The 512481-nt window shown below is 38.8% G+C and overlaps 19 protein-coding genes and 1 pseudogene across 34 annotated transcripts; 11 read left to right on the top strand and 9 right to left on the bottom strand.

Annotated features, from left to right (window-relative positions):
* The first annotated feature begins 4667 nt into the window (after positions 1-4667).
* LOC112044524 (uncharacterized) lies at positions 4668-19210 on the top strand (annotated as a pseudogene).
* Positions 19211-22484: 3274 nt separating this feature from the next.
* On the top strand, positions 22485-31000 carry LOC112044504 (lysosomal aspartic protease). 2 transcript variants are annotated; one of them, XM_052885114.1, is made up of 8 exons: positions 22485-22530; positions 22788-22886; positions 22993-23122; positions 26687-26810; positions 27287-27515; positions 28216-28305; positions 29567-30112; positions 30319-31000. In XM_052885114.1, exons 2-7 carry the CDS (start codon positions 22828-22830, stop codon positions 30090-30092), a joined length of 1158 nt encoding a protein of 385 aa, XP_052741074.1. In that variant the 5' UTR covers positions 22485-22530; positions 22788-22827; the 3' UTR covers positions 30093-30112; positions 30319-31000. The 2 variants fall into 2 exon arrangements, with proteins under 2 accessions (XP_052741074.1, XP_052741073.1); XM_052885113.1 differs by lacking the exon at positions 22485-22530 and adding an exon at positions 22537-22702.
* A 747-nt stretch (positions 31001-31747) lies between these two features.
* On the bottom strand, positions 31748-53525 carry LOC128198680 (PHD and RING finger domain-containing protein 1). Its single transcript, XM_052885112.1, has 6 exons — positions 53100-53525; positions 52581-53027; positions 50431-50892; positions 50113-50367; positions 36633-40208; positions 31748-32020 (listed from the first exon to the last, which is right to left on the bottom strand). The coding sequence occupies exons 1-6, from the start codon at positions 53235-53237 to the stop codon at positions 31916-31918; spliced, it is 4983 nt and encodes a 1660-aa protein (XP_052741072.1). The 5' UTR covers positions 53238-53525; the 3' UTR covers positions 31748-31915.
* On the bottom strand, positions 40215-46787 carry LOC112044503 (craniofacial development protein 2-like). Its single transcript, XM_024080381.2, has one exon. It carries the CDS (start codon positions 43972-43974, stop codon positions 42862-42864), a length of 1113 nt encoding a protein of 370 aa, XP_023936149.2. The 5' UTR covers positions 43975-46787; the 3' UTR covers positions 40215-42861.
* A 186-nt stretch (positions 53526-53711) lies between the features above and the next one.
* Positions 53712-65795, top strand: LOC112044502 (zinc finger C4H2 domain-containing protein). 3 transcript variants are annotated; one of them, XM_052885160.1, is made up of 5 exons: positions 53712-53936; positions 54560-54731; positions 57467-57645; positions 57712-57795; positions 61433-65795. In XM_052885160.1, the coding sequence occupies exons 1-5, from the start codon at positions 53878-53880 to the stop codon at positions 61557-61559; spliced, it is 621 nt and encodes a 206-aa protein (XP_052741120.1). In that variant the 5' UTR covers positions 53712-53877; the 3' UTR covers positions 61560-65795. The 3 variants fall into 3 exon arrangements, with proteins under 3 accessions (XP_052741120.1, XP_023936146.1, XP_023936147.1); XM_024080378.2 differs by having other exon boundaries at positions 53713-53936; positions 57712-57834; XM_024080379.2 differs by lacking the exon at positions 57712-57795 and having other exon boundaries at positions 53713-53936.
* A 968-nt stretch (positions 65796-66763) lies between these two features.
* LOC112044506 (procathepsin L) lies at positions 66764-76583 on the bottom strand. Of its 2 annotated transcripts, none has more exons than XM_052885157.1 (7): positions 76425-76583; positions 74944-75046; positions 73958-74187; positions 72714-72834; positions 70697-70902; positions 67941-68133; positions 66764-67131 (listed from the first exon to the last, which is right to left on the bottom strand). In XM_052885157.1, the coding sequence occupies exons 2-7, from the start codon at positions 75031-75033 to the stop codon at positions 66925-66927; spliced, it is 1047 nt and encodes a 348-aa protein (XP_052741117.1). In that variant the 5' UTR covers positions 75034-75046; positions 76425-76583; the 3' UTR covers positions 66764-66924. The 2 variants fall into 2 exon arrangements, with proteins under 2 accessions (XP_052741117.1, XP_052741118.1); XM_052885158.1 differs by having other exon boundaries at positions 74944-75070; positions 76425-76571.
* Positions 76584-77318: 735 nt separating this feature from the next.
* On the bottom strand, positions 77319-89031 carry LOC112044501 (cathepsin L). 2 transcript variants are annotated; one of them, XM_024080377.2, is made up of 7 exons: positions 88816-89031; positions 88187-88290; positions 87360-87562; positions 83212-83374; positions 81144-81349; positions 80207-80405; positions 77319-77666 (listed from the first exon to the last, which is right to left on the bottom strand). In XM_024080377.2, the coding sequence occupies exons 2-7, from the start codon at positions 88277-88279 to the stop codon at positions 77505-77507; spliced, it is 1026 nt and encodes a 341-aa protein (XP_023936145.2). In that variant the 5' UTR covers positions 88280-88290; positions 88816-89031; the 3' UTR covers positions 77319-77504. The 2 variants fall into 2 exon arrangements, with proteins under 2 accessions (XP_023936145.2, XP_052741119.1); XM_052885159.1 differs by lacking the exon at positions 88816-89031 and adding an exon at positions 88502-88525.
* A 17039-nt stretch (positions 89032-106070) lies between these two features.
* On the top strand, positions 106071-109483 carry LOC112044499 (probable ATP-dependent RNA helicase DDX10). The gene is made up of 3 exons (XM_052885154.1): positions 106071-106283; positions 107060-109200; positions 109295-109483. Exons 1-3 carry the CDS (start codon positions 106155-106157, stop codon positions 109446-109448), a joined length of 2424 nt encoding a protein of 807 aa, XP_052741114.1. The 5' UTR covers positions 106071-106154; the 3' UTR covers positions 109449-109483.
* Positions 109484-110701: 1218 nt separating this feature from the next.
* On the top strand, positions 110702-131880 carry LOC112044505 (serine/threonine-protein phosphatase 6 regulatory subunit 3). Of its 2 annotated transcripts, XM_024080383.2 has the most exons (14): positions 110702-110906; positions 111103-111182; positions 111671-111944; positions 113846-114010; positions 114500-114707; positions 114997-115592; positions 115661-115888; positions 116039-116074; positions 116826-116888; positions 117357-117479; positions 117957-118033; positions 119332-119381; positions 120340-120474; positions 121848-131880. In XM_024080383.2, the coding sequence occupies exons 1-14, from the start codon at positions 110847-110849 to the stop codon at positions 122492-122494; spliced, it is 2742 nt and encodes a 913-aa protein (XP_023936151.2). In that variant the 5' UTR covers positions 110702-110846; the 3' UTR covers positions 122495-131880. The 2 variants fall into 2 exon arrangements, with proteins under 2 accessions (XP_023936151.2, XP_052741113.1); XM_052885153.1 differs by lacking the exon at positions 116826-116888.
* A 72-nt stretch (positions 131881-131952) lies between these two features.
* LOC112044497 (syntaxin-binding protein 5) lies at positions 131953-381074 on the bottom strand. 6 transcript variants are annotated; one of them, XM_052885148.1, is made up of 26 exons: positions 380940-381074; positions 199356-199453; positions 188855-189037; positions 177340-177474; positions 159782-159845; positions 159372-159588; positions 159044-159119; positions 158368-158522; positions 157234-157397; positions 156793-156923; positions 156311-156390; positions 155631-155794; positions 154749-154868; positions 154489-154643; positions 150918-151071; positions 149567-150209; positions 148854-148943; positions 145645-145761; positions 144344-144466; positions 143897-144006; positions 141801-142020; positions 141125-141233; positions 140004-140093; positions 138420-138515; positions 137933-138057; positions 131953-137857 (listed from the first exon to the last, which is right to left on the bottom strand). In XM_052885148.1, exons 1-26 carry the CDS (start codon positions 381060-381062, stop codon positions 137601-137603), a joined length of 3999 nt encoding a protein of 1332 aa, XP_052741108.1. In that variant the 5' UTR covers positions 381063-381074; the 3' UTR covers positions 131953-137600. The 6 variants fall into 6 exon arrangements, 4 of the variants coding, with proteins under 4 accessions (XP_052741108.1, XP_052741110.1, XP_052741109.1 ...); XM_052885150.1 differs by lacking the exon at positions 140004-140093; XM_052885149.1 differs by lacking the exon at positions 148854-148943 and having other exon boundaries at positions 145645-145770.
* LOC112044498 (basic juvenile hormone-suppressible protein 1-like) lies at positions 200668-204690 on the top strand. The gene is made up of 5 exons (XM_052885155.1): positions 200668-200824; positions 201732-201865; positions 202359-203192; positions 203273-203433; positions 203603-204690. The coding sequence occupies exons 1-5, from the start codon at positions 200734-200736 to the stop codon at positions 204627-204629; spliced, it is 2247 nt and encodes a 748-aa protein (XP_052741115.1). The 5' UTR covers positions 200668-200733; the 3' UTR covers positions 204630-204690.
* Positions 381075-381630: 556 nt separating the features above from the next.
* Positions 381631-385976, top strand: LOC112044496 (oxygen-dependent coproporphyrinogen-III oxidase). 2 transcript variants are annotated; one of them, XM_024080372.2, is made up of 9 exons: positions 381631-381772; positions 382373-382607; positions 383607-383672; positions 383760-383917; positions 384050-384180; positions 384798-384924; positions 385014-385177; positions 385365-385534; positions 385610-385976. In XM_024080372.2, exons 1-9 carry the CDS (start codon positions 381690-381692, stop codon positions 385724-385726), a joined length of 1251 nt encoding a protein of 416 aa, XP_023936140.2. In that variant the 5' UTR covers positions 381631-381689; the 3' UTR covers positions 385727-385976. The 2 variants fall into 2 exon arrangements, with proteins under 2 accessions (XP_023936140.2, XP_023936141.2); XM_024080373.2 differs by lacking the exon at positions 383607-383672.
* Positions 385977-386789: 813 nt separating this feature from the next.
* On the top strand, positions 386790-409266 carry LOC112044495 (tyrosine-protein phosphatase non-receptor type 21). The gene is made up of 11 exons (XM_052885152.1): positions 386790-388759; positions 390366-390532; positions 391001-391205; positions 394587-394720; positions 395285-396362; positions 397714-398121; positions 399852-400073; positions 400691-400861; positions 401358-401514; positions 402324-402481; positions 403226-409266. Exons 1-11 carry the CDS (start codon positions 388127-388129, stop codon positions 403352-403354), a joined length of 3462 nt encoding a protein of 1153 aa, XP_052741112.1. The 5' UTR covers positions 386790-388126; the 3' UTR covers positions 403355-409266.
* Positions 409267-409342: 76 nt separating this feature from the next.
* LOC112044522 (cyclin-K) lies at positions 409343-415166 on the bottom strand. The gene is made up of 3 exons (XM_024080402.2): positions 414565-415166; positions 411074-411260; positions 409343-409910 (listed from the first exon to the last, which is right to left on the bottom strand). Exons 1-3 carry the CDS (start codon positions 415077-415079, stop codon positions 409416-409418), a joined length of 1197 nt encoding a protein of 398 aa, XP_023936170.2. The 5' UTR covers positions 415080-415166; the 3' UTR covers positions 409343-409415.
* Positions 415167-417186: 2020 nt separating this feature from the next.
* Positions 417187-422657, top strand: LOC112044518 (2-oxoisovalerate dehydrogenase subunit alpha, mitochondrial). Of its 2 annotated transcripts, none has more exons than XM_052885021.1 (8): positions 417187-417345; positions 417712-417980; positions 418237-418493; positions 418957-419122; positions 420225-420425; positions 420960-421078; positions 421214-421361; positions 422528-422657. In XM_052885021.1, the coding sequence occupies exons 1-8, from the start codon at positions 417286-417288 to the stop codon at positions 422604-422606; spliced, it is 1299 nt and encodes a 432-aa protein (XP_052740981.1). In that variant the 5' UTR covers positions 417187-417285; the 3' UTR covers positions 422607-422657. The 2 variants fall into 2 exon arrangements, with proteins under 2 accessions (XP_052740981.1, XP_052740982.1); XM_052885022.1 differs by having other exon boundaries at positions 417313-417420.
* A 3234-nt stretch (positions 422658-425891) lies between these two features.
* LOC112044517 (2-oxoisovalerate dehydrogenase subunit alpha, mitochondrial-like) lies at positions 425892-430552 on the top strand. The gene is made up of 7 exons (XM_052885023.1): positions 425892-426544; positions 427236-427492; positions 427860-428025; positions 428598-428798; positions 429383-429504; positions 429918-430065; positions 430356-430552. Exons 1-7 carry the CDS (start codon positions 426366-426368, stop codon positions 430432-430434), a joined length of 1152 nt encoding a protein of 383 aa, XP_052740983.1. The 5' UTR covers positions 425892-426365; the 3' UTR covers positions 430435-430552.
* Positions 430553-432151: 1599 nt separating this feature from the next.
* Positions 432152-448191, top strand: LOC112044516 (regucalcin). Of its 2 annotated transcripts, none has more exons than XR_002886748.2 (6): positions 432152-432323; positions 432421-432719; positions 433509-433694; positions 434338-436700; positions 437494-437635; positions 445525-445664. XR_002886748.2 is itself a non-coding variant. In XM_024080393.2 (6 exons), exons 2-6 carry the CDS (start codon positions 445525-445527, stop codon positions 448174-448176), a joined length of 915 nt encoding a protein of 304 aa, XP_023936161.2. In that variant the 5' UTR covers positions 437495-437635; the 3' UTR covers positions 448177-448191. The 2 variants fall into 2 exon arrangements, 1 of the variants encoding a protein (XP_023936161.2); XM_024080393.2 differs by lacking the exons at positions 432152-432323; positions 432421-432719; positions 433509-433694; positions 434338-436700 and adding exons at positions 445820-446020; positions 446688-446903; positions 447393-447505; positions 447949-448191 and having other exon boundaries at positions 437495-437635; positions 445525-445681.
* Positions 448192-448811: 620 nt separating this feature from the next.
* Positions 448812-453463, bottom strand: LOC112044492 (regucalcin). Its single transcript, XM_024080367.2, has 5 exons — positions 453229-453463; positions 452550-452706; positions 451393-451602; positions 450464-450676; positions 448812-449609 (listed from the first exon to the last, which is right to left on the bottom strand). The coding sequence occupies exons 1-5, from the start codon at positions 453265-453267 to the stop codon at positions 449191-449193; spliced, it is 1038 nt and encodes a 345-aa protein (XP_023936135.2). The 5' UTR covers positions 453268-453463; the 3' UTR covers positions 448812-449190.
* A 1800-nt stretch (positions 453464-455263) lies between these two features.
* LOC112044493 (regucalcin) lies at positions 455264-461963 on the bottom strand. Its single transcript, XM_024080368.2, has 5 exons — positions 461754-461963; positions 459766-459922; positions 458392-458601; positions 457749-457961; positions 455264-456626 (listed from the first exon to the last, which is right to left on the bottom strand). Exons 2-5 carry the CDS (start codon positions 459920-459922, stop codon positions 456286-456288), a joined length of 921 nt encoding a protein of 306 aa, XP_023936136.2. The 5' UTR covers positions 461754-461963; the 3' UTR covers positions 455264-456285.
* A 1566-nt stretch (positions 461964-463529) lies between these two features.
* Positions 463530-510837, bottom strand: LOC112044494 (protein ovarian tumor locus). Of its 2 annotated transcripts, none has more exons than XM_052885093.1 (15): positions 510652-510837; positions 510163-510413; positions 509990-510087; positions 508443-508597; positions 506647-507108; positions 506168-506461; positions 505558-505739; positions 504014-504124; positions 502707-502812; positions 501736-501951; positions 500630-500769; positions 484757-484890; positions 480868-480966; positions 479887-480083; positions 463530-475034 (listed from the first exon to the last, which is right to left on the bottom strand). In XM_052885093.1, the coding sequence occupies exons 2-15, from the start codon at positions 510391-510393 to the stop codon at positions 474913-474915; spliced, it is 2547 nt and encodes an 848-aa protein (XP_052741053.1). In that variant the 5' UTR covers positions 510394-510413; positions 510652-510837; the 3' UTR covers positions 463530-474912. The 2 variants fall into 2 exon arrangements, with proteins under 2 accessions (XP_052741053.1, XP_023936138.2); XM_024080370.2 differs by having other exon boundaries at positions 510163-510402.
* Positions 510838-512481: the final 1644 nt, after the last annotated feature.

Raw genomic sequence — 512481 nt, 5'->3', positions numbered from 1 at the left:
TACCTATTTCTTTAAACTTTTGACGAAGGGACTCGCGTGATTTTAATTGATATATTGCTCGAATTGCTCTTTTTTGAAGTACAAATATAGATTGTATATCGGCAGCCTTGCCCCACAATAAAATACGGAAGACATTACGCTGTGAAAGTACGCAAAATAAACGAGCCTAGCTGTATCAACATCAGTAAACTGTCTTATTTTTCTCACGGCAAATGCCGCTGAGCTAAGTTAAGATCTAATCTGATCTAATCCTGATACATACTCACATTCATCTTGAGAAAATGATCTCTGAGATTGCACACCTCACTATTATGGAGGTTCCTGGCGTTTAAGAAGCCACGTCCTCCACACTTGCGTGGGAGGTACAATCTCATTACAGATGAACGGGGGTGATGCATCCGGTATGACGTCAGCAGTTTGCGAACTTTACAGTCCAGGGAATCCAGTTCGGTTTGAGTCCACTTTAGGATGCCAAAAGTGTTTATGAGTAAGGGCATAACCCAGCTATTCGAGGCACGCACCTTGTTACCGCCTGATAAAAAACTTTTTAGGACTTTTTTCAGGCGGCCAAAGAAGCGTTCCTTCACTACCTGTTTCATATTCCCTGCCTCAATACAAAGTGCTTCTGTCATTCCAAGGTATTTATAGGTCTCGCCTTCAAGGAGTGATCTGACAATGACAGTTTCTGAAATAACTATATTCTCGGATCTCACTATCCTTCCTCGCTCTACATTGATGACCGCACACTTGTTTACACCAAATTCCATCCTTATGTCATTGCTAAAGGTTTGAGTAATCTTTAGCAATGACACTAGGTCTGTACGCTTTGATGCATACAGTTTGAGGTCATCCATGTAAAGCAAGTGGGATATGAGCTCACCACCCCTGCGAAGGCGAAAGCCTAGCCCTGAATCCCGCAGTAAAGTACTGAGAGGATTAAGAGCTAGACAAAACCATAGAGGGCTCAAACTATCGCCCTGGAAAATACCTCGCCTAATCCCTATCAGTTCATTCGATTCAGAACACTCAGAAGCGCCTGGGTGACGAAGAACTGTCATCCACTGTCTCATACATGACTCAAGAAAAGAACATAGTGTTGTATCGACCTTGTACAACCGCATGACCTCCATGAGCCATGAATGAGGCACTGAATCATAGGCCTTCTTGTAGTCTATCCAAGCAGCCGTGAGATTTTTTCTGTTTCGCCGAACCTGTTGGCAAATAGCAGTGTCTATGAGGAGAAGTTCCTTTGTACCACGAGACCGGGCCTTACATCCATTCTGTGTTGGGGCCAAAATATGATTTGCATTTATATGCATCGTTAATTTTGATGACAGAATGGATGTAAGGAGCTTATAGATGGTGGGTAAGCATGTTATCGGTCGGTAGTTTTTGGGGTCTGTGGTACTTCCAGATTTGTGTAGCAGGAACGTGACACCAGTTGTTAAAAATGCCGGTAGCGATCCAGTGTCAATGGCATTTTGAAATTGCACTGCCAAGATAGAATGGGCGCTACGAAACCATTTTAACCAGAAGTTGTGCAATCCGTCCGGTCCTGGGCATTTCCAGTTTGACGCCGGACGAATTGCACAACTTACATTTTCTGTAGTAATCGATATCGGAATCATTTTTTCCACCATTGCACACACTTCCTTGACAGTACTCATCCAATCGCCTTCAGTGTGGCCTACGGGGGCCGACCAGATGCTACGCCAGAAATCTGACATAGCATCAGAAGTCGGAGGTTCCCCATCTGTCACACAGACACTGGATCGTTCCCAGTTCCTGTACACTTTCCGTTGGTCACTTTGGAAGATCCTATTCTGATTATACCGGTCAATACGCTCTTTATAACGCCTAATGCGTTGTGCCCATGCATAGACTTTCTGCTTCAAGAAGTCAATGCGTTCGGTGACACAAGCCAAGTACTGGAACGGACGTGTGTCAGTCCCAGCAAAAGCCTGAGTCACAAATCGCATAACTCTAGGGCGATTGTTGCCCTCCTTGAAGCAGATTAGCTTAGCTATGAGAGTTCTAGTCAGTGTGATAATAATGATTTATTATTATTAATATATTACTTGTATAGAAAAAATATTGTTTAATCAAATAACTACCTAATGGAAGTCTATATTTTTTAGCTTTATTGGAGTTTATTGGAGTTTACTCCTTAAGAATCGATTTTTTATATATAAGGCGCCCGGTATGAGAAAAATCCGAGGGGTAAAACCAACTGAACTAACGAAAAAGTGTCACGTTATTGGTGCGCACCTTTAGTGCGCAACTTTCTAATTTAGCTGTGAGTGTATTGAGACGTACATAGGGTATGTTGTATAGGCGACTATACCTATATACTATATGTTATTGGGCTTGTTTGTTTAATGATTATATCATTGTAAGAGTAAAATATATAATGTGAAGTATATTATAAAGTCTATTAGTTATTTTACAATTCTATATATTTAGTCTTCTTTAACATAAGTATTACTAAAGCCCTACTCGATGTGCACTGTTTACCAACAAAAAAAAGTGTGTATGTTAAAAAAAACAAAAAGTTAGCTCGAAGCACGTCTCAATAAAGGTGCGCAACCGAGGCGCAGCAGGCCGCGGCGTGCACACCCGCCTACAGCGTGCACATGGGTGCGATGTGCAAGTTGTTGGCGGCACAGCGCACGGTGAAAGGTGCGCAGAATAGGTTGCGCACAAAAAACGTAACGCATGTCATTTCATAACTTATTGGAGTTTACTCCTTAACAATCAACAATTTTCATTTATACCCCTCGGTACGTTTTTTGTGCGCAACCTATTCTGCGCACCTTTCACCGTACGTAGCCGCCATAGCGTGCACATGCCTAGCGCGTCCGCACGCACGTGCACGCTGTTGGCGGGCGCGCACGCAGCGCTGCACCTCGGTTGCGCACCTTTCACTTTTCAGGCGTTGCTATTGAAAAGAGTAAACTCCATTCGTGCGTCGGAGCTGACACACTTTTTTTTTTTAGGGTTCCGTAGTCCACAAGGAACCCTTATAGTTTCGTCATGTCCGTCTGTCCGTCCGTCCGCAGTTTAGCGCAGTGGCTATTAATACTAGAAAGCTGTAAATTAGCATGAATATGTAATATATAAATGTAAACAAAGTCGTACAATAAAATCTTGAAAAATATTTGTTTAGGGTCTCCCCCTACATGTAAAGTGGGGATGAATTTTTTTTTGTTTTTTTATTTCACAGTGTGGGGTATCTTTGGATAGGTCTTTGAAAGTTGTAAAGGGCCATTAACATATTTTGATTTAGGGATCCGTTTGTAAAATATTAAGCTTTTAAGAGCTAATTTTTGTTAGAGTCAAGTGTCCCCAGCCTCTACCGGCTAAATAAGCTAATAAATAAAAATAAATTCATAGGCTATTAAGCATATTAGTTAACGGCTAATAAGCAATTGCTATTTATCGAAAAATAGTCGACCAACTTAAAAAACGTAATTGGAAATCGAAAATTGCATACTAATTCCGTTGTTAGTTAAAAAGATAAAGTTGTCAGTACGATTACTCAGAGTCTGTTAAAACTAGAAAGATGACAATTAGCAAGAGTATGTATTTAATATACGTCTATAAAGTGGTAAAAAGATAATTAAAAAAAAATTTTTGGGGTTCCTTCCCTACATGCCAAGTCAGGATGAATTTTTTATCGTCTATTCTATAGTGTGGGGTATCGTTATCGTTATTTTTGTGCATTTTTAATTGATGATTGATGAATGACCCGACACGCACTTGACCGGTTTTTTATTATTTGGTCAAGTAGTGTGGAGGTAATACTTAGATGGCATCACCAAAATAAACATATGAATACGACCTATCCTTCAAGGTCATTGATTAGTATCAGCCTTGTTTAAATCTACCAATCAAAAAACAACACGCATTTTATTGTACACTTCCTATTTTACTACAATTTTCAAAGTATTTTATTTGTTTACATAAAAAAAGTATATTTACAATCACAAAACTAAATGGAAATACAAAGTTGGCAAATGTAATTAAAATGCCGGAGGCGGGCAGTGCTATCGCATGTTTACGTACCGCGTGGCTGTAGGTATTTATTTCAAAAATACGGCCGTGTTACAATACTGCTTGTATATATTTTTACTGTGGCAATGTGTTTGTTAGGCTGTGTAAAAATTACGCGTGTGTGTATTGCGAGTCAAATTTATAGTTGTGTGTAGTGTATGGACACAGAATATACTTAATGGTGTTAAATGTTTTCGATGTGTGAGTTTACCTCGTCCCCCTCAAAAAATGACAGACTATTTTGTTGGTGAATTTGGGTGCGAACCACGTCCAGTTATTAATGGTCTAAGTCCCGTTACTTTATGAGTATCTATGGAAATTACGAATCAAAAACATTATCTATGTATCAAAGCATCAATTAATTTCTGCATTTCTTTTTTTTTAAATAGTTAATGAAATTTTAGTAAACGAATCAAAGTTTTGAAGCTACTAACATATTATGTTATAGTAAAATTCGTCTGAGTGTAACATTTCTTTAATGAAGTGTCTATGGTTAATCATAGACAACCCACATCGAAGCAGACGTGAGTGCGCACAGATAACAAATAATTAGAAAGGCGCGAACGCGAACATGAACCGAATGAACTTTTGACAGCGAACATGAATGTCTCCGATAAAAACATAAATAAATGGCCACCGTTGTTATTACGTTTTCCTAATCACACAATTTTATGTTTTTAAGATGGACGACGACTCCACGGGGAGACCAAGGTATACTTAGCTGGCGTCAGAATGGAAAAACTAAGTTTTAATTTCGTAAACTATTCTCGTAAATCAAAACGGCGTCAATGACATAAAGTTTCGCGCCACTAGTCCAGTACTCTACTGTGCGCAAGAGCTAGCTGCTACATGTTTGTGGCGGTGTTGTGCACACAGGCCGCGACCGTGACGCCTCTCAGTGATGTTATCAATGGGAACGGATTGTTTACAGAAATATATCCCGACGAGACTCACAGTGGAGCATGAATTCTCAAAGGCTAGAGGAAATAGTGGCGGAGCTGATGCGGCCCATCAGCGACGTCCGCCGCAGCTTCGACACGGACCTCAGCGCGGTGAGTGCTCAGAGCGGCGCTCGCGGTGCCCGGACAGACCTACAGAGTGCAACGTTACATACTGAGTTGACCAACAAACAAACAAAATCTTGTAAACTGTCCATGAACCTCACTGATACAAAGTCTATTGTCTAAACTGTCTTTAGACATAATATATGAAAGTGTAATCATCATTTTAATTGCCACAGAGATGCCTGGCAAGGTATAGATAGCTTTATATTGATAATTATACTGAGTATAGTGCAGACTGTTCAAAACCATTAATGTGAAGTATACATAATTTACAACAGCAACATAAACTGTTTTTCAACCTTGTGGCCAAAGATTTTATACTATATATATATTGAATATAAATATATGACTTACGCGCCAACAAAATCACTGCTAAAAGTGATCCAAATTTAGTTAGTTAGTCCACTCGGCACACACAATTTTGTGTTTAGTTACTTTATATATTTATGGGTAAATAGTTTTAAACTTCCTGAATACACAACTCAACATTATAGACAATATTTAGGTATGATTTGTTTAAATAACTTTCATTATTTACAGAGCGACTAAATGAAATTAAGACTATTAGCCACTTTTGCTGCCTCAGTTCGAACATGCTAGTGCCATATCTCTAGTATAAAATACCTTTGCTTGTCCCACCAAAAGGCATAATGCATTTGCATTGCAAAAAAACATTAGCATATGTAATGCTAGTGGATATTGCTAGCAATGGTAAAGCCATCAGATCTCCTGGACAGCCAACTCTACACCCTTCACCCTGCAGACTCTTTCCAACTCTATTATGGTGTGTAGTGTTTTGCATGAATCCTAGGTTTTAGTTTTCTATAAGCTTTACTGTAGCCACAATGTGTAACTTTGTCATTTCATTACAATTTCTTTTTCTTTACCAGTTAGCCCTTGACTACATTCTCATCTGATATCAGTGAGTGAGAATGGAAGCGGGCTAACTTGTTAGGAGTTGGATGAAAATCCACACCCTTTCAGATTCTATGCAACATCACACCAGAATGCTAACAATTGTCTTTGCTGGTAGGGTGGTAACTGGCCACAGCCCAAGCCTCAAAAGCCACTCAAGAAGCTACTTGTATGGGAAAGCTCACCACAGTAGGTGCAAGTATGCAGTACATTGATGGGGTGTAATGCTGCTGCAAATAACAGTAACAAGCCAAGCATACATACATAGTGACTGAAATGTAAGATTTGTAGAGAGCTTGGTGTTGGGGTTCACACAGGACACATTGGAGAGTTGGCAGAAGGTTCTAGAGCTTTCTCTGATTGTTTATTTCAATTATATCAAGCAACTTTCATTTACATTTGCATTACTTTACATGAAAATGTTTTTGGTAGAATATAAAATACATACTATTATTGTGTTCATTTCAAGATCTATATTAGAATGGGTATCCAAATCTGCTCTAGTAGGATTATACAGATATATTAGTTGGCAAGCGCAATTCACCATAGGCTGCATCATTGCTTACCATCAGGCATGAAAAAAGCTGGTTTTAAAGGAATTCCTTACCCCTACACATGTTGGTCACAAGTCTCAGGTTCTTCTCCGAGTTTATCTGTCGCCACACAAAGCACCTGACACCAGTATGATGAATCTTTCGAATGATAAAATATTTGTGTCTCTGTCTTAGGCTGTATTTGTCTGTTTCTTGTGAGCTTATTGACCTACCTTATACCTATTTGTATTATTAATTATTATTATTTTATATCACTATGTGATGTGTATACTGGGTGCTTTTACCTTTAATAAAAAACATTATTATTATTATTATTGGTGATTTGATCTGTGGCTGAATACACACTTGAAACTTTTGTACGGTGTAATAGTTGATGAGTAATTTGAAAATATGCTAAAATATAATATTTAAATTTGTAAGTAACATTTTAACTTTTGTGGTATCCAAAAGTCTGGTGACAGGCTCAAACGTTGAGGAGTTCAAGCTTGAAGATTAGATTAATGAAAGTTACCTACAAACTTTATCTTACAACAACATAATTATGATGTAGGGCAACATGTCCAGGTGTAAATATCAAATGACAAAAGGCCTTTAAAAGAATTTTCAAAATCAGTTTAGTAGATCCAGAGATTACCCCTACAATACCACAAACTTTACCTCTTTATAATATTAGCATAATCCAATTCAATATAACATAACAAATTCCAAATTTGTCTAGGAAAGAGAACAACACAAGTGGACAAGGGGAGTGTTAAGCGATGGTCAAGGAATTTTAACCCTTTGTCCATTGTTCACAAGTATAGGGCTCTGCTCGGAGTTTTCTCTACCACACGATGGACCCGTCACCCACAAAGCAAAATCTATGTAATGCTAAGATATTCAGCTCTGTCTCTATATGGCCCTGTAAGTTAGTACAGAGGTTTGAACAGTGAATGAGCAGACAGACATACACAATGTCAACAAGTTACTTAACTAGCGACGTCCCCCAGTTGTTGGAGGAGTACCTGACGGAGGCGGGCCTGCACGCGCTGGACGCGGCGGAAGAGGGCGCGGCGCCCGTCGTGCCCAACTTCGCGGAGCTGGCACTGCTGCTGCAGCAGTCCGCCAGCATCTACAGCCGCAAGGTGGACTGCCTCTACCAGCACGTGCTCAGCGTCAGCGAGTCGCTGCACCACAGCTCACAGTGAGTACTCCTCGGTCTAGTGCCAGCAGTCCGCCAGCATCTGCAGCCGCAAGGTGGACTGCCTCTACCAGCACGTGCTCAGCGTCAGCGAGTCGCTGCACCACAGTTCACAGTGAGTACTCCTCGGTCTAGTGCCAGCAGCCGCTGCAGCAGTCCGCCAGCATCTGCAGCCGCAAGGTGGACTGCCTCTACCAGCACGTGCTCAGCGTCAGCGAGTCGCTGCACCACAGTTCACAGTGAGTACTCCTCGGTCTAGTGCCAGCAGCCGCTGCAGCAGTCCGCCAGCATCTGCAGCCGCAAGGTAGACTGCCTCTACCGGCACGTCCTCAGCGTCAACATGCCAAGGATGTAGAGCTCCACCGTTGCTCTTCAACAATTTTGCTAAGAAGCCTTAATACCAGCCAATATGCATATGATATCATACTTATTGCTTCTACAATCTGTAGCTCAAGTTAGCTCCTGCAAGTCCTCAGCTGTTAGGTAAATGATCAGGGTTATCACAGCAGGGAATGTAATTGTAAGTACATAATATACTGCAAGGGTCATATGCCTTTCTTCTGAGTTGTGCACTCTTAGCAGAGTGGTTGTGGTTGCATCGATGTGAGACACTTCTGCTTCTCCATTTTTGGCGATTGGCTGCATTATGAGAACATGGACTATGGATGATTGTGTCACTGCCTTGGCTAAATTGGTCCAACAGTTTGGATATTTCCCTCTGTATGTTTTTCCATTGATCTGACCTTGCATCACCTCTCAATTGAAATGTTGGTTTGGAACACTGTCCATAGAATATTTAACAAACATGTCTAGGGCATCTATTTTGCTACAGTTCTGTAAATGCAAAGAGCAGGTTCCTGCACTGTAGAGAGAGATTGGGAAGACGAGACTTGAACCGTAGTGGTTTTGGTGATCCTCTTTAAAGCGCATCGGGAACCATATCATTCCTGGTCAGATGAAGCGTTACCTCACTTAATCTTTAGTACTGTGATAAAGAAGAAGAGAAATTAAATAATTTCATTTTTGTTCTTTCCTTGCACATCTATCATCATCATTGTTGGTGTCATACAATAAATTAAAGCTACTATTATGACCTATTTGACCGAAATGACAAATTTCACAACTGTATGCAGCCGTGGGATGAAACCATTCTCCATTGCTCGTACAATATTCGTATTCTTCATGAAGTTCCTTCGCAAGATGATAACAAACGAGTCAGTCGCGCTGACGTGTCGGCGTCAGCGACCGCGTACATGAGCCGACGGTTCGCAGGGAGATCCGCGCGGCGGAGGGCGGCGGCGCGGCGGACGGCGGCGCCACGCCGGCGGGCGCGCGGCGCCGGCGCAAGGCGTCGGCCGCGCTGCAGGGCTTCGGCCCGATCGAGCCGGAGCGCTGCCCGGCGGCGCGGCGGGAGGCGACGCTGCGGCCGCCGCCCACGCTGCCGCGCATGTACGTGGAGCTGGAGCCGCGCGCGCCGAGCGACGCCGACGCGCCGCTGTGCGACTACGCGGGCGAGCCCGTGGGGATGCTGGCCGACTTCCACGCGGCGTGGCGCCTGCGCGACGGCTTCCTCGCGGAGGAGCTGCGCGACGCGCGCCCCGGCGAGCCCGCGCTGCGGCCCGTGCCGCTGCCGGAGCTGTCGGCGGCCATCGCCGCGTGCGCGCCGCCATCGCCGCCGCCCGCCCCGCGCAGCCCGACGCCGGCCCGCTCGCCGCCGCCGCCGACGCCGCCGCCGCCGCCGCCGCCGACACCGCCGCCGTCGCCGCCGACGCCGCCGCTGGCGCCGCCCGTCGCCGCGTCCACGCCGCTGCCGGACGAGCGCAGGCGGGAGCGCAAGCGGCGTCGGGACACCAGCCCGGCGGGACGGCTCGTGCTCGAGCTCAGTGACGGTACGTCGGAACTGTTCCGTGCGGTGGACGGTCGAACAGAATTCGTTTTATAATTATAAAATGATGATTTACAGAAGTACGGAAGATGCAGTGCGAGTTCAGCGTGCCGGCCACGTGGCTGCGGCGCGTGGTGCAGGCGCGGCGCCGCGCCGTGCTGGACCGGCGGCGCGCGCTGCGGGCGCAGGACGACGGCGCAGGTGCGTGCACACACACAGGCAGATTTCTTTTTTCTTTAATTCTAGATGTTTTTTGTTAATTTAGCGAATACGTATTGTGCGTCTCAAATTAATTTTTAACCGACTTCAAAAAAAGGAGGAGGTTTTTAACCGACTTCAAAAAAAGGAGGAGGTTTCTCAATTCGACCGTATATATATATATTTTTTTTTATGTGTGTTCGCGCATAACTTCGTCATTTATAGACCAATTTGGATAATTCTTTTTTGGTTGGAAAGGAGATGTTCCGAGGGTGGTACCATGATAAGGAAACCAGGATCTGATGATGAAATCCTGGAGAAATCGAGAGAAACTATTGAAAATTGTAGGGGCGGCCAGTGCGTTTCCTTAATTTTTCATAAAGTATTTAAATGCACTGCAACTTACTGAAGGTCTGGAGTCGATCTGATGATGGAGCCGAATTACTGACAAGGGAACACATCAACGGTTTACAGAAGTTACCTTGTGTTTAGGCTTGATAAATTTGTATTGATGGGAACTTTCCACCTAGATATGTTGTGACTGTTATTAAGGGTCTGATGATGAAGATGAAGGACTGTTAAGGGAACTCCTTAACGGTTTAATAATAATAATAATAATAATAATAAAATGTTTTATTTAGCTGATTACAACACAAACATACAATATGAAATAAATAAAAAAAAACAATGAAAAAAATTAACACATGATTAAAGTAAGACAAAAGTTTACAAAATAGTGACTGCACACCTTGGGTAGTGGCTCTGCAGAGCTTTGCTCCCTGGCGTGCGGTCTCTTCTTATATCTAGATTACACTTATGTTACAATTATTAAATCTACATTACTTACATTCATGTTAATCTATACAGATAATCATTAAGTTTCATCAGCTAAAAAGGTTACTGCCTCAGCATAATGCTGCAGTGTTTGCAACTGCAGCGCTGATTTTCAGGCGCAACCTTTGGTGGCGTCACGACACGATAGGATAACGGTTGGATACCAATTTGACTAAATTAAATAATATAATACAGTAACTTAAAATATATAACTGGATAGGAAATATAACAAAAATAAATGAAAAGAAAGAAAATCAAAAGGAATAAATTGTAAACAACCAAATCCTAATTTCCATAAAAAACATATACCTACTCTTTAACTTGCAGTAAATGAATTTTTTAGGTACATTTCATTAAAATTTGAAAGCTAAGCATAGCAGTAAGGATAACGAAACAGTCTCATTATTATGACATACATCCCCATTTTTTTATTACAATTTTACAATAGCTACCTTGTGATTGGTCTTGACTAATTTGTATTGATGAGATCTTTCCACCTAGATATGTTGTGACTGTCATTAAGGGTCTGATGATGAAACTAAGGACAGTTAAGGAAACTCCTCAACGGTGGCTTTGGCTGGTCCTTTTATCCAAGTAAATATATCACGCGGCCAATAAACGCGCCAAGTAAATATAATACGCGAACAAAAACGCGCGGCCTTCGGCCGCGCTTTACCATACACCGGCCTTCGGCCGGGGGTTCTTATATAGAGCCTCTGGCCGTGGATTCATCTGGTCATTTTATCCAAGTAAATATAATGCGCAAACAGAAAACGCGCGGCCTACGGCCGCGCTTTACTGTACACCGGCCTTCGGCCGGGGGGTTCATATATATAGAGCCTCTGACCGTGGCTTCAGCTGGTCATTTTATCCAAGTAAATATAATAACAAAAAAAAACGCGCGGCCTACGGCCGCGCTTCATCATACACCGGCCTTCGGCCGGGGGGTTCATGTACAGAGCCTCTGACCGTGGCTTCGGCTAGTCATTTACCCAAGTAAATATAATGCGCATACGAGTATAACTAAAAATGGAAAAAAAAAAATTTAAAAAAAAAAGCAAAAAATAATATTGTATGTGCTACCTTCTGATCAATTTGAAGGCGGTGCCAAGACAGTGATGCATTTACTTAAGCCGTTATAGTCATAAAGATTTAGTATTTTCAGACAGTCCTTTCACGTGGTTCTTTTGAGAACAGCTTTAATTAAAATGCTTATTTTAAGGCTTGGCACCGCCTTCAAATTGATCAGAAGGTAGCACATACAATATTATTTTTTGCTTTTTAGTGTAGTGGATACATTTATGTGATTTTGAAGTCGGTTTTTATTTTATTAAAATTTTTTATCGAGGAATGAGATTTGCTTCTGCTAAGTGCAATAAAAGTTTTCTTCGTTTAATATTTGAACGTAGTTACGAGCTTATACATCACTTTGGTTATTTTGCTAAATTGTTCCAGGTAGACTTTAAACATTTTTAAACGAAAAAATATTCATGAATTAATTTGTTTTAGTCTAACAAATTATTGTAAAATACTGTCAAATTTTTTACGCTGATTTAATCAGTAGATTGTGTTGAATTTTTTTCTATATTGTAAGAACCATTGTAACCCACAATTTAGCAAATTAATTATTCGTAATAATATTATTAATTATGTTTCAGATTTTTTCAGATGCAGGGTGTAAAAAAGGAAGAATAGTCATAATATTATTACAATTTCGCCGAAATTTTGGGTCGGAACGTTTTCGCGTGTATATTCTAACGTGTTAATAACTAGTAATTAGTTATTTTCATATTATTCATAAAGAGTAGCGCTGCTTGACTGAGCCTAATTTTTGAGAAAGAGTCAAAACTTAAGTACTTATTTTTTATCAATAGTGAACAATGCTTTAGTAGGAACAATATTGTTCCTACTAAAGCATGTTTTATTTATAAAATGTAGTTTTGTCGTGAACGATGTCCTTGTTCTGAAACAAAATACTGTAAAATAGTAGTTAACACCAAAATGATCTTAGAACACATTTAATTAATTTTCCTTGAACATTTTTTATTGATTTTCTTTGAGGAATATAACCCCATAGTTATGGAAAATACTCAACAGCAACTTGTATAAGACGTGTGTTCTATGGATAATCGGAATTATTTGAATAACTTTGTGTGAAAACATAAAAAAACATTTCTTTTAGTTAATAAAATACTAGTTATGATATTGAATTCCTGTAAGTGGTCTCGTCAACACCTTGATGTTATAAGAAATACTCCCCAACTACCTGTATATTATAATTACCAACCAAACAATTGCGCTTTTTTTAAATTGGCTTATGTTTTGACTCTTTTCCAAAAATTAGGCTCAGTCAAATAGCGTTACTCGTTATGAATAATATAATATTGACTAATTACTAACACTTTTGAATATATCGAAATCATAATAGGTACAATACGCAGTTACATGAAAATGTCCAACCCAAAACTTAAACGAAATTGTGATAATATTATGATTATTGTTCTTTTTACATCTTGTTTTGGTTCTGATTTAGATAACAGTACTCAATTTATACTTCGTTACGTCTGCTCTCACTTTTGGTTCACAATGTTCCAACTAGGCTTTTAGAGAAAAGTATGAGGTATGACTATTTATAAATATATTTTCGTTTAAATAATGTTTCACGTGTATCTGGAACAATTTAGCAAAATAACCAAAGTGATGCATAAACGCGTAACTTCGTTGAAACTAAACGATGAAATTTATTTTTGCATTCAGTACTATAAGCAAATACTATGAAACAATCTGATCTACTGTACTGATAAGAAAATTCTTTTGCTCGAACCGAAGGAAAACCACGTTTTTTGTATGGGCTTATGTGGAGTATATTTTGTGTCCTCACATTCCTACGGAAACGGGAACTAACTTGCTCCTTGTTGTAGAGTTCCGCGGGTTCGACGCCGCCGCGGAGCAGGGAGGTGAGGCCACGCCTCACAGGCGTGTAGTGTAGTGTAGTGTAGTGTAGTAGCGTGTAGTGTTGTAGAGTTCCGCGGGTTCGACGCCGCCGCGGAGCAGGGAGGTGAGGCCACGCCTCACAGGCGTGTTGTGTAGTGTAGTGTAGTAGCGTGTAGTGTTGTAGAGTTCCGCGGGTTCGACGCCGCCGCGGAGCAGGGAGGTGAGGCCACGCCTCACAGGCGTGTAGTGTAGTGTAGTGTAGTAGCGTGTAGTGTTGTAGAGTTCCGCGGGTTCGACGCCGCCGCGGAGCAGGGAGGTGAGGCCACGCCTCACAGGCGTGTAGTGTAGTGTAGTGTAGTAGCGTGTAGTGTTGTAGAGTTCCGCGGGTTCGACGCCGCCGCGGAGCAGGGAGGTGAGGCCACGCCTCACAGGCGTGTTGTGTAGTGTAGTGTAGTAGCGTGTAGTGTTGTAGAGTTCCGCGGGTTCGACGCCGCCGCGGAGCAGGGAGGTGAGGCCACGCCTCACAGGCGTGTAGTGTAGTGTAGTGTAGTGTAGTAGCGTGTAGTGTTGTAGAGTTCCGCGGGTTCGACGCCGCCGCGGAGCAGGGAGGTGAGGCCACGCCTCACAGGCGTGTAGTGTAGTGTAGTGTAGTAGCGTGTAGTGTTGTAGAGTTCCGCGGGTTCGACGCCGCCGCGGAGCAGGGAGGTGAGGCCACGCCTCACAGGCGTGTAGTGTAGTGTAGTGTAGTAGCGTGTAGTGTTGTAGAGTTCCGCGGGTTCGACGCCGCCGCGGAGCAGGGAGGTGAGGCCACGCCTCACAGGCGTGTAGTGTAGTGTAGTGTAGTGTAGTAGCGTGTAGTGTTGTAGAGTTCCGCGGGTTCGACGCCGCCGCGGAGCAGGGAGGTGAGGCCACGCCTCACAGGCGTGTAGTGTAGTGTAGTGTAGTAGCGTGTAGTGTTGTAGAGTTCCGCGGGTTCGACGCCGCCGCGGAGCAGGGAGGTGAGGCCACGCCTCACAGGCGTGTAGTGTAGTGTAGTGTAGTAGCGTGTAGTGTTGTAGAGTTCCGCGGGTTCGACGCCGCCGCGGAGCAGGGAGGTGAGGCCACGCCTCACAGGCGTGTAGTGTAGTGTAGTGTAGTGTAGTGTAGTGTAGTGTAGTGTAGTAGCGTGTAGTGTAGTAGCGTGCTTTTATTACGATTTCAATCAATTAGTATATTTTTTTAGTATCTTTACATTTTATGATATAACATTATACATATATGTGAATGTGCGAGCATCACTGTGACACGTGACCGCAACTGGCGGCACTCGAGCGGTCCACCTACTGTACACAGTGAGCGAGTGTGGTGGACATTTTTTGAATTAAAAAAATAAAATTTTAAAAGACTACAAAAAAGTAAACCTAGAAATAAAACTTCCTCAGTATTTAAATATTTCTTTGTTGGCATGTTCAATGTAATTCAAACTTGGGTTTATTGATACATTAACTGTTTAATAAAACATATTTATCTATGTTATTTTACATAAAGAGCACATTACACGTCAGAGAGCAGATGTATTTATTTGGTTTTAAATACAATTAATATCGCATTGCTATATCTTAATTAGTTCTATACTTAGTTAATATTCACACTTAAACACACAAGCATTGTTCTGTTACCCTGTGCTAGTGCAGGGTCATCGAGTGTACACATACACATACATCTGAATCTCCCGGATATTTCAAAACTTAACAATCAGAGCAATTTTGCAAACGAATACGCTACTGTGCGTCGCTCCAAGAATTTGTATGACATTTAACTCTTCCTCTGTAGGAGTTTTGGTCAAAATGATCAATTGTTAGTGTTCAGGGTGAGGGGGCAAATATTGTTATTGGTTAGGTGCTGACAATGAATTAAGGGCGGCGTTAGAGTGAGTCGCGTCAGCTCCTAAAGGACGGTAATTCACATCGCGCTGGAGCCAGGAGTTCTAGCAAACCAGTTGCTTAATAATTAGAAAACCGTTGAGGCGACCGGCGCCGGTCGCACACAGAATGTCTTCACTTGGAAATAAATTCCCGCGGTCGTACGAACGCACGCGGGCGCAGTCGGCGGCTGACGGCAGCACAGCTCCTGAGTGCGATTCCCTGCGCGTGTGAACTTCGGATGTTGTATTTCCTAAATGGACTGTAGTCCGTTCGTGTGGCGGCTAGTAACCACCCTACCGACGACGACGTACCGCCAAACGATTTAGCGTTCCGGTACGACGGCGGTAGAACTGTCCCTTGACATCGAGTGCGTGTCGCAGGGTTCCTGGGCTGGAGCAGCTCGGAGAGCGCGGAGGCGAGCACGCTGCTGCGCACGAACTCGGCGCGGCGCCCCGACGACAGCGACGACGACGGCTTCTTCGAGCAGAGCTCGCTCGGCGACTCGGACGCGTCGCGCGCCGACGCCGGCAGCCCCCCGGCGGCCGCGGCGGCGCCCGAGTGGGCGTCGTGGCGCGCGCGCGTGGTGCGGCGCGCGGCGGCGGGCGAGGCGCGCGGGCGCGACGTGCGCGCCGCCGCGGCCGCCGTGCTGCGCGCGTGCGAGCGCCTGCCGCCCGCGCCGCCCTTCCGCGCGCTGCTGGCGGCGGCGGCGCGCGAGCGCGGCGACGTGTCCGAGCTGTTCCTGGCCACGCTGTTCCTGGCCAACGCCGGCAACGTGCGGCTGGAGCCCGCCGCGCCGCGCGCGCTCGGCGCCTTCCGCGTGCGCCTGCGCAGCGCCGACCCGCGCCTCTACTGCGCCGCGCTCGCGCCCGCCGACCGCTAGTGCGGACCGGCGCAGCCGCACCGCAGCCGCACCGCAGCCGCACCGCAGCGTGCGCAAGTGTGCGGTTATTTTACGAAACAAACATTCGACAAAGTCCGTCTAAATATATATTTTGAATATAATGAATAATAATTATAAATGGATTTGACATGTTTATAAATAATGATAATAATTGTATTGTTGTACTTTCAAATGTTTAAAATGTCATACAAATAGTTGTGCCTTCGATACTTCTAATGATTGACGTCCCTCCGGCCGCACGCCGAGCCGCGCACAATGGCTCGGCATGCGGCCGGAGGGACGGCAGCTGCGCAGGTGCGTCGCAGGGGTTTTTGGAACGCGAGTGAGATAGACGAAAGTTTTAAAACCAAGTTATGTATTGTTTCTTACTTTATTTAATCTCATATACCTAATAGTTAAAACAAAAACAATTAAGTATAAGAAAACAATTAATAACAATTTATTTTTAATTTTAAATCAATTTCTACTATCTTATCTTTATAAATAGATATATTTTGCAATAAATAAATAATTTCATTCAATTGAATAATATGCTGATATACTATATTTCAAATAAAATAAATAAATTTTAATAATTCAAACCAGGAAAGCAGGGTGCTCTGTATTATGTAACATGTAGGTATAATCTGTATTATGATAGTAAAAACAATTGACACCTGTCCTGTAAAGATAAATAATACTATAATTTACTTTTTACAAAAATTAAATTGAATAAGTTCACCCGTTTTTAGCGTCGGTCCGTGCAAGAGCATAAAATTTTGTTTACGTGTTTATTTTATTAAAGCAAAATTATTTCTGCCGTAAATTGACACGTCCAAGGTATTCTCCAAAAGGTTTTTTGTCAAATATTTGAATACATTTAAATAATTTATATTTTCTATCTTATTTAACTTTACAACATATTATGCTCCTGAAGGCCGAAGACGCGCGCCGGCATATCTCCTGCTGCTATTGGTCGGCAATATGTCGACATTTGTCTTTTGCTCTTGCACGCTGCACGAGATGTCGTCGCCGCATGCGTTGCGCGGCGTGCGGCGTGCGGCGTGCGGCGTGCGGACCAATCTGTCATGAGTTATGATAATATGAGAGTATATAAAAGTCGTTATGTAACTGACACATTGGTAATATGTAGGTAACTTACAAAACATGGTGTGGAATATTGTTGTACATATAGCATAAGGCCGGGAGCACGCGACGCGCGGCGCCGAGCTGTGTGTCGGCAGCTGGCTCAACGTGGCCAAATAAATGTTTAAGTGTAAAAATATTATAAATATTGTAAAGAGTTACGTTCAGAAAAAACATTGTTTACAAAAATGTTGTAAAATTTGATATTTGATTGAATACCTTACCCATACACTGAAGATTGTATAAAACAAAAACCTTAAGTTGAAAATCATATCATAATTGTTTTATCACAATCAGTGTTTGACGTTTGTCAAATATGTAACCTCAATTGTTTTTCAATGTTACCAAATATTAAATCGACTTTTACATTCGAGTAAATAAGGTCAATTTATTTTTTAATTAATTTTAATAAAAAACAAAGATTATTAAATTTCAGAATCAATTGAAAATCTCATACCGTAGTTAGATTAAAATTCATACATTTTTAGCTTTCTTGCATTATATGTGAGGATGGATCATTATAAATTGTTTATAATTTTTTTATAATTATAAAGATATTATTATTAATTTTTTAATAAAGATTAATTAATTAATTAATAAGATAATATAGAGATACATAAAATACTTTTTTTGAACGCCGCAAATATGACGTTTTAAATCCTTGTAGCTGCGAAAGTAATGATTACTTTACTATTAGCAAACTATTTTTTTTTACTTCACCACCATTGAATTTGAGTAAACAGACAGAACAAATGCTTTGTAACAATTTCATTGCTTGTTTTATTGAGAATATCCAATTGTTTCTTATGATTAAAGATCCTTATACTTTGTAATAATTAAAAAAAATATATGTTGAAAGTTAAATCAAGAATTGTGCGATTGTGCAGTGTACAGTACAGGCGCGGTGCGGCGTCAGGCACGAGAAGCCTCACGCGTCTAAGGACAAAGTACACTAGTGAAACGGGAACATTTTATTACACTGATGAAAGAAATATGTTCATTATACAGTCGTCATTATCATTAAAATTATACAACGCGTTGTTTAGCCAACAACTTGTACGGCAGTGTTGCCAGTTGGATCTTATGAGAAGTTACCCGAAATATTAAAAAAAGTAACCTTTTGACTACTACTACTCTTGCTTTTTGCGTTCCACAGCATGGCTAAATGTACGGTTCTTAAAGCTAGGATCACACTTGTTGCGTTTCATACATAGCTAATACAATTAGGGTTGCCAACATTTTTTCAGAAAAATGTAGTATTTTTGCTGACCATATATTTCTTCAACAGTATGTAGTACGCAGACCCGAAATATAGTACAATAAGTACCTACTATATATTATAGTACGATTGGCAACCCTAAATACAAGGTGATAAAATTAGCCATTTGTGCATGTGTGCACTCAGTGAAGTAGTTGAGTTTGGAACACTTTTTGCGGTGATTGTGTAGGCACGAAACATATCTAATAGTATAAAACATTGGTCTCCACTCTCCACGACCTTGCGGTGCGGCGTCTCCACACGAAGTCTCGACTATTTTGGGAGTCGAAGCTTAATCTGATAAGCAAAAGAAATATGTATATAGGTACTATAGGTAATTAATATTATGGTCCCTTACTAAATAAGTATATTGTATCTATATAATATATTTACAAAGTTAACGAACTTTTCGGTGTTTTATTATGACTGCCTGTCGCAGCTCAGGGCGGACAGTCGTCCTGCCCCCGGCGGTTCATTTTCCTTATCAGTATAATCAGTTTCAGTATTAGTATATTCATCTATGATCAATGTATAGTTGATTTATCTAATACTATATTCATCATGTCGGAAAAATGCGCTTAGAAATGCAAATGAACCGCAAAAGCCGAATTTCGGTTAAGACTAGAAAATCTTGACTTTCTTGATTCTCGACCTATGTGCAAATTCCGTCATCTTGAAATAAAAGTTGAATTCAGTTTTTATTTTACAATTACGCTTAATGCAAATTATTGTACTATAACACAGAATAAAGAATTTCCAGAATGAGTCTTTACAAGCAGCGTGGTGAAACCCATAAAAAATTATATTCGCACAAACCTTTTTCATATTTTTGTATTTCAAAATTTAATACTAACAACAATGAAGAATGTTACCAGGTCGTCGTCATCAACCAATATTCGGCTCATTGCTGAGCTTGAGTCTCCTCTCATAATGAGAGGGGTAAGGCCAATAGTCCACCACGCTGGCCCTTAGCGGATTGGCAAACTTCACACACGCAGAGAATTAAGATAATTGTCTGGTATGCATGTTTCCTCACAATGTTTTCCTTCACCATTTGAGACACGTGATATTTAATATTTTAAAATGCACACAACTGAAAAGTTGGAGGTGCATGTCACGGATCGGATTCGAACCCACACGGCACACCTTCTGGAATCGGTGGCAGAGGTCATATCCACTGGGCTATCACGGCACGGCTAGTTTTATTTAAAAATACCAAATAGTTATGATTTAACATGCATTCAAAGGCTTGGCACCGATCAAAAAATGTGGCAAAAAGGGGGAAAATAATGTTCGGTCGTCGCCTTTCAGAAGACTTTCTTCTTTAAACTTAAAATAAAAACGGGTCGATTTCGATACATTTATTCGCAATTTGATATTTTACATAAACTATTTGTAACACAAAACGTTACCGTGGCATAACAGACGCCAGCGCCATCTAGAATAATTTTATACGAATTCTGTACCTACATTGAAAATATTTTGAACATTTTTGTTGGGGAGCATTATATAATCGATACTAAAGTTAAAAATATATTTTTTTTTTATTTTTTGTCTGTCTGTCCGTGTTTTTCTGTTATTCGGACATCACGCTGAAACAACTGAATGAATTCAATTGAAACTTGGCACGGTTTAAAACCATAATACGGAGAAGGTTATAGGATACTTTTTATTGCGAAATTAAAATAAAAAAGGGGGTGAAATAGGAGTTGAAAGTTTGTATGGACAGTTCTTCACTTTAGAGTTAATAAATAATAAAAAAGTACGAAATATAAATGCATTCAAAAATTTTTAAAATTTAAAGTTTACATTGACTTCCACGCGGACGAAGTAGTACATAAATGCGAAAGGTCATTCTCACGAAATCTCGTAAATCGCTTGACGTACAAAGATGAAATTTAGCAGGGAGGTAGTCTACAGTTACTAGGTATCTGCTAAGAACGGATTTTGCGATAGGGCCGGATAAAAGAGGTCTAGAGGCTCTCGCAAATTTGTATTAAAGTCCTTAATTTATTATGCTACAAAATTGAAAATTGGCAGGGAGGTGGCTTAAAGTTGGTAGACGTCTGTTACATGGATGCAAAAGAAACAGCTAGCTCTGGCACCCGAGAAAACGGAGCCAGTCGTATTTAGCGGAAGCCGAAAACTGCAACTGCTCAATGCAAGGTACAGCAGTGACACCTAAAGACCACATTAAGTATCTGGGAGTGTGGCTTGACAAAAACATAAGCTGCAAGACTCACATTGAGGAGGTAGCTCAGAAGGCGCAAAGATTGACAGAGGCACTCTGCAGGCTGATTAAACGACAAGGGGCAGTCCCCGAGCCCTTTATTTTTTATGCTACAAACTTGAAATTTGGCAGGGAGGAGTTTTATTGTTTGTAGACGTTAGTTACTTACGTAAGGTATAAAGGCTCTCCCAAGTTATTACATAATTTTTGTGCTACGAACTTGTTTGGCAAGCAGATAGTTATCACTTAGTAAACGTTTGTTGTAAATAAATTTTGCGATAGGGCCGGATTAAAGGCTCTCGCAAAGAATAAAATTATTTAATTTTTAAACAAAGGAGATCATTCACGCTCCATACATTTTTTAGCTCTTTTTGAAAGTGCCGGCCAACAAAAAAAATGGCACGACTCGTCAGAACTAGCCATTCGGAGCAATAGCTAATATGGCATAAGTTGTCGGGTGGCTCTGAACCAAATTATAGAGGTTCGACGATTCGTTATTTCCATACATTTTGTCAATTTTTAAAAGTGCCCGCCAAGAAAGCGCATTTGCGCAATACTATTGCATAATTGAAGCAATAGTATTGCGCAAATGTTGTAGGATTAGTCTGAACCAAGTTTTAAAAGGTCCGATGACTCGTCACTTCTATACATTTTATTGACTTTTGTAAGTGCCCACCAACATATTAAATTATACGTATCACTTTATATAGCCATTTGCAGTAATAGTTGCTATGGCAAACGTTGTAGTATAACTCTGAGTTAAGTTATACAGTTTCGATGATTCGTCAAATCCATATATTTTATTGATTTTTTAGGAACCGTTCAACAAAAATAAGATGTATCGTTAGAACTACCCATTTGGAGAAATACTTAGTATAATCCAAATGTTGTTGATTTTGTTTGAATTAACCTTTTATAATAAAAGGACGCACAATCGTGTAAAAAATTTCACTTGAAAACTGGCCAATTTTACTTTGACAGTTTTAGAATTATTGAAAAAAAATTATACCTAAAGGCCTTTAAATATAGTTCAATATTCAATAAAATCCCAAATTCAGAGCAAATTCAACCTTAACTATTTGAGTTTAATGTTGAATTTGCGAATGCGATTACTTATTGTGTGCCAAGAATTGTGATTGGTACTCATTGAGTGAGGACGTTTTTTGGTCGCTGATTGTGCATATGACAGACCGTTGAAAATGCTCTGAGCCAAGTAACACAGGTGTGACTGGATAATACGTATCCTCAGACTAATTTCTATTTGGTCTGAGATTCTACCGATTTTCGCACAATGTCCATAGAGAAGGAAGAATGCTGTGACTGTGAGTTGAGAACAACGATTAAAATAATCATTGGTTGAAAACCGGAAATCGGAATGACAATGACGTTCAAGATTCGACCAACAATTTCAATTTGTCATTGTCAATCTCAATTGTCATCTGTCATTATCTTTGTCTTTGATATCATTTGTTATTTTCATTATTTATACCTACCGGTAATTCGATTAAATAATTAAAACTACTTGTTCATTCTCATTGCTGATTGCTCTCATTCTTTGATTGTCGTTGCGCTGCCATCGAATCAAATCGAAGACGATAAAAGACGCACGGTAGTAGGAGGCGGCGGTAATAGTCGCATCGACACGGACATCGCCAGTCCGTTCGACTGTAATATTCGCTTGTCATTCATTGTAGTACAAAAACAATAATTATACAACGTAATCGACAGTACCGTGCACGCAATCTTTCGCAGGCGCAGAGTCCGGCCGTGACTTGCGAATTGGTCGTGCGAGATGACGAAAATACTCCCTTGGCTCCTGGCGCTAGTCGCCTGCGCCGCCGGCTTCTCGAGGTGAGCACCTGGCGAGTTTAGTGATTTTCTGCGGAGCTGACGAGGTCGCTCGTCGTTGGAGCGACACGCAGTGAAGGAGAGTAACGGAGCCGTTGTCTGTCCGCAGGGTGCCGCTGTTCCGCATGCAGACGGTGCGCAAGCACCTGCACTCGGTGGGCACGGAGCTGCAGATGGTGCGCATCAAGTACGCCGCCGCGCCGGCGCCCGCGCCCGAGCCGCTCTCCAACTACCTCGATGTGAGTCAATACTGCCAGTATATTCTGTCTTCTTTACCTAACTTGTGATAGAAAGTCTGTAATTGTTTCATAATTACTTTCTATCTGTGTATTGGGTTACAAAAACCTAAGCTGAAATTTTGCTGTTGAATTTAGGACACACATGAAATTATAATTTAATTAAGAGTGTTTACTTTTTGAATAATTTCTCTTCTGTCTTGGAATTATAATTTTAGTTGTAGACTAGTGGGATAAAATATACAACGTGTCCCAAAATTCAACGATAAGCGGGCGCCAAAAGATTGACCTGCTCATGAGCACTTAAGGAAAAATAATAAAAAAAATATACCTAAATTTTTTTTTTAGTTACAAAATAAATTTTAAAATTCTTTGAAAATTTACACCTTGTATGATATTTTGAACTACCGCAGCTACAATTTCTTAAATATGCTTAAGATTTTTTTTGTATCGGAACCTAAGTAGTACTACTATTCACCACAACTCTTAAAAACACCACAATGCCCGCAGTTTTTACACAAAAAAATATCAAAATATTTTTTTTCCCTCAAATTTTTAAAGATTTTTACTTTCAGTCTACTTTGACTCATGGTCTTGCAAAAAAAAGTATGAACACCGCTATGGCAAGTTATTTTCAAAGTTGACGCAACTAATCAAGATTTCAAAATAGTATAATACCCTAGGATAACTAGTCGCAAAAAAAAAATATGCGTACCATTTGTAAACAAGAACTAAATTTCTAAAATGTTTTTGCTCCTAGAAATCACTTTTACTTTATGCACAAAATGATGTGAGTCATACGTTGCAATTTCCTAGAATTTTAATGGAACGAACGATAACATTTAAAAATAAGAGAGAGAGAGAGAGAGAAAGATAGCGATAAGTATACGTTAGAGAGGGATAGACAGATGTTCTTTGTTGAATGACAATGATGCAGGTAAAGAAAATCCTGTTCCCAGCAAGTCAGTACGCTCTGCTCCTTTGTTTACTGCGCAACTTTCCGTATTCAATTGACGTGGCTCTCGTACTAACGACTTTTGGCTTTGCATTTTGGACTGGACTTAAGTGATCTGCAAACTGAACTGACCTGGCATTATTTTGGACTGTGCCTGTGTTTTGTGAATTGGACTTTTGGTGTATTTTGGACTGTTTAGCGTTATCATGCCGCAACCATACACGCCGATGGAATACGCTAACATGCATCTCATTTATGGAGAATGTCGGTGCAATGCTAACGCTGCTAGCAGATTGTATCGAGAAAGGTACCCAAACGCTCAAAGATATCCAGATTATCGGGTATTTATGAATGTGCATCAAGCGTTTTCGGAGGGTCGTTTGCCGTCAGCTAGAAGAAACGCTGGAAGACCTAGATCGGAATGCGATGAAGAAGTTCTCAATGAAATAAACATTGATTCAACTACCTCAGTGCGTGCCATAGAAGCAGCTACGGGAATCCCAAAAAGTTCAGCACATCGAATACTAAAACGTCATCGGCTACACCCATATCATTACAGACGTGTACAAACGTTACTATCACGGGACTATCCACTGCGGATCGCATTTTGCCGAGTGATGCTTCAAAAGCATCGGGAAGATCCTCAGTTCTTGGATAAAGTACTATGGTCGGATGAAACAACCTGCAAGAAAGATGGCTATTTAAATCTTCACAACCTACACAGCTGGAGCAATGAGAATCCGCACCTGATGAGAGAAGACAAATCCCAATATCAATTTAAGGTCAACTTATGGACGGGCATTTTAAATGGAAAAGTGATTGGGCCTTTTGAATTACAAGGAAACTTAGATGGGGACAGTTATTTGAACTTTTTACAAAATGATTTGCAAGAATTACTAGAAGACGTCCCCCTAAGCGACCTTCAAAATATGTGGTATCAAAATGATGGTTGCCCAGCTCACTACGCTCGTCCTGTGAGACAATACCTAGACCACGAGTATCCGGGGCGTTGGATCGGGCGACTTGGTCCTATCCTATGGCCACCCCGATCACCCGACCTAAACCCCCTGGATTTCTTTTATTGGGGTTGTCTCAAAGACAGGATCTACGCAAAACCGATTACGACATTGGACGAGCTTCGGCAAAAAATCACTCAGGCTGCGGCACATATCAATGCTAGAAGATATGCGCGAAAAATAAAACGGTCGTTTTTAAGGCGATGTCGTGCCTGTATTAATGCCGGTGGAAAACAATTCGAACATTTACTTTAATGTTGTGTAATTAAAATAACAAACACATTTTTGGAACATAGTAAAATTTATTACTAACAACAAGAACAATTAAGAAATTTGGTTCTTGTTTACAAATGGTACGCATATTTTTTTTTGTGACTAGTTATCCTAGGGTATTATACTATTTTGAAATCTTGATTAGTTGCGTCAACTTTGAAAATAACTTGCCATAGCGGTGTTCATACTTTTTTTTGCAAGACCATGAGTCAAAGTAGACTGAAAGTAAAAATCTTTAAAAATTTGAGGGAAAAAAAATATTTTGATTTTTTTTTGTGTAAAAACTGCGGGCATTGTGGTGTTTTTAAGAGTTGTGGTGAATAGTAGTACTACTTAGGTTCCGATACAAAAAAAATCTTAAGCATATTTAAGAAATTGTAGCTGCGGTAGTTCAAAATATCATACAAGGTGTAAATTTTCAAAGAATTTTAAAATTTATTTTGTAACTAAAAAAAAAATTTAGGTATATTTTTTTTATTATTTTTCCTTAAGTGCTCATGAGCAGGTCAATCTTTTGGCGCCCGCTTATCGTTGAATTTTGGGACACGTTGTATACTATGTTAATCGCTGATAATGTTGCTTTTCATTAGTGAAATCAATCCAGTAGTAGAAAGAATCAAATGTTTCCTCTTTCAATTATTAAAAAAAAATTATCAAATATTGGTTTGGACAACAAGAGAGACGAATATCTTAGCATTCCATGGATTCACCGTGCAGGTGCCGGGTCATAATACAAATTAACTAACTAAAAATTACTGTAGTAACTGTAGGACGTAGATCATTCAGCACTATACTTTGTGCCCAAATGCTCATTCTTGAATATTGAGCAGATTACAGTTAAGCAATGTGTAGTAGGTACATAAGGAATGTTAGAGAATGTTATCAGTGCGCCGCACTGTCGCGCGCTGTTATCTGCGGAGTGGTGCCCCGCAGGCCACAGTTGTTATTGTGTGGCTGCTGATTATAGTAGATATCATTGTTTACTATAAACAAAACAAGCTGTGGGATATCTATCTATACTAATATTATAAAAAGGCGTCTAAATCAAGGGATAGAATTTTGTAGATTGTCAGGTTGTTTATGATTATAATCAATGTATATTTAATCTCTTTATTTATTAAAGAATACATGTTTTATTTTCTACACACATTACACAATATAATACAGTAGGTATAATAATACACAGATGTGTATGATCATGAACAACAAAGATATCCACAGTTCACGGTGGCATCGCCACATGCCAGTGAACTGTGGTAGGGTAGTTGGAACTACAACATATTGAACTGAGCGATGTGGGTAATGCTTGTCCTATGTGTGCAGGCACAGTACTACGGGCCCATCTCCATCGGCAACCCGCCGCAGTCCTTCAAGGTGGTGTTTGATACCGGCTCCTCCAACCTGTGGGTGCCGTCCAAGAAGTGTCACTACACTAACATTGCCTGCCGTTAGTACTTCCTGTTAATGAATAAATGTTAAGCAATGCTGCACAGATCTGACAGACATTTGTGCTAGTCATATTAGGCATGAATTATTTCAATAGTTTAATTAAAGATGTAGCTCCTGCATTCTGTAAAGGTTCAGCATATAAAGATAAAGTTCATATTGAGATGTGTTCAGAGGCAAAAAATTCATGGACGACTGTAAAATAGCAGAATTACACACCTGACTACATTACTATAGTCTGGCAAGTTTGTTGATGACACTCCCATGATATGCGGGCGACGGGGGGAAAGACGTTGCGCAGGTGTGAAAACGTGCGTGCGGGGAAGTGAGATGCATCAGTTGTTTTCATTAATCGCTACACGACCCCGCCCCGCGTGGCCCATCGGGAGTGTTACGAACGAAGTTGGCAATTTATAGTGTGTGCAGACACTGCAGTGTGTGTAACTGCACATGTACAGTGTGTGTGTGTGTGCGCAGTGCTGCACAACAAGTACGACAGCAGCAAGTCGTCGTCGTACCGGCGCAACGACACCGCCTTCGCCATCCACTACGGCTCGGGCAGCCTGTCGGGCTTCCTGTCGGCCGACGACGTGTCGGTGGGCGGGCTCACGGTGCGCGCGCAGACCTTCGCCGAGGCCATGTCGGAGCCCGGCCTGGCCTTCGTGGCCGCCAAGTTCGACGGCATCCTCGGCATGGCCTTCTCCAGGTACATACTCCTATGAATGGAATTCCAATTCAGTTTGCAGTTGGAAAACATTAAAAATTCGGCATCTCACATGTTATCTACTGGTGCTTTCTGGACTCACAGAACACATTGTCGACCAATAGCTCTAACTGGAAAAATCTCTTTCTCTTTTGTTGCGATCGGATGAAGCGATATTGGCGGTTCTGGCACTATTGGTCGGCTAGTCTCTTCCTCTTGACGAGTTACACCATGGTCCAACACCATTACAAATAGTTGGTTTCCAATAATAGACAGCTGTGGGTTGGAACTCATAGCTAAGGTTTATTGACGTTTAAATGATTACAACAACGTAATGGTTAAATGAAACGGAAGTATGAAATTATATTTGAGTCAGTAGCCAGCATGTGTTGTGTACATACGGCAGCGACATCCTCCACTGGAGACAGTTGCCCGAGCGCCCTTCGCCGGACGATGTCAAGCTGTTATATGTAAACATCAGAGCAGACTCCAGTTTTTGTCAATGGAATTCAAATTATTGGCTATTATACATTTACTGCGACCGACTCATTGCCAACACAAACTCATACAATCCTTGCATCACAATAGTAATTACAACAATTATTATAATTACTTATGCAATCACAACAATTATTACTATTGTCTCAAATTAAAGGTATACAGTAATTATTCATAATAACAATTGTTGTTTGCGTGTGTGCAGCATATCGGTGGACGGCGTGATGCCGGTGTTTGACAACATGGTGGCGCAGGGCCTGGTGCAGCAACCCGTCTTCTCCTTCTACCTCAACAGGTGCGTTTGTGCAGCGTATCGGTGGACGGCGTGATGCCGGTGTTTGACGACATGGTGGCGCAGGGCCTGGTGCAGCAACCCGTCTTCTCCTTCTACCTCAACAGGTGCGTTTGTGCAGCGTATCAGTGGACGGCGTGATGCTGGTGTTTGACGACATGGTGGCGCAGGGCCTGGTGCAGCAACCCGTCTTCTCCTTCTACCTCAACAGGTGCGCTTGTGCAGCGTATCGGTGGACGGCGTGATGCCGGTGTTTGACGACATGGTGGCGCAGGGCCTGGTGCAGCAACCCGTCTTCTCCTTCTACCTCAACAGGTGCGTTTGTGCAGCGTATCGGTGGACGGCGTGATGCCGGTGTTTGACGACATGGTGGCGCAGGGCCTGGTGCAGCAACCCGTCTTCTCCTTCTACCTCAACAGGTGCGTTTGTGCAGCGTGCGGTGGACGCAGTAGCAGTAAGACATATAATTACCAAGGACAGGGCGACCACAAACTCATGTTTCTACTAAAGCAGCTGATTTTCAGTATATGCTACTTGGTTATTACTGTGATTACCTTGGCTCTTTGTACTTTGGTTACTTTACGTACTCCAACGCTTTTTAAAATATGACCTACGCATTTGTAAATAAGATGAATTTAGAGAAATTTCTTTTCCATTGTAAAAAATAGCCTTTGCCTGTAAAAGATCTTTTTAGAAACTTGATACCTATAATATAAGGGTGACTACAATGAAGGCTATATTGTAGTTTCTGATGTAGTGGCTATTCTCCTGTACTATTCTATCTTCTTTTGTACCATATTTAGAAGTTGAGAATGTGCTCTTTGTGCATGTATTGGTGTAAGTAGTTTTATATTGTTATACTTGTGGGCGCTCGCAACTTTCTTCGTGTGAAATTCAGTGTTTCATAAATACCGCAAGAACCATGGGTATTCTGCCGATAAAAGTAGCCTAAATGTTGCTCAATAACTTGAATTTTCCAATAGTCTTATTAAAATGGGTTCAGCCGTTCCCGAGATTATCCAGAGATCAGGGATAAACAGAAAGTTGTTATCAAATGACAGACACTTTTAATATAACGTATTCTATTGGTATAGACTTTAACCTGCTACTAAACTGCCAATTTAATATATCATGTATTGATATAGATTTCAACCTGCTATTAAACTGACAATCTTTGATCGTAAGGTGATTATCTGATTTTCCAATATGATAAAATGATCCACAGCGATCAGTTCGGTCTATAGAGAGAGCTCGGTGTGCGCAGGGACCCGGCGGCGGCGCAGGGCGGCGAGATCATCCTGGGCGGCTCGGACCCGGCGCACTACCGCGGCAACTTCACGCGCGTGCCGCTGTCGCGCGCCACCTACTGGCAGTTCGCCATGGACGGCGTGCGCGTGCGGGGCCAGGCCTTCTGCGGCGGCGGCTGCCAGGCCATCGCCGACACCGGCACGTCGCTCATCGGCGGCCCGGCGGCGGAGGTGGCGCGCCTCAACGCCGCGCTGGGCGCCACGCCGCTGGCGTTCGGCCAGTTCGCCGTGGACTGCTCGCTGGTGCCCGCGCTGCCCGCCGTCACCTTCACGGTGGCCGGCGCCGACTTCACGCTGCAGGGCGCCGACTACGTGCTGCGCGTGGCGCAGTTCGGCAAGACCGTGTGCCTGTCGGGCTTCATGGGGCTGGACGTGCCGCCGCCCAACGGCCCGCTGTGGATCCTGGGCGACGTGTTCATCGGCAAGTACTACACCGAGTTCGACGTGGGCGGCCGCAGCATCGGCTTCGCGCCCGCCGCCTAGGCCGGCCTGCGCGCCACGCGGTGAGTGGACATTCGTCTAGAGCGTTTTACACATTTGTGGTACAGTCGACTGACGGTCCTCCACTCTACAGTTCCCAAGCAGGAAGAAACTTTAGTTGACTGTCGAGGTCCAGGTCTGCTGGAGTGGAGTGTCACTGTGATCGCCTCTTCGTTGATTGTAGTGAAGCTAACGCGACACGACAGTATCGAGCCGCTGTTTGTTTCAGATGCGGCTTCGAGCTGACTGGTACTAGATGACGTCATCATGTTATCTGAGCAGCAGCAGCAGCAGCAGCCGCCGCCAACTGACGCTGCTCTGCTTGTCCTACAATAGTGATCGATTACATACCAATAAATAATAATAAAATACTTTTAAACTATGACTGCGTTGTTAAGTTTTATGTATTTCCAGTTACATTACAGCATACTTTAAGTAGATTTTAGATCTTGTGTTTTGTTTTATTTATTTTATAGATCAGCTGTTGTCACTTGCAACTTTGCCCTTGTGAAATTTACGTTTTTATTTTTCTGTAAATAATTGTCTTAAATGACATATTTAGCTTTTGAGAAATCCTAATTTGCCCTTGAATTATTTTGTTCTTTCTAGAAAAATCCATGTTCTCGTGTACCACGGAGACCGTTTGCTGTTTTATGTGTTAATGTAGAGCAATTAAAAAAAAAAATGTTTGCAGAATTCTCTTGAAAATTTGAGCAATGATTACTAGTCTTCATGATATATATCCATTACTATTAATTAAAATAATACTGAGATAATAATAAATAAAAGTAGCAGTTTTAAATGAATTTTGAAATGATTACCTTTTAACTAGAACTCATGACAATATTGTTATACATAACTTAGCGTTTTTTTAAATGTATTTATTTCTAATAAATTTCTTTCAAAGTGAATGGAGATGTTTTAATCAAATCCGCCTTCCATGTGTGCTGCGTGCATTGTCGACACTTCCATTGCGTCGCGTCGCGCTGCCACGTCCGCCGACGTGCTGCAACGCAACGCAGGAGTGGCGCAAACTACACATGCGGCGATCTGTTGCGGCGCCGCAACACAACGCATCCATGAGGTCTCGTGCGCCCTCACTGACTCGCAGGCATACACGAGTCCGCGGTTGTGCTGAGCCAAATAAATAACCATCACAATTTTGATCGAGGAGGAAGTTCGGGAGGTGCCGAGGACCGACTTCAGTGCCAGGCACAAGTGGTTCACATGTACACTCTGTCCCATAAATAATGGATAAACCTTAATGAAAAATAAAAACAATTATAATTATCATTTAAAACATTTTTTTCAAAACATTAATTTACAAAATTGTGTCATAATACATTGGTAATGTAATACTTAATATTTAACAATATTCAGATCTCGAGTCTTAATTACTTACAGCAACTGCAACATTGACAAAAACTGATTAGGATAAAAAAAAATTAAAATTATGACAAAATAATATTTGGTCACCACTCAACACTTTAATAGTACATAATCAAATTAGTTTTAGATAATAAATGGTATCTCGTCAGAGAAGTTTTATTCATTATTTATTGGACACGAGCGCTGGGCGGCGCTGGGCGGCGCTGGGCGGCTCCCGTCAGCGCGAGAGGAACGGGCTCGGGGTTCTTTGTACAATAAACTACTGACTATTAAAATCTATAATATTATTTATTTAAATAAATCATTTAAGTAAAATACATCGTCCGTACATAAATTATAATTACAATAATCTGATAGTCCGCTACGTCACTCGTGGCTACGCTGATAGTCCGCTACGTCACTCGTGGCTACGCTACGCGCACTTACGCTAACTTACTCTACGCCGCTGCCATTTTGTGTTTTTTTCTAAACTTCTTCACGTACGCCTCCACGAGCGCCTGGATCTTGGTGGGGTTGATCTCGCCCGACTTGTTGTGACATATCTGTAACGAACGCGCGCTCTGTTACTGCTGCCGGTGGGGGGTCGCCAGCCCAGCTCCTTGGGATGCATCCCCTGTTTAACCCCATTATATTTAGCATTTTGAAGATAGTCAATGTACCGACCAGAAAGAAAAACGGAAAGACTAGTCCATGTTCATCTCTGAGGTCCCATTTAGGTGTGTATGTAAGCATCTATGACAATTTGAAAACATGCTGAAGAAACACAAGAAAGATCTTTATAATAATACTAACGGACGCCTGCGACTTCGTCCGCGTCCCTTTAAGAGCCTACATTACATTTTACATGAGCAGTAGAGCTTTTTGTGACTGAGCTTGTTTGGGGAAGTGCTATACCACAATGATTATTGTTGTTTTCTTTAAATTCCTCCATAGTTCGAGTTATTTCCATAAATCTGTAGGGGTCTCTACAAATATCGAGTACTACGCCTAGTCTCATACGTGCAGTGTCCTGATACGTCCAGTCACAAGATCCACTTTCCAAATTGTCAAGTCCCACATCATCCACTTTACCTCGGTCTACAAAATTGATACATAGTGAATTGGTTTACAACATCAGTTCAAGAAAATGGGTATGGAACCCTAAAAACATCTTTTGAACCAATCTAGCAATTATTTTTATATGACGCCGCGCGGTTTCACTCGCGTGGTTCCCGTTCCCGTAGGAATATGGGGATAATATGTATAGCCTTCCTCGATAAACGGGCTATCTAAAACTGAAAGACTTTTTCAAATCGGACCAGTAGTTGACAGACTTTTTCAAACCTGAGCGTTAGCGCGTTCACACAAACGAACTCTTCAGCTTTATAATATCAGTATAGATGTGAAAGTAAGTTTGTCTGTCTGTATCTCGGTTTGTTGACTTTTTTAGTTGCCTAAGGCGTTAAGGCGCTGAACCAATCAAGATGAATTTATTTTAACGACAAATAAGACATTAGAGCAGAACATAAGGTACTTTTTTAACCGAGTTAAAAAGGGGAAGGTTTTAAATTCGACTATTTGTTTCATTTTCTATTTATTTATATATATTAAGCGATTATCAATTTGAATATTTTGTTTGGTTTGATACGGTATACTCCTGAGTCGGTCACATTGTCATCATGTCAGGACCTGTTGATGGGATCCTGGAAAATCGAGGGTAACTTTCGAAAATTATGAGGGCGGCTAGTGCTTTTGATAACTTTTTCACAGCACTTTAAAGCACTACAATTTCATAAAGGTTTGAAGTCGATCTGATGATGGAGTCGGAACACAGACGAAGGTACTCTTCAACAATTTACAGCAGTTTCTTAATCTTAAAAACATTAATCTTGATTAGGTACAATTTTTTTTACATACTGATCATTTAGGCATATTGAACCATATGAAAATGTATGAAATGGGGCTATTCGGTTTGAAATTATTAATAAGTATACTGAGTCCATCTTATCTTTTGCTGACGATCTTGCTATATAACGTAGAACGTGACGTACGTGAAGTAGTTATTGATAACTTCATAATTTACCTCAACTCAGTAGACCATCAACCATTAAGCAACATCAAAAAAGCTTGGATTTAAGACAAACTATATCACGTCTGATTTGGCCTTTCCTTGTCTATGGTATTGGTAAAACCCTTCCAGCAAAATTAGATGCAAATGTCGTAAAGACATTGAACCATCAGAACTCTACAAACACCTTAGAGTTACCAAAACGCATGTCCGGCAAAGTCTCAGGACGAGTTAGTTGCGTCACTTCCAAAAGATGAGTATGTCAGAGAACTGAATTCAAGGCTTCTATTCCATAAACAATTTATGGCAGGTGCACAGACAAATAGAGCTGGGTTGGGTGTAAGTAAAAATAAGGGAGACCGAGACAATAAAATCATTTTACAACAAGATGAAAATTACAGCTACAGTGTCTGACTTCAGAAATCCAAAATGAGTGGTTATCCTTAGTCGAGTTCTGCATCCTAGTGCACTGCACCAAAGTGGCCTTGACTGGTCTCCCGCCTCAATAACATATCTTAATGGCTTTCAATGATTCTCTCAGATCAGAGTAACTCGGTACGATTGGTGAAAGCTACTGAAAAATCTTGCTATACTTGTGGAGAGGCAATAGGAAAAGCAGCAAGTCATTTTTTGGTTGGGAGCAAGGTGCTTCTAGATAGGGGTCTTTAGATACGTCGTCATGATAGAGTACTTCAAATTATACGTGAAGCTTTAAGCCTTTAAGTAGCTAGAGTTCAAAAAGGATTGACTACAAATAAAAGACAAATTAACTTTGTCAAAGCAGGTTCAATAACAAAATCATCTAGTAAACATTACGTCCAATCCAATAAAAATTAATCAACCGACAAAAAATGATTCAACCGACTAAAACAATTATTCCAGTTGGTCTTCGAGTAATCAGGGACAATCTTCCATTTTATAAAGTCGGTTATAATTGTAATGCGTCGAATTGCGACACTAGACTCTTTGGCTCACTTGACGATATGTTACACTGGACATTTCAAGATTCTCGTCTTATGATACACTGGACATGGACACTATGGGACTGGCCGCAGCCTCACTATATAGTATAATCATTAATCGTGCGAATTTTCTGACAGATGCTAATGTCACTTTGTAAAATAATGATACCATATTTATTGTCATAGTGATGTCCTGTTCTGTATAGGTAAAAAATAGTGCCTCAGATCATTCACTCTAGGAAACCCGACTTTCTTAATTATATAGATACTAATATTATGTAGGGGAAAGATTTGATTGTTTGTTTGTTTGCATTGAATAATCAATGACTATTCAAATGTTCGACTCTGTGATGGTCGAAAAACTACAATTTCAAACAAATATCTAGCACCTAAGCCAACGCAAACACTAAGTTTAGAACCGTCTGATGATGAAAATAAAGATGAAGAAAAAGTAGAGACAGAAAAAAGTAACGATAAATTTATAACTCTAATATCGGGGCCCCGAAGATCAACGAGAGTGCATACGGTTCTATACAGAGCAGGGACCAATGTGTTGATATCGGAACTCCTTTAATATTTCTTAATAATAAATTATAAATTTTACATTTAAATATTGACCAGGGCTTCTCTTTTAGACTATGAGGTTTATTATATATTTTTTTGCCATACAAAAAGGACTCTTGGCATATATTGTCAATCTGTGGGGGGTCTAACCAATTTATTTTTGCGGCATGTTCTCAGCTTTGCGTTGTTGGTGTGAACAGAGAACAGACTAGGTTTTTTTTACAGAAAGAAGCATTTGATAATGTACTGACTAAGTAGTGGGAGAATTTCAAGTTTTTTTTAATAAGGCGATGTTATTTTCAACTATAGTTCGCGCGCCGAATGATGATCCGTATGACGTTTCAACTGACAGTTGTATTAGTGATGCGAAACAATTTCATAACAGTCATCTACATAAAGTCGATAACAGCTTGACGACGTAAATGCTGACATCTAAATTAACTCTTGTTTTTTTAAATTTGGTATTGTTTCGCATCACTAATACAGCTGTCAGTTGAAACGTCACAGGCATCATCATTCGGCGTGCGAAGAATACAAAAAAAATCATTTCAATTGAATTTAAAGCCAAATGCAATTTCCATAGTTTTATAAACACCAATAATAATTGTCTTTATCCTGTAGAGGCACTGACAAATGGAACCGGAAATAGAAATGTCAGAATTGTACCGAATACACAGACTGTAATAATTTAAATCTACATTGATTATTATTGTATAAGATTTTTTAGAAATAAGGTTAAATTGTGCCCATTGTGGTGATGCAAAAGACTCGAGCCTTTTAGCACTTTTATTAAGACTGTTTTTAGGACACTTGAAGGCTAAAATATCATATTGCACTTTAGCTTTGAGTCTCATTCTATTAACGAGTCTTCGTTTCCATTCGTGCAATACCTAGATATCGATTTTGAAAGAAATCCTTGCAGGATTAAAAAACTTCAAAATGGCAGCCTTTTTTAAATTTTTTCTTCAGAATCTGTTTTCGATATTCATGCAATGCTCAATATCAATTTTGAACGAAATCGGTGCAAGAATATGAAATTTCTAAATGGCGGTTTTTTTAATTTCTAATTCAGAAACAGTTTTCGCCATTCTTGTTATGGCCAAATATCAATTTTGAACTAAATCGGTGCGGGAATAAGAAATTTTAAAATGGCGGCCTTCTTTTAAATTTTTTCTTCCGAATTTGTTTTCGCCATTCATGTAATATCAATTTTGAGTCTAAACTACAACTTCAAAACATTAAGCCCTAAAATAGGACTCGATTCTAAAACAGGGCTCGAACCTTTTTTACTACTCGAGTCTTTTTTAGAATTTAAACTATCGTGAGTGTTATTCATATTAATTGATTATGAAACACGGCTAAAACAGTTTGGATCGTGCCGCGATGCAAGAACCAGCTCATGACTAAGGGCCCCGTATGGGTTCGAAACTAGTCGGGCATACTCCGACGTAATATCACGTGAGTTTTAGCCTTGTTTCATAATCAATTAATACTCGAGTCTTTTTATCTTTTCAAAAGCCTTTCCATTAGCGGAGCTCTAAAAAGACTCCGAGTGCTAACCATCAGAGCTGAAGCACTCACCTTGGGCACGGCGCGGCGCAGGATGTCCTTGTACTCCTCCTTGCTGACGCGCTTCTTGTTGTAGTGCGGCTTCAGCACCAGCTTCACCTCCTCCACCACGCGCTCCTGCCGGTTCAGCTTCTTCAGCAGCTTGCTCTTCACCTGCAGCTCCACGGCCGAGCCGGGCAGCTCGTCCAGCAGCTTGTCGTCGGGCGGGCGGCGCTGGCGCGGCGCGCGGCGCGGCGGCGGCTCGAACAGCTCGCCGAAGTCGCTGGAGCCCGGCGAGTAGGGCGAGGCGCCCGCGTCGCGCGCCAGCCGCGTCGCCTGCATGGGCTTCACGGGGTTGGACTTGATGGGCGACGGCTTGCCCGGGAACAGCTTGGGCGGCGCGCGCGTCGGCGACGGCAGCACGATGCGCGGCGCGGGCGGCGCCTCGGCCTCCGCCTCCGCCTCGGCCACGGCCTGCGCCTCGCGCGTGCTGGCCAGCAGCGCCATCACCTTCTCCACGGGCGTGAGCGGGCGGCGCGCCAGTACGTCGTCGGCCGACAGGTTGCTGCGCTGCGCCGCCTCCAGCGTCATGTGCTCGGGCGGCGGCGGCGTGGGCGAGCGCGTGGGCTCGAACGGGTCGTAGGCGTCGGGCGCGGGCGCGGGCGCGGGCGGCGGCGCGGGCGCGGGCGCGGCGGGCGACGGCGGCGTCTTCGGGCCCGCGGGCGGCTCGGGCGGCGGCGCGGGCGCGGCGGGCTCGGGCGCGGCCGGCGCGTCGCTGTCGCTTAGCACGATCACGTTCTCGGGCGACGGCGTCAGCTCGCGGAAGGGCGAGCGCTCCAGGTCGATGATGGCCACGGGCTTGGCGGCCGCGTCCTCGGGCGCGGCGCGGCGGCGGCGGCGGCGGCGCTCGCGGCGCGCGTCGCGGCGGCGCCGGCGCTCGCCCTCCGCGCCGCGCTCCTGCTCCTTGAAGCTGACGCTCACGAGGATGTTGTCGCCCGACGTGAACACCTCCTTGGACGGGCCGGCCGGCTCGCGCGCGCGGCGCCCGGCGCGGCGGCGCGGCTCGGGCGCGGGCTCGGGCGGCGGCGTGCGCGGCGAGGGCGGGCGCGACGCGGGCGAGGGCGGCGCCGGCGGGCTGGCGCTGCGCCGCCGCTTGCGCGCGGGCGAGGGCGGCGGGCGGCGCGCGGCGCGCGCTCGCTTCTTCTTCTTGGGCGCTCGGCGCGGCGGGCTGCGCTCGGCAGACGCGGAGCGACGCCGCTTGCGACGCCGCGGCGACGGCGGCGGCGTGGCCGACCGGCGGCGCGCGGGCGAGCGACGCGCGCGCTGCGGCGAAAGCGAGCGACGCACGCGCTGCGGCGAAGGCGAGCGACGCGCGCGCTGCGGCGAAGGCGAGCGACGAGCGCGCAACGGCGAAGGCGAGCGCCGGAGACGCAGCGGCGAAGGCGAGCGGCGGACGCGCGACGGCGGCGAAGGGGAGCGCCGGCCGCGCGACGCAGAAGGCGACCGGCGGACGCGCGCCGGCTCGGGCGGCTCGGGCGAGCGGAAGGCGGAGGGCGAGCGGCGCGGCGGCGAGGGCGAGGGCGAGGGCGAGCGCTGCGGCGACACGTCGCGCCCGAAGGCGTCCTTCTGGCGGCGGCGCTTCTCCGACACCACGGTGCGCACGTCGTAGCGCTCCAGGTCCTTGCGCTTGTCCTTGCGGCGGCGGCGCGCGGCGGGCGAGGCGCGCCGCTCGTCGAGCCGCTCGTCGCGCGAGCGCTCGCGGTAGTTGCGCTCCTTGCCGCTCTTGCTGAGCTTCTTGAAGGCCACGTCGCCCTTCTTCTTGCCCTTGGCCTTGTCCTTGCCCTCGCGCTTCGACTCCTTCTTCTTCTTCTTCTTGACGGCGTCGGGTCGCTTGCCGTCTTTGGCGCGCGCGGGCGGCGCGGGCGAGGCGGCGCGCGAGAACAGCTCGTGGCCCTCGTCCTCGGAGATGAGCTCGGTGTCGAGGCCGGCGAGCGCGCCGTCGTCGGCGGCGTCGGCGGGCCCGTCGGCGGCCGAGCGGTTCTCGTCGAGGCACGGCGTGTAGCTGCGCTCGTCCTCCGTCTCGCTGATGGACTCGGTCATCTTCTCGACGTCGTCGGGGCGCTCGGCGGCGGGCGGCTCGCGCGGCGTAGCGTCGCCGCCGAGAGACGCGTCCGACTTCTCGTCCGAGTCCTCCTCCTCGTCGTGATGACTGAGGTCGTCGTCTCCGTTCTCCCGCGGCTCGAGCTGCGCGGCGGCGGGCGCGGCGGGCTCCTGCTCCTGCGAGAGCGGAGACGGCGGCTCGGCGGGCTCCGGCGCGGGCGGGGTCGGCGGCGCGGCGGGCTCCTGCGCGGGCGGAGACGGCGGCGCGGCGGGGTCGCCGTTCCTTTTCTCAACGAGCACGTCGAGGGCTGGCCCGTCGACTGAAGCGTGCAATGTTTCGTCGCTCCCGCCGCCGTCTAGCGGCTCCGCGCAGCCGCCGGCGGTCGCGGCGGCGGGGCTCGCGCTCCCCGCGGCCGCGTCGTCGGCGGGCGCCGCGTCGTCGCGCGCCTCGACGGCGTCGGCGTCGGCGGCGTCGGGGCTCGCGTCCCCGTCGTCGTACAGCGAGACGCGCCTCTTGATCAAGGTGGGCGTGTTGAGTTTGATCTTGATGGGGGTGCGCTTGTCGGCGGTGATGGGGCACCGCTTGGACACCTTCTCCATGTACTCGTCCTCGGAGCGCCGGCGCTCGGCGGCGGGCGCGGCGGGCGCGGCGGGGGCGGGCGCGGGCGCGGGCGCGGGCGCCGGCTCGGCGAGCGGCTCGTGGTCCATGAGCGCGCTGCTGCTGTTGGCGATGTGCACGCTGGCGGCCGAGTAGATGGAGAAGTTGGGGCAGTCGCCGTCCGACTCGTCGTCGCTGGCGGCGCGCGCGCCCGGCGCCAGCGCGCTGCGGTGCTCGCGCAGCACCTGGCGCACGGCCGTGTCCAGCAGCCCGCCGGCCAGCGCCACGCGCACGGCGGGCGGCGGCGGCGGCGGCGTCGGCGGCGGCGGCGGCACGGGCGGGGGCGCGGCGGGCGTGTCGTCGTCGCCGCTGTCGTCGTCGCGCGTGGGCTCGGTGGGGTCGTACTTGTCGGTGTCGATGACGAGGCCGGGGTCGCTCTTCTCGTCCTCCGACTTGTCCACGTCGGCCAGCTTGGGGAAGCCGAAGACGGGCGGCTCGGCGAGCGGGCGGTGGGCGGGGCCGGCGCGCGCGGGCGGCGGGCGGCGCGCGGGCGGCTCGTCGGGCGGGCGCGGGCGGCGCGGGAAGGCGTCGAAGGGCGGCGGCTCGTCGCGCTCGGCGGCGCGCGCGAAGCCGGCGGGAGGGCCGCGGTCGGCGCGCGGCGGGCCGGCGCCGTGGCCGCCCGCGCGGCTGAAGTCGGCGGTCTGGTCGCGGCGATAGGGGCCGCGGTAGCCGCCGCCCCAGCCGCCGGCGCGCTGGCCGTGCGCCGGCGCCTGGCGCACGGCGGCGCGCGCGGCGTCGAGCGGGCGCGGGCGCGCGTGCAGCAGCGTCTGACTGCGCAGGATGTCGGCCAGCAGGTCGGGCGCGGCGCTGGCGTGCGGCGGCGAGGGCGCGCCCAGCAGCTTGCGGCGCGCCTGCGACACGAGAGCGTCACTAGTACTGACGTACTGTTCCTGATGTTCGTAAAGCTCGGACTCGGAGTCACTTTTTAGAGCTCGACGAATGGATCGCCTTTAAAAAGACGCAAGCTCTTTTTTCAAACCCGAGTCCTATTTTTAACCGACTTCAAAAAAAGGAGGAGGTTCTCAATTCGAGTCTTTATATGTTTTTTTTATGTATTTTACGCGACTACTCGAAGACGTCTGGACCGATTTAAACCGATTTTATAATGGGATCCTGGAGAAACCGTGGGGAACTGTCGTGTCAATGTAAGCCGTTTCTGAAAGAGCTACATGAGAGAACACTGAAAACCCTAAATCTTTTTGATATTCTCACATGGCTTGAATTAAAACAACACCGGTTTAGTGCTGCCTTCAAAGTAATCATTAGGTAGCATGCATGCAGCAGAAAGTAATATAATCTTATATTTGGATTTTTAGTTTAGTCAGTATGTTTTATGTTTTGAAATCTGTTGAATATTGTTTAAAAAATTGTTTTAGGGCTCAAAATTTTGTATTTTTAGTTTAGACTCTGAACTTCTGGATAAAGTCTAGCCTTTTTAATGGAATGAAGTTCTTTTAAAAGTTTATAGTGAATTAGCAGTTATCGCCATTTAATATTTTATGTACCCATTTATATTATTATTATTAGTTAATATTTTCGGGGCACCCAGTAATACAGTTTACACCTAGTGCAGGGGCCCTTGCAACTTGTATGTAAAACTTTAAAATAAATGAAATAAATAAAAATAAAAATAAAAAAAAAATAAAAAAAAAATAAAAAAATAAAAAAAAATAAAAAAAATAAAAATAAAAAAGCCTTTATTGCTGAGTTTTGTTTACAGTGTACATTTTAAAAATTAATTTACTATTTGCCAAATTACTTATTAATATACAAATCTTTAAATAAAACAACATTTTTTTTTTTTTTAGTAAATAATAATAACAATTATTATCGGCATTCTGTTTCTTGCTAAACGAGACCATGTTGGCCCCGCTATGCTCCTAATATCATCTTCCCACCTTTTAGTCTGTCTGCCTCTGTTTCTCTTGCTGTCTCTCGGGTACCATTCCGTTATTGTCCTGGTCCATTTATCTTTCTTTTCTCTTATCATATGCCCTGTCCATCTCCACTTTAGTTGTTTGTAAGTTGTGTATGCATTTTTAAATTTAGTTTTGCTTTTTATGTCTTTTAATTTTACTCGGTCCTTTCTCTTGACTCCTATAGTGCTTCTCTCTATTCCGTTCTGGCAAATTTTTATTTTATTTTCCAGTTGTTCTGTCAATGCCCAAGTTTGACACCCGTATAACAAACATGGTAAAATACACATGTTGAAAATTTTTCTTTTTTCTTTCATAGGCATGTCTTTATTTTTCATGACTTCACTGAATGACCAATATCGTTTCCAAGTATTAGCCGTTCTTCTTTCTATTTCTTTTTGCATACATTCTTTGGTTGATATTAGCTGTCCTAAGTATATGTATTCATTTACGTATTCTATTTCCTCATTATTTATTTTTATTATTTTCGTTTGTGTAGAATTTGACATAACTTTTGTTTTTGTTAAATTCATTTTTAAACCTGCCTTATTACTTTCGTTCGCTAGCTGTTGCAACATTATTTCTAGGCTTTCCGAATTGTCTGAAAACAAAACTAAATCGTCTGCGAAACGTAGGTGACTCAGGTGTTCGCCGTTTATATTTATTCCTCTGTCGGCCCATTCCAGGTGCCTGAATATAACTTCAAGGACGGATGTAAATAATTTTGGCGAGATAGGATCTCCTTGACGTACACCTCGTTTAATAAAAAATTCGTCGCCTGTAGATTCTAGCTTTACTTGCGCTGTAGCCTCTGCGTACACGTTTTTTAGAATACGTATGTATTTTGGTGCTACGCCTTGCATTTCTAGGGCATTCCAAATAAATGCGTGCTCTAGCGTATCGAAGGCTTTATTAAAATCCACAAACCCTAGGTAGTAAGTTTTATTGTATTCTTTAAATTTTTGTATGATTTGTCTGACAGCATGAATGTGATCTATAGTTGAGAAATTTCTTCGGAATCCAGCTTGTTCTTTAGGCTGACTTTCTTCAAGGATATTGCTAATTCTCGATAATATTATTTTTGAAAATACTTTGTAAACATTGGACATTAAGCTTATAGGTCTGTAATTTGTTATATCTTCCTTGTCACCTTTTTTATGTAACAGAATGATGGTCGATTTAGTCCAGTCCTCTGGAATCTCTTCTGTACTTATAATTTCATTAAATATATCTGTAAGTTTTGGTGCAATAACTGGTAGCGTAGTTTTTAGTATTTCGTTAGTGATAAGGTCTGGTCCAGGTGCTTTATCATATTTTTGTGTTTTAATAGCGTTTATAGTTTCTTCTTTTAGTATTTCAGGTATTTGCTCTTCCTCTATTGGAGGATGTGTTTTTACGACTTGTGAGTCACATTGACTTTGGTATAGATTTCGGTAGAAATCAGTAGCAGTTTTTAGTATTTCAGTTCTTTTCCCAGAGATTTTACCATCATTCTTTTTTAAACTTGGTATCCAATCTTTCTTTTGGTTTAATACTTTTATCGCCTTTTTTATTCCTCCTGTTTTTTCTATATAGTTTTTCATAGTATTTAGTCGTTTTGTTTTCCTTTCTTTTCTTGTCGTATAAGGTTTTTCCTTTCTCCAAGTAATTCTTTGATTTTAAGTGAGATTCCTTTTTTGTCATTCGTGTTTGTTTTCCTAGTTACAATTTTTATTTGGTTTAACAATTTGTTGTATTTTTCTTGTAATGATTCTTGGTTCTTAAACTCGTTATCTAGTGATGTTTTTAGATTATTGAGCAATAATTCTGTGTTGCCTGTATATTGAATGGTTGAGTATTTATTATGAAATGGTCTCTTTTCTTTGGAACGTGTTCCTGCCAGTGTAGCCCGAACCATCCTGTGGTCTGTATTAAAATTTAAATTATTTATGACTGATACGTCCTTAAAAGCTTTTGTATTGTTAGACATTATAAAGTCTATTTCGTTCTTGTAAAGTCCATTAGGTGAGATCCATGTCCATTTTTTTGAAGGTTTCTTTTTATAAAAGCTGTTTAGAATGCTTAATCTGGTTTCCAGTGCAAAGTTTACTAGTCTTGTGCCATTCTTGCTTCTGTTACCAATTCCATAGCGTCCTAAAGTGAATTCTTCTCCGTTTTTTTGTTTTCCAATTTGGCCATTAAAATCTCCCATTACAATTATGTTTTTATATGCGTTTTCTATAGTACTTTGGAGATCGTTATAGAATTTTTCAATTTTTGTTATGTCTTCGTTTTTATCCGATTCTGTGGGCGAATACGCCTGAATAATAGTCCATTTTTCTTCTTTTTCTCCGTTAATAGGAAGTTTTATATTAAGAATTGCAATACGTTCTGATATTCCTCTAAGTTCTTCTATGTTGTTTAAAAGATTTCTTTTAACCATGAATCCGACTCCATATAGTCCGGGCGTCTCTCCTTTATAGTGCAATATATATTTTCCATGGTCTTCGATTCCTTCTCCGAATTTTCTCATTTCACTAATTCCAATTATATCCCATTTTAATTCTTCTATTGACAGTTCTAGTTCTTGAAGTTTTTCGGGAGTTCTAAGAGATCGACAGTTTATAGTTGCTATATAATAATCTGTTGTTTTATTTTCCTTGTGGGAATGGGGTTTATTTACCTTTAGAGGGTCTTGGTCATTTTCCCCCACGAGGACCATTCGGCTTGGGGGAGTTTTATGTTTTGTTGTTTCTTTATGTTTTTTGCTACAAGAGTGTTGTGTTTTCCGTTTACCGATAGTTAATTGTTATTGCTTATTATCTGTTGTATTGGTAAAAACTTTAGTTAATTAATAAACGTTTTACAATTTAGTTAAATTAATAAACAGTCTTGCTTTAAAGAAAAAATAATTGCTTTTAAGAAAACTGTAAAAAAATATTTACTAGAACGACAAAAAAGCTTAAAATAATGGTCGAAATCTAAAATAAGATATTTTACAAGAATTTGAAACAGGTGAAACTGTTTGGTTTTATTTCTTTAAACTCCTTCTTTCATATTTGAATGAATTACCTTTCATTTTATTTAATTTCTTTTTAGGTTGTCGTTTTATTTTATTTTATATGGTTTTATTTTATAAATTGCATTTGTATGTAGTATTATTAGATATTTTATATAATGTTTATGCTTTTAATCATCTCGGTATCCAACCGTTGCCCCATCGAGTCGTGACGCCACCTGAGGTTGCGCCAGAATACCAGCGCTGCAGCAAACACTGTAGCATTATGCCAAGGCAGCCACCTTTTTAGCTGATGTAATATTGTATCTAGTAGTATATAAGTTAGATTAATAACAATTACAAGAGACCGCACACCAGGGAACCAAGGTTTGCAAAGCCACCATTCAAGGTGTGTGGTCTCTTTCTAAAACTTTTGTTTAATTTTAATCTAGTCTTATGTTTTTGTGTGTTTTTTTCCCTTTTTTATATTTAGGTAAATTGTTTGTGTACTCAGCTAAATAAATCATTTATTATTATTATTATTTTTTCATTCTTTCATACTGTGTTTAACAATTTGTTTGTATTACTGGTTGTAATTAACAAAAAAGCTGCCATTTTAAAATTGTTTATTTCCTGCACCTACTTCGTTCAAAATTTATATATGGTCATTGCACGAATGGCGAAAACAGATCCTGAAGTAAAAATTAATAAGGCTCCCATTTTTCAAGTCTCTAAATACCTTGTAAGTAATAACTTGTTACCTGAAATGCAATCAGGTTTTAGGGCTGGTAGGAGCACAGTATCTGCTCTTCTTGATGTAACGGACAATATATTGTTGGACCAAGACAAAAAAATGTGTACGCTATTAGTATTGTTAGTTTTGTCACGCGCATTTGACAGTATAAACATCCCACTGTTACTTTCTAAGTTATCATATTATGGTTTTGATATCGGTACAGTGAATTGGATTGACAGTTATTTGATGAATAGAACCCAGTACATTGCGGTAACGCAAGATGATGGAAAGAAGTGTCGTTCCTCCACTAAATATGTTAGTAGGGGTGTTCCTCAAGGATCTATTTTAGGTCCACTTTTATTTATCTTATATTACTGATAACATTAAGAATTGTAAATACCATTTATATGCCGATGATTTGCAGGTCTATTATTCTTTTAAGCCACATGAATACAATTTGGCGGTTCAGAGAGTAAAGGAGGATTTGCTGCTTATTTCAATTTAATTTAGTTAATGTCAATTTATTTGTACAATTATAAGCTGTGGCGTCACACGGGTCTCAGCTGAAAATCAGCGCCGTGTATTATACTTGTACGTAGTGCACGGCATATGCTGAGCTGTACACCCTTTCTTTTTAAGGGTTACAGACAGACATGCTGTCATAAGGATATGGTACTGACTGTCTATAACTTTTAGATTTGAATAAATTTATTTTCTTTCTTTCTTTCTTCTTCTTCTTTTGAAATTCCTTATTCCTGCATGGATTTCGTTCAAAACTTATATGTGGACATTGCATGAATGGCAAAAACAGATTCTGAAGTAAAATTCAAAATTAAATTTAATGTTCGCGATTTTAGATTTAGAGTGACGTAGTTACTTATCGAGCTATTCTCAGCAAGCATAAGTCCACCATATTAAATTTAAAGTAATGTCACATTATTTTTCGAGTTTGTATACTCAGCAAGCCCTTTTATTTGATACCCATAATGTAGGAATGCATTAATGATAGTCGTAATGTTCGCTATCTTGGTTATTCGCCATATTTTGATTTAGAGTGACATCACACAGCTAACAATAGATTCTCATTCATACTAAATGTGTGTACAAAATTTCTTCACCATAAAAAAACCTAAACTCTTAAATAAGCTTTGCGCGAGGGTTCTTTCGGCTTTTAGCCTTTATGAAAAGGCGCGAGCCATTTCGAGAAGCCTTATATTAGGGCTCGAAGTTCTGAAAACGAAGACGCTTAAACATATTTAGACTCGAGGCTAAAGAGCTATTTGGTCTTTAAACCTTCAAGTGGGCTAAAAATAATAAGAGCTAGAAGACTCGAGTCTTTTGAACATAAGTAGTACATGTGTGTGTCAAATGTCAGCAAATCAAAAACTTTCCTCCCTTACTATAGGCAGGCTATAGCAGGCTTATTCACTATGTTTGATGTATGCTAGTTCACATATACGAACTTGAGATAATGTAAAATGTTATGTGGTGCGTACTTGTGGATATCACACAGTAGGTTAATGACATTTTGTCAATCGATTTGATGTTTATTTTAGTAGCTTGATAATAATGACCAAAATAGCGAATAGGCCAGTTGGTTGCTAAATTTGCAGTTCTTTAATAACTGAGGGCCAATTAGATTAGATAATAGGAAGAATAGGTATATGTTACCGTTAAATTGTAAAATACGTTAGTTTATAATCTCAAACATGATATTATAATCTACCAACATATTGTAAACTGAAAATACTGATTATAATTTAACGTGTTATTTTACAATCTAATGGTGACATATTATACATTTTAAAATTTTTCTTTATTCCAAAAAACCACCAAAAAGCACCTCAGAAATTAACGAGACTTTTACAATCAAAGAAAAAAAGATATTTCGAGAACAACGTGATGAAGTCCATCTTTACCTAGAGGAAGGACTTCACTCATTTTATCAGAAGTAGTATAAAGAAATGGATATTAGATGGGGACAAAGTTAAACCGACTGGTGTAATCTATCTACAATTCTTAAGTACGAAAAAGCTTTCGCCAGGGTACCAATCCTACATACATAATAGTATCCTTGGCATACGTGGAATATTGCTTCTTTGGATAACAGACTTTCTGAGTGATAGGAAATTGCGCGTAAGGGTTGGCGATGAAGTGTCCACCCTGTACACAGCGGGGTACCTCAAGGTCCTGTAGTGGCAGCAATATTATTCATTCTGTACCCATATAATGTATGATTTACAGAATGTTTTGAATGTGCAATTCTTACTATTTGCTAATGACACAAAATTCTTTGGAGATCACATACAACAGTGATGTATTTGGCAAGATTTAGAATATTTATTTTAGCACATTTTTTTTGTTCTGTGGCATCAAGAAAATACTAAAAAAATTAATCACTAAAGTTTTTGCCAATAGGGACCAAGACTTATATGAAAGAAACACAAGGCTACCCTTAAAATGGCAACAGATTTAGAAACAAAATGGTCTATATTTTGACCTCAATCGGACAATCCTTTTTTTTTGTTCCGTGAAATAATAGGGCAATCATTCAAAAAGACTATGAGCAGATGGGTTTTAGGTTTGATGTTGGTATGTGACATGAGTATCCCCCACTAGAGACATTCATATTGTTGCTAAAACTGGAACATTACTTCCAGCTCCAAGACTTTTTTCTTTTCAGGCGTTTAAGATAGGGGGTATGGTGAGCTGAGCTGTGATTTAAACATTTAATAAAATATATTATAAATGAGATAAGTTTCACAAGTTAATAGTTTTATTAGAAAATTTCCTGTACTTTATGAAACTTATTGTAAAAATTCTGTAACACCAATAGTTTGGGAGTAATTTCAATGAATGTGGACCGCTATTACAAATCTTCAATTGTTTATAAGTTTTGGAATGTATAATGTTACTAGCTACGCAAAATCATTTGAAACTTCGTTACATTAGAGCTTTTACATACACAGATACACTAGTTTTTATTTTATTTAATATACCAAATAGTTATGATTTTACACACATTCAAAGTTCGCATAAATATCGACTCCCGCTAACGGTCGCGATATTGTACGTGACGTCATCACACAACATTTGCTCACCTGTTGTAGGGAATTTCGTACTTCTACCTTACCCACTGACGAACTAATGGTTAAAATTGAAATTTTGTTTTTTGTTTTGAAAAGCCCATTTATCGAGGAAGGCTATAAGCTACATAACATTAAGCTACGACCAATAGGAGCAACGCACCGATCAAAAAAGTGGCCAAAACGGGGAAAATAATGTTCGGTCGTCGGCTAATCTTCCTAATATACAAATGCGATAGGTCATTCTCACGAAATTTCCAAAACCGCTTGACGTACAAAGATGAAATTTGGCAGGGAGGTAGTCCATAGTTAGTAGGTATCTGTTTGTAATGGATTTTGCGATAGTACTATAAACCACCTCCTTGCTAAATTTCAATTAGTAGCATAATAAATGAATAATAATAATAATAATTTATTTGCTGAAACTGTGGGTTACAATGGTTCTTACACTATAGATAAAAATTCCATCACAATTTACTGATATATCAGCGTGCAAATATTTACAGAATTTTACAATAATTTATTATACCTACAATTATAAAACGTCAATATTTATACATTACAAAATTTCATGTCATTCATGTACTCGTCAACACTATAATAATTCTTATTATTTAAAATGGAGAAGATTATTCGCTTAAACTTCATTAGGGGCATAGTTTTATATGATTCTGGAAGCTTATTGTACAAAGAAACAGCCATACAGAAGCAATTATTTGAGAGAAGAACCAGCCGTCTCGGTGGCACACAGATTTTATTTGGTTGCCTGCCCCGCCAGTTTGGGCACATTAGTTTTTTGGTAGGGAACAGATTTGGATTCTTTTTTACGAACAGCAACGTTTCAAATATATAAAGGCATGGCAGCGGTAAGATTTGATTGTTTTTGAACAGAGGTTTACAGCTATCTAAAGGATTGGCTTGAAACACTGACCTTATACAAGCCTTTTGTTTAATAAAGGCTTTTTGTTTAATAAAGACTTTCATACAAACTTGAGCATCTAGACCTCTTTAATCCGGCCCTATCAAAAATCCATTATTAGCAGATAGGTACCTACTAACTATAAACTACCCTGCCAAATTTCATCTTTGTACGTCAAACGGTTTTCGTGAGAATGACCTTTCGCATTTATTTATATATTAAGAAGACTAGCCGACGGACGACCAAACATTATTTTTCCCGGTCTGGCCACATTTTGGATCGGAGCTTTGCTCCTATTGGTCGTAGCGTGATGATATGTAACTTATAGCCTTCCTCGTTTAAATGGCTTTTCAACACAAAAAGAATTTGCAATTCTAACCATTAGTTCGTCAGTAGGTAAGGCAGAAGAACGAAATTGCCTATAACGGGCGAGCAAGTGTTGTTTGATGACGTCACGGCGTTAAACGCGAGCTGATCACCGCGCGCTCACTTTAAAATTCCATATCTCAGGAATTAATTAACGTATTGAAATAATTCTTTTACGAGTATTTTTTGTTTTCAACAGAGAATACAGAAAGCTAATATTTAAAAATAGTCAACATTATTCATTGTTTGTGTGAGTCTCTAATTTTTGCACATTTTTCTACAGGTCATGACGAATCGAATCGAATATTGAGCATACGTATTTTTATTCGCGGTATCAGTATTTAATAGTTTAATTTTTGTTCAATGGACTATCGCGTTGGGGGACCACTCCAAAGTTAACAATTTAATTACTTATACTTTATTACCTAATATTGGTATTTTTTTTTCTTTTAAAACTATAAATATTTATTATTAATAAATATTTATAGTTTTAATAAAATGCCTATTAAAAAGTACAATTTATTATTATTTACGTTAACATTCGGAGTCATAGATCAGCTTTCACCTCATCAAATATTACCTAATTAAACAACATAGATGAATTTAACAACTATAACTATGAATAGAACAATACTATGAATAGAAAATTTTTAAAAAATTACTTCAAAATATTGCTGACTTCACAACCCACCGTCACACCACCACCACACCGCTGTACCATTTGTAAGAGCTAACAAGACGAAGGTGTCACTCACCTGTCTGTGCGCGCTGAGGGCGCTGGCGGCGGGGCGCAGCGCCACGGCGGTGGCCGCCTGCTCCGACGGCGCGTCCGGCTCGTCCGAGAAGTAGTCCAGCTCGTTGGGGTTCCCGAACAGGCTCAGCGGCCGCGCCAGCGCCGCGGCGGGCAGCGCGGGCGCGGCGGGGCGGGCGCCGTGGGCGGCCAGGCGCGCGCGCACGCTGGCGCGCACGTGCTCGCGGCGCGCGGCCGTGCGCGGGCGGCGCCGCTTCACCTGCGGAGCACGCGAACGTTAGCGCCGACCCGAAACGCGCGATCGACGAGCAGCGGGACGTACCTTTCGTTTCACTTTTCTCGTGACCGTTCGCGTGATTGGAAACTTTCCGTCCGACTGAACTTCGTACTCGATGACGACGGTCTTGGTCCTTCTCCTCTTGTACTTCCTCCTGGGGGCGGTGCGGCGGCGGGCGGCGGGCGCGGCGGCGGGCCGCGCGCGGCCGGACGTGGACGGCTGGTCGAGCGCTGCGGGGCGGCGCGCGGAGCGGCGCGCGGCGCGCGGCAGGCGCAGCGGCGAGGGCCGCGGGCCGGAGGGCGCGCCGCCGGAGCCGAACACCTCGTCCAGCAGGTCCTCCACCTCGGACAGGTGGATGGCGTCCGCCGGCAGCTCGCGGCAGGCGGGGCACAGCCACTCGTCGGGCGGCACGCGCGCCAGCGGCGGCGACAGGCAGTGCAGGTGGAAGCCGAGGTCGCAGCGGTCGCACAGCAGCATGCTCTCCTCCTGCTCCGCGCTGCCGCACACCTGCGACGGTCCAGCTTGTGGTACAGAACTGACTGATCGCACTGGTACATATAAACTGACGTACCATACCATTCAGAATGAGACATAGCTGTAAACTCATATACACCTTCAGTTTGGTGTTCTAAAAGGTATCTGAAGTTTTGAAAGTTTCATAAAATCTCATGTCTGCATAAGTAATTTCATTTAATTTTGTCATGACGTCATTTCAGTGTTTAATGATATCCAATATATTAGCATGGATATTATGTGACAGCGTTTGTTACATAATTAAAATATGTTTCTTGAAGAAAAATATTTTTTTTTTATCACTCTTATAGGGCAAAATGTTCACCGGTGTACCAACGCAGAGAAGTCAGTTTACTAACAAGCTTAAGAAACAAGAAAACGAACAAACAAAGCAATCAAAAGCCTTCAAAAGTATCGTAAAACTCTGGTGTAGGCTGCATGGTCAATGATCTTAGCTTATCCTCGTTGGGGACAAATTAAAGATGAATGATGTATTCAAAATGTCGTAAAACAAATAAAAATGTAGCAAACTTTTTTTGATAAAGTAATGATTTCATTACTTATGTAGAATTATTAAGATTTTGTTAGATAATATAAGTAAGTAATTTGCCACCCAATGGGCATTCCCAATTGTGTGCACATTGGTCAGAAAATTGGCCAACATCTATTTTTCTACCTACCTTTATAAGGTACAACAATGTTTGGGTAGATAGGGGTAGGGTAGTTTAGTCAAAGGGTAGTCAAAGGGAACCTTGACTGGGTCTGCTGGTTTATTATCAAAATTGCATTAGGTAGGTACTAAGGCGGTTCAAATATGATGCAAGACAATTGCTGTAGTGATATGAGTATACAACAAACAAATTAGAAATGAACCAACTTGGAGCCTGGTACTTAAGCTTTAGAATAGTCTAAATGAGCCCAACTCTGAACCTGATACTTGAGCTTTAGTATAGAGTCTAGACGAGTCCAACTTAGAGCCTGGTACTTGCGTTTTAGTAAAGTCTAGATGTGTCTAACACTGAGCTTGGTACTTGAGCTTTACTATAGTCTAGATGAGTCCAACTCTGAGCTTGGTACTTGAGCTTTAGTATAGAGTCTAGACGAGTCCAACTCTGAGCCTAATACTTGAGCTTTACTATAGAGTTTAGATGAGTCCAACTCTGAACCTGTTACTTGAAAATCAGTAGAGTCTAGACGAGTCAAACTCTGAGCCTGGTACTTGAGTTTTAGTATAGTCTAGATGAGTCCAACTCTAAACCTAGTACTTAAGCTTTAGTATAGAGTCTAGACGAGTCCAACACTGAACCTAGCTTTCTAGTTACAAACAGGCTAGTAAGGCCTGCTCTGGTTGAATCAGTTTATATTGTTCTATTATATTAAACATAGTTGTGTTATTTGTAGAGCATATAATTATGTATCACTATTAAAATCTCTTATTAAAAAAGTTACTAACAAATATATTAAAATCTTGCACATTGTATTTTGAATAAACATATTTAGTTTTTAAAAACAAAAACAGAAGCAATATTCCTCTTGCCTCCAACTTGACTCAAATCAAACAATTTAATTACTACTCTTGACTGTGGGAACTAAATAACTTAAAAAAGGAAACCAATGTCATGAATTGTAAGTAGATTGTATCACTACACACAACGGTTCCACAGTAACAGGCCAAAGCTCACCTCGCACAGTGTGAGATCCTCCACCACCAGCATGTCCACGGACGGCCTGCGCTCCACCACTGTGACAGGCTGTGTGCGCAGGACCCTGCCTCCTGCACACGCTCTCACTACTATAGAGTTGAACACTAATCTGTCTACTGGACATGTGTTGACATTTTTGGACCATTCTGTAATGCAGTCCAAGCAAAAGATGTGTTCACAGTTCTCGGGCGTCCCCACTTCTTGGTCGGTGAAGCGCAGCAGACAGATGGAGCACTTGTCCGAGTTGCCCTCCGAGCTGTCGGACGAGAAGCCCGAGGCGGCCGGGCGCCGCGCGCGCTCCGACTCCCAGCCGGAGCCGTCGCTCTCCGCCTCCGAGTCCTTGAGCTGCGGCAGCGCGCGGCGGCGGCGGGCCCCCACGCGCACCACCGAGCTGCCGCTGCTGTCGCCCTCGTCCTCGCTCAGCACCTGCGGAGCACGGCACCCGTGAGCGACTGCACGCACGCTGTGCTTATTGTCACAACAACGTTCACTAGCTACCCGCAACTTCTTCCTGCGGGCGCCCGCCACGCCGACGGAGCCGTCGCTGTCCGACTCCGACGATGACGACATCACCACCACTCGCTTGATCCTCCGCTTCGGCCGCGGCGGCGAGTCGTCACCTCCTTCGTCACTCATTCTAGAAAACAAACACTAGACGGGGGAAAGATTAGGAGCCCCAGTTTAAGTGAGCTGCGACACGAAGCGATCTGCAAAGGTGTAAATGACCTTTGCTTATCGACTTTTAAGACATCCGAGAAGAATCTTTTAGAACTCATTCAGCTTTTTATAATAAATACTGTTTGAAATCTGTTACAACACATAACTATGGCAAATGCGTTATTTTAGAGTATTTTTCTATTTTGACAGCAAGCCGCTATCAATGGTCAGTCGGCCATTTTCTATCACTTTTCAATTTAGTGTTTCAACAGATAAAATAACTTGTCTATGCTTTTGGCACAGATTACGTACTTAAGAAATATGAAATTTTTGTGGCCTTGCCGTTGCTTGCGGCCTTGCGGGTTGCCGGCGTTAAGCTTACGGGCCATAGAGTAGAATGTATTTAAGATTTGCGGGCTGAGGGGAGGTAGTGCTAGTGAGCAAGGAACATATGCTACTGAGTGATTTTATCAAAGACAATTTTTTTTAAATAAATATTCCTCTTTGTCTTTGGCCAGTCTAAAAAAATTCCTAAATGTGTGTTGTAAAATTTTGTTGCTTTGTTTTTCCGTATAATTTTCTCTTTGAGAAAATATTATTGTTTTCTTCGTATTAGAAAATGACAGCAGAGAACGAAAGGGAAATATATCACAAATTAGAAGCTATGAAAGAAATCAGGTAAAGTCGCATAGCATTTGCAGTTTGCACCTGTAGACTCGATCAATAAACACTTGGCACAATATTAATTCCTAGCTTAGAAATGATTTGCTATTCAGCAATAGATTGCATACTATTTTATATCCTGTTTGCCTAAAAGTTGGGAAGGTTCCACTAAATAAAACGTACCAAATTTAAGTAGGTACGTTGGAGAAGTGAGAAGGCGCACCACTGATGATGAACACGAGTCATCGGTTCGAATTCCGTTACTTGCTAATATTTCTTTCTTTGCGCACTGCGATTCCGCGGTCAGCCCATATCATCTACGGATGATCGCTTACGTTCATCTGGATTATAGTACCTAAATCACGTTTGCCAAATCGGTGTCGAGATTCTGAAGCTAAACGATAGTAACTCTAAGATGCGTTTCTAATACCAATTGTTTCGTAATCATGCACTTCCATTAGATTAGAAATGCACCTTACCTATTCAGGTAATATTTAAATGACAATTCTGTAATTTAAATAGCTTAGTGTTGCTCTTGCATGTGTGCTGTGTCCAAGTGTGAAACTTTTAGATCTGCTACACTGTCGCACTTTCGATTTTGTTTTGATGATGGATTTGGTGTTGCGGGAATGCTGTAGGAACAAAACCATCACTCTGGAGCGACTGAAGCGCAGCATCCTGAACGAGGTGCGCAGCGGGGACCAGGAGGGGCGCTGCCTGGCACAGTACAAGCGCGAGATGGAGCTGCTGCAGCAGGAGAAGATGAGCCACGTGGAGGAGCTTCGCCAGATACATGCTGACATCAACGCGGTGAGAACATTTGCTGCTACCCTTGCGCCTTTACTTGTAGACACCAAGGGTATTACTTTTTAAGCAATTACAAATTTATATTTTTAGGATTTTTGAAGTGATGATTTCATTAATTTCATCAGGGAGGATAAACCGTTTTGTACCATAATGCATACGACTCTATAAATTAGAGTGGGCAACAGTTTTATTGCATGTGTTAAAAGATAGTGATATTTTGAAAGGGTAAACTCACATTAATACTAAAAAGGCAAATGTTTGTGAAAGTTTTTTTTTTCTCTTGTTTCTTTGTCTATCGGCGATCAGTCTCTGGACCAAATCCAATCAAATGACTTTTTAGTTTGTGTGTAAGTGTTATTTATTTATTTATTATTCTACAAAATACATATTTAAATTAAGCACAAACTGTGTGAAAGTGTGTATGTTTGTTCCTTCTTTACACTTAGGCTACTGAAGCAATTTGGCTGAAAAATTATATTTTACTCTGGAATCTGGATTAACAAATGTTGTAATCTACTTATCTAGCTTAGCTGAAGTGTGCAAGTTGAAAAAAAGTTAGATTTGAAAACAATACTTTGCTTAGATTATCTACTATTTGCATAGTTTATGAAACTATTTTTTAGAAACTGACAGGAACATCTTCATTGTAAGTGTAAAAGGGTTTTGTAGTGCAAGCAACATTAGTTAATACGGAATAGTATTTCCAAGTAAAATATTATACATTAAGTCATTTTTGACCGTATTGAGACATATCTTAGCAATCCATGGTTTCACCATGTCGGTGCTGGGTCCATAGCGTGGTAGAGAGAAAAACTCTGAGCAAAGTCCAGGACTTGTGGCCACTGGATGTAGGGCTAAGGAATTCCTTGACAATCGATTAACACTCCCCTCCTCCGCTTATGTTGTTCTCCCTGCCTAACCAAATTTGGTAAGATATTATTAGAGCAGCTTTGGTTACCCATTCTAATATAGAACTAGCTACTAGCTACTAGCAAGTTTTAGAGAGATTTTGCTGGTAATCCTCTCACACCTACTTCGACAGGGTACCGACTAACAACTATCCATTCATAAAGTCCAATCAGGTGCAGAACCTAAGATTGAGTAAGGCTTACTAGATGAATTTGTTATTGAACCTGCTTTGACAATGTTAATGAGTCTTTTATTTGTAGTCAATGCTTTTTGGGCTGTAGCTACTGAAAGGCTTATAGCTTCACATATAATTTGAAGTACTCTATCATGATGATGCGAGTAAAGACCCCTATCTAGAAGCACCTTGCATCCAACCAACACATGTCTTGCTGTTCCTATTGCCTCACCTTGCTCACTGAAAAATCTTGCTATGCTATGCATACTAAGTTACTTTGATCTGGGAGAGTCATTGGAAAGGCAAGAATTTTAATAAGGCAGGAGACCTGTTTTAGCAAGGTTACTTTAATGCGACTGGGATGCAGAACTCGCTTAATAATAATCACTCATTTCTAAATTAATTGTGTGCACTTTGTAGCTGTCATTTTAGTTTTGTTGTAAAAAAGAAAATTAAGTAATTTTTTATCTAAGCAAAATCACGAATGCCTGAAGGTAAAAAAAGTCCTTGAATAAAGACAGTAAAATTGTTGTCATAAAATAATTTAATCTATACTAATATTATAAAGAGGAAAACTTTGTTTGTATGTTTGTTTGTTTGATTGTAATGAATAGGCTCAAAAACTACTGGACCGATTTTAAAAATTCTTTCACCATTCGAAAGCTATATTATCCACAAGTAACATAGGCTAAAATCATAAGTTTAAAATCATTAACATAGGCTAAATTTTATTTTGGACAAAAATAGTGTTCAGTAAGATATTTGGGTTTTTCGGACACAAGGTGTAAAAAATCAACCAGAGAAGTGGGGTAGGGGTAGGATAGGGGTAGTTGAAAGTTGACATCGAGTTTCACGCGGACGAAGTCGCGGGCGTCGGCTAGTTCCTAATAATTATTTATGTCAAGTGTCAATATAATAGCACATCAAGAATCTTCTCCTGTAAAATATTATTATTATATACGGTCATTTGTAGCAAACAAGTTGAAAGTATGTTGAGGTAAAATATATTGTATATAATATAGACATCAACAGAGGTCGGCGCATAGGGGAAGTACAGGAATAGTGTAAACAACAGGTGTGCTGTGTAGCAGTGTTTGTTGTGTCTGCAGCTGTGTGTGGCGGAGCACTAGTGAGCTTTGTTTGTGTTCTTTACAGCCACAGCCACATGGTAAACTTGATTTACAGTGAAATGTAATGGGTTGCTCTATTTATTTAGCACTACAAATCCAATGATATTAAAAACTTTTATCTTAAAGTAGACACACATTTAAAAGAGTGACTTTATGTTTATTATTTGATGCCCTGCCTTATTCAACTATCCACTCTCCAGTTGCACAGGACAGAGATGGTTTCATAGCTATGGGTAAAACTGGCAGGTTGATGCACAGTAAAGTTGGTAAAGTATGATGCTGTGCAACTTCGCGTTTGAAATTCATGTTCGTGGACGTTCGTTCGTTCACCTACTGTAACTTCACTGGTTCTGGACTTTGAAGTCAATTTATTGTTAAGCTGGGTAACTAATTAATAAATGGTTGTAATCTGACAAAATTGAACTATATAATAAAAAAATTCAAAGTCAATTTAACTCGTAACTGGTTTAGTTTTAAAATCCTGAGACGATCTGTGTTGATCGCAGCAACGCTCCACATTACAGATGGAGACGGTGATCAAGCAGACAGAGGAGAGCATGTCGCGCAAGTTGTCCAACGCGTCGCGCCTGCACGAGGACTACCGCCCGCTCAAGACGGAGGTGGACCTGCTGCGGCGCCAGTGCCTGGGCCTGGAGCGCCTGCCCGACCTGCACGAGGAGGAGGGCAGCCCCATCACCCCCGAGTGAGTGGACGCCGAGAGGGATGGCCCTCGGATGAGTCAGTCCCTGACGGTCCGCTTGTGTTGCAGCCGCTTCCCGGCGGCGGCGCCCGCGCGCGGCGCGTTCCTGGCGCCGGCGCCGCGCAAGCCGCCGCCGCCGCCGCCCGCGTTCAGGTCTGCTCTCGAACAAGATTTCCTTACCGTCTCGCTGAGGTTCGGTTCCTTCTTGTGTTGCTCTCCCGCGCCCTCCCGCGCCCCCCCGCCCGGCCGCGCGCCGCAGCCTCAGACAACGCTGTCCACACGAGCAGCTCAAGTTATACAGCTTGTTTGGAAACAGGATACATTCCTTGCAGGGGGATTCCAATTTAGTCATGTATAATGCCATGTCTGAAACCATAATTTTTGAGATAATCGAGATTTAAGAGTTTTTATAAAACAACCCTTGTAGTGAACTATTCTGCATTTTGTTTATTATCATGTTGTTTATTGATAAACAATTAACATTTATTATATGCAGGATGTCTCATTATTAATGTATAAAACGCAAATGGTAGATACACCACCTAATTAACCAAATATTAATTTGATTAGTTTTGAACAAATACCTACTGTGAAAAAGTTATATTTTTTTTTTTGTATTTTTAAAAAAAATTCTGTTTTGAATCAATTTATTCAATTCTGTAGCTGCTGAAATTAAGATTTTAAAGATCTGATTTTTGTTGAACATTACTGAATAAATTACCAATATGGTATTGAATATGATACTATTTTCACAAATACCGTTTTATTTGTTTTGTTGAAGAAGTTTTGAATGCAATTATTATTTCTCTTTCATCAAGATTAAAAAAAATATAAAACTGAAGTGTACCGTCTGTTTAAAAACTTGTACTTTACTCATCAAGGTATATAAATCGGTATAAAACTACTCTTTGTAGTTACGAAGTTGCTGGTAAAAATTATGGGACCCGAATGTTCAAATGAAAAAATATTAAACTTCGCACATTCCAACTTTTTTTTCATTTATGTTAATGAAATACAAAATAGAATACAAAACCCTATTATTATTAATCTTAATATTTAATGACCTAGAACATGATTATTTTTGTCAAATAATACTTGTTTTTTTACTTTAACTCATAATATGTTCGGAATCCGGAAAAAAAATAAAATAAAAAAAGCAGTGTTTTCTTGCTAATGATATTTTTTTATAATTATTTGTTTATCAGAAAACATAAAATAATAATTGACTTGAATTGAATAATTGAAATGCAGCATAATTGACTTCGTTGAAATTCGGGTTGTTTTATAAAAACTCTTATATCTTGATTGATTATATCAGAAATGACCAGGCTCGACGTGACTACATTACAAACGAACTTTTCTTTAACCCCCTGCGTGTATCTTGCTTCTGGACATCTGTACATGGTATGCGCCAAACTCGTGGCCCGCTGTGTAGTTCCGTCACAGCCTCAGACTAATTACATGAGAACCTGACTCGCTTTAGTTCGCTTCATGTAGGATGGTGCGGGTGACAGTTCGTTTCATTCTTGAGAGTTCGCAGCGAGACACGTTAATAGTACGTATTATGAACGTCATACGGGCGACTCGCCCTATAGATGCTATCTGAATAACACTTTAGACGTTACTTTTCTGGCAAAGATCAACGATCTAATGCGATTATAAAAACTGTGTAATTGTTGTAATCGTATTTGTCGGTTTATGAACTCCGAGATACCTCTTTGTGTAGTTGAATGGTGTAAAAAATGGTCAACGACGTCTAATTTAGTATTATTAGATTAGGTATACAGACATATACCTGATCTAAGCTTGTTGTGCTCAAAAGTTACGGACAATTTTGTTTGTGTATTTGAATGCGATACTGATCCTTATGTATTTAGTCTGAGGCACAGACTAATCAATAATATACAATGGAGCGCACGGCACACGACGGTGTCGTAGCCGCTCCAAATACAAAATTCGAAAAGTAATACATTCTCGAGTTAGTCGACACGACACGAACCGTCGCATTAGTAATTTTCTATATTATTCAAGAAAAAGTGTCTTATGTTTTTAAATATTTTAAAAATTGTTCACAAAAACTAAAGAAATATGATGGAGTATGTTTTTATTGGTAATTATTGTTTTGACAATCTTAATTTACGTAATTGTTGTTAGTGTTAAATTTTGAAATACAAATTATGAAAAAAGTTATTATATTCGGTTGTCTTAATGGGTTTCACCGGCTTCAGTACTTTGGTTATGCAAAGACTCAGTCTGGTTGCTGTGTGGTCTGAGGTCGCAGCAGGCTCACGGCGCACGCGCACGCGGAGCCGACGTTTGGCGCACGGTGGCGCGCGGCCGGCGCACGCTTGTGTTGTACGTTATGTTGTATTGTTTTACGCTTGTTTGTAATGCGCTTCGTTTTGTTTGGTGCTCTTGGTTTGCTCAGTCGACCGACAGTCGTGCTCGGCTGCTCCCACATCGCACTGCGTTACGTCTGGCCTCAAATATATTTTTTTATTCATTTATAAAAGGTACTATACGTTTTGGCAAAGTTGCCCATCATAAAATAAGACTGCTAGTATTTGTAATTAAATTAAAATTAATCGACTTTTTGGAAAGAATCTGACTTACCATAACATAAGAATGAACTGCATTCTATTTCATAGATGGATCTGTAGAGAAGTTATAAGTGATAGTAGCAGTGTGAGCGAGTAATATTTTGTTGCAATTTGTCCTCAATGACGTATATATTCATTAATTATACTTACGTACTTGTATCAAATTGAATGCTTATTTATTTCAATTTGTAAACGATAACTACCTCTGTCCATGTAAAAGTCTTTTTTTTTATGAAGTATAGGCTTACGCTTGACCACAATCAAGCCTGATGGATGGTAATGATGAGGTCTAAGATGAAGCGCGCTTGCCTAGAAGATGCCTATTCACTGTTGCCTTGAAGATGCACAAATTATACGTGTCAGACGCCGGAAGGGCATTCTACATTTTCACCGCAAATGAGGGTTGCCAGCTGTTTATGAAAAACTTAAATAATATCCAACATTTTCTTATATATTACTTCTAATATATTTATATTGTAATGACGATGACTCTTTGGAAAGTGCTGCGTCACCGACCACTGACAGATGTTAAACATTTTACGGAAATAGGCCTCCACTTGTAAATAACTATTTTTTACTTTTTAATTTAATTAAAAATACTAGAGGACATATTTTGATAGAGATCTATAGCGTCTGTTTACACAAAAATATATTTTGATTATAATACTCCATGACTGTTTGAAACCTGCAGTGGGATGTCGGACCAGTGCGCCTGACGTGCGCTGATGCGAGCGACATTGTGTCGACAAGAAGTGTTTTTCAGATAGCATGGGTACGGTGACTGTTCGTTTTACTCTTGACAGTTTGCCGAGATTGACGATAGTAGCACGTATTATGAACGTCATAAGGAAACTGTCACTGTACCCATGCTATCTGAAAAACACTTTAATCAACCGACAGCCACATCGCTCTCTTGCGTTTCGTTGCGCGACAGAGCGGTACATTTGTCTTCCTGAGAGATGTCGTGGCGCGCAACTTGGGCCACAGGACAGACACGATCTTTTGTAAGATGACGCGCTCGCGGGCCTCCGGTGACTCCCGCTCTTGATCGGTTCAGCTCTGACTTGAGAGCCGACACTGTTGTCCACCGATCGCAATCGGGAGTCGAGCCTGGGGCGCGTCGGACGTGAGAGTCGGGCCCGCGTCGCCGCCCCGTGGCGCGTCGCTCGCCTCACCCCCCGCTTGTGCAGGCAGCAGCCGCCGCCCATGAAGTCCTGCCTGTCGTGCCACCAGCAGATCCACCGCAACGCGCCCATCTGCCCGCTGTGCAAGGCCAAGAGCCGCTCGCGGAACCCCAAGAAGCCCAAGAAAAAATAAAATTCCCCTCGCCGGGCGACGCCGCACCGCACGCGTCCGCCGAGCGTTCGCTGCGTCCGCCGGACGCGTCACGCGACGCCGCGAACTGTCAAACTGTGCGACGGACGCGCGCGACTCATCGGTCGCTCCCGAGCGCTCCGCTTCGGCGCCAGTGCGACGGCCGTTCATTTGAAAACCGTTCCGCGATCGTCGCGCGCCGCGCCCACAGCTTTGTTACAATTTATACATTTGCGGGTCAGTCGAACCGCGCGCCGCGCTCGGGCTCCTCCCCTTTCAAGGTCACAAAAGTCGCATCGGCGTCATTAAACTTAAGAGAGCGTCTCGATTTAGTTGAAGATGGTCCATCACGTCGAACGAACGGTTCGGCGTGAACGGCCGTCCCGAACGTTTCTGTTGTACTCGCGTACTGCACTGTTTGCGTACGCACACGCGTCGTGACGTAATGTGTAGGTATAGAGAGGTAAAGTTTGTGGTGTTTCAGAGGTAATGTTTGCATGTGCTCACACCGCGGAGCGGCGACTAGTTGTTCACATCGTAACTAGCCGACGCCCGCGGTCTCATCCTTGTAGTTCCCGTTCACGTGAGAATACGTGTATAAAATAGCATCGCACACACAAATAACGTGGATTTTTAGTGTTAAAAGATTTTTTTTTAAATTCAGTAGATCCAAAGATTACCACTATTGACCTCTTATAAAAAAAGGACGCACGATCATGTAGAAAATTGCACTCAAAAACCCATTTTTTTGACAGTTTTAAAATTATTGGTAAAGAAAATTATACCTAAAGGCCTTTCTTTAAATACAGCCCAATATCAATAAAATCCCAAATTCAGAGCAAATTCAACATTATGATTTGAGTTTAAGGTTCAATTTGCAAATGCGACTACTTGAATGGAGTGCCAAGAAGTTGTGTTTGGCGCTCATTGAGTGAGGACGTTGTTATCGCAATACCACAAACTTTACCTCTTCATAATATGAGAGACAAGTCAGGACTTGACAGTGATCTCACATCGTATATCAGAGTAGCATTGCATGATATATGCATGCCGGCGCCGCGGACGTCACTTGCCATCGCGTGAGTGGGTGCAGCGCCGGCGCCGCCGGAGCCGTCGATGTTGTACATACTTGTGTAGCTGTTAGTAGTAATGAGTACCTGCGGGTACCATGTTGCAGTCACTAGTCTTTAACTAATTATAGTACTATAATTATTATTCATAACTCAGCGAAGGTGCCGCCGCGCCTCGCAGCTTCTGTTTCTTTTACACCGAATATGATGAAGCATTATCTCAATTAACTATTTATATTCCTACGTATAATCATCACATAAAAGCATAATATTTGTATTATTTTTAATGTCGTAAATCGCAGAAAACACTAACAGGTACAGCGATATATGATAGCTCCGACTAAGTCGCCCAACTAATAAATTGGACACCGGTCATATCAGAGTCGTGATTCACTTTCGGTTGACATATTAAAAAGTTGTCCAACTAAATTGTAAGTGAGCGAGCACCCTCAGAAGGGTCCCAGACTTGTTCGCGCCCCGGGATGTACGTACGTACGAGGAGGCAGATTTTTGCTATTAAGACGACTTATGAAAATGCCTCGTAAATAAAGTGTTGTTAGCTCCCAAAGATTGTTTACTATTAGATATGTCATTTGTCTACAAAATCACCGCAAAAGGTGATCCGAGTTTAAACTCCAAGAGGCCTGGCGCACTCCGTGTTTTAGCAAAAACGTACAGGTACATGATCGCGGTACCCTAGGGGGGCTTGAACAGGCGAGTGTCGCCGCTCGGATCGGACGCTTTTGCATACGCTGCGCGACGTGCCTCGACCGTTCGTTATCGTTCGTAATATTATTAACCAAAAAAATAATGAGAAAAAGATATTGTGCATTTGGTTGCAAAAATAATTATAAGGATCGCAGATTCGCGTTTTTCAAACTTCCAAAGGATGTAGTATGGTAAAAAAAATATTTTAAGTAGGTACATAATTAATAATATCTACCGAATACTTATATTATGATACCATGTACCTGTGCGTTTTTGCTAAAACACGGAGTGCGCCAGGCCTGGTGGAGTCTAAATTCGGATCACCTTTTGCGGTGATTTAGCAGGCAAGTGGCATGTCTAATAGTATAAAATGTTAGTTGGTGCAACACGCCGAGCCGGCACCGCCGCCGCTGGTGACGCAGCGCAGTGGTTGCATGCTGTGACTTGAACTTTACTGATTTTCTGCGTCTTACGAAAATTTTTTAACTAGCGAACGTCCACATTAAATGTTTTTCACAAATCTACCAATGAAAGTTCCATTGAATTCGTTACAGATATTAGCTCAGATAGACAGACATGACCAAAATTTTTTAAAAAAAGCTTGATTATGTTTTATTAGTATCGTGTAAATAATTATAAACATTTGAGTTATTTTGGAATAGTGGATAGAAGCAGGCGTTACTTTGCGGAAGTTCATCATGAATAGATAAAAAAATATTTATTTTGCTATCATCCGCAAAAAAACTGTTGATGCACGTTGTAGTCAACATCTCCTGAGGATGCTCCGGTCTCGGGTGAAACGTACGTAGAGAGTTTTTTGTTGCATGGGTTCGTCGGCTTTTCGCGGATGATAGCAAAATAAATATTTTTTTATCTATTTTGGAATAATAAACAGACACTTCAATTGAATTTATACTTATGTATTAATAAATTAACTAATTCACTCGATTGTATTGTAAATTATTTATTTATATTGATAAAGTTGATGAACGGTGGAATAGTCCACCGTTGTGTGAGCGGCCCGCGCAGCTCGGGCAGCGGTCGCCAGCCACTAGATGACTCGATCGTACAAGTATCGTCTGGCTGGTGGGAGGCTTCGGCCGTGGCTAGTTACCACCCTACCGGCAAAGACGGCCAAGCGATTTAGCGTTCCGTATGATGCCGTGTAGAAACCGAAAGGGGTGTGGATTGTATTTTATGCTCTTCACGTTTTTCAGTGCAACTACTGGATCACAGTGCCTAGTGGCAGTCTTCATACTGTGACGATCGCGTAACCGTAAACGCGAATTTCTAAGGAATTAAAACAGCGCCATCTAGTGGCACTGCACTACTGCACAACTATTTCAATTCCTCACAAATTCGCGTTTACGGTAACGCGATAGTCACAGTATGAAAATATTGGAAACCGCCACTGGGCACAGTGTTGCAAGACGGGGACACGATCAACTCGACTGCAACATTGCGGCGGTACCCGTCAAATAAGGATTTAACCTCGGAATGAGAGCTAATAAGACATAAAAAAATAATAAAAACTCGCTGTAGGTCAAGTTACTCAAAAGGTAATTAATTGGTCATAAAAATCAGTATTTCGTGATTATCTCGTATAGCTCCAATGATGTTAACATTTATTATTGACATTATAGAGCGTTAACGTACCTACCCGGTCACGCTTCACTTTGACTAATGTGCGCTACTTCCACCCTACCCTACCCTACTGCTATCCTACTGCTATCCTACCGCTGCCCTAACCCTACCCTACCGTACACTTTTCTATTTTTAGCTTCCTACCTTGAAAACTGCGAGAAGTCCCATGTAAAATTTCACCCCCCTCTTTAAGGGGTTGGGGGCGGATTAAAAAAAAAAAATGATTCATGCATGGTTTTTTTTTTTCACTAGTCACATTTAGTCTCCACACCATTTTTTATCTTTCTACCTTGGAAATTGCGGAATGCTCCATACAAACTCCCCCCCCCCCATTATAGGAAAACGGGGGGTCAGAAAGAGACAAAAAGTAGCCTATGTCATTCTCCATTCTTTCAACTATCTCCACTTACAAAAACACGTGAAACCGTCGCTCCGTTTTGACGTTACAGACGGACAAACAGACACACACACTTCCACATTTATAATATTAAAAATATATTAAAATAGAGCATAAAATTGGTGACAAATTCTGCAGAGGTAGACTGGTACTAATATTTTTTAAATTTAAACTATTTACAATAAATACGACATGTCTCATGATAGCTTATGAAAAGTTCGAGACGACTTTTAGAACACTGAAATGAAGGTACCTACTTGCACGAGCTCATTATCTTTCAATCCGAGGTTGAGCTCGTAAGTAGCTTTGACTGGCGTTGTGTTGTGTTGTGGAAATGTAACGTCGCGTGTAAATACTTCTCAGTGTAATAAATGAATGTGTGAATAATATTTGTTTTTATAATATACAATTTTCATGTCATACGGTGTTTTCTTTTTTACCTTCAGTAGGTAGCTGAATCAAAATTGATTTTGTACCCGAGTGTTATCCCTACTCTGACCAGTGATGCAGATTGCTGGTGAGCTACATGCCTGTTTCACAAGTGCTCTTTTCATCAATTTACAGGTCTAGGATTAGAAACTGATGCAAAGAACTCAGATGCACCAATGTTGTAGACTTGTAGAGTCATTTGGTTTGATGGAAAAGTGGATGTTGGGGTCTCTTGTGCTGGAAATAGCGACCCCACCGTAAAGTGGACCTTCGGGGAGCCGCTGGGTGCAGGCGGGTCAAAACCGTGTTTGGAAGTCGTTAGAACAGGCCTAAGTTGAGCAAAAAACAACGCTTAGCATTCAAAACAAATAATACTAAAAATACAATGTAAGTAAACACAAAATTGTGCATGTGTGCGCTGTGTGGACTATAATTCGGATCATTTTTTGCTGTGATTTTGTAAGGGGAACGCTACGGCGTGTACGGAATGAACCGTGAGGTAGAGGGTTTTTTTGTCGGATTTGGGTGACGTCGTATGGATTCGTAGGTTTTTTGGTTACGTCCCTACAAAATCACCGCAAAAAGTGAACCGATCCCTTAGATACATAGATAATAGGTGTCAAAGACCGATCCGAATTTAGCTCTACCACTGAGCACACATCACAGAGTTTTAGGATTTTCAGACAATTCTTTCCGCGGTTTAATAGAAACGGCTTTAATTAAAACGCCACTGGCTTGGCACGCCTTCAAAGGATCAGAAGCTAGCACAGTAGCACATACGGTGGCATTTTTCGCTTTTAGTTTATTTTTGTGATTTTGAAGTCGGTAGAATTTTTTTGTTAAAAAGATTTTTTCATTTACAAAATGTCAGTGTCGAGATGCGATATTACCTTCTCAGACTTGCAGGCGAATGGACAAAAACAGAACATGAAGATATCATTGGAAAGAAAAACCATGGATCCGAATGGATATATTACGACAGTTTTTATTATATAAAGAAAATGTAAAACGATGGTCTCATTAGGTATGTGTATGTATTTTTGGTATCTGCGCGGCACACGCCAGTCATCAAATGTAGGTAAATAATAATTATAAGCAATCAGTAAGTCATTGCTCTGTTTTAATTATTATTTATCATCGTTTGATGCCTAGTCATCATTCGATCGTAGAGGTAGGGGTAGGACGCGAAGCTGGCGATGCCGCAGTTGTTGTCTCTGTTGCGCGCCATCTTGCCGTAGCCCGCCTCGCCCCACGTCGTCCCCCACGAGTTCTTGATGAGCCAGTAGTCGCCTTCGCGCTCGTCCGTGCCGTAGCCCACCACCAGCACCTGCCGCACCACAACATTACGTCACGACACGTTCATACCCTGCTGACACCTACCTACACCTGAGCACCGCAGATAGGCGAGTGAATGTTTCCACGCCCGGTCCGAAATGCAGTCCATGGAATCCGGAACATTTTCCTCCAACATCACGTCTCCAGTCTGCAGACCGCAAACGGATTGACGCATTGTCAATCCGTTTGCGGTCTGCAGATTCTACCACGTCTCAGCTCCTTAGAGAAAAATGAAGAAGACGAGTGTACGCACAAGCTTCATCTTTGTTTTCAGCGAGATGTTAGGGTATAGATATGGCAATAATAGAGCCTGTTTATTATTATGAGTGACGGTGGATCCGAGGTAGGTAAACGAATTCTCCAAATGTGCACATTTCTGCATCATCGACGGCCAGGAGCGTCGTGTCATCTGCATATCGAAGGTTGTTTAATTGTACTCCACCAATGGGTACGCCTCCTTCCCACGCAGGGATGCATAAACCGCCCCTTAATTTTAAATAGGCCTTTTGATTGAAATTAATTTCCAATTATTCTAGGTATATCATTTTGTATTTACGGGTCAGACCAGGAACTCAATTTGGTTCAGTTCCTGGCCGGCCCTGACCAGGAAGTATTAGAAGATAGTCATTAAGTTGAAATAAAAGAAGTTCTCCATCCCAAGTTTTTTCTTCAAGCGACCCCTTCAGCGTCGAGACAGACATCTGGTCCACACCAGACATAGCAAGTGTGCTGGCGTGTACAATTATTATTCGAGACGTTCGTGCTGAAGGGGCAGGGTCGGCAGGGAGCGGGGGCACTCACCGAGTGTGTGACGGTAGTAGTGCACGTCGCGTTGTAGTACACGCCGCTCTTGTAGTCCTTGAAGTTGCCGTTGGCGTCGATGGCGGCGGCCACGGGCCCCACCTCCGCGACCGTTATCTGCAGCGCCGTCTCGTTGTCGGCGTTGACGTCAATGAATCCGTCGTCCCAGCCGTAAGTGCCATTTATGTCGTATCTGTCCATTATGATACTACAGTGCATACAAGGGATAAGCAAGTGGCGGCCACCGACCACGAGAGACTGTCAATGGGCTCTGCTTCAGGTGGCGGCGTTTATGGTCGGGGCGCTGCCAGTGCCAGCGGCTATCGTGGGCGATGACACTTGTAGTGTAGGGAGTGACCACTTATTTTTTTTTTCAAATTATCTTTTTACTATTTTACAGACTTGACTCGTACAGTGGCAGATAACTATCTAATTATAAAAAATTTAGAAACACCAATGTACAAACAAGCCTAATAAATAATGTTGTACACCTACGTACGAGGGCTGACAGTTATTGATTTATAACCACAGAATATATAAAACACTATATTTATAACGTAGGTACGACTTTATTACATTTTATTAAGTGACATTTTTAAATAAAAAATTAAGAAAATAATACACAACGGATGTCAAAAACATAAAAATAAAGGTAAGTAGGTACTTGCTAAATTAAAAAGCGAAAAATATTAAAATAACATCATTAAGTTCTACCTGCTGATCAGTTTGAACGCAGTGCTAACCCTATCAATAAATTAATTCAAGCCATTGAATATCATAAAGATTTACTTACTACGTTTTCAGGATGTTTTTTTTAGAAACGGTTTAAATAAACACGACACCGGCTTACTAGTACTGCCTTCAAACTGATCAGCAGGTAGAACATAAATATGTTATTTATCGCTTTTTAATTTAGTAAGTAGGTACGTCTTTATTTATTTATTTTTTTAATTTTTCAATTTGAAGTGTAATACATAAACGAGTAGGTACCAGCACCAGTGTAAAGTAGGTACTTTTATACAACCGATTTTACCCTACAATTTTTCCCCCAGTCTTTTTCGTAAATCCTTCTTTCCTGTTTAGACCTAGGTAAACGGATGAAGAGTTTCCATAACTGCGCTTCGTCTTTGCCGCCAGACCCTTAATGACAGTCACACCCATCTAGAGAAAAATCTCATCAATACAAATTAGTCAAGCTAAATCACAATGTAGCTGTAAACCGTTAAGGAGTTCCCCTTAACTGTTCTTCGTCTTTATCACCAGACCCCAACCCTCACCCAACAGTCACAGCCCATATTGATGGAAAGTTCTCATCGATGAAAGTTAATCAAGCCCAAACACAAGGTAACTGCTCAAAGCTTCAAGGAGTTCCCGCATCTGTATTTTGGCTCCATCTCCAGAGTTTCATTAGAAGTTTTAAGTTCCCTTCGATTTTTCCAGGACCCCATCATCTGATCCTGACATGATGACAATGGGATCACCTCAGGAGTGATACAAAAGCATAACCCTTGAAAAAATAAATGCAAATCGGTCCAGACGTCTCCGAGTAATCGCGTAACATGCATACAAAAAAAACCAGAAAGTGCGAGTGGAACTCGCATGACGAGGGTTCCGAACGTTGTCTTACTATCATGTGTACCTATTGGAATTGGAATCTGGCCTAAATTTCACTATCATATAGTAAGGAGTGAGCCACCAGCGGATCTCAGACTTGTAACCGATTCCAGTAGAGTTAAAGACGTCTTTTACGGTTAACCAATACTTCCCATTCTTCGCTCGTGTTGGCTCCCGGCTAATTAACTAACAATGCAATGGTCGGACTATACAAATAACTCACCCACTGAACTTCTGAATCACTTTCACTATTACACTTTACACTATCACTATATTATAACAAATGGAAGACAAGTATCCATTCCGAGATCGCGATTACAACTGAGCTACTCAACTCAACTAGCAGGCTACAGTGGGAGTAGGGCATCAGCGTGCCGGTCACCATACTGGACGCGATGCTATTGGACGAGAGTCACATTAACAACCTTTACCAGTCTTATTTATTTAAACAGTAAATAATTAAATCCCAATTACATGAAAACCTGACTCTAATATTATCACAATAATTAACGTAGATTTTGCTAACCGATCAAACAACTCACTCGCCGACATATATTTGAGATTCTCACGATGTGTCACAAGTGGTGCACTTTGAAAATTTATTATTTTTTGTGTTTTTCTTCTTGCTCCCCAAAAATGATCTTCATATTAAAAATAATCAGAGTTTCAAAGTTTTCTGGAAATCTTCAAATATAACACTAATTTGTGTATTTTTTTCAAAATTTTAGATAGGTATGTACAGAAGCAAAATACTCGTACAGTTTCGGAGAAAAAGGGAATGTCAATTTTCGTCTGTTTTGTTTAGATAACTTGAAAGCTATATAATTTAAAATTAATTATATCACACGTTGTAGTTTGCAAAAGGTTTTTTTTCAACTTTCCATCTTACCCCCATCGTCACAATAATTATTGATATGTTCCAGTACCTTCGGAAAAAACAGACGGACATTAAAAGATTTCCGTTTTTGTACTACGTACGTTCGAAACCCTAAAAATATACAGACGAATTGAGAACCCCCTACATTTTTGTTTCGAGATCGTGTATAGGTCTTATCATCGTACAGTTCATGAGAGCGAAGTGTCACCGGTGCACCAGTGCACTACGGGCCAGTGCACCAGTGTGCGAGACTCGCGGTCGTTACCTGCAGGGGCCATCTCTGGCCTCGTAGGGGTAGGTATCTTCGCTGTCGAGGCCCGCGTTTACGTACACGTACATGAACGCGCGGTTCGTGTCGCCGCACTTGCAGCCTTCGTTGCCGAACTTGGTCGAGCAGTCGACCAGATTCTGCGCCGACAGAGGCTCGATTTTATAGCCTTTCCGACGCACCTGGCCTTCCAACGCGCCCGCCTGCAACACGAATACATAGGGATTATTGCTCCGGTTTTAGTATTCCATACAAAATCAGGGCGGCATTGCATTGTTGCAAATGAATGCCCACCTGTGAGTCCACCGGGCATTCTACGAGCATTAGCTCTTATAGTCGCAATAAAGTGATGAGTTATTATATAGGCTATCAATTATCATTTATTTATTTACATTCAGAAATCAGACGCCCGCCCTTACAGTCCTTGTGTGAAACTAAAACCCGGTAGCAGGCACGTAATATTAAATAATTAAATAATAATAAATAAGATTACGGTCCTGGGCCAGGTTATGAAATACCGAGTAGGTATTTCTTTCTTTATAAATACCTAGGCAAAATACTAAATATTACCTACATATAGTAGATGGTCTGTGACCTACCTAATAAAATATTGCTTCTTGAATCTTCGAGTTACTTAAGCGATCATGCTCACAAGAGCCTTACAAAAAGCATATCCTTAAAGTCATGCCAAATCGACAAGAAAGCCAAAAGATTTCATGCTGGCAGTTGGAATATCAGTAGTAGTTAGTAACTTCTTATATTTCTCAATAGTTCTAGGTGTTTCTGTAGAAAGCTCCGGAAGGCGTGCATATCACCTAGCATTACGAGCTGTACTCAGTGGTAAGTGTGACATTGTATAGAATCTGATGATTTTGTTATACATATAGTTAGATATTATGTTATTAAAACGATAGACGTATTTAAAAGGAATGTGGTTGAAAATATCTGTAAATAAAATAAATATGACTAAATGCAGCAAGAACTAATATTAATTTCTTTGCAATAAGTTTTTATAAACCACCTCACATAGCGGGTTGATTATACTTAGACGTTGACGTCGTGTAAGATGTTGGCATAACTGCTACATCTGTAAGCAGTGAACTTCCTAAATTTAGTGAGATCATATATAATATGATGAAGTATTAGTTCGTGGAAGATGTCATCTTCGTCAACAGCTAATTCTCTAAATAGTCTCGTCGAATAAGACATACTATTGTGTTATAAAAAGTTTCATTTTAATTATCACATTGGCGGAATATTACAACTTGGTATAATACTATAATGTGACGTCACCAGGCGAAAACAGGTTCTCGATATAAAGCTTCGAGTGATGGTCAAGTACTTAAATAGCAGCGGTTTACCTAAAATAATACTTACCTCACTGGAAGCTTTAAGTAATTCCTGCCTGGTGATATATTGAGCCAATGAAGTATGGCCGCTCTCGGTGACTTAGGAAACTTCCCGAGCGCGACACCGCCAGGTGGCGCCACATAGCCAGACGTGACGTCAATAAAAGTACGAAAACTGGTATGAAATCGACGGAAACGGAAATGCTTCTCTCGATATAAAGCTTCCAGTGAGGTAAGTATTTTAATATGCGTTTTATTTCAGGTAAAACGCTGCTATTATTACGTTTGAGAACCTACACCTAGGCACCCTACGCCCTACGATTTTATTATTGTTTTGTGTAGCTGGTACTCCAGACTGACTTTCATCGATCACCCCCTCTCCCAAAAGAACCGTAGGTACCTACTGTTTAAGTTTATTACAAGTTTGGTTGAATGAATTCAGTAGTTTCGGTGTAATGCGCAACCAACAAAAAGACAGACAAAAAAACAAATAGGTACCTACATTATAATTAAAACAAGAAAAAAAATATCTATTATACCTACTGTACAGTAGGTACCTACCTATCGAACCTGTTCCAGTTTTATTATAAGTAGGTACAGATAATGATGTTATCGTTAGCAGTTGTCTACTGCCTACTCGTACACAGTAATCAGTGGGCACTCACAGCGGCGAAGGCCCAGCAGGACGCGCAGTCGCTCGTCTGGTCCTTGACGCTCGTGACGTAGCCCTCCGCCGCCCAGTCCTTGTGTCCCGGCAGGTCGCCCGCCGCCGGCGCCGCGCCGCGCCTGCCAGCAGGACAGAATGTTATTGGACCCCATTGTACCTACCTACTGTGTAATCATAGATTGTAGGTATGTTGTGACTGTCTGCTGTAAAAAATAGCAGTCTTAATCGCCAGGACCTTTCTGTACACCGCACCGAGTCAGCCGCATTCACTCTGTGAGTGAATCTGTCGACATTGCTACAGTCGCGTTTCTACAAATGTTTGTCGCTTTTTCATTTTTTTTCATGTTGAGTAAGTGTCGGTGATTCAGTTAGCGTTAAGGTTGGGAGTGTAGTTGCTAGAGCTGGAGTAGTGTGTGGTTGGGATGGGTGGCAGCTCTATCGAAACAGTTTCGAGAGAGCTGTTCCATGTAATTTGCTAATGACGGTAGATCTGTCTCTGTGGAGTCGTTATTGCGTACAAACTACGGTGCGCCCGTGATTTGTCGCAGAAACCGGTTTTGTAAAGTTTTTAACGGCCTAAGGGTCACTTTGGGACGGTGGGCAAACACTACACTAGCGTACCGCCTTCAGAGTGATCATAAAGAAGGTAGCACATACGATGTTATTTATCGCTTTTTAGTTTTTTTTTTTGTAATTTTGAGGTCGGTTCATTTTTTTGTTAAAAAGATTTTATTCTTCTGTTTTAAGTGTGTCCTAGCATTTAATTTTCATAAAAATCAGTTCAGTAATTTTGTGTTTAAATGAAAATAACGAAATTGCCCGTACAGTACGTAAGTAAGGGTTATGTTTAAACGTAAGTAAGGAGTATCTTGTGAGTTAGGATATCGTTATAATATAATAGGTGACATTAAAAAAGAACAACACGACGACTATGACACGCTATAAACTCGAGTTGAAAAAAAAAATATTTTTCGAATATTGGATTGGGTATCAAATTCATCAAGAGGATTTTAAAATGGTATATATATCATGGCAATTTAAAAAAAAGAACGTACAATTAGAAAAACGTTATTTATTAATCGCTATACAAAATTTAAGTGCGAGCAGGTCAGGCAGCCCACCTATTGCAAATTATTTACACCCAGAAACATTTAATTGAACATTTTTCCTTCGCTAGTTTTATAAGACAACAATAATAAAGACAGAGAGCCGCATCGAGCCGCAGCTAGTCACTGCGTATACCTCAAGGGGCGGGCGGGCCGCTGGCGCCGCGCGTGCGGCTGGAACCCGTTCATGCGGCTCGCGAAGTCCGCGGGCGCGAGGTCGGAGTACTTGTTGAGGCCCGTGCGGTAGGACTCGAGGCCCAGCGCGTACCGCTGGTTGTGGCGCGCCACGGCGAGCCGATTGTTCTCGAAGGCCTCGCGCGCGCGGGCCTCCTCCGCCACGCTACCGTATCGCGCGTCGTGCTGCAGCTGCGGACAGTCAAATAGACAGTGGCAGAGTTACCAACTCTCCAAAATATTTATCCCTAAATTTTGTGTCCCCCTAAAAATATAAATTTATAATAATTTAGAAATAATATGCTGTAATATGTTTCAAAAGTCTATATTTAATACAGACCAAATATTACGTCTTTATCTGAAGATTCAGATTTTTTTGAAATCATACATGTTGACAATGAATAAATTTAACAATTTTTTTTATTCGATGAAAATTGCCGCCAGTCGCCTCAGAGTGGTTATAGAATAACGTAATAAGTAGCTAGGTCAAGAAAGAAATATTAAAATTATCATCAATTTAAAAATATTAATAAAATAAATCCCTGAAAATAGCCCTAAAAATTTCAGACCCCTAAAAAATCCCATTTCACTTATTTTCCCCCTAAATCTGGGGGGGGTTTTCCCCTAAGTTGGGAACCCTGGACAGTGGTAAGCCAGCCCCGTACCGCTCAGTAGTGTTCAGACGAGCTCTGAGTGACAGCACTGCCGCCAGTGTTTCTACACCGAGCAGAGCGCTGTGTGCCACCGCAGTTGGGTACTGGCCCAAAGATGACGACACCGTACTAACAACCATACATTGGCGTCCCATCCTTGACTGTAAAGGTAAGTACACTGCTGATCCATAGGTAGGTACCAGTATACACAAAAGCTGATGTACGATGGATAATTTCTAATGTGAAATGACGAGAATCGTCTGACGTCTAGTATACAAGTATTTATGACAGAGACCTTAAAGGCGGTCCACTCTTCGTTCAGCAGTTGTAGCGGCGAGGCGCGCGCGCCCGCCAGCAGGCACAGCAACACGACACTCCACATCATGACTTTCTGGTGCCTGGTGAAAAGAACCGGTCTGTTTCTGAAATGTGGAAGGACCAAGGAAAGCTTCTAATTTATAAACACATACCTAGTTTTTAACGATCGCCTCCCTAGCATGGACGTACCTATGTTGTACTTCTGGGCAATATCACTTTATTGTCAACGAGACAACACAACCTACTTACTGAAATCCTACGTAAGGTTTATACTACGAGTAGGTACCTATCTCTAAAAGTATTTTTAGTTTAAAACAAAAATGGAACAGGGCTGGACACTTGTCAAGATATAAAGATAAGAGATGGACTTACCAAACAACTAAATGGCAAGGCCTAATTGGCAAAAGAAATGTAGGAAGACAGAAAAAGAGATGGGTCGATGACATAATAAAAACAGCAGGAAAAAACTGGATGCATATGACCAAAGATAGGGAAAAATGGAAAAAGATGGAGGAGGCTTTTACCCATAGGGGGCCACATAACAAAATAACAGAATTACTTTAAAATTTATTGTTAACATATTATGTATTGTAAAACTGTTAAGTGGAAATAAAGCTATAATAATAATACATCTATCTATTATGTAAAATTCTCGTGTCGCGGTGTTCGAACTTGAACTCCTCCGAAACGGCTCGACCGATTTTTGTGATCCTTAGCGTGATTGTCGGCCAACTAAACTAAAAAGCGAAAAATAACATCATAATATGTTCTACCTGCTGATCAGTATGAAGTCGGTGCTTAGCCGGTGTTGTCTTAATTTAAGCCATTTCTGACAGGACCACATGAAACAACATTGTCTGCAAAATAAAGATATGCTCACATGGCTTGAATTAATACATCACCGGCTTAGCACCGCCTTCATACTGATCAGCAGGTAGAACATATTATGATGTTATTTTTCGCTTTTTAGTTTAGTGGGTACGTTTTTAGGTTTTGAAGTCGGTTGTATTTTTTTTTATTAAAATTTTTTAAAAATTGGTATACGTCGGTAGGTACAAAAAAAAATACTGAAAATAATGTCATTCAAGATTTTTCAAAATTCTACTCCTAAATGATTAAAAAAGGGGTTCAAGTTTTTTAAAATATATAAATCGTTGATGTTTTGAGTAAGTACCTAACACTTTTGTAAAATGATTAGTGGACTATTTATTAAACATGGGAATGAAATAGGGGTTGAAAGTTTACATCCATTTCCATGCGGACGAAGTCGCGGGCGCTTGCTAGTCAAAACATAATTATTGTAAAAATAGGATGCATTCCAAAATTTAAGTGCCCTTCGACGGCGGCATCAAAATATATTCCTGCAAATTTTTATGTCAAAGATTTATATCTTTGACATAAAACGTCTCTGATTCTTGGAACTTAAACACAAAATCATAACAGAATATGAGCCCCTACCTTACGTCTTTGTCTCACCCAAGTCGCTATTTGGTGAACTGAAAATTATAGTACCAAATAAATGCTTCGACCTCCGACCAGCGCTCGACACCAGAGTTCAATAATGTTAATGTGATCGATTTTGAACAAGGAAGTCACATAAAAATGAGGAAAGCTGAATCGGATTTCATTATCCTCTAACCGAATTAAAATTAGCGCGTCGAACAAAAATATTGTGACTGTGGCGAGTTGGCAACCCACCTGTATGTTATCCTCATACGAGACTCGACAGGCACTGGTACTTCCTCATAGCCTCGGACTCGACTCTGGCTAAATAATTTGGTTTAATTAAAATATATGTTTCTTGAAGAAAGAAACATTTATTTATTGCACAAAAGAATAATATATTTTATGGATGTTTTATTTTATTTTAGAGAATTTGTTTAATTTCAGTAATCAAAATGTCAGACCCTTATGAGGGAAGAACAGAACACATACAATTAGTGAAACAAAACTAATTATATCACTAAAAAAATAAAATACAGTTGAAATACAGTAGTGTAATCTCAAAAGCAAGCTAAGTAAGCAGTCACAAAAATATTAAGATTATTATTTATGAATATTTCGGTATACGCAGAGTACACGAAGACATAGCTGTGCGTCCGGTCATCATCATCTACATATTCTGATACTCATAATCGACATAATATACTGATTTCTTTCTTTCTATACTGATCCTAAAAGTATGTAAATTTTTTATCCCAAGCCCGCTGACTCACATTGTAAAAGCGCGGTGGGCCTAAGCTTCATAATTTCATAGCTCCTATACGAAGAGTGGCCTTTATTAACCATGCTTTAAAATAGCTTGCTAAATGCTAATAACTGTGGTCTGGATAAACAAAATAAAACAGTTCATTTTAAATACAATAAACGTCTTTATTTATTATTTAGCTTACATCAAATTCATTAACCCTACCAAGTATCACACGAATTGAGAAGTTAAAAATGTATTTTATAATAAAATTCTCTTTACTTATATGTAGTCATAAGAGCTAAAAGTATAATGCGCCGAGTGCAGTAGGCTCCACGCGAGTGCTCCGCCTACACCAGCGGGTAGGAGGCGGAGGAGGCGATGCCGCAGCTGTTGTTGCGGTTGCGCGCCATCTTGATGTAGCCCAGCTCGCCCCACGTGCGCCCCCACGAGTTCTTCACCAGCCAGTAGTCGCCGCCCTGCTCGTCCGAGCCGTAGCCCACCACCAGCACCTGCGGGGGACGTGGTCAATGTCGTGACTAACGTGCCGTACTCTAAACGGGTCAGCGTCGCCGACGGACACTTGGATCTAGAGAATGTGCAGAATATACCGGCAGACACTTCTATTACTTTGTATCATAGTGGACCGGTATAAAATTAGTTGGATCCAAATGAAGGATAAATATTTCTTAGAAAAGTAACAAAAATTATCACTTAAAATAAATATGATCGTGACTTTTGAGCGCACGGTTAATTAGGGGGAAAAAAAAGATTGTGGATTAAGGGGCCCCTTTAGTCCGGGGCTCCCGTATCGTTGGTACGGCTGACAGCGGTAGCTACGCCCCCCGGCGCCCACAGATCGTACGCATCGCATCAAACGAATTGTAGTATTTTTTGTATAGAAATGGGGGCTGAAAGTTGCATTTGTTTAAATCGGTATGTGTACTGCCAGGGAAATACGAAAAATAATGTAATTTTAGAATTTTCAAAATACTATCTCTAAAAAGGGTTAAAAAGGGTTTGAAGAATTTTCAATATAAATCGTTCATGCTTTGAGTTATATTTTTGTGAAATAATTAACGGACTAATTATTACACTAATATTATAAAGGCGAAAGTTTGTGCGTTTAAGTATGTTTGTTCCTCCTTTACGCTGTGGCTGCTGAAACGATTTGACTAAAATTTGAAATAGATATAGATTTTATTCTGCGATAACATATATGCTACTATTATCCCGTGGGATTTGTGATAAACAGAATTTGACGCGAACGGAGTCGCGGGCGTCCGTTAATGTAAAATAAAACATGCGAAAATACAAAGTAAAGGGGGTGAATTAGGGGTTGAAAACTTACATCAAGTTTGACGCGGACAAGTCGCGGGCGTCCATTAGTAAATAAATAGAATCGTTGCGATCGTGTGGATGGCAATGCCTGGACTTGCCGACCAGTGGCACAACTGCACCGACTGAGCCCTAGCGAAATCTTTGAATGGGCCCCGAAAAATCGGCCTATACTTATTTTCTAGAGTCATTTTGAGCCTACGAGCCCATGTGGGGCCGCGCCATATCATTGCCAATTCTGCCCAGCAACAATTACACCATTGCTATCATAATCCAAATAATGTGGTTTTGTATTATGTACAATAGCGTTTGGAATAACCGCACGGCAACTGTATCTCGGGGAAAATAAATTTATAATTACAATTTCAAATATGTTATCCTTTGCATTAAATTGTAAATGACGTGCGCTCACTTGGAAAACATTATACTTTATTTGTCATACCTACTACAGATATATTCATAACATTTGCCCGCTTTGAAAATTAAAAAATATATTAATTTTTAAATATTATGTAGGTACCTACCTAAATTCTATCATATTATAATGATATTAACTGTTTTTACTATTGTTATCAGTAAAAAGTAAATTTTATAGAGATAGTAAAAAATCTTTGCTGTAGTGTATTTTTTTTCAATCGTTCTTTAATAATTCCGGAGTACAATAATACTGAAGTAGGTAACTTACTTCCTACTTAATAAATAAAAGATGTATCTGTTATTTATTAAAATTATTTACTAATTTGGTTCAGAACATATTGAGTGAGTCATGTTCGTTCACTTTGTCACATCACTATTTTTGATTCAATAAAAAATGGTATCAGTGGAGATCGCAGAATTCATTATTCGGCTATAGTACAAAGTAATATCAACAATATCATTAGTCAATCAAAAGCGACTTCAAAAATGCGACAAGCGAAAAATGTATAAGCGACTCTTTATCCCGAAAAAAATGTATGGTTATGGCGGTATTTGTGAATAATCGCACAACAGTGTGCGTCATGTCACAGTGCGTCATTGGTTCAGCTCGAGGATAATGCCGACCGATAATTATCATTATAACATATCCCTGAACTGTTCGCTGCTGCAGCTATAGCTGGTGCGCCGCGCGGGCTCCTGGGGCGCAAGTTTCGGCTCGAGCTATCAAATATCAAAAATCTTTCAACATTTTTTTTTGTTAATTATATTATGGTTTGTTTTTTTAACTTCAACTGACATTTATTTTAAATTATAACTATCATATATTTTATTACTTATTGACATAATTTCAATCCCTTTCTTAAACTTAATTTATGATAAACTTGATTTTGACATTTCAATTATTATTGTAACTTTTTGGTAAATGTTCTTGATTTTGACATTTTAATCAATATTGTAAATTCAACATATGCTTAGATTTAAGTATACTTTTTACTTATTAATTTTTTATTTAATTGATTATTTAGCTTATATTATACTTTAAGTTTGTAACGGGAGTCAGCAGTTCTGTGAATGCCCGTAAAAGATGGTCTAAGAATTTGTAATGGGAAGTCTAAGAATTTTGTAACTGATTTGTGTTAAATGTTTCTCTACTGTAATTTTTGGCATTTCCAATAAATAAATAGAAATCGTCAGTAACAGTCCGGAGGTGGGAAGTTACTCTCGTGCCTCAGAGAACACGGCCGGCTGTCACTGTGGGGACGAGACACAGACTGACGGTGACGTCAGCGGCACTCACGCCGTGGTCGAGGTTGGAGGAGGAGCAGCCGTCGTCGTAGTAGACGCCGGCGGAGTAGAGCTGGAAGGACTCCTGGCTGGCGTCGATGGCCACGGCCACGGGCCCCACGGTGGCCACCGCCTTCTGCAGCGCCTCCTCGTCGCCCTCGGGGATGTCCACGAAGCCGGCGTCGTCAGCGCCGCTGTTCTTGGGGTTGTATCTGCATCGAAAACCAAAAACTCTAATATTTCCAATAGGCTTATAGTTCATAAGAACTTTTGAAATATCTGACTATTTGTGACTTTACACGGTTCGGAAGGCAGTTACAGGCGTCTGTGAGCCTAGTATGCCATCCAACGACGCATCCTCCTGAAGACAAATATCGCTATTTTCATGTGTTAGGACGAAAGCGACGGGACTGGAACTACGCCGCCGCCATAGGTTGACATTTTGTCTATTTCTCTACAAGAAATAATATATCGTTGGTCGCATGCTAGACACACAGGGAGAGACATACGAGTAGGTAATCGAAACTGCACAGCTTACGGCATCGACGTACCGTCGCCTGTCTGTGGTGGCGAAGTTATATATGTACTCTTATGTGGCACCGTAGAATTGTCAATACCGTTCGTTTATAATCTAGCTCGCGAGATTGTGAACTGTCGATAGATTGTATATTACATACATACGAGTAGGTACTCCTAAGAGAACTTACGTGGCTCAGAAACCAATGGTTAGGTAAAGCTGGGTACCGAATAAAAACACGTTAAATTGTAAGCAGTATGTTGCGATGAATAATCTATCGACAATTTACAATCTCGCGAGATAGATTATAAACTAACGATATTTTATTTTAAATTTATAAATTGTTGAAAATTCAATATCAAAGGTACAGTAAAACATCCTGTCAAGGAAGTCGTCACTGACGTATTCGGCGTCGGGTTATCTGGGTGGTCACCTGCACTTGTCGTCGGTCGCCTCGTAGGGGTAGGACTTCTCGGTGTCGATGCCGTGGTTGTCGCGGATGTACTTGAAGGCGTTGTCCATGAGGCCGCCGTTGCAGCCGTTGTTGCCGTAGGCGCTGGAGCAGTCCACCAGGTTCTGCTCCGACAGCGACACCAGCGCGCCGCTCTTGCGGAAGTGCTGCCCCTCCAGCGCGCCCGTCTGCACACGACACGCGCCTCGCTCTATGTCTGATGCTCAACCGTTGGACGTGTCGAGACCAATGTCAACTACTAGCTCCGCGGTCCCGGCGGATCTCCCGATTGCGTAACAATACAATGATAAAATAAAGCCATGACACTAACAAATTTTAAGAAATTAAATATCACGTCTCTCAAACGATGGAGGAAAAACATCGCGAAGAAACGCGTGTGAAGTCTGCCAATAATCCGCATAATAAGCCAGCGTGGTGGACTATTGGCCTATCCCTCTTATTTTGAGAAGAGACTCGAGCTCAGCAGCACTTAGCATACTTAAATATTGTCTACAATGATGAAATGTGTAGTGTAAAAACTATATATAATGTTGTGTGTAAAACTATATAAATGTGGAGTAGCTAAATTCGGATCACTTTTTGCGGTTATTTTGTAGGCAAGTATAAAATCTTTGCCTTATTATCATAATTAATGATCATCTGCTGGTACACTCAGTAGTCTAAATGATTGTTACAATATTTATAAGATCGTATTGCAGACGGAAGTGGGTGACAGCTGCCTCGCGACGTGCTGTCGGCGGTCCCCGTCAAGGCGAGTACGTGAACAAATAGCTTGCAAAGCAAAACGTTCAGTTCCGCGCCGAATATTGAATACGAACAACGCAAATGCGTCTAATTAACTTTGCGGCGGTTTACTACTGAGTCATCGCACGCGTCAGCATCCGATTAAGTAGGTACATTCGATCTGCTAACAGTGAAAAATGATCATCTGGAATTTGCCTATAATACTCGTGTTACTGCATTTATGATACGCATGACTGTCCGCGCAGAATGAGATGTTTTAGAAGTACAAACATTAAAACATTAAGTATGCTGCGAGCATAGGCGACTAATTCAAAGAAGGGCACAAAACATTCTAAAGTGATTGTACAACCATGCATCCGTCGTTGACATGTGCCTCTATAGTTTAGTTTGGATGACAAACCAATGCCTTATCTATACTAATATTATAAATCTGAAGAGTTTGTTTGCTTAAACCCGCTAATCTCAGGAACTACTGGTCCGATTTGAATTCTTTCAGTGTTAGATAGCCCATTTATCGAGGAAGGCTATATAATTGTTATCCCCGCATTCCTACGGGACGGGAACCACGCGGGCGAGACCGCGCGGCGTTATCAATATACCTTGTTAACAAGAAGAGTGTGGTATTGCTGAGTAATGTCTGTCGGTACGTACTCGCATCGGGTGACCGCAGCCGCAGTAGATGTATGCCGCAGCTGCGCAAACAGATGCGTATCCGATACGCCGGCACCCGACATCGCTGTATGTCTATGATGACTTACCTCGTACATGCACGACTTAGGTACGTAGCCCGCATGTTTGTCTCTACATTAATCATCGATTCCACAGAAGTGGGTTAATATGAGTAATTGTATCGCTTTTGTTTTTGATGGGTACATTGTTTGGCAATTTATTTATATTTGATAATGAGTATCTACGGTCACGAGGTCGCCGTGAGCTCATTACATATGAATGCAAGACGAACTTTAGGCTTGGGTTTGTCCAAATAAGTCTATATTAATAAGTTTGTCTTTGTATTAATTACTAGCTAACTCCGCGCGATTTCACCTCGTTCCTGTTTTAGTACTCTAGTAATAACTTCGAACACACCACTGGATGGAAGGTCTACTCTAGTGGTAACTTTGTGCACATCACTGAATGGGAGGTCTAATCTAGTAATAACTTTAGAAACACCAATCGATGGGAGGTCTAGTGTAGTAATAACTGTGTACACACCACTCGATGAGAGGTCTACTGTAGCAATAAGTTTGTGCACACGACTGGACGGGAGGTCTCCTGTAGTACTCACCGTGCTGAAGGCCCAGCAGGAGCCGCACTTGCCCTGGTCCTTGACGTCGGTGACGGCGCCCTGCGGCCGCCAGTCCACGTGCTCCGGCATCTCCACGTTGGCGGGGGCGATGAAGGTCACGCCGCGCTCGGACGACGCCCTGCCGTACAGGCCCTTGTTGTGTCTGGTGAAGGTCACGTTGTAACTAATTATTATTGACTTTGTTACACATTTCACCATAAATGTGACTTTTTTAACAATAGTAAATAGAGCTGTGGGACTTGTTTTTTTATTTAGAACCGTAGGCATCTTTATCTGCTCCCATCAAATCCTCAGGTCTTCGTCCTTACATGGCGAAGGGTTTAGGGCCCCTTAGCTGCTCCAAATGGCCCAGAGTGATCATGTTTGACTCGTCACTCGTTACACGATCACTATCAGATCAGATGTCAATGATACCATAAACGGCTTAACTAGCTCTCCGAGACACGGGGAGCACCACCAATGCCCCAACTTTAGGCTGCTACTACTGAGAATTTTTCGAGAAATAAGAAGAGCCCAATATTTCATAGTCCGATTCGGTGCACGAACTCTAGATCCAATGACGCATAAGTAAGCAGTGCACAAACAAGACAGTCCATCGTTTTTCTCGCCACATCGCAAGTAAATATTTACATATTATTATCAGCTATTGTAAACAAAATATATGGCAGATACAAAATATTTTTTTTGGGTTTATCTCTAAAAGAGACGCAAGTTTGGCGTAGAGATAGGAAGGTTTGTAAACAGTTCGACGAATCCGCTGTCCGCGTCCAGTATTCCGCTTATCTCCGTATGACCGGTTCGACAAACAAGAACAATTCGCCAGATACCAGATACGAGTCCAAAATATTATGTTAGTAGTAATAGGTATTGTTTGTTTATTTTCCTTTAGCGATGGTTTGCCCGCTTCGCGTATTGCAAGTCATTATTAATACTCGTAATGTAGATAAAAAACCGGTTAAGTGCGAGTCAGTCTCACGCACGAAAGGTTCTGTGACTTCCGTACGGCCAAAAAAATATGTATGGAGACCCATTAGTTTCATTTTATAATTATTTACTTTTAAAGTGACAACAACAATAACAATATTCTGTGAATATTTCAAGCGTCTTTCACCGTTTCCGTTATCAATATCGAGCAAAAACGAACAAAACATTCACGGTCGATGTATGGGAGCCCATTGATTATTTATTTTATTCTATTTACTAGTATTTGTTGTTCAAGCGGCAACGATGGCATCATCTATGAACATTTCAACCGTTTAAGTGTCACGGTTCATGAGATATAGCCTGGTGACAGACGGGCGGACGGACAGCGGAATCTTAGTAATAGGGTCCCGTTTAACCCTTTCGGCACGGAACCCTAAAAATACGAAGCGTGGCGTGAGTCAAGTTCAAGGCTCACGTCACCGCCCGGCACAGCGCTTGCATATCCCACGATAAACCATACTTTAAGGGAATAAAGTAACATGAAATATTGAAGTATCTTTGACTATTCAAATATTACTTCGTAGTTTTTCATTTCAGTGAAAAAAACGCATCATTATTATGGGTAATAATGATGGATTCCTTTTAAGCATGGATATAGATATAGAATGAGCATAATCATAATCACGTCGGGGTCACCAATATCGCCATGGAGGTTTTATAAGGTTTTGCTATACTTGAATGAGGCGGTGTTGTTGATTTGTATATTTATTATTTCACTGAATTATATATAGTAAAGGAATATAAAATAAAAGGACTATGAAAGTGATGATGCGGTGTGGAATGGAGAACTGGTAAAGATGTAATGTGTGGGCGAAACAATATCTCCATGCATGCGCGGTCGAGGGAATTCTAAATATGAAATGAATCTGGAATGTGAATGTAGATGTAGATGTAGATGGCCTAACCTAAAGTGGGCGAACGAAAGAGTCCGTTCGCCACACGTTAATATCTAATGTGCTTTTTTGTTTGCTAGAGGTAACCACTGAAAGCTGTGATGTGAATGAAAAGCCTCTCTTTGGGATATTAAATGAAATATTAAAAATCTTGGTATTTCATTTCTATGGTTAACGAGTTATATTTTATAGCGTGAATAAAGTCCTTGTTTTTATTTAAATTTTAAAATTGACCATCTTCCTTCCACGATAATTCAGTAGAACCACAGTAGAAGTGGGTATAGTGTGATGTGTTATTGTTAGTGAAGACTAAGCAGTATCTATTCACAGGGACATTAATAGTTTTATCAGAAATAGTTGTCATTAAACGTGGCTATTAAAGGGCCACAAGTCAAGATAATGACAAGGAAGGAATAGAAATCGGGGTCGCAGTCTCGCTGCGGCCGAGCGGGGGCCTCTGACCCGGGGGCCTATTTGCGGAGCGACGCGCCTTATCACTGTATGCTACGTCTTTACTATTCGATTATATTGTTGTTATTGGGTTATAGCCTACTAGCAGGCACCTCGTGGATTTACTCGCGTAGTTTCCGTTTACGTGGGAACAACATACAATTTAGCCTAACTTGTCTCACAAAGTCGTAAGGAAACTTGCAACTTGAGAATTTTCTTAATTCTCTACGTGTGTTGTAGTCTGCCAATCCACATTGGGCCAGCGTAGACTACCACGCTGGCCCAATGCGGATTAAGAAAATTCTCAGGTATGCAGGTTTCCTCACGATGAAAACTTTACCGTTTTGAGACACGTGAATAAAATGCACATAACTGAAAAGTTGAAGGTGCATGCCCCGGACCGGATTTGACCGGCCTCCGGAATCGGAGACAGAGGTCATATCCACTGGGCTATCACGGCTTATGGTTTGTTATTAAGTAACATCAAAATCAATCAACGGTTTTTATATTTTCACCAAGTAAAAAATTAAATATGGTATATTTTATCTCCGTGTTCCCATGGGTACGAAATACGCTGGTGCAACCACGGGTGTGTGCTAATTAGTCTCGCGACTCGTGGCCTTAGCCAATTAATTATTGTGTGGAACGTAGGCAAAGATAACAGCAGAACGTGTACACAGTAAAAATATGTTATTATTTGGTCAAACGCGCGGTAAATGACGCTCAACGGTTCCCATAATCGATAACAGTAACGACGCGATTAACTTCAACAAACAGAACTAATCACAACACTGCAATCTCTATTTTATAAACATGCCAGTTAAAGGACAATTAGTGGCAGTTATTTTATTTTTAATTACAGTATCAGCAATAAAAATATTATTATTGATATTTATATATCGATAGGTAACAAGTTAATGACTGTCTTTAACACGAAGAAAAGATGCAATCTTAAAATATAGAAGTGCAGTAACCTGGGTAAGGTTCAATAGTACTAAACTGTATAGGTTATTATTAATCACCAGTGCTCTCTACTGCTACAAAGCTAAAAATAATAATCTATGCAAAACATCTGGTTCTCCTATTGATCTTGAGAGCCCAAGGATTGATAGTAAGCTCCAGAGTGAGATACATTCTCACAATATATGCTGACTACTTTCTGGTTTCTTTATGTGAGAATGTGAGTTTCTTAATCAAACAGTCAAGGTAAAACTTTTAAAGGTATCGGTTGAAGCTTCAACCTTCACTATAAATCTGTAGTTTAACATGATTATGGGAGCAATACCTCATCAGACAGACATCGTCTCTGTTGGTTCAGGTGCTGCCAACTGTTGTTGTTTGAGGTAAAACCAGTGATTCACTGGAAATACACAAATACCTATTGTCCGCCCCCGCCGTCAGATTTCAGAATAAACGCCCCCTATTTACTTACAAATTGTGGCCATCTGTTGTTCTAGGGAAATATAGAATTCTTTCTGACAAATCTTTTTATGTATGTATAATTGTGATGAAACAAAGCCTATATGTTGTAGCAAATTTAGCTTAATTTTTAGACTATAGAGATAAATGTGATCAGGCTGACAAACAAAACTTAAAAAAATATTTTTTTGTGTCCTGCTATTTTCTTTTTGCTGCCATTCTATGTGGTAGTAATTTTATTTGCTGGCTAGACACTCTTTTATCCTCTCCCCATAATAAAGGAGAAGAAACTCAATGTATCTCAATAAGCATACAAATACAACCAATTTTTTTCAAGAATCGTCTATCTCTTGTTTGATTTGTCTTAATGATAGCACTCACTTGGCAGTCCGGTTGAAGCCGTTCATGGTGTGGATGAACTCGTGGTGCAGCATGTCGGCGTACTTGTTGGGCGCCAGGCGGTACGTCACCAGCCCCTGCGCGTACCGCTGGTTGTGGCGCGCCACCTTGTGCCGGTTCTCCGCGAAGATCTTCATGCGGAAGCGCTCCTCCGTCTCGCTCTCATATGTCTTGCGGTGCTCCAGCTGTGCACATACTCATGAATTATAATCTGGCAAGTTTGTTGATAACACTCCCATGATATGCGAGCGACAGGGGGAAAGACTGTGCGGGAGTGAACTCGTACGTGCGGGGAAGTGACGTGCATGAGTCGTGGGTTTTTCATCCATCGCTACACGTCCAATACAAGATTCTAATTGATGTGCTACAATCAGGGCAATTTTTTAAGCTTTCTTGAAATACCAAACAAGTCATTTGTTAAAATAAAACTCTTTCAAGTTAGTGGATAAAATATAATGAGCATAACATAATAAGAATAGTATCTATAAAAAAAAATCTCACTTAAAATTACTTTGAGTGAAGAATAATAAAGAACTTAAGAAATAATGGCTGATAGACTATATTTTGATTTGTTTAATTTACAATTTTGTAATAAACAGTAATAGCACCAAAGTGTAATTTGTAAATGTCATTTTTGTGAGATCATTAGCATTTATAGTATTGATTGTATGCTGTTCTTTAATTACAAAAAGCCAATACTTACTATTTTGCTCATTGTTTGATGTGCTATAGTTTGACAACTTGCATATTTTATGCTTTTTATGTTGCAGAATATGTCTCCAATAAATAATTTAGTTATATAGGCTTACCTTGAAGGTATTCCATTCTTCACGAATGAGATCAAAGAAGTTGACTGCACTCACTGCAGCCACCATCAGCGCCAGAACCAGGAGACTCCTCATGTTGTGGCTTCCTTGAATGAAAATGTATAAATATTACTTTTATGATTTGTTGATTTACCTATTTAACTACTTGTTAGCTATTTTACCAGACCAGTTTTTTAATATAATATTTAATACACTTATTTTATATAATATATAATATACATATAAACTGATTATAGAGGTAAAGTTTGTTTTGTGGGTTCGTCAAAACAAAAACATTCAAAACTTTGAAGTACTTACCTACCTGTAGTTTTGATTAATTATGTAAATTCAAGCCTTTTATTTTCTTAACAAGTTCATTAATTAATCTCCGCAATAAAAAAATCAAGGCAATCCGAACAAAGGAATCAGATGTTACCCTCTATGTCTATACTCGAACGACTGTGCTCATGCAATCATAATAAAACAAATACAAAGATGAACTTTGATTTATTTGAATCGTAAAGTCGTAAGTAGGTATGATAATATTTTGTACTTAACTTTAACATAATGCTTGAAAGCAACTAAGTACGCAATAATTGATGAGTTTACAATTAAAAGGAAATCTAACTTACCTTTCTATGTTCGTTCAAATAATTTTAATATAGCTATTTTATTTTTAGCAATAACTTGAGTTTATTAATTATTTGTTAATATTTCAACTCTCGGGCGGGTGCTCGTAACTCAATTATTGCACAAAAACACTATGAGTTATTCTTTGACTATGTAGCACAAAATATCTAACAAACTGAGTGAAAATTCGCCCACAACCAATTTTTATAATCCTTTCCTGTTTCTCTGTCTACGACCACTTCCACAGACCACAAATGAAGCAGACCTCTGACTCAGAACAAAGCTTTGTGCTGGTTAGAAATTTTGTATGTGTGTATAAAAATGTCATTCATAAATTTCTCGGACCTCTCTTTTACACTTGGGAAAAAATTAAATGTGGGGGGAAAGTCCTATCTCTTTCTAATTCAACACATGCATATAAATCGTAGTAAAATTAGGGATGTGCAAAAATCGTAATTAGAGAAATTAGTGCTGAACACACACACTTGTTGAAGATTTTTTAATGTACCGATTTTAGAAATTTCCGGTTTTCTCTTACACTACTAGTGCACCTAAATTTATATTTACTTGTTAGATTTTAAGGAAAAGAAAAGCCTTTAATATATTTAAATCTATTTATTTTGTTATTGTCTCTTAATTGTGTAGTGACTATACTACCGGTTCGGAAGGCAGATTCTACTAAGAGCCGGCAAAGAAACTCAGTGGTTGCTCTTTAAAAAAAAACATTATTTACAATTGTAATTATCATTCACAATCCCCAAAATTACAAATATTGTGTACATACAAATTTTAGGCTGGTGGAAAATCACTTACATATTGTTTTTCTATAACATTATGAGGATTCAATAAACAAATAAATTTGAGACAGAACAGTGTAACAGAATCAACATAATATTCTTAGTTCTTTACTATTTTTTTTTTTACTTGACCTTGTAAATTATTAATTATAAAACAATCATTTTAACTTAAGTATAATAGGCAAACTCTTTATAATGTGTCTCTGTAAATTTTATTTTTATTTATTATTTATTTTATTAGGATAACCAACAGCTATTACAATTTCACATGTTAAAGATTTACATTGAAATAAATATATGAGTAGTTATTGCACAGCTAATTATAGGTTAACACAGCGTACACAAATTAATATTATGTCAATACTACAGTTGTCAGAAATGAATGAATGTCAAATTACACAATACAAATTAATATGCAACAAATGTCAGACTACAATAAACTAAAAGCAATAAAATTCAAAAACAAGTCACATAAAATTAAATATAAAAAACAAAAAAAAATGATATCTAAAAAATTACAAAAAAAAACAATTACAAAAAAAAACAAATTACATTTACACATTACACTAAAGATTACAATACAATTACAATTAAAATATTATGTTATTACTATTATTACATGTCATTATTATAAGTCAATTATAATATTATGTCAATACCAGTTGTCAGAAATGAATGAATGTCAAATTAATCAATGCAAATTAGTATTCTAAAAATGTCAGACTACAATAAACTAAAAGCAATAAAATTAAAAAACAAGTCACATAAAAATGAATAAAAAAACAAAAAAAAAATTACAAAAAAAAATCAATTACATTATTAAAGATTACAATACAATTACAATTAAAATATTATGTTATTACTATTATTACATGTCATTATTAGTCAATTATTAATTAAAAGTCAATTATTACTGGATGTCAAATAATATTAAGTATTGGCATTTAATACATTCGTTACTAAGCGCTTATAATTGTTGAGATTATTGTGGAATAAATCTATATCCTTTTGATGTTTCACACACTCATTGAATAAGTCCGATACCCGAGGAATGGGAGAAAATTTGCCTAATTTTGTTCTGTAGGTCTTATGATACAACAAATTACAAGGGTATCGAGGCCTACTTGAGCGCGGTGCTCTAATCGAAAATCTTTGAATCATATCAGAACAGTCAACTTGATGGTTAAATAACTTAAATAAGAATGTCATAGCCATTAACCCTCTTCTAACTAAAAGACTCTCTTTCTTAAAGTAAGAGAGTCTGTCTTTATAATTATGCAGATTGATTTTAAATTTATAAGATATCTGTCTCAAAAAGCGTTGTTGTACTCTTTCAATCCTTTGTATATGAATTTTAGTATATGGCGACCACACGGTGCAGCAATATTCGAGTTTACTCCGAACATAGCAATCAAACAATCTAATTATAGTGGACTTGTGCTTGAAGTTTTTTGAACTTCTCATTACAAATCCTAATGATTTATTAGTCAATTCTAAAGTTTTGTCTATATGGGGTACAAAAGTCAATTTGCTATCAAAAATTACACCTAAATCACGAACTGTCTCAACTTCAGCTAGTTGCTTGCCATTAATATCATATAATGATAATATTTTGTGTTTTTTCCGTGTAAATTTTATGTGGTAACATTTTTCGACATTTAAAAACATTTTATTGTTCTTACACCAATAATTCAATCTCCCCAAATCTTCCTGTAACAATTTTATATCTGAGTCACACCGAACAACTCTCGTCAATTTTAGGTCATCTGCAAATAGGCTCACATTACTGTTGTAAAATATTTTGGTTATATCGTTAATAAAAATGTTGAAGAAGAGAGGTCCTAAGTTGGATCCCTGTGGTACCCCTGATAGAGCTATAAACATTCCTGATTTAAATCCGTCGACCACCACAACTGACTTTCTGTTAGCAAGATATGATTTACTCCACATCAACAAAGTGCCTGAGATACCATGAGCACGGAGCTTGGACAGTAACAGACGGTGATTTACCTTGTCAAAAGCCTTTGAGAAATCAGCATATATAGCATCCATTTGGTGACCATTATCAATGCATTCTGCAATATTTGTTACATGCAGCAGTAAATTAGTGTTAGTAGATCGTTTGCACATAAAACCGTGCTGCTTGTCACTGATGTATTTTTCTAAGTGATTATATATGTGCTGGTAAACTAATGCTTCAAAGGCTTTTGCAACGGTCGATATAATAGATATAGGGCGATAATTCTTAACATCGTTCTGTTTTCCAGACTTGTAAATAGGAACTACTCTAGTTTCTTTCCAAACATCAGGAAACTGTCCATCTCTTAAAGATCTGTTAAATATAATGCAAAGTGGCAAGGATAGTGGCCACGCGCATTTAATTAAAAATATTGGGGGTATGTTGTCAGGGCCAGCTCCTTTATACTGGTCAAGCCTTTTTAATTTTTTAAAAACAGTCGAACGGGAAAGATAAAGATTATCTATTTCATCACACTCATTTAAATTTACTAAACTTAATTCATTTTCATCTTCTGCATCATGTTCATATACTGAGGAAAAGTGACTCGCAAATAGTTCACTTACAGACTTAGGGTCACTTGCTTTTTTATCATTCAAGGTCATAATTGGAGGGTAAGCACTATTTTTATTCCGAATGTTTTTTAAATGAGTCCAGAAATACCTCGGATTTTTTCCTATTGCCATTTCTATTTTTTTTATATAATCATTATAACAAATTGTTATTAATCTATCACAATCTTTACGTAAGTATTGGAATTCTAACAAATCTAACGGGTTTTTATATTTTTTTACCTTCTCGTGATATTTATGTTTTAATTTAATAAGTTTTATTAAATTTGAAGAAAACCAGACAGGATAAGTATTACGTTTGTGTTTGCTTATGGGAACGTGTGAACATATAATATTACGTAGAATTTGATAGAATTTTGTCACCATTGCATTTATATCATTACACATAGCAAATGCATCTATCCACGATATGATATTTAATTCGTTAATAATTTTTAAATAGTCTGCTTTATAGAAGTTCAGAGAATTCCTAGACTCATTCACCTGCTTAGAGTCAGCAATATTTTGAGATATTATGATTTCTAAAGGGGGGTGATATTTATCCACCTTTCTAATTGGATGTTCACATTTGCTAACCGTTATCTCTTCGTTTGTTAATATTAAATCAAGAATTTTATTTTTATGGTTATACGTTAAATTAAATTGTTTTAAACCATTCAATGACATAAAATCTATAAGGGAGCTTTTTAATATGCAGTTACCGTAGTGAGATGGTTGTGCCTCAGAAGTATGATCAGATGATGCAGACCATATTATACCACTAAGGTTAAAGTCACCAGTAATTATTGTGGTGTTACTGATGTTATTTAGGACTTTATTAGTGTTATCAAGAAAATTTTCAAGTAATACTTTATTAACGGGTGGGGCTAAATAAACAGCACATACATGTAAAGATTTTTTACCATGTTTAGTCATAAGATCAATAGTGACCCATATATCTTCACAGTCACTTTCCCACTCAGTTTCCCGCCGAGAAACCAGTTGATTTGAGACGGCTATGAGTACACCACCCCCAGTATTTTTATGTCCAAATAATAAGGACGTGTCCCTATCACGTCTGTATACTGTATATCTATTATCGAAAACTTCTCTATCAAAAATGCTTTTGTTAAGCCATGTTTCCGTTAATATTATAATATGATAATCGTGATTAAGTATTTCATGGTATATTTCGTTAGTGGACGAACGAAGTCCCCTAACATTTTGATAGTAACAGTTAATTGAATTGAATTTTGAAAAATAAAAATAAATTGTCATGCATTACAATACATATAACTTACTAACTATTATCTAAGACTATTTTAAATTAGCTAAAGTGTCCATATTTCTAATGAATTTATATTCCGTTGAATCGCTCTGGCGCATATATATTATAAATATTATTTATCATCACTAAAAACATATGAGGGTATATATTTCTAATGCCGGATCAGAGACCATTATAATAGAAATAAGTAAGTGTAAGTAAGGTTACCTAAAAACCTAATTAAAATTATGTAATTTATTGTCATACAAAACAAAGATTGTGAGTTTTGCAAAATTATAGTTTTAAAAACACACAAAGCACGTACAATACTGTGAAATCCCACATTGTTTCAGTATTAAACATTTTTTTTACAAATTTAGCAATTTTTTTACAATATACATTAGAATGTAATACAAAGAGCAAGATTTCTAATTAAAAGTACAAAAAGGACAGGATATCACAGGAGGCACAGATTTGTTAGGACTTATACTTAATTATATGTATATTACTAGCAGACTTGACCATGGTTTTACTGGAATAGTAGTTTTGATTATAATGGGTGCTTGGCAGTATTTCCTATAACTCTGGGGTTACTCTTTAACGAAAATTAATACATAATAATAAATTTATATAATGACGTACATAATACATTAATACATATTTATAATTATGACGTAGCCAAGTTTTACGTATTTTAATGTTTGAAGACATAAAAAGATTTTATTTATTAGTTAAAAAAAATATTAGTTATGCAGTTCGGTTCCTTTATGTGGACTCATCGACACCTTGAAGTTATGGGAAATACTCCCGAGCACCCTGTATATGTTACAGATGTAGCTTTCTAGTAAAGAGTGGATTTCTAAAATCAGTAGTGTAAGTTTTTGAGTTAACTCTTAACAAACAAAAATCTATAATAATAGTCTAACAAAAAATAAATATAATAATAGAATACAAATACCCAATAACTTACTCTTACAAAAGTAATAAAATAGTTTGAAAGAATTCAAAATGGAAATTTGAAAGACTGATAAACAGCATGAAAAATAATCTTTAATTTAAATTCCAAGTTAAGAAAATATGAATATAAACATACGGTATGAAAAAATTACTGACTTTGGTGGTGTGTAGATCTATAGCTAGCACCTTAACTTACTTTATTTTTAAGCATATCTTCCATTTCCTTTCCTTTCTTTCTAGTATCTACCATTGTCTGACTTGCATTCTAATGACAAACAACCAAAAAGCGTTAAAAAAATCCAATTTATGCTTGTCACAAGATAAGAAAGAAGTATCGAGCCGATTTTTAAATACGTTAATTAAATCTGTGTAAATGTAAATGTTACAAATTTTTGGCAATATTTCTTCAATTAAATAAATACATTGTCATACAAGACTCAAAAGATTTCGAGACGGATGATAAAAAATTCTGGTACTTGCATTATATTCTCTGGATTCAATTAAAGAGCGAAATGGTTCATTTACATCAGACAATAGTGCATTTTTACAACTTTGGCAGTCTGCACTATCTAGTTTTGAAAATAAATATCTGCAAATTGCATCTGCCAAAACACAGCTTGAGTTTGAAAAACGTTTTCGGAAGGAATACAAGTATCTATGAAATCTAAATTTTGATGTTGAGATGTGTAATCAATACATTGAATATCTATTTTTGGTCTATTAATTAAACTCCTGAGAGAACCGAGCATTTTATCTTTATCGCGAGAACAATTTGCATATATAGAACTATCAGATGTCATATCATTAATTAACAATGTCTTAAATGACGAAATAAAATTGTGACAATCTGGGTGTGTATTAGAGCCACCATGACCTCTGATTTGTGAAAAAATTCCAGGGGATCCTGGTTTAATTGCTGAAGACTCAAGAAGTTAACGCCTGAAATGTTTTTAAAATCTTTACGGTTTTTATATCGTGACAAAAGTTACATAATGAAATTGGCCTCATTTTTCTTGAGCCTGTAGCATCAAATTTCATTGATTGTAGTTTTTTCACTGCTTCATTCCAAAACTGAAAGTGATCTGATTCTAAAGATAAAGCATTACGTAAACTGGTACTTTTATGACCACCACCATTAAGGCTATCAAACAAATTGTTCATGAATAATATTATTTCAGCAGTGAAAAAGCCATTATCAATGTTAATAGGTGGGACACTATAATTATGGTCCATTCTAAATCGTTCGCATGTCTTCAAATGCATCGATAGAGAGATGTAGACTGTGTTGCTGAATACTTCTGGATGGTTGACCTGTAATGTAAAATGAAATTTGGTTAAAAATTGAACATTTAACACTGTACAATAGTATGAATAAAATAATAGTTATTGTCTCGTTGGTCCAGTGCTTAGCCCGTGCGGATCACGAGGTACTAGGTTCAAGTTCTGCCTCAAAAAAACCAAACCAAAATCTTGGAATTACCTAAATGGCCAACATTAATAAAATCTTTTTAACAAAACGACTTGAAAATAACAAAAAAAAACTTAAAAGCGAAAAATAACATAGTATGTGCTACCTTCAGATTACTTTGAAGGCGGTGGCAAGTGAGTGACATAATAATCAAAGCCGTTTCTTTTAAATTCTAAAACTTGATTGATATGATTTAATCGGCTTAAGTTACTGAATTACTGTGTTGGTACTGCCTTCAAAATGATAACGTAAATGCTAATTTATATGGAATTGAAACTTGCAGTAGTACCTATAGATGGCGCTGCTTCAATTCCTCATAAATTCGCATTTACGCTAACGCGACCGTCACAGTATCAAACTGCCACTAGTCCCTCTGAAGGTAGCACATACGATGTTATTTTTCCCTTTTTATTTTTAGTCGGTTAAAGTTTTTGTTACAAAGATTTTATTTTTCTGTCTTTAGTGTGTCCTAGCATAGTGAACGAAAGCGCCACAGTACGGGAAAATTCGTTATTTTCATTTCAACACAAAATTACTGAACCGATTGTCATAAAAATTTAATGGAACCAATCTGGAACTATAATCTTTTAACAAAAAAAGAATTTTTAAAATTGGTTAAGAAAAAACAAGTGTCGAATTGATAGCCTCCTCCTTTTTTTTTTAAGTTGCTTAAAAAGCCGTTAATTTGCATTTTTTTGTTCTAATAATACTTTTATATTGAATCTTCGGTAAAATAATACATAAGGTTATACATTTTTAAATATATATTCATCACGCGAAGACGCGTGATTCGTGTTTTTAACGTATTGCCACATTACTATTAGTAAAAAATAAACTTTAATAAAGTATTTTTCACTACTCTTGCTCAAAAACACTGTCATATTACCACTCTACAGCGGGGCTAAACAAGCATTTTAGCCTCTAGGGGCTAAAGTAATTTTGTTTTTTAAATTCTTGTCTGTTACGAGTGCTAGCCAAGTACTAGCCTACTATAAAACAGAGGAGGTTTTATTCGAAAATGAAATCATTATAGGTAAGGCCCCGATTGTTTTGAAAAATAAATAAAAAACTTAAAATTGGAATGAAATGCAGCGTTCTTGTCTGTGGAATGCGTTTATTTTTTTATTTAATTTTTATTGAGTTGCGAATAGAGCGAGATTTGAAGACATGGGACATCCTTTACCTTTGCCTTTTTCACATGTGAAAAAAATAAAATTAAAAAGCGAGAATTTAAAAAAACAATTGGCGTGAATAATATACACTTGATTTTTTACAGAAATTCATTGTAAATTTGTGACCGTAACTTACATATTTTTCAACAATAATTGTTATTGTTGTTTTCATCTAGTGAGAATGGTGATCTTAATTTGGAGATGGATGAAATCTTCAATCTGTTACCATCAAAGTCGAAACGCATTTACTTAAATACTTTCCTACGATACCTACGAATACCTACGAAAAATTTAATAAGTGGAGAAAACAACAACGATTGGATTCACTTACGAAAGGAATTTTTTAAACTATTATCTCCCACGTTTACCTCACATACTTATTATTCATCTTCACAGTAGTCGGAAATTATGTTACCGGGTAAAAGCATTGTCCTTAATATCCAAAATTGTAGACTTTGTACATTTAATTTTCAATTAAAATAAATCATTGAACATGTACTAAACTATTTTATTTTCTCGCAATCATAGTGAAAAACAGAGTGTAACACATGGGGCTAAACCCATTATAAACTTGGTTTCTATTTAGGCGGCCCTCGCCTTACGTCTCGGGCCCTAAAAATACCTCGTATATAATGGGTCTTTTTAGCCCCTTGTATAACAATCTACTATTTTAGAAGACTAGCGGATGACCGCGACTTCGTCCGCCCTTAAACCTCTTCTTACGAAAACGGGAGTAACTTCTCCCGTTTTCCCTACATACGTTTACCCTTCACTACTCTGCTCCTATTGATCGTAGTGTGATGTAAAGTATACTAGGAGTATGAAGAATAATTGTACCAAGTTTCGTTAAAATCCGTTGAGCAGTTTTTGTTCCTATAACGAACATACACACAAGACAGATAGACCGACATTTGATGTTTTATTGTGACCAGAACGCGTTGTGAGCTATTTTTCCGCTCCGGTCCCGCTTTTGCTTTGAGCTATTCGGTGCGCGGCCGGATTTTGCGCTGTTTATGTGCTTGGGTATAATGCGGCGGCCACGGTTGGAGGCCCTACCACAAACCCCCGGCCGAAGGCCGGGGTATAATTAGGCGCGTGGGCCAAGGCAGCGCGTTTTATGTGCTTGGGTAAAATGCCTAGCCAAATCAAAAATCAAAATCTACTTCACTAGAAGAAAGTTCTGCTTAGTTTTACTTTACAATTAATGGGTATACACTCAATCATCCCCTGTTTTCCTAACCATAGAGTTGGATTTTTTTCCAAATTTATCATCATCGTCATCATCATATCAGCCGATGGACGTCCACTGTAGGACATAGGCCTTTTGTAGGGACTTCCAAACATCACAATCCTGAGCAGTCCGTTTTGATAATTTTGTTTTGTTAGAAAGGAAATATAATGAAAAAAAATATATTTCGAATTAGGTCCCATATAAATTTCAAATACGAAAAAAAACTAACAAATAATGGAACTTTCTAGTATGTTAAAATAATTTTCATAATCGGTGTAGTAGATCAAGCGATTACCCCCTACAATACCCAAAACTTTACTTTTTTATAGTATTTTAGTAGAGGCCCCGCGGTTTCAGTCATGTAATGCCCGTTTCCTTAAAAGTATGAGGATAATATATAGTTTAAGGCACTCACAGATAACGTGGCTTTCTAGTGGTATAAAAATTTTTCAAAATCGGTGCTGTACATCCAGAGATTACCCCTACAATACCTTTACCTCATTATAATATTTTAAAAGACGCCCCGCGGTTTTACTCGCGTAGTTCCCGTTTCCGAGAGAATATGTGGATAGAATAGCCTACGACACTCGCAAATAACGTAGCTTTTTATTGGTAAAAAAATATTCAAAATCGGCTTAGTAGATCCAGAGATAACCCCTTACAATTCCTCAAACTTTTTTTAGCAGACGCTCTGCGGTTTTCTCCTCGGAGTATGGGGATAAAATATAGCTTATAATACTAATAAATAATGTAGTTTTCTATTATTAACAGAATATTTAAATTCAGTTCAGTAGATCCAGAGTCTACCCTCTAAAACCTCACAAATTTTACCTTTTTACAATATTAGTATAGACTAGCCCCGCGGTTTCACCCGCGTAATTCCCGTTCCCGTGAGAATACGGAGATAAATTATAGCATTTAACACTCACAAATAACGAGGCTTTATAGTGTTAAAAGAATTTTGAATATCGGTTAAGTAGATCCAGAGATTAACCCTTACAATCCCACAAACTTTACCTGTATAATATTAGTATGTTTAGAAAGTAAAGATTCACAGAGTATTTATTGATAACTCGTAGATTTTAATTCTAATGCTGAGTAGATTCGACTTCAAAACTTTAACGTTCCCACGAAACTGAAAAATAACATTATAATATTTTCTACCTATGAATCACTTTGTTCGTTTCGTTTCGTTTATGAAAAAACCACATGAATGACAAAAAGAATGTCTGAGACAAAAATCTTTACGATACGCCTTGAATTAATAGATCACAGGCTTGACACCGACTTCAAAGTGATCAATAGGTAGAAATTATTATAATGTTATTTTTCCCTTTTTAGTTGCGTTAAAGTTTTAAAGTCGGTTGTATTTAAAAACAAATTATGTGTAGGTATCAAGGAGGGATAGTACATTAAGGCAAAAATAGGAATAGCGCAATAGATTATTTTCCTTTACATCCAATGCAGTATATCACATAAACGCTAAATACAATAGTTTGATTGTGAATTATATAACCATCTGATTAGATTGCAATAATGTACCAATGTAACCAAAATATGAAAAAATTATAGAAGACAATATTATTATAATAATATGGTGGTGTTCTTTATGAAATTTTGAACTAAACTGCATTCAAAGTTCAATTTCGCACATTTTGTGGCTTGATACATAACAGCTTAACATCGTCCAAATAAAATGACGTACTTCAACATGTTTTCTGGTGAACTGACAATTTTAGTAGGTATAGAAACACGAATATCAAGTTTGACAGCGTTTCATACTCTATTACCTAATGACATACAAAAAATTTTAATTTACTATAACTATAAAATTCATTATTATTTACACAAGTAAACTTAAATCCTTATCAAAATTAATTACCTAATAATCAAGAGGATATTATAGAGATAAGATTTGCCTTTTACAGTATGTTAATTAGTCATATAGTTTCGAAGATAATACAAAATTTCAGCAAAGACGCAAAAATGCCGCTAAAAGACGCCCCGCTGTTTCCCCCTCATATGTGTCCTAAAGCAAATCTTACCAATAAAAAGGTAATGGTAACTGTTTGGTGGTCTCAGCATGGTGTTATTCACTATAGTTTTCTCCGATCTGGTCAAACAATAACAGCAGATGTCTATTGTGCCGAACTCCGAACCATGTTGACAAAACTAGCAGTTAAACAGCCCCGACTCATGAATCGATCTTCACCATTATTGCTCCACGACAACGCGAGACCTCACACAGCACGAGAAATCATTTTAACCCTTCAGGAACTGCAGTTAGAAACTATTCGTCATCCTCCGTATTCACCAGACCTTGCTCCAACGGACTACCATTTTTTTCGTGATTTGGACAATTATCTACGTGACAAGAAGTTTTCTTCCCAGGAGGCAGTACAAAATGCTTTCACACAGTTTTTGCAGTCTAGATCGTCGGAGTTCTATCGCAAAGGCATTAATGACCTTCCCATTAGATGGCAGCAATGTATAGATAATAATGGCAACTATTTTGATTAAATAAATTTGTTAAAAATTAAAAAATAAACAATTTAGATTTTCAGTACAGATCGGCAATTTCATACTTTAACCCCTAATATGATCGATACTGAGGCCCAAAACACTTTTTTGTTATTTTTTGTCTGTCTGTCTGTCTACCGCGCACCACGCAAAAACTACTGAATGAATTCAAATGAAACTTAAGTAAAATTAGTGGACTATTTATTATACTTTAAAAAACTTGCAAAAATATATATAGAAGGTTGTGAAATAGGGATTGAAAGTTTACATCGCTTTTCACGCGGAAAGAAGTCGCGGGGGTCCGTTAGTTATTTATAAAAATCATAATATATTGGTAACTTGAATTATAAAATTTCATTGGTAAATTAAAAATTTACCTTGACCTCGCGGCTGCTCAATGCAGAACTAGCAAAAGCAAACAAAAGAAAAACAAGATCAGCAAGCCACGCCTACTAGTCAAAAGTTCATTTCTTCCTTTAGTGGCCGAATAAATACTAAAAGCCAATATGATACAGCTGATGTTCTATAGCTCGTACAAGATTGTTAGTCATCACCACGCGACGTCGCGTTACCGGCCTCAGCGTAAAAGGCCGTTTCACGCGACGTCGTGTGATGTGGCACTGAACTTGTTAAGAGAAATTTTAGTAGCAGGAGACACTTGGTGGTGTCAGACTCAGACCTGCGTGCCCCATAGAGAAATCCTGGTCATTACCTAATGGTGATGTTATTATATCTAATATAAATATTGTTATAAAATAAATAAATAAAAATATTACATGACATGATTACACAACTTAAATTCCTAACAAAAGGTAGCTACTGTAAATCGTTGAAGAGTTCCGTTAAGTGTCTTTCGTATTCCTAACCAGACCCCTAATGACAGTCACAACCCGGTGAAAACTCCTCATCAATACAAATTAATCAAACCCAATCACAAAGTAGCTACTTAAAACTGTTGAGGAATTCCATTAACTGTCCTTAATCTTCATCATCATACAACAACATACTTACACACAAAATCTTCGTGAAGTGTGATGGTGTGATATAAAACATATGAAAATATACATAGAAGTGGCGAAAGGGTTGAAAGTGTGTTTCGATTTTCACACGGACGAAGTTGCGGGTGTCCGCTAGTAATAATTATAATTAACTTGCTCTTAAATTAATGAAAATAAATTTGATTAATTACCATAGAACAATCAGATATGGTAAATATATTTTATATAACATTTTATAAACAAACCATACATAATTTAAAATAAATAAGTTATAAAAAGACATGTGTTATCTACCTTCATTTCTAATTTATTTGTTGGTAAACAGTACTCATTAAGAAAGGCTGTAGTATAACAAATGAATTGACTAAAAATGGCTATGTAGTTAGTCTGTATCTGTACACCATAGAAGGTGCGAGAGGATCACCATGAATCCATGGAATGCTAAAATATTTGTCTCATACTTGTGCATTATATGAATATCTCTGTGAGCTTTGTTCAAATTTTTTTTGGCGCACCTACTAACAGTAAACCTCCGAAACCCCTGCATATTAAATTTCATTTAAATTGTTGGAACTTTTTCAGAGATTCAGCTTGTATATACATAAGGAATGCTTGTTTAAAGGTATTAAAAAGGGATTAAAACAACTTGCCTTCATCTTGTCATAAGAAGTTGGTCTAATGTGTTTATCCGTCAGGGTTGTGGTTCTTGCATGTCCGGCTTCACCATCTGTAGCATAGAGCTCCTCAATGATGGACCACTGTGCACGTTGATTACCAATAAGTAGGTCTTTTTTCTGAAAATTGTTTCGATAACATTTTAATAAATGTGGTACTTTCTTTTTCTTTCTTTTCTTCCTGGGTCTTATCCGCACTTGGCCACTAAGGTTTGGCCGTTGTACGTACGGTGGTACATCATACATGTGATATATTTTATTATTATAATAAAAGACATTATCAGGATCATTACTATTATTACGGTTAATAAGTAAATCTCAGATATTAATGAATTTATTGCTGCAACATTAGCAGACCCTTGATCTGAGACAGTACATCTCACTCCATATCCTGATTTAAATATGGCATCAAGAAGTTCTTTAAGAATATTTTTTAAATTTAAAGTTTTAATTCCATCTCGGACAAAATAAAAAGCTAAAGGTAGTTTCCAAGAAGAAAATATGCCACACAGCATAAAAACTAAAACTTAATCAGCAACATTATTTGTTCTGACACCACCTCCTATATCCTCAAAACCTTGAATAACACCTGTATGAAAGTATAACATTTTGGACTAATTTTAGATAAGGGAAGTGCAAAAATTTTTTCATCATTGGTAGATATATCTAGCACCTCTGAATTTAACACCAGATAATTTTAATTGTGAGTCTACTAATACCTTTTCAAAATGACTTAACAGGGGATACTTTGATTTGCTTGACGTGAATTTTTCTTACGAAGAGTTTCAAACTTATCTTCCGGAACTCTATGAACAAAATCTAGCTTTCTACATGACTTGAGTCTGTTATATGACCTAACGTGCACTGGTATGTTTTCTAAAGCAGACTCACAATTAGCAGGTATGGAATCAGCTTGACTCGCAGTTGAAGTCTGTAAAGTAGACTCAACATCAGTTTGTAAATTGGAATTTTCAATAACATTGACCGGAGACAATATTGAAAACTGTTCTTTACCACTGTCAGACTGACTCTCTGAAATTTAATGGGTTTGAAGATGTCTGTCTGTATGTAATGTAAAAGTAGATGGAATATGGTCAACTATTGTACAGGAATTCATTACAATGAATGGAAAAAAATCTAGAAATTTTGAAATTACAGATGGTGGTGAAATAGTATTTGGATCACATTGAAGGGGTTGATTAGGAGTAGATAGTGTAATTTCTAAATTTAAAGTAGGAATAGCATCCTTTGTCAATCTATGATAATTACATACCTGGGTAGAAAGTGGTTTTCACAAATTTTAACGTTTTCTAACTGCCTACGAGTATATTTCCGTAATATTGGACAATTGATGAACCATGCCTCCCATCTAGTGTTATCACTATCAGTAAAAGGTACAGCACGTAATTTGATCGCGTTTTACACTTGGGAATAACACATTTAAAACAAAATTACTTTTATCAATAACCAAGCACGAATCGAACTACATTGTATATCTTTTTATTAATCAAAATTTATTTAAATAGTGAAGATAATTAATTAACAAGAAAGATTTATCCTTATTATTAGTAATTCCAGCGGCGCTCATGCGAATTTCAATGATTTCAATTATTGAAAAGTCAAAACCAATCTTTCGCAGTAAAATTACAATGGCGGCGCAGGCACGAGGCTGAACAAATTCAAAACAATCTTACACACGTGGTATAAACATATTTCTCTTTCATTCATAAAAGCTATTATTTTTCTTTGTGTAAATTTGACCAATCACATCAGTTTTTCGATACTTAGAATTGTAACAGTGTGCAAGTTTATTTAAGTGTACAGGTGAAAGAGATAGGCATGGCCACCACCTACTACAGCCCATAACAAGGAGAAGGATGGAGATATCTCTCTCTTTTGTTAGTAAAGGATGGAGGATTCTCATTTTTTATTCTACGGTTGGGAGGGCCTGACCACTTCATAACATGACAATGACAACCGACAAGTGACCACAAAAGCCACAGATCACTATCAAGTGACAACACAAATGAGTAGTGACAAAAAGAAAAAATGTCGATAGATAAAAATATCGATAGTTCGTAATTCATCATTATCAACCCATACTCAGCTTACTGCTGAGCTCGAGCCTCCTCTCAGAATGAGAGGAGTTAGGCCAATAGTCCACCACGCTGGCCCAATGCGGATTGACAGACTTCACATACGCAGAGAATCAAGAAAATTCTCTGATAAGCAGTTTTCCTCACGATGTTTTTAGACACGTGATATTTAATTTCTTAAAATGCACACAACTGAAAAGCCCACGTCTGAGTGACGTCAGATATCGAGGACTTCGTCTTCGCCGGCGAATATAGCTTCTGCTTCGAAAGCGTTGTCGGTAGTTACGTCATCGTCAGGATCGTAAAAGACGTTTTTCGGACGTCTAAATGAGGTCTACATCTACAGTCGGCGGTATAATTGCGAGCCTTAACCGTTAATTGGTTGGGGTGGGTGCCGGGTGGCAACTGCCAGCTCTCTCAAAATAAGTTTCCGAGAGCTGTTTCATATGTTGGGTTGCCGCATGAATCGGTTTTGAAGGACCAGGGAGAGATTTCAGAGTCACCTTTGCGTAGTGGGCAAACAAGAAAGAAAGAAAATAAATTCATTTATTTTAAGTGTTACAAACAGTACATCCTATCTTAGATATTTTAAGACTGACAGACGCCTGACATTAAACGACAAACACTACACTAGCGTAGGTCATCATTGGTCAATAAGGCTTGTTCGGACTACTTTAGCATTTTAGTCGAGTAGTCCGAACTGGGATTTAGAAGGAATGGAGCTTGGAGCGTAGGTGTAATTTGCTTTTAGCCCAAATAGAGGCGACCCACCACATAGGTAAGTATCTCTTTTTCTGGCTTTCTCTAAGTGAGTTCCCGCGGAATTCGTGAAAAACTGAAATCCACGCGGACAAAATCGCGGGCGTCCGCTAGTTGTTTAATAAATCGATAAATATATCATTACATTTCAACTATACATGTTCTTTTACTCTTGGAGTTTAGTTTTATAAAACCCTTGCAGAGTTTATAATTAGCAGAACATATTCTTTGTCTTTGTGCAAGTCGCTCGTTTACGTCACTTCAAAAAAGCGACATTGCTTTAAAGTCCTTTTCATAAAAAAAGTCCCCAAGACGCGGCGCTAATGTTTTAATGGCGCTCTTTGTCATTTGGTAATGGTGGTCTTATTGTCATTTGTGTAAAGGCTTGTTCGGACTACTTTAGCAGTTTATTTGAGTAGCGTAAAATTTAGCTGAACACCAAAAATTTAGTAGGTTAGAACTCGACAAAATTTTTGGTGTCCAGACACGTTTAGCAGCAAAATTTTATGCTACTAGATTAAAATATTAAAGTAGTCTGAACTTAAGGCGATGTAAATTTTAGTTCTGGTTTTAGCCGCCAGACTTCTTTCATAAAAAGGGCTCTACTTATTCTGAACGTTCCATATCTTTTATCGACTTAGTTTCACGAGTATAATCTTTGTTCACGTCAATTTTCATTTGTTAGTGTCAGTTTTCATTTGTCATCTGTGGTTGATTGTCAATGTCTAATGGTCTAATCACTAATGTCAATGTCAATTGTCAATTGTCATCGTAAAAATAAATAAAACGCACGGCGCACATGTTTTTTAATTTTTTAATATTTCAGAAAATATCATGACGAAAGACGGACAAATACTCAAGAGAAATGAAAACAAAAAGAAACACAGACTTTTTAAACCGAAAAAGAAAAAGAGTGCCGAGGAAGATGCAGCGATTCAATATCTAAAAGCTCAGTATGATAAGGTAAATGCAATAAAATGCATTTCATCTGTTCCCGCTATGCATTTTGTCTATTTGTGTTCTTTATTTTATTCTGGCGTTTCTAAATTAACCTTTGGAGTCTATAGCAAGTGTTAGCAAAGTTATAGTACATATCGTATTACAGAAAATGTATGAGTGTGCCACTACAAACATTTTAAAGTAAATTTAATGCGAAGAAATATTGCTTGTACTGTAAAAAAGTTATCAGATCTCACGTAAAGCCAATTCTATACATGCCCTTATATAATAATCTGTAAACTCATAGCTTACAGTATTCTGTGTCTATCCTAGTGTTAAGTTCTATAAAAATCCTACAAATTAACCTCAATCAAAACTTAAGTCTATGATTCACACAGAACACTATGTAATGCACTATGCAATGCAAGCTATGATAGAGTTTTATGAATAAATAAATAAATATATCTTAATTTGCAATAATGATTAGAGAACTAGAATAAAAAAGAAATAAACTAAAATAGATTTCCTGTGAATTGTTGAGAAAATACAGTTCTCGGTTTCTAGCATCCAGGCCAAAACTATAATACAACAAATAGCTTGGAGATGAAGTAATGTCATGTGCTGCTTTCACATTAGCAAGGCTACTTACTGTGCCCCCAGATATACACTTCTATTTCTTAAACTTATTCAGTTACCCCTAATTTTGGTTAGTTTACTCATATTTCTTTACCTATGTATGTATTATGTGTATTTAAGTGTGTGCTATTTGCATGTTTCATAATTTTTCCTTGTTGTTCTAGATTGTACCAGATGAAATAAAAACTTTCAAAGACTTTCCACTATCACAGAAAACATTAAAAGGCTTAAAAGAAAACAATTATATTGTTCCAACAGATATTCAGAAGCAGGCGATTGGCTATGCACTGCAGGGGAAAGATATTCTAGGGGCTGCCAAGACAGGCTCAGGTAAAACATTGGCATTTCTTATACCAATATTGGAAATATTATTCTGTAAGAAATGGACAAGATTGGATGGTGTTGGTGCTCTTGTGATATCACCTACTAGAGAACTGGCTTATCAAATTTATGAAACTCTTAGAAAAGTAGGCCACCTGCATGACTTCTCGGCTGGTTTAATTATTGGTGGCCAGAATCTCAAGTTCGAAAGAAAGAGAATGGATCAAATCAACATCCTAATCAGCACCCCCGGACGTCTGTTGCAGCACATGGATGAGAATCCTCTGTTTGACTGTAGCCAGCTTCAAATTCTTATCCTCGATGAAGCTGATCGTTGTTTAGACTTGGGTTTTGAAACAACTATGAATGCTATTATTGAAAATCTACCTCCAAATCGTCAAACCTTATTATTTTCAGCCACACAGACTAAATCAGTAAGGGATTTAGCCAGACTCAGTTTGTCGTTCCCTACATATGTAGCTCCACATGAACAGGCAGCCACTGTAACTCCGGAGGCTCTGCAGCAAAGCTATATAGTCTCTGACATAGAGGACAAGTTGGGCACCCTGTGGTCCTTCATAAGAAACCACCTCAAGCAGAAGGTACTGGTTTTCATGGCTACATGTAAACAAGTAAAATACATGTATGAGCTATTCTGCAAGCTGAGACCTGGTGTCAGTCTATTGGCTTTATATGGCACACTGCACCAGGAAAAAAGAGAAAGGATTTACCAAGAGTTTTGTAGAAAATCCAATGTAATTCTTTTTGCTACTGATCTAGCTTCTAGAGGACTTGATTTTCCTAAAGTTAATTGGGTGATTCAGTATGACTGCCCTGAAAATGTTGATACTTACATACATAGAGCCGGTCGCACTGCTCGTGGAGTCCTTGGCAAAGGAGAAGGTTTACTGATTTTGCTGCCACAAGAAGAAAGCTTTATTGAGGATCTCAAAAATAATAAAATTCCTATAAATAAAATATCTGTTGATCCATCAAAGATAATGTCGCCTCAAAGAAAAATAGAGAGTCTTCTTTCAGACAATTCTGATCTGAAACAATCAGCACAAAGAGCTTTTGTTAGTTATGTGAAGTCAGTTTCATTAATGAAAAATAAACAAATCTTTAATATTCAACTTTTGGATACAGATGCCTATGCCAGATCTCTAGGACTCATTGTTCCACCAAGAATCAAGTTTATGTTCAAGAAAATGAATTTAAAAAATAACACGGAAAAAGTAACCACTGAAAATGTTATTCAAAAACTTAAATCTAATGATGCCGAACATGAAGAATCTGAATCGTGCGAGTCTGAAAGTGGCATAGCACCTGTCATACAGCAAATGAAAAAAATTAAAGAAAAACAAAAAATCCCTAAATTTGATTTTCATAATGTAAATGGAGATAGTGATGAGGAAGAGGATGGCTTTATTAAAGTAAAAAAGAAAAATGTTGAAGTGGATATGACTGCACTTGAGGAAGAGAACACGCGAACTAAAAAAAATGCGAAACCATTAACTAAAGCAGCAGTTGCAAAAAAGATACTTAAGAAGAAAATTAAAGTTAATACGACTGTTAAGTTTACTGAAGATGGTGAAGCAATTGAAGACGATAAAAAAGATGTAAAATCTGAACTGGCCAAACAGTTTGTCACAGAAAATGTAGGTGGTATTGACATCGAAAAAGCTAAAGAAGTGCTGCGCGAAGAAGACAAATTTGATAAAATAAGATTTAGAGAAAAAGTAAAGGCTAAGCACAAAGAACAAAAACGTAAACTGAAAAATAAGAAAAAAGATGAAGAAGGGGAGAAAGACGACTTTGGCTCACAGTCTGAGTCAGATAGTGTGGATTTGTCTTGGCTGCCAGACCCTGATAAAATATATGGTAAAAAGAGTGTTTCTGATCCAAAAGAACCTGCTTCAGACAGTGATAATAATCAGGCAAATTCTGGCAGTGACGATTCTGAAATAGATGAAAAATATCACAGGTATATTATTTTCATTTGATTTGGAGACTTGGCATACATTTCTGTTAATTCATTCTATTTTTTTTAATAAAACCTATTTGTACCTTTTTTACAGACCTACAAAACGGAAGCTCTTGGAAAGTAAAGTTATACCTCAAGAGAGTGTCACGCCACGTAAAGTGAAGAAAATTGAAGATGTATCTGCATCGCTATCAGTCCAGGAAGCAGAGGCGCTCGCTATGCAATTACTTAAGTCTAAAAGGAAATGACCATATTTGTAAAATAAATTATTTTTCATGAGGAATCAACTTTTTATTTAATTTTTTTCACACTTAAGCAGATGCACTTTTATTTTTTTTTATTGTGTTTAGGGCTGGTTGGTGGAAATCCATTCAATCCATCAGTAGGACTACTTCACGAGGATTGAAAGTGTTCACAGACAGCAGTGTGTTACAGCTCACATACCATCAGGTGTGATTGTAGTTAAGGGCTAACTTGTAATGTAAAGAAAAAAAAACTAATCACATAATATTCTGAGTCTAGCAAGATGTGACTTTACTAGAGTGAATAATTAAATTAATAATAAACTCTGAGCGCGAATTCCTGAACTTGAACCATAGAGTAGAAACTTGAACTCTGAACTAGCGCTTGCGTAAATTTTCAACAGCAAAATAAATATAAAATAATAATATAATAATAATAATTAATAATATGCTCCCGACCGACTACTTTTTTTTTTTTTTCGGTCACGGCGGCTAATCTCACCGACACGACCGGTGAGAGATCAGGCGCAGGACCGACGGCTTTACGTGCTCTCCGAGGCACGGGGGTGTACTAACACCGCCAACTTCCCAACTCCAGGCTGCTATTAAAATTTTCCTTGTAAGAAAAATCCCAATTTGTTTTAGTTGGCCTGACCCAGGATTCGAACCCTGGACCTCATTGTCCGTAGCTAACCACGGGACCAATGAGGCAGTTAAAATATAAAATATGACAACACTAGCGGACGCCCACGACTCTTTGACTATTTTAATGGTTGAAGCCACTACTTCATCCATTCATCATGGACATCAATGTAAACTTAATTCTTGATTCACATTGAATTTCGTAATTTTTTCTAAATATAAATCAAACTTTTAAAAACTGTAACTCTAAAAATGAAGGACTTTTAGAGTAACAATTTTCAACCCCTATTTCACTCCCTTCTATTTTTATTTTAGGATCCTACCTAAAAAGGTCTCATTTACCATCATACAAAAATTCATTTTGATCGGTTCAGCCGTTTAGCCGTGAAAAGGTAACAGACAGCCAGACTTACTTTCGCATTTATAATATTAGTTTAGATTATATTATAATTTCTTGATAACAGAAAGAACAAAAGCAAAAGTAATAAGAACTTTACGACTACACTTATGCTTTAGTCGAATAATAAAGGTGTATCATCTGTAAAATTCATTCACTGTTATTGGCAACACATTAGACGACTGTCTAATGATGTGCGTTCACAGACAGAAAAATAATTGTCATCAGTTCAATTGTCATTTCAGATCAGAAAAGAAAAGTGTCGTTGCATTTCTAGATTTTTACCTTTCGTTAAATTATATAAAATTTAATGCTTTTCTATGGATTTAGTATAATTAAAAACGTCGTACTTATTAATTTTAATTATGTTCTGGAGCGGCAATTATATAGTAGTTAGGGAGTTGAAATGTCTCTTAAAAGAGGAGGTGCGTATTTTGTTGTCTTGATTCGTGGTTAGGAGGGCTTCACCATCAGCTTCGGCCTCTCGGCGACCGACATTCACAGAATTTAAGCGAAATTGTAAATGTTTGGAGTGTTGCTGTTTGAACTTTGAAGTTATCAATCGCAAAGTGTGCACGCGAGTTTGTGCTCAAGTATCAATTAGTGGAATATTATTTTCAGAACGTTACGTTGACTCAAGTTCTCGAGGCGGACGACATTCTCCAAGAATGCAAGGCAGACAACAAAGCGTTAATACAGTTGTAAGTTCAGCACTGTACCTGTTCATATATTTTTCTAGGCTAATAGATAAAATATAGTAACAATATCCCTCTAATCCATGATTAGTCATCACCTACAAGTTATGGTTATGCTTTGTTCAAAGTGCCTCTGTTACATGATTGTGTTTAATCATTAATTGATCAAGATTAGACCATAATTCTGTATCAACTTGGGCTATAGGTTTGTTTTATAGATAAGAGTCATCTGTAGTCAAGTGTAGGCAATCAACAACACAAAGAACAGAGATTCAATTGAAATTATTTATATGCAAAATACTCTTTTTGAACTATATGCAACAGTGATAAACAGTTTAGATCCAGAAAAGTCTTCACAAAATCATCATAAAGATTCTTGCACCTATTTAATTAATAGTTTGATGACTATTTTACAAAATTATATAATTTTGGGATTGTATTCCACTCTCACTCATTCTCGCCCTAGTATATTATAGTTATTATCTTATTTCCAGCCTCACAAGACCAGATATACTGGCTGAACTCATAACTCTTATCATAGAAGAACCACCAAAAAATGTAGAACTGTCATCACAGTACAGACATGCCAACATAGCCAGTGAAGTACTCACCAGCAACCTGTCCATGCTGCGCGACCGGCTGTCCATGGAGGCCACGCAGATGAACAGGCTCTGCGACTTTGTGAACAGGGACCCTCCCCTGAACCCTCTGCTGGCGTCCTACTTCAGCAAGACTGTTGAAATGTTGCTGGAGAGGAGTCCAAAGCAGGTTTGTGGCAGACAACTATTTCTATATACCAATATAAAAACCAATTTTTCACTAATGGAAAGTTACATTAACACAGAATAACATTGGTTATATTTTATTAATGGGAATGGGAACAACTCGGGTAAAACTGCAGGTCTACTGGTAGGAAATGTAAATGTTAAGGCAATCTTAATATTTAGCTAAATTTTCTTAATTTGCTTCACAATGTGCCATTTTAGCTAATAAACTTATATTCAAACCTTTAGTGTGGGTATTAATTACTCAATATTTTTTTTTCTAAATACAGTATTGAATGCCTGAATTGATCAATTCAAAAGTAGTTAGAGATTATATATCTCTGTTGTGAATCATCTGCTGGCTGAATTGTGTTGTAATAAGAGAGTTTGGTGTACAGTTTCATCACTGCAAATGCCAATGTATTGTGTTTAAATCTCAGTAACCTTCAATCACAGATTAAAGTAGATAGAGCACACGGAACACAAATGTGTTGTATTCCAAATACAAAATCTAAAAAAAATGCATACTTTTTTTAAATTCTCTAGTCAGTATGGCGAGTATGAGTTATTATTAAAAAAAAATGGCATCTTGTTTTAAATATTTTAAAAATTGTTCACAATAACTAAAGAAATAAGATGGAGTATTTTTTTTTTTTGTTTTTTATATTTATTTACGTAATTGTTGTTAGTTTGTTTTTTTTCGTGGTTATTATATTAATTAACGTAATTGTTGTTAGTTTGTTAATTTACATAATTTTGAAATACTAACTGTGAAAAAAGTTTGTTTATGCAGATGTCAAGGAGACGTGTGACATTTTTTTTATCTGTTTCACTGGCTTCATCATGCTGCTTGTATAGACTCATTCTGGATCATTATTCTACGCCTACAGTATACACAGATTACAGCAAAGTGCACATTTGACTCATTTAGTGGGCATCTGATTGCTACAACATTACAGCTACAATTTGTTTGAGTGAGCTAGGAACATACACACACAAGTCACACTAAATACTTTGACAGGATTATTGAATAGCTTGATATACTAATATTATGAAGAGGAAAGATTTGATTAGTTGTTTCTATGTTTACATTGAATAGACTTTATAACTACTGATTTTCCCAAAAATACAAAATGTATTATCTAAATCCATTATCATGTAACAATACATACAAATATTATGGGTCTCAAACAGTGAAGGAAAACATCATGAGAAAAGCTGCATACCTACGGTACGGTGACAATTTGTTTCACTCTTTAAAGTTTTCCACGATTCACGATAATAGTTTGTATTATGAACGTCATAAGGCAACTGTCAACATACCCATGCTATCTGAAAAACACTTTAATGATGATGATGATGACATATAAATATATTTATAGTTATATAATAGGCTCAGGAGAAAGACACTTCACTAGTATATATGATATTTATGTGATGTATTCCAATATCTTATCAAACATCCTACTAATATTATAAACATAAAAGTTTGTATGGATGGATGTTTGGATGTTTGTTATTCTTTAAAGAGGCAAGTACTGAACTGATTTGGCTGACATTTAAAATGTAGACAGATATTACCCTGCATTAACACAGGCAAAAAATTCATAGTTTTTGCGAGATTTTCGAAAAACTGATGGTTATGATGATATGAATATTTGATAGTTGTAGATTGTCAGAATGTAGAAATGTCACCTGTCAACTGTCTTCCACCGCCTCTCAGGCTGCTTTCGTAGTCCCTTGATTGTCAGTGCAAGAGTCAGAGTTGACAAGAGGCGTGGGCTATGGGCTTCTAGTTCCTTATTACTGATGCTTGCTCCTGATTATGATGCTTACGAGATGGTTAGCGGGTAGCAGTGATCCTCAACACAAACATCTTGAGACAAGGCAGTGGCGTGCCCGCAGGACTGGTACCTGCACAACATAGTGTGCCTGCACGTGCTGGACACGTTCAAGGCGCGGCGCGACTTCCTGCCCAACCTGCTGCGCCACATGGCCACCTCCGCCGTGTGCGACACCTTCACCTGCTTCCTGCAGCTGGCGGCGCCCTTCGACAACATTATACTGGAGGTTTGGTCACTTGGCTTTACTCAAACAAACTATATAAACGTGTTCCTTGCTATGGTTTGTTTACTAATCATCGTGTTGTGATAATTGACTGTACATGTCCATTGGATGGTTATTGTCCCTTATCAGAATTGTACTATATAAGATTTGTATATCTGAAAATGCACTTGTAACTAAATACTTTTAACTAACTACCAATAAAAATGAGGTAACTTTTTATGTACAACACTTGACCAAGATCACACTTGATGTCAAGTGTGTATCTCTAAGATATTCTTGCATCTTGCATCTTGCTTTTGTTCTAAGGACACTTTTTTTTGTAAGGACACTTTTATCCAGTAATTATTTTTATCATGATTTGCCATATTAGTAAGGCGAAAGTGGTTAAAAAAATAGTTGAAGAATATTTAAATTGGTAATAAGAAATCCTAATGGAATATGAATAGTCATATGTATATAATATTGTCAAAGAGTTCCTTGTACACTTTCCAGTGGTTAGACAAGCACCAGTTCCTTGAGAGCCTCATCCAGATAATCTGCGGCACGTTTGACCCTGAGGAAGCATTGGCCGCCGCGCTGGCGTCCGCCGCGCCGCCGCCCGACGAGCAGGCGGGCGACACGCCGCACAACCAGCACAGCGAGCGGCTCGACGCCAACCACAACGCGGAGGGAGACGACAGCGCGCCCACTGACGCCGAAGGTGGGGGCTGTGCCACTCGCTCGCCAGTGCTCACTTGATGCTTATACTATATTTTATGTATATCTGATAAGTTTTCAAGGTATATTTTATTAGTATAGTCTTATTAGTACTCATCCAGCTGGTTTTATATTCGCGGCAAAAAGTTCTCTATATGTCCGCCTCGCACTTGCCTGGTTTTATTTTTTTATTTAACATAATTCATAAAAATGTTTTAGTATTTTGGCGTGGAACGCAATAGATAGATAGACACTTTCGCCAACGCACTTTACCATGTGGTCTTCCTTCGTAGTGAACAACAGCGCTTCGGCGGCCACGAACGGCGAGACGGCGGACGACGCGGCGCTGCGCTCGGAGCGCGCGCGCGCCGTGGCCGCCGCCAACGCCGCCGCGCTGCTGTGCGACATCGCCACGGTGGCCGACCCGTACAAGAGCGGCTGGAACGCCGGCCGCGCGCTCGCCAAGCGCCTGCGCGGCGAGGACGCGGTGCGGCGCCTGCTGCAGGCCGTGTTCACCAGCCCCGCGCGCGCGCGCCGCGCCGCGCTGGTGCACGCCTGCCGCCTGCTGCTGGCGCTGCTGGCCGACGGCGAGGACGCGGGCGGCGTGGAGCGCGCGCTGGCGCCGCACCTGCCGCTGCTGCACCACGCGCTGCTGCAGGGCGAGGCGCGCGTGGGCGCGGCGCGGCTGGCCGTGGCGGCGCTGCTGGCGCGCCTGGCGCTGTCGGAGGCGGAGGACGTGCCCACGGCGCTCATCAGCCTGGGCTCGGCGGCCGTGCTGCTGGAGCTGCTGTTCCGCTTCCCGCACAACAACTTCCTGCACGCGCAGGTGTGCGCGCTCGTGCTCAACGCGCGCGCCAACCGCCTGTTCTCGCACCGCTACACCGCGCACGTGAGTACCCGCCGTCGGAGCACTGCCCGCCCGCGCACGAGCGCGCTGACCGCCCGCCCTTGCCGCAGCTGATCGAGGAGTGCGACCTGCTGACGCGCTTCATGGACGCCTTCGAGCAGAACGAGGAGGCGGCCGGGCGCCGCGGCGTGCGCGCCGGCTACATGGGGCACGTGCTGGGCGTGCTGCGCTCGCTGGACGCCGCGCCGCCCGCGCTGCCGTCGGCGCTGCAGCAGCGCTGGGACGCCTTCCGCGAGGACAAGCTGCGCCCGCTGCTGCAGCGGCACGACACTCCGCTCGTGAGTACCCGCCGCACACTGGGCACCGCGGATATTACATCATATCATTATTTAAAAGTATATGCCTTGGGTAAGACAAACACTTGGCTTATCGTTTTAATGAAACTTTCCAGAGAAAAGTGATTTTCATGTAGTTTATTTATTTTTCAGGGTGGCATCTACCCGTGGGAGAACAACATGTATGAGGTAAGGAAACTTACACTTTTAATCTTATTCTTTTAATTATTTTATTTATTATCGGGCAGACAAATGTTTGTGGTACTCTTAAGAACACCCTGCATTAGCCAACCGAGACGCTCAGTAGCAGCATGTAGTGCGTGCATCGTCCGGCACGTTGCGTGTCGTGCACGTACCGTCCGGCACGCTGCGTGGTGCGTGTATCAACCGGCACGCTGCGTGTCGTGAGCGTACCGTCCGCCACACTGCGTGTCGTGCGTGTATCAACCGGCACGCTGCGTGTCGTGAGCGTACCGTCCGCCACACTGCGTGTCGTGCGTGTATCAACCGGCACGCTGCGTGTCGTGAGCGTACCGTCCGCCACACTGCGTGTCGTGCGTGTATCAACCGGCACGCTGCGTGTCGTGAGCGTACCGTCCGCCACACTGCGTGTCGTGCGTGTATCAACCGGCACGCTGCGTGTCGTGAGCGTACCGTCCGCCACACTGCGTGTCGTGAGCGTACCGTCCGCCACACTGCGTGTCGTGCGTGTATCAACCGGCACGCTGCGTGTCGTGCGTGTATCAACTGGTACGCTGCGTGTCGTGAGCGTACCGTCCGGCACCGCTGTGTGTCGCGCGTGTATAGTCCGGCACGCTGCGTGTCGTGCGTGTATCGTCCGGCACGCTACGTGTCGCGCGTCCGGCACTGCGTGGCAAGCGACATGCCGCTCTGAGCGACCGGCCGCGGCCGAGCTGTAGGTGTGGGTGTGCGTGTGCAGGTGGGCGCCAGCATGCAGGTGCACATGGACGGCATGGGCGACTCGCTGGAGGACGGCTACGATGTGAGTGCTAGTCTGTAGTCGTCCGCTAGCGTACTACACAGACCTTACGATGCGCTAACGATGCGCGCCACGTCATATATCGTCAAGATCAATGGTGGCCGAATATCGGAAATAATTCTGGCTCTTTACAGAGACAGTGACAGTTCTGATTCAATGCTGTTGGTTGACAATGTAATTTTTTCGTCACGAGATATATACGATATGTCACGTAGCGCGCATCTGACGGTTACTGGTGGTGACCTTAGCGATTGCAGGCTTCGAGCAGGAGAATGCTTCTTAGGAACATCCTTGTTCAAAAAGTTAAGTATGTAATTTGTTACACTTCATGTCCACTCACCTAATAAATTGGCTAAAAACAACTACATACATTAATAGTATAACGCTATTAGAAATAGTCGGTTTGTCCTCCCACACCATCGTGTTTGTCACTAAAACACAATTTAGTAACGTCTGTGACGTCGCCCACAGTTCAACGAGACAGCGGCGAGCTACGAGGAGGGTGCGGAGGTGTGGGAGCCGCTGGCCGAGCCGCTCGCCGAACCGCTCAGCGAGCCGCTCGCCGAGCCGCTCGACGGACCGCGCGAAGATCCAGTGAGTGTACATCTTTGTGGCTTTGAAATGAAATGCCCGACAAGTTATTAAAGCAAATCAATGATTGAATTACTTACAATAGAGAGGAGAAGAGAAAATTGCTCATTTGAGTGAGTGGAAAGATTTCTATAATAGACTGTACCCTTTAATTTTCAAAATAGATTGACTTTTATTCTATATTTGAAATTCAGGCCCCGTATGGGAAATTAAATTGCATTAACAAATATGCGATGTATATCAGGGATATTATGTAAAACACGAACATGTGTTTGCTACTCTCGGGTGTCCCCAGTGGTGCTGGTAGTTGGCACTTCATAGATGGAAAAACTCGCTGCATACCCTGAGAACTCACTGTTCAAAATTAATCATTAGAAGGAATTTTCCATTTTGAACGTCTAGTGTACGAACTTTGTGCACGTAAGTGGTGTCACGTGTCCTAACAAAATGGTGATTAGTTGTCATCGTGTGTGTTCTCAGATGAGCGCGCTGGACGAGAGCAAGCGGACCTACTTCCTGGAGCTGCTCAAGAGCAGACATTCCTTGTTCGATGATGAGTGAGTATAGGCATCACTTTGCGTCATTGCGTATATTCTTCATCATCATCATATCATTCGATGCCCGATGGACGTCCATCCTGCATCCAGCGAATTCCTGCGACTCGCTTGATGTCGTCAGTCCACCTGGTTGGGGGTCGGCCAACACTGCGCTTACTAGTGCGGGGTCGCCATTCCAGCACTTTGGGACCCCAACGTCCATCAGCTCTTCGAACTTTAGCCTAACTCAATGTCAAAGTCTTTATGACCTCTCTGACGCAGTTGCTAGTGCTGTGCTCCTCAACAGAGAGGTCCTGGTTGAGTCGCTTTAAAAGTTTACAATTTCTAAATTAGCTCAAGTCTGGTCTAGTCTTGGCTTCGAATTAAAGATACATGCCACGATATATCACATGAAGAGACTAAATGACATATTTTTTTATATAAGATGACGCAGTGTAAGATGGAAGTGTATTATATGTATAAATAGTATTATTTTATATTGTGGACCTTCGGCATTGGTACAAATATCGCCGTGTCGCTGCGATTGGACCAAAAACAGCGATATTTCCGTATCGGCCGCTTGTCTTATCTTAGGCCTACTAGTGACTTTTTTTAGTTTAGGAACAATGTCCATCTTACAATAGTTTTTTTGCCACTGTCATGTAATGAAGGCCATTGTAGCATAATATACAGCACGAGTGCTACAATCGCTAATTACGCACAGTGGCATATAATAGTTTTTCTACGACAATGATAAAAGAAATAAAAAAATTGACAAAACTTGATAAATAATATGTAATTGGCTCCTTAATTTAGTAGTCGTCAATGATTTAGTAGTCGTCACTGATAGTGTAAAGCCCTAAGCCTGCCAACCCACATTTTTTTTTAATGTTCTTTACATGTTAGCCCTTGACTACAATCTCACCTGATGGTAAGTGATGATGCAGTCTAAGATGGAAGCGGGCTTATTTGTTAGGAGGAGGATGAAAATCCACACCCCTTTCGGTTTCTACACGACATCGTACTGGAACACTGAATCGCTTGGCGGTACGCCTTTGCCGGTAGGGTGGTAACTAGCCACGGCCGAAGCCTCCCACCAGCCCGACTTGCACCAATTAAGAAAACCTTAATGGGCTCAGGGAATCGAACCCAGAACCTCCGTCTTGTAAATCCACCGCGCATACTACTGCGCTACATAGGTCGTCAAATTGTTTTGGCATTGAAGCAGAGTGGTCTAAGCTCCATATCCCCCTAAAGAGGCCTTGCACTGTAGCGGGCCGAGATGCTACAGTTGTCACTAACCGGCGCGTGTGTTGCAGCCAGTGGGACGACGCCGAGCCGGCGCCGAGCGCGCTGCAGCACGACTCGCGTACGTATTTGTATTGTACTACTTGACCTACCCCTACCTCTACCGGTGATAACCTACCCCTACCCAAAGGACCTTATGTCCGTCTCCTGGTCCTAAGATACCTCTCCACCATTTTTCAGCCAAATCGGTCCAGCCGTCTTGAGTTATGAATAGTGGAACTAAAACGACTTTCTTTTATAAAATTATATAGATATATTTTACTAGCAGAACCTCACAGTTTCACCCGCGTAGTTCCCTCTCCCGTAGCATTACGGGGATAAAATATAGCCTATGTTACCACCTGGTAGCTTTCGATTGTTAAAGAATTTTCAAAATCGGTCCAGTAGTTAGACATAGTTCTACTAGATTAAAAAAAAATATCATACTTTTTGAGACGTGATTATATGAAAATTTTAATCACATTATCACATATTATAAAGGCGAAAGTTTGTGTGAAACTGTATAAGTATGTTTGTTCCTCTTTTACGCTGCGGCTACTGAAGCGATTTCGCTGAAATTTGGAAAGGAAATAGATTTTACTCTGGATATATAACACATAAGTTACTTTTCCTCTCGGAAAAATCCATGGTTCCCGTGGGATTTGTGAAAAATTTAATTTCACGCGGACGTCGCGGGCGTCCGCTATTTACAAATATTTTTTTTACAATACGAGCTAAAACAGTGTCGGCCATGATGGTCTATATTGTTTTATGTAACTGTTTTATGACGTCACGTTAACAAATCATCTAACAAACGGAGCGTTTGACAAAAATATTAATTAAACATTTAATTTGACGTTTAGACTTTAGTACAGCAAGTAACATTGTGACTACGTTGGATGTTTGGAAAATTCGTAAAAATACATGTTTTATAAAGAATCCTTAACTTTTGTTGATTAATATATTTCGTACCCTTATTCCATGTACTACACGCAGTGAATATTGTTTATGTTTGATATATTCCAACTGCCGTGTTACAGCGTGGGAGGGGTCGGGAGGGGGCGGCGCGGGCGGCGAGGAGGGCTGGGCGCAGTTCGAGCCAGACGCGGCGCCGCCCGCCGACCCCTTCGCGTGCGCCGAGCGCGCGTTGCCCGCCGACGCCTTCTGGTCGCCCGGTACGTGCGAGCTGCGCTAGTGTGTGCACTTGACTATTGATACATTACTGAGCGTTTCTAAATAATATTTATGCCAATGAAAAGGTTACAGTATGAATATATCAGCGGATTGACTAAATACTATTTCTGATATCGGAGAAGCCGTAGTCTAAGATCAGGTTCTATGCTTTACGTGTCAAGGATGGCAGATACACAAAGTGACACTATCAATCATCACCGCATCGCTTAACTTACTAATACAGTTCTAACCTCTAACTACAATATTGATCAAGTACAGCTCTGATACCATCACATGTAAACCAGGGTTATCTATCATAGGGCAGGTCGTCAAGTACGAGCGAGATTACGGACTGGCAACCGTTAGTAGCTGGGTTAAAGGGCCCTTTTATTACATGTAGACGCTCCCCATCCCCGCTCGTGTTGGCTATCAGCAAGTAACCAACAATGCAATGGCCGGACTATACAGATAACTCACCCACTGAAGTTCCGAAACACTATCACTTTTTTAACATTTCACCATTACTATTTGACAAATGGAAGACGACTATTCATTCCGAGAACTTGATTACACTGAACTGCTCAACCAGCAGGCCACAGAGTGGCAGGGCGCCTCCACTCCGTAAAGCGTACCGCCTACGCACCATTTTAACGCAATACTATTGGACGAGAGTCACGTGATCAATCTTTCACAGTCTTATTTATTCACACTAAATAATTAAAACCCAATTACATGAAAACTTGATTCTAATATTATCAATTAATTAACGTAGATTTTGCTTATCTATCAAATAACTCACTCGCCGACAAATATATAAATTACTAGCTAGGCGGACTATATATTACAAACCTAGCGTCCGTGTTAAGCGATCAGGAGTGACTGCCGTTAATAATACATTGGCTGACGTGAGTCAGCAATACTGCTTAGTTGGCATGAGTATTAGGGCTGCTGCAGCTAGCGTCCGGAGAGATGCTATACCATCTTTGATCACAGATTCTCAATAATATACAGATGGAGCGTACGAAAGACGACGGTGTCGTAGCCGCTCCAAATACGAAATTCAAAACGTAATACATTCTCGAGTCAGTACGACACGAACCGTCGCACCAGTAACTTTCAATATAATTCAAAAAAAAAATTGCGTCTTGTGTTTTAAAATATTTTAATAATTGTTTGCAAAAACTAAAGAAATAATATTAATTTACGTAATTATTGTAAGTGTTAAATTTTAAAATACAAATCATGAAAAACAATGTATACATATGTGGCTGTCAAGCAGACGCGTGACATTAGTTTTTTTTTAACCGGCTTCAGTACGTCGTTTGTAAAGACTCATTCGTTATTCTGTTTTTAATGAATCTTTCAATATATGCAGAAGCACGCGAGCAACCGGAGGCGGCGGGCGGCGCGCCGGCGGCGGGCGCGTACGAGGACACGCTCACCGTGCTGCTGGCGCGCAAGATGCTCACCGCCTTCCGCCACATGCCGCCCGACGAAGCGCCCGCCGCCTTCCCGCTGGCTGACCCGGCCACGGAGGACGCTCCGCCGAGCTCCAGAGAGAGCCCACCTCCGGACGCCGAGAGTCCCCCACCAGACGTCGAGATCGCCCTGTCGAACGACGAGATCGCCCCGTCGAACGACGAGATCGCCCTTTCGGACGTCGAGATCACCTCTTCGAACGTCGAGATCGCCCCGTCAAACGTCGAGATCGCCCCGTCGAACGACGAGATCGTCCTGTCTAACGACGCGATCGTCCTGTCGAACGACAAGATCGTTCCTTCGAACGTCGAGATCGCCCCGTCGCATATCGAGATCGCGCCGTCGAAGGTCGAGATCGCGGAAAACGACAGTGTTCAGAACCTCCCTACGAGTACACCCAAACAAATCGTCGAAGAGACCTCGCCGGCGAAAAGCGACGCGACCGAAACCCGGCCACCCGAAGCGGGGCCCGACAGCCCTCCGGCCGCCGGTCTCCCCCGCCCCGCTGAGCTGGAGTCCCGCGCGCCCCCCGCCGACAGGTGATCGTTCCGGGCCGCGCCCGCAGCGCCGCCCCCCCGCCCCCCGCTGCAGCCCCGCGACGTCGACCGCCACCACTGAACTGTGCCAGTCGGCGGCGCTCGGTGCGACTGACGACGACGCCGACTCTGGTGACCGGTTCACCGAGAGATAGCCCCGTCGCGTCGGGTCGCCGCGCGAGCGTCACGTCAGAGGGCAGTCGGCGTGTCGGCGTCGAGCAATGTTTACCTCTGTATATGATCTGTGATGACGGGAACGTACATTTTATTTCAACAGTTTTATCACAATTTAGTTTTTACCGTAGGGACATTTATATTTACTTTTTTGTAGACGAGTATGTTTTTATACGTTTCCCGGTTGCGAGTGACGTTTTACAATGAAATACGAATAGAATAAATGATATAAAACGACGGTCCATTGAAAATATTCGTGCTTTTTGAACTTTGTAATCTGTAGGTGTATACTATAGGCTATCCGGGTGACTACGTTTTACTGTACTCTAGTACCGAAGATTGGGTCTTTTTGCTAAGGTCACATTTGAATCCTTAGGGCGGGGGTCGGGAGGGTCGTCGGTTCGGAATCTTGGGAACAATGGTGTTCCTACGGAGGTAGAAGTTTTGTGTAACTGAGAGAGCTTAACGTAGATGTACGATGTACTGTGATTTTGTAAGATACAGCACTAGAAATGTATACCCTCATCAGTTATTTATTAGTAAATGTAGGAAATGAATGATAGATAATATTCAGTGACACATTGTGAATAGGTTGCCTAGTTAAATTGTGGCCAAATACATTTTTCATACAAAATCTAGGAAACCATGAATTAAATCTAAGGAAACTTATTACACTAAAATAAAGCATACAATAAGCTTTCATTTGACATATTACCGGCTAAGACGTACCGCCAAGCGATTTAGCGTTCCGGTACGATGCCGTGTAGAAACCGAAAGGGGTGTGGATTTTCATCCTCCTCCTAACAAGTTAGCCCGCTTCCATCTTAGACTGCATCATCACTTACCATCAGGTGAGATTGTAGTCAAGGGCTAACTTGTGAAGAATAAAAAAAAATATATATTATACGACTAAATAACCAATAAGGGTATTTGTATAATTAATTAATTATTTATATCTGGCAACCCCAGAGTTGCAGTGTGAAAGCAAACAACCTTTACGTTTTCAATTCTGTTGGGTATATTCTTTTAACTAGTATACACTTTTTATTAATGAAGTAAAATTAATCATTTAATACTTATCGGGTGCAATGTTACTGGGCAATATATTTGCATATGTCAATGAGCATATTTCCTATCATTTATTTGCTACCCCAAACAACAGATGAGTGTGTATATCCTTCCGCCGGATCTCGTACTGTAGTGCGTGTACATACGCTTCGCTGTGTCCGCCGCTGTAGCCGCAGCTCCTGCTGTGAGGCGCTGTAGCCGCAGCTCCTGCTGTGAGGCGCTGTAGCCGCAGCTCTTGCTCTGAGGCGCTGTAGCCGCAGCTCCTGCTGTGAGGCGCTGTAGCCGCAGCTCCTGCTGTGAGGCGCTGTAGCCGCAGCTCCTGCTGTGAGGCGCTGTAGCCGCAGCTCCTGCTGTGAGGCGCTGTAGCCGCAGCTCTTGCTCTGAGGCGCTGTAGCCGCAGCTCCTGCTGTGAGGCGCTGTAGCCGCAGCTCTTGCTCTGAGGCGCTGTAGCCGCAGCTCCTGCTGTGAGGCGCTGTAGCCGCAGCTCCTGCTGTGAGGCGCTGTAGCCGCAGCTCCTGCTGTGAGGCGCTGTAGCCGCAGCTCCTGCTGTGAGGCGCTGTAGCCGCAGCTCCTGCTGTGAGGCGCTGTTTTATTTCCAGTGATTTTACTCGTAAGTAAATTTTATTGAATGTTATTCGGCAGCTCGCCTGCCGATCGACACGTGTTCAATATCCCCGTAGCAACGCAGATATGTAGCTAAAGGAGGAATTATATTTGTCTCACGTGTCGTGTCGTGACGTATCAGAACAGAATCGGTTACCAGGGCCGGCCCGTCCATACGGCGAACGGAGCAGTCGCTCCAGGCGCCAAATCCTAGAGGGCGCCGAAATGATAATCCTACTCAACCGTAGACAATACGGCGCCTGATTTTAAATTGGTCACCCCAGAGTATGGTCGAGATGCGTCTCATTCTTACTTCACACTCATAATTTGGTATAGGTATCTACATATTATTAGGAACAAACAGGAGAGGCGCCATAATTTAATCTCGCTCCATTTTAAAATTTACTTCGGGCCGACGCTATCGGTTACATACGTTTTGTATACGGCATATCAGAAGCCATCACGACATGTTACAACGCAAGTGTAAACGTAACCAAATAAAATGTATGATACCGATTCTGTTCTGATGCGTCACGACACGACACATCAGACAAATGTAAATCCGGCTTTGATACTCCGCCGCGTCTGAATGTTCGTACCGCATAGTGATTAACCTCGACGTGTTGTTAAATAGCAGATTCTTGACTAGATTAAATTCTAAACAGTATTCGGCTAAATATTAAAGCGATTAATTTATTTATGCAGGTTTATGCTGTAACAATTTTGGGGATTTATTTTTTGGTCGCAAGATATCCTCTCTAGGTTGATTTGAATAACGAATCAATAGAAATCCTGTGCACGCGTAACCTAAAGGTTGGTTCAGACGTGTGTAATGCGTAATGTAAGATTACGTGTAATTTAGTGTCAACAGTGTGGACGCCACATGAACTCAAAGCGAATTGTGTACGCAAATCTATTTCAAGCGTTTTCCAACAGTTGTGAGCACTGCGACCGAACCGACAGCCGATGGATCAGTGAGCGTAACAAGTAATGCTCGTAGTGCCGTCCCTATATAGAATTTGAATTACAACACACGGTGGATTACATTACGCGTTACACACGTCTGGACTCGGCTTTTTTGTCGTGTAGGTGCAAGTTTTAATGTTGTGTGTGTTGCTCGAAAATGTGAGTTTCGAATTTCTCTCTATCTATAATACCGTGTTATACAAAGAGCAAGATAGCAGTGAATTCGAAAATCATACTGTCGAGTTATAAAACATGGAAACAGAATATCGGGATCATTATCTGTCGACTCTGTAGCATATAATGTTTTCCTGCATAACATATGCTGAACAAAATATCAGTTTTTGTATCTCTCAATGAAGTGGCAGTATTAAAACTAAAACAAATATCAAACGGTCGGTTTGGTTGACTTTCTCCTCAACAAGACAACTTCGCGCAGTGACTCAGTCTGCCATTCGCGCGTCGCTGATTAACGCAACTGCTAAGTGAATTGACGAGAACGTTCCCGAATTGTACGCGCAAGCTCTTTGATGACACTCCCATGACATGCGGGCGACGGGGGGAAAGGCTGCGCGGGTATGAAATCGTACGTGCGGTGCATTAGTCGTGTGTTTTTCGTTCATCGCTACACGCCCCCGCCCCCCGCTCGCGCGGACCATCAGGAGTGTTACGAACGAACTTGGCAACTTTGTGTTAAAGGATCCATATCGAAAAATATATCAGTGAACATATCGGTATCGCATTATGTCGTTGCTTCCGCTCTGCCTCGCCGTGTGGAGGCGCAAACACGTTGGTCGGTAGTCGATTCATTACTACATATTGTTATTGTGAAGTATTATGTCGTGCATATTATGCGAATGTTATTTGTTGATGTAAACGTGAAAATGGAGATTTTGAGTGACTCGTTTCTTAATCTTTGTTATATTATATTATTAAGTTATGATATTGAAATGCAGAGTATAAAATTAACTGCGAACTTGGCACGATTTTAAAGCGATTAATTTATCGCTTTTTTGTTGTATTGATGTAGTTGTGTGTTGTATATATTACGTGTCTAAAGTGGTGCCTAGAATGCTGCCTGCGTTTCCTTTTTTATTTAGCAAGAAAATATGAAATTGTCGTGAAATTGCCGCACCAAAGTGATCACTGTCTCACTTAATCATTACACTTTACGTTGTGACTTCGTATGTGCAAACTTACAAATATATTCTTTTTACGAAAGATTCCATCGCTTTGGTGCAACATTCGTTTTAAAGAACAATCTGCAAAGTGTATTTATACCTTTTCTTGCAACATATGTATAAAGTATTTTTATAATTATGTTCCGCCTACAATCAAGCCGATATCAACCTCTACTGTATATCATGGTCGTGGCTACCGTACAAAATTCAACATGTGATTGTTAGATGCTACAGTTTTAACATCTGACTTCCAAAAGGGCACATAGAAATGTAAACGAAAAAAGAACAAAAATGTATTTTAATAATTCCAATTAATGTTATGTTGATAAGAAAAGATTTTCGACTCGTTAAAGACTCGATTTTTTAAAATATAGTATCTCAGGCATGGGCGTAGCCAGGATTGTATCTATGGCGCGGGGGGGGGCAGCTATACTAAAATTGAGTATCCCACCAATTGAAACTGTCCGACCAAACCAGTTTTTCCTGCCGAAACCGAAACCGAATTTCAGCGTCAGCCTCAGTTTCGGGTTCAGCCGGTTTTCAGCTCGAACGATTATTTCATAAGTAACCGTCCGCTCTGTCCGTACCTCGCTACGCCCATGATCTCAGGTACATTATAGTACAGCACGCGGCAAACTTAGAGTCTGCTCTGAACACGAGGCGCAGTATACAAACCATATCTCAGCGGGGTTGAATGCCGCCGTAGTTCGGCGTGTTGTGTCTTAGCTGACTACAAGTTTGGCGCGTATTATACGAGATTTTGTGTTCAGGAACCGGGGTCTTTCGTCGGTCGAAACGTGTGTATACACACTAATGTGTGTATAATATCATTGTGCAATAATGTACGCATTGCAAACGTCCTACACATATTGTTTCCTCGTATCGTCGTGGGCTGGGCTCGTAGCAGTGGCGTAGCGTGCCTTGGATTTTTTTATAGCCAAAATTAGTTGGGGGGGGCCAATACAAATGAGAGGTTTGAATTTTACTCACAAAAGAAACAAATACGCGCACGCATAACTCGGGAAAAAAAGTTATTTTACTTTTGTTATTACTAAAATTATTTGTTTTTTTTTAAAGCACCAGATTAAGTGAGATTGTGTATCACACGTAAGGGGTATCATTGATACAATTAACACGGCGGTAGCTACGACCCTGGCTCGTAGGCTCGCCTCGCTCAGCGCCACGAACATGTACTGTAGCGTGCGCCTGTGTGCGAGCCTGTGATTGTTGTGATGTGTGCGGGCGGCGCCGTGACGTCACCGGCGTACGCGCGACTACATCGTGGATACGATAATTCACTGCAATACCCGCTCTACATTCACAGCGTTCGCTGGCAAAGTGTCATGCCGGCTCCACATGAGTGCCGTGAAGCTCCGTGAACGAACGCTGTGAGTGTAGAGTCCTTAAATTAATATACCAGATTTTAATGGTGGTTTAAAAGCGAAACAGTATTGAATACGTATTTCACAGATGTAAATATCGATAAATCATTGTCGCGTGTTGGTGACGTCACGGCAGCGGCGTCGCTCTAAAGGTGCTAAATATAAGATTATGTCCGTTGTCCGTTGTATGTGTGAGTGCGCCGGCGACGCACCGGTGTCCGCGTCCTGGGGCGAGCAGATCCTGGGGCTGGGGTTGTAGACAAGTTACGTCAGTTATCGCTACAAACGCTAATACTAAAAAATGTATGGGAATGACGTATACGATTCGTAAGTTGATCACGTGATACATTGATTGAGAATGTCATCGCCCTACATTTATTTGTTTTCGAAGCGTTAGCGATAATCGCCTCTTTGCTTGAATAACGCGATATCTCGAAAACATACGAGTATAGGAGGCTACTTTTAACTTCAAAAAAACATTTCGTGTCGAAAATAATGTGTTTATGTAAATTTATGTTGAAAAAGACATTAGTTTTTTTAATTAAAAAGTAACCTGTAAAATTGTGTATTTTTAGAGATATCATATTATTAAAGCAAAGAGGCGGTTCGTAGAAAGAATTGATGTGTAACTTGGATATAGAGCCTGCAGTTTGCAAAAGAGTCGGTTCTCTTAGTGGAGTAGTAAAGAATTCACTGCGATTGCTGGTCCCTCATGCTTGTACTGAATGTCGTAGATTTTAATTTTGTGTAAACAGACTATAATTGTGTGACACTCTCAAAGTTTTAAAAACTTTCTCGTATTTGGGCGAAATTATTACACCGGCCCGGTTGATAGCGAAGTCGGAACTGTGCGTCGTTCGGCTTCAAGTATTTAATTTTAATATTTAGCAGTAATGCTGTGAAACGTAAACAATTATGTTTAGTGCAATTAGTTGCCTCTCGTTGTCGTTGTCACGTTTATTTGTACAATATTGTGCAAGTGTAGCGGCGGACTCGGCCGTCGCGTCGCTCGGTACTGCGCACGCTTCAGTGCACTCTCGCACGGTTCATGTATGACATGTGACATGACATCCAGTGACAAGTAATGGAAGATTAGATTCTAGAATTCTGCTACCTCCAAAGCTATCACTGAATAGTTGCCTGCCGTTTCCTATGGTAGCAACTTTTTAAGCTTTTATGAAATGTGGTAGGTGTGGCCATCGGAGGCTCTCAATCCAATAGTGTTTGTGTTACGGTGGAATAGAGCCACAAGCCGTGTTGTTGGTAATTGAAAGTTTCGAGTGACTTTGGAGGGATCGTGTCTAGTTCCTAGAGTCAGTCCAGTATCATGGCAGCGACCGCGTACTGTGATATATTGTATCTCCTCAGTACAGGGCCTTGGTATCGGCGGGTCGCATCGGCCCCAAGCGTCCCCACTAAACGGTCAATCATTAAGGTTTATCGCGACGCGACACTGGCCGCCCGGGGTGTAGGGTAACATGACTACCTTCCCAATTTACAGGCTGAGAATGTTTACTGTTAATTTCTCAGGATAAAGTTCAGTACCTACTTCGTAGGAGCTCGTTACTCGAAGCCGCAGACTAACCAGTCTGTGGCTCGGAGGATCTTGAGATACAGTTTTTTTCAAACTGAAATCAGGATCTTCAGCACCAATGTAAACAGTTAATGTGTTATATTAGCAATCAATTTCATTCAACGCAGCTGTTCGTTCTATATTAACTTAATACATTTCAATGGCTCACGTGGACATACTTGGGTCTGTGGGAGAACTTGGTAACAATAATATTGCATGTTTGCGGCTACCTAATGAAAATGCGCGAAAATACATCTCGTGCCCAGTCTTATTAAATGTAATGTGGTCCGGCTCACAAATCAGTGTGGCTAGACTGAGGCCCACGGAGATATGCTCTTACATGTATTTAGTCAAAAGTATGCGACCAAAATATAAACCTAATTAAGCTCTAGGTGAAAACTTGGTGTGGCACGACCTACAGAGGCTCACAACTGATCCATAGTTATAATTGAAATGAAATAAGCATTGTACCTTCGCGAAAATGTTTTAATTTATTCTTATATTTTGACCACACACCATGACCACACGAGATGACAACGAAGTAATCGTTTTTAATTTATTATGAGCAATTTAGAAGGACTGAAAATTAATTATTACTTAATGAAATTTAACTGTCAAAATTGGATACAGATTTTAACATATTTTATGGACATTGCTGTCCAGTGTCGCAGTTGAATGTCGCAGTGTACCAGGAGCAAGCTGATGTATTGTTGTGTTAGATTTAAATAAAATTTATATTATATTGACATGTCAAATTACGAGTCAATGCTTTAAATAAATGAAGTTACAAAAATGAATTCCGTATTGTATGATTGTATTGACGTTATCTTGTATGAACTGTGGTAGATCTTCACGTGAACGTTAAACGTATGTTATGTCGTCGTGTAGAGCAGTGCCTGTGTGTGCGGTCGACAACACATGTACACTTGGAAGCACAGAAATCGAACCGCCTGTTAATATGTTGAATGATTCGATCGAATAAACAAACACTGTTTATAGGTAATTTAATGCGCCTTAAAAAAACTTTGAGTCGGTACTCTTAACAGTAGAGTATGTATTCCCTAATTCCTGAACACAATGTTTTTTTGTTCTTTAGATATCGGGTGTGATTGACAGGAATATAATTTAAATACAATTAATATAGATCAAATGAAGCGACCAGCACGTCTACAAGATGAATAATTCTACGAAAAGTATGTTACGTTCTTAGAGTTTAATTTTATAGTTAAAATTACAAGGCACTGTCCACTTGTATTGGGTAGGTATGTCATTTTTCCAACGGTAGATATTTTCACATTTAAGTACAACTCGGAACCAAATACCGTAACAACGAAAAATAGAAATTGCAGATGGCTCACTTTCTTTGCTCCCAAGTGTAGTGGGCGTGTGGCGATAAACTTGATAGTTTTATATAGTTTCTACAGTAAAATGTATAGTTTCACCTAAACTATTGTCAACGTAACTATTTTAGAAACCACAAACGTTGTTATCAGTGGCGTGCTTAGGATTGCCGGTAGACATTGAGACAGAAGACCAAATGTGATGCATTATCCATAGGTCCCTGCTACTGAATAATATGACCAATAAACTAAGGTTGCCTAAAGTCGTTCCCCGTAAAAATATAATACTGAAATAATGCCGGGGTAAGACTTTATGCTACCTACACAATTTAATTGGTAATATTATTATTGCGTGTGTGCGGCTAGCCTTAGAGACTAATCTCTAACCGTGAAAATGTATGCGATGTATCGTTGGGCTATCTCTAAAGCTAAGGCCAATCCACGGCGTCCAGTCACGTCAGCGGTGGCGATCTCTGTGTACCATTCAAATATGGAGTCCTTGCATCGCATTAGGTAGATCATCCATGCTCTGCGGGGTCCACGCACGCCACCGCGCGGCTTGCCCGTAGCTCGACCAGTGCACGCCACTGGCAGAGGCAAGGGTGATGTGTTCTGTTTGCGATGATTGATGTTGGTGTAAAGTGCGTCGAGCCGAGTGTCGCGGACCCTCGGCTTGCGTCCGTCTGCTAACGAGAACTGTGCCTTCCGGGCGCCGGGCCCTCCCCCTCCCACCCCTCACACTCGCACTATACGAACCTACCGCTTCCACTGATGCTGGCACTAGGACTCTTCACATCTTGCGATCCTATTTGTTGTTTATACACTTTTAGAATCAATTACAGCAAACATGAAGCATTTCATGATGCACCACAGGTGAATAGTTATATTAGAATACCTACTCTTATAATGCAGTCGTAATTTTCGACGCAGCTTTTTGTTGCTACGAGTCAGGCACATGGATTGTTAGGTTTGTATAGTGTGCCGCAAGTGTAGTCCCCTCCCCCTCCCGCGCCGCGCCCGTCCGCCCGAGACATAATAAATGCTCGTAATGTATTCTATTGTATTTATTATATCATAGTTAAAAAGTTTTATTAAAAAAGTTGCTCAATTATTGTGGTTTCATTTTGTCGAGTGTGCGCCCTCCTCATACCTCGCAGCAGTCGTGCGAATGAAACGCTGGATTCGTTTTGATATAATTTTATTTGTATTTTGTATTTATATATAATGACTATAATCATCTACCAAACTAAATAATATAATTCAACAGCATCCATTATATACAATATGTATAGGTATAGTTTCATAACCTCGTCCTCGGTCCGAGCGTTACAACGGAAGTCTTAATACAAAACAATGTTTCAAATGAACTACGGTTATTCAAATTTAACAATCAATAATTTGCCACAAGTTTTGGTAATTATTTATTTATTTATTTACAAACCTTATTAATAATTTAGTCCCTTAATTTCCGAATAAACGCGTACAATGGGAACCTTTCGGACCTCGGCCGGAAAGAGCGAATTCATCCCGAGATTGCGAGCCCTTTCTCACTAGCGTCGTCGAAGGCATTGCAGCAGAGACACTGCGCCTGTGTGCGTGTGCACCAGCTACAGCAGCATGGTTGCAGCTTCAGGGATTGGGTCCCTACTGCGTTGCGTCAATCGCAGCGTCTGCGCTGCTAATGCGTTAACGCAACGTCAGTGTGACTTTCTGACAGTCTAATAAAAAACACATCGACCATAAGAATCCAATGCTTCTTTTAGATGTCATACATTTTCAAGTTGTTATAAGTTTCCGCAGGTTAGCGCAATCGTAGAAATTCGAACTCAAATGAAAGAGCATTGGGGTCATTTTACTTTGTCAATTTATATAAATGTAAATGTGAGTATACAGATACGTTCGGAGTGTTCAATATCACGTTGAATTCGTTCTTTCTGGACGAGTTCCTGGTTTTAGAATAGATGGCGCTAGCGAGGAGCCAGCGTCCTCCAGCGCTACAACATTCGTAGAATTATTAAACTTAACGCACTAAACGCAGCGCAGTCAGATTGTCGCGCTCATTTGCGACCACGACTGTTGCGTTCAGCGGAAACACTCCTATATAGCGTAGACCGCTTTCTTTCAATTGTAGTGGTGCCAATGTTTACACTGGTCTGTGTGTATAGATCGGACGAACGGTCGGCGCGATATAGAAACATTTTTGTAGGAAAACTAAACATTGTCACACAAAGTGTCTAAGGGATAGGTTGATATATTTAATAAGCGCATGTTTAAGTACCCACTATTTTAATACATATAATCGTATAACGAAATAAATATAATTCCGATTCTTAACAAGTAATACTCTCGACAACTACGTGAGCACCAAATATATAAAATAAAATAAGGTATGTCGGTACTTCACATTACTTTCTCTAGCTTTTTAAATATAGATATAATAATATTGCACATTTATTAATCTAGCTAGTTACAAACAAGGTTAATTAAAATGTATCAACACAGAGTTTTGGCGTTATCTACAGTAATTAAGTATCATAAAATTAATCTCGGAAGGCAGAGTATGAGCTACGTTACGTTACGTTACGTTACAGCACGCGGGAGCTGCGCATCGCACCTGGAGCCTCTACGTACATAACAATTAGGTATTTCTTCAAAATGCAAGCGTAGCGTATGCTTTGCCGCCTTCAGTGATGTCAGGTTGGGTCGTAGCCCTAGCCAGGCCCAACGCAAGTCGCACACTGTTTTTTTTACATAATTATTTACTTTGTAATATTATATAATTATTTATTTTGCTAATAAAATCTAGCACTATCTGTGCGAGCTTCGAATTCATCCATTTAACTCTCTATGTAGAGTATCGTGTTAGAGAGAGATAGAGACGAATTCGAAACTTATATTGTTGCGAAACCATAAACACAGAATAGTGCTATTGTTTATAGGAAGCAATGCGGTTGAGACGAGACGCATAGAAACTATTTGTTGTGACGTCATCGCACGCGGAAATGCTGAGCGAACGGTGTCTCGTCATCTCGCACGAACTTGAAGTTTGTTTGTTTGTTTACAACTCTCATTCAGTGTCGCCTCGCTCCCAGTTCGTGTAGGTACATCTCACCAGCGACCTAACATCACTGTAGCTCAATATAACCTGCAAGTGAATCTCTAAAATATCCATCTCCACTAAAACCTCTAATTAATATAGATAAGAAAATACATTGTTTCTCGAATCAATTCTGTAATCGCTTGTATACACGTCAACGTACCAAAAATAATCTGGTTAAAATATTTAAACTTTAGTGATATACCTACTCGTAATATCGGAACAGCGATAAGTTACAATCTTTACAATAATACAACCGATCCGTCCGTGCGGCGGACCGGCTCGCAACCCTCAATAAACTGTAACATGCCAACATAAATACAACATGAGCGCGTAACAAGGGCGCCTGCACACCGACGACGCGTTCACGCAACGCGACGAGCCGCCTGCAGCTCGTCCGATGGTGTGCGACGAGCCTACTAGTGTGATACGGTAGGTACTCGTAGGTTTCACAATTTACTCTAATAAAGCTGAGAGATGTGTAAACATTTTAACTGTGTCCGGTAAACCAATGTTTTTTTAACGATTTATTATTTTTCTCGAATAAATGAAAATATATCGATAATTTCTAGTTGTGTCATAATTTCATGATTGGCGAAAGTCAAATAATGTAAAATTAAAAATAATTCAAAATTAAATGAATACGTTAAAATAGAAGCGCGTTGATGTCTTTTATATAGCGATTCTTTGAATGTGAACAAAGAAATTAAAAAGTGCCAAACCTCGAAATTTTGGTTTAATAAAATAGGTACGTAAGATGGGTAGGTATATGTACCTACTATACCTACTATATAATTTAGATATTTCATATTTTCAGTGTATGATAGATACGTGAACATGTCGTCGAGTGCAGAGCTTTTAATTCTGATTAGACAATATTATGTACAAAATGGAGTATGAAAAACGTAATTTCCTTTGGCATCTAACATTTACAGCGCAACTCGCAACAAATTAAACTTAGATAATACAGATCCTCATCACGGACGCATAACGCTACGGACAGATTCCGTATGTGGCGTCTCGCTCGCGTTCGCGGGAAAGCTTGGAAAATTCGTTCGTAATCCTCCCGATGGTCCGCGGGGGCCGGGTGAGGGTAGCGATGCTCCGCGCAGTCCCCTCCCGTCGCCCTCATAGCATGGGAGTGTATCAACGAACTTGCAAGCCATAGCGTCGTGTTCATACGCGAGACAGTCACCGCGGGTTGCCCGCAGCTTTACACACGACGGTGACAATGCAGACTGACGTACAAGTATGCTGGAGGGGATTCCTTTGATAGCGGAATCAGCGTTAACCATTTTCTAGGTAGGTACCTACCTATAATAGTAGATATTGTGATCGTGTCAGAGGGTCAGTGCGCAGCCATTGTCTCTACTTAGTCATTTCATCTCAAGGTGCTACGAGTAGCAGATTCTATAGCACAAACTCATTTAGTCGCTTTTCTAGTCAGTTTTATACATTAGGAACGAACAATGTAGCCATGGTAGGGATATTAAAAGGATACAATTAAAATAACATTATTTATAGAAAGCAAAAAAGTGCGATTTAGATTCAAACGTAAAATATACTCAATCCCTTCACACATTCACTCATCATCAATTAACAACAGTAGCACACTCCCCACTCCGCTCACTCGATCATCACTCGATCAACACATAGAATCCTTTTAATGAAAGACGTCCCACGGCTAAAACCTGAACTACAATTAACAGCGCCTTACACAAATGACAATAAGACCGCCATTACCAAATTATAATGAGCGCCATTAAGACATTAGTCCCCCAGACGCGGCGTCTGGGGGACTTCTTTCATGATAACGACTTTAGGTACTAGGTAGGTATGTAGGTAGTAGGCGGCGTCGAACTATGCGCAGTAACAGACGTTCGGGTGTTGGGCATTTACGGCAACAGCTGCCGACTGCCGCGGCAACCGTAGCACATTGTCACCGTTGCCATCGCCTACAACATTTCAACTATTTGACATCTTTAATGTACCTACCGGCAACCACGCGTCTAACATATATGACTGTAATTGTACCTGCGCAGCCGCAGACAAATGACATTTTGTTTCGACGTATTTTAATTGGGGTCATAACCTTTTGGGGGTACCTACATACATTACTGATACGACGTCCGCCCAACTGTCGAATTTTAAAATTATTCGATTGTAATTATAATTACATTAGACAGTGTATAGACATTTTGTAAAGCATCTATCGCATTCCCTCACAAAGAGTACCACATGTGCGCTGAGTCTGCGTATGAGACTAAAAACCGTTAGCTCAAACATATAGGTGGAAAAATTGTTCACAGTAATGTTTTGGTATGCCGCACGTATGAGTGTCTATTGATTTACGGCAAAACCAATACGTATTAAACTGCACGCCAATTATTTATCTACTCACTTTTCTGTCTACCCTAAGTTAACGAGTAGGTATTAATGTGACGTCACCGAGCTTACGTCACCACGAGTATTAGTCAATGCCGCCACACGCCGCTGTACGCTACACTACGTCGCCCGGAGCCGACAGCTGCCGACAGCCGCCGACAGCTGCCGACAGCAGCTCAAGAAAAGCTAAAACTCGCGACACGCGCCGGCGCGTCGGCTCCACGCGGCGCCTTACCTATTCGTACAGTGCACTTAGTTACTCAGTTATTTTTACAATGTAATATTAGTTATCGTTTTATTTAGTATTAGTTAGTTATTTATCTAACAACATCGACACGACACCGATTGGTCTGGTCAGCGCCTAGCGCCTGGCTTACTGCCTACTGGCCTTCGTGACGTTCGCGTCGTTGCGACGCGAGCGGTCGCGCCTTCGCTGCGGAGCCGGCCGCTCCGCGGTCGCCCGACCCACTCCAATTTATAAAACGACACAAAACTATTCTACTACGAACGGGAATCAAAAAAAAAGCGCACAATGAAATCAGATAAAAAAACATTATATTAAAATTCAATGAAATATATTAACATTATCGAGAACCAAATGAAGAACATCACGCGCGGGAACTGATTCTCCGTCGAACGAGTAACTAAATTATTGTCATCCAATGCTTCTTCATTTTTCAACCTTTTTATAACATTTATTTATTTATTTATTTATTTATTCAATACTTTATACAGATCAACATCGTTCCTATTATTTAGTTAAGTTAGTTTGTCGCTCATCCGGACCTATAAAAAGTTTCGCCCACTGCAGCCACGCGGCGCCGGCGGCGCGGGACGTGTGGTGGGAAACAGGAGAAGACGCTAGACGGGAAGAGTGCGATATAGAGAAATCACTACTTTAGTCATATATAAGGTACACTGTATAAAAAGATTAAGTATATAGTAAGTAATAATATTTACAATATCACATCGCACGGAGGAATGTGAACGATACGTGCGCGCGGCGCCGCTCGGCCGCTTGCTGACGTCGTCGCGACTTCTTCTCTAACAACTATTGGACTCTGACAAATCAGTCGACGGCGCGACCGAGGCGCCGCCGGGTCGCGCGACTCGTCGAGGCACAGAAATAATTGATCGCCACGGCTCGCAGGCGGCGCCGCGACGTGCGTGCGACGGGAGGAGTTGTGCGTTTGTTGCTCGAGTCACGCCTACGAAGAGTTCTAACGTTCAGTAAAATCTCGAAGGTCGCTAAGCTCTACCGCGGGGCGCCGGCGCTGCCCGAATGCGAGATCCTCTGCGCCGCCGCTCGCGCCGTCACGGCGAGCGCTGCGCCGCCGGCGCCGCGGCTCACAGCTGGTACCACTTCTTGTCCTTGTACTTGAGCATGAGCTGGTGCGCCGAGGAGGAGAACTCGCCCGCCTGCATGTGCATGCGCTCCGTGCGCTCCTCCAGCTGCGACAGCTTGTCCCCGCGCTCCAGCACCAGCTGGTGCGCGCGCGACACCTCGCTGGCGGCCGAGCCGGCGCGCGCGCCCAGCGCCTCCAGCGACGGGCCGGGGATGTGCTTGGCCACGGCGCGGTTGGGCTTGCCGCTGCCCTCGCCGACTGCGGAGAGAGGAGAGCGGTCAGGCGCTGCACACACGACGGAACACATGAGGGCAGAGGGCGGCGACGACTCACACAGCTCCTCGCGGTCCAGCGGGCGCGCGCCGCCGCCGAACAGGCCGCGGAAGAAGCTCTCCTTGGGCGGCTCGGGCATGTCGCGCGGCAGGAACAGCTCGCCCACCATCTCGTTGAGCTGGGTGCTGCAACCACACACGAGACATCTCCAACACTCAGCGTACGACATCCTACATGCGATTCCCACACAGTTGACTATGTGGGATTGCACACAATCACATGATCTTCATGATCTTGATGATCTAATAATAAAGATCTGTCATTGTCAAAATGGCAAACAAAAATGACACAAAAACTTTTACATTAATTGTAGTATATTCGTATAATTATATGGGTAAACCGATGAAAGGACGGTAAGCCATTTTATCCTCATTAGGTATCCTGCACTTGATTTTGGTGTTGTATAAGTGAGTATTACAGGATAAGAGTTGCAGAAGTTATGAAGTAAAAGATTAAAATAAATAAATGATATCGGAGCTGTCCTCACCAGAACTCGGCGTCGATGGTGAACTTCTGTATCTCTGTGGGCGAGGCGAGGTATAGGCCGTGCCCGCGGTTACTGAAGCAGAAGGTCTTCGCTATCCTGCAATGTATGCACAGGTCACAGTCGGCTCTGCTCTGCCGGATTCATATATCTTTGAATCGTGCACTCGCTATATTATCAAAACATTTTTTTTTTATTATTATGATTGAAGGTTTGTCCACCCGATGGTACCTAAGTGGATGCACCGCATCATTTCGCAGAGCATGCAAGAAGCACGTCCTATAAAATCCTGTCCAGTGTGCATCGATCCGAAGCACATGTGAGCTCCACGGCCCCGTGTGCCTGTAATGAATCACTGGCAACCGCGGTCTTTAAACCGCAACACAGCAATGCTGCTTGGACGAGGTCTTTCAAAAAAGCCTTATTACCCACACCCACAAATTCAACTTACTTATTTTGTTTTATATTTCTATTATTCTCACTGACAAGTCGACAAACTGTAAGCCGCGGTGTAAGTTTCAACATAATTCCAAAGAAAACATCGCAAAAGTAGCGAATTTGATTTTGTTTTTCTTTAATTAAGACTGAGTAATTTAATTTTGATGTGATTCGAACGACTTTTAACACGAAAACGATTACCTAGTAATGAAATAAATATAAAATACATTGTACCGGGCATGTCCTCGTGCACTTCAATATTTGAACTGTCAGTTCGCCAGCGGCTCGGTGTCGTTGCGCAGACTGAGACAACTTTTTCTATAGCTTCAGTTTAGAGCTAACTTTTCATCATTTACTACCTATTCGATTTACCTGATAGATCAGATTCATCTACTCGTGTGTGTAAAAAAACATCAAAATCTAATTAAGTATAAAAATATCCTCACCTTTATTCATCGGGTTCCTCTGTTAAAAATTCTGTGATAGGTTTTAAATTCTATTATGTAATTTAAAAAGCAAATATGCGAAATGAAAATGCCAATGAGGGAAAATAGTAAAAGATCGAGAAAACGTTCAAAGCCAGCATGCGCGGAGAGAATATTCGCAGAAACAGGCAGGAGAGAGAGAGACGGTGAACAGCGGAAGATCGTGTCGACTGACATGTAGTAGTGGCAGGAGTGTGAGGCGTGTGAGGGTGTGAGGGTGTGAGGGTGTGAGGTGACGTGAGGTGACGTGAGGTGTACGACTGTGTGTGTGTGAGGCTCGTCGGGTACGGGGCGGAGCAAGCGACGGACGGACTGGACCGAATCATTGTGAGTACGTGCATCAGTCGAGTGTGTAATGTACGATAGACATTTACAGATATAATGAAAGTCTTGACAGAGTACATCGGGACAATCACAAACTCATTCAAATAGGTATCATAAACACGTTACATTCCGACAGTCAACTTAAAATATTTAGACAAAATCACAAACCAATCGAAAAACACGAGGGTAAGTATTCGTCCGAGTCCAGGAGCGGTCGGGGCGCGGAGGGGCGCGGAGGGGCGCGGGAGGGGCCAAGCTGTCGGGCGTGAGCTGAGTCTAGCGGGAGCGGGCCGCGGGTGATGGGTACATGACTAACGCAACTCCGCTACGATCGACTTACTGATCCGTGTCCTCGTTAACTATTAGTTGCTGGCCCCATATGGAGAGCATGGGGTCTACGATACCCCTCTGTTTGGACTGTGTCTGGAAGCTACCGGGAACACAGGCGCCGGTCAGTGTCGGCTCGCCGAGCGCTGCGGCGGCGCCGCCGGCTGCCGGCCCGCTGGCGCCGCCTCGACCCGCTCGCGAGAACGTTCGCTGTGGCGGCGTCGGCGCCAGCGGGCCGGAGCGGGGCGGCGCGGCCGCAGAGCTCGCGACGGTCTAGTGATGCTGGGTAGAGGTCAATGTCGCCATGGCGTGAGGGTCAAACACTGATGAAGTTCATTAGCACTAGGGACATCGATGCGACGTGTCGGGCGCATTCCGTGTGGGGCGTGTATGTACACCGCCAGCACCGGCGCGGCTCGCAGTGTGGTGTGTCGTGTCCGATGTCCGACGGAAGAGTAGATGAGAGGTGCCAAATATTCAAAGCACAGGAGGTGCTCGACGAGTTTGCAAAATTTTGTCTACTTCGTGATCGGAAAGAGCGCGGCTAGCTCTAGCGGCTCGGTGCTGCCGTGGGAGACGACGGCGCGCCCGTGCGGCGCGTGCGGCCGTGCGGCTCGTGCGGAGCACGTGCGGGCGCCGCACGGGCGCGCTCCGCGTCGATCGACACTCGGACCTCGTTCGGTCGGCCCCCAAATGATAAAGTAGCGGGTGTAAGACGTGGCTGAACTCGTGACGGGCGATGGAATGCAGAAATCGTAAAATGACAAATCTTAAAATCTCCGGTAGCGTAAAAATACAGCATTCTCATGCCGACGTTGCGAAGCTAGTTGTATCTAGGGAATATAAATAGAAAAAAGCCGTTTATCATTTAGTGCCTCGATCGGGTGCAGGGGAGTCCGGCGGGGGCGGTGCGCACCCCCGCACTTGACGGTTCGATTGAACCGATATTAATTAATAATATTAATAAGAATTTCCGAAAACGGAAGCTGGCCGGTTTATTTTTTCTGCACTGTATCTGATTTCACAAATAGAGAGAGCTACAAAGTTGATCTTATTCAGAGCAGTTTCAGTTTTCGTGTATTGAATAAAGAATTGGCAAAGAGTGTGATCGCGGCGGCTGCGGCGGCGGCGTACCTGAGCTCGGACAGCGGCAGGAAGTCGGCGAGCAGCAGCGGGCGCAGGCTGGGCAGGCTGTAGGCCGCCAGGTGGCCGCTCGACAGGTAGTTCACCAGGCACACGCTGTCTGCAACACACCGCGCGCTCACGCTCACCACCTGCCCCGGAGAGCGTCTCACCTCCGCCGGGACCAATCCGAGGTTCGATGATCGATCCAGTTAGATTAATCATTATTGTTGCCATGAGGCATTCGGATAATCGAAAATCTGTATATTGGCTGATTGAATAAGCGATATACTTCACTTCGTCGATTCGATCGGTTCGAGAATTGTTTTCAGAGTTTGAAAACCGATTTCACATTTCAATAAACCCATGATCATGATAATCCGACCCGATAATCGATGTCCAAACAATCGAGTTTTGACTTTACATGCGTTACAAGTTCAATTGTGATTCACACTGTTAAGTACTTGGGTAAATTATCTTCGATCAAAAAAAGCTATCGATTCTCTCATATTAACCGCTTCACATTGGCACACTCGCTAAACATTTGCAGAAATTATCACTGACATAATTCATAATAATCTTGGGGGAGGAAGAAGTTCTGGAATCGAATGTTACGAGAGAGATCGGTTCAAAACCTTGTAACGCAAAGTAAACGGGCGCGGCACAGAGAAGCAGAAGGGGCGTTAACCTTTTAAACTGACGATCTCGGACTTGACGACGAAGTCCGTGTCGACGATCTGCTGCCGGTACACGCAGTTCTGGCTGGGCAGCGCCACCACGCGCGCCTGCTTCTCGGACGCGATGACGACGAACTGGCGGTCGCCCGCCTCGCCCGGCGCCGGCCCGGGGCTCTGGTGGCTGCTGCCGGAGCCCTGCTTGGTGGGCGTGCGCTCGCGCCGGTCCCTGTACTGCACACAACGGTGACAGCGGGCTGTCATTACAAACGGCTCTCTTCGAGTGAGCGCAGCGCACGCCACACGGGCTTACCATACCATCTTCGTAAGTAAAACATTTACCATTACTGATGTAATGGTATTCAGCGTGTAGGCCACACCAGAATTGCATAAGAAAAGGGAGAGATTGTATGATTTATATGGTACAAACGTGTCAAATTATTTTCCAAGAATTTCAGGCAAGATTGCCGATTAGCAAAATTACTTCATATACTGACGAAAATAAAAAATAGTAATAATATAACAAAAACAACTTGGAAAATAACTAATGAAGAAAGAGTGAGTCTACGCACTGGCAATGTTAAACTTTATGTGAACAATAACTGCGTAACGGCAGATTTTGAGGTTGCAATAACTTTTGAATATTTTTTTATTAAATTTCCTGTTTCTACAACTCTTTACCGAAGACTGCAATCTTTTTACTGGAGAACAGTGTGCCTACATGTAATGAAAAAATTACATTTAGACATGTTAGCAGCACGGATGTTTTAAAAGCATTTAAATTGATTAATGATAAGAAAACTAACCTGTGGGGAATCTCAGTCAATGTTGTAAAATCGTTGATTGGTATTGTTGCGTCAGATCTAGCCGTAATATTTAATGATAATGGGGATGATGACTAGGTTTGAATATATTGATTTTAATGATACATTCGGGTAAATAAGGTCAATGTTAACTAATTTATACATAAAAAGCAAAGATTGACTGGATATTTGCAAAATAAATAAGATTATAAAATTTCAAAATCTATTAAAAATATTTTATCGTAATTAGATGAAAATTCATACAGTTTTAGCTTCCTTACATTAAATGTGACATTTTTAATATGTGAACTATAAACATAAACGCAGAAATAACAAAGATATTAGTAATTTTGTTTAAACGCCCATACAAATTTAACGATCATTAATTGCCTACGACGTCATAAGTTCGTGCCATTTTGTATGGCGCGTTTTTCAGGGGTCCGCGGCAGCGCCGCAAATCTGACCCTTTAAATCCCTGTAGCTCCGAAAGTAATGATCGCAGATACCCTGTTACTTTTACAAAATAGCTTTACTATTAGCATACTTTTAATTTATATACAATTTAAAAACTGTCATCATCCCTATTGTTTTGAATGTGGTGTATTTCCTTACTTGATGAAACTTATGTTAAATCAGTTGCTTGGTTATTTTAGTATTAATAATAATCTATTACACACTAAGCAGTTTAATTTTACTAGGGATCGCTCAACAACCGACGCAGGTATTGAGTCAATTCAACATGTCTTTGAGAAGAGTCACAGGATGCATTAGGAGTGTTTTGTGTTTGTCCAAGGTATTTGTGTGCATCGTGAAACATTGGTCAGAAAACTACATTTCTACGGAGTCACTGCTCAATAAGAAGAAAACAAAATGCATAAACATTACCTAACGTGCAGCAAGTCAATGTTAAGCTTAATAATTAGGAATTAGATCTGGTTGATAGCACTGTTTGCTGTTCGTGCGATATATATACAATGGGTCCTTAAGAGTCATTAAGGGAGAAATTTAAAGAAATAAAAATAATGAGTACATTGTCAGTACATATTTGACAATTTAGTGTACGTTCATAAACACGTAGACAATTTTAAAAGAAGGTGTGATTGTAGTGATGAACCCTCGTAACTTTAATTTTAAGTTTTCGACTTTACTTACCACCATTCAATGACAACATAACTAGACGTCTCAAAAGTGCTTGTAAAATAAGCTTAATTTAAATAAATGAATTTAGAATTTTATGTATTCTAAATTATATAAACAACTTGAGACATTTCAAATGGATGACGATTAGCTCAGGCATGTCTACTTACGTCTTTACCGTCGTCCTTCCAACTTTCGTACGAGTAGGGGATTAAAGCACCGTTGCAGTCCAAAAATGACATCGCCAATATTGAACCTTTTAATCTAAAAATAGGGCCACCTGGAAAAATTGAGAAACATGGTATTAACTCAGTATATCGTTGATTAAACTTGGGTCAATTCGCTGTACGGATATACATATTGCGTTGTTGTTTTTAGGCTAGGTATCTAGCCAACCACTGTGGTTAGCCTTTATGTCTACGGATCATGTGGTCTCGCGTTCGACTTCTGGATCAGGCTCGGAGTTGGGAAGTCGGCGTTGTAATATTTCTGTGCCTCGAAAAGTACGATAAGCCGTCGCTCCCGTTTATCATTGACATCTGATAGTGATCATTATAGAGTCATACCTACAAATTGAAGCAGCACCATTAATATTGGGCAATAAGCGATAATCTCACCGCTGGTGGAGACGACGACGGGCTGCGTGTGCCGCAGCTCGGTGTCGGGCAGGCTGATCATGACGGTCAGCACCGAGCCCAGCGTCGTGCCGATCCACAGCGTCGGCAGCAGCGTCGTGGGGTCTGCGGGCAGGGGCGCAACTGTCATAATGTCTACACGAGCATCTTTGGGAGCAGTAGCGGCCTTAGTGATTACGATGTCCCAGCGGGAGAAAAAGGCCTCTTAAATATTTAAGAGAAGTAAGACAGACTATTTCGCAGCAATAATAAAGGCGTTTGATCTTAAATCACCACAATCACCAAAGGTTATCAAGTGAGATCATTTTAAAAAAATAAGATTTTCAGTAACACTACAAAAGACCTTCAAAAAATTCTTGCAATTTTTGATCGACCGCTTGTTAGACTATTAAACATATTTGACACGCGAGTCTCTGGCGAGGCGAGGCCCCAGGGCGTTTGCCTTGCTCACTCACCACCCCCTAAGACCACCACTGCTCATAAGTAATGCCTTTCGGTCTGGTTGCAATAAAAAAAATCTTTTATACCCAAATGGCGGTAACTATATATTATGACCACTTGCCTGACAGCATAAAAAAATTAGCTCTGAATAAAAATAGAAGACATTTGATTTTTAATGGAAAAGTTATATTACAGTGTCAATGATTACATAGGTGAAAAAAATTAAAATAGTGCAGAATTAACCATATTATTGATATTTATTATAATATTCATTGTATTCTGACTTTGTTCTTATTTTTTTTACTTTTGAATTGTAATTTTTAAATTGAACAGGTTTATATTTTGCACGCCAACTATGGCAGAATATGTGTTAAAAATACAATTATTTATATGACCTATTATGAAATTTATCTACATGTACCATAGTCTGGCAAAATAATGAAAAAAAAAGAAAATAATTTTGTAAGTACATTTTCGAAACATATTTTTGGGAAGTGAAGTATTAAAACTTTCGCAATAATTCTAAATCATATCAATTTTCAGTAAAATTTGATAATTTTAATGTAAGAATTAGCTAATTATTAGTTTTAAAGTGACTATATAATAATTTTTTTAGAATATCTAAATAGAACTTTTTTGGGAGTTCATCAATAATCCTAGCTTGCGAACCACGGCATCTCGTGAAGACAAAATGACCATTTGCGAACATACCAGAAATATAGCTGTCTTTTTCGTCTCAACGCAACGAAAGGTCTGCTTCGGCGCTATCGGTCGATTTGTCTTCACGAGATGTCGTGGGTCGCATCCGAGGCCCACTGGATCGATAGTCAAAGTGCACTCACCAGACTTTTTCGTGTAGCTATCGGCGAAGGCGAGGCACTGGATGCCCTCCTGCGAGATGTTCTCCAGGCTCGACATGCTGCTGGAGCGCGAGCGCGAGAACGAGCTGTCCAGCTTGTCTACGCGGCCGGTTGGTGCAAAACACAGATTATCCCTCCGCCGGGCAAGGCCGGCGCCCGAGCGACGCGCCTCGCTCGGGCCTCCGCCTCGGGCCTGGCCGCGCGGTCCGTCGAGCATCGCTTCGCTTTCACATTGATGAATTCCGGAAATATTTCTTTGTGAAACCATTTCTAAATTCATGCTCATGAAATATTGAAAAGGTAGAGCGATATTTCCCAAGATAAAATGATCATGAATCGAGCGATGCCGAACTGAACGCGTGACCTCAGTGTGAGTCTCGTAGCACTCTTGCTACGGGACTCTAGGCGCGACTCTCGCCGCGGCTGTTGCTCTCCGAGGACGTGGAACTTAAAGTACGGACTTTTCATTTAGACGTAGCAGAAGTTTTTAACTTTAAAAATAAAACGTCAGCCGCCGCGAGCGTCGCCCCACAGTCACTACGAGTTGCGCTAGAACTAGCGGAGAATGTGTGCGGTTGTGAAATTAGCTGAAACCATTCCTCCAGCGGCAGCGGAACGACGTGCTCATTGCAAACAGACCACGAGGGCGTAAAGAGGATCATGCCGAATCTGTTGCATGCCCGTCCAATCTCAGCTTATTTACACAACGGTATTAGTAGCATTTCGTTAGTTTCACACGAGTATCGGGGCGGTCGGGACACGGGCTCTCAGAGACGACGACTTGTTATGAAGAATGAAAATGATGGCTTCACACGAAATGAAAATACAGCGTCGTGGATGACAGCAAGTTCGGGCCGCCGACGGCGACGGAAGCGACGGGTGAAGCGGAGATGGGGTGCACGTCGGACCATGGCGCGAGCGGTGGGGGTGCGGCCCTCGGCAGCGGAGGATGGCTAGCCGCTAGGGAGCTACGGGGTCTACGCGCTACTGGCGCTACTGGCGCTACTGGCGGGGCCGCTCGGTCAGTTACGTACAGTTCAGTTTCATCCATGTCACTAATACGAAGCGTTCATGTGGACGGACAAACAAGTTTAATGCAATAAAAATATAACAGCTACTTATAATATGTGATAAAACAAGGAGCGGTGTGCGTGTCGCGGAGCGCGCATGCGTCTAGTGAATCTTAATAAGAAAATTACTGTAAGCATACATAGACATAAGGACAGCCGTATATAGAGGCAGCCAAAAACGAGCCATATAAACTTTTTGCTTTGTGGTCGAGCTAGAAAAAAAAAGATAATGTCATGTACTCAACAGCGGTTAATAAACAGTAAGACTAACAGTACGGTTAGCGACAGAGTGCCGATCGCCTGCGCCGCTGCCGGCCGGCTGCGCGGCGGGTCGCCGGCGCGTGGCGGGAGCGGCAGCGCAGACCGGTGGCGCCGCACGCGCAACCGGCGCGCGCGGCGCCACCGGACCGCGACGCGTCCGAGCGAGTGATAGAGTAAGTGAGGGAGAGATAGTTTTCAGTAGTAAGTCACCTTTTCTTACGTCTAAGAGTCATGCCGAAGAGTAGCAAAGTGCGCCGAGGTGCAGTGGAGAGAACATCGTAAGAGACAGCCACAATTTCGACTCTAAGGACAACAAACCGTCTACTGCGTGACACATTCAGGACCGCAGCCCGTGACAAGCCACCGTACAAAAGAACAACAAAGGAGATAAAAATATAGTATCGATGCGTATGTCGCCGGGTACCATTGGGTTGCATGATCTGTGAGTACTCCAGAGAGGCGAGAGTCTGCGGAATAGGCGGCTCTGTACCGACAAACAAACCACAATGAGTCACAAGCGGGAGAGCGCGCCGCCCCCCCGCGCCCCCGCTGCCCCGCCGACGCAGCCGCAGCGGGAGCGCGGGGGGCGCGGCGCGGGCCGGGGGGGGGGCACTACTACGTGGCCACAAGAGATAGTCATACGAAGGCGTACACTGCAATGGTTACCTAGTAAATGATTCCGATCTGAAATTGGAAATTGATCAAATGAATATCTCGGTACGAAGTAGTGTGTGTGTGAGGTACCTACATGGTTTTTGTCAAGTATTCAATTTATTTTAAGAAATTTGGACGAGAGTGTATGAAATTAAAGAATATTTTTTTCAATTCACAGTAAAGTATCATTAAAATTTATATGGTAAAAGTAACATTTCATTTGGATCCTGAAATTGAAGATTTTTGAAAATACCAATGTAAAATGTAGTTTTGTTAGTTACTTTTGAATCTTCAATTTTGGATTAAAATGTACAAAGTTTTATAGTTATGGAAGTGAAGATGTAGGTAGTGTAAATAAAAATAAAAAAGTAAGTAAAATAAATGTCAAACGAGAAGAATAACGAAGAGGCAAGACTCGCCGTCAACAAAACGTAACGTGGCCCTCGGCCCGCTCGCGTCACGCACGGGGCGGGACAGCAGCCGGGCTCGTGACGTCACAGTTATGCACACGTGAACTATCTGGTACATTTGTCGTAACCAACACAACGATACGTCAGTATTCTACAACTAGACTGCGGGCGCGCACTGTCCCGCCACGCGAGCGCTCGCGATCCGCTCGTTCGCTTCGCGAGCCGCGGACGGAGCGGACGGGGCGTCGGGCCGAAACGAAACGAAATCATAACTAAAGGAGAAATTGCGACTGCTTCAGATCGGAAAGGTCCAAGAGGTCGTATAAAGGTGACTGTACTACCAAAACTGCAATACTGTCGCGTCGTGAGCAGAGAATGCGGGGCGGGGGGCGCGGCGAACACGTCGGACGCGGTGGAGAGGCACTTGTGCAGTTTGCGGGTACCTTGCGAGCGCGAGCGCCGCACCGCGCGGCCGCCGCCGCCGCCCGCCGCGCCGCTCGCCGCGCCGCCGGGCCCGCTCGCGCCCGCGCCCGGCCCGTTCATCTACAACACAGACGGTCTCCGCACGACGCACGACGCACAGACGCCCGCCGCCCGCGACACGTGTGTACGCACGTATAGGTTACATGAAGCTGTGTACCGAAGGAACGGAACAAACAAATACAAGGAACTAAACATAAATGAGTAAACCGCCACCCGATTACGTCACATACGAGGTGAGGGGAGGCCGGGGGGCGCGGGGCGCGGTTAGTCGACGTGTGGCCGGGGCCTGTTAGTGTGTGTGCCGGCGTCATACCTATCCTCGTGGGCACTTCTATGACTCGCTCTGTCGGCTCTTCTCCGACGGTACGGTCGGGTCTGGCGCAAAGTCTCGCTACAAACTCTCCTGAGGAAATGAGATCGGTCAGACGGTCGGGCGGTCGGCGCCCGCGCTACAAGCGGGTGCACTAGCACGCTACGAGCGCACCGAGACAACACACGCTCGTCACTAGCTAGCGATGCAGTCGCTCACTGTGGGGACAGTTACCGAAGAGGTCACCGAATAGCAACTTTAGGCAGCTCGACTCGTCATCGGAGGAGTCCTCGTCCTTCGGAAACAGAAACAGATCCATTACCGGGGGAGGGGGCGCGGGGCGCGCCGGCGGGTCGCTCTGATCGGTACATAAATATGATATAAAAATAAATAAAAAAGCCAAATATCACAAAAAGCGAAAAGCATGATTCACCGACTTCGTGATACCGTTCGCATACTGAACCCTGCGGTCGCACCGTCCGCCGGTGGCGACTCGCAGCTCGGCAAGGAGTGGGCTCGAATGTTCCCGAACGTCAAAAGTTCTAGCTACTCACCACCTACTAGTACAAAAATGTCTATTCGATAAAACTGGATCTACGGTATTAGTGAACGATACAAACTCGCCAAACCATTACCATTCCAAACCAACCCAACGGAACTACGCTACGGCACACGCTACGGTCGCCAGCCGAGCGGCGCGAGCGGCGGGTACTTACTGAAGCGCCGCATGAGCGTGCCCGCGAACGACGCCTGCGGGGCGCCCGCCTGCCGGCGCCGCAGGTCGCGCACCGCGTCCTTGGCCGGGCGGCCGGGCGCGCTCGGCGGGCGCGCGGGCTTGAGCTTGCCGCGCGGCGGCCGCAGCGGCTTGCCGTCCTCGTCGAACAGCGGCAGGCAGTCGGGCCGCGGCGCGCGCTCGGGCGCCTCGGGCGACGCGCGCTCCTGCTCCTGCCAGCGCTCCTGCAGCTCGCGGTGCATGCGGTCGAAGGCGTCGGGCGCGCGGCCCTCGTGCAGCTCGCGGTGCATGCGCTCGAACGCGTCGGCGCGCCGCGCGTCCTCGTCCGACGCGTCGGCCGCCTCCGAGCTGTCGGGCGACGACGCGCCGGCCTCGGCCGCCGGCTCGGGCGTCGGCTCGGGCGCCGCCTCCGCGGGGCCCGGCTCGCAGTAAAATTGCGAATTGCTCTTTTCGACATTCTCCTCGTTCTCGACGGGCGCGAAGGCGGCTTTGAACTTGAGGTCCACTTTGGAGAGCTGGCGTTTGAGGTTGAAGTTTTTCCAGGGGGTGGATTTCCGGCGCGAGTCGAGCTTGGGATCCGGCGCGGCTTCCTCGGCGGGCTCCGGGCTGGCCGGCGACTCCTCCAACTTCGGGGACAGGGAATACATCATTTTTGGGAGCACCGCTCGCTCGAGGCGGCGACGAGCGACCGGGGCGACCGCGCCGGGGCGGCCGCCGACCCGGCTCCGGAGCGAGCGTCCTCGGACGGCGAGGGGCGAGGACTCGAACGATTCGATCGGTCGAACCGTCGCACGCGCGCGCGGCTAGATCGGGAGGCGTCGAAGAATAGTGAAGACAGGCCGAGCGTAAGAATGTCTAAATGCCATGCCGGATGTCACTACGGGGAAGCGGGGCGCCGCTAGCGCTACTGACTGTGAACTCATCGAACAAAACGAAATAAAATATATCAGGACACGGCCAGCGAGGCTCGGCGGGCCGAGCGCCCCCTGGCTTAGCAACTAAAACTGTAACCAAACAAAACCGCAAATAAAACATAATGTGAAAAGATTGCCTTCACAACCGTTACCTTTGATTCTCGTGACATCTATCAGATCGCTACGGTTCCATCTACTCGTATGCTATTGTAAATATACTCGACAGTACTAATGGGGGGCTAGAGTGCTGCATCTGTGTTTCCCTCGATATATCCGTTCTCAGTCTTAAAGTCGCAGGCTGCGACTCGGACTTCACAATTATTGAATAGCAATCGATTGAACAGATGCACTCGCAATCGACAGACTTCGTCGAGTCGGTGCAGTCGTACGGTACGGCTACAGGCCGGCGCGCCGCGTTACCTGGTCGAGGTCGGGCGAGCGGCGCTCGTGGCGCGGCTGGTGCGGCTGCGGCTCGGCGTGCGGCAGGTACAGCGCGTGCGCCGGCAGCGCCGCCACCACGCAGCGCCGCCACACGTCCACCACCACCACGCCGCGCTCGCCGCCCCACGCCATCCTGCGACGAGTGCCTCTTGTGTTGTAAGCGAGTACTCCAATGCGATCGCACTGGACGATAAGCGACAGTGCAATCTACGGTGGAACACACTCTTAGAAGATGTCTATTCTAAAAGTGCAATCACCGAATAGGTTCTCATGCTGTATGTAGTAGACTGGAAGCAGATTGACCGGACAGTGCGGTCAATGAGGAACGAGAAGCAATTTCCGATTGAATTCCTCGATGTATAGTTTGTAGAATACCGACAGACATTCGACCTTTAGGCTGTAGCGTGCCTTATATTCAATCATAAATACCGTTTGCAGTGAACCCTAAGCAGGCAAACTGCTACGTAAACATTTTCTGTAAGAACGTACGCTACGATGTTAAGTTAAGGCAGTCGTTCCTAACTCGTCTATATCAACGCTCGTGTTCTAGTATTCATTAACCAGTCCGCTTAAGTAAGACATTTTATATACTTTAAATTTATATTATTCGTGTGTATCAATAAACGTTAATTAGTTCGTCTACTTGATTTATTATTTGGATTCCTGACAGAGGCACGCATCAACCTTCTGTAGCCCATTTATCAATCAATCAATTCCCACATATTCATCTCCCATAAATTGGTGACCCCGCTCTGTCAGGGAATCCTGAGCACGGGTTAACCCATAAATTGGTGACCCCGCTCTGTCAAGGAATTCCGAGCACGGATCATTCCACATATTGGTGATCCCGCTCTGTCAAGAATTCAGAACACAGGTCTTTCCACAAATTGGTGACCTTGTTCTATCAAAAAAACTCCATTTGGTAAAGCAATTTTACCACGTAAATCAAGTCGATGAACTCGCGGTAACTAGGGCAACAAACGAACACGCAGCAAATTCCTTGGTGTGGAGCAGTTACGAACGACTCGCGGACTACATTAAGTTAATTTTTAATATGTTTATCTTTCTTTTACATAACATGGTTTTTCTGTTACATTTTTTTTTTACATTTTGCCTCCGTAAAGACTCTAAGTGATTATATATATAGTGCTGTGCCGAATCATTTTATATACACTGTAAGTAACCGATATTTATTTTGTAAACAACGATAATGCGTCAAGCAAGCATTTCACTCAGCTACAGCCGCTATCGCCAGCGAAAAATGGCAGCGCAGCAGCTCGCAAGGTACCAATAAAGCCAGGCTCACTGCAACGATGACGAATTTAGCCGTAGCAAATATGAGGCACACGACACTGTGATTTAGCCTTGCATCATGGGTCCGCAGGCGCATCGCAGTCGTGATTATAGCTCATCAACGCTCGAAACTTAGTACAAAAGGAAACGCTCCTCGACTAAGGCGACCGCATCATAAGGTTACACCGGTGGATGTTAGCAACGCACTGCAAAACCACTCAGTTTGTGTAACGCAATTAACGGCAGCATTTTTTTTCTCAAGCGCATTTGGGAACATTTTGGTTATGCCACGAGACTGAAAGCGTGGGCACCGCAGCATCAAAGCAGAGCAGAAGACTAGGATACCATTATTGAGTCGATCAGATAAACACTCCGTACAACGCCAAGCATCTTCACTGGGACATGATACAACCCTACCTACGGGCAAACTCTACGCTTCCCAGACGTCAAGCATGTGGCGAGGAGGATATGACGCAATCATTTAATTATCGCAACACGGTAACAAGAATCATAAAGGCAAAGTACACGGGCCACCGAGAAACGCACTATCAGCATGTGAAACAATAACATGCCCGTCACTCGTAATTCTCGCAAGTAACACAAGCAAGCAAATTATTAACATACTCAAAGAGTCAACGGCAACACTCACTAACAACAATTTTTATGACACCTATAGGAACAACATTGTAAAATAGCTCTGGTCCATCGTTTTTCTATACCTATTTCTTCTACGCATAGTAACAGTTTTCAAAGTTTTAAATTTTCAAATAAATGCGTTATTTTTATTACGCAGTGGGACCAGGGTTATTCATTCTTCAATCGTTCATATATTTTTTTTTTTTGCAATTCAACAAGTGTAACTTAGACGTATTATTAATACTTCAATAATTTATTTAATTTTCGCAATTATTCAACATGTATTAGTATTCGAATGTAAATGTAAGTAGTATTATGGAACCGACTGTCAATATTTTTATACACTCGCTCTTACACTATAAGTTTTATTCAATGTTAACACGTGTCGAATTTCAGGTAGCCACTCGACGGCGAGCTGATAACGACGTAAGCATTTTACCGATACATTAGCTCGGTGTTATCCAACTTAACAAAAGATATTTAACTTCGACAATGTATGTTTGTAGTGTAACGTAATTTCGTATAAATTTTTACTAACTTAAAAATTTGGGGCGGTGTGATGTAGCGTGCCTTATATTCAATCATAAATACCGTTTGCAGTGAACCCTAAGCAGGCAAACTGCTACGTAAACATTTTCTGTAAGAACGTACGCTACGATGTTAAGTTAAGGCAGTCGTTCCTAACTCGTCTATATCAACGCTCGTGTTCTAGTATTCATTAACCAGTCCGCTTAAGTAAGACATTTTATATACTTTAAATTTATATTATTCGTGTGTATCAATAAACGTTAATTAGTTCGTCTACTTGATTTATTATTTGGATTCCTGACAGAGGCACGCATCAACCTTCTCAACCAAATCGACAACAATGTGCCAGTGATAAAACTTGACAGCATGTCGGCAATACAAAATGCAGGGAACACAAGTCAGGGCACATCAAAAGTAATATATTAAGTTAGGTAAATATATATTAGTGTGCAATGTTAAAGTAAAAACCATATTCTGTTTAAAGTAATTGTATTTGAAGGTGTTCTACAAAATTGTTTACATAATATTACACTTATACAAATTTTACATTGTCATATATATATTTTTTTTTGTTTTAATTTTTTTTTGTTGTAGCTTTACAGAGTTCATTAGTTTAAGTGTAACAAGTGTATGCTCCTCGTGAAAGTTGAAACGTTTTGTCAGCATTGTGCTTATAGTGTTAAGAATGAAACACCCCTATACTTCCTATACATTGTTTTCTGTAAAAAAAAAAAAAAAAAGGGGGTGGAATGATGTGGTGGTCACACACACATAGATTGTAAATGAAAATGCTACCTAAGCATTTTCGTAATTATGACGAAGTCGATACGGGCGGTTTGTCGCCAGTCGTTACCTAACCGTTGTAACTGATAGTCAATATAAGTGTTTTATCAGTGGAGCCTACTATTATTTATCACCCATAACCGCTACCCGGGACACGACATACCTTACTCAAACCCAAATATATAAGTATCCAAATAGTACTCCATAATTTTTAAGTTAAGAGTTTGTCAGCGCTTCGCTGCCTTCGAGTTTCTGAGGCCGGTCACCCGCTGAATCACTTCCACCCTCTCCGGCGGCGGTCGGTACTCACAGGCCGTAGGAGGAGTTGAAGGCGAGCGCGGTGACGGGGTGCGGCGGGCCGTGCTGCAGCGCCACCAGCGCCGCCTGGAAGCCGGGCGCGCGCCGCACGCCGCCCGTGCCCGCGCCGCCGCGCACGCGCAGCGCGCTGCCCGCCCACACGCCCGCCTGCAACACGCCACACGTCACGAGCTGCCTCTGCCTTCAATTAGTAACGTACGACTTGTCTAAAACGTCACGGTGCTCATATGCCAAAAAGTCAGAGGGTCTCACTCTCCGGTTGTCTCCCTCGACGCTGTCGCCCCCGCGGCAGAAGGAGGCGGAGCGGCCGCTCTCCACCTCGGGGGACGTCTCCTCCTCCACGGCGTCCGTGATCACAGGCACTTCGACTACCTGAAACGTACACGTCATTATTCTTTACCTGACAATATATGATGACTGACAACAATCTTCGCTTGCAATTGAGTCTCGTTTAGAACGGCGTGATGATCGAATCGGACTAGAACTGGAAAGCAAACTAGCAGCTGAAGTAATATTAAAACGCCTCACGAGTATTATATTCCAAGCGAACAAAGGTTTCAAGTGCGAGAACTTTTTTTTAAACGAGGAAGGAAATGATTTTCTACCGACGTTCATTTTTATGTTCAAAGGTAAACAGAACGAGAAATATAGGAAGTAGAATATTTCGTTAATAGAAAATCATCATATCCAAAAACTGAAAACTTTTGTGACCTAGTAAATGAACTAATCAAAAATTGTGTGGTAAATTGTGGTAGAAGTAGGTGCAATGAGCAAACTAGCAAAATCTCTATTATGCTATACGGCCTTGACTGGAAGTTCCATCGAACAGGTGCCCAAAGCTGTTTTAGTTGGATCGGCCCTAATCACGCTACGAAGAGTTGGCCTAGCGGTTTGATCACCGGCCCTAATCACGCTGGTCATTGAAACAATACGAGCAGCGAGTTGAATGTTGACGCGCATCTTGGAAGGATGCGTCGTATTTTAATTTGGAGAATTGAGGAACTCCTCCAATCTACACCCGTGTCACACTTCGGGCTCTGCTTGGAAGTTTTCCTTCTGCCACACGATGGGCCCGACACGTGCACGGCACATCCATGGAATGCTATGACAATATTTTAGAATAGAACTACTCACATGAGTTTCCGCTTGAACTTCTGTTTTCCTAAACTTAAAGAGCACGACGTGTCCGTGCGGCAGCGCCACGCACAGCCGCCGCGACTCCGCGCACAACGCCGCCTGCTGGATGGCGAGCGGCGCGTCCTCGTCGTAGCCGCCGCCGCCGCCGCGCCGCTCGAACACTGCGCACGACGAGCCGACGTTGTCGGATTAGAGTAACACCCCCAATATACTACTTGTGAAGATAATCGAATACGATAGTGTAAATACGGACATTGCTTCACTTCGTGCGACTCCACCTCGCCTCGCTTTTGCCAGAGTCAAAGGAATCGAAGCGTTTCGAGGTTCGAATAAGCACTTCGCTGTACTACTCAGCTAACTTCGGGGCTTTAGCGAAACATAGAAGCGAGTAGTCTATTTGAGGCTTTATGACATGGATCCAAGGAGTCACTTCTATTATCCTGTAATGTTCAACGTTCCAGCCGCAGAAGGGGGCGAGTGCAACATAGACAACGAGATGAGGAAATGAATCTTGTTTAGAACAAAAATTATTTTCAATTTGATTAAATATTAAATATTGCTCAAGGGTCATTGGGTAGCTTTGACCCGTTAGTGCCATGTAGGTACGTGACTACTAGCGTTTTTTATGATATAATTTTTAATTAATGTAAGCAAATGACAACAAAAGAAATACGTACCCTTAGAACATTTTAATTTATATAAAATTTGTAATGTCCCTGCACTTGCATCCCAAAATTTTACACTACCATCCGCGTGCCTGAAATGAAAAGAAAAGACTTTAACACCGATATACTGGGTAAATCCAAATTTATATACATCAACTTTTGAAATAGGGAAGTAACACGTATCTAATTTCTTCCCCTCACATCTAATTTTCAACACATATGTCAATGTGTGAGGAGGAGGGAGTGCAGGCGGCCGCCCACTCGCCGCCGTTGATGGGTCACAGCTTCTCGCTGAAGCCTGTCCTGTGTGTCAATGTGTGAGAGGGAGAGAGTGCAGGGAGAGTCGGACACGCACCCCGTGAGTATGATCTCGCTGTAGGAGCAGGAGGCGGCCGCCCACTCGCCGCCGTTGATGGGCCACAGCTTCTCGCTGAAGCCTGTCCTGTGTGTCAATGTGTGAGAGGGAGAGAGTGCAGGGAGAGTCGGACACGCACCCCGTGAGTATGATCTCGCTGTAGGAGCAGGAGGCGGCCGCCCACTCGCCGCCGTTGATGGGCCACAGCTTCTCGCTGAAGCCCGCCGCCTTCTTGTTAGCCTGCCGCCCCACCGAGTAGAATGCCGGGATCTGAAAAATGCAGTCACATAATGTTAGTATAGGAGGGGATAGGCTCTAGATAAAAGTGATCTCATATTTATTACCTAAGTTACGTAGTATTGTAATAAAATAATAACTGATTGAACCATAAGTAATTTGGTTTAACCAGAGGTGGCTTAACTGCCGATGTACCACAAGTAGTTTAAATTACTGGAAGGGGTGAAGTGACGCGCGTGCGATAGGTAAATGGTTCCTTAAGTCACTGTTTGTGTTTGAAAAAACAAAAATCAACGTAGATAAAAACAGGTTGAGAAAATGTCTCCTGAGATTAGAAACTTACCAAATCCGAGGGGCAGTCAGCGAAGTAGCAGCAACAGGTGACGGGCGACTCGTGTATGTCCATGGGGTAGGGGTTCTCGAAGCACGGATAGCCGGGGGATTGCAGGTCGATGACCACCAGGTCGTTCTGCAGCAGCACCACGATTGCGTACGGCTCCTGGTAATCTGGAGGGTGGAATATTCATATTTATATTACGAAATTGTTGAACAATTCCAAATTAGTGCTACCAGGAAAAAAGATTTATCTTTGCAATTAAATAGTTTCGAGTCCAAATCACTTTAGGGGACTTCGATTTCAGAGTGCAACGTACATATGGAGTATTTCCAGAGGATCAGAGGTTTCCAAACTTTTTTCTTCAACATTTGGTTGGTTCTGGTGGTGCCCAAAACTCGATTTAAAATGTGAGGATTAGATCTAACCATAGAATATCTTTGCGGCAGTGTTTTCATGAATTAAAACTTTCGAAAAAAAAGTGAGAATTGATTCATTAAATAATAATGTACTGTGGTTATCAAAAAATAAAATTGTCGAATTAGAAAGTGATTTCATCCAACACAGCACTAGCTACCATTCTTTCACTCTTTCTTATTTCATTTAGAAAACTCCCCAGTTCGTATAAAGCCAGTTAAATATTCGTGGACCACCGCTTACGAATTGTGAGACCCCATTTCTTGTCACGCTGACGCGACGACGGGGTCTGGGGCGCTAGGGCTCTTCTTGGATAACTTTGGGATTGATTCCCAAAGTTATCCAAGAAGAGCCAGCGTCAGCGTGACAAGAAATGGGGTCTCACAATTCGTAAGCGGTTCTTAATCGATCTAGATGGTTTTGCCGCACAGGTTTACTGCTTTTTGTAAAGATATATTTGGTTGAAATTTACGATAGATTATAGCCTGGATTAAAACATAGGCTTCTTTTATCCCGGAAAATCATAGTGTTGCTGCAGGATTTGTGAAAAAATTACGATGGGGGTTTGTTACTCTTTTACGCAAAAAACACTGAATGGAATAGGCTGAAACTTGGAATGGCGTTTGTTCCGTTAAATCCCGCGAAATTTGTAAAAAACTAAATTTAAACTGAACCCGCCGGAGACACAAGTTGTACGAGTAGTATGCAAGTGCGTTTACAACAAACCGGCGGCGTGCGGGCTCTCGCAGAGCGTGACGAAGTCCACCACCGCGTGCTCCATCTCCAGCACGGTGGTGCTCTTGCCGTTGAGCACCGTGACGCTGTGCGTGCGCCCCGCCTTGTCCGTCGGCAGCCCGCCGGAGAACATCACCAGGCTCTCGCTGAGGACACACTCACAGCTAGGACGACGTGCAGCTGCCTCAGGAGATGAGGAAGACCAGCGAAGTGTCTTGACGGACAAATAATGCTGGGTCTCCATAATATAATTTATAAATTATAATGGATGCCTTTTGGGTCACCTCATACTAGTTGTGCCTACAATTAATTATGGTTTTATGATATATTTTCTGCTTATTTCTTTATCTTTCTTGTGATGCATTTGAATGTTCGCCATCTCCTGAGGAAGTTCCTGAATTTTAGTGAAACGTGCGTTAAAATTGTTTTGTTGGATCAGTATGACGTTGACAAATCTATTTTTGCAACTTTTGTTAAAAAACTTTGTGATTCATTTTAGTTAATCAATCACAAATTCAGTTAATTTAAAAAATAATTATTGACCCTGTCAAATGGGCCTGGTGTGCAAGTTCCATTAGCTGACACTTGTTGCTCGTCAACAATTTGACCAATTTTCAGTTTCATATAGTAGGTAAGTATCAAGTCTGCTTAATGTAAGGATACTCACCCCGTTCTTGCAGTTTTCCATTCCAGTCTGAGTATAGGTTTACAGGGTTCTGGCTTCCCGTCTTTATTTGCTTTCGCTGAAATTGGAAAAATATATGCTTAATTGACATACAACCGATTTGACCCTTAGTAGGGTTATTTATTGTCTACTAAATTTCCTCTTTTTCATCAAAATCTTTTGGCTAAACAACCCTACAATAAATAAATCTTTCAAGTCTTAATCATCAGTGCTATCACGTATTACGACTAATTTGACGACGGGGTCAACTTCGGTCAATTCACTGTGGCCTGTCTCCTGTCCACGATTTTCCTCGGCAGCCGGCACGTACCGTGCGGATAGGACAGCGACAGGGGGCGCGGCGAGCGCATGCTCCAGGTGGCCAGCGCGCCGTCCACGTGCGCCGTCATGAGCTTGCCGTCGTGCTGCCAGGCCGCGGCGCGCACGGCGTCGCCCGGCGCGCCCGTGCCCAGGCAGCCGCGCCACTCCGCCGCGCGCGCGCGCAGGTCCCACACCACCACCAGCCCCGTCTCGAACGCGATCACTAACTGAGGACAACCATTGCATTGTACTCCTTGACTATCACTCATTGCGGACTGCGGCAGGCAAGGCAGTCGGCGATTTTAATCAGCACAATTCAAGAATTTTCATGATTATAAAAACTTTCATAAAAATTTATTTGTTTTTTGTCTGTGCCTCTATTGACAGGCAATAGACGCTCATTATCATTATGATTCATACCTTGCTAGAGTCCAGTGGATTGTCGCTGACTTCAACCACAGCCCCGGGGTGGTTCGGCCTCGTTCTGCAACAAATGAAACGTTGTTTTTATAAAATGGATAAAGTTTTATATATAGAACTATCAAACTATGTATAATATCGGCAGTCGGCACAAGTGATAAAGACTTTGTGTGCTGAGATCATCTTAATGCTACACAATGTTTAGACCATAAGTCATTAATATAGATATTATTGGATTTGGGTGAACTAAACTCTCCCTGTGTAACTCTACAGTTCGTCTACCAAAAATTATCTGCTTAGATATTTCGCAACGTATTTTCTTTTCCACTGTATCGTTTCGACTTTTTATAAATTATACGTTAAATCAGATAATCATGCTCAGTGGGCGGAAAATATGAGTTAATAAGGTTCCTCTCGCACGTCTTGGAGCAGAAAATTGCTTCAGTACTTTTTGCCGAAACACGATTTGATGACTTCGCTATTTTTTTTAATCTGAACATTGAAATATTAAGCGTACCTCGCGACTCGTAGCTGTCTATATGACTGTAAAGAATTCCTACTTTTCATGCTTTTCATTGTTGAACAAAATAAATATCAGGTTTATAGTAAGTATACTCGCAATCATTATAAATTTACATTTCCCACATGTTTGTATTTTGTGTTTGTACTACCTATCTGTATTCTGATGTCTGTATGCAATAGTGCATTTTTACTTCTTTTAGGTATATCTATATTGAATTTTATAGTATCCTCAGTATAAGATAAACCTACACTTTAGTTAATTAATACATCTTCAAGAGAAAGCAGATAAATAAAGGAATAGTGTATCCAAATGAGGCTCCGACTGATATAAGTGAGATTACTCTGCAGCTAATCCAAGCATAATACAAGTCAAGGCATGCATAATTTAGCTGCCATTAAGCACCGACCTTGGTGCTCAGGTAGTTAGCAGCTAAGTAATCTGTGGAGGGGCGCGGGTGTGAGGCGGCGGGGGCGGAAGCTGCCCGATGAAGTAATTCAATATCCTGGCTTTGTTCCGGCTTCCTCGCTCAGTTCATTTGCTTTGTAAATTTTTAGCGCGGAGTGATCCCACGGCTCTAATGCTGTGCTTTGTTCATTACATTTAACAGTCTTACTGCGAATACTTTAATAGGTTAAAGCTAAATATTTTTAATAGCCTTCCCATAGTCAATTAGTTAATTATTATAAGTCAATTCATAAGTGAATAAATAGGTATGTTCATTCAGATAGAATGACGACTTTTGTGTTTTTGTATGATTATGATGTCCTCCTTGACGTGTCTGTCAAAGCGATACTTTAGCTTTATCATCTGAAGTGTGACTGACTGCCTCCGGGCGGCAGATGTGACCGGCATAGCCGAAATTTGTTCTGTAAGTCCGCTTGCACGACCCGTGGCGTGCACAAGTTTTTGATTAGGGTAGGCAATACAATTTGTATAAAATGGAGAAACTGGTTCGTAATGTATCATCAGGGGTACATTTTCATCTAAGTGTGTGCACTAAACTGAGTATAATTGTCCACTACTGTTTGGGGTCGGCATAAGAAGGCTTCGGTTTTTAAATAGCGTTTCGCTTCGAAGTGTTAAGGCCTTTGGTCGAAGATCTTTGCACGTTATACATAAGACTGTTTACACCATAGAACAATTTGAACTGTATACAGCAGTAGAGAAGCGGGGCGCGCTGCCGGTGACGACGCACCGCAACAAGTGGCGGCGCCGGCAGGGTGTGGGTGTGGGTGTAGGGTGCAGGGTGTAGGGTGTCCACGACTATCCATTAGTGATACAGTACTCGTGCACTCGATTGACCGAACCTAGTGTCGTTGTAAGCCATTTACCATTTACCAAGGTTGGGTACAAAGTAAAATAATAATAATAATAATAATAATAAAAACATTTATTCAGCCAAAACAACATAACATAAATAAGAAAAAAATACATGAGAATTAATACTAACTAAAAAAAATAGTATTGTTTATGCAATTTTTCTTCAATCTAATTTTTCTTTTTGTGAGTTTGTAAGGTAGTAGGGTTGATCTCTGGATCTACTCAACCGATTTAAAAATGTTTTATCAATAGATAGTTACGTTATTTGCGCAATCACAAATAACGTGACTATGGGTGCCCATGAGATAATATAGCCTTTGTCAATTCAAACGCTATATTATCTCATGGGCACCCTGCTCCTATTTATTTATTGACGCTGCGGCGCCGGTGACGCGGCTGACGTCACTGACGCCGCTGACGTCACGGCCGTCGCGGGCGCTAGTGTCATGTTAGCGTCACTTACGTTCCACACTGAAGGGAAGTGAAGTGTGTTTTATTATTTATGACTAGCGGACGCCCATGCCACCATGCGCGTTAAATTCACAATGTTTTTTTCATAAAAGTATCTTCGCACTATTAATTTCAATAAAACTGGTTTAGCATGGGATTAAAATGTACTTTACAATCACATAGGTCGCCGAAGATCTTTCAGTGAGTGTCGATACCGAACATATATACGGTAGGTATCACGCACTCAACATTTATATGCGTTGTTATACATAAACTGAAGTAAACGGTAAAAGCAAAAAAATATACAATAACCTACCATACCAAATACGAAATGAGAAAAAAGATTCAATTAATATAAAGATTTAATTCAAAAGTAAATTAAGGGCCTTTCTAGTCGAAAAGTGCTACTACGCGGTAAATGATTAAATGAGTGATGAAGACAAAAAACAAAAAATTAAAATAAAATCGGTCTCTCTACCACTCACTCGACAACTAAGGCTAAGCCCAAACAGGGTATCCATAACTTGCAATATATACCTAATAAAGTGAAACCAGTATAATTGTTATATTGTATAATGTCAAATGTATGGTATTGCTTGAATGTTAAATAAATAAGTTTGAAAGTCCATGCAAGAGGCGTATGTCCAGCAGTGGACGTCCATCGGCTAATGATGAAGTCGATGAAACGGTCGGGTGAGGAGCCTCGTAGGCGTTACTCGATGACGCTAACATAGTATACACTGCATCGTCACATAACCTCTGGTGACATCGCAGTCAACCCCAGCCAGAACCTCGACACTAAACAAACAGAAATTGTACAAACGCAAAAAAAAAGAAACTAATAACCCTACGAGCATTGATCACAAGTGCGGCACTTTGCTCGGAGTTTTTCTCTCTGCCACGCGATGGACGCGGCACCCGCACGTTGAATCCATTGAATGCTAAGATATTCGTCTCTCCGTTCTAATAATACTCGTAAATATGTAAATGGTACCTTTATTTGTCACCTAATTTCGACTTAAACGCTGAACTATCTTCGAGAAATTAGCCGCAGTGATAGATTGCTTCCTGGAGATAGAGGTATAGATAGTACTCTATTCTCGATCACTTTACTACTACGAAGAGTTTTTCTGAAATAGAATGACTATTTTTATCCCATAAAGCAAATATTGTTCCCGTGATACCTTCAAATATCCTAAATCGACAAAGACGAAATTTATTCGACGCATTCCATTAATGAATATGTCTCCTGCTATTTCACGGAAAATCTAATATAAGAACTTCCTCAGAGCGACGATCGGGACTATTCAATATTCGATTTGCAATTGTTATTCAAACCTACGCTTCCTGCACAAAATTGTGAAAAAAATATCAACAGTTGACACAACGTGAGTCTCGCGCAAAAATGGTGGACTAGTTTTTTCGCAAAAGTCGTTAAAATGCAACACGGCCCTTTGTGGAGCGGAGCACGCATTTCCACCGCCGCGGGGCCTTCGTAACGACCTTCAGTAGCGCTTCACAATGTGGCGCCGGCGGCGGCGGCGGCTGGGGCACGCGCCGCTGCGGCCGACAGCTCCCTCTAGGTAAACGCTGTTGTCATTACCAGCAGCGTAACTAATGAGTTAAAATGTCAATAGTACCACAAGTAGGGTCCTCCTACTTGTGGTAGCGTCAGCGTTGTCACAAGCTTGCAGGGACGATGCTGTTCGTGGATATTGTTTTGTTCAATGACAAGTTAGTCGTTTAGTGAGATCTCACCGCATGTTAAGAGAGCTGATACAGTCAACAATAGTAGCGGATTACATGGAATGTAGTACAAGTATACTCTGCCCATACCTGTGATGGTTTATGAAAAGCGCGCCATATACAGAACGGTTAATCGCTTGGCGGTACGTCTTCGCCGGTAGGGTAGTAACGAGCCCGCGATACCTTCCACCACGCGACACCAGAGCCACTTGAAAAACTATATCCTACAAGTAGATTGACGCGAGCTGGTAATTGACACTTGAGAGGCCAACAATAAAGCGTTGGAGTTCGTAATTCATATATCTACTTAATTTATAAACTTACTTCCGAAATAATGTAGTAAGAAAGACATTAAAAATAATGCAGATGGTTTTCCATGCCTATGTAATATGTATGTACGAGTGCCTACTTAAGTATTATTTATTTCATTATTAAGTAAAAGACCTATAACCTCAGTCGTTTGTCGGATTTCGACTTATGAGGTGTCTTCAGATTCATCTCAGTTGTCATCTCGTTGAAAGATGCAAAACACATTGCGTGTATTTCCCGAATTTTCCATTAATTTTCACGCAGTCTAGATTCCTAAAGTTTTTTATTAATATAATAGTAGACGCCGCACGGTTTCATCCGCGTGCTTCCCGTTCCTGTAGGAATTCGAAGATAAAATATAACCTATAGCCTTCCTCGATAAATGCTATCTAACACTGAAAGAATTTTTCAAATAGTCCAGTAATTCTTGAGATTATCGCGTTTAAACAAACACTCTCTTCAGTATAGTAAATAATATCAGTATAGATTTCCATTTCATTTGTTGGATATTTTTTTTTTACGTAACGTAAATATTCTAACTCGCTATTATTCGGCGGCGTGATCAAATTGATCTGCAATTTGCTACGCAGTAGTCCATCGGCTGAAATCGCTTTATATTGATGGGCGGGCGGCGAGTGTCGGCAACGCATTGCAAATGGCCGCCGCCTCTCCGTACTTCAATGTATTCATTTGCTGATACAGGAGAATAAAATGCATTCAAAAGGTTTATCACATTTCCACGACTGCTGTTGCGGTCTGCCGGCGCTGAATTTATTGTGAGATTTTCTTAAACTGGCTCGGAACTCATAGACACAGTCGTAGCTTTCATTTTAAGTTCACTACTTCAATACCATTTACCATCATTAGTTAACAATCATCACTACAACCCACAGTCGGCACTGTTGAGCACGAGTCTCCTCTCAGGTGAGAGAAGTTAGGCCAATTGTCCACCACGCTGGCCCAATGCGGATTGGCAGACTTCACACACGTAGAGAATTAGGAAAACTCTCAGGTATGCAGGTTTCCTCACGATGTTTTCCCTCACCGTTTGTAAATAAATATTTTTTAACAGTATTAAAAAAGTTGCTTTTTTTGGTAGAACAGATAATTCTACGGTTCAAACCATTTAAACGATTACACAACCAACCAATCATTTTGATATCCCTTAATCGCACGGGTAAATCATCCATTAAAATATCTGAAACTGAACAAATAAATCTACAAATTAAACGACTATAATTTGCCCTTTTTCCCCTTTGTCAAAAGGTGCGTAGGTCGTTAGATAAATTTAGCGTTCATTTAAACTCCAATTAGCACAAAAAATTGGGTGTCGTTTGCTGAAAAATACAGACCCGTGTCTGTAATGCTGACCTTGGGGTCACCTGTAGTAGCGCTCGGGGGATGTTTCCTTTATTATGTTACATTAATTTATCAAAGATTTAGGAGAAACTCTGAATGACAGGTACAAAAAATAAAAAACAAAAAAATACACGATGATACAAATTGATGCCATCTTCAAAAGCATATTATAAAATATAAATAAGATGAATATTATAATATCTTCCAATATAATACTTGTTGTATACTAATTTACGAGTAGGTACGTTACCAAAATAAGAAACTCAATTTCTAGTCGTGTTCTGATTTATATGAATATGTACTTTTATCATGAAAAATCCTGGAATCTCAATTTTCTCTCTCACATTCGAACGAATATTTAATGCTATATGAATATACGCGAAACTTCAAAATGAATATCATTATGAATAATCACGAAATAATTACAGGAATACATAATATATTCCCGTTAATGAGTTTTCCGTTAATTGGAAGAGCTTTGTGCTGAAATATTTGTATTCAAATAATGAAAATAATAATTTCAAAGCTTCTCGCACGCTCTGGTTATTCATCCGTTAAATAATGCGATCAGTTCCTAACAAATTTTAGTTTATTACGAAATAATCTAGTTGCTCGCGCGACCGATCGACCAACCGGTTGTCGCGTGGTGTTTTTCGCAATTTAAACTTCGCGATTTATATAATTACTATGGGACGCGTGCAACTATGTCCGCGTGGAATTCAGTTTTTCACAAATCACACGGGAACCATGGATTTTTCCGGGATGAAAAGTAGTCTATTTTCGTATTTGTTAATCCAGAGTGAAATCTATTTCCATGCCAAATTTCAGTCAAATCGCTTCAGTAGTCGCAGCGTAAAGGAGGAACAAACATACACACACACACACACACACACACAGACTTTCGCCTTTATTATATTAGTGTGATACCCGCGCAAAGCCGGAGCGGGCCGCTTTGTTTTTGTATACAACGTTCAGTTTTTCTGTAATATATTTAGTATCAGCATTGCAGGGCGGGTCACTAGTTATACATATAAACTTTCCTCTTCAATCACTCTATCTATTAAAAAACCGGATCAAAATCCGTAGCGTAGTTTTAAAGATTTAAGCATACATAGCGATATAGGGACAGAGAAAGCGACTTTACTATGTAGTTATTAGTTATATTATAATTACTATACGTAGCATACGAACTTAGTCGCGAGTAACGCAACCTGCCGGTCACGCGACGAGCGACAAACAGGTGGTGAACTTTATTATTCGCCAGTGACTCTCAGTCGGTCGCGCGACCATCGTCACGTCGGTGGGCAGCCTTCGGCGTTAACAACAAACGGCCATTGGCACTCAGCTATTCGGGAACCGCAAAATAAGATAATTTAATGGACAACTTATATTCAGATTTCACATAAATGAAAATTTGATATCACTTCGGCGGAAATTACTGTCATTTTTTGGAGATTATTAGAGCGTCGTGGCCTATATAAAATAAAATGGTTTTCCCAGAAAACGTTATTCGTCTATTCTCGCGCTAACTAACTGCTATATAAATATACGTTCACTACGTGCTATATAAATATATGTTTCTTGAGCCGTGATAGGCCAGTGGATATGACCTCTGCCTCCGATTCCGGAGGGTGTGGGTTCGAATCCGGTCCGGGGCATGCACCTCCAACTTTTCAGTTGTGTGCATTTTAAAAAATTAAATATCACGTGTCTCAATTGGTGAAGGAAAACATCGTGAGGAAACATGCATACCAGAGAATTTTCTTAAAACTCTGAGTATGTGAAATCTGCCAATCCGCATTGGGCCAGCTTGGTGGACTATTGGCCTAACCCTTCTCATTCTGAGAAGAGACTCGTGCTCAGCAGTGAGCCGAATATGGGTTGATGATGACGAATCAGGTTTCTTATAAATATACTTGATGGATTTTAGTGATGACAAAGAATAAGTTAATACATTATTCCAGACAACTACCGAAGTAGTTTCGTTTCCATTTCTAGCACGTTATTGTTGTCACACCTGGTGGTGCCTCATTGACCATCAATTCGTCCAATTTGGAAGAAGAAGAAAGAAAAGAAAGAGAGAAAACGTTTATTTAGTGCCTGATACTTCGACCATTGAATACCAAAACTCAGTAGTATGTCAATCCCTTTAATTCTCTTATATCTATTGTACAACTTATCCTACTACTACGAGCACTACTTACACTTCACAAACTGCAAACTCTTTTTTTACTTTTCCCTTCTCTTTTTTTACTCTCTTATTTTGCCCTTCCAACCCTCCGCATCATGAGCCCATACTAAGCATTTTTTTTAAGTAAGAATAATATAATTCGACAGACCACTCAACGTTTACTGGAAAGTACAAATAACCTCCATTATTAGATGATATCTAAATGGTAGTAAGTTACAGTCGCAGAAAAATCAATTTATTTCAAGTAGGCTTAATTTTGGAAACGTCAGGTTATGTAGTTTTATGGTACCTACTAAGTGAACTCAACTACGGAACCCTACAAAGAGCACGGCGGGTCACGCACTTGTCCAGCTTTTAATCGAAAACTTGACTAAGTAGCTACGTGAGCCTGCATCTTCTAAGAATTCAAATGAAGTGGTAATTATACAATTTATATTCAACTTTTCACTTTAAATTATCATAATGGCTTTAAAACGCGGCCGGGCTTAGCTGAAATATTGAAATGCTCGCGCCGCGCCGGTCGGTTCATGAAATTCAATGTAATTCATAACTGTACACACACGGGCTGGTGTTTCATTACGTCGCGCAAAGTGAAATGTTTTGCTAATGTTAACACGCTGGCCACGGATACATTTGCATGTCAAAGTCCAATATATTTTATTGCAGAACACAGAACACCTATTAAATGTAGTTTTTTTTAAACTTTAATACATTCATCATCTACAACCGCTGTACAACATTATTAAGAGCCGATGGATGTCCAACGTAACTCGTAGGCCTTTGGTAGGAACTTCTAAATAGGTATTGTAAAGTGGTTTCATGTAAAACATTTAAAAAAAATAGATTATATAGCGGCAGTCGCTGGCACGACACAGTTCAAGGATCGGATGGAGGATCTCCCCCCTCCCCCGCCCGTGCCAATCACTTTCAGGCAGCTCTGTAAAGGCACGCCAAATTTCATATCACCTTCAACCACAAAATTCAGCTTAACAAAAAATATATGAAAACAAACTGTGTACTTACACAGCGTTATTTTTCGCTGAAAAGCTGGAAAAATGAATCGCGCGCGTGACCCCGCCCCGGGCGCCGTGTTTACAAGAAACGGTGGAACGTTCATAATAATAAAATACGTGACTCGAATCACAAACCGATGAGTTCACCCACAATGTCAATAAAGAGGGTACTTGGTTATAAAGCCCGACCACACCACCCGACTGCGAGTCTGCTCATACCCCGGTCTGTGGCGAGAGAAGGCGGAGGCGTTTAATGCATGTGATGATATTGTTGGCGTTAATATAAAGTCGATAATTGAATAACATGATAATTACTCAACACGCGAAGACGGAATGGATGTTAATTTAATATTGAGCTGATTGAAACACAGGTAATCACTGTCACTGTCCAATTTAGTTGCCACATTTACTCGAAGAGCGTCTTTACTTTATGCGAAAATGTCTACGTTACGTTCAAAAGATATCTCACTTATATCAATCAAAACTCGTTACACAAAGTACAGATTGTGGGCGAAACCAAACAACAGAAATAAAAAACACATAAAAATAAATAATAGCCCTCAATGGGTGGGCTATATAACATCATCTGGAAGTTCGGAAAGTAAAGTTTTCCAACTGCAGTCATTTTTCACCTTCAGGCGAAGTTTTGGGCACAACAAGCAGTGATAAAGGAACAAAGACACGCGATAACGCTCCAGTACACCACCCGACAGATGGACCGACGTGACGACGCGCTTGCTTTGTTTTGTACTTTAAATTATAAGGAAGGACCTTTAGCGCGACCGCTGATAAAATAAATTCTAATAATGTCCCACCTTGGCGCATAAATGAAGTAAAATGCTAAATGTTATTGTTTATGAATGAATTGAAGTTGTGATTTGTGTTCATTTCGTTGTTGTTTTGATTTTTTGTTTTGTACTGAAGGTTACCGATTCTAATAATACTACGGTCACATTGTTAATCTAAGGGATAATATTAATAAATTCGTATCTATATATTCGACTGAGTTCTGCGAATTTTACATTAATAGAGATATTAATAAAACGAAGTAAAATGATTTAGTATACTAAAAATAATTATGTTCCATTTTACTTTTTTTAAATGTTTTCGTATTCCGTAGAGACAGGTTACTATTTTTTAATTTTGAAGTTAAATCATTTAAAAAGGAAATCTCTCTTTTGCCCGAATATTGTCTAAGATGTCAATAAAATGCTTCATATAGAAACCCAATTATTATTTGAATATACGCTTTTGTTGTTGCCGACACCTTTTTAATTATCTGATACGTTAAACTTCGCTATCATCACCCTTAAATAAATTGTTCATTAAAGTACACATCCATCATTAAATTATTTTCTTGTAGACGACATAAATGTACTACAAATTTATTTATAACACGCCTAAATAACATCTCTGTTATGAAGTTAAATTTAAATTCAAACCAGCGTCTTTATAAGAACTTTTCCCGTCACTGTCTGTGACCTTATTATCGTATCTAAACAAACGAATTAATGTTGCAAAAGCCACCAACTCAATGCTGTAATGCTGTAATTAGCCAGTTAGTGTCTAAAAGGGCAATTCAGCGTTGCGTTTAGAATAGTTCATTAGCAGAGAGAGTTAGGAGAGTTAATCGCCACTCGACGAGAGGTTTACGCCGAGCCTGTGAGCTACGCTCTCGTCGATGTAGCCGGGTGATTACCTCGGCTTGTAGATCGTTAAGAGGAACTTTTTAAGCCTTTATCTAGGTATCGTGCTACTGGCGAGCTGGCGACTTGTTTATTTAAGTGTTTTAGATATTTACACATCTGTATTTGTCTTGTATCTAAAGAATCTTCGATGTTTTCTCATTAAAAAATGTGCTTTTTATTCAACTTTAAAATAACAAATTTAATTTGCCAGACATGTCAAAAATCCTAAATTGATCGAAGTTGAGTTGAAGTCAAAAGTGCAATTTAAATGAACACTTTTACCTCTTCTCCCTTCATCATCCGCCTATAATTCATATCAGCCTACTACAGCGCTAGGCTGCTCTACACTTTGCTAATGCGGGTTGACTATAGACACTAATATTATAAAGGCGGAAGTTTGTGTGTGTGCGTGTGTGTAAGTATGCGTGGGATTTGTGATAAATAGAATCGCTAGCGCTAGTATGTAATAGTAATCTTCTTTGTTTGTAAGGAGTAATGTAGAGTTATGATCTACCACGCCTCATACTGCGCTGTGTTAATGCAACATGACGGGTTTATAAAACGACCTTAAGTTTTATTGTTTTTATATGCCTAAGTATTGAAACATCACATCAGCCGATGGACGTCCATCACTACTTCGTAGGAATTAGAAACCACGTTCCAGCGCCGCCTATGACTAGCGGCGCCTTGCGACACATTTATGTTGTAAGTCCGTCAAGTGGGATCCACCAAAGTTACGATTAGCTCTGCGGGCTCGCCATTCGTATACCTCAACATCCATAGATTACGTGGCCCGCGCATTGTCACTTTTGTTTACTGACTTCAAAAAAGGAGGAGGTTTCTCAATTCGACCGTAGGTATATGTTTTTTTTGATGTCGTTACCATTGAGTGCAGTATGGAACTCTTTCTCTGTGATGCTATACAAATAATAATTACAATAATTTAAGTAATAAATGTAATTGTAAAACATGAAATGCTGTGTGGTTTGCGCTGAGGGCGGAATGCTTAATGCGGGGTCACGGTAATGTATGTAAATTATAGTTTTAATTGCGCGTCAGGTGGCCGTATTGTATCGGATGTTCAGTGACACACGCAATGGCGAGTGGTCAGCACGAGCAGGCGGCGGCAGGCTTGTCAACGTAACTTTGCTGATATTTATGTGGTTAATGTAGATTCTCTCGTACCGCTCCACACAGTTGTTGTTGAGGACTCTACACAGGAAATTGTAGATGAGTATATAAACCTAGGGCACACAGATCAAATAGGTAGATCCTATTTCGAGAAGAAGTTGAACCGCCAACTTAATTGGGCAGCGTTCAGGAAACTTTGCGACATCTTTTGGTTCAAAATTCCTCAGTACCTGAAGACGAAAGTCTTCGAACAGTGCGTATTGCCTGTGATGACCTACAGATTTGAGACTTGGTCACTAACTATGGCCCTCATAAGAAGACGTCCATCGGCTGATAATGACGAATGATGATGTATATAAATTAGATATATAATATTTACCTCAATAAATACAGTGACCGCTGGCTGTTATGTACCTAATTCTACATTAACAAAGGAATTAGTTAATGTAATTTTTTTTATTGGTTGTTGTTTCCTCAGTCGAGCAGCATCGCTTTAATCTGGGCAGTACAGTTGCTGGTTACAATTTATTACTAATTTACTTATAATCATAATGAAGTACTTAAAATTACGTAGTACGTAAAATGTAGTATCCAACCACAGACAACCTACTTTATCAAGTCGTAGACAGATAGTAGATAGCACGCAGACACTTTATTATCAAAAGCATTACACCATCGCGCAAATAATTACGGGCGTAAACAGAAACTATATCACAAAATACAAATTCTAATCAATGTTCTCAGGATAGCCATGGGTCATATGCCATGTTATTTATGTCATCCTAAGTAACGTAGGTCAAAAACGTAACATTATGTTGCAAACACACAGTTTTGACATGTTTTCTATTACAATCAATTAGTGCGGGCCACAAATTTCCCTGTCCGTCCGTAGTCGCGTACAATTCATCATCGCTACCCGCTACCCGCTACCCGGCGGACGGTAATCCGATAAATCCGTCAATAGTTCGCGCGTCACGTCGAGATGATTGCATGCATTGTTTATACATCCGCTATTGACCGCCGATATTGTTTCGCAACCATGCACCATCGAGGTAGAAACGCCGATATAATATGTATAGTGCTCGCGGACATCCTGTGAATTCATCCGCGTACTGCCCTTTCACGTGGGTATTAGGGGATAGAATATAGCCATGTTACTCGCTGTTTATATAGCTTGCCATTGGTAAAAGATTACATTTTAAATATTGGTTTATGCGTGAAAGCGTTACAAAAAAACACTCTTACTTCCGCTTTTGGGAGGGAAGGGAATGGACGCAACCTTCTGTCTGTATCCGTTAATAACAACCCATAATCGACTCATTGTTAAGCACGAATCTTTTCTCAGAATGAGAGGGGTTAGGCTAATATTCCCAATGAAAACATTCACATACATAGAGAATTATGAAATTTCTCAGGTTTCCTCACGATGTTTTTCCTTCACCGTTTGAAACACGTAATATTTAATTTTTTAAAATTGACATACTAATAAGTTGGAGGGACATGCTCCGGAGTCGGACTAGATTCGAACTACTACCCTCCGAATCGAAGGAAGAGGTTATATCCACTGGGATATCCACTATGAGGACATTATTAAAACGAACTCTACTATCGATTTAAGTAACAACACATACATGACGTCACATTGTAATCGTGTAACAGCGTCGAGCCGTAGTTGGACGGAGCGGCGCCCAACGCACGAGATCATGAATCTTTGCTGCAATGGCAGCGAATGGCACTTTCAGATTTAATAGCTTTCAAAGTGCAAGTTTGCAGTTAACCCATTACCCTGCGACCCCCCTCCCCCCTCCACCCTCCACTGCTACACACTCAACGTTGTTGACGAACACAAAGCTAATGTATTTTATAGCATGGGGAGTAATGTGGCGATAAAGAATCTTTACATTTAAACTGCTTTATTGCTTTTATAATTTTAAATGCAAGAATAAGGAGGACTTATAATTTTTTAGTGCTACATCAATTTGTTACATTTGGAAGTATATAAAATGTAACAAATTAATTCTCCAGACGAACGTAAGACCACATAAGTACCTACATGTTCAACACCACTCCAATTAGATCAAACTTACAGTATTTAAGCAACTAACATAGAAGTTTGCGGCACTTAAAAGTTACTCGTAACTTGGAAGATCGTAAACCACATTTTGGGGCGAGTATTAAGAAAGCGATTGTCGAGAAGTCACCAATTTACGAGATTTTCCGCGAAAGCGTTGTGGAAAAACACAATATATCCAGCGTATCATTTCATATCGCGGGATTAAGGATCGTGTGGAAACTATCACTTTCCGAAAGAAATCTAATGGCTACACGCGTCATGTAAAGTCAAATGCGAACATTATAATAGAGTCAAGATATCCTTCGGTTTTGGAAAAAAGACCTACACGTAAAGATTTTTGTCTGATCTAGGAAACGTTGCTTCATAGAATTATCGGCTTTTCTGGTAAATATAATAAGTGTCATAATAATCTATACGCTTGCTTATTTTCAGTGATCTAATAATAAATATGATTTGCTCTAAATTAAAGAAACTGAAACCCTTGAATGAAAAAGAAATAGACGTCGAGAAAATTCTGGGAATAAAATATAATTGGTAAAGTGAAATATTTCATTTAACCTCACCAATGCGGTAAGTAATTCATTTCGCTTTTAATAACTTCGTCAAACAAAGCGGTCGACTCGAAGCCCTCCATTGGCTTTGAGAAGTGAGTATAAAAATAAAATGGACGAGTTACTGAACCAATGCCTTACTTGCGTTCCTGAGCGTATTTCGATGAAAGCCCTTTGATCGGAGCTTACCGGCTAACTTCAATACAGGCGAAAAGTCGAAAATATTGAAGAAAACTTTTGGAATCGTAATATTTTCGTTCGGTTTTCACTTTGTGGGAAAATACAAGTCAATATTGACTGTTAGTAAGTATTAAATTGCTTTTAATATGATTTAAGAAGCATTCAAGATTTTGGTATTTAAAGAGCTTTCGAGGGTTGCTGCAGTAAATGTATTTTATTTTAAATTTAAGCAATAATTTGAAATATTGATAAATTTCCGTTGAGCGGTTTCTCAGGTTATAACTTCTGTGGTTATAAATTCTGTTCGATTCTCTTCAATCTAGTGTTCAATTAGTTGGTGCTTTTGATCCGAATACTCGTACCGCGAGCGACAGCAAATTGCTGTGAGATCGCAGTACAGTTAACTTATCAAAACTTATCTAACGAGATCGGCTATTGATTATATTAAATCACAAATATATCCACCCACTCATCCCCCAGCACGTCGAAGAACGCCGATAAATTTAGCGTAATAGCCCTCAAATTGCAAGTAAGAAGCTGAAAACATTTAATTCCTTTAAAAACACATCTCTTAATACTTTTCTTTAGCTCAGCAGTCAGCACGTGATAAATTGCCGACAAGGAATTCCTTGAAAAATAACGCGAGAGGAAGCTGGGAATTTAAAAGATAAAGAAAAGAGGGTAACCGTTCACCTCCCGACGCTGAGAGGAAAAGGAACTTATGTCACAATCGATCCCTTCCACAATATAAATGAACGGTGTTTCGTTGAGCGTTTTATTTTCGTTTTATAGCTCGTCCATTCGCCGGCATCATGTGCAGTTAACAGTTCGATCTAGCGAGTTCATCAATCAACCAGCTCATTACCGCTAAGCCGTTAAAGCTAGTTTGCACGTTTTGCTAAATTTGCCGTTCGACCTCTGCAGTCGTTTTCGATTGTGATTTCTGATTTTATGTGGTGGAACAGAGCTTATTTAACAATTTCTATTATAATACGTTAGTTCTTTATTCGTTTGAGTTACCTAATGTCTTCAGCATCGCACGGCATGAATTAGTTAAACACAACACAGACATACTGCAGCTGCAGAAGTCTGACATGTTCTGCGACGGCAACAGGAGCTTTAATTTAGTATATTCTGAATATATAACATATTCAGAAATCATGTAAAGCAAGCGGGTAAATATATTTCAATGACATTAATTACTACAGTAGTATCTAAACTAACCATATTAGAATAACTTGTACATTTTATTTAATGTTGTTTCTACAGTTTATTTTGCACAGTTTTCTGTGATCTTATTTATTGATTGAAAAAATTATAAAATAGCTCATGGTCTGCTCTGGTGATTAGATTCTGTCGTGAGTAAATATCACCTTGTTGACCGTAAATGTGATTTCAATCTTTCAGCGCCTATAGCATAACGGAAGACTGCCCATCGCACTCATAAACCAATAGTGAACATTTATTATATTCTAATTACATACTAGTTGTTAATGAATGTTGTAACGTAAAAGATTTTGCACATTTATAAATCGAATTTGGATTAGCCGAGATCGGACGAGTACAGCGGCATTTTATCAAGAGTTTTGTTACAAATCCTGAATGAGTTGAACTTTCAGCGCGGATCTCGTCTACCCGATCGTGTCGCGCCTTCGCGCCGGATTTAGCACTGTCGACGCGACTGTCGATAAGCGGGGCTTTAGCCGGCTGAAACAAATCACTGCTTATCCTGAATTTAAATCATTACATTTAAAAGTATCAAAAGCTAGCTATTTCTATTTATATAAAACACGGTCGCCTAAGTAAATATTGTTTGTAACTTTACAACGGTTGAACGTATCTGGATGAAATTTGACATATTTTCATCCAATAGATATTATAGGATTTAAGACAGGATTGGTCTGTTTTGTTAGTCCAGTGGTTAGTGAGTAGCAGGTTAGATTTCAGATCACTAAGACCTCGATTCGAGTCCTGGGTCGGGCTATGCAATACTGACCTTTTCTTTTAAAAAGTCTTCGGAAGAAAACCGCAGGGCATAGCAATAAATTAATTTTCACACTAATTGTGTTTTAATTTTCTTTGTTGTTAAGTTCTATCTTGATGGCGTTTTTATTGGAATTGGGTAAAAAACAATCTTTTTAAATTAGGAAGTTAAAAATAAAGCTTTTTTATCTTTCAATTAAACACTTAATGACTTACTTTGTTCAGAATTTTGCGTAGATAACAGTGTTCCAACCGGTCTATAGCAATGTCACCAGCGTCAGTAACTCGTCTGATACAATTGCAGTTATTTCAGCTATTTCAGTTGAAGCGCGCCGCCCGACAACGTCGAGTGTCCTCTGTTTTAAAACATCCTTCACACAAAGGCATTCCTAGATGGGTTCATTAGACCCTTGTTTGCTTTCGCAGGGCGAAGTGATGTTACGCCGGCTGATAAAAGGCCCGCCTCTAATGCCGGGCCGAGGCCGGTGTTAAATAATTAGGCTTATTCAGGGCCCGGGCCCGGCTTCGCAGTAAAATGGGACGTTCTCTACTTAACCTTTTTCATAAGTAGCGTGTATTTACGCAGGCAACTTGTTAGGTCTTGTGAAAGCTATTTACGAAATTGGGGGACTAACGTTGTAATGTAGGTCGGATTGGGTTTTCGGTTGCTCAATAAATCAGGCATTAATACTGTTTCGAGAGAAAGTTTTTTCAAGTCAACCGTTTCGTTGTGGAACATAGGCATTATTTTAAGCGTAATTTATGTATTGCTGAGTATTAATTAATAAGTTAATAATTACATTCCTTTGTTTAAAGCTTCAACAAGGATACTTGAGGCTGCATACCGAAAAAACCGTAAAGTACTCGTAAATGAAATCCAAATCGCTTAATTTTGCAGAAAGTAACAGTAACTCGCGTTGTCTCCTTTTAGTGTGGTAATGTAATATTCACTTTTACCTATTCCTATGACCTATTCTTTGGAGGACTACAAGGTGATCCTCTCCGACCGGAGTTGTTCATTACAGATAAAAGCTACTCACACTTCGATGGCCTTGTTCCAGTTGATGACGTAGCCGGACAGCGCGAAGGTCTCGATGTTGACGACGTGCACGTTGCCGCGCTCCGTGCCCACGTGGATCCATTTGGACTGCAGCGGCAGGTGCAGGCATGTGATCCTGAGAAACAAATGAAACATTATATTACTACGAGTATGATGTATCATCAGGCATCATCAAATACCTTTTTAAAACACACTCATCAACTATGCTTAATACAATTAAATAAGTACTTTTTGTGCTCTTGTTTTACTTCATTTTTTTAATGTGGTTTGTTTGGTGATCGCTTCTAGCGATTAAGTAAAATACGCAAAGGTAGGCTCTTTGCGTATTTTACTTAATCGCTAAAAGTGCTATTAAAACCTGATACTGAAATTAGTTAAATTTCGTTTATTCAGTAAGAACAATTTAGTTTTGAATCAACAATAAGGTTATTATTGATTTAAAGGGATGTGGCGAAAAATTTACCTGGGTAAAGTTCATTAATCTTTCGTTGGGAACCTAACCCAGACCATAACGTCGAGGCCGGACAGACGGCTTTACATGCTCTGCGAGGTAAGTAAAGAATAGCGAAACTATCGACTATTAGTAGCTAGCTATGGACGTTTTGCTGGTTCTAGTCTGTGAGTACGTCTGTCATTCGTATCTACTAGAAATAATTCACGTGCAACTTGCTAACTGGAGCAGGCAGTTTTCTATTAAGCGCAAATGTATTGTGCCAGCCGGAGCATTGAGAGAAGTTGTCCGCTGGCCTAGTTACTGCCACTCTGTGGAGCCCGGCAATCACTACTGTACTTCGTTGTACGATCACATACCAGCAAGTGAACCTTATTAACACAATGCGCACGACTGACGCCGACCAATTACCATAAGACCTGCCTCGCTAGATGTTAGAACGACTCTATCAAAAGCATATGTCAATGCAGGTGTACTTTTGACAGAGCCAAAAGTGTATAATCACGATCTAACGTGATTATACAAACTGCGTATGTAGAATCGATGGTTTATTGTGTTAAAATTACACGTATGTGTATTACGATTTAAATTTATAGTTATGTGTAGTATTTTGTATGTGTGAGTTTACCAAGTCCCCCTCAAAAAACGACAGACAATTTTGCTGGTGAATATGAGTGCGATACAAGTCCAAAGGTAAAGTCTGAGACTAGATAATTACCAGTAAACTGTGTAGTTTGAATAGTCTAAAATCCAAATCGTATTTCTATCCCTGGCACATCATGCTTTTCATGGATGTATCTTGCTTTCCTGTTGTACGTATGCAAAACTTCATGATCGTTGGATCAGTAATTATGGCGTGAAAGCGTTGTAAGCAAACACAATCACTCTTTCGCATTTATAATATATATATCGTGTAACTGTAAGCTAGTCTAGACCAAGAAACTGACCCCATTTTGAAAGAATCTGAAGAATCCAGTGTGTTTTCCCATCATATAAGAAATCTATTCTGCATGCAACACCGGCATACATGTAGTTGTCGGTTTGCATGCTGCTTCGAAAAAAGCAGATGTTTAATATTATGGATTTTAGTGGTGAGTAAAATTTAAAAGTAGAATTAATGATTTTTTTTGCAAGTAAAGAGCAAAGAATCAGGTTAATCATATTTTTTTATAGAAACATAAGCGTACGGAATAAAAAATAAGGCCAAGAAAATAAACTGTTCACATAGTCGCGAGGTGAAACAATACGCGGGCAATATGCTAAGAACTCCGTACCCTTTGCTATTATATTCTACAATGGATTAAGGGCTTGTAATGGCCAGATCTTCGTTATTTTACTTTAAGTTTGTCAGCTCATGCTCCTAACTAGGTAATTACGAAGGCAACAAAGTATGAACCGTTGTCTATGGTAGCAAGTTGAAGAGTTCAGGTCCTTAATTGTCAAAGTATACAACGTAATTATTAAATATTTTCTGATGAATATAATGAGACCTAATGTCCCCAGTCGCCAGATACTTAGCTCCGTGACAGTATTACGAATACGAACGTTTTTCATAGATTTCCCAATAAGCTCGTTGAATCGTTGATCAAATTTTTCGTATTATAAAATAAATAAATAACTAAATAAAATCTTTATTAACCATAAATATATACAAAAAACCATAACATTGCCTGTGGTCTCCACACTAGATTGATCTGTATCGTGGAGACCATTAGGTAGGATTTTCTAATGCTTTCCGTTGGACTAGGACTAATTACAAAAATTATGCCCAGTAAAATCATCATCAAGATCATTAGCAACCCATATTCGACTCACTGTTGAGCGCGAATCTCGTTTCAGAATGAGAGGGGTTAGGCCAATAGTCCACCACGCTGACCCAATGCGGATTGACAGACTTCACACACGCAGATAATTAAGAAAATTCTATGGTATGCAGGTTTTCTCACGATTTTTTTCCTTCACCGTTTGAGACACGTAATATTTAATTTCTTAAAATGCACATAACTGAAAAGTTGGAGGTACATGCCCAGGACCAGATTCGAATCTACGTCCTCCGAATCGAAGGCAGAGGTCATATCCACAGAGCTATCCCGACTCACCAGAAATTATGGTTTACTTGGACGGTTAAGAATCTGGAACCTTAAACCTTGCTACTTTCTAAAACCATCGCGGTTAAAATGACATACGTCTTCGTTTCGTAGATATCGTAGCTAGTTACCGTAGCATGAGCTGGCTAATTGTCAGTGTCTATAAAGTGACGAAAGTCTGGTCGTGACAGGCTCGCGATGTGTAAGCCAGTGCGCCACTTGCGTGCGCGGCAGCGATTTGTCGTTGCACATGAATTTGGATACTGTATACATATTTGTATTGTATGTTATATTTGTGAGTTTTGTTGGGGCTTATATCGTAAATTCCTGGCGAACTGGCAGATCGCCAGCGTTGAACTACATGTGTAGAAGTTTACTAGTTACACCCCCACTCCTGGGCTTTAATCACGGCTCTATGGACGAAAATCCTGTGTAATTTAAATACGTATGCAGCCTACTCTGAGTCTCTGAAAAAAGAGCAGTACGTAGACTATTTCTTGCACTACATCAACTCAAGGTTAACCTTTCTCCTTTTGTGTGAGTTTAATAAAAAGTAAATAAATAGCATTTGTACAAAAATACATGTAATCACAATAACTTAGGCTTTGTAAGTAAAATCGTCCCAGCGTTACCGCGTCCACGTCGGCACGCAAACGACTCGTTGCTCTAACGAAAAGTACATCATAAAACTTCAGTCGTTTTCTTGAATTACAGCCATAGGATATTATTTACTTTTATTAGATCGTATTACACATTATGACGATTCAATGATAATAGTTACAACACTCGTAGTGTGTCTTAGAACATTACATTTTGTGCTCTTCTGTCATGCCACTACTGGGTGGGGGGCGAGCGGAATTTGGGGACTTACGAGTGTTAGTTGTTAACGCATTAAATAGTAGAATGGTGATAGGCTCCAAACTCTCATCCCTTACAAGAGAGGGCTAACCTATACCTACTTCAGGTTAACGGATGAAGGTAGAGTTCTATTTTCAAATCAAATCAAATCAAAAATCATTTATTTCAAGTAGGCTCAGTTTACACTTTTGACTTTTGACACGTCAGTTGACTATTTGTAAAGACTCTACCAATGGTTCGGAAGGCAGGTTCTGCTGAGAAGATACCGGCAAGAAACTCAACAGTTGCTCTTTTGAAAAAGTCATACAGTATTATAATTTACAATTGATAACAATTACAATTTCTTATAGTTTTATTTCCTGTGTGAAGGGGGAAGCTGATCCAATGGGCTCCAAGCGCCTTTATCTTTAAGGAATTCATCAATGTTGTAGTAACCTCGACTAAGTAAATATTTTTAACACATAGCTTAAAGCTATGCATTGGCAGGTCCATCACAGTCTTGGGGATCTTGTTATAGAAGAGTACACCCAAACCTACAAAAGATTTTTTTACTCTTTGGAGACGATATGCAGAAATAACTAATTTATGCCCGTGTCTACTAAGACGTGGGTTTAAATCTCCTTTTCGTTTGTACAAATTAATATTTTGTCTTACATAGACTATACTGTTATATATATATTGACAGGCTACTGTTAGTATACCTATTTCTTTAAACTTTTGACGAAGGGACTCGCGTGATTTTAATTGATATATTGCTCGAATTGCTCTTTTTTGAAGTACAAAAAATAGCAATTCGATTTTTGTTTTTATTGTTTACAACAATTTTGTTGTAGTTGATGGTATTATACTTTTACGTGAACTTCTTAACAAATTTAAATTCAAAATTCAAATTCTATAGATATGGAATTCAAGAAAAAGGTTTACATATTAGGTATATTGTAATAAAAAATATTGGGTTTAAAAGTTTCCACGCGGCCGAAGTCGCGGCATCCGCTAGTTGGCTGTATCTCGTTATTTATTGAGCGCATCAAAACAACAGGACAGAGTTTTTTTGTGAAACAAGTGTAAAGTGCGCTGAAAATAGTAATTTATTGCGAAAGTTTACCGCGTAAGTGAGATATTGCGGGTAGCCTGCCTCCCCCCTGCCCCCCGCCTGCAGCCTCCGCGCTAACTTCTTAATGGATATGAGACTAACAGTGTGCCAATTTGATGTAAGGTACGAATACTATTACAAATTTTTATATTAAACTACCATTTTATAGTTGAAGCGAAATTATGCTCGTCATGGTAAACATTTTTTGTCTCCATGTTAAAATCCTTTTCATGATAGAAGTCCCCCAGACGCGGCGCTAATGTCTTAATGGCGCTCATTGTAATGTGGTAATGGCGGTCTTATTGTCATTTGTGTAAGGCTGTTAATTTTAGTTTAGGTTTTAACCGCGGAACTTCTTTCTTAAAAAGGATTCTACTTGCTACACTTCGTGGGCTTATATTTAATAATAATAATTTTATTCCGAATATTACAATCATTATAATAATAATATTTTTTACATTGATTTGATTTGATTTGATCCAAATACTTAGCTTTATTTTTACCACAAAAGGAATGTCTCACTTTTTTGTGAACACTCACAACATTCTCAAAACGTATTAAGTCAGAATTACTTAAGCATTTATAATATTAATTTAAATTCATAGCCATTTAATTTATGATTCTCCAGATTCACCCTATCTTTATCTACGAGTATATTTCATGAATTAAAAAAAAAACCTACTGTTATTGTTGCTCATTTCATTTAATTACGACAAATAATTATGTTATTAAATAAAGAAAAGGCCTACGAAAATACCAAGAAAAAACGTAAGAAAAGCAGAAGTGATGTCCTTCAGCAAATGGGGTGCCCCTCGTGTAATGGCGCCCTTGTCGCGACTGAGGGAAAACAGTTTTCTTTGCGTTTTCCTGCCGGTCCCTGCCTCAGTAGAACTAGAAGTGGGTTAAGAGTTGCTTTTTCCTCTAACAATATTTTAATGAATTATTTGAATTTTTAGTACCGAGGCATAAATGGTCGGTTTATTTTTAACGATTTAAAACTTAAATGGTCTTAGTCCACTGAATTAGATTTAAATTTAATTAAAATAATAATTAATTATTTGTTTTTAAATTAATTGTTTTTAAATAGTGTTTTAACTTTAATTTGATTACCACTTTATTCATTAAAATCTTCTAGATCATTACATCCGTTAGTTTAACACTTAGTTGTCTGTATTATGTTATGTTACGAGAGCAATATTTTTAAAATGAATACATACCTTTCTTTAACAAAAGATCATCAAGCCTATTTTATTAAATAAATACTTTTGTTTATATGGATTGTTACCAAAAGGGTGAGAATTGAACCTAATTTTTGACCTTTGACAGCCTCCGTGGCGTAGTGGTATGCATGGTGGATTTACAAGACGGAGGTCCTGGGTTCGATCCCCGACTGGGCCGTTTGAGATTTTCCTAATTGGTCCAGGTCATGCTGGTGGGAGGCTTCGGCCGTGGCTACTTATCACCCTACCGGCAAAGACCAAGCGATTTAGCGTTCCCGTACGATGTCGTGTAGAAACCAAAAGGGGTGTGGATTTTCATCCCCCTCCTAAGGGCTAACTTGTAAAGAATAAAAAAATCTCTTAAGGTTTCGTCCTTAAACCATAGAGCTATTGAGGTATTCAATTTCATAAAACACACTCTCGCATGGGACACCATTTGAACAATGAGGTCGTCATAAAGAAAAAAAATAAAGTAAATGACGAAGAAAATATAAAATAATTAACAGCTAAATAATAAAAGCTGTTGATGAATATTATGACAGTCGGAAAAGCTGGCTTTTTGGAGTTTCTTCGCGGATAATAAGTTAATTAGAGCGATGTTAATGTGATGGGATTCTTCTGTGCCAATTATACATAGAGTGAGACCGCGTTCTGCGGCGTCTTTAGTGATTACTGCAGTCAGAATACGACCAATTCGCGAGTTGCTATTGCTTAATCCAAAATCATTAACTTTATGTAGGTTTAAATAGTACAAGACGTCGGAAAAGCTTAGTATTTCCTGGGCGTTTCCCGTTCCAGTAATACTCTAAGTACTCTCACAACTGTGACGACTCATATGACAATTCATATAATAACTATATATTTTTATATTTCTTAAAAATAATATTTGCCGTAGCTTACCAGTATCCTCATTGTCATACAACAAGTCAGAAAAGATTGTGTTAGGAATGGGTACGACAATAGTCCACCAGGCGTTTATCTATACTATACTAATACTATAAAGATGGAGAGTTTGTTTGATTGAACGCGCTAATCTCAGGAACTACGGGTCCGATTTGAAAAATTCTTTCAGTGTTAGATAGCCCGTTTATTGAAGAAGGCTATAGGCTAAATATTATCCCCATTTTCCTACGGGAAAGGGAACCACGCGGGTGAAACCGCGCAGCGTCAGCTAGTAATTCATAAATTGAATTCAGTGTAATGGTTTTGAGTAAGATATACATATACATACAAATAATAACGCATCAACTACTCCGACTGAATAAACTAATTATATTCTCCTTTCGTTTATTCGTTTTAAAAATGGCAAAATAAAAAAGTAGATTAGTGTTAGTGGTTTACTAGTACGATCTTTTATTAGTGCCGTTGTAAAACAAAAGCTGCATCTTTTAATTAGAAAGCATTGGATCCAATGTTGTCAGCTTTGCCCTCCCCCCACCTCCTGCCCTTGTTACAGTAATGGGCCCATTGTGTTCCAGTAAAATAAAAATATCACTAAGTTTTCACAGCGTTACAATGTTATCACTAAAAGAGAACTGTTGAGCTTGCTTGTTGCTTTTGGGCAGTATTTTTATTATTGTCAATGATTAGCTATTATTTAATACAATAACTATTATTATTAAAATAATGTCTGTATTTTATTAAACCCGTGTGATATTATCACAATACCTTTACTGTAAGCCATAAAGGTTTGGAGCTAAAATAGTTTTTTTTTTAAATATTAGCTGCTTTTTTTTTAATTTCCTTTGCGCTATACGGGAACAACAATAATCTAACAGGCGGGGATCGTACACTGGACTTCTCAGATTCGATTGTTCAATTTTTATCACTAGATGCAACCTTAAGACCGCCCCTAGGTCCAGCAGTGGATGTCCAACCACTAACAATGATAATGATGCTGAATAATGTGTGTAACAGTCCCCTTTTTACCCTCTGGAATAAAAATAACAAAGAACTACGTTGTAAAACGCGTAAAACCACGAATAACTGCTCACGCTAACGTTCAGCCCGTCAGCAAACGGTTTGCATTCAAAACAAATATCATAAAAGGTAACGCCGACTATTACCGCGCCCGTCGCGGCAAAGCTCGTATCTCACTACGCCGCTACGGGCTACGCCCACTTCGGGCTAATTGCACCGCTTTTGATACGAATATTACGGAGGTGGGTTTACCGGAACCAAACTTGAAACCGAATATTTTTGATTAAACCAAATATTATAGGATTCGGATTAAGAACCGGAACCAAATTTGGACTCTGTGTGGAATACAATATGATCTTGATTAGCACGAGTAGCCGTACAAGACACATGTACTTACTGGTATACGATACTGTGAATGTATGCGCTAGGCCGTGTCCCCGCGATTCCAAAAATATTCTAAAGCGTCTGTCTGTTCGCGATAAACTCGATAACGGATTTCGTGCGACTTTCACCGATAGATAGAATGATTCATGCGGGTTTGGGTATACCTATACGAGTACATGTTATATACCTTAACCTCCCTCATTAATTACTTTGTACGGCATTACGTAAATTGGTTAAAATATGACCATAATTTTTGGTCGAATTAAGTGTCGAAAAATGTCAAACACCTTGGGGCTTTTATCAAATCCTTTTGAGATGTAACTCCTACCCCTACTCTACCTCTACCCTATCCATACCCTACCCCTACCCTAAAAAAACCTCTCCGTAAAAATCATCGGCGTACTTCAAGGAATATGTGACTGACTGCACCTGAAGAAAGAATTGCCTAAATCAGTACAGCGCGTTCTCGAGATTTGCGTTTCGCAACACATTTAGCGATTAATTTTTATATTAGGTATATGATATGAAGATATGAAATTTAGTGATAAATACAATAAACAAATGTATGATCTTCTGTACCATCATGCAATTCGTAGGTTTTAATAATACATTTAACATAGGTAGATTTTTTTTAAACGGTTGAAACTTGACACGGCCACTCGATACGAACACTGATTGCTGTCTGTACACGAAGTGCGCGCATTAACGGAGCATTGAGAGATTTCCAAAGAGCAATCACACGAGCGTGCGCTCCAAACATTTGTCTACATGAATAGTCCTCATCTCTCCTGTAATGGCGGACTATTCAACACAATATGCTATTTTTCAATACTAATTGCTCTATTCATGTCCCTCTGGATATTATTTTTCAATATTTCGATATGAGGCTTTCAAAAGTTCGTAACTGGAGCTTTTCACGTTGTGAATGTGAAAATTAAACTTCGGTAAATTTTTAATTTTCACTCTAGATATTAATTTTTGTGTACCGCTTTTATATGGACAAGCTAGTGTGCGCTGTGTCACACAAAGAGACTTGATTATTATTAATGGAGGCGTTAATTAAAATGGATTCTCGAATTGATCGAAATGAAAATGAATTTTTAAATTAGGTTAACTAATAAATAGAAGATTATTATAATGTAATTACTATGCAATTCGGATGGGGACAGAATAGTGCCGTAGATTAAGTTAGCACTTTCAACCGTTATATTTTAACGCACATAAATACCGAAAACCATACCCCACACCGTGGGATAAACGATACAAAAATCATCATCACTGGCCCTAAAAAGACTTTTTTCAGATTTTAATTGATTTTTCACATTTTTAATTTGCATACCTACTCATGCTGAATTACAGATTTCTAGTAGTAATAGTCTCTGCGTAAAACTGCGGACAGACAGACGGACGGACAGACAGACAGACGGCCATGGCAATACTATAAGCGTTCCTCGTAGACTAGAGAACCGTAATAAGAGCAACTGTTGTGTATTTTCAACTAAATAGTTTCTGTTTTTGAACAGGTACTAATAGATTTATTTTTCAAAAGTGCTCGTTAAACCAAATTGAATTCAACGAATTTGAATTCGAATAAGAATTGTCATTATCAGAACACACGTGAGTCGGGGTGGCGGTTGGCCCCGTGTGTGACCCTCATATTGTTCAGCGGGCGGACAATGGCGAGCACCACCATTTAGTGAAAGCTAAACAAAGAATCAATTGTGTCCGTGATCACTTCCAGTCCAGCGAATCCCGTTTAATTAAAGCGAGCACGCGCGAGGGCGCGCACGGGTCGGTACGCTCGTCGTACCTGTGCGTATTATACTGTAATGACCGCGGGCGAGCGTGTCGAATTACTTTCGAACCCAATACAAACCAATAAAGCCTTAATAGCACAGCCTTGCGTTCAGTTGTACTAGGACTAACAGTCGTATTTATTTAACGTTCATGTTAAAAAATAAATAAACGGTGTACGGTTTGTGGCGATTAGTGTTATCACACCCCGCTACTACTAACATATTGTTTTGATGTTTGTGGTCAAACAGATACACTACAAATTTAGCAATATTTTAAATTCAATAGATTTTTGTTTGATTGAAAACAAAGGTGTTGAACCAAATTTAATTTTCGGAATTCGGTACAGTGATAGATTGATTTTTTTTTTATAAATACAATATTACCATATCCATTAAAGTAAAACAAACGGATGGGGGTCGTACCCATGGCCAGCGTTCATTAACTTAAAACCGGGCTATTAAAGATTGGATATTAGAAAAAGACAAATTTGTATCGGCTTTTGTCGAAATAAAACAAGCTGGAATGGGGTTGAAGGTTTGTATAAAAATATAATTTGTAAATGTGCTAAAATTTGTAAATTTACTATTTGCATGAGAAAAGGAAAATAAATAAAATACTAATTGGCAAGGTTTACATGTTAGAGGACAATCAAGTCTGTCTATTGGCGTCGGTATTTGGATCATCTTGAGTGCGGAAGCGGATGGATTGCCATCGAGCGTTGCCAATGATCATCACCCTCTTGTTAGAGTGTCATCGGAATTCTTGGGCCGTTGTATGGTACTAGGCATAAGAGGTTGACTAATATTTCCAAAAACAACATAATGATATTTATTAGGCCTTTTATGGGTAATCATCTATACGGTTATATAGATCTGTTTCAACTTTTGTTAGTAAAATAAACTATACCATGACGATGGGATATTTTGATAGTATTAGGACATTTTTAATTCATCAAGTGGCTCTATTATCGGTGTGGAGAAACTCAAATGAATTTACAGGCACACAAGATTTAACTTTTAATTAATTATTAATTAAATTATAAATTGTTGATCGAGCTGTGTTCTTTTTATAGCGTATATTAAATGTGTTTTGAGAGAAAGCTCCTATTCCGACACATTAACACGCGCTCGCTTGTGACTTAAACATGGAAATCAATACAAGAACGATTAGTTGTGGCACTGTGGTCACGACACTAGGCTGACGAGGCATTGGGCGGCTGCTACACTGATTACATCTCCGATTAATTAATAATGTAATCACTGTATACGAGTATTAGTATTAGGTAGGTAGGAAGTTAAACATCACGTGCAACATCAAGCAGTCGATCCTGACTGCTTCGAGCTGCTCGCGTATGCCCGGCCTCCCCAAGTCGAGCGTGCGTACATGTGGTCATGTCTCTCCGACGACCGATGGTCTTTGGAGTCGTAAGGTCCTTGAGTGGAGACCGCGTCTCGGTAAGCGAAGTGTGGGGCGTCCCCCCACTAGGTGGAGCGACGACCTCCGGAAGGTGGCAGGCATCGATTGGATGCAAAAAGCCAAAGATAGAGCCGGCTGGCGCTACTTAAAAGAGGCCTATGTCCAGCAGTGGATACATAATGGCTGATGATGATGATGATGATGATTCGCACGAATGAATCAAACGGGCGTCCGCTAGTTATTACTGTAAAAAAAAGCTGGCAACTCACCGTTCTCTCTGGAACTTGAGCGACTGCACCCTCTGCGGCGACTTCTGGCGGAAGGTCCACAGGTTGAGCTGGTCGTCGGCGGTGGCGGTGACGAGCGCGCCCTCGTTGACCAGGAACTTGGCGTGCAGCACCGCCTCCCCGGAGTCGTGGCGCACGTGCGCGTCCACGCCCGGCCCGCCCAGACTGAGCACGGCTCAGGAAACTACTGGTGCAGTACACAGGGATACGACCACAGAACAGAACACGCTAAAACTAACGCTTTACAACGGATCCGTTCGAGAATTCACGTAGAAAATAAGAAAAAAAAATTATATGCAATAGCGCCTAGGCTAAATACTTAATATTTCGATTTCATTCCATAATAGTAAATTAATATAATATAATGTACGTAGTGTTAGTAGTAGGTACGACAATAGTCAAGATGAAACCACGACCTCTTGGTGATAAGTCCGGCCCTTCACCGTTGCGAAAGGTTTGGATATTAATGCGAAAGTGAGTATATTAGTTTGTCAAACTTATTCTAAACCACTACACGGATTTTAAAACTTCATTCACCTGTAGAAAGCTACATTGTCAGCGATTATCATAGGCTATGTTTCATCTCCATATTCAATCGGTAACGCAGACTATGCGAGCAAAACCGCGGGGCGTCCGCTAGTTTAATAATAATAAAGCGATGGAATTATCTATGTGCAGTGACCGTCTGCTGCGGTGTACAGAGGAGTATCACCGACGCGAGCTCTAACTGTATTTCAATGTAATTACAACGTTCTCTCAGACGTGAGTATTTACTTAGGAGCTTGCATACACTGTGTGTTTGTGCGTTGCCCGCTCGCTCGCTCTTACCTTTGATAGAAATTGCTTTTGGAAATGGAAATGCAAAGCGTGAAACCGCAAAGCAACGCAGGTCTGAAGAGGAGTTGGAATATTGTTGCTTTGTCAAAGAACTTGACCACGAGGTCTCAAAATAAATTGTCTATTTACTACTGCTATTGACTTTCAAATTATGCATAAAATGTATTTTTATGTAAGTAGAGCTTTATGCCACAGCGAGAACGTGATTCTTTTAAAAATTTTATTGGTAACGTTCCAAGATAAGAGGAAAATAAAACATGAAAAAATAATTTTTGTCGGTCTTTTTTTTTTACTAAATTTTTGGACCTTATGAATAGATTCACAGGTGTTTATCACAAATAGTTTAATTTAAATAAATATTGGATAGAATCAGGCGTTACTTTGCGGAAGTTCATCATGAATAGATAAAAAAAATATTTATTTTGCTTCCGAATAACCCATGCGAGAACGTCACCCAGATCCGACAAAATACTCTCTACGTACGTTTCACCCCGAAACCAGAGCATCCTCAGGAGATGTTGAGGATGCACCGGTTTCTTATTTAAATAAGTTTTATTTCATTATGATCATATGCAAACAATAAAAAATAAAAAATAGTAATAAATAAACAGAACGCACATGGAGAGAGTACTACTATCCTAAGAGCTATGAGTAAACTCAAAAGCTTTCCAATACATTTTTTTTTCTGTCTTCCTAATCGCGTAAGTTAACAGAGTGAAGAGTTTCTTGTGCCACTGCGTGCCGCTACGTGCTGCTCTGTGCCACTAAGCGGATCGCTCATTAGCCGGAGAGAGGTTTGGTTGTTTGTTTGTTCCGTTTATTGTTGTTGTTCAAACTCGGCCGCGGGGTAAACGATTTGCTAAAAATTAGTTTCGAGAGATTCTCGTGTAGTTATTAACATGTGCATTGGATTTATTGGTACGATTTTGGAAATTACTTTAATGTTTTGACCTATATTGGTCAACGAATTCCCACGTAATATTTTTACGCGTCCAACTAATAGACTTCTTAGAAGATTTACGTGTACTTGTGATAGACATATGTTACGATATTCGGGGATATCTACGTATTTTTATTTACGAACTTTTTAAACGTTCGGAAAAAGACAATATACTCTCATTGAAGAAAATAGGAGGAAGTTCCGATTCCGCGGGATAGAAAATATCTTCCAGAAGTTCCGATTGATTGACAAACTCTAAGTCCCAGCTGAAATATACCTAATTGAAACGTAAAATATATCTCAGTTGACTCACCGATCTAGTTTTATAAGAAAAAGCAATTTTCTCACCCTTAAACATTCTAAGAGGTGTTTAGGAATGAGAAATGACGTTGGGTCCTTTCCATTATTTTGTATGATTTATATCTTTTAACAAAATTAAAAAAGTTCATAAACATAAATATTCAAAGGTGTCATAAACAAGAAAGCTTGTATCTGTTTACTCTCTCTCACACCTAATTCCGTTTTTTCCAAGAAATGAAGATTTATTGGCTATTAAATCTACGCAAAGCCCGTTGAAAAAAGTTATTTGAAATTTAAATTAATGACTTCTTTCGACGACAATTGTAGTAAATAACAATGCAGTCTACTAAAAAGTATGAAATATGAATGGAGGAGCTTAATGCACGCTTACAGCTTTTGATAGTAAACTGGTATAAAGTTAACGTGGCTCATCAGATAAAAAATACAATTATTAAAAATGAATCAAGCATGCAACCTAACTCACCTCACAGGAATAAAGCAAGCCATACAAAACTGCGCGAGGTGGCATTATGAAAAGGGTCGTATAAATATTATACGGATTATATTACGATGGGGAGCATCTCGATAACCATTTACCTTTCTGTTTAATATTCATTAATAGTTAAAGGATCGTTAAAGGATTATGATGCTCCTAATGTCCATATAGTTTAACTACCGAATAATATTACTTCTTTTTCATGATCTGAAAATCTTTTTGTTTGCGTTTTACGATAAGGTCGAGTAATATTTATTTTAGCCCATTAATATATTTTGTTATAACATACTTTTGAGATAGCGTTATATATCTTACTAACTTATATATGTAGTGTGACATTTTTTGATAAGATACAGTTTGATTATTACACTTTTTTCTTAATGCAGTTCATTTTTTTTTTATTTATTTGTTTGTAATCATCCCCTTAACATTTTTTGGCATTTGTATTTAATTTTAACAGGAGACAGTGTATGTATCCTCCAATGCAATAAATTTCGTATTCTTAAAATTATGTATAGATTTGTAGAGAAAAGTAGCGAAATGGCATACATCTTAGTTTCGTCCTGATACTATGTTTAATTTTCGTTCATATTATTCACGTAGTTATTAGACAAAAACCCACCCGTAATAAGAGAATTTCATGCCCAAGGTTTATTGCGGTTAAACCGAACGAAAACAAGACTCCGGTGCATAGCGACGAGTGTTTGGTGAAGGCTTCATGTTCTGCTCATTTAGGTTGTTTTTTTCACTGTCTCTAGGGCTGCCGACTTTGTCAAAGTCCGTATGGTTCGTTTGTTCGTGTATATTTTAAAAAATTACGGTTTTCAAAATGCACCTTACGTTACACTTAGTTTTATAACACTGATATAAAGGCACAAGTTCCATTTAGTTTTAGTATTTAATGTCAACTCTGTACCTTCCATGAACCGTTGGACATTTAAAATTGCAGATTAAATAATGACTCAACATGGTCGTTAGGTTGATTTTACTAGCCATGGGTGTCCATGAGGATTTTCCCCCTACGAAAAAAAAAAGGTTGATTTTACTAGTAAAAACTAGAAACTCAGCAGTTGATCTTTTAAAGCATCTCTTTAGTATATTTAATTGAACAAGCTTTTATGGTAATGAAAATAATAACTGATAAGAACTAAGTTCCTTAGCCGGCCAAACAACTTCGGTACCTCCCGTAGAAACCGTCAGTATGGGGCATAAATTAATCGTACCTTTCCCAAGTAAGCCCGCTACCGTCTTAGACATCAGGTGAGATCGCCGTCAGGGGATAACGTCATTGAAAAAAAGAAAATTCCATCTCATCTCTCGCAATGGCGCCGCACAAATTGGTCTATGACTTGCGATTCTTCTTGATTCAGATTTTTTCTCGATATCTCTTTTTATTATATTTTGAAATAACCCACAAGTATCAAATGGATCGGAAATAATGTTCTATATTTAAGTATATCTATTTGTTTCCATGCGATGATAATATCAACGATGCAAGCAAAATTACTAGGTATTGTGTACCGAAATTGCACCAAGTTAATGTTTAGTATCCTACAGACATGAAAGTATCATCATTGTCAGCCCATTTTAATCGCCCATTACTGGGACAGGTCTCCCTTCTTACAGGAGACGGAATATGGAAAATTTCTTATAAGAAAGATAAGTTCAATATTTCCAACGAGCCAGGATTCGAACCCAGGACCTCACGATCCGCAGTCACAGGCTACTACCGATCCAACGAGGCAGTTACAAGAAGGTATACAAACATGATAAAAAATGAAAAATAGTTACAGAGTGTCGACCTGACCTGCCCTGACCCGCGCCGCTACATTGTCGCCGAGTTTAAACAATAAACAATAAGCTTATCTTTTTATTTTTCTCCAAACATTCCACTGCAGCAGATTGCACTGACTTGATAAGCAGCGAAACGTCATCGCTATTTCTGACTGGCCGAATTTAATTGAAATATTACATTTTGTTTATTTCAAATAGATTTATTTTCACCGTTTCAAAAAAAAAAGTTTACTTTTTAGATTTAATTTAAATAATCCTTGACTGCCTCACCTGATTGCAGTCTGCAGTCTATGATTGCTAAATTAGAGCGTGACGTGATAGCCCACTGGATATGACCTCTGCCTTCGAATCGGAGGGCTTAGGTTCGAACCCGGTCCGAGACATGCACCTCTAACTGTTTTAGTTATGTGCATTTTAAAAAATTCAAGCAACATGGCGAGAACTTTTTAATTATCTACGTGTGTGAAGTCTGCCAATCCGCATTTTGAGATATTACCTTAACGTGTATAATTTGTTAGTTGTCTTTATGATTCAAATTTTCTTTTCTTCTAACTAAAATTGAATTTGAGCTATCAATAGAAGAAAAGAAATTTCATTCGATTGTTTAACAATTTTCAAAGATTTCCTAAATCACTGGGAATTTTATTTCATTAAAAAAGGGAATATTTCAAAACCATCAAAAATATTAATTAAGGTAAATTGGAAAGTCGACTCCATTTAGCGACACCAAAACTTTTTACTCTGAAAGCTAATTTTTCTCCCGTCCTATTTACGAAGATTACCTTCGAAAGAAATATTTTTTCTAAAGTTGCCATCTTTTTAATAAATTCGTTCTTTCCAATCTCGGGTAATTAGTGTGACCGGCGGAGCGCGCCCGATCCATTTTACTCGTTTGAAATATTCCTATATTTTATATCAAGAGATTGTATCAAATTCAACGGAAAAGCCTTCTTCTATTTACGGTAAACAAAATATTTCAATCGAAAATTTAATAGAATTTATACGAACCAAGAGGAATAAATAGCCCATTATCCATAAAACTTTACAAGTGGTTACTATCAGGTTAATTTTCCATCAGTAGCTTTATCTTGATGAGACGCTCAACTTTTTTATTGGCGAAAATTCTCGATATTGGTAGCTAACCTGGTAATTTCATAACGTCGGAACGAGAAAATGTACCACGCAATTTATAGGACATTGTGGCTGTTAAGTTGTATAACTATTTATTAAGCAACAGTAAAAAAAACAGCTAGTTAGTAACAACTTTTAATAACCTCGTTAAAGATACAAGTTGGAAGGAGGGTAGTTTACCAAAAGTTGTTACTAACCAGATGTTTCTTTACTGTTACTTAATTATTTATTTATAATTAATATCCGCATCATGTTCATACCAAGCTAACCTATATTATAATTTATCTTTAAATTAGTATATCAGAAAAAATTATTGCCATATTTTATTCACGTTAAATTAATTACAATATCAAAAGGTGTATTTGAATAAAGAAGGAAGACGCTCTATGAATGGAAATATGACGACTGGACTACTGTCTGGAGCGGCTGCTTGGAGCGCAATACCTGCCCTTCAAAGGGCTCTCAGCCGCTCGACATCTCATTTAGACTTTGTGTCGAGAATATTGAAATTTTTCATCTTATATAACTTTAAAGTTTATTATTAAAATCAACTACTTTTACCTTTGCCTTTTACCAATAGAGCGACTAAATTAACTCACTTTGACAACCTTTCCAAGCGCAATATTCATGCGATATTATGAGGCAGCGATTCAAAGCTGAATTTGGCTCAATTAAGAATTAAGTGATTTTCTATTTTAGCCACCAAGAAAATCGTTAGCAGGGAATCTGAACAGTATTATTCTTCCGTTAACGAAATATTATATAAATTGACGGCCTCCGTGGCGCAGTGGTATGCGCGGTGGATTTACAAGATGGAGGTCCTGGGTTCGATCCCCGGCTGGGCAGATTAAGGTTTTCTTAATTGGTCCAGGTCTGGCTGGTGGGAGGCTTCGGCCGTGGTTAGTTACCACCCTACCGACAAAGGCGTACCGCCAAGCAATTTAGCGTTCCAGTACGATGTCGTGTAGAAACCGATAGAGGTGTGGATTTTCATCCTCCTCCTAACAAGTTAGCCCGCTTCCATCTTAGATTGCATCATCACTTACCATCAGGTGAGATTGTAATCAAGGGCTAACTTGTAAAGAATAAAAAAAAAAAAAAAAAAAATATCGCGATATATATTTCTGTATCGTAATGAAGTTACAACAAACGTCCATCAGGCTTCGTTGCATCTATCCACCAACTTGTCGAATAAACCAACTGGTTTCAAATATAAGTAAAATAAGTAAATATAATAAGTCTCGTACAGTGTGGGGCTTTTCATTATATTTGTCTGATTTGGCGTAATTTGGCGGAACAAAATGTCAAGGGATATTTTTTTATGTTTGCCCTAAAGTCTTCCGCCACTTACTCGTAGAGGGTGAAGTGGGATCGAGTATTAAGTGTAGTTTTTGTATTTCACTAGCGCCGGCCATTTTGGACCTGCGCCAGTTCAGCTCGTAATAGCTTACGCCACAGAAATGTCACTAAATTTACTTCTATATTTGGGTCTTTTGTTTTGGATTTAATTTGAAATTGGTCAGGAAACGGGAGCCAATTTAACCATTTTCGCTTTTACGTGTATTCTAAATTAATTAGAAGTTTGGTGAACTTTCGTGTCGACCGAATGCATAATATTTTCTTTTAGAAATGGGGAGACGTACAATTGGTGTTTTTGGAATAGGTTTCATTAAATTTCGTTTCTTTCTTTCTTTGAACTTTCAAGATAATGTTTAATTACGTTAAGGAATTATAATTTTAATTGGAATAGTAAAAACGAGCTGGTCATTTTGACCCACCCTCATGACCAAATTTGAAGCTAAATAATTCAAGCACATTTTTATGTAGTTTATATAATAGGTCTACGAAGTTAATTTAGTTAAATACTACTGTTTTAGTTAGAGTAAATAACTATTAATAAGCTGAATATATCAATAAGCATATACTTTTTAAAATATATTTTTTTTAGAAAATAAACAAACAGTATTCATATCCTAGTAATAAAAGTCGCCTAAAAGCAAATCTAAAATTAGACCTTTCAGAAAACCGATATTCGACGAGGAGGATATCGCAAGCGGATGTTAGCTAATTCTGTAAACGCCTCTAAACAAGTCCGCTGCGAACAAAGAGTTAAACTCCAAACAACGCCCGGAGCTAACTCCAAGTTAATTATCTCGCCGAGTCGGGAAGCTAATTACATATCCTAATTAGATGTTTGCCGCCCCTACTGTAAAAGGTTTTCGTTTACAAAAATCTCTGTATAAACATATTATTACTTTGAATTCATTATAGTCAGGGATCCGTAGAACATTGTGTACAACTGATTACTATCAAGTTAATTTTTCGTGAGTAGCTTCATCTCGATGGTTAGTAACAACTCTTAATAACCTCGTTATTGATACAGGTTGGGAGTAGCGTAGAATATCAAAGTTGTTACTAACCAGGTGTTTTTTTACTGTTAATTAATTAATAGTTATACAAAACTTAACAGCCACAATGTCTTACAAATTGCGTGGTACATTATTCCGACGCTCACAAATTTTTATTACCTGGTAACTCAGTTAGCTACCAGAATCAAGAATTTTCGTATATAATAAAAATGAAGCTACTCACAAAAAATTTACTTGGTAGTAATCAGTTTGATAAAATCATTTCTAAAGGAAGATGTGTAAGGTTAGCGAATTTTTTACTAAATGAAACAATTGCTTATGCCCGTTAGAACTGCGTCGTGGGTGTAAGGTCCAAACCCATTCAAATAGGGAAAGAGGCATTAAAAAAGGTTGATGATGGTATTATTTTTATTTACTAGCAAATACCCGCGACTTCGTCCGCGTCGAATTCTGTTTTTCATAAATCCCACGGGAACCATGGATTTTTCCGGAAAGAAAAGTAGCTTATGTATTAATCCAGAGTGAAATTTATTTCCATTCCAAATTTCAGCCAAATCGCCTCAGTAGCCGCAGCGTAAAGGAGGAACAAACGTACACACACAAAAACTTTCGCCTTTATAATATTAGTGTGATGTCAAGATTAGTACAGTATTTTACTTTCAAATCTACAAAAAATCTAAATACACTAATTATTATAGAAGGAGTCAAGAGATACAGATTAAGAAAATATAAAATGGTCCTGGTTTAAGAATTGAAATCAGAACTAGGTTTACAAAGTAAGCCATTTACAACTAAGCCAAAATGATGAGATTGTAAAAAAATAAATTTCTTGGAATAACTTAAAATGAACTTATAGTCACACAGTTCCCTCTATGTAGTTCTATGTAGTAGAGAAATAACTGTCCATATGATAAAGTAAGGGAATGTTAACGCTAACACTGCGTATACATACTCGCTGCGTGTGCAGCTCTGTCCGTGCATTGTGCCTCTCTCGTGTCGCGGCCACAAAGGGTTGAGAGCTATCTACCGCGTCACAAAGGGTGGAAAGGATCGATGGTACATTTCGCGGCACCCACACACACACACACGGTGGACCATTTTGGTACCACCTGGATTATAAATGAGAATGCGTCCTGTTTAAGGATTCCTCATCTACATTCTACATAATGTTTTTATATGCATAAACTTTCTTTGGTTTTGGTAATATGTCGAAGATTTCTCTGTTATTAAGCAAAAAGCTTGCGCTTTATGAAAGGTACCGCCATCAGGAGTGCTATGAACGAAGTTGCCAGCTCGGCCAGTTAGTTAAATAGTTCAGCAGTTTTGCACCAACTGGCGATGACTTCGTAAACACTAAGCATAATCTATTTTTAATTTTTATATTCGAGTAAAGATAATATAAAGCAAATTATAAACTTGGATGCTTAATGAACATCGTAGAATAGACAAAACAATGTATATTTTAGTAATTAAAATAAAGTCGATTTGCTAATTAAGATCCCCACTCAGCAATCATCAAGCAATAATTAATTTTCGACGTTCGAGGACTTTGCCCGACGTGGAGTTTTGTTCCGAGGATCCGGAGGACTCAGGGGGCGGATAATATTAAGATATTGATAATTAATACATTAGCTTCTTCATTTAATCATTATGAGCATTTTCCCTCAGCGTGAATCTTAGTCACACGGCTTACAAACGTCGTGGTATGAAGGTTTAATGTAACTTTCAATAAAGTTAAAAACTAAACACAGCTACGAACTCTAATATGAGAATCTCACATAAAAAAAGAAAGAAAAAGAAGTAGGAAAAAAATTGCCGAAGTTCCTAACCACAGCCGCAACAAAGTACCGCGTACCTACACATGTAGGTAAAAATATTATATGAATCGGATTACGGGAGGTCACATGTCAAGCGATATATTTGATATCAACAATTTACAACAATGTAACAGCCATCTTAATTATAATTTATTTGTTTATTTTTATCGTTGTTGTTAGCCTACAGTTAAAGCTTTTGAAATAAAAACAATAAGCCGAGTTTAAACTTAAGGTCATAACACATCTATCTCAGAAAGGCACCGCATCGCCTCAATCCGTCCAGTATAATTTGTATACATCTCCTAACTGAAACTCACATTAATCGGAAACGTAATGTGATCGCCTCTCTATACGAGCTCACAACTCGCCGTCGCTGCGCTAACGCCTCGCCGTTGTGCGTCATTTCACGAAAAATAGTTTTAATGGCAAATGTTTTAAAATAAAAACAATATATTTTAGTAATAATTACAAGGTGGTGTTAAACAGAAAATGTTCATACATTAACGATCTGTCTGAACCTGAATTCCTTTATGGAGGGTCTCTTTAAAATTAACTCTTTCTTCAGGATGAAGAGGAACTTCCACCACAGAGGAAATGGACTTAGATGAGCCTTGATGGTTTCACTAAAAATGAGATAGATTTCATCTTGCCTACCAGACGGCATATATTCAATGTCTCTGTGATTAACAGGGTCAAAACCTATTTGATTTGATTTCAAACATTGGAATCAATAAGTAAACTTCATACGTCTTCTCACTTACTAATTGAGATTGTATAAAAGTCCGTAATAAAAGGATACATCCGTAGGTTGCCGCTCTTGTCGCCGATGGCCAGGAGCTTCTGTATGGGGTCCCAGGCCAGCGCCGTCGGTGAGAAGGGGAACCCGTGCCGAAATGTCTGCAACAACCGAAAACACAACTGTTATTACAATAACAACTTTCCAAGAGAGCTTTGCCACGCGCTTAGTGTACCTAATTACGTTACAAATATTATAGTGTAAGATTTGTATGTAGTAATAGCGACGACTCCGCCAAGTTTTGGTTTCCTCCGTTGCGCAGTATTGTACTCGGTAGAGATACAAGACAGAGGTCCTGGGTTCGAACCCCGGCTGAAGTGTCCGGATTTGAAGTTTCTTGTCGTATCTCTATTGATGATAGATGAGGTTGTGTTTATTTATTTGGATAGCGGTTTAACAGTCTTGGGTAGCGGCGATGAATTAATCCTATGATAAATGTTCAAAAATAAAGTATAGATAAATTCAAAACAACTATTATTATCCAGTCTCAGTTTTAATTAGTAATAAAAATATGATTGTTACCGATCATTAAACATCGCAGTGAGTTCAGAAAACAATGCCCTTAGTACGAGATGCCGTACTATCGAGTTATTGGTTAAAATTGAAGTTTATTTTGAAGTCGGATTAAAAAAAATTGCTTAAAATATTCCATAGCACTAAAAAAATATTCGAAGTATGTAATCTCGCAACAGATAATAATAGATAAGTATGACAATATAAAGACCATCATTCAAAATAGTAACACCTAGTCAGATTGAAATAGAAAACCCTCAGGAATTGTTTTAGCTGCAGAAACATCCATTCACACAAACACCGACCTTAACTTCCAATCAGGAATTAAACCTTCATCATAGCATTTTTTTTACAAATTAGCCCTTGACTACGATCGCACCTGATGGTAAGTGATGATGCAATCTAAGATCGAAGCGGGCTAACTTGTTAGGAGGAGGATGAAATTCCACAGCCCTTTCGGTTTCTACACGGCATCGCACCAGAACGCTAAATCGCTTGGCGGTACGTCTTTGCCGGTATGGTGGTAAGTAGCCACGGTCCAAGCCTCCCACCAGCCAGACCTGAAGCAATTAAGAAAACCTCAATCGGCTCAGCCGGGGATCGAACCCGTCTTGTAAATCCACTGCGCCACGGATATATTTAAGTTTCTCTACGAAATAGGCCGTCAGCAAATCAAGTCAACCTTTCCCAATAACATTTCTTTCCAACCACCTACAGCAGCGATAACTCTCTCGGGGGAGGTTATCGGAGAGAGGTGTAGCAACAGTGAGATACCGCCGGTGGTGATAAGCAGCTGCAGGGTATATAACGGCGGGCCGACTCACAGGCGGCACATTCGAGGCAGCGCTCGTCTCCAGAGGGTGTCATCATGAAGTTCCTGGTGTTTGCGGCCTGTCTGGCCGTGGCGACTGCGACCGTCATCAAGGATGTCCACATACATATCGGGAAGGATCTGCTTGGTGAGTGACCACACATTCTATCTTTACACTACGCTACGCTAAAAGCAATTGGGGTTGGCCCTTATAGATTCTGCCCAAATAACCGAGAGGTTGCAAGGGCCATGGGAGGTGGTGCGTTGTCTACATTCACTACTTGAATCTAGAGGTTCTACAGTCTCGGTCTTTTGACGACCACTTCGGAGCAGTTGGGAATGTTCGAGTAAATAGGCGAGTGTCGCGACACTACTGGTTTCTATGCGTTTCTATGAAATACCTTCTAGACAACATGTTGTTAGCCACGGAAGGTATTGCATAGAAATATAGAAAAACCAGTAGTGTCGCCTGCAGTCGTAAGCTACGAACTCAGGAACGAGTTAGTATCAATTTAGGATGTTATAATTTCTCAATTTACTCAGATACTTTATCCACTGGTAGAGTCCCTGTTAACCTAAACCGTTAGTTTCCATCTTTCTAGTAAAGTAGTAGCGTTTTATCGTTAAATTACTTGAATTTAGCGTTCGTGTATAAAACTATAAACTTCAAATTTGAAGCCTAGTAACAAGGCGATAAATTGGAACACAGTAGGGCTATAGTCAACATGACATACGAGTAACATCTTCGCTTCTTTAATTGTTCTCACTTCGGTAGTCGTTGGAGATGAGTGCAGATCACAGAGAAAGTTACCGCAATAAAGCGGCAGAAGTTGCATATCAATAACACAGTTTCTTAAATAATGTAGTATTTACGTTATCAGATGTAATATTATAATAAATATGACACATGTCACTCTGAATTACCCTTTATATTAATTTACTCTTGGCTCTGAATACTCATCACAGATTAATGATATAGCATCTACTCGTATCACAGATACAAATACAGTAGGTATACATCTACACGTATTGTCAAAGCGTAATGTTGGTTGCAGTGAACTTGGACATCAAGAGCAAGGAGGTTCTGTGCATGAAGCTGCTGAACTTCATCCTGCAGCCGACCGTGTACGACGACATCCGGGATGTGGCGCGCGACTTTGACCTGGAAGTGAACATGGACAAGTACCTGGTAACTACTGACCACTACCAATACCATATACTGCAAAAGTCCCCCGAAACATCTGCCTTTGACGGAGGATTCGTTTATTTTCGAATAAAAAATCTTTATGTCCAATCTCAATAAAATGCTTATTTATGTTGCTCCATTCATATATGTGTAAAAAATCGATAATAATCCGTTTAGTACTTATGGTGATCAGCGTGATCAGTATGTATGAAGTAATACTAATAATTTAAGAATACTAGGTTAACAGACGTAAATTATACATAAGCCAAACTACATTGAACCTCGTTCGTCTACATCAGTAAGACTTTTAAAAAAATAACATCAAAAATGTTACAATTAACATGGATCGCGTATGTGAATTATCCTTCTTCTGACGCCAGCTGATTTCCCGATCTTGTCCATTTCTTACTCGTTTATGAAGCGATTTTAAGTAAGTTTCCAATATTTCATCAAGTCTCTAAGTAAATTTTTAACCTTTGAAATGTTTGAATTCCAGAAAGTCGACGTGGTGAAGAAGTTCATCGACTTCTACAAGATGGGCTTCCTGCCGCGCGGCGAGGTGTTCGTGCACAACAACGAGAAGCACATGGACGAAGCCATCGTCGTGTTCCGCATGCTGTACTTCGCCAAGGACTTCGACACCTTCATCCGCACCGCCTGCTTCCTGCGCGAGCGCATCAACGGCGGCATGTTCGTGTACGCCTTCACCACCGCCGTGTTCCACCGCGAGGACTGCCGCGGCGTCATCCTGCCGGCTCCTTACGAGATCTACCCCTACTTCTTTGTCGACAGCCACATCATCAACAAGGCGTTCATGCTCAAGATGACCAAGGCCGCCACCGACCCCGTCATCTTCGACTACTTCGGCATCAAGGTGACCGACAAGAACGTCGTCGTCATCGACTGGCGCAAGACATTGCGTCACACCCTGAGCGAGCACGACCGTCTCAACTACTTCACCGAAGACATCGACATGAACACCTTCTTCTACTACCTGCACATGAACTACCCCTACTGGATGACCGACGACGTCTACGGCTTGAACAAGGAGCGTCGCGGAGAGGTCATGATGTACGGCTACCAACAGCTGCTCGCGCGCTACCGTCTCGAGCGCCTGTCTCACAACATGTGCGACATCAAGATGATCACGTGGGACAAGACCATGTCGACCGGCTACTGGCCCAAGATCCGCCTGCACACCGGCGACGAGATGCCCGTCCGCCGCAACAACGTGTACCTGGTCAACAAGTACAACATGAAGTACAAGATGTACGTCGACGACGTCGAGAGGTACATCCGCGATGGAATCACCAATGGACGCATTACACGCGTAAGTACATACAACACACTAAATAATAGTTATTCCACTCATTTAGAAATACAACCGTTTATTCTTATTCTCCTTTGCAGCGCGATGGAACCGTCATCAATCTGAGGAAGGCTGAGGACTTCGAGCACCTCGCGAGGATGCTGCTCGGTGGATTGGGCATCATGAACGACGATGCCAAGGTTATCCACGTTGTCCACTTGTTCAGGAAATTGGTGTCTTACTCGAACTACAACTTTGACAAGTAAGTCTACGAAATTTATTTTAAGCTTTGCAAAAGTAGTGATTTAATTACAGTCAGCGTCTTAAAAATATGAGGCTAACTAATATAATATCTTGTAATTTTGTGTTTCTAATATATAGTAGAATTGCCGTGATGATTGATGATTCAACTGTTTATTGTATATTTCCAGGTACACATATATTCCAACTGCATTGGATATGTACTCGACATGCCTGCGCGACCCGCTCTTCTGGAGAATCATGAAACGCATCACTGAGAACGCTGTTCTGTTCAAGAAGTACCTGCCTAAATACACCAAAGACGAACTCGACTTCCCCGGAGTCAAGGTCGAACGCATCTTCACAGACAAACTGGTCACCTTCATGGACGACTACGACTTAGACATCACCAACGCCTTGTATCTCGACAGCACTGAAATGCAAAAGAAGAAATCCGACTACACATACGTCGCCAGAATGCGCCGTCTGAACAACCATCCGTTCAAAGTGACCATTGAAGTGATGTCTGACAAGGCGGTGGACGCCGTCGTCAGAGTGTTCTACGGACCCAAGTACGACTGCATGGGACGCCTGCTCAACTTCAACGACAAGAGATTGGACATGGTAGAAATCGACAGCTTCATCTACAAGCTCGACACCGGCAAGAACACCATCGTCCGCAAATCCATCGAAATGCACGACGTGATCGGCGACAGGCCATGGACCCGTCGCATCCTGGACAACACCATCGAAAACACCGGCAGCGTGGACCGCGTCGTCAACAGCTACTGGTACAAGACGCGCCTGGGACTCCCGCACAGGATGCTCCTGCCTCTGGGACATTACAACGGCCTTCCCATGCAGTTCTTCGTGATCGTCACCCCCGTGCGCACTGGCCTCCTGTTGCCTACGGTCGACATCAACATCATGAAGGACCGCCACACCTGCCGCTGGTCCAGCTGCTACGACACGATGGCGCTCGGCTTCCCATTCGACCGTGAGATCGATCACACCAAGTTCTTCACCAACAACATGAAGTGGGTCGACGTGCTCGTGTACAGGAAGGATCTGGCGACGTCCAACACCGTGAAGGACGTGGACATGTCCGACATGGTGATGAAGCGCGACGACATGACCTACCTGGACACCGACATGATGGTGCGATGGTCCTACAAAGACGTGATGATGATGAGCACCGACAAGATGCTGCGACTTTAAACACCTATTATTTATAAACATATTTATTACGTAATGTACAATAAATAGCATTGAATCCCAAGTTAATATTTTATTTTTAATCTATGGTTCTCTGTTCGACCTGTATAGAAAATAATGTTTTAACAACTTTTAGTTAAGTAATACTGTAAGTTTTCGCATATATTACTACAAGGAAATAGTGAAGAATCCTGAATAGAAAAGAACACAGTTCTCTGAAGTCATTCAACCTGAGATAAGTCTTAATAGTACAAGTTCCATGTTTAAGTTTATGTATCTAATTTGTTACAATGGATATATAGAATAGTTTTCGTGCCATATTATGCAAGTTATACAAGCGCATTATCAAAAATAAACATTAACAAATATTTCTGTATTCTGAAGATAGGTAAACGTAATACGAGAACATTGTCGATAATAACTGAATTAGTTAAATCACCGACTGCTCGCGTGGATCCCGCGACCCTCTCTGAACGAACATTTTGTGATTCACGTCACAGTTTGTTTAGGACGTATGCCGAATAGTCAACAATAACAAATTATTCACATCTTCACCTGACAATACTTCGTACTATTTATATACATATCATACTCCGTATTATACATTTAATTCCAATCACCTGCTTTAGTAGAAAGGTTTAAGTATATTAGAGCACAGATAAATTTCTTCTTAATTTGTTTAGACCCACCACGTTTCTACCATGCAGGATGGCGTGTTAAGGGTGATAATGTTTGGCTATTTAAGCTCCGGTGACCACAGAACATTAAACGCCAACGTCTTTACGTACTTTCCGAAGTAAGGGGTGTAACAACAAAATCTTCCCAATTTCGTTCTACTGATAAAATTTCTAAAAAGATAGAAAAATTATTATCTATATGCCCTTCCCAGGATTCGAACTATGGAATATTCCAACGAGGCAAAGAGGTATCTCAAGGGACTGCAAAAGAACAAAAAAGAAGGAGAAGAAGAAGAAGAAGAAATATACTTTATTGTACATTAAAAACAAAAATAAACAATAACTTATAATAACACTTAGAAACTAATGTACAAATGGCGGTCTTATCGCTAAAGAGCAAAATCAAAAAAGAGATTGTAATCTCGCAGGAATTAGAGATCGTTACAAATCGCAAACGGAGAAGTTTCAATCTTTGCAAGTATTGCGTATCGGATTTCAATTTCATAAAAAAAAAGAGGAAGCATTTCATATCGACAGCTATGGAATTTTTAATTATGTTTGCTACAGGGTGCTCCAGAATGGGAGGAAAAACAATTCAAAGTGAAAATATGAAACTAGCGAGTTATTTACAATAGGTAGAGCAATATGGAATTCCAGGAAGCTGAGTTTCAGAGAGCAATGTTTATTAAATTTTAAATTCCAATACGAGTCAGTTTTAGGGTCCCACAGCACAAAATAAAATCGAAATTTTTAACAACAATAATAATTGCTCAAACTGTGGACATGTAATGTAAATAGATGATTGTACAGTTAAATTGAGATGTATTTAACAAAATCAAGCATACCTTTTACCCCTAATTTTTTTACCGTCAAAGAGCATCTTGTTCACCAAACGAAACTTAAAATACCCTTCACCAGGTGGACTGATGACGTCAAGCAAATCGCCCGCGATTTACTGGATGCAGGCGGCACAGGATTGTGATGTTTAGAAGTCCCTAAAAAAGGCCTATGTCCTGCAGTGGACGTCTATCGGCTGATATGATAATGATGATGAGAAAAGAAAAAACTATAAAGGTACGGGACCCTCATAAACCGAATTCCGAACGCACTGTACGTTAGTTCTCGTGACGTCACTTTTCAGAAGCTTTGATCGTGGGTGGGTACAGGTGGGGGCGGAGCAAACTTACAAAAAGTATGAAACTACGTTAGTGGATGGAATTTTTAATCTAATTTGACTCTGACGGGCTTGTATCGAGAGCGAATCGATGATTGAAAGTATTGAACACAGTTTTGAAAATATTCAGCGCACTGGAGCACGTTCGTTACCCATTTTCGTTCGATTGCTTACAGCTTTGCATCTGTATTGTTCATTGTTCTACACATTCAAAATTATTTATGCGAACATGGGATAAATGCTGTGGATTTACTCGTAACAGTGCTTTCTCTGCTAAGTTCCCAAAGGCATGCAATTAAGACAATCAAAATTCATTACAAGATATTACAAAGCAGTTCATTATAATCATATAAACAATAAATAGAGTAGTATTTTCGGAGATTAGCGAAAAATTTAGTTGGTCGTGGCCTTCTTCTCAGGCATTCGCCTTAGCCATATTACAAAAATCTCATTTCATCTCATTTAAATACATCAAAGTTTCAACAACGAATTAAATTTTACTGATTAATTATTTTCTCTCAATGCAATCATCCGTAACACATATTACATCGAGCCGATATATTTAAGCACATTAAGCCTTAATATAGCCCGGTCGCGCAGGTTCTCGAGTCGGAAATTAATAATAACCCGTGCAGCCGACAGCTCCATCTCGGGCTCAAATTGATTCAGCAGATTGGATGTCAGTGTGTACAGCTCGGTACATGGGACCGTAATCTGCTCAAACACTTACGTGCACACTTCTAATACGCAGGGTTAAAGCTACAGGCCGTAGGTAAATGTTTTACTATCGAGATATACACGAGGACTGCCAACGATGTCAACAGGAAGATACCATGGACAGAATATTATAATGATGCCTAGGATTTATTTATTTTGCTACTAAAAGATGTCCTCCGGTTTCACCCGCGTAGTTTAGGTTCCCTTGGGAGTATGGGGAAAAAATAATACAGCCTATAACACTCACAAATATTTTGGTTCTTATAGGTAAATAACTACTTCAAGGTTAGTGATGGTGTACCTACACATAAACTTTACCTCTAAATAATATTTTATTGTATACTATAGATTAGTATAGATCTCCATAGGATGCTCGAGGAATGGATGGTTTTGGAGTGTAGGAATTTTTGTGTCGTTGAGATTTGTCAGGAAGAATAAAGTTTTAAATGGAGCCGGAGAAAGATTTCTCAATAGACGGAGATAGATACACAAAATTACCAAATAAGTTGTCAAATAACATGATCCATTCTTTATCAGCTGAGCCCGCCGAGCCGTAGAGATTCCTAATGAAAGCCATTCGTCACCGGCGCCCTGCCCGCGCCCCGCGCCGCTCACCCCGCACCCCCGCGCCCGACAAAGCCTTAACAGCTCGACAAGGGTGTGATGGATCCGTGCGGACTGACAAAGGAAAATGTGTAAAACATAGTCCGTCATGTGTTTCGTAGATCCATGTCTACCGACCTGGAAATGTAAATACCGTCCCTAATATTAACAATAGAGAATTTGAATCTAGAGTTCTAGAGACAACAGTGTATTATAAGGAGTATGCACAACATGTCATCAAATACACAGACACTCATAGCTACTTATGTTATTGTAGGAGAGGATTTATTAAATGTATTCTTTCTTCTATATTCTTCCAGTTATGTACCCGACAAGTTAGTAGGCACCACTAACGTTTCATACCTCCACGTACCACAAATTCTGACTGAATTTTGATTAACTGAATACGTTTTTAAAGATCGTTTGTGAACTGTACATACGAAAGAGTTTGCATTCGACCGGTTCGGAATATCTGCGACAACTTTGTTACCTAGTGCAGCGCCACTGAATGAAACAAAATTCTGCAGGGCAAATGTTTTACTTCAGAAAACTATTTGGGACTCGGATAATATGTTCTATGAAACCTTGTTAACATATAGGGGACGTCAGCGAAAGCAATAAAATGCGAATCTCAAAAACCTCAGCGACTTCGCAACAGTGAACAATTCGAATGAAGTTAGTAGCGAGTGCATTCACTCGCACCACTCCGCCCGATCTCTCAATCCGTCGTATGGCTCGCGCTCGAATGTCGCCGCATTGTCCCTGTCGTTCCCCCGGGAGCAACAATGGCGCTCCCCGGCCATTCAGGGTAATTGTTTAGAAGAAAACGACGTTTTTGTTAATTCTTTTATAAGACGCCTTAAGGCTCTCATTAGGGCACAATGGAAGTGGATGTTTTCAAAGTCTTTTAAAACATAATAAAATCTCTATCCAGGAAGTCATTATAAGATCGATCGAGGCCAGACTTTAATACCTGTATGGGCATGTAAATATTATTTAACTTTATAATCGTTAAAGAATAAAGTTACTTTGACTATCATATTATAAAGTCAACATTCATTTATTTCAATTATGCTTAATTTAATGCAAAGACCACAATAAGCATAAATGTCAAAAAACTAATTTATTATGGCAAAATAAATAAATTAATCATTGTTAATACAAAAGAAAAATAAACAAAATAAATGGATTATTGAAAAAATATTTACTTGCTAGATATTTCGATATTGATTGCTCAAATAGAGTAAATAACATATTAACAATCAATGCACGTCAAAGTGAAAGTTCTGAATTTTACAGTAAAACAAACCGCAGCTTTTCAATCTACCATAAAACCCAGTCCAAATATTAATGAGCTTACCTGCCGCAAAATTTCATTAAATTGTAATTATATTCAGGTCTCACAAAAGATCAAAGGCGCCCACCGGCGGAGGCGACTCGGCCGAGATCTTAAAAAGTCGCTTAACAATATAATTAGAGGAGAAAATTTCGACGAAGCGATTCAATTTGTTTGAATTGGTAATACGACGCGCGCGATACCTGACTACGGACTAGGGTCTCCACGGAGTGTGGTAGTACGGGACATTTTAGGCCCCAGCATATTAGTGCACTATTGACAATCGCTTCAATCGTTGAGCAATCTATGGGTGTACTTAAATCAAAATTCAAAAAAATTCAACTAAAATTTGATTTATTCCAAGTAGGCTCAGTTTACAATCACTTTTGTCAGTTGACTATTTGTACAGATTGTACCACCGGTTCGGAAGGCAGGTTCTGCTGAGAAGAGCGAGCAAGAACCTCAATTGCTCTTTTTAAAAAAAATCATACAGTATTATAATTTACAATTGATAAAACAACATTAGAATTTCTTATAGTTTTAGTTCCTGTGTGAAGGTGGAAGCTGATTCAATGGCCTCCAAGCACCTTTATCGATATATCCAATTTTTTTTTATTTGGAGAGAAAAAAGACATAATTATCAGTACCTCTAAGATCATGGATAATTATATAAGAACAATATTTTGTTTGTAATTAAAACCAAAAATAATACGATTTGCAACTCACGCTTTTAATTTGGTCACGACTTAGTGTTCATTTACACGAGTGGCAGCTACCGACGACTGCTGTCGACTGCGGTCGTCGGTAGCAGTTGCCGCTCGTGTAAATGAACCCTTAAATATAAAACCTTTTCTTAAACATGGATGCACAGTAAAGTAAATTTTCGCAATATCCTGCGGCAAAATTCATAGCCACCCTACACCAGTAGGCAAAGAGGCAAGGAACTTCTGCCCCATGAAAAGCTTTCAAAAGACTACGCTACTTGACCGCATAAATAACTTTAAAGGGAAAACTTATGAAGGTATTCACAAAGGAGGCCAAATTTAACGCAAGGTGAAAAATATAAGCCTCTTTGCCAAGAGTTACGACTCCTTTGTTACATTGTGGTATTTGTTTTGCTCTACAAAGTATTGAATTAATTCATTTACTGTGTATTATGAAATAAGAAGTTTGTTTCGAAACTTTTTTATTACTCAAAAATATTTGATCTAAAGTTTTCATACTGTCTTGAGTCTTAGTTAGTTGTAAGGGTATTTAAATACCTATTGATTGGATTTTGTAGTTCAATCCTAAGTTATTGATTTACAATTTAGCTAATCTAATGCAATTTGAATCGAATATTATTTTGTACTTATATTTGCTTTTTTAATTTTATGTTTATTTTAATCGAAAGCTGCGCAGGCTAGCACTATCACTGCAGTATGTTCATATTCCCTTGAATGGAACACAATGTAGCAATAATAACCGGGAGAAAGTTTGCCGTGTCTTTGAGACACGGGGACTTGTGAGCGCTGTGTCCAACGCTAGTACGTATTTATAGCGCACGATAATAATATGTCAAGCCGAGGTTGCTGTGTTGGGCGGAGTGGCATTACAGGCGCGCCTCACCTGAGCCTCAGATTTATGAGGCAGCCTCGAGTGGATATCGCGTATTATCTCTGGCAGGCCTTGAGCATTTGGCGCGTTATGGTGCGTTTACATGCTTGCGTTCAAAGCGACATACAACGAGCGCAAACACGTGCATGTAAGTAGACTGTTTGTACATAATATAGTGTAAGCCGCGAAAGCTCGCGAACTTCATGTCGGGCTGCATGCTGAGTTGCACAATGTGCATGTAAACGTACCACTGGGTACACTGGAAATAACATTCTTTAAACGCTTTTCTCAAGAGATTCATTTGACAATTCTTAGTACAATTGGATGAATGGCGGGTTCGGAAATGCGCCTATATACTCTTATGTCGTAGTGTTTAATGCTTACTCGTTTAGAGATCTACGTACTTTAAAAAATTTAGAAAATAGTAGTTACTGGACTAAAGTTAGACTTTATGACAAGTTCGTATTTCTGATCATTTATGTCACCAAGCCCACATTGTACTTAGTGATTCATTTTAAAGTCTTGACGGTATCATTATATTTTGGCCTGGAGTGGGCACTGGAGAGCGGCACCGGGCAGGGCTCTGGAGAGGCTGGTCTAAGCGTAAATCTGCAATTCGATGGTGTTCAGTTATAGGTGATAGTTATACCACTTTACTAGTAGGGTAGGGATAGGGTAGGGATAAGGTAGGGGTAGGGGTAGGGTAGGGGTCGTGTTGGGGTAGAGTAGGGGTAGGGCAGGGTAGGGTAGTAAGAGTTTAGGGGTAGGGTACAGGTATTTCAGGCGGACGAATTCGCGGGCGTCCGATAGTTACATATAAGATGCGTATTTTAATGAAATTTAATTAAACATTACCGAAGATTATGGTTAGTAAATTTCAGAAATAAAGGAAAAAGTATATTTGTAAAAGCGATAAAAGTTTGCAAAGATTACGAAGGACGAGAGATAGGCGGAGGGAAATTTGAGGAAAAACCCACCGCCGCTGACACGGGACAGTTTAGGGGCTTTGAAAGGGTTAAGTTCCGGCAAACTTTCTGTAAGTGGGCAAAAAAGAATGATTGAATAGACAAAGAACATAAGCGATCAGGAAATTGCCTTTTGTGCATAATATTTTATTTATGGAAAGGATACATAGTTTAATTAAGTTCTTAATACATTTTACTAAAGGTAAAAAATATTAAGTGCACGTCGTGCTGCACAATGCTGGGTTACAACAGAAGCAAGTAGTTTTGCCTCCCGTTCTCTCCCGTGAAAATATTGACAATAAAACAGGCTATTCCAGACAATCTATGCCTTCCTGATGTGTCTAGCTCGTCTTACGTGACTGAGTATAAACAAACATTCATCCAAACTATCGCATTCACAATATTAGTATAAATAAATAGGGTTAAGTATTCAATTACAGTTCACCCAAAACATTTCCAAGCCTAAATCCACAGGTAGTACATACGTAACGAAACTTAATATGTGGCTAGCGATGTTCTCCGCATAGTATTGTCCCCGGCCCCTCATTTCGGGCTTCATTTCCAGCGGCCCACAAGACAGCGGCGACAATTTCTCAAGCGGCCAACCGACCGAGAACAAAAGCCTCGTCAGCAGATTTATGTCCCCCGCCCCTGAGAGGTGTGTCGGCTGGTGAACGATGTGAACGAACGACGAGCGAATATGGATTTATAAGCTTCACCTCACTGGTTCACTAGGTATCAATGTATTCATAAATACTAATGTACGAATGTACAGTGCATGCGAACGACGGATTAATATTAATGGAGACTATATCGATAATAATACAGAACACTAACTATGTTGACGTCACACGCTGCAGTTATGATTGTTATACCGGATTATAGTCTTGTAAGTTCGTGTGTATTGTTATATGAGATCAAATTATTCGCACAAATTGAAGCCTGTGCTAACAAGCAAGTTTATAGAAAGCGAACTTAGTGGAACAACACTAAGATAAAGACAAGGATTGGTCGAATATTATTCATCAGGCGATATCAATTGCATATGTATAATCTGTATTATTCTAAATACTTAAACTGTGTCAACATTAATATCATTATAGTGAATGGACTCCATTTTAGCTAAGCCGTTATTACGGAACGTAAGGACTGACCGTGCAGTAATTCCAAGGAGCATGTATTCATGGAAATTCCATGAAACATACACGTTTCTGTTATAAATAGAAGCGAGCCCGTCCGAGATAATCGCATCACCCGATCCGTGGAGCGAGCAGGAGCCGCCGGTGCCGCGCGGCTCCAACGCGATTAGTTTGCGCATTTAAAGCCATCTGCGACGGTTACAGGTTGCCTTAGTTGTGTGTAATGATAGTCAAATGGAAAACCATTAGAGGAGCTGCTCCTTTGCTTAAATAATATTATTCCGAGTAAACTTCCATAGTAACTAAGCGTTAAACGATTTTTGGAACGAAATAACCGAGACTCAAACCAGAGAATATATTTTTTTTTTTTTTAAAAGAATATTTGCCATATATTTTATAATACGACCAATATTCCCATTGCCCTCCAACTAGTCGGAAAAGACTGTGCTAGGAGTGGGTACGACAATAGTCCAACGGGGTGAGGATTGAACCACCACCCCTCGGTGATGAATCCAACCGCTCTTACCGTTGAGCTATAATATTGATACAACATAATGTTATTGTAATATGCATCAGTGGCTTCAGTAAGGTAATTTAGATATATGAAAAGTAAACATTATTATAAAAAAAAGTATTCATGTGATTCAAAGGTTTTAAGTAAATGAGAAAATTTATCACAAAATGATTATGTCGCTCTGTAATCTTTATTTATATGTTATTTAACATACTATGACAATTTACTAATAAAAACTATAAACAACAAACTATAGATAACTAGCAATAAACCAAACACTAGCAGTAAAACTATATACTATATGGAGTAGTTAAAGGACGCTTGAGACTTTGACCGGTGAAATTCAGTTTTTAACAAAGCGTATGTATGTATTAATCCAGATTTTAATTAGGTTTATGCTTAAAACCATTTCTTCCACAAATAATAACATTCACTTATGTGAAACTTACATGCTAGTACAGCATTTTTCAAGTTTTTTAGTCTGAGCGAACAATAATAATAACAAAAGTGTAAATACAAATTCTTAAGTTTACATACAAGTCCATACATAATTTATACTAGGTAATATTATAAAGCTGAAGAGTTTTTTTGTTTGTTTGCTTGAACATATTCATCTCAGGAACTAGTCCGATTTGAAAAATTCGTTCAGTGTTAGATAGCCCATGTATCAAGGATAGCTATATATAATTCCTCGTATTCCTACGGGAACGGGAACCTAGAACCTAGGCTAGTATTTTAATAAAGTAATGCGGGTAATCATCGAACAAACTATGTGCAAGTGACTCGAGCTACTGCTGTATCACTCGTGTTTATAATATTAAGTTTGACAAAGCCAGCTTCACCTTGTATGATGATTTCTGTTCACTGAAGCATAGTCAATTACACTAATACTTACATATTAGGTATAAAGGCGAAAGTTTGTGTGTGAGTGTGAAAGTATGTGTGTGTGTATGTTTGTTCCTCCTTTGCGTTGCGGCTACGGATTTTACTCTGGATTAACACATAAGCTTTCCGCACATCACGGAAAAACCTTTGGTTCCTTAGGGATTTGTGAAAGACTGAATTCCACGTGGAAGAAGTCGCAGGCGTCCGCTAGTTAGATATAAGTGTTGAGCCCGGGCGGGCTGAAATAAATCCAGACAAAACCGTTCTCACAATAACTCCTCCGTGACACTGCGCCTTATTTCCCCGGTAATTTCCCGAACGTTAGGCAAATTTCCTCAACGGCGCGAGTACGTAAGCAAATAATTTAATTCCCGTAAGAATGTTTCTGACATTAATCGCAGCATAAAAGTCACGCTCCATTAATTTCTCTCGGCTCCTTCGCTCGGCCCGAATACATATTAATAACATAACTTGGGCTGGCTCTCCACCGGCCGAGTAGCGATGCGGAGCGAGAGATATACGTGGAACTGTGGAATACAGGATGGCATACTGTTTTACCATACCAGTGGCAAATATAGTGTAGAAAGAAAGGATGGAAAGCTATTACAATAGCTAGTTTTGTTGGTGCTTTTATGAACTTTCTTTCATCAGATAGTCTTAATTATAGATTTTGTATACTAAAAAAAATTATATTGTGATTGTTAATTAGGATACGATGGAGCTGACATTTTCATATCATATAAAAGAAACTGACTACTATATCATCTTTGAGTATTAAAAAACTGTACGCTATTTGAAAAGATTCTAAAACATGAAGTTGAAAAAAAATTCTAAGCAAGTTAATGACTGTTATTACTAAGTTATCACTCACTCGATCACATATTTTCTACTATTTCCTCGATACACGTCCACCATCTAATAAAACCTGGTGTCGAAAACACATACAACCTTGCAGCTACTGTCTAGATCTAGTAGCAATTTTAGTCAGCGCCACAATTGTTTAAGTTATACAGATGTGCTGAAAGCGTTAGCTGCAATGCATTACATAATACATTACACTGAATAAATAATATATTCAGGCGCTTACATTTAACCTCGCAGCAATTTTTCACAAACTGAAAAATCCAAGTGTAATATATGTTAAAGGTTGACGGTAAAAATTTCATCAATCTTCGCGATGTGTTCCTGAAGTCTGTCAGAAATTCATTCTTTCAGCATATCTTAAGTTAGCGCTTAAGCTCAGTGGCGCTAAAGCAAATAGTTAGCTTTTAGCGCTTAGCGTGTGTTAGCGCTAACAAAGTTAGTCGCCGAGTGCGGCGCTAATCCACACTCGAAGTGCACGCAAATAGAATGCTAACGTTGACTACGTGCCGATTTACGGTTTTAAGGAATTGTCGTTTCTCATACAGTTCCGTGTTGCTCCTGCTAATGGTTGTTAGGTGACTGCATGTACTTTTGATGTTTACTTATTTTAAATTATATTGAATGGCAGCAGGCGTTAGTTTGCTGAAGTTTATCATCATTATCAATCTATATTAACAGATTACAGTCACAGGCTTCCCCTTCTTATAGAAGTGGGGATAGGGAGCTTAGACCACGCTGAGCCAATGCGGGACTGGCGGTCTAAAAGTGATAAATGGTAACCTTAAATTAATTATGTTAGTCATAATAATTAATTAATTGTAATTATCCGCGAAAATTAGACGAATCCATGTGACAACATCACTCAGATCCAACAGAAAACTGACGACGAAACCGGCGCATCCTCTCGAGATGTTGACTTTACTTTATTTTGCATTTATCTCCTAAAGATGAAATTCCCTCTTATTTTGTTTTTTATCGTGGGTTAAAAGGGGTCGTTACTTCGGCCAACTCATATTTAAATAACTAAAGCTCCATGTTTTAATATATAAATACGGAGGTCATTTATCACGAAATCTTGAAAAGAGGTAGTTTACAGTTAGTAGACGTCCGCTAAGAACGGATTTTGCAAGAGAGTTGGATTAAGGAGATCTTAGGGCGGACGAAGTTGCGGGCGTCCGCTAGTCTCTTACATAAGGAGGAGGCCTGGCGCTGTAGTCGCCGTCAAAAATATCATACGAAAAATCGACGAATCCAAGCGGTAAAGTATTCCGGACCCGGCAAAGGTCCTCCTCCCCGAAACTGGAGCAATTGTTTAAAATGAAATATTATAAAGCCTGTTTAATGAACTTTGGCAATGTAACGTCTGCTTCTACCCAATATCTTACCACTTCCAACCTGAGAGGCTACAATGAAGCTACTGAAGCAGGCAATATCAGCTAGGCTGTGATATTGTTGGCATGTACGAGCGATGAAGTGGCAGGAGCTAATGTTCGTTTCCTCGAACGCGACGCGCTCGCTGTGTGAGAGCTCTACGAGGCGGCACTTACGTGTGTGATGTCACACTGTTACCTGCAATTAATGAAACGTATGGTATGAGAATGCTCAGCTTAACATTCATCACGAATACATGTACGTGGCTTTAAGTATCCTACTAATATTATAAACGCAAAAGTTTGTAAGGATGGTTGTTACTGTTGCACGCATCGACTATTTAGTAGATTTAGCAGAAATTTCTTATTAATTACATGGGCTTTTTCACGGAAAACACATAGTCCCTGAGGGATTCATAAAAACTAAATTTCTCGCTAATGAAATCGTGGGCGTCTGCTAATAATATTCGTTAAAATCCGTTACCAAATTGGTATATCTTATTTCTATTTAAAAGTTATATAAATTTAACCTAATTCATTGCCATGCTGCCTCTAACTACATTCGTTGAATTTTCGGATGTTTAAATAATTTTGAAACCAAATCGTACTCGTTCTGGCAAATATAAAATGATTTGATTTGAATTTCGTCACGTAAACAATGACATGAACAAGGAAAACATGCTCGAAAATAATAATTAGAGGATTAAAATACACGTAAAACGACGCTCGGTTAAAGAAATAATAAAATATCTACATCTGTTTTCTATTGCAACTTGAAGTTGATATAATTCTCCTGTTATAAGTTTTCTTCTAAATTCTAATAGAAAGGATATCAAAGACAACAAAATACAGTGAGCGAGGATAATCCTGCCCACAAGTAAGAGTCACATGCCGCTGTCTGAAGGAAATGAGACGGAACGAGCCGCAAAGCCTTGCGACTGTCGACGGAGGTACATTGAGCGGATATTTTTCTAACGGATAAAGAGCGAGCTCTCTCCCAGGAGGATGCTTGGCAAATCCTGGGATATGGACACTGAGGTTGTGTTAAAACACGGATAACAATTTGAAAAAATTTGAAATCTAAACCAATATTTTAGAAGTAATAAACTCTTTAAAAATATCACATTAAAGGCGAAAGTTTATGTGTATTACTCCCGACACAACTGAACCGAATTAGCTGAAATTTCAGCTAGACTACCACAAGCTTAAAGGCTTGCAAATTGTGTGTGGCACATACGAAAGCTTTAAGCTCAAGATGTAATATTACAAAGCTTTATAAAATAAACATTGTTTGCAGCACAATGGACGGAGATGTGAGCGAAACTACTTTATGATATTAAAGCGAAATATCTTATTAAAATAAAGAAAATATTTACATATATTATCTCGGAATGAAGCTTTCAAAGAAAATGAAAAAGTTTCCCCCGTCACAATCTTGGAAACCGCAAAAACCTTTTACGAGTCCAAACAGAAACGATATCGTCTTGTTACGGAGTCCGCTAACAAACGCTGAGTTCCACGGAGCGAAGTTCGCTGATGCTAATGTTGTAATAGGATTTAAAACGTGTACAAAACTTGTCGCACTGCGCTTTGTTTCTTTCTTGTTTTTGTCCTTTCAGTTATAACAAAACTAGCTGTGCTCTGCACTTCAAGCAAGAGAATTGTTGTGACATTCTTAACTAGACTATTCTAAACTAGAAACAAACAAATTATACGTTTAAAATGTATTCACAAGTATCAGGTTTAGATCTGTGTAAAGGACAGGATAGCGTATTTTAGCGAGGATACACTGCGAAGTAATGTTGCAATCTTTTTCGAAAAGCCACAGGGCCAGGCCTACCTCTTTATAGAAGAGGGGATCTGAAGCTTCGACCCAACACGTTGCTCCAATGTGAATTGGCTTAGGGTGGTAATGTTTGTGTCTTTAACGATCACTATCAGGTGACAATGATAACGACTGAGACTGGCGGTTTCAGCGCTTCCCAAAGCGTGGGCAAGTGACACCACCGACTTACTAAGTTGAGAATTCGCACTAAACATTCTTGGATTTTTTTTTTCTTAATCAGTTTGTCATAGCCCAACCCGAGACTCGTACCCAGGACTTCTTGATACGAACATAGGATAACCACTGGACCAACGAGGAGGGTGATAAGTAAAATATGATTTGATAAAAAAAATATTTAAATATAAAAATTTTAATAAAAAAAATTCAACCGACTTCCAACTCTAAAATTAACCTAAACTAAAAAGCAAAAAATAACATCTTACCTATGTGCTACCTTCTGATCAGTTTGAAGGCGGTGCCAAGCCAGTGATGTTTTATTTCAAGCCATTTAAATTACACAATTTCTGTGGTTCTTTTAGAAACGGCTTTAATTAAAACATGACACTGGATTGGCACCGCCTTCAAACTGATCAGAAGGTAGCACATAGGTAAGATGTTATTTTTTGCTTTTTAGTTTAGGGTAATTTTAGAGTTGGAAGTCGGTTGAATTTTTTTTATTAAAATTTTTATTTTTTAATTTTTAGTGTTAGCACACCTAACTGAGTGTGAACAAAAATTAATGAGCAATTAGTTGAAACGTTATTTTCTTATGATAAGTATCCTACAATCCCAATTTTAAAAATACAACCTTAACTCATATACAAAATTTCACTCCCCCTTTATCCACATGTAATATAAATATTCAGAAAAACGTGAAAGGTGACTGTCCTCCGTCTTCATCACCAGACCCCCTATGCAGTCACAATCCATATGGGTGGAAAGTTCTCATCAATATAAAATTTATCAAGTCCAAACACAAGGTAGCTACTGTGAACCGTCGAGGAGTTCCCTTAACTCTCCTTCAGCTTCATCACCAGACCTTTAATACAGTCACAACCTATCCAGGTAGAAAGTTCTCATCAATACAAAATTATCAAGTCAAAACACAAGGTAGCTACTGTGAACCGTCGAGGAGTTCCCTTAACTATTCTTCGTCTCATCACCAGACCCCTAATACAGTCATAACCCATCTAGGTGGAAAGTTCTCATCAATACAAATTTATCAAGTCCAAACACAAGGTAGCTACTGTGAACCGTCGAGGAGTTCTCTTCACTGTCCTTTGTCTTCATCATCAGACCCTTAATACAGTCACAACCCATCTAGGTGGAAAGTTCTCATCAATACAAATAAATCAAGCCCAAACAAAAGGTACCTGCTGTAAATCGTTGACGAGTTCCATCGTCTGTGTATCAGCTCCATCATCAGACCAACTCCAGACCTTCATAAAATTGTAGTGGTTTAAAATACCTTATAGAAACACTAACAAACGCACTAGCCGTCTCTATTTTCGAAAGTTCCTCTCGATTTCTCCAGGATGCCATCATCAGATCCTGACATGAAAAAAATGGGACCACCCTGGAATCAAACCCTTCAAAACAAAAAAAGAATTTTCAAAATCGGTCCACAAATGACGGAATTATCGCTGGACATACATAAAAAAAAAAAAAAAAAAAAAACATACATACAGTCGAACGTAGAACCTCCTCCTTTTTGGAAGTCAGTTAAAAATTAAACCGACTTATAATCACAAAAATAAACTATAAAAGGCGGTGCCAAGTTAGTGATGTATTATTTAAAGCCTTTCTTAAAAAATCTCGGGAAAGAACCGTCTTTAAATCCTAAAACTTTATGATTTAATCGGTTTTAGTTAATGCATCACTGTGTTGCCACCGCCCTCAAAGTGATCAGAAGGTAGCGCATATGATGTTATTTTTCGCTTTTTAATTTATTTTTGTGATTTTGAAGTCGGTTAATATTTTTTGTTTTTCAGAATTTTATTTTTTTGTCTGTGTATTTAGTGTCTTCTAGCATAGTGAACGAAAGCGCCACAAGGCAATCTTGGTTTTTTCATTTTAACACAAAATTACTGAAAATTTTTCATGAAAATTAAATGGGACCAATCTGGAAGTATACTCTTTCAAACCATAAAAAATATATTTAAAATAAGACTGACGAAGTTATGAAGTTACGAACATAATAAAACACGCGTCGAGTTAAGAACCTCCTCCTTTTTTTGAAGTCGGTTAAAAACATGTCGTGTCCTAGAGACAAAGTCGTCAAGGACAAATAATATCTCGCTTTCGCGTGAATTAAAGTGAACACAAGTTGCATAGCATTCATGAGCGTCATTTCCCCCGGGCCCCGGGCCCGGCGCCGCCACGACTAATTCTACACTTTATTACTGCTAGTTTATAACTGTGGAAATTGAGTCTGTGCTGAAAAATACTATTTTATCTGGTGAAGATAGCGCGGGATGAAACTCGAGAAAGAAACGGACCAACAGATAATATATGAAATTGCTATTGTGTGGCTGCGAGCGGTGTTATTGTCTAATATACAAAAATCTCATGTCATGATTTAATGTTCACCCATTCCTCATGATTCTTTTGTATATTTGGTAGGTATGAGAATAGGCCGTAAGTATGTGTTAAATATGACATATTATTCGCATAATACGTTTACCTTTAGTAAATGTAAATATTTTTTTAAGTCTCTTCTTTAATTATTTATCCTTTTTTTTCTAAATTTTTAACAATGTTAATAAAATACAAAATAAACTATAAAACACTAATAAATGTATATTATTAATATGAACGCACATTTATTTTTATTTGTTGATCTAATGGGAAAGGCTGGTTATCCTTAGCATTCCAGATTCAAACCCACACCCTCCGGAATCGGAGGCAGAGGTCGTTTCCACTGGGCTATCACGGCTCTAACTGATTAATTATGATTTCCAAATAGACGCGAACTGAGAATGGAACCTAGTTCCACAACTTAATTGTAAACATACAAAAGTACGCCAGAGAAGTTGCCAAAAGTTCCAAACAAACAGAAATGTTTGGCTAACTAGGTATTCTTCATCTAATTTAGTTTCAAGACAACTCTCGTGCTGAAACTAAAACTTGTAGCTAACACAAAACACAAACACACGGACAACATGCTCGCTAAATACAAATTCATTATGTAAATTTATTCATTATGTAGACTTCGAGATAAAAATAAGATCTTCAAACAAATATAAAAAGAAAATTATTATTCTGAAGTTAATATAAAGTGGAGTCTTCTTAAGTCTTGAATCGATATCGTCTGAGCACTTTGAAGTAATAACTTGAACGTAACTTCGTCTTTATTAAGTAGAAATGGGGTATTACTGTTTTTATTTATAGAGAAGACATTTTTATTCAGGTATCTACATCCTCATGTAATAAAAAAATGCAGGTTAGTGAACAGGGGTGGTAGAGTCACTACTCACCTTGCACCTTCCCGCTCTTTCTTCGCAAGTTCTCTCGTCAGGGGTTGCCTGGTAGAGATTACTTTTAGTAATAAGGCCGTCTTTGCATGCTAAGTTTAATTTGTCTTTTTATTGTTTTAATTTATAATTGTATTTTTGTGTGCAAGAAAGTATTTCTTCTTCTTCTTTTCTTTGACAGATTTTACATGTTCTTGTATAAAGTATAACTTACTTCAAAACAAACGTACTACTACCTACTTCAATTAAATCAATTTGAGTTTGAAAATATAACCAAGTTACATCATAATCCATCTATTTATACTTATCACCCACTACACAAGCTTACAGAGTACTTTAAATAAAACTTATTTAAATATTAAAACTCGCCACAGTTTAAAAGGTTTGTCCCATCGGGTGTACTCGTAGTAAATCTACTCACAAGCATCGTAAAACACTCGATAGAAACTTTACTCATTTATTTCTTAGGTCCAATAAGTTAGCAAGTTTGATCCTAATTAATTGCCTGTCTGAGAGCGCGCTCAATTACACCGCTAAATGTAACGTGGCGCTAAAGTGGACTCATTAAGGCAACTTTCATTGGAGCAACATTTTATCTTCTTACACTTTGTGGTAATCAAATGTGCGACTGTCTTTAACTTTAAAATTCTTTAAGATGGTGTGTGATCAGCATAAGCTAAAGCTAGTACTTTATGTCCGTGTTGTCTATATGTTTGTATCTATGCAGTACAAAACAGGAAAAAGAAAACAACACGTTTAGTACGTGTTAAAGAAATGTGACATACTACTACTACCCAGATAATTATTTACTCGTTAGTTACTACGACATCTGGCGATTCTATAAACATTGATACCTAATTTCTCTCTGCTCGACAAATCTCTCCTATTTCAATGAGAGTAAAGAAAGAACGAGTTCAAAAAAATATTGAACATACTCTCCAAAAATATAGATTTTGTAGAAAACTCTCAGATAGATGACGCTCAACAATGAAAAAGCATTGAGCTTTTTGGTTGACGACCACTTTCGTGAATGACACCGCGTTCCTTGAAATTCATTCAATTCATCACAAGTTTCATTCTATTGCATGAGCTTACACCAATAATCTATCTTTTGGCTAGCTAAAGACATTTCCTCTATTATACGGTTAACAAGTTATACTAGGTACGAATGTAAACGTTGTTACTGTGTGTAAGATTATAGCTCCTGGGAACTTAATTTCACGGGAAAATGGAAATTGAACGTGGGCGAAGTGCATAATATAGAGCGATGCAAATATTACCATTCGTGGCAGACAATGAGAGCTCGGGCGGGCCGTCGCCATGGCAACCGCCAATTAGTGGTGCAACTGTTGCGTGAATTTGATCCCGACGAGCCAGTAGCGCCGAAATTCGCTATTTTAATGATCAATAGCGATCACGTTCCACACACACACGAGTGGGTGTCGCCGACAGTATCGACTGGGACCTGTCCGAACACAAAGAGAACACGAATGCTTTGCTCGTGATTTGTATGCGAGTGAATCATAATTATTGTTCCGAATAAATAGACTTTCATTTGTCATTATTAAGATGAACTTTTTATGCTTTTTCCGTACTATAAGACGGATGTTCCGGTTAACGCGATGTGAGTGGCTAACCATTGGCAAACTGACACTTCGCTCAGACTTTGGGAGAATTGTCGAAAATATTATCTCGATGGATGCGGATGCAATGGGAATACGTGGCGAAGTTAGTGGCGATAATCCTGGGGCGAGGAAGAAACGCTACTACGTCACATTATTTTTAGGTAGAAAGACATTTTATTTAACAGTACCCGCAAGTGTAGTCTACACTGAGGTACGCTTGCCCAATGATACCGATTCACTCTTAAAAATACCCCTGAAACAAATGCACAAAGGCATTCCAGACCTTAGCTGTATTATGTATCTTCCACAAGAAATAATCTAATACATAAATGAAATAGTGAATTCTGGTTATTTTTCTAAAAAATAAACAACATAACGAAAAACATATTTTACTCTACTTTAAATCCTGCACGGTGGAAGCTAACGATCCTTAACTAAAAGCCAATCTAAACTGAGTTACAATAACAAACCTAAGTTAAATACCGAATAACGGTTACACAGTAAGGAAATTGAGTTAAAACTTGTCATTTCTGTTCCAGCCGGAGTGGTCCCCTAAGTTTGTCCTCGAGTCAAGCAGCGCCTTTGACCCTCAAATATAAAAGCGACTGAAGGGCCCTCAGTAATGGCATCGGGACTCGAGCCTGAGGAGCAAGGCTGCGACAGATGCTGCGATTATATTGTGGTTGTTTACTTTGATGCCTCCGTACTTACTGATCTTTTACGTTTTATTATTGGTTAACCAAATATAAAACCTTTAAACCAATCCTAGCTAACAATATAAATGCAAATGTTATTTTCATTGTTTGTTTATTAAGCTTTTACGCCTATACCACTAAACCGATTTGAAAAATTGTTTAATTTCCAGGAAAACTATACTTTTATTCCCACGGGTAAACGACGTCGGTGAAACTGCGCGGTGCTTGTATTCCTCTATAAATCAAATGTATTTTATTTTTTCAAGAAGGCGTAAAACAATTAAATTCACTTTTGAAAAGTTAAGTTTGCCTATATGTACTGACTTCACTACTTACCACTACACTACACACAGTGTGTGTGTGTATGGCAGTGACGTCGCTCGATTCTGTATTGGCTTGTGCCGATGCTAGGTGGCGCGGCTTGTTTCCGTAAAGAGTAGGGAGTTAAAGAGGGGTAGTCATCAGGCGGAAACGATTGGTGATTTTGGGATAGGTGGGGAGAATGAATTGAGTGGAAAGGGGGAGTGTTAGTTAACTGTCAAGGACGACCTTAACTCTACATACAATAGTCACAAGTCCGCGACTTCACTCAAGGTCATTCTCTTTCATTCTAGGGTTTATATGTTTTGGTTACAGTTTGATTTGTTAATTAAGTTGTCCTGACAAGTGTTGTGAATCATAACTATTGTTTTATATTGGTTTTCTGATTTTTGTAATCCACTTCTGAGTCTGCTAAAAATAGTGTAAACAAAAGCTAAAAAGCAATTTGTAAATGAAAGCGGCCGCAAAGCAATGCGCCGTAATGTATTTCCGCAAAGTTACTTTCACTAAGATAATTTTTTCTGAACCTTGAGCTTAATTGCTGTGAAATATTGCCCGAGCTCATGTTTCCACTCGCTGATAAATGATATTGCTCAAAACTGGATGAAAAAAATGGCTACAATATTTAATGTTAAAATTTTCTTCCGCCATTTCGTCAAGGATAAAAGCTTTTTAAAAATCCCGCAGAAATCTCAGATAAGACATATTAGAATTTCATGGATTGACAACACGATATAATGTCGTTGATCGACAACTATGGGCAAGTCAAAGGGATTAAACGACAAGTCTTAGAAAGAATTAATTCAGTTTTAGTTCGTGTTGAATTGTTATTATTTTGAATATGGTACTTGAACCGACCAAGCTGCCGGTACGGGTGATCATGTTTGCCTCTGAAACGATGACAATGACAGGTTGCGGCAACCACTAAAGTTCGTGCGCTGTAGCATGGTGCGGGTGACAGTTGCTTGTATGACGTTCATAATACGTGCTATTAGCGTGAATCGCAGCAAACTTTCAAAAGTTAAATGAACCGTCACGCGCACCATGCCTCGGACGCATCCGCATCGAACAGATATTATCTCCCGTAAAATTAAAAGTCCGTCCGATACGTACGATGCGGATCTGTGGACGCCTACCATAACAAACAATTTCCTTTAGGTTTTACGCAACAACTTTAAGGCTTTGTACTGTTACTGGGAATTTATTGGAAGAGAGATGAAGTCAATATTTCATAGGCGTCACAGAGAAGTACATTCAAGAGAACTCTCAAATAAAAAGCCACCTGCACCTGTTTTCAGGGGTTAGTTAGTGCCGTTAATAATAGGTAAGGCTTTTTCGTTAATAGTCAACGGCAGCAGTGTTCGGCCCGTGTTTGCTGATGCTGCCAGTCGCGCAGCGTCAGCGCTGTTTGCTCGCGACTTATCTGTGCTACACACGACAGCGTAAGCTACGCTTTTGTGTAAGCATTACCTTTACAATATAGCCGACATTAGCGGATCAGTTAAGTAGAATTTTTAACATGAACATTATTTAAGATGGTCATACATTTGTTAACGTCTTTTATTTATTTATTATCTGATTTAGTTGCAATACAATATCTGGTTTTTTATGGTTCCGTAGTCCACAAGGAACCCATATAGTTTTGCCATGTTTGTCTGTCCGTCCGTCCGCCTGTCCGCCGTTTAGCAATTAGGCTATATCTACTTGAAAGCAGTAACTTAGCATGAGTATGTACATTAAAAATGTGAATAAAGTTGTAAAACATAGTCTTCAGAAATGTTTTTTTTTCGGGGATGGGGATGAACGATTTTTACTCATTTATTTTATAGTGTAGTGTATCGTTGGATAGGTCTTTAAAAGTTATGAAGTTTCCAATACCAATATTTTTAATTTAAGGATCCGTCTTCTTGTAAGTAAACCAAGAAGTTTGGATGGTGCTGCGTTGTAAGAACCAGCTATTGACTAAGGACCCTCTCACGATAGTTTAAATTCTAAAATATTAGCGATGTTTATAATCCTTCGCGCTACGAAACAAAGTCGCGGGTGCTTGCTAGTCACCGATATATAGATATGTGTGATACGAGCACAAAGCTGTTTGCTATGGTATATAGAGCGGTTGGATCAGCCTAGCCGTGTGAACACATAGGTGTCCGCGCCCACTGTTTGGATTCAGGCCGCATCCGTCCGGCCCACTGCGCTGATGCAATTGCATTCACACTGTGCCCGGGGAGAGGGGGGCAGGAGGGAGGAGGGGACAGCACGGGGACACCGCTATGCTAATACGGGATGATACACAGGGAATCGACTCTGTGACACAATGTAACGTACCGACACTAAACCAAGTATTATTCCCGAGGGTCGAACATTGATACTACCGCCCGATATACATAGCACGTTGAGTTCAACGTACGTTTTGACCAAGTCGTACTTGTACTTAAAAATCATTATCTTTAACTGAGTAACAGTTCGTCGGTAACGCTATAATACATCCACTAATCTGAGATATAGCTGGAGTATGCCTCATATTGGTACGTGCTAAGCTTCCACCAGTAACATATCAGATTGAAACAGCAATGCTGCTTACGGAAAAAATAAAATTGCTCAGTGACAAAAAGATCTAATTCTTTACACCCTTCTATTATAACGGATTTAATTTCTTAAAATGCACACAACTGAAAAGTTTGAGGTGCATGCCCCGGACCGAATTCGAACCCACACCCTCCGGAATTGGTGGCAGAGGTCATATCCACTGGGCTATCACGTCCCTCTAGAAATTAAATATCACGTGTCTGTGTAACGGTGAAGGAAAACATCGTGTGGAAACCTGCACGTTCAGGCACGTATCAGGTGTTATGCGCTGGTTTATAATATAATACTACTACTAAAACTTTGCAACGTTGATCCTAATTTATTTTGTTTTTATTTCGTTAACCATTACTTCGGTCCTTATTCCGTATGCAACAATGAAACAGCCCAGCAAATTAGATTACTTGGCGCGCTCGTTAGTCAGAGGTTGCTGCCACTCGCCAGTGACTCCTACTAACCGAACTTCGACGGTATTTCGGTATTGGTTTTCAAATAACGGCACTTCACTTTCCACATCGCTTCGCCGATATAATAACTTGTCAGGATGACTTTCGAATCATAAATAACATCTTATTATGAATTCAAACTTATTACTTTCTATATATTCTTTTGTAGGAGAAATATCATGAAAACTCAACAAACAAATAACAAAATATTTTATTCGGTATGCTTTTGAAAGTAATGATTATTATGTACCAATTCAGAGTCACGGAACAGCGATTAAGACTTCATCTTCGTCAATTTATAAGTTTATTGGGATAACAGAACAGAAAAGGCTAGCGCTTATATTTAGGATTATTAGACTTACTTCATGAGACCGCATAAACATTATGTGGAATCGCAGTCAAATGCGAGGTTACAGGCGTTGCATTTTGTGAAGTTATAGCGCTGTGACATCGTTCAATTCTATGACAACTTCGTTGTTAGTGACATTTAAATTTTTACATCCTTTGAACATACGGTTTAAATTTGAAAAAGATGTATTATAGGCGAAAAGTTCGTCGACGAGTTTAATATAGCAGAATCGCACCCCTGATTCGTGCTTTTTTTTAGTATCAAATAACGTTGAGACGTTTCTGTCGAAAGCGTAATCGACTCAGCTGCGCCGTGCACTTCATAGACGCAAAATGCACTCCTAACTAGGACTAATTTTGTTCAGGTGATCATTTTACACTCAACATCAAGTAGTGTTACACATTTCTTCCTTCATCCATTACTAAACCAAGCCTACATAGTATTCTGTCATATCCATGATGTGCCAAAATCTTTACGGATTGTTGAAGGTTGTTAAGCTAAAGTTTTTAGAATTCCACTGAAGTATACATCGAACTATTCCAGCCAGTACATAGTACATAGTAATACCTACTCGTAGAGTAGTCAGTTCCTCTCGTTGTATTGAAATCACATAGAGCACGCGTACCTGCGCCGTACAATCAGAGGCTTGCGGTCGGAATAATAAAAGGAACGCATTGAGACAATATTCCGCGGACCCCCGCACCCCGCACCCCTGCCACCGCAGCCTCTTGCGGGGTTGTTTCAAAGGAAAAATGTACTTTTCATTTGCAAGAGATAGCTCTTTTATTATCACTCGTATAAAACTAGTAAGCTAAGCTATTGCTTGTTTTTCTTTATAGCGTCTTTGTATTTTTTAACCCCCGACGTAAAGAAATGGTTTGTTCTAAGTTTGTACTGCCTTTGTATCTGTGTGTAAAATGCGTTTTGTATGACTTTGACTATCTATACCCTCTAGAGAGATTAATTTAAGCAACGATGACGATAAACACATCGCCACAAATTACGAGTAGGTACCTAATTTATAACAAGCAAGTTTTCGAACAAGTTACACCAAAAAAGCCCAGCGGGCGTGTTCAACCCTCCTACACGTGATATCGGTAAACAAACACTGGCGTCGCTGGAGGCGCAGACTTCGCGTGTAATTACAACACTTTGCTACTTTGAGCCAAGTTCTGAGACACACACACACCTTCTTTAATGGCAATTTCTTATCTAGGAACTCGCGCCGTTACTATTCTGAAGTGGTTTGAAAAGAAAAAAAAGTTTCAGTTTTTTCTGAATTGTTAGGTACGACCCTTTTTTTAAAATCTCTTTCTCTCTTAAATTCAAAATTAAAATTAACAATTTATTTATTTCCAATTTACTTAGTTTAGAACTTTTGAAACAGGATTGTCTGTTTATTACAAACTAGTGACTCTATTCTGTTTGGAAGGCAGGATCTGCTACGAAGAGTCGTTAATAAACTCAAAAGTTACCTACTCATTTAAAAAATAATACAATATTGTTAATTAAGCCTGGCCTCCAAGCATATTTGGTTTTGTTATTAAGGAATTCATCAATTATGTAGTAACCTAGACTTCATAAACGTTTATAACACATTGCTTTTTAAGCATTGGTCGAGAACTGTTTTAGGCACTTTGTCTTGAAATAAAATTAAAATATACTTTATTGTAAGAAACATAGAATACAAGAAAAATAATAATAGAAAAAAAAATGCACAATAGGCGGCCTTATCGCTAAAAAGCGATCTCTTCCAGGCAACCTAACGAAGAAACTAATAATAAAAATTATAAAGATATAGGCTAGAATGTTCAGAAGTAATATATAAAAGGAAATAACATTCACGCATAAAATTATAAAATAGTTAAATATGTACAAAATACTATGAAATATCAACATATAAAATATAGAATACGATACATGTGCCATATTAATATGTATTGTATTATATTGTCTTGTACATATGTATTCTGTGAGCTTGTTATAAAAAAAGTACCTACGGAAGAATTTTAAATTTTTGAACGTCTTGCTGCCGTCGGTAATATAATTGTACTTTTTTACATATGAGACGCAGACGAAGTAGCGCGGGTCAGCTAGTAGTAAAGTTGATATAGTAACTGAATTACCGAACACAGCAAAGAGCAAGTCACAAAGCAATGCTTCCCCCGTTGTTTCAGTGACCAGCGCTGAGAAGCCTTTGTTCGAACCGACACAATTCGTCACTAGTGCATTATAAGTGTACTCGGTGCAAGCGGTGTTTGCGGCTCTCACAGCGGATTGTGTTATTTGTCTCCGAATAATAGTCCGCCAAATTGAGGCGGCCTTGTGCAACAAGCTTTATACCTACTCGTCGGAATACAGATATACAGAAGCTTTAATAGCTCCACGGTTAAAAAGCTAGACTCAAATTAAGGTTAATTAACGTTTATATTGTCATTTACATTTTTTTTTATAACTAGCGATTGCATCGTTGGAGGGAAAAGGAGAAAATCATGTTTACGATATTTTTACACCTCATTTCTAGTCTTCCAATCTATAATTGTCTAATCTTCCCAAAGGCATAATACTCGTAGAATACTAGTGTAATTCAATTTTATTTTGGGAATTTTACTTTGTCCTCATTTCTCATCACAATTTTAAATTAATTTTTTCGATATATTCAGAGTTTTTTTAATTTAGCCTAATATCTTTGTTTTCTAAACCTCCCTTATTGTATCAAAACAAATAAAACTAAAAAAAAATTAAATAATTTATGCCATTTTTGAAGACTAGTCATGATGGCCCAGTGGACACGACCTCTGCATCCGATTCCGGAAGGTGTGGGTTCGAATCCGGTCCGGGGCATGCACCTCCAACTCAACTCCTTTCAGTCCAATTTTAAAGTTATAAGTCACTTTAAGAAATTAAATATCACGTGTCTCAAACGTTAAAGGAAAAACATCGTGAGTAAACCTGCATGCCAGAGAATTTTCTTAATTCTCTGCGTGTGTGAAGTCTGCCAATCCGCATTGGCTAAGCGTGGTGGACTATGGGCCTAACCCCTCTCATTAAGAGAGAAAACTCGAGCTCAGCAGAAAGCCGAATATGGGTTGATAATAATGATGTCATTATTGAATTTTAACAAGTTTATTGAACTGCAATACATTTGTGTTCGTTAGATGTGCATGAAAGCGATTTGTTTCACGTCGAAACAAAAGGAATCTCCGATGGTAATACATGTAACGTCGCACCGTGCGCCGTAATCTGAACACGTATGTTATTGAGACATCGTCTGATGCCGTTTCGACTGATATTGCATTTTATGCTTTCATTTCCGTTCTCACGCGACGTTCCGCCACATTTGCCTGACGCGGACTTTAAAATGACATCTTGGATTTGAGTTCAATTGCAACGATCTGATACATTACTACATATCTGCATATGTACCTAATGTTAAATCTCTATATATAATAACATCACTATGTAGAACAATATGGTTGTATTGAGATATCTCTATCTACTCGTACTGATGGAGGTTGCAGATTTTGAGAGAACGTTTGTCAATCAAAATTAAAATTCAAAATTCATTTATTTCAAGTACTAATGCTCAGTTTACAAGCACTTTCGACACGTCTGTTGACTATTTGTAAAGATTCTACCACCGGTTCGGAAGGCAGGTTCTGCTGAGAAGAAACCGGCTAGAAACTCAACAGTTGCTCTTTTTAAAAAAATCATACAATATTGTAATTTACGATGACAACATTACAATTTTTTATAGTTTTACTACCTGTGTCAAGGTGGAAGCTAATTCAACGGCTTCCAAGCAAGCTTTATCCATGCAACTATGTGTTTTGGACCCTTGTGGCTTTGGGAGATAGCAGGTTACAAAATTAGCTCAATCATCGCTCTACAAGTCTTAAGGCTGCTTCTATACAAGCACTTTCAAAAAATCTAATGTGTTATTGAAAAGTGACTAGTATCGGATCAAAAAGCAGATTCAAACAGTAATAGATAGTACAGTGCAGTAGCAAGAATTAGCAAGAACTTTGAAAGCAAGTATGAAAGCATCAAGTAACCAAGACTTTATTTACAACCCATATTCGATTCACTGTTGAGCACTAGTCTCTCAGACTGAGACGGGTTAGGCTATAAGTCCACCACACTGGTCTAATGCTAATTGGCAGACTTCACACACGTAGAGAATTAAGAAAAATATTTAGGCAGGTTTCCTCACGAACATGAATAGGAATAACCGTACCTAAATCCCCGAACCGGATTTAAACCTAGGCAGAGGTATATGACCTCTGCGTTCGATTCCACTACAGCCACTGAGCTATCGCGGTCTTAACCAAAACTTGAAAAGTAAAATTTCATTAAAACCCTTAAACAATAACTTTTTTAATCTCAGAAATGCGTATGTTCCCTGTAATATTCTCCTGGGGGGAAATCCCCTTCTGAATAACAAATGGAGGGTAGTCGCAACACCTTGCTCCAATTTATCTCGCTGACAATTATTTTATTAAATTAAACGAAATCGTGACATAAAACGACGCTTTTCCACCGTTTCTCCGCGGTAAGTGATATCGTGGAATTAATTAATACAAACCCACCCCCCGAACCACCACCCCCTCCCACGCTCTACTTACCGCCTCACGTTTCGCCGACATCTGAGTAACATCCCGGTTTTTAATGCTTCAAATAAAAGAGATGGGGATGACAAAAAGGAACACTCACTCGTGGAATCTTTTATCAAACAAGTGTTTAGAGTTTTAGTAGCTGTAGTTTCAACCCACCAGTTGTAACTGCGCAGTTCGAATCGAAATTTCAATCAACATCATTACAAAGAATTGTACGTCACAGTAAAAACTGACGGACAATACACACGGACGATTTATTTGAACAGTTTGACTGTACAGACATTCAGTTTTAATGTGAATGAATGTCTGTAGCGCGGCTGAATATATAGCAAATTACCATTTTAAGCCTTTTGTATATCCCTACAGGGCATTTGGAGCTTCCACCTACCACGTTTCTCCAAAACGGTTAGGTGGGCTCACACTTATAATGCTTGACTCTCTAACGATACCACTCTCCATGCGACTTAAAATCTTGATGTCCTTGGTTCGAGTCCCTGGTTAGAAATACTTAGTTTTTCTTTCTTTAAAGAGATCCTCAATAGCACTCCGGAAGTAGAAAGTTAAATAATAATAAGAACTTTATTGCCATACTTATTACTAGGCATACACAATTTTTAATTCTATTAAAAACTACTACACTAAAAAACTATTTACTACTGGCCTAAAATAACACTAAATAATACCAAACCTAGCTACATAGCAACTGGCCTCAGCCTTATGCTGTTCATAGTTAGTTTTGTTCCCCGTGCCTCGCACAGCACGTTAAGCTGTTGGTCCCGTTCATCGTCATTAACATTAGGTCTGACCGCCCTCTGCCGGTTCAGTCGGACCTGCCTTTCGCCACTTCTACTCAATTCGGGCGTCGAGCCAGAACCGGGCATACCTATACCTGCTGGGGATTTAAATGAAACTGATGCTAAACACTGTTCTATATTCTTAACACTCACAATCGTACGCAATACCTTATCCCTAATTATCTAACGAATACAATCGTAGGCTAACACTATCCTAACCACGCGGTCGGACGGCGCGACCTCTTTCACGGCAAAGAGGCTTCGCACGCGCCGTGGACATCCGACCTAGACACAGGGTACACTAACGAGGAGGAGAGTCATTGTAGACTATATAAGCTGACGCCGTTCTTTCTCCGGGCTCAGCTTATATAGTCTGCGATGAATCATCAGCCCGACGTAGTCGTGCCGGGAGCTGGCTTGTCGAATGATCCCGGAATGCGGGAGTGTCCTCACTGAGCTATTTGGGTTCCGTTGCAGAGTCACCGCTAACCCGCATACGAGCAGTGCGGTGTATTTACGCACCAACCCCTTCTCTGAGACGGCTTACAGTGTGCTATGTATAATATGCTGATCATGCAAAAAACTAGGCCATATTTTCTTGTAGATTGTAACATTTTTATATCCAAAACCCTTGGCAGTTTGAAGTCATACAACATAATCAAAGTCGGCATGCCTCACGGCCCGCTCGCCACCGAACACACGCGAAAACGCGATTTGTAACTTGACACAATATTTCACTCCGTTTCCTGTATTTAGCATTCATTATTTTTGGAAACTTCATATTAAATAACATAGTTAGTAGGGATACGGCGACCTGTGACCGAAAGTTTCAAGCGAAGGAAGGCTTAAGCAAAGCCTCATGAATAATGCGGAGCTAGTTATAAGAACGACTTAAGTATATTAATTACAAACAGAGCTACTGTTGTTTGTCGGAGTGGACAGTTCCATCTCAGGAAACAATACCTCAGTCTAGGATTCAGAGCAGTTTAGGTATTCCTTGTTTCTATAACAAAACTTGACTTTAAATTGAGAAAAATATAATAAACTCTGAGAAGCTATACCAACTCATCGGTATGTGCTTTTGCGACGAGTTCATCAAATAAATTACATTAAGATTGTTTTTGTGAGGTTCCCAATCTTAAGTCTTTTCTTACTTAAAAGTCTATATTTTTTAACTCTATTTTTACTATAATTTAATAGTAACTTTATTTTATGACTTTTTCAAAAGAGCAACTGTTGAGTTTCTTGCCGGTATCTTCTCAGCAGAACCTGCCTTCCGAACCGGTGGTAGAATCTTTACAAATAGTCAACTGACGTGTCAAAAGTGCTTGTAAACTGAGCCTACTTGAAATAAATGATTTTTGATTTTGATTTTTTTCGATTTTGATTTTAATTCAATATTATATCTTTAGTTAGCTTAGGCTTAGCTTATAGTCAGAGGCACACACATTTGTCTGTTTGTCGTGATAATTGACTTTACCACTGGTTCGGAAGGCAGTATATGCCGAAAGGAGCGTAAATATTAAAATAAATAAATATAATAATTAATTATTCGTTTAAAAATAAACAAACACATAAAATATGTTATAATGCAATATTAAAGCTTGTATATTGATAATTAAAAGCTAGCTTCCACTTGCAAATAATGTGAAAGCTTCAACCCCTAACGCTACGGCTCGCGGCGGAGGGCGCAAAAGGCACAAATCCTCGACGCTATGCTCGCGGCGGCATAAGCAGCTCCACAGCAGGTATGGCGGCGGTATGCTAACAGCGCATTTGAATTTTCCTTGCATAATAATCTCACGGAACAAGCGCTCCAAATTGTATTCACGGAGCCAAATGAACAGAACAAATACAAGTACAACGTAAACTTGTATTACCATCATGGTTTATGATGAAAGGAATAAGTTTGGTCAAAAATTAAGTAAAAATCAAGAATATCTACTCTGCGTCATTTCCACAGATCTTAGATCATAGGTTTTCAACGTGGGTTTTGACGCAACGTTGTGGACGTTTATGACTTTCAGGGGGCAGTAGAGATCCCGGTGACTAATTGGAGTGGAATCGATGAGCCTTGGTCGTTAACTATGGGTCTCATAAGAAGGCTCAGAGTCAACTCAATGGAGTCAAAGCGACGGTCGATGGAGAATGCTCGGTTTATATCTGCGTGATTGAATTAGAAATTAACAAATTTGCAGAAGAACCAAACTTAACATCTTCCGATATAGCTACATAGACCGAGTCGCAAAGCTAAAGTGGCAATGGACGGGATATATTGTTCGAACCGTGGACGGACGTAGGTCGACGGTAAATTCCAAGGATGCTGGAATGGCGACATACGACCCCCTCAATCAGCAACCTAAAGACATTAAACGTGTCACAGAGTGTTCCAGGCCTCATGACAGTTGTGTTTGACAGCCTCTACTACAAAAGAAGTAAATCCAACAGTGGAAGTCCATCGGCATGTATTCAAATCCCGCTAGTGCAAAGATACAAGACAAAAAGTAAAAAGTCTAGTAATATAAAACTTGTTAATACCGAGTTATGTTCTATGGTAACTTTAATTTAGGAAGGTAATACATATTTTTTCGCCAGCGCTCTGACTTCTTGCAAATTAGTTCCAAATTAGTTGTGCGGCGAGCGGCGCTGTGCCGAGGTGAAAGGAAGCCCAGGCTGAAAACTGTTCATAATTTACTACCTCTCGCATACCTACAGCAACATTTTATGTATAAACAAATTAAAAATTTGCTGACCAGTCATTTTAAAATTTAATTTTTTTCTGTCATAAGAACCTTCTCCTGACAATAACAAACACATAAAAAAAAATAGTGAAATCAGTCCAATGTATTCTAAGTTATATAATCTATAGAATTTGGCACCCACTTAGATATCATTTCTTTTGTTGGCATAATCGATAACGATACACATCATAGAATTTGGCTCCCATTTTCACATTTATGTTTTCATTCAAAACATAACATTTACGAAATCTGCCAATGGCGGTGATACAATCAACTGACTACCAATTTTCCAATATCCTATTAACGAAAATGTTAACAATACACATTTCGAATTGAATTTCGGACGAATAATTGAATATGCGAGCCGCTAACGAAATACATGTACTTACAGTTGAAATATCAGTTTCCTAACTAACTGCCACCCACAGAACGTATTGTAATGAAAATTCTAATTTCAGGTTATTTACCCGCAGTTACTAACGTTACTTCTAATTAATATGGACAAAATAATATGAAGGTACGGTAAAGGCCGCTACACATCGCTCTAGCCCACTGGCTCTACTACGTTTAGTTCAACACTGGATAAAATGATGAATGATTGATTTATTTATTTATTTTACTCCAGAGAAGTATTTTTTATATACTACTGCCATGCTCATACCTTCTGCCAATGCAACAACGCTGTTAAAATAACAATAATTAAATAGTAATTAAAGGATTTGTAAGATTTAAAGCTTTTAAACTTTAGGTTCAACGGAGCACAATGCATTTTTAGAATTGACACAGTATTCATAAGGAAATCGAACGTAAGGGAGCCACTCACATCCACTGTTATTGATAGTTTTTTACTTAAGATTAAATGGTATGTTTAAGTCAAGTTCTTGATACGGTTTCTCTCTGAACCATTTATAAAACATTTAGATCACAACATACAAATGTATTGAATTTTCATTTACTGAACTACTAACGAATTGTTTAAAATTCAGTCAACTGTACTGAAAATAAAGCGTTGGATCAAATGGCTATTATACTGGAATCGTGTGTCCGCGGCTTAAGAACGAAACAGTTTGGCTATATATAATAAAGCAATTAGTTGGGAACACGATAGCGTGTTTCATCTTTACGAAACCTTCTCGTTACACTAAATTGATTTTCTCCGAACTTCCCCAAACTCACAGGAAATACTAATTTCAAACAACTCTCCTTTCAATTAGATTCTTCTTGTAATTAAGCAAGTACTTTATTAATCATGATTTTGTAAATAATTTAGGTAATTGTAAGGTGTTGAAATTAAGTAGCAGTAATAAACTTTACTCATAGCTTTGTTGAATATAGATTTCTTTTAGATTAGTTAGATAGTTAAAAACAAATCCCTTGTCGCTCGATTACAATGAAAAGCGTTGTCCTTTGTTGTGTAGAGCGAACAGCCGCAACTGCCCACGGGCACCATCATTGCATACATCCACCATACAGCGTAGCGAGATCAGTATGAACGTAAAATCTATAAATTATCCCCTCCAAGTCACTCTTGTTGGTCCAGTTGTTGACCTGTGGGTCACGTTTAGCCTGTGAATCACGCGAGGTCACGAGGTCCTGGTTTCGAGTCCCAGAAATTGTCAGTAAATATTCTCAATCCGGAGTTGGTAAGCTGGTGGTTTTACACTACCAACCTTGGACAGCATCTTAAGCCGTCAATGACATCGTAACATGATGATGATGATACGAGTACAATAAAACAGTGGAAACTGATTGTCTGTAAATAAAATAAATTCAATTGAATTCTTCTAAATGTCTTTCATTAATTGTGCCAACTGGGCACAAGTTATTTCGGCATTGATATGTATATGGAGAAATCACAACGATAATTTGGAAGTATACAATATTGGATAATGATAATTTTATAGTATAGATAAGTTACGTGCCTACAAAATTACCGCAAAAAATTATCCGAATTTAGCTTCACCACTGAGCGCACGCATGAATTTAATTCCATTATGCATATATTTATGTACATACTAACTGACCCGGTCAAGCTTACCTTTGACCCTACACCTATCCTACCCTACCTCTAACTACCCTAGCTATCCCTACCCTACACCTACCCTACCCCTGCCCTACCCTAACCCTACCATACCCCTCCCCTACCCCTACCCTACAGAAAGCAAATGAGCATAAAAATATTTATGTTATGTAAATCTCTAAAATAAAGAGTTTCATATGTAGCCTGTGCTTGGCACCGAAGGAAAAATTGTCGCCATTTTAGATAAATATTATACATTGTTATGTACATACCAAAATTGCTAGTCTATAACAATAGTTATATATAAATATACAAAGGTAACTTTCATACATTGGGTAAATTCAATATATTCTATTGTGAATAACAAATCTATTTTGTTAATTTACATCGCAATTCAATTTTCAAAAAAATATTCATTATACTTTACATTGGTCAAATTAAATTTATTAATTCTTCTCTTCTTTCTTCTCTTCTCTCGCGCAGGAGTGAGCGCGCAGGAAGAGCCGCGTGTGTCTTATGATAGATTGACTACTACACTACCTATAAGATCACACGCAAGGCTCCCCCTGCTAACTCTGTCTTCTACTCTTCTCTTCATACACTTGCTGATGAAAAAATAATTATAGGTTACTTATTTTAACAATTAATTAAAATACTTTATACATACACATAAACATATTTTCTAATCTTATTTCTAACTCATTATATTTTTTATCAAACCAATGTGTACACATATTTCAATTTTCTTTCTAAGCGGTACGTCTGGCTAGAAAAAAAATAAAATGTAAAAAGTACTAAAAACAACTAATGAAAATATGTTTTTCTTAATTTTTTAATAGTTCTATGGCATTGGCTACACAAATTTAGGCTCCCTTATAAGAGACAAAATTGAGAAGGCCAGGGTCAACGCCACTTTTATATTATTACTAACAAAATTTGGTTATCATGGTCTCAGAAAAAGTATTGTATGCCACTGCACGTAATTAGCCAGTGTAACACTCGTATTTATTGTGCAATCCGCCTTCGCCTCATTGCACAAAAATCACTCGTGGACTAAGGGACCTCATTAGCTGATGACGTAAATAACTATTATCGTTTATGTGTTTTTTCATTTGCCCAGAGCCCGGAGTCTGACCAGAGATTTATGATCTGAAGCTAAGCAACACATCACTAGATCAACAAGCGTGTACAAAAAGCGCGCATTCTCGAAAATATTCGTACACGGAACAAAGGCAAGTGAATTATTCATATGGCGTTTATCCGTGCCGTCACAGCGGGGCTTCCTGCTGCCAAATATCCGCCACGCGCAGAGAGGCGCATGTCCGGCCGAGTGGGAGCTTGCGTAGAGGAGGGTTTTTAACCTACTTTCTAAAAGGAGAAGTCGGGCGGGCATGAGTAAAAGGGAGAAACCCCATGAAGGACAATTGGTCCGTTATTGTAATCCTACGTGTAAAAACAAACAAGTATTTTTCAGGTACAGGCATGCGTTTGATTATTTTTATACGTGGTCAAACACTAAACCGTTTGGTTAAGGTTTAGTGTTTACATTACATAGTCGATAGCGTTTTGGCTAGTATTGTCAAAAAGATATTTAGAAATGTCTCAAAGAAGAAATGTCTAGTTTTCAATCTAGTAGAACGTAAATGAACAATTTAAGGCCCTTTTAAAAAAGTGTCAACTAGCCTATTACAAGGCATGTATCCGTTAATTATAATAACTTATTATTTCATGAATATTCAGATATACTAAGCTTTAATTACGATAGGTAGGAGTGCCTACAATACGTGAGAAGCACCAGTCGGCCTAACATGCGACCACATGACGTATTTCGTAAAGAGAAATAAACAAATGTCACCCAACAGCAGCACAACCAAAAATGTCGCCTTCACTTTTATTGCAATGGCACAGGGACTACTCCGTCGCCATTTATTGACGTTTTGTCTATAGCTCTTCACGAGATAATTATGCTATGGTCGCATGCTAGGCATAATAAGTCTATAGGTCAAAAAGGTAACTTACTAAGACAAAGGTTCAATATCAAGGCTTATACTGTATAACCATCTGAGATCGTAGCCACTGCTAAATGAACTTGTAACTAATTAACCCCATTCCGAAAGCAGATTACGCGTGGGGTCAGCAAAACCACTAGTTTAATCATCCACAATTTCAAGGGTATAATATAATTAATTAGAGATGAGATAAGACACAGTATTGCATATGGAAATAGGGGCAGATGTAATTTGCAACCATACAGTTAACGGTTTAACCTATATATACTAGATTTTAGTATATTGATTGAATCGCGATCGTTACTCCCTAATTTTCTAAAGTAAGATCAATTTTATTCGAGAAAATATGATGTCTTGACATTGAGAATCTAAAAAATATCGGCAGGTTTTATAAGGATTAAGGATTTTCAAACAAGAACTTTTTCCAAACAAGGCTTGAAATACTGTAACATTACACAGTAGGCTCATAACATGCTAGCTAATTCCATATCATTTCAGTCAAGTTTTAAGTTTAGAAACACCAGAAATCGAGGGAAAATTTTCAAATTTTTTTTTTAGAACCTTTAGTAAAAAATGAATCGTGTAAAAAGTGATGCTATCAGCATTATGAAATGCCTTTTTTTCGTAATTATTTATAAATTCAATATCAGTAATAGAAGCCAGATGTTCCACATAGATTAAAATATTGGGAGCATGAAAATGTAGGCTTTTCTACAATTCGACCGGCGGGCGTGACATTCACAGGCCGTAAAGCATATCGCTTTGCGGCGATAAGGCTCGCGCGGTGATTTACAGCCCGGCCGGTCAGAAGGCGCCCCTGATCGCACTTCTAGTACTAGGGTTCTTTGTGACATAGTCAATAGACAATATTCATTTATTTCAGTTAGCTTAGTTTACAAGCACTTTCGAAATGTCAGGTATTAATGTTATAAAATAATAGAGATAATAATTAGTCAAAAAATTAAAATTAACTTTACGAGGGTCCCAAACGCGACTTGGTACGAGAAGAGTCCACAAAAAACTCAGCCAGGTTTTTTCTTTTTTAGTTTATCACCATTTAACAATAGCTATATAAGTAGTCAGTAATGTAATACATTTAATTTCCAAGCTTTTTTGTCGTTTATATAGTCATTGATACTATAACATGACTTTTCTAAAAGCTTGAGTTTAATAAACATTTTGAACATATTGAGAGACACGCTCGTGATTTCTTGTGTCAGTTTACTATAAAAACGTATGCAATTGCCTTTAAAAAAATTACTATTTTTTTTAAATCTAGTATGGTGTGCAACAATTTTATTTTTACTACATAGATTCACTATTACTTAGTATAACTCGTGAGCATTAACTTAACACCTGGCTACCAAGTACAACCAAACAAACAAAGTACAAACATCATTCGAGACAGGCGTCAAGTTGATCCGCAGGAGCTGCAGTAGTTGTAAGTCCGGGGATTAATATGGCCATGCTCACTTCCGTCGCCAAGCCGCATGGCTGACTGCTGTATTCCGGTCTGAAGTCCATGGTTCACGGTGTGGTCAAAACTCACACGCGCATGTTTGATTTGACTTGGCCTCAGATCAAACATCCGCGCGTCAGATTGATTGGTAGAAACTGGAAAGCACAAAGAATACGTCCTACAACTTTTAAAGTGACATTTTAGTAGTTCATGGTTAGTTACACGACGTGATTATGATTATGTACAAAATCTATTTAACAAAAACATTGAACCGACTTCTAAATCACAAAACTAAACTATAAAGTGAAAAATAAATTTAAAGTGAGATTTTAAACATAAACGCACAAATAACGTCATTAATTCGTGCCATTTTGTATGAGGCGTTTTTCCCTTGCCGTAAATAAATCCCTGTAGCTCGGAAAGAAATGATCGCAGATATCCTGTTACTTTTACAAAATTACTTTACTATTACCTTACCTACTCCTAATTTATATACTACATATTTAAAAAATCTGTCATCATCCCTATTGTATATGTTGTATGTTTAACGTTTATATTTCATAATATCTAACACAATCATTTTTTAAAATAAAACGTACTTACTTTTTAATACATTAAAGAACTTAAGCTAACTTATAATAGCTATACAAATTATGGCCACGTGGCGTGGCAGCAAGAATACTAACTGCATTTATGTTAATTTCACATAGTATAATAAAATACTTACATCATGCACAGACATGAGCATAATATTGTAATAAAAATGTATAATATATAAGATGGGAACAACTCGCATCGCAGAAACGTGCTTGTTGGTATCGTTCTATTTTACTTTCGATCTCATTCGCATTCAGAGAATACAATTCTCGCTATATTTATACACCACCTACATTTTCGATATATCGAGATCGTTCCAAAACCAAAACACAAATACAACATAGACCATTTACACGAGCTAACGGTTATAACAGCTATTCGTTTTTTTCATCTGACCTTTACATTCAATAATTTTCATAAATTACCCTATCGCGATTTCGGAAGTTTAATAAGTTATAGGTGACCCGTTACTCGATCGACCGTGAAATTTACAGTCAGTAATAGGCATTAAAATGCGCCCATTCGAGGCTGCGACGTGATTTATAGTGGCCCCGGTCCCCAGACCGGTAGGTATTACATTTGGGCGTGCTCCAAGGCATAGGTCGCAAAAATATTGGTAGTTTAAGACCCTCAACCATTTCTAAACGTGTGTAAACGAACACTACAGAAATATATACTTAAGTACGATTATTAATCCCAGTCAGTAAGATGACAAGTGCAACTGTCACTGAAATGTCATTTTACTGACTGGAATTAATATCTTACTTTAATAGGTATACCGAAAATGGTTGCTCGATATAATGGATGTGTCCAAATTGCCCGAGTAATATAAGAATAAATACAAACAAATGTACAAACTCCATTGAAATTTTATTGGACGAAGTGTAGTAAATACTCAGACTAATTAGAAAAAAAAAGACCTGCCTCGCAAAACATTATTTTTCTGTCAACGTATATGATCAACGATCTTATGCGATTATAAACACTGTCTCTAAAGAATCGATGTTTCATAGTTTAAAATCGTGTCCGTCGGTTAAAAACTTCCGTAAAAATACCTTTTTATGTAGTTATATGGTGTAAAAAACGAACAAAAACTGCTATTTTAGTTTGAAATATGTATGAAATCTAAGCTAGTTTTCCTTAGAAAATGGCAGAAAATTTTGTTCGTGAATTTGGGTGCGATACTAGTCCTTATGTATTTAGTCTGAGAGTAAATAAGAAACTTAGCAAGCTTATCAGAATAAAAAGAAAATCTGTTACAAAAGAAACCGTTTAGTCTTTACCTATTTGTAACAGTTATCACCAACTAAAACAACAGTGCAGTTATCAAGTGAGCCGACAATAACGCGACATAACGTTTCCGGCGGCGGGGCCGTTACAGCGCTCATCTCGACATAATAAAATAACTATTGTGATAGATGGACTGCGAGATAAAAAGAAAATGTCTCTCAACCTTTTCTATATAAATGCGATAAAATCTGTGAAAGGATGTGTCCCAGTCATTATATGGGGCGATCTCAAAGGCTTTGATAACGACTTGAATGATAAGCGGTTGTTCATGATCTTTGATCAGATATTTTACTATTTATACCGAAGGATGGGATAACTTTATCGTTCCTCATCTTACCTAGGTGTAGGTTATTGTAGATTATTCGAATATATTTTGAGTTATCAGTAATAGTAGAGCTTTAGCTTTATAGAAGAGTTTTTGTAACTGAATTCATCTTTCGACCTATCAGGGAAGTACTTACTATCGCTGTTCATTTTAGTAGCCATGCTGTGCTACAAAAATGAAAAACTTGAATTTGAACTGTTTTGTTTCCGGTGTAATTACAGTTTACAAGCTTTACATTCATACCTCAGGTTCATTGTCGAAGAACGACATTTTGTAAATGAGAGTATACAAGAAACCTAAAGAGACACTGATTTACTGTAAACTGCCTGGTAGTCCAAGTGGATTACGATAATAAGGTATAGTGAGGTGCCCGGAGTTGGGAGTACTCTAAGTCGTCGATCTCGGTCATTAGTTTTAACATTTGATAGTGAGTCCAACATTATCATACTAAGCCCGCCAAACTCCATTGGAGAAGCGTGGTGGGTCTAAACTGACATCCATCTTGTGTATTGAGACATACCCGGCCCTACAGTGGTTAAAATATGCCGACAATGATTTTGCCGTAAATCAAACGACAAAGAGCCCAATTTACAAAATGACGACTAGAACAGGCCACTTATCTGTGGTTTTCATGAAATTAATTGCATTTGAGCGTCGCGGGGCGGCCATTGTCTAGTTGAGCGACTCCGAAGGCTGCGGTGCCGTGCTCAGTGTCGGTAAATGAGACTTTCGTCTTTCGAAGCCTTTGTGTTACCGATCTAAGGGAATTTTGACATACGACCTTTTGTACTCGTCTCCCATAATCTTCATTTGCATATTTATTATCCATTATAACAATTTATATAAGTATGCTATATATTTAATTGAATTTGTAAAGAGCTGTTGAAATTAATTCCGGCTTTTTTCGGTATAATCCCTTTTTCGAATCGGTGGTAGAACTGCGGCTCGGAATGCAGACTGAGGAGAGTTAGCAGGAATCTCAGGAGCCATTATTTTCCAAAAGTAAACTTTGACAAGCCATGTAATCTCATTCTTTGTAACATTATACCTTACACACGCTCAAGCGCCGCCCACGCCAGACAAGTTACTATACACTTAGTCGCTCATCCAACACCTGTTCCCATAGCTGGAAATAAATGAAAATATTCTTTGATTCTTTTCACTATTTTTCTGATTAAATTGACACCTGTAATGTAAGTTGAAAATATGCATCAGTATTTCCAGTTCAAGTATACTTGTGCAAGTCTAAATGTGCAAGTAGGTGTATTCTCAGACCATGACAGAAGCAACAACAGCAGAACTTAAAACAAAAGTATGAACCATATAGCAGATAACATCGACATCTGGAGCAAACAAAGCAAGCAAGTCGGAAGCTCGGAGACGGCGCGCTGATTTCCCGACAACGATGCGTGGTTCCGGTTCGACTCCCGGATGCGGCAAGCGCGCGAGCGAAGCGACTTTGCGAACTGACTGACATTTCCGATATGTCTTGCATAGATTCTAGATAACTGTTTCTTATCTATTGAATCTGAAGGCTCTGGCGGCCATCATTGTTATAGTATCTTTCATTTAATAGGTATGTGAAAAATAAATAATTAATACAATGACAAAAGAGTCACGAGACATACTGTAGCTATTTTAAAAGCTCTACTACAATATAAATAGGATGGGCGACAAAAACATTAGCAAATGTTTAAAGTACTCGCAAGATAAGTCTGCGCGTAACTGGTGGCGCGATTAAGTATGTTGCCAGCGTTAGTTATTTTTTTACCCGAAAAGAGATAGATAGATAGACGACAAGATGGCGGCTTATTCTTATTATTTTATTAGTTCTGATATTGGCCACGCGCAAACTTATCGTGCGCTAACTCTAGTAAGTACCTAATACCTTGTGTCACAGCCCCGACTTCGTCTGTACGGTGGTGGACGTGTGGACGAAGTCGGTGATGCTGAGGCGACTGGTGCCAAGCGCCGCAATCATACTCGTGAAGAGCGCACTGAGGTGGAAAATATAAACGACGCGAATCAATATTTATTACTCATAAATATTCATTATGTATCTGAGATTAAATAAAGGGAGAAACAGAGCGTGTGTGATGACAGTAAACGTCACTCATTGACAGCATATTTTAAAATGCAACGACTTTCACGCCAAGCGCCTAACCGTCGTCACTTATGTTTTGAAAAATAAACCGTTTTTACAAATTAAAGCTGTGTTTTATTGAGCCTGGTATTAACACCTTGTTCAATATAATATAGGTGTTTTACTACCATGCCTTAGGTATTTAATTTGAAGATAAAATTTACCTACAGCTATATCTTAGGTATTAGATTTTAAAGAGAAATTTTCCCTTTTAGCATAAACTTCTTATCTACTTATTAAAGTACCAGCACACGGTTTAAGGCAAGCTAATATCCTGTGTACAGATTGCCGGCTCTAGATTATGACTTACTTATCAGACTCACGGGAATAACCTGCTCACCTGCGCCGCGGTATGACAAGCATACAGTTCACTCTGTTAATAAGAAGTTAAAACTTTAACCTGGCACTTACACACTTTTGGACACTGTACTTTTGCAGTATACGTGCAAAACGTGATGTCGCACTCACCATCAAACATTGCGTATTGTGCTTATTTATACAAAGTAGTAGTATATTGAGTAAGGTATACAACCACAACACTATTAATTCGCTGCCTTTTGTAAGGAAAAGTTCTTTTAGCTTCGCGGCTCCCGATGACTCGTTTGATGTCGTCATTCCGACCCATAACAGATTATTTTAGTTACTTAAAACAAAAACGATATAGTTACTTGATCATTAATCTCTTGATCCATTAATAAGATACACGCAGACGAAGGTATGTGCTATCACTAATATATAAATGCTCCAGTTTGCGAATATTTACACATTAATTTAGTTATTAATTAAAATTTAACATTTTTTATAAAAGAGTAAGTAAAAGATTGGTCGTAAATTTAATAAAAATGCTATGAGGGTTCCAAACATTCTGCAGTTTTAGTAGAGCCCAATACGAATTCAATTAGGTATAAAAAGTAAATGGAAAACTGCGCCTAACGCGTCAATACGTGTACCGAGTCTGATATACAAGGTCTCAGTACTCGAAAGAGATGCTCCGCCGCGATTTGCCCGTATTTTCTAAAACGGCTTTTTGGCAGCAAAGTAATCTAGAGATAACTTTTTAACTTTCAACGTAAAACACGGTGGTGACCCTCTTGACGAACACGTTTGGGATCTTTTAGGCGTGTAATGAAAGTACCGGATTCAATATGGCGGTGTGCTGATATCTTTTGGGAGTTGAAAAGGGAGACTGCCTGTTGCATTGAGAAAAATAAGCTACTTCTTACTGTGGGTGCAGCATACGGAAAATAGATGGCATATACTTAATGGTGCAATTTACTGTGCCGTTTAGATCCAAACCTTACACCATGTTACGTAAGAAGCTTGTATACAATATGGTGCCGGCTTTAAGTGTCTGGTTTGCTTCGTATTGTAAGTATGGCGGTTCAGGATTGTTGTCAGTGATGGGACAGACAGCAGTGCAGTTTGCCTTTCGTCTGTTAATCACCGACGTAATACACTAACAATGTGTACTTGTGTGTCTGTGTTATATCTAAATAGAAGACAGATTTTATCAAAAGCAATCATAGGATCGGATAAGACACCCTTTCAAATAACTGCATTTGCAACAACCTGTTAACACATAGCAATTTTCCAACAACCAAGATCTTGAATGTGATTTGTTGCCTTGTAACTTTGTTTGAAAATTTCGACACCAAAGAACCTCAATAAGAAGAAAGTAAAGCAATAACCATATATTGTACTCAAACGATGTATGTATGTGGACCGTAGTGCCACTATCGCGATGTCCCTTCTCACGATTTTATCCATTTAACCCCACTTAAGCGCAAATGAAAGCGTATTTGGGTAAAATATTGCGAAAAATACAAAGTTATTCCACAATTTATAGCGAAAAATATTGTTTTATCTTTAACCGCTTACTATTGGACTGCGATGCTATAGGAAGATGTTCACATTGTTATATGAAGATAAAGAAGTTCAACTCAAAATAATTGTTTATGAAAATATAATAATCACAAGTTAATTTTCATAATATCCGTCATAAGTTCAGTGTAAGGGTAAGTAATGTGAAGGAATGTTCGTTTCAACAGGGATTTATAACAGAAAGTACTGCAGTACAAACCGAGCCAGCCACTATTCAAAAGTTCCGCACTTCAAACTTGCGCCACAACATGCACACGAGCTCGCACAGCTGCTCTCGACAATTCCATTACAACTTCGGCTCAGCAAAATAAAAATGATGCAGTGTAACTGCAAAACCAGTTATTAACAACTATGACCACTTCTTACATTAGCAATCTATAAAATATATTAGAAATATTTTTATGTATAAGTAAATAATATATTTAAATTGGTTATGTTTTTTTTCATTCAAACACGATGAAAATTTGAAGATGTTTTTTCCACCACTGTAAGCGGAAACATAATATGAATATCAATTTTATGATACTTAAATTTATATGAATAACACTGACGATAGTTTAAATCTATACTAATATTATAAAGCTGAAGAGTTTCTTTGTTTGTTTGTTTGATTAAACACACTAATCTCAGGAACTACTGGTCCGATTTGAAAAAAACTTTTAATGTTAGATAGCCCATTTATAAAGGAATGCTATATTTTATCCCCGTATTCCTATGGAACCACGCGGGTGAAACCGCGCTAGTTCTAAAATTTGAATATTATCTAATCTACCAAATCTAATAACACCCCACAAAGAATTACCCATTTATAAACACGGGCTGAAATTGTTATTTCTGTCTTTAAATCTCACCTTTTTTGGTGTGCTCAAAAAAGAGAACAAATACAGAAAACCTAACCTACGTATTGTTACACATATATAAAAAGTGGTACCCCTTAGCGGTTTACAATCCTGTGTAAGTACATAACGCGGGCCGACCGCTGTCTGTCGGGCGGAGGATGTGCGGCCATTTTGCATTTCTCATGTGCACCGCGTGTTGATCTGTTTGTTCGTTAATTATGAGTGCCCTGTACTGTAGCCTAATCCGTAAAGAAGTTTCTAAACAGTGAATAATATTAATGAGAGACGTGATAGCCTAGTGAATATGACCCCTGCCTTCTATTCGGAGGGCGTAGGTTCAAATCCGGACAGGGGCATGCACCTATAACTTTTCAGTGAAGGAAAAACGACGTGAGGAAAACCGGCATACTTGAGATTGTTCTTAATTCTCTACGTGTGTGAAGTCTTCCAAGCAGCATTGGGCCAGTTAGCGTGGTGAAAGGCTTAACCAATCTCAGACAGAACAATCCACTTTGGCAGTAATCTCGTGACCATGGTCCAAGTATTGTGATACATTTTCCCCTACACCTTTGTCACTGAGTACAAAAACAAAAAAAACACAACTTAAAACAGATACATCAAAATGTTTTGCGGTTCTAGTGGTAGGTACATTGCGGACAAAGGGCTTAGCGAGCGATCGCACCGGCCACGCCAGAGGTAAATAAAGTACGAGTATTTTGTATAGAATTTAGAATAAAACCGATGACGTCACACTGTCACCTCAATACCGTAGAATGAATGGATGGGGATAGTTTTTCTTTTCATGTATATGCGATCAAACGCTTTCTGGTTTGTATGGACTATAGAAAAATTTATTGGTAGCTATCGATAATTCTCAAAATCATTTCCGGTTATTATCATTACTACACGGCGGTATAGTATGCGCCAAACTTCTGAGTCCGCTCTGACATTCCAAGACGGCTTATCGCTGGAAATATGTTTTTGTACAAGGACTCGAAGATTGCCGCAAGCTATAACGTCGGTCAAAGCGAGGGATGTCTGCGGATGGAGCTCAACAATTACTGTGACTTTTTACAAACTGTCTAGAGGGCTTAATACAACATTGTATGGAACAGTTTATAACAAAATCTAACGAGTCACCACCATTATTATCATCATCAACCAATATTCGGCTCACTGAGCTCATGTCTCCTATCAGAGAGGTTAGGCCAAATAGTCCACTACGCTGGCCCAATGCGAATTGGCAAAATTCTAACGAGTATAAAATACAAAATGTGTATTAAACAAAACCAGGTATTAACCAGGTTTAAAAAGAATTAAATCTAACATTATAGAGTAAAGTAACATAATGTCTATCTATAGTATCTATGTATTTGTAATAATAGATAACAGAACAAATAAATGAACAACAAAATCATTATTAATTTAGTTGAATGGTACATGGGTTTCTGACTCCATGTACGAGTAAATCGTCGGTAAAGTGTGACGATGCAGAGCTCGAAGTTAAGTGAATTACAAACTTGCACAGAACTTGGCTCATCCGTGAACTCGGCACAAAGGCGAGGCAGTCGGAACTGGGAGATCTCACGGATGAAGGAGTGTGTGAACATGGCGTCTTCTCACGTGAGATTCGCTGCCGCACTAAGTTAATTTGTTCATACAAACTTTGTATGAAATGCAGTTTCTTTGAGACAAAAATCTCCTGTTGATATGAACTGTTGAACTTTTGACGTTAGCGCTTCCAGACAAATTTAAAATGGTTTCGGAGTATTTGCCTACCTAATGGAAAAATTTTCGCGCAGTAAATAGTTTTTTTTTTCTATACAAAATAGAATATTAGCTATAACTTTTTTTCGATTAAATACTTTTTAAACAGTGTTAGGTTAGGTGAAAGGGTGCGACTACCGTCCAGGCGGCAACAAAACCAGGGACCACTCGATGTTGAGTTTAATGTTAAATTACTCATTATACACATATTAAGCATGATTATATATATTTTATTTGTTTTTACATCATTCAAATTATTATCAGTTACAGTTGTTTTGTAAAAAAAACAAATTTTCATAGTATTGATTGTTAAAAAATTAAATTTTGTTGTCACTATTTTTAAAAAGAAAATATAAAAGATGACGATATTAAAAAATGTTTGGTACGTTGTCTCATTACCAGGGCGTTTTTACACTATTGAGTTTAAGGTTGATTAAACTTGTTTGCCACGTATCTCAAACGGTGAAGGAAAACATCGTGAGGAAACCTCCATACCAGAAAATTTTCATAATTCTCTGCGTGTGTGAAGACTGCCAATCCGCATTGGGCCAGCGTGGTGGACTATTGGCCTAACCCCTCTCATTCTAAGAGGAGGCTCGAGTTCAGCAGTGAGCCGAATATGGGTTGATAACGAACGAAACTTGTTTCACATTAGAGCTAAACACTACCATCGCATCGTCACTAACCTGAGATGTTATCTCTGAAATTATTTTTGTTGGATGAAAATAACTTTAAATGTAATCTCTGGTATAAGTTTTCAAGAGTTTCAAAGTCTTTGAATAGCTTAGATTAACCCTTTGAATATTCGAAATATATTTAACGCAGCCTCTGTAGCCGAGAGCGGAGTGACCTCTATACAAAATGGAGGCTACGTCTAAACTTAGATCTGAGAGGGTCCGCGCGGCGCCGGGACGCATTTATAATTAACGACACGTTCGCACACGTGCGCTGTTTTACTTGAAACTTGATAACAACTTGCCATTTTGTTATAGTAATAGTTGACATATGATCCAGTTAGGTAGGTCCAATTTCGAGAAAGAGGTGAACCGTCGAATACAACTCGGCTGGGCTGTATTCCCGAAACTTCGCGACATCTTTCGACCGAAATTCCTCAGTGCCTGAAGACAAAAGTCTTCGAACAGTGCGTGAAGCCAGTGATGACCTACGGTTCCGAGCCTTGGTCGCTAACTATGGGCCTCATAAGAAAGCTCAGAGTCACACAGCGGGCGATGGAACGAGCTATGTTAGGAGTTTCTCTGCGTGACCAAATCAGAAATGAGGAGATCCGCAGAAGAACCAAAATCACCGACATAGCTCAACGTGTCGCGAAGCTGAAGTGGCAATGGGCGGGGCTCATAGTTCGAAGAGCCGATGGACGTTGGGGTCCCAAAGTGCTGGAATGGCGACCCCGCACTAGTAAGAGCAGTGTTGGTCGACCCCCCACCAGGTGGACTGACGACATCAAGTGAGTCGCAGGGATTCGCTGGATGCAGGTGGCTCAGTATCGTGATGTTTGGAAGTCCCTACAAAAGATGATGATGATGATGATGATGATGATGAATAGTTGACAAGCAGATGGCTGACATAACGATTAGCAGACACTCATCGCTACCAATAACAGAGCAACGCAAATACCGGTTCACTCACACTTTTATTTAACCCTATAATGATTATTCTTGGTATTTATCCTCTTCTGTTTGTTAATAATGTTCTGTTTGTTCCTAAATATTGTATTATGCAATAATAACCAATGCACAGTAAAATCAACTGTGGTTTGTGTTGCACTATGGTTAGGCTTAATTTAAATGTGTTGTTTGTTGAATAATAAATAAATAAATAAATAAATAGCTGACCTAATGTTAGAAAACCCATCACCAACTCGTTTAACAGACCAACAAAATGCAGGCCAACCAATAACACATCCTACAATGACTACAATCACACGTGTAGATGTTATAACGTAGCGGGCAGCAGCGACAGTGATTGAATTGAATAATTTATGATCAATAATTAATTAACATTATCGCACAAAATCACTAACGCAACTAGCAGCGTGATGACGTTCATGCCTAGTCATCATATATCCTCTTATTTATACTATCACTCCATACAAATACCTCCTTTTTATAATAATCTAAATAATGAATATTAATACCACTTGTACTCTTAAGAATTCTTAACAAGAAGAATTCTTAAGAATTCTTAACAATATCTCGTGAAGAAAAAGATATACGTTGATAGAGTATATGAATGTTGATAGAGATTATGTTGATTAATAGCAACGGAATCGAATATTTGTCTTTTCTCTTCACTCGTTATTAGATCGTTGATGAATGCTCATCAGGTACATTAAAGCTGGAGTGCGCTTGTTTAGAAGACTAATTTACAACTAGTAACAAGGATACCGGAGTCATATAATTGCTGAATTGTTTTGAAGTCAAAAATTGATAAATTTCATCAAATTCCTATTTCCAGCATCTCTTAAAACATCAAATCTTCTTCATCTTGAATCAAAAATGTATAAACCATGTAGATTTTTCGGGTTTCATTTTAGGCTGTATTACCATAAGGCAAGCTGCTTATAATGTACTCCTAAAGGCTCCTTGTAAATTGAAAAATTGGAATTGGAAAAAATCAGGAAACTTTGAAATGAAAATCTAAATGTTAAGTGCGGTATAATATGCCAGTCCTGCAACGCTGCCAAGTGTGAGCCGCTGGCGCTGGCGCCGCGCCAGCATCACGACACCGGCACTTGCGCTTAATGGAGGAGGGAGCGGGGGGGGGACAGTAAGCTCTTATTAATATAATATAACGAATACTATAAACAAATACTGTCGCTATTACGATGTTTATCAAACATGTAAAACTCGCGAACAGCTGAAACATAGCTTCATTTTAATATTAAATATTACATGATTCTTAGTAGGAGAAAATATTGAAAATCGCTCGGAAATACCGCAGCAATGCAAATGGTTGAATAATTGAGAAGGAAAACCCCAGCTAAAATTTATGGTGCTGCATCAAGAGATCAACGTTCAGAATTTCATATCTTTGGTGATATTTTACGTCTACGGTAGGCAGTTATGAAGTTGGAAACATGGTGATTTTCGGCATGGTTGAGTGCTGGGATCCACGCATTTTTATTTAAGTGAAAATCCAAAATTAGGCTTAGTTTACAAACACCCAACGTCGAACCCAAGAAGCGACAGGTAAACATTACCAGACGTTTTGAGAGAAAATGGTGAATCTTCTTATTTCTTCTTATTTTCCTGGGCTACTTGGCCACTAATGGCTAGAGGTAATGATGCTAATAATTACTTAAAAAAAGTCCGAGGGTTCCAAATGCGCCTATAATATGTTTCAGCCAGAGGCTGAGACCAGACACTGAGTTCCGTGACAACTATTCCAAAACAGCTGTTAAAAAATTAATGATACAGATCTCTGCCAGTAAAAATCTGCATAAAATACATAATACAAGTTCATACACCGAATGTAGTACTAGCTTTCAAATTAATGTGAATGCAACTCGTTTTCGTAGATCACAAAAACTCGAAACCCAGATTCCATTGTTAGGTATTGTTAGGTACCGGCGAACGTTTGTTTTGGCAAATACGAGTTATTCGTAAAGATGCACCCGCGCTTTGTTCCGCATCTCGCTCTCAATGCAACACAAACCAAATATAATATTTATTGCAGTAGACATTGTCTTTTGAAACCATTTGCAATGTTTATATATATTTTGTTTTATTTTGTTTACTATCCAAAAAGTTATTGATTGACTGTCTTTCAGTCCTTTCCAACGAAATAAAGTTTTGGTTTATTCAATCATCTACAAATAAATATACAAAAAGTTTGGTAAGGAAAGAAGAGAAGTTCTCAATTCAGTGCGTATGTTTTTCTCCTGTATTTATACTGTTGTCTATTGATTGTCCGGAAAAGAAAAGTAATTACGCAAATACCACCTATATAATAAATAATAAATTTATATATAATATAATAATTAATATATATAATAAAAAAATAATAACAAATACCTATTATATAGAAGTTTAAGTCCTAAGCACTAAAAAACCATCTATCAAATAGACACGTTGTCCATTAAACCATTTTTACATTCATGTCATACGAATGGATAGCAGAAGCCGCGACGGGACATTGCAGTGGTTTTATCATCGAACTATTCCCGTTTTACGAGTATTTGAACACTAAATAACTTTGTTATACTGTTTGACATTGTAGAAAAATGGGATCACAGCAATAAATGGGGTCACAGCAATAAATAGGGGCACAGCAATAAATCTAGCCCGCCACATAAACAGATGCATTCCACGTTACACAACACTATGATCTCACTAGGGTTGTCACCCGCACTTTATATACATTTCGGCAATATTGAAAGGAAATATGCGATTAATATAAAGCATTAGAACGCTAAGTTGGGTGCAATATAGTTTATACAGTGTATTTTAAAGACTTTTACGCAGCATTGCACCAAAACGCTTAAACTTTAATTTGAACCGTTGGGCGGTAACTTACCACGCTTTAAGTGAAAATGAATCATAAATTATAAATAATATTGTAAATGATATAAATGATGTTTATTTTAAAAGAGAGACTGCTGAGGTGTTCTGGCTCTTTTTGAAAAATATGCCATCCGAGAGCCACTTTTGAGGCTCTCGGATGGCATATTTTTCAAAAAGAGCTTGTAAACTTTTCCTACTTAAAATAAACATTTGATTTGATTTATTTTTAAACAAACCAATGGTTAGTGTCAATCCTTCTTAATCTCCTAAAATTTTAATAATAATCCCGCATAATAAAGCACGCAAATAAGTAATGCGCCGTTTGGCAACCCTAACTCTGGCGAGCGCAGCGGTTTGTGGCCGATAAGGGAGGCTTGCCGTATCGCCACAGTTCGGAAGCGGCTTGGAAATTTAAATGAACTTTTCTTATTTTTGATACACGAGTTATAGCGAAACGGATTTATTGATACTAGATACTCATAAAGTGGTCTGAATTCGACCATTGTGCATGATGTATGAAAGTTTATATCAATCGAATAATTTGTGAAGAATTCTAGTGAAAATGTAGATGTCAGTATTATCTTTTCATAAAGGCTGATATGATTAGGAGTGAAGTTTGTTATATAAATCCTAACTAATAAAATAAATGAGAAGTGAGATGATGAAGATGTGAGTTTGATTGTTTCGCCTTTGAGCCTAAAATTCTGGAATGACTTTATAAATTCTTACACTAATAGAAAGCAACATTGTCAGCGATTATCATAGGCTATATATCTCCGTATTTTCACTGGATTACTGCGCTTATTTAACCGTGGTCCTCCACTTAGTTTAAAATTCTGTGATTTTATGTTAATCTCTGAAACTACTGACAGAAGTTGATTTTGATGCGATAATTGGCTCGTAAAATAGCAAACTATTTTTTTTCATACTGCTTTTATTCAGTTTAAGCTAAATGCAATCTGCTTGATGTAGAACTGACCATAGCGGTACCGGTTTCTTGGTCAAACATTGTCACTAAAAAAATACTAAATATTATAAGGTTAATTTCTGTTTCTCATGTGTTAGATAGAACAAATATTTGTGTAAGTTTACACGACCACTAACAGACAACCACATTGTCACAGATGAAGATGTGTGTAGTTTTAGGCTCGCACTCGAGCTCTGTCGCACGGTATATGCTAATGTATTGAATGAGTGTGTTTGTACAAGCCTATGTAAATACCGAAACATAGCAGTGTCATTTGTGTATTTACCTCGATACTGTTACCTTTAGTTACTGTCCGATAACAAGAACTTTATGATTAGGTAAATACATAATGCATGGTACATAGTGTAGTAAATTATTTCGAAATTGCGAAGAAAATATATGCCTTTATAGAAATACTTGTTTAAAATCATTTATAGAAACTTTTTATAATAAGACTAGCAGACACCGCGTAATTTTACCCGCATGGGTCATGTTCCCATAAGAATAGCCCACAATATAGCCTATAGTACTCTCCAAGATGGTGTAGCTTCCCAACAGAGAAATAATTTTTCATTTCGGTTCAGTAGTTTCAGAACCTATTCCATGCAAACAAACATACAGTCAAATCTTACCTCTTTAAAATATTAGTATAGAAGTATAGATAAAAATGTTTATATCATAAAAAACGGTGTTTCAATAAATTTTATTATATTAAATATATCATAAGTATTTGACTATTTTTACTTGTCTCGTAAAAGAAAATATGACGAGAAAATTAGCACGCCTGAGATTTTCCGATAATGTACTTAAAGTACGAAGGTTTCCACATCCGATCAGCGATGATGATGATGACAATGACCGGCAATATCACCAACTTCCGAACTCCAGGCTGAGAATTTTTACTGAGAATTTATTAGAAGAAATAAAAACTCAATGTTTCATAACTCGAACAGGACTCAAATCTAGGATCTTCTGGTCCGAAGCGGTATAGGCTAACCATTGCACCAACGAGGCAGACCAACATGATGCACTTTGACCTATATTCTTCAATTTGATAAAGTAGGACTAAGTAGGGAAATATCTTTACTTTCTCGTTTACATACTTTCAGCTAAATGAAAAACGTAAAAAGGGTTAGATTTGGAAAGGGGTCGCCATAAATACAGCACCTCTCCAGACCGAGCAGACCCCCCGGGGGTCATTCGCCAATTTGTACGATTACAGCATTACATCTGAGCCCGACGCAGACCGGGCTTTACGACGCAGATGCGTAATTTGTTACGCCATTTGAATTGTATCTGTTTTTCATTATTAGCCGGTTACAAAAAAAAATAATTTTAGATATATTTTCTAAATGGGATGTAGCTTTGAAATGCAGAAATGTCTCTGACACATAAAAGATGATGAAAATATTACTAAAGTGAGCAACTATGACTTCATATTATATATAAGTGGCTAAAAACCTCCGTCGCCAATTATTTTTATTGCTTAACTGTCAAAGCGAAGCTTAACTGGGTCCGCTGGTACTCATATAACAATAATATACTTGCAAGGTACATCAAAATTCTAAATTCATTCAATTTTAGTTTACAAGCACTTTTGAAACGTAAGTTATATCATGATTTAATAGTGGTAATTAAAGTTGAAAACTTAAAATTATAGTTACTAGGGTTCCAAAGGCGCCTTGGTCCGAGAAGAGTCCACAACAAACTCATCTTACAATGTAGTTTTTCTGCGTCCTTCAAGTTCAAGTTGAAAAATGTATGTAATAACGTGAATATAATTACATCAACGACCAGATTCTTCAAACCAAAATACAGTTTTATTAACATAATAAGTTGGTTAGGTACTAGAAGTGTTTGTAACAATAGTCCAGTGGTGGTGGTGAGGGAGCTATTGAGGAGGGTTTGAGGTAGGTAATTAGGCAGAAGAAATACGAACTGCTGCAATTCTGCCGCGCTCTATAACAAAGACGATTACCACAGCAAATGCTTTCCATAATTACTGCTTTCCAAAAGCAATAATTCAAGTTAGAAATAGCGACGAATTTTTTCCACAACTCGCTGGAGAGCACAATGGATATAGCGCCATAAACACCGACGTAAACTTTATGCTCCTGTTGTTTGGGGAAAGAGTGAGGATTAGAATTTTTCTGCACTAAAGATAACGTCACATTACTGTTTGCCCGGAAGAGGGTGAATCTGGCTAAGGTTGTGTATATTGTTCTTTTGTGTTTTGCTCAAGTTTTTTTACCTAATTTTACCAAATAAAATGCGTTAAAAATATATTTAAGTACAGTAGAAATGGGTTCCTATATATTTGAGACAAAGCGATAAAAAACCCTTGCAATTTTTAATTTATTGTCTCCGTCTTTCTTTCTCTGAAATTTCATGAGATTGCCATTCGAGTTTCACAAGTAGATAGAATAAGTCTTTGAGCAACATATTAATGGATATTGTTTTATTTACATCAGACATTTTATGTTAAGTTTTTTAAAGTCTACGAACCAGTTCTCGGATTCGGTTCTGGGTCGGAATGTGGTAGTCACTTTACCTTCATAAAGCGATGTCCATTAGTCGTGCGAAGATATATTTTATCAAAATATATAAATCGAAAAGCTACGATATGCGAAGCAATTTTTGTTTATCTTTCCCTGCCGATAATTGTGTTGTTAAACTAAATGTATAAAAGCGAAATGTTATTCATTACAAAATATCGAAAACAGCTTGACGTATGAAGGTAAAATTTGGCAGGGAGGTAGTTTATAGTTAGTAGACTACGGACGGATTTTGTGAAAAGTCGGATTAAGGAGGTCTAAGGACGGACGAAATTTCGGGCGTCCGCTAGTTTTATTATAATTATGATAAAACAAAACTGTATGTAAGACCGGAATCAGTTGAAATTCGCTATACAATACACAAGATTGTGTACATTTGTTTATCTGTTTGCTACTATACACATCCGTATACATACGTCCAACATATATACGGACCGTACTAACGTTCATTTCCGCAAATTTCAGTCTTTTGTTTGGTCGTCACATCTTTTAACATATTAAATCCGTTAGTTAAAATATACGAAGGTATTTGGAAACGGAACCGCGTAGGTATACCGTTACTACAGAGTTACGGCCACGACAGCACCTAGCTGGCTAAACAGAGCTACAACAATATGGCTCGTACGTTGGATCGCTGCCAAATATGTATGGTAAACAAAATTATACTGTTTGTGTGCATTTTATATGCATCTCTGTCCACACAGAGGCGCCGTCTATGGCATCTGCAGTACCAGCGTCTGAGGTGTTAGTAAACTCGGTGTTTGTTTCAATTTCAAAAAAAACCTATTCTACTAACTCAATCTATTTCAATGCACAAAATAGTAACGAAATCACGAGACACAAGAAATACGTATTTACGAAAGCAATCATCATTCTGTGGAGCTCCTACCCAGATATCAATTTTTGATCGTTACAAAATTAAGATTGTCGCCCTTACCCGGAATAGAAGCAGCATGTAGCTGATCTCTGTATTTCCTCTCCTGAGGAAACCTGGATTCTGAATTCTTACTTCTTACTTAACAAAACATTATTTACTAACTTCAAACAAAACTTTCAAAGTTGGGTGATTTATTCATTTAATTTATGAAGTACAGTTACAAAGGTTGTAAATCTCAAAATTATTGGCAATAAAAATAAGATGAAATCATGTCTACAAATCCGTAGATTACTATGTATAAAAATCTATAGCTACGCCGTAGAAGCTACGAGTGATGCTACACAGTTGAGAGTACATTGTGCTTTCGAAACACTAACGCTTGTCACAAGTTTCTCAAACGCTACGAACTGTTGTAGCACATCGTAGCATTGTTCTGTTTCGTAGCAGTGTAACATGTCTAACATGGCTACGACGTAGACGCTCTACGTTGTTCAATTGAAGATTGAAAGATATTGTCAGGCTTGAGAAATATAAAAAGATATAGATATTTTAGCAACGTCGTAAGACGTCTGTAGTGCTGCGTTTTGCTGCGTTTAACAGATGGTCTTCTACTTGAAATCAAGTCTAATTGCCCTGCATTCTGTAAAGTTACAGCGATGTGACATCGCTCATTTCCATGGCAACTTCGTTGTTAGTCATATTTTGTTTTTTGCATCCCATAAAAATAAAATTGAAATTCTTATATAACTTGTTACAGGCGAATATTAAATCGGCGAGTATAAAATAGCGGAATCACACTCCTGTTTAATCCTTCAAATATGTAATATTATTATAAATAGCATACAGTTTGGGACAACCTGTATAGAATCGCAGCAATAGTACACTTACACAAAAATGATTTAATTTGTTTAACTACCCGCTAATTACTTTTTTCCACTTTTTGTTTGTTTTTTAGTTTTTAGTACTGTATTTTAACTAGTGCACAGTCAAATCTACTGTGGTTTATATTGCATCATGATTAGGGTTAATTTTAATATGTATTTTGTAGATTACGCCAAATCAGTCATAAAAAATTCAAAAGGCAGCATAATAATAGCCGCTTTTAAGAGCTCTTTGAAGTGAAAACCACACAGGGGATTAAGGCTTCTTAGGATATGAATATTCATAGGTTTGTTATTGTGAGCGTCGCGGCTGTTAGTTCAGGGTGCTTCACAAAGTGAAAGTAATTCTTTCTTTCTTCAAGTTTTATATAAAAGTTGGGCATATCAAAAAGTTGTATCGCTTTTGTGCGGCTGACAGGTGTATTTACATATCGCTGCGGCGCCTTTGTTGTGGACTTTATGATTCAATACACCAGGGTATTGTACGCGGATCACATCGATCTTTGAAAGAAATTAAGTAACATAACTGACACTTTCATAAACTAATATGATACTAAACATTATAAGAATCTTTGGCAGGAAATAAACAAACGTGAAAAATATTTTAATTTCTTTGTGAATTGTTTTTCGTAATTTTTTGGTGTGTAATATCACAAAAAATTCAATTTTTAATTTCTTGAATTAAAAGTACATATTTTTTCATCAATATCGACAACAACAAACAATTTTGCAATGTTTTACAATATTGCTTTGAATGAAATTAAATAGTTGCGCGGCACATCTAGCTTATTCATAAATATTATTTCATTGTTATTTCACCCCACAAATACTTCTACTGAATATCATTTGATATTGAGTTTCAGTTGAATTTCACTTAGGCGTAACCCGTCGACGTCACCTGAAACATGACAAGTTTATTCTATCTGTTGAATATAAAACGCAAATTTTACGAGACATTACTTTGTATCACAATCACAACCATCTGCATATCAGAATAGTGAAAATAAAAATGCAAACAAAAAGCCCCGGGTTCACTCATGCACGCTCGGTGGCATATTTCACGTGCAACTGAATATAATATTTCTGAAATTGAATCACTGTTACACTTCGCAGTTTGCGCTAAACTAAGCTCTATGCTGTTGATATTTCGAACTAGTTTCCAGTGAAGCGGCATGATCAAAATGTTATGAAAATTTGATTTCGTACATCAAAATTTCGATGATGGGTTGCTACCGGTGATGTTTTTTTAAAGCTTTTATTTAACTTGTTATATTTTCCATGTTTATATGTGGAATATAAATAGCTTGTAGATTCAATTTTAGGATTCTGAATGGAAGGATTACAATAGCCTTATTAATTGTCAGTCCGTATATCTGTAACTAAGTTGGCTTAAAAACATGGCAACTATAATAGATAAGGTTTATTGGTAATCGTAATAGGTAAGTAGCTGAAATTTTTACAGTGTATGTATTTTGATTAGCGCCTTTATAATTTCTAACAAAAGTTTTTAAAAATAAATCAAGAAGGCAAGATCACGTCCACTGCACCAATCTGCTGATAAATATTATCACGAGTAACAGCAATAATAATTTTTACTGAGAAAGAATCAATTCCTTTTAAATGTTTTTTTTTTGTACTGCGGTATTAGTTTAAATTTTTGTTTCTAGAAAGGCTGTTTGTAGCCATGTAGCGATACACGTTAAGCTTACGAAGACATTACTCAGAGCTCCTGAACATCTCGAGAGAAATCTGTTACTTACGAGTAGAAAAATGGCGCCGTCACCCTCACACCGCCCGCGCCTATAATAAATGTTTGACATTTTAACTTGTATGTTTTTACTTGTTATGTAGCAAAGTTATTTATTAGGACTGTATGCTGTATTAAAACTTGTCTTTCAACGGCAATTTCTTTATCACTTCTGTGATAATCACTTCAAAAAGTTTCAGAAAAGAATGAGTGGTTGCAGATCAGAGGAAATAAGAGTCTTGACTCACACACACATTTTAAATTGCGTGTATTAGGTATCTCTTATTTGCGATGTAATCATCATCTCCTGTCCCTCATCCAACTTAAGTGGAGTCGGCATATAATGTAGATAATATTCTTGAAGGTGTAAATATTCAAGTGAATATAATCAAAGAATGCTACTATAATCATCTTGCAGAGATAGCTAAAGGCCATTTTATACTGGTTTCATTTTATGTTTAGTTTTTGTTTTTCTGAGAATGTATTTAATAAGTAATTGTGTCAAAACTGAATACCTACAAACTGAATACATGGAAACGCATCTAAAAACGATGTTTTTGTATCTTGCTTAGATGGTTAAGACGAGCTACATAAAGTGCTGTTACCATTAAACTTTTATGAGTATGAACCTATAAAGGCTCATGGTAAGGTGAGCAGTAAGTACTACGTCCTTGCGTAACGTAAAGCAGGTAACGGAAGGCCCATAAAGCCTAATGTGTGTTGAATACTCTACTATGTAGATTGAACTCTTGAACTCTATACCAGTTTTATGCCAATTTGTGTAAATAACTCTAATAGACTCGATAATTAGAGAAATTAATTAAAATATAAAACTCACCTATAATGGGTTGTTTAGGAAGTTTCTCATCTATTCAAAGTTGGTAGGCAATAGACACTTATTTGTTATGGTAATTGTTTTTGTGGCTTTTATTTTGTTAACAACTCAACAATACACTTCACAGATAGTTACAATATTTTATTCACAGCATGTATTACCGTACTCGTATGACCTACAAAATCTGCAGAGAAGCAAATATTTGAAAACACAGACTTTGAATATTTATTTGAACCGTATTGCTTGAAACTGTTCCGTCTGGGAAGAAATAAGCGCTGTATGCTGCCTTCTCGCTGATATTATGCGCGACAGGAATGTTTATTGAAAATTTATAGAGAACTTCCTTTCTTGGTTTTAGAACGCTGTGTAAGCAGATTTAGTTAATTTAAAATACCGTGCTGTACTGTAAATGCGGTTTACTGTAAAATCTCGGGAAATTATTTTTCAATAACAATTAATGAACGAAGATGAAAGAATTCTAACAATTTAGTTTAGGATATGTTTAATTAAAGCGTTAGCAATGGTTAACTTACTCCGAGAGTTATTAGGGTTCATCTTGAGAGTTTTAATTTTGTACTAACATCGGGGAGTTTGTCGATGAATATTCTTGTCGCAGTTTTTCTCTTTGCGGCCGCTTTACAGATATAACGGATACTGTCAATGTTCATTTAATTTAGTAACTTTGCATAACAGATATAATATATAAATGAAAAAAAAAAATTAAAATGACACCATATTGCTAATCTTACTGTTGAAAAGTATTATATTACTTGTTGCTTATGTGTGCGTTGTGCGTTGATATGTCAGTTACTTATGTAGTTAGGAATATTGTTTATTTGTATATTATATTTAACCTTCTTCCTGCTTTTGGAAGAACTTTTCTAAATTATAGAGAAAGAAGGAAGTTACTTTGTTTTAGAACAATCTTATCTAAAGAAGATCGCTGGTAGGTGGAAGGAGTAAAATTAAATTATATTTTTACTTGATTTTAAATTATGATCAAGTCTTATAAAATCTGTGGTTATCTGTTTTAAATTAAGAGTAAAAGTAATGTAACCGTAGTTGATACTAGTTTGATTATATACTCGCAGCGATATTTCCATTTTAATATTTAAATTGTAGGTGTTTCACTAACGAGTAATCAACAAAAACATTTTGTTTTCGCTCTTGTTTTCGCGTAAACAATTACAAATTTCAAACACACGTTTCGTTACAGCAATCACAATAACTGTATGCAAATTGGAGCAACAAACTCGATGAGAACGCGAAGGGCCAATAAAATATTCATGGCCAACTGTCGGTGAGAGTTGGGAACTTTTGGTGAATGGCAATATGGCGGCGGATTGATTGGCGGGAAATGGCGTCTCGCGGGACGAGTAGGTCATTGTTCATATTATGCTGGTGTAAAGGCTCAGCCACGTGGCTATACGCGCCATAGACAGAGTTCAAGTAGTTAGATATTACGATTATTAAGACTATTATAATACGGGAGCAACAATCAAAGACCGCGTCGGTGACATAACTGATTTATTACCAAAGTACCCACATACAACACGCCCCCCCTTAAAAAAAAAATATACTTATACAAAAAAAAAAAACGCAAGCAATAAGAATAGTAAACAAAAAATAATGAAAATTATAGGATAGATCGTCCAATACAATTTGTCTCAAAATCATACGGAGATACAACTAATTTATATATCAACATGCAAAGTAAATTTAGTTTTAATAAACAAGATAAAACGTAAACTTAACATTTTCCATATTTCCCAGTAAACCTACCGGCACGTCTGGGGCGTGTGCGAGGTTCGTCTATATCATTAATCGGAGGCGGAAATGGTTCAGCAGTGTCACATACATTTACACCAGATGTATTAAGTACATTCGCACCTGACGGCGCCGAATCGACGTTGGAATCGGGTTGACCCTCCTCTGGCTCATTAAACTCGTTAGAGGCGGAGCTTTCAATAGCAGGAATGGAAGAGTATCGAGCTGGCTTTCTCACTGATAACAGCTGATCTATGTGACGTTGGAATTCTCGACCGTCAGACGTGCGTACTCTATAAGTACAGGGGGTCTCCCGAGCCGTAACATCAGCTGGTAACCATTTGTCCTGCCTCGGACTGTAATTACGGGCTAAGACTGCACTACCGACCTCCACGCTCCTGTCCAATCCAGGTTTTTGCTGTCCCGATTTCTCTTGAGAAGTTACCATGCGATCCGTCGCAGACGGTTTCAGCACATCGAGTCGCCCGCGCAGGCGCCGGCCCAGGAGGGCGACAGCTGGCGCGACTCCCGTACTCGCGTGTTCCGCATTACGGTATTGGAATAAGAATTTGTTGACCGCCGTATCAATATCCATACCTTCATGCACCGCTTTCTTCATAGCCTTCTTCACGGACTTCACGGCGTTTTCCGCGGCACCGTTTCCCGCCGGTCTGTATGGACTGGTTATCGTATGTGTAATTAAATTTTTACGCATATACTCAGCGAATTCGAACGAACTAAATGGAGGGCCTCCATCGCTGACCACGACCGATGGTAATCCAAAACGTGCGAACAATTCGCGTAGCTTACCTATAGTGGCTGTGGCTGTGGTACCATTGTTCATTTTTTGTACTTCAACCCACTTACTGTGAGCATCCACCGTGATTAAATAACGCTTACCTCTAAATTCCGCAAAATCAATATGCAAACGGCTCCAGGGGTTCGCCGGGAAAGCCCACGGATGCAGCTGAGCACGCGGCGGCGCGTCGCGCTGCTGGCAGCATGCGGAGCATTCGCGGGTTAAACTTTCTATTTCAGCATCTAGCTGAGGCCAGTAAACATACCCCCTAGCGATAGATTTCATCTTTACGACGCCCAGATGCCCCTCGTGAAGTTCGCGTAGCACCCGGCGTCGCAGCACCTCTGGTACCACAACCCTATGATTGTATAAAAGGCACCCCTTTTCAATGCTTAGACTGTCCTTGCGGTAAAAATAAGGTTTTTCGACTTCTACTACTTTGGAAGGCCAACCGGTTTCCACATATCGATAGATATTTTTTAAAACACAATCATTCACGGTATTTCGCGCCACTTCCTTAGCGGAAATCGGGAATGAGTCTTCAACGTAATTTATGTACGCCATTGGTTCCATTTCCGCCTCTCTACGTTCATACGGCAAAGGCAGACGCGATAAAGCGTCACTACAGTTGTCCTTAGATTTTACAAATTCAATTTCAAAATCATACGCTGCTAATCGTACCGCGTATCTCAACAATCTACTGGCAACTGTCTGTGGCAACCCTGATTTTGAGCCGAATATAAACACAAGGGGTTTATGGTCAGTCTTAATAATAAAATTACGACCGTACAAATAATGATGATTTTTACTAACCCCACTGACAATGGCCACTGACAATGGCCTCTTTATCTAATTGACTATACGCGCGAGTTAATGAACGGGACGGGATAACTCGCTTTTTAAAAATTGAAAATGAAAAGTGATACAAAGAAAAGTCAGGAAACGGACAACCGTTCGCTAAGAGCGTTGGTACAAAAGTGATTTTAATTCTAACTGAAAGTTTACATTAAGGTGATTATCTTAATAGCTACTGAAGACGATGAGCCTCCTGGAGCAGGCGTTACGCTGATATAACTCCTCCCCCCTTAAGCTTGAAGCACGATGAAGAAGAAGGCTGCTGCTGTTGTTCCTGCAACTGCAACTGCTGATGATTTTCTGTCGTTGCTGGTAGTCCTCGACGACGACGAAGGTACCACCTCAGGATGGTACCTTCGATATTAATTGTTGGTGTTTCTTCATTTTGCTGAATGATCTGCGTCTTCCTTAATAAGTCATTTAAGTTATCCAGAGGGATGTCTTCCAGATGTAATGTTATTTGTGGGTTAATTTCCATTGAAGTGCTCGTTTGTGGCAAGGGGATGCTTTCCTTGATCTTTACAAATTTCAAGTGAGTTTGCAGACTCCTGCCAGCTATTTCTACGATGCATTTATTATTAATTGTTATAAGGACAACGCCATGGTTCCTTTGATACTGGACATCATTCCCGCAGGTTGTCTTGATGACTTCTTCCTTTTTTATTATAATAATCCAGCTATTATCCTTTATTTGCTTTATCATATTATCTTCAAAATCTGCGGCAGCGTATGTGCAATTAGTTGGGTTTTCATGTTGAAGTAGCTGAGCGATGCAATCTTGAGAGTTTTTCAGTGATTTCCATTCCAAGTGACGGCAAATGGAGTTTTCCTCGGTGATCATCGAACACGGTTCGTGAGGATACGCGAACTTGTTGCTTCCCAAAATAAGGTAAGGATATTTTGGAATGAGGATAATATTTTGTTGATTGGGAATGGAATATAAGTGAAGTAAACTATAGGGATAGTTAGTTACTAACGGTATTTCCAAAACAAAGTTCAGCGACTCATTGGTGCTGTAAGCTTTAACTATTATAGCTTTTTCTAATAAATGAATGTATTCGACTGTTGGTGAATACGGTAATCGTAAGTTATTTTTATTAATATCCCTTTCTATTTTAATTAATTCAGATACTAGATAACTAGGATCAACCACGCTCGGATGCAATCGTCCTAAATGAGAGAACGTTAAAGCGTTTTCCAATGTGAGTAATCTATCAAAAATCTGTTGCAAAGCTATCTCTATCTGACTACATATGCTATTTTTGTGCAATTGATTATCTAAAGCTCCATTTTGCTTGTTTAAACCTTGTATTGCTTTAGATAACTTCCTTTGATTATTACTAATATTTTCCAAACCCTGTTTATATTCATTCATGAAATCTGTCATTAAACCTAACGTTTGGTGTTGTTTATTTAATGCTAACCGCTTTATTTGTTGAATTTCGTTTTCTATTCTAATGGCATCTTCTTGATCCATATTTCCAGTAATGGCTTTTACTATTGAACCTGCGCAGGTGCAGTTCCGCTAAATAAAATGGGTTTTTGTTGCGGCTGCAACTGCTGTCTGGGTCTATACTGGGTGTTATTTGTTGATGATGTAATTTTTTGTTGCTCTTTAAATTCATTACTACGATTTTTGAATTTTATATCCTCCTGCCTGGCTATTGCTATAGTTCTCTCGAAGGTCTCAACGCCCTGGACACGAACACTTAAAGCTAATAGCGGCGGGAGTTGGTCCAAAAACACATTTATTGACATTTTTTCGTAGTAATCTTTTTTGCTTATGTCCATGTTGACCAGGCTACACATCAATTCACGTATTTTTATCGCGAAGGCTTCGATGTCTAGCCTGTCTTTTTTTAATTGCATCAATTCTTGAACAATTTGTATTTCATCTCTAACTTCTCCAAATCGTCTAATTAAAATATTTTTTATGCTTTCCCACGAGTGGAAATCTGTACATTCCGAGAGCGCTTCAACAGCCCTTCCGGTTAGTTTGTTGCGTATCAAACAAGCGATGGTAGGTTGATCCCGGTTTTCTACAAGATCTAGTACACTCTCAACGCTACGTATAAAAAAGAGTAATGTCTTTTTATTGCCATCGTATGTGGGCAGTAAAAACGACAATGATTTAAATGTGAGAGCATCAGCTCCGTTAGTTTTAGCGTCTTCCTGTGACATTTTTAGGTCTCAGTGAACACTAATTATATAAATATAAATAATAATAATAGAATTAATTGAAAGGAAATTTAACTTTCTAATTAATTGATTATAAGTTGTTATTGGGAATAAAAGGAAAATCGGGAGCAAACAAATTATGAGCTTACCCCACGACCATGCCGACTCTAGGCTTGACAGATGCACCAACGGTTTTCTTTCTTCTCACTTCCTTTTTCTTCTTCTTTTCTTGCTCGTTACCGACCCGAATATGTGTGTGTGTAGGTTCTTTAAGATCGCGTCACGGCTACCACTCGAAATTTACGGGGGTTTCGTTACCGCTTTGAATGAACACGATCTGTATCGACTGCGCCAGTTAATGAACGGGACGGGATAACTCGCTTTTTAAAAATTGAAAATGAAAAGTGATACAAAGAAAAGTCAGGAAACGGACAACCGTTCGCTAAGAGCGTTGGTACAAAAGTGATTTTAATTCTAACTGAAAGTTTACATTAAGGTGATTATCTTAATAGCTACTGAAGACGATGAGCCTCCTGGAGCAGGCGTTACGCTGATATAACTCGCGCTCGGCCTTATTTAACGTCCGCGACGCGAAACATATAGGGCGCTCCTCGCCATTCGGGTAGCGATGTGCTAGTGTGCTCCCGATGCCGTACGAACTACTGTCTACAGATAGCACCAACGGCAACGTCGGGTCGTAATGAACAAGAATATTCTTATTTATTATCATATTCTTAATTGTTTCGAAGGCTTTGTCACATTTTCGCGACCAATTCCAGCTAATATTCTTCTTCAACAACTCGTGCAAGGGTGCCAACACCGTACTGATGTTAGCCAAAAACTTAGAGTAATAGTTGACCAACCCCAAAAATGAACGCAACTGTGGTACATCGGTTGGCGCGGGTGCGTCGACAATTGCTTTAACTTTGTTCGGATCTGGATGTAATCCGTTTTTATCGATAACAAAACCAACGTAGGTTATACTATCTTGTAAGAATGAACATTTCTCATACTTTATTCTAAGACCGACATCACGTAAGCGTCCCAAAACGCGTTTTAAATTAGCAACATGTTCCGCCCTGTCCCGGCCGGTCACCGCGATGTCGTCCAGATAAACTACTACACCGTTCAACCCACGCAGGGTCTCCTCCATGAACTTTTGAAACTTCTCGGGAATGCAATTCAATCCATATGGCGTGCGTTTATACACAAACGTACCTATGTGTGTTGATATCGCGCTATAGGGCTGAGAATCTTCATCTAATAGTAATTGCTGATACGCGTTAGTGAGGTCGATCTTAGAAAACTGTTGACCATCACTCAAAGCGGCAAATAATTCTTCGATTCGTGGTAGTGGGTAGGGCTCCCGTAACAATTTCGGGTTTATGGTCACTTTGTAGTCTCCACAGATGCGGATTTCACCCGACTTTTTAATTACCGGCACGATTGGGGTTCCAAAATCGGAATAATCCACTTTAACTATGGTACCTTCTACCACGAGTCGATCCAACTCTTTCTCGACTGGCACGCGTAAGGCTAAAGGCAACTGTCGCGCTTTAAAAAATACCGGAGTCTTATCTTTGAGTTTTAATGACATCCTTACCGAACATGTACCTAATCCAGGCGCGAACACGGTAGGAAACTCTTGACGCAGACTCTCCACTATGGTGTCATTTCTTAAATTACAAAGAAAATCATTAATTTGTAACGCATCAATTTTTAAATGACGAAGCCAAGAACGACCCATCAGCGGAGGGCCCCCGTCCTTAATGACAAATAATTTCAGTTGACTCGCCTTGTACGTTTCCAGTGTGACGTCGACTAACAAATAACCTACCGGTTCAATTAAAGTTCCCGTATAGGAACGTAAGCGAACATTATTTTCCCTTAATGTACAATTTTTAAAATATCGCTCATAACAGTCATAGTTAATCGTAGATAACTTACTGCCAGTGTCCAGCTCGAAATCCAAATACATTTCGTTTACCTGTATACGCACACTATATGGGCGATCACCTAGGCCGCACACTTTTAAACTAAACATTTCACTTTCCGATGCACTATCACTATCAAGATATTGAATTTTACCCCGTGCGCGACCTTGAACTTCACTGTCGTTAGTTGCGCTCCGTCTCGCGCTCTTCGCACCGCACGACGAACGAACGTGCCCCCTGCGCCCGCACCGCCAGCAGGTCACCGCAGCCGACCAGCCGGCGCGCGCGGCGCCGGGGCCGCCACCGCCACGGCCGCGCGCAGCGCGGCCCTCTGCCGCAACCCGGAGCAGGGGCTCCGCCGCGGGTGCACACTCTCCGCCAGCCGTTTCCCGACTTGATGACACACTTGCTTGCGCGTGTCTATCCGCCGCCTCAAGCGCGAAAGCTAATTCCACAGCTCTCTTGTAGGTCAATTCGGGTTCAGCAAATAAACGAGACCTCATATCGTCACTAGCCAACCCGGATACGAATTGATCTCTTAAATTTTCTTCGAGATTCGATCGAAAATTACACGTACTCGCTAGATGTTTCAGTGCTTGAAGCACAAACGGCTAAAAAGATACAGACAGCTTACTTCATAGAAACTGCTTAGCACATTTGAGAAATTTGAATTTCATTCATAATTTTAAAATCATATAACCACAAATTTCATTCATAAATTTATCCTTTATCTCTCTCATACAAGGCAAATCTTCATTAAAAATCCCTTTGCCCTCTCATTCTATTCTATGTATATGTAGAATGTGCCTACACGGCGGAAACGGAAATGCTTGTAGTAATTTGAAAATGGTTGGAAGGGGTCGTAGGTTTATTCCGTAGTTAAATTGATTTGTGAAAGTAGGTTATGCCGTACTATTTGTGGTTATCCCATATAACCGCAAAATGTTACCGGTCTTCTGATATGCCGGTTTCGTTTATCTCGATTATTTATATTGTTACTAGACTTTTTCTTTTGTATGATAAAAAAAAGGCAAAATCTTTTATTTATTTCTTTAATAAAAATGTAAACATTTCCATGCAGTAAAATACCAAATTGTACAGTTACAAAATTATATGACTTCACAAAATATATGACAGATGTCGCGTAATTAATGGATATAACGCATTTAAACTGGATGGAATGTGGTCACTGCTCTTTAGTAAAAAAAAGTTCTGTCTCCTATAAAAATGCTTGAACCCCTTTTTCATTTTCAGTGAATTATTTATAACTTTTGCAATTTTAGTGACCGGGCCTTCAAATTTTTCAAAAACTATGTATATTCAATTCCGAATCGAATGACACCTCAACCATTTTTATAGGAGATGGAGAACTTTTTTTTATACTAAAGAGCACATGTAGATCAGACTAATATGATAGATACACCACCTTATTATCTATAACTAATTTGACTATTTTTTGTGTAATAATTATTTTTCTTTCATTAGGACCCGATTTAAAACACATTGTCCGGTAAAAAATGATGAAATCTAAATTTGAATCGAAAAAACCATTATTTTAAAAACTTGTACACTTATAGAGGGTAGTAAATTAGTATAAAACGTAGAATTGTAGAATTAGGTGGCATATCTACCATTTGCGTTTTATCCATTATTTACGGGACGTGGCCTTGTCCGGGACAGGTTAACATGCACTCTGAGGCACAGGGTGTAACACCACTAAATTCCCAACTAAGGACTGAGAATTATAAGTCAAAATTTCTTAGATGAAAAGCTCAGTATCTTATATAACCCCGGACCTCGTGACCACATAGGGTAACCACTGAACCAGAGAGGCTTATGTTATAAGTATGTAAGAGAGTTATGTTAACATAATTTTGGAACACTATAACTAAGATCTTCGTATGACTTCATTTTCCCGAGTAAAAGGCAGTGTAAAGTGTACCTCTGTAACTGAAGACGTCCGAAGCATAATAATTGACCTGTAAGGTAAAATTAAGTAAATTAGTATTATGTATATAAGTATAAAGTATTTCTCCTGGAAATAGTTTACAACTGTTAAAATTATTTAAAATCCTACAGAATTTATCTACATAACTAGCTGACGCCCCCCGGTTTCACCCGCGTAGTTCCCGTTTTGGTGAGAATAGGAGGATAAAAATATGCCTATGAAACTCACAAATAACATGGTAAAAGAATTTGGAAGTCAATCAGTAGATCCAGAGGTTATTTAGTTCAATAAATATTAAGCCAGACTTCTAAAGGTTATAGTTTTTGTTAGCAATTTTCCTCTTCTTTTTGAATCTTTTGGCAAATTGGAAATATCTTAAATAGTTTTTGATATTAAAAAAACAAACCCCTTATATTTTAGTTAATTGTTTATAACTTGTGCAATTTTTGCAAGCAGCCCTTTAATTTTTTCAAAAGCTTTTCAAATGTGTTTCCGAAAAAATGACACCTCAATCATAGTTCTAGGAGAAGGAGAAAAAGTTTCAATCTAAATGGCGTTTGTGAACTAGAACTAATGGGGTGTAATGCCACCAACTTTCCAACTCACGGCTGATAATTATAACTAAAAATTTCTTAAAAGAAGGAAAAACTCAGTATCTCATTTAGCTCTACCCAGGATTTGAACCCAGGACCTTGTGAACACATAGACTAACCACTGGACCACAGAGGCAGTCATGTTGACATATGGAACACTATAACGAAGTTCTTTATAATATGACTTCATTTTCCAAAGTAAGGCAGTGTACACCTCTAAAACTGAAGACATCTGAAGCATATTTGACCTGTAAAGTAAAATTAATTATCATGATTTTTTGATTTACCTTCGTCAAAATCGTAAACAATTTTTACCAAAATTATATTAAACTAGCGGATGCCCGCGACTTCGTCCAGTGGAAAGTTCAGTTTTTCACAAATCCGCGGGAACCATAGATTTTCCGGGATATTCCTAAATTAATCCAGGGTAATATCTATCTTCGTTATAAATTTCAGCCAAATCGGTTCAGTAGTTGCGGCGTTAAAGAGTAACAGCTACCCTACCATACTCCCACCCAACACCTACTCTACCATACTCTACTCAACTCTACCTCTACCATAAGTATCCTATGTTCTTCTCCTAGATCTAAGCTCCTCTCCACCAATTTTTAGCCTAATCGGTCCAGCTGTTCTTGAGGTATAAGTGTTGTAACAAACCTGACTTTCTTTTATATTTATAGATTTCTCAGACATATTAGTTACAAAAATTATACTATTATATACCACTCATAATATTCCCACCCTACAAATGACAAAATTAGTCAAAAGGATTATCAGAGCGAATCTTCTAGTGTAGCCTTATTTAAATATTTGACATCCATATCTATCTCCTGTATGGAGACAAGTCTGGTGCTGTAGTGGGCTGTTAGTTAATTAGTTAAATCAATACGTAATTACCTTCATCTTAAGTAATTTTTTATGTTCTCGGACACCCTCCTCCTACACCAACAGTAGCATATTCTTAACATTGATGGAAGCATATTGAGCACGCAGATGCCCAGTGATCCAGGTATTCTGAAAAATATTAGATAAGCATTTTAACAAAATATGGAACATCATGTGATATTATGATATACTAACAGACGCTTGCTACTCAACACAAATCCCACTGTGATTTTCTTCGCAATAAAAGTAGCCGTGTTAATACAGAGTAAACTGTTCCAAATTTCAGTCAAATCGGTATGCAAGCCGCAGCGTAAAGGAGGTACAAACATACTTACACAGACACACACATTCGTGTGATGATATGGCTTGTTCTTGTTAATTAATAAAGCCTTACGTGATTCTTCCCTCGCTTTAAGATCACCAGATTATTGGATCAAAATATTTGTGCCAGTAATCCCTCCTGTACTCTCGTCTGTTTGTCGACTCCGTTTCCCACTGGGATTTCTCCTAGTCTTCCACAAAGTTGCTTGAAGTAACGGGGTCCACCACATGATAGTGAGAGTGGAGTTGAGGTGCAGAGGCTAGAGAGTTACACTTCATTTGTAACTCTTATATTGCGCTTGTCACCCCCATAAACCCCGAAAAATGGTATGGAGTTATAATCTACAGTTCATATTAATTCTCAGTCTGGAGTAGGGAAGCTGAAGTTGTTTCACTCCCTTCCCTCAGAAAGCATTTCCTAATATAATGTAATGCATAATTACCTTCATCTTATCGTAGGAACTTGGGTTTATATGTTTATCGTTTAAATCTATGGTTCTGGCACGTCCTCCTGCACCATCAGTAGCATAAGCCCGTTCAATTAAAGCCCATTGAGCATGCTGATTTCCAATGATCAAGTCCTTCTTCTGAAAATTATTACGGAAGCATTTTAACAAATGAGGAACATCATGAATATGATATACCTTGTTGTTATTAATCATATAATAAAATATATTTTCAGTGTCTTCATTACTATTATGAAGGCATTCTCTGTGTGTATCAGTTATTAATGAATTTATTGCAGCTACATTTGCAGAACCTTAATCACAGATCGTAGCTCTTAAAATAAATCCAGATTTAAATATTGCCTCAATTATTTCTCTAAGAATTCTTTTTAAATTTAAAGTCTTTATTCCATCACAGAGAAAATAATAAGCTAAAGGTATTTTCCAAGATGGAAATAAGCCACGTAACATAAAAACTAAAACTTTATCTGCAACATTATTTGCTCGTTCACCACCTATGTTCCTAGGTCTTCAAAACCCTCAATAACCCCAGAATGAATATTAAAAAATAAATTTTTGTTGACAGCCATTTCATCAAACAACAATATACACTGCAAACCCATAGTCTGTGTGTTCTTAGCACAATCAGCCAAATGCTGGAAAATAAATTCATTAATACCTGGTCTCACAGGTATTTTAGTTAATAGAGAGTTTGTAGTTGATTTGGATAGGAATATTAAATATTTCTGTAAGAATTTGTAAAAATTAAGGCTCAACTTAAATAATGTAAGTGCAAAGATTTTCTCATCATTAGTGTATCTAGGAGATTTGACTTTAGAATCAGATAATCTTAACTGTGAATCCACTAATAATTTCCCAAACTGAGTTAACAAAGGATAATTTGAAATAAAATATTGTCCTTACTAGCACAAAGTTTTGACTATAATTGTTAGCATTTGTAAGTCTCATTGCGCATCATTTGTTGTAATGTTCTAATATTCTGACGTAACTTTTGCTTCCTAGGAGTTTCAAACTTAGCTGATCGAACTCTAGGAATTATGTCAGACTTTCTATGAGGCTTGTGTCTAAAATGAGGCCTAACATGCACAAAGGGATTCTGTGAAGCAGAAGGCAGGGGATCAGGTAAAATTGAACTCTGTAAATATTCGGACTGGGATTGTGAGCCTAGACAGACACTATTTGTAGAAATATAATTGATTGTTCGTTAATATTGACATTTAATGCGTTAGTCTGCATTTCAGGCGGCTATTTGTTTGTTTGTGAAGTAGTAGTTACATGGTCAACTATCGTTTATTCGTATTTATTAGGCCCGATGAAAGATACCTCTAGGAACTTGGAATTTGTAGGTGCTAGAACAGCGTTTTGGTTTAAATCACTAATTTCCAAATTCAAAGTAAGTATCGCAGACTTAGTTAACCTTAACCTATGATTAATAACATAGCAAGGTAAACAGGAATATTTACGCAAAAACAGGCAATTGATCAACCATACCTTCCATCTAGTAACATCAGTATATGGTACAGCACGTAAATTAATAGCTGTTTTACACTTAGGCACGCAACAGCGCTTCATTTTGAACGAAAAACAAAAACACTTTTGCACTTTTACTATCGAACACTGAAATTAACCGAGCACAAATCAAACTATAACTCTTTATTAACAATACTATACAAAAATATACAGAAAATAAATTAATAGAAATAAAATCCTTGATAAATTGATTTGTAGTTTCCTGTAGTTTCACTGGTTTCACAGTTTCACTCAAGGAACATATTTACATTTCACTATAATTGCAGCCATGTTTTTTGACAAGGCAAAAATAAAACTTTAATAAAAAGGTTCAGCCAATCACAACAGAGCATAGACTGGCTTCGGTTCCGAAAATGATCGGATAATTAAAAAGGGATGGAAAAGGCATTTTCCATAAACACCACAATGTGTGCGTAAAGGATGGAGAATCCGTTAAATTGACGAATCTTTTGGCCGAAGGCACACTGGCGTGGCTTGAAGGTATTGACTGAGTGGTTCGCCGGCCCTCTGACGGCGCAAACGAAAAACATGTCGCTCCGCAATGTCGGATCGTTTCGGTTCAATATGTTCGCCGATTAATTTCACCAAATCCGCGAATGTTTTTGTTTCCGGGTTATTAGGAGCACACAAATCACTCATGAGATCATACGTAGGTTGGCCCACCACCGTAATCAACGTTGCGACTTTCAAATCATCGTCGATTTTATTGAGTTGAATGAACTGTTCCACGCGTCGTATGTAAGCCGACCATTTTTTGCTATTTAAATCGAAGCACTCGATTTTTCCAATAGGCATTTTGAACGACACTCACAAACACAAACACTAGGTATAATTTTTCTCGTCGCCAGTTAGATATTACGATTATTAAGACTATTATAATACGGGAGCAACAATCAAAGACCGCGTCGGTGACATAACTGATTTATTACCAAAGTACCCACATACAACACAAGTGAGCTTGCTCCAGGATGGAATAAGGACTGCGGAAACATTACGAACCTGTATTGGTGAAGGATTTTTCCATATATTTTTAAATAGAGTGCATACCCTAGTTTGAAACCTTGTGCACGCCACTGATTAAGGTTACTTGCAAATCGTTTGTATCAAGTAGGTGAACTAAAACCATTAGTCTGTATGATGACTATACTATCGTTTTGGAAGAGAGATGAGTATGACCACACACAACAATAATAATTTGCAACATTTCTATTCACGAATCCTACAGCCACTTCGTAATAACACATGTTTAAAAAAATCTTTTTAAAATTGGTAAAAATTTTAAAAAAGTGTAAATAATGAATTTTAAAAAAGTTGTTTAACATTAGTATTTGGGAGTCTATGATTGCTTTGAAAATTTAAAGAATTATACCGTAAATCTATAGGTACTTTCCTACGATTGATAAAAATGATGACATTTCTAGATTAGCCCCTGCAGTACTCCTGCAGTGTACAAACCAATGCTCAAATAAAATTCTTTTCAGTTCTGTGCAAAGCACTTTTTATTTCTTGACGAGTGAGTCTCGAGCTTCTTATGTTAGCATTAGCAAATGAGAAAATCTTTGAAAATGTTCAACGAATTCTAGCGAAAATTTCAAATACGAGTGCTATGAAACTATGCGTATATAAGTGCTATTAAAATATAAACGGGAGCCATATATTTTATATTTCCACCAAAAAAAATAGGGCACCATGCATTTTAGCGAGATAAACAAACAATTCAATATTATATAAAAAAAAATTGTCTGTAAAGTCGGTTTAATGAAGATTGTTGAACGTGACAACGTCATAAGGAAATACTGATGGAATGGTTGCATTCTTCAAAAAAAATAATTGTTGTTCTACAATAGTGTTCTAAATCTGTGTATTTTCATAGATCAGAATATACTTTATTTCTTGTAAAAAAAGTTGGCAACCCTAGAGCGAGGGAACGACGCATGACGTCATCTTTTTTCGAGTTTGCAGCTCCATCGAATTATAAGACGTTGTCACGTCAAAATATTGTATACCGCTAAATGTATTTGATGTAACAGTGGAATTTTTATCTGTACATTGTGGATCTCATTGAGGGGCAAGGGGAGGCGTGGGAAGGTTGGCGGAAACAGGCGCGCTCTCCACCGGAGTGTCGTTGTGTCGCTCTCTGGCACGAGGCGGCTATCGAATTACACTCGACACTTCGATACAACTCCGGACTTCGATGGGAAATTAACGGTTTTTGCCCACAGTCGGTGAAATTGGCCTCTGGGTGAACTCTGACACCTTTTGCAGACTTTTACAGTAGTCTATTTTATTTAAAATTCAAAGTTCAAATCACAGCTATGTTATCAGTAGCCTATTTTTATTGTTTATTGTAAAGCAAAAAAGCTTCTAGGAAAAGATATTTGGAACATTTTTAATGCTTAACGTGCTTTTAAGGCAAAATTCAAGGCACAATCACAAAATGTTAACCAATTTGAACTATTTAAATTTTACTAGTAACAAAACTATTAAATTGCCACAAAATATTTCATCGCAAATTATTATTATTACAGAATATATACATTAATGAACTAAGCATTCATAAAACAGGAAAGTGGATGTTAGTTTGCAAAATTTCATTATCTACAATATACTGCAAATTAACTTTTCCGCGAATACAGCAAAGTAAACATTAATCACAGAATTAATTAACAACATAATTATAATGTGCGAGTAACATATTCATATATTCCACTAAAATTATAAATGAGCAATGGTAAAAACGGCAGAAGTCCGCTCACTCTCATGAATTTCAAATGAAATTAAAACAACGCGCTAACTATTATTATGGCTCTTCAGACAATACTGTGGCACTATCCGCCCCAATTCACCCGCGTAATGTACCACGAAACCCTTTATGTGAATTTGAGCCACTGATTTAATGTAAGAAATTCTATTCATGGCACTATTATTATTATTTACCAGCGACTTCTACAATTTCACAAGATGCTTGTATTTGCCAGTTACTTTTAGATCTAGTCTTTTTAATAACGAATTTCCTTTTTTCCTTTTTACCACTATCGTTATTACCTCGAAATAATGATTTATGTTACACAATGCTCAAGTCTGTTGATGTCACTGTTCTGCAATAATAGAGAAACGGCGATTTAAACACTGACATTTAAACTAAATACTTAAGTTTATTGCTTGCAAACATGAATTGTGTCTTAAAATAGAATAAAGCCGTAAAAACATTGAATGTCCACATAGTTTCGGCTGAAACCTGCGCATTCCTGTGAAACTGAAACAACGCTAACTATAGAGGCTCTTCAGACGAGAGTGTAGCGCCCTCCGCCCCCCTCCACCATCTCCACCCCGCTACACCCGCCGGTGACAAAGCTTTGAGTGACTCTTTCATTAACTTTTGTGACCGGTTTAACTGAATTTATTTAAAAACGCTCTCAACGTCTATTTGGTCAGGATATTCTCTTAAATCATCAGATAATTTTGATTTTGTCAAAAAGTAGTGCGCAGAGGATCATAGAGCACAGATTACATACAGATCATGGAGCACAGATCTCATCTATTCTATAGATAGTAAAATGAAACTTACACCTGCCAGTGCCATCGTTTCTCCAATGCATGGAGGTTTTAGAATGATAAGTGTTTCAATATCAATCACTTAAATACTTTTAGATGTATTACTAGCGCTTCGGATCACTCTTAGCGGTGATTTTTTAGGTAACGTACGATCGTGCGTGACCGATCTATAGTGTAAAATCATCATTGCGTTCAGTAGTATACCACGTACAACACCACAAACTTTACCTCTTTAGTATAGATAAATTTCTACAATAAACACAGTTCATTATTGCTTCACGTGAGAAAAGTGCAGTTATTAAATATTTCCGTGAAGTCCATTTACATTACAGCTAATATAATACAAAACGCTGCCAACTTTTAATTGACTTTGTCTACCGAACAGTAAACCGAGGGCGAACTACTGAAAGTTATTTAATAACTCGATTAATCGCTATAACTAACTGGTGGTATGTTGCTGGCAGCTACTGCATGCGATTTTAAACTATTCAATGGTCACGATATTTTATAAGCTTTTATTTAACTTGCCCTCATATTATATAGTAGCAGACGCCCGCGACTTCGTCCGCGTGGATTTCAGTTTTTCACAAATCCCGGGAACCAAGGATTTTTCCGGGATGAAAAGTAGCCTACGTGTTAATCCAGCGTAAAATCTATTTCTATTCCAAATTTCAGCCCAATCACCTGTTTAGTAGCGGCGTTAAAGAGTAACAAACATCCATACAAACTATCCCGTTTATAATAAATATTATGTAAGACGTAGGTCAAAATTTGAACCATTTTCTCTAAAACTTAGTTAGGACTATGAAATTTAAAATGTGTGTTTATTCCGGTAATGTTATTCGTTTTTAAAACTCGTCAGTTTAATATCGAATTTTCTCTCTCCAACGCCATACTATAGATAGAGATAGATAAAGCATTGGGCCAGCGTGGTGGACTATTTAACTTAACCCCTCTCATTCTGAGAAGAGACTCGAGCTCAGCAGTGAGCCAAATATGGATCGAAAGGGACTGAAAATAATATAAAATCGTAATTACAGACAGCTATTGTAATATCACAGCCATTAAATTTAAATTATATAGATAGAAAAAAGTATTTAAGATATGACAATAAGACAGACAAAGGGTTAAGGGTGCGTGCAGCGTCCTCGGGCGAAGTCGTAACGAGCCCCTCATTATAGAACGCACTAACAGTTTATATTCAAATAAGGTGTACAATTAAAACCTCCGCTATATGGAATGTGAATATTTCTAAAGACTGTAACACACATATACATACGCGTAGAACTTTTGCATCTTCATTTCTTATACGCATGGCTATTGTATGGATCTCGTCTTGAGGAATTTGGGTCAAATTCCAAAAAAATCTTGTTGGATAACATCTTACAGAAACCCCTCACGGGAGTTGTTCCATGTTTTTTGCTCAATATATACTCAGAGGCACAATTATCCGCACACTTTAATATGACGTAAGTATATTAAAGTAAGCGGATAATTCTGCCTCTAAGTATGTAATAGTTGCAACATAAAACAACCCATTAATATCAACAACAGTTGACTTGACTCTATGGCCTATATCGTCTGAAATACATCGTATATAGAATATATTTTTTTATGAAATAGATAATTATAATTATAAATTACCTATTTTATGCCTCATGAAATTCGATTCACATAGCTTTGTTCATTCCAACACAAGTTATAAAAACAGCAAAAGTAGACAATTTTATGACCACACCAAAGACGAGATAGCGTTAAATGTTGAAACTTTATTAAATAATTTAAGATACAAAGCTTCTTTAGAGTTTCTTCGTGCGCGTTCTCTAGAAAATTCCCAAGTTTTAAAGATGTGATATTTTCAAAGAGAAACTAATATTGAAGCCCCACTTCTCGCATAGCCAGAGAGAACTTTGCGGTTTGTGATGTTTTAAAGACGTATTAGCTTTTGAGGAAAGTTTATAAAACTAAACTAACTAGGTACTTGTAGTAGATATGCAGTAACTACGCAGAAAAAACTGCGTGATGTGAAACATAGTAGGTATGTACCACTGACTATGTTATGGTTCCCATAAAAATTAAAAGAAAAATTGTATTAAGCTTAAGTTCAAGAAGATAATAATCGACTAATTAAATGGAGGAAAAAGGATTATTAGTTATATGCAAACGATTGGATAAATATTATTTGAAAGAAATGTGATATCATTAAAATTAGGTTTTCATTATTTTGCAATAAAGGTTCTATTCTTACAAAGCGCTTCAAAGAAATTCCTTCAATCTAATTAATTAATTCTTGTTTAAAGAGACATAGTTGAAGGAGTCCCAAACAAGACTCGAACGGAATTGCTAAAGTTGTCGTGCAAGTCCCAGCTTATGTCGTATCCATCCATCTCTAATAATAATTTGTAAAACACCACTTCAAGCCGGGAAGTCTCACTTCCTTATATGGAAACCGTAAAGTTAGAATGTAATTACCAGAGCCACAGTTGCTTCGTTCCGGCGTTGCGCTGTTGCGTAGTTTCGCAACTTGGAACTTTCAGCGCAGAGCTTTTAGCTCGCTAATTGGAAACATTGCGTTACCTGGAAAAAGGAAAGTTACTGGTTATTATTTTTAAATTATCTTTCCGATTTTTCAAACATAAACGTCGGTATATCACGTTTTGTTATTGTGATTTAAGAGCGAGGAATAAGGAATCGTGGTAGATTGATACTTCCGGGATGAAAAGTAGCCTATATGTGTTAATCCAGAGTAAAATCTATTTTCATTCCAAATTTCAGCCAAATCGTCACAAAATTGACAATGTTTCATACAAACTTAATCCCCTATTTTATCCCCTTGGGAGTAGAATCGATCAAAATCCTTTCTTAGCGGATGCCTACGTCATAACATCTACCTGCATGTCAAATTTCAACCCGATCCGTCCAGTGGACTATGTCAGTCAGTCGTCACCTTTGAATTTTATGTTTAAATCTTAGACACTGAGTAATGATCAAATCCAATTAACAATTAAAATAAATAATGGTTTTGTTTGTCAATATGCAATGTCTTCGCCATTTAATAACAAAAGAGAATACTTTACGTTAACGCAACAAAAAGTCTGTGTTTTCAGTAAACAACAAAGCTGACGTTCATAAAATAAATCGAAATGGAGCTCCACAAAATGAAATAATGCGGAGTGCGCGCTGTTACACGTTTTATTATCGTAACGCATACGTTATTAAACCAAAATGTCGAAATAAAATTTCCCACGCAACCGTAACGTTACTGTGTAACGGAAAATATTGGGAAAATTGAGAAGATTTCCAAGCGATTCCTACACGGTACATCCTGGAGGCTTTGAGGGGGAAATGACGTTAATAAGGTTCGCAGGGAGCTCGCTCGAGGGTAAACACAAAGGTTTGTTATGTGAGAGAGATCATATTGACAATGATACGCCGAGATCATTTGTTGAGAATTGAGAATGAGAATCTTTGCTGTAAGGAATGCCAGGCTTTATTTATACATTTTAATATTTCTTTTATTTTATAATTTAGGGCCGCTTTATTATTCCTTGGCAAGTTTATACCTTTGACGCATGTTTCTCACCTTATGCTAAGGGAAGATACAGACTAAGATGGTTTTAGGAGACAATTTAGGAGGACTACTGTTTATTTAACGTATACTCCTGACTGGGTTTTACACGGTATTATACCTTTAATTAACTCTTAATCTACTACCAACAGCGCAGCACCAGAGAAAAGCTGAGCAAATTCAGAAATTGTAACAAGCTCAATTGGGAATCAAAACTACGATCTAGGAGATTAAATAAATAAAATTATTCTATTAAAGTGTTTTTCAGATAGCATCAGACCTGTAACTGTTGCCTGTCGTTCATAATACGTAATGAGGGCCTAGTGGCAGTTTGATACAGTTACCGTCACGTAACGTAAACGCGAATTTCTAAGGAATTGAAACAGCGCCATCTAGTGGCACTACTGCACAACTGTTTCAATTCCATATTAATTTGCGTAAACGTCACCGTGATTATAACAGTATGAAAATATTGAAAACTCCCACTAGGCATACTGTTATCGTGATTTGCGGTAAAATTTCAACAGTGAAACGAACTGTCACCGTGCTCATGCTATGTGAAAAACACTATAGCTTTATATCTTTGCGAAGTGAACTGTGAACGTGCTATAGAATTTTTATTTGTACCAAACTGACTGGCTGTTTTACCAGCAAAAGTTTTGTGTTGTTTGCTTGTCGTCTTCGACACCGGTTTATTAGTGTAGGGGTTACGATGCCAAAGACAGGTGGCACAAAGTAAATGCTGTGGTTCCATGCTGACAAGTCATGGGAGGTGACAAGACAAGGAGAGAGGGTGTTTTGGTCTATGCAAGTTGGATATGCCCCGGAAACCTACAGAACTCCAAAGGGATTGTTTCCTCCGAATAATGAAAAACGATACATAGGTTAGGTATGAGATTAGCAAATTCCTCAGTGAGGCAACAGGCGAGCAGGCAGATTTTTTGCGAAATTTAACGCGGTAATGCTGCCAGTATGATGGCCACCCTTACCAATTTTATTTAATTTAATAGTTAAGTTGTACCTTCTGTGTTTTATATATAAAGCCTTAATTTATTGTACCTACATAGGTTAAACATGTCCATAAATAAAATACATCTAAAGTAAATTTTTATTTTAATTGTTAATGTTGTAGTGTATCGCACACTTAGCGCACGAAGTTTGGGGTTCGCGTTATCTTTTACGAGGCCTCGTTAAACCCCACGCAGTTAGACCCTCGCCGCACTTACCGGTACCTACTTTACAGCTTAAAATGCCCACCGACTGAAACTCGTAGAACCATAAAGAAATGCAGTTATTTACAGGAAAACATTAAAAAGTAGCACAGAGGTGTTTTTCAGCTTCATACATTATCACTATATACATTCTACATATTTTTAGCGGACTCAGAAGTGATTCCAAAAATAAGAAAACTAATGTCGAACAAAGGTTATGATTCACAACATTTGTCTGGACAACTTATTTAACAAATCAAACTGTAACCAAAATAAGACCCTAGAATGGCAGAGAATGACCTTGAATGAAGTCACGCACTTGTGAACGATGTGTGTAGGGTTAAAGGCGCCTTTGACAGATATCTAACACTTCCCTTTTCCACTCAAGTCACTCTCCCCGCCTATCAAGCCAAGTAACCCATAAAGAATTACACAACAAGAGATGTGGACGGCTCGAACGCCACGAGCACACTAAAGCCGTCCATACCGCAAGTCGTTGCAACGCGGCAATAACAATATATAAAAGTGAAAGGTTGTAAATCATGTTTTATCGAAAACCACTTGCTGTAGTAAAAAAATCTAGGAACGTAATTCATACTTAATAGACGTCCGTTAAGAACGAATTTTGCGAGAAGGATGGATTAAGGAGATCCAAGGGCGGACTAAGTTGCGAGTCGTCATCAACCCATATTCGGCTCACTGCTGAGCTTGAGTCTCCTCTCAGAATGAGATGGGTTAAGCCAATAGTCCACCACGCTGGCTTAATGCGAATTGGCAGACTTCACATACGAAGATAATTAAGATAATTCTCTGGTATGCAGGTTTCCTCACGATGTTTTCCTTCACCGTTTGAGACACGTGATAATTAATTTCTTAAAATGCACACAACTGAAAAGTTGGAGGTGCATGCCCCGGATCGGATTCGAACCCACACGCTCCGGAATCGGAGGCAGAGGTCATATCCACTGGGCTATCACGATGCGTCCACTGGGCTATCACGATGCGTTGCGAGTACCCGGTATTAATAGACTAAATCAGGATGTTTTATAAAATGAAAAGCATTTTTGTAACAATGGACGGAATTGTTCTTAATATTTTACTACTTTTTATCAAAATTGGTATATTTCGAACCCTTATTCCAAGTATTATACGAAATTCATATTGTCTTTATTTAATTCGATATGAGTCAACTACCCTATTATCTACTGTCAATCACTTTTCTACTGTACAAAGCCAATCATAGTTCCTAAATTAACAAAAAAGAAAAAGATTACTTAAGAATGACAATTGACAAAAGGTAAACACTTACTCACTCAACGCACGAAGTAAACGAGAAGATATAATTTCGAATTTTCGTCATCCGAAGTGTCACAACCGTTTCAACTGCTGCTTTTAGAAGTATAAGTATTTTGTTGTGTAATAAAATGTAGCCTCCCGCCTTGTTCCCACGGGTAGCGAGCCAAGACAGACACCCTTTTAAAAGCAATATGTCGTTGTCGGGGGTGACCTCCCTACGTGTATAAATGTCACCAGAAAAAGGGAAAAGTCTCATACTTTTGGCAATTCACGTCTTTTTTTGTTAAGGAGTACATCGTTCGAAGGTATTGAGAAATCTAGAACATTCAATGACACTTGTTGAGACGCACATACATAGCTTATTATTTATTTTTATTTGAAAGATATCTAAGAATGTATTAAAAGTATTCGGATATATAAAAAGTTTTAAATATGAAACCTTAGTTACCTAGCACCTACTTACCTAACCTCACACTACTCCTGAATGAGTTCTTACAAGAAAGCAATAAGTCCCACCTCTATCCCAATTACGACACCTTGACAGGGTTCCATTTTGACAAGGTGACACATACGTTGAATTTATGATTGTACTGTGTATAAGATATTTAAGTATCAATATTTTGCAAAGATAAGTTTGATTGTTTGTCTTAAATGACACTACCACCGGTTCTACTGAGACGTGTCGGTAAGAAACTCACAACCAGTGAGTTGAACCACCAAAGAAAAAGTGATCCTGTTACCACTGACTAATGACGTGTTATCTGCACGAACTTTTCTAGAACACGTTCTACTCTAAACGAACCAGTAAGCAAGATATCAATTCAATACAAAAGATCAAAAGTAATACAAAAGATTCCCGGCGTAAATCAAAGTTGCCTCGTTGCCTCTCTCCGATATCGCTCCTTAGAGTATATTGTTTGTTTCGCGGTACAGACTCTTACAAAGACGATACATACTTTGTACATTCTTTTTGTTATGAGATTTTCGATAACGACTTCATGACGACCTCTCTGCAGGTATATTGGATAATGTAATGGTTCAAATTCTAGCAATAAGAGTTTGTTATTTTCAAACCGTAATACGAGTAAAAGAAACTAGAGAACCCAGTCTAGTTTTGCTTTGAGAGTTACGCAAGCAACCAATCGGAAGAAAGCTATCAGCGACATACAATTTATTAGCCGTTTGTCGACCCTTTGTCGGACACCAAGGCGAAACTATAAGGAACCCTTATAGTTTCACCATGTCCGGCCGTCCACGGTTTAGTAGTTTACTATTACTAATAAATCTGTAATTTTGCTTGAGTATGAACATTAAAAATGTAAACAAAGTCGTAAAATAAAATTATGAAAAATATTTTTTTGGCCAATGTTTTTACATTTTAAGTGCGGGAAATGGTTTGAAACGCTCATTTGATCTACGGAACCTTACACTGAAAGGTTTACCTTAATATATGAATAAAGTAATGAAATAATCAGTATTTGAACAATTTATACTTTTATTACAATATTAATTAAATTATTAGTATAATTTGTTTGGAAAGCCCCCATGTGGATGCATAATGGATTTGCTTGGCAGTACATACAGAATTAAATCTTTAGTATTACAAAGAATGGTTAAGAAAAGCTACATAATATAAAGTTGCTTATACTCGTAAGTAAATGTGCGCAACAAAAGAATGCATCAGGGCGTGTTCCGTATACAAAGGGGGGAGAGAGTTGATTACAAGCTCGCAACGACATGCAAAGCTTTGCCGCGAGCTGGGTTAGGACGGAGCCTGAGATTTAATATAATACGTAACGAACGTACTTATACAATACGACTACACGTATTAATTGTCTACAATTCACTGCAATGATGCCTGATTGAAAGCAATGATGAGGTCTACTCGTAGGTTTGAGCGCGCTTGCCTAGAAGGCGCCTATTCACTTTTGCCTTGAAGGTGCACAAACCACAAGTGTTAGGAAACACTTAATGCGGAAAGAGCATTCCACAACTTCGCTTTTCTTATTAGAAATGTCGATGCAAAACATTTCGTTCGAGTCAACTGGACATCAACAACAAATTCTGAGAGGAAACTCATGCTCAACAGTGAGCCAAATATATGGGTCGTTATTGATGATAGAATAAGATTATAATATAGAGCAGATATTAAAACAGCACGTAACTTGGTTTTAAACGTCTATGAGTATAACCGTTTTATAAAGTAAATCATAAATCATACTTCAATAGTAATTTCAAAAGTAAAGTTGTAATTAAGTATTATTATGTATATTTGACGGCCTCCGTGGCAAAGTGGTATGCGCGGTGGATTTTCAAGACGGAGGTCCTGGGTTCGATCCCCGGCTGGGCCGATTGAGGTTTTCTTAATTGGTCCAGGTCTGACTGATGGGAGGCTTTGGCCGTGGCTAGTTACCAACCTACCGGCAAAGACGTACCGCCAAGCGATTTAGCGTTCCGGTACGATGTCGGGTAGAAATCGTAAGGGGTGTGGATTTTCATCCTCCTCCTAAGAAGTTAGCCCGCTCCCATCTCTGATTGCATCATCACTTACCATCAGGTGAAATTGTAGTCAAGGGCTAAGTTGTAAATAATGAAAAAAATGTACGCTTAATTTCATAATACGAGTACCTACTTATAGAAATGCATTAACTTACCTGTAATAAAACAGCTCAATATAAGTTTCAGTTTTACTCGGGAGCTTTAGTTATTTTTTGTTCGCGTTAAGTAAGTATCCAATCTACCTCCTATCCACCGTTAGAGGATTTAAATTCTTAATGAAGGAAAATTTTTCGCATAATTTACTTCGAACTCCAATTATAGGTGAGATTACCTTTTCTTACTTACTTGAAGATTTAAATGTATTAAATAATCATTGAAATATATTCTCCATACAAATATATGTAGGATTGGAGAACGGAACGTAGCATGGAGAGAGCGAGCAAGTGTGTGTGTGTGAAAGGGATGCAAGAGAAGTTTGGAAGATGGCGGATTACAAGCGAACGACGACAGAGTGCTGTGTATAATTAAAATTAAAATAAAGTGCTTAAGACGAAGATATATCCCGTATTTCTTTTAACCAATATCCCACAGCTTTGGGGGCTCGTCCGGGATATAAAAGAAATACGGATCACGACGATTTACGACGATGTCACTGAAAGATGTGATTGTGGAAAAGTGTGTTACGGACGACGACCACGCGGACTTCACAATGGCGGCGTTATTTCTGGATGGAATTCCTAAGTTCAGCGGAGATGACAAGACGTTATCATCATCGAAGTGGGCGCAGGACATCGAGGATAATGCTGAAATATTCAGATGGACAGCACAGCAAAAATTAATATTCGCACGAAGGTCACTTATAGGCACGGCGGCCCTGTGGCTCAGGAGTGAAAAAGCATTCAAGACGTACGATGACCTTAAGGCGGCAGTGCAGAGAGAATTTCCAGATACCGTAAATATCAAGGAAATGCACGAACTTATGACGTCCCGCAAGAAACGACGAAATGAAACATATTATCAGTATATGTTATACATGAAGGAGTTAGCACGCAGAGCAAAGTTTCCCGATTATGTAGGCGTGCAATACATAATAGATGGCATTCAAGATCATGAATCAAACAAATCTATACTATGCGGTGCTACGTCTTACCCGGCGCTGAAAGAAAAAATAGTTTTGTATGAAAAAATGAAATCGAAGTCGAGTGCGAGTCATACTAAAAGTATACCTATAACTAAGCCGGATAGTGTAACTACAAGTGAAAATAAAATAATAAGTGAGCGGTCAGATCAACATAAAGGTCAGAATAGAAGGTGTTTTAATTGTGGTGATCGTTCCCACATAGCACGGGTGTGTCCAAACGGGATAAAGTGTTTTGGTTGTAATAATTACGGACACAGGAACGGACCTGAATGTAAATTAAATATGGCGTCTGCAAGACCAAGTTCATCGAAAATAGAAAACAATACAGGCGACGCAAGCGCCAGCGGCAGCGCGTCAGTCGGCGGATCGGCGAAACAGTATAATATGCACTATGGCATTGTGACAGATAGCCAACCTAACGAAAATCGAACTGTCAGTGTCATGTCACGATCGGCGTCTGCGGCGGACTTTGACGTAATGCAAATTCAAAACAAAATTATGCCCGGAAAGCCTATGAAAGAAGTTACAGTGAAAGAATTTACAATGAAAGCATTGGTGGATACGGGCAGCGACGTAAATTTAATATCTCACGAGTGTTTTAACGCGATCGGCGCGAGAATTTCCGAAGATTATTTATGTTTAACGGGACTCGGACATACGCAAGTGAAATCTTTAGGCAAAGTGTTGTTTAACTTAACTATTGACGATGTAGAATTTAAAGACGTGTTATTTCATATTGTTACTAAAGATGTTATGCCATTTCATATGATATTAGGACAGGAATTCTTAAAAAATATAACCATGATAGTAAATGGGGATAAAGTTGTGTTTTTGAATGAATGTGAGGGTTGGATGTCGAAGTTGTCTTGTTTTTCAGATTCTATTGTAGAAGTTGATCATATCTTGGACCCAAATGTGAAACAACGGGTGTTACAATGCATTCAAAGTTATAACCCGATTCAAGTGAAAGAGGCACCTATCCAGTTGAAGATTATTCTCAAAGACGACATTCCTGTTAAACAGCGGCCTCGAAGATTATCTTTGGTTGAACAAAAATTAGTGGATGATCAGGTTAGCGAGTGGCTAAGTACAGGAATAATTCGGGTGAGTTTTTCAGAATATTGTAGTCCCTTGGTACTAGTCAGAAAAAAGGATGGTACAGTTAGGATTTGTGTAGATTATCGCTTGATAAATAGGAAAATGATTAAAGATGAGTTTCCATTACCAGTTATTGATGACATGATTGATAAATTACATGGCGCTAAAGTTTTTAGTGTCTTGGATCTTAAGAATGGATTTTTTCATTTACGAGTGTCGGAAGAGTCAGTTCAGTACACATCATTTGTCACAAATAATGGCCAGTATGAGTTCCTTAGAGCTCCCTTCGGCTTGTCTATATGTCCCAAATACTTTATGAGGTTTGTTAGTATTATATTTAGAGATTTAATAGCACAAGAGATTATGATGATTTTCATAGATGATATTCTAATTATAGCAAAAGACGAACAACAAGCTGTCGAAAGACTCCAGTTGGTGTTAAAAGTAGCTTCAGAGTATGGTTTGCAGATTAATTGGAAAAAGGCTAACCTTATTAAACGTGAAATTGAATATTTAGGTCACAACATAAAGGACGGAGAGATAAAACCAAGCTCAGAGAAGACTAATGCTGTATTAAAGTACCCAGAACCTAAGGACATCAAACAGCTTCAAAGTTATCTTGGTTTGACCTCATATTTCAGGAAATATATTGAAAATTATGCTTTAATTGCTAAACCACTTACAGATTTATTGAAAAAAGAAAATGAGTTTATTTTTAACGACGAGCAAAGACGAGTATTTCAGATACAAAAGGAAAAGTTGGCTACTAGTCCGGTGTTAAAGATTTTTGATCCAAAATTGAAGACGGAGCTACACACAGATGCTTCTAGTGTAGCATACTCAGCTATTTTGATGCAATATTGGCCTGATTCAGGACTTCACCCAGTTCATTATATGAGCTGCAAGACAAACAGTGCTCAGAGTAAATATTCAAGTTATGAACTCGAAGCCTTGGCAATTGTTGAAGGTGTAAAGAAATTTAGACATTATCTGTACGGGATACACTTTAAAATAATTACGGACTGCAAAGCATTTGAAATGACCTTAAAGAAGAAGGACTTAACTGCAAAAGTGGCAAGATGGGTTTTATTCCTCACGGAATATGATTTTGAAGTCGAACATCGCTCAGGATCAAGAATGAGGCATGCTGATGCATTAAGTCGATATCCTCATGTAGTGTTAATAACCTTGAGTGATAAGTTGAGACAAGCTCAGAATCAAGACGAAGGGCTTATGGCTATAAAAAAGATATTGAAAGATAGACCATATTATGATGATTATTGGATAGAAAATGATTTGCTTTACAAAGGAGAAAATAAATTACTTGTGATACCAAATACAATGGAAAAAGAAGTTTTAAGAAGAGTTCATAGCAATGGACATTTTTCTAAGAAGAAAATGAAAGAATTAATTTTAAAAGAATATTACATAACAGGATTGGATAAGAAGATAGAAGATTTTATTGTTACTTGTATTCCATGCTTGTTAGCCACAAAGAAGGAAGGAAAACAGGAGGGTTTCCTGCATCCAATAGAAAAGGAAAGCATACCATTGGATACGATTCATTTAGACCACGTAGGACCATTAACCGTCACCAGTAAGCAGTATAACTATATATTGGCCATAGTAGATGCCTTCACCAAGTTTGTATGGTTATTCCCAACTAAGTCTACGTCAAGCAGAGAGACTCTAAATAAATTGGAAATCTACCAGCAGGTTTTTGGGAATCCACGAAGAATTATAACTGACAAAGGTACAGCGTTCACCAGCCACGAGTTCACTGATTATTGTAAGGCAGAGAATATACAACACCTAACAATTACAACAGGAGTTCCTAGAGGCAATGGACAGGTGGAAAGAATTAATAAAATTATTATTCCATTATTAACGAAGTTGTGTATAGAAAATCCTAACCAGTGGTATAGACATGTAAGTCGAGTACAAAGAGCTATCAACAGTACGTTTCAGAGGAGTATAAATACAACTCCATTTGAACTTTTAATTGGCACAAGAATGAGAACAAAAGAAGACTTAAAATTACAAGAATTATTACAGGAAGAAGGAATAAAAAATTATGATGAAAATAGGGAGGAACTTAGAAAACAAGCTAAGGAACAAATACTTAAAATCCAGGATGAAAATACAAGGAATTTTAATAAGAAGAGAAAAGAAAGTTGTAAATATAATATTGGAGATATTGTTGCTACGAGGAGGACTCAGTTTGGCTCTGGTTTGAAATTAAAACCGAAATACTTAGGACCATATAAAGTGGTAAAAGTCAAGAGAAATGATCGATATGACTTAGAAAAGATAGATAGTTCATCAGAAGGCCCTATTAAAACTTCTAGTGCAGCTGATTATATGAAAAGATGGCCTCAAGGTGAAGATATTCTAGAATAGGTAAATATTAGTTGCTTTTCATGAAAGGTGATGAATGAAATACAGATTTTCATATTTTAATATTTCTTTATTAGTTGTTATGGTTTGTAGGTACTTATCTACATTAAGAGGTACAATGTAAATTTTAGTATACAGTTTAAAAGTCTTGGTTAACTTACTGTATTTGAAATGGCAAGTAGATTTTCTCTTATATGATTTCTTTTAAGTACAATTTACCAGTTAAAGTTGTTCAGTATTTGTTAAGGTTGTAACACTTGGTACATGAGATTTCACATTGTGTAACCTATGTTTACTGTGTAATATGATGTTAAAGTAACCTAATGTCTTAAAGAATAATTTTGTAAAGGCTGTTTACCTGAAACTTTTATGTATCTTTTGATTGTACTATATTAGTTGTTTAGATGTTAATATCAAATATTGTATGGAGTGTTATGGTGAATGAAAGATGATGATTTTGTATTGAATGATGAAACATAATGAAAGAGACATGTCTGAGGACAGACATGATCAGGATGGCCGATTGTAGGATTGGAGAACGGAACGTAGCATGGAGAGAGCGAGCAAGTGTGTGTGTGTGAAAGGGATGCAAGAGAAGTTTGGAAGATGGCGGATTACAAGCGAACGACGACAGAGTGCTGTGTATAATTAAAATTAAAATAAAGTGCTTAAGACGAAGATATATCCCGTATTTCTTTTAACCAATATCCCACATATAAATTAATTATTTTTATTCAAGGAGGTGAATAAAAAAACCTTCTTGACGTAGTGTTGAAACGGCTATAGCATTAATCTTTTTAAGCATTTGCGTGCAAGACGCAGTGAGATTTAGTTTAATTAAAGTTTATAAGAAATGCAGAAAGCTGTTTAGAATTACTCGTGTGTGTTACATAATACATTTAAATGAAATAAAATGTTGAAATGCCTTTACTGCAATTATCCACAAGTTATCAATTAGATAGAAAATAAATTTATCGAACAAAAACTATTGAATGACATCCCAATCGAATTACGTAATTAGACTTTTGTAATTCGAGAAAATCTGCTAGTAATATGCATTGGTTAAAGCTACAATAGACTTTACTAATGAAAATATACAATGATATCAATAAAACTGTGTAAATAGTGTCTATTACTATATATGAGATACAAATACTTTTAAAACCAGTACAATTTTGCGTGAATCGGCTAACAACTTGTCGTTTTATGTTTCGTTGTAGAAAAGCTACGAACGAAGACGCTTTAGAAATTTGCAGCTCGGCAGAATTATCGCGATTTTCCCGGCAATTACCGGGAACGCGTCGCATTATCCCGGACAAGATAGAAATCAGTATCCCGGATTCGAGGGAAGAGTCCGCAATGCGAAAACCAGGTGAAAATAACCGTTACGCCGGAAAAAGATGAAATTGCGGTAAAAGTGACATCGAGCTGAAGTGATGAGCAAATATCACACTGTTGACATTGCGGGAAAAACCGTTTTGAAAGACTTCAAATATTACAACAAACAGAAATGCACGATTCCGTTCGCTAGATATTAATTGATTTTTTCATTTCTATTTCATAAAAACACCTCCTAAAAAGACGAAAAACATTCTGAACTCCGCAGTTTTCTGCAAAAAGTTTAAAATTCACAAGTAAACAGTATACCAATTTATATTTTTTTGTCTTGTACATAAATAAATAAATACGGAAATAGTGCCAATTGCTTATGTGAATTCTCTTTTAAGGTATGATTTATTATCAATGAGTATTTTGTTAATAGTAGCATCAATGCTTTTCAAATACTCATTAATATCTTCAGAGCAAACCATTAAAAAATAGACTGAAATATATTAATTACATAATTTAATAATTGATCAAGCATACAGCTACGTTAAACGAAGACATGAAACAAATCCCTATTGTACACGAAAATATTACAAAACCTCAAACAAATTGTTCACGAAAATTCTAACTTCTGCCATACATTTCAAACGCGAAGGAAACGAAATAATAATGTTGGAAGCGGGGGTGGGAAGAGGGGGGAGGGGACTTTCGCGGCAAGAAATAAGGTTTCAATCGTTTTCTTCGAAGTTTGTATTGAAGGTGATTTTATTTGATGATTGGTGGAGATAGCGGGGCGCGGAGATTGCCTTTAATTCTCTTCTTAACTTTTGTTATGAAATTGTTATTTTCCTTTCAATTCCAGTTTTCCATATTCAAATTTATAACAGTACTTATTTATTATTATTTATCAAGTTGTTTTTTATTGTATTTCTTATCTCCAGTTCAATTATGAATATAATTATATTATACAGAAAATAAGTTTATTATAATTATAGACTTATAAATTGATTAATGACTAGCTGACGCCCCGCGGTTTTCCCGCGTAGTTCCCGTTCCCGTGAGAGCACGGGGATAAAATATAGCCATGGCACTCACAAATAACGTGGCGTTCTAGTGGTAAAAGGATTTTCAAGTAGATACGGAGATTACCTCCAACAATACCACAAGCTTTACTTCTTTATAATATTAGTAAAGACAAGGATTTTATTTTCGGAGGCAATTTAATCAGCTCACATACACAAGAAGTAGACATAAGAATTATATTATGTAATGATAATAAATATTGTAAAAAATGATGATTTTAAAAGAGCAACTGTTAAGTTTATTGCCGACTCTTTCTAGTAGAGCTGCATGCCGAACCGCTGGTAGTCTCTATAAATAGTAAAACTTGACGTTTCAATTTTTTTTAACAAAAAAATTTAAAACTTTAAAGTCACAAAAATAAATTAAAAAGCGAAAAATAACATCCTTCTGATCACTTTGAAGGCGGTGCCAAGCCAGTGACGTATTAATTAAAGCCATTTCTGAAAGAACCACGGGAAAGAACTGTCTTTAAATCCTAAAACTTTGTGATTTAATCGACTTCAGTTAATGCATCACTGTGTCGGCACCAAGTTAAATTGTAAAACAGAAAAGTTAGTTTAAAGTTATGTACTGAACAAAAGGTTGTAGATTCCAGACTGGATATACCTACAAAAATAAGTAAGCAATAAACATATTTTACAATTCATTAGTGTAAAACAACACCATTTTCAGTTCGCTGTCGCCGTATATTGGAAATACCGGGGATGACGTGAGAACAATTAAAAATAATCAACTGTGTTGGCTTGTAATTTAGCGACAACAATCAACAATGTCGTGTCAATACGTCAGAGTGGCGCAACACAATGGCTCCCCGGTCGGCCGGAGTACCGACACGACAGCTCTCATCAAGCCGGGATACACTTGAATAAAACATAATTAAACACCCTGTACATTTAACAAAACATGTATGTGAGAGTAAGGTCGTAATATTTACAGATTAGTGACTAAAGTGATATATGGTTTGGATACGTTTTAGTACGGTAAAATCTTATGGGTTTTCTGTGCTTATCTAGAAGAGGCCTTACGTTTACTTCATACGGTTATGTTTTAAAAAAATAATAGGTGTATATGTACGTTGCTGTACGTGAAGCAAAAGCAAAAACTTAACCGCTTTTCACCGCCACTTTTTAATCTCTAACGTTTAACAGCAATGCCGTTAAACGTTAGATGTACGCATGATTTTAATATTCATTTAATAATAGAGACACCTATTTTTATCTAATCATACTTTAACCTAAAAACATTTATTTTGTCTTCAATAGAAAACATTGAAGAGAAAATCCATAGCGTAGATCCACCACGTATTCCTAGACGAAGTTCAAATCGCGGGAAAAATGTATTTACCATTGAGTCGACAAATTATGTTCATTCGGTCTAAACAGAAATCAAGACCCAGTTTAATTTCACGTTAAATTCCTGCACTGAAATATGTCACAGACACCGCAATCAATGTTAAGCAATTAGTAACATGAAGCCGGCAACTGTCCGGGATACCGAACAAATGAGGCGGTTACACTTCACTACCTCACTACCTCACTACCCCACTACCTCGTCGCCTCACTACCTCGCCTCGGTGCCTTGTGTCGCGATAAGGAGAGGAATAAACGATGCAATTAATTCTTAAGTACTTGCAGTTAGATGCCATTTGTTCGGTGCAGTTGTTCACAAGAGCAGGTTCCTTTTATTTAATGAAGTAAGAGTTTCTAGCATTACTAAATATATGAAGCACCTTCATATATTTTAAACAATACCTACTGTGTTTTATAACTGGGAGGTCCTATGGTTTAGATTGTACAGGCAGCTTGTTTGTATCAATTGTTTAATGTGCCATAATTTGTTTAATTTTTCAGGAACTCCTGGGCCGATTTAAACAATTCTTTCAGATAGAGATATCGGGGAAAGAGATAGGCTATATATTTAGAGATTAAACGAACTTACCTGTAAGTGAAGTTCTATCCTAATTATGCGAAGGCTTCTTCCTCGAGATTAGCAAAGAGACACATGTAGTAACGCGCAGCGCAAGCCATTTCACACTATTTTGAGAGTAATCGTTGGTTTTTATTTTAATTTTTTTTTTTTTAAAGGGTAGTTTTGTTTATCTCAGTCCCGCGCTCGAAAGGTTTGTCATTTAGTTTAGAGATGTTCCCGTTAACCTTTCATATTTTACGATTAATAGGGTTATAGACTTGAAAGGAAAGGGCGGGTGGGTTGCTAATCTCTTCGGAAGAAGCCTTCGCATAATTAGGATAGAACTTCACTTACAGGTAAGTTCGTTTAATCTCTAATTATACTCAGGCTTCTTCCTCGAGATTAGCAAAGAGACACATGTAGACTTTTAGAGATATCACTCGTAAAATATGAACCAGTAAAACCATGGACACAATAGTGTAGATTCATATAGGATTTTAATCACATTTCTTAAGTGATTTAACAGCATATTTTAGTGGACGCACCACAATAAGTTTTATATTACTTTCTTTTGGCCTATGACTATGTATTAGTTTTATATAATAAACTTAAAGCAGCGTACATTGTCGTGGAATTATACATAATTGCTTTACTGTTTGTTTACTAACTGTTTGTTTCCGAAATGATCGGCCTATTATAAAACTTAGCAAAAATTTGAGAGCTAGAGCTCCAACCTGCAGTCTTTCTAATAAGGTATATATTCCTTCAGCCTGTAAGCAGCAAATGTGACAGCATGCCTGATGCTATGCGCAGTGACCGATGAAATATCAGTTCCGCTTAAGCCTTTTCCGCTTAAGTATTTTTAATCCTTCTACACAAAGTCTGAGTTCTGACAAGCTTGATTGTTTTTTTTTTTTTTTATTTACACGTAGGCTATTTTAATTAATATTTAGCGATTTTCTTATTTTGAGAAAACGTTCTTTTTGCAATTTTTTTTTATTTTTTTATTTTGAGATATTATGCGAGGAGAGCTTTTCCAGCACAAATTTCTGGACGCTCATTATAAAATCAATAAGGGCTGTGTTGTTCCAAACTTTGATATTTTTAATAAATCGGTTATTTTAATTTTAATTTGACTTGAATGTTTTTCAATGTTCTCAATATACCATAGATAAAATTTGTACTCTATTTTTCTAGGGATAAATTTTCATTGGGATACCATTTTGCCAAATAATTCAAAACCACAGAGGGGTCCCAAGTTTGATTACATATTGGTAGAGAAGGTCTTGAAACACAACCTTGAAGAAACGTTTCAGTAGATCGTTATCAGACATTTTATCTTTAAATTTTAAGCTAAGAAGCCAATGTACCATATTGTGCACCCTCATTGAACAATTGCGTTAAAAACTAATAATATATGGTATTGATGGTTCGTATAACTTCAAGTTATTCTTCTTTCAATAACTGAACCGATTTTTGTAGCACCCTTCATACTGTTTACTATGAGTTTTCCGAGAGCGAACCAAGTATGATGTCCAAAAATAATAAAGGAAATTCTTTCATCAGCATCGCCGCCCAGATAATACTCCTGTCACCAGGGTAATATGCGAGCGCATGTGTTATTAGATAAAATTAAGTTTTCATTTGCCTTTAATAGTAAGGGATTGGATTTTTTTTTTTTTTTTTAAGGGGGGTTGTGTGGGCCACCTTTGTACAACCATTATATCAACCAGCCTTATCTGAAATAATTTTTCGCAGTGATTTTAATATCATGTTAATCCCTGGTAAACGCATGAAAGTAAAACAAATGACCAAGAAACTGTAAATGCGTTAATTTCATACGCATCTGGGTCCATATATTTAGATATGAACGTAGAATCTGTGGACTCCTGGATCTGCGAAATCATTTTGCGAGGAATAAATATACCTAGCGAAAACAAACAGGGTGCGATGTTCGCATCATTGCCAAAGCTGTTTAGCAGTTTCTGTTAAATGGGGAAACTGAATTCCTCCCATACGGTTAACGTAGGAAATAGCTGTGGTATTGTCAATGCGAAGTAAGATTTGGCAATCCGATAGATCTTGGCAAACATGTTTAGTCCTATGAATGCCGCGATAAGTTTTATAAAGTTAATATGGCGGCTGCGTTCATCTTCACTCCATGGGCCACTAGCCTTTTGGGCCCCACATGTTCTTCCCCACCCCGTTGTTGAGTCATCAGAAAAAATTTCCGGTCTGAACTTTGATTTTTCAAGAGCGTTTTACGATAGGGTGTTTCCACCATTCTAAATCTGATTTTAAGTTATCTGGAACGTTCATGAAATTTTCATAATTTTATGTATCTTCAAAATTGAAGTACTTGCATCGTTAGAAAAGCTTGGTATAAAACCAGCCACATTCAACTACTGGAGAAGTTGATACTAAAAGACCCTTAAAACTGGCGAAATCTCTGATTTTACAACGCTTCAAGGACAAAAAGATTTTGTGTTCTTGTAAAGAAACCTGAAATTTTTTCGAGTCTAAGATGTATCCTAAAAACTTGCATTTTGTTTGAAAGATTAGGATTAGTTTTCTCCTTGTTTATAAAAAACCCAAAAGCTTCAAGAAGTATAGTGGTTTTTTTTTTTTTAATTATTATTATTTATTAAAGTTATATTAAAGTTCTTGTCACATTCGTAATGATTCTGGCCAATAAGCATCATATCGTCCAAATAAATAGTTGACAAATAACCACACATTGGAAATAATTTTACAACAGGCTTCATGACTTTCGTGAACACGAAAGGAGCTGCGTTTAACCCAAAAGGTAAAACATTATATTCATAAGTATCGTGGTCCTCAAATTAAAATCTAAGATGTCATCTTAGATCATTTTCTATCATCTGTATGAACAATGAACATTAATTAAAAAGTATGAGTCTTTTAAGTCCAAACTCAAGTAGCAGTCCTTTGAAGTGCAGTTCTTAAATCTTCCAACTTAAAGTGTGAAGGTTTAATGATTATAAGATAAGTATAAAACACATCTTCTCGTTGGGTATCAGAAAAATCGGCGATTAAAATTGATAGACTTGATGTTTACACTCCGAAATAGCTCCTAGAGATAATATAATGATTTACTACAATGAATAGATTCCTGGAAGTAAGTTTTGTTTTTGAATATTTACGAACCGCAGGTAACATTGATTGGGTAACAGGACTTGTAAAAAGATTTTTATAACCCTTAATGTAAGACAGTACCAATGAATCATTTGCGATCATGGACCATTCATTGTAAAATGAGGAAAGACGACCAGTCAGCTTTACCCTACGTATCTAGCGACGAGTGTGGCATGATCTCCGCTGCTGATGCTGTGACTGCTTTGAGGAGGTACTTGACCGACTGCGCAACGAGGTGGTTACAGGCTCCTTCGTCTTCGGAGTCTGAGGTATCAGCTGCCTGCGATTCGGTCCCGGATTTTTCCAGTTTTTTGAAGAATTGGACCCGCGATAGCGTGATTTGTATTAATTTGGCTCCTGATTTTAGCTTAGCGGATTTCAGGGTTTCAGGTAAATTCTCTCCAAAAAGAAACTTATGCAACTGACAACTTTGATGTTTTGCAACTGTGTCTACAACATCCTTTTTTTTTTTTTTTTTTACCGAACAAGAGAAAATTTCTCCTGGTTATCGAATCAGCATGTTGACAGTCACATAGTATGCGAACCGCATCCATCAGGAGCGTTCGTAAAGGAGTATTTTTCTTTAAAATCTTTGCATAACTTCTTGTCTAAGCCACCGTTGCACAGTGCTCTGGTCTAACAGACAATTCTTTATGTATGATTTGTCTACATTTCTTTTCATTAGTAGGTTCAATGTCTAGACTTTGTAATAACTCATCGTACAGAGATGGTTCTGTTGTTGCTGTGATTGCTGTGGATGATTCATCCGTTGGATGTGCAGAGCCTGCTAACAGTACCGTACTAGCATCTGGTTGTTCAGATAAATGCGCTATAGATGCCGGCGTTAATTGTTCTTCCGACTCAGGTTGCAATGACACTAGAATGGTAGAACGCACGGAAGGTGTCCTTATTTCGCACGCTGTGCTGGGACCAGGTTTTGCCACATCCTCATTTTGCAGATCAATATGCTACTCAACATTCGTTTGCATGTCGGCATCCGGTTAGCAAGAGAGGCATAGCCTCAAGTAAATAAGTAGAAAGAGGCAGTCCCTAATCAGTATGATACGTACTGCCCGCTCACTACATAGAAAATGCCATGAAAAAGTTCCAATGTACTGTCCGAAAAGTCATGTTTTATTTTAATCTCAGTTGTTTAATAGTCCAATGGATTAAACGCTGAACTGTGTAGTAAGTAGGAGACAGTCCCAATGTTTGTACAAAACAAGTACTGCCCGCAAACTTTTATAGGCCCGCTATGGGTAGGTTTAAAATAAGTAGAAAGAGACAGTCCCTAATCAGTATGATACGTACTGCCCGCTCACTACATAGAAAATACCATGAAACAGTCCCAATGTACTGTACGAAACGTCATGTTTTGTTTTAATCTCAGTTGTGTAATAAATAGTCCATGCGAATAATCGTTAGATAGTAAGTAAGAGACAGTCCCAATGTTTTTACAAAACAAGTACTGCCCGCCAACTTATAAAGATCCGCTATCCCTGGGTTTAAAATAAGTAGAAAGAGGCAGTCCCTAATCAGTATGATACGTACTGCCCGCCCACTACATAGAAAATACCATGAAACAGTCCCAATGTACTGTACGAAACGTCATGTTTTGTTTTAATCTCAGTTGTGTAATAGTCCATGCGAATAATCGCTAAATAGTAAATAAGAGACAGTCCCAATGTTTTTACAAAACAAGTACTGCCCGCAAACTTACAAAGATCGGCTATGAGTAAGTATAAGTGATAATATAATGCCGAACATAAATTGTTAACCTACCTAAGGTAGGTAGTTTAGGCAGCATCGACCACAATCTAAATTGTATTGTATTTTGAACACTCACTGTAAGTAACTATTTACTATCCTACCTTGTTCACTCGGTGATCGTGGAGATGCAGGCGGCAACGACGTCGATGATGACTCACTGATATCACTTCGATAATAACGTCTTCCGCATCGTATTTTCTTTTCTAATTTTTTCTCATATGCTCAAAATCGTTGTCACGTTTTAATTTTGGCATTGTTATACCTTTTTTAACACTTTTAATCAGAAAAAAAAGACTATCGTACCGATATAATAATTTTAGTCGCGAGCGCGTGTATGAAACGGCGAAGCACTAAAAAGCGAATGACAAACCTTTCGAGCGCGGGACTGAGATAAACAAAACTACCCTTTAAAAAAAAATTTAAAATAAAAACCAACGATTACTCTCAAAATAGTGTGAAATGGCTTGCGCTGCGCGTTACTACATGTATCTCTTTGCTAATCTCGAGGAAGAAGCCTGAGTATAATATATATATTCCTACGGGAACGGGAAGCACGCAGCTTAAACCGTATGCTCAGCTAGTATGTTTTGTTTAATTTGTCATATTTATGATAATAATGATGATGATGATCCAACGTCTGGAGTTTGGCAAAACCAAACTTACTTAAAATAGTCCGGTTGTTGTCAAATAACTCATCACTACTATTGTAGTTGTAGGTATAAGTAGGCTTGGCAATCGAAAGTGCCTTTTTAATAATTTATTATTTATTTGCAAGAATTATTGTTCTTTACAACATTTAAATAAATTAATAATATTAGTGTAAATTTTTTGGGTTCAGATCTTCTTTGTACATAACAATAAAGTCCAAACTTAAAGATAAACGATTTAAAACGCGAGAGTCTACCAGCAGCTAGATAGTATGAAAGTAACAACGCCTTTCAATATCAGCTGTCAACGCCAGAGCCACTGCTATAAAGGACTAGAGTGCACAAACTCTACCGAATCTCGGAAAGTTTGGCGTGCTCAAAGGTAGGTATAACTCGTGTGCATTAACTTGAAACTAGGCTACCAAACACATCCAATCAAATACATCATTCGAACCAGATGTCAAGTTAATCTGCACGAGCTGTACAAGTACTCCGGAACTCGAAGAAACGGTACTTGGTCGACGAATTTCTGTTGCTGGAGATTCGGCGAACTATGCACACTGCAACTTATCAAATTCCATATTGGAGATTGCTGTAATAAGTTAGTGGAAATATTTTACTATATTTTGTTGTTCATTTAATAACAAGGTCGAGAATGGGAGATGTTACTGATGGTAAGTGTTGATGTAGCCTAAAATGGTAGCGGAATATCAATACGCCTGAGTTACTACCAGACAGTTTTACTAGTAGCTTCTAGTAAAACTGGCTGGTAACTCAGCCAATTTAGAAAATTTAAAATTTTTCACGATACCTTGGAATCAAACCCAGACCACTTTTATGAATTGAAAACATGAAACTTAATTTGCAAAATTAAATTATAGTTTCTGATTAAATATTTGCTTTTGGCTCTATAATTGTAAACTTAATTCTAGCGGTTTTAAGTTCGAACCCAGTTCATTTGACTATTGTCGTAACCACTTCTAGCAGAAGTTTTTCGCTTAGTTGAAGGGAAACGGATATAATGGTTATACAATAAAATGCCTATTTCTAAATAAATGGCTAACGCTATCGAGGGGTTTGATCGAGTGCGAAAGCTTTGTCAGAGGCGAGCTATAGGACTTAAGGGAGGGAGAGTAGGTAAATGAAAAATTTTGTATTGCACAAAGGCATACGTAAACATCGGCGCACTACATTCCATCATAGTAATGAAAGCTGGAATGCGTTCCATACGTCTGGCTGTACAACACGATCGAAAGCCGACCGGTGCTAAAGAATGTAATACCGAAAATCTAAATTAAGAATTTTTCACGACTCTTTGTCATGGAAATTCCAACAACATTTTTCCGTTCCTAGAGTCCGTCACTAAAAAAATTGCACATGGATTTTCACACGTGTGGGCATAGAACAAGAAAAGTGAAAACATCGTTGTCTTGTGAAAATCTATTAATACGGTAGGCACTGCTCATTGGTGCAGTAGAAAGCGAGTATACGGCTTATGATCATGATTTGTGATAGGCTTAAAGTATATAGCAATTCTTTTACTTCAAAAAAGCTTAGTAGGTAGCAGCCCAGAGTTAGAGGTGTTACATCCGACTGTTAAAACCGTAGGAAAACATGTTAAAACCGTCAGTTAAAATAATTACAATTAAAGTAAGTAATTGTTACAAGATCAAACGCCTATACTCCCCTGCTAAAAGCCACAGTATACTGTTTTTATAATTTGGTGGTAGAGCAGCCCAAATTGTAATAAAATAAACCCTGAAATAGGAAGGTTAATGTTTTAATGTATGTACAAATTATACTTGCTTCAAAATCTTGGACCAAACATAGCTACCAGTAGGTATATCAACATAATATCCTGCAGAGACTGTATACCACGGCCCGTTCCGCCTGCAATTGCATAGCAGTCATCCGTAAAACGTTTTACCTACTCACCAATTATTCCGCGTTAGTTCTTCTGCGGATCTCTGCATATCTGATTCGATCACACAGAGATACTCCGAGCATCGCTCGCTCCATGGCCCGCTGAGCGGAAACAAGACGATTACCTAATATAACGAGTAAATAAAGCAACTCAATCTGACTAACGTCTGATTATTTAAGTGTTGTTGGCAGAGCAGTGAGGGAAATGGCGCCCTCAGCCACAACAGGTGTTCGATATTAGTTGGCGGAGAGTCAAAACGTACAACTTATTGCTATCGATGATAAATATCACGGCAATAAAGCCTCCTCGAGGGGAAAACTTATCAATTCATCGTCTCAGCATACCTACCACTTGCCTACTCCATATTTTACATATTGTACAACTGATGCTAGGTCACACATTTAACAATATTGATTTTTGAGTATACTTTTGCTCGTCGTGATAAATCTCATCTGGCCTTGCTTATTTGTGTCGTCTATCGGTATCTTTGTGTTTAGTTATGGTCGATGTTAAAATACAGGCTAACACCTACGCCTTATGCAGGGCTGCATATTATACCAATAGCACATGCTAAAGGCAAGTTATACACCTTACTCTTATAAGTTAAGGTTTTGCAATTAAGACTTCAAAGACGGTCTTATCACTAAATCTATCTCACTCAGACTCCCAATCAACCTTGTGTGATAGAAATTATTAAAATTGGCTAGTTGGACTAACGACATCAAGCGAGTCGCAGAGATTCGCTGGATGCAGGCGACTCAGGATCGTGATGTTTGGAGGTCCCTATAAAAGTCCTGCGGTGGACATCCATTGGCTGATATGATGAACAGGTTTTTTATTTACAATGTTTGCTACCTTATGAATAATCTAATACATATTATGTTTTATTATCATTGTTTTTATTTTACTAATAATAAGATTGAGTACGGCAGTAGTTACCTACACCGGTTGAAATCGCACCCCAGACCTAACCGTGGAAGAGTGACTCAAACATCGAATCACATTATGTAAAACGATCGAAAAGTATTCAAACTCATCCGCAAGTCTCGTTCCAACAACATTAGCCTGCGAGAGCTTGGTATTCAGCGCAAGTCGGGAGGTGTTCCGGCCGATCGCCCTCCGTGATTGAACCGCCGCGCTCGGCCGCCCGCCCAACGTCCAACGACCAGCACCCGCTCGCCCTACGTCCTTTGAATAACTCGACTGTGCTATTGTAAAATCTAGCAAGCGACATTCAACATTTATACCTACCGTCATACGAGAAGTAAATATATACTAATAATATAAAGAGGTAAAGTTTTTGAGGTTGGCTATATTTAATGCCCATGTTGCCACAGGGACGGCATATACGCACGTGTAACCGCGAAGCATCGGATAGTACATATATGTATAAAATGCCGCCTCTTCTCAGTACACCTGAATCCGGTGGTAATTACCAGCAGAAAAACACTGATATTTCAAAAATGCTTATAGAAGAAGTGTACTAACCTACCAACTTGAAATAAACGAATTCTGATTTTGAATTTTAAAAGAAACTGTTTTTATTATAAACACACCTCCCCCGGCGCCCCTTGATACGATGTACAGTATTAAAACCTATTTATTCTGTGTTCTAGTGAAAAGACATTCAATATGTTGCATTCGTTCGTTCGTTAAAAATTCACGTCACTTGCTATGTTTTGAAACAGCACAGCCAAACTACAGGTTTTGAATAATTCATTCCCGATGTTGCTACAACAGTAAAAACTGTTTGGATTTTGCACTGTAAAAGGTACACGCGGAAATTAGAAATCCCTGGCGCGATGATAGGGAGGGTTGAACATTTCTAAACCAATTCTGGTCAGATCTCGCGGGAAAATTTGGCTTACGCTAATGACAGGTGCAATTAAACCTTATAGCTATTTGTTTTTATATGTTTTACTGATGTTTTTCGTTCTTGATTTCTTTAATACCATTTGATTTTTTATCCATGGTGTAAAGAAGTGTCATAAGTATAATATACCTATCTGTATGTTTCAAGTATCTGTAACAACATGGCTTTTATATTAACTGAAAGACCGATTTGGTTATTAATTGGTTGGTTAGCTAGGTATTTTACCATAGGTAACTATAGGTACTTAACTAGGTACAGTTTAAATTTTATTTCCCAGCACCGAGTTGCTTGTATTCTTCTCGTAAAACTTGAGCTTCGAAGTTCTGAATACTTTACTGCAGTACACATCGCTTGTTCTCTCGGACTGTTTATGACCAAAGTTAAATTCGATTTCGACGCTTTTCGTGATGTTAAAAGGCTCTGGGTTGGGTTTTTTTATTATCATGGCCTCCGCGTCCTATTTAAACGGAACGTTTTATCTTTCTCGTCTTGGTTAAAATAAAACCTATTTAAAGTAAATTGAAAAACTTTGGTCTCACCGACTACTGTATAATACTAAATGCTTAAATGTGCCTTTATCTATTTATCTAATCGTAAATAGTTATGAAAATTTATCAAGATATTTGCCCTTAGACAATTTGTAATAGGATAAAATATTATCTACGCATGCAAAGGGTATTAAAGTAGTAAGACATTTCTAACGAGTTAAATTTGTTTCTTAATTAATAACATATCATCATCATCATCATCATTGTCATCATCATCATCATCATCATCATCATCATCATCATCATCATCATCATCATCATCATCATCATCATCATCATCATCATCATCATCATCATCATCATCATCATCATCATTATAAGCTGATAGATGTCCACTGCTGAACATAGGCCTCTTGCATGGACTTCCAAACACAACGGTCTCGAGCTGCCAGCATCCAGCGGCTCCCTGCAACACGCTTGATTTCCTCGCTAGTGGGGGGTCGACCAACACTTTCGGGTGCGGGATCGCCGTTCCTGCACCTTGGCTCTCTGAAGTATTTGGCCTGTCCATTGTAGCTTTGCGTGTCGCTGTCGCTCGTTATGTCAGTGACTTTGGTTCGTCTCCAGATTTCCTCATTTCTGATTGGATCACGCCGAGAAACTCCAAGCATAACTCGCTCCTACGCTCCAAAACTAACATCTACACATTTGAATTTATTTTGAAAAGATGGTCTAATTTATTGTTGGACAAAATAATTTCAAATTAAGCAGTGATATGATTTACTTGGATATTGCTAGAACGCAATATCATAATTCGAAGTATTACTCAGTCATACAATATACACCGTCATGCTGTATCATCCAGACTAATCACGGAGTAAGTGGAAATACCTAAATGTAAGTACGTACAAATTTTCAAGCGTCTACCGATTTTGTACCAGCGAATATTTCTGACATTCATAATTAATTATATCATCTTATTGATACATACACATCTTATTGGTACAAATATATCAATTTTTTGTTTTGGTTCAGATATTAAAAAAGGTTTTTAAAAAAAGAAAAACATTGGTGTTCCTAAAATATATGCCATGTTCTGGCTCAGCGGACTCATACCTCTCATCTCATACCTTTAGATTTTCGCGACTTAGTTCACTGTTTTTATGCGTAGGTATACGTTAAATTAAAAGTTTAAAAAAATCTTTAATGTAATACAATCATTGTTAAAATAACTAATGCTCTTAAACCGCTGGACATAATAAGTACTTTGACCTGCAAAGCTGGAGTGCATTAAGTAAACATGACATACAGAATATCTATTGGAATACATAATATATACATTCACATACAATCTGCACGCCGCTAATATGTAGGTAAACACTTCAAAATACAGCCGAAAACCACTCCATTAGTGCACGAAATGAATCCGCGCTACATTTTGAGGTTTGCAACCTTAATAACCAGTTGCGGTTATCGATCATTTGTATTTACGAATTGCGAGTTCCGAGTACGTACCTATATCAACGAGAGTTGGATGCTTTGAAACTATACATATTTGTATAATAGATTCAAAATGTTAGTACTTACATAAAATGCAAATTGAAATTTTGTAACTAAATAGTCATGAATTAGCTAGAGTCACATTTAAGGCAGAAATGTTTATAATAAAAACTTACAAATTAAAGCAACCGAATAATAAGAGACGTTTCATTGTTAAAAAGCTACGATGTCACAGATACACAGACAAAAACGTCAAATATATAAGACCCCATTTTTTATGTTGGGGGTTAAAAAAGGGTCTAATTGTAGCCGCGCCAGCGACTGTTATCATCATCACTATGATGAACAGTACGTACGAGTATATGTCTAATGATCTACTGAAGAGAACTACATTCTCCTATAAGTGAAAGTAATTTGACCTTAGTCCCATCACTATATTTCGAGGGTTGACGGGCTTAGGGTGATAATGTTTCATTATTTAATGATCACTAAGATGTTAATGATAATAGTTAGGAAAGACGGCTTTTGTAGCTCTCCATGACCCGGCACCAACTTCTCAACTCTAGGCTGATGCTATTGCAAGTTTAAACTTTTTGAAATTTGTTTTCTATTAGTGTTTCACTTAGTTGGTGAGAAAAGGAGAAATATACCCTACCTAGCATTCCAACCCTGATTTACACATGTAACCATTTAACCGATGAGGCACCCAATTTGAGTGTTGTATCTAAACAAAATCATAATAAAGGAACACACAAAGCGCCCAACCAACCAAATATACTTGTCTGTGAAAATACTCGTGATATTAAAATATTCCTCAAAAGAAATAGCTCTATCGTAGCGGAAATATCTTCAGATTCTGTGTAGTCATTTTTCTCAAAGAAAGCAATATCAGAGCTGCGAGATTTTGTGAAACAGTGCAACTTTATTTCGTGTGAAGTAATTTTGTTGACTTCACTCGAAGACGCGAGACAAAGTGTTTGACTTTCGCACTGAGTAGGTGCACGACATTGTCTGGTCTTACGAATTGAAGCGATGTACAAGAGACAATGAGAAAGATTCGCTGCCTTATGCACACTAGACAGAATAATGCAACTGATAAATTGTAAACTACTTCTGTTAAATTGTAAACAACAACTTTTGCGTTATAGTTGTACCCGGCTGTTTGGTAGAATATGCCTTTTTAGGTGTTAGGAACTTCGTTCAAAAAATGCAAAATTCTTAACCATTATATATTTTTTTTTTTTTTTTATTCTCTACAAGTTAGCCCTTGACTACAATTTCACCTGATGGAAAGTGATGATGCAATCTAAGATGGAAGCGGGCTAACATGTTAGAAGGAGGATGAAAATCCATACTCCTTTCGGTTTCTACACGGCATCGTACCGGAACGCTAAATCGCTTGGCGGTACGTCTTTACCGGTAGGGTGGTAACTAGCCACGGCCAAAGCCTCCCACCAGCCAGACCTGGACTAATTAAGAAAATCTCAATTGGCCCAGCCGGGGATCGAACCCAGGACCTCCGTCTTGTAAATTCACCGCACATACCACTGCGCCACGGGGGCCGTCAAAAATGAGGTGGTTCTCGCTATCGCAAAGCTCTCGGTGTATTTGTAGTTGCTGCAAGAATTGTTCAGTTAGCGCGCTGCTACATACGAATTGTTTACCATGTAAGTACAGTAAAGTAGCATTCAAGATGCAATAGTTATTCTCGTCGCCTGATTACCAAGTGTTCCAGAAACTCGACTCGAGATGTCAAGCTTTTGCTCATTATTCAACCTTCGAATACTGTATTACAATTTGTTTCAAAAGATATTCCTCCAACTGGGAATTCGAACGCTGCGTCGTCATATTTCTCAAAAGCAACGTAGGAGCGGAGATTTCCTCGAATAGTGTAGCTTTATTTTGTGCGAAGTAAGTAATTTCGTTCGTCGACCGTCGACAGGACAACTGAAGGATACTGATTCAATGTCGCAGCAATAAAGGTGTCTGGGTCGACGCAAATTGACTATTTGAGCGCTGCGAGATTATTTGGTTATCTTTGAGGGACGTGTTTTTGATAAACTAACCCAACTCAAGTAAAAACGAATGGCTCGTTCGATGTCCGCCCATACAACTATCGCAATGTGTAAAACTTTTATTGACTACAGTAATTTTTAGGACACGAATTTTTTCGCTCATTTTAAGTTAAATCGTGACGCAGCACTTGTGTGAAAATTTACATGCTCGTATATTTAGTTTTTAAGTAGATTAAGTTTGACGTTCGGAAGGCAAAAGCCGGCAGGGAACTAAACATTTGTTGTTTCAAAATAAACACCATTTAAACTAGCTATTAATTATAATTAAATACTTCTCCTTGTGTATAAACATTAAAACTGATTCAGCATCATTTGTTATCAATAAATTCATTAATTGTAATAAGCTGTTTTAATCATAAATTAAGGCTTTGAGCTCACGGCGTAGCGAGGCGAGACTATTTATTATGCGTTTAAAATAATTACAACCAAGCATACCTAAAATAAACGAATTTAAGTTAACTTGAGCCATGGCTCAGTATCATGATGTTTGGAAGTCCCTACAAAGTCCAGTGGACGTCCATTGGCTGACATGATGATGATGATGAAGTTAACTTGATTCATACGTCAAAGACTGAAGTACTGACGTAATTATCAACCGTCAGTTCCCCGACAGTCAGCCCGCGATATCGTCGGGCAGGCTGTAACAGACGGGCCATTGTTATTCACGGAGAGACGCCGCCTGATTTAATAATGGCTCGTCAGTATCGGTGGGTGCCGACATTTCTCAGTTTCCTGTCTATTTCAATTTTACTTCTATCACTGTTACAATTGTTTGACCTAATCGGCAGATCTAGAATGTTTAACGTATAAGGCCTGCTGGCCTATTCACTAATTTGGTCTTTATAATCAACTTATTAAAATAAACATCATACCAGCCCAAAAATGTCATCTACCTACTGTATGATATCCACGAAGACTTGATAGTAGGCGCCGTATGACATTTACTACAAAGAATCTCAATTTAGTTTATTTTAATTAACATAATATATCAAAGTTAGTGGAACAGAATGCTAATAATTAAGAGATTTTCACTTAAATCCGATAGACTTTACATTTTTAGTTGAAGAGTCTAATTTTAAATGGCAATAGTGTTTAGCTATAGGTAAGTTTTAGTAAAAACATGTCGAAAAAATCGTTATTAAAAAAAGAAACATGACTCAAGACAACAAAATACTTATGCAGTTTAAATGTTTAAAAACCAAATTATGGTTAGAAAATTAAAAAAAATTGAAGTACTCTTCTATTGCGACATCTGTGTAAACTGTACTGTGTGAAAATAGAGACCGCAGCCGTATCCATCGACGCAGCAATAAATATCTGCTGCTTAGATGGATGCAGTATATCGGGTATATGCGGTATTATATAAGACTATTGATGTAGTTTCTCTACTTTTTGGAATCTCTATGGCTTTCTATGAAGTAATACATTATAAAGGCTGTCTGAAATCGTTTTCGCCTAGACATGGACAAGGAGAAGCTTAGAAAGCTGACCGCCTACCTTCTATAATGTATGGAGGCACTTTAAGAAGAAGAAGCGTCATACAATAGCCAGAACAAACAAACACCTTGGTAAGAATCCTTCTTTAACAAAACGATTCTATTTATAATACAACTGGACTTGGTCTGTCAACTTACCATTAAATCCGAAGGCAAGGACTTCGCGGAACAGATTGAATAATTTTAATTAATTACTTTACTACGTTTAAGTTCTAATTAATAACAAGCTGCGCTCTAACGAACATCTGCGCGTATGAAAAAAATGTCTCCAGCTAAATGGAGTGCATTTGTCACGGCCATTTCTGTCGCATTCCCCGTCTCTGTAGTGTTTGTAGCATTTACCTTAAGCGACTGCGCTGCGACATTATAAATGGGCAAATTAAAAACCGGTCGCGCTGCCTCGAGCATTTTCATAATGAAACTGTTCTATCTCAATCGCTTTAAAAGTTCCACTTTCATTAACTTGTACAAAGTCCAAGGATGCGTTTTCCGACTTAGTGTTTATCTTTTGCACGAGTGACAACTTTTCCGTCTTTATCTTATACTTCTTTGGACTTCATAATTTTCATCAAAGATAAGATAAAGAAAGTTCATGGTTAATCTATTCTAATATTATAAAGATGAATCTTTCTTCTTCTCCTTTAACTTTGCAACAGAAAGCTACATTGTCAGGGAATGGTATTTTTATCCCCGTATTCATACAATAATGGGAACCACGCGGATGCATATTTGGTAGAACTTAATTAATTTGACGTATTTCTCTAATCTCCGTAAAAGCAGTAATATTAATAAATCAACTTGTATTAATTTAGGTGTATTATAATGTGTTTTAATCTAAAAAGTTTGTCCGATGAAAGCTTTACTTCAGGTTCGTGGACCTCGACACGGGCTTCGTTTAGCTTCTAATTAGTTGCTTAATATCTGTTTTGTGTGTAATGTAACTTTGCACGATGAATTTATGATGCTATACGTTGGAAAGGTCAAATGAATTTTACTTAACGAGCATTTACTCACCGCTTTTACCCTTCTCATTCATTTGAAAATGTAAAAGGTGTGCACAATACTTAATTCTAAATTTCTGAAGAATCGTCATACACATGTAAGGTATTGTGAACAGAAACAAGGTAGCTGTCCCACCAACAATAAATACCAATATTAAAACTAGCGAAGTGCCATCAAACACTTAAAAGTCGTGTTTTAAAACTCAATATACCTACTACCAGAAGTTCGAAAGGTGGATTCTAAAATGGCCTAATTCTCTGAAAAATAATTACTTCAGCCATTGCTTGCATATAAATTTAATATTTTAATTAACTAACATTCTAGATCTCGAATATCTATTTTAATAAAGAATGTTACAGTCTGCAGAAAACGTGGCAATTGGATATTATAAAATCTTGATTCTAATATAAAATAAACCTTTTTGAAATTTCCAATGTTTCATCTCAGCTATATCTCATATCTCGGAGCGAATTTCAGATAACAAATCCACGACAATGAACAGATGTTTCAGGCGAATGTTCCACTTTTGCAGAATTAGCCGAAATTGCGGTAATTCCTCCGAATATTTGGTTTAATTGAAATGTAAGATACGCCGACACAGGTTCAATTACGCACTCGTTCCTTTAGCAAAGTTACGAGATATGTCGAGTATGTAAACCTTGTTTGAGTAACAGACAAAATAAGAATAAGGATAAAATTTTCGACTGATTTGATATAATGACTGGCTACAATATAAATAACTGTCATGTCAAACTTTAGTCTAGTGAAACTGCGAGTATTTGCGTTGTTAGCAAATAATAACATCAGCAATCCAACCATTACACAAACGATTGAAATAACAAAGTAGAACTAGATCATAGTAAAATCACTAAATTCGATAGCGTTAATCTGACAACTTTAACAGTGGATCGTCACTTTCGCAGTTTATAAAAAGTGTTAACAGATTTAGACAAAAAAAATAGACATTGGATAGAAGTAGGCGTTACTTTACGGAAGTTCATCATGAATGTATAATAATTTATTTATTTTGCTATTATCCGCGAAAAGCCGACGAACCCATGCGACAACGTCGCCCAGGTCCGACAAAATACTCTCTACGTACGTTTCATTCCGAAACCAAAGCATCCTCAGGAGATGTTGACTCTACAACGTGCAATCGCACGTTGTCGCATGGTGCACGTTGTCGCATGGGTTCGTCGACTTTTCGCGGATAATAGCAAAATAAATAAATTATTATATAAAAAATAGACATAATGTCCTTTATCACCAGTCCTTCAGTACCAAAATGAATGAACAGCCGGCTTTTTCTCGTAAAATAAAACGACCACACGATCTTTCTTCCGTTCAGTCTACAGATGAATTCTAATTGCTCTACATTCTTCGAAATCATCATTACTTTTTACGTCTTTCAGTATTTAGAGTGCTACGTACGTCGTACCCTAATTTCGTTCTCGTATTAATATTCCACGATTCGCTATTATGCAAACGGCCCAGTAATTTCCACTACTTCAGCAAGTTTTACACCAAACATCCATTCAGACTTAGAATGCGGGCGTAATGTATGGCAGAGAGTTCCACGGAAATGCAGCGTTCGCCTCGAAAGGGGTAATTTGTCAAAAAGTCGAGAAATATTTTAGAATTCAGATTGGCGACAATTTGTCAAAGTTAGTTTCCTAGATGCTGCAATGCTCGGCGTTGATGAATTGAATACATTTGCAAGGCGAGATGTATCTTGAAATATTTTTGATACAACCACGCCACAAAATAAGACAATGCATATTCGCCACAATAACGCAACACTTCTCACTCTGTATTATACTTCTACTGAAGTTTACGAGAACAACTTTATTTTAGTTATTACGACAGTTCACCTAATAACGTTAAAAAAGGATTTTAGGTTACTGTATTAAAAAAAACTGCATTGTTACAGGATCAATTGATATTCCGTATCTGTTATTTTTTTTTTTTACAGATTAAATAACGAGCAAAAGCGTACATATTACCTGCTGGTCTATTCACTATTTTGGTCTTAATTATCAACCTATTAAAATAAACATCAAATCAATTGAGAAACGTCTTTTACATACACCCTACGAAGGACACCCTACGTAGGTTTTGAAACAACTTTTAGAATGGCAAAATACAAGTTTATACAAACATTAAGTTGGGTATCTCAAATTTCGAAGTGATCTTGTTAAGTTCACTAGAGCACAATGCGATGCCTTTAAATTTACTAATTATAAAATAAAAAATAGTAAGTACTTACCTGTATTATCCAACATCCAAATCAAACATGAAGCTTACCTGAAAAAAAAGAAATAACAAAAATTAATCAATATTTATCAAGGAAATTTCCAAGAGAGACACATTGTCTATGAAATAACTCCTTTGATGTGAGTTAATCTATTTCTTTTGTATCGCTCTTTAAAATTCAACTTAACGAATATGCAAAGTTCTAGTTGAGAAACAAGTCGCCACAAAGAATGTAATATAAAGTTTATGAGGACAAAGAATGTTGGATACAATGTATTTTATAAACAAAATGATATAAAAGGATTTTTTAATCCAAAGTAAAAATTTCTTTGAATTGGAAATTCATTTAAAGGGTCTTTTCCGGAGTTACTGAAGGAAGTTAACCTTTTATGCATGCCTTGGCAATGCAGAATTTTACGATAATAATTTAAGTAGACAGTTAAAATGTGAAGACGTAGCAAATAAACAAACTCACATTTATTTTATAATAGAAGTGAATAATGCAGAATTCCGTTACTTAATTTATGGGATTCCATTGTTTAATGATATCACATTCGGAATGTAGTTTTAGACTGATGTTAAATCGTCCATTAAATCAGGGAAACATCTGTTATGTAATGAAAAGTTAGCCTCTGATTGTACCGACTGAGTCGACTCAAAGTTCCTCACGAGCTAACGAAACAAACTTTGCAATTTACTAACAAGAACGACAAACAACAAGAATAGCCGCGATGTAGTTTTATACTGATTTCTTATGTCTATGACTAAATCGTGAAATAACTCAAGAAAGCATCTCAGTCATACGCTAACGAATAGTTAGCGCTTGATTGTGCTGAATACACTCTAAGTTCTTTATGAGCTAACAACATAAACTCTGCAATTTATTGACATGAAATGAAAACAAACAATTCAAGCGCAAACACTCTACCAGATCCATGACAAAGGAGTAGTTTAAACTGATTTCTTACGACTATAATGTCTATAATTTATCAATGATATATTTTATATCGCAGTATCCTCAGGAATGTGAGCTGCTTGAAGAACAACGATCCTTTTTTTTCCTTCTCTAGTAACTTAAACCTGGCACTGTCGTGGCACGCCCTGCCTTTCTTTTTCTGTACTAATATTATAAGGAGGTAAAATTTGTGAATTTCCGAAGTTGTAGGTATCTCTGGATATATAGAATCGATTTTGAAAATTCTTTTACCAAAATAGCATCTGTATCTTCACCGAGTAACATGAGTTTTATCCTTGTATTTCCACGGAAACGGGAACTACTCTCGTGAAACCGCCTAGCGTCTTCTAGTGTAACATAAATCTAGCGCTTGATTATACAGAATAGACCCAAAGTTCTTGCGAGCTAACAACCCAAACTCTGCAATTTATTAACATGAAAGCAAAACAACGAGAATATTCAAGCGCGACCACACATTCCGCTAAGCCGACCCTTTTAACCGAACTGCAGCGCAAAATATCCGCCTACCCTCCGCCCGCCGCGCGCTTCATACTACCTGAATAGTTAATACCGGCGGTTACACGCAACACAACTCCTTTCAGGGATTAAGGAAAAACTGTCTTTAACAGCGCTTGAAGTAGTCTACATGTTCAAACAAGATTGTGGAATTAGAGCAAACTTTTCGTGTGTTGCTGCAGTTTTTATTATGTTGTTGCATTCGACAATGATTAAAAGACGGGATTCGGCAGCAGGTTTACCGGACCGGTATACTTTATGGTTAAAGAAATATATCTTCTAGATCATAATTATGTTTATTTACTTTTTATAAAGTTACAGTTGATGGAACAAGCATGTGATTGGTCTGATATTAAAAAAAAAACTACGGCTAGTAACAACGGTAAAACATCTCGTAACAGTGGCGTCACGTCGTCTTGACTTGAGAGAGGCTTACCAAGAACAGCCATTCTACATTAAAGAAACGAAGAACGTTTGAAGAACGGCATAAACATTTCTGAGTGCAACTACATAAAAGACGACTGAGTATTTTTTATACTCTTAATATAATATAATTGGCAGGATCTTCTTTAGATCTATTCCAGATATATAGCTTTTGAACAAACTGCAATTGTTTTTTTTTATTCTTTACTTAGCCCTTGAATACCCTTGACTAGTCTAAGATGGAAGCGGGCTAACTTGTTAGGAGGAGGATGCAAATCCACACCCCTTCTGGTTTCTACACCACATCGTACCAGTAAGCTAAATGGCTTGGCAGTAAGTCCTTGCCAGTAGGGTGGTAACTAGCCACGGCCGTAGCCAGCCAAACTTGTACTTGTAATATATTAGGTATAATAAGTGGTTATACAATTACATACTACTGTTTGATTGTAGCTTCCAGCTATCAGTAGTTTACGATCAAAAAAACCAACAGAACATGGTAAACAAAATAACAGTAACATTTTTGTTAACACTTAGTAATCCAGTTACCCCGAAACGCAATTTCGCCGGATCAAACGGGAACGGAAAAGAGAAAACTATTTTTTTATTTCCAAAAAATAAAGCCTGTGAAAAATTGGATGCTACATGTCCACAGCAATATTTGCTCGCGGGTCCGTGAAGGCGCGGGGATTAAAGTTGACGACTGAACGAATTTTTGGATTAAACAACTTTTTGAAGGTTATTAAATTTTTATTACAAAGACGGGTTTTTGTTATAGATTCTATTTTATTTTTTCATTTCAGAAAACGAAAAATATTGTTCGCCGATGTTAATCCACCTCGAACCCGGTACAGATTGGTTTCAATAATTTTTTTTTTTACTTTTCGTGTTTGTGTTTCAAAACTTGACAAGTAGTAGTTATTATTTTGCTTATACCTATATTTACAACCACTCATACAGAGTACAAGTCATATAAACTACCTAAGTATGTTTTTCCCTTTGTTTTATTACTTTCCAGTTTCTTTGCAATTACAATTTATTATATATATTTTAATGGCTAAATCAATAATTACGATAACGATTATAAATAAAAGTACCGTAGTCCGACAAGTTTAACTCTATTGTACTCACGAAATGTAATTAAAATCGATGCTCTGATACCCCAGATATAGGTTGACCTGAATATAATAAGCTTGGAGTAAAATCTACAGTAAATAATTGAAATCCCCGATTTTATATGTATGTGAAATTCATGCTCAGAATTTCACCACTAAACAAGCCGCAATCCGATGGGAATAAACCACAATACGAAGCGACGCTACAATCCTCTCTACAGCAGAGCTGCCGCTCGGGGATACAACGTAGGGTTGCCAAATGTATCAATGATAAATCTTTTATTTCATATTTTTTATTCTTTTTTCAATTTGAAGCACGGTGCTACATTCATATTTCTGAACTTGTGATCAATGGACGTAGGGTTAAGGAGTTCCTTGACAATCTATTAACACTCCCTTTCTCCGCTCGTGTTGACACACATAAAATATCACGAAAAAGCAAGATATTTTAGCAATTTTCACATTCCGGTAACCCTAACAAAGGGTCAGGGGTGGGTCGCGTTGACATTTGGTCATTTGTAATGAATTATCATTGCCTTCGGCGTTTTTCTTTGACCCTGCGTTAATTATACGATCCGCTTGTTGGAGCAGCGGTCGCGGAGGGCAGGGGCAGGATCAGAGGCGGTGGAATGAGATTAATCACTGTACTTATTACATTCTAGTACGTATACGAGTATAATATAAAATACATTGCGAAATCGCTCATCACGAAGATGGAAATGTGCTGTAATTCTTTCTATCAATCTATTATTTAAAGTTTTTGACGATAACTTTGGCGCAGTTGGTAGCGTTGTTGTTCTCGACAATGAGGCCCTGGATTCGATTCCCAATTTGAATATTTAGCTAAATTGGCTCAAATCTAGTCAGATCGGCCGTGGCTAGTTACTACCCTTCGGCAAGGACGTAATGTCATGAAATTTAGCGTTTCGATATGATGCCATTCTTCTAAGTAAATCCGTTTCCATTTTTGACTGCATAGTCACTTAACATCAGGTGAGACAGCAGTCAAGGGAAAAAAACGGTTCAATGTTTGTTCAGGGACAGAATACAGACAACAGATGGTAGAACTGTAAGATGCTGCAAAGCAAAATGATTTAGCCAACCCTCCGACACGCGATGTCCTTGTGACACACCAGCTTAAGAAGAAGGATAGAAGACAGTTTAGGTTTATCAATGACGATTTTACTTAAATTCGAATTCCTGCTCTAAACTAAATGGTTAATTTTAAAGTAGCTAACTTTACATTACGAGTACACGCTCATGTTTGAAAGTTCAAGTTCTTTTTTTGTAGTAAACTACTTTTGAAATGTTTCGTAATTTTACTATACATTATTTTATTTTATATTAAAGAAAAATTCCCAGTGCGTGTATATGAAGTCGCGAGAAAAACCGGGCGGCCAGATTCCGCAGTGCAGTTGTACCCTAGCATGGCTCCACACATTACAATATAGTGTAATATAGTTCCCCGTGCTCTTTTGTCCGCGACACAGTAACTCCGGAGCTCCCTTGAACTTACAAAATGATATTTTTAAGTAAGCGCAATAGTATAAGATCACAACTTACATCGACATACATTCATCCATTTTTTGAGAATACATTGCACGGATAACAAAAAAAAAACCTAAAGATTTTACAATAGCGATGATGAGAAAGTTTTAATATACTGATTTTTATAAGACATTCTTAATTAATACTTTAAACCAAGATTGTTTGTTTATAAATAAATATTGAACCTGTAAATCCCTGTTCCGAAAGTAATACGACACCCTGTTATATCAAATACTTTGCTTTCATCCATACATGAAGGTTTTTTGTATTCGGTGCAATATTAAAATGAAAAATATGTATGGCATAATGATAAGGAACTTATCAACTTTATTTTATTGTACGTTATATAGCAAAATATATTAATTTAATTAGGAAACTCAATGAGAGTTCGTCTTTGTGACTCGTGATCTCGGACTACAAGCGGTCTTCGTCGAGAAACGCCGCGCAAGCGAGTCGCGTAGTTAATGGATGCTTTTATGCAAATTGAGACATGTGTACTTTTTTGGTACTCTCTTGCATAATGCCTCGCTGAGACACGGTTTCTTTATTTGCTTTTATACTGTTTTTAGTTGAGCGACTATGTTGCAGCAATTTAAAGTAGAAACCACTTACGTGAAAGAACCGTGTTACAAAAATTCGAGTTATAAACACTACAACTACACAGAAAACGCACACACACATTTATTTTCGTACTTTCAATAAATGCTAACCAGAGTATTTTCTTAATTCTCTGCGTGTGTGAAGTCTGCCAATCCGCATTGGGTCAGCGTGATGTACTATTGGCCTAGCCCCTCTCATTCTGAGAGGAGACTCGAGCTCAGCAGTGAGCCGAATATGAATTGATAATGATGATAAATTAATGCTTCTACTGGACATTATTACAGGAGCCTGAATGAAAAGCTTCACGGTAAAGGAGTCAAATTGTAGTCATGTCAATTACGAACAATCCGTCTTCTATATTCAATCTTCAGCGTGTATTTTTAGTGCACAAAATTCAGATGGCACTATAGAGTGAATTCACCCTAAAGTACTCCAACGCTAAGCCGAATGGAGCAACCGTGTCCATGCAGCTTCCGGTCAGATCGCCGCAAATCACCGATGCTCCTTTTTGTCGAGAATACCCGTGGAATTTTCTCGAATTTTCTGGAATTTTCCACAGACGACTACATTTTTACGGTAGGAATCCCACGCTAAACCGTATGGATGGCCATTTCAGTCCATTCAATGTGGGAAATAATTTACTAGAAAACTACTAGTAAGCTGGAAAATTGGATTTTCAGCTGAAATGTCTATTGAGAGCCAACGAACGGGCGTCGCCTCATTAGGGAGCGTTGCCTCAATAGGTGACTCGACATTACTACTTGCTTGTTATTTTTCACCAGCTACTTTCCCGAGCTTTGACGTAAATTCTATAGATGTAAATCTGTCGATTATATCACTTGTCTGATGCATTATTTTTCTAAAATGTTTGTATAAAACTTACTTGAATTTAATTTGATTTTATATATTCCTTTTGTAAGTCCTTAACTTATGCTCTGCCCCACGAAACCGGATATTTTTAATCAATAACGTACTATTTCATATAAATAATTTTACTTGAAAATCATATTTCACGACAAGAATGTTTACGTAATCTTAACAACTTAACACTTTACAATTGAATATTTCAAATATTAATATTAATATTAGGCCGCATAAAATAACTACTGAACCAATGACCGTATTACACAGTCTGTATTAATTTTATCATAATAATCAAAGGACAGTTACGTGGCTTATGTGTTTTTTATTCAGTCGTAATCAAAAGCCATTATTTTTTATTAAGTAATAAAATTAAGCGAGGTTCGCTTTCAGTGCCGGGAATAGCTACAAAGAGTTAAGTGTAAATACGAGTTGAACGATTATTGAAAGTCCTACGTGACCCAGCATTCACCTGTTCAAATAGCCGGCGCCTCCCTCCCCATTCCTCTCAGAGCTACCTGCGACAAAGGGGGGAACACACACGGTTAACTTCTAAAAGTTAGGCGTGTGTTAAGTGTTAGCAGTATCACACATCTGATGGTAAGTGGGTAACCATCACCAATACACAGAGTAACACTGCAGCTTAAACGCTATGTATTCTTTTGTAAAACTGCACATCATATCATGCAAAGACACATCATACAGAGTGCTGGCATATATCCATAAACCTGACACGAAGGTGTTAATTAGCTTTAGCGTTTTCTATGTTCTGTGGTGATAAACCTCATGTGTTTGAGTGTAAAAAACATTAGTAAAGATCGTCATGCCATAATAAGTTAAGTAACTACTAAATTGATAAGTCTTTTTATTTGTGATCGAACATACGAAAAAATATATAATACCAAAATCGACTTCAACGTAGTAGCAGTCAACGGCCTCTCTACCAATAGTAGGTAATAAAGTTATCAAAAGTTATTTGATTCATCACCCTGAACAATATTATTACGCCGATTACAGTAGACATATCAAAGCAAAGTTTGACATTCTTGACAGGTTTAATGGGGGAGTTATTGCGCATAAATTAATAGAAATTTTGCCCCCGTCGTCCCCTTCGTCAGAGAGGATATAAACTCTTGTCCTGTACTATAAATCAAGCACACAGACCCTTACAAATTACGGATTAAATTGCTTTAAGGACCTCGCCTTTGTTGTACTGGGTCTATGACTTCAATTAAACGGTTATAAGTTATGATTATTAATTATGATGCCGTATTGATAAAGAAAATAAATATTTTGTTTTTACATGAATGAAGCTTTGTACTTCACAACGGATTAATTAAAACATCTGTCATATACACAAATTATTTAAAGTCATCGCCCGCCCTTACCTTTCCACTGCAACTGACAATAAGGGGGATAGGAATAGGGTGGAATAAACACATACGCGAAGCTCACTGGATGCCATACAAAAATTTATAAATTGGGTTTGATTTGGTAAGCCTAGGCATGGTCACATTTACGAGTTAATGAACGAGGCAAGAAAATATTTTAAGCAGAAATTAAGGTATTTTCAGAATCACAGGAAAAGGATAAGAGTAAAGATTTTAAGGGCAAAGAGACAAAAAAGATAAGTCCTAAGGTTTCCAGTGAGCATCGAGGGAGTTACGGAGTCACGGGAGATAGCGAATTTATTCAAAGATCATTTTTAAGCTCGTCCACTTTTAGAACATGTACAAAGAGACAGTAGCGGGGGAGTAGTGTTGGTTGTTCCTCCCCCGTATTACAGCCAGTACTATTAGTGAGATACTGAAAGGAATGAGGAAGGGAAAGTCACCCGGACACGATGGCCTGAGTATAGAACACCTTATACGTGCTGGTTCCCATCTCCCGAGGTTCCTTGCTTTGCTATTTACCTTTTTTACTTTAAATAAATTATTTTTGTTTTTTTTTTCTCAGCTTCTCAGCTCCGGCTGCTACTGAGGATTTACTTAGGACTACTTAATTAAAAGATAAGCATATATCCCCAGGACTTATATTCCATGGACAATGGACAATAAAATCCTGGACTTCAAAGGCACATGGAATAACTACTGAACAAGCAGTACACTAAAATGTTACTTAAATCAAGCTATACAAATAATCACACCCCAGCCGAACTCAGCTACAAACCCCCAGTTTAAAACCAAAATAAACAAAACCCCAGTAAATGATCAGGTCATGTTTAACCAAGTCATCCAGTCCTTAGGTAAATAATAATTAGACGATCCAATCCGATCCCGGATTCATATCAAAATTGTTCAGAGAAATTCCCTGATTTGTGGAATCAGGAAATTCCGAATCCTAATCCGCAAGCTAAATCCGATTCCGCCGGAGATTTCGAAGATGCATTCAAAGTTTGGAAGCGGAAAACAAGATTGCCTTTGTACATCTCAGAGTTTAATAAAGTTTCATCAAGATGGCGTCTGTCGACACGACGACATGTTATTATTTTATTAAGTTTTAACTTTGAGCTTCGTGTGATATATCGCTTTTGATGTTGTTCATGTCTTTAAAACTGTTAGCGGTTGTAATTGGAATAATGTAATTTCCTTTTAAGTGTAGACAACTTTAGTGACATATGCTATTGAGGTAATTTTTTACCAATATGTTTATCAAAAAGTTAAAAAAATTGGCCGCGACTTCACTTGCGTGTAAAAGTTAATGTAGTTTGACGAAGCCGTCGGTTTTGTTTTTAGCAACGTAGATTCTAAACGAACAGACCGATCATGACGTGGTCTTTATTATTTGGAAGCTATCGTAATAAAATACGATGAAGGATGAAGATCCGATAAGCCAATTAAAAGATATCGGTGTTTTTTTTAATAAAAATCCAATGTTTTTCTGACATAAAAGTCGCGTTATTTTATCTGAATTTAGGAATGTTAAGGGATTTTCTAAATTAATAATTTTAACTCGTATTTTATCGTCGATCAATTAGGTACGGTCCCAGGAGCATGGATAATTTTATACTATAGATTGGTTACGTCCCTACAAAACCACCGCAAAAAGTGATCTGAATAGTAGACTACAACACTGAGCGCACATATGCTCTATTTTATCCATAATTCTATTATATAATTATGTATTATAGTTTTTACACTTCCTGACCACATAACTCGACATTGTACATTGTAGTCGATATTTAGGATTTATTTCTTAAAATACGTTCGTTACTGACCACAGCTAACATTGAGTTGACTATAAATTTCCTCTTCTGAGCGCCCCATTTCTCATGCGCTAGTAACACATATAACAGTATTTAATATCATTGCCCAGGAGGGACCGGGAAGCAGGCAGCAGTTAAAGATAGTATAATATAAGTACTCGTACCTGGCGCCAAGCAAAATGCTAGAATATTCTTCAACTCAATTATGAAACACGGGATTAATAATACACCTTGTTTAAATTATACTACATCCAAAACGCTAACAAACAAGATGCGTAATCGTAATGATAAGTAATAAGACTTATCACAATCCCCATAAGGTTGAAATTACAACTTTATGCTCGGCGGCGGCAGGTTGGCTTATGAAGGGATGATTCTAAGCCAACGTTACGGCTGCTGGGTAATTTCAGAAAAGGGTTACCACGCTTTGGGATTTTTAAATATTATAACAGAAAAATACTCTTAAAGCAATGGCTCTTACACACTGATTTAAGTAGACAGTTGTTAATTTGCTAATATTTTTATATTTTATTTTAAACTAGCGGACGCCCGCGACTTCTTCCGCGTGGAAATCAAAGTAAACTTTCAACCCCTATGTCACCACTTTAGGGGTTGAATAAAATTTTTGAATTACATTATACTTCGTATTTATTTTGTGATTTATAAACAAATTTTTAAACCTGTAACTCTAAAAATTAAGAACTTTTAATACAAACTTTGAACCCCTATTTCATCCCCTTTTGTTATTATTTTAGGGTCAAAAAGTACCCTTTGTTTTGCTCCAAGGTCCCATTTTCGATCATACCAAAATTCATCTTGATCGGTTGAGCCGTTTAGCAGTGAAAAGGTAACAGACAGACAGAGTTACTTCCGCATTTACAATATTAGAATAGATTTAAGTAATTAATCTTACAATAAATAAGGTGAGATTTTTGACTTGCGGTTGCTATAATCCTTTACAAACAGAATTCATTTAGCTAGACGAATTCATAAGACGACGATCCAAGAAAAAGTACAAGTACATTAAACTTGGATGTAAAGTATAACAGTCTGTGTTTTTGAATAAATGCCAACACTTAAGTGAAATCTGCCATGAGGCCTATTCATGAATGACCGTGTTGGGAATTCTGAAAGTTTGTTTTGAATGGATTCCAAATTAGTTCAGCATACTGGCTCAAGGAATACTGAGCTTTTATTTCTTGCAAGAAATTTCTAGCACAAGTCCGGAATGAGACAATTTGTAGTACACCGCCGTTATTGTGTTTGCTGTTATTATCAACATTATTACTCTAAGTCCGCCAATTCACATTAGAGAAGCTAGGTGGGTAAAAGCTCCGAATACGCTCTCCTATAAAGATAAGGGACTGTAATTAAGAAGTCCTAAAAATAGGCGGATAAAAATGATACAAAGTTTAACTTGAGTTTCACGCTTGGTCACCCTATTCGGATTTTCATAATACTTTACAGCCAAAATGAAAAAATAATAAAAATTTTAATAAAAAAAATACAACCGACTTCAAAACCTAAACTAAAAAGCGAAAAATAACATCATAATATGTTCTACCTGCTGATCAGTATAAAGGCGGTGCTTAGCCGGTGTTGTCTTAATTTAAGCCATTTCTGACAGGACCACATCACATGGCTCACACATGGCTTGAATTAAAACATCACCGGCTTAGCACCGCCTTCAAACTGATCAGCAGGTAGAACATATTATGATGTTATTTTTCGCTTTTTAGTTTAGGTTTTGAAGTCGGTTGTATTTTTTTTATTAAAATTTTTATTATTTTTTCATTTTTAGTGTAAAATTTCATCTCAAACGAATACATCAGACGCCTAATAACAGTCACAACTCATCTTGGTACAAAATTCTCAGCAATACAAATTAATCAAGCCCAAGCACAAGGTAGATACCGTAAACCGTTAAGGGGTTCCCTTAATTGACCTTGGTCTTCATCATCAGACCCCTAATAACAGACACAACTCATCTAGGTAGAAAGTTCTCAGCAATACGAATTAATCAAAGCCAAACACAAGGTAGTTACTGTAAACTGTTAAAGAGTTCCCTTAATTGTCCTTGGTCTTCATCACCAAACCCCTAAATGACAGTCACAACCTAGCTATGTGGAAAGTTCTCATTAAAACAAATAAATCAAGCCCAAACTCAAGGTAACTGCTGTAAATCGCCAAGGAGTTCCCTCGTCTGTTTTATGGCTCTATCATCAGATCGATTTTAAACCTTCATGAAATTGTAGTGCTTAAAAGTACTTAATGGAAAAGTTTACGAACACACTAGACACCCATATAATTTTCGAAAGTTCCTCTCAGTTTCTCCAGGATTCCATCATCAGATCTTGACATGATGGCAATGGGACCAAATGGGGACTATACCGTTTCAAACAAAAAAAGAATTTTTGAAATCGGTCCACGCGTCTTTGAGTAATCGGTGTACATACATAAAAAAAAAAAAAAAAAAAAAAAACCGAATTGAGAACCTCCTCCTTTTTGAAGTCGGTTAATGACTACCATACTTTACGCTTAATATCAGCTATACCTTTACTGTGTAATCTGCGAAAGCTAAATAATAAATAATATAATTTTGGAAGCCTTATTATTTACCCGACTGAAACACGAGGAGGGATTATTGGTTCGTCTCTGAGCTGATAACAATGCCCTTATCAGTTTTAAGGCCTGTTTAACCCCCTTTTCAGGTGATAGGTATACTTATTATACCATAGAAAGAATACCCTATTAATGAGTTATAATACACTATTGATGAGTTCCTTAACGACAAAGGTGCTTGGAGGCCATTGGATCAGCTTCCACCTTCACACAGGAAATAAAACTATAAGAAATTGTAATTTAATTGTTATCAAATGTAAATTGTAATACTGTATGACTTTTTCAAAAGAGCAACTGTTGAGTTTCTTGCCGGTATCTTCTCAGCAGAACCTGCCTTCCGAACCGGTGCGGTAGAATCTTTACAAATAGTCAACTGACGTGTCAAAAGTGCTTGTAAACTGAGCCTACTTGAAATAAATGAATTTTGAATTTTGAATTTGAATTTACCATGTGAAAGTTTAATAAATTATAACTATAATAAATTTTAACTTGACATGCTTGGAGTTTCTCTGCGTGATCGAATCAGATATGAGGATATCCGCAGACGAACCAAAGTCACTGACATAACTCAGCGAGTGGCACCGCTGTGCCACTGCCGCTGAAGTGGCAATGGGCAGGCCACAAATTTCGAAGAGCCGATGGACGGTGAGGTCCCAAGGTGCTGGAATGGCGACCCCGCACTAGGTGGACCGAAAGCATGAAGTGGGTTGCAGGGAGCCGCTGGATGATGGAAAATCGAGACCGATGTGCTTGGAAGTCCATGAAAGAGGCCTATGTCCAGCAGTGGACGTCCATCGGCAGACGATAATGATAATGGGTGCTCAGTTTGCTCGTCATTTTAGTCAGTTCGATACACTTTGCCAGTTTGGTAGCCTAGAGAGAGCACTTTAGCGTTCTACGTCACCTTGAATACATCTAAAAAATTCAGGATTCTCTCCTACAAGCTCTAAACATGCGTCCCGTGGAAAGTTACAGCCTATTTATGGAAAATGGCCGCAAGGTCGATGACCTCTTTGCTTTTAGGCCCACGGTCGTAAAGTTGATAAGACCCTGTTGACTTATAATATATAAGGGTGGCGTGACCACAAATTCTTTCAGATTATTATTTTGTTGTGTTAGTAAGTTTTTTTTCTAATGGTGACGTCAAAATCAAATGTATTCACGATTTAAACATATAAGACCTGTGATAGTTAAACCATTTATAAGTTCAGAATGGTTTTTAAACGAATCTGGATCAGGATTTTTACTAATAACTACATAAATCATGCCCACGTGAAATTTGTAGCCTCAATAGCTCAACGGTAAGAGCGGTCAGACTCGTCATCGAGGGGTGGTGGTTCGATCCCCGCCCCGTTGGTCTATTGTCGTACCCACTCTAACAGTCTTTCGCGACTAATTGCAGGGGAATGGGAATATTGGTCATATTAACAAAAAAATAGATATGGCAAGAATATTGCCTGAATTTTCACGTTAAACGGTCAGGCGACCGAGGCAAAAACCAGCTATAACATGTCGTTGCATAGAAATAACATCAGTTGTAACAATTAGTAACAATATAAATTGTGAACCGGCACATGGAATCACAAACATACACGTATATTGACATGTCCAATCAAATGTAACGACGCGGGACAACTCTAGCGGTGCGCTCCCCCCGCTCTCCCCCCAATTACTGGGGGGTAATTAAAAATGCTTTCCGAACGACTATTGGCTGCTCTATTTGGGTCAGATATAAGCTACTTTGCTTTTGTGCTCTTTCTTTGTGTTTAACTGATATTAAAGAGTATTAATGTATAAAGTTTTCGCTTATTACGTGCATCTACCTGGTTTTGGTTAAGGTTGAGAGTTAGGGAGGCCGAATGAGGGTTATTTGGTGCTCTATTAGCCTAAACTCTGATTTTCATCAGGTATGCGATGTCTATAAGTCTACAAATGTATTCCGGTGCTTACGGTGGATATCATATAGTATGTAGATGACACTTTTTTGTCTTTTTCAATAGGTTGATAATAAAAATCAAAATAGTGAATAGGCCAGCTGTACTGTTACGTAAGTCATGTAGGAATTATCCTTTCATTATCAGCCCATTTTTAACGGCCCATTAAAGGGTCAGGCCTCTCTATAGTAGCGGACAACCCACCAACCAGCATTGGAACTGCGTGGCAGATCTAAGCTCTATCCCCTCTCTTATTATCCTTTAGTTTTTATCATTGTCTAAGAATGTAACAGTATCTTCATACTCTAACGAGCATCATCTGAAGAGGTTGGGTATCTTGCAATAACCACGCGATAGTAAACTAATGCAGTCAACTTCGTGAATAAATCTGTCTGGAACGACCACTTCGCGCTATAAAAATGTATTTCCGAAGACGGAATAGTTCCAAACTTTCCGATTGAAGTGATAAAAGTTTGATTCATTTCAAATTGGGATTTATAGAGAAATGTTTGGAAATAAAAACTAAATTTTCGTATGCATAGTTTTCTGAAATGAGTTGTTTTTAACTGGCTTTGAAATAAATAAGTTTTATTTTTAATCTATACTAATATTATAAAGCTGAAGAGTTTGTTTGTTTGATTGAACGCGCTAATCTCAGGAACTACTGGTCCGATTTGAAAATTTTTTTCAGTGTTAGATAGCCCATTTATTGAGGAAGGCTATAGGATATATATTTTCCCCATATTCCTACAAAAACGGAAACCACGCAGGTGGAACCGCGCGGCGTTGATAATTTTGATTACATTTCATTTGATGTTGAATAAAGATGCAAACTTAGATGATAAAGCTCTAACCTTAACGATATAAGGATTTCAAGTTTGAACCTATTCCGTTAGTTCAAGGTGCCAGCTGAGACCAGCGCAGCATTTCATAAGTTTCATTACAATATCAAGACAATACCAATATTACAAACACGAAAGTGAGTTTCCTGCGCTTATCGAGCCGTCAAAAATAGGTTGAGATGATGGCAAGAGACCTCATGGATTGACGCTGGCTCCCTGGGAAATGGGGCGGGCCCTGATGTGGGATGCTGCATGCGTTGACACATTAGCACCGTGTAATATCAGGGAGACTGAATCCAGACCGGGAGCCGCAGCAGAAAAAGCTGCATTATCAGCGAGTGACATAGGCTATATTAATCTACGGAAACGGGAACTGTACACGTGAACAGTGAATGAATAATCTAATAACGTATGAGAGACAAAGAAACCGACTCTATACATATTTATAGCTCGAGATACAGAAGACGATAAGCAGGATCAATACTGTATAGATTATCTAGATAATGACCTAGGAATCTACATAGATAGACAAAGAAACTAGACGTTAGAATACATAATTCCTCGGTCATTATCTGGATAATCTATACTTTATTGGTCCTGCGAGCTGTCTTCGATATCACGAGCTATGATCAAACATTATGGATGGAGAGATGCGTTGGTTAGACACACCTCATTTTAGAAAGTTAAAGATAAGTACACGGTAAGCAAATATGAAGTTTTGACTGTGATGCACTGAGAAAATTAAGCTACTTCAGTGAGCAACTTACGTAAGCAGCTCGCAAATTATTACTTACTATGCCAGCATATGTAAAATAGATGTAGTACTTAGTAATGGTGCGGCTTAGTGTGCCAAAGGATAAACTTGCTCACAAAATAGTACATTATTCAAGTATGTATGGCAGTCCAGGTTCTTTTTCAATGTGGCTTTGAAAGGCAGCAGGTTTCAAGACTATAGATGATAGAAACATAGGATGTCAAGCTTTATAAAGCCATCATCATCATCATCTTTAACAACACATATTCGGTTCACTGTTGAGCACGAGTCTCCTCTTAGAATGAGAGGGGTTAATAGTTCACCAAACTGGCCCAATGCGGATTGGCAAACTTCACACACGGGTTTCCTCACGATATTTAATTTCTTAAAATGCAAGTTGTAGCGGTCCGCCAGGATCACCTAGCCCGATCCCCCAGGGGATCCCCGTGAACTCATTAGTTCATCAGGATCCCCTTTAAATAAAATGAAGTATAAAAAAATGCTTGGAGGTGCATGCGCCGGACCGGATTTGAAACGACGCCCTTCGTAGGCAGAGGTCATGCCCACTGGACACTGTCTGTGTCATGTTGGCACAGTGAGGTCTGACCATGGCAGACCCTCCATCATAACAATATCATATCACATAACACATGAGGCCAGCACGTGACCGCCCAATAGTCACGTAAGGGATTAACTGGCCGGACTAACAAGTTCGCTATGATAACTGTGACGCGCGTGTAGCGGCCCTAATAGCGGGGCTTTAAGTTTAACGAGCGCGTGTGTATTGGCCCTAAATATTTATGTATACAGCTAATCTAGAGAAGGGAAGGACTGAAATATATTTGTATATTCCGGAGAACAAAAGGTTGTTTACTGGTAGCGAGGCATTTAGGGTTTCAGGCGTTAGTGGTTTTTTTTTACCAACGTAATTTTGAATATAATTTTGAATACAGGATATGCACCGATACATTTCGTACAAATATAATTGTATTAAGTCCTGTATAAAAACTAACAAAAGCACCGAAACCTGCTCTAATGTAAAGATAAACAGAATTAAACAGTGTTTTGATTTTTTTAATGAAATCTAGCTTTAAAAATCTAAATACCTAACCAAGTTTCCTTGGTAGGAGGTACACTCTGATCTCTGGTACTTTAGAATTACGGACTATTTAAGCAAAATAACTGAAAAGATACTTAAGTTAATGATGAAAAATAGCATGTTCAATAACTTTTTTAACATTAACCTAACCACAATATAGGTAGCTATTCGTAGATACTTAAATATTGTTCATCTCGCAGTTCGCTAAAATTTCATTTACTCTCAATTCAATTGAGAGTGACGTCAGAGCGAGTTTCCTCATCACGGAAAGCCACTTCCTGCAGACGGCGGAGGAAATCTCAGCTGTCAGCCTGCCGTCTGACTTTCCTCGCGACTTTTCTTACAATTTTCCTCTCAGTAGCCCGTCACGTGACCAACTCTAACCTAGTTTAGCTCGGCCCACACAATCAGATAACGACTTTATCGAATTGTTCAAAGTAAATAAGGCTCGGAAAGATTTCCCAAAGCTGACATCTCAGGAAACAACGGTTTCGAAAATTCATTCTCTAAAACAGGATTTAAAATATTTACACCGACACTTTGACCTATTTTCCTCGTTTCAGTGATGCTGTTAAGATGTAGGAATCTATTAGTGAACATTTTAAGTTTATAATTTAATTTTCTGAATATCTGTATTTAATTGGTCAAGATTCTTTAAATAATTTCTATACTAAACTTTATATACAAAGATTACAGGCTTGTAAATTGTGCCTTATCTTGTAAGATTTTTAACTACATAGGCTTTTGTTTGTAATTTTGCCTGTGAGTATTCTTCTATGACTGTATTCTTCTACCTAGATTGTATTCTTCTAGATTCTAAAATCTTAAGCTTAGATAAATTTTATTTTAAGCTTTTTTTGTCCAAGATCCTATTTATACTTGTACAAAACTCATTTTAGTTTAGATGTACTAAGTGTCAAAAGGACCTTTTGACAACTTTTGTCATAATGCCCCCCTCTTAAATTGTCTAACAAATTGGCGAGGACGTTTTCCTAAACTTTGGCCAATACGATTCACGTTGGCGGCCAGCGTATGGCCAACGTGAAAATCGGTCATAACAGAGAATTTTTGCATTAGTAACATTAATAGCATGCAGCTTCCAAGTTTTATATGCATATCAACGTCACAAGTGAACACAGCGCTGTGAGGCAACTTCCTGTGCCCCACATCGGCTGCAGCCAACAATGCCGACTGCGAGGAAGGAAGCCCTGACAGCCGACGCCCGAAGAATGGGAGCGGCTGAGACTGTGTCAGCTGTTCCCAACTCGTTTATGTTAACAGACGTTTTCAATATTGCAGGCAGACGAGTGCAAAAGACTTTATTAAAAAAGTTATCCTAACTAATATTATAAATGCAAAAGTTTGCTTGTTTCAGACTTAACTGATATTAACGGAAGCATCCGGGAGTTTCCACAGGATCATGAACAGTTTCCCAGATAAAGAGATAAAAATAAGTGCATTACGTTCAAGTAATTGTTTTGTAAGGCGTATCACATGTGATACACATTTATAATGGTGTGTGTTTATTGTGCTGTGTGTTTAGTATTGTTTCCTTCAATTCTTGCTAAAATATTACGATACAAACGTAATTTCTTTAGCACATAGGTGATAAACTATCCTATGAGACCGCATTTTGTAGAGTCCAAGGCATAACTTTTCGATCAAAGACCTTGTCTACCTTGGATACCACATGTGACCCCGGGGCCGGTCGTATTGCTTCTCCTGGGTACCAAATGTAATATCACAGTTCATTGAATATGTTAAACATAACTTTAAACCATGTTTAACTTTAAACGAGGTCGCGGTTGATTATTAGTATTTAATAGAAAAACGACAAAGACTATATTTACATAGTTTGTTTGGTCAGTATCAAATAAAGATTTCTCACTTAGCATAATGATACAAGACAATACAGGGTGTTACAACAACTAAAGCTGAGCTTTATCTAGCGCTTTACAAGATAATACATATATTGTATTTTTTATTCTTTATATGTTAGCACTTGACCACAACCTCACCTGATGGGATGATGTTGATGTAATCTAAGATGGAATAGGATGAAAATCCTCACCTCTTTCGGTTTCTACACGACATCGTACTGGAACGCTAAAACGCTTGGCGGTACGTCTTTGTCATTAGGGTGGTACGAACGATCGAAGCCTCCTAGCAGCCAGACCTGGACCAATTATCAGCCCAACCGGGGTGTAAACCCAGTACCTCCGTCATGTAAATCCACTACGCATCCCCACGGAGATCTTCAATCTATAAATCCCAATATATTTTATTTCCATATTTTGTCGGCAGAATGATAAGGTAACTCGCCATGCCTACCACCTACAATTTATGAAGTAGGGATATTAAATGATCGCGGCTCATCCCTAGACGTTATCTATGTTCCCTCATTTCTCATGAATAAACGATTCGCTCGTTATAGCTCGCGGCTAATGAACCAAAAAAGGGATAACGAGAAACCAATTGCGAGCCAAACGGTTTTCCATTCTGGGCTCGGAATAAACAACTACATAAAACCCTATCGTCAGCTTTTTAGGGCGTAATAATGACTTTTGATTCGGTCAAACAAAATGGACTATTTATCATACTGGGGCGATAACGATTAGGTAATTAAGAGATTTGCGATATAAATAATTAATTTTTATTTCATCTGATGAATGCAGTCCTTAGTTTCCAATTTTAACGGACGTTAGCGTTCAAATACAACAAATGCATTCCCAAGTACGATATTCAATATTCACACGACAGCGTTGTTAAAACTCGACGCTTATTTGACTATCGTTTTGAAGAACAGCACAGTTTTCCTGGGAGTGACCTTGGATTGTAAACTTCAGTGGAGTGCTCATATAGAAAAATTGTCGGGTAAACTCAGTTTAGCAGCATTTGCAGTGAGAAACATGAATGAATTTTGAAATTTTAAACACTTAAGTCTGATATCGCACGCAGCGAAGTGTGGACACCGATTGTACGGTGATACGTCATCGCATCACGGTGCGGCAATGCATCGAAATTTTGCACGGTGCGTTGTGCGACATCGTAGATTTTTGCAATGCGACGTCGCATCGAAGTGTTGTGTTTTCGCCCTTATAAGACGCGCAACGGAATTGCAGTATTAAACCGACTGTCTATCATAACTCAACATTTCTTTGAACAGGTATCGAAAGAAGTTCAGACTAAATAAATAGCAAAACAAAGACGATAGTTTTAACAATTTTATTATGTTATAGATACGCCAACGAATATTTCTTATTTTATAACATTAACAACATACTAAGATACTAAATATTAGAAGAAGTAGGTCTTCAGATTTTCTTTGTACATTCGACATAGATTCTAGATCCTGCGGAAATACAATACAAATAATAAATGAGTCAGGCTTTAATATATCAAAATATTATTTCGTCTGCGTTCAAGACGATTTGTAAATAAACAAGTTTACTCAAGCCTCCGGTATCCGATAAAGGTCAGTGTGACGCGAGGCCAAGCAACAAAAACATCTGCTGTGTTTATCTATCACTATACACCTTACAATTTACTAAATAACCTTAAAATAAAATTTACCATCATCATCGTTACATACTAGTGGACTTCCCGCGGATTCAAATCTGTATCATAGGTTAGTCGGTGGTGTTGTAGTTTTCCATTGATAGTATTGAATAGTTTTCCAATGACAATGGTCAATGACTTTAAAGGATTTGGCATCACAAAAATAAACATAATGAAGACATTATGTTTATTTTTGTGATGTCAACTATATAGATATTACCATCCGCACTACGTGACCAAATTAAAAAAGCACATCAAATAGCAGCGAAGCTAGAAAACAAACTCCCTTATAGTAGATATTTTGATTACACCTATTATTTCGTTGTCATTGTCCTCTGAGGGCTTGAGGTTAAATATTACGTTCTATCGCGAACGTGCGTTTGAAGCTGCGTGCGTCGCTATTGTAATGTACATTTTTTGTACCTACTAAAACATAACTTCATTTAAAAAATATTCTCTGTTTCTTCTTTTCTGCAACACAATTACTGTACTGTTTTGTACTAAAAAGAGTACGTAAAACTACCGAGCAAGTAAAGGGAAATAACTTTAATTCGCAGCTCCACCCATACAATCTTAAACAACCCGTGAATCCGCTATACATTCTCGGTTGTGTGTAAGAAACGTACAACATATCTACACCCAAAGTAATAACAGATACAATTCATTTTTTAAACTTTTTAAAACAATAACCGAAATCCCCGGCGCACGGCCGGCGGCCGCGCAATATTCAGGTTTTTCAGTTTTTCTTTGTTCTTATTTTCATAAGTTCCCCCTTTCGTATTGTTCGCAGGCACGCGGGCGGGGAGAAAAAGATAAACGTGTATTTTCCATCTTTTGTCCGAGTTCACATCTGTGCTGTAGTAAATGCACCCTGAATTTCGGTCGGATAGTTAACTAGCACTTACTTAACTGAACAACAGCAAAGAGTTTAACTAGGTTAACAGAACTAGGTTCTTATTTTCTGGAAAATACTTTGTTACTACTTTTTTTTATAATTATTTACTACTATTACTACTGTACTATAAGAAAACATGAAAAATATGAGTAATTCTCAAGAAGATGAAGACAAAGTGAAATGAAAAAAATACACAGAAGTTGTATTATATTATAATGAAAATAGAAGGAAAACAATCACAGCAAAGTACTCAAGAATTAAAATTTAAAGAAATGTTGTCGAAATGTCGACCAACCAAAACTAACAATCTAAATTGGCATCGGTGACGTACAACTACGGAACCCTACACTGCGCATGGCAACACGCACTTGGCCGGTGTCTTAATTTTTATACGTCTATGTTTTTCAAAAACCTTGAGCTTCAATTTTGTCAAAGCAAGTCCGTTTAGCCAAACAAAAAGGTCTTGCAGATTAAATTTCGCATTAGTTTTGTAGATTTTTGAAATCTCAGAATCCGATATAAAACTAAGCACACTTTTCCAGCTAATCTGGTTAGCTGCTTGCACAATCCACAGCAAAGAGAAATTCTAAAAAGATCTACAACAAAGTACGGCGACTTTACTTTGTTCTTTTATTGGTTCATCTGCCACAGTTGCCTATAATTTAATACTTTTATAAATCCCAATGTTCGATGAGCCGGATTGACCTTTCAATAAAACAGGGTATTCAAATGGCTCTGAGTCTTAATCGGCTTTAGAGCGCTGGCGTAATGAAAGTTTCGATTTGCTGGGGAGTATCAAAGAATCGCTATGAGAGGATTAATGTCGACTGACCACGGGGATTTTGCGCTTGTTAAACGAAAGCATGATAATTAGACGAGAGATTAATTTTAACAGCATGATATTTAATGAAACACTGAGCCTTGAACAGTAAACCATAAAACTTTATTAGCATGTTATAGTCGTTATACTCCATAAGTGCTTGTGACAGTACAGTACAGTCTCGGATGTAATACAGCCTTGTTTACTTCTGCCCTATATTAGCTTTGTTTCGGTCTATTGCGCAAAACGTCTGTGGTTGCCAATTAAATAACAGACACAATAGCGATAAACGTACAAATATGTCAATTCTTTCACAGCTTCAAATTAAAACACGTCTCTCAACCACCTGTCTACAGCGCATCCCCAGTTAATTTGAACATATCACACGCCGTTGTAACTACAACTTGAAGATAATTAATGTGGTGGAAAATGTGGAAGGAAGGATCTTCTCAAGGAAACAGGAGACCGCACCTTTTACAGTGCCGTCCAAATAGCCAGCGACCGTATTCGATGGAGGAGCATCGTATACCAAAAGATGACTCGCCAAGGTGGTTACGATCCTCAGTCATGAGGGACCGACTGGAGAGAGAGAGACAATAGCTTCGATACCTTTTTCAAATGCGTGTGTGGTAGATGTGATGAAGACGTAACGACTTGAGGTGTTACAGTTAACGTGTATAGCATCATCGAGTTCATAACCCAACAAGTTTTACTACGAAATGCTTGGAAGAAGCCGACCAACCCAGGACTTGAATTCGGAACCTCGTGATCCGAAGTCACACAGACTACCCACTGGACCAACGAGTAGGTATAAGTTTAGTCAATTAAAAATGGTACTTTAGAATAATACTTGCAAATTAAGAATTAATTTCGTTTTAAACATAAAACAGGCGACGCACTACAGACTAGAGTGGCAATCAACGTTACACTCCAGGGAAGAAAGGCCGACGGAGCGTAAAATGGACTGTTACACAGACGTACAATACGACTACTTCGTTACATACACATACACATAGTTCTAAACATAATCAGTTATCTCTTTACTACGCCAACCACAATACGGAAGCTGGAAAAACACTGTTCTTGTTCATATATTTTTACTAGGACATACATGTACATATTCTGTAGCCCCAAAATAAGCGTAGTTTGTTAATATACGAGTATATGAAACCACAAAGATGGTGGAAAAAATCCACGTTCATCATATATTAGCCACATGAAGAAATCGAATTCACGACCTTGGATGCACCACCCACAATCAGCAGTGGACAAAAAGCCAAAAACATCTTATGTCTAACAAAAATTAATATAAGCTGAAGTACATTTTTTACAAAACTTACGACAAATTGTTTTATTCAAGACTAAAAACTGCATACATTCACAAAACATTAAACAAGACAACTTAAGCAATATTAAAGTCCATAAATACCAAACTCTTTTCTTAAAAGTTACAAAAATGTTACAAGCTAACTGTTACACTAGTTACAAACTACTAGCAAAGAAGGTTATAAACTTTTTCCTAACATTACTTATTGCTTATACTCGTAGTATATGCTAGCGAACGCTCGTGACTTCTTCCACGTGGAATTCAGTTTTTCACAAATCCTACGGGAACCATGGATTTTCCTGGATGAAAAGTAGCCTATGTGTTATCATTAGTAAAATCTATTTCCATTCAAAATTTTCGCAAAATTCAAAAGAAGAAACAAACATACACACAAACTTTTGCCTTTATAACGTTAGTGTGAACATTTTGCCTATTTATGAGCATCATCCAGAGTCTAATTTAACAGTCTACTACATAGCCAGGTCTTCTTCTTTAGATAATCCAGAGTAGAGAGAGAGAGAGGATACTCCAGAGTACTCCGTAACTCTACCGAGTATCTTCCACACCCTGGGATAGTGCTGTGTATTTCGAACAATGTTGCCAACTCATACTTCCGAATACGCCCAAGTCGATTCAGCTTTGATGTCCCGTTCAATCTCCGACATAACACAGATTATGGCAATTACGTATGTGCGTGGCGTCGTTGTTACGCTCAAATCGTCGGCAATAAAGTGTATGGGAGCAATCAGCCCCGTAATGCTTGCAATATAATACGCTGCCATATTCATAAGGCAGCAATAATGTCGCTATGAGTTATGGCGCGCCATCCGATACATTCCGACGTATGGGCACGCAGATCGTCTGTGCACAAATATCTAGGTTATGGGCCTATATGTTACAGATTACTATCCGTTGTTTCAATAGAATCTTACCCGCCTCATCTAATAGATTAACAAAATAACACGCATTCTTAACGTATCCAAAATTTGGTTTACAAATGGCCAAGAGTTTACGTTTAATATAAATCAACCACCTATACATACTCTCTGTTACCATGATACTTTGTTAAAATGCATTGACGATTTCTGCCAGTTCAATAAGCCGTGTTTATTCTACTTCGTTCCAAAAAAACTAGAAAAAACAATGACCAACTAACTTCACCAATTTCCAATTAAATTAAGTAGTAGAAAACATTAATTACAAATAGTCAAAAATTCCTAAGTCACGACACTAATAACTCTGACCTTCCTGTAACGGGTTCATTTTACGGATGCTGAATATCGAACGTTCATTTAAACACTACCTGCGCGGAACTAAAACTCCTGTTTTAGTAAAAAAACATCATCACCATCATCATTAACAACCCATAATCGGCTCACAGAGTTTCCTCTCAGAATGAGAGGGGTTAGGCTAATAGTATACCACGCTGACCCAATGCGGCAGACTGACACACACTGGCAGACACTGGCAGACTTCACACACCTAGAGAATCAAGAAAATTCTCAGTTATGCAGGTTTCCTCACGTTGTTATTAATAAACCGTTTGAGGCACGTGATATTTAATTTCTTAAAATACACATAAAATAATCATATGCGAACAACATAAAATAATCATAATTTTAACCTCTACAACCTACTCGTAAATGAAACAAATACACGAATAATTGTGTGTCTTAATACAAATTGAAAATACACAATAACAGATGACTGAATTATTAACGGACAGACCAAAATTTTGACATATACGAGTATCAGTTGAAGGATACTCCTCCATTGCCTCTCATCTGTTGCCCCACTTCATCTGACGGCCCTCGAGTCATCTTAAAAATGTTTCGGAGGAGTCTCAACTTCAAAGTGTCGGCTTTGTGGACACAGGATCGGAAGATCACGACACTTGGCTGTATACAAAGATTTGAGTGATTAAATAAATTTAAAGAAGACATAGAACAATAAGTGCATAGACAGAGGATTTCTCTTTCTACGGTGGGGTGATGATGTCAATGGGGTGATGTGTTATAAATATTCACTGGCAGTAAATTTATCAATGTTCCATTAAACAGAATCAAAGAATTTAATACAAATTTTCATTTCATCCTCATTTCCTCCTATAGATAGAATTCCAAAATATGTGGTAACAAATTTATTGTCATAGGGAACTTCAGTTTTAAGTTATTCCGTAATTCTAAACTGCATTAAGATCAAGTTTAAATATTCCGTTAAATACATATAAATACAAGTGATGTTAACAAAATCGTGTTAATACCTAATAATCACGCCTAGGCCATTAGTCCAATATAATAAACACACAAGAAATCAATTTATTATAGTTAGCAGTATTAGGAATATATGTCCCTGTACACAAAAATCATCAACTTCTACTACGAACCCGTTCTAACAGCACAGTATACGCTATTAACATCAACTAAACACGCATTATATATCAAATTACAATTTACTTATATTGTAATACACGAGTTATGTCACTGGATACAAGCCGAATTACAATATCCTGTGATTAATCATCCGCAGGCTATAGACGCTGTAATCACGCTGTGATCTCCAGAGAGCGATCACTGCTGTAATCAGGATTGTCAATAGTTCACAGATATATCTAGAGTAGACTCGACAGCCGTGTATTGTTAAAATATTAATAAAATGTAAAGTAAAAAGGTTGTAAAAGATGATGGAGTCAATAGTTATATAAAATCTACACCACACTACTGACACCCGTGTTTCGTTAAAATTTTAATAAAGTATTACAAAAAAATGATGAGTACGCTTCATAAAATATCATTAAACGCGAAATAATAATTTGAAGTTTTTTTATTTAATATCTTTAAATAAAGCATGGTGTTTAAGTAAAATTATTGCTATTGTTGTAATTATTTAAATTTACAATAATTATAAAATTACACAGCTAACATAATTTAATCGCAACTTTTTAAAAAAAACTCGGCATATTTACGTGTATAAAAAGGCACACAGTAAATAAAGAACTTATAAGCCTTATTTTTGAAAAATGTTTATTAACTGCTTTTCCCCAAGATACTATAAAGGTCTAGTGAGTGGAAGCGTGTACAAGGTCTCCAGATAAGGGCATTATTTAGGGCCTTATGTGTCTCTTGGGGCAAATATGATTTGCAATTTGGTTAATAATATGAGGATGTATGGGGCCTTCTGCGCTGAGGTCATTAGGAAGGTTCTTTATTAGATGAACTACTTCAGCCCAACTATTTTGTGAGAACTATTAATAAATATCATATTCAGTGAATTAATCAATTAACAGAATATGGAAAATGGTGAAATTTCTATTTTTATTTGTGTTGTCTGAGTATAAATGTTGTTTTGGAGTTAAAGATGTCACTGAGATGTCAATGAGAAAAATTTGCTTTTAACAAAATTTTCATTTTTATAATATTTGGCTCGGTTTTTTGGATTAAAATTGGCATCAAAGTGATTCTTTATCGCGAAATACCCCGTGGTATTATTTTCATCTCGAAATGTGATATTAACAGTTGTTTTTGTTTCAGAGCGGGGCTACGCTGCGCGGCGGTGCGGTCGCCGGGCCGCCTGCTCTGCAGGCCTCCTCGCTGCCGCTGCCGCTGCCGGGGCTTCGCTCGCATAAAGACTTTATTGTGCATAGTTTTAATATTTTTTCATTTTGTTAAATACGTGTTGTGAAGTATGAATCCCAGTGCTTCTCAAGTTGATTGCCTAGAATGCCCACACTGTAACGATGGCAGGCTGTGTAAAGGCCGCAGAGGCCTGAATATTCATATCGCACGCTGTCACGGACCACCAACGCAATCTTTGACTTGCCCAAATTTTACAAGCAATCAAACAAGCAGCGATAATCAGGTTCAATTCGAAATCTTATTATGTAAGTACAGTCAAAATATTCCATTAGTAAAACGCATTCCGCGGGGAGCTAGGATATCATTAGCTAGATCCTTATCACAGACCATCCAAAATGTATTATCAAATTCACTTTCGGCTTGGCAAAATCTCTTTCTTTTTTCCTATAAACATTTCTATGTCAATAAAACAGAAAGCGGGTCGTTATGTGCAAAATTAAAAAAAAATAGTTTGGATGATCGCGTTTTTTCAATTCCTGATTATTCATTTCGGACACAAAATTACAATTTGAAGAAAATTGTGGAAAACAAGGTTATGGATGGGGATCTTAAAAACGCCGCCCGCATATTGTTCTCTAATGATACTTTAGCTCCTTTCAATGAGGTAACTCTGGAAGCCTTAAACGAAAAGCATCCTTCACCAAATACCAACACTTTGCTTCCAGACCCACCACTTAAGCGTTCGTTTTTGCAGATAAAGGATGAGGAGACTTACGCTGCGATAATGTCATTTTCTAGTGGCTCTGCTGGTGGCATGGACGGCATAACTCCACAACATCTAAAGGATCTTGTGGCAGTTACTGCTGGGGACGCCGGCAGAGCGCTATTGAGTGACATTACCAGACTTTGTAATCTCATGTTATCTGGCGAGGTAAATTCATCCTTTTTACCATTCCTTTACGGTGCAAGGCTTTGTGCTTTTAATAAAAAGGACGGTGGGATCCGCCCCATCGCTGTTGGTTGTACTTTTCGCCGTTTGGCGGCAAAATTAGCGTGTAGACACATTGTCACTACCCTAAAGGAAAAGTTTCAACCTATTCAAGTAGGGTTTGGTAGTAAAGGTGGTTGTGAGGCAGCAGTACATTCGGCTCGTACATTCTTAAAGAATGGCGAGGTTGAAGTACTGCTGAAAGTAGACGTGAAAAATGCTTTCAATTCTTTGGATAGGGCAACTTTGCTGAACGAAGTTTCAACGCATCTTCCTGAAATTTACCCATATGTTTGGCAATGTTACAGCTCAGATACCAAATTGTTTTTTGGAAATAACGGTATTAAATCTAGTGTAGGCGTTCAGCAGGGGGATCCTTTAGGTCCAGCCCTTTTCAGCTTAGGGATACATAGCCATATCTCAAATTTAACATCTAAATTTAACATATGGTATCTTGATGATGGAACTATTGGAGGCAACGTGATTGATGTCTTAAAAGATCTTAACGAAGTTAAGCAAGAATTTAGTCAAATTGGTTTAGAATTAAATTACTCGAAATGTGAATTATTTTTCACGGAAAGACTGTCGCAAGAACGACAATTACTGGCTTTTGAATTATTTAATAGAATTGCTCCCAATATTAAAATAGTTAACAAGCAATCACTTTGCCTACTTGGTGCTCCTCTTTATGACGAAGCCATTCAATCCAATTTGGATCAAAAACTCAAAACATTTTCGGCTAATACAGACAAATTGGGCTCTCTAAATTCTCACATAGCTTTTTCGATTCTAAAACATTGCCTTTTTGTACCTAAATTAATGTACGTTCTACGTTCTAGCCCAATTTGGAAATTTCCTGGTCAACTCGAAAATATGGATGCCACCTTACGAATCACACTTGAAAAAATTCTAAATTTACATTTTGATGATCAGTCTTGAAACCAAGCTACTTTACCGGTCAAATACGGTGGCATCGGCGTGCGAAAAATTTCTAGTGTTGCTCTTACGGCTTTTCTTTCCTCTGTGCATAGTATAAAAGAGCTCAGTTCTCGTATTCTTAATTCCAATTCAGTTTGCATAACCTATGCCACAGAGGCTCTAGAGCAGGGGTGGCCAACAGGTCGATCGCGATCGACCGGTCGCTCGCGACTGTTAGTCCAGTAGATCGTGGCAAGGCAAAAAATATAAATACGTAGACCAGACTGCGCAACGTAATCGGCAACTGCTTCACGCATCATCTTGTATAATTTTTATAAAAAATATAATATATAATTTAAGATTTAGAAGTTGACATAGAAAAGAAAAAATTTGAACAATTTGTAAATATCAAAGATGATATTTTGAAAAAAACGTCTACCTACAACTTCATTTATGCGAAGTACACGACAGAAATTAGGGCAGTGGTAGCAGACTTCGAAATTCGCTAAAGCGATTTCAGAAATTCGAGAAGTTGGTTCAATTTATCGGTTTAATGATTTCATTGATCATAGAGCTGTGATAGCCCAGTGGATATGACCTCTGCTTCCGATTCCGGAGGGTGTGGGTTCGAATCCGGTCCGGGGCATGCACCTCCAACTTTTCAGTTGTGTGCATTTTAAGAAATTAAATATCACGTGTCTCAATCGGTGAAGGAAAACATCGTGAGGAAACCTGCATACGAGAGAATTATCTCAATTCTCTGCGTGTGTGAAGTCTGCCAATCCGCATAGGGCCAGCGTGGTGGACTATTGGCCTAACCCCTCTCATTCTGAGAGGAGACTCGAGCTCAGCAGTGAGCCGAATATGGGTTGATGACTCAGTGAATTGGATACAAAAAACGCAATACTCACACTAATATATACGAGTAGATCGTTCAGGGTTTCAATAGTAAACATTAGATCTTGGGTCTAATCAAGTTGGCCACCCCTGCTCTAGAGAGTTGGAAGGTCAGATGTCCCAACGTTGACATCCCAAAGGAACGTACTACACAAAAACTTTGGGATGCTCCATTGGTTCAGCTGACACATGAAAATTTAGTTCAAAATCTTACAAGTGCTGTAGATAGAGCCAGGCTTCTAGCATTATCCGAAAAGGAATCTGGGTATTGGCTCCATGCCTTGCCATCGAAAAATCTTGGCACTTTATTAGACAACGAAAGTTTTCGTGTGGCTCTAGGACTCAGATTGGGTACACCATTGTGCTTAGAGCACAAATGTCCATGTGGGAAAGAGGTGAGTAAATTTGGAATCCACGGGCTTTCATGCCAAAGGAGTGGCGGTAGGCTATTTCGGCATGGCTCTCTTAATGACATAATAAAAAGGGCTCTTGCCACCATAAATATCCCTGCGCTAATCGAGCCGTTAGGAATCAGTCGGGATGATGGTAAGAGACCTGATGGATTGACGCTGGTTCCCTGGGAAATGGGGCGGGCCCTAATGTGGGACGCTACATGCGTCGACACATTAGCACCGTGTCATATCAGGGAGACAGAATCAAGACCGGGAGCCGCAGCAGAAAAAGCTGAAACCGGTAAGTGGCTCAAATATGCCTCTCTGACAGAGAGTTACATATTTGTACCTTTTGCCGTGGAGACCCTTGGGCCATGGAGTCGCAGTGCCAAAAAATTTTTCCGTACTATTTCACCGCGGCTTGTTGCCTCGACTGGTGACAGAAGGGCTGGCTCATTTTTTGCGCAAAGGATCAGCCTGGCTGTCCAGCGCGGAAATGCAGCCAGTATTCTTGCCACCATTCCACGTGGGCATGATTTGTATAGTTATTAGGATAAGTTAGCTTAAGTTCCTTATTGTATTCTTTCTCAATAAAAAAAAAAAAAAAATCCTGAAAAAAAAAAAAAAAACTTAAATGAATAGTTAAATATTAACTGTTATAGAGTAAGACTACGATTTGGTGTAATTATTTTTTTAACTTTCAATTAATTAATTATAATTTAACTTGATAATAAGGCTATGTTAATGATAATGAATATTTATTGGTTTGTGTTGGTAATGACCAACGGCTCGGGGCAATGCACCACTCCGGTCTGAGGCTTTTTAATGAGAATTTTTCGGCAGAAAGAAAGCTTAATATGCCACACCGCGACCCAAGGTTCGAACCTAGAACCTCATGATCCACAGCCATATAGACTATCCGTTGACACAACCAGGGAGTTCGTAATCGTAATCGTAAATCGTAAATTTTTCCCAAAAACAAAAAATAGCGAATATTTTTGCTAGATAGAGCGCAGGAGTGAGCTAGTAAACCTTTAAGAAATCCTAATAAATAATTATTGGGATTTCTTTGGTTTAATCATAATTAAAAGAATTCTGCAGTTACCTTTATAGAAATACTCGCCTAATAATTTTAAATGAAGGCACGAAGAATGTGGACGTCGTCAGTAATGCTTATGGTCGTTTATATGTTGAAGCGTAAAATTGAAAATATCTGGAATGGCACCCCCTCCCCCTCTCCAGTTTATGGTAAGTGTTGTTGTTTGTGTCTCGCGTCGTTGCTGCAGGGCGCCGTAAAATGTGAAACATTTTGATACGATGGGGAAATAATACGCATTTTCCACTTCCAAGATGTTATTCATAAGCAAGTATTTTATTGTGATTTCTGAAGATGGTTTTCTTTTTTTTTGTATATTTTTTTATTTGAAGAGGCTTACTTTCATCGCTATCATTCACCTACTTCCTGTCTTCTGTAAGAGAGGGGGATTTGAAGTTTAGACCCACCACGCTGTTCATGCGAGTTGGTGGGTTTGATAATGTTTGACTCCATAACGATCGATCAGATAAATAAAGATAGAGATCGTCAACTTAACGTCCTATCCGAGGCACGGGTGTGTTGATTTACAAGTTGGTATTATAAAAATTAAAAAAAATCCAATAAATATAGAATGGATATCCTGCCTGAAAGAACAACGAATGTTGTCCGAAAGTCTTTTTCAATCGGATTTTTAAAAATATTATACAAACATCAACACATTTGTATACAAATTCAATATAATTAACCAACAAAACCAATCATGACTATTATTATATTATATTATATATTATATTATATATTATACTATAGAAACGAAAACAACGGGATAGTAACATTGTAAAAAAAACAAATATACCTCGCAATCTTTGATGTACATTTAAATTAATTGGAGCTAGTAAATAACTAACAGAAAATTATCTTCTATATTTCCATGTGACCTTTGCGTAGCCGCCATTGAAAGTTTTAATTAAACAAATCAAACAGAACTCAGTCAAACAGTCGGTAACGAGATTGCTAAATAAACAATCTCAGCTATGATAACTAAACGTATCTAAGCCCAGCCCTTCACTAGGGTGACCACATAATATAAGAAACATTCATTATTAGAGTAGAGCTTTTTAACCAACTTAAAAAAAGCAGAAGATTCGAAATATGTTCAAATCAACTCAAGCTAAAACTTAAGCCGTTTAATTCATAAAGTTTTAGGATTTTCAGATAGTTCTTTACCGTGGTTATTTCAGAAACGGCTTTAATTATTACGCCACTGGCTTGGCACCGCCTCCAAAGTGATCAGAATGTAGCACATACGATGTTAATTTACACTTTTTTTTGTAAAAATATTTTATTGTGACAGAGCCGTCCGGCTCACCATACGCCATCAAGCAGTATCGCAGTGTTCCGGCCTGAATTGTATGGTTGTCAATGTAGTTACTGGCATTTATGGCGTCTGTGATACAATTGCACGCTTGGAGCATAGGGGTGCTTAAAATTGATGGACACAGAGCCGCACTTTTTAGGCCGTGTCGCTTGCGTGCCACGCGAAATGTTGCTGTCTGTTATGATATGGTTTTTCACTGGCTATCAGGTGGCTCCGTCTATTATTACTATTAAAGTATAATTCATTTAATTTAAGAAATAAAGCTCAACTAATCGTAAATTTAAATAATTGAATGAATGTTTTAAAAAACACAAAGCACAAACACTTTTAATTTATAGAAAAATAGATATTTCAGCAATAGTGATGGTTTGATTGTAAATAAATATTACACAAAGTTAAAAGTTTAATAACGTATCAAAACAAATATTGGTAGCAATAATAATTATTGCTATCAATACTTTTAATTATTAAAAATCAACAAACATGAAATGAAAATTCAAATGCAAATCGATTTTAAAAGTTAATTGCATGTTGCAAAGGCAAACAATTATGGCAGTAGATGAAATATATCCCAAATTAAAGAGATAGTAAAACAATACGCGAACTGTCCGAATACTAAATTGCTTTTCCCTTGTGTATTTAAATGAACATTACCTGCCGTAACTGTAAATGTAGCATAATATCAGTCCGTGTTATTAACTTTACTGATGTAAATTTTCATCCTATTTCAGTTTAACTTTTTGCAGGCAAGAGTCATCATCCATCCATCTCACCTCACTTAAGTTTCAGCACGATAAAATTTGGGTACAGTATTGTGTACCTACTTTTTGACGGAAGTTATTTAGTTGCCAAGTTGTTCAAATTTACTGTATATTGCAGATGAAGCTAGTTTTATTATACATCAGTATTTTTATGGTAAATTTTCTCGTGTATTAGGAAAATTAAAAAATATTATGCAGACGGTATAATTTATATACTCAATTACCCAAAGTTCCTAATTAATTAAATAATTTACCGAGAGGTCCTATATTTCTTTCAAAACTCGTGGAAGTTCTACTGGTACGCTGGGGATTGGTTATAGCTCTATGTAAAGCCTTAAGGCTTTCATTATTGAATGTTTGGGTTTCATTTAAGAACTTTTAGTACTAGTGCTCGCGCTATATTAAAGATAAACACTTAAAGTTAATTAGTTATACTTTTCTCTTTTATTAGTGCTTCAAATATTATTCAAGTAGATAAAGTTTGTTTAAGGTTTTAAGTATATTGCGATCAAGAATCTTTTCGTGTTATTAACAATATTTGCCATGTTTTTTTAATGACCAATATTTCCCATTCATCGTTCGTTCATCCCAAATAATTCGGAAAGACTGACCTTTTACTGTGGAGCTTTCGAAACTTTTAACACACTGATATTATTTACACACATTCAAGTAATTTGATAAGTTGCATACCTTAGATACATTTTATGTATGTGTGTCCAAATGTTAGTTTACGCTAATAAAAGAAGGTCTAGCAGTTGTGATTATGATGGGAATGATGAGCAAAGTAATCTGCAAGGTAACTTGTAGTTAAAATTTTCACTGCTCATAAAATCTTCATAAAGTTTACATCAAATGGATTCTTAAGGAATAAACTCCAAAAGAAACTCCACGAACAAGCGACAGAGACATCCTAACTTCACCAGAGTATGTTTACTTTTCTAGTCACGTGTTCAACGATTTTATTATAACGCCGCGGCACCATCTGGCGCGCCGCCGCCGCGCTCGACGCAACGTAAAAAACGACATAAACCGGGATCAATCTATCGCAACACTTTACGACTGTCGCGCTGATAAAATGGCGCAAGTTATAACAAGTACGCCGCTGCGGAATCTATATTTTACTGTTATTAAACTGTAAAACAAATATTAAGTGCCTCGTGTGCTCAAAATTTACAGTTACGAGTACCTGCGTTGTTGCTGATTCGTTCAACGTTTTAGTGTTAAACTTAAAGTTGTAACGTTTTGAAGAGCTCAGTGGGTTCTTACTACTTTAGTAAGTTGCACCGAGTTGCTGCTGCAAATGCTCTTAATGTTGTATACATGACAATATTTAGTGTTTTGCCTCAGAAGGTTGTTTTGGATGCAGTATTAAAATTGCCGCACTAGTGTCTATGTGTGATACAGGAGGAGGCGTGAAGCAAAGAAACCTGTGTACGCAGAAACAATATATACAGAGGATAATTTATGAAAATGTTTATGTTAACTAACTATCCTTTAGTTAGTTACATACACAAACCCCTGTCATGCCTGATTGTAGAAACAATTTATTACAGTCAAAATCCAAACCGTCTTTCGAAAATAAAACTGTAAATCATCAATATTCTTTAGTGTGTCACTTCATCTGTCAATATTTACCTCCAAAAGAAAAAATGTGGCGCGGGCGCGGGCCGAGTGAATCGATAAAACCACCGAGGGAACTTGCTCTCCCGATGATTATCTTCCACCTCCATTCGAGGCTGAGGCATATTGGCCTGTTTTTGTATGTCACTCTGTTTATGGTTTTGTCGGGTACAGAGCGTTGCAGGTTAATTCGTGGATTATTTAAAAAGAAAAATAACAAAATTTATTATTCAATATCGAGAAATATGAGTGAGTCAATTGTGAATAACACTCACGATAGTTTAAATTCTAAAATAAATTCATTAATTGTAAAAAATAAAATAAAAAAGTGAATTGCAAATTTCCTTTTTAATTGTTTTTAAAGTTAATTCATCAAAATCCAGATTAATCACCAAATGCGCTCAAAATGTAAAAAAAAATATACATAAAAGTATTCAAACTTTTATTGACAACGGATGAAAATTAAAATGAAATTGATTAAGCCGTGCAAATTGAAATTCTCCAGTGTACAATGAAAGGTATTTCGTGATATGCAAATATAAACACGTCGTTATTTTTATAATTGTGCATCCATATTTTTGTGTGGGATTTCATTTATTTCAGTTGAAATGCAAATAAACTTCTGTACATATAACCAATGTATAATTGGTATAATGGTATGAGGCGGCAAAGACTTATTCTATATCCATGGGTAATGGGTATAGTCATAGCTTAAGAATAAGTGTCAGGGTATTTGAGGATAGCAAACATTTGTGATGCAGGGATTAAGGAAAATGCTTAAAATCTCGTGGAATCATTTTGTTTAAAATGCTCAAGTGCTGGAGATAGCAAAATGCAAGCGCGAGTTAATGTCAACTCTAAAGAGGCGGAAGCTCTAAGCTCTAAGCTGAGGTCCGAGTCTCATAGGAGACGCCCTTAGAGAGTCGTTCCGTCCTCTATCTTTATTTCAGCCTTCGGGTCTCATCAGGTGATGCTTCTGCGCTCGCTCAACCCCCCGTTGACGACGTAGTAGTTCCGTAGGGAGCTATTGGCACTTACTCAAACAAAAAAATAATGAAGCGGAAGGTTGCATTTTTCGGACATAATTATGCAAAGAGGACCCCTCTACGAGTTTCCCAGGTTGATCCTCGAAGGCATGATAGTCGGAAAAAGGGCACCAAGGCGACGGCGACGTAAATGGGTGGATGATATTAAGGAGTGAACTAAGAGTAAGACAGCCAGCTAAAAAAAAATTAAGGGATCGGAAAAGTTTTCTCCGTTTTCCTAAACTTCAGTTTGAAGATGGCACCCGCTGATGATGATGATGATGTTAGGATATTCTGATGCTCCTGAAAGACAGAAGAAGCTTCAGCTATGCATTAACGATTTATTTTATATTAAAACATTATGCCTGTGAATGGTTTCTATGCAACAGTTTTTTTAGTTCTATGGGCAGCTAAGGTCTTGTCACCTAACTTCGGCTCTTACGTAATAGTTAATAAGTTTTATTTAATAGTTATAATATGAATAAAGTAAATTAGTAGGTAATTATTTTAAATCTCATTACTTTTAGCCCCCGACAAGTGACGCCTTTCCATAATTATTTTTATTTTTTTTACTATGTGAATATATTATACATATAGAAAGCTGTCGGTTCAGTTTGTTTATTATCCATTATGTTTAGTAAATGACGCAAGCTAAGCGTTTATAAACCTGCCTACGTATACAAAATCCCGCAAGGACAGGACAGTTCGGGACACAGGGTGTCCCGAACCTGAGCAATAAATCATCCCAACCCAACATTGAATACTAATAAACCCTTATCAATCCACCGACCTTACTGGGGGCTCAACCGACGGCCTGCGGGAGATTTTCCTTCAATTCTTTTATTTATAGATCAATTTGTAAACGTATCATACATATTTAATGTATACCTAATGCTACGTAATCTATATGTTAATGTAAAAGCCTGGTGTAACTTAGGTTTTATTGGAAAATGTTGGGACTCATTAATTTTGGTCTTTATTATCAATCTATTAAAATAAAACATCAAATTATCTGAGAAATGTCATCTATCTACCTGCCGTTTAAAATCCACGAAGGGTTGTCACACCGGAAGACATTTGTTACATTCGTCAGAACCTCATTTTTGTATATGTCACCTAACATACGTCAAAGTTAGCCTGCATGTTTTGTTTATAGTGTTACAAAGTTGAGAGTTGTATGTATTTTGTAATTAATAATATTAAATATCATCCCCTGTTACTTTTTTATACGTCGAAAATTAATTAAGAAATAATTGACTAAGTACCTATAAAGAACTGACAATAGCTTTTTAGCTTTTCCTTTTGGATCATCGCTTGGTTATTAGATTACTATTCTTACTCATCAAAAAAATATATAAAGCCGTGCAAGGGTTGTTCAAATACTCAAAACCGAATTTAAACTTTATTTACCAGTACACAGGGCTCCTTTTCCTGCATCTGTTTCATGTTAAATACCTAGTAATAAATAAAGCCTAAAATTAAGACTCTTATCTAGAAACATAAATTGTCTTAAGCTTAAAACATTTTCATTTATTTTCCGCAAGGTTTTTACCCACGAATCTCGGTCCGCGTTGCATGAATACAAAAAAAGGTAAAGCAAAAAAAATATATAAAAGGAGAGGAAAACATAAAAACCATTGCTTTCCTTTAAAAAAAGGAAAGTCGTAAATCTTTGAAAATCATAAGAAAATTTTTACAGAAAGAAAACCTCGGACAGGAAAATTGATTTAGGATCTCTTGAGTACTTTATGAGGCTTACCTGTGATGAAGGTTCGAAGGCGAATGAGCTGACGGCTTACCTGGAACAAAGTAATGGCCTTTTAGTACTAATATTAGTCCATCGTTAGTTTGACATTCAGTACCTACTCGTACATAACATTGTCGCTGCACAAAGTTTTCGCTAAGTTTTTGTATATTCTGTGTGGTGTGATGGGTTTTTTTTTAATTTATCTATACTAATATTATAAAGCTGAAGAGTTTGTTTGTTTGTTTGATTGAACGCGCTAATCTCAGGAATTACTGGTCCGATTTGAAAAATTCTTTCCATTTATGAGGAAGGCTTTATATATTATCCCTGTATTCCTACGGGAATGGGAACCACGCGTGTAAAACCGCGCGGCGTCAGCTAGTGTATTATATAGGCGTGCGTTTGGCTGCAATCGCGCTTGACAGTAAATGATGATACAGTCTATGAAATGTGGAAGGAGCTTGCCTGGAGCATGCCTTCACTCTTGACTTGAATATATCCATGTTGTAGGTGTTAGGGAAAACGGAAGCTGGCAGGGCTTTCCACAACATATACATACAGGGTTGTGTGGTGGTGTATCGTATATTATGTACTCTACTTACTACTTACTATATATATCTAAATCAAAATCAAAATCAAAAATCATTTATTTCAAGTAGGCTCAGTTTACAAGCACTTTTGACACGTCAGTTGACTATTTGTAAAGATTCTACCACCGGTTCGGAAGGCAGGTTCTGCTGAGAAGATACCGGCAAGAAACTCAACAGTTGCTCTTTTGAAAAAGTCATACAGTATTATAATTTACAATTAATAACAATTACTGTTTACATTTTTTATAGTTTTACTTTCTGTGTGAAGGTGGAAGCTGATCCAACGACCTCCAAGCATCTTTATCATTAAGGAACTCATCAATGTTGTAGTACCCTCGACTAAGTAGATGTTTTTTAACACATTGCTTAAAGCTATGCATTGGCAGGTCCATCACAGTCTTGGGGATCTTATTATAGAAGAGTACACCCAAACCTACAAAAGATTTTTTAACTCTTTGGAGACGATATGCAGAAATAACTAACTTATGCCCGTGTCTAGTAAGACGTGGGTTTAAATCTCCTTTTCGTTTGTACAAATTAATATTTTGTCTTACATATACTATACTGTTATATATATATTGACAGGCTACTGTTAGTATACCTATTTCTTTAAACTTTTGACGAAGGGACTCGCGTGATTTTAATTGATATATTGCTCGAATTGCTCTTTTTTGAAGAACAAATATAGATTGTATATCGGCAGCCTTGCCCCACAATAAAATACCGTAAGACATTACGCTGTGAAAGTACGCAAAATAAACAAGCCTAGCTGTATCAACATCAGTAAACTGTCTTATTTTTCTCACGGCAAATGCCGCTGAGCTAAGTTTACCAGACAGTTTTTCTATATGAGCACCCCACTGAAGTTTACAATCCAAGGTCACTCCCAGGAAAACTGTGGAACTCTCCATTTCCAGTGTTTCACCATCGATCATTATAGACTTATCTAATTTTTTAACATTTGGCAATGAAAACTCAATACATTTAGTTTTCTTGGCATTCAAAAGTAGATTATTTGCTGTGAACCAATGCGACACATGCGATATGGCACGGTTTACGTCGTCAGAGTTATCTTTATTTCTGTCGGACTTAAAAATTAAGGATGTGTCATCAGCAAACAGTACAATCTCACATATGCCGCTGACATGGTATGGTAAATCGTTTATGTACACTAAAAATAGAAAAGGACCCAGAATTGAACCCTGTGGGACGCCCATTATAGTAGTGGAACCGTGCGACTTTATATCATTTATGCATACCTTCTGCGTTCTATCACTGAGATAAGAGGCAATGAGATCGAGTGCAACACTTTTGATGCCATAGTGGCTTAACTTGAGTAGAAGGGTGTTATGGTCAACACAATCGAACGCCTTGGACAGATCACAGAACACACCAATAGCATTCTTAGAACCTTCCCATGCCTCATAAATATGTTTTAAAAGTTTAGCCCCTGCATCAGTTGTATTGCGACCTTTTGTAAAACCATACTGTTCAGGATGAAACAAGTTATTTAAATTAAAATGACATAAAAGTTGATTTAATATGATTTTTTCAAAGACCTTGCTAAGTGTTGGCAATATTGTAATCGGTCTATAATTATTAAGATCTGATTTGTCTCCTGATTTAAAAAGTGGTATCAATTTGCCATGCTTCATTAGGTTCGGAAAAATACCTAAGTCCACACATTCATTAAAAATAATGGCTAAGTGGGGAGCAATTACATCAATTATATTAGATATTACTTTCACTGACATGCCCCACAGATCTCCGGATCTAACTTATTTTTATACGTAGACTGTAAAACTATTCTCGTAGTTTTTTTTGTTATCGGTATACTAATAAATACGAAGAAAAAAATAATATAAAAAAATTAGAACCTCCTTCAAAAACGTAAAACGTACCGATTAAACTAAAAAGGGAAAAATAACATAATATATTTTCCTGCTGCTTTGCTGTTGATTGCCTGCTGATCAATTTGAAGGCGGTGATTTAGGTTTTTCAGACAGTGCTCTTTCAAAGACGGCTTAAATTACACGACACCGGCTTAGCACTGTCTCTTTTAGACCCAGTCGAATTAGAACCTCCTCCCTTTTTTGAAGTCAGTTAAAAACAAGTAAGTAAGATCGCGAAATTTTGGTAAAATCACTATTTAAGAAAGACGAAGAGATGAGATACACAAGTATGACAACTTTTCCACTTTTCTCTACAAACACAAAGCGCTAAGGTTGTGCAACCTATTGAACTTTACATATTGTGGATAAAAAATACAATTCTGCTAAAACATCGAAACCTTAATCAAGAAAGCAAATTGAACAAATTCAGGAATCTTTGGCAATCAAAGGCCTAGAGAAATTCTTATAGAGCTATCAAGTCCACAATCACAATAGCGTCTTAACCACTACCCACTCGTAATTCGTCACGCGTGAGTCACGATGACGTCACGGTGACGTCACGGCCTTGACACGACATCCATATCGCCGACTTGGAAGCTATCCAGTTATCGCGCATCTACCGTAATGTGCCGTAATCTTTGCCAGACAAACTTTCTTATCTATTCAAAGGTCATATACCTATACACCGAAATGGACTATGGGACTCTTTATATAATTTTTATCTACCCACTGCGTAATATTAAAAATATAGGATATCATTATCAGTCTCTTCAGGAAAATTTAAAGAAAAAGTTTCTACTTTATACAAACTTTTTTCTATAATCAACTTATAATGATTGACCATTATCTATTAATATTATTATCTGACGTTTTGGAAGTGCTTGTAAAATAAGCGTAATTGAAATAAATTTATTTTGACTTTGACTTTAGCTTAAAAAAAATTGTTTATTTCGTTAACATCAATCAGTAACAAATAATTAAAGGCTAAAGTCTTCTTTTAAGAGAGAGAGAAAAGACTACAGCTTACACTTAATATAAAAGTACTTATATTTCCGGTACGGTAATAACTAACTAAAAGGACTTACAGCCAAAATACGTCCATTCAACCACACTGTTAGTCACAGAACGAACATTTTTGGACACATACATCATAATCAGTGCAGGAAATAATTAATTAAAACAACACAATTACCGCTAACAAGTGAAATCATTAAATTGATTAAAACTCATTTGTTAAATAAGTCCGCTCAACTCTTATCATAGTTCATTAAAATGTTTTTAATTTTACATCACACTCGCTCATATGAGATTTTATAATTAAAATTTGCTGATAAAATTTAGTTAATTAAAGTCATGGTGATATTTTTTAACATAAAATAATATTCGTAGAATTATTTTAACTTCCTGTCGTATAATAAAGGTTATTTCATTAATTTTAGTAGTTAGTTCATTATTTTACATATTTCTCCTATTAAAGATCACAACATATCTACAACAAGCGAATTGCAATCCGTGCGATGTCAGTCCACTCATAGCAGAGAGTACAGGATCTCTGGAGTTATTAATCGATCTCCTATTTCCTTTTTAGCCATCGCAATGCAAGACATCGGGTGAGTTTCATCCCCATGTCTTTGACATCTCGACTCGTACAAAAACGTCAGTCCGGTGTCTGTATATCAACTTGGACATCTTTAAAACAATATTAAAAAAGCATTTTCAATGTAAGCTAGGACCATCAGTCAATTGAGATCCCGACAAAGCTTAAGTATCTCATAAAAAGGTATTTAAAACCTCTGCCCTGTAATTGCCATAACCGATAAAGTCAGATATAGCATATAGCACGAATTAGTGTTGCGGTTTTTAGCAAAATCTATTAAATAGACTTTTCCGGATATGACCACGCTGGTTCGGTTAATAATAATCGCAGGCTACGCCGATTGCACCGATATGTGCTGCCTTACAATATTCAGCGCCATTTTCCACAAATGTTTCAAATGCGCGATACGCAGTACTAGATATTGGTGAAAATTTTGTGAAAATTTTAGCATCTTTTACATAAACTAGCCTTAGAGAAGTAAGAAAATATTTGTGAAAAGTTAAATAAACGACAGTATGAGCTTCAAATTCGTCTCTATTTCTATTTATAGTATAGTGCTGAAGAGAGAGAGATTGAAACAAATTCGAGATTCAAACTGTCAACACAATTTACAAAACATACACATTACAAGTCAAACATATTTACAAGTCAACAATATTTACAGAATAGCGCTACCGATAGCGTTTGCAAAGGATGTTTATTTTTATTGACAACAATGTTTGTTCTTTTATATACTCGTAGTATACAAAATCAATACATTTCTATTATGACTACGTACTCGTAGCCCCGATCTCCTGTTATCTCTGGGAGCAGTATAAATTGAAAAGTGTAACAGCCCCAAGCCTGACATTGCGGAGTATCGACCCAGGCGATGCGCCAAGCAATCCTGCAGACCCACCTTCCGGAGCGGATTCATTACAATACATACATCCATATTAATATCTGTGTCACCTTTTCACTCATAAACCATCTTACCAATTTGAAATTTGGTATAGTAATAAATTGGACCTTAGAGTAGAACATTTTTAAGAAATATCCATGGTTTTCGTGGGATTCGTAAAAACAGAATTTCACGCGAACGGAGCCGCGGGCGTCAGCTAGTAAGATATACAGGAGGCTGGGGAGTATTTCCCGTAAATTCAAGGTGTTGACGAGTCCACTTATAGGAGCTGAACTGCGTAACTAATATTAACTAAAAAATAAAAACTTTTTATGTTTTCATACAAAATAATTCCAGCTATCCATGTGTGTTACATGGATTTATCTATCCTTGCATTTTAAAATCTTGAAGTTTGGCTACGTCATAATTATAAAGATGCGTATAAGAGACACATTTTAAGATCCATTTACAAAAGAAATATTATTTGCTCTGTAAATATTAATTTTGGAACACATGTTTTTCGAACATTTATAATTAGTTTTCGGTAAAGAATATTACCCCAGAGGTATGGTATGGTAAATACTCCCGAGCACCCTGTATACTCGTTTGTTCGCGTAGTCATTCAAATAAATATTTACATTAAACACATCGCTGTCTAGCACCAAAGTATGCGTAACTTGTGAATACTAAGAGTAAGTAAATAAAATATAAGAGTCAGTCTGGAATTTTAAAAGAACTGTGTTTTCTGAGGTGCTAATACTTATTTGCACAGTACTAAAGAAACTGTTCTACTTACAAATTCAATTTAACAAAAAATAAGTAAAATAAATAAATAAAATGAGATACTTAACGAAAATAAAATCACGTAATTGTGACAATCAAAATTAGCCTTAGAGATATGCAAAATATATTCAAGCTAACACTTTAAATCTGTCCATATATTATAATTACATTTCACAATCCTGGAAATGTTTGTTCCATTAGTTATTCTCTTTGGAAGCAGCCGCAGACCGCTAAATAAATGTCTTTCAAACGGGTCCCAACGAAGCCCCGCAATATTTCTTTGAAGAGTAAAATCAGCTATTTTGCTAATGAAAATGCAGCTGTTGAATATAATTAAATTTCCTTTGAATGTTTTATTAGAAAGAAAAACTGTTTTTTTTTTGTAAAAATATTAAAGCTTTCATTATTTTAAACAAGATGAACTTTTCTTTCCACTGCTTTAGTAATAAAGGTTTTAATTAATAAAAGGAAAATATTCTGAAAGTTTACGTACAGGAACGAGTAAATACCTGAGCTAACATTAAAATAACTTTTTCAAATATTAAAAAAATAAGCTTATTTTTATTATTATACACTTGGACGTGGAGCCATTGAAGCATATTTATGGCCAAAATAAGTGCACAGAATTCATCATGCCTTGCACGAGACACCTACATACGCTACGTACAAACACTACGCAGTGAATACAGATCTATTAGTGTCATGTAGCAATATTATACTAATTTTATAAACACATATATAAGCTTTTTTTAACTGATTGCTAAAAGGAGGTTCAATGTTCACATGTATATGTTTTGTGGCTTGTTTAGAATTAAAAAAAAATCTCTGGTATCCAGATTTCCTCACGACGTTTTTGTTTTACCGTTTGAGATACGTGATATTTAATTACTTAAAATGCACACAACTGACGGATTCGAACCCACACCCTCCGGAATCGGAGGCAGAAGTCATATCTACAGGGCTATCACGGCTGTTTTTATATTACTTAGCCATAATTTATTTTAATTTAAATTGCAATATGTATCTTCCCATTGTATTGCATACAAATATTAATAGCTTAAAAATCGCCAGATAGGCTATTACACACTAACGTTCTGTATCTTGCTCTTCCACAAAGCTCTCTCTCCGTCTGACACAGTAACGAAATCACGTACAGTAAATAGGCCGGGTACACCGGTTGTAGGGCAATGCCGGGCTGACCCGGGTGAAGGCCGGGTCGGGACGCTGTGCTCGCTGCGCTGTTCCGTGCAGTTCCACTCGCAGTCAGTTATTACAGTAGATCAGCCAGCTACAACACCGGCTATTATTCACCTGCCCGGTTTTAATCCGGATATTAAATGTTAGATGTTTCTTGAGCTTTTATTTTGAAATATTTAGTTTATTAAAAAATGACAAATACTGGCAATTCCAGTTTCTAGTGGCACCTCGGATTTAGTTTCACGTACATATTTTTTTTTATTTTAATTATTTTGTTGATTTGTGGATTTTGCTAATATTAGATGGAAGCAGATTACCAAACAGATCTAAGTGGAAAAACATTGCCTTTAACAGGAGACCATCTTGTAAGGCACACTCGCTAGAAACACGTCCTGTGCATTTTTTTGATTACCTTGCACCGTCAACATTATACTACTATCGTTAACAACTGAGTCTTAGGGCCATAAATCATTTCTCTATATCTATCTCGCTTGCACTTATGGGTCTTATGGAGCCGTCTAGTGAAGGGTGTAACAATGAAAGACATATTATCGATAAGTAAAGTTTATTATCGTATCTTGTTCACAAAATTAAAAAAATTAACAATATTTGATTTAATATAATACATATTTCATATTATATAATTATTAACTAAATAAACTTTTCAATTCATTGAGAAACAGGAATACGTTGTGAATCAGTGTTCGAGCTTGAGGGCTAATATCGCCATGTAATTTCTTCAGATCAACGTTAGAAAATAAAGTATCCATAGTGCGCAACGAGTAACACATGAATGTATTTATTTAATTGCAGTAAACACATTTATAGCAAAAAAAATACGCAATGCAATTACATTAGAAACCGACCAATCAGAATCGTCCAAATCATTATTGACTCATCATTAGCACGTGCGCAGGTAGCCGTTTATCGATAATTAGGGTGCGCAGGTAGGCGCGCTGCACATTCCTATCTTTTTTGACTTTTATGACCGGACGACTCAGATGATAACGCGCATACTATAGTCTTAGCTAGCCATAGAAAATATTAAAATATTAAACAAATCCCTAGACTCTTAAAACATCATATCATAGATAGATTTTGCTTAGTGTCAGAAATACTTTCCTGAGCAGAGCATTATTATTCTAAAAAGTACCCAGTACCTACTTTAGTATATTTTTACTCTGAGGAAATAATTGTTTATTTCTTTATTTATCCTCACGTGGTCAATAGTTCTTAATAACATTGTGCCGTGAATTAAAACCTGCCTGCGTTTGTTATGGGTTTTCTTTGTTTTTTGGTATCGCTTAAAAATATTAACAAATACTATTTAAAAATAATAAAAATGAACGCGATAAGTATATTCGAATATTTCGATAAAATATTTATCCGATATGATATTGGTACAACTGATAATAATCTGAAGAAACAATAGAGGTATTCTAGCGATATGATCAATATACAAATAACTTTTATCATTATGTAATCAACGAAATACAAAACTTCAAACAGTATTGCTGTCTGTTTTGTAAACAAAACTAGATATTAGATTCCGAAACAGATAATAACAAATCGCATTAGATACACAAAACTTGCTAAGCAGCAATTCTCTGTTGGTCTAGATTTCTCAGAGTTTGTTAAACTAAAGTGGACCGAACTAAGCTGGAACTTAGTCCACTGGCAGCCATTGAACGAGTGCTGTCTATTAATTACTGCTCCCAAATTGCAAATTGAGTGCCGAACTGCCTTCGTTGGTTCACAGCGTTCTGCGGTGTTGTCGGGGCCACGCTGTTTATACTCTAAGAGCCTGTGAACCTCAGACCTTCGTCATTTTATAAAAGCTGAAAGTTTGCCATCTCATGCTCCTACCATATATAAGTACGGTTACCAATTATAGAGTTTGAACCGTGGTGACTTTGGGAGGTAGCAGGTTTTAAGGATCCAGACATTCAACCATCTAAATATAAAGTGTAATTTTGTCATGTTTTCCTCGGCATAATATTCCCAGTCGCCAGTCACTAAGCTTCGCGCCAACCCTTCGAAAAACACTTTTTAATTTGCAACTTCAAAGGTCTCTAGCGGAGGATTACCATGAAGCCATATATATATATATATGCTTTATACTTAGACGGTTGAGGGTCTGAATCCTTAAAACCTGCTACCTCCCAAAGCCACTACGGTCCAAACTCCATAATTGGCTACCGTACTTAATACTTAAATATGGTAGAAGCGTGAGCTGATAAACTTTCAGCTTTTATAAAATGACGAAGGTCTGGGGTTAACAGGCTCTTAGTGTATTACGGATAGTTCAACTGGGACTTTCCGGTAACTCGGTAGCTCTTAAACAATGAAAACTACGAAACTATTTTGACATTAATTTAATTAATGTTTGTCCATTGAGATTAACGCGCGAGCTAGCTACCCCTTGATCAAGCCGTTTGTGTCAAGATTTAAGTTTTTCAGACACTTTTTGTGCATTACAGGGCACGCTAGGAATACATTCTGAAGTGCGCTGTCACCAACGCCAGTCAACCTGACATATCATCAGCTTACTTTGAATTTGCCTACAGCGTGCCCCAAATTTCTGGTATGCCTTCAAAAGATTCAAGAAATGTCAGTTCACGAATTAGGAATACAGGTATTTGTCAGAGGTTATATCGCCACCTTTCGTCGCTTTCCAGTGACTTTTCCAAAGAAGGTATCCACGAGAATTTTCCTTACACAAAACACACCACTCATAACATTTTTAAAAGTTACCAACAACTCAACTGAATTCTATATTATGAAACTCATCAGTTTCTCATTTCTGAATTCAAATTTAATAACTAATACCCTCAAAGCGATATATTCCACATCTCCCCTGAGTATACTCAGTGCTCAGTGCTCAGCGCATGCAGTAGGCAGTGCTCGCCGGGCGTGGCGACGAGGCACAAAACCCTAACGTATTAATTACTCTTCCCCGTGCGCTTTCCAAATTGCAAATTGAGCGAACTGCTCTCGACGCTTCAACCTACCCCCTACCCCCTACCCACATACCTATTAGAACTAAAACCATTCTGCGGTTTTGTTGAAGGAAAATTACCGCTAAACTGTAGTACAAAGTTTTGAATGTTACACTGAAACCTGAATGTTACGAGTGCCGTCAAACTATGTCATTTCAACAAGTAAGTGGTCATGTACACTGGACTTGCTTTGGGTAGGGGTACGGTCCTCGAGGAGTTTATCTTCACCCGGGAAAATACTATCGAGGAAAGTTTAATTAAGTACCCTGTGTACCAGTACCAGTACTTACGCCCAGTTGGTCTAAGATGCGTGCTACGACATACTCGTGTAGACAAAATGACGTATAGTCGACCAATAGCGTCGAACCGGAAATATCGCTGACTCTTTCGTTGCGACAGGACGAACGAAACAGCTACATTTCCGGTTTAACTCTATTGGTCGACTGTCCTTTTCTCTTCACGATCTATGTCATAGCGGGCATTGTAGGCCCTGTTAGACACTCACTAACACGCCAAAGCGGAAATATAGCATCAATCACTATTATTAGCTTACTAGCGAACGCCCGCGACTTCGTCCGCGTGGAATTCAGTTTTTTTACAAATACCGCGGTGGCCTTTTCCGATATGAAAAGTATGCCTATATGTTAATCCAGAGTAAAATCTATTATCATTCCAAATTTCAGCCAAATCGCTTCAGTAGCTGCGGCGTATAGGAGGAACATACATGCATACACATTTACATACACACACACGAACTTTCGCTTTTATAATATTAGTGTGATTAGTATGGACTATATGATCTAGGACCCATCAAGGGCTGGAAGGCACTTTGCCTGTAGCCACAGATTACATAACAATACAAGCTGTAACTCAAAGGCGCCTGCTTATTATACTCTTAGATATATGTATCAAGTTATCAACCCATATTCGGCTCACTGCTGAGCTCGAGTCTCCTCTCGGTATGAGAGGGATTAGGCCAATAGTCCACCACGCGGGCCCAATGCGGATTGGCAGACTTCACACACGCAGAGAATAATTCTTTGGTATGCAGGTTTCCTCACGATGTTTTCCTTCACCGTTTGAGACTTGTGATATTTAATTTCTAAAATGCACACAACTGAAAAGTTGGAGGTGCATGCCTCGGACCGGATTCGAACCCACACCCTCCGGAGTCGGAGGCAGAGTTTATATCCACTGGGCTATCACGCATCTAGATAGATAGATATATGTATGTACGTAGGTAATAGGTTCATACGAGTGTAAATAAAATTAGCTTCTTTATAAGTGTAATTTGCATTCGTTTCGTGACTGCAGCCGTGCTCGCGGCGCGCAGAAATCTAGATGTAAGTAGTGGGATCTAGCCGTATCTAGACAGTATCTGGGAATTAGCATAGAGCCAAGTGGGGCAATGGGTTTGTTCACGCGAACGACTGACGGCTATAGACTACAGAGCCTGATACAAACCATAAGGCTCAGATTGAGTTTCACTCTTACTGCAAAAAAGGCAATCGGCTAAGCGGTTACTGTTCCTTGATACGTTTTAAAGCTATCATATAAAAATGCTGTTCGTTAGTCTCACTAAAACCCGAAAACGGCTGAACGGATTTATCTTATCTTGGTCTTGAAATGTTCGTGGAGGTATAGGGAAGGTTAAAAAGGTGAAAAAAAATAGAAAAATTGCCGGAAAAAACATAAAAACAACTCTTTTCTATTTCCCACACAAACGTTTAAGAGTCAAGAGGTAGTGGTAGAGTAGTTATAGGGTAGGGGTAGATTAAAGGTAGGGTAGGGCTAGGGCTAGGGTAGGGGTAGGGTATGGGTGGGGAAGGATTGGGAGGGGTAGGGTGGGGGTAGAATAGGGGTAGGGTATAGGTAGGGTAGAGGTAGAGTAGGCGTAGGGAAGAGTTGGGAGGGGTAGGGAAGGGTAAGGGTAGAGGAGTGTGAAGTAGGGATAGGGAAGAAGTGTGCACTTATGTCAAAGCGAAGCATGATCGGGTCCGCTAGTGATATATATTTAACTATAAACTTTCAATAAATAAAACATACCTGTTTAAATCTCCAAGTGTTTAAAAAAAATATAGGTAGACTCGTATAATAACAACAACTTGACAAAATGGATCTAAATTACGAAAATCTCATCCAAATTAGATTTTTAGAGAAAATCGAAACCGCGGAACACAAAAGTTACAAAAATATTTAATACTTTGAATGCGTACTAGATAATAAAAGTACACAGATAGACGCGAGAAGCTGCTTAAAAGTGTTTTATACAATTTAGAGAATATTGCATAGTAAAAATAAAATCACAGCGTAATGGCTCGTGAATTCACCGCATCAGCCTAAAAGGCTGTAAAAAGCATCAACTCTTGGCTGAGGTCAACTGGCCGTTAATTATAGTCACCGCGACCGATGTTAACGCTTTTTGCCGCCAAAATGTAGGTGAAGGTCAACAATACCTTTTTGTGGGAACAATTTAATTTGAATAAAGTAGGAAAGTACTTTCTTAGATTTCGTGTTTAATTTCAAGTTGTAATGAAAGTAGGCGCTTAGTTAACGAATAATTACGCTTGATTTGGTACCAAAGAGTACTTCACTACGGCACTATGGTTAGTTTTTATATCTTGCAAAAATTCGTTTAAATATTAGCTCAAGCACATTGCATATTTATCTTTATTAAACTCGTATATATAAAAGTACTGAATTTTCTTAATTCACTGCGTGTGTGAAGTCTCCCAATCCGCATAGGGCCAGCGTGGTGGACTATTGGCCTAATATTGGCCCTTTCATTCTGAGAGGAGACTCGAGCTCAGCAGTGAGCCGAATATGGGTTGATAATGATGATGATGATATATGTACTTTCAGGTTAACATAGTAGAATTTTCACAAAAAATTCTAAAGTGTGATTTATCAAAATAAGTAATTTATGCAAGTCATCTGAATTAAGAACTTCGCAAAGACTTTTTTTCGAGATTTAGATTTTATTTATAAGCTTTCGTCTGTCTTTATGATTATATTATGTTAATTTATAGCAATATTATAAAGAGGAAAGATTTGATTGTTTGTTTATTTACATTTAATAGGCCTCTGAAACTACTGAATCGATTTGAATAATTCTTTCACCATTAGAAACCTTCATTTTATCCCCGTCATCCTATGGGAACATGAACAAGGCGAAACCGTTTAGTTAAAAGTAAAATGTAGTTTAGCTGAGTTAAATATTTTATTAATTTAAAAAAAAACACAGTTTTGAATGCACTGTGGCATTTTCAAGAATATTTGTCCTGCATTTCAGCGCGTTTTTCCAGTCAAATGGTGACGAAACAAATAATTGACTACACAAGACAAAGTGTCCACTTAGTTACCGTCGCCGTCAGCTGACAGTGGAGGCACAAAAAATGGTTGTTTCTTTAATAAGACAAATGACTGTAGGCCGTCCTGGGCCTGCGGTGAGGTACTGCGGCCTAAACACGTAGCTTACGATTTTTTTTTACTAACTTGTGTTTACGCACTAGCGCAAGCTATAACTTTTACATAATTTTATTTGAGTCTTACTAAAATGAATTAATTATCAACGGTTAATTTCATAAGGAAAAGATAATCATATTCGGATAAAGTCAGTCGTCTACTATTAATTCATAAAAAAACTCGTGTTTATTTAATTAATCAGATAATTATTTAATGCTCGTACAAATAGAAATACATAAATATTTTAATAATAAAATAAGTATAAGCTTATAAATGTGTGCAAAAAAAGTGTGCATAGGCGGTCTTATTGCTTGAATTATTTGAGTCAACCTTTAGAGAGAAATTAATTAAATTGATACATTCTCGACGAATGAAATAGGGGTCGAACCCCTATTTCATTCGTTAACATTTTTCAACCATCTTCAAAATCTGTTAGACCGTCCCTAAAATTTAAGGTGTCCTTCACATTCTTGAGAGTTCTACAGTCTAGGACTTATCTTTTTTGGTCGTCTCTTTGACTATATACTCGTAAGTATAACCCTGCTAATTTAAGAATCCCTCTATCGAGCATCGCTACGTTAAAAGAGAGCATATTCCGTTTTAGCCGGGCTACATTGTCAATGGTGCTAATTACACGGCGACGTAGCCAGAATGTCGTCGCTAACGATTTTAGTACTTAATAGTCTTCAAACTAATCGCTTTCACCGGCGTACCAGCAGAATCATAATGTTTCTTTGATGCCTTTTTAAATGCAGCTTGTTAAACATGTTAGACGAACATAGACACTTAAATGCGTAAAATAATAGTTACGTAACGCAATATTAGTTCCAATACATGAATATAAATTATGTATATTTTAAGGACAGGCATAGAATTTAAATTTGAAATTTTACATAAAACTCTACAGAAGTAATAACTTAAACGTGCTGCCGAATGCGTGAGAGAAAGGTAAACCAGACTGAGTGGTGCCGTAACGCGTTACGTTACGAAGCGGTTTACTCTCCCATAAGAAGTTACCACTTCATAAACATGATTACCAAGGCCTTGAATGTACAAGATGTAAAATACTAATTACACTTTAAAACGCTTTCACGAGATTTTACACAAAGCTGCGAACTTTATAAAACTTTTAACATCGAGGGTAGAAAAAGGATTTAACTACCCAAAAACCCATACGAACATTTGGGCTGAGAGCATCGAACTGGAAATCACATTCCAATAACCTCGAACTCAGTGAAATAGTAAACCCAGTTAAGCCTTTACCGTCCGACGGGTTACTGGTTACGCATAAAATAAAGTTTCACTATCAGAACGGTGCCCTCACATAAAAACGGATTTTTTATACTTTTTACGGTCTATTAAATGAGCAGGGTACTAGCCGGACAATGAAAAAAATAAGATAGAATGATCCCCCTAAGTGGAAAAACATCGATTAACTGTGTAGGTACCATAAGCAAACATACCTCGTAATATCGCTAACTCGGACGCAATGTGAAATCGATATCTAGCTGGTAGTTTTTCAAATCTTCACTTTCTACGATTATGATCAATTAAAGAACGAATAATTTTCATATACATTGTATCTTGCGTTCGATAACACCTACATATTGCCATGCCTATAAGATTCTTTTGCAGAAAAGTCACAACACGAAATACTATAAAATCTGACGTTGACGTCATAGTGCCTATTTAAATAGTCAACTGACGTATCAAAAGTGCTTGTAAACTGAGCCTACTTGAAATCAATGAATTTAGTTTTTTTTTGAATTTTGAATTTGGATCGTCGAAATCGACTTTAACGAACTCGTACTAATGGTAGACAGCATAACTATAAGCTCGTAGACATATCACATATCACTTAACAGCTTGATTCCATTACCTTAATGATATTTGTCACATTTCACAAACATAATTCGTAATCTTGCTTTAATCGTCTTAAAAGGCTTCCTTTGAAGGTCATACGGTTAACATGTCCATTAAAATATCAATGACATGCATTACGTAGTTGAAAGCTTAACATTACAAGGTAGGTGGGGTAATACCTACCCCTATGTAGGTAGTCTTATTGGTTGACCCAGTAAGCTGTCCCAACGCGGGTTGGCAGATTTAGGGTAATAACTTCCGGGCTGACGGCTTAATGTAGGTACGCAATGCTCCGTCTAACTAGACACGATTTGGGCAAATAAATGGTACAACGCAAACTTAGTAATATACATATGTATAGCTAGTTTTGCCAGGTGTCCGGATGAAGCCAGACATAGTTAGGCTTTTATATTCCGTATCCAGCCGAAATAATCGGTGTCCGGTTTGTCCGGCTTTTGTTAGGCTTTACATTTCACAAACAAGCGAACAACGAGTGTGTGTGAGAACATTTACTGTAATAAGCAATCATAAATGATTGATTTTCCATGAAAAACATTTTGTCGAACCTATTAATGTATGTATGTAATGAAGTACTGATGTACTCAAAATCCTCAATAATGTACAGTCCGGCCTATTTACCCAAATGTCTGTCCAAACTGACTGGATTGTCTGGCTTTTAATTTCGGCGACCTGGCAACTTAACCTATGTATAACTCTACCTACATGTTTTGACTCTACAAACTCTACACCTTGGATCACTGAGATCCAAGGTAAATATTGTTATTAAACCTTCTTTTTTTATTTTGTGTATGCAAGTGCTTAGCTGCAATCACGTCTGATGGTAAGTGATGATGCAGCCTATGGTGGAGAGCGCTTGCTAGAATATTGTTATTAAACCTTTTTTGTTTTTTCATTTTGTATAAGCTAGGGCTTAACTGCAATCACGCCTTATGGTAAGCGATGAAGCCTATGGTGTTAAGCCTATTCACTCTTGACTTGAAAATACCCATAGGTGGTGGGGAAAACGGAAGCTGGAAGAGCATTCCACACCTTTTTAGTGCGTATAAGAAAAATGAACTAAACCGTAAAGTACGCGTCCAAGGAATAGATACCTTATTGTGAGTTGAATTAAGGAGGCGCTACTACAGCTCGAGCGAAAATTTCATCAAGGCTATGTTATGAGGATAGCCGAAGAGTTTGTTTGTTTAAAAGACGTCCTGGAACTACCGGTCGAATTGTAAAAAATCTCTTTGTAGGTCATAATTAGACTCATTAGGTGTATCTAATATTTTTTTTTATTACTATGGAGTAGAAAGTTGCGGATAGCGGTATCGTCTGCAAATAAAAATTGTTCGCCTTACTCTTAGGTATAGGTAAGGACCTATCCTCAATAAACGTTCGACATTCGCAGTTAGTAATAATACAGATTAAAAGAACAGTAATGTTTGAGCATAAAATTACGCACGCAATATCCTATCCAATACTGATATCAGCGATACGCCGCGACCTTGGCGCTAATCTGATACCGCGCCCGTCTCCATACTACACAGTACACTCGCTCATACTACACTGTGGTCGACGAGTAACGCAGCCATACTGACACTCCCTCTAGCTCCACCACCGGGGAGGCTTCGGCCGTGGCTTGTTACCACCGTACCGTTACGATATCGTGTAGAAACCAAAAGGGGTGTGGATTTTCATTCTACTCCTAACAAGTTAGCCCGCTTCCATCTTAGATTGCCTCATCGCTTACCATCAGGTGAGATTGTAGTCAAGGGTTAACTTGTAGAGAAAAAAAAGAATTCGTGAAATTAAACTTCTAGGAGATGGCTGGTATAGGAAAAAAAAACACGAAACAATCATTTTGTTTCGTATGTGTTTTCGAAGGAACTCGTGGAAATGACAAGTTGAAATTATGTATTACTCAATGCTCAGGACTGCAATATATGTGGAAAATCATACCTCCAAGTCAACGTAGTCAAGATCGTTTATTTTGACAGTAGCAAACAATCAATATCTTTCTGGTGATTCGGAATAAAAGCCAATAAAGTAATTATTTCTCAAAATTATATTTGCAATTTGTAAACTAACTAGGACTTACGTCGATGACATGAAGGTACCATCAGCAAAATATCCTATTCGCAATCGCGTTTTTATCAGAAGGTAACATAATCGCAATATGCCTTATACCATCAAATTGAGAAGAACTATTTTGTATACAACGAATGTTTTTATTGTTTGACCCCATGGTCCAACATTTTGGCCGATATCGTTGAGATACTCGAGAGGTTACGATGTTTTTATTGACCCTTTCGTGTAGTACTACAGCGATAATAGTCTGCGATATAATAAAATATGAATACAACTAAAATCACGGTAGATATGCGTATTTTGTTATTAAATTAACTTGATATAATTACGTATTTGTAAGTTGTATAATGCGTAATAAGTTGAACACGCGCTTTAAAAAAGCTTGGACAGTATCTATTTGCTTTGCACTTCAGATTTACTGAACTGATATTGATGAGTTTTTTGTATTGTGTTTGAGGGAGTTGCAAGGTTTACGAATTTTTCTTTCTATACACTAATACTGAACCTTTCTTCAACATTTTATTAAGTTATTACACATAACACACCAGAATATGATATTACCCTTATATCTCACACCCCAATTTATTTAAAAGGATTGAACCGAAAAGCTCACATCATGAGTTTTTTTTTCAGGATGCAAGAGCTGCATGAGCCAAACAAATTTTAGCATACGCATACAGCGCTGGCAGCTTGAACAGAAGAAACGTCTGTTAAATCTGCCAATAAATAAAATAGAATGAAATACCCTCACTTGGCAGCGAAACCGCGGAATCACTTAGCAGTTAACATTCGTACGAAGGCGAACGCTATTAATCAGCTCCTTTACGATTCCTTCTACGTCAAGCGTTCCGATACGTACCTATTTACTTTGAAAGCTCTAATATTTCAATTTACACGCACACACGCTTACTCTATACAAATGTTCGATGCACACAACTTCGTCTTCGTGAAATTCAGTTTTTAAGAAATCCCTCGGAATCCGTGTATTATTAGGCAAAGGTAAGGTGTTATAGTATATCCGACTGCTCAGGATTTTATCCTTTGACCGATGGGATTGAAAACAGCCACTGAGATTAGAAAATATATTATCCTAACTTCACTTGAACTGGGAATGAAACACAAAACCTTGCTGTTCCATTTTCCTGTAACAAAATACTGAATATTCAAAGAGGTCTTCTTTATGATTGTAAAAAAAAATATTTTATATGAGCATTTTTGATGATTTGCGTCTGCTGTTCGAACCGGTAGTAAAATCACTACAAACAATTTGAATTTGGAATTTTTTAATTGTGTCTTGGGTATTCTGTGGTTTTGGCTACAACAATGTGTAATCACAAATCAATTACACAAAGCAAAGTAGGCCATAGGTTCGGTAGTACGGCAATATTTGCCGAACCACACTCCCGCGGCAACCCCTCGCAAGTTGCCATTAATCAAACAAGTACTAGTACCTGTGCCAGGCGCTCGTGCCATTACAGCTCGTTACGCGCCACACAAGTCCCATTGTTTGATCCATTTCCAAGCAGATTCGTTACATTAATTCGTTCGGATCACAATAGGCAAGTAATAGTACGAGCCTTTACATTATGTGATTGTGTGTTACATTTAATTTACGACTACACCAGAAAATTAATTAATTTAGTGGAGTATGCTTTACTTAATTGAATAACCATGGTTTTAATAATGTTTGCTGTGATTGGAACACCTACAAAATATTACCATGGATAAACGGTTAGGTTTTAATTTTACGCGATTTTTTTTTAATTGTTTTAAGTATCTTCTACGATTGAACGTCAGCTACTGAACATTTACTGGCTTGTTTCATGGTTGTCGGACATTCATATTTTATGGTGGGAAAATAGGCGATGAAATTTTTATGGGAGAATCGACTTATTTATTGCAAGAATGAAAAAAAAAACTCCAGAAAAAAACTCTTCAAAATATCACATTAATGTGTACATAATTGGATTTGAATGTATAGACTAAAATGTTAATTGGAAGATTTTTATTTTTAGACAATGGATGGATTCTCGCCATCCAATGTAGTAGTAGCGAGGGGGGAGTTTTATTCTCTACTCATAGTTTTTCTCTATTTCGATGCTCGAATTCTATTCCACCACAGAATACTCGCACTAGGGGCGGACCGTGACCGCGCGCCCACGCGTGACCTGTCATTCGATGGCAGCACGTTGTAGCAATCATGGCCGTTTAGCAGCGCTTTATCAATCAAAACAAATGTTTCGTTCAAGGGCCTTGCCTATTCAGTTTCTCTTTATAGAATAAAGATTGGTCAAGTTAATCTGTTAAACTACTATAAAAATATTACATTCTTTTGTGACCAAAAGAATTTTAGTAGCAATCGACAGAAAAGTGGTGTTACACCCTTTCCTCAGAATTTACCATCATAATCAACATTGTGACCAAGCTGACGGTCGTCTACTGCTCATGAGGACCTCCAAACAACACGGATTTGCTGTCTTTTTATGTCAGGATTTTACGACATTCACACTTAATTTGTCCACAATGGGGACAAGCCAAGATCGTTGGCCATACAGCCTGAGTTTTACGATATTTTTTGAAGACTTTTGATTGGTTTGTTTGTTCGTTTCCTTGTTTGTTAAGCTTGATGGTAACAGAAAAAAAAACCATAATACTTCTTCAAATGTTACTTCGCCGTTTTGGTACACCGGCGAACATTTTGCCCTAGAAGTGATATAAAAATGTACCTTTATTCAAAAAATATACTTTTATTAAACAAATTAGTTAACCAGATCCTTATGTATACATCATATTATCATCTCCATATGCTTTTATACGGGGTATACCTGGCTTGCCGACGTTGTATGGGCCGGTAAATTCCTTTTTAAAAAAAACATTAAACAGAACCTGTTGAAAGACCAAGCAGTTGCTTATTCTGTCAATGGTGAGATACTTATCTCACCAATGGTCGACATTTGTAGCATACGCTATCCTGCATCCTGAGATATGACTGTTAAGTCTCACGTCCCTAAAATTTCACCGAAAGCGTTCATACCAAAACACAGCAATGCTGAAAAGCAGCAGAAACATAAGCTTCTCTTATAATATCCATTATGCATGCATTTTAAATCATACCGGATCCATACTCGCCTCGCTAGTGACTCATTCGTGCTAGAGTCAGTCAATTAAACTCGTTTAATAAAGGATCGCTGATTTACTCAATTACCATGCATTCGTGGTCGTCAGCTGACATATTCACAACTAATTTAATAACCTGTCTAGGCAATTATATTTATTATTATTACACACATTACGTCTGCTACGTTCGCAACTGCGCCCTGAATACGTATTTTTCGAATAAATATGCCTGCCGATTTCAATGAAACTGCCTTCAAAATGTTTTTATCGTCACGAACCGTTATGTAATATTTGCCTATAACAAGTTTTATTAGACCTATATTTCTATGGGATTCCAAAAATAATATAACACTAACGACGAAGTTGCCATGGAAATGAGCGATGTCACATCGCTGTAACTTTACAGAATGCAGGGGCAGGTACGTAATCTTAAAGTTCCATCTTCGATTCCTGAGCTTAAAAGCTCCATAACCCCCACTCCTAATGAAGAGAGCCTCTTTAATCAACCATGAATAATTTCTATTTTCATCAGTTTATGATTGATTTATTTGACGATTTAAATCTAGTGTGTACCAATGATTGAAAGTTAAATTATATCGAATACCATCCTGATATAATGTATACCTACTCGTATTATCTCGCGTGGAACAACGAGCTTCAAGTTAGCACAGACTCGTGCATTATGTATGTACATTCTAGAATCCATTAGTCATTACTGTTTCATCACGTAGAACTAATACCTACCTTCATTAAATTTTCACATGAAGCCTGATTAGATTGTAGCGCGGGACTCGAAAGGTTTTGACTAAATTTAAATTAAGTAAGTAGGTATATTTGTAGATGTAATTAATTTAATTAAATTTAATATTTATAAGCTCATCTAGTTAAACTGTATTTTAGTGGGTTTTTTTAATTTTCTAAGACCTAACAATCCATTTACTTAAATGTTTTATATAAGGAAGGCTTAAGGCATTAACAAATTTTAAACATTCCTGTTTTCAAAAACCTTTATGCAAAGAATATATATTTCGTTTCGACCTAGTCCACAACAAATTCTAGCACCCAATCTGAATTTGGAAATAATATTGCACTAAATGGGCTACTACTTGAAACTAGGTTAAGTCAGGACCCACCGCTGTATCGATTTCAGATTTTTAATTTTTAATAGAGTACTGTTTTTAATAAATAATTGTATTTTGTTGCACGGCTATCTGGCAGATTGTGTTAAGCCACACTGAAATTCTACCACTCACCCATCAATATTTCCCTACCACATTACCCATTAAACAACAAACGCATTATGAATAATTACAAGTAATAAACGCATTATGAATAAACCACAACCTTAATATCTTGTTGCTGCAAATAACTTTGCATAATTACCAATATGAACACGTAAGGGCATTTAACAAATTATTATGGTACTCAGACATCGATCTATGAAGTCAATGTACACAGCCTATTGTGACAAACTAAAAAACTGTTCCAACTGAAAATGTATTTACATGGCATCCAAATCATAAAAAATAACCTCGCCGAGGGATACGTATTGGCTTTAAAGTGTCGATGGGACAACGCTACGCAGTGTGTTGCCACCCCTTTCTGGTAATAAACCGGCATACTCTATATGTTATCGAAAGCAAAACGCAATGTATTTTAAATTTCAATAAAGTTACGAGCATATTACACGTACATGCCATTCACAAGTACAGCCATTTCTGTTGCCTATAATATTAAGACTTTTATGGTTTGCACAGACCATTAACAGAGATCAATACGTGTCCCGACACAACATGCGAATGTCGAGACCTCGTAGTTGAGATTGATGACATCACTCCATATAAACTCTTTATAGCGCCCCATATTGTTATGATAGTACGCCATGACTCCCCCATAACTTTGTACGTGATGGCATACGGAAATTACAATGCTCCATCTGCATATTATGGGATGGGAGTGGGGAATTCACAATATTAATATAAAGTTAAATATGAAAATATCCTGTTAAATAAGGAAGGAAAGGGAACAAATAAATCTATATAATGTCTGTTACCTTTTACGGCTGAACCACAAAACCAATTAGGTGATAGGTCCCTGTGCATCGGAGAGAACGTTTAACCGTCGGTCCAGGGAGTCTTCATTACTGCTTTATAAGAGAGAGATTACAGCTCATGTTACTAAGTACTTCTTCTTCTTAGAGTGGAGGTCTTAGAGTGGAGGTCCATTACTGGAGGTCGGCGGTCAGCTTTCTAAACTTTTCTTTGTCCCTGGCTCTTCCACTAAATGACACAGGGTCCATGCTTTACAGCCATATAATAACGGGTCATATGTAACAATGCAAGAGTCTGGTACGTAGTTTAAGAGAAACTGAAACTGAAACTGAGTAGGTACTTGCCGTCCATAAATATTGGAGTATTATTTAAATGGCTTTGTCTATTATTGTAATCAATACCGAGGCAATTAAATTCAAATTGAGTCAAAGTGAATCACTGGTATCGGAGACGCGGTCGAATGATTTGATTATAAAGGTGATTACAATGACATTGAAACCTCTGTCTGAATTTACTCTGATTCGAAATATGCATAATAGAAACAATAATCGAGGGCCTAGAAACCTAGGGTTTTAGCAGATTTAATACCAACCAAATAAACGAGAGAAGATTCAACTACACAATTTGATGAATGCCTTATTAATTGGAGGCCATTACCAACCCACCTTAACACGGGAAGTCAAATCACAATGAAATTCTTCTATTTCAAGTAGGTTTAGTCAGAAATGAACTATAATGTAATATGACCATAGTAAATATGATAATGTCAAATGTGGGATTTTTTCCAACAACTGTCATATACCAATTTCTGGCTTATTTAAGCAGATCCTGCTTTTCAAACTGATGGCAGAACTTACAGACAAACCTGACGTTTCAAAAGTGTTTGTAATCTAAGCCTGAAACATAGCATAATATTTGAAATAAATGAATTTCGTACCTACTTCGAATTCGTATATTAAATAATGATTTGCCATGGCTATCTTCATATTTTATGAAAAGTTGCCGATAAAAGAGGCTTTGTAGTTTGCAGAAAGAAGTCTTGGTTGAGGAACATCAGAGAGCAGATCGCGAGTGCCGCAAAATTATTCCGCTCGCGAATAACAAAGAACAATTTCCACCTGCTGACTACAACTGACTACTTACTAGTCGGAGAGGCTCTCAAAGAAGGAGAAGACAAAAATTAACTAAAAGACTGACTCAGAAACTGGCTTCCATCGAGAGGAAGGATGATCTCAGTAAATATTTTTAAGATAAGTTGTCACAAAGCAAGTGGTATTATCTTTCTGAACATCATTAGCCTACGAGTATGTATTTTAAACAGCTAGAACACGGGCATCCTTTCGTGTAATGAGATATGGAGTTACCGTGGGTTTAAACACAAGCTAGTTGCCTATAATTGATAATACTCTTGAAACTGAGACACAGAGATGATGCATGAAACCCGAGAAAGCTTTCTGACAAGGAGCTTAACTATTTTGAAAATGTATTTCTATATTTTAAAACTTTTCAAAGGTAAATAAATTGGCATAAATCCAGCATTCGTTTCGGTAAATAAAGGCTTTATTTGCGAGTACAAATTTAAGCTGGTTGACTAACAACCTAATATAAAATACGAACAACAAAATATTTTGGAAAATAAAAACCTCATCTCGAAGTATAAAGCTTATAAACCCGAATTCAAATTCAAGAATTTTGTCATAAAACGCTTAATTTCAAGGAATTCCTATTGTAACTCTGCAGTTCCGTTTAATTTTAATGGCATATTTTCTTCTCTAGATTAGATTTGTTCTCTATTCTTAATTACATCCTAATAAATAGAGGTAAAGTTCGTTGAGGTTGTAGGGGTTAATCTCTGAATCTATTGAACCGATTTCAACCTTTTACTAATAAATAGCCATGTTATTTCTGAGTATCGGGTATATTTAATCCCCCTATTTCCCCGGAAATGAGAACTACTAAGGTGAAAGCGCAAGGCGTCTGCTAGTTTGATAATTATTCTTAGTTTCAAATATCTAGTGTATGGTATGATAAGCTTATTACAAGTTTCGTTAGCATAGAGTATATCCTTTGATGTATAGTAATAGCTTTAGTCTGAAACTGAAACGTTGGCGGTAAATGCTAATCCAATTTTGCCTACTTTATTGGCAGTGTTCGTAAGCGATAAGCGCTTGACAAACGGTATGTAACTAATGGAATTATAATTTTCATTTAGTTTCTATACCCTTATCTCGCAAATGTTATTATATTCACGCAAATATTAACGTGAGTTATGACATCACCCGATGCAGTTCTATAATACCTATCCCATCCTTCTAATATTACAAATGCGAAAGTTTGGGAGAATGATAACTGTATTTTACTCTTTCGGGCAAAAACTAATGGTCGGATTATGATGAAATCAGGGTTAAATTTATAATCTGGATGAGCAAAGGCTACTTTTTATTCCAGAAAACAAACGTACCTATAGCTTACAGTTTCCCACGGGATTCTATATCCTAAATTCACGCTGACGAGCCTAGGCTAGCCTAATAAATTAAAAGTTTTTGAAACGGGTTTTTATTTTATATTAATTCCTGGGTAATATAATAGACTTTGTTCTTTTATAATTGGTATTGCCGAAAAACCTGTACTCCATGCGGAATAAAAGCACAGGAGTTTGCCAATACCATTTGATAAAAAAAAACTTACATAATGGGTAAGAATAGATATAGTTAGACGAACATACAAAAAAGTGAAGAACGGTTCTTGTTACTTCAAACACAATAAGAACCAGCATTAAAACGAGTTACGATTACGTCAACGAAAGCGATAAACATTGTAAACAGATTTCCCCACAGCACGCGCGCAGCGCACTCGTATGTGCCAACTTGCCAAGAACGGCCAAACAAAAACTATAAGTACGAGTACCTATTTGCTGTGCGTAATGCCTCGTGGGTCAGTGGTTTCTTTGTTGTGGCTACAACACTTAAGATTCTTCATTCGAATCCATGGTCGGGATGTCAAATATTGGGCGTTCCTTTCTTCCAAGAATATTTCCATTTTCAATAGAGGTAGGAATGTATATACCTAAACGAGATCTGGGAAGTTTTCGTTTTAAGCCGTCGGACCCGATTTATTTTCATCATCATCGTCATTATCGACCCATATTCGACTTACTGGTCGAGCATGAGTCTCCTCTCAGTATGAGTAAGGCCAATAGTCCACCAATGGCCCAATGCGGATTGGCAGACTTCACACACGTAGAGAATTAAGAAAATTTTCTGGTGGGCAGGTTTCCTCACGATGTTTTTCCTTGACCGTTTAGACACGTGATATTTAATTTTTGAAATTTCTTCTTTGATTTATTTTATTAAACACTAATAATAATTTTTACAGAGTAAATATTATATCTACCTGAATATGTCCAAAATAGAACAAAAAAACGAAATTTGTAACAACTGGTTGGTCCAAGCTTAGTTTTTAATAATTAAGTAAAAGGTTTAAGCTTGTACATATGTTTTCTGTGGTTTAAGTAATAGGTATGTATTTCTTTTCACTGAACTAGGTATAAAAAAATACAACAACAAGAATTGACAGAAAGAATGAACTGTCCTGACGAGTTAAGCAAATGTCCCCAAGAATTGTTTCAAGTTAAACAAAATACGGTTAGCATGGTATCGTTCTATAGAAGATAAGCTGTTTATACCTTCCTAGAAGTGGGACAACAATGAGCTAACGGTGAAAAACTGAAAAATACACCGTATGCCGACGCCGTAAAACCCGTAGTGGTTTTTCTAACTCCGCATCTCTTAATTGGTTTGGATATCTAATCAAGAGAGTAAATATTGAAAGGAACTGAAAGCTCTCGCTATTGAAGCTAAACAATCTCAACCTTATCTGCCGTCTGAAATCTTTCGTTCTTCAAACGAAATGGGATAGATAAGAAAAACATTTAGTCCTAATCGAAAAAAGCTGCTGATTCGATATTATAAAGTTCGTTGGCCAAAAGATATTATACTTAATAGTAATTGAAAAAGCTCAACGTTTAATATCTGCTTATAGAATCGGGAGAAAAGCGACAAATTACTATTCATAGAATTAAGGGACTTGTAATTTTTTTCCGACGGAACAAATAAATACCTAGAGATTTTTAAAGTAAAATAACGTTTGTTTTTTAATTTATTTTACCAAATTAATTTTAAATTACTTGTTTATGTTTACTTCAGCTCGCTAACTCGCGTAAGAGTAAATTGTGAGTTTTAGCACGAAATCCACGGTACAATATCGTGTACCGAAAAGGGGTGTGCATTTTCATCCTCCTCCTAACAAGATAGCCGGTTCCATCTTAGACTGCATCATCACTTACCATCAGGTGAGATTGTAGTCAAGGGCTAATTTATAAAGAATGAAAAAAACCACCTTTGTAATAGAATCAAAAGATCATGCTAACTTGGCTTGATATGCTGTTGCTGCAGAGCAATAAAATTTGAACAGAATTACTTTGAAAATTTCAAATGATAAATAAAAGGTATCTTTTTCTTATGTTCGAGCCTTTTTCGCACTTGGCTACTATGCTGGCAGTGCGTAGTACGTATATAACGATAAAGTCAACAGAACAGCAAGAAACACATAATTTAATTATTTTAGTATATCTATTTATTTCCTTGCTACGTTTATACCTAATACGACATATCCATATTGCAAGTTGTAGATGCCGCCAGAATCCAAACCTTCCTTCTACTATTATTTAGTTTCAGGAAAATCCTTGTAGGTCCACCTACCAACCAATTAATTACCGTTGGTTTTTTCGATCATAATGCCTACAATTGTAGTAGATATAGGTAATTATTAAACATAATTATACATTTTTATACGATTGTATAAAAATGTATAATTGTATAAACATGTTGGAAATTAGTGAATTTAAAATAAACAAGGAAAGTTTTAATGAGGAAACACTTTTCCGTCGACGTAATTATTGTATTACTGTGTAATCCTCATGTTCCTTCCCCATCACTTTTATGTAAATCATCGATGAAACTAATGACATTTATTATGTAAAACCGAATTAACAAATTAATGAGAGAACAATATTCAAGGAACAATAGACGCCGAAGGCGACGGGACAATAAATAAAAATGTTTTGTGAGGGTGGCTGAAGATTTTTAAACTTTTGTTGTTTCAAAGTTTTCTCTTCGGAATGTTTTCCACTTTTTTTCTTTTTTATTTTGACCTAGTTTCGGAGGTCTGAAATATTACGTTTGAAGAAGTCTTATAGGCTCATGCTATTTAAAATTGAAAGAACTTTAGCTTCAATTTGGTGATGCATGTATTAATCCTGATTCATAAAACAAAAACTTTACATATTGCAGAGTGCAGAGTTTAGATATCTAATCAGTTATCAGCTCATAGCTATCAACGCAACTCTGCCACCTACAAGGCCTCGGTTGTTTATTGCATCGACAGCTCACACGGTCAGTTGCACATCGAAGATTTACTCGCAAGTATTTAGGTAAGTAGGTGAGGCGCATACAATTACCGCTGGACGGGCAGGCAGAGCTGATTGTGTTTACTGCGCTAACAGTAACAGTCGACATGGCCAAGGACGGGCTTACGTCAGCGCGCGGAGCGATGTAAACTTACGCTCCGCTGGCGAAGTGAAGTGAAGTGCACCCTCCCACTACTCGGCTGCTCGCCGGTCGCCAGCGACGAGCGATGGGATCTGCGAAACGTTCCGCGCTTGTTTTGATCGCAGGCGGCGGCTCGGCGTGTCAACGGCCCGCAGTTTACACAACACGGCGGCGGCTGCTGCGGAGCTGCGGTGCGACTCACCTTTTTGATCTGGAAGTGGTCGGTGCGCAGCGTCTCCTGGATCTCCTGCTCGGTCCCGCGCGGCGCCGCCTGCACCGAGCTGCGGAACCCGTCCAGCACCCCCTTGAACGTGAACTTCTTCATCGCGAACGCGTCTCGCGCGGTTCCTTTGTCCGAAGGCCGCGGCTACATCACAGCCGTCCGCCGCGGACAGCGAGCCGGTTTTGGCAGGAGGAGGGTCGGTCGCTCCCGCGCCGCTCCGTACTGCGCAGGGCCGCCCGGGCCGTCGCCGACGCCGCCACGCGCCCGCCACGCGGACGATCGACGAAATCTAGGCGAGGCACCGCCTCCGCACCGAGGAATGTACGGCAATGCGGTCTGCCGGGGCTGGCCGATCGATACGGGAGCGGCACACGCGCGCGCGGCCGACGCTGACACGCTCCGCCACACGGGTCGCCGCGGACTGGGCGAGCGAGCGCGCCGAGCCGATCGATCCCACCGCACGTGCTACGGAAAGAGATGAACACATATTGCGCATGCAGGTTCCTCGCCGCTCGCCGCTCGCCACTCGCACCCACTCGCCTTGCCGCTTGCGGGGAAATTCTACAGCTGATAACGCTTCCGGCCGCCGTCGCCAGGCGGCGCGCACGGCGCAAACAAATGTGTTATCACAAGTGTCACTTGTCAAACAAGTCATCTGTCAACATAGCGTGAAACTTGCGAGTGTTCATATCTAAATATTCACTATTTTGTCGTTAAAACTATTAAAAAATGTCTTACAAAGTGGCTATAAGAAGTTTCAAGACCCTTACTTATGTGGGAAGTTATAAAAAACTAAGGGACCGACCAGTACCGTAAGTTCTATACAGTTTAATATCCAACTTGAGATACGTGACTGCGTTCATGTAAACAACTCGTTCTGGTTGTGTGGAAAGTTTAATGAAAAATGATGTCATAGTGTGCCTTGGTGTGAGCGCCTGCACCCTCAGTATAAAACGCTAAGTACAGATTCGATTTTAACAGGACTCTCACGAAAACAATGATTTACTTTATAGGACATAATCTAATGCATCAGTTAGGCTAATGAATCGGTGTCTAGGTATACAGAGAAAGCTTTTGAGGTTGTAGAGGGCTCTTTCGACTAAACTAATTTTAAAAATTCTTTTAGATGCAATTCTGCAGTCAATGCACCTTGTGGGTGGGAGTGGCCTTTCAGGTCATAACAAATATCGCATAAATTTTCAAAATTGGTTTAGTCGAAAGAGCCCTCTACAACCTCAAAAACTTGCTGGGTGTTGCCCACTGAGTAATCTTGAGTAAAGTTTCATCTTGAGGCCTATCAACCTCATAAGAAGATTACTTATGCAATTATGAAACTAAATGTTAAATTACAGACAGACATTCAATAAATACAGTGATTTGAATATTTATCAAAGTAATGTTGTATATTTTAGTTACTACTGTGCAGCATTACTAGGAGCTGGAATAGTCACCTACAATCAATACAAACAAAACAAATATAGAGCAGAAGCAAAGGAGATAATGCAGCTGAGGAACTACATGGCTGAACCTATCACTCCAATCAGCCAACTGGAGAAAACTCAGGATGATATGAAGGCACAGATGGAGATGCTTATAATGAGGATACAAGCAGAGTTCTGTAGGGCTTTGGAAAAAGAGGAGGATGAGGTGTGTTTAATGCTATTTACTTTATATCAGTTTATTGTACAGAACTATATGGTTGAATGTTGCCATTATAATGATATTTTTTAATGAAATTCTACTAAAATATTTTTTTTGTTTGAAATCATTGGTCTTGACCATAGAGGAAATAGAATTGGATATGCATCACACCCAAATTCACCAAAAAATTGTCTATTGGTTTTTGAGGGGAACCAGGTAAACTCACACAACGAAAATATTTAACACCAATAAATATATTCTGTGTCCTTACACTACACACAACTATAAATTTGATTCGCAATACACGCACCACATAATAGAGAATAAGTATTTAAGTGCAATGAAGTCAATGAAACCCATAAAAAATACTACATCTTATTTCTTTAGTTTGTGTAAAGAGTTTTTAAAATAATTAAAAACATAACATAAGACGCCATTTTTCTTGAATAATATTACTTATGCGACGCTTTGTGTCGTACTGACTCGAGAATGTATTCAATTTTGAATTTGTATCTGGAAATGGAATGGGTGCATCGCTGCCGTGTTCTGTGCGCTGTATCTGCCTATTATTCTTTAATCTGTGACACACGTATAATTTTTACACAGACTAACAATCACATCGCTTAAACTCGTTACATAGAATATTATATTATTTGATTGATGCTTTGCTGTTCCGTCAGAAGTATCGATTATTTTTAAATTCATTTTCTTTACAATTTAGCCCTTGACCACAATCTCACCTGATGGTAAGTGATTATGCAACCTGTTAGGAGTGGGATGAAATTCCATATCCCTTACCGATTCTATAGAAACAGTTTGAGAAATACGTTGAGATCATATATTTTTAACAGAAGGGTAGCGTCTAACGAGACAGGTTCTAATGTAACTGGTTTGAGGCCTTGAGCATTTTTTCATAGAAACTAGATTAAAGGTATCTTCAAAATCAGTTCTTTAAATTCTAAAATGCTCATAGCAACTTGAAGTAAATGAAAAATTTGTTTGTAGGCATGGAATGACGAAAAAACAGAAGACGAATATGACTATGAAAATGATATATTTCTACCTTCACCGGTATGAATGACGCTCATTACACGTATCTTGCTCTGTATTTGATATTGTATGTGATGACTGATGACTACTAGCTTCCCTATTTTTTAGGAAGCAAAGTTCAAAGTGGATCGTTGGACACGAAAGGAGGGCGGGGGTGGGATTACATGTGTCTTACAAGATGGTAGGGTGTTTGAAAAGGCTGGTGTAAACATATCTGTCGTCTCGGGTAAGTTGCCGCCTGCTGCCGTTCAGCAAATGAAAAGCAGGTAATTGTCTTTTTAAACAACTTCAATTTTAAACAAAACTTTATGAATCTACAAATAAATAAAATCAAAGTTTAAGTGGTCTCAAATAAAACTACTTCTATAAGTCTATGTTATGAAGGTGACAATTTTTAGGGGTAAAAACTTTGAGAACAAAGAGCTACCATTCTTCGCGGCTGGCGTGAGTGCCGTCATCCACCCGCGAAATCCCATGGTGCCCACCATACACTTCAACTATAGGTACTTCGAAGTCGAGGATAAGAATGGTGATTATTTAAATATTTTTATAGACCTTTAACCTAAACTGCGCCTTTTGTCAACGACCAAACACACAGAGCACAGTAGATACATGTTTAAGTTATGATAATAAATAAATAAACTGAAAAATAATATGTATCTGCTTTATAAATAATAAAAGTTTAAAAATACTTAAAAGTTTAGTTGTACTTAAAAGTATTCAATAAGTAACTATACTAAAACTAAGAAATTTTACCCCTCAACAGATGAGAGGATAAAACAGAGAATAGTTAACTACATGAATATAATCTAACTTAGTCTTACTTATATCGAGCATTTAATTACAATGCATAATTATTGAAAATTAAGATTATTACATGATATGCAGTTCCCAACAGGTTGTTAACACCTGCTTGAGCCATTGAAAGGTCAACGCACTTTAATGTCAATCTATAAGGCACGAACCATGGCAGAAATAGTTAAGTAACGTTGTAAAAACAAATCGTTGTTCCTGACAGAAGTATGTTGCTATAGGAAAAACACATAGCACAAACAAAATAGCGGAATCGGTATAGAACACCGATGTATCTGCTACCCTCATAATATAAATTATAATTCAGTTAACACGGTTGTTTTATTATAACAGAGGTCCACTGGTGGTTCGGAGGTGGCACAGACTTGACTCCCTACTACCTCAATGAAGAAGATGCGATACATTTTCACATGACGCTCAAACATGCCTGCGACGCCCATGATGCCAGCTACTATGAAAAGTAAATTATATTTCTAAATTACGTTTTAGTTTTAATTATTGTTTTTTGCATCAAAAATATCATTAGTACATATTATGTTTCATTGTTAGGTTCAAGAAGTGGTGTGACGATTATTTCCACATTCCTCACCGCGGGGAACGGCGTGGAGTTGGCGGAATATTTTTCGACGATGTCGATCAACCAAACCAACAGTCTGCTTTTGAATTCGTAACATCATGCGCCGAAGCAGTAATACCCAGTTATTTACCAATAGGTAAGAATGTTTTATAACTAATTGTTGATACTACCAATTTGTTACAAAACGCACAATAAAGCAACATTTAAAAAAAATGTTCCTATTTTCAAATTTTCTTACATTTGTGATTATATGTATTATACCTACTACATTATAGAATTATTCTTATATAAGTCTTCCTATAGCATATTTTAATTGATTTTAGTTCAAAAACACAAGGATGACGCCTACGGTTATTACGAACGTCAGTGGCAGCTGCTTCGCAGAGGTCGTTACGTGGAATTTAATCTGATTTACGACAGAGGCACTAAATTCGGACTCCATACACCTGAAGCAAGATACGAATCCATTCTTATGTCGCTTCCTCTTAATGCCGTAAGTAAACCAATTTTTTGATATTTTTCTGTTTTAAAAATAAATAAATGTCCTTATGATTGTATCTAATTGCAGAAATGGGAGTACATGCACGAACCAAAGCCGAATTCACCTGAAGCAAAATTAATGCAAGTTCTAAAGGTGCCAAGAGATTGGCTGCTCATACAAAAATCAAAAAGTTCAACAACGTAACTCATACAATAGTGTTTAAATATGTCTAGAGTTAAATAAAAATAATTAAGTAAACTTCAGAAGAGCTCTATCCAGTCTTTTGTTGTTAAGTATGAATAGTCTTCATTAAAATATGACAAAGATTTCTCATGTACTCGTGAGCTCTGGTTATGTAGACATGGTTGCGGGATATCGGCAAGATTTTTAAAAAGTTTTAATAATGAGTATTTAAATTTATTTTTTATAAACCTTAATAAATTATTTACAGTTTCTCAGTTGTTTCATTAAAATTGGTTATTTTGTTGTACCATTCTAACGCTGATAAACTACTTGATAATTTTATACTATAGATCGGTTACGTCCCTACAAAATCATCACAAAAAGTGCTCCAAATAAAACAAAACTGAGCGCACACACACATTATTTATTTATGTATATTTAGTTTTTACACTTCCTGAACACACAAATCGACATTGTAGACGATATTTAGGTATTATTTGTTTAAATAACGTTCGTTGTTGACCACAACTAACATTGAGATGTAGCAATTTTCTCTTTCGAACGCCTCATTTTTCATGACCTAGTAACACGTCTAAAAGTATTTAACTTCATTGCTTGAGGGAGTATAAAATTCCGTAAAGATCACTATCAGATGTTAATAATTATATGAGATGAGCTTTTCTTTCTTTCTATGAATTTTCTGTGCAAATTCTCATCCCAACTACGGGATCGTAGTGTTACACGCCCATCCTCGAAGAACTTAATAAGCTATAAATTTTTTCATTTACATCTGATAGTGATCGTTATAATATAGTGAAATGATATCATCCAAAGCTCTTTAACCCGCAATAGAACAGCATATCCCCTCCCCTGGGTCGTTAAAATAGGTTTATAATGATGAACTATGATGATTACCTATATTTTGATGAAACAAACTGATAATTTCTTCTGAAATAGTAGTATTCCTAGTTACTCTGTAGTGGCAACACTGTAACTGGCAGCTGTCATCACGGAGTCCTGTCACTGTCAGACTCACGTCACAATCACAAACGGCTAAATGTCACCGTCAGTTAGTCAAACTGTCATTTGTCAATTGTGATTAGAGATGGGTAACTCATTATTTTTACATGAGGTTGAGGGAGGACGAGGTGAGGTGCTCGCGAGGACCTCGTGAGGACCCCTCATTTGAGGCGAGGAGTCGTACGCAATGCATCGCGACGCGCCGAACTCGCCGATGGCCGATAGTCAGTGGAATGTCGGAGGCGAGGCGAGGGGCGGACGGGGGCGTCAATTACTATAACTTGCGATAAGGATTTTTTCGTCTCTCTCCCACACATCTTTTCTTTCAGTTATTATTTTTTGACTGCAAAAATAAACGAAATACGAATCAATGACACTAGATTACAAATCTAATACTCATGTTTTTAGGGTTCATAATTCAATATCATAGTTAAAGTTTAGAGTTCATAGTATTTATAAAATATTTTTTCTATATTTTGTTTTGATTTTGAGTAATAATAATAATATTAGTTTACCTATGTTGATCTTGGAGGTGCACGTATTTTTAATTAATTCGTCTTTTGTGTTTTCTTGTACTTATTTGCATGTTTTAATATTGTTGGTGTTGTGGTGGATATACTGGTTGCTGGTGTTGGTTTTACCTTTCATATTATATATATATTCTACATATTTGGCGGGATAATGGCTCCAACAGTAAAAAAATCGAAAACTTGGGAGTTTTTTAACCCTTGGGATTTGGGAGAATATAAGGCTAAATGTACAATTTGCATGAAAATTTTGTCGCACAAGGGTGAAATGTACTACGCAATAAATAAGCAGGTGGTTGTTCATAAGATAAATAGAAATATGAACAATGGCGATTCACTGTCACTCGCTCACTTAGTGCATTCAATCGCTCGACTCAATACTCACTCGTACTCGCGTCTATACATCGCGTATTAAGTCAATACTCAATTTGTCAATGTCAATTTTCAAGTGAGGACTGAAGAGTGAAGTGAGGTGGTTCAATGTTGAAATTTGAGGAACTCTTTCATTTTGCAATCACGAGTACCTCAAACGAGGCGACTCATGAGTGAGGGACTCATCTCTAATTGTGATGGCCGCAACATTGTAAAATTCCAGTATTTTTTTATTTATTGTGTTTACTTGGCATTTTTTAATTCTTTCCATATAAATCCAGCCTTAAAGGACTTTAAACGATTTCTTGAAATAAACCAATGTTATTGACAAATCGCAACCACAACGTAACTGTAGGATTGAACAGTGTGAAATAAAAATATGTGGCGCGCGTAACAAGTAACGGACGCATCGTCGTTTCCCTACATTCTTGTGCCATAAATGTATTAACGTTACGTTTGTTTCGTGATGTTATTGCGAATCGGGGCCGGGTAGAGTCGGAAGATGCCTTTCAAGCTCAAGTTGAAGAAGACGAGACAGTACAATGTGGCATCGAAGAGTCTCTTCGTCATCAGCATCGAGCTGTTGGACGGCGGTGTGGCAGACTGCACCCTGTCGGTCGACAGCACGGGGCAGGAGTGCTTGGACAACGTGTGTCAGAGGCAGGCGATCAACCAGCCCGAGTTCTTCGGCCTCAGATACGTGAACAGAAGCCAGCAACCGCGATGGGTCCAGTTGGACCGCCCGCTGAAACTGCAGCTCGACAAATTCGCGTCATCCCACCAACTGTACTTACGCGTCATGTACTACGTCATATCTGGAACTAGTCTTATCACAGATGAAGTCACTCGCTACCACTATTTCTTACAATTGAAGAACGATTTAGTGGAAGGGAGGATAATATGTGATTGCCAACAAGCAGTGGTGTTGGCGTCCTATAGTCGGCAAGCGGAATACGGAAATCATGATCGGGAGCGTCATACAGTGGAATACCTGAAGAATTTGTTGATGTTCCCCAAGCAAATGCTGGATGGAGGGCAGATTATTGACAGCAGTAGTCTCGCCGAGACGGGGCGGCTGGAGTGGCTGACGGCAGCAGTGATACAGCATCACATGTCACTGCATAATATGCCTCAGGTAAGTCTGATTATTATTGTGAAGAAGGGGAAAGCCCTCATAAATCCTCAGTAGATACCCAAACTATACCGGCCAGTTAGTTACTTAACTGACTCAAGAATTACTTTTAGACTAAACTTAATAATGTTATCATATCAGCAATTATTTTATGGTTATAGAGAGTATGATATTTACTTCTTTTTATTTGAAAATTGCTCTGAAATTGTGACAATGCCTCAGAATGTTATTCAAATCTGGATGTTATTTTAAATCACTGTTAACATCAAAGATATTAATGAAGCCAGGGAAGCCTTACAGAATTGTTTAAATCTGATTAATTGGTGTATGCATCAAAGTATATAGCATCCAAGTGGCTTTCAAATTAGATTTTGATTTCACAGTGTCTACAAATTACAGAGCAAATAAGTAATTTGTAATACCTACATATTATTTTGCAACATAATAATGTTATGATAATAATTTTTTTAATAATTAGCTATGTTTTTCTATTAAAATAGGCATTTACCATAAAAAAATGCTTTGTATGACGTCCACTGTATGATGTGTTTGTCAATTGCATTCAGGCTTCAATGTCATTATAAATGTATTCCACTGTAGTTCAAACACAGGGAATCTATAAAGAATACTATTTATTAGATCTAGATAAAACTTTAACAACAATGGCAAGATATCTGCCCTCATTCTTACCCTGAATGTCCATAGATTCATTGTATGGGAGCCATGAAATGAAGCTATTATATGCAGTATTCATTATCTTCACACAATAAAGGTCAAGTTCAAGAATGAAAATAGTGAAACTCCATGGTATATTTGTTTTATATAGGTTCATGTTTTTGTGAAGAAATTACAAAACCTCAATAGCTCAGCGTTAAAAGAGCCGCCCGGCGGTTTTTGGCGGTCTCTATGGCACAGTGATATGCACAGTGCATTCACAAGACGTAGGTCCTGGGTTCGATCCCCGGCTGCTGGACTATTGTCGAACACACTTTTAGTCTCTTTTGAGTAAAGAAGGGGAATAGAAATATTGGTATACCTTTGACTGTAGTACATTGGTGTACTTTTACTGTATATTAGCTAAACTGTTGTTTGCTTTGGTAATTTAAAATACCCTATTATATTTATATAGTAAATATTGTGTAACTATATGAGTGAAAGCATATTGGTATTAATAAAGCAAACAATCAGTTTTCATATAATTGCTCAATGCAATCATGCAATGCTATGCTTGATGAATATGTATTTTATTAACTTGAGCAATGCAGTAGTAATTGTAAATAGTTATTGTATATTATAATCTATTGAGATATGATTTTGTACATAATACACAATGTCCCTTGTGTAAATTTATAAAGGCAATGTTAGACATGTCCTCCATTTTCCTTTAGTATACATGATTGAATTCAACCATCGCCAATGCTCTATTTAAAATAGAAATTGTATTTTTATGTTTTACTTTATTGTAGTGATCCATTTGATACTAAAGTAGAAAGCCATTGAAATGACCAGCAATGTCTTGCAGGGACAGGCTATCCCGAGCTGTAGTCATAGAATGTAACACTATAGAGGCACCCTTGAAGTAAGTTAACAGTGATTTGTCCCTCCCCAGGCCCAAGCGGAGGAGGGATTCATCACAACGTGCCAGCAGCTGCGCGGCTATGGACAGGAGATGTTCGCGGCGCGCGACAAGCGCGACCAGAGCGAGGTCACCATCGCCATCTCGCTGACCGGCATCCGCGTGCTCGGCGACACCAGCGACACGCCGCACTTCTACCGGTGAGCGAACTGACTATCGTTTTTTACACTGTATTATTATGCTACAGCGATTGACTGCTTGATATAGATAAAAAAATAGATACACTTTACAGTGGAATGTGCTTGCGCAGGAAATGCCTTCACTCCTTCCAACTTAAAGATATTGATAGGAAAAACTGAAGCTATTAGAAACGCATTCCGCAAACACAACGGTCCTGAGATGTCGGCAGGAGAATTATAGGTCAACAGCTAATCGAGCAGTTCAGTCCAAGCACTAGCACAGTAAGACACGGACAGCACAATATGTATACCTGAGTTGTACTTTCATGTTGTTTATGCGCTAATTGTCTCAGAAAAGTACTGAGCTTCTAATGGTGATGAAGTAAATGTTTTGCATGTGGGCATGAAAGACGGAGGGAAGTTCATCTCAAAGTTATCACCTGTAGCGACTAGTGTTTCACCAGTGATTACCCGGTAGATCTGTTGCAGGTGGATGGACATCACCAACGTGATCAACCACAAGCGCACGTTCAGCGTCGAGTGCCAGCAGCAGGGCGAGTCGGCCACGTTCGCGCTGCCGAGCCCCGAGGACGGCAAGTACGTGTGGCGCACGTGCGTGCTGCAGCACACCTTCTACATGCGCCACCAGGGCGCGCTCAACGCGGCGGCGGACGAGCACCGGCCCAAGTTCCAGGTGAGGCGCCACGACTAGCTGACGCCGCGCGGTTTCACCCGCGTGGTTCCGTTCCCGTAGGAATACGGGGATAATATATAGCCGATAGCCTTCGTGAGTAGCTTCATCTCGATGAGACAATCAACTTTTTTATTTACGAAAATTCCTTTTTCTGGTAGCTAACTGAGCTACCAGGAAATGAAAATTTCTGAACGCCGGAACGAGATAATGTACCACGCAATTTGTAGGACATTGTGGCTGTTAAGTTGTATAACTATTAATTAATCATCAGTAACAAAAACATCTGGTTAGTAATAACTTTTGATAAACTACCCTCCTCCCAACTTGTATCAATAACGAGGTTATAATCAGTTGTAAAAAATGCCTCTCTTTGTTCGATTACTTTTAACTGCAATCGAATTTTAAAACACCCTATTATGGAACCATGTTATATTGTAATCTATAAATTAAATCAATGTTATTTTTTATACAACTTGAAGCAACGCAGCACAACCACTCACCACGTTCATAATAATTACGTGGACAGCGCTCATAATTACTAATTAGTGTAAAACGTCAAGATTTTCACATTCATTCTTGTCAAGTTGATTTAATACTCGATGAGTTTCCCGGTGGGCGGCATTGGATCATTGCTCGGTTCCTCCTTGCGTCACACGAGCGATTCACTTCCGCAACAAGTTTCTAGAGTTCCGCGCACAAATGAGCTAACTACCTCTACGAGTTTGCCCATTTAATTAATGAAAAAAACCGGCCAAGATGTCGTGTCGGACTTAGCGCAGTGTAGGGTTCCGTAAATTGAGTTGCACTTTGATCCTTTATGTAATGCACAAAAACACCAATTACGATACCCCACACCATGGGATAGACGATAAAAAATTCATCCTCACTTTACATGTAGGGAAGGGACACCTGCTACCCCCTTCTTTTTACTACTTTATATACATAATCTGTACCAAATTTCAGCTTTCTAGTTTTAACAAACTCGTGAGTTATCTTACTGACAACTTTATCTTTTTAATTAACAACGGATTTAGTATGCAATTTTTGATTTCCAATTACCACCCTATCATCGGAGCATGTTAAGCCTTTGTTCCTACATCGTTTTAAGTTCCATCTAGTTATGAAATGACATTCTCGCGTCCGTGTTTCTTCATCAACATCATCATTATTTTCATAGCAGGCAATATTCATTTCACTTTCAAAAGGACAGTGATCTAATCTATCTATCTATTGGGATGTAATTAGGGTTGTAAACCGAAGCCTAGCCTTGACACGATTTACCTATGTCTACGACAAAATTCTTGGTAATAAAGATAAGGGTTTTATTATCACTTATTTATTATCCACATTACTCATAGATGGAGAAAATTTAAATGTAAACAACCAATTTTAAAAAAACTTGATTAAAAGACATGCTTTTATAATATCATCAAAAAGAATTTTTTTTTTAATTAAATGTACTTTTTAATTTTGATAAATTTTAGTATTGAAATGCCGTTCAGGAAGTGTTATTTAACTCTGAATGATTGTTGTAACGAGCTCTTATTATTGTACAAGTATATATTATAGTAATTAGATCTTTTGTATAAAAATCTTAGTTCCTATTAGCCCCATAGCCCATGGCAGTAAAGTCGAACTGATTTCCCGCGTGTGAAAGCTTGTAACAATAAACTAATTAACTGTAACAGGTAACCTCGCGACCTTTGGAAATTTAAATACAGCAGAACATAAGTTTCCTTTACTTTCCTTTCGTCTAGCGATCTATTTTAAATAGATCTTTAAGAAAATATTTATGATCCACTATTTATAAACTCAAAATTACATACATAGTTATTAAACTTAGAATAGAATTTAATTAACCTTAACTTGGCGTGAAGTAAATTGACATCTAAGTATGTTTATCATCTATCTTTAAAAAGCCTCAATAGCTCATCGGTAAAGCGGTCGGATTCATCACCGAGGGGTAATTGTTCGATCCCTGCCCTGTTGAACTATTGGTGTACCCACTCCTAATACAGTCTTTCCCGACTATTTGGAGGGAAATGGTGATATTTAAAAAGATATCATGGCAAATATTCTTTTAAAAAATCTATAATTGTGATAGAAGTTAAATCTATAATTGTGATAGAATTAAAATGGAAAAGATCCATTTTAATGGGCAACTTTTTCTTAACTCCATCGATTGAATGAAACAAAACTTCTACAAAAGTGAATCTCATAAATGCCAACATATTTTTCATTCAACTTTTTGTCATTAGACTCTGCAAAAAACTACCGTTAATTAAAAATAAATCCGATTCAATTGTTACTCGCTAATTAGCAATTGTAATTGTCGTGCGGCGATGCGAGCCGGCGCGGCGGCATGTCGTGGATGGCATGTCTAATCACTGATAAGATCGCCTGATACGCACGCCGCATGCTCGCTTCTGTAATGCTTTTACGCCTCAGTCAAAGACATGGTGGAGATTTAAGACATTCTCACTCTTGGCTGTATGAGCTGATGAGCTGATAATAGATATTAGATCATCAGCTTATAGAGCCAAGAGAGAGGATGTCTTAAATCTCCACCATGTCTTTGGCTAGATATGATAGAGGATATAGAGGATGTCTAGGATAAGGTTGCCTTTTTCATCTAGGAGAGAGGAGTTTTTATTTAGGGAAAAATGCCTTCTGAAGTTTTGCTGATTGTTTAAAAAAGTCCGACTTGCGCGGACTAAAACAACCTCTTTTGAAGGCAGCACGGAATATATGGTAGAGCATGCATGAAGTGATATCTCATCATGAGCTAGGCCTCCTCAACTCAATTAACTTTTTTATTTAACTTGATTCCATGCAATGGATGCAATCTATCTCTATGTCTAATTTTGTCAAGATCAATTCAGGAGTTAAACAAACTTTACTTTCGCAATTGTTTCTATTAATAGCTCTTAAACTATATAATTAATCAGTAGCAACACTGTTAGAATAGAACGCATAACTTACAACTATTTGTAATTGATTTACGAGCGCGTAACCTGCAGAGATGGCGTGTTGTGTGGGTGTCGTGGAGTTCGACAAACTGCTTACGTTTTTTGTCACTGATGACAAAATTATTTTTATCATTCCATTCTAGTAGCATCTATGATTAGTACATGCCATTTTTATAATTTGTGATAAACGTCTAGGGATGCCCAAAAGGCTATAAGGAACTAAAGCGAGATAGAAGACCATGCACACTGAGGTGGGAGGGCAATTTTTTATGAATTATGCATGTAAACTTAACAATATGTACTAGTAATAAGTTTATTGTCTATTAAGTGTTTACTTTTATGAATAAAGATTATTATTACTAAAAAAACTGCTGCCACTCTTCACTTCAAAGTTTGCTATTTCCTTGTCCAGCAAGAGCACGGTCTGTCAGAGAGTCGCGAGGAGCTGGACGTGGCCTCCCGCCTGGAGCCGCTGACGGCGGCGCACCGCGCGCACTCCACCTCGTGCCTCGAGCTGGCCGACAGCCGCCCGCATCCTCGGAACAGGTATACTGCCATTGCTTGTGGGGACGTCCAGCATTAAGATGCGCAATGAATTAGGTATCAGCAGGAAATTAGGGATGCAGTGGCAGAGCATTGCCCTGCGTGCACCTCTCTCGCAGTCGCCTCACACATTTTGATCTGAGCGTATTTTAATGTACGCGTAGCAACATCTGCAGCTGAATTCCAAGGCGTAAACTTCACATCGAACTCAGCCGGTAGAAGACATACCTACCACCATACCATATAGAGCGATCCAGGGGGACTTCTCCTCATGATCGCCTTATGGACTGATAGAGTGAGTGATATGATTTTTTTGATAAAAGGTTGTAAAAGAAGTTAGCTGGTAAAAATACGCAGTAGGCCTAGATGCGACCCACGACATAGTATATCGTAAAAACAATGTGACATACTGTCTTCACGAGACAATGTGACATATTGTCGACTAATAGTGCCATACCGGAATATAGCTCTCTTTCGTTGTGACAGGATGAGACAATATAAATCTTGTAAGTCGCATGTATCTACTGGAAATTTGATAGTAGAGTGTTATGACGCAATTGATCGCAGAGCGCTGCTACCGTCGTACCGGCCGGCGCCGGACTACGAGACGGCCATCCAGCACAAGTACCAGCAGCAGCGGGCCGAGGCGCAGCTGCGCTACCAGGCGCACCACGCGCACTCGCAGCTGCTGGCCGGCTCCGCGCCGCCGCTGCTGTACGGCTCGCACCCCGACATCCACCGCCACTACCCGGACGTCACCCGCCACGCCGTCAGCCAGCAGGCCGCCGACGACTACGCCTACGGCATCAACTTCGTCGGCAACTACCCCATGGCCGTCAACCCCAACGTCCAAACCGACCACGCGCTCCACTACGTCAACGTCTACAAACCACCCCCTCCATACCCGTCCAATGGCTTAGCTTCAAATTCGACCCCAGACTTGGCAGTCGCCAGCCAAGCGTTAAACTACCACCGAGGCTACATCAACTCCCACGTGTCCGGCTCTAGTCCCGATTTAGTCTCAACCCGAACAGCTTTAAACCGTCAGTACTTGGGTTACGTCAACCCCGCCCACAGTGTAGTCAACTACCAGCGACAGAACATCCTCCCGGCGACGCACGGCACCTACAACAACCTGAACTCCGTCCTGGAACCCAACCCTCACATCATTATCGACCCCCACCACGTGTCCGACAACATACAGAAGGTGTATGACGAAAGAGGGAACATCATGTACTCGATGCCGATGAGGAGGATATCGTACCAGAGGCATCTTGTGCTTCCGCAAATCAAACACAACGAAACCCAGGAGCCTATATACGAAAATGTGCCATTGCCGTGGCAGAACGAAGCGAAATTGGCGATACGCGAGCGCGCCCAAAGTCTCACGACCACAGATGAAATTTCAAGGTTAAACGAGAGAAACAGCAGCCATCCAACGATCAACAAGTACGGCAATATGCAGCCGACGCCCGCCATGCCACATTACGTGTCCAAAATCGACAACGACAGTCACTACGTGAACGCGCAAATAATCAAGGGCGTGCGAGAGTCCAGTTTGCCTAAAGACTTGAATGTATCTGTGAACAAACCAAACGAGATTAACTTGAGCATAGATCGGATATCCTTGAAAAACGAAGAGAAGGTATGTATGTTTTTAACACGCTTTACTCGTAACTATGTACCTATGTAAGAAAATCAAATCTTGGAATCTTAATTTGACCCACTTCCCGGTCTTAGGATTAAGATGAAATTTTGGACACGCTCTGAGTTCTGATGAATTTGATTTGATTGAATACATGACTAGCTAAAAAACGTCACTACAAATCCGATATGGCGGTCTCTGTTTGAAATCCACCACCCATGATATGGATATTAAATGAAAAGGTTTGCTGTCAGGAATACAAAAAAATATTTTCAACAATTTCATTTTTAATCTGTTGCAAGTATGACATAAATTAGTTTTAAAATGAAATATTTAATTAAGTACTGCTTTATATTTTCACGCAATTGTAGTCAAACGTAGAGTGTACAACTGTACACACACAAATATATACAGGAAGAAATTTTTTCAAGTACGGATATTTTTATATTTTGTACATAAACAAAATTTAATGAACACGTATTTTTTCTTTTTTTTTTTAACTCAACAATAACAAAGTTATCGTTAGCTAAAGTTTAAACATTTAAACAGAATTTGAGGGTCACCCTATCGCTGTACTAAGTAATAGCACAGTAATAGGCAACTACAAAATCAGCTGGTAGGTACTAGGTTAGCGAGCGCCCGCGCCGAGGGCCGTTGACCTTTCTACGTTTATTTTTGTACCTATTATTTTTTATAATAATTAAAGGTCGTCACTTTTGAGTTGAGTATCGATTTTCCCTTCATACTTTATTGGGCTTAGGACCATCAATAATGCGTAGTAATAATAAAAATTATAAACTTTCGATTGGAATAATGAAATACAAATGATGATTATTATTACGCAAACTTTTGCATTAAAGGATGATTCGACTTAAATGCGCAAGCGACGGCAGATTGTCTGTCACTGGTCGCCCATCGGCAATTCGGCAGGCGTCCTCAGGGATTTTTCGATCCCCTCACCCCTGCCACCCCCGTCAGCCGAAGCCGAAGCGATATGACTACTGCCGGTATTTCTTTGTCGGCGTCTTACAAAGTGCCGCCAGCAGTTGCGCAGTTTGTTTGGGAATGTGTCCATTATTTTGTTATTTCTGAGACATAAATTGAAAAAAAAAATTACATAAAATGTATCGAACTGTTTGTAGATTTATGTTCTATTAATGATACAGAACCACGAAAAAAAATGTCCGCACTAAAGTCCGAATCACCCTGTATATACACGAGAATAAAAACTCATTATGTCTGTTTCCAATGGCCTTGAGACTAAAAATACTCTATTAATTATCGGGGGGTTTTCAAAATTTTCAATTTTATACTACATTCCGCAAATAATTTTTATCTTATTTATTTGAAGGATTTCGACGAGACGCCATACCAAAGTCTGTCGACACACAAAGTGTCGAACAACAACACGATCAGCAAGTCGGTCGACAACGTGACGTCGATCAGCATCGCCGACATCCTCCCAGACAGCAACACGTCGCAGAGCAGCGCGACGGACAGTGCTCTATCGAGTTCGCTCGTGAACTCGACTTACAGCACCAGCATAGAACTAGAAGGAAGCAAGACTAACATCACGAAAGAGAAGAAGCGCAGAAGATGGGGTGTGTTCATGGGGAGGGGTAATAAAAATGTGGAGGTGAAAAGTGCTACTTTGGGGCGAGATCGGGCGAAGGCCGGCCAGCCCGCGAACAAGCACCGCTGGTCGACCGGCCTGCCGAAGTTCCAGCCCCTACCGCCGAGCATTACCAAAGAAACTTTGGTAGGTTAACTATTTATTTATTTATTTTACGACAGGTTATGACAATTAAAATTGAGTTTTACAAAACATGGATTAGTCAAGTTGTTGTGTCATAGACCCACTTATAGCTTACCTCAACATGCGTAATTTAGTAAATAAAATAAAAATAGCCTTTATTCTCTGATTGCTGAATATATATGATATACCTAATACTATTACTTAATTTATACACCAGAGCAATCAGGTTGTCCTTTGACATAGGCCTCCTCCAGACTTTTCCACTCTACTCGATCTCTGGCCTTTCCTCACCATCCTTTCGGCAGGTCATCCTCCCATCTCATTCATCATAATCATTAAAAGAAGGATAATAAGTAGCCTATGTGGTAATCCAGGCTATAATCTACCTCAATTCCAAATTTCATTTAAATTTTTTGAAATTTTATTTTCATTATTTAGGAGCGAAAATCCTGAAAACCGCTTGACATAGGAAAATGAAATTTGGCAGGTAGATAGTTTATAGTTAAAGACGACCGTTAAAAACGGAATTTGCGATATGGCCGGATTAAGGAGGTTTAAGAGTGGATAAAGTCGCGGGCGTCTGGTGTTTGATTATTCTTTAATAAAAATTAACTTGTTTAATATTACATCCTTTTAGCTAATGTGAAATTAGATTAATAGCGGTGTTTTACTTGTTTTTTATCTTGTAAAATGCGTCACGGCAATAAAGATATGGATAAGCATTAAAATTTACTACAATTTGAGTAAAAAATGTTAAAAAGTATGTCAAATTATTAAGTGTTCTTTAAACAGACTAAAATAATTATGTCTATGTTTCTTAACTAAATTTTTTACCAAGTAATGTTTCTACTTATCCTCTTCTTCAAATCATATTGATTATTAATATATTTTTTTAAATAGATATGTCCTTATAATATCGTTATCATACAAGTATATCGAAACTCATTAAAACATGTGTTCATCAAAACAAACTAAACATCAATAGATGCGTCACTAATGGGTACATTTTATATTAAATTGCAATTGATATACGATATGATGATAAGACACGGTATGACTATGAACCTTTCAATATATACTATTTTTGTTTTACAATATCAAACATAGGTCGTATTTCTTTAAAATAGGTTTTTCTATCGCTGGATGTTGATGGTTTACTTTCTACTATTGACTTTTAGGGACTTCATCGTGTCGGCTCTGGTCTTGAGTTTTCTTCATCTAACTAAACGTTAACCATGTATTCAGCCGAGTGTTTACCATCCCGTAGGAATACAGGGATAACATGTAGCCTATAGCATCCGGGGATAGTGTAGCTTCCTAACAGTGAAAGAATTTTTCAAATTGGTTTAGTAGTTTCAGAGCCTATTCATTGCAAACAAACAACCAATCAAATTACTCCTCTTTATAATATTAGTATAGATTAGCCATTAACTTTTGTTAAATATTAGGTGGAGTTAGCTTTCCGGAATAGAATATTTACGAGTGTTTTTGAATCAAGTTTATGATGATTATGATCTACATTTTCTTGGGCGCTCTTGGAATTTCATCATGTCAGCCCAATTTAAGAACTCACTACGCGGTTAAGCATTCTATAGAGACGATAAGGAACTCAGACCTATAACGCAGCTCTAGTGTGGTTTGTCAGGGTGGTGGGATTTCAGAATTTGGCTCCAGTGAGTGCGATGACCTTGAAAACATGTTTTTATGCAAAGCAATCCATTTTTCGCCTTCAGTGCCAATTACTAGAACGCAAGATGTCGGACGAGCAGCTCGCGTTCGCGTTCGAGCAGATCCCCAAAGGGCGCGAGCGCGACGCGGAGCACCGGACGGCGCTGCTGCCGCAGTACGCGCCGCTCAACGGCCACAGCGACAGCCTGCCGTACGAGGACAACCGCGTGCGCCTGCACCCCACGCCCGGCAACCCGCACGGGTACATCAACGCGTCGCACGTCACGGTCAGTTTATTCTACTCAAAAAAACGCCACGCATAAGTCGGACCATCGGCGCTGCTGCCTTACGCACACATATTGACAAATAGACTTTTGAACGAACGTATGCTTGACGATTGGCTGCAGAAAGTGAGAGTTTTCAATTCAATTATACAAAGTAGGCTTCTAAAAATTTAATAAGTGGAGAAAACAACAACGAATGGATTCACTTACGTAAGGAGTATTTTAAGCTATTATCTCCCACGTTTACCTCACATACTCATTATTCATCTTCACAGTAGTGGAAATTATGTTACCGGGTAAAAGCATCTCCCTTAATATCCAAAATTGTAGACTTTGTACATTTAATTTTCAATTAAAATAAATCATTGAACATTGTACTAAACTATCTTATTTTCTCGCAATCGTAGTGAAAAGCAGAGTGTAACACGTGGGGCTAAACCCATTATAAACTCGGTTTCTATTTAGGCGGCCCTAAACAAGTCTGACAGCGGTAAGTATGGTTTGAAAGCAAAAAGTCTTGTCTTGTGTGAAAAGCAAGAAAGCAGAATCGATCGACCAAAGAATTATGTAGATTTGCACAAATCTTTAGTGTAACATATGACTATTTCTTTGTACGGCAGATGACGGTAGGCAGCTCCCAGCGGTTCTACGTGATCATGCAGACCAACCAAGTGGAACATTCTGCGCTGATGTGGGAGTGCATCTGGCAAGTGGGGGCGCGAGTGGTGGCCATGGTGGGCGGGGAGCCGAGACACTTGCCCCCCGTGGACCGCGCCACCGACCTCGGACAGGTGAGTGCTAGGTTTTCCTCTGATCACCTTCAAACTCCATCATCAGACCCTGGATACTATCCAAAGACAAAGTACTCATCAAGACCGGTATGATGAGCCCAAAGTCGATGTGATTACTTAGTTTTGTTACAGATTTCCGATGGCTACCTTTCAGCTCCATCACCAGACCCTGGATGCTAATAGCATTTAGAGACAAAATACTTGTCAAGATGAATTAACGATATCAAACGTGATGGGGTCATGTCCTTTTATTACGTACTTCCAATTCCATCGTAAAGACAAAGTAATAATCAAGACGAATCAAACGAGCCCAAAGTCGATGCAGTTATGTCGTTTTATTACGGACTTCCTATGGCTACCTTCCAGATCCATCATCAGACCCTAAACACTATCTAAAGACAAAGTACTCGTCAAAATGTATCAAACTATTTAAAATTCGATAGGATTGCGTCGCTACTTTATCTCTTACCCGTTCTGACAGTGTTGTTGATGTCAGTTCCAAGTGACGTGCGGTCGGTGGTCCAAAGCCGCGTGGGGCGGCTCGGTGCGCGTGCGGCTGCGGCGCGCCGCGCGGTCCCGCAGTCTGTGGCACGTGCACTACAGCGACTGGCCCAGCAGCGCGCACACGCCCAGCGACGTCGCCGGCTTCCAGGGTGAGAACTATAGATACAGTCATACGAGCAGGGTTCGGGCAGAGAGAGGTAGAGCAAACCGTAGCTTTTGCGACCTCGACAAACGAATCATGTAGAATTTATACATATATACATACATTCTATATTTGTACTTCAAAAAAGAGCAATTCGAGCAACTAAAATCACGCGAGTCCCTTCGTCAAAAGTTTAAAGAAATAGGCATTTTAGCCTGTCAGTATATATATAACAGTATAGTTTATGTAAGACAAAATATTAATTTGTACAAACGAAAAGGAGATCTAAACCCACGTCTTACTAGACACGGGCATAAGTTAGTTATTTCTGCATATCGTCTCCAAAGAGTTAAAAAAATTTTTGTGGGTTTGGGTGTACTGTTATAGAAGATAACAAGATCCCCAAGACTGTGATGGACTTGCCAATGCACAACTTTAAGCAATGTGTTAAAAAACATTTACTTAGTCGAGGTTACTACACTATTGATGAGTTCCTTAACGACAAAGGTGCTTGGAGGCCATTGGATCAGCTTCCACCTTCACACAGGAAATAAAACTATAAGAAATTGTAATTGTTATCAATTGTAAATTATAATGCTGTATGACTTTTTCAAAAGACCAACTGTTGAGTTTCTTGCTGGTATCTTCTCAGCAGAATCTGCCTTCCAAACCGGTGGTAGAATCTTTACAAATAGTCAACTGACGTGTCAAAAGTGCTTGTAAACTGAGCCTACTTGAAATAAATGAATTTTGAATTTGAATTTAACATATTACTTAAATGCGTGCGTGATTTTTTTGTTTTGTTAAAAATTCCAGAGTTCATCTCAGAGGTGAACGGGCTGCGGCTGGCGTGCGAGGCGGAGGCGCACGCGGAGAAGTCTCTGGCCCGCAACGCGCCCGTCGTGTTCAGCGGCGCCAGGCCGGGGCCCGCGCTCGCCGCGCACCTCCTGCTGCACGTGGTGGACACCAACCAGGTGACTGAATCAGCTCGGAGGTGAACGGGTCATCACCAGCAAAGACTCCCCAGTTTCTGTCATCGCCCACATGGCCGCATACACACACATCCATGTTTATTTCAATTAAGTTTAGTTTACAAGCGTTTTTGAAACGTCAAACTGAACGTAAAGGTCGAAGAGAACCTTCAATTACTGTTTACTGTGCCCATAGTGATCAAGTGCCCACCCTAGAATTCTGGGCTACCGATTTAAAATTCTATGATGGACGCCAAAATCAATAGACCTTTTTCAGAAGCCAGCGTCCACAAACATTGTAAACGTTTCTATATTGAGTGTCGACTCTGCTCAGCATGTCAGGGGCCAGGCCCAACCTAGGAAATAATCCTATTTTTTTTTATTCTTTACAAGTTAGCCCTTGACTACAATCTCACCTGATGGTAAGTGATGATGCAGTCTAAGATGGAAGCGGGCTAACTTAGGAGGAGGATGAAAATCCACACCCCTTTTGGTTTCTACACGGCATCGTACCGGAACGCTAAATCGCTTGGCGGTACGTCTTTGCCGGTAGGGTGGTAACTAGCCACGGCCGAAGCCTCCCACCAGCCAGACCTGGACAAATTAAGAAAATCTCAATCTGCCAAGCAGGGGATCGAACCAAGGACCTCCGTTTTGTAAATCCACCGCGCATACCACTGCGCCACGGAGGCCGTCCTAGATACGCCAATGACTGTACCCAGCCTTACGTTGAGCGTCGTGTTCCAGGAGCTGGACATCCCGCGCACCATCGGCCTGCTGCACCAGCAGCGCGCCAACCTCATCGAGAACGTGCACCAGTACCGCTTCCTGCACCAGCTGCTGCTGCACTACCTCAAGCAGTCCAGACTCATCTGATCGCTCAACCAGTTACAGGTAGAGTTGGTAAGCTTTCTCGTCACCCTCGCCCCGCACACAGCAATACTGACGTGGGAAGTAGCGAGGGAAGTGAGCAGAGTCGTTGTGTGGCCACGATACTCGTCCTGCCCATCGCTCACAATGGGGTAGTTGACTCATATTGAAATGAATATAAACAACATTAATTTCGTATAGTACTTGGAAAAAACTTCGAAAATATACCAATTTTAATAGATTACTTTAGAAACTCAAGTCAAAAATATTTAATCTATTTTTCCATACACCAAAAACACCGTCGTCCATTTCGTGACGTCATAGTATTAGTAAACACACGTCGAATTAGAGGATGTCCGAATTTTCTCTTTAAAACGAAATGTAGTTAACAATACTTAACTGACGTAATAGACCATTCAGCAGCGTCTTCGCCCATTTAAATCAAAAGTTAATTTTAAAATGAAAACATAAATATTGGCTAATAGTGTCAAAAAGTGTGTGGACAAACAACATCGCGGCAGCTCGAGGGGCATTGTGTGACTGGCATTAAGTTGAGGTTTTTTGCTTTAACTGTTGTTGTAAATTGAATATCTCAAGTTATTAAGTGTTAGGAGAAAGTGTAGAAAGCATATAATAATTTAACTTTCTGACGATTCTTGAGCCCTGGCTTTGCCTGTACCTATTACTATAAACAAAGCAAAATCTCACAGTAAGGTCCCTTGTCCTTACTAATATCAGTAAATCACTGCTACATTATTATGGTCAGCACCGGACGTCCCATCTCCACCAACGACACCGATAAGCTGACGAACTTGGAGTTCATGAAATCGGAGTTCATAAAAATTAGTCTAGCTATGGCATACTTTTATAGCTTGGTAACTTCGTTCGTAACACTCCCGATGTTGCGCGCGGGCCGGGGGGCGTGTAGCGATGAATGAAAAACCCACGACTGATGCACGTTACTTCCAAGAACGCACGATTTCACAACTGCGCAGTCTTTCCCCCTGTCGCCCGCACATCATGGGAGTATTATCAACGAACTTGCTAGACTATAGTCTATATAGTTGTAAGACGAACTGTTGAGTTACTGTTGATCTACTATCAAATTACTAATGATTTTTAACAGCTTGCTTATTTATTAAAAAAATTATTAAAACTTTTAAAAGGGTTTAATGTGTGCCTAAAAACTTAATATATCCAAGTTGTAAAAAAACTACGAATGAAATTCATTTTATGGATGCAACTGCAAAATGATCTTGAGAATATACTATAGCGGAATTTATATATATAGCTGGCAAGTAATGTAATATTTTGTATTTTTAATGTCAATATATTGTTTTAATGAATTTAAAAATATATTAAATGAAATCTGTTCCCGCCATTAGGGCTAGTGTGTTTATTCGTTACAATGTTTCGTGTTAGTGTTTAAGTGAATCGTGCCTTAAGTCGAAGACTACTCGATCTGACCATATCACTAACTGAGTGCCTTCTTACTTTATAAACGCCATTATACTTTTTATTCAAAATAACTAATAGTTATAGGTAAAGAATAAAGTAATAATGCTAGACGCGCATGACTGATACTACATTTCAGATCAAGAGTTCATATTTAGTTATTTTTTCAAAGACATCTCTTTAACGTCGGAAGACTAACAATTTAAAAACAAACATATTAAAAATAGGAAAAATAATAGAAAATTATTAGTGAAAAGTAAACAAATTGGCAAATTGTTAAAATGTCATGCGCGTTTTTTGTTAATTTGCTTGATTACAAATCTTAATCTTCTAATAATAGTGTCGTTTTTTTTTCGCTTTATTGCCCTTAGAGAAGAATTAGATTTGTGACAATCGAATTTAACACTAAGGGTCCGCACACACGCAATAATATTGTCAATATTATTGACAATAGTAGGGTCAGGTAATCAAGTTGCCCCTAAGTAAATAATACTGTCATATAACCAGAGTACGACTTATTAACCTTACCCTACATATTGTCAAAAATATTGACAATATTTAGAACATGTGCGAGCACTGTTATATTGGATGTAGATGTGTGAAACAAGTTGTATTATTCAGTATTCATAAATTGTGTCAAAATAAGTATTTAAATATTTATTTATTATATTTGACTGTTAATATCTCAGTATAATAAAATTATGTAAAACGATAAGTATTTTCTGATTAAGTTTATAACTTTCTTAAAAGGTGTGTCTACACTGGATTATATCACTAATATGTGATTATTTGTTAACATTTCGTTGACATTCTAAAGGTCTGTCAGTTTACAGTGCATATATTTAAGTTTGGCTGTATATGATATTAAAATCTCTGTAAACAAAACAATATAGTCAAAGCTAATTTGCTTTTAACGTGTCTTCTAAACTTAACAACAGACGTAAATCTTAACATAAATGCTTACATTTCAAGCAGAATATTTTTTGTACCGTGATTAATTATTATTAACGCGTTTGGTGCGTGGCTGTAACTAACGTTAATTGCATATACATACGAGTAGAGGTCCGTTTATATTCTACAGACATTTAGCGTGCCAGACACGTGCCGTGGCAGACAAAATGATATTCTTCTGTACAGTGTTTATTAACGTATTTATATCTAACGTAACGCGTTGACCGAGACGGGCCGCGACCGGCCAGTATTCGCGGAAAGATTATTTTATTTTGTCTGTGCGGTTCATGTCTGTAGAATCCTTTTCATGAAACCTGAACTAAAATTGACAGCGCCTTACACAAATGACAACAAGACCGCCATTACCAAATGACAATGAGCGCCATTAAGACATTGGCGCCGCGTCTGGGGACTTCTATCATGAAAAGGACTTTAAGTGTCTTTTTTTTTAATAATAAATATACTTAAACAATACACATCACTATCTAGCCCCAAAGTAAGCATACAGAGTAGCTTGTGTTATGGGTACTAAGATAGTTGATATTGTAATATTCATATACACTTATATACTACATATAAATACTTATATAATATATAAATACACACAGACACTGGAAAAAAACCCATGCTCATCACACAAATATTTTCCAGTTGTGGGAATCGAACCCACGGCCGTGGATGCAGAAAGCAGGGTCACTACCCACTGCGCCACGCGGCCGTCACGTGTCTGTAGCTACCTGCTGGGCAGTGTGAATAGTCGGTGTCTGTGGGTGTCTGCCACGCTACTTGTCTGTGACGCACTGTGTCTGTAGATCTGGACCTTATTCGTTGCGCGCCATATTATAAAACAAAACGCATTACATGTCATAGTACAGTGTAGACTCACCTCTAGGTGCAGTGATGTGTTCATACTATATTTATCGATGTATTTGTTATCTAGTCCAAAGGCAGCTCCATAGTTTTGTATTATTATTAAGTTGAAATGTTGCGCAAAATTAGTTATTAATGATTTTATATTACTTTTTTTATTAATGTTTATTACACGATTTTTTTTTTACACAACTGACTAACATATTAAAAATGTAACATAGAAAGGAATAGCCATGTATACAAAGTGGTGAAACGATTACGACCTTAATTTCAACCACATATGGGGTATCGTGTAAGTAGTCTGTACGCCAATTTTTATTAATTTCTATGCAGCGGTTTAGCCACAGGATAAGTTTTTCACTTAAACAATTTTTGAACACGCTGTAAATGTATTACAAATACCTCACGAAAATTCACTAGGTCATTCACCTTGATAAACCAAAATAACAATTTAAAATGTGCGTTTTAAAAAATATTGGTAACTTACAAAAAACAAAAATCCTATTGAAATTTAGACCTAATGCACATAAGAATAAAAATTCTTATTATCTTTACCATACTTACCTACAATAATTATTCGGCACCACAAATTTTGTACCTATTTTTAATGTAAACAAACGAAAATTGCGACGTTGTCAATTGGGCACTAATAGTCCAGGATCCGGGGAACATTTTTACAGTTGATCACTACCAAGTTAATTTTATGTGAGTAGCTTTGTCTTGATGAGGCATAAATAACATTGAATTTGTAGGACAATATGGCTGAAAAGTTGTATAAATTAATAGTTATACAACTTATCACCCATATTGTCTTACAAATAGCGTGGTCAGTTATTTCGTTCCTATGCTCAGACATTTTTGTTATCTAGTAACTCTGTTAGCTACCAAAATAAATAATTTTCGAAAATTTACAAGTTGGGCGCCTCATCAAGACGAAGCTACTCACGGAAAATTAACTTGACAGTCATCAACTGTTAAAATATTCACCGGATCCTGGCCTATAAGGGCTTTCATTCAATATCATATGTTTTTAGCTAACTGTAGGTGTTTGGAAGATTTACTAAGTGGGAATAGGATAGAAATACATTTAGTGTTTTTGCTAGATTTGGTTCCCGGCGCGGGCGGCGTCTTTTGAATAGTGACTCAGTGAGTGATAGCCAGTTGCTACCCTTGCGCATTGTTTTATACAAATCAAACATTTCTTGTGATTTGTGTAGTTTTTTTTATTGTGAAGTGTGTTTTGGTATTGAAACATAATGCCACGTTTCGGTGATACTGCTACTGAGTATTATACCGATATCTCGCGACGTTGTAACATGTGTATTTTAATCAATGGTGGACATTTCCAGCATTTAAAAATTCAAGCTAAGTACTGTAAATACGTACGAGTACCTACCTATACCTATCATGTTTAAAATGTGTGAGTTTTGATGAGTAACATTTAACAACAATATCTACTCGTCTCGTGCGGCGTACAAAATACAAATTAATTAAATTTTGGCGCTCCCGCCCGCCGGCGCGGCGTGATTATTCTTATGTAGATAAGTACGTACAAGTGCATGAAAGAACTTTACGCACTACAAACGGACCGCCTAATAACCAAAAACTAGGAGACGCGATGTTGCCGCTTTTACCTATAGGTCACTTGAGGTTAGTTTTATATTATTATAAAGGATGTTGTGAATTTTTTAGATTATTTCCGAATTTATTTTGTTTGAAAATTTAGTTTTTTTATTTATTATACAATAATTAATTTAATCACCTAATCGTATTTTGATTGACTGTTAGCGATTGTGTATTAATTTAAGGTCGTATTCCTGGCACCACTTTGTATAGGGAAATACCCACACAATATATATTCAAGTTTAGTTATATCTCACGAAGATAGTTCAGTTTTAATTACAAACGTATGATCGTATTTAACTAAATTTTGATCGACGTAATGTGACGTAACGATTTTACGCACAATTAGCAGACGCTGCGGTTCTGCCCGCGTGGTTCCCGTTCCCGTAAGAATACGGTAATAAATTATAGCCTATAGCACCCGGAGATAGTGTAACTTCCCAACAGTGAAAGAATTTTATAAATCGATTTAGTAGTTTAAGAGCTTATTCAATGCAAACAAACATACAATCAAATCTTTCCTTTTTATAATATTAATAGAGATGTATGTACGCTTAATTATTCAAAAACGTGAATCTTCGTGAGATAAGCAGCCCATATACTCGACGTTGTCAATATGTAGCAAGGTAGGGTCAGATGCTACTTTAGCTGCCCTTCCTTACTTATTGTCGATAATATTGATAATATTATTGAATGTGGGGAGCACCTATAGGGTGACCCATACGTGCTCCCCACATTCAATAACATTGAGTGACGTCAGTGTAATTCGAACCATGGTTTATTCCGTGTTTCATAGTTCTGATGGAATTTTGAATGAAAACTGTGACTTCCAATCTGTCAAAATAAAATCACTCATTAAATAATAACAGCCTATATAATTTTGTAAAATACAAGATTTATGTATGGAATGGATGTAATATATTATTATGTATTGTTTTCTATTAATCTGATGATGTAATATGATTTTTTTTATACCTGCGTTTTTAATGAATGAGAGTAATAAAATATTAATTAATAATGCTAACTTGTGTTATTTAGAAAAACGATTTTTTTTCTAGTACATGAATAATAAGTATGAAATAAAACAAAAAAAGATCCAGTCTATTAGATTTATATTTCAGTAAAAAAATTATAATATAATAACCTATCGCTTACGATTAGCTCTCCGTTACGGCGGCGGATAGTACGGCCGCGGGGGCAGGGGTCCTGGGGGTATCGGACCCCTGGGGGGAAGGGGTCCTCGCGTGGGTAGAGGGGGGCCGAAGTAATTGGGAGGGGGTACGTTGACGGGCGGGAATCTCGACGGGGCGGGCGGAGGTTCCGCATACCTCAGCGGTGGCGGAGGTCCTTGAGGTATAGGTAACCGGTTGGGAGGGGGTATCGACGGCGGGGGCGCGGTGTACACCGGGGGGTACGCCGGCATGGTCGGGTACCCGGGGTACGTGAACCTCATGTCGATCTTGGGGGGCTCCAGCTTGAGGTCCGAGCCGTTCTTCACCGGCGTGATGGCGGGGGCCGCGACCTTAGTGACGGCGACAGGCGATACGGAAGTGGGCGGTGTAACGGAGGGCTTCTTGTCGTTTTTTGGAGCCCGAGATGCGGTTGTTTCTGGCGGCGAGTCTCCGCCGGACGGCTGCGTCTGAGGCGAGTACAGGTCTAGTACCTGGAATGAGATTTTTCGATTGTCATTATCTAAATATATAAAACTGAAAGGCCTCTCATTATGAAATATTGTAAACCATTTGACTTTTTTATATCCTTCGACAAGTTAACTCTTGATTACAATCTGATGTTAAGTGATGATTCTACTCATACCTCTGACTGTCTCTACATGACATCGTAAAAAAATTCTAAATCACTTGACAGTACATCTTTGTTGGTACGGTACTTAGTCACAGCCTATGGCACCACCTTCTACCTACCACCAGACCAGACCTGAGCCAATTTAAAAATTATAACATCCTAAACTGGCCAGAGGCCAACCTAACCTAACCCAAGACCTCTATGTTGAGAACCATAGCACTAACAACTACCACAGAGAGGTCTTCAAAAAGTGAGATTCGGAAGGAAGGTAGTTTATAGTTAGTAGATATACACTAAGAATGGATTTTGGGGCAGGATTAAGGAGGTCTAAGGGCGGTCAAAGTCGCAGACATTTTCCAACATAAATTGTAATCTTATATTGTTAGTTCGGATATAGTGTATAAGTTCTGCAAGCAATTATAATATAAGTACATAATTATCTGAAAATTTCTTCTCAAAAAGCTTATATTTTGCACAAATATCTGAAAAAGCAAACGAGTGCAGACTGAGATAGTATGGTCATGTGATACAGAGACCAGATGACCATGTTCTGAAGAAGTGCCTTACCATGGATGCTAAGAAGAGGGGAAAAGGGAGACAAAAGTGGTTAACGAAGGTCCGTAAGAGCCTGAAAGATAAGGGCCTGACGGAAGATGATGCAAAGGAGCTGACAAAATGGTGCCGCATGATTGGACTAGCCAGAGCAGCCAGAACAACCCTATAAAATGGTCCACAGATCTAGTGCCTAGCCTATATAGCTTCAGATCACCAGGCCTACTGTCTACTGAGCATTTGTGGTAAGATTTTTCAGTAACAATTCTCAGCCCAGAGTTATCAATGTTATAATGAGAAAGTACAATGGTGCCTTGTTGGTCTTAATCATTATTATTTTTTAACATCTCATAATGATTGTTAGATTCAAACATTATTACCAAAACCCACATAGGAGACGTGCAGCGAGTCCAAGATCCATATACCCTAATACAAGGGAGGCTATACTAAGTACTTGTATATCATTATTACCTGATGGCATATATCCTCGAGCAGCTCCATAGTAATGTCCTCAACGAACATGTCCCACCAGGCAGTGTGTTTGGGCGTCCGTCCGTTCCAGTCCATCACTTCAAACTTGCTCAGCTTCCCCGCCAGGAACATTAATGCTACCGCTATCACTTCAGGCTCCCATTGCAGGCACAGTGTGGTGCACAGACTGGAATATACAATTATGTATACTACTAACTACTAATATCATAAAAATAAAGTTTGTGACTTTGTAGAGGGTAATGTCTGGATCTACTAAACTGATTTTGAACTGAAATTCTTTTACTTCTAAAGGGCCATGTTATTTGGAAGTGTAATGGACTATATTTTAAGCCCTGTATTCCCACAGAAACAGGAGCTACATAGGTGAAACCCCAGGGTGTCATCTAGTATATATTTAAAAAAAAATAATAATATGTACTCATAAGCTATCATTATGACAAAAATATATGGAATCCATAAACTTTACTGTCTACTGCACTTAAGTTACCTACAAGTATCATGTAAATAAATAAAAAAATTGTAAAAGAGCAACTGCTGAGTTTCTTGTGGGCTCTTCTCAACAGAAGGCAGTTCTGTACTGGTTCTTCTTTCTTTTTGACTGACCAAATTGACAAGATGGTTAAAGCAGTTCTTGAACATGTCAGTAATATCTCCATGGCTGTTAACAAGGCACGAGAAGTCCATTGGCAATTCCCCCATGTGAGGCTACTTCGAGTGCAGCGTTCTCAACTATAACTGGGTGGAGCGATACATGAGCATTACACATTATTTTTGTTTTGCCCATGTTCATTTTCAGGCCCACCTGTTGAGAAACGCTGCTGAGGTCATTGAGCATGGTACTAAGGTCATCCAGAGTCTGTGCCATGATGACTACATCATCCGCGAACCGCAGTTGAGTGATGTACTCGCCATTGATGTTGATGCCAAGTCCGCTCCAGTCCAGAAGTTTAAAGACGTCTTCCAGTGCGGCGGTAAATAGCTTCGGAGAGATCACATCTCCCTGACGCACTCCTCGCTGCAACTGGATTGGCCTCGTAGTCTGATCCTGAATACGGACTGACATAGTGGCGTTTTCGTACAAGCACTTCAACGCTTGGATATACCTGTAATCAATTCGGCATCTCTGCAATGACCTTAGCACAGCCCAGGTTTCCACCGAATCGAAGGCTTTCTCATAGTCCACAAACGCTAAGCAAAGTGGCTGGTTATACTCGTGAGTCTTCTGTATAACCTGCCGCAGCGTATGGATGTGGTCTATGGTACTAAAGCCTTTTCGGAAACCGGCTTGTTCGGGAGGCTGGAAGTCGTCAAACCTATTAGCGAGACGATTCGTAATGACTCTCGAAAACAATTTGTAAACATGGCTTAGCAGCGAGATGGGTCTGTAATTCTTCAGCAAGGTGTTGTCACCTTTTTTGAAGAACAGAACCACCACGCTCCTATGCCACCCCTCAGGCGTCGTGCCCTCGTGAATGACGGAATTGAACAATCGCTGAAGGACTTTAAGTATCGGTTTTCCACCCGCTTTCAGGAGTTCTGCTGTGATTCCGTCCTCACCTGGCGCCTTATTGTTCTTCAGGTGTTTGAGAGCCACACTAATCTCGTATAGGCTGACGTCCGGGATATCTTCGGTATAGTGTCGGGTCAACTTGGCTCTGGGGTCTTTAGCCAAATTGGCAACAGGCTGCTGAGTAGTCGTGTATAGCTGTCCATAGAACTTCTCGACCTCACTTAATAACTCGGGCTTGGAAGAAATTAGATTACCGTGTTCGGTCTTCAAACGCGACAGCTGCCTCTGTCCAATAGACAGATCTCTGGCGAAAACTTTCGAGCCTCGATTATTTTCAATCGCATTTTTAATACGCTCGGTATTGAAATTTCGCAAGTCGCTGGTTTGCGACTTAGAGATCTGTCTACTGATTTGTCGGTATTTTGACGCATCTGCTGAAGACTGTAATCTCATTTCTTGCCTCTCTTCCATGAGTTTAAGTGTTTGGTCCGAGAACTTTTTGGTTCTTTTCGCACGGTGGGTCTTATAGAACTTAGACCCAACGGAATGGACAGTTTCCACGAACCTGTTGTTCAGATCGTCCACAGTTTCGCAATTTGCTAGGCAATCAAAGCGCTGCACTCGAAATTGTAGACGAATACATATACCTAGGACATATGATCCAGTTAGGTAGGTCCAATTTCGTGAAAGAGGTGAACCGTCGAATCCAACTCGGCTGGGCTGCATTCGGGAAGCTTCGCGACATCTTTTCGGCTGAAATTCCTCAGTGCCTGAAGACAAAAGTCTTCGAACAGTGCGTGTTGCCAGTGATGACCTATGGTTCCGAGACTTGGTCGCTAACTATGGGCCTCATAAGAAGGCTTAGAGTCACACAGCGGGCGATGGAACGAGCTATGTTAGGAGTATCTCTGCGTGATCGAATCAGAAATGAGGAGATCCGCAGAAGAACCAAAGTCACCGACATAGCTCAACGAGTTGCGAAGCTGAAGTGGCAATGGGCGGGGCACATAGTTCGAAGAGCCGATGGACGTTGGGGTCCCAAAGTGCTGGAATGGCGACCCCGCACTAGTAAGCGCAGTGTTGGCCGACCCCCCACCAGGTGGACTGACAACATCAAGCGAGTCGCAGGGATTCGCTGGATGCAGGCGGCTCAGTATCGTGATGTTTGGAAGTCCCTACAAAAGGCCTATGTCCTGCAGTGGACGTCCATCGGCTGATATGATGAGGCTACTTACTACTTACATAAATAATAAATATTGTTTAGATGTATTGATAGATGTTTGTTTCACTTAATCACAACTTAGGCTAAATGGAGCACATGACATAGATTAATACAGTGACTACACTTATCCCATTATTTTTACAGGTATATGCAGAAACCCCAAGGAAAATTTATTCTCCTATAATACATCCAGTAAAAAATGATTTAATGGCATTACAGATAAGGGCTTTACTAGAAGGAACTTATAAACAAATAAAAATATAAATATAAAAATACCTCAAAGGTATAACTCAGCAAATTAACTTAAATGCTTATTTAAATTACGAAATATGTTTCAACTTAATCATCACTGTACTTTGTTGCAAACTTTATTGCTGATTTGTGTTAGTATAACCAACACAAATTGTTTTACATTTATTGGTGATACACTAAACACTTGTATAAAAATGCATCTATGTGAAGCTATATGTATCCAATTTATGAGTTTTGTGGGCACAAGCATAACAATGCTGATATCTACAAATAAAGAGTAAAGTTTATGGTATTGTAGGGGGGTTAATTTCTGAATCTACTGAACAGATTTTGAAAATTATTTTACCACAACAAAGCCACATCATTTTTGAGTGTCTTGGGCTATACTTCATCCAAGTATTGTCATGGCAACAGAAACTAGGAGAATGAGACAGTGGGGCGTAAGCTAGTTATATATATTTAAAATTAAATAACCAATGTACGAACCTGTCGTTAACGAAAGTCCATGCCATTTGTACCATTTTTTGTAGTTTAGCCTTATCACCTTTAAGGCACTTAGCATATTTCAACAAGCATCCATAGGGGTGCTCCACCTGCAGGTCGAACTTGATCGTCTGCAGGAGGATCCTCTCCAGCGTCATCACCTCCTCCTTCGGGTCCTCGCCGAATGTACTGAACTTCATCTCAGTCAGCAACGACTTAGCCACTTTGATGATATCCTTGCATTTCTTTGGCGTCTCCTCCACTTTACCCGCCAGAAATAAACAGCAACACGCGGTTATATACCTAGGGAACGTTCTGAACGAGTGGAACATGTAGAAACGATGAAAATAAACAACACCAGTCGCGACTGTATTATAACCTAAGTCCATCTTAGATCCTGTGTCAATGATAAACCTTGCGCCCTCTTTCCTGTAACGGTTCTCGGTCTCGTTTGGGATTCCATCGCGAAATGACGGCGTGTTTTGTAAATCCTTTTTGTCGTAATACCAATAGGGCATTATTAAGGTTTAATTAAAATAAAAATATTTTATTCGTTCACTAACTATACACCACCGCCATTTATTTTTGCTACTGCTGACCATAGACAAAAACAAAATCAGAGTGCTGACAACTTGACAAGCGTGCACAGATGAAAAATAGAAGCTAGCATAAACTATGCAATTATAGAGGACATGTCCCAAAATGGGCCTTTATTATTTATAATTTACAAGCGGGTTAATAGTATTTTTTTACGGATACAAACACAAATTGTTGCGTAAAAACAATTATCAGATTTTTTGTTTAGCTCCCTTGTTTACAAATTAAACCTAAAGCAAAAGTTTTCAAAACACCCAATAAAATTATATGTGTAAGCTGTCAATGTAATGTAATAGTCAAATGTCTTATGATACAATACAAGATAAAAGAAACGTCAAATCGTAGACAGAGAAGTATGAAACAAAAAAAATCCTAAAACGCTTGAAACGAACGCGCCTTCGCGAAGATTACTGACAATCAGTCAGAGTGTGAGTTACAAACATGTTGCCATGATAAAAAAAATGTAATTAATGTTGTCAGCTAATATAAAAACATTTTATTTATTTAATAAAATAAAAATGCGGGTATCAATAATTGTATAGTTTTTGGTTTTAAGCCCAATATTATATGTTCATATATGATAAAAATAATTTGTTCTACTTAGTTGACACTCGGCCCAGCCTTCATACAAAATTGGGACAAGTCCTTTTCGTTAATTATAAGGAATGCATTAATCTCAGACCCATTAAAGTATAATTCACATACTCAATAAAGGTAGTAATTTCCTAACTTTGCCAAAACTACTACTACTACTACTAGTAGTAAGCCAAAACTACTACTACTACTACTACTTTGGAAAAGTTGGGAAAATTTAATGGATTTACGTAGTTTCCTACGTAGTACGTATATTATTATCTAAAGCCACTAAAGCTCTGTATGCTTACTATATCCTTTAAATATATAATGCTATAGAATAGTATTATCTAATCTATTAAGGCAAGGTATGTATAGTAGAGGTACTTTAAAAACCTGCATTTGTACTGGTTATGTGACTTACCTTTATCTACGTAGCTAGGTAGAGGCACAGAAAACATATGTTGGTAGAGGTACTACCAATACTTTAGCTATATAATGATTTTTAACTAGTTATGTAGGTAAAACCTTTTCTGTATTCGATACGTTTTTGTGTCACCTGTTTTCTAGCGCCAAATAATTTATTAGCATCTTATTATTTTTAATAGTAGTAACTGTAACTTGATCTGTAAACAACTTCAATATTTTGTTTCATAATCAGCGAACGTTTTTAATTATGATTTAGCACATCAGTCACGCTGATATCTTATCAGTTTGATAAATGTTGGTAGGTAGGTATCTACTGAGATTCTTTGCTTTTGAAATGAAACTACAGGTTAACACTCTTTCGGTCTGAAGATACGTTTGTAAATTGTACTTACAATTGACTACCTATACTTCTAATTAGTATGTGGAGAAAACAGTCCACCTTGCGAAACACAAATTATAATCATTATGTTACCTAGGTATGCCTAAGTATAAGGTTCCCACACCTACTTCAGTAATATTTAGTACCACTGTAAATCCGCATTGGGCCAGCGTGATGTAATATTGGCCTAACCCCTCTCGAGACTCGAGCTCAACAGTGAGCCGAATATGGATTGATAATGATGATAGGTATAAAATGACTAGCGATTTACCAACACCTACCCTCATTTAAAACTTTGTTTGTTGATAAACATTGCACAGCGAATTTGGCTTTTCTAGAAGTAGGTGGGTGTACTATATTTTCACAATCGGCTAAACCCTGATCTGGTGAAAGACTAAGGCAGTGGCTTATTACCATTAAGACACTACCGACATAATAACGTAATACGTATGCGATTACGGTAATCGTTTACGACTATTGGTCAAATATACTCTATTACCTGCGTAAGTTAAAAACTCCCAAGCTGCATCTACATCACGCGAAATCGGAGTCAAGCGTAAATTCGATGTTATAAAAACATAATTAAAAAAAACGTATAAGTAGTTAGGTATAATTAGATAACACGGTTGTATGTTGACCTCTCGCGTACGTCACAAAAAGGCCAACCTTATCTGACTTGCTAATGTAATGTTCCCAAGTCAATAATACACGATAAGTTACAACAGCGAACAGTAATCAGTTTTACAATGGCGCTCAAAAGTGGAGTTAGTTTTATACGTTTTAAAAGACTCAGCCATGGGATCCGAGTATGTAATATTTTATAATTGGGTAACAAGATAATCTGTTCGGTGATAGTGCGATGTTACTGTGCTGATAGGAGAGTAGGAGGGGTTCTTATTTTGTTGTTTTATCATTATCTAAATCAATAATAATAAATTGTATCTTGATAAAGTCTCAAACTTACTGTTATTTCATGGAAGCTTTTTATATAATTGACAATTAATATCTACTGTCTTGTAGACCTACAAGACAGTAGATATTATTTGTTATCAATTATCGCGTACATAATGATCGTAGGTTGGTAGGTTGACAAACGACAGTCAATATTATCATACAATTTAAATATTATAGGTTATAGAAACTAAATACATACTCGTAATATAAAATTTCAGTTACTTTCTACACACACAAGACCAGAAATATCCCAAAATGGCGGCAAAAATGCAGATTTCCCCGGAGTCAAAGCGCCCTACGTGACGGAAATGAAACTTCTAAACGAGCACAGCTATGATCCTATACCAATATATCGTGTGATCGACAACAATGGAGAAGTTATAGAGAGAACAGAAGAGCCGAGGATAGACAATGAGACACTTCTAAACATGTACAAAACAATGGTGCAGCTCAACCAAATGGATAAGATTCTATATGAATCTCAAAGGTTAGTTTATTAATTATTGTCGTTATAGTTTTTGCGATTACGTAAACACGCTTTATTGGTCTTACCTAACCATAAGTTTCAACAAGTTTATTAGACGTATTATTAAATAATTATGAACAGTATCTTCAAGTGGTTATAAACTGTCACCAGGCATGATACTTGTATCTATGTATAGAAAGTGCGAGTAGTATGTAGTCTCTTAGATTTAAATGCCAGGCAATATAATATACAACAAACCTTAACCTATTAATTTCAGACAGGGTAGAATATCCTTTTATATGACCAATTATGGTGAAGAAGGGATCCATGTGGGTAGCGCAGCGGCTCTTTTGCCTCAAGACATGGTCTTCGCCCAATATCGCGAGCTAGGAGTGCTACTGTACAGGGGTATGACAGTCACTGAGATCATAAACCAGTGTTATGGAAACCACGAAGACCCCGGCAAAGGGAGACAGATGCCAGTGCATTATGGTAGCAAGCAGAGAAATATTGCAACTTTGTCCAGTCCATTAGGTAAGCAATCAAATACTTCTTACTTTTTGTCACGGAGCTCCTCAGAGGAATTAAAACCCAATTAGAAAGAAAGAAAGAAGGAAAATATATTTATTACTACATTATGCCACACATCACAATTATTTAAGGATATTATTAGAATTATAAGCAAACCTCTGTTGATGGACGCAGAACAGCACTTTGCATAAACTGCTAAGTTTTGCTCTGTTTACTCGTATATTAGGCGATAGTTTTGAGTGATATACTTCGCCGACAAAGCCGAATTTAACTATTAATCCTCTGCTGAGTCTCACAGGAGATACCATTGGATTGCTCTTCCCTCTCTTCATCTAGCCCACAGGGTCAGGGTCTACTCTGGCAGCCCTTCTTCGGTTGCCATAGCCCCCCGATATCGATGCTTGTCCATTCCGATTAGGAGCGTACAGCATATAAGTATACTACAGAATAACAATACACATTGCAGCAACCCAGATGCCGCAAGCCGTGGGCGCGGCGTACGCCTTCAAGCGCGCGCCCAACAACGAGCGCTGCGTCATCTGCTACTTCGGCGACGGCGCCGCGTCCGAGGGAGACGCGCACGCCGCCTTCAACTTCGCGGCCACGCTCCAGTGCCCCATCATATTGTTCTGGTAAATCTTGTTGGTGACAACACAATTGCCGCAGGCCGAGGGCGCGACGTACCTACGCCTTCAAGCGCGCGCTGCATTATCTGCTACTTCGGTGACGGCGCCGCGTCCGAGAAAGACGCGCACGCCGCCTTCAACTTCGCGACTATGCTCCAGTGCCCCACTTTATTGTTCTGGTAATTCTTGTTGATAGTTTCGAAGTTTTTCAGCCTATGCTTCTACCATAGACCGTTTAATTTACTACGGTATGTTTCGTGTTTTCAAAGTACACCGTAAATGTGTCAAACAAATCAACAAATGCCTGGAAACTAACTACATTTTTTCTCATATAAAAAAGAAAATATAAAAACTTAAGGTCCAAACAGACTCTCAATCAAATCGAATCAAGTGAGATCTGGATCTTTGAATCTTGCTACCTTCCAAAACACCATAGTCTAAGTAGACTTTGATGTTGCTTCGGAAGTTATTAAGGCACACTTTTAGTTCAGTTAAGCCCAGTAAACCCGTCTGAATATTATGGTTACTGATGGAATTCAGGCGTATGAAACTTAACATCAAGTATGCTTTACGACCAATGGCGTAGCTGCCCAGGAGCTAGACGGTGCAGTACCCCAAGACCCTCAAGCTCAGGCGGCTCACGAATCCTTACCAGAAAATCTCAACCGTACTGAACTTTCCATAATTTCTCCCATTATTATCAAAATAAATATGACAGGTGGCAACCCAAATTTAATTATGGCAGAGAGAGAGAGGAATTCGTAAGTTATACCTTCTAATTCCTATGGAAAGTATTTGTACATTTATTATTTTTCCTGAATGACACCTAACCAGTTTAGATAGTACCTAGTAGGACCCCATTTGCTTATTTGCACCTGGGCCCTTGGTTACCTAGCTACGCCACTGCTTACAACTTACGTAATGTTACTTGGTATACACAAATAATAGTTTTTTTCTTAACCAAGTGAATCTCTCCAGTCAACCTGATTATTCCCTCAACTGTTTATCATAACTACCCACGAGTACTTACTCACTTTTGAACTTGGAGTCACTGAATTACACCGTTAAACCAGGATTGCATGCAATTGTAATTTTATATGTTTGCCAGTAGAAACAACGGCTACGCGATTTCGACGCCCACAAGCGAGCAATACCGCGGGGACGGGATAGCCGCGCGCGGCCCAGCGCTGGGACTCCACACCATACGAGTTGATGGGACCGACGCTCTGGCTGTGTACAGAGCCGTCGAAAGGGCCCGAGAGATAGCGATACAGAACAAACCAGTACTTATTGAAGCTATGTCATATAGGTAAGATACTGTTTGAGCTATTTATAAAAACTAGGCGAGCGCGCTTCAGACTGCACCTAATATACTAAAGGATGGGCACTGGAAAGATGGTGATATTACTAAAATATAAAAATTTATCTATTGCTGAATTCACATCTTTGTCGTTCATTAGCTAAGTATCTAGTAGATACAAACCTGACAAACCTAAGCCAATGGAGATACTATCTACCGCGACATAGATTAGTCTGTTATTGTTCTACGAAAGAAGCAAAACAGATATACAGGCACCGTGCCCCGTGTATATAAGGTACTTATGACTTATGAGCTTCCTCTGCATCGATAGGTGTCACAAGCACAACAGGCTTTATTAATCTGTAGGATTTCTGTCTGTAGGATTATTATATTCTATCAGGCGTGGAGCTAGCCTACGATCATCATTTCATCAGTTTTCTGAAATGCCTAATACTACTCCTCCTAAAATACTTATAACCCTAAAAAAGTGTTCATCAATATCTAACTTTTTTTTTTGTAAATCATTCCAATTTTTTTTTTTAGGGTGGGACATCACTCAACATCTGATGACAGCAGTGCATACCGACCTGTGGAAGAAATACAAAAATGGACGCAGGAGGAAAATCCTGTACAGAAACTGAAGCTGTATATTGAGGGAAAAGGTACTTCTACTTACATATTATATTAAATTTATCTTACCTACAATATTATTAATTTACATACTTGGTACGAGAACTACCAATATTTTAAACATTTTAGAAATATGCAATTGGTTTTTTGTTACTTTTGCGCTCAAGGTCTATGGAATTCGGATACTGAAAAACAGTTCGCGAAAGAAGCACGAGATATAGTGTTACGAACGATGCAACAGGCGGAGAAGAAGAAGAAGCCACACTGGAAGGAGATGCTGGAAGACGTGTACTACGACATGCCACCGCATTTGCAGTGAGTTACTCATACTATTATCCAGGGGCGTAGCTACCACCGTATCAGCCGTATCAAAGATACGGCGCCCCCAGTCTACAGGGGCTGTGAGGGGCCCCTGTGTGAAAGTAAAAATTATTAAGTAGGTACTTAAAATGTAGGTAATCCAAAATCTCCTTTTTTCCCTAATTAAGAGTGCGCCCAAAAGTTGGAGACATCCTACATAGGTTAAGTCACTATCATATTTATTTTAAGCGGGCATTTTTGTTTCTTTTGTGAGAAATCTTTACTCTTCATTTGGGTCCCCCCCGACTAATTTTAATACAGGGCCCCTCCAAGGCAAGCTACGCCACTGCTATTATCGTACTGATATTATAAACGCGAAAGTTTGTATGGATGTTTATTTGGATGTTTGCTTAGATGTTTGTTACTCTTTAACTACTGAATCAATTTGGCTAAAATTTGCAATGGAAATAGATTTTACTCTGGAATAATATATAGGCTACTTTTCATCCCGGAAATAACCATGATCCTGAGGGATTTGTCAAAAACTAAATTTCAAGCGGACGAAGTCGGGGGCGTCCGCTAGTCTAACATTCGCCATATCTTTTAAAATTTGACCAATATTTCCATTCCCCTCCAGCTAGTCATAAAAGACTGTGCTAGGAGTGGGATTGAACCACGAACTCTCGGTATGTAATCTAACTAAACCTAAATATAAAAAAGAATCGTCCAAGTGCTAATGGTTCCTAGACTACAGAACCTTAAAAACCGTAAGGGGCACTAATAACTGTTTGAAGTAACTACTGGTAGGGAGTAGACCACCGATAATAAGGAATTTAGGGATTAAGGGCCGGATGAAGGAAATGAGGTCCAGGGCAGACGAAGTCGCAGGCGAATTGTAAGCATGCACGTATGGGTTTTTTTGTCTTTAAAAACTACTTGAACGATTTTGATGTAGCACAGAGATATATAATTATAACTTATAGAGGCTTTTCAGCCTTCACTACGTTATGATTTTCTCAGCACAGTTAAAATGTACCTACTACGCCACTACTACCTACTGAATGATCACCATTACCACAGTAGATATTTTCTGCCAGTTTAGGGTTCCTTCCTACTCCTAAAGTTAATAAATTGCGTCATTGATCGAAGATAAGTTTAATAAATTATTCCTTTTTTTTCAGAAAACAAATGAATCAAATGGAGAAACACCTGAAGAAGTATAAAGAACATTATCCTCTCGATCAATTTCAAAGCGAATAATTAAAGATTATTTAAATTTAAACTTCAAAAACAATAAAATTTATTATTCAAGGTTTCTTTCAATTACTGAAGATATATCTTCAGAGTTTACAATGAGAAATTTCGCAATGTACAATGGTATAGTTAGGTAGGTACTTACCTATATTTTTTTAGGAAGAGACGCGGTTGTAGGTATATTATATGTATACTAAGTAAGTCTACTTATCTTAAAATCGAGAACTGAAGAGGAGTCTATTGATATTCAGTACTTGATTATCACTGTGCAAGACGCAAGTACTTATTCATCGTTAGCAAGATGACGTCAGCGTGTTGCCAGTCATGACGGACAAGGACCAGGACTCTGACTCCAAGACTTGCTCGCTAACTGTTATGGGCATTAGTAATAGATGACTCAAAGTCACTCAGCGGGCGAGTCATGCTTGGAGTTTTTCTGCTAGATCGAATCAGAAATGAGGAGATCCAAAGAAGAACCAAAGTTAGAGCAGGGTACGTAGGTAGTTTGAAGAGCCAATGGACGTTGAGGCTTGGCGACCCCGCACCGGAAAGCATAGTGTGGACCCCACTAGGTGGACCGAGGACATCAAGCGGCTTTCAGGGAGCCGCTGGACGCTGGCGTCTCGAGACCATCGAGTCCAAGAGGCATATGTCCAACAGTGGACGTCCATTGGCTGTTAATGATGATAATAATGAAGATGAGAACGCCCGGAAAAATATGCCTGAGGACGGTGACATGCCTGACATAATAATGTCTAGAACTTTCAGTTTCGCGTAGTTTCTCGTGTTCGAACATACAAACCATCGGTGTTTCAAAGAGGTCATTAATTTGCATGAAAGAGATGCCATTGCACCCGGCCTGCGAGTGCCACACTGCCACATGATCATACGAGTTCAGTGAAAGTCATGCGATCAGAGGAAGTACTATTGGGATGGTGAATTAAGACCCTTTAAATACCCTTTTTTTTTTATTTTATTACTTTTCATCACACTACAATCAGTAGGACCAGAGCTGTGAAGGGAAATGTTGGGAAAACGGGAGAAGTTACTCCTTTTTACACTACGAGAATTTTATAACATAATACCTACCTACCCTTTTACTCGTATTCTCGTAGAACGATTATTATAAATAGTAATTGTAAAAATGAGACGTGAACGTGATAGCCCGGTGGATATTACCTCTGCCTTCGATTTGGAGGGCGTAATTTCTAATCCGGTCCGGAGCAAGCACCTCAAACTTTTCAGTTATGTGCATTTTAAGAAATGAAATATCACATGTCTCAAACGGTGAAGGAAAAATGTCGTGAGGAAACTGCTTGGGAATTTTCGTCATTCTCTACGTGTGTGAAGTATGCTAATCCGCTTTGGGCCAGCGTGGGGGACTAAGGTCTAACGCCTCTCATTCTGAGAGGAGACTCGTGCTCAACAGTAAGCCGAATATGGGTTGTTATTGATGATGATGATGATGATGATGATGATGATGATTATGATGATGATGAATAATAAATAATACGTGTACCAGGTACCTATTATATAATTACCCGTTTATTATTGAGTTGAGTAGATTAGTGGATAAGCACTACATTGGCGTAATCGGCATATTTATGAATGTCTTGTTTCATAAAGTAAAAATCGACCCTGAGTTTGGGTCAAATTACCTAGTTTAACATTTTCTGTAACAATCTACAAAACTTTTGTCAGTTCAAACCAGCCACGTACAAACCAATGGTATACGATAACTGAAACAATAGATCAACTGCATCGGCTAAATCATATTCCCACGTCATTCCCATTACATTTGAATAATATAAATAAATAAAACATAAAATAGCCTTTTATTATTTCCCATTTACATATGATAATAATTATTCTTATAGGGGAGACCGGGGCTGGTTGTGACATTTTTTTTACAAACTGTCATATTTTTAATTGGTTTGATTGTTTTACCCGAGTATAGGCTTGTTTGATAAAATAACTATCCAGGATCATTATTTTTCAAAAAAAAATAACTAGTGTTAAAGCATGAGGAGTTCCCTTAACTGTCCTTCGTCGTCATCAACAGATCCTCAAATGAGAGTCGCAACCCATCTAGGTAACTAGTTCTTATTAATATAAATGAATCAAGCCCAATCAAAAGGTAGCTACAGATAACCGTTAAGGAGTTAAGGGAACTCCTGAACGGTTTATTGTCCCTCGTCTTCATCACCAGACTCTCATGACAGTCACGACCCACCTTGGTGAAAAGTTCTTATCCATACAATTCAATCAAGCCCAATTACAAGGTAGCTACTGTAAACCGTTAAAGAGTTCCCTCATCTGTGTTTCAGATCTATCATGAGATCGACTCCAGACAGATATATAAAAATCAGCCATGTGAAGTTAAGCTACGTAACGCTTTACTAGTTACCTTTCTCACCTGGTATCCAGTGGCGTGCACTTCAAAGATGTAAAAATGCACAGCATACTCTGAGGACTCATTACCATCATACACCGGAGAAGAAATTTTCCATTTTGTAATTTTTTTTTACGTATAATGCATACCCTAGTTCAAAACCTTGTGCACGCAATTGCTGGTACCTGCCCAGGTGTCACAGAGCAAGTCTTCACAATGACGCAGGTATTCAAAGCACATGAGACGCTACTGAAAACCTAATGTTTCATTTTTGTGAAAATAAGCTGTGTCAGATTGCTCTGGGATATTACTCTAGTACGTAGACAGCAAAAACGACAACCATATCTGACTTGCTAATATTCCTGAGTCAATATATAATACACGATAAATTACACATTTATTACAGTTTTAGATTCAATGGCGCACAAAAGCAGAATTAGTTTTATACGTTTGCAAAGACTCAGCAGCGGGATCCGAGTATGTGATATTTTCTATTAAACAAGATAATCTGTGTGTGTGTGACTCTGAGCCTTCTTATGAGGCCCATAGTTTCGGCCTCATAAGAAGGCTCAGAGTCACACAGATCCAAGCTCAGCTACCAAGTCTCGGAACCATAGGTCATCACTGGCAACACGCACTGTTCGAAGACTTTTGTCTTCAGGCACTGAGGAATTTCGGACGAAAAGATGTCGCGAAGTTTCCTGAATGCAGCCCAGCCGAGTTGGATTCGGCAGTTCACCTCTTTCTCGAAATTGGACCTACCTAAATGAATCATTTATGTCCTAGGTATATTGTATTTGTCTATAGATGGGCCCCTCTGTAATAAAGAACGTACACTGTTATGTCATTACCCAAAGACGTGCACTGCACGCACATCTTATCTTAGTACGTAACAAGTGCGTGCTGTGAGTGGACGTGGACTTTAAAAAATATTTACGGTTTTTTTTATTTTAATCCCTTAATTTATGCCTTCGTGTTCATTTTGGAAGTGTAAAAACACAAGCCACAACATGAATAAAGAGAAATGTGTTACAAGTGATGACGTACTTAATGTGTGAAACCAAAGACAATTCCGCGGCGCTTTGAGGCCCATCTAACGATCTACGGTTGATGTTCTGGGCAACCACGAAGGATGCGTTTAACACTTTTCTTTAAATAATTATTGTGCTTGAGCAGATGGTCACCTTTTTGATTCCACTTACTTCCTACTGTCCTACTAATATTATTCATCTTAGTAAGTAGGTACATAATAAAAACTAAACACGTTGAATATACAATTTAAGGTACTTTCTAAACAAGCAATACCAGACATATCCCAAAATGGCGGCAAACATGCGGATTTCCCCGGAGCCAAAGCGCCCTACGTATCAAAAATGAAATTTCTAAACGAGCAAAGCTATGATCCTATACCAATATATCGTGTCATCGATAACAAAGGGCAGGTTATAGATAGAACAGAAGAGCCGAGGATAGACAACGAGACACTCCTGAACATGTACAAAACAATGGTGCAGCTCAACCAAATGGATGAGATATTAATTGAATCTCAACAGTAAGTCTATTAATCATCATCTTTATCATTATACGATTTATTCTATTATCAACCTCCAACTTTTCAGTTATGTGCATAACCCGTTCTCTTAAAAGTGATAGAAAAAAAAATCTCGAGGAAACCTCCATCATCATCATCAACCCATATTCAGCTCACTGCTGAGCTCGAGTCTCCTCTCAGAATGAGAGGGGTTAGGCCAATAGTCCACCACGCTGGCCCAATGCAGATTGGCAGACTTCACACACGCAGAGAATTATGAAATTCTCTGCGTGTGTGAAGAGAATAAAGAAACCTCCATAATGATCTGAGAATTTTCTTAATTCCCTACGTGTGTGAAATCTGCCAATCCGCATTGGGCCTGCAAAATATCGTTCGCCAGTTTGGTAAATTATTAGCCTAACTGCTCTCATACTGGGAGCCTCTCATCATGGTCAACAGTGCGCTGAATATGGGTAGTCAATGATGAAGATAATATAAAACTATCACCTTAAGTTTCAACGAATAATTAATAGACGCTGTACTAATGTACCGTATCCGTAACATTCAATAACATTCGTTACATGCGATAATATCACCGCACGCAATAATTTCTCCCATTTCAATGTATTTGTAACATCACAAGCACATGAATGTATAATCATGACATCCTTTTTACCTGTTCGTGTCTCAAATCTTCACTTATCAATTTCAGACAGGGTAGAATATCAATGTATTTGACCAATTATGGTGAAGAAGGGATCCAAGTCGGTAGCGGAGCGGCTCTTTTGCCTCGAGACATGATCTTCGCCCAGTACCGCGAGCTAGGAGTGCTGCTGTACAGAGGAATGACAGTCACGGAGATCATAAACCAGTGTTACGGAAACCACGAGGACCGCGACAAAGGGAGACAGATTCCAATGCATTTTGGTAACAAGGAGAAAAATATTGTAACTGCGTCGAGTCCATTGGGTAAGAAATCAGTAAAACCGTCTTCCTTTCCCTTCTTCCCACATTCTATTAGCTAGGTACTTAAACGAATATTATATAGGTTTACCAAAATTATTAGCTGTTAGGAAATCTATTACGAGGTATTTGTGACAACGCTGGGGAAATGCCCTAGATGAACTAAATTACAGGCAAACGTTTGAAGTTGAACACCTACGCCTCTATAGACAGAGAGGGGCACTATGCAATATATTTATGCATCTATGAAGTTGACGCTACTGCAGGAAACATTAGCTCGCTCTTCTAGAGCCCTCGGATTCTATAGAGAGTATAGCAAATAAGTATACATATTACAGGTTACAAAATAACAATACACATATAAACATTGCAGCAACCCAGATGCCGCAAGCCGTGGGCGCGGCGTACGCCTTCAAGCGCGCGCCCAACAACGAGCGCTGCGTCATCTGCTACTTCGGCGACGGCGCCGCGTCCGAGGGAGACGCGCACGCCGCCTTCAACTTCGCGGCCACGCTCCAGTGCCCCGTCATATTGTTCTGGTAAATCTTGTTGATCTGGATTTTTGAAACGCATTGGCAGACACACTTCTAACTGTTATTTATAGCATGAAGCCTTGAAGGTTTAGCTGAGCTGTGTCCCGTCTGAATGTATGGTTTTACTGGTGAACTTAAGGGCATATGAGGTTTGACACCTTTGTCTGTTAGGCTGACACAAATTTGTTCAGTTGTCTCCAGCAATTTTGCCCTAAAAAGTGTACTTGGTGGTACGAATTTCGATATTTGGTCTTTCTGTGATTGTCACAACGCGTAGTGTGCGTTTTCATTAGAGCCATAACACGAATTTCGCCATGTGGATGTAATTTCTGTGACGATAACGCGTTGTGAGCTATTTTGCGAAACAGCGTTTTCGATCTTTGAGTGTAACATACCTACGAGAGTAGGATAGCGATAGTCTTCCACTTAAAACCAAGTCGGTCATCTGTTTAATCCGACAATAAATTATTGTAATTAAAAAAATCATGTGCCTACCTCTTAGGAACTTTTAAATTGATACGGAGTTACTGAATTACACCGTTGCATTGCATGCAATTGTAATTTTATATGTTTACCAGTAGAAACAACGGCTACGCAGTCTGGACGCCCACAAACCAGCAATACCGCGGGGACGGTATAGCCGCGCGCGGCCTAGCGTTGGGACTCCACACCATACGAGTTGATGGGACCGACGCTCTGGCTGTGTACAGAGCCGTCGAAAGGGCCCGAGAGATAGCGATACAGAACAAACCAGTACTTATCGAAGCTATGTCATATAGGTGAGATGCTGTTTGAGCTGCTTAATAAACCGGCCAAGCGCAATTTAGAAAAATGCACTTATAATAGTTTAATTGACATTACTGAAGTTATTAATAGTAAGCTAAGCACCAAATGTTTCTCTAACAATAAGATAAACTTTACTGACAACTTAACTTTTCTGCTCGAAACTATTCCTGATATGAGGAACATTTTCGAACAAAACAGGAGAGAAACGGGACACAACAATCTGAATAAGTTATAATTTTTGGAAAAAGGCAATAATGCAATGTAAACAAGCCGACGGACCGAAATTTTCTACTAAATAGTTGTGTTTTTATGGTAATCCTAAAATCCGTGTAATGTGTGCAAAGAATAGGTATATGTATAATCCAAGGAGCACGTGTGTATTGTGTATAGCTATATCATTGATATATCTATAGACTATTCTATGCCAATGGCCAAACTAGGTAGGTATATCCCCCTATAGTATTATTACCAGTTTTCTGTAATCGCACTGTTGACGCTAAAGAAGGACCTACCTACTCGACAATTACATACCTAACTAATATTTTTTTTCAAAATAATTATACTACATTTTGTGCAGGGTGGGACTACACTCAACAGCTGATTTCAGCAATAATGCATTTCGATCTGTGGAGGAAATACAAAAATGGGCGCAAGAGGAAAATCCTGTAGAGAAACTAAGACTGTACCTTGAAGGAAGAGGTATTGACTTATATATTTTAATTTTTAAATACCTAGTACCTACAATATCTTCTATCTTCTACCTAGTACATTTATTCTATCCGTTAGCGGGCGTCTCCTAGAACGTATATATTTTGCACAGTACACAATTACGAATATTTTTAGCTTATAACCATTTGACTCTTAAATGGACGACCGGTCCGTATCCGTTACGTTACATGTAAAGACATATAACTACCACTAAGGGCAATAGGCGAGCACAGTATCATGCTCCGCGCGATAGAGGAATATAAAGATTTTTTAAATGGCTCACAACGGTAGATTAAAACCGCATTCCCTGACTGTCGGCTTCTTCAACGCAGACGGGCTTTTCGAAAAAATACTCGCGGGCAGCGAATGGATAAGAAATAATTGATTTGTCTTTCACATTCAAGGTCTATGGAATTCGGATATTGAAAAACAGTTCTTGAAAGAAGCACGAGATATAGTGTTAAGAACGATACAAGAAGCGGATCAAAAGAAAAAGGCACACTGGAAGGAAATGCTACAAGATGTATACTATGTTATGCCTCAACATTTGCAGTAAGTACTGAATCGTAGTATTAATGAAAATGGGTTTTGATGTAGCAGATAAATAAATAATCTAAAATAAGCTACTTTTATTACCGGAAAACTGAATAGTTTGTTCGTGAAAGTATGAATCCTAAATTCTCGGGGACCAAGGCGCATCTATCAGCCAGTTTTCGTAGTCCTACTTGGCAATCTGTTCTCATTTGAGAGTGTCAATCTCCTCTTTTTTGAGATAGGTATAAATTTTTGTATCTCTCTCTCTAAGGGATGGAGCTTGATAAATTATTTTTTTTTATTTTCAGAAAACAAATGAATCAAATGGAGAAACATCTGGAGAAGTATAAAGAACATTATCCTCTCGATCAATTTCAAAGCGAATAATAATTGAAGTTTATTATTTTTATAATTATTTATATTACCTATGTAGGTACTTGTACTGTAAAAACAATAAAACTTGTTCTTCAGGGTTTCTTATAATTAACACATCTTCCGAGTTTACACATAATCAACTTCCATCTTGGCTTCTCCTGTAGATAGATTTTATAGCAATCTGTTCTCAGGAGGTTAAGTGGCAGTTTACATATAAATAGTTTACATAAGGTTTACATTAATAAGAATTTTATAAATGTAGTTAACATATAATTAAAAAAAAGAATATTTGCCATATCTCCTTAATATGCCCGTTCCCCTCCAAATTGTTAAAGAGCGTCCAAATAGTTAAAGTTCCTTCCAAATGCTTAGGAAAATTTGTGCTAGTAGTGGCCTATACTATAGTACGGCTCTCAAACACGTAAAAACCATTAAGACGCTAGATGAGGACGGAATCACAGCAGAACTCCCGAAAGTGGGTGGACAACCGATACTTAAAGTCCTTCGATCGATTGTTCAACTTTACTGAACTGGTCGATTCACAAGCACGAAGCGCAGTGTTGGGCGACCCCCTACTACGTGGACCGAGGACATAAAGCGGGTTGCAGGGAGCCGCTGGATGCTGACGGCTTGAGACCGTTGTGTTTGGAAGTCCATGCCAGAGGCCTATGCCCAGCTGTGGACGTCTTTTGGCTAATTATGATGTTGATGATGATTCCATAAAGACGTCTGGCTAATTTTACATGACGTCATCACTTATGTCAGTTGTGACCAAATTATACTTACCGGAAGCCTCAAAAATAACAGCCGTGGTAGCCCAGTGCAGTGCCCTCTGCCTCCGATTCTGGTGGGCGTAGGTTCGAAGCCGGTCCGGGGCATGCACATTTCAGTTGTGTGCAGTTTAAGAAATTAAATATCACGTGTCTCAAACGATGAAGGAAAACATCGTGAGGAAACTTGCACACCAGAGAATTTTCTTAATTCTCTGCGTGTGTGAAGTCCGCCAACCCGCATTGGATAAGCGTGGTGGACTATTGGCCTAACCCCTCTCATTCTGAGGGGAGACTCGAGCTCAGCAGTGAGCCGAATATGGGTTCTTAACTTAATAATGATGAATGATCCATCCAGCTGGGATCCATCTTTTATTTACTAATCTCTAGGGCATTGAGCCAATCCAAAGACAATTACGTAGAGGATATGTCATTTTACTGACATTTTGACATTGAAAGATTAGGATGTCAATTGTCAAATTGTCAATCCAGGGTTCCCAACTTAAGGGTTTTCCCCCTAGATTTAGGAGGCAAATAAGTGAAATTGGATTTTTTTAGGGGTCTGAAATTTTTAGGGGTATTTTCAGGGTTTTTTAACTCTTTAATATTTTTAAATTAATGATAACTTTAATATTTCTTTCTTGACTTAGCGACTTATAACGACTTACAATACGTTATTCTACAACCACTCTGAGGCAACTGGCGGCAATTTTCATCGAATAAAAAAAAATGTTAAATTTATTCATTGTCAACATGTATGATTTCAAAAAATCTGAATCTTCAGATAAAGACGTTAAATATGTTTTGTCTGTATTAAATATAGACTTTTGAAACATATTACAGCATATTATTTCTAAATTATTATGAATTTATATTTTTAGGGGGACAACTTCATACTTAAGGGGATTTTAGGTACAAACTTTAGGTATAAATATTTTGGAGAGTTGGTAACACTGTGTCAAGTAATCTCAATGACGTTTGTGATTTCAATTGTCAATTAAAAATACAATTTAAAAAATTTATTTGAAACAAATTATTTTTGTACTTAATTAAATAAAGTATTAATTATGTCGATACTCACTAAAACAGACGTAACGGCTGTAAAATTATACAAATCTTATATTATTACAGGTAATTATACTTATTATAGTGTACGTAAGAGGTTAGATTTTCGACCTGCAATTATTTAAAAGCTCAGCCTGATATTAATAATTTTTACGGGTTCTAGGTATAGGAAGTAACTTAGAAGTGTACAAAAAGGATTCTGGGAAATTTATACGTAAACTAACAGCGTTACGAGGACAAAAAATATATGGTATTGTTCCATCACATTGTCATACCAAGCTGTTTATTTTCGGCAGTAAACAGTATAACACATTAAGAATACAAGATCTGACGGCTGATGGAGAAGAAGACTTAGTTATCGACTGTGATGCGGACGCAATAGTTTGTGATGATTGGATACTGTCAGCAGTTTGGCTATCAGTAAATAAAGTTGCTATCCTAACGGCTCATAATGTAGTTCAAGTGAGTTATAAATTAGATTTAACCATATCTGTTTTAAATAAAGATAGATACATCCAGCAGATGGCCAGTCAAGTTAAGTCCCTGACCAGACCTGACCCTACCTGTCACTTTAGGGTTCATTTACACGAGCAGCACATTGCAAATGGCAGCTGGCAACTGCTACCGACGACTGCCGCCGAGACGTCGGCAACTGCAGTCGATCAGTAGTTGTTTGTGTAAATGAACCCTTAGACCCTTTATATTGCTTTTTTACTGGTGTGTTTTTTTTTTAATTTTAGACGAAAGATTACTACTAACCAAGTCTGTTATAACATAATATTTGATAGTTAAATGGGTGGTATCCTCATGAGAAATATGCATGTATATTTTGAATTATTTTGACATAACAAATTGAGAGAGAGATGATATACTAAGATATACTTTATTTTAAATACTATTTTATACAAAAAACAATACATAATCTATTCTAATATTATAAAGCTGAACAGTTTGTTCATACGCATGTAAGGAACTACTGGTCCGATTTGAAAAATTCTTTCAGTATTAGATAGTCCATTTATAGAGGTAGTCTATAGGCTATATTTTACCCCTGTATTCCTACAGAAAAGGAAACCACGCGGGTGAAACCGTGCGGAGTCTACTAGTTTAAAATAAAAAAGTTATGAAGTTACATGCATTTTCTACCCTTATTTCTAATTTGTTTGTTAGTAAACAGTACTCCTCGAATATGGCTTAAGTACAGATAGGAATCAAATTGATTTTATTTTTGATAATATCATGCAATTTCAGATTTGGAGCACTGAAAGTATGTTGTTAGAGAAATACTACACCTGTCCAGATAATTCCATTCTCTACAGTGGGTTACTTGTACCAGTGCAAGAGGACCTCTTGGTGCTTAGTGGCACTGTGTTTTCAGAGGTCATTGTACAGTGGTGTGGTGATGATAAACCTCTTCATAATTTAAAAGGTCATAAGGTAAGATAAAAATTAATAATTAGGTATATTCTTAGTAAGCTTCTTTTTTATACATGTATCCGTGTCTAATATTACTTGTGTGTATGCTATTGTAGGGTGTAATCTCTGGATTTACCGAACACACTTTGAAAATTTGTTTTCACTTGTAATGTAATTCATTGACCTCTTATAATAAAATGACACACAATCATGTAGAAAAAGTCACTTAAAAACTGGCATTTTGCTTTGGCAGTTTTAGAATTAACTTTACTTAATTGTTAAAGAAAATTATACCTAAAGGCCTTTATGTATAGTCCAATATTCAATAAAATCCCAAATTCAGAGCAAATTCAACCTTTGCTGAATTTACAAATGTGACTTGAGTTGAGTGCCAAAAAGTTGTGTTAGGCACTCATTGAGTGGGGAAGATTTTTGGTCACTGATTGTGCATCCACATTTTAATAGGAGATTGATGATTTAAAGGCATATTTTGTCAATAACAAATATTGTGATTACATGTATTGTCTGAAATATATAGTACTTTTATAATGATTATAGGCATGTATAATGTGACACGAAATTTTATTAAATTCTACTCTTTTATGTCACACTATACTTTTTGATGATTCTTGATTTTATTAAACTAATCCTTTGCCTGTTCTAGGGTGTTATATTCTCCATTACTTGTGATCTGAACAAACAGATAATAGTAACTACATCAGATGATAGATCACTCAGGATTTGGAGTATAAAATCCACAGAAGATTATGATTATACCTGCAAAAAATACTGGAGTAAAGCTGAAATTGTATGCTTGCATGAATTATATGGGCACAGTGCTAGAGTCATGAGAAATTGTATCACTGCAGACTATGTTATTTCTATAGGAGAAGATGCTGGTATTTGTTTTTGGGATCTTCATGGAAAGCTACTGAGGAAAGTGTTGTCACATCAAAACGCCTGTATTTGGGCCCTGGATGCAAGTGATGACTATTTAGTAACAGGGGGAGGTGATAGTGGTGTCATTTTACATCCCTTGTCACTGTTAACTAAATATAGCACTAGTGACATTCTAGATGTTAATGTAGGTACAATCAAAAAAGTAGAATTTACTGCCAGAGGAAACATGGTTATGGTAAATGAAAGTGATCTAATTTATCATGACTTAAAACTTAAAACAAATGCTGTACATAAATTGAATCACAAATCTACATATAGAATGCTAAGTTTGTCCTCTTGTAAACAAATAATAGCTGTTGTTGATATGATAGGAATATTAGCAATTTTTGTAGAAAATTGTAAGGATAATATGGGAATCAAAAATATAATTAATAAAGCACTAAAATTAGGTAATATACTATCTATGCAATGGGCAGGTAATAGACATTTGGTTGTTTGTTCTGACAGTGGAGATATTACAGTTTTAGCTTCAAAAGAAAATGATATTGAAGTTTTCGCAAGCTATGTTCTTCCACCTTGTAAAGAAAGATGGCTAACTTCTAGTGCTTTAAGTGATAATAAGGAAATACTAGTAGTTGGTGACCGCAATGGTCGTATACACATTTATATGCGTGGAAATAAAAATCCCGCTAAAACATTTGACAAAGTTCATGGTAGATATGGCGCTACTACTATAAATATGCGTAACAATGATATAATAACAACTGGTAGAGATGGTAGTATTAAATATTTTTCCATAAACAAACTCACAAATGATGTTAAATTCATGAGTTCAAAAGATCTTGAGTTCCAATGGGTAGAAAAGTTTGTAGATAAAAATGGAAATTATATTTGTGGTTTCCAAGAAAGAGTTTTTGTGGTGTATGATATAAAAAACCATATTAAAGTATTCGAGGTCAATTGTGGCGGAGGACATAGATCGTGGGATGTTACACGCTATTTCGAAAAGACTAATGATAATTATGAGGAATTCATTAGAGTTGTGTACCTCAAAAACTCTACAATACATTTAGAGACTTTTCAACTTAGCCAAATAGTACCACGAAATATTATAAATGGAACACATTCCAAAGAAATAAACTGTTTGAAGACGTATGTATCTTCTAATAATAGTAACGAAACCATCTATTATATATCGGGTGGGGAAGACACAACTTTAAGAATATCTAAGTCAAATCAAGATTCAAAATTTCAAGATAAAGTTATATTCAAACAGTTATCGAGTGTAAGAAGTTTGATAACATTGAGTTTAGAATATAATAAAATACTTTTAGTGTCAGCAGGCGGTAGGGCACAGATTTGCATAAAAATAATATGTTTAAATGACGATAACATTACTTCAGAAGAATTAGTAGACTACCTGATAAAAGGAACAGATAGAGAAAGAAAAGGAAATCGAAACTGGAAAAACTGTTCGATCGACTTTGATCCAGAAACAAGGATAATGGATATAAATATTTTACAAATTGATGCTAATAACAGTATAGTTGTTGCTGGATGTTCTGATGGTGTATTACGTATTTTTGTACTAGAGAATAGTTCTAAAACTGTGTTTAAGACGGTAAAAGAGATTAGACATCACAAAACATGTATTTTAAAAACTCATATATTCAAATTTATGAATAAAGATATACTTGCGGTAGCCACAACGAGAGGAAATATTACCTTTTGGAATATAGAAAAATGTAGTATACAATTTGATTTGATTTTTGAAATGAATACTAACAAATCAGGGATAAACAGTATAGATACAAAAGTAATAGACAATAACAACTTTTTAATAGCTACAGGAGGTGATGACAATGCCATACATTTGAATGTATTGGAGACTAAAAATGATGATTTAAAATCATTGAAAATCACTCATAATTGGACCAGCGATACAAACCACTGTTCTCAAATAACTGGCTTAAAACTGGTCAGTGATTTCATGTTGACTGCAAGCATTGATCAGAGAATCACTTTATTTCAGTTGACCATTGACAATTATATTCACTGTGAATTTATTTCACAAAGCTTCAGTGACATTTCTGATATACAAGGAATAGATATACTTAAATTTTCTGGGTGAGTAAAAGATCTCTATGTATCCATAATAATATTTTTTTATTTTACGTATACACGCACATATCTTTTCTTTCTAAATAATACTTTTATTTCTGTATATATTATCAGTAATTTGAAAGCCTCCGTGGCGCAGTGGTATGCGCGGTGAATTTACAAGACGGAGGCCCTGAGTTCGATCCCCGGATAGGTTTTCTTAATTGGTCCAGGTCTGGCTGGTGGGAGGCTTTAGCCGTGGCTAGTTACCACCCTGCCAACAAAGACGAACCGCCAAGCGATTTAGCGTTCTGGTACGAAGTCGTGTAAAAATCGAAAGGAGTGTAGATTTCATCCTACTCCTAACAAATTAGCCCGCTTCCATCTTAGGATGCATCATCACTTACCATCAAGTGAGATTGTAGTCAAGGGCTTACTTGGAAAGAATAAAAAAAAAATTATAGTATTTTGTTGATACCGCTTTCATGCATTGTCTATACAACTGAGTATCATGAAATTTCGCATATAATTTTGGCAAGAGTACAGATAAGAAACTAAAACATAAACATTTTTGTTTGTCTGGGCTAACCTCTGAAATCGTCTAACCAATTTTAATGGAATTTTCACTGGACTAGAGGAGGTTATCCAGATTAACTATAGATTTTTTGTATAGACTTTTAAACACTACAGGGTTGAACCGCCTGCAGATTTTATCATTACACCCAAGAAACCCTCCCTATTAACCAAAACTGCTTTCGGTGCAGGGTCAAAATTTCAACATAAATTTTTATATAGATAATAATAAACAGTGTTGTTTCAGCGATTCATTTAAAGTGTGCGTGTTTGGTAAAGGACTGGAAGTGTTACATATATCGTGCAGTAAATTGCTGAAGAGTTAACAGACAAAGCCTAAAGATTACTTGGTGCATTTCTATAAATGAAGAGTACGAGACATCTTTTAAGTAAGCTATATTCATGTTATTTCTATATCATACGCTTCTCTGTGTTAATAATTTAGTCCGACTCGCCATGAATATCATATACACAAAGTGCAGTATGGTCATCTATACTTCTATACTAACTAATATTATAGAGGTAAAGTTTGTAGTATTAAAAGGGGTAATTTCTGCATCTAATGAACTGATTTGAAAATTCTTAAACTATTTCAAGGCCACGTTATTTGTGAGTGTCATAGGCTATCTATATATCTATTGTAACCCCGTATTCCAACAGAAACGTGATATTCGCGGGTGAAACGGCGGGGCGTAGCTAGTGAATAAATATTATGTTCCTCGGACCATATTTATGCTGTTGCAGTTTCAAGTAATATTTGATTGAAACTGTAACTTATGTAAGTAAACACAAAAATGTGCATGTGTTCACTTAGTGGACTAGCTAAATTCGGATGATCTTTTGCGGTGATTTTGCGTACACGTAACATATCTATGGTATAAAATATCGTTGGTTTCAACGCGTAAACACTGCATCTGAGTTTGTTATTTAAAAAATGAATCTCATCAAAGATCAGCTTATCTAAGATTGCACATGATATTGATAAGAAACGCTCCTTGATTGTGGTTGCAAACGGCGTGACTGACAGATCGACAGATAAAGCTACTTTGAGAGATATCCTGCTGAATCATCAAATCCTACCAAAAATTTATCTAAAAAAAATCCGCTTGTTTCCACGCAAACTTCTTTCAGCTAGTCACTAACCTACCTTAACTTAATCGAATGCTGAGTTTTCTGATGATTGATTATTATTTTATTTTAGTATTATAATTGGGTAATCTGTAATTAAACGTTTTTGATAAAAATTTTGAAATTTTTACAAATTACATAATTGACAAATTAATAAAATAAAACCATGTTACGGGATTTTTTTTCAAATCTTATTAGGTTTTTAAAAATTTTAGTTTTTTAAATTAGTTTTAGATAATTGAGTTGTATGTCCTACATTTATGTCTGACCATTATCTTTGCTAGGCATGCCTTTGACTTAATGACATCACATTAAAGAAAAAAATCGCACAAAAAGTAGCAGAAAAATACATTAGTTGATTTGAAGAAAATAGCTCTTTATAGTAACAAATCCAACTAGAATCCTATTTTAAAACTTATATCACTACGAGTATGTAATATATTTACTATCGAGATACGCGGCCACGTATCGGTCAAATTCAAGCGAACGAATGACATTTTGGCCACTTTTAACTCAAAATGGTTAACCATTTTGTAAATCGGTTGACTTATTGACAAAATTATTATTATCATGAATATATTACATCATAAATGTAATTCAGCAAAATTACCTGAAGTGTCATAAACGTAATCTGCGAGATGTAACAACTAGATTAGATATTATATTTATGGCAAATATGTATGTTTGTGCCTCACTCATATACCTGTTTTAGTTTTGTTTAGTTGTGTGGGCCTGGGAGAGGAGGTTGTTTTTTGTGGTGTTATTAATATTAGGCATTCATAAATAGTAAGTGTATTATGTTATGTACTTATGTCAATTTATATTTTTATTTATATACATGAGTTTACGCGTTTTACAGTATTTTATCATCATCATCATCATCATCATCAACCGATGGACGTCCACTGCTGGACATAGGCCACACGTTCTCAGGCCGCCAGCATTCAGCGGCTCCCTTGATGTCCTCAGACCACATAGTGGGGGGTCAACTACCACTGCGCTTTCCGGTGCAGTGACCGGGGTCGCCATTCCAGCACCTTGGGACCCAAAGTTCATTGGCTCTTCGAATGTGCCCTGCCCATTGCCCTTTCAGCTTCGCAACTCGCTGAGCAATGTCAGTGACTTCAGTCAACAGTTTTTCTGCGGATCTCATTTCTGATTCGATCAAGTAGAGAAACTCCAAGCATAGCTCGCTCCGTCGCCCGCTGAGTGACTTTAAACCTTTTTATGAGGGCCACAGACCTAAGACTTACGTATCATGTAGTATGTAGTGACTTGGTCGCTAAGACCAAGTCACTACATACGTAAGTCACGCACTGTTCGAAAACTTTAGTCTTCGGTATTTTATTAGGCTTCGAAATAAAATTGATATTATTTCAAGCAGTGGCGTAGTGTGCCTTGGAGGGTCCTGTATCAAATTTAGTTGAGGGGCCAATATTATTCTGACATTCTGACATTTTAACAATAGTATTTCGACTTCTTAATTTTATTTTTGTTTTTATATTTTTCCTAATATGGGTGTATGCCTGAAATAAATGAATTTTTTTTTATTAATATATTTTTGATTTATCGCAAACTCTTTTATTACAAAGTAAAATTGGTACCATGTTTGTCGTAACATAGGTACATTTTTTTTGGGTTCGAGTGTGGGATATTGAAAATTAAAATATTGTGGATTACAGTTTGCTTATTTATTTTGCTTAGTTATACTCCGGGCTATTAACTGTGGAAAGAGTTTGCGGTTAAAGCGAGCTGATGTGCGACTCTGTGCAGACTTCAAGACAATGGTCTTCCTGTCTGGTAAAGCCAAATTTATTCCACCAAATCTGCCCATAGTCTATGGACTGATTGCAGATACATAAGACAAACAAAAAAAAAGTTTGCTTATTTTTGCTTTCACACTTCAGGGGCCCCTGTAATCCGGGGGCACCGTACCATTATTACAGCTGATACGGCGGTAGATACGCCCCTGATTTCCAAGTTACATTTTCATAACAAGTGACTCAATAACGACCTTAGTGGTCGTTATTGAGTATATACACTTGTTATGAACGGAACGGTGATAAAGTTTAACTCCATAAACTTTATCACCATACGCACTTAGAGTCTATAAGAGGCAGGACTGCCGGTAGTGGACCGTTTAAGTAGGCTGATATTGATTACTAGCAGCCCGCGACTTCGTCCGCGGAACTCGATGTGAACCCATATTTCAGCTCCTTCTATTAATTAGTTTTATATACAAGTAATAAGTAGTACACTATTGTTACAAATATGCAACTCAAATCATGTACTATTTATATTTAAAAAAAAAACTATTTTAAAACGCTCACCCATAAATTTATGGGTAGGTAAATATGTATTCTGTGCTTATGGGTTTCTACTGTAAACAACATAGGTATTTTTAAAGGTGTTAGAATTTTCTTGAAAAACACATTATTTTTTTTTAAGTTGTAAAATAACCTGCTGTAAGATAGTGCTTTTCCGGATAGTACGTAAGCAAAGAGGCGAATAGGCTCTTGTTTATGTATTGAAAAAGAGGTGCTATTTTGAGTCTTGAGATTCCCAAAAAAAAATATTAAGCTTGGGGTTTTTCTTTCTAGAAAATTATAAATATCAGTCTTTTAGTGATACTCGGAGAACTGATAAGCTGTCGATTTCGATCAATATCATTGACATTTGATTTTGATCATAAGTTGTAATCAGGGCCGGACCGTCCATACGGCGAACGGAGCGGTCGCTCCAGGCGCCAAATCCTAGGGGGCGCCGAAATGGTAAAGACAAGATCGAAAAGAAATTTATTTCTTTTCGATTTCTATATTTAAAGCGAAGAGATGAACGCGACGTGCGCGAATTTACTTCTAATAGAGGCGTCTTTCTTTACCTATGGTGCAGGGAGTGCGTTGATTTTAACCCAGGTATATACAGGTAATAGTGGACGCTAGGGTGATGATTGCACCCGGGCGCTACGTGAGCTAGAGAGTCTTTACCTATAGTGCAGGGGGTGCGTTACACCCTGGTGTCGCGATCTCAGGGGCGCCCAAGCGCCACTCGCCGCGCGGGTTCTATAGGTACTAGGGGGCGCTAGGGTGATGATTGCACCCGGGCGCTACGTGAGCTAGAGAGTCTTTACCTATAGTGCAGGGGGTGCGTTACACCCTGGTGTCGCGATCTCAGGGGCGCCCAAGCGCCACTCGCCGCGCGGGTTCTATAGGTACTAGGGGGCGCTAGGGTGATAATTGCACCCGGGCGCTACGTGAGCTAGAGAGTCTTTACCTATAGTGCAGGGGGTGCGTTACACCCTGGTGGCGCGATCTCAGGGGCGCCCAAGCGCCACTCGCCGCGCGGGTTCTATAGGTACTAGAGGGCGCTAGGGTGATGATTGCACCCGGGCACTACGTGAGCTAGAGCCTTTACCTGTAGTGCATGGGGTGCGTTACACCCGGGTGCCGCGATTTTAGGGACGCCCAAGAGCCACTCGCCGCGCGGGTTCTATAGGTACTAGGGGGCGCTAGGGTGATGATTGCACCCGGGCACTACGTGATCAAGAAACGGTATTGTGCCTGATTTTCAATTGGCCTGAGTATGGTCAAAATCTTCGCGTTCCATAAGTTCGTAAGCCTAAGTAAACCAGGAAACTACAAAGGTAAGTCAGTTTCTGCTATGCTTTTAACAAACGTGTGAAACGTTTGTTAAAAGCATAGCAGAAACTCGCAAATTATCCTAATGAAACAAAACTTTTCTTCTCAATGATCATGGCCATTTTTCTTTAATTTGTCCTCTGAAACATCGCAGCAGATTTCACTATTAAACAGAGTTTATATTTACGCCTTTTTTAAGTAATCTACCGTAATTACATCCCGCGAAATCCACCGTAATTACATTACTTTTCCAACACGCAAAACCGCTTCTGCCTTTTTGGAACATTGGATCCTTAGACTGTACTTTTGTTTCTGGAGTAAAGTAATATACTCAGGTTTTAACCATGGTCGCAAAACATACAAAAAAGTATCTGCCTCAAACAACTCCAAGCAGTTGCGAAAATTCGTTAGTCGATCGCGTATTTGTTCAACTCAAAGAAGCCAAGGCGATAAAGTCAATCTATCTATCTATCTATCTATCTTCTATACTATAATAAAAGAGTAGAAATCGAGTGTCTGTACTTTGCCCAAATTTAACTAAAATCAAGTTGGGGCAATTAGAAATGAGCAATTGAATACGAAAACATTTTTTTTAATTTTCTTGTCTGTCTGTCTGTTTGTCCTTCTGTCTGTATGTTCGCGCTATTCTCTGGTTCTACTGAACGGATTTTGATGCGGGTTTCACAAATAGATTAAGCATAGTCCAGGGCAACATATAGGCTTTGTTTCATTAAGATCGGATAACGCGAACTTTATTCTAGACCAGCCTTCGGCCGGGGGTTTGTAATAGAGCTTTCGACTGTGGCTATGTCTGGGCATTTTACCCAAGCGCAAAAAATGCGCGGCCTTCGGCCGCGAACTTTATTATACACCGGCCTTCGGCCGGGGGTTTGTAATGGGGCTTTCGACTGTGGCTATGGCTGGGCATTTTACCCAAGCGCAAAAAACGCGTGGCCTTCGGCCGCGAACTTTATTCTCACCGGCCTTCGGCCGGAGGTTTGTAATAGGGCTTTCGACTGTGGCTATGGCTGGGCATTTTACCCAAGCGCAAAAAACGCGCATTTTTTTTTTAAACGGCTTGAATCGAATCGAAATCGAACGGTCGAATTGAGAAACCTCCTCCTTTTTTTGAAGTCGGTTAAAAATGTATGAAATTCCGATATACGTTAGGCTACGAACTTTTCAAACGTCCCTAGTTTATAATGTTAGGAGCAAACAGGAAAGGCGCCATAATTGGATCTCGCTCCATTCTAAAATTTACCTCGGTCCGGCGCTGGTTGTAATATCACTATCCTAAACCCATGCACCCGCGTTGTCTATGCTTCTCATTCTACAGACGACGAACAGACAGGCACGACAATCGTATATTAGCATCATTAGATTAGATTACAGATCACCATTATAATGGTCTCATTGCTGAGCGAAGTGCTCTTGATAACATGTATTGTACGTACGGCTGATAACTGATGTGTTAATAATTAGGTACTAGGTAGGTACTGTTACATAATTTATGGTATTATTTTTATTTTAATCATATTTGTATCAAAACTCGTAATAGATTGTCAGCCTGTGATGGCCCCTTAGTTTATAAAAGACTTAACAGCTCATATTTTTATAGTATAGGTACAACTATTGAATTCAAAGCGCAGTGGCTTTGTGGGATGGGATAGTAGGTTTCGAAAGGCCCAGACCAAGCCAATATATTATTTGGTCTGGCCTTAAAATGACACGTGCAGTTGTGCGTTCTTGTAAATGTCTCTTTTTCATATTTTCCTTAAACCACAAAAAAGATTTTGATGGAGCGAAAAAGTCGTAATAATTACTATCCCATACAAACCACAGACTTAGAACAAAGTCTGCGGGGTAACAAGTTTATTATATAACCTAACTAATATTACTCAATTTAGAAACTATTCAATTTATAGGAGGCAGGAGCTCATAGTGAAGCTCACCTCGCTTGTCCAGTTACGCTTGACCTCGCTTCGCCTTCAAATGGCGGGTTTTCCTCGAATTATAAATCAATCAACTTAGATGTAGTTTTTTTATTTATTTATATTCAGGCAATACCATATACTTTACATTAAATCATATAATATAGTAATTATACGAGTCAAACTTTAGTATACAATGTAAGATAAGGATAGGTACCCAGTTTGGGCGTAGCCTTAGTTGTCAAGTGAGTGATAGGGAGAACGATTTTATTTTTGGTTTTCTTTATCATGTATGTAGTCATTTACCGCGTAGTACCACTTTTCAACCAGAAAGTCTAGTAATATATTTTTGAATACAATATCTTTTTCTTCATTTCGTATGTAGTGTGGTAGATAACAACCTCTGTGCCCCGAAACAAACAGACAAGAATTTTAAAAAATATTTTCTTGAAATATGTCCCGCATATGCATTTAATGAAAAGCTGTTAATTTAAAATTACAAGCAAACACTGAAATTTTAATTATGTTTTATTATAAATAAACGCAAGTGCAGCTGACGGCAAGTATTTGTATTAGTTCACTCTGGCAAATATTACGTATGGCTTAAGGTATGTCGTTCACATCGACCATGTGTGTTTAATTCAATACGATTCCTAAATCAAGAAAAAAATCATTTTTAGTAGGCGCGAGCTATTGCGGTCGAGTAGTAACTTACGAGAGGTTTAGTTATTTAGTGCGTACCAGCTACTTACCGTATTACGTGAGTGGTGTCTTAATTAATTTATGTTGTCACGTTGATAACATTTTTAGAACTTCACTACATTTGACTTTGATTTTCTCGACGTGAGTTTACTTTATTTTTGGGTATACCTGATTCTAGTTGAAAGAGAGACAAAACTAAACATCGAGGTACTAAAGAGAGGGGAAATTAATGGATGAAGAATGCGGCGCTCATTCTTCTCGCTCCCCTTTTGCGTCACATCCCCCAAACTCTGTATCGAGCAAGTATTTGAGGGTTGCCTATGTAGCTTGGCAAATTCGTTCGTAACACACCCGATGGTCCGCGGGGGCCGGGAGGATGTAGCGATGCTGACACGACTTCATACCCGCGCAATCGTTACCCTCCCGTCGCCCGCATATCATTGGAATGTCATCAACGAACCTGCCAAAGCGCGAAATCGTACATGCGCGGTTTCGTACATGTCCACTAACATACGTTAAAGTTGAATTGGCCTTCTGGGCACACACATCAACATTATGCCAGCATTAGAGCAGCGTGAGTTTAAGCTTCAAATTCCACTTTCTGACAGAAGAGACTGCTCATTGCTTTATCATTGAAACTGATGGTAATCATTTATAATGGCTTTATTAGTCAGGCATTGAGGCATTCCTACATGAAAACCAGTAAAACAGAGAAACTGGAATTATCGGCACTTGTGTACGGAATTCAATAGCTTCATATAAAACATAACAGAAGGGTTGTGTTTTATATTAAGCTATTGACCAGCAATTAACATTCGATTAACATTCGGGCCCGAGAGCCGACAAGTGGGAATTGCTCTAACAAGTAGTGTCGCGCAGATGTCAGTGACGGTGTCGGCGGTGACGTCGCCCGTGTGGCTGGGCGAGGGCCCGCACTGGTCGCACGAGCAGCAGGCGCTGTTCTTCGTCAGCATCTTCGACAAGAGCATACACAAGTACGACCCCGCCAGCGGCAAGCACACCAGCGCCAAGCTTGGTGAGTCGACAACTCTAACCCTATAGAATACATTTGCTTTCTTCCACTTATACAATTACGTGCAAGGTTACCACCAAGCGAGAAACCTCTATAAGGGCCTGACGACCTCTACCGCAATAATTGTTAGGGTGTTTCCAGATGGCATGCCAGGATTCGTGATCCCGCTGGAAGGCACCAAGGACCGGTTCGTGGTGGGTCTGAAGCTGAGCGTGGTGGTGGTGTGGTGGGACGGCGAGGGCGAGGCGCGCGTGGAGCGCACCGTCGCCACACTCGACCAGCACAGCGCCGACAACAGGATCAACGACGCCAAGGCCGACCCCAGGGGACGGCTGTTTGTGGGTACGTGTACACAACGCTTCGTGCTCTGCGGCTGAGCGTGGTGGTGGTGGTGTGGTGGGAGACCACAGACCACAGGAGACAGTGGCAAGTACAATCCAATGAAAAATAAATTGGCTATCATTGTGATCATCATCATTATCAAAACACAGTAACTAACAAAATCTCATATTTCAACGAGATGCAAAGTTGCATATGTGTATGGAGGTCCGCGGTGTCATCTCTGGACCATACATAAATGCTAATATCTGGTAATCGCTACGCTTACTTAAAGCGAGCAGTTTTTTTTCAGATGAGAGACTAACACAGATTTTAGAAATTATGCAAACTTGCTTGCATGTGTTTTTTTTTTAAATTTGTTTACCTCTACGTTGCCTACGCACACTACTGAAGCAATATCTGAAGTATTGAACAAGTTTATTCCACTAATGAAATTACTTGTAAGAAGTTTGTGGCAGTTAGTACCCGCGGTGCTACTGTTTGTGTTCGGTGTACTATGTACTATGACTGGGATACTGTTTTTAAGGGACATTTTATTATTCCATGAAAACTGTGCTTGATTTCCTAGGGGTCCGTGGCTGAAATAGGTTGGGAAACGCTAGACTAAGGGAAGCTATAGGGACACCTATGGTGGGAGTAGTAAGGCATTCACAGAGGCCGATGTGTGCAGGAACCATGGGGTCAGAGATCGAACCGGGCAAGTTCCTGCCCAAGAAGGGGTCGCTGTACCGCGTGGACGCCGACGGCAGCGCGCACCGGCTGCTCACCGACGTGGACATCTCCAACGGGCTGTGCTGGGACGAGGCCGCGCACGCCTTCTACTACGCCGACTCGCTGGAGTACGCCATACGCCGGTACCACTACGACGTGGCCACCGGTGACATTTGTGAGTACTAGCTGAACCCCGCAGGTTTCCATTCATCGTTTGCAAATCCTGTTATCGGCGCGATGCAACGACTTGCGGTACGGACGGCTTCAGTGTGCTCACTTTATCAAAAAAAGTTTGTTTCCACGTTTACAACCTTTTTGATTAATTACAAGACAAGCAAAAACCGTTGACTATACAGCTTGAGTTTTACTATATTTAAAGACTTGTGATTGGCTTGCTTGTTCCTTTTCTTGTATGTTAAGCGTGTTGATGACAGAAAAAAATAATTCGTTTGAACCTCGCCTCGCCTTGCTCAGTTAATCAATGATTTCTACATACGAGACACGTCGTTTGGTCGCATGTTAGGGCTGCAGATGGCTGCAGGTGAAAACACATGGAGTGAACGATCACATTCACCTTCACCTTCACTTGTGTTTGTATAACTTCAATCCGCTCTATTGCTTAAAACGTTGCAAACATTTTTATTATTTCTGTTTTTTTTTTCAGCAAATCCACAGATAATATTCCGGTACGCAGACCACGGGCTGGAAGGCATCGTGGACGGCATGACCATAGACACGGACGGCAATCTGTGGGTCGCAAACTTTGACGGCTCACAGGTGAGAAAATAAATAAAAAAAAGAAAATCTGATATTACTTTTTAATATTACTAGTCAGACCTATATCAAAGACATTTTATTTTATTTAAATTTTTGACGGCGTCCGCGGCGCAGTGGTGTACCTACGCGGTGGATTTACAAGATGGAAATCGTGGGTTCGATCCCCAGGTGGGCCGACTGAGATTTTCTTAATTGGTCCAGGTCTGGCTGGTGGGAGGCTTCGGCCGTGGCTAGTTACCAGGCCCACCGACAAAGACGTACCGCCAAGCGATTTAGCATTCCGGTACGATGTCGTGTAGAAATCGAAAGGAGTGTGGTTTTTCATCCTCCTAACAAGTTAGCCCGTTTACATCTTGGATTGTATCATCACTTACCATCAGGGGAGATTGTATTCAAGGGCTAACTTGTAAAGAATAATAAGAAAAAAATGTATTAATTCTCAGGTGCTAAAGATCGACCCCCGCAAAGGGGCCCTCCTACAGAAGGTGCCTATCCCGGCACTGCAGACCACGTCGTGCGCGTTCGGCGGCGCCTCGCTGGACGAGCTGTACGTGACGTCGGCCGCCATGGACCGCGGCGCGCCGCAGCGCCCGCCGGCCGGCAGCACCTTCTGCGTCAGCGGGCTCGGGGTCCGCGGGCACCCCGGACAGAACGTGCGCCTTCATCAATAAATGTATGTGATGAGCTGTTTGTGTTTTTCTTTTTAAAAAAAACCATACCACCTTACTTAATAAGACAAGAAATCTGTGCATTTTTAGTATTACCTCCAATAATATATAGTTAGGAAAAAGTAGTCTGAGAACGATATGACGTCACTCGACTATTGTCGGAATCATTCGGTCGGCTTGTGCTGACGCTAGATGGCGCTAGTTGTCTCCGTTACGAGTAGGGAATAGTGAGAGGGGGCAAATTGGCGGGAGTCGCTTGTGATATAGGCACTCGCCACACTGTTCGTAGCAGTGTTCTGTTAGCGGTCGATCCACATCTCTCGTGGAGTAATCCCTGGATTACTCTGGGCTAGGCAGGGAGAATATCTCTCTCTGTCTCTGTTGTTTTTTAGCTACAGTTTAACTTGTTAGTTAAATTGTCCTGACACATATTGTGAATGTGAACCCTTGTTTTAATTTTTCTTATATTTTTATAATCCACTTCTGAGTTTTCCTAAAAATATAGTAATTTTGTTATGTTCAAATAAAATTTTGTGAACACGTTAGTTCAATGTTGCTAGAAGAAGAAAAATTGTCAAAAATTACAGTTATTTATTTAGGTAACCTACCTACTCATGGTTACAATCAAACTAAATGGATATTATTGTTTGCATTTATTTCGCTTTAAAATGATCATTTAGCCCATTTCAATTTAAATGGTAAATAAGTACCAAATGCAATTAGTAAGTACTATACAGCCGTGATAGCCCAGTGGATGATGACCACGTTTCGGAGGGCGTAGGTTCGAATCCAGTCCGGGGCACGCATCTCCAACTCTTCAACAAGTACATTTTAAGAAATTTCTTATACAAACGGCGAAGGAAAAAGATTCACAAATCAAAACGATGTTCCCCATAGCTGTGTTATTTAAAAAAAAAAAAAAAAATACCGACCGAATTGAGAACCTCCTCCTTTTTGAAGTCGGTTAAAAATGTTTAATATTTAGTCAACACGTTGGTAGTTAAGCTGTAGTATGTTTTAGCAATCTTTTTCTTTTTGTCTCTTATCAGATGTTTCGCCCTTAGACCCCTTCGTAGTTCCAGGCTTAATCTTGTCACTGAGCCTGAAATTGTCAGCCGGTAACCCCCTAACACCCAACCCCGTCACCATAAAGGTACATCCACAACACGAGCCTTGCTGTATGACCCCATCATTTAGATCCAAACAGGCGGAGGTCACAAACAGTATATCGTAGTTGGGGCCTCCGAAGGCCACGGAGGTGACTTGCCGGGATGGTATTTCGACTCTCTGCAGAATGTTACCCGTGGGGTCGATCTGGACGACGCCGTAGCCTTTGAACAGCGCCACCCATAGGTTGCCGTCGGAGTCGATGGTGGTGCCATCTTGGAATGCCCCCAAACTGTTATTTGATATGTCGAATATGTATTTGGGGTTGGCTGAAAAACGAACGAAAATACAATAAATACCTACTCGTACTTATAAATCAAACGTTTTCTGCCATTAATCATACTTACGGTAATATACTCAATCATACCTATAGTTAGTTACAACTATTATGTTTAAGGTACCTACTCGTAGGTACGGATTAATAAATATGTAACATGAATCATTCATTCATTCTATATCCGAATTATTGCTCTCTGAAGAACGGGCGTATAATCACAACAAACTCCATACTTCAGAGCTTTTTACTGAGATTTTTTTTAAGAGGAAGAAAAGTTGAATATTTAGACTTTGAACACGATCCTTTTTTCTGAAGAATATAACTGAATATGCAATTTCGAAAAGGACACATCTTGGATATTCTGTGCATACATCTCACAAATTAGATTATTTTTAAAATAAATTAATTGTAGTAATTTTCGAAGGATAATTAACACTAGCGGACGCCCGCGACTTAGTCCGCGTAGAATTCTGTTTTTCAGAAATCCCACGGAAATCATGGATTTTTTGGGATGAAAAGTAGCCTATGTAAGTAGTAAAATCTATTTCCATTCCAAATTTCAGCCAAATCACTTCAGTAGCCGCTGCGTAAAGGAGGAACAAGCATACACACACACACACACACAATTTTCGCATATATATAGTGTGAAGTGTGATAGTGTGATGTTTTGGAAAATAATTAGTTTATTTTATATCCCTGGACATTTTAATTTTCAGACATGTACCCTTTTCGAAATTGTATATTCAATTAATAGTTTATCGCGGCTCGAATCCATGACATCTCAGCGTTGAATCCATCTCGGACTCGTGGAGCCACTGAGGCTGTAATTGTTTTTAAAAGACTTACATATTTCTCCCGTCTCCACATCATAGTCGTATCTTCGGATTTTGTACTCCAAGCTGTCGGTGTAGTACATGGCTCTCCTCTCCAAGTCCCACGCCAGGCCGTTGGAGATGCCGATGCCATCGTCCAGTTTAGTGACGCCGTTCTCGTCGAGTCGGTAGAATGAACCCTGCTCGGGTATTATTGTTCCGATTGGATTTTCGTAGCCCATTGTGCCTTGAATTACAATTTATAGCGTAATTATAGTCTGGCAAGTTTGTTGATAACACTCCCATGATATGCGGGCGACAGGGGGAAAGACTGCGCGGGTGTGAAATCATGCGTTTGGGGAAGGGACTTGCATCAGTCGTGATATTTCCATTCATCGCTACACGCTCCCCGGCCCTCGCGCAACGACGGGAGTGTTACGAATGAAGTTGCTAAGTTATAACTCACTCAACAAACATTCCTGTCGTATAAACTGTCATTATCGATAAAAAATGGAGAGAGCGAGTATAAGTCGTGAAAAATACTTTACAATCTATTGTTATAGGTTGCCTAGTTATAATAAATGTAATATACGGTTTTTTGAGTAACTTTTACTACCGCCGTGATAGCTCAGTAGATATGACCTCTGTCTACGGTTCCGGAGGGTGTGGATTCGGTCCATGCATGCATATGCATGCAGGTCCGGGGGCATGCACCTCCAACTTTTCAGTAGTGTGCATTTTAAAATATCATGTGTCTCAAACGGTGAAGAAAAACATCGTGAGGAAACCAGAGAATATTTTTAATTCTCTGTGTGTGTGTGAAGTCTGCCAATTCGCATTGGGCCAGCGTGGTGGACTATTGGTCTAACCCCTCTCATTCTGAGAGAAGACTCGAGCTCAGCAATGGGCCTAATATGGGTTGATAATGATGAAACTTTATTACATAATTTCAAAAGTTGGTACCTCCAAAAAGCCTCCCTCTCGGGTCTGCTTTTCCGTCATTCATTCTGGTGGGGGGCATCACGTCGGTATCGATTGTGGCTAGCTCCCGTATCACGCTGGCGGGGCTGCCCTCCGCGCCGTCCCAGCGTACCACGGCGAAGGTACGCTCCAGACCCACCACAAACTGGTCCCGAGTACCATCCACTGGTACTATGAACCCGACGCGACCATCTGACAAAACAGTACAACCATCAACCATAAAAAATGGTGATAAATAAAATAAGTTTAAAAAACTAAAAAACATGCTTGATACCCATCATGGGTGTGTATTTCAAATAGCCTATTCACCATCTTGGTTGTCTGCCATATTGGATTTGTAATGACGTTTCTTAGTTAGTCATTTAATGTCATCGGAACTCAGAGCGTGTGCAAATTTCTTCCTAATCTAAGACCGGGAAGTGGGTCAAATTGAGATTCCAAGATTTTCTTTCATAGGGACAGTTACAAGTGAAGCTAATATAAGCGTGTTAATACATACATATAAATAAAATAAAAAAAAAACCGACCGAATTGAGAACCTCCTCCTTTTTGAAGTCGGTTAAAAAAACAATTGGACAATCTATGGTCCTTTGTACGTTTCTAAAACTCCAAACATAAGTGACTTTACAGCGACCAGCCAGCACTGTAAGCACCTTTTCATATATCAGGGGTTTCTATCATGCATAATTATAGTCTTCAGACGAATCAGATATTCAGGCGTACGCATAAAGGCTTATTTATGTATAAACATAGGTAAATAGTAACCTACCATAAAAATAAATCATTTTGTGCATGAGTTGCTTTGTAACCATTGATGCTTTTAGTATTGTGACGAAATTATGGTTAATGAAATTAATGTGTTGTATCTATTCATATCGTTGTTATTTGTACTATTAAGGAATCTGTGGTAGTAGGCACCTCGGGATAGGCAGGTGCCACTAACCTAACCTAACTTAGATGCGATCTATTTAACAACGGGCAGTCACTTGTAAAATGGAGCCACAAAAAGCGAGCGCTATATTGTTTAATTAAGTAGGTATCTACTAGAGCGGCAGATCTAAAATCCACTGTTTAGGATGAGATGACTGTTTAACGTTAACTTTAATTGTTTGATGCCCTGATAAGACCTTGAAATTTACCAAGTTTAGTCTTGGTGTGTCGCTTGGTAGCCAGCTCGTACTTGTGTATGTAGCCCTGCAAGATGTTGACGAAGAACAGCGCCTGGTGCCACGCGTCCCAGTGCGGGCCCTCGCCCAACTCCAACGACGAAATTATCGGTTCTACCTTCACGGACGTCTGCAATAAAGAAAACCAAATTTAGCTGTAGATACCTAGCTCGCACCACGATGAATTCTCGCTAGAAAAGATATACAGGAGATATTTTGAATTTGACAGTAAACTGACTCTTCACATCTTACACTTTCCTGTACCTGCTTTTAAAAAGGTAAGCAATGGTTATTTAGTCTGCAATAAAGATCCATATGTAGGTTATTATATTTTTGTAAGAATTATGCAAGGTAATAAAGTTATTAAAAAATCATGAATAAAATGAGATAAGAATAAAAAAAAGCCAAATGTCAATAGTTCGAAGCCTGAATAGCTCCACGGGGTCGGACTCATCACCTAGAGGTGGTGGTTCGATCCCTGCCCGCTGGAATGTTATCGTACCCACTCTTACCAGTCTTCCGACTAATTGGAGGGGAACGCGAATATTGATCATATTTAGAAGATGACAAATATTCTTCAAAAAAAATTATCATCTGACTTAACAAAAAACCTGACAGAAACATTTATGAATCACCTTACGTAACAACTTACCTTGAAACACGGCGCATCCATAAAGGTATTTTCGTTCATCCTGATTTACTTTTGTCAGGCCGGCGTCCCAAGTTAACAAGTACAGAGGACTGACGCTACCGAGAGAATCTAAAAAAACCAACGCTAACGGATAACCGGCTTTAAGTCGGATCGGGTCATCAAAATATTTATATACTAATTATGTAGGTACGAGTAAGTATAAGCGCGTTATTAGTTCACGAGACGTCTGCAGAATGGAGATATGACTGGAAAAACAACTGATATAAATTATATATGTATTTATAATAGGTATATTATAAGTTCATAATTGTTTTTATACTGACTGCATATTTAATTTAGCTGCTTACGGACATTAAAGACAAGTTAGTTATGTATATCTACAGTCAAAATTCTTATTCATGATAGGTAGGTATACATACCCAAATTCAACATTGGCCGGCGAATTTGGAAGCTGGGGGAAGGCTGGTACCAGTCAGTCTCCCCAACTGCCAACCTCACCTGCTCCTGCACCCTGCAGATGGACTGACGAAGCTCTGGCGACCGACGAATGGCGGTAGGTATATCCATTCCCACAGGCTATACCTACATCATTAAATGCCTCCGGCCGGTGTCGGGCAGCAGTGACACCAGCGCGGAAATCTAGCTCTGCGCTGACCAACCCGCATGCCCAGCGTGCCCAGATGTGCCCAGTACTGACTGGGCACATCTTTGTATTTTTTTTTCATTCTTTACAAGTTAGCTCTTGACTATACTACCTCATCTGATGGTGAATGATAACGCAATCTAAGATGGAAGCAGGCCTACTTGTTAGGAGTTGGATAAAAATTAAAACCCCTTTCGGTTTTTACACGACATCTATATGGACTGAAGAAACAAAACACAGCTCCTATTCCCTGGTAGCCCCGCTATTCCTGACAGCGGTTACGGTAACGGCGGGGCAAGAGATGTTATGAAGTAAAGCTACGAGTCTGGTGACTTGATTCCTCATGATCCAAAAATTATACCTAACCTATTGAAACCCTTGAAACCAGTGACCTCCAAAGCCACCACGGTCCACACTATGATTGGCTACCGTATTTACCTATGGTAGTAGCAGCGGCCGACAAACGGCCTTCTTATACTGAGGTCTGGCTATTGCAGGGTCTCTTTTTAATGATTCCTGGTCGCCTCGGGTGCTTGCAAGTCTTGAGGCTGCTGTTGTAAGTTATAATATTGATTTTACATATAACGCCAGCTACACACGATACATATCTATCTAATATATAAAATTCTCGTGTCACAGTTTTCGTTGCCATACTCCTCCGAAACGGCTTGACCGATTTTGATGAAATTTTTTGTGCTTATCCGGTATCTATGAGAGTAGGCCAACATCTATTTTTCAAACCCCTAAATCCTAGGGGTAGGGTAAAAGTAGGGTATGACTAGGGTCGGGGTAGGGTTGAGGTACGATAGAGGTAATGTAGGGGTAGGGTAAAAGCAGCGTAGGGTAGGGTAGGGTAGGGGTAGAGTTAAGGTAGTTGAAAGTTTACATCGAGTTTCACGCGGACGAAGTCGCGGGCGTCCGCTAGTAGACTATAAATCCGTAGAGAGGTCAATTCTGTACATGAAAAATATTTCCAAAATAACTATCAGGGGGTGATTAGTGATCAATACTAATGCCAAAAATGCAATCAGTAAAATATGTGTCTGTCTGTCTGTTTGTCTGTATGTTCGTTATAGAAACAAAAACTACATGACGGATTTTAATGAACTTGGTACAATAACTGTTCTTCTTACTCCTGGGCAGGTTATAGTATACTTTTGGGAAGCGAATGTTGGGAAAACGGGATAAGTTACTCCATTTTTTAAGCCTCCGTGGCGTGTGCAGTCTTAATGGGTAGGGGTAGGGGTAGGGTATGGTAGAGGTAGCGTAGGGGTAGTTGAAAGTTTACATCGACTTTCACGCTAATGAAGTCGCGGGCGTCCTCTAGTACCGTTAATAAGTCTGCAGCGTGCTTAGGGGTTTGAGGAAGGAATCATAAATCAAAACAATTACCATTTTTCAATATTGTTTTATTGCCCACATACCAAACCTGCGTCAAGGCAATGATATTCTTTATTTGCATTTAAACATTTTTAGAAATAATCAAATAACACAAGAATAAACAAAGGAATTGAAACAACTTTTATTTTAATTACTTATTATAAGATTCCTTATGTACAGATAGTATAAAAAGTAAGTAGGTAAAAAATATATATTTTTAAAAGGTAAATACTAAGCACCTAAACTACTTATAGTATAAATAAAAACTTGCCAGTCAAGTAATAATTTTAATTGACATTTTAACATTTCACTGGTAATAATTACTTGACTTTGCACTAAATTTAACAAGGTTTAATAATTTTGACAGTATATATTATGACTATTATTTTATTTTATCTGTCACAGTAGTTTTGAGTTACATTTGTCATAATCATTGAATCTTAAAATGTTAAATTGTATAAGCTATTACATATGTTTTCTTTTTTTATTTGTTTCCTTTTAAATTAGGATTATACATAGTCTATTTAAATTTTTCATACACCAAATTATTATGGTAGAGAGTATCAGGGTCTTATTATATTTAAGTAATCTTTGTAAACCTGCTTTCTGATGAATAAATAAATTATTATTATTATTATTATTATTATAAGACCTGAAATTTCTCTTAGGGCCCCCGCTGACTTACAACTTTTAGTTGGCCGACTATATCGGCCGAGTGTATGAGCGGTGCCGTACAACGCTTTACCGGTTTTACACTCGGCTGATTTAGTCGGCCAACTAAAAGTTGTAAGTCAGCGGGAGCTCTTAGCTTTGAAATTGGCATTTGGCAAAAGCCAAGAATATTTTCTACGCGACAAATACATTTTAAACTTTTAGTTTAAGATACAGGCGAAATAAATGAACTTTGTGCCTTATTGCTTTTACGTCGTCCGTACTACGTACGGTTACTTGTTTAATATTTCCTATACCTTAAACATAACATAAAATAAAACAGGTATAGCTTCTCTAGCTTATAGCTTCCCAACATTTATTTATTATAAGAGCTTAAAATTATCGTTCGGTAACCCCTTAACGCCCAACCCGGTCACCATAAAAGTGCATCCACATGTGGCTCCTAGCGAAATTCCAGGGTAATCCAGGGTAGCTGACGTCACAAACAGTATGTCATAGTTCGGACCTCCGAACGTGACAGAGGTCACTTGTTTCGCGGGTATGTCGAGTTTTTGTAGCACTTTCCCTGTGGAGGGGTCGATTTTGATGACGCTGTTGCCGTTGAACAGAGCGACCCATAGGTTGCCGTCCGTGTCTATGGTCATACCGTCTGGGAATGCGTCGATGTTGTTTTTCTTCACATCGAAAATATGCTTGGGGTTTGCTGAAAAAGAATTATACCATGTTATTCGTTTTTCAAAAATGCCTGTAGTGGTAATATATTCTCAATTAATATTTTACTAAAGGTTGCGGTTAAGTTTTATGAAGAATAAATGAAATTTAATGTGCCGTTTTTTATCTTTTGCCAGAAAAACAGCCTGCAATCGGCTGAACCAATTTTGACAAAACATTGACAACTTCACCCATACCGTACTCCCTCTTTTCTTTACCCATATCGGTATTAAATGACCACTGATTCCGAAGTACAAGACCTTCAAAAGCTCCATGGTACAAATGGTATGTATGGGTGCAGACTTAAGAGGTCGTAACCCGTAGGTTCGATACCTGTCCCTTGGGACTATTGTCGTATCAACTCGCACTAACCAACTGCACCGTTCCACGAATTTTGTTCTTGTACTATTGCATGAACTCTGATAATTCCGCTAGATGGCGTTAATACAAAAGTAAGATGTTCCTCTTCCACATTTTTTCTTCCGTGTCGCCGGGCGTTCATTGATTTATAAGACGTCATCACGCCAGCAAACGCTGAATGAATGATATTTTATTTATGAAAATGTAGGTTTAACATGACCATAACTGGTGTATGTATTATCTTAAATAATTAAATACATTTGAACGAAGAAAAAAAACTAAAATAATACAATGTCACAGTTACAAAATAATAAGTTAGAAAATGTCCATGTCCATAAAATAATCTTGAATGTCATAATAACTTTTTTTTAATAATAAATTTTAAATTTTACGTTTAAATATTGACCAGGGCTTCTCTTTTACACTATGAGGAAGCTGATTATATATCTTTACTGCCATACAAAAAGAATTCTTGATTTAACTTGGGGGTCTAACCCCCCACAAGATTGATAAGTTATTTTTGCGGCATGTTCTCAGATTTGCGTTGTTGGTGTGAACAGAGAACAGACTAGGGTTTTTTTACAAAAAGAAGCATTAAATATATGTACTGACTAGGTAGTGGGAGAATTTCAAGTTTTTGCAGCTATCCAAAAATCTATAACTCGTGCGCACATGACACCTGGCTACAAAATACAGTCCAAACATCATTCGAGCCAGGTGCCAAGTGAGTCCGCACGAGCTGTAGTCGACTTACAGATCTCCCCCGTGTCCACGTCGTAGTCGTATCTGCGGATGTTGAGCTCCATGGTGTCGGTGTAGTAGAAGGCGCGCCGGCGCAGGTCCCACGCCAGCCCGTTGGACACCCCGATGCCGCCGCACAACCGCGACACCCCGCCGCCGTCCACTCGGTACAGGGAGCCCTGGCCGGGCTTTATGTTGCCGATCGGTTCCTCGTGACCCATTGTACCTTGAATACAATCACAATCTATACTAATACTAGCTGACGCCGCACGGTTTCACTCGCGTGGTTCCCGTTCCCGTGGGCATACGTGGATAATATATAGCCTATAGCCTTCCTCGATAAATGGGCTATCTAACACTGAAAGATTTTTTCAAATCAGACCAGTAGTTCCTGAGATTTGCGCGTTCAATTATGTTGCGATTGGCCGACATTTGTTTTTCTCTAGTCTGGAGATTGTGTCGTGGAGCCTACTGGACACATATGTTATTTTTATCTCGGAAAATTCGTAGTTTCCGCAAGATTGGTGAAAAACAGAATTTAATGTGAACGGAGTCGGTAGTGTAACTGCCTAGTTCGGACTAAAAATCGTTCGTACTCGACTAAGGTAGTCTGAACTAGGCCTTAGTGACTTTGTCAAGTAAACGTAGGTAAATACCTGCGAAAATCCTCCCCCTCGGGTCCGCCTTTCCGTCGTTGATTCTGGTGGGAGGTGACACCTCTGCGTCGACCGTCCCCAGCTCCCGTACCACGGTGGCGGGGCTGCCCTCCGCGCCGTCCCAGCGTACCACGGCGAAGGTACGCTCCAGACCCACCACAAACCGATCGGTCGTACCATCCACTGGTACTATGAACCCAACGCGACCATCTAAATAAAATTCAAGAAGCACTTAGGCACTCTCATTCTGAGAGGAGACTCGAGCTCAGCAGTGAGCCGAATATGGGTTGATAACGACGACGACTTAGGTACTAAAGTTTTTGTCCATTTATATTTTCCGTGTTCATCAAGGTACAGTAGGTAAGTGTCTACCTATGTATCGGTGTACGATATAAAATATGAGCTACTATCTGGCAAGTTCGTTATAACCATGATACGCGAGTGACGGGGGGAAAGATTGCGCGGGTGTGAAATCGGAAGTAAGGTGCATCAGTCATGGGTTTTTCATTCATCGCTACACGCCCCCCGGCGCGAGCGAACCATCGGGAGTGTTACGAACGAAGTTGCCAAGCTATATAATAGGGATGATGACAGTTTTTTAAATTGTATATAAATTAAGAGTATACTAATAGTAAAGCAATTTTGTAAAAGGAACAGGGTATCTGCGATCATTACTTTCGGAGCTACAGGGATTTAAAGGGTCAGATTTGCGGCGCTGCCGCGGATCCCTGAAAAACGCCCCATACAAAATGGCTCGAAAAAATGACGTCATAGGCAATGTAATGATCGTTAGATTTGTATGCGCGTTCAAACAAAATTACTAATATCTTTGTTATTTGTGCGTTTATCTTTATAGTTCAAATATTAAAAAATGTCACATTTAATGTAAGGAAGCTAAAACTGTATGAATTTTCATCTAATTACGATAAAAAAATTTGAGTAGTTTTTGAAATTTTATAATCTCATTTATTTTGCAAATATCCAGACAATCTTTGCTTTTTATGTATAAATTAGTTAACATTGACCTTATTTACCCGAATGTATCATAAAAATCAATATATTCAAACCTAGTCATCATCCCCATTACTACATTAGACAAAATGGAAAATTGTTTCCCCCATATAGTACCTATTTAGTATTGAGTCCTCAGTATAGAATATAGGCAGTCCGTTTTATCAAAAATTAAATTATAACATTATTTTAAATTAAATTACAATATTATTTTAAATTAAATTATGACATAATCTTGACCTTTCAAAACTGCTTGTAAACTAAGCCTATATAATTGAAATAAATGAATTTTGCCTTTTGACTTTGACTTTTATCTATGAAGTGCGCCCTACTGTACAAAGTCGATAGGTATCAGATAGTTACCAAGTTTAGTCTTAGTGTGTCGCTTGGTAGCTAGCTCATACTTGTGTATGTAGCCCTGCAGTATGTCCACGAAGAACAGCGCCTGTTGTCGCTGGTCCCAGTGCGGGCCCTCGCCCAACTCCAGCGAGGAAGTTATCTTTTCCACTTTCAGAGACATCTGCAATGAAAAGCATCAAAGTGGTGCTTGAGAAACTTGCGGGCATGATAAAACTGACGTTGTGAAGTGAATAAGATACGATAGTTCTCCATAGATAAGAAAGATTTTTTCCGCTACCTACTCGTGGTACCTCTCAATTTTTTCGGAAATTGCATACAAATTTCGGAAATTAATTATAGTCCAGGATCTGAGGAACAAAACAATTGATTACTATCAAGTTAATTTTCCGTAAGTAGCTTCATCTTGATGAGACGCTCAACTTTTAAATTTATGAAAATTCTTGATGAATTCTTGAGCTCTGGTAGCTAAGTGGGTTACCAGGTGAAAAAATTTTGGGCGTCGGAACGAGACAATGTACCACGCAATACGATTGCATGGTGCTCGATTTTTCCGAGTCTTAGCGAGCGTAACGGATAACAATAAAATTTTACATAGTTAAATACGCATAAAAAAATAGGTAGGTACCGTCTAATTTTATACGACCTTCAACATTGCAGGTCGTGCTCAATAAGTATAATAAGTGCTTACTACTTATAATTATCTGTTATTACGTCCTTGGAAAAAAACATTGTCTAGGTAGATGAGACAATAATCTACCTTTTCAGAATTTTTTATTGTTAGGCCACAAAGGAAAAAAATATATAAATAGATAACTAATAATAAAATAAGTAAATAATATGTTAATGTATAATTTTTTTGTAGAAGATTATTTGCCATATCTTTTAAAGCGAAACGCCCATCTCCGGCCTTAGCTTAATCTAACTGCCCGTCAATTTAACTGAATCTAAAAAAAATGGTAATTTAATTTAATAATGAAAACATTACTATCAAAAAAAAATTATGGAGACTTATAGTTGGGTATATTTTTATTCGTTTGCTTGTTTGTTAAGCTTGTTGGTAACAGAAACAAATAATACTTTTTCTATACAGCGTCAAACGTTACTTCGCCGCTTTGGTACCAACACCGGCGAACTATTTGAGCATTAGTGTTAAACATACTTGTTTTTATTAAACCAATTATTTAACCAGATCCTTATTCTATTTACATCATATTATGATCTCCTTAGACTTTTATACAGGGATATACCTGACGCCGACGTATTGGCCGGTGGACATTCCCCTTTGATCCTTAAACGGCAATAGCACATCAGGTGGGGGTCGAACCCAGGACGGATTGTCCGACCCCCATCCGTATTTTAGTAATTTACAATTTTACAGTTTATCTATACATATACGTATGGCTTGAAATTCATATAACTAGAAAAATGTTGAATGCGCAAGTGAAAGGACATAAAGAGGAGAGGAAGGCCAAAGCAGATAACGCTATAGTCTGGCAAGTTGGTTGATGACACTCCCATGATATGCGGGCGACGGGGGGGAAACTGCGCGTCGTGGCGTGTCGAGGATTTTCATTCATCGCCTACATACCCCCGGCCCGCGCGAACCATCGGGAGTGTTACGAACGAAGATGTCAAGCTATAGAGTGTGTGAAAGAGGACTTGTGTGATGTGATGAGTTGACGAGTAATAGAGACGAATGGAAAAGATTAACATATTTTTTCGACCCCACTTATATGGGATAAGGGAAAGGAGATGATAATATGGCTTGAGTGCAGAAGAAAACAGTGCATTTAACTAATATTGAGTGATTTGTTTTCTGTGGTTAATCCCAATCGTATTGCCAAATACGATGTTAACTAGCCATGCCCGAAGCCTCCCACTGATCTAGCTAATTATCCCGAATTGATTTTGATTCTCGGATCAATCTTTGGGCATCGCCAATAAATATTAAGATATTTAATAAATTAAACAATCATAAAGCGACAACTTACGTTCAAAACACTGGATGTATTAAGCTGTTTATATCAATGATTTCTTGATTATTGATACGCTTATCAATTATATAACAAGTACCTAAACACTGACACTTATGTAGATTACTTAGAACGATAACCGGCGCCGGGTCAATTGCCGAGCAATAAATAGAGGAGCAACAAGTGTGTTATTCGTACACTGACGTTCTTACGACTGTTAATCCGTACAATACAACATATTGTATTTTGTACATACATACAAGTGGACTGTCGAGGTACGAATTTATCATTCTGTAAAGACAATTCAAAACACGACTTTCACTTTAACGGAATAAGATTCAACGTCGCCTTACATTGGGTAGCAAATTATAATATTCTTAAGTTTTATTAGGTACCTACTGCAGTTGCACATTGCAATATGTGTCAAAGTTCAATGCACGAGAGCTTGTTTTGCTTTGGCGGAAATAAATTATTAAATGAACTCTTTACAACAATTTCGCAATTATACGACCTTTCTGTACTTTGTCATTTGTTATTACTATAGCCGAATGTAATGATACAAACGTAGGAATAAAAATACCTTTTCAAACCATACTAGAGAATTGTGTATAATCCTACTCTTTCTAGTAATGGGAACTGCCAAACTGATGGCAATATCAGGCTGGCAGTTCCTGCCAATCCGCATTGGACCAGCCAGATGGACTATTAGACTAACTCCTCTCATTCTGAGAGGAGAGTCATGCTCAACAGAGTCGAATATGAGTTGTTAATAACTGTAAGATTAATTGCGTATCGTTAAACAGACATTATATAGGTACTTACACGTTTTGAGATTGTTCTAATATCGTAAGGCCAACTCATTCTTCTTCAAGGCAAATTCTTGTCTTGTTTTATGCTGGAACTAGGTAGGTACCTACATGATGGCCTATAGACATGGGTCACTGTGGGAGTGATGAGCCATTGTGTAGAGGGCGTGCTCAGCTCAGTGGTCTTAGTGTTCATTTACACGAGCGGCAGCTGCTACCGACGACTGCCGCCGAGACGACGCTGACTGCAGTGGTCGGTAGCAGTTGCCGCTATATAAATGAACCCATAAGGCGCAAGCTAAGTCTTGGGAAGGTCGTTGTCGGTTTTAGGCCGCACATCAAATGTTCGACATATGGTTGGCCCAATGATCAAAGTTTGAAATGAAAATTGACTTCATTAGACCTGTTGCAATCAATAGATAACATCCAATCTTTATTAATACTATTTTTCTCGTTTTAACTATGAAGAGAGGCTATGAATATAGGAGATCCGCGCTTAGATTAGTCTATACACGCTGCTGCAATGCAGGTTGGTAGAATGATATTTAGAAGTGGGATAATTAAATTCAGTCTAAGCTTTCTATTAATCTAAACACTAGAGGACGCCCGCAACTTCGTTCGCCCTTAGACCTCTTTAATCTAGACCTTACAGTAGGATCGCTGTAAAATGGAGTGACTTCTTCCGTTTTCCCAACATTCCCTTCACTGCTCTGTTCCTATTGATCGTAATATACTATAACCTGCCCAAAAGTATGAAGAATAATTGTACCAAGTTTCTCTAAATTCCGTCGAGTAGTTTTTGTTTCTATAACGAACATAGAGAGACAGACAGGCAAAAATCTTACTGATTGCATTTTTGGCATCAGTATCGATCACTAATCACCCCTGATAGCTATTTTGGAAATTAAATATTTAATGTACAGAATTGACCTCTCTACAGATCTATTATAAGTATAGATAAGGTGGGCAGTCAAATAAAACGACAAGGTAAAAAAAATCAGCTTACTTTAATCAATGGAATTTGGAAAAAAAATACAAATTACCCTCAAAAGGCGGACTTTACGCTTGCTTTGAGCTCTGCGCTGTCGGCGCACACCTATACTTAATATTCACAACACAAGAATTGTATATATTATGATATGACAAACAATTTTGTTTTTTTTTTTAATGAATAATAACAGTACTCTGTCGTACAATACCTGGGCCCTGTTCTCTATGCTGTCAAAAACGTAAAGCTTGTATACTGTGAAATTTTTGGCAATCTATACACGCATGAAAAATGTTCCTAGAACAAAACAAATTAATAAAATAAAAAAAACAATACCAAAACTCAACGAATATGAAATAACATAAATTAATAATTATAAAAAAGATATGAAATAAAAAAGACAAACTATAAAATTCGTTGAACCTTTGGGAAATTCCGACATATATTTTTAAAAATTTATCAAGACAAGAGACTGGATTTCAAACCAAACCAAATGGCACAGAATTTGTGACGTCAAACTCACAAAGTATCGTAACGCATTTACGATTTAACAGCACGAGTACCAGGGCTCTGACAATTTTGAGAATAAATTTGACTTTTAACTTAACACACGACATCACTTAAACAAAAACGTTGGCACAAATTAACTACATTACAGACTATACCATGTTCAAATGTCATAAGGACTAAATCACATAAACTCGAACACCCAGCGGGTTGCGGTGACAAGAAAAAAAAATAGTAACTGACGGTACTCTTAAAAAAATAACTCTAATCTATTTTTTTTCGGTAAACATTAATTAACGACTAACATAAAAATCTAACTCCTAATGATTTAAAACTAATACTGAATAAACACCGAATGACTTTACATTTAAACATCACACTACACTTATTTTTTTTTTCCTTTTTTTTTCGTTTAAATATATTTTTAACAACGCACTGTACAAACAATAAAGTTTTCCGTTACATAGAATAGTTACATTTAATATATTATATATACGTAAGTGTACTTATTTTATATGTATATTAATATATAATTAAAGGAATAATTACGTAAAGGTCGAAAACACTGGGCGGATTTACAGTATTTTTAAGAAGACAATTTATTATTAAAAATATACAAAAAATACCTTGGTAAGAAACACCTACAAAATATAGGTCAATATTACGAATATATAATTAGCTGTAAATAGAAAACTATTGTATTGTTAATTTTGAAAATCTAAATATAAATACCCAAACCCTAGACTGAGCACAATTATTAATCACTTGATAAACCTTGTAAAATACTTAAAAGGCATTAGAAAATTGACACACGACATTTTGATTTTTATTTCAATAATACCCTCTTTAATAACTTCCATCGATTCTCCTCAAATCGCCATCTAATCTATATGTATGAAAAAATAATATAAAAGCATATTATATATTTAAAAAATACATTTCCAACAGTATTAAAAATTGTGTTCAGTCCCAATTCGACATCCTGGCGCCCTACCAAATCGCAATTCCAAACCTGCACAATTACGTCCGAATCACAGCCAAAAACGTTTATAAACATTCGAAAAATATGTTCTGGAAATTTAGCATAGCGTGAGATTGTTACAGAGAGACAGCGCTCGCGTCTGCAGCACACAGTATAGCTGAAGGTGGCTTTCCGCGGAGCCGAGAAGCACGAGCCAATAAATACGAATTGATACGGCAAGTTCACAACCCACGAGTACATTTCAAATCTCAGACCAATTATTGTAAAGGACCTGCCCCGGTTGAAGTTACTTTTCCGTCAAAGTATATGATCAACGATCTAATAAAAACTGTCTCTATAGAATCGATGTTAAATAGTTGTAATCGTGTTCGTCAGTTAAAGAGCTCCGTAAAAATACCTTTTTGTGTAATTGAATTGTGTAAAAAACGGGCAAAACTTCTAGTTTAGTATATATATATATAGATATATACCGAAGATATAGTATATAGAAATAGTATATAGATATATACCGAATCTAAGCTCGTTTTCCTCAGAAAATGACAGACAAGTTTGTTCGTGACTATGAGTGCGATACAGGTCCTTCTATAATTGGTCTGAGTTTCAAATACAACATTAGTGAACATAACAGCAGTCGCATACGCTATGGTGTCTAGGATCTGACAACGAAGGTCAATAGTACCAACACTTCCGATGTTGCGCGCGGGCCGGGGGGCGTGTAATGATGAATGAAATACCCACGACTAGTGCACGTCACTTCCAGGCTATGTATCTATTACCTCAGTGCGCACTTATGGATTAAATCAAAAAGCGCGCACTTCCCCAGCTACCTGTATCCATAGCTTTTCACGGCCAAATATTGCATAACAGCGAATTGAGAAATTATATTAAAAAAACGTTGAATTTTATTTTTTACAGAACTACTGAGCTGAGCAGTAAATTACTTGCAGCGATTCACCATTATTATTTACTCAGGCTATCTATACATCCTACCGATACACCGTGACTCGTGCTTCCAAGAACTGTGAAAAGACAACCTGTTAACCTAATAGTTGAAAGAATATGTCGAAGTTGCATTTTAACTTAGTTTTATCAATAATCTCCACTGTTTAATACCTGCAAGCATATAACTAGAAATTTACACAAAAGCGATACATTACAAAGCATAGGAAATTGACGAATATTTTATGTCCATACCATATGGAGCCTATTTTCTGTAATGTGACTGTTTTTACAATTTTTGTAAACGCATACATATTGCAGATAATAATAAAGACTTGACTAAAGTGCTAATTATCTGTTGATAAGATAAAATGTTGTTTATTGTTATTTACACATAACATGAGCAACTGCATAATAAATCCAACGTGATGAAGTAAACTTAATGGTTTTGTTTTACCACAAAATAATTGTAAAAACAGACCATTATTTCATCTCTTAGTTTACACCTCGTGAATATTAATTAACTTTCACTTTACTCCTATGAATAAAGTAAAAGTTAATATCTACAAGAGACATACGAATTATACATAGCTGGGAAACCTTGAGAATTCGTAATATATCTTTTCAAGTTAATATTAACTTTGTAATCTCCATGGACAGTCTAAAATTAAAGAACTAAAGGTATCTATTAATAAATGCGTAGACTAGTTCAAGAGGCAAAAAAAGGACATGCTAATATTCCTTCAATCCTTATTTTGAATGGATTACAGATCAAAATGTACGAACACAATTCCCTTAAGGCAAACTGCTAAAACTGAAGAGCCTATATTTAACAAATGACATCAAAATCATTATTTGGGTGGTGGAATCTACTTATAACAGTTTAGGATTCATAAATCGTAATAAACAAAACTAAAATGCCTTGAGGTGAGTCTTTTTAAAAAAAACAATAGTCACTAACGAATGCAAATTGCAAGTCTATTATAAGATAATTCGCTTTAATTTATTATAAGCAGAATTAGTTCGGCAGAAAAAGCGACTAATTTCGGACAACTTTCGATTTATTCGATTTCAGATTTCATTTGCGCATTTAATATCAAAATCAACAAACGTAAGTAGTTACGTAACAAGCGACAAAACAACGCATTCTGTGAATTGTATGCCTTAAGGGAACCTTACACGACTCTATAAAATTACCCAAGCACCAAATTATAACAAACACAAGGATGAGATCAGCGTAGGACACAAAGTTTTCACTGCTGGCAGAGATTCAACGACGGATGTAAGCGATAACTCACACACGAGATCTGTTCGAGATGTAATCTAATACGTACACGGCGCTATTTGTCGACACGATCCCACTTCTGAACCCGTTCCCAATTACTAGAATTGATGAACAAAAAGATATTGATCCTAATTCATAGTGATAATACAATCGTCCGAACAAAAGAAATTTAATTAAAAAGAATCTAATTTTACAAAAATTACGAATAATTAAATCTAAGCATACCTATTACTTGAACTAAAATTCTCAATGGAATATGTCATTTTGTAAATAACAGTTTCCTAAAATTTTAAAACTCAATAGTACTATTATCATTACTTTTAGACGTCTATCCTATTCGTAAGAGAATTCTATATGATTATTTCTTTGAAAGAAATTTGTGAAGACAAAACGCTCCGTGTACGTACGCCTTAAACATAACGGGGGCGAGCGAGCCCCGCTTACTGTAAACTATAAGCTAACGTTAAAATTAACTGGAGCGTTGCGACACGCCTAACCAAAACTGTTGTCGGAAAAAATAACCGCACATTACTGCGTATGCAGGCACGACAAGCTTAATGAAATTCAATCAAATTAAAAAAAAAGATACTTTTTAATATGTTTAGTTGTTGGCTTTTTATTTCAGTTTATCCAGGTTTTGCATTTTGCGGGTTATCCAACTATTGCGTAATTCAAAACCGGCAGTTTTTGTAACTTTACTGAATACTTTGTATTAGTCGCGAATAATTTCAGGTTTTTTTTGAAATTATTATTATTATTTGCAACAGCTGTATAATCAAAATTATGTCATTCAGTCGTAAAACAAACAAAAAGACATACTGACGAAGATTTTTGACAAAATCAAATTTGACATGAACTCCAAACAAAGTTCAGATTACGCGTGTCACATCACACACAAAACTTAAGACAAGTCGGTATACTTGAAATTTCGACGCGTTCTTACAATATAGCGTTGCCTTACCTATCTGTCACCTTACTAAGGAATGATAAACAGCGCCTAACCACTAGTGTTACACTAAATCCGAAATCCTACAAAAATATTTCGAAAACCCTGTCGACCTCGTCAATTTTGGAGCACCTTTGAACACTTAGGGATAATTGTAAATGAAAACTTGACGTCACAACCCACAGCCTCTGCTTTACGAAACTTTGCCGTGCCGGAAATCTTACTGGCAAAATATCACTATTCCTTTACCACCAAACATTGCCACTGAAGTGGCAACTGCTCAACACATTGCATGCCAAAGAAGTCAATGACAATAACTGATGCCAAACTTTGACATTGGCACTTGCTTATTGTCATTGACCTCTTATAATAAAAGAACGCACAATCATGTAGAAAGTTTCACTTAAAAACTGGCCAATTTTGCTTTGACAGTTTTAGAATTATTGGTAAAACAAAATTATACCTTTAGGCCCTTAAATATAGCCCAATATTCAATAAAATCCCAAATTCAGAGCAAATTCAACCCTAAGGATTGATTTTAAGATTGAATTTGCAAATGCGACTACTTGAATTGAGTGCCAAGAAGTTGTGTTTGGGGGGACGTTTTTTGGTCGCTGATTGTGCATCCACTTTTTAATAGGAGATCCATGGTTATTGTTTATAATACTCGAATTACAATATGTATGTTGCACGTTCTACACTAAGCATTGACAGTTACAATCGTAATTCGGTTCAAATAATGTCTTTTTCAGTAAATCAACCACAACGTTTCTGCCTTTTGTGACACTCTAAAAATACAAAGATATATGCATAAGTCAGTTGCATAATAAATACTAAATGTCTGTGTAGAGGAATGATAAACATTTAAATGTATATAAATATTTAAAAATGTCCACCCCGCAGCAATTTGCTGTAAACATTCTGTGCCATAGATACTATAATTTATATTACAGTACACTTTCTTTTCATGCAGTTAAATGTCTTACTAAAGAGTTGTTTCTATTGCATCAAAGTTTCGTAAGACAACGGCTGGGTATGGGAGCATAGAGAAAATAATAACTATATTTATATAATATGATAAATATCATAAGTTACGTTCAAGTTAAATCGTTAAATAGACATGTAGAGAGAAAACTATGGAACAGAGCGATTTCAATACGATAGAGTGAATGACATTTTTGGAAATTTAATAACCACAACTTCATAATGTATTCTTTAAATATATTTTCTTTATTTAGTGTACGAGTAACAGAAAAAAGTATTATGAGAAAAATATATATTTTTTTACTAAAATTATCAAAATATTAAATAAACAAAAATGTAAGTATAAACGAAATAAATGAAGAAGTATTACATAAATTTGATGACAAAACATAAATTTGCTTTCAATTTCATTCGATTCAGAAGCTGATATTCCCTTTAAATGTCCTTCTGCTCTATCATATCAAAACCCCACTCTGACAAACTACTTTTACATATATACCTATAGTTAACATTTATGTATACCACGTACACACCACTTTCTATTTTGACAGTTAATCTCAGATTAGATTTTCAATTTGACAGCATTAATTAAATTAAAATTAAGCATAGAATCGAGTCAAATATTGTTTTCATTAATACTAAAACCTGCTTAACTTGAACCTGAAAATTACTACTTTTAATTTTACTTTTTTGAAATACGGGAAAAAATCGACCGTTATATCCGGGATTATATTTAGACTATTTTTTCCCAAAATGTACCCTTTAATTATAAGTACTTTACTGCAACAGCTTTTACAAGATCAAAATATCTACAAAAAAATATTTTTTTTTTGTAGGTATTTTGATCTGAACTAGTAAACATTTCGGACCACACTCAACACACTGTAAACAAGCATTTTTAATAGTTAAAAATGTCTTTAATGTAATAAAATGTAGGTCCCAATGTTCTCAGTCAACCATGCTTCACAGTTTACTGTATTAAATTATTTAATTTATATTTAAATATCTATGTTAAATATTACGGGTACTGGTCCAGGTAAGAAGTATAGCATAAGATACACATTGTCAAATAGAAAACAGTATGACGGTAAGTATAGAAGGGCTGTGCTTTCAAAAAACGTCAAAGATGGCGCCCGTGCTTACACATTAAGAGTATATCCTAGACATAAATTTAAATATGACATCTATTAAGTACAAATTAGACACAAAATTTTACAAGACAACAGTCATATAATATCTATTGTCGCTGTACAATTATCATTTTGACAATATGACATACTGCACCAAAGATAATAATTAATGTAATTATGAACTTTAGCTATCTAGCACTTTGTAAGTCCACAACTAAAGCTCGTGGTATGATTTCAAACCAATGTTTTATTCAAGACTACGGTAATTGACTTTAGGACACAGTATTTTTAAATCTGACTCGTATTACACTTTACCCTATTTTCTGTAGAATATGAATTAAATAATTTCATTAGATTATAGATTTTCTTTTTCATGTGGTCAGTTTTAAACCCATAACTAATATGGGAAAGAGTATTTAAAAGTAGACGAAACTTTCATAAAATTAAAGTGATTTTACTACAGTAAAATAAATAATTTTCGTGCAGTATATGATATTTACAAAACGACAAATTACCCTTTACAACTACTCAGTGCCATTTTGTTATTTTTAAATCGTATACCATTATTCGATGAGCAAAAGTCGTTTTGGGTCAATTTATAATGAGTAAAAGAAAATTGAACCCCATCTTTTTGGCAGTTTTTTACCTTTCTTTTGATGTCTTGTAAAGGTTAACGGTTAACGTCCGTTACATAGGAAGCGATTGCTTTAATCAAATAGTAATACAATTGAATATTTAATTGTATTTAGAAACAGTATAATTTAAAAATCTCACAAGTATAAGAACATAAAAACTTGAAAAAATCCCTGAATTAAAAGAAGAGAAGTTTAAATTACAAGAACCAGTTTTCAAGATATATCTTTAATATGTATTGTGATGTCATTAAATATTTTCATATTTAATTTATATTTTCTAAATACTTGGGACTAAAGAAATGTTGCTAGTATGATGCAAACCCGAAAATATGTTTTGTGCTTTCGAATTATTGTCCAATCAGTGTCAAAGGAACGCTCCTGTGCAATGGACGATCACCTTTACGACTTATAAAGTGTCAGCATTGGTAAACGCCAATTCCTGTTAATAAATTCAGGTCAGTCTTCAAAATTTCATTTCAGTTTAAAACTGAAATAAAGCTGTATCTTATATTTTTATTTAAAATAAAAAATAAAGTAAACTAATTAATTATATCACTCACGTTATAGTTAAAATTATAGAAAGTATTGAATTCTGATATGTTGTATGAAAAGAGTGCAAAAATTTTGTTGATAAACTTTTGATGACTTTCAAATAAAGCTGTAGAAAAAAAAACACAAACTAAAAAAAATAGACTTAAGTAAGACCGGGTCCTTACACAGGGTCAAACTTGAAAACACACATTGATTTAGTGACATGAATAATTAAATTAAATAAAAAAAAATTGCAGATATATTTTTTTTAATGGGTTACATGGTCATGTCCCATTCAATTTAAAGTTTGAGCACTGTAACATTTTGAACTAAACTAAACATATCAAATATAGTATGGCTACACTTTTTTGTGCATGTTTTTATGAGAATATGTCTATTTTTTTTGTTTTAGTCTGTGTATTTTTTGTATAAAATTTTAAACTTTTTTGATTATATTCAGTTGCACATCTGCAAATAAGGGATGGAAACCTAATTTGTTCTTCCATTACTAAAACAAATGTGAAATTTCATTATTATTATTATTGCAATGTCTTTATTAAAATTTTGGACATGTGCAAGATTTAGTACTAAATGTACTCCATGAATATTTTTTTATATATTAGCTTTATTATATTCCCACTAGTGAGAAAAGAAGTCCTTTGTTGTAAAGCAAGGATCATTCCAATTCACATGCCATGTCTGCAAAGACTAATATTTAATACAAAAAAATAATAAAATTTCACATTAACATTTCTGTTATTTTTTTATAATACTAACCTATTACAGTATAGTAAACATACAGATGACCAATAAACATAAAGAGAACAATAATTTTATGTTCCACAAACTCGAATTTGGAGATTACTTGTGCGTATAATTTCAGGACGGTGATAACAGAAATGATATTTTCGTGTGATACACTGTGTAATTTAATTAAACGTAGTTTATAAAAAAAACTGTTGTTCAAAATGTATATATTGACATTACTGTATGTAAAGTCATTTTCTATATATATGGATAGAATAGAATATATTATATTAATATAGTGTTTAACACAACTTATGCAGAACTACATTCGACACTCGGTATTAATCATATAAAAAAACTAAAAATAAAATCAACCCACAATTTTATACCTAAATAATTTTTAAAATTATATTAGGACTAAGTAATGTTCAAAAATGTAAATACGAATTTTTAACAACATACTCACTTATTGAAACTAAAATAAAAGTACTCTTAAAAACTGATTAAATATAAAGTAAACGATCATGTTGTTAAAATTTCTATAAATTTTTGAACAACTTAAACAGATTATTCACAGAGAGAAAAACAACTATTTAACAATGCATTTATAAATCTTAAATTAAAATGAATAATTAATTTAATTTAAGATTTTACAAATGCATTAATATTATGTTTACAAATGCAATTAAAATTAATAATTGTATTAATGCAATATAAAATCATAAATCTGGCGATTCCCATAACTATCAAAATATATTTAATATTGATAGCTATGAAATAAAGTAGAACACTTTACTAAAGTCCAGCCGCTCAGAGATTTCAATTGTGACATGACATGATCGAATGGGCGAATGTATCTTCGAACTGGCGTACAAGTTTGTTGAACTGCACTGTTTCAAGGTTATGCCAACTGTTTGTCTTTGTGATGAGACAAAAACAAGGAAAATTGTAATTGCATATGTTTTACCTATTCGATCACGTCCTGTTAGAAACGCAATTTCTGAGCGGCCGGGCTTTACAGCTTGTAACTGTACAGTTCGTTGATGACACTCCCATGATATGCGGGGGACAGAGGGAAGGACTGCGCAGTTAGGGAGTCGTGCGAGCGGGGCATCGCTACCCCCTCCCTGCCCGCGCGGACCATCGGGAGTGTTATGAACGAACTTGCCAAGCTATAAGCGTAGTGTTAAAATGACACTCGAGCTTTTAAACAGTACTCTCTGTTTTTTCCATTTTTTCTTTGGTGAGACTAAAATGGCAACTAGAAATGTCAAACGTAAAAAATAATTTGACAAACTTATTAATTGAAGTGTTGACTTCACGATTGATTCGAATAGGTCCGTTTAAAATTGTTTAAAAAAATTATTGATAAAAAAAGTACGAAATATCATCAGAAACATGTTGCATAGATTCTACATCAGATAGGAACTCGGTGCTATAGCTTGGCAAATTCGTTCGACTCCTGAACTCCCGCGCACGGCTTCACACCCGCGCAGTTCTTCCCCCCCTGTCGCCCGCATATCATGGGAGGGTCATTTACAAACTTGCCAAGCTATACAACCGAATGTGAGGGGCATAGCACTGAGGGACGCAAAACCTCCAAATAGACTGGTTTAGCCAAGAGATCTTTTTTTTATTCTTTACAAGTTAGGCCTTGACAATCTCACCTGATGGTAAGTGACGATGCAATCTAAGATGGAAGCGAACTAACTTGTTAGGAGGATGATGAAAATCCACACAACATGCGGTTTCTACACAACATCGTACCGGAACGTTTCGCCAAAGACATTTGGCAGTAAGGTACTAACCGAGGCCTCCCACCAGCCAGACCTGGAATAATTACTTTATCAGCCCAGCCGGGAATCGAACCCAGGAGCTCCGTCTCATAAATCCACCAAGCATACCACTGCGCCATGGAGGCTTTTCATCGAAAGCACACAAACGGACATAGATCCACTAAGTCATAGCATAATATACATACATACATACATATATATATATAACTACATATAACTACATAGGGTTTAGAAAGCCAATTACTTAAGGGGTTCATTTTTATAACACGATGTTTGAAAACGCACGCAGGAGGCATATGCCTCGAATGTTCAGGCCCTTTATTTTAATTTAATTAATTTTTTTTATTTTTTTTATTTAGACTAACAAAATGACCTAGGAGAAGACCAATTAATCAGTCCAAATAAATTTATATTAATAATATTGCAATAATTTTTTTTTGTTACTATTCACGCATAGATATTTATTAGTTATTACAAACTGAGTGCCCAGTGGGAGTTTTCAATATTTTCATACTGTTACTATCACGTTGACGTAAACGCAAATTTATATGGACTTGAAACAGTTGTGCAGTGGTGCCACTAGATGGCGCTGTTTCAATTCCCTAGAAATTCGCGTTTACGTTACGTGACAGTAACAGTATCAAACTGCCACAAGGCCCTCATATCAGAAACATTAAAAATATTTATTGGTTATTTATCGGTCAGTCACGTCATATAAAACACATGAAATGTCATTTTTGTCTCAGCAAAGAAAGAATGGACTTAAGTTACAAAATGTCGATGTTTTAAATAAAGATAATAATAATAGAAATAATGTATATAATACCGAGTGAACATCAAATGTGTAGTAGTAGATAATACCCAGTGAACCGTCGGTGGTAGGCGGTAGGTAGTAGGGCAGTTACTTGTGGTCGGGCAGCTGCGGCGGCGGGTAGGGGGGCGGGTAGAAGTGCTGCACGGGCGCGTACTCCACGCCCTCCTCGTAGCTCACGTAGCCCATGCCGCCCATCATGCCCATCATGGCTGGAAAATTAATCACGCTACAAAGTAAATCTCATAACAAAACAAAAATAAAATAAAAAAACGACCCCCAAAATAATATATCTGTATATGACCACATTCTGGCAATAAATGATTTATGATTTATGATTTACCTTAGTAGTTTAAAAAAGTTACATAAAGTGGTTTGTTTTGCATATTATGGTTAGGCTTAATTTGAATATCTTTTTTTGTAGAATAATAAATAAAATAAATAAAGTATTGTTTTGATGCAATTGGGTTTTAAATCTGAGATATGTAAAAGTATTTCATTTACACGTAATTTTAAATCTGTCATTATTATTTTTTTTTAAATTCAATAATTGAAGTTTTATATCAATATTGCATAATATAACACCCACGCCGTACAGATATAGAATGGAATACACAGCAAAAGGACTCTAGTTAGTTTACTCTCTAACTCTGGTTCATATTAAAATTTAATAAAAAAATCGAAAACTTATTCAGCACGAAGACTTAATAAAATAAAACTACTCTTACCTAACTATAATAACCTATACGGAAAAAGAAAACTTAATTATGTTATTCCTTATTTAATTAATCAGCTTCCTAAGTCATTAAAAGACATTCTAACTATAAAAAATATAAAACAAAAATTAAAAGAGTATTATCTATAACTTATCACTAGTAAATATGAGTAACCATATTATTACATACATACATATTAAATATTACCAATTATTGTATGAACAGCCTGTATATACAAATATCACTCAGATGTCAGTTTTATTCACTTTATACCCACCTTTTCTGTTTTTGTTTACATTTTGTTTCTAATTATTGTTTTTAAGTTAAACGTAGTGTTTTTATGTATTACTAGCGGACGCCCGCGACTTCGTCCGCGTGAAACCACCACTACCCTACCCCTACCCTACCCTACCCCTGCCCTATCCCTGCCCTACACTACCCTTACCCTACCCCTACCCTACCCTACCATACCCTTACCCTACTCATTAAGGCTGCACTTCTTTATTTATTCCTCCCACCGCGAGTCGCGTCGAGCGCGGCAACCGTTACACAAAAATAACACAAGTCAACAAAAAAAAAAAATTTTTTTGGGTTTGTTATTAAATTAATATTTTCTGATTTTTTACAACTAAAAGTAACCAGAAACTTCGTTCATTGCAAATAAAGTTTGCTTTTGTACAATTTACGATGAAAAATAAATATTTTAATATTTTGGCAGACAGTTTGAGGTGCAAGGGTTTTAACACGCTAGAGACGGAGTTGGTGGGGGGTTACAGGTGTGAAGCGGGGACCGGCAGGTAGTCTCGGTAGTATGCGCGTGAGCATTACCAAGAAACGACGTTATTTGTGTGGCGCGAAATCTAAAATGGCTTCCAAAAAGTGTAAAAATGACGTTAACTCTTTTTGTTATATTTGCGGCGAATTCATTAAAGTAAGAGCTATGAAATTCAGTTTGTCGTCAAATGTAAAACTCTGTGAAGCTTATGAAGCTTATTTTAATCTTCCCATTCGAAGTCAAGATAAAATATGGGCACCTAAATTCTCATGTAGTTACTGCAAAAACACATTAGAAGGTAAGAGAGTACATCATAACTTTCAAGGATACTAATCGCAAGAAAAGTACGATATGTTATAACCTGTGTGTATATGTATATACGTTTATATGTATGTTATTTTTTTTCAGCTTGGTATCGAGGAGAAAAAAAAAGTATGAAGTTTGCAGTACCAAGAATATGGAGGGAGCCCACTAATCACATCAGTGATTGCTACTTTTGTCTTGTCAATCCACGTAAGCGTCGGGCTGGCAAAAATGCCAAAAAGATTCAGTACCCAGAATTGCCATCAACAACCGCTCCGGTACCCCACAGTGAACATTTTCCTGTGCCTTCTCGTTCCAATTTGAAGGAAGAGCTCCCGCTATCACAAGATTGTAGTAGTAGCGAAGGCAGCGAATTCTTAATCAAATCAGTGTCTGTTGAACCACATCTTATTAATTCAGAAGAGTTTAATGATTTAGTAAGAGACTTAAACCTACCTAAAATTAAAGCAGAAATATTAGCTTCACGGCTAAAACAGTGGAATTTGCTCAAGCAGGATGTTAATATAAGTGATCAAAGAAAGCGTCATGAAATATTTTCTGGATTTTTTACAAAGAAAGACGGACTGTGTTATTGCAATGACGTGAAAGGTTTATTTGATGCGATCGGAATCCCTTGTGTTTCTTCTGAGTGGCGTCTTTTCATCGACAGCTCTACAAAAAGTTTAAAAGCAGTCCTCCTTCACAATGGAAATAAATTTCCATCACTACCTTTGGCTCATTCTGCAATGCTCAAAGAAAATTACGAAAGCGTTAAAATGGTGCTTCAAACTTTAAAGTATGAAGAGTATGCTTGGCCAGTTATAGGGGATTTCAAGATGGTAGGTTTTCTGGTGGGTATGCAAGGCGGATACACTAAATATCCATGCTATCTTTGCTTATGGGACAGTAGAGCTGACACACTTCACTACAAGCAGCAGTTATGGCCAGAACGGATCGAGTTCCAGATAGGAAAACATAATGTCAAGAATGAACCGATTGTGAAGGCCGATCATATTTTGATGCCTCCATTGCATATTAAATTAGGCCTCATGAAGCAATTTGTGAAGGCTCTTCGTCAAGATTCTCCAGCTTTTGAATACTTAAAGAGTTTTTTCCCTAAACTTTCAGAGGCTAAAGTTAAAGCTGGTATTTTCGTCGGTCCACAAATTAAGAAAATAATGGCCAGTGAAAAATTCCCAGAGCTACTGAACGCTCACGAAAAACAAGCGTGGCTCAGCCTTAAAGCAGTGATCCATGGCTTTCTTGGCAATAAAAAAGCTGCAAATTATAAAGAGCTCATTTCTAATATGCTTGAGAATTTCAAACTCATGGGATGCAGAATGTCCCTTAAAGTACATATGCTACATGCTCACTTAGACCAGTTTAAAGATAACTTAGGGGCATACTCAGAAGAGCAAGGAGAACGCTTTCACCAAGATATGATAAACTTTGAACAACGTTATCAAGGACAATATAATGAGAATATGATGGGTGACTACATTTGGAGTCTAATACGAGAAGGTTCCTACTCACACAGAAGAAAAACAAAAAATATTCATTTCTAAAGTTTCTTACTGATTCTTTTTATGTATTTGGAGATTTATCTTTATTGTTCTTTGTAAATAAAGGTGATTAACATATAAATTAAAGTTCTTTTTCTTGCCTTTGTATTCTACTGAATTAAAAAAATAAGATTTTCTTAAAATTAGAAATTGCGTTCTGGTTGCTACAAAAGCAAACTTTATCAAATAAAAGTATTTTTTTATTGTTAAGTTAGACATTATTAATCTAAATCAGCACCACAGAACTCAGACTCAAAAATCGTGTTTACTTGTGTAATCCTTAAAGCATGAATTAGCATTCACGCGCGATGGCTTAGCGTATTTCATGTATAACTTTGGTGTTTCTTTACCGATTTTTATGATTCTTTTTTTATTGAATAGGTAATAATGTTAACTTTCTTATTTGGGATGAGTGATGAGTGTTATAAACATAAGAGTAGACAAATATAATTAGAAAGCTCCGAACTGCTAAGCTATCGGGAGTTACACGTGTTATTGTGAGTCAACCATAAAAGATAGACATATATATGCTGTTGTGTTTTTATAGATAATTTTAAGGAGAACATTTCCGTCATACATGATTTCTATGTAGCTTTCACCATTAAGGCTGTACACGCGACGGAAGCTTAAAAAATTGAGTAACTTCTCCCGTTTTCTCAACATTTCTCTTCACTGCTCTGCTCCTATTGATCGTAGCGTAATGAAAAGTATACTATAACCTGCCCAGGAGTATGAAGAATAATTGTGCCAAGTTTCGTTTAAATCCGTCCAGTAGTTTTTGTTTCTATAAAGAACATACAGACAGACAGACAGACAGACAGACAGACAGACAGACAGACAGACAGACAAAAATTTTACTGATTGCATTTTTGGCATCAGTATCGATCACTAATCACCCCCTGATAGTTATTTTGGAAATATATTTCATGTACAGAATTGACCTCTCTACAGATTTATTATAAGTATAGATGTGTAGTTTTAATTGTAAAATTAGATTTCTCTTTCTAATTTTTAATTATTTTTAAGTTCATAGTAGATTAGTATTATAGTATTATATAGTAGATTTAATTACAGTATTGTCAACGGCGAAGGGTGCGCAGAAAAACTTTAACAAGTTTATGTCTGCACCTTTTAATTTTTATCATGTAATTATTATATATAATTAAATAAATAAATAAAAATATAACTCTATTAACCCTAGTCTCTATCTTAACATTGTCATATTTTCCATTTGAGGGAATCGCACCCACAGCCTTGGATACAGAAAGCGCTACTTGTAAAAGTCATCAAATAATAGTTGCCGAAGCCTCAATTTTAAGCTTTAAAGCTTACCATTGAGATATTGTGGCTACAATAGTGTAATACAATACATGTAATACTATGTAATACATGTGTGTGGTGGATTAATCTCTGAGGGGTGGTGGTTCAATCCCCGCCCCGTTGGTCTATTGTGGTACCCACTCCTGACACAGTCTTTCTTGACTAGTTGGAGGGGAATGAGAATATTGGTCATATTATAAAAAAATATGACAAAAAATATTTACAAAAAATTACAGGTCAATAAAATTTTTTTTTTCATGTTCTACATGATAAAAAAATAAGTACGTAAAATTAAGTGGACCTAACAATTTAAATCTAGTTTGGTTATTATACACAATTTTTTACTGATTTGGCTTTATTTTTTATTCGCCATTTGGCGGGCACTGACCTGGGTCGGTGTCTATGGGGTAGTACGGCATCGGGTACATGGGCGGCGGGTAGGGGATGTACGGGTAACTGATGAGCGGCGCCTCCAGCGCGCACTCCTCGCCCGCCACCGCGCCCATGCCGGCGCCCACGCCCGCACCCATGGCCGCGCCGCCCCCGTACGCGTGCGCCGGGCGCATGTCCGTGTGCGAGTTGCGCCTAGAAGGCATTAGCTTCATCATCATCACATTGCAACGTACACAGCCGTGATAGCTCAGTGGATATGACCTCTGCTTCCGATTCCGGAGGGTGTGGGTTCGAATCCAGTCCGGGGTATGCACCTCCAACTTTTCAGTTGTGTGCATTTTAAGAAATTAAATACCACGTGTCTCGAACGGTGAAGGAAAAACATCGTGAGGAAACCTGCATACCAGAGAATTTCCTCAATTCTCAGCATATGTAAAGTCCGAAAATCCGCATTGGGCCAGCGTGGTGGACTATTGGCCTAACTCCTCTCATTCTGAGGAGACTCGAGCTCAGGAGTAAGCCGAATATGGGTTGATAATGATGAACGTACACAGATCAAGTGGCTTGCACAATGTCTCTAACTAGAGTAAACACTACTTGTGCAAATTGTACAAAATGCAAAAAAAAATCTCCAATATACCTAGATTCGTATGTTTTTAAGCTGCATAACGCAGATACTCTTCAATAGTTCAATAGAGGACCCAAAGTGGGGATTTTCGGCAAAATTTTAATATATATTCCGAGAACAATTTTTAATGGTGTTATTAATTATTCATCTAAGTTACATTAATAAGTCATATCCTAACGAAATCAGTCCCAAATGTCATGTCATGTTGTCATGTGACTTCTCATTTATTAACCTCAATTTAGTATTTTGTGTAAATAAATTTATACACCAGAAAAATGTTTACCGGTATGTCGCAAGTAAACATTTATGAGAAAATATGAAGTCACCTGTTTGTTGTTGACTACTCACCTGTTGTTCATGCCCTTATTGGGCGTGTTATTGTTGTGGCCCTTGTTTTGGTTGTGGTTGTTCTGGTTCTGGTTGCCATCTTGGTTGCCGCGTTTGAACCTACAATTGGATACATGTTATTCAAAATCTACTAAACATGGCATTTCATGGTAGATCCAGAGGAGGTAAACGCATACCAGAAACTGCTGCCGTACCTAGCGGCAACCAGTATTGAACGGGGTTTCTAATCAATATCACAATAGAGAAAACCTGCAAACCTAAGAATTTTCTTAATAGGGTAGTTGACTCATATCAAAGGAGGTTGGCGAAAGTGGGAGTCATGCTCTGAAGTGTCGTACACTCATACATTTGTGTTAATTAAAACAATTATTTTAAATGTGCTTGTAAAAAAAATATTGAGATTTTACAGAACGGGAATCAAGATTAAGAAGAAATATATCGATATCAATTAATTAACAGTTAAGGATTTCTTATAAAACTTAATTTAAAAATCATGTATATTTTCAAATATATACACAAACCGGAGGTCCTGGGTCCGATCCCCAGCTGGGCTGATTGATATTTTCCTAATTAGTCCAGGTCTGGCTGGTGGGAGGCTTCGGCCGTGGCTAATTACCACTCTACCGGCAAAGACGTACCGCCAAGCGATTTAGCGTTCCGATACGATGTCATGTAGAAACCGAATGCAGTGTGGATTTTCATCCTCCTAACAAGTTAGCACGCTTTCCACCTTAGATTGCATCACCATTTACCATCTGTAGTGTTTGTCATTATATACACCGGTAGTGGGAGAAAGCGGGCAGTCTGTCTCTGTCATCGAGTATGGCCATTATAGTGTATTATAGTGTAGTGGTGAGACAGTAACTTACTGCTGTTACAGCAAGGACGAGGGACCTTACACCATCATTTTACCATTGAGATTGTAGTCGAGCGCTACATTGTCTATACTAATATTATAAAGAGGAAAACTTTGTTTGTATGTTTGTTTGTTTGTTTGATTGTAATGAATAGGCTCAAAAATTTTAAAAATTCTTTCACCATTTGAAAGCTATTCGCAAATAGCCACCATGAGCTGAACAAAAATATCCGGGGGGAAGGATTTAATGTAGCAGGTCTGCTGAGACCAAAAACCTTAACTAAAATATTATGTTCAGCTCATTGAAAATATAAGTTTTATTAAGTCTTGGGAAAATCACAGGAGTCTTCCTTCCCGTTGGCAATGAATTCGTATATTTAATATTTGGGGGAATAATGGGCTAGAGAGAGCTGATATTATCAGTGGGAAAAATAAAAATAGGAAAATAAGAAAGAAAGATATAAGAATGAGTTTCGAGAACCTTTGAGAATGTAAAAGGGGTAATTTAGGAGTTTTTACGAGTTTCGAAGAGGTTGTACGAATCCGTCGTGACGTCGCGGGATTCGTGGAAGGCTTTAAGAAGATAATCATTTGCCGGTTACAACATCCGGGAACGTCGCAAGCTGAGGCAGACGGAGTAGCTGTACCAGGTCAAGGGAGTCCGGCAGGACATATAACCGGGTAAAGACCCAGACAAGGTCAGTCCTATCCTGTTTACCAAGCTTGCGTTGATCTTCGGTGTTATGGACGAGCACATATCTATACAGTGTTAATTTCGGGGGGGAATTTTGGATATTTGGACATTGGATCTGAACCGTGTTCGGATATAATTTAAAGTTTAGTGCTTAACGATTTATGGTGGTATTTTGTATTCTGGTATTTTGTATTTTGGTATTTTGTATTTCGTACGTGGTATTTTGTATTCAGTATTTTGTACGCGGTATTTTGGTATATTATGATACTTTGTATAATTTTGTCCAACAGCAAATATTATGCTGTTTGAGGATTCTATAGAAGTACATGCTTAAGTAAAGGTTTAGTTATGTTTTCTCTTACGGAGGTGGGAATGTGGGAAAATAAACAAACTTTCCGTTTGGTTGGTTGGTGACCGGTAGTGTGATTTGTACCCACGGGCTCTCAATTCAACGACTGAGATACCGGGACATTAGAGCCTTTAAGTCCGGTCCAAGTAACCCACATCTTCTTTCCTCCGTGGGACGAGAAATCTATTTGCGACCGCGCAGGCCCACAGGGTTGGAGGCCGCAGGCCCACGCGTCACAAAGAGAAAAATGATGTGATGGAACTTAAGTTCAATCCAGCTCCAGAGGTCCTGGGTTCCAGTCCACCTGGTCACTGTGCTATTTCCTACTAACCTAACCTAACCTACCTAATTGAGACTGTGAGGCTATTTGGATGAGATAATAAAGACTCACACAGAAAGTCCAGAAATTCTTTATTCGTCAGTTATTTCTTATTAGATAACTAGAAACTATGATAAATCATATACACTTATTGCGAGTGATGTTTTTCTCGTCCCACGGAGGAAAGAAGATGTGGGTTACTTGGACCGGACTTAAAGGCTCTAATGTCCCGGTATCTCAGTCGTTGAATTGAGAGCCCGTGGGTACAAATCACACTACCGGTCACCAACCAACCAAACGGAAAGTTTGTTTATTTTCCCACATTCCCACCTCCGTAAGAGAAAACATAACTAAACCTTTACTTAAGCATGTACTTCTATAGAATCCTCAAACAGCATAATATTTGCTGTTGGACAAAATTATACAAAGTATCATAATATACCAAAATACCGCGTACAAAATACTGAATACAAAATACCACGTACGAAATACAAAATACCAAAATACAAAATACCAGAATACAAAATACCACCATAAATCGTTAAGCACTAAACTTTAAATTATATCCGAACACGGTTCAGATCCAATGTCCAAATATCCAAAATTCCCCCCCGAAATTAACACTGTATAGATATGTGCTCGTCCATAACACCGAAGATCAACGCAAGCTTGGTAAACAGGATAGGACTGACCTTGTCTGGGTCTTTACCCGGTTATATGTCCTGCCGGACTCCCTTGACCTGGTACAGCTACTCCGTCTGCCTCAGCTTGCGACGTTCCCGGATGTTGTAACCGGCAAATGATTATCTTCTTAAAGCCTTCCACGAATCCCGCGACGTCACGACGGATTCGTACAACCTCTTCGAAACTCGTAAAAACTCCTAAATTACCCCTTTTACATTCTCAAAGGTTCTCGAAACTCATTCTTATATCTTTCTTTCTTATTTTCCTATTTTTATTTTTCCCACTGATAATATCAGCTCTCTCTAGCCCATTATTCCCCCAAATATTAAATATACGAATTCATTGCCAACGGGAAGGAAGACTCCTGTGATTTTCCCAAGACTTAATAAAACTTATATTTTCAATGAGCTGAACATAATATTTTAGTTAAGGTTTTTGGTCTCAGCAGACCTGCTACATTAAATCCTTCCCCCCGGATATTTTTGTTCAGCTCATGGTGGCTGTTTCCAGAAAATGCTCCAGTCACCATCTATGGTTTAGACGCCCATTCACTAGCGACCCATAATATAATCAATTCTTCGCACCTTATTATGAGCACGTTTTGTACGGATTTCGTCATCATACCAACAGATGGCGCTTTACACCGTCACAACATTATCCACAAGTAACATAGGCTAAATTTTATTTTGGAAAAAAATAGGGTTCCGTAAGATATTTAGGTTTTTCGGACACAAGGTGTAAAAAAACATCCAGAAAAGTAGGGTAGGGGTAGGTAGGAGTAGAGTAGGGGTAGGGGTAGGCTAGGAGTAGGCTAGGGGTAGGGTAGGGGTAGGGGTCGGATAGGGGTAGTTGAAAGTTTACATCGAGTTTCACGCGGACGAAGTCGCGGGCGTTGGCTAGTAAAGAATAAAAAAAAAATCTAAGGAGTCTTAAGTCTCTTGTAAGACTGTGCAGAGCTAACACGTGGCTACTACGCCAGGAGCGTACCTGGGCCCCAGCAGCGGGCGCTGGCCCTGGCCCTTGGGCGGCGCGAGCGGCGGCTTGTCCTGCGGCTTGTGCTTGTGCTCGTGCGCGCCCCCCCCGCCCGCGCCGCGCTCGTGCAGCGACATCTGCTGCATGTCCTGCAAACAACAACAATAGCCATACTATTCCCATTATCTCTACCTCGTGAGCTTCTACAAATGGTAACAACGAAGACGCAAGCACCAGACAAGACATCGCTGCGCTGAAGGACAATAATAAATAAATAAAAAAAGATCGACTCATAGGCCACGATACCTCAGCTCTGAAAGGGGTTGGAAGAAATCACCGGGGAGCAAGTTCCCCTGCGTATTACTCGAGCAAGCGTCAATCAATCAATCAATCAATCAATTTATTTCTTTGCAGATACATGAATTATTTATACAGGTGGTCGGTAGATGTAGATGGTAAATGTATCTGGCCAATTAGGCGTGCAAATTATTTATTAAGTATTTAATGATTCAAATCACAATTTCACCATTTAAAATTTACATCTTTACAATTAAAATATGTATGAAAATAACAATAATATTAACTTAAATACTCATTTACACTGTAGAATGCCTGTTGAGTTAGGTATTTATATAAATTATTTTTAAAGCAATTTATATTCTTTTCTTTCCTAATTTTCATCAAAGCCCGTACCCCTCACCCGACACTCTCGGGAGGAGATGACCCCATTGACTTCCCAGCGGTGACATGCCCGTGTTTCACCGACCGGCGGAACTCCATTTTCAACGCAATATTTAGTTATATAAATATTTGGTCACAATTTTCCTCTTCTTTTTGAATCCGAATCTACTAGGTGTGCCACGTGCCACAGATTTGGTCGCGACGGCGCCGGCCTACACCCCACCGCGTCTAGGGACTGCCCGGCGAGACATTACGCAGAGCAGCGGGCAGTCCAGTCTATAAATTATGGCCGCCCCTAGTGGGCCTACACCAATAAAGATTGGTCAGCTAAACCTCAATGGTGCGGAACTGGCCACGAGCGAACTTCCATCGCTCGCCCGGGAGCTGGGGCTGGACGTTGTTCTTATCCAAGAACAGCATTCTCAGCCCCTCCCCGGTCTCCTCCAGCACGGAGATTCTGCCATGGCCGGCATTCTGGTGGTCGCCTCAGACGTGGCTGTGGTGGCCCTCGACCACCTGTCCACCAGCCACTGTACTGTTGCTGCGGTGAGGAGAGGTGCCCTGGAAGTAGCACTTATATCCTGCTACTTCCAATACAGCGACGAGATTGACGGGCACTTGGCGCACGTGGAGAAGGTGCTGGACTCCCTGGGGCGTGGTGCAATCGTTTTTGGAGGAGACGTTAACGCGCACTCTCCATGGTGGTTCAGTAAGCCCCACCAATACATGGGTCGCGGCCTGAATGTAGAACACCGCAGAAGGTCAGTAGAAGAATTGATCACCACCCGGGGATTGGTCCTCCAGAATGTTGAGGGCCAGCCCTTCACTTTTAGCGGTCCCAACGGAGAATCCAATATAGATCTGACCCTGACTACCAGACGGGTTGGTGTATCTAACTGGAGAGTGCGTGTCGGAATGTCCACCAGCGACCACCGCATCATCACCTTCGACGTCACAGGAGTAGACGGCCTTTTACGCCGGGACACAGTATGCGCTGAGCTTGTCGACGGTGGGCCGCCGCGCTTTCGGGAGAACGGAGTGGATTGGTCCCGCTTCCAATCAGCGGTCAGCGTGCGTGTGGGCAACCTGGACATGCGGAAGGATGCATCGGGCCTCGCCCGAGACTTCACGGACGCAGTGTCGCGTTCCGCCTATGAATGCTTGGGGCTGCGTGGTAGGAGCAGAGAAGGAGGATATGAATGGTGGAATGATAAGTTGGATACCATGCGCACGAAGGTCGGCCGCCTTCGCTGCAAATGGCTGAAAGCAAGAAGAGTAGGAGGACCGGAGGCAGAAAGGATAGGAAGCACGTATCGCGAGGAGCGCCGGAAATATCGACATCTTATGGTGGAGACGCAGAACAGCTACCACCTTCGGGCGGCTGAGTCGGGTAACGACGACCCCTATGGGCAAGCGTATCGGGTTGCCAGCGGGCGGTTTCGTCCTCCCGCTAACGTCATCAACGGCATCCGGTATGCGGACGGCCACCCGGGGAGTGTCGGTGAGGCCGTGGATAACCTGTTGCGCGCTCTGTGCCCGGACGACGATCCGTCAAGGGACTCTGCGTACCACAGGGAGGTCCGGATCGCGGCTTCTATTATACCGAACGGCTGCGACGCGTCTTCACCCAGCCGTGATGTACTCGGAGGCATAGTTAGGTCTTTGCCTTACACGGCACCGGGTATCGACGGGATTACTGCACGAATGGTGAAGCGCGTATGGATTGTTGCGGCTGCAGAACTAGTGTATGTGATCAGTAAGTGCGTGCAAGAAGGGGTATTCCCCGACGTATGGAAGGATGGGAGGCTGATCGTGCTGCCGAAAGGCAACGGTAAGCCGATGACCGACCCGAAGGCATATCGCCCGATCACGCTCCTCCCTGTCTTTGGCAAAATTTTAGAACGAGTTCTTCTATGGTGTGCGCCCCAGATCGCCAGTGGGATCTCCCCCTGCCAGCATGGTTTCACACGGGGCAGGTCTACCGTTACGGCGTTGAACGAAATCCTAAGCACGGCAAGGAAAGTCTCGTCAAAATACGTTCAAGCAATTTTTCTGGACATCTCTGGTGCCTTCGACAATGCCTGGTGGCCGATGATTCTCCTCAAGTGCAAGCGAGGCGGCTGTCCACCAAACATCTACCGGATGTTGTCGGACTACTTCCGCGGAAGACGCGTGGGGATGTTCGTCGGTGATCGGGTGCAGTGGAAGGTATCTACAAAGGGTTGTCCTCAGGGATCCGTGCTAGGCCCCACACTGTGGAACGTCCTGCTGGATGACTTGCTTCGGTTGCCGCTACGGGGGGGTGTCAGAGTTGTTGCGTACGCGGATGACGTCACTGTACTGATCGAGGCTGACTCCAGACGGGCGATCGAGTTGGCTGCGGCCGACTCCATCGCCCTCTTTGAGGACTGGGCACAACGGAACCGTCTCTCGTTCGCACCGCACAAATCCCAAATGGTGACGCTCAGAGGGAAGCTCCAGCGGGCTCCAGTAATCAAACTTGGCGGCGCGTCGATCAAGTCTGTGCGGCATACCGTTGTACTTGGCGTAACGATCGACTCAAGTCTGTCCTTCGCTGAGCATGCGCGATCGGTCGGAGAGCGCGCTGCGAACTGCTTCGGCAAGATTTCGCGGGTATCTACCACCTCATGGGGTGTTAGGTACCCTGCGCTGCGGATCCTCTACTACGGCACCTTTGTAGCGACGGTCGTGTATGCTGCGGCGTGTTGGGCTCAGAGGGCAACGCTCTACGTCGTTCGGACGACCCTTATCAGGGCCCAAAGGCCGGCCTTGGTTCTTCTGACCAAGGCTTACCGCTCGAACAGCGCCGCTGCGCTCGCCGTTCTGGCGGGCGTGTTGCCGGCAGATCTCGAGGTGATCCGTGCTGCCAGGCTGGATGCGGCGCGTAGTACCGCGGCCAAAGGGGAGTGGAGCAGGCGTAAGCTAGAAATCGGGTCGGCCATGACCCGCGAGTGGCAGGAGCGATGGGCGAATGAGACGAAGGGAAGTGAACTACGTCGATTTTTCCCGGACGTGGCTGGCCGACTCAGGGCGACCTGGGTCGCGCCGGACTATGAGACCTCGCAGGTCCTGACGGGTCACGGCTGCTTCCGGAAGCGCCTGCGTGACATGTGCCTCAGCGAGACTGGCGACTGTGTGTGTGGGCTGGCGGAGGAAGACCTCCACCATGTCCTGTGGGAATGCGGCGAGTACGAGGACCTCCGGAGTGCAATGTTGGAAGGGATCGTCAGAGAAGAGGCGGGACCGGTGTACTACCAGGATCTCGTTAGCTCGGCGGTCAACTTCGGCAAGCTACGGGAGTTCGCGCATCGGTGGCACGCGAGGCGGAGCGCTCTGGACCGTTGACCACCGGTCGAAGGTGATGCATGGACCGCGGCGGGCAAGCGGATCTCAACGTCGTGTGTCGTCCAGCCCCAGAAGGGGGAGAGTGAGTATCAAGGGACAAGGAGCGAAAAGAGAAAACAACTTGTAGGGAGTCAAGAAGGCGTCCCGGGAACACGCAAAGAGCAAGTACCGGGTTCGCCCTCCCTCGATTCGGCCCAAATTACCGAGAGGTTGAAAGGGCCATGGGAGGTGGTGGGTTGTCTTCTTTTTGAATCTTTTGTCAGAATTGAAAATTCTTAAATAGTTTTTGAGATAAAAGTAAAAAACCAAACCCTGTTTTTTATTATTAGTTAATTGTTTATAACTTTTACAATTTTTGTTAGCGGCCCTTGATTTTTTCACAATGTACATTGTGATTCCAAATCGAATGACATTTCAACTAGGCGCGAGGTTACCACAGACAGGACCTGAACCCTCCTGTGGTATACCTAAAAGCCTAGCCAAACTCACCCTGTTAACCTACTGTTACTACGACACCCTTATTCGCTGGAGAAAACTTCCAGGAATCAATCACTCAAAAGCGCTAGTAAAATCCTTCAATAAGAAGGCTGCTTCAGACCTATTAGTGGTTAGTAGGAAAAACCTATGTATCTTAGTGCGGGCACTTACCGGACACTGTGGACTCAATAGACACATGTTCAATCTTAAACTCTGGGACACAGATCTGTGCAGACTCTGCCTAGAGGCAGAGGAAACACCTATGCACATCTTATGCAATTGCTCAGCTCTAATACATAAACGCAACCTCCACTTAGGGCATTACACAATGGATCCAGAGGAGGTGAAACACATCCCAGCCAAGAAACTGCGTCGAGTAGCATGCTGTTAGCGGCGTAAATCTTGGAGGTTCGCTGGCCGCCAGACAAAATGACGGACGGATGAATGCAACAGCAAGGTCAGCGACCGCGTGGTGTCAGCTTCCATCATAAACGTCAGGTCGTACCTATTCTTTCTTTTGTTAAATGGAGTCATGCTAAAACTTCTATTTTTATATATTGTTTTTTTAAAAGGATGCGTTACATTTATTGTTGGTGGTGATTCGGATATACCGTTCAGATTACAATAAGATTTAGAGATAACTAGACCTCTTTCGTGAGTGTTTAAAATGCAACGTGTTTGTTGTCCCTTTAGTATAAACGTGTGTAATTGCTAAGCGAACTTAAATGGAATCATCCTTGTGGATTTGGCTGGTAGCGATGTGAATTCATAACTTCTAGTGCGTTGTTCGACGGACCCACTTTAAATACCTAGCCGTGGCAGTGGTTTGGTCAACAAAAATCCAAACGCTATATCGACACCATCTAATCCCCAAGGATTGGTATAATAAAACAAATATTTGAGATAACCACTGTTTATTTACAAAGTATGTACAAAGTAACTTAACATTTAGGAAACCTGGTTTTTTTTATGTAATTTAACCCATTAATATTTTGTCTTTTTAGGGTTTCTCAAGGGTTTAGCATTACTTTTATATTGTAAAAAAAAGGTTCATCTAAAAATATAGAAGCCAAATACCGGTGATTACTGTAAAAGTGTTTTTTTTGTTTACTTAACCCCGCATCCTCCTACGGGTATAGATCCGAAAGCCAGAATCTCGGTGGTAACATTTGAGATTCTGGTCTACAAGCTGTATGTTTGGCTGGTGACGCACTAGAAATTTCATCCAAATCGTTTCACAAAAACCGGCACAAACTATAAGGCTTGCAGTGGCGCCTGGGGATTTTTTTATTAATCCTAAAGGATCTGTACAACGTGGGAGAGAAAAGGGAATAATAGAATCATCCGAACACCACTCTAACAATATTTTTTTTTGTTTTCTGTTCCAATTTCTATTACTATAAGATTTTGTTTCAGCATAAGCTTAATATAAAATAACCCATGATCATTTTTTTTGTGATGGTGTATTTGGCATAGTTAGTTATGTTTATAGAGAAATTTAATTACTGAATTTTTAGTTATTATTGTTATTTTAAGTAACTCAATATTAATTTAATGTTTTAAAAAATAGTTGTACCATCACCAATAAATAATGTCAGGTCATAAGGAAATACAGTTTCACTCTTTGAGGAAGGATGAGCTGGTATACGAGGTCTCGATCAGATCCGAGACTCCGGGTAGTACTGTAGATGAGCTTAGGAGGCAGATGCGAGGCCTCATGATTGAGTGCCCCTCGACTGCCATATTAGAAACAAATATAGACAGCAACACCGAATTAGTAATAATTAATGATAAGTTAAATGAACTAGCCACAATTATTGAAGGATGGGGAAAATCAGGTGATAGGGGATCTATAGCAAGGGCAGAGGCCCTAGCCTATCACCTGTTTCATAGAGTAAACAGATTGAAGGTCGACGAATCAGCTAAGGTTTCAGCCAAGGTCGGGGAGGCCAGACTGAGATTAGGAAAATTTATTGCAATCATTGAAGCGCCTGGAAAAAATGTTTCAGAACAATTGTCTACATCTTCTAAGCCGTCACCTTCAGCGGAGGCTTCGGAAATAGAGTGCTCCGGGGACAAAAACCTGGCGAAGTGGAACCTAAAATTTAATGGCTCCACCGATCCGCGCTCCTTCGTCGAACGAGTGGAGGAGCTTCAGCTTTGCTACGGTGTCTCTGAGGCTAAACTCTTCAGGTCGGCGGTTCAGCTGTTTGAAGATCAGGCACTACTCTGGTACAGAGGTATCAGAGATCAGGTACGCTCTTGGTCTGACCTTAAAAATCTTTTATTAGAGGAATTTGACCCCGTCGATTATGACTATAGGTTGCGAGGAGAGATAAGATCTAGGACGCAGGGGGCTGAAGAGCCCGTGCATAAATATTTTTCTATAATGGCTTGCTTGTTTGCTCGGCTGAGGACTTCGATGTCCGAGGTCGAAAAATTAGAAATTCTATTACACAATGTACGCCCAAAGTTTTCGCAGCAGCTCGCGTTGACAACCATTTCATCCATATCGCAGCTGAAAGATGCATGCAGGAAACTCGAAGCGGCCAGTCAAAGGGCCACACAATTTGCTGAGCCCGGCCGTTCGAATTCTATTTTAACTCCTGAATTTACTTATAAAAATAAAAATAAAAATGTGGCATATTTGGACAACGAACAAAATTTTCATTCAAATCAGGTTCATAATGACCAGGGTCGTTATAAACAACATAGCAAGTTGCATCAAAATCGGTTTTATAACAGCCAGGGTAAATATGAACATGGTAACCCTCACAACAAAGGACGGGTTAATGATAATGACCAAACCAGGGCAGGGCCGTCACACACTGGTAACAAATATAGAAACCAGCGGTTAGTGAGGCATAACGTACACTGTTACGGTTGTAAAACCCCTGGGTACACGAAGTTTACGTGTCCAAAATGTAACAAAGCGGCTACTAGTCCAAAAAACTAGTCTGCTCGAACGATGCCAGCATAAATAAAAAATTTAAAAAATTAAAAAGTTTCGGCACTTTGGCATCTGTTCGATTTCAACCAAAAAAGAATGATATTAGGCCTTATCTTAAATTTAAAGTAGTCAACCTTAAAATTTGTGGTCTACTTGATTCAGGAGCATGCATCTCAATACTAGGTAACAACTCTCACGAAAACTTCATCAAAATTGGTTTCAAGCTAGAAAAATTTAGTAATATCTCCTGCACCGTGGCAAATGGTGTTAAGCTGGAAAGTATAGGTTACATGTACCTACCAATAACATGTCATGACACTACCTGTGCCATTAAATTTTTTGTTATACCTACAATAATATCGGATATAATATTAGGTATAGATTTTTGGAGGGCATTCAATATCGCCCCAGAGATATTAGACTGCATTGACTATAAGTATCAACCAGCGAGCTTCTGCGAGACTTTGAGTACGAATAGGGTAAACACTATTCAGTCTTTGGAAAATCTGTCAACCGAGCAGAAAGAACTAGCAAATGCCATTATAGGGAAATTCCATGACATCTCTTTTGAATTAAAAGGTCTTGGTAGGACGTCCTTAATAGAGCACGACATCGACACAGGTGATGCTCTACCCATTAGGGTAAAACAATATCCGCTATCGCCGGAAAAGAAGGTGGCGTTGCAGGAAGAGTTAAAAAAGATGTTGGCATTAGACGTCGTTACTCCCAGTGAAAGTCCGTGGAACAACCCAGTTATTTTAGTCAAAAAGGCAAATGGTGATTGGAGGTTCTGCTTGGACTGCAGGAAGCTAAACGCAGTGACAAAGAAGGACTCGTATGCTATACCATACATTCCTCAAATACTTGATAGTTTGAAGGAGGCCAAATTCCTGTCGACTATAGATCTGTCATCTTCATTTTGGCAGATACCTCTATCAGAACGTTCACAGGAAAAAGTGAGTTTCCAAATTGAAGGGGCAGGATTATTTAAATTCAAAGTTGTGGCCTTTGGACTTTGTAATGCTCCGGCGCGGCAACAAAGATTAATGGATAAATTAATAAATCAAAACTTTTGTAGTGACGTAGACAATGGTTATGTTTTTTGTTATATAGATGACATTGTGATATGTTCATCGGATTTCTCTACTCACTTGTTGTTGCTAAATAGAGTCCTGAATAAATTAAAGTCAGCTAACTTGACAGTGTCTTTTGACAAATGCAAATTCTTTAGGGAGTCAATCAAGTATTTAGGTTATGTAGTTGATGAGTTTGGGTTACATACGGATCCTGATAAGATCTCTTCAATTTTAAATTTTCCGACCCCAACCACAGCCCGGGAAGTAAAAGTATTTTTAGGAACTTGCTCTTGGTACAGGCGATTTATTCGTAACTTTTCAACAATTGCAGCACCGCTGAACAAGCTGACCAGCAAAGGGAGGAACGCGCCGAGGTTCCAGTGGAACGAGGCAGCTGACAAGGCCTTCTCGTTGCTAAAAAATGCATTGGTGTCAGCTCCAGTATTAGCAGTTCCTGATTTTAGTAAGCCTTTTACTGTCCATTGTGATGCTTCGTCGTACGGTTTGGGGGGAATGTTGTCACAGATGATCGAGGGTCACGATCATCCGATAGCTTATGTTAGTAGATCTTTAAATAAGAATGAAAGGAACTACAGTGCTACGGAACGGGAGGCCCTAGCAGTCATATTTGCAGTCGAAAAGTTCCAAGCGTACTTAGGAAGTAGGAAGTTCACGATAGTTACAGACCATTCGTCTTTAAAGTGGTTTTTGAATTTGGAAAATCCTTCTGGTAGGTTAGCTCGATGGGGTTGCCGACTGTCTCAATTCGATTTTGAGATAGAACATAGAAAAGGCACAGACAATGTAGTTCCTGATGCTCTATCGCGACTCATGAAAGTTGAGGCAATCCATGCAACGTCTGATACACCTACCTCAGGTATGAAAGATGAATGGTATGAGAGGATAAAAAATAATTGTGTTTCTAAACCTACACACTTTCCAAATTATATGGTTAAAGATAATATTTTATTTCGCTTAAGTAAAAGCAAGTATGATCTAATAAGCGAGTTTGATTGGAAAGAGGTCATTCCAAAAGGTTTGAGAAACAAAATTATAAGTGAGAACCATTGTGAACCAACAGCTGCACACCTAGGTGTTTTTAAAACACATAGACGCTTATGTTTAAGATATTTCTGGCCGGGTATGTACAAAGACATAGAAAATTTCGTAAAATCATGTGACGTATGTAAAGCATATAAACATTCTACACAAGCAGTCCCTGGTTTGATGGGGAAACCAAAGGTATGTTCACGTCCCTTCCAAGTAGTGAGTTTGGACTTAGCGGGTCCACTTCCACGAAGTAGGTCTGGATACACATACCTGCTAGTAATAACGTGCGTTTTCTCTAAATACACTCTACTATTTCCGTTACGCCGCGCAACATCAGCGTTGGTGGCTAAAAACTTCGAAGACGGGTTGGTCCTGGTACATGGAGCGCCGGAGACGGTAATCCTGGACAACGGAACACAAATGACCGGTTCCGAGTTCAGGAATGTCATAAAGCGCTACAACGTGCCAAGGCTTCACTATACTCCTCGTTACACTCCGCAAGTAAACCTGGTAGAACGCTACAACAAAACAATTATGACCGCTGTAGCGTCGTATGTAGAAGAGGATCATCGAACCTGGGACCTAAATCTAAGAAAGATCCAGTTCGCAATAAATAGCGCGATAAATGAATCGACTGGGTTTTCACCGTTTTTCTTAGTACACGCCCGTGAGCCAGTGATAAACGGAGATTTCTACTTAGATACGCAGAGTGAGTACAAGGTAGCTATGCCACGTGATGAATATGCTGGGAAGTTTGGATGCATGGAGGAGATTTATGATAGTGTTCGCAAGAAACTTCTAGAGGCACACGCTAGGAACGCACAATATTATAACCGTAGGCGAAGAAATGCTAGATTCGCAGTAGGGGATTGGGTATGGAAAACCACATATACACAAAGTGACGCGCAAAAATTCAAAATGGCAAAGCTTGCTCCTAAATACGAAAAGTGTAAAATAGTCAAAGTATTGTCACCACTAGTATACGAACTAGAGAGGAAAGACGGTACAAAAATAGGCTCTTGGCATATTAAAGACCTAAAACGGTAGACTAACTCATATATTCGTCCATAAAGTGTATAAATACTAAGTTAGGTACTTAAACACACAAGAAGAATGGTAAAGTACACTTATAAATACAAATAGGTTACTACAGTTTGATAGAGTGATGAATGAAAGGTCAGTATAAATGATGAGGTAGGTGTGTATTAGAAATGGATGGATCAAGTTGGATTGGGTTAGTCGGAAATTCCTGAAAGGTGATTAGAGAAATATTATTATCACGCTATGAACAAAATATAGTTCGTGAGATATTTACTGTGCTGTGTTTAACACAGAGACGCTTTGTTCCCAGAGATCTGTTAGCAATCGTTGTGCTAGGAATTTTTCCCAGACTCTGGGCATTTATTATGGAGTCATATGAACTCATTTCACATGGAGACTCAGTCCCATGTTGGTATATGGTATAGTGATAACATGTATTACAGTTTGAAATAGGCTGTGTTAGATCAAGCTGCATGAAGCAACAAGATCGTTTATGATATTTTCATAAGTTATTCTCCAGTAGTGTTGTTTAGTTTTAGAATTTCTTATAGAGTTAGGTGGGCGTAGTTTAAAGAAGATAGTGAATAATTTAGGTGATTGAACCTAACATTATAATAGGTAGCCGGAAATTATTGTTATTAGTTGCCGACGAGCAAAAATAGATAGAGTTATTATGTTTGCTATTATTTTATGAGAGTATAAATTCAAGATGTAAAATAGAACCAGGCATTTTTGTTACAGCAAAGGGAAACCGGAACAAGTATCTACATCAACGTTAGTTATAGTTTAATTTTAGGTATCATCGGTATTTAGGTATATATATTTTTTTTTCTTTTACTTATATTTTCTTTATGTAGTTTAGATGAGTGTTTTATTCCATTATCAGTGTTAGCATAGAGTGTTTTTTTTTTTTTTTATAACGTCGTTACAGATGATTGCTTCTTAGAGCGCTGAGGGCAGCGAAAGTTTTTTGGTAGCAAAAAACTTCTACTATTTTGGGGGGTATTGTAACGTCGTGGATTTTAATTTTGGGTGGTCAAATTTGGAATCTCTAGGTTTGTTTCGAAAGGCTAACGGGAATGTAATATATTCTGAACTTAACCTAACCTATATACGTGACCTAATGTAATCACACTTCTTCTTAATACAACCACGTTATTATGTAGAAACGTAGATTGGTTGTAGACATTTGAAACGCCGGTTCTGAAACCTTTGGTCATTCTTGGAACATTTTTATGGAACCTGAGTTGACTATTACATTTAATCATTTGCACGCGTCGAGTAGCATGCTGTTAGCGGCGTAAATCTTGGAGGTTCGCTGGCCGCCAGACAAAATGACGGACGGATGAATGCAACAGCAAGGTCAGCGACCGCGTGGTGTCAGCTTCCATCATAAACGTCAGGTCGTACCTATTCTTTCTTTTGTTAAATGGAGTCATGCTAAAACTTCTATTTTTATATATTGTTTTTTTAAAAGGATGCGTTACATTAATTGTTGGTGGTGATTCGGATATACCGTTCAGATTACAATAAGATTTAGAGATAACTAGACCTCTTTCGTGAGTGTTTAAAATGCAACGTGTTTGTTGTCCCTTTAGTATAAACGTGTGTAATTGCTAAGCGAACTTAAATGGAATCATCCTTGTGGATTTGGCTGGTAGCGATGTGAATTCATAACTTCTAGTGCGTTGTTCGACGGACCCACTTTAAATACCTAGCCGTGGCAGTGGTTTGGTCAACAAAAATCCAAACGCTATATCGACACCATCTAATCCCCAAGGATTGGTATAATAAAACAAATATTTGAGATAACCACTGTTTATTTACAAAGTATGTACAAAGTAACTTAACATTTAGGAAACCTGGTTTTTTTTATGTAATTTAACCCATTAATATTTTGTCCTTTTAGGGTTTCTCAAGGGTTTAGCATTACTTTTATATTGTAAAAAAAAGGTTCATCTAAAAATATAGAAGCCAAATACCGGTGATTACTGTAAAAGTGTTTTTTTTGTTTACTTAACCCCGCATCCTCCTACGGGTATAGATCCGAAAGCCAGAATCTCGGTGGTAACATTTGAGATTCTGGTCTACAAGCTGTATGTTTGGCTGGGGACGCACTAGAAATTTCATCCAAATCGTTTCACAAAAACCGGCACAAACTATAAGGCTTGCAGTGGCAATTTTTCTGGACATCTCTGGTGCCTTCGACAATGCCTGGTGGCCGATGATTCTCCTCAAGTGCAAGCGAGGCGGCTGTCCACCAAACATCTACCGGATGTTGTCGGACTACTTCCGCGGAAGACGCGTGGGGATGTTCGTCGGTGATCGGGTGCAGTGGAAGGTATCTACAAAGGGTTGTCCTCAGGGATCCGTGCTAGGCCCCACACTGTGGAACGTCCTGCTGGATGACTTGCTTCGGTTGCCGCTACGGGGGGGTGTCAGAGTTGTTGCGTACGCGGATGACGTCACTGTACTGATCGAGGCTGACTCCAGACGGGCGATCGAGTTGGCTGCGGCCGACTCCATCGCCCTCTTTGAGGACTGGGCACAACGGAACCGTCTCTCGTTCGCACCGCACAAATCCCAAATGGTGACGCTCAGAGGGAAGCTCCAGCGGGCTCCAGTAATCAAACTTGGCGGCGCGTCGATCAAGTCTGTGCGGCATACCGTTGTACTTGGCGTAACGATCGACTCAAGTCTGTCCTTCGCTGAGCATGCGCGATCGGTCGGAGAGCGCGCTGCGAACTGCTTCGGCAAGATTTCGCGGGTATCTACCACCTCATGGGGTGTTAGGTACCCTGCGCTGCGGATCCTCTACTACGGCACCTTTGTAGCGACGGTCGTGTATGCTGCGGCGTGTTGGGCTCAGAGGGCAACGCTCTACGTCGTTCGGACGACCCTTATCAGGGCCCAAAGGCCGGCCTTGGTTCTTCTGACCAAGGCTTACCGCTCGAACAGCGCCGCTGCGCTCGCCGTTCTGGCGGGCGTGTTGCCGGCAGATCTCGAGGTGATCCGTGCTGCCAGGCTGGATGCGGCGCGTAGTACCGCGGCCAAAGGGGAGTGGAGCAGGCGTAAGCTAGAAATCGGGTCGGCCATGACCCGCGAGTGGCAGGAGCGATGGGCGAATGAGACGAAGGGAAGTGAACTACGTCGATTTTTCCCGGACGTGGCTGGCCGACTCAGGGCGACCTGGGTCGCGCCGGACTATGAGACCTCGCAGGTCCTGACGGGTCACGGCTGCTTCCGGAAGCGCCTGCGTGACATGTGCCTCAGCGAGACTGGCGACTGTGTGTGTGGGCTGGCGGAGGAAGACCTCCACCATGTCCTGTGGGAATGCGGCGAGTACGAGGACCTCCGGAGTGCAATGTTGGAAGGGATCGTCAGAGAAGAGGCGGGACCGGTGTACTACCAGGATCTCGTTAGCTCGGCGGTCAACTTCGGCAAGCTACGGGAGTTCGCGCATCGGTGGCACGCGAGGCGGAGCGCTCTGGACCGTTGACCACCGGTCGAAGGTGATGCATGGACCGCGGCGGGCAAGCGGATCTCAACGTCGTGTGTCGTCCAGCCCCAGAAGGGGGAGAGTGAGTATCAAGGGACAAGGAGCGAAAAGAGAAAACAACTTGTAGGGAGTCAAGAAGGCGTCCCGGGAACACGCAAAGAGCAAGTACCGGGTTCGCCCTCCCTCGATTCGGCCCAAATTACCGAGAGGTTGAAAGGGCCATGGGAGGTGGTGGGTTGTCTTCTTTTTGAATCTTTTGTCAGAATTGAAAATTCTTAAATAGTTTTTGAGATAAAAGTAAAAAACCAAACCCTGTTTTTTATTATTAGTTAATTGTTTATAACTTTTACAATTTTTGTTAGCGGCCCTTGATTTTTTCACAATGTACATTGTGATTCCAAATCGAATGACATTTCAACTAGGCGCGAGGTTACCACAGACAGGACCTGAACCCTCCTGTGGTATACCTAAAAGCCTAGCCAAACTCACCCTGTTAACCTACTGTTACTACGACACCCTTATTCGCTGGAGAAAACTTCCAGGAATCAATCACTCAAAAGCGCTAGTAAAATCCTTCAATAAGAAGGCTGCTTCAGACCTATTAGTGGTTAGTAGGAAAAACCTATGTATCTTAGTGCGGGCACTTACCGGACACTGTGGACTCAATAGACACATGTTCAATCTTAAACTCTGGGACACAGATCTGTGCAGACTCTGCCTAGAGGCAGAGGAAACACCTATGCACATCTTATGCAATTGCTCAGCTCTAATACATAAACGCAACCTCCACTTAGGGCATTACACAATGGATCCAGAGGAGGTGAAACACATCCCAGCCAAGAAACTGCTGCTGTACCTGGCAGCAACCAGTATTGGAGGGGATATCTAGTCAGTGGCGATCACAATAGATCGGTAACGGTCAACGTGATACAGGACCTCAAGAAGACCTGCAGAGCCGCGACATCAAGAAGAAGAAGAAGACATCTCAAGTATAGTTCTAGAAAGAGAAAAAGTTTCGATTTGGACGTACTCTTTACAAGTGAAGTGAGGTAGCTATTATATTTGATTTTAGTAACGTTTGCTTTCACACGTATTACTAGCGCCCCTGTAGTCCAGGGCTCCGTATCATTGCCACGGCTGTTACAGCGACATGACCATAGGGGAATTAGAAAATGGAGACGCATCGCACTCAAATTCACGAACAAAATTGTCTGTCGTTTTTTGAAGGGGACGAGGTAAACTCACACATCGAAAATATTTAACACCATTAAAAATATTCTATGTCCATACACTACACACAGCTATAAATTTGACTCGCAATACACACACGCATAATTTTTACACAGACTAACAAACATTGCTTAGACTATCCACGGATTAAATACATAGAATATTCGATTACTGATCGATGTTTGGCTGTTTCGTCAAAAGAATCGATTCTTTTTATAAATTGTTTTTATTACAAATTTGATAAAATTAAGGTTTAAATACTTTCAAATAAAACGTTACTCCATCTTTTACTAAACTACAAGTTTTGGCCGTTTTTATTCCATTTTATTACAAGTTTTTTTTTTATTCCATTTAACTACACAAAACCGGCATTTTTAGGGAACTTTTTACACGACAAAAACAATTACAAAAATGTTAGTTTTTATAAACGCGTTGATCATAGATTTTTGATCTTTGCCAGAAGGGTATCGGAAAGCGAGGCAGGTCCTGTTATTAAATGGTCTAAGGTCAGTGCCCACCTGTGCGAGGTCGCGCGGCACGTAGTGGCGCGGCGGCGCGTGCGGCAGCGGGTGCGGCAGCGGCGCGTGCGGCGGCGCGCCGTACGCCGCCCACATGCACTCCACGCCCAGGTTGAAGTAGTACCGGAGCGTCGCGATATCTGTAGTCAACCGTCATTTTATATCCAAACTCACTGTTGAGCACAAGTCTCCTCTCAGAATGAGAGGAGTTAGACCTTAGTCCACCACGCTGGCCCAATGGCAGACTTCACATATATTTACCTCAATTCTTAAAATACACATAACTGTTATCGCCGCGTTGCAACGACTTGCGGTACGGACGGCTTCAGTGTGCTCGTGACGTCGAGCCGTCCACATGTCTTGTTGTGTAATTCTTTATGGATTACTTGGGACAGACGGGGAGAGTGACTTGAGTGGAATAGGGGAGTGGAATGTTAGATATCTGTCAAAGGCGCCTTTAACCCTACACAACGTTCACAAGTGCGTGACTTCCCTCAACGTCATTCTCTGCCATTCCAGGGTCTTATTTTGGTTACAGTTTGATTTGTTAATTAAGTTGTCTTGACAAATGTTGTGAAACCTTTGTTCGACATTCGCTTTCGTTTATTTTTGTAATCACTTCTGAGTCTGCTAAAATAACACACCCGAACTTTGTATCACGTGAGTTTTAGATGTGTTTCGTAATAATATTTTTTTTCTCTCATTTATTTATTACTTCTTTTTTTTAATTTTTAACAATATAAGTATAAAATACAAAACATTATTAAAAATTTATAAAAAAAAAAAATTCACCCTCCCGCTGCGGGACATTTGAGTGTCCAAGCAACCGGTGGTCAGGGCTCCAGAGTTAGGAACCTCCACACAATACGCGCAGTCTCAATAATCACTGCCTTCTGTATCCGACTCTTGATCCAACAGTTAAGCGAAAGCTTCTTAAGGTGTTGGTCGAAACTTTTCGCTATAAGACCATTGACTGAAACAACTATCGGAACAATAATAGTTGACTCAAAATTCCACATGGCGGTAATCTCGTAAGCAAAGTCCAAGTATTTTTTTTAATAAATAAATTATTATTATGGAGCGAAATAGATGAATGAATGACTGACCATTCATGGGCAGGTCAGCGCCGCTGGGCTGCAAGCTCTTGAACACGTGCGGGTTGACGCCGGGCGGCGGCGGCGGCGGCGCGTGCGGCCCGCACCACACCACGCCCTTCACGTTGCCGCACGCGTACGGCGCGCAGCCGTAGCCCACGCCCACGCCCGCGCCCACGCCCATGCCCACGCCCACGCCGGGCGGCGGCGGCGGCGCGCTCATGGCGCCTGTGACACACACAGCCGACCATTTATACACAACATGTTAACCAATAGGATGGCACAAAATCTCCGCTCCTCTTAAGTAGACAGGGACTTGCGAACGAAGCGGAGTGGTGGTGGTGGTAACTTTGGTGGTAAGTGATAGTGCAATCTAAAATGGAAGCGGGCTAACTTGTTAGGAGCAGGATTAAAATCTTCACCCCTTTCGGTTTCTACGCGACATCGTATCGGAACGCTAAATTGCTAGGCGGTACGGTTTTGCCGGTAGTGTGGTAAATAGCCACGGCCGAAGCCCACCAGCCAGACCTGGACCAATTAAGAACACCGCAATCGGCCCAGCCGGAGATCGAACCCAGGAACTAACAATAACGTACTCACAGATTAATTAAAGAATAATAATAGCTGCTCCATATACAAAATTCAAAAACGAATACATTCCTGAGTCAGTACGATACAACAAGTACGTCGCCTCAGTAATTTTCAATATTATTAAAGAAATATGGCGTCTCATGTTTTTAAATATTTTAAAAACTGTTTACAAAAACTTAAGAATATATATTTTATTGGTAACTATTGATTAGTATATTAATTTACATAATTGTTGTTTGTGTTAAATTTAAAAAGTACAAATTATGAAAAAAGTTTGTATATGCGAATGTCAAGGAGACGCGTGACGTTCGTTTGTATTCTCATGGTTTTCACCGGCCTCACCGCGCTGCTTGTAAAGACTCATTCTATGTCATCGTCATTCTGTGACCTACCGTTGTAGTTGGCGGAGTAGGTGGTGACGGCGCTGGTGGCAGCGGGCGTGGAGGCGCGCACCGCCGGCGCGCCGTGCGCCATGTCGCCGCCGCCGCCCGCCGCCGGCTGGGACAACAACACAACAAGTTACAACATGAAAACATACGTGTGGGTACTCAACACATATAAAGTTAGAGCATGAAAACATACGTGTGGGTACTCAACTCATATGAAGTTAGAGCATGAAAACATACGTGTGGGTACTCAACTCATATGAAGTTAGAGCATGAAAACATACGTGTGGGTACTCAACACATATGAAGTTAATGAAGTTGGAGCATGAAAACATACTTGTGGGTACTCAACTCATATGAAGTTAGAGCATGAAAACATACGTGTGGGTACTCAACACATGAAGTTAGAGCAAGAAAACATACGTGTGGGTACTCAACACATATGAAGTTAGAGCATGAAAACATACGTGTAGTACTCAACACATATGAAGTTACAACATGAAAACATACGTGTGGGTACTCAACACATATGAAGTTAGAGCATGAAAACATACGTGTGGATACTCGGGGACTGCGCCGATAAAGCTATTGCACAGTATTTTTTATCAACTTATGTAATTATGCAGTTTTTTAAGTTGAGCTGTAATTATTTTATTTATTTATTTATTATTCAACAAACAACACATTGAATTTAAGCCTAACCATAGTGCAACACAAACAAAATCGTACTCTGGTTTAATAAGTTTGCCTCTTAGTTTCAATCAGGTGTGATTATTTGTTTTTGTGTTATATATGTATAGTTAAAAATAAAATGAGCGATAAATGGAGCCAATGAAATATTGACAATAGCAGACCTGGGCCAATTAAAAGAAATATTTAAGCTATTGCATAGCTTTTATCGCGGGCTTCGAGCGCGGCGACCGAATCAAGAAATTCCGTAAAATAAACCCCAAGCCGTGCATCAAGTTAACACATTTCGACTAAATTGGACAAGTGTGAAACTAAGGGGCAAACTTCAGAGTTCAATTCCAGGTCTACGAAAAAACATTTTTTTTATTTATAAAAAAAATATACTGCATAAACAATATAAAAAAATAATTATAATTGCATAATTTGATAAAAAATATTATTTTATAGCTTTACCACACATTTTTTTTATATGATTGTATTGATGTATTCATAATGTAAGTGTTCATTTACACGAGCAGCACGTTGCCAACGGCACGTCGCACTGCAGTCGGCGGCGTCTCGGCGGCAGTCGACGGCAGTCACTAACTGCAGTCGGCGGCATGAAAATGAACCCTTAGTCATACCTGGTTCTGCTGGTTTTCGGGCGGCGCACCATTGGTGATCTGCGCAATCTCGTGGGGCGGAGCCCCCGCCGGCCTGCAGTCCACCATTAGGGGCAGTACTTGTATTTCAACCTGGAACACAAACAACATAAACTATTTAACTAAGAGGGTCCTTGATGGTTAAAGCTAAGTTGTTTATTAGGCAGCGTAGCCACCGTCACGCTGCCAGTCGCGTTAGTTAATTATTGTTTATCATTGTTCATCAATTGTTTAGTGTGGGCATGGAGAAAATGTCGGGCAGGTAAGGTAAGTATTTTGCATTCTACAAGGATCCCTTAACCTACTCCCAAGGTCACAAGTCCTGAGACCTGCTCGAGGTGTTTCTTCTGCCACAAAATAACTGTCGCTGCTACTGTCTATGGATAGCAGCGTCACATAACACCAATTTTCTTGCGGGCCATTCGTTTTAATAAAAATTTTGGTAAAACTTGAATTTTCTTGAACTTGAATATATTACCCATTGATATATATATAATTAAATACGTAAAAAATAACAAAACTAATATTTAAAAAATGTTTATTTTACTCCATACCTTAGTATAATATTCTTACTCATACAAACAAGCTGCTAGTAAGCGAATTATCTAATAACATCGATATCCTACTAAAAGTGGATGCACAATCAGGAACCAAAAAACGTCCCCGCTCAATGAGTGCTAAAACACAACTTCTTGGCACTCAATTCAAGTAGTCGCATTTGCAAATTCAACCTTAAACTCAACCCTTAAGGACTATATTTAAAGGCCTTTAGACCAATAACTGCCAAAGCAAAATTGGCCAGTTTTTAAGTTACATTTTCTATGTGATTGTGCATCCTTTTATTATAAGAGGTCAATGTCTAATAAGCATTTATATAACACAGAGAACTACACAAACTACACAAAATAAGCATCTAGTACTACACTACTTCAACACATCACAATTACAACGACATAACTACGATATGGATTTGTATTCATAAGCATCCCACAGTTTTGGATTTATTTCAATAAATAATAACCAATATATTTTAGTTAGTAATTTTTTTCAAGTAAAAATAAATTGCCTCAATGTAACACAAAAACCTCATCCAAATGCGATCAATAGTTTTTGAAAACATATAAACATTAAACATACTAACAAATGAATACGGAACCTCCTCGAACCTCCTCGGAGTTCCGTATAGAATACATACTTTAGGCATGAAAAACATCTTTGACTCTTGGCTCTATGAATATTATTTATGAATTTTTAAGTATTTTTAACGAAATTCGATTATATCATTTTAGTAATTAAATATATACATTTTCGGTGTTTCAACTAATGTGGCATGCTTATAAACATCCTCACTATTAAACACTACTGTGATCAAACTAATTGCATTTTCAGTGACAAATCTATCTATAATAAATCTGTAGGTAAATTGTTTACCAACATTATTATTTTTTAATAATAATGATAATGTTGCTAAACAAAAAATTTATAGATTGCAGATAGTTTGTTGAAAACAGCAAAAAGTAACTAACGGGCATCGGTTGGAAGTTAATGTAATCCAGGTGATGGTAGTTGTATCCCTGCGTAGTCCAGGCCATATCCGAATGGTTCTCTACATCCATTTCCACAGGCAACTTGGCCAGAGCATTATCTGTAGCTTTGATATCGTCTTTAGCTTTCCTTGCTTTCAATCCTTGCTTCCGTGTTATATTGCCTGACATGAAAAACTTATATCAGATGTTAAAAAAAACTAAATAAAAATCATATTTTATTTAAAATATTTGGAAGTTTCTCAGTTGTTTTTAGTTTTACTTTTTGTAGGGTTCTACAAGATGGGAAACTCTGTGTTAATTTTTCATGATTTATCATATTCATTTATTTAGTTTCAAAGCAATTTAAATTCTGAACATAGTCATATAGAAGTACAGACACTCACTCTAATACTATTTAATGGTCTAGGTGACTACCTGAGAAGACATTGAATCGTATCTCAAGGAAAATTAAGTATTTTAAATACATCCATTGTTCCAATGGATATACAATTTTTTTTTTATAAATTACATAATTGCAAAAAATATAAAAAGCAAAAAAATATTCATCAAGCAAATAAAAAACAAATAATATTAAACAAGAACGGCACACCTATTTGCTGTAACATTTGGCTCAAATTTAAAATCTGTGAGTTGGCACGGGAATATCTGTATGGTGGTGCCCAGGGTTTGATCTGCTCTTTGGGCAGGGGCTCCAACTGGTCATAGTTCACCAGCCGCTTCTCCCCCAACTCCTCGATGAAGACCAAACACGGCCCACCGTTTGGATGCATTTCCTGAATGTGGCATTTGTATTGAACATCTTGTTCTGGTTGAAGTTTGCAATAACATTTGACACCAACTTGCAAAGTTGTACCATCACAATACCTTGAGCCATAACGCAGTTCTGCAAATACATAGTTATTGATATTTAGAGTGCTGAGTGAGTTCAGTTTTTGAGTTAATGCAACTAAAAAAACCAATGAACTTCCCTGAAGTTATTGAATATTACATATTTTTTATACTTTCCTTGTTTAAAAAAATATGTTGAAAAATAATTTATCGAAAACATAAACTCGAAAATGTCATTACCTCGCCTCAGTTCACTCCAAACATCAAATTCGATATTCCGATAAATATCTGGGTCCAAAGCTTTAGCAACTTTATATGGGAATGGCGTTATTCCACTATCCAGCAAATCTTTAGCACTGTTGATGTTCAAACAGTTCATACAGACATTCTCCAGCTGTATCAAGCTACGATTGAAGACAAAGATACTCATGGGCTCCTTCAACAGGCTGGCTCTCTCTATATCCTCTGTGTGATGCTTGCATTTTAGAGCTAAAGCATTGTTGTTTCTATCTTTGTCATTCTCATTTGGAGCTTCAATGAAGATTTTAGCCCTCTCTTTCTGTTTCTTTCGACGTTCCACATTCTCCGACATGAAATATTCAATGTGGTTCGAGGGAACTTTGTCATGAAGCATTTTGTCAACAGCATAGGGCAAATCCTTTAGTTGGTATACACGATCGTATAATATTTCATATACGATAGCTATAAAAAATATAAAATTTGAATAACTTTTAAGATTGATTTGAAATACATTTTGTCTACTGTTTCTACTATGAGTATTAATCAAAATAATTTGTTGTCTTCTAAGAATTTTCCTTTGTTTCCATAAAGTTTCATTATACAAATACAAAATCAAACATACTACAGTACACTGTAAAATCTCAATGATTTACCTGCAGAATCTAAAGTTTGTCATATAGTATAGGTTTAAAATTGCCTAACTCAATTAACATTAATTAAAAGTAATAGAACCTTACCCTTGCCAAAATACTTGGTATGCATTAAAATGATAAGCAATTCAGGTCATCATTAGCGTTAAAAAATTATAAAATCATCAGTGGTAGAATGGTTGTTGAAATTATATATTTTTTGGCAATTTGCAGCATACAGACAGAAAAAGAAATGGCAAAATACTCTCAGCATGCCTAGGCAGGTTACTAGTAATCTGACACATAAACCATCATAAAACAAAACAACCAATCAACCAACTAACTATTATTATTAACAAGCGGAAGCCTGTGACTTTGTCCGTGTCGACGTTTAGTTTTTCACAAGTCCCTCGAGCAACGTGGATTTTTCAAGGATGAAAAGTAGCCTATGTGTTAATTCAGATCCACTAAAATCTATTTTCATACCAAATTTTAGCCAAATTGGTTAATTAGTTGCGGCGTTAAAGAATAACAAACATCCAAACAAACTTTCGCGTTTATAATATTAGTAGGATTGTTTTTGTATACCTTTGTTGGATATGCTAAAGTAGAAGGCTTTGAAAAGAGCCAAGTGAAATCATATCGACCCATCTAAATATAGTTTGATTGAAAGATCCTCCACTCAATTTCAATGAAATGAGCTTTTTGACAAAATTCCAAAATAAAATTGAAACTCTTTTATGTAGGTAAAGACCATGCAAGTAAGTAGAACCTAAATTTAAGCACTATTATAAGCAAAAGTGTTAAATACATCCTCAATGGATGCCTGATACACTAAAAATGTCAAATAATTGAAAATGTCGTCCATGGTTGCCTGATACATTAGAGATTTCAAGTAATTGAAAATTTTGTCTACAATTGTAATGGAGTTACTCAACCATACATTGCTGTAAATGTATTACTGTGCATAGTACAAATGCTTTTGAAAAATAAATTAATACATATTTGAGCATACTGCACAAGCACATATAGTAACCACAATATTATTGTTCTTGTATTGAAATGAACTAACCAAAATCAACAGTCATAAGCATCAGTATATATTGATGCTACTACTTTAGTATTTATAATTAATTAAAATTAGTAAAGGTGGCAGTTGCAACTTACACTGGCAAAATGATGATGCAACTATGAAGTTTTTATTGTAAACTGCATCAAAGTGTTTAGTTTCAGGTGAATAGAACAGGTATATAGTATCTCCATAGCCATTACAGATGTTAGTTTGTGGCCCCTTATTCGCTTCAAATATTACAAAGTTTCTCCTGTAATGTTTTATTATTTTTGATTCATGGTAGATATATGTACTGTACACTTCTAAATACCAATACTAAGAGCAATTCCTTGTAGTATATTCTTGTTATTAAGTTTAAAGAAAATTTCAATTGTCAACGTAAATAAAAAAGTGATATTTTATAAATTTGACCAAAATCTCCATTATATTATACAGCCAAGATATTACAATGCATGAAAATTAGGAGGTTTCAATGTCAAGTACCCCAAGATAACAATTAGAGGAATCCAATTTGCCAACTTAAACAATAAACATTATAGCTAGACTAAACAGGATGGAAGCTTATACAAATATAATGTGCAAGCCCACCCAGAGTGTTTATTAACTAAGCAAAACTGATTCCTGGTAACAGACAAAGTCCCATTGTTAATCACAATGTTGATAAAGTAATATTGTTGGTGCAATAGGCACAGCAGTAAAATATAACTCTATAACATGCGCAAATACTTTAGGCTCACTACAACTGCAGCAACATGCATATAGCATGGCTGCTGCAATGATGACAGTTTTTTAAAATTGTATATAAGTGTTTGGCAAGCAATTTTGTGAGTGAGCTGTTATAAGCCCAATGGATAAGACCTCTGCCTCCGATTGTGTAGGGTGTGGGTATGAATGTGGTTCGGGGCATGTACCTTCAACTTTTTAGTTGTGTGCATTTTAAGAAATTAAATATCACATGTCTCAAACTATGAAAAAAAAGGATCATGAGGAAACCTGCATACATGCATACATATATTTGTGTGAACGTAAAACATTGTGAGAGAACCTCCATACCTGTTAATTTTCTTAATTCTCTGCATGTGTGAAGTCTGCCAGTCTGCATTGGGCCAGCGTGAGTGAGCAGATTGGCAGACTTCACACACAAAGAGAATGAAGAAAATTAACAGGTATGGAGGTTTTCTCACAATGTTTTACGTTCACACAAATGATGTTTAATGTTAATTTTTTAAAATGCACATAACTGAAAAGTTTAGAGGTGCATGACCCGGACTCTGAATCAAAGACAGAGATCATATGCATATGGGCTATCACGTCTCTCAAAAAAATAAATATGAGATTTATAATGAGATGTTTGTTCCTAATATTGAAATGTCTCACATTTTATAGAAATATTTTCATATTTCTATAAAATGTGAGACATTTTGCCTAACTACAATCTTCTGTAATCATAATACTTTTACATTTACATATTTTAATTCCACATAAAGTAATAAATTCTTCCTAAATCCTACAAAAATGTTGTTTCCAATGTCTTCTAATCATATTCACTATTGTCCTGTCCTGTCGCAAATTGGATAACATCTTATTGGAAAACAATAGTTTTGATGTTATGATACTTAGTTAATTATTAAGGTGTTCTTACCTATAAAGATGACTCAGGGCAGATATTTCTATAAGTCCCCCCCATTCTGAAGGATTAGACATCTCTTTGAGATAATTTTCGAATGGACAATTTAATGACTATAAAAAGAAACAGAATGTTAGGAACAGACTATAATTTGAAATAAACTCAAAAGAAAAAGTTCAAAACCCTACCCTCTCGAAAAGATCGCCCTTGGATGCCATAAAATTAACGCAGTCCAATCGAACCTTGTGGAAATAGCGCTGGGTGTTGTAAATGTTTTCCGAAACGGCCCTAAACAGGCAACTGGCATCCCGAGCCATATGCTTCCGGAAAAAACCCATTTCATCGAGCCAGCGGTCTGACTCCGATGAGCGCTTGTGTATTTTCCAAGGGCCGCGGCATCGGATCGGTGAAGGCGACATTGTTAAACGCTGCAAACAATCTGTAGGTAAACAAAAACAAATCGCATTTGGGATGACAATATCCCGGAAAAGATAAACAAATATTCGTGTTACATATAAAATTTACGATTCGCAAGCATGCTAAATTAAAAAAAACCATATCGTAGCTAAAATGACTGGTGAATGCAAATGGTTGTTTTGCTGTCTACGATACAAAACACGTGCACAGAAAATAGCACATTACAATAAATAAGAAAAATGTAATAGCTCAGCACTTACCAAATTATTATTTTCCGACAGTCAGCATCAGTATTGAACTTTTGATGTTATTACTATTTATATTTAATTCACAAATACTAGGAAAAAATTGCACGTGCCAAAGCAACCGTCAAGAGCCGGCGGGAAGGGAAATCAAAATTTTGCATCAAAAACACATTCAAGTGCACAGATTAAAAACAGCTAATTCGCAAACAAGAAACAAACAAACAATGTTACCATCACACACCTAATTCTCCCTCTTTTATCACTTAGGCCTAGTTCGGACTACTTTAGTATTTTAGTCGAGTACGAACAATGAATAATGTTAACTATTTTTAAATGTTAGCTTTCTGTATTCTCCGTTGAAAACAAAAAATACTCGTGAAAGAATTATTTCGATACGTTAATTAGTTCCCGAGATAAAGCATTTTAAAGTGAACGCGCGGTGGATCAGCTCGCGTTTAACGCAGAGACGTCATCATACAACACTTGCTCGCCCGTTATAAGCAATTTCGGACTTCTGCCTTACCTACTGACGAACCAATGGTTAGAATTGAAAAATCATTCTTGTGTTGAAAAGCCCGTTTAACGAGGAAGGCTACATAACATCATGCTATGACCAATAGGAGCAAAGCACCTATCAAAAATGTAGCCAAAACGAGGAAAAAATGTTCGGTCGTCGGCTAGTCTTCTTAATATAATAAATGCGAAAGGTCATTCTCACGAAATCTCGAAAACCGCTTGACGTACAAAGATGAAATTTGGCAGGGAGGTAGTCTATAGTTAATAGCTACTAACTAGGTCTTACGCTCTATACGAGTGACCATATACAATACTGTTATTTCCTTCCACCACAAACGATTTTTGGGCGGTAAATCCAAAAACTTGTAGTTTAGTAAAAGATGGAGTAATGTTTCATTTGAAAGTATTTATTTTATCAAATTTGTAATAAAAATTATTTATAAAAAGAATCGATTCTTTTGACGAAACAGCCAAAAATCGATCAATAATCGAATATTCTATGTATTTAATCTGTGGATAGTCTAAGCAATGTGTTTGTTAGGCTGTGTAAAAATTACGCATGTCAAATTTATAGTTGTTGTAGTGTATGGTTATAGAATATTTTTAATGGTGTTAAATATTTTCGATGTGTGAGTTTACCTCATCCCCCTCAAAAAACGACAGACAATTTTGTTCGTGAATTTGAGTGCGATGCATCTCCATTTTCTAATTCCTCTATGTTCGTACTACAGATTAATAGATACTACTTCGTACTCGACTAAAATACTGAAGCAGTCCAACCTCGGCTTAAGGCTTGTTCGGACTACATTAGCAGTTTAGTCGAGTAGCGTAAAATTTAGCTGATAAACGTGTATGAACACCATAAATTTAGTCGAGATTTCGTGAGAATGACCTTTCGCTTATAAATAGTAACCTAAAGACCATCATGGCGATCATGGCGGACACCATTTTTAGACGTTTCAGTTATTTTATTCATTGCCTAGGCATTTTATAGAATGCCGCATTAAACACCTTGCTATACTAATAGCATTAACAACTGAGTCTTAGGGCCATAAATCATTTCTCTATATCTATCTCGCTTGCACTTATGGGTCTTATGGAGCCGTCTAGTGAAGGGTGTAACAATGAAAGACATATTATCGATAAGTAAAGTTTATTATCGTATCTTGTTCACAAAATTAAAAAAATTAACAATATTTGATTTAATATAATACATATTTCATATTATATAATTATTAACTAAATAAAATTAATCTTCATCTGAGTCTTCATCATCAGAATCTTCGTCTTCTGCCAAATTTATTATATATTAGTATCCATAGTGCGCAA

This window comes from Bicyclus anynana, chromosome 13, assembly GCF_947172395.1.
Source record: "Bicyclus anynana chromosome 13, ilBicAnyn1.1, whole genome shotgun sequence".
NCBI classification, from domain to species: domain Eukaryota; kingdom Metazoa; phylum Arthropoda; class Insecta; order Lepidoptera; family Nymphalidae; genus Bicyclus; species Bicyclus anynana.
The sequence above is the reverse complement of the archived record's forward strand: the minus strand, read 5'-3'. Positions and strand labels throughout refer to the sequence as shown.

Bases quoted from the DNA above. Each gene is read 5' to 3' on its own strand.
- LOC112044504 (XM_052885114.1), top strand. From the start codon at position 22,828: ATGACGAAAATACTCCCTTGGCTCCTGGCGCTAGTCGCCTGCGCCGCC. The intron at 22,887-22,992 runs GTGAGCACCTGG...GTCTGTCCGCAG, and splicing joins TGCGCCGCCGGCTTCTCGAG to GGTGCCGCTGTTCCGCATGC. The intron at 27,516-28,215 runs GTACATACTCCT...GCGTGTGTGCAG, and splicing joins CTCGGCATGGCCTTCTCCAG to CATATCGGTGGACGGCGTGA.
- LOC112044503 (XM_024080381.2), bottom strand. From the start codon at position 43,974: ATGGTCCTCGTGGGGGAAAATGACCAAGACCCTCTAAAGGTAAATAAA.
- LOC128198680 (XM_052885112.1), bottom strand. From the start codon at position 53,237: ATGAGTGACGAAGGAGGTGACGACTCGCCGCCGCGGCCGAAGCGGAGG. The intron at 50,893-52,580 runs GTGAGCTTTGGC...GGACCGTCGCAG, and splicing joins AGGATCTCACACTGTGCGAG to GTGTGCGGCAGCGCGGAGCA. The intron at 50,368-50,430 runs GTACGTCCCGCT...CGTGCTCCGCAG, and splicing joins CGAGAAAAGTGAAACGAAAG to GTGAAGCGGCGCCGCCCGCG.
- LOC112044502 (XM_024080378.2), top strand. From the start codon at position 53,878: ATGACAGCAGAGAACGAAAGGGAAATATATCACAAATTAGAAGCTATG. The intron at 53,937-54,559 runs GTAAAGTCGCAT...GGAATGCTGTAG, and splicing joins GAAGCTATGAAAGAAATCAG to GAACAAAACCATCACTCTGG. The intron at 57,646-57,711 runs GTGAGTGGACGC...CTTGTGTTGCAG, and splicing joins GGCAGCCCCATCACCCCCGA to CCGCTTCCCGGCGGCGGCGC.
- LOC112044506 (XM_052885157.1), bottom strand. From the start codon at position 75,033: ATGATGTGGAGTGTCGTGTTGCTGTGCCTGCTGGCGGGCGCGCGCGCC. The intron at 74,188-74,943 runs GTCTCTGTCATA...GACTGTCCGCAG, and splicing joins AAGAGTGGACCGCCTTTAAG to CTGCAGCACGACGCGCGATA. The intron at 68,134-70,696 runs GTAACGACCGCG...CATAATGGACAG, and splicing joins GCCAGAGATGGCCCCTGCAG to ATACGACATAAATGGCACTT.
- LOC112044501 (XM_024080377.2), bottom strand. From the start codon at position 88,279: ATGAGGAGTCTCCTGGTTCTGGCGCTGATGGTGGCTGCAGTGAGTGCA. The intron at 83,375-87,359 runs GTGAGTGCTATC...GACCTTCACCAG, and splicing joins GGCTTCAACCGGACTGCCAA to ACACAACAAGGGCCTGTACG. The intron at 80,406-81,143 runs GTGACCACCCAG...TTTTCGATGCAG, and splicing joins GCGACCGACGACAAGTGCAG to ATACAACCCCAAGAACAGCG.
- LOC112044499 (XM_052885154.1), top strand. From the start codon at position 106,155: ATGACGAAAGACGGACAAATACTCAAGAGAAATGAAAACAAAAAGAAA. The intron at 106,284-107,059 runs GTAAATGCAATA...TTGTTGTTCTAG, and splicing joins TAAAAGCTCAGTATGATAAG to ATTGTACCAGATGAAATAAA. The intron at 109,201-109,294 runs GTATATTATTTT...CCTTTTTTACAG, and splicing joins ATAGATGAAAAATATCACAG to ACCTACAAAACGGAAGCTCT.
- LOC112044505 (XM_024080383.2), top strand. From the start codon at position 110,847: ATGTTCTGGAGCGGCAATTATATAGTAGTTAGGGAGTTGAAATGTCTC. The intron at 111,945-113,845 runs GTTTGTGGCAGA...GCGTGCCCGCAG, and splicing joins TGGAGAGGAGTCCAAAGCAG to GACTGGTACCTGCACAACAT. The intron at 115,889-116,038 runs GTGAGTACCCGC...TTTATTTTTCAG, and splicing joins AGCGGCACGACACTCCGCTC to GGTGGCATCTACCCGTGGGA.
- LOC112044498 (XM_052885155.1), top strand. From the start codon at position 200,734: ATGAAGTTCCTGGTGTTTGCGGCCTGTCTGGCCGTGGCGACTGCGACC. The intron at 200,825-201,731 runs GTGAGTGACCAC...TGTTGGTTGCAG, and splicing joins TATCGGGAAGGATCTGCTTG to TGAACTTGGACATCAAGAGC. The intron at 203,193-203,272 runs GTAAGTACATAC...TCTCCTTTGCAG, and splicing joins CCAATGGACGCATTACACGC to CGCGATGGAACCGTCATCAA.
- LOC112044497 (XM_052885148.1), bottom strand. From the start codon at position 381,062: ATGAAGAAGTTCACGTTCAAGGGGGTGCTGGACGGGTTCCGCAGCTCG. The intron at 154,869-155,630 runs GTGAGTAGTTCT...TGTACGTTTCAG, and splicing joins AAGTTCAAGCGGAAACTCAT to GTAGTCGAAGTGCCTGTGAT. The intron at 150,210-150,917 runs GTAACGCGGCGC...CTGTCCCCGAAG, and splicing joins GCTCGCCCGACCTCGACCAG to TTGGAGGAGTCGCCGGCCAG.
- LOC112044496 (XM_024080372.2), top strand. From the start codon at position 381,690: ATGTCTTACAAAGTGGCTATAAGAAGTTTCAAGACCCTTACTTATGTG. The intron at 382,608-383,606 runs GTGTGTTTAATG...ATTTGTTTGTAG, and splicing joins TGGAAAAAGAGGAGGATGAG to GCATGGAATGACGAAAAAAC. The intron at 383,673-383,759 runs GTATGAATGACG...CCTATTTTTTAG, and splicing joins ATATATTTCTACCTTCACCG to GAAGCAAAGTTCAAAGTGGA.
- LOC112044495 (XM_052885152.1), top strand. From the start codon at position 388,127: ATGCCTTTCAAGCTCAAGTTGAAGAAGACGAGACAGTACAATGTGGCA. The intron at 400,862-401,357 runs GTGAGTGCTAGG...TGTTGATGTCAG, and splicing joins GCGCCACCGACCTCGGACAG to TTCCAAGTGACGTGCGGTCG. The intron at 402,482-403,225 runs GTGACTGAATCA...GTCGTGTTCCAG, and splicing joins ACGTGGTGGACACCAACCAG to GAGCTGGACATCCCGCGCAC.
- LOC112044522 (XM_024080402.2), bottom strand. From the start codon at position 415,079: ATGCCCTATTGGTATTACGACAAAAAGGATTTACAAAACACGCCGTCA. The intron at 411,261-414,564 runs GTTCGTACATTG...TGTATATTCCAG, and splicing joins TGGACTTTCGTTAACGACAG to TCTGTGCACCACACTGTGCC. The intron at 409,911-411,073 runs GTAATAATGATA...ATCTCATTCCAG, and splicing joins TCGAGGATATATGCCATCAG to GTACTAGACCTGTACTCGCC.
- LOC112044518 (XM_052885021.1), top strand. From the start codon at position 417,286: ATGGCGCTCAAAAGTGGAGTTAGTTTTATACGTTTTAAAAGACTCAGC. The intron at 417,981-418,236 runs GTTAGTTTATTA...TATTAATTTCAG, and splicing joins ATTCTATATGAATCTCAAAG to ACAGGGTAGAATATCCTTTT. The intron at 420,426-420,959 runs GTAAGATACTGT...TTTTTTTTTTAG, and splicing joins ATTGAAGCTATGTCATATAG to GGTGGGACATCACTCAACAT.
- LOC112044517 (XM_052885023.1), top strand. From the start codon at position 426,366: ATGAAATTTCTAAACGAGCAAAGCTATGATCCTATACCAATATATCGT. The intron at 426,545-427,235 runs GTAAGTCTATTA...TATCAATTTCAG, and splicing joins ATATTAATTGAATCTCAACA to ACAGGGTAGAATATCAATGT. The intron at 427,493-427,859 runs GTAAGAAATCAG...TAAACATTGCAG, and splicing joins AACTGCGTCGAGTCCATTGG to CAACCCAGATGCCGCAAGCC.
- LOC112044516 (XM_024080393.2), top strand. From the start codon at position 445,525: ATGTCAGTGACGGTGTCGGCGGTGACGTCGCCCGTGTGGCTGGGCGAG. The intron at 446,021-446,687 runs GTACGTGTACAC...CGATGTGTGCAG, and splicing joins CAGGGGACGGCTGTTTGTGG to GAACCATGGGGTCAGAGATC. The intron at 447,506-447,948 runs GTGAGAAAATAA...ATTAATTCTCAG, and splicing joins CAAACTTTGACGGCTCACAG to GTGCTAAAGATCGACCCCCG.
- LOC112044492 (XM_024080367.2), bottom strand. From the start codon at position 453,267: ATGAACGAAAATACCTTTATGGATGCGCCGTGTTTCAAG. The intron at 452,707-453,228 runs GTAAGTTGTTAC...TCTTTATTGCAG, and splicing joins TGGATGCGCCGTGTTTCAAG to ACGTCCGTGAAGGTAGAACC. The intron at 450,677-451,392 runs GTACCAACTTTT...TTGTAATTCAAG, and splicing joins GAGAGGGAGGCTTTTTGGAG to GCACAATGGGCTACGAAAAT.
- LOC112044493 (XM_024080368.2), bottom strand. From the start codon at position 459,922: ATGTCTCTGAAAGTGGAAAAGATAACTTCCTCGCTGGAGTTGGGCGAG. The intron at 458,602-459,765 runs GTAACTATCTGA...AATTTTATTTAG, and splicing joins ACACACTAAGACTAAACTTG to ATGGTCGCGTTGGGTTCATA. The intron at 456,627-457,748 runs GTAAGTCGACTA...ATTCTTTTTCAG, and splicing joins CGTGGACACGGGGGAGATCT to CAAACCCCAAGCATATTTTC.
- LOC112044494 (XM_052885093.1), bottom strand. From the start codon at position 510,393: ATGTCGCCTTCACCGATCCGATGCCGCGGCCCTTGGAAAATACACAAG. The intron at 480,967-484,756 runs GTACGCTCCTGG...ATCCAATTGTAG, and splicing joins CGCCCGCTGCTGGGGCCCAG to GTTCAAACGCGGCAACCAAG. The intron at 480,084-480,867 runs GTGAGTAGTCAA...AATGCCTTCTAG, and splicing joins AATAAGGGCATGAACAACAG to GCGCAACTCGCACACGGACA.